Raw genomic sequence first — 576,716 nt, forward strand, 5'->3', positions numbered from 1 at the left:
ACAGTGACATTATCATCTTTGTTGACTTACTGCCACCATTCATCTCTAAATTCATAAAATTTTCATCTACATGTTTAATGTCATTCTCGACAACATAGTGAAAGCTGACCTTCAAGCATTTCTGCGTTATGCTCTGATCTTCTGAAACTCGAGCAGATTTTATAAAATGTATTGCGTCCATGACTGTTATCTTTGTCGTGCTTTTCCGGTATTTCTGCCTCGTACATCTCATAATGTCATGATTGGGGCTGCAGGTTGCTTGTACTACTAGCCAGCTACATGACTGATATTTTTCAGATACAATGCATGTTTGGGATGTGCTGCATACTGGTCATTATTCAAGGAACTTTTCCTACTTTTAACACTCAATTTTGCATTGTAAGCATGTAAATATTGCTCATATTGTGAACTTGTTACGTAGTTTTGCATTTGATGCATACTTGCAGGGAAATGACAGCACATTTTTAAATCAATCTGGGCCTCCTATTATAGCAGATCCACTTTTCTCATTTCACTTCCATTGCAACATAGCAGAAGTCACTTGTTGCTTAAGTTTTCACTATAACCCTTCTCACCCTCAACTCCAAGTCTTGATCAGTTTGCAAGTGGAAATATAATGAATGCTATTGCATTGACATTTAAAACACCATAAAAACTGTGATTTTCAAGAATTGAGATTCATTTTGTGATGTTTCTACAGTCTTTGTACTGACACTTGCAGTCTCCATGTGTGTGCTCCTATATTCTAGGTTGTGGCTCTGCTTCAACCTTCCTACCTGACCCTTTGAACCTTTGAGGTTTTGTGTCTTTTCTGTTCTGCTAAGTGACATGCCTGTTTTGAACCATTGTTTTGTCGGTAGGTATATTTGTACATCCTTACCCGTCTCTGGAAATTCTCTCCCGTTACACATTTTCGTTGGTAAAACTTTACTAAAAAGCCCTTAATATACATTACATTATTCTAAGGGTGAATCATAAATCTGTCTAGATATTACTTGTAGGAAAGAGGGGAGTTCATTGCCAAGGCCAGGGTCCCACCAACCCACAACTAGAAATACTTAGAATCTTACTTCTCTAAGGAAATATAAATCTTGCAACATTTTGCACACCATGCGCATCAACAGCTGAAATTTATCAAACCTGTCACTCCCAGAATTCAAAACAGGTAAATGCAATTACAAACTGCGGCACAATAAAAATGCTAAAACACTTGTCCAAGTGACTCCCCTTACCCCTTCTGAATTACTGGGCAGGCTCTTTACTACGCCCCATTTATTATTTAGACTGATGATTATCACTGCGAGCCAGATCTGTCCAGTCCAATAGAGAAGACATCTCATCAGCAGTTGGTATCACGAGTACGCAACAAAGTAAACCACTAGCAACAAATGAGGATCAGGGCCCAAGAGTCTGCAGCATGCAACTTGTCTAAGGGTCCTACAGTTCTACCTTTCCTTTTGCTGAGTATTATATTCAGCATGGATGGATGGTAGAATGAGCATTTGCTCATCATCCTAGTACTTCATGTAAGGGTATCTGACCATTTAAATACATTTCATTTCTTTATTGTTCATTATCTGTTGCATGTTTTTATCCTTGCTGATAATCCACTAATTAACTGTACTGACATGCACAGAATAAACTTGCACTACACCACCATGATCACAATCATAACAATCCTTTATGCATGTGGTACTGGGTGCTCCCACAGAAATTAAAGAGAGAACGCTTTGGATTCTCTCTTCTAGATTAAGGACAACAAGCATGTGAATCACCAAGTGGTAGGTGTGTAAATGGTATTTTTTACCTATAATCGAAGTGCGGGTGCGGAGCGCATGCAGATATTATTTTGTATATCCGTGCAGGGCTCTAATAATGAGTGAGCAACTGAGTAAGTATTTTTGATGTTAGGACCATCCTTGGGTTGCGCACTACAAGATTCATTATGAATCGTTGGCTCACTAATAGTTTCAGTGGAAATGCTCAGTACAGTGGTGATCATGTCGATCTGTCTGGTGCTGGCATATTCGGCTGTTTCGTGTACCTCAAAGACCTTTCTTCTCAGGGCATGAACAATCATTGCCCTCACTTTATGGTGGCTTATGTTGCAAAACTCTTTCCCTTAGGTATGCCAGATTTTCTAGAGTAATTCATGCCCTTTTTCTGACAAAAATTCTAATAAATAAAAGATTTATTACCAAAAGAACTTAACTTACATACACAAAGTATGGTATACACAAAAAATATATAAACTTAATAAGTTTGATATTCCATATCACATTATTTGATCAGTTGCAAGTCACATAGCGGGCCCCCAAACACTTTGAATATATAGATACTGAAAGCTCTCATTATGAACTGATAACAGCACCTGACACGAAGTAAGATTGAAGTAACTAAGAAACTGATCATATCATTGTGGAATGGCATACCAACTAAAGAAAAAAGAATCGAATAAAAGTCTTACCTCAGCTAACAACACACACTATTTGTCAGTGCTACTGGAGAAAGATTGCTGCTGCTTACTTTTCTCTCCATAGCAAGTCTTCATCACTTCCATCTAATTCACTCAACATTCTTGTTTTCTTGAAGTTGTTCTCTATCAGTTCTGGTGAAACCATATCCCTACTGCGCAATATCCACTCACGAAATAGTTGGAGTAAGTTTATGCACTTTTTCCACCATCCAGCCCTGATAGCTTCCACACATTGTCTTTGGAAGGTTTGCTTATAGAAGCATCCAGGGGTTGAAGTAACAGAGGTCATGTTCTACATGCCTATCAGGAATCGCAGCTAGATTGTACTAATAATTGACCATGATATGATATTTGATCAATTTATAATAATAATAATTAGTAAAAGGGGCTACAATGTATTCATAAGCTTGCAGAATAGTGAAGTAAATACCCAATAAGATTGTAAGATCAGTTTTCTTGGTTTGCAACAATTTCTTCGTGTCATCTGTTAGACAGCCATGAAAACTGTCCAACACGATGTGAGCCAGGATTGAAGGAACAACCCTAGTCTATTCCTGGACCATTTGAATCCAATCTCGTGCAAGTGATGCGTCCATCCAACATTTATCTTGGATATGAACATGGAACCCATTAGGAAATTTCACTTGTGGGATGGTTTTTCTTTTGATAACACATGATGGCAGTTTTCTGCCATCAGCTGTTACAGCAAGCATAACTGTATGTCTCTGTTTCTCGTTTTGAGCCATCCACACAATAATGCTTGGTTTTCCTTTCACATTGATTGATTGATTGATTGATTGATTGATTGATTGATTGATTGATTGATTGATTGATTGATTGATTGATTGATTGAGGGGCATATTGAAACAGATTGGCATCTGTTCTGCATTGCCGATTTGGAAGAGCAAATAGTTTTATTTATGCCTTTTTTTATGACAAACCAATGAAAATCAAATACTTTTTCATTATCACTTGTCATTCTTTGGCATAATGATGTTCTCCATCAAAGAGAAACCATTTCTCCCCAGCATTCCTTCATGCTGATACGGTGTGTTACAGCTATTTCAATTCCTTTAAAATATACCATTTTGTGAGAAACGGCAAATCTATCTTTGCACAATGACATCACGTATTCTACAAGGTTTTGTTCTACTTGCTAAAACTTTCCACATTTTGGTCCACACAATTCTTTTTGAGACTCCTGTAGTAAGTTGAAAGACTGATCTACATGAAGGTGACAGAATTAACAAAAATTGTCACGATTTCTAACTATCGTAAAATACATTTATAAATTTGTTTGAACAAAGGAAATTGTTGAAATATTTTGCACTAACAAAAGAATTTGATAGACAATTTATTCCTGAAACATGGTATTCTCAAACACACAAGTATGTTCTAACATATTCTCCCACAATTTTTTAACAAAACTGATTTTGAGTTCTTTTTACGTAATGGGAGCTGCAGTATGGGGAGGCAAGTTCATAGGCCTAGATAATGAGTAGCAAATGGTACATCTTGACCTAGATAATTAATTTCTTGTGGTTCTATATTAGTCCATATCACACTTACCGCTTCACTGGTTTCTTCAAATATTGAGTTACTTCCAATAATATCATCACCTGCACCGACTTGAATATCATTCTGGTTATCGGAATTTCCCATTACTTCCGAGGCACCTTGTAATTTGCCGTCACTTTCATTACTTTCAGGAATAATTTCCTCATCAGAATTAACACAATAATCAGTCACCATCAGTACTGTCACTGAAATCTTCAAAAATAAAGTGCTCTATTTCAGAATCTTCGACAAAGCGGGCTGCCACCTTGATTCCAAGAACATACGAAAGTACTTTCCCTTCTACAACTAAATAAACTTCTCCAGACCATTGCTTGCTTTTCAAATACTTTCGTAAGTGAAGATAAAAGTATCAATATTCAGCTGGTATGTATATTAGTGACATCTAGTGTCCAGTTATAAAGCTACGGCAGAAGGAGGACACAGTCTCTCAGAAAGACGGTCCACAGTTCCAGGATTAAGGACCTTCTTATACCCACTGCTGCCTAACCAGCTGTTTGCAGGTGTTTACTCCTTTGATAGAACCACTCCTTTCTCTTTGTTGAGCAATAGTCACCTAGATTCAAATTCCTTTTCCTGATGTTCCGGGCATTTATCTGACAATTGTTTTGATTTAACTCTTCTGGAATGATATCTGTGATAAGGTTTATTCAAGCAGGAGATTTTTGTTCCTCTACCAGGTTGCGTATGTGGTTTGTATGGGGATACCAATTTCATATCTACATAAAGTAACGTCTACTGTATCTACTGGAAATTCAGGAATCTCTTTAAGTGTGTTCATGATAATGTGGTCAGCATAGTTTAAAAGCTTGTTCAGGCATTAATTTTGGTGAAGTTCTAGAAAATGGGGAAAATTATATTTGGACACTTGAATGTTACCCGGTACGTGAAGTACGAAGTTTTTTTATAAAGCTTTAGGAGTGGGTTTGCAGTGTAGAGATTAAGTTTATATTTCGAATTATTCATGTTTTTCTTAGAATCAAATGCTATTCTCTCAATAAATGAGTCATTAAGACTTTTAATGTTTTCTTTGCATCCTGCTGAAGTTTAGATACTTTCTTCAGTTAATTCATTAGATATTTCAGAGAGTACTTCAACTACAGTGTAAGGCATTTAGATTTACTTAAAACTTTTCTGCCAATCCTATCTCACTGAACTTTGCATTTGTCTGCTGTGTGAGCTTAGTGACAGATTCAGCAGAAACATGTCATCGGCGAAGTCAACAGCTGTTAAATTGTATATCCTGGGACAATACAAATGTAATGTTCATCGGTATGTAAATGTAAATCACTACATTTTTCAAAATGGGATTGACATCTCTTCTACCTTTTGGTGTGTAATGTTGCTGTTGTGCATGTACTCAGTATTGACACAGTCCTCTTGTCCCTCTACGGACAGAATACCACATCATTGGTTCCTCTTTATTTTCTTTATTATTTCATTAAGTATGCAAACATTTTTTATTACAAACACGAATATTCACAGATACTTTTTGATCGTAATTTACAACATAGAATGTGGTAGAGTTCACAGCGTTCATTACAAAGTTCACACACACAATCACTGCTAGGGATATGATACTTCTTATTTATGCACAATTTGGTATGAAACCCGCACACCACCATCCTGGTTACCACATGCTGTAATTTCTGGTTTGCTTGTCTCCATTTGGTAGTCATCACTGCTTCTGTTGTATAGAAGTCTTCCCATATTTGATCTTCCTTCTCCCGTCTGTTCCGCAGAGCAGTCTTCACTGCAGGTGTCTTTGGTAACAAGTGGCTTAAAGTTAGATCTTCCAACAAAAATGTTCCTTTTGCCATAACATAAACTATAGTTGTGAATTTCATTTGGCTCGGTATTGAAGTGGGATTACAGTAAATTAAAATTCTAGAATTTTATTTTACTGCAATAACATAAACTAGTCGAGACGGCGTGTATTTTGATAAGCCCATAGTTCTTTTCAAGAATCTGGCTTTTAGAGCCTCGATATCTTCCAGTTGTTTTAGTTAGGTGTTCCCAGATGATCTCTATTCCGTATGTTAATGTGGGGAGTGTTTTCGTATCGAACAACTTCAAGGCAGTTTCCAGGAAGAGAAGCTGTAGATTTTTTATTTCGTTAATTGCTTTAACTGACTCGATCAGTCTTTCCCTGAGGTGTACTGAGAAAGATTTTGCAGTCATCTGTATTGTGATTCCTAAATATCTGTACATGTTCTTCTTTTTAAGAGGTAAACCTTTGCAGATGATTTAATCATTCAAGGCTAGAGTTTCTGCCTTCCTGAAAATTACTAGCTCCGTTTTGTCTCAATTCATCTGTAGTTCGTTCGTTTCTATCCATTCAAGTAAGGAGTCTAGTCCTCTTTGAAGCTCTTCCCTGTTGTTCGATGCCAGTGCCGTATCGTCTGCATATATGTATGATGATACAGCTCGTGATCCCTGATCAACTGCAGCTACTACATCGCGAGTAAGAATATTGAAGAGCAGTGGGCTGAGTGGATCACCCTGCAATAATCCTTTAGTCTGAATTAACCACTTAGACTGTCCAATAGTGTCGTTGATGTTCTCAAAACTTTCTGACAGGATGTTTGATATGAGTTTTATCGTCCATAGGTCATCATAGAGTTTTCTTAGTTTTTCTACTAGCTTCCTGCGGTTAACCATGTCAGAAGCCTTTGAGAAATCTATGAAGATCACATACAGCTTTCCTCGTTCTTTACTTATTTCTGATTGTATTTGTCTTATGAGACATTCGGCTGCCAGTAATGTGGAGCGACCTACTCTGAATCCAAATTGCTCGTCTGGAAGATGTTCCTCTATTTTTGGGCCTATCCTCAAGCCTAGCAATCTTGAAAGTATTTTGAAATCAGCTACTTCAAGTGCTATACCTCGATGCGCTTCCGGATTATTTGGATCTTCTTTGCCTTTGTATAATGTTTTTGTTGTGAAAATGCCCACCCCCTTGGTATAATTCCTGTCTCTAAACATTTGTTGAACAGGTGAAGCCAGGTCTCTTGTAGAATTTCATTGAGTCCATCCGTTCCTGGTGCTTTCCCTCTCTTTAGTGATCTCGTGACACTATCCAATTCATCCTTGGTGAAGTATGGACATTTTGCATTCAAATATGTTTCTTCTCTAAAATTTGTCTTGTTTTCTTGTGCAATAAAATTTTACTAAAATGATGTTCCCATCCTTCCATGGGAATAGACATTGCGAATCTTGGCAGTGTTGTCTGTAAGGCTTGGAAATGATTCTTTTCTGCAGCTTCTGCTTGTCTAATAGCTTCTTTTACAACGAATTCTGTTTGCTTCCTATTCTCTATTCCTATTCTCAGTCCTATTCTAACTTATTTTCTGCAACGAGTAACTATATTCTTTTGTATTTGTGCCTTCAAGGTTTCCTCGCATTTTGATCTTTTAAGCCTTCATAAACTGGCTAGAGTGCCCTTTCTTTTCTGGTAGCACTCTGTGTCAAATCCTCATTTTGCTCTTCTTGGTCTGATCTGAAGAGTTGCTTCCTTAATCATTTCTACTATGGTCCTGTCTGCCTCGTCTAACTTATTTTCTGCAACGAGTAACTATATACTTTCCTGTAGTTCAAATGATCTCTATTCCGTATGTTAATGTGGAAAGTATTTTCGTATCGAACAACTTCAAGGCAGTTTCCAGGGAGAGAAGCTGTATTGTATTGTATTGTATTGTATTGTATTTTATTTCGTCCAACTGATCATACAGTGATATGGGACATGTCAATAATCATATTTACAGTAACAAAGGATAAAACAGTAATATACATGCCATGATAAATAAAGAGAAATATACAATGTGGTAAAGGGGCACAGATTTTAAAAAAATGTGACACATAAGTTAATTTTCAAGAGCTAAGTATTCTTCAATAGAATAAAAACAATGGTTAGAAACAAATTTGAATAATTCTTTCTTAAATTTTGAACATGGTTTTATCTGCTTAATGTAGTCTGGTAATTTATTAAATAAATGTACTCCTGCATAACTCAAACTTGATTCATATAGCTTAGTTTTGTGTGGTTCTATGTGCAGACTGTGTCTATTTCTAGTATTATACCTATGTACATCACAGTTTATGGTGTAGCTGTTTACATTCTCCTTCATATATACAAGTGTATGGAAGATATAAAGGCTAGGCAATGGTAAAATAAAATAAAGTTTAAAGTATTTCTTGCAGCTTGTCCTCCTTCTGACACCGGCCATTCCTCTAATTATTTTCTTTTGTAACTTAAAGATGACTTTGCTATATCGTGAATTCCCCCAGTAAATGATTCCATAGGTTAGTATGGGATGGACATATGCAAAATACATAATTTGGCAAGCCTTTAAATTAAAACTATTTTTCAAAGATATTATCATGAAATAAATTCTACTAAGCTTTTTCCCTATAAACTCTGTATGTTTTTCCCAGGTTAATGATTCATCCATCCACAAGCCAAGAAACTTTGTTGATGATGAGTACTCAATTATGGTCTCTCCAAATGATATTGGACTAATTTCCATATTTAAATTAATCTTATGGTGAAATCTAATCACAGAAGTTTTCTGTTTACTTAAAATTAATTTATTATCTTCAAGCCAGCTCAGGATATTACTCACTATATTGCCTGCCTTCAATTCTAACCCTTCAGAACTTTCATCAGCTACAAAAACAGTAATATCATCTGCAAACAAAGTTAATTGCACTCCTTGAATATCATCGACAATTTGGACGATATGATTAATAAATACTAAAAATAATAATGGTCCTAAAACTGACCCCTGTGGAACACCATGATCTATGTTTCTGGCACAGGAATACACATTCTTAATTACATTTTTGCTCAAATCAGTACCGGTATATGATATTTCAACAATCTGTCTTCTATCCCCTAAAAATGATTTGAACCAGTCATAGGCCATTCCCCGAACTCCATACATGTATAACTTTTCTAAAAGCAAGCTGTGGTCAATTATATCAAAAGCTTTTGTTAAGTCCAAGAAAATACGTAAACATGCACCCTTCCCATCTAGTGTGTCATATATCCATTCAATAAAGTTAATGAATGCTGTGGTAGTTGATCTATTTTTACGAAAGCCATTCTGGCAACCAGCTAGTATATTATGCTTCTCTAAGAATGATAACAGTCTATCGTACATAATTCTTTCCAGTATTTTGGAGAATACAGAGGGGAGGCAGACAGGCCTATAGTTACCAGCATCTTCTTCACTACACTTTTTATGTATCGGAACAACTTTGGTTACCTTGAATTTGTCTGGAAATTTACCAGTGGTTAGTGACAAATTTATCAAATAACAGAGAGGCTTGATTATGTATTGGTAACAGCATTTAATAAGGTAGTTTGAATAACCATCTAAACCAGAAGACTTCCTTTTACCCATCTGTTTTATTATCTTATCTATCTCTTGCTCAGTCACAGGAGTAAGAAATATGGATGATACATTCCTGTGAACTGTATTCAAGTTTGTTCTTGTCACTGATGTTTGAAAATTTTCCGTTAACCTCAAAACTGCTTCTAGAAAATAGTTACTAAATATTTCTGCAACTTCTTCTGGATCACTGACTTCTTTCCCTGCATTTGTAAGAGTAATATTATTTTTTAATGGAACTAGAGTACCTTTCTCCCTTTTTTATAATGTTCCACATACATTTAGACCAGTTTTTAGAATTTTTTAGCTCATTCTCATTATGCAATCTTTTGGCAGCCTTCAAAACTTCCTGATATATGTTTTTATATTTCTTGTAATAATCCTTCAATTCAGATTAGGTGTTACTCCCTTTCACACATTTGCTTAAAAACCTTAATCGTCTACTTGAATTTCTAATTCCTGTTGTAATCCACCCATTCCTATAATTCTTTACAATTACCCTTTTGACTGGTATTGCCACTTGATAATAATAATCGAACTAAACCCAAAAACTCACTGAAGGCCTCATTAGTTGAGTTATTTCTGTATACACTCTCCCAAGTTTCCTTGGCCAATAACTGGTTAAAATATGAAATATTTTCCTTGTTACACATCCTAGTTTCCCTGTAAATTACATTGTTATTTTTTAAATTATGGTTTCCTATTACCCTAAAATTTAGATGCACAATTTGAGCAAAATGATCTGAAAAACCTGTATCATAAACTTCTATTTCATAGTTCCACATTTCCTCATTCAATACAACTTGATCTACTGCTGACTTTGTATCCCCAGATATTCTAGTTGGTTGATTTACAACTGCCTTTAGACCATACAAGGAAAACAACATTTCTAGCCTTTGCTTATCTCGCCCACCATTATTCCCTACAAAATCTACATTGAAGTCGCCCATGATTATTACATTTTTGTTCTTATTCTGTAAGTCATCTAAAATAATTTCAATATCATTATAAAAAGTTTCAACATTACTAGAAGGATTTCTATAAATGCATATAAGTATTAACTTATAATCCACTAGTTCAACAAACCTAGCCTCGAAATGCTCCTCTACATTCAGATATTCAAATTTATCCAACTGCTTACATTTGATATTATTATTCACATATATACATGAACCTCCACACTTCATTTTCTTTCTACAAAACTTACTTGCAAGAGCATAACCTTCTAATACAAAGTTTGAAATCTCATCCTCTATCAACCAATGTTCAGTTAAGCATGAAACATCATACCCTTGTAGGTTATCTGCCAACAGAACCTCCATACTTAGAATTTTATTTCTTAAAGATTGAACATTCTGGTGGAACAAATTTAGCTCTCCCTTTAGTTTATAACTATTGCTTCCTTTTACCTTAAAAAATCCTGCTCTAGTAATACTGGTCGTTTCCTTGTCCTACTTGACGTTCTTATTTCTGGTTGTTTAGCTTGCCCTCCTTCAGTTCGTTCTGATGGTGCTCCAACATCCAACTTCTCCAGTAACTCCTCTCCTCGTTCATCCAACTGACTGCTACGGACGATCTCAATGGTTTCCTCACGAGTTTTCCCTGAGTACTCGGTGCTTTCTGGTATTGGTGTCTCTGATGATTGTGGTAGAATCACATTAATCCCTTTCAGCTGATTTTCTTCTCCTAGGCATCCTTCTTTATTGGTAGCACTCACCTCAACTACTTCCTCAACTCTTGTTACTTTCATTACCTGCAAATGTTCTGCAACTTCCTCATCTTTATCGAACAGCAGTGGTATGGTATTATTCATGATAGTTGTTCCTGGAGTCTGTTGTATTTTCTTTCTTATCATATTACATAGCTGCTTTTTCCCTCTTCTACTAAGATGCATGCCATGATTTGTAAAATATCCTCGGTCCATATTGCTCATATCAATTATTTCTGTATTTTGAAAGCATTTGACAATTTTCTGTAGCCGCCTGTTTGTGTCATCAACTAACTTGTTTACACAAGACCATTCAATTAAATCATGTCGATGTGGAATATTACATAATATTACATTGGTGGTCTTTAATTTGCAAAGTGCTTTCTTCACCCCAGAAATCACGTTTGATGCTTCATTTCTAGCAATATCATTCGTCCCTGCCATAATAACCACGTAGTCATTCTCATTAAGTGTTCCCATCTCTTCCATATCTGACTGAAGAACCTCTTTGAACAGAGCACCTGGCTTGACAAAACCTACAACTTCAGTCTCCGGTAGCATATCACCAAGTTCGACAGCAATACCCCGACCATGGCTATCCCCGTACACAACTACCTTACATTCTTTCTTCTTCAACCCCAGTGCAGGCTTCCTTGTAATGGCTGGAACGTTATTAATGTTTACATATTCTTCTTCACTAGAGGTGATTGATTCAAGGACCTGGAACTTATTCCTTAATTCAGTACCTTGGCCTACGCCCCGATCATGATTAGTTTTAGGCCTACTGTTGCAAATCCTCGTACTTACTTCCGACCATGTCTCAGTTTGCACTTCAGTCACACCATTTAAACTAAGTGTATTACGTTTAATACTTTCAATGTCTTCCCTTAACATTCGAATAATTTCATCCCTTGAGGCCAATTCGGATAATAAATTAACACAGTCAACACACTTTCCCACTTCTGCATGCACGATGCGTGCGTCACATACACAAACATTTCGCGAATTATTTTCCCTTTGGCCTATGACCTGATCCACACTTCCAGTGGTATTTGACACCTTCTTCTTCCCGTCGTTAAATTCTATGCACTCACTACTTTCTATTAAACTATTACATTTCTGAAAATTCTCAACAGCTTGAGGAGCAACACGACCGGCAGGCGCCATGTTTGTACTAAATGAGAGAGAGAGGAAATTCCTAAGAAAGATCTTCGGCCCACGTCAAAATTCTGAGAGCGAATATTGCCCGAAGCCATCTGTCTCGAATGTCTAACACCTGAATATCTCAAATAATTGATATTCTCATAACTTGGAAATGAACCACTCCATGGGCAACTGCAGTGAAGGAGGATCTGACCGGTGTCGCAGATACTGGTTCAAGAAAGCAGCAAATTTTTAATTTTGTTAATTCCTTTAACTGACACGATCAGTCTTTCCCTGAGGTGTACTGAGAAAGATTTTGCAGTCATCTGTATTGTGATTCCTAAATAACTGTACATGTTCTTTTTAAGACGTAAGCCTTTGCAGATGATTTCATTGTTTAAGGCTAGTCTTCCCGCCTTCCTGCAAATTACTAGCTCCGTTTTGTCTCGATTCATCTGTAGTTCGTTTGTTTCTATCCATTCAAGTAAGGTGTCTAGTCCTCTTTGAAGCTCTTCCCTGTTGTTCGATGCCAGTGCCGTATCGTCTGCATATATGTATGATGATACAGCTCGTGATCCCTGATCAACTGCAGCTACTACATTGCGAGTAAGAATATTGAAGAGCAGTGGACTGAGTGGATCACCCTGCAGTACTACTTTAGTCTGATTTAACCACTCAGACAGTCCAATACTGTCGTTGATTTTCACAAAACTTTGAAACAGGATGTTTGATATGAGTTTTATTTTCCATGGGTTTTCTTAGTTTTTCTACTAGCTTCCTGTGGTTAACCATGTCAAAAGCCTTTGAGAAATCTATGAAGATCACATACAGCTTTCCTCCTTCTTTACTTATTTCTGATTGTATTTGTCTTATGAGACATTCGGCTGCCATTAATGTGGAGCAACCTACACTCAATCCAAATTGCTCGTCTGGAAGATGTTCCTCTGTTTTTGGGCCTATCCTCAAGCCTAGCAATCTTGAAAGTATTTTGAAAGCAGCTACTTCAAGTGCTATACCTCGATGCATTTCCGGATTATTTGGGTCTCCTTTGCCTTTGTTTAATGTTTTTGTTGTGGAAATGCACCACTCCCTTGGTATAATTCCTGTCTCTAAACATTTGTTGAACAGGTGAAGCCATGTCTCTTGTAGATGTTCATTGAAGTGTCCATCCGGTCCTAGTGCTTTCCCTCTCTTTAGTAATCTCATGACACTATCCAATTCATCCTTGGTGAAGTATGGACATGTTTCATTCAAATATGTTTTTTCTGTAAAAATTTCGTATAGTTTCCTTGTGCAATAAAATTTTACTAAAATGATGTTCCCTTGTTTCCATGGGAATAGACATTGCGAATCTTGGCTGCTTTGTTTGTAAGGCTTGGAAATGATTTTCTGCAGCTTCTGCTTATCTAATAGCTTCTTTTACAACGAATTCTGTTTGCTTCCTATTCTCTATTCCCAGTCCTATTCTCTGCTTCGTCTAACTTATTTTCTGCAACGAGTAACTCTATTCTTTTGTATTTGTGCCTTTGGCATTGATATGGCCTCCAGGTTTCCTCACATTTTGACCTTTTAAGCCTTCTTAAACTGGCTAGAGTGCCCGTCCTTTTCTGTAGCACTCTGTGTCAAACCATCGTTTTGCTCTTCTTGGTCTAATCTGAAGACTTGCTTCCTTAATCATTTCTACTATGGTCCTATCTGCTTCGTCTAACTTACTTTCTGCAACGAGTAACTATCTACTTTCCTGTAGTTCATGTATCTCTTCTAAAGCCCTCTTGTCTAATATACAACTAATGTCGTTTGTATTTATCGTTCTTGTTAACCTTTTCTATCCTGAATTATTTTTCTTAACAAAAAAAATATTTCACTGTTCTTACTGTGTTATTTGGTTTTCAAATAAGATATTATGACCATTTTTTAAGAAATTCCCATTGTAAGTATTGAAGTAATTATTATAGCCATATGGCAACTTTGGGGCATGGTGTCAAAGTAATAGACACTCACTAAATTTCATATTCTTATTGTGCAGTTCGTATACATCACAATATACACGTCAATTAATATAGTAAAACAGTGAAAAAGTTAAAATTACAGTTGAATACATCACAATAAACACATCAATTAATATAGTAAAACAGTGAAAAAATTAAAATTACAGTTGAATACTAAATATGATGTGGGCATAGTTCTTCTGAATTTTAACTAACGATTGTGAAATGGCAAGAAGCGGTCATTATTCCCGTTCAAGATAAGCCAACCTTGCACTTCTTACACATCACCCTGATGAAACCCACTTTTGCAGTTCCTACACTTCTGTTTTTTTGGAATATAAACTGGCCAGTGGCTTAACCCATCAAACCTCACATCAGAAACTGGCATGGCTACTTTTGGCCTTCTTTTCACAGTAGGCTGCAAGCTCGGTTGACCTCTTTTCCGAATTTGTGACTTTCCTGCAGTTGTGAGTGAATTCGCAATCACAGTCTGAAATTTCAACAATGAAAGTGCAAGGAGAATCAAAATCGTATTTGCTCCACTTTGGATAAACTTTAATTTTGTCAATTGATGTTGATGCTGTATCTCTGGATGTTTGCTGCAGTCGTGTAGATGAAGCGTTGGTACCAGAAATGTCTATTACATCAGAATTATCTACTGCAGAAAGATTGGGCCTATGACTCAGTGCAGCCATATCTACTGAATTTGGTGGTTCATCAGTTGTAACACTCCTGCAAACAATATTCTGTTCTACTGTTTCAGGTTCATCGTCATCAATATCAACATCTGATAAATCCCCATCAGGAATTACTGCCTCATTCAGGATAAAGTCAAAATCTTTATGTGACAGTGGGAGGTTGGGGTTCTACCAAGAAAACATACCTTGTTAGGTTATGTGACTACGTCAAAAAATAACTCGTAACCTTAGTTTTAATACCAATGACCTATATGTACTAATAAAGAAATAATAATACAGTGCAGTACACAGTACATTCATCAAGAAACTTGAATCATATGAGATTAGGGTATGAAAATCTACAAGTAAACAAATGTGTACTACCTAACCTCCAATGACTGTAGTTGCCATATGGTAATAATTATTTTAGGAACAGATTACAGTAAAATACATTGAAGATATGACTTCATTCATAGCAAAAATATAATTTAGAGTCTTTTACTGACATGTATGTAATATTATTTAATGCCTCATGCTTCAAATAAACTGTTTATTCACAGTTGAAAACGAAGCCCGCCATTCACATTCCATGTTTGAAGCAGCTGTTGAGACTTAAACAGAACACATGGGGCTCTAACAGTGTTACCAACTTCAGAACCACAATTATTTTGAAGAAAAGATATCCAAGTGGCTAATATGGGTAAAATAGCACGGTGTTCAGTATAATATCGTTTCTGTAAAGGGTAAAAGTAATTGTTGCCATATGGTAGGTATGGGTAACAAAGGGTTAATTCCTGTTCCTGTTTTAAGTTCTGTTGATATCGGAATATGCTTCCTTATCAGTGCCCCATCTGTTTCCCTTAATTTGTCTTATGAGACATTCGGCTGCCATTAATGTGGAGCAACCTACACTCAATCCAAATTGCTCGTCTGGAAGATGTTCCTCTGTTTTTGGGCCTAACCCCAAGCCTAGCAATCTTGAAAGTATTTTGAAAGCAGCTACTTCAAGTGCTATACCTCGATGCACTTCCGGATTATTTGGGTCTCCTTTGCCTTTGTATAATGCTTTTGTTGTGGAAATGCACCACTCCCTTGGTATAATTCCTGTCTCTAAACATTTGTTGAACAGGTGAAGCCATGTCTCTTGTAGATGTTCATTGAAGTGTCCATCCGGTCCTAGTGCTTTCCCTCCCTTTAGTAATCTCATGACACTATCCAATTCATCCTTGGTGAAGTATGGACATGTTTCATTCAAATATGTTTTTTCTGTAAAAATTTCGTATCGTTTCCTTGTGCAATAAAATTTTACTAAAATGATGTTCCCTTGTTTCCATGGGAATAGACATTGCGAATCTTGGCTGCTTTATTTGTAAGGCTTGGAAATGATTTTCTGCAGCTTCTGCTTGTCTAATAGCTTCTTTTACAACGAATTCTGTTTGCTTCCTATTCTCTATTCCCAGTCCTATTCTCTGCTTCGTCTAACTTATTTTCTGCAACGAGTAACTCTATTCTTTTGTATTTGTGCCTTTGGCATTGATATGGCCTCCAGGTTTCCTCACATTTTGACCTTTTAAGCCTTCTTAAACTGGCTAGAGTGCCCGTCCTTTTCTGTAGCACTCTGTGTCAAACCATCGTTTTGCTCTTCTTGGTCTAATCTGAAGACTTGCTTCCTTAATCATTTCTACTATGGTCCTATCTGCTTCGTCTAACTTATTTTCTGCAACGAGTAACTATATACTTTCCTGTAGTTCATGTATCTCTTCTAAAGCCCTCTTGTCTAATATACAAGTAATGTCGTTTGTATTTATCGTTCTTGTTAATTTCTGTTCCTGTTTTAAGTTCTGTTGATATCGGAATATGCTTCCTTATCAGTGCCCCATCTGTTTCCCTTAATTTGTCTTATGAGACATTCGGCTGCCATTAATGTGGAGCAACCTACACTCAATCCAAATTGCTCGTCTGGAAGATGTTCCTCTGTTTTTGGGCCTATCCTCAAGCCTAGCAATCTTGAAAGTATTTTGAAAGCAGCTACTTCAAGTGCTATACCTCGATGCACTTCCGGATTATTTGGGTCTCCTTTGCCTTTGTGTAATGTTTTTGTTGTGGAAATGCACCACTCCCTTGGTATAATTCCTGTCTCTAAACATTTGTTGAACAGGTGAAGCCATGTCTCTTGTAGATGTTCATTGAAGTGTCCATCCGGTCCTAGTGCTTTCCCTCTCTTTAGTAATCTCATGACACTATCCAATTCATCCTTGGTGAAGTATGGACATGTTTCATTCAAATATGTTTTTTCTGTAAAAATTTCGTATCGTTTCCTTGTGCAATAAAATTTTACTAAAATGATGTTCCCTTGTTTCCATGGGAATAGACATTGCGAATCTTGGCTGCTTTATTTGTAAGGCTTGGAAATGATTTTCTGCAGCTTCTGCTTGTCTAATAGCTTCTTTTACAACGAATTCTGTTTGCTTCCTATTCTCTATTCCCAGTCCTATTCTCTGCTTCGTCTAACTTATTTTCTGCAACGAGTAACTCTATTCTTTTGTATTTGTGCCTTTGGCATTGATATGGCCTCCAGGTTTCCTCACATTTTGACCTTTTAAGCCTTCTTAAACTGGCTAGAGTGCCCGTCCTTTTCTGTAGCACTCTGTGTCAAACCATCGTTTTGCTCTTCTTGGTCTAATCTGAAGACTTGCTTCCTTAATCATTTCTACTATGGTCCTATCTGCTTCGTCTAACTTATTTTCTGCAACGAGTAACTATATACTTTCCTGTAGTTCATGTATCTCTTCTAAAGCCCTCTTGTCTAATATACAAGTAATGTCGTTTGTATTTATCGTTCTTGTTAATTCCTGTTCCTGTTTTAAGTTCTGTTGATATCGGAATATGCTTCCTTATCAGTGCCCCATCTGTTTCCCTTAATTTGTCTTATGAGACATTCGGCTGCCATTAATGTGGAGCAACCTACACTCAATCCAAATTGCTCGTCTGGAAGATGTTCCTCTGTTTTTGGGCCTATCCTCAAGCCTAGCAATCTTGAAAGTATTTTGAAAGCAGCTACTTCAAGTGCTATACCTCGATGCACTTCCGGATTATTTGGGTCTCCTTTGCCTTTGTGTAATGTTTTTGTTGTGGAAATGCACCACTCCCTTGGTATAATTCCTGTCTCTAAACATTTGTTGAACAGGTGAAGCCATGTCTCTTGTAGATGTTCATTGAAGTGTCCATCCGGTCCTAGTGCTTTCCCTCTCTTTAGTAATCTCATGACACTATCCAATTCATCCTTGGTGAAGTATGGACATGTGTCATTCAAATATGTTTTTTCTGTAAAAATTTTGTATCGTTTCCTTGTGCAATAACATTTTACTAAAATGATGTTCCCTTGTTTCCATGGGAATAGACATTGCGAATCTTGGCTGCTTTGTTTGTAAGGCTTGGAAATGATTTTCTGCAGCTTCTGCTTGTCTAATAGCTTCTTTTACAACGAATTCTGTTTGCTTCCTATTCTCTGCTTCGTCTAACTTATTTTCTGCAACGAGTAACTCTATTCTTTTGTATTTGTGCCTTTGGCATTGATATGGCCTCCAGGTTTCCTCACATTTTGACCTTTTAAGCCTTCTTAAACTGGCTAGAGTGCCCGTCCTTTTCTGTAGCACTCTGTATCAAACCATCGTTTTGCTCTTCTTGGTCTAATCTGAAGACTTGCTTCCTTAATCATTTCTACTATGGTCCTATCTGCTTCGTCTAACTTATTTTCTGCAACGAGTAACTATCTACTTTCCTGTAGTTCATGTATCTCTTCTAAAGCCCTCTTGTCTAATATACAACTAATGCCGTTTGTATTTATCGTTCTTGTTAATTCCTGTTCCTGTTTTAAGTTCTGTTGATATCGGAATATGCTTCCTTATCAGTGCCCTATCTGTTTCCCTTAATTTGTCTTATGAGACATTCGGCTGCCATTAATGTGGAGCAACCTACACTCAATCCAAATTGCTCGTCTGGAAGATGTTCCTCTGTTTTTGGGCCTATCCTCAAGCCTAGCAATCTTGAAAGTATTTTGAAAGCAGCTACTTCAAGTGCTATACCTCGATGCACTTCCGGATTATTTGGGTCTCCTTTGCCTTTGTATAATGTTTTTGTTGTGGAAATGCACCACTCCCTTGGTATAATTCCTGTCTCTAAACATTTGTTGAACAGGTGAAGCCATGTCTCTTGTAGATGTTCATTGAAGTGTCCATCCGGTCCTAGTGCTTTCCCTCTCTTCAGTGATCTCATGACACTATCCAATTCATCCTTGGTGAAGTATGGACATGTTTCATTCAAATATGTTTTTTCTGTAAAAATTTCGTATCGTTTCCTTGTGCAATAAAATTTTACTAAAATGATGTTCCCATGTTTCCATGGGAATAGACATTGCGAATCTTGGCTGCTTTGTTTGTAAGGCTTGGAAATGATTTTCTGCAGCTTCTGCTTGTCTAATAGCTTCTTTTACAACGAATTCTGTTTGCTTCCTATTCTCTATTCCCAGTCCTATTCTCTGCTTCGTCTAACTTATTTTCTGCAACGAGTAACTCTATTCTTTTGTATTTGTGCCTTTGGGTTTGATATGGCCTCCAGGTTTCCTCACATTTTGACCTTTTAAGCCTTCTTAAACTGGCTAGAGTGCCCGTCCTTTTCTGTAGCACTCTGTGTCAAACCATCGTTTTGCTCTTCTTGGTCTAATCTGAAGACTTGCTTCCTTAATCATTTCTACTATGGTCCTATCTGCTTCGTCTAACTTATTTTCTGCAACGAGTAACTATCTACTTTCCTGTAGTTCATGTATCTCTTCTAAAGCCCTCTTGTCTAATATACAAGTAATGTCGTTTGTATTTATCGTTCTTGTTAATTCCTGTTCCTGTTTTAAGTTCTGTTGATATCGGAATATGCTTCCTTATCAGTGCCCCATCTGTTTCCCTTAATTTGTCTTATGAGACATTCGGCTGCCATTAATGTGGAGTAACCTACACTCAATCCAAATTGCTCGTCTGGAAGATGTTCCTCTGTTTTTGGGCCTATCCTCAAGTCTAGCAATCTTGAAAGTATTTTGAAAGCAGCTACTTCAAGTGCTATACCTCGATGCACTTCCAGATTATTTGGGTCTCCTTTGCCTTTGTATAATGTTTTTGTTGTGGAAATGCACCACTCCCTTGGTATAATTCCTGTCTCTAAACATTTGTTGAACAGGTGAAGCCATGTCTCTTGTAGATGTTCATTGAAGTGTCCATCCGGTCCTAGTGCTTTCCCTCTCTTTAGTAATCTCATGACACTATCCAATTCATCCTTGGTGAAGTATGGACATGTGTCACTCAAATATGTTTTTTCTGTAAAAATTTCGTATCGTTTCATTGTGCAATAACATTTTATTAAAATGATGTTCCCTTGTTTCCATGGGAATAGACATTGCGAATCTTGGCTGCTTTGTTTGTAAGGCTTGGAAATGATTTTCTGCAGCTTCTGCTTGTCTAATAGCTTCTTTTACAACGAATTCTGTTTGCTTCCTATTCTCTATTCCCAGTCCTATTCTCTGCTTCGTCTAACTTATTTTCTGCAACGAGTAACTCTATTCTTTTGTATTTGTGCCTTTGGGTTTGATATGGCCTCCAGGTTTCCTCACATTTTGACCTTTTAAGCCTTCTTAAACTGGCTAGAGTGCCCGTCCTTTTCTGTAGCACTCTGTGTCAAACCATCGTTTTGCTCTTCTTGGTCTAATCTGAAGACTTGCTTCCTTAATCATTTCTACTATGGTCCTATCTGCTTCGTCTAACTTATTTTCTGCAACGAGTAACTATCTACTTTCCTGTAGTTCATGTATCTCTTCTAAAGCCCTCTTGTCTAATATACAAGTAATGTCGTTTGTATTTATCGTTCTTGTTAATTCCTGTTCCTGTTTTAAGTTCTGTTGATATCGGAATATGCTTCCTTATCAGTGCCCCATCTGTTTCCCTTAATTTGTCTTATGAGACATTCGGCTGCCATTAATGTGGAGTAACCTACACTCAATCCAAATTGCTCGTCTGGAAGATGTTCCTCTGTTTTTGGGCCTATCCTCAAGTCTAGCAATCTTGAAAGTATTTTGAAAGCAGCTACTTCAAGTGCTATACCTCGATGCACTTCCAGATTATTTGGGTCTCCTTTGCCTTTGTATAATGTTTTTGTTGTGGAAATGCACCACTCCCTTGGTATAATTCCTGTCTCTAAACATTTGTTGAACAGGTGAAGCCATGTCTCTTGTAGATGTTCATTGAAGTGTCCATCCGGTCCTAGTGCTTTCCCTCTCTTTAGTAATCTCATGACACTATCCAATTCATCCTTGGTGAAGTATGGACATGTGTCACTCAAATATGTTTTTTCTGTAAAAATTTCGTATCGTTTCATTGTGCAATAACATTTTATTAAAATGATGTTCCCTTGTTTCCATGGGAATAGACATTGCGAATCTTGGCTGCTTTGTTTGTAAGGCTTGGAAATGATTTTCTGCAGCTTCTGCTTGTCTAATAGCTTCTTTTACAACGAATTCTGTTTGCTTCCTATTCTCTATTCCCAGTCCTATTCTCTGCTTCGTCTAACTTATTTTCTGCAACGAGTAACTCTATTCTTTTGTATTTGTGCCTTTGGCATTGATATGGCCTCCAGGTTTCCTCACATTTTGACCTTCTAAGCCTTCTTAAACTGGCTAGAGTGCCCGTCCTTTTCTGTAGCACTCTGTGTCAAACCATCGTTTTGCTCTTCTTGGTCTAATCTGAAGACTTGCTTCCTTAATCATTTCTACTATGGTCCTATCTGCTTCGTCTAACTTATTTTCTGCAACGAGTAACTATCTACTTTCCTGTAGTTCATGTATCTCTTCTAAAGCCCTCTTGTCTAATATACAAGTAATGTCGTTTGTATTTATCGTTCTTGGTAATTACTGTTCCTGTTTTAAGTTCTGTTGATATCGGAATATGCTTCCTTATCAGTGCCCCATCTGTTTCCCTTAATTTGTCTTATGAGACATTCGGCTGCCATTAATGTGGAGCAACCTACACTCAATCCAAATTGCTCGTCTGGAAGATGTTCCTCTGTTTTTGGGCCTATCCTCAAGCCTAGCAATCTTGAAAGTATTTTGAAAGCAGCTACTTCAAGTGCTATACCTCGATGCACTTCCGGATTATTTGGGTCTCCTTTGCCTTTGTATAATGTTTTTGTTGTGGAAATGCACCACTCCCTTGGTATAATTCCTGTCTCTAAACATTTGTTGAACAGGTGAAGCCATGTCTCTTGTAGATGTTCATTGAAGTGTCCATCCGGTCCTAGTGCTTTCCCTCTCTTTAGTAATCTCATGACACTATCCAATTCATCCTTGGTGAAGTATGGACATGTTTCATTCAAATATGTTTTTTCTGTAAAAATTTCGTATCGTTTCCTTGTGCAATAAAATTTTACTAAAATGATGTTCCCTTGTTTCCATGGGAATAGACATTGCGAATCTTGGCTGCTTTATTTGTAAGGCTTGGAAATGATTTTCTGCAGCTTCTGCTTGTCTAATAGCTTCTTTTACAACGAATTCTGTTTGCTTCCTATTCTCTATTCCCAGTCCTATTCTCTGCTTCGTCTAACTTATTTTCTGCAACGAGTAACTCTATTCTCTTGTATTTGTGCCTTTGGCATTGATATGGCCTCCAGGTTTCCTCACATTTTGACCTTTTAAGCCTTCTTAAACTGGCTAGAGTGCCCGTCCTTTTCTGTAGCACTCTGTGTCAAACCATCGTTTTGCTCTTCTTGGTCTAATCTGAAGACTTGCTTCCTTAATCATTTCTACTATGGTCCTATCTGCTTCGTCTAACTTATTTTCTGCAACGAGTAACTATATACTTTCCTGTAGTTCATGTATCTCTTCTAAAGCCCTCTTGTCTAATATACAAGTAATGTCGTTTGTATTTATCGTTCTTGTTAATTCCTGTTCCTGTTTTAAGTTCTGTTGATATCGGAATATGCTTCCTTATCAGTGCCCCATCTGTTTCCCTTAATTTGTCTTATGAGACATTCGGCTGCCATTAATGTGGAGCAACCTACACTCAATCCAAATTGCTCGTCTGGAAGATGTTCCTCTGTTTTTGGGCCTATCCCCAAGCCTAGCAATCTTGAAAGTATTTTGAAAGCAGCTACTTCAAGTGCTATACCTCGATGCACTTCCGGATTATTTGGGTCTCCTTTGCCTTTGTATAATGCTTTTGTTGTGGAAATGCACCACTCCCTTGGTATAATTCCTGTCTCTAAACATTTGTTGAACAGGTGAAGCCATGTCTCTTGTAGATGTTCATTGAAGTGTCCATCCCGTCCTAGTGCTTTCCCTCCCTTTAGTAATTTCATGACACTATCCAATTCATCCTTGGTGAAGTATGGACATGTTTCATTCAAATATGTTTTTTCTGTAAAAATTTCGTATCGTTTCCTTGTGCAATAAAATTTTACTAAAATGATGTTCCCTTGTTTCCATGGGAATAGACATTGCGAATCTTGGCTGCTTTATTTGTAAGGCTTGGAAATGATTTTCTGCAGCTTCTGCTTGTCTAATAGCTTCTTTTACAACGAATTCTGTTTGCTTCCTATTCTCTATTCCCAGTCCTATTCTCTGCTTCGTCTAACTTATTTTCTGCAACGAGTAACTCTATTCTTTTGTATTTGTGCCTCTGGCATTGATATGGCCTCCAGGTTTCCTCACATTTTGACCTTTTAAGCCTTCTTAAACTGGCTAGAGTGCCCGTCCTTTTCTGTAGCACTCTGTGTCAAACCATCGTTTTGCTCTTCTTGGTCTAATCTGAAGACTTGCTTCCTTAATCATTTCTACTATGGTCCTATCTGCTTCGTCTAACTTATTTTCTGCAACGAGTAACTATATACTTTCCTGTAGTTCATGTATCTCTTCTAAAGCCCTCTTGTCTAATATACAAGTAATGTCGTTTGTATTTATCGTTCTTGTTAATTCCTGTTCCTGTTTTAAGTTCTGTTGATATCGGAATATGCTTCCTTATCAGTGCCCCATCTGTTTCCCTTAATTTGTCTTATGAGACATTCGGCTGCCATTAATGTGGAGCAACCTACACTCAATCCAAATTGCTCGTCCCTAAGATGTTCCTCTGTTTTTGGGCCTATCCTCAAGCCTAGCAATCTTGAAAGTATTTTGAAAGCAGCCACTTCAAGTGCTATACCTCGATGCACTTCCGGATTATTTGGGTCCCCTTTGCCTTTGTGTAATGTTTTTGTTGTGGAAATGCACCACTCCCTTGGTATAATTCCTGTCTCTAAACATTTGTTGAACAGGTGAAGCCATGTCTCTTGTAGATGTTCATTGAAGTGTCCATCCGGTCCTAGTGCTTTCCCTCTCTTTAGTAATCTCATGACACTATCCAATTCATCCTTGGTGAAGTATGGACATGTTTCATTCAAATATGTTTTTTCTGTAAAAATTTCGTATCGTTTCCTTGTGCAATAAAATTTTACTAAAATGATGTTCCGTTGTTTCCATGGGAATAGACATTGCGAATCTTGGCTGCTTTATTTGTAAGGCTTGGAAATGATTTTCTGCAGCTTCTGCTTGTCTAATACCTTCTTTTACAACGAATTCTGTTTGCTTCCTATTCTCTATTCCCAGTCCTATTCTCTGCTTCGTCTAACTTATTTTCTGCAACGAGTAACTCTATTCTTTTGTATTTGTGCCTTTGGCATTGATATGGCCTCCAGGTTTCCTCACATTTTGACCTTTTAAGCCTTCTTAAACTGGCTAGAGTGCCCGTCCTTTTCTGTAGCACTCTGTATCAAACCATCGTTTTGCTCTTCTTGGTCTAATCTGAAGACTTGCTTCCTTAATCATTTCTACTATGGTCCTATCTGCTTCGTCTAACTTATTTTCTGCAACGAGTAACTATATACTTTCCTGTAGTTCATGTATCTCTTCTAAAGCCCTCTTGTCTAATATACAACTAATGCCGTTTGTATTTATCGTTCTTGTTAATTCCTGTTCCTGTTTTAAGTTCTGTTGATATCGGAATATGCTTCCTTATCAGTGCCCCATCTGTTTCCCTTAATTTGTCTTATGAGACATTCGGCTGCCATTAATGTGGAGCAACCTACACTCAATCCAAATTGCTCGTCTGGAAGATGTTCCTCTGTTTTTGGGCCTATCCTCAAGTCTAGCAATCTTGAAAGTATTTTGAAAGCAGCTACTTCAAGTGCTATACCTCGATGCACTTCCGGATTATTTGGGTCTCCTTTGCCTTTGTATAATGTTTTTGTTGTGGAAATGCACCACTCCCTTGGTATAATTCCTGTCTCTAAACATTTGTTGAACAGGTGAAGCCATGTCTCTTGTAGATGTTCATTGAAGTGTCCATCCGGTCCTAGTGCTTTCCCTCTCTTTAGTAATCTCATGACACTATCCAATTCATCCTTGGTGAAGTATGGACATGTGTCATTCAAATATGTTTTTTCTGTAAAAATTTCGTATCGTTTCATTGTGCAATAACATTTTACTAAAATGATGTTCCCTTGTTTCCATGGGAATAGACATTGCGAATCTTGGCTGCTTTGTTTGTAAGGCTTGGAAATGATTTTCTGCAGCTTCTGCTTGTCTAATAGCTTCTTTTACAACGAATTCTGTTTGCTTCCTATTCTCTATTCCCAGTCCTATTCTCTGCTTCGTCTAACTTATTTTCTGCAACGAGTAACTCTATTCTTTTGTATTTGTGCCTTTGGCATTGATATGGCCTCCAGGTTTCCTCACATTTTGACCTTTTAAGCCTTCTTAAACTGGCTAGAGTGCCCGTCCTTTTCTGTAGCACTCTGTGTGAAACCATCGTTTTGCTCTTCTTGGTCTAATCTGAAGACTTGCTTCCTTAATCATTTCTACTATGGTCGTATCTGCTTCGTCTAACTTATTTTCTGCAACGAGTAACTATCTACTTTCCTGTAGTTCATGTATCTCTTCTAAAGCCCTCTTGTCTAATATACAAGTAATGTCGTTTGTATTTATCGTTCTTGTTAATTCCTGTTCCTGTTTTAAGTTCTGTTGATATCGGAATATGCTTCCTTATCAGTGCCCCATCTGTTTCCCTTAATTTGTCTTATGAGACATTCGGCTGCCATTAATGTGGAGCAACCTACACTCAATCCAAATTGCTCGTCTGGAAGATGTTCCTCTGTTTTTGGGCCTATCCTCAAGTCTAGCAATCTTGAAAGTATTTTGAAAGCAGCTACTTCAAGTGCTATACCTCGATGCACTTCCGGATTATTTGGGTCTCCTTTGCCTTTGTATAATGTTTTTGTTGTGGAAATGCACCACTCCCTTGGTATAATTCCTGTCTCTAAACATTTGTTGAACAGGTGAAGCCATGTCTCTTGTAGATGTTCATTGAAGTGTCCATCCGGTCCTAGTGCTTTCCCTCTCTTTAGTAATCTCATGACACTATCCAATTCATCCTTGGTGAAGTATGGACATGTGTCATTCAAATATGTTTTTTCTGTAAAAATTTCGTATCGTTTCATTGTGCAATAACATTTTACTAAAATGATGTTCCCTTGTTTCCATGGGAATAGACATTGCGAATCTTGGCTGCTTTGTTTGTAAGGCTTGGAAATGATTTTCTGCAGCTTCTGCTTGTCTAATAGCTTCTTTTACAACGAATTCTGTTTGCTTCCTATTCTCTATTCCCAGTCCTATTCTCTGCTTCGTCTAACTTATTTTCTGCAACGAGTAACTCTATTCTTTTGTATTTGTGCCTTTGGCATTGATATGGCCTCCAGGTTTCCTCACATTTTGACCTTTTAAGCCTTCTTAAACTGGCTAGAGTGCCCGTCCTTTTCTGTAGCACTCTGTGTGAAACCATCGTTTTGCTCTTCTTGGTCTAATCTGAAGACTTGCTTCCTTAATCATTTCTACTATGGTCGTATCTGCTTCGTCTAACTTATTTTCTGCAACGAGTAACTATCTACTTTCCTGTAGTTCATGTATCTCTTCTAAAGCCCTCTTGTCTAATATACAAGTAATGTCGTTTGTATTTATCGTTCTTGTTAATTCCTGTTCCTGTTTTAAGTTCTGTTGATATCGGAATATGCTTCCTTATCAGTGCCCCATCTGTTTCCCTTAATTTGTCTTATGAGACATTCGGCTGCCATTAATGTGGAGCAACCTACACTCAATCCAAATTGCTCGTCTGGAAGATGTTCCTCTGTTTTTGGGCCTATCCTCAAGCCTAGCAATCTTGAAAGTATTTTGAAAGCAGCTACTTCAAGTGCTATACCTCGATGCACTTCCGGATTATTTGGGTCTCCTTTGCCTTTGTATAATGTTTTTGTTGTGGAAATGCACCACTCCCTTGGTATAATTCCTGTCTCTAAACATTTGTTGAACAGGTGAAGCCATGTCTCTTGTAGATGTTCATTGAAGTGTCCATCCGGTCCTAGTGCTTTCCCTCTCTTTAGTAATCTCATGACACTATCCAATTCATCCTTGGTGAAGTATGGACATGTTTCATTCAAATATGTTTTTTCTGTAAAAATTTCGTATCGTTTCCTTGTGCAATAAAATTTTACTAAAATGATGTTCCCTTGTGTCCATGGGAATAGACATTGCGAATCTTGGCTGCTTTCTTTGTAAGGCTTGGAAATGATTTTCTGCAGCTTCTGCTTGTCTAATAGCTTCTTTTACAACGAATTCTGTTTGCTTCCTATTCTCTATTCCCAGTCCTATTCTCTGCTTCGTCTAACTTATTTTCTGCAACGAGTAACTCTATTCTCTTGTATTTGTGCCTTTGGCATTGATATGGCCTCCAGGTTTCCTCACATTTTGACCTTTTAAGCCTTCTTAAACTGGCTAGAGTGCCCGTCCTTTTCTGTAGCACTCTGTGTCAAACCATCGTTTTGCTCTTCTTGGTCTAATCTGAAGACTTGCTTCCTTAATCATTTCTACTATGGTCCTATCTGCTTCGTCTAACTTATTTTCTGCAACGAGTAACTATCTACTTTCCTGTAGTTCATGTATCTCTTCTAAAGCCCTCTTGTCTAATATACAAGTAATGTCGTTTGTATTTATCGTTCTTGTTAATTCCTGTTCCTGTTTTAAGTTCTATTGATATCGGAATATGCTTCCTTATCAGTGCCCCATCTGTTTCCCTTAATTGTTTCTGAACCCTCTTGTAAATACTAAATCCAGAGTACTCATGCCGTTGTGACATATGTAACTGTATGCGTCCTTGTTATTTATTAGATTTAGTCCCTCTTCTTCAATGAATGCCAGTACTTCTGTTGTTTTTCTTGTTGCCTTGTCTTACTTTTCCTTCATGTTCTTTGAGGACCCTGGAATTTATCTTCATTGGCAGTCCTTTTCTGTTAATTTTCAAAGTCCCACTGATATGAAGTCCTCATTTCAGTAGCTCCTGTGCCAGATCAGTGTGGATGTGGTAGCCACCTGTGCCAGTTATTTTCTGAAGTATTTGTTGATGTAACTCAATGGTAATCCTTCCTGCAATCTTGAAATGTCAGTGCATTCATGGTGGTAGAGTGAACATGCATGTGAAAGCTGTCTGTGAGGTTGCAGCCCCCTACCTGGTAGGTTTTTAGAGGGTTGCAACAAGTCTCCCCTTGAAGCCCACCATTCTTTCACCTGTTGAAATATTATACAGTATCTTGTAATATAATACTGTCTATACTTCCCTTGTAAGAAGTCCACTACGGTACAGATTTTTGTAGGACGATTCAGAGGACATGTGCAGCATCCAACAAATTGTTAAACTTTAACTAACCGAGCTCGATAGCTGCAGTCGCTTAAGTGCGGCCAGTATCCGGTGTTCGGGAGATAGTGGGTTCGAACCCCACTGTCGGCAGCCCTGAAAATGGTTTTCCGTGGTTTCCCATTTTCACACCAGGCAAATGCTGGGGCTGTACCTTAATTAAGATCACGGCCGCTTCCTTCCCACCCCTAGCCCTTCCCTGTACCATCGTCGCCATAAGACCTATCTGTGTCGGTGCGACATAAAGCAACTTGCAAAAAAAAAAAAAAAAAAAAAAAAAAAAACACTTTAGCTAGAATATAAATCGTTAAAAATGTGATAATTATCTAACCAATCATTGGCAAAATGTTCTTCATTTGTAGTTTAGGATTAATGCGTATGTTGAGCATCACTCCACAAAGAATCTTTCTGTTCTAGAGATGCATCAATCCAAGTAGCCCACACACTCCTCTCTCTGAAAGGTGTATCCATTTGTTTTGGGTATTTTTTGTTTGTTTTTCTTTTCTTCTTTCTTTCTTTAAAATTTTTTGCAGTACTTCCCTAAAAACTAGGGTAAACATTTCCAAGGGTTTCCTACCTATTTGTGACAAGGAACAACTGGCCAATGTATGTGATTTATTTTACAAAGTCTGAATCAGCTGTGTGATATCTTGTCCAAAATTCTGCGTACTTCATCACTTTCATCGCAACATCTATATTAAAACTGTCACCCGTACTCTCACAAATCTCAGACTTGCTTTGTATAGTGGAAAATTCACCATCACTGTTGCTAATTTTATCCAAATATCTGCTAATACCAGATGATGAGTTAGCACACATGTCGCCACTTTACTCAACCGACTTGGGGTGGGGTGTTGTCTCTTTATTGTCCAGACTTCTTTCCAGTGAGTAGAGACGGTATATTGAATTTCTGGTACCACATTCCCATTCATTTTAACCCATTTCTTGCCTTTTTCTTTTTAAGTTACTTGCAAGCTCTTTGGGACAGTTTTTTCCTGAGGAAATAGCACTTTTACAGTGAACCTGTTACTAGTATGTTTTCTGGAGTAGGGCCTATTAATTTAAGGATTGTCATGCATGATATTATTTACCTGTAGTTGAATATCACTAAACACATAGCACTGTCTTCAGTGGTGAGAAATTCCTGTTCAGAATCACTGTTTGCCAAGAAACATGGAATTTCTTCTGAAGTGGGATGGTGAAAAGAACACAAGAGTAAGAAACATCAGCTTCCATACCAAATGAGAATTAACACATCTGTGAGACTGAACCTTTGTGAACATGATTGCAAGACAACCATGGTACAATAAGGCTTATTCAATGAACTGTGCAGTAGTCTGTTTGAAGAATATTATACAAAGTTTTCAGTGCACTTATCCACACTTATTTTTTGCATGAAATTAGAAGCTGTACAATTCATGGCTTACACACTAGGGAGAGGTAGGAATTAAAGAAAAGCTGATGGGAAGAGTAAGTTTACTTGGTTGTCTTGTGACAGCAAAAGGTAAAAGAATGAATGCCTCATTGAACAACAGGGAAGGGTAAGAGAGTTGTGGAGTGCATAGAAAATTAACTATTTGTATGATTTTTTTTTATTTTTTAAATTTTGGGTGGAGGTGGTGTACCACGAGGCATTGGTAGTAGCATCAGGAGTAGGATCGTGAAGGTGTTTAGTTTGAGCATTAACAGGCATAATATTCTTAAAATGTTGAAGGACGAGACGAACGATGATGAAGACAACTGCAGCGACAGTGGCACTTAACTGATCTCGTGGTCACCCATTTCATTAATACTTGAAAGGAAAAATATCCTATTACTGTATTTAAATCTGATGTGAATATCAATTTTGTTAGATGACTCTCACATTCTGAATTACTAGTGCATATGGAATTAAAATGGAGAATCATTTTCCTGTGATCCATATTCAACATAAGACTGGCTATAATCTTGATGCTTACATTCACTTAAAATGATCATCTTGCTTGTTTTCTTAGAATTTCCTATGAATTCTTTTATTGCCCTACTTATTTCCTTCCTACCCGTTCTTGTTTCACTATTTCCAACTTCTGTTGTCCTCTGTATATTTGTGCAGCAGAGTTAACTTTAATTTACTAGAAGTTGAATGAATTACGAACAAGTTGTAGCAGAGTTAAGAAACTTCAGAATTACTGAAAGTGAATTTTGGGTGGGCATTAAGAATTCTTGGTTCATTTTCCTAGTTATTGTTGTGACATGCACACTAGAGAGAGAGAGTTGAGGTCTCAACATACAAAACATTACTGAAATCATTTGATGAACAAAATGTTTTGAAACTGGCAAGTAAATGCTATTAATGCTAAATGTGTGAAATAATTGAATTCTTTTTTTTTTTTTTTTTTTTTTTTTTAATCCAAGTATGTGAAGTACAAAATGTTGAATGCATATCCTGCTGTACAGAAGTCAAAAACTGAGAGAAAAGAAATAGTGAGTATGTGAAAAATTATCTTTCAAATGTCCAACGAGATAAGTAGCCATAAAATTGGGGACACTATGCAGGCAGTGCTTGTCAGAGCTTTTAAATGGATTTTGATACATTTCCTTTTATTAAGGAACAACCTCCTGTATTTACAGGCTATCATTAAAAAGGTAGAACATGTCAGATTTTATCTATAAAGTTCTCTGAATGATCACAAGATTAAGTCACATTAAAAATCATTTTCCATGGATCTCTCTGCCTTTTTGGCTGTACCTTTTCTCAAATCCTGCCACTCCTATTTTGGGATATTTATTTAGAGATCAGTAATATGTCAACTTTTTATTTCCTCTTTATCATCATCATCTGAATGTAAGGAAGATTGCCAGGTTTTGGTCAGGAAAAAAAAAAAGGAAGATTTTATAACTTACTGAAAAAAATTTCTGGTAGTCTTATTTTATTACACTACCTACATGGTACTGTGTTTCTCTTGCAACTTGGCTACTGTTAGCAATTCAATATCCTGCTTTGCATATTGACAAAATTTCTTACAAGATAGTGAAAAATGTTGAGAAACTTGTAATTCTGCCTTCAAGTTCTGGTTGGCTCCAGTTTCTAATATCCATTTATTTTCCATTAACCGGTAGTGAAAAATTTCTGTCCACAAAGGAATTTAATCCTGGAATACTTAATAAAAACCTATGACTCTATATTTGGGACATTCTTCATTGACACTTCAGAAAGAAAAAAAATGAAGCCACTTATCAATATCAGTACCCTGATAATTAATGCATTCTTGTAAAACATTCCTATCATACATTTCATCAAGGTTCACAAATTCCTGCAAATTTAATACATCAACGGCTGTTTCAAAGTCATAATGTTCCAGTTTCCCACTCAAGGTAAAGACATTTAACTTCGAGTGTGGGTTATTTTTAGTAAGTTATGTTTTTCAAGATAACCCAATCTGTTGGTATAGAACTCACAAAATTCATGTGTTCTGATTTGGCAGAGAATTCAGGAGCATTTCCAGAGGAGTTATATTTGATCCTTTGCTTAATTTTATTCTTTAACAAGATCATGAAGGATTCAAACACTCTTAATTCACATGATTCTAAAGCCTTAGTGGTAATATCAAGTTGCTCTCCTACTTTGACAAAGAAATTAAAGTAAAACTGAATACATGTCTGAATATGGATCCCAATTTTTGAACATTTTAGAAAAATATTTGGAGCAATCTTCCAGACTTTGAAAATAGCTCTTAATAGCTGGCCAATGTCTAACCATTTTTTTAACAGCTGGTACAAGACACACTATTTCACTCAGTCAACGAAACAAAAAACAATGTTAATTCTTCATTCCTTTTTGCAGGCACTGAAAAATGATTGAACATTTTTAGAACACTTTGTGTCAATATCCAGTCTCTGTAGCATATTTCATGGCATTATGGAACAATGATTTGAGCAATTAATTTTACAATGTTTTCATTTCGTAATTTAGGATACTGAAAAACAGAATGGTGTCTACCAAAATTCACATTGGAATTGTCAGCAGAAAATGCAGAAATGTGGCTGGGATTCAAATGGGATTTCTCAGTATCATCCAACAACATTAATGATATAGAGTTGGCACTTTCATCCGCTTTTTCAACAACATTCAAAAGTTTATTTTCAATGCCTTTGCTGGGGTCAGAATACCTAACACATTTTTCTGTTCTCTTTATTAGAAGCATCAGTTGCTAGTGAAAAAATTTGACTGCGCTTTTCTGGATTATTAAGAATATCAACAGTCATTTATTAATAGTTCTTACTTGGTTTTAACCCATGACACTTTTGCTGCTATCTTGGGAAAAGTTTGCTTTTAGCTTGTTGGCACAAACTAAGCTGTTGCAAATTTGGTTATGTTTAACAGAGTGATAAACAAGTCCTGATTCACAAGCTGTTACCATGTCAAATTCTGTTTATTTTCGCGTTTACAAAATAGCTGGATAATTTGCTACTTCCCGATGAACAGTTTCCTTGTCCTGATGACCTTTATATCAGACATGTTGTTTCACATCGAACTGTCTGCCGTGGCTGATACTGATGTCCTTGCTCCACACTTTACAGTAGGCTCGACTATTTGAATGTCCAGGAGCTAACCTTTTAAACTTCACTTTCCGTGTTTTCAAATACAGTACACCTGACTATATTGTAACTTCACTTTCTTCTTAGTAGTAGTTTTGATTTTGCCACTCATTTTGAACATTTGTAATCAATTCAGATGACAATACAGCGACACGACTGAATGTATTAATCACTAATACACCTATTTATATACTATATTTAAAATATGGTACGTTCTAACTAAATGAATCAGTAATGAACAAAATTTGTGTTAGTGAAAGATTTAATTCATAAGTGCTCACCAAAACTACAAAAATAAGTTAACAACAGTACTGTTAAATTGAAACTGTATTGGGGTATGTCACATGTGTAATGACTGTAATGATAATTTTCTGCTGCTAATTAAAAAACATACAATAATTTGCCAATGAAAAAAAAAGTAAGAAATAGTCTCACAGTTGAAAGAAAAATGTAGGCTGTAAAATGTAGTCAAAAAACTTAAACCTTACGGGGAAAATGTAAGACCTGGCAACCCTATCTGGATGGTTATAATGCTTGAAAGTGCCTTAAAATTGACTCAGTTATGTTATGTTTATTTAATTTTTTATGTGTAGTACAAAGTTCTTTTCCGTATAGCTAGTTAAGAAGTAAATAAGAAGTCAATGTACAAAACATTGATCACTGTTACATTTCATAAATAAATAAGAAGTCAATGTATAAAACATCACTGTAATCCCTTGCAAGTGGGCATGTTGATAGAAGAAATGTTTTGAAATTGACAATTGTGTGAAATTATTGAGTTAGGTTTTTTACTGTGTTCTGACCAGCTGCAGGAATAGCAGCATAATGCTCCTTTGTTATAGACCAGTAACCTGTATTTCCAAAGAAATTGTGAATATTTTGTACAAAACCCTTTTTATAAAAAATAAAGCATACTTTTGTATATGTGCTTGTTTTTGTTAAGAAAAATGTGTCAGTATATTACATTGAGTGCTAAATATCAAATTACCATTCTTTTTTTTAATTTCGCAAAGTTAGAAACTTCAGAATTACTGAAATTGAATTTTGGAGGGGCATTAAGAATTCTTAGTTCATTTTCCTAGTTATTGTTGTGACTTACACACTAGAGAGAGTTGAGGTCTTAACATACAAAACATTACTGAAATCATTTGATTTATGTGTAGTACAAAGTTCTTTTCCGTACACCTAGTTATGATCACTGTTACATTTCGTAAATAAATAAGAAGTCAATGTGCAAAACATCACTGTAATCCCTTGCAAGTGGGCATGTTGATAGATGAAATGTTTTGAAATTGACAAATGTGTGAAATTATTGAGTTAGTCAGGTTTTTTACTGTGTTCTGACCAGCTGCAGGAATAGCAGCATAATACTCCTTTGTTATAGACCAGTAACCTGTATTTCCAAAGAAATTGTGAATATTTTGTACAAAACCCTTTTTATAAAAATAAAGCATACTTTTTTATATGTGCTTGTTTTTGTTAAGAAAAATGTGTCAGTATATTACAATGAGTGCTAAATATCAGATTACCAAATTTTTTTTTTTTTTTAATTTAGCAAAGTTAGAAACTTCAGAATTACTGATATTGAATTTTGGATGGGCATTAAGAATTCTTAGTTCATTTTTCTAATTATTGTTGTGACTTGCACACTAGAGAGAATTGAGGTCTCAACATACAAAACATTACTGTAATCACTTGCAAGTGAACACACACAAATTGCTTTGGTAAGAAAATTATGGCCACCAGGAATTTAGCTTCCAAGGATATTTCTTGAAGTTGAAACTAGGAAAATGCTCAAATCTACTTTGAGGATGGCTGACAGACAGACAGACAGACAGACAGACAGACAGACAGACCCTGGGCTTTAAATGGATAGACTGGGCAAATGCCGAGGGTGTCTGGTACAAGGAGGCACACGTACGGAAAAAGAAAGAGAAACGTGTTAAGAAAATAAGTAATAATTATTGGAATATTGATTTTAAAATATGAACAAAAATTGTCAATTCCTGCTTTTAATGAAAGTCTTTAATAGAAAAATGACACCGGAGCTGTTGAATCATTTTTTCGGGCAGTTTATTTGTTGCAAAGGCAGCTGAGATCATAGTTGAAATTGTTGGAATGCAGTCAGTGTCCTCATCTTCCACTCACAACCTTTATTTTGTATACACACCGCAAGACTCACCGCTGATGCCCATTGGTCAAGGCCAAGCTGTCGGCTCGGTGATTTGCTTTGTGATTGTGATCGACGAACTGGACTGTGCTTAGTATTTGTAAATGGTTTTTTTTATGTACTGTATGATAGTATTTCTTTTATTTGCAAGTAAAAATTGAAATCTGTTAATAACGTGACATGCTCTAAGCACTTTTGTTAGCAATAGCATAGCCAAGATCGACAGTTGGGGGGTGTTTATAGTTGTGGGTGTGGGTTTTGCGCACATACGCAAGTGTCATACGGACACTGATACAGGTAAATTATGTTGATATTCAGATTGCAGTACCAGTACATTACAAAATCTTACATTAAAATACAAAACAAGAACAGTATGATCAAAAGTGAATAGTTTTATGGTTAACGGTACATTCAGATTGCAATCTAAAATCCAAATTTTGAGGTATCTTGGAAATTAGATTTGAGATATGTTGGTTTTACAATTTTGACTATGTGAATGTTCAAATAGTCAACTTTCACTTGTTTGTCAGTTTCTGTTTATCTTCTTTTGTAAAAATTCCCTGGAGGTTCTAACATCCAGTAAGCCCCCTTGGCGATGCCCCTATTTGTTAGTGTTCTAAGATGCAATATTTTTTTAAAAAATGACTGACTTGCATTATTAACTTCAGTGTACACATGCCTAAACTTCATTTGTGTTTAGCAGTTTGTATTGAAATATCCCTAATAGCAAGAATTCATTCTAAAATATTTTCATATGTGGATATTTACTATTTTATAAAATTTAATTTTTTTTAAATATTTCCAAAATGTTGTTTCTTATTAGGGATTTTGGTCTCATTAAAGAACAAAATGAGTAAAAAGCTAACTGGTGCTGAGAACAGGAAACGTCCTTTGAAAAGACAATATGATGAGGTAAAACATATAAAAACGGTTAACTCCTAACTTGGCTTGTATGGAGAAAGCTCTATCAAGCTCCATCTCTACAGACATTATTACAGGCATTTCTTCATTTCTGCCGAGTACAAGCTCGGTCACAGACTGCTGAAATTAAGACGAACCTCCATCATCATAATCATCTTGAACTAGCTTCAGTTCCCCGGGTGCCGTGAATGAGCGCTCTCCACTTACTTCTGTCCATGTAGATGCCTTCTCCCCAGTGACGGCACGTTACTTTCATCACTGGGGGTTCAACAGAAGGAAAAAATTGCGGAAATTTACCACATGCAAAATAAGAAATGTTTCACAATCAACTTACCGTATGCAGACAGCTTATAATAAAATTCCATCTTGCGTTCCTTGAAGGACGCAAACGTATCTATAACGGCTTCATTGAAGTCTGCAGAGTCTCGAACCAAGTCCCTTTCAATTGACAACATAGCAAGAGCATTAAGTCTGTCACTGTGCTACGCAAGAAAGTCTTTATTCTCTTCAGGGTTGAGAAGCACCTTTCTGCTTCCGATGTCATGGGAATAGTAACAACTATATTTAAAAATTTTCATTGGTATTGCCTTGCCAGTCCGCCTCTGGTGTAGTGGTTAGTGTGATTAGCTACCACCCCCGGAGGCCCGGGTTCGATTCCCGGCTCTGCCATGAAATTTGAAAAGTGGTATGAGGGCTGGAACGGGGTCCACTCAGCCTCCGGAGGTCAACTGAGTAGAGGTGGGTTAGATTCCCACCTCAGCCATCCTGGAAGTGGTTTTCCGTGGTTTCCTACTTCTCCTCCATGCGAATGTCGGGATGGTACCTAACTTAAGGACACGGCCACTTCCTTCCCTCTTCCTTGTCTATCCCTTCCAACCTTTCCATCCCCCACCAAGGCCCCTGTTCAGCATAGCAGGTGAGGCCGCCTGGCGAGGTACTGGTCATCCTCCCAAGTTGTATCCGCCGACCTAATGATACACGCTCCAGGACACTGCTCTTGAGGCAGTAGAGGTGGGATCCCTCGCTGAGTCAGAGGGAAAAACCAACCCTGGAGGGTAAACAGATTAAGAAAGAAAGATTACCTTGCTGCTATTCTCTGCCTCAATGATTTTTAAGTCAAGTTCCTGCCCAGAAAGTAATTATTCCAAGGAAGACAAATAAATAGATGTTTAGTAAGTATTGATATATTTGGGACAAGATATCAATCGGAATTTGGCAGTTTAATGTGACTTTTGGTAGAAATGATGTTTTTCAATACAAGCGTTAGTTACGTGCACTATTCTCTGCGCCTAGTTGAATTCCCGTAAGGTCAACAGATGGCAGGCACATACCCCAACAAAATGACCTGTGAGAGACTTGAGAGTATGGCATATTGTGCATGCATAAAACACAGATATCCGTTTCTGCGATATCCTGGTCTTGCCTTAGTGCTGGCCGACGTCCCCCGCACCTCGCCACTCCCTTCGCCTATGTACGGACAGTGATGTGGCCTTGTAAGGGGATTCATTTCAGACAAGAATCCAGCTACGGACCTTGCACAGCTCACATGAATTGAAAGCCAGTACGGGTATATTACGCATAGATGGACTTAGCAAAAGCTTCGAGATTGACAAGGGAGTTATGAAAATTACGTAGTTGAGTACAATTTGATATAAACTGGAGGTTCATTGCTCCATTGCGCTATACCAGAAACCGCCACTGCTTCTCCCATAACCTGCTGCAAATCCAGACCTCCTCCAGCTAGATTGTTTCTAATCTGATTGATCCATATCTTCCTTGGCCAACCTCTTGATCTTTCGCCGTTGAGTTGCTTCTCAGACCACACTCTAGATGTTCTTTGTGGGCCCATTCTTTTGAGGTGACCAAACCACTTCAGTCTGGCTTTGACACAAATCTAACTAAGGGGATTTTTCACTTGGACAAAATGACGTATCTCATCGTTTCTTACTTTGTCCCTAATTTTCTGAATCATAGTTCTTAAGAACTTAATTTCCACTGCTTGTAGTTTGCTTATATTTCTGTTGGTTTGGATGCAGTTTTCTAGACTGTATGTGTTAACTGGTACAAAGAAGCCCCTGTAGAGTATTAATTTTTTATCTTAATGGAACTTGCTTATCCCAAAGATTTCTCATAAGATGATAAAACTGTCCTCCATTCTGTACTCTACTAGTGGTTTCTGCAGCCGGTTGGCTGTTTGTTGTTACTACACTGCCAAGATAATGGAAGTGATGTACTTATTCCAACTTTGATCCATCTAGAATGATGTCAGTACGGATGTTCTGTCAACTAACAGGCAAGACTGCTGTCTTAGACTAGCTTATCTTGAGAACAAATTGCTTGAATATAGCATTCCAGTCATTCAGCTTCTGTTGAACTCCAGCCTCACTATCACCCCATATCTCCACATCATCTGCAAAAGCAAGAGCTTTAAACTTAGAGTTGTTGTTGAATCTCTTAACTCTCTCACTATTTCCTCCATTACAGTGATGAATAAATGTGGTGATAGTGCACTGCCTCGTACACCCTGCCTAGTCTCAATCCATTCCGAATATCCATACCCTGTTTGGACACAACTCTGGCAGTGTTCATAAAGCACTGTCATTTAATTAAAGCACATGGTATATAGATCTTTTTTGTTTGCTAGTGGCTTTAAGTCGCACTGACAGAGATAGGCCTTGTGGCGACGATGGGACAGGAAAGGGCTAGGAGTTGGAAGCGGCCATGTCCTTAACTAAGGTACAGCCCCAGCATTTGCCTGGTATGAAAATGGAAAACCATCTTCAGGGCTGCCAACAGTGGGATTCGAACCCACTATCTCCCGGATGCAATCTCACTTCTGTGCGCCCCTAACCGCATGGCCAACTCGCCCGGTGCACATGGTATAGATCTATTTTTAAGGTATTCACAGATTTTTTGTCTCTGTACAAATATCTAGGGAAATATAGATGACATCTTTTCCTTTTTCCCAAAACTTCTCCATGATTACCCTTGCAGAAAATACCAGATCTGTTGTTGCCCTATTCCTTCTAAAATCATACTGCTCCTGTTCAAGCTGTGGTTCAGTGATGGTTCTTAATTTCTGTTCTATTATTCGTTCCATTATTTTGACTCCACGGGATAGAAGAGTGATGCCCCTGTAGTTGCTGGGTTTCCATCTGTCTCCTTTATTATGAAGAGGTACAATGATTCCTTTAGTCCAGTCTTCGGGTAGTTTTTCTTCTTTCCAAATGGTATTTAGTAATCCAGACAACCATGGTAATCCTTGCACTCCAGCAGCCTTGATCATGTCAGTGCTTACCTCATCTATGCCTGTTGCCTTGGCTTTACTCATGTTCTTTAGGGCATTTTCTACTTCCATCCATCTTAGAAGAGGATCCATGTTTTCAATATTTTCTTGTGCTGTTGTCTCCTGTTGTTCAATATTTAAATTTTCACCATTATATAATTCTTCAAAATACTATCTCATCTCATCTCTTATCTTAATAAATAATAAAAGCCACTAATAAAAACGACTTAGACCAAACCGATTATTTAAAGCACAATGAGGAAGACCACGACGTGGTAAGCTCAAATAAACCAGGTACACCTTTGATGAAAAGTACTGCGGATGTTAATGCTGAGCCTATTTATCCAGTAACTGATGACTTGAATGAACAACAGTCAGATGTATCTGAGAGCATTTCTGAAGCATCTAGGCCAACCACCTAAAACATTTATTCTATACGATCCTGTTATTCAGAATGTGAATTTGTCTGTTGTTGAGCATATTTTAGAAAATTTTCCTAATCAAGATGTGAATGTGTATTTTTGAGGGTCTGAGCGCATTTATGAAACTGAAGTGAAGTGCACTTTGTCAACTAATTTGTTTAAAGGCATACTTATCAATGGGGATGCCTTTGAAAGGAACTGGCTACTATACTCCCAGTATACAGGTAGGTTATCTTGTGTTTCTTGTAGCTTATTTCAACAAAATATTGAACAATTTTCTTCTGGTTTTAATTATTGGAAACACAGCACCATGTTGATCAAACAACATGAGCAGTCGCCTGACCACAGGTGTAACAAATATTCTAACTTAAATTACAAGACAAAAATGTTCCATGAGAATATCAAATCATTAAGAAGAGGAAATAATATACTGGCAAACTGTATTATCTAGAATTTATTTCAGCACAACGCTTGGCTTCTCAGGGAGACAATGGACACAGTAACTAAAGAGAGACTGTAGGTGTCGTGCGCAGCCAGCAAGGAGAATGCAACATCAGCGGACTCCAGCCTGCCAGGTGCTGTAACTTACTGCAAATCAGTGTGCCAAGCGGCACCCTGCTTATCTTCCTTATCACATATACATTTATATTGTGTTTTCACATGAAAACTGCTAAGATGTTGCTTAAAAATGTTATTTTTATTATTTTGTTTGTGTGCTTCTCTAAATATTGCAGACCTATTTTGAAAGCCTTAGTAGTGGGGCTGTTTGCTAATATGTTTAAAAATCAATTTTAAATGTTCAAATATACCGTACTGGAAATCTTAGTATTTACAGCTCCCAATTACTAAGAAGTCCATATCTAATTACTTGAAGCCCTCCAACGAGATAACTTATTCCTACAAAACCTATGGTGAAGTTATCATTGTATCAGTACTGTTACCACCTTTAAATTTTTTTAATGATTTAGCTTTACGTCGCATCACATAGATAGGTCTTATGGTGACCTACGGGATAAGACTGAACTAGGATAAGGAAGGAGGAATGAAGTGACCTCGTCCTTAAGGTGCAATCCCAGCATTTTCCTGGTGTGTAAATGAGGAAACCACGGAAAACGATTCTTTTTATGATTTGCTGCACATCACACCAACACAGTTATGTCTTATGGCGACCGAAGGGACGAGAACGGCCTAGGATCTGGAAGGAAGGAAGCGACGGAGGCCTTAATTAAGGTACAGTCCCAGCATTTGCCTGGTGTGAAAATGTAAAACTACGGAAAACCATCTTCAGTGTGGTTTCCCTTTAAAGCAAGAGGCGGTTTGCCTCGTATAAATCTGTGTGCAAATTTCCCGCCTTCCAGCTGGTTTCCTTTCCCTGCGTCACTGCTAATTCTTCCAGAGTGAAGGTTTTGCGAGTTGTGAAGTGTAAGATTCGTCTTTCTAATTTTCTATGGAATTTCCCTTTGTATGTGGCTAAAGATTCACCGTTCCTTATAATTCTAGGTTCTGATTTTTGCTTACTCAGGGTTGGTTTTGGATATGCAGGAGGGATCCTGCTGGCTCAAATTTTGTCATACTACTAAAATTCCATTACTTTGGTCTAATTCTGTTTCTTCTTTTGCGGTGTTGCCCCTCAGGATGAAATGGTATCTAACCTTAGCCATTTGCCTGAGGACCAGGCCGAATGCATCAGGGAAATGTGCCATGCCTTCGCCGAGGTATTTACTGAGAAACTGGGGATGACTAATCTGTTGGAGTATAAGATAGAGGCCACGGATTCGTTTCCGGTTAGGTCTCCCCCTACCGTCTCTCTCCCACCAAAATGCAAGCCTTGAAGGAGATAATCAATAAAATGTTGGATGAGGGGATAATTCGACCTTCTACTTCAGCCTACTCCTCTCCCATATTTCTCGTTCCTAAGCCTCAGGGGGTGTTACCGTCCTGTTCTGGATTATATAGGGCGTTGAATAGAAACACGATATTGTAATCTGTTCCGCTCCCGGGCTTGCATTCTTGCCTTTCATGGTTTAGAAAGGCTAGGTATTTTACCGGTTTAGATTTAAATCAGGCCTATTATCAAATTCGGTTGGCTGAGGAGTCCCGTCATTCGACAGCCTTCGCACCCGATAGGAATCTCTATGAATTTTGTCGTCTCCCTTTTGTCATTTCTGCAGGCGCTGCTGTCTTTACCAGGCTTCTTGATCAACTATTTTCAGATATTAAGTTCATTTACCTTTACCATTATCTCGATGATGTGATAATTTATTTTGAATCCTTTGAGGACCACCTTCGGCACCTAAGCGAAATGTTGTCGCGTCTACGTAAGGCTGGTCTCGAGGTCAAACTGTCTAAAGTGTCTTTCGCGAAGCCACAAATGTCACTTTTAGGGCATATAGTGTCATCTAATGGAGTTTCAGTCGACCAGTCTCTTACCCAGGCCATTCGTGAGTTCAAACCCCCGCAGGACGTTAAAGGTTTTCCCCGCTTCTTCGGGATGGTCAACTTCTTCCGCAAATTTATTCCCAATATTGCTAATCGTGCCGGGCCTCTTAACGCCCTTCGTCGTAAAGGGGTTATGTTCGAATGGGGTACTTCCCAACAAGCTGCCTTCGATTACTTGAAATTGGCGATATCTAATGCCCAGGTATTGCTTATGCCCGATTTTGTAAAAACCTCCATCGTTCAGACTGACGCATCATCGTCTGTTGTGGCCGTCCTATAGCAGGACACTGAAGTGGGGAGACACCCCATCGCTTACGCTTCCAGCACCTTGTCCCCTCTCGAAAGTAAGTACCGTGAACTTGAGGGTTTGGCTGTCTTGTTTGCTTTAGAAAGGTTCCGAAGGTACCTAGAATATGTTATTTTGAACTCGAAACTGATAACCAAGCGTTGAGTTGGGTCCTGGGCAAGCCTAAGGAAACTGGCCGTCTGACCCGTTGGGCAATAACAATCTCGGCATTTCAGTTTGGTGTTCGTCATATTCGAGGGTCGGAAAATGTTGTGGCCGATTCTCTCAGCCGGATGTTCTCTGGTCAGCCTATTCAGGATGGTGACTCTTCAGATCCCGAATCCCTTACTTCATTACCCCTGGCTGGGGCGATTTTGTCTGATACCCCGTTATTTAATAATGACGTTGCTAAGTTCAAAATAGAAGATCCCATTTTGGGGCCTGTCATTCAACAGTTGAATGAGGGGAAAATTGTTGATCCTTATGTGCTAAGGAATGGGGTTTTTTTTTGTCCACCTCGCCATGATCGCAAAATGAAAGTGGTTATACGGTACCCTCGGTATTAGTACCTATGATTTTTAAATATTTTCACGGAACTCCTCTAGCTGGTCAACAAGGAGTGTATAAGACGAGGGAAAAGATCAGAGAAAACTTCATTTGGAAGGAGCTTTATGCTGAATCTCGAGAACTTGTCAAGGCGTGCAAAATTTGCAGGGTCAGTAAGCCCTTAATAGTCGTATCGGCTTGTCATCTACTCAGGCTACGCGCCCCATGGAACGTCTTTATATCCCTTACGTCGGTCCGCTTCCAAAATCGAGGAGGATGGCAGTAGGTTCGCATTCGATCAATCAATACTGATCTGCATTTAGGGCAGTCACCCAGATGGCAGATTCCCTATCTGTTGTTTCCTAGCCTTTTTAAATAGTTTCAAAGAAATTGGAAATTTGTTGAAGATCTCCCTTGGTAAGTTATTCCAATCCCTAGCTTCCCTTCATATAAACGAATATTTGCCCCAATTTGTCCTCTTGAATTCCAACTATATTGTGATCTTTCCTACTTTTTAAGACACCGCTCAAACTTATTCGTCTACTGATGTCATTCCACGCCATCTCTCCACTGACATACCACTTAGTTGAGCAACTCGTCTCCTTTCTCCCAAGTCTTCCCAGCCCAAACTTTGCAACATTTTTGTAAAGCTACTCTTTTGTCGGAAATCACCGAGAACAAATCGAGCTGCTTTTCTTAGGATTTTTTCCAGTTCATGAATCAAGTAATCCTCGTGACGGTCCCAGAGACTTATATGCCCTCTCCTTTACATCCTTACTACAATCCCTAAACACCCTCACAACCGTGCGCAGAGATCTGTACCCTTTATTTACAATCCCCTTTATGTGATTACCCCAATGAAGATCTTTCCTTATATTAACACGTAAATACTTACTATGATCTCCAAAAGGAACTTTCACCCCATCAACGCAGTAATTAAAACGGAGAGGATTTTTCCTAATTGTGAAACTCACAACCTGACTTTTAACCCCGTTTATCATCATACCCTTGCTTCTGTCCATCTCACAACATTATCGAGGTCATTTTGCAGTTGCTCACAATCTTGTATCTTATTTATTACTCTATACAGAATAACATCATCCGCAAAAAGCCTTACCTCCGATTCCACTCCTTTACTCATATCATTTATATATATAAGAAAACATAAAGGTCCGATAATACTGCCTTGAGGAATTCCCCTCTTAATTATTACAGGGTCAGATAAAGCTTCACCTACTCTAATTCTCTGAGATCTATTTTCTAGAAATATAACAACCCATTCAGTCACTCCTTTGTCTAGTCCAATTGCACTCATTTTTGCCAGTAGTCTCCCATAATCCACCCTATCAAATGCTTTAGGCAGGTCAGTCGCGATACAGTCCATTTGACCTCCATCTGCTATATCTTGCTAGAATCCTACAAGTTGAGCTTCAGTGGAATAACCTTTCCTAAACCCGAACTGCCTTCTATCGAACCAGTTATTAATTTCGCAAACATGTATAATATAATCAGAAAGAATGCCTTCCCAAAGCTTACATACAATGCATGTCAAACTTACTGGCCTGTATTTTTAGCTTTATGTCTACCACCCTTTCCTTTATACACAGGGGCTACTATATCAACTCTCCATTCATTTGGTATAGCTCGTTGATGCAAACAATAATCAAATAAGTACTTCAGATATGGTACAATACCACAACCCATTATCTTTAGTATGAGTTGGGATATAGTTTACATAGATGGCCTTAGAGAAGGCCCGCAGTTTAACTAGCCGCGGAAGGTGTACCCGTGGTACAATAATGATAATAATAATAACTAGCGTATTCACCGTCCACAGACATGAGACTTTCATACGTTGATTTTTGAGGGGAAGGCGATAAGACTGAACGCCAATAATAAAATTCTTGTAATTATTCCAGTCAGCAACAGTGCGCAAACCCAGCTCACGATGACGTTCTCCTTTTTGATATAAACAGTACGAAATTGCTCTACATAAGCAATTTCCGTCACCTAGTATAGGTAAAATGTATAGGGTTTCCATCACAGTAAATTAGGTGGACGATGTTTGTGGCAGAGGAATGAGAGGGAAAAGACCAGTAGGAAGGACAAATGTGAAATGGGAAGATGTAGAGGGAAAAAAGTCTACTATGATAGAAAGAATGGCGAGCGCGTGTACACCACACTCGGGAAACTGGAGGTGGAAAATGATTATGATGATTGTTTCTGTAGTAAGCATGAAATACTCTCGACAAACCGCGAGTCCATCTCTGACCGCTTAGTTATGCAGACTACAACGAAGAGACGTCATACCAGAAGGCGCATGCTTGTGTCCCCTTTAGAATTCACTTCACGCACATGGCCGACAGTGGACCAGCAGGTGGCTTTGAAGTACTGGCGTGCGCCTTGGCCAACGAGAATGGTACAACTTCTTTAATAATTTAAAGTTATACAGCAAGAAAATGTTATGCTTTTAAAGACACTGCAAATCTACAAGCCAAGCGCTTTCGACAAAATATTTTACAATGTCAATCGGTTCAGCCGTTCACTCAAATTCGCGGTAAAAATCATCCTAGTGTTTTCAATATATAGATAGTTTTACGCTGCACCGACTCAGACAGGTCTTACGGCGACGATGGGATAGGACAAGGCTGAGACTGGGAAGGAAGCGATCGTAGTAGTAGAGCTATACGGATTATAAACAATGGCGTCAGCATTTTTTCTGCAGAGTCAGCACCCGAGGTCACTGATCCTGGCCAAGGTCATTTACCTATGACGTCATATCCACGTGACTGTGACGTCACGAGCACGTGCTATTATTAGTAAACAAAGCTGTCAAGATGACAGCTGCCACCTTAACTACGTGTGGGCGCGGAATTTAAAATATACGTGCTTTCGACAGCTGCCATCTTTTGAACAAGTGAACGTGGATAACTTCACTGCTGCAATATTGACAGACGCTAACCTCACTGTTGCCATCTTAACGACGTAGTGGACGCGGAATTTAAAAACATGTGCTTTTAACAGCTGCCAAGATAACAACTGCCATCATGAGGTCGTAACCACGTGGACGCGGATTTTGAACTACTGAACGTGGCTAACCTCACTGCTACCATCTTAACAGGTTATAACCTCACTTGCTGCCATCTTAACTAACTACGTGGACGCGGAATTTGAAATAAGTAACAACTGTTAAGATAACAGCTGCCATCCTGACAGGTCCAAACCACGTGCACTTGTCGAACAAGTGAACGTGGCTATCCTACACTGCTGCCATCTTAACGGGGCCTAACCTTACTGCTGCCATCTTAACTACGTAGGGGCGCGGAATTTGAACAGCTGTGAAGATAATAGCTGCTATCTTGTCAAGTCCTAACCACGTGCACTTGTTTTGACGTGGAATTTTGAAAAATTGAATGATCACTATAACCTCGCTGCTATCATTTTTTGAAAAGGGTACGATCCTAACCTTACTGCTATTATCTTGACAAAACATAGCCAGGGGCCCTAACCAGAGAGGATTATAGTTTTAAGGCTAGCTGCCCTTCCCGACACCATCTTGGAGAGGCCTAACCTTACTAGGACCATAGATTGAAGGCAAGATGCCATCTCCTCACTATCTTAGTGTAGGGGCGTAAGGACACTAGTGTAAGGGTAGCTGCCCTTCTCGACAGCGAAACGATACGGAGATTAGCTCAATCCCTCCTCCTCCTCACAGTTACTACAGATGTCAGCTCAATCCCTCCTTACAGTTTTATGGACAGATGCCCTTCCCCTCGGAGGAAACCTAACTACACCGTTACTAAGGCTTTATGTCTCCATCCGACGCGTGACCACCCCTCATAAACAAGATAAAACATGTTGTCAATCGGAGGAAGGCAAGCTACACCGTCGCTAAGGCTTTACGTCTCCCTCCGAAACGTGACATGTCGTTAATCAATCCTGTTACAGAGAACCGGAAAAATTGCATTGTGCTGTGCTCCTCTACGAAGAGCAACCTTTGTGTGTGTGTGTGTGTGTGTGTGTGTGTGTGTGTGTGTGTGTGTGTGTGTGTGTTTAGAACATATACCGTTTGTTGTTATCGTATGGTAAAGACATGAATAGTCAGCATACATTCCCCATGATGTTCCGAACCGAAAAATGCACCGTCGCTAAGGCTTTACGTCTCTATCCGACGCGTGAAGAACATCTCTATCACATGCAGCAGAAAAAATCTGTATTACAGATATAGATTCGAACTCTGATCTCTCTGATTTAGTCACCATAACAGAAAATGTCACGGATTCGAACTTACCGTTCTCTCTGTTTATCGTTAGAATAAAAAATCTGTAATACATTGAATCGAACCCTAAATACTCTGATTAATGTTAGAATAAAAATACCAACACAAAACTACTATAAAATATCTCTTTCTATAATGTAATGGATTCGAACATTGATCACTCGAATGTCAGATTTAAAAAAGGAAATCCCTAGAAGAATATCATGGAATCGAACCCCCGTTCTCTCTGTTATGGAATCGAACCCTTATCACTCTGATTAATGGTAGAATAAAAATACCAACACATAACAACTATAAAAATCTCTTTCTATTACTGTAATGGGTTCGAACACTGATCACTCTGTTGAATGACAGATTAAAAAAAGAAAATCTCTTGAAAAAATCATGGATTCGAACCCCCGTTCTCTCTGTTATGGAATTGAGCCCTCATTACTCTGACTAATGGTAGAATAAAAATACCAACACAAAACTACTATTTAAAAAATCTCTATTACTTTAAAGGATTCAAACACTGAACACACTGTTGAATGTCATATTTAAAAAAAAATCTCTAGAAAAAATCATCGATTCGAACCTCCCGTTCTCAATTGTGGAAATGAACCCTGATCACTCTGATTAGTAGTAGAATAAAAATACCCACACATAACCACTATTTAAAGAAATCTCTTTCTGTTACTGTAACGAAAAATCATAGATTCTAACCCCGTTCTCTCTGTTTGTCGTTAGAATTTAAAAATCTGTAATACATGGAATCGAACCCGATTACTCTGATTAATGGTAGAATAAAAATACTGACACATAACCACTATAAAAATCTCTTTCTGTCACTGTGATGGATTCGAAAACTGATCACTCGTAAGATAACAACAGACTATACATGTTAAAAAACGCACTACTTCCTATTTTCGTTTGTACTCTTCTTTGATGTTATACACACGCAACACTCTCTATTGTACAAACCGAACACACGCAAAAATACAGAATTATTTTAGGTCAGGCAAATGCTGTGAGATATCCTTACACAACGTACATTTTATCACTACGCGTAAAAAAACACACACAAGTTTTTAATTCTCTGCACACGCTATTCACATATATGACAATTTTTGATTACCTGAGATACTTACATATAAAAAAGGGAGGAAAGAATAAATCATATATTATAATTTTTATATGTGGGTGTGTGTATGTGTGTGCTCCTTTAAGTCATAGAAAGAAATGGACGACACCTGTGTCAGCCTGAACATCGCTCGCTGCACGCTGGCATAAGCGAAAGTAACAGGTCAGCATACACGCTTAGTATCTGGCCTTGACAGGACACTAGTAAGTGAGACCCTCTATTCTATATTACTATTATTGTTATTATTATTATTATTATTATTTATTTTAGAAGTAACGCTATCTATGGTTGCGATCTAACAAGATAATTTTACGTGGTTTCGCATTTTCGCATTAGATTTGAAAATTAGGTATACACATTCCGAAAAACAAGAGCACGTCGTCTGAGTGAAGGTAGACACTTCGTCTGTAAGGTTAGCCTTGCGACCCCAACTTGGCAGGTTCGATCCTGGCTCAGTCCGGGTGTATGGGAAGGTGCTCAAATACGTCAGCTCCGTGTCGGTAGATTTACTGGCACGTGAAAGGGCTCCTGTGGGACTAAATTTCGACATCTTGGCATCTCCGTAAACCGTAAAAGTAATAAGTGGGACTTAAAGCAAATAACATTATTATTATTATTATTATTATTATTATTATTATTATTATTATTATTATTATTCCGGGGTATCTGTAGAACGCAGAGGGGTGAAAGAAGGTGTGGGCTTGAATGGGTCTAACTACAATGTCGAAATTGAATTAAAAGTTTAACTAAAGGTTATATTTCTTTTAGAATTTCCAACATAACAATTTTTTTCACTGAGTGAACAATAACAAATTTGTGGTTTAAAATAGAGAATCCCAGAATTGGGCATTTATCAATTTTGGGCTTCAAGCCTTCGAATTACAATTTCTGCGCTACATGCTCAAGTTTACAAAATTTTAAAAATGAGGAATAATTTAGTTAAGGGCAGAAATCCCCTAATTCAAGAGCACTTGCTCCCAAAATTACAATATCTAGCCTTCCAGAGGCACCCTTCACTATTGCAAAACTTTGAAAAGAGCTTACATGCTCTCGCTTTCTTACAGCCTACTCAAGGCAACATCACAATACAATCTTACACACTCTGGCCTCATAAGGCACGAATTACAAATGGAAATAGTTTTACTCAGGGGTATCTAGTACCCAACCTACTGGGCCTTTGCGGAAAAAGAACAGGTTAATAAACGGCCCGAACACAGACTGAATGAAGGCGTACACTGCGCTCCCAGATAATTAAATATTAAAAACCTACAGGGCTCTCGGCCGATGAAAATGGGGCTAGTCCCAAACAACTGAGGTGGCTCGCATGGAAATAACTTTAATATATTACAGGAAAGAAAAGTTGCGAAATCGTAGTCACCTCGAACCAAGATGAAGGGGAGCTCGAGAGGGTAGCTCACTCTCTATCCCCGATTTACAGTTAAAGACTTTATGAAATTTGACATGAAAGGGAAGAAGTTTACATTAAAACGGTTACATAGAAATTCGGACCTTCCCCTCGGATAAGTATGCGGAAACAGCTAGAAAGATTGAACTTATGTGGCCATTACCTGGTAGATGTTCTGCCGGCCGAAGATCGAGGCGCCCCGCCTCCTGCCTTAACACACACACTCAGAAAGACGACGATCAATTGACCAGGAAACTCGAAAAGCCACAACTTATATACCCTCAAGCCAACGGCCGTAGCCGTGTTGAAACACCGGATCCCGTGAGATCTCCGAAGTTAAGCAACATTGGGCGTGGTCAGGAGTTGGATGGGTTGCCACGCGCTGTTGGTTGGGGGTAAGGGAATGGAGGAGCGGAAAGGAACTGGCCACCCTACCGCACGTAAACTCGGGCTCAGGAACACCTCTGCGGAGGTTCGGACCTGCCTTCGGGCAGTATAACCCTTACCCTATATACCCTCAGGGAACGTTCGAGAGAATTCAGGACTAATTTTATTCTCTAATTAAAAGTGGGCAAGAAATGCGGGATTGGTTAAAAATTAATTACAAAAATTCATGATTGGCCAGATTCAAAACTGGCGGAACGAAAATGAAGTGTTGCCAATCCAAAAATAAATGAACATAGATTCAGTTATGAAAATCTAGAAAGACGAAACTTCTTTAATTTATAAGTTCTTCCACCTTGCACCAGAGTGCATGATCAGAGTTTTTGGTAGTGTCATCTGTGGAAAAATGTCCAGACTTCTTGATGTATAGAAAAACAAAACAAGGAGAAATTCAAGCAGTTTAGGAAACTTTACAATAACACAATTACTTAATATTTCAGTAGTGACATCTTCTGATTAAGGTCTCAACTTTATGTAGTAGCAATTACACCTTTTGGTCGGTAGAGGAGTTCATTAAGGCGCTTCATTTGAAAGTGCGGAGTTGCGGTGTACCTCCCGGTGCAGACCTCCCCCCCACAAATGTCCTTCCTTGGGGTGACAGAATAATTTTGAAAAAAAAACCTCCAGTTGAAAATATTTTATAAGTCTTTTTCCGAAAGAAAATTTGTAGGAAATTTGGACAATTTGATTTAAAATCTCCTTGAGTTCGTAGAAGTTCATTACATGATGATTAGGTTTGACGGCAAGACCTGTCGCTGCTGCCGATACCCAGGTGAGGTCGCCCGGACCCCCCAAATACCCTCGGATAAACCTCTCCTGCTACTATGAGAGGGGGTAGTCGTGGTGATGGTCGCCGCAGAGCAGATGTATATGTGCAGTCCCCAGATGTGTTGGCGGTAGGGTTACCGCACTTCAGCCTTTGCCAGGAAGATGGACTCCGTTCAGAAGGAGGCCTCACTAGAGTGGAGTGGGCCCAGTCCCCGCTCCGGTATCTCTCGCCAGATGTGGATATACGACCGCCGACCGCTGAGGGGATACTGAAACAATAAGATCTAGGCGACAGAGAAGTGTTGTTTCTTGAGATTGGAGAGTACGATCTTTGTTTATGTGAGGCAAAGGGGCGGGCGGCGGTGATGGTGAGTGTATGTCAATAATGCGTGGATGCAGGAGACGGGGGCTAGTTACCTATCCACCAGGGAATTGACCACAGGAAAAATCAGAGGGGAAGATCGTACATATCAGTTAACATACCAAACTGGGCAGAAATCCTTAAATCTATTCTTATCGAAAAAATTAAAGTGAAACATAATCTTCGAATCCTGCCAAATTTAAATGTCTAAAGTAAACAACCATTAAATTACACAAGTTTCACCTGAGAGAGGTGAACTCTAAATATCCTGTCTGTGGTTGGATTGTTTACCAATAAGGTAAATGGTGTTAGAAAATCCAGAATGAAACATTGCCCGAGGAATCTGGGGGCAAGCTTGCTCGCAGGAACAAAATTCTTAACCATGACTTGATCTCCGACTTTTAAATTGGTGGGCCTCCGTCCACGATCATATCTTTCCCTAACCTTTTCATGGGAAGCTATAAGATTGGCTTTAGCCTTCTTCCATATATCTCTAATATTTTCGGGATCTATTATCTCTGGTAAAATATCATTAAGTGACCAAATGTTAGAGAGCGGCGTATTAGGAACAAATTTAAACATAAGAGAAGCTGGAGTAAACTTATAGGGGTCATGAACCGCCGAATTTAAAGCAAAGGCCAACCAATGCACGGACATATTCCATCTGGAATGAAATTCATGATGAAATGTGATTAGAGCAGATCTAAGGTTACGATTGACCCGCTCAGCCAGAGATGGTTGAGGATACAAAGCCAAAGTAGTTACATGAGATATAGACAGGTCAAAACAAAATTTACCGAATAAATTGGAAGTGAATGCCTTAGCATTATCGGAAACTATATATTGACAGGGGCCGAAAGAAGCAAATATAGTGTTCAAACAAGAAATAGTGAACTGAGCGGTTGCCAGCTTAGTCGGAAATAACCAAGAAAATCTAGTGAAACCATCTACACACACTAGAACGAATTTATTTGCGTGCCCATTTGATTCTGGTAATGGTCCGACGTAGTCGGTATATAGACGTTCCATGGGGCGTGACGCTTGGTTGAAATGACAATAGACCTAGCTTAGTGCACAAGGTGGGCTTACTAAGCAAGCAAGATTTACAAGCCTTTCTCGAATTTCGCCATCCATACCTTTCCAAATGAACATCTCTCGGATCTTTTCCCGAGTTTTGAAGATGCCTAAATGCCCCCTAATGGGGTCTCCTGATACTACTTGAAGATCATAGGCACAAGCACAGCTGGGACTACTACCTTCATCTTTTGATCATGCCTCGACGGGCAACACAAAACCCCGTTTCTCAATACATAAGGGACGACATGTTCCCCAGAAGCAAAGGGTTTCCATAATAGCCAGCACTGGATCTTCACGTTGATATTTTTCAATATCCCGAAACAACATGGGGCGTCAGTTAGAATGGCATTAATGCCCGAAGGTATGGGCGTGGGAAGAGAAGAACTATCTTCCTGTTCGGTGGTCTCCGCGTCGTGAGAAAACATGCGGCTTAGTCCATCCGCAACTACATTTTATGATCCCCGAATATGCCTCGCATCAAATTGGGAGGCAGAGATTCTGATGGCCCAACGGGCTATACGACCAGTACGACGCGGCCTAGCTAATACCCAGCTTAAGGCTTGGTTATCTGTTGTTGATGGAACGCAAATTTTCTTAAATCGTATGTTAAAATGATTTAACACCTTGTTAAGTACTAATATGTGTTGATGAAACCACGGTTATTGTACGTGTTGTATACTCAAATACACTGACAAATAAAGTTCTCCAACTGCAAATTACAAGTATAAATGCTTTGTTAAATCTAAGCGTGACCGACACATGAGACGTACCTCACGGACAGAGTTGAATGTAGAGAATGATCTGTGCGTCCCCTCGACTGAGTATTTATTGGAGTGACTATCCCAAGCGACGCGACGTTTTTCCCCGCTCTGGCCACTTGACTTCCTTGTTTGGCTCTGGCTTGGGTTCCACGGTACTCGAAACAAAGTTAAATTAATTCGAGGAGATGATAATTAGCTTATTGAGGTATATCAAATCACTCAGAAAATTACGCTCAATATTCCTATAGATTTACATTTTCTAGTTTCCGTCTGCGGGCGGAGATACTTTCCAGATTTTATTTCTGACAGGCCTGGAATCTCCCGCTTTTTCTGTCTCACATCTTGACATTAAAACATCCCTTAGTTCAAGTGGATGGCTTGGCTTATCTCCCTCCTTGTTTGGCCGGGAACCACACCCGAAGCGAAGCTGTGATGCTCCCAAAAGCGCGCATTATTGCACAATATTACACCACATTACATCAAGCCTCTGTGGTCTCATTTACTTATGATACTTGCATAAATATTATTTCCAATGGCCCATGAACCGACGGGTTCAGTATGGAAGGCGACGTGTAATCAGCATGCCAAATCCTTATGGCTGTTGCCTGGTGTATAGCGAGAAAGTACAATCTACACTACATACATATATTACTAATATTAACACAGGTATATTGTCATTTTAGAGTGAGTAATAAGTAGTCTCAGTGCAGCAGCAGACAGGATGTAAAATTGCAGACACATGAATACTTTGATGAGCTTGACCGTGGACTCTGGACTGTCAAGGATGACTAAGACTACACTGTACCAACTTGTGCACATGCGAATGATGTCCCTTATATAGTTAGGGAAACTTAAAAGAAGAAATAATTATATACCTGTCGCTACCGAGTGCAAGCATTTTTAATTTTACACCATCTGACTACCTGCTTGTTGATTTTAACGTTCTGTTTTTAAGCTTCCATCCAGAAGATAGGTTTAAATCCGACTGTCGTCAGCAGCTAAAATAGTTTTCTTAATTTTTCGCGCCTCTGCCGAGTTTGAACCCACTATCTTGCGAACCCGAGGCTGACACTCCACTAATCAACTGAGGCAGGAATAATAATAATAATAATAATAATAATAATAATACCGGGTGAGTTGGCCGTGCGGTTTGGGAGCGAGGCTGTGAGATTGCATCCGGGGGATAGTGGGTTCGAATCCCACTGTCGGCAGCCCTGAAGATGGTTTTCCGTGGTTTCCAATTTTCACAATTAAGGCCACGGCCGCGTCCTTCCAACTCCTAGGCCTTTCCTATCCCATCGTCGCCATCAGACCTACCTGTGTCGGTGCAACGTAATCGTCGCCATAAGACATATCTGTGTCGGCGCGACGTAAAGCCCCTAGCAAAAAATAATAATAGTAATTGTACCGGGCGGTACACCTCCACACCGTTTATTTAAAAGTTGCGCCAGTTGAAACTCCTCTTCTGGAGGAAGTCTGAACTTTATCTACGGTCTTAATTTCCAAATTTCTCAGAAGATGTCACTACCTGGAAAATTTTGAGTTTGTGAACTGTGTCATTTTCGACGTACTTTTGTCTTGCTTGTATTAAGAAGTGTGAACTTTCTCTTCTAGAGGACACTACTGAAGATCAACAATTGTGCACCCTAGTGCGGAGTCAAAGAACTATTTTGTTGGAGAAAATTTAATTTCAGGAGTTTGTTCTTTGTTAAATTTCTTTCTGTCATTGTTTAAGTTGGCAATATTTACCCCTTTCTTCCCCTTGTTTTGAATGTATCCAATGACGAATTTTTTCAATTAATTTCTGACCAATCTGGTGTATCTTTCCCCAACTTGAATCTGTTGCGGGGTCCTACCCAATAAAATCTTTGTGGGAGGGTGTTTTCTTTCCCCTAACGCCTAGAACTTTCTGCGAGAGTATTTAAACTGCTGATTTTAGGGTCTCCGGGCCACTTCTGTTCCATCTTTCAGTGTATTAAGTACATAGCAGGAGGCGGGAAGCGCCTCTTTCCTCGGCAGCGGTCAACAATAAGGTAATGGCCGATTAATAAATTTTTTCTTTGCCAGCTCAGCAGTTTAACTTTCGGGGCAGGTTCTAAGCGTTCCCCTATGTAACCTTTTCCTAAAATGTAACTTCTCTTTTCTTCTATTCTCTTGTAAAGCGACATACTGGGATAGAGAGTGTTAACCCTCTCGAGCTCCCACTCACATTGTTTGAGGTGAACTTATTTTTCGCAACCTATTCTTCAGTAATGTAAGTTAGTAGTTTCTTAAGTCACCTCTGTAGTATGGGATTAGCCCTTGCATCGGTGGCCTTAGAGCCAAAATAGGTCTTAAAGACAAAGTGTATTAGGAGTGCAAGTTCGCCTCCTCTCAAATTGTGATTTTAGAGGTCATGTATTAACTTTCTTGTCATTTAACAGACCTCAGTAGATTGGGTATTTTGCTCCTGTGTATATGTCCTTTGAGGACGGCTTAAAGGTGGAGTTCGGAGTGGCCTATGATAGGCTTGTATTTTAAGGGGAAATTGCCCTTTTTGAAAATTGTGTTTCTGCCTCAAGGAGGTTTCTGGATGTAATTGGAAGCCGGTGTTTCTGGCATGTTTGGGGGTTTTCGGCCCCTTTGTTGTATGGTGTTCATTGTAAGGTTGGGCTCATGGCTCAAGAATTATGTTTCTGACCTTTTGAAGCCCCAAATGGGGTACCTATGTAAATGTAATTGTCAATCGTGTTTCGGCTACTAAGTACCTGTTCTATTTGTTGTTACCTAATTTTCAAAAGAAAATATAACCTTGTTAAATTTTAAAATTAATTTCACTTTAGTAGCTTGAGACCCCTTCACCACCCAGCACCTTCTTTCATGCATAACTACCACCAAAACACGGTAACAGTAATAATATAATATTATTAATTATTATTTATTAATTATTATTATTATTATTATTATTATTATTATTATTTGAGTTTTTATAATCGAACTTTCTGTGCTTTCTTTTCCAACCCTGTTGGTTCTAGGATCTCATCGAGATATTTAAAGTATGGAATTCGTTTGATCTGCCCATATTTTGTTTGTAATTCCTGAATGTCGAATTTAGTGCAAATAAACTTGGTCTTCTCGAATGAGATTTGTAGTCCAGTTTTCTCAGCGCATTCCTTGAGGACTTCAATCTGTTTGATCGCTGAAATATCACTGTCTGTTAGTATCGCTAGGTCGTCTGCGAAAGCTAAACAACTGATCTTTATTTCATCGTTCTTTCGACCAAGTTGAATGGGTTTCCAGTGCTTCTGAACTTTCAGTTCCTTCTCCCATTCTCGAATGACTTTGTCTAGAACAAGGTTGAAAAGCAGTGGTGACAATCCGTCACCCTGTCGCACGCCGGTCTTAATGGCAAAGGGCTCCGATACTTCACCCATGAATTTCACTTTTTACTTCGTGTCCGTGAGTGTTTCCGTGATGAGTCTTAATGTCTTTGGGTCAAGCCCTTGTTCTTCTAAGATGTTAAAAAGAGACAGTCTATCGACCGAATCGTACGCTTTCTTGACGTCGACGAAACTACAAATAATCGGAGAACTTCGGGTTGCTCTATGTTTCAATATCGTCTTCAAGTTAAAAATTTGCTCAACACAGAACCGCCCTGGTCGAAAACCGGTTTGATATTCTCCGATTTTGTGTTCAAGCTGTTCTTGTACTCTTTGAATAAAACACGCGGAGAGAATCTTGTAGGTGACTTGAACGAGAGAAATCCCTCTGTAGTTACTTATCGGTTTTGTCACCTTTCTTGTGTACCGGATGGATAAGTGCACATTTCCATTCTTCAGGTAACTTTTCTTTTTTCCAGATGTCCATGATTATTAGTGTGAGCTCCTCAAGTGTATTTGGGCCTATATTCTTTAAGAGTTCTGCAACTATGTCGTCTTCTCCAGACGCCCTGTTATTTTTGAGTCTAAAGATGTGTCTCTGGATTTCTTCTTTGGTAGGTGGTGGAGATTCAGGGTTTACGTGTACAGGAGTTTCTTTGGGCCATCGTAATGTTGGCTTCTGGCAATTGAGTAATTCAGAGAAATATCGAACCAACTCCTTACAATTATCCTGGTTAGGCAGCGCGAGCTTTCCGTCTTGTTTTCGGAAGCATAAATTCTGTGTGGTGTATCCACGGATTCTTCCTGCGAAAGTCCTGTAGAAGTCTCGCATACTGTGATCTCGGAAATCGTTTTCTATAGATTCCAGTTGGTCCTTCATGCATCTCCTCTTCGTTTGCCTGATTACTTTTGACACTTCCTTCCTTGTCTGAAGATAATGTTGTTGAGTCTCGAGTGACTTCTTACAGTTATATTTCTGAAAGGCTCTCTTCCGCTTTTCCAGTGCTTCTTCACATGCAGAGTCCCACCAAGGGTGTTTCGAATTCTTCTTTAATGGAATCATCTCTTTAGCTCTTGTAATGATCTTGCCATGGAACTGTTGCCAGGTGTCCGCCTTTTCTTCTTCCCATTCTTCTTTTATGTTACTTTCCTTTATCTTTTCCGTGTCGAAATTCTGAAGATGAGATTTCTTGTATTGGATTCTTTTCGGGGTAAATTTCACTTTGATACCCAGTAAATAGTGGTCAGAATCAATATTAGCTCCTCTTCGAACTTGCACATCATAAATTTCTTTCTGTAAAGGATGTGTGATGGCTACATGGTCGATCTGATATTCTCCAAGAGATTGTAAAGGTGATCTCCGATCTTCTGTTTTCGAGGGTGCTTCCTCAGAGAGGTGGACATTACCTTCAGGTTGTTCTGTTGACACAGCTCAATAAGTCTCATGCCATTCTTGTTGGTGAATTTAAGAGCTGGGTATTTCCCTACGGTCTTTCGGTATTCCTTTTCCCTACCAATCTTTGCATTCAAATCATCTAGCAATATCTTTGTATATTCTCTGGGGACTGCTGCCAAGATTTTTTTTTTAGATTAGACCAGAATTGTTCTACTTTCTGCAAGTCTTTCTTATTTTCAATGTTCGTGGGGGTATGTACATTAATTATTTTTTGTTCGTACATTGTACGCGCATAGCCATTACTCTGTTACTTATGGGAGTGACTTCTTTTATCGAATCAACTATGCTTTTGTGAACTACAAAAGCCATACCCAAAAGAGGGGTGCCACCTCTTCCTATTCGTGTGTCTGTTTTACTTTTGAAAATTCGATAATTGCCATAGTCTAGTGTGTTTTTATCTGTAAGGCTTGTTTCCTGAAGAGCTAGTATCCGTATCCTTTGTCGATCTAGTTCTGATGTTAAGGTGTGTAGTTTGCCTGGTTGTAGTAACGTGTTAATGTTGAAGGTCCCGATGTATGTGGGTTTCTTTGATGGTACTTTGCCAGAGAACTCCGACTTTCTCTGTGATCGTGGTAGACCAGGTTCCCCAGAATCCGAAAACCTGGTTGCCGTCCATGGACGGGTGGATTGGTTACCACCTGAGGTAATTCTGTAATTACTCTCACGAATTATAATTGCTTGTAATCAAGGATTAGTCCAGTGTTCCACTGAGAGTTTAGGACCAGGGATTGCTAGTTCCTGGAACGTAATTTGTGCGGCCGTACCTACTAGGTAAACAGACACTGGCCACTTTGCCGCTCGATCCAAGCCAGACGCGAAGTGGATTTCATTTTGGTTCTTCCGCACTCTCTGACATTGAGACATAAGTCCTCTTCTGCTATCGAAGCCGTTGACCATAGTTCTATTCACCTCAGTTGATACGCGAGTGCTTATTTTACTAGGTCTTATTCGCACCTGTCCTGTATATCTACAGGAAACTTCGCCTATTAGCCATTGGGACGCGCCGTGTCGGGGTTGTGAGCCCCATCCCAGTGTCTCACGCAGGGTTATGCTTAGCTCGTACTTTGTTCGGAACCAAACCCCCACGTGAACTGACCAGGTAATAATGTAGTATGCTGTCCAGTACAGAAGTGTCGCATTTCCGGTGTTAAAGATGGCTGACAATTGTGGCCGGCTGTGTGACCTAGGTAACGCCGAGAATATAAAAAATAGTGCATATCTTATTCGAGGTTTCTATGGAAATAATGACAAAGGAAACCAAAAAAGGGGGCAGTTAGGTCAAAAGTGTTATTCAGATATACGGAGTGACCTCTAGATAGTGTTATCTATGGAATAATTGTCGCAATTACCAAGATGGCCGACATTTATAGCACAAAATTCATATTAAATACTCCCCAAAAACCAATATTATACAAGAACAAAATCACAAGATAACACTGACACATATTTAGCACCAAACGTTTTAAACCACTATTATTCCTCGGAAGCCACAAACAAAGTACAGTTCTTCTGTATAAGCCGATATAAGACGCAGCACCATTACCTACTGAACACGGAATAATAATAATAATAATAATAATAATAATAATAATAATAATAATAATACTGCCTCTGCCTAGTTTTGAACCTGCTGTCTTGTGTCGCGCCAGTTTGTAAGCTTATATTCAGTAGCAGTGATTATTGTTTTAAGAGGAAGTACATCTGTTAGGGGCGCTATGCTTGCATCCGGGAGATAGAAAGTTTGTATCCTACTGTCGGCTGCCATACAGAATAGTTTTCAGTAGTTTCCTCCATGCAAAGGCTCGGGGGCTGTACTTCAAATAAGAACATGTCACCTGTTTTATCTCCTATCCGATCGTCGCTAAAACGGGAATGTTATGTTGACCATTCGTAATCTGCAGGTTATCGGGCAAAACAGCGGTCGCTTGGTAGATCAAGGGCCAAAGCGGAGCAGTCCACTTCTAGAAGATAGTAGGGTTCGAATCCCCCTGTCGCTATAGTCCTTACCCAGGAGATACTTGGTTCGAATCCCACTCCCTTTTCATTCTTCCTCGTCAAAATGATTTTACATAGCGCTTAATTTTCCATCATATTTTCTCTCGACACATTCAGTACTTATCTTGCAATATTCAGAATCTGTAATAATAATAATAATAATAATAATAATAATAATAATAATAATAATAATAATAATGTTATTTGCTTCAAGTCCCACTAACTACTTTTACGGTTTTCGGAGACTAAATCAGAGATCAGAGTTCGAATCTATATCTGTAATACAGATTTTTTTCTGTTGCATGTGATAGAGATTTTCTTCAAGCGTCGTGTAGAGACCTTAGCAACGGTGCATTTTTTCTGTTCAGAACGTGATGGAGAATGTATGCTGACTATTCATATCTTTACCGTAAGATAACAACAGACTATATATGTTCTAAACACACACAAAAATGGTTGCTCTTCGTAGAGGAGCACAGCACAGTGCAATTCTTCCGGTTCTCTGTAACAGGATTGATTAACAACATGTCACGCGTCCGTGGGGGACGTAAAGCCTTAGCGACGGTGTAGTTTGCCTTCCTGCGATTGACAACAACATGTTTTATCTTGTTTAGGAGGGGTGGTCACGCGTCGGATGGAGACACAAAGCCTTAGCAAAGGTGTAGTTAGGCTTCCTCCGAGGGGAAGGGCATCTGTCCATAAAACTGTAAGGATGGGGGATTGAGCTGACATCTGTAGTAACTGTGAGGAGGAGGAGGGATTGAGCTAATCTCCGTATCGTTTCGCTGTCGAGAAGGGCAGCTAGCCTTAAACTAGAGTCCTTATGCCCCTACTCTAAGATAGTGTCGAGAAGGGCATTTTGCCTTAACACTATGGTCCCAGTAAGGTTAGACCTCTCCAAGATGGTGTCGGGAAGGGACATGTCGAAAAGGGCAGCTAGCCTTAAATCTATAATACTCTGAGTTTGGCCCCCTCCAAGATGGTGTCGGGAAACGGGGCATGTTGAGAAGGGCAGCTAGCCTTAATCCTCTGAGATTAGGCCCCCTCTAAGATGGTGTTGAGAAGGGCAGCTAGCCTTAAAACATTAATCCTCTTAGGTTAGGGCCCCTCTAAGATGGTGTCGAGAAGGGCAGCTAGCCTTAAAACTATAATCCTGTGTGGCTAAGCCCCCTGACTACGTCCTGTCAAGATAATAGCACTAAGGTTAGGATCGTACCCTTTTTGAAAGAATTTCGCGCCTGCACGTGGCTAAGGTCCATTAAGATGATAGCATTGAGGTTATAGGGATCGTACACTTTTCAAAATTCCACGTCAAAACAAGTGCACGTGGTTAGGACTTGACACGACAGCAGTTATAATCTTCACAGTTGTTGAAATTCCGCGCCCCTACGTAGTTAAGTTTGCAGCAGTGAGGTTAGGCCCTGTTAAAATGGTAGCAGTGTAGGATAGCACGTTCGCTTGTTCAACAAGTGCACGTGGTTAGGACCTGTCAAGATGGTAGCTGTTACTTATTTCAAATTCCGCGTCCACGTAGTTAGTTAAGATGGCAGCAAGTGAGGTTATAACCTATTTAGATGGTAGCAGTAAGATTAGCCACGTTCACTTGTTCAAAATACGCGTCCACGTGGTTAGGACCTGTTAAGATGGCAGCTGATATCTTGACAGCTGTTAAAACACATAGATTGTTAAATTCCACGCCATCTACATCGTTAATATGGCAGCAGTGAGGTTAGAGTCTGTCAAGATGGCAGCAGTGAGGTTATCCATGTTCACTTCTTCAAAATCAGCGCCCACGTGGTTAGGACATGTCAAGATCTCAGCTGTCAAAAGCATGTAGATTTTAAATTCCGAGCCCACACGTAGTTAAGATGGCAGCAGTGAGGTTAGCGACGTTCACTTGTTCAACAAGTGCACGTGGTTATGACCTGTCAAGATGGCAGCTGTCATTTTGACAGCTGTTTAAATTCCGCGCCCTCTACGTGGTTAAGATGGTAACAGTAAGGTTAGGGTCTGTCAAGATGGCTGCAGTGAGGTTAGTGACGTTCAAAATCCCCACCAAACAGGTGTACGTGGTTAGGACCTGTCAATATGGCAGCTGAAAGCACGTGGATTTCAAATTCCGCGCCCCTACGTCGTTAAGATGGCAGCAGTGAAGTTAGCTACATTCTCTTTTCCAAAAAAGTGAGGTTAGGGTCCGTCAAGATGACATCTATCAAACGCACGTGGCTTTGTTCACAAACAATAGCACGTGATCGTGATATCACGGTCACGTGGTCATGACGTCACGGGGTCAATGACCTTGGCTGGGGTCAATGACTTCGGGTGCTGACTCAGCAGAAAAAATGCTGACGCCATGGTTTAGAACCCGTATAGCTCTACTACTGTCCGTGTCCCTAATTGAGGTACAGCCCCAAAATTTGCCTGATGATAAAATGGGAATCTACGAAAAATCATCTTCAGGGCTGCTGACAGTGCGATTAGAACCCACTCTCTCCCGAATGCAAGCTAACAGCTGCACATCTCGTACCGCGTAACCAACTCGCGAAGAACAAGGAACTGCATACTCCCCCAAGATGAAGGAGTGGTGAAAATCTAGAAATGGTTGTTATTATTATTATTATTATTATTATTATTATTATTATTATTATTATTATTATTATTATTATTATTATTATTATTATTATTATTATTATTTACAGTTACACTATATTTATTTAATATCTTATCATTTCCTATACATCCTGAGAAGTGAGAATGCCAGGAACATTTAGTGTGCAAGTAAATCAATCAATCAATCAATCAATCAATCGTCCGGCTCCATGGCTAAATGGTTAGTGTACTGGCCTTTGGCCACAGGAGTCCCGGGTTCGATTCTCGGTGGGGTCGGGAATTTTAACCATAATTGGCTCATTTCGCTGGCACGGGAGCTGGGTGCATGTGTCGTATTCATTATCATTCCATCCTTATCACGACGCGCAGGTCACCTACTGGCGTCTAATCGAAAGACCTGCATCTGGCGAGCCGAACTAGTCCTCGGACACTCCCGGCACTAAAAGCCATACGCCATTTCATTTATTTCAATCAGTCAGTCACCACTGATCTGCATTTAGGGCAGTCGTCCAGATTTTCAGATTCCCTATCTGTTGTGTTCCTAGCCTTTTGTTAAATACTTGCAAAGAAATTGGAAATTTATTGAACATCTCCCTTTGTAAGTTATTCCAATCCCTAACTACCCTTCCTAGAAACGAATATTTCCCCCAATTTGTCCTTTGTCTTTCCTACTTTTAAAGACACCTCTCAAACTTAATCGTCTACTTGATGTTATTCCACGCAATCTCTCCACTGACAGCTCGGAACATACCACTTAGTCGAGCAGCTTGTCTCCTTTCTCCCAAGTCTTCCCAGCTCAAACTTTGCAACATGTTTGTAATGCTACTCTTTTTTGACGGAAATCACCCAGAACACGTCCTGGGATATCCCGGCACTAAAAGCCATACGACATTTCATTTTTTACCCAGAACAAATCGAGCTACTTTTCTTTGGATTTTTTCCAGTTCTTGAATCAAGTGATCCTGGTGATGGTCCCATACACTGGAACCATACTCTAGTTGGGGTCTTACCAGAGACTTATATGCCCTCTCCTTTACTTCCTTACTACGACCCCCAAATACCCTCGATGGCTTCATTCGTTTTTCGTTGTTGTTTCCGACGAAATTAGTCACGTCTGAAACCACTATACTATGTTTAAAAACCATATTTTCATCTTTTAATCCTGGCCAGTGCTTGGTCTCCGATAACGCTAGGGAGTTCACTTCGACCCCGTTTAAGAAATTTTGTTTTAGTCTGTCCATTTCTCACGTGGCTACATCTCCGTACTATCCTCAACCTTCCCATGCGGAGAGAGTCAACCGTAACTTGCGGTTCGCTCTCATTGCTTTTCATCATGACGATATTCTGAGGTGGGACCCTTCATCACCATGGCTTTCATTTGCATTCAATTCTGCGGTACATGAAGCCCATAAATTCTGCCCCGCTTCTCTTATGTTTTGTTTTCTTTCCAATTCTCCGCTTTCCAATCTTGGAACATTAATCAGTTATTTCCGGAAAGGATTTTCCCCTTAACATCAGGGCCAATTGGAAGAAGGCCAAAGAGAACCTCAACGTCTCGTATGAAGAGAAAAGAGAGTGATATGATGGGGGGCGCAAACCTATCGATCTTGCGGTCGGAGATGACGTATTTGTTAAGAATTTTGTTTCTTCTGGGATACTTGCTCCTCGTTTTCACGGACTCTGTGAAATTATTGATTTTTAACGCCAGTCACCTTGTTGGTGCAGGATCCCGAGAAGGAGAGAGTGTTCCGGGTTCATCTTTCGCAGATTAAACCTGCTTAGGGTTTTCATTCTATGTTGCTCACGTGCCATTTTGGTTCGGCTATGGGTAGTTAGACTTTTATGTTGTGTAGTTCCTTATCCTGGTTTCATGGGGTGCTTGGCTCACATTCATTGTTGATAGAGGATGTACTCTCCCTTTAGTTAGTTTAAGATATTCCTTTCTGTATGTGTTATTTTATGTGAGTCCACCCGCAGTCCCATCGCACCCGTACTACTTCCACGTCCCCGATCCGGTCACCTGAACTGCCTTCTGCCCTTTGTATCCTGCAGCTGTGGGTATTTTTCGGCACCATTGGTGGCCTTCTAATTCATTTTACAGTGGACCGGAGCATCTATCTTCGCCTGTCGCTTCATGGGAAGGGCCCCTCATGTCAGCTAGAATTGGCGATCGTCGACTCCTGCTGCCGTGTCTTACGGCCTCTTATTCCTGAAGGACTATGTACTACTAGCGCCCGTTTTGCCTAAGGATTCTCAGATTCTATCCGCTTCTTGGCATCATGTTGTGGCTGTGTGCCGTGTGTGCATCTCAATTGCTTCTGTTGGGCATGGTGTGTTTTCATTGGCACTTGTGGCCCGCTTTCCATCCCGCGCTTGCCGGGGACACCATCTGCTAAATCTTCGACTTGTCAATATCCCGGGATAATGTTGGCAAGGACTCTTCTTTTTCACGTATTTGTGCAACAAGAATATCTATTTTATCCAATCATTATTAAATGAACTATGTAATAAGAAATTTTGGTTTGTGGAAAATTATTTTCCAACCCTGTGTTGGTGGTTGGGGCGGGGTCTGAGCCATGAATTTTATTCCCCCTTTTATCTTGGATGTATGTATACTTGCGGGCTCCCTAGCTCGCGTTGTAATTATTATTAATGTTTAATTTTGGTTTTCTTGCTGTGCCACGCCTTCGGGCGCATATTAATAAATGTTCTTTTCCTGACCCTAAATTATGGATCCAGGGTAAGAAATTCTATCGGCCTGGAGCACCCCGTCCCGCTGTGGTATCGCTATTTGCTTCTTTCGTGCCCCTGCGCTTGCACCCCGGCTCTCCTGGTTGTCCAATGAGAGTCGGCGCGCATGACGTAGGCACTTGGGTCATTGCCCTCCCGGCGAGGCCTGATTCGCCTAGTCAGTGTGCTGGGGACTCTTGTTCTGTAGTTTGAGCGGCTCGCTCGCTCCTGCATCGACCCAAGAACCATAAGGGGGCATGGAAGGTAAGATTCTAAGTGTCTTGAAATGTTACGAGGGCGATGGGAGGAACCAGGCTCGTTATTGTTACGAGCGATTACTTCAGCAGGGTTACTTTTAAGCTAACATGTTAGAAACATGTTCTGAAATCATGTGTGATTCTCACTTAAATTTATCTGGTCTGTTTTAACGGCTTTATCTGGTAGTGATGGGTGGTTGAGCCCTCTTAAGAATATCATTTGCTTATAGTCATGGTAGACATTATTAAATTTGTCAAGTGAAAGGAAATGTAAGGTACCAGAGCCTCCCGAGTTTCGCGTCTTGTGTGGTGGCGTACTTGTACTGAAAGTCATTGGACTTTTTAGCCCTGATACTGAACCCTTGTATATATTATATATAACTCAATCGGAAGGTTTACTAATTAATTATGAGTCCGGCATTGTTATTTAATGTTCCGGAATTATCTGGTACTAATTCAGGAAGTATATGTTGGAGCTAGTCCTCTCTAAAGGAGGAGATAATAATTGTACGATTGATTTAAGGTGGGGCTGGTCCCTTTGAAGTTATTTACGAATATGGGTCAAACACCCCTCTTAGCTATGTTAGTGTTTAAAACTTTCTATACCTGTTTCATGTTTGCTAAGTTTGTTAAATAAATACTCTAGTCAAGCTGTTAAGCCACGTCTATCAAGTATTATAATTTCTGGCTTGTTACCCCATGTTTGATAGTCCCAGATCGTTTCGCCCGCACCTTCTTTATGGTCCTGTCGGTAGAATTTATGGCACAGTTAATTTAATGGCAGAGCTAGACTCTTACTTTCAAGGAGCACCTTTAGTCGTTAGTCGTGTTTTTCTGGGAATATCTAAAATTATACCGAACGAGTTTATAGATTCAGTGTATTCCGCGTGCCTTCCGGTGATATGTGACGGCATTTCTCGGAGACAACCCGAACAACCATTACTGTTATCACCCACAATATTTTCTAGGCACTCACTCAGTTCAGTTTTGTTGACGGATACAGTTCTTACGCATCGTTCCCTAAAATTCCATATAGTAACGGAATTTTTCAGGATCCGTTTCTTAACGATCTCATCTAGTCCGGCTGTCTGCTTGGAAGATTTGGAGAAAAACGAGGAAAATCCCTTTGAATGACTAAAAAACCTTTCACTTGCTTGGTTTGGGTTTCACAGCGCTCGATAATCAAGTTCAATTGATAGGCATAACAATGAACAAAGTGCGCATTTTTGTACCTGGCCTTTATTCTTGCCTGTACACCAATGTGTGGTCCGTTCATCACATTCCAACCATCATAGCTCTGGGCAATAACTTTTTGGGGGACTTATTTACCTCCATTTTTTCTAGTTCGGCAAATAAAGCTTGATTAATTCCGTATATACCGGTACGTAATTTTCACATTAGATTTTTCACATTAGATTAGATTAGATTTACATTATTTAAATGTAGTCATTATTGTACACTGAGTGGCCAAAAGTCATGGGAAGACACTGAATGTGATGGTTAATAACGAGTCGCTCCTCCGCGAGCCCTCAAAACGGCAGCAATACGGCAAGGCATCGACTCTACAAGGTGTTGGAATCGTTCTGGAGGGATCTGGACCCACGCATCTTGCACTGCTACTCACAATAATTGGTCTTGTGTAGTTGGTTTGGGTTTCATGGAGCGTACACCAGCATCGACAGCATCCTATAAATGCTCGAATGGATTAGGATTGGGGGATCTGGAGGGCCAATCCATGATCGTAACTTAATTGGAGTGCTCCTCCAACCACCTCCGTGCCACCGCAGAGCGGTGACATGGCCCATTATCTTGTTGAAATAAGGCATCTCCATCAGGTTACTCTATGGCCAAAAAGGGATGCAGATGGTCTGAACGAATGTCCACATAACGTATACCAATCAGCGCTCCCTGCAGCCGGACAATGGGGCCTAATTGCGACCATGAGAACGCCGCCCAGACCAGAACTGAGCCACCTCCCGCCCGGCACACTCTCACGCGCCCATCTGCTAGATACTACTGGAACCGGGATGCATCGGACCATACCATGCGCCACTGTTCCATGGTTCATTGCCGATGTTCGCGGGCCCATGCACGTCGTTGAGCTCTTTGTCGAGGTGTTAGCAAAGGGACATGAGTTGGTCGTCGGCTAGTGAAGCCTATACGGCGCAGTTGCCCCCTTACAGTCCTGGCAGAAATGGGTTTCTGACTCCCAACATTCAACTGGGCGGTGGTCTGACTCACAGTAGCCCGTCGAGCGCCCAGTATGGTTCTGCGGAGGCGACGTGATGTCCGTTCGTTAAACACATGTAGTCTTCCCTGCGGCGGTTTACGCGGGTGGTAACATTCTCTCTGCGGTATTGAAGACCCACCTTCGACACTGCTGACCTCGGAAACACGAATTCGCGTGTAATCCCCGCAACGCTATGACCCAGGCGCCGTGCGACGATGATCACCCCTCGTTCAAAGTTGGTTAACTCGTGACGTGTTGCCATCTACACGACACTGTTGTCTGTGAGACCGCTCAGCTAAGCCGCAGCTAGCTGCAACGCTCAGGGGCATACACGGCACATTTTCTAATGGGACACCCCTTCCCGCGACTTTTGGCCACTCAGGGTATATTCAAATGGCAAAAATAACGGACAAGGACAGCTTTAAGATCCAGTGTCGAAAACATTAATGTAATGACTTTCATTTGATATGAAAGAAACTCGATTTTGCACTTCTTTCTTCTGTCAGAGTTGTCAAGAAAGAAGTGTGTGAAAATGTACCCCCGACCTAAGAGTCCACCAGCCGCTATTGGGCACTAATTTTCCTTTTTCCTTTCTTTTTTCAAATAGAACAGTGCGTTTTGTATAACTTACCTAGATTTGAACTTACAAATATTATGAATTGAGGGCCGTGATTATTTTAAAAATCGATCAAGAATTTCTCGAGAAAATGTATTTTATTCAATCGTGTTTCAATTGCCAGTCGAGGGCTGCCATGTTCGATTCGTGCTACATATGGCACGTCGGCATACAGAATTCCTTCACCTTCTTCTCACAGCCTGGTTTCGCTCTATTATTCCCATGAATTCACTATGAAAAAATATATAATTTGACACATTTAATATCGCCGTAGGTTACAGGTAAAGGAAAAGTAGATACGCGATGGATTTCCTTTTCTGTTCGACTTCCCTGGCCAACCCTTGTTCTCTTCAGATCCCGACGCTGTTAGGTTTGCGAAGTCTAGGGACTGCTCAATTTTCACGGGCTTCGTGGCCGTTCTCTTTCTTTTGTTCATTCCTCGATGGATCGTACAGCTTCCTTTCTCTCTTCCGATTAGTGTTAAGATTGGCCGGTTGTACTAGTTTTGGTGATGGGATAATCGAATACAAAATACTCCCTTATCCGATTATTTCATTTATTCGAATATTTTTATTTCATTCGAATGAATGAGGCAATCGAATAGTGCATATTTTTTCCATTCGATTATTTTTCGATTATTCATTCGAAACTGCATTCGAATGAATGAGGCAATTGAATAGTGAATGATTTCGAAATAATGGAATGAAAAGTGATTATTTTGGGAGGGAGCGTGTTAGCTCAGTGACGTAATCACTGCCTCCCCACAATTTCCGGTCATTGCATATTGGTGTTATTCGAAGTCCGCGTAAAATGCGATGAATCGTGGCTTGTAGTCGCAAGATTGAAAGCCACGTAATACCGGAAACTAGGCTTTTTGACTCATTGAAACAGTCTTCAATCACTCTCTTCCCAGTTTCGGAATAGGTAAGTTGAATTTGAACTTAAAAACAGCTCATACTGCACAATATAATTTCAAAATTATATTATCTTGTCGTGGTAGCAACACATTACAAAATGTTACATAATATTAACATTTAAATAATTAAAAATATTCTTTCTACTTTCATTTCCCAAACGTAAATTGCTTTGTAACATATACATAAAATCTTAAACAAATATGAATCAAAGATGCTGTTATACAAATTCACAGAAACAGTAAAAATACTATATACAATTTCACATGAAATTATCATAAACCTGTCAAAAAATAAACTCTATAAACTTATACATGTATACTTACACACGCACTTGAAACTTAATGAAGCGTAACACAAATGTTATAACTACCTGTATCTGGGTCCAAACACTTCTGCATGAAAACGGTAGATGGTATGAATGAGAAAATAAAAAATGACTGAAGAGCTACAAATGCTGGCCTATCCAAAACAATAAAACAAGGCACGCACTCTTGTAAGAGGAATCATAAAACATTTAAAAACCACTTTAATAATAATGGTAATTGCTTTACGCCCCACTAATTACTTTTACGGTTTTCAGAGGCACCGAGGTGCCGGAATTTAGTCCCGCAGGAGTTCTTTTACGTGCAGTAAATCTACCGACACGAGGCTGACGTTTTTGAGCACCTTCAAATACCACCGGACTGAGCCAGGATCGAAACTGCCAAGTTCGCGTCAGAAGGCCAGCGCCTCAACCGTCTGAGCCATTCAGCCCGGGAAAAAAGCCACCCTCCACAAGGACCCTGTTCAGCATACCAGGCGAGGCCGCCTGGGCGAGGTGCTGGCCATTCTCCCCAGTTGTATCCCTGATCCAAAGTCTGAATCTCCACGACTCAGCCCTTGAGGCGGTAGAGGTGGTGGGATCCCTCGCTGAATCCGAGGGGAAAAACCGACCCTGGAGGGTAAACAGATTACGAACGAACGATATTATAAATAAATTAAGGTACGGTATCAAAATATAACAAGTGGCCGATTATTATGCGAGTAAGTGTATCATCTAAAGTTGTTGAAACTTATGAGAATGTTTTCATTCATATTGCAACAATATGAAATAACTATGGAAATGATACAACAAATTAACTGTAAAGTACCTCAGTGTGGCATGAAAATATGGGCGTACGCAAGAGGAGTATTTACCGGGAAAATCCACCCCTCTCTCTTCTTGAAAATTTGAAATTCTGTTTTTAATTGAAACACGAAACAATTATAATAAATATTATTAATTGGACATCACTATTAGTTCCCACGTTGAAAGTAACACCTGCGATCAAAACTAATAATACAACAACAACAATAATAATAATAATAATACTTGCTTTACGGCGCGCCGACACAGATAGGTCTTATGGCGATGGTAGGATAGGGGTGGGAAGGAAGTGACCATGGACTTAATTAAGGTACAGCCCCAGCATTCGCCTGGTGTGAAAATAGGAAATCACGGAAAACCATCTTATGGGCTGCCGACAGTGGTGTTCGAACCCATTATCTCCCGAATGTAAGTGCGACCCTAACCGCATGGCCAACTCGCTTGGTTATAATAATAATAATAATAATAATAATAATAATAATAATAATAATAATAATAATAATAATAATAATAATAATAATAATAATAATAATAATAATAATATATTTTAAGATTCCTAACACACGTGTCTTTAAGTGCTGAATATATGAACACTAATTCTTGTAAATGTTCAGTGAGCATACGTCTGGTTTACATACTCTCCGTAGTTAGCACATCCGTAAATTTCCTTTCCAGAAACTGTCTTAAAAATGAACCCCCTTGACGAAATTCTACATAAACCACTTCAGGAAAGACGCAGTTAAAATTATGGGAATAGCAAAATCGGTCCAGCTTCTCTTTCACCTTCCACTTAAATGAGACGATAAGAGAGTCTGCGAAGAACATGAGAACTCAAGATCCTAGCGAACAGCTTACAATTGGATTGGTTCCTTGCGCCATCAAGTTATCTCTTGGAAGTTGTATTTGACCATTGTATGTTCTGAGAGAATCGTTGTTAAATGGCGATGCCATGATGTCATGTCGTGGAACAGCTGGAATACGTGGGTTAAAGTAAATCGTACCGTGTCATTAGCCTACACTTTAATTTCAATCTTTCATCACGAATTAGGGGGATCGAACCACGTCACATAGGATAAAGATAGGTGTGATGGCAAATCAATAACAGTGACAGCTTCCCTCAACTGCGCAGTCCGGGAAATTTGACACTTCGGCCCGCTTATCGTGCTTTCTCTTAGTGGTGACGGAAGTGGTTCCTTCGCCGGTGCGCCTTCGAATGCATTCCGGTAAGACTGCATCTTTGACAAATTTTACTTCTAGTTGTAATGCAGTTAATATATAATATTAATCCATCCTCAACTTCTGGCGCAAACTTTTGATCTCTTAGATATTTGGCAGTTAATTGGAAAGAGAAAGAGGGAATCGGCTCTTGAGTTTAAAATCACTACCCAATATGGAAAAGGCTAAATTATACACGCAGTTTGTGATCTACCTTCACGTGTATTTTATTTATTTATTTATTTATTTATTTATTTATTTATTTATTTATTTATTTATTTATTTATTTATTTATTTATTTATTTAATTATTTATTTATTTTTACTACCGACAGGTAAAGAATGAGAATTTTTCATTTTCCTACATGATTCGACGAACTATAAGATTCACAGACTCTTTATTCTCGAAATATTATTTCATTCTGTCACTCAATTATGTGGGATGTTCGACTGATTGGCTGAATGGTCAGCGTTGAGACCTTCAGTTCAAAGCATCCCGGGTTCAATTCCCTAATGGGACGAGGATTTTAATCGCGTCTGATTAATTCTTCTGACTCGGGGACTGGATGTTTGTGTTTGCCTCAACACTTTCCTCTTCATATTCAGAAAACATACTACACTACCAACCACCACAGAAACACACAATACCGGGCGAGTTGGCCGAACGGTTAGAGGCACGCGGCTGTGAGCTTGCATCCGGGAGATAGCGGGTTCGAATCCCACTGTTGGCAGCCCTGAAGATGGCTTTCCGTGGTTTCCCATTTTCACACCAGGCAAATGTTGGGGCTGTACCTTTATTAGAGCCACGGCCGCTTCCTTCCAAGTCCTAGGCCTTTCCTATCCCATCGTCGTCATAAGACCTATCTGTGTCGGTGCGACGTAAAGCCCCTATCAAAGAAAAGAAACGCGCAATATGATCACTCCCTCGATATATGGTTGGCGTCAGGAAGGGCATCCGTCCGTAAAACAGGGCCAAATCCATATGTGCGACACAGTTCGCACATGCGACCCCACAGATGTTGGAAAAGCTTTAGAAGAAGAAGAAGAAGATCCAATTGTGTGGGATGGAACTGCGAGAGATTGATGGATTTTTTTTTAAGAAACGAATTCATTCGCGTGAGGTAGGCGTATATTTATTCACTTTATAATTATTGATTTTTCTGTTATGTTCTTGGAGATTCAACATACAGCATTTAATACGGATACTCGTACAGGCATACTGAAATGGAAGTGACAGGGGTATCGTAGGTCCCTGAAAATTCTTATACCTCTTCTACTTAGTTTCATCAACAGCTAACGGTCTACAGTCATGGATGGGTTCTTTCATTACATTTTTTTTTTTGAAAATCATGAGGAACTTTGTAAAGGAAGACATGAAATACTGTATCATCGGCATTTTCACCAATGAAGACTTGAAATAATATAGCGTTCCAAACAATTCGAAAAATATTAAGGGAGACAAGAATCTATTGTGCACAGAAGTAACTCTGTTTAAAAGCAAATTCGATATAAAGTTTCAAGGTAAAGAAAGTTAAGTCGAAAGGAAAATCGAAATTAAAATACATACTGAAGGAATGTAATATATGTTTAGTTATATTATTGCAGTCCGCCTCTGTGGTGTAGTGGTTAGTGTCATTAGCTACCACCCCCGGAGGCCCGGGTTCGATTTCCGGCTCTGCCGCGAAATTTGAAAAGTGGTACGAGGGCTGGAACGGGGTCCACTCAGCCTCGGGAGGTCAACTGAGTAGATGTGGGTTCAGTTCCCACCTCAGCCATCTTGGAAGTGGTTTTCCGTGGTTTCCCGTGGTTTTTCACTCCTCCAGGCAAACGCCGGGATGGTATCTAACTTAAGGCCACGGCCGCTTCCTTCCCTATTCCTTGCCTGTCCCTTCTTATCGTCCCATTCTCCGCAAGGCTCCTGTTCAGCATAACAGGTGAGGCCGCCTGGGCGAGGTACTGGTCATTTTCCCCAGTTGTATCCCCCGACCCAATGTCTCACGCTCTGGGACACTATCCTTGAGGCGGTAGAGGTGGGATCCCTCGCTGAGTCCGGGGGAAAACCAACCCTGAAGGGTAAAACAGATTGAGAGATAGAGAGAATATTATTGCCAAGTCGTATTCTAATTACTCAATATATTTTCATGCGTATTTCATTAAACCATTACATTGCTTTTGCCTACAACAGTTGCTTTTGTCCACTGGTAGACATTACCCTTTGCTTTTACCTGGAATCACAGTCACATACCATGTGTGTACATGCTTCCGTTGATGTTGTGTAAAGAAGAACGTATATGAGCTTTAGAGGATTAGTCAGACTGATAAATAATTTGAGAAAAGTAACTCTTTATCTCGCGCCGTTGTCATGTTATGAGCTGCTGAAGTGAGCTAATCACATCGCTTCGTAGGCGAATTCAAATGGGCTTTGCGAGACGGTGTAGTTAAATTTGCACGAGACTTTAAACGGGCTTGAGAGCAGCAATCGAGGAAACAATGCTTCGCCATGGGAGGGATTTGAATACTGACCTCGCAGTTGACAGGATCGTGCCATAGCCATTACGCTAAGGTGACACTGGCTGAAGCCCACCGTGTGTTTGTGTTTGATGGTGATATCTCCTAACGATGCTTATCATGTGACGCTTCCTGTTCTCAAAGGTTTTCATAGCTGCTCCGAGCTGTAGTTGATACACGAGAAGCTGACAGTGCCGGTTGAAGTCGACGACCCTCAGCCATTAATTAGGATGTCCAAATAGGATTTGTTTTTCAGTTGTTTAAATCTTGAACATTACGTTGGCCGGGAAAAGTAAAGAAGTACAGCCAGTGCCCTAAGGCTCCCCCAACATCGGTAAGTGAAACATTGGGAAGTAATCGTCTGCATAAGCAAATGGACTACTCGTTACCGCGCGAATTGCGATTGGCTTGCGTGTGTATTCATTTCAAGTAATCTACGTCCAATAAATGTTGAATTCATAATTCTGCTCTGAATTTTCGAATGAAGGCGTGAGCAAGTCTTTTCCTACATGTTGTAACTCTTGTATTTATGACCTCCATCTTTATTTTTAACTAAGTGCAGTTCCCTTTTCCTTTACTTGTATACAGGATGAGTAAGCCAAAATGTTCACTTTATATAATTTTTAACAATTTAAGACATCAAAAAATCTGTTTTCACATTCAGTGTTACCAAGGAGTTCATAGTTGATCTTGTATTTTTCCAGTACCTATGTCAATATCTGCTGAGGTAACAACACTATAATTTTGTACTTTTAAATGGAACTAAACAGTTTTCTACGCCTAACATTAGAGGGCGTAATTATTTTCAAAATCTGACAAGTACTTAACGAGAAAGTCCGCCTCTGTGGTGTAGTGGTTATTGTGATTAACTGCCACCCGTTGAGGCCCGCATTCGATTCCCGGTTCTGCCATGAAATTTGAAATGTGGTATGAGCACTGGATAGGGGTCCACTCAGCATCGGGAGGTCGACTGAGAACAGGGGCCTTCGATTCCCACCTCAGGTATTCTCGAAGTGGTTTTCCGTGCTTTCCCACTCCTCCAGGCAAATGTCGAGATGGTACGTATCTTAAGGCCACGGCAGCTTCCTTCCCTCTTCTTGCCTATCCCTTTCAATCTTCTCATCCACCACATGGCCCCTGTTCAGCATAGCAGGTGAGGCCGCCATGTGTCTCACGCTCCAGGACACTGCCCTTCAGACGGTAGAGGTGGGATCCCACACTGATTCTGGGGGGGGGGGGGGGGGACTAACGGATTTACGAATTAAATAATACATTTACGAGAGAATGGAATGTCTTAAAGCGTGCTCCATTCATGAGCCGTGTGCCACCCTACTCGAATGAATCACTAACCAGATGGCCAATGCATGCGCTAAGTTTGTATCATGTGCTGTTGAATTTGATTTCTTATGTTAGCTATAAATTTATTAATAATAATATTATACAGCCTACAGTAATCATTTTCTGTTGCTAGTAAGGGAATTCGAACACTTACAAATATGGAGGTTTTTCTTCAGAGTTAGAGGTTTTAGAGCTTGATTAGAGGATTTCCATGCCATGGAGTTGGCAAACCTGCTCCTGAGAGCCCTTTTATGATTCCTCTTTCCTGCATACTTGAGTGATGGTTCCGTCATGTTTCCTTTCCATTCCAGCAGTCATCTTCATTAAAGTAGGTATATTCCTGATTACTAGCGGCTGACGACCACGCCATTTTGGACTTTATAAATACAATCACAGCAACAACCACATCGCTTGTTAATTCGTTACCATGGCAACAAAGTAATATGTCCAGATCAGTGACCAGTGGCGTAGCCAAAATATATATATCGGGGGGGGGGGGGGTGAGGGATATCATAGTAGGTGCCTAGAGGCACTCCCCCATTTTTTATTTGTGCTGGTAAAAATGTGTTGCCAGACAATCTTAAACATTAGAACGTATGTAGACCTACATTCACTACACTGGACTCTCATTTTTATAATACTGTATTTCAGAGGAAATTCGAAAACCATAAGAAATTAAAAACCACATTTTTGTAAAAAGAAATGAGTTACTGTAAAATTACAGGGGTTTCTTTTACGGAGGATGACAAATGGTTAGTATACAGTGCTTATCATACCAAAAACGAAAGCTTTACCTTTGGCATTGTTACGCTTGAAGTGAATTACACATGAATATTAATAATAATAATAATAATAATAATAATAATAATACAACCTATTTTAAATCGACCTCCATTAAGCAGAAACTTGCCGTTAATGGAAAATTACCTCTGTCCCTTATTTGAGCGTAAAATCACACTGGATTAGGCGGATACTCTCAAACGCGGAATGGAAGCCAGCATAAGCCCTTAAAACGCAAAATTTCCAATCCTCCTGTGATGCAACGAGAGTTACTGGATATGACACAGTACATTCCTTCTCACCGAGTGAGTGGCTGTGAGGTTTGCGTCACATAGCTATCAGCTTGCATTCGGGAGATAGTGGGTTCGAACGTCACTATCGGCAGCCCTGAAGATGGTTTTCTGTGTTTTTCCATTTCATACCAGACAAACGCTGGGGCTGTACCTTAATTAAGACTTTCTTCCCACTCCTAGCCCTTTTCTATCCCATCGTCACCATAAGACATATTTGTATCGGTGCAACGTAACGCACATTGTAAAAAAAAAAGCCTTCTGTCCCAGACTCTTTGTTTTGGGGGTTAAATGAAAATCCATAGCCTGTTTCCTGTCATTCGACCGGTTCAGGAATGAAATGAATTAACCCCTTGTAGCAGCGAGGATGGGAATTGTGCCGGTGCCGAAGGCTTTCGCACTCCTCTGGGACAATGATTAATGTCTGATAGATGAAATGAAAAGATACTGGAGAGTGTTGCTGGAATAAAAGATGACTGGGAAAACCGGGTACCCGGAGAAATACCTGTCCCTTCTCCGCGTGGTCTAACACAAATCTCGTATGAAGTGACCGGGATTTGAATCACGGAACCCAGCGGTGAGGGGCCGGTGTGCGGCCATCTGAGCCTCGGAGGCTCTGTTTTGGGAATTAACTGAATTAACTTCGACCGGCTGGACCCCCGGGACAATTCATTTTCCATACGTTACTCTACAAATAGCTGCAACCTCTGGGAATCACCCCCTGCAGTTCGGCAGTTCTCACGACGGGAAAAAGATAATAAAGACTTATCTAGATGTCGTCAGTGGTAGGAGCTACAGGAATTCGTCCTATGGCGGAATTATTCGCTTATGTTTGTTGTAATTTCTGAGGTTAAGGTTTTAGTACTAAGTCAGGCAGTCAGGATTACGACCACTGCAATTGGAAAAAAATGTATTTGACTGCTGTAGAATGTATAGTACTGTTGTTGTTGTTGTTGTTGTTGAGTCAACAGTCCATAGACTAGTTTGATGCAGCTCTCCATGCCACCCTATCCTGTGCTAACCTTTTCATTTCTACGTAACTACTACAACCTTCATCTACCCCAATCTGTTTGTCATATTGATACCTTGGTCTAACCCTGCCGTTTTTTACCACCCCCACTTCCCTCAAAAAGTAACTGAACAAGTCCTGGGTGTCTTAAGATGTGTCCTATTATTCTGTCTCTTCGTCTGGTCCAATTTCACCAAATCGTTCTCCGCTCACCAATTAGATTCAGTATACCTTAATTTGTGATTCGATTAAATCATCTCACCTTCAGCATTTTTCTGTAACACCACATTTCAGAACCTTCTATTCTCATTCTTTCTGAGCTAATTTTTGTCCATGTTTCACTTCCATGCAAATGCTGCGCTCCAGACGAAAGTATTTAAAAATGTATAATTCCTATATCAATGTTCGTTGTGAGCGAATTTCTTTTCTTATGAAAGGTCTTCCTTTTTTGTGCTAGTCTACATTTTATGTCCTTACTTCTGCCATCATTAGTTATTCCACTACTCAAGTAACAATATTCATCTACTTCATTTCCTAACGTAATAATACTGTACCTTTAAGAAAACATCCATTTTATGTATTCTAATAATGTTTGACATGTTTTCAATTGTCTAGTGCGAATAAGTGGAGAAGGTACACTATTTAAATGGAAACCTGGCTTCAGTAGAAAAATGTCCTGATCCCGTGCGATTCCATTTAAGATAGGTTTTACTGTAATAATAATAATAATAATAATAATAATAATAATAATAATAATAATAATTGCAGAGAATAATATTTCAATCCGTTTTTTAAATTCAGTTCTTACTAGCAAAATAATCCTTACCTTGCAAAAGTTCCTCAGGAGACCTTGAAGTAGCAGAGTCCAGACTTTTTCAAGGTTCGCTTCTGCTGGTAGCTCCCAGGACATCGCATAATATTTGATGAGAGTATGATTAGGTAGTTCTAAGGGACAAAACAAGGGGATTATAAACCCCTATCAGCATTAATCATATAGGAAAAAGAGAAGGGGTTCTAAACCCTTGAAAACAAGTGTATCCCTAAAGAAATGGAAAGCCGGACTGAGTGGCTCAGACGGTTAAGGCGCTGGCCTTCTAACCCCAACTTGGCAGGTTCGATCCTGGCTCAGTCCGGTGGTATTTGAAGGTGCTCAAATACGACAGCCCCGTGTCGGTAGATTTACTGGCACGTAAAAGAACTCCTGCTGGACTAAATTCCGGCACCTCGGCGTCTCCGAAGACCTTAAAAAGTAGTTAGTGGGACGTAAAGCAAATAACGTTGTTATTATTATTATTATTATTATTATTATTATTATTATTATTATTATTATTAAAGAAATGGAAAGAATAAGTGTGAGGATTGAAAATTCCTTAGGTTTCAGAAAACTGATAGATTGCAAGTGGTTGAGAAAGTGTGAGCTCTTAAGTTGTTCACTGTTGGGTATTGTAGGGACTGTGCACCGTCATGAATCGCCAACGAGGGGCAGCACCGTTACTATGAGAGTGTTGATATCTGTAGTTGTAATATATTTATGTTCAGTAGTGTTGTTCATTGAAGGCAAGAATATAAGTGTCGTACATTATTGTTAAGTGAAAGTGAAGAGCGTGTGATTTGGTGATGGTTTTCACTTAGTGTAAACGCAGTGCTGAGCTTATAAAACTTATAAACATACCGAGGAGATAAAAATGCCTACTTACTTCGTTCCAGGCTGTAAGACCGGCTACAAAACTTTGAAACAAACTAAAGATGAAATAGAAATTTCAAAATGGCAAAAGGCGATTCCCAGAAAAGACAAAAATCATTCTGATAAAGTGTTATGTGTGCAATTCATATTTGGCTGATGAATTTATAGTTAAATCACTCATCTGAAATACAAGGTAGGGATAAGGTGGTCTTACAACTGGAGCAACTTGGTGCCAGAAAGCAAAAGGTGATTACTGACTCCATGCTAAAAAAATGTCAGCTAAGAAATAAGAAAAGGATGAGATATGTCAATGAATTCCTTTTAGATAGTTTCTTATTTAAAATGAAATCACCTTAGGGCTAAGGGCTATAGACCTGTTTAAAGCATGACATGCTTCATTCGGAAACTCATCTGTGAAAATTAGTTCAAGGCCTTAAGTGTCCTTACGGGGTGAACACCTATGCCATTAGTGCTACTGAGAACAATTTCTGCGATGAGAAGAATTATGGGTTTCACCTCAGACAGAAATCAGTCTAATAAAAGGGTGTGGAAATGTTAGGAATAAATAGTAAAGAGGGGAAGGTCATGTGCTCTATTTCTAACCCTCTTAATTCTAGCAGGAGACTTTGGGCCTTTTCAGATGTCTAATGAAACTGTCATTTTATATTGAATTAATATTGTTTCCAAGTATCACCCGAAATGGACAATATAACCATTGCAGCTTTTACTGATGACATAGCTTTCATTTATAAATCACTCCAAGATGCTCAAGAATCTGTGGGGATGGCCAGATCCCTGTTGCATAATGTTGGCCTAGAATTAAATAGAGTGAAATCATCAGTGATAAACATTAACAAAGGTAGACTCACAGAAAAGGACCTAATACTAGATTAGAGGAATTAAACTTAATGAAACCATAAAATATCTGTGAGTTGCTTTCAGTGAAGAAATAAAATTTAATCACGGTAAAATAATGATAGATCTTCGTAATGAATTGGAGGTTTTCGTGTCTTCTCCAAGGTTATGCCCTGACGGAAAAATGAATGTAGTCAAACAATATTTATGGCCAAAGCCTGTTTATTCCTTGCAAATGTCGCCATTACATCAACTGTCAAAATTGTTCTTGGAGGACGGTGTTAAATTAATTCGAAACTCTGGCAAGGAAATGTTATTTTTGCATGGTAATATCCCCAATAGTATGCTGTATTGTAACAAGAATGTAAGAGGCCTTGGATTAATTCGAACTACATCTGAAGCCTTTTTTAATGCACTGTAACATATGTTTCTCCCTAATTAAAGCAAATAATCGATGTATCAATGTCCTACGCCCAATTCTTATTCTTTCTCAACCTGAGGTTTTGTCGAAAACATCAGTTAAGAAGCTTCATAAAGATCTAAGAACTCGCGAATTTGAAACTTAGAAGACATTACCTTGACGAGGTAGGGGTGTTGAAGTCTAACAAGTGGATTTCTTACAAAGCTGGATTATCCACATCTGAATGGGTCACCTGCCCTAAAATGAACGCAAACGTTGTGGCTGTCCGAACCATTCTGGGCAGATCCTTAGACGGTAGCCGATGCAGACACTGCACCGAGAACGAATCACTTGGACATGTCTTAGGATTCTGTGATAGGAGAATATTACTACGTAATTCACGCCATCATATGGTAAGGTCTAAGATCGCTAATGATTTGCGACAGAAAGGGTGGCAAGCAGTGGTGTCTTGTGACAACATTTCAGGGGGTTCACAACAACATTTTTGTTCACGCCAAAAAAAGGTCTTTATACGGTTCCTTCTCCACTCATAATATGGTAGAACCCTAATAACCGATGATCCATTTTATCTGAGACTAATCTGTGAATGAACAACAAAACTAAAATTACTACTGCTACTACTACTACCGAAATCTTTTCATTCCTTGCCGTGTGGGCTAAGAGGAGCCTCCTAGAACAGTGGTATTCAAACGTTTCGATTGGCGTACCCCCAAAATCCAATTGTTTTACCTTCATACCGCCGAAATACGAGTATATTGCGATTATACCAGAAGTAACGAATGATATTTTTAAATTTACAATTTCCCTTACGTCGCATCGACACAGATAGGTTTTATGGCGACGATGGGATAGGAAAGGGCTAAGTGTGGGAAGGAACTGGCCGTGGCCTCAACTAAGGAACAGCCCCAGCATTTGTCTGGTGTGAAAATAGGAATCCACGGAAAACCATTTTCAGGGCTGTGGACAGTGGGATTCAAACCCACTATCTCCCGAATGCAACCTCACAGCTGCGCAACCGTAACCGCACGGCCACTTGCTCTGTACAAATGATTGTTGTCGAATGCCAAGTAATATTAGCTATCATCATCATCATCATCATCATCCGCAGCTTATTCCGCTTGCTCAGGGTCTCTGCACGCACTGAGGCACGAAACAGTTGTAGCCGGGGATTTAACGTCGCATGGCCTTCCTGACACCATGAGGTTTTCGACTGAAAATCCCACCCCAGCAACACTAGGAAACAAGCGACGGTCGCCAGGATGACAGGAAAGCAGCTAAGCCGCTACACCACCTTGTTCCTCAATAACAAAACTAATGTGCTGTAGTATATTGAACTCTTGAACTTACCGTTCCATCGTTGGTCGTCTGCCACAGCTGCTTCAATAGAGCAATATCGAACTCTTAGATGTTGGGGTCGTAGCGGGTTTTTTTTCTGTCACTACCTTGACCAAACGATAGGGTAACTACTTTAAATGAGGAGCAAAAATGTGCGTACTAAAATATTTATTCAAATTAAATCATGATGAGAGTATTTGTTAAATTAACTAGAAAAATCACTTAATAATTTTACGTTTTAATGCAGTCAAAATACATAACGTGAGTGTTAACTTTTTATTATTGTTTAACATTATATTTCAGAGGATGAAAAAGTATTACAAAATTCGTCGACAGCAAAACCTGGAAACCGAGAATAAAACCTGAAAGTAGGGCACCATTGATCCAAAACGGTAACTGAGAGTTAATCCACACGATCCGTGGAAAATCTGACCTTCAACAAGTAGAATTCCAGATTTACATTTAGTGAAGATTATCCACCAGTCTAGTATCCTATCGGATAATGGAACATCCCCCGAATGGACCCTTAATCGAACCAAATCGACTATCAGTTGCTTTGGATAGGTTGCAAAATATTACTAAAATACATGGTGTTCATTACAAGTTAACAGCAATGGTCACAATCAAAAAATAAAATTCCACCATGTATTGACATCTCGTGACACCGTTCCGTTAGAGAAGAATCCCGATGCTGAAACATGCATCACCCCAAATCAGAAGGAACCAACAACACTTGATCCGAGGGGATCTTACGTTACGTCGTCCTGAAGGAACAAAACTGCGAAATGCAGGAAACATTAATTCATTATGTATTTAGAAGAAATACCAAGCACTGAAGTTAAAGAAAAGTGATAAGTCACTTGAAAATATTCTTACTAAGCCAACTTTCAGGTTATAAACGGTTAGGTCGTTAAGTTTGCTGAATTACTATAAAACACCTAAAAGGAAATTTTTCTAGCATTCTATAACTACGACTACCATTACAAATCTGTCTACCTACACTTGTCCCATTAACTTCTAAACTAAATAAAGTGAATAACAAAAAAAATGAAAATAAAATATATATTAACAGATGACGAATCGAAACCGCATTCGTAGCGTAAATCCTGCATAAATCAACTAAGTGTCAACACATGGCACTATCATAGATACCGGACATCCGAACAATAAATATGAAAGTAAAGAAAAAGTGGATAGAAACGAAAGTTCGTCGAACTTGAACCAGTGTTGCCAGCTTATATTTTCAAGGTCCGCTAAATACTACTAACAATCCGCTAAAATTCCGCCAAGAAATCTGTTCTCAAATAATGAGCAATAAAAATGAGCAATAATAATAATAATAATAATAATAATAATAATAATAATAATAATAATAATAATAATAATAATAATAATAATAATAATAATAATAATAAAAGTAAATGTCTGAACTCACCTGATCTGTGAATTTCACTTGGATTAACCCCCTGCCTGCGAGCCGGCGAGCTAAAACTTGTAGACGTTTTAGTGCCGGGTTCAAACTAGGTGAATCCCCTACCTCAACGGCCACACACAGAACATGCCAGTTCATTAAACGGTCTTCCTTCATAGCATAGCATAGCATAAATATAAATGCTACTCTCTCACAGTTTCTTTATCTGTCATCATTCGTCAACCTTTCCCCACGTATTACAAATTTATGATACCATGATCTCATAACATCAGATACAAATAACATGTTTTCCTCATGTGACTGCTAGCTCCTGACAAGAAATACGGACTAGATGGGAGACAGACTGGAGTACAAATTAAAAAAACGTAAAATGGATAAAACACTAAATTCCGCTACCGTATAATAAATCTAGAATTCCGCCAAAAAATCCGCTGTCCGCTAAATGACATATTTCTCCGCTAAGTTGGCAACACTGACTTGAACACGCGCGGCTAAGCAGTAATGATCAGTCTCCATTAGCTAGGCTTCCGCGTGGGACATTCCTCACATTCATGCCACTACTGATGCAACGCTATTATGGGAGCACCTTCAGGCTAGTAAGAATTATGCCGAAACATGCCTCAATAATACCTGCTAACACCCTTCACATACTTATCCACTACTGCAAACACTAAAGTCGTTCACGTCGACTCAAAAAACTGACTAAACCTATAATTTGACTATATACAGACGACGCCCTAATCCTGTCGTTGAACCTACGTAGTGTCTACTTATCCTTAAATTATATAATACACGCCGCAACCTAAACCTATCGTTGAACCAACGTTAGGATGTCAGGCGAAATGGAAACTTCAGACACAATCCCGGATATTTAAATCTAATCCTCATTGAAATTCTAACACAATGAAATGAAATTCGCCACAGAATGAACTCGAACCTTGAAATATAACTATATCCATTTCTTACAATAAAGCGTGAAATCGAAATTTAAACAACATGTCCGAAGAGTTTAATCCATTCCTCATTACAATCTCAACACATGCAGTGAAGTTCGATAAATAAAAACAAATTCAACTCTTGTCTGATTTTACGTAATATCGCTGAAAACAGTAATCACCACCATCACGATATCCACGGTATAACTCAACTTTATGGCTCCAAATGGCCTATCATCTCAACGTTCCAAACATGTATTGCCGTGTACTGTCCAGTGAAGTAACTTTTCAACAATCTACTCAAGCTAAACTCTCATGCTAATGACATTCATTTTCCATACCCGCAATATTTCTAGTCAGCGAAAATTTCGTCTCGTAAACATACAGAATCGAATTCAATTTACAATAATCAAGTATTGCCTCGACCGTGTGTCAGAATGTACCTTGTTCGTGAGGTCGGCTATCACAAAATGCACTTTGCTAGTACCACATGGAATCGTCACTTGGACTTAATTTCCCAAACCTACGGTCTCATATAAAATAGTAATCATGGGAGAACATCAACTTGTAATTAAAATAGGCGTTACAACGCGCTCACTTGGATTTGACCAACTTTAAATTTGTCAGCTGTTCTGGATTGCTTACAGGACATCGTCATCTTACACAGCCTGTCTCAGAAATATTACATCTTAACCCCTTAAGCGGGGAGCTCGGTACATACCGGCTCACTCCCAGGTGAGGAGCGATTTTCCTGATTGAAGAAAATATTTAATTACTTGATTAAAAACAATCTTAGACTATAATGAACTAGTGAAGGGCCCTAAGAGAAAGATTTACTTGAATATAATGTATTTAATTGTTGTAAAATTATATTATTTTCTTTTTTCAATACTTTGTGCAAGAAAGTACTAAGTGCTTTCACACTGTGATATCGAGGTTACTTCTTCCTAATAGCAAAGTTCTGGTTTTCGTTTATACAGTAACATTTACCTTAATATTTTAGGCAGTTTACTAACAATCTCTGCCTGCAAATAAATGTTTCTGTATATGTAAATTGTAGGTTTACAAAGTTCACATATACTTAAAACATTTACAGTGGAATAAATTATAATACAAAATTATCTGTTATGTTGGTTAGCGCTATCGAGGGATCAAGTTTATATAGCCTACCTACAATTCATAAATGACACACACGGACTATATTACATTACAATACAGGTAATACTTACTGTATTTACAATCTTCACAGTGTTATGTCTTTTACAGCTGTTCATTATGATACACACGGAAGCAGATCATGCTATATAACCTGTGTCGGCGTTGCATAATTTATGATTCCATTCCGAAACGCGATCGTTTTCTTGGTATTTAAACTTTCCACCGGTTTCTTGGTATTTAAACTTTCCACCCTAGCCACCCTTTCCATAGCAACAGGTTCTCATCAATTGACACTTTGCCATCAGGGGTATAACCTTCCGGAAATTTTCCTAACAGGGGGAGGAATTTGTCCATTATTCGCCTCACTTTCAGAGATATGTAAAAAGCTGTGGTGGAAAATCTAATAATAATAATAATAATAATAATAATAATAATAATAATAATAATAATAATAATAATAATAATAATAATGTTATTGGCGTTACGTCCCACTAACTACTTTTAGGGTTTTCGGAGACACTGAGGTGCCGGAATTTAGTCCCGCAGGAGTTCTTTTGCATGCCAGTAAATCTACTAACAAGAAGCCGACGTATTTGAGTACCTTCGAATACCACCGGTCTGAGCCAGAATCGAAACTGCCAAGTTGGGGTCAGGAGGCCGGGCAGCGCCTCAACCGTCTAGGCCACATAGTCCGGCGAGAAAAAATCTCTTCTGTGTCATCAGTTCATAGAAAATAGATGTAGTGAACAAGCGAATGCGAGAAATATAGTGACCTAATTTAAGTTTCTGTACAATCCCATGCGGCAACTGTATGGCGATAAGAAAATTTATTTCGTCCTTATTTTTTTCGGACACGGTCTTGATCTCGAATCCTTCGTTTCATCTTACCAAACTGGGTTTTATGTGTGATTTCCTGCTGGGCATCTTTTATCTGTTCAGTTATGTTCTGGCATATATCGTCATAAAAAGGTAATTAAAATATTTCGCTCAGTTTTGTTTTCCTAAAAACTCCCCCTCTACATCACGATGTAATTTTGGATCAAAGCGGGACCTTCTTTGTCCATTTTCAGTATAAGTTGACGAAGAACTTGCACTTGTTGAATTGTAATCAGTATTATCGTCACCACTGTCACTGTCATAGTCGCTACTTGAACTGGAATCGAACACGTGCTGTCTCTTCTGCGACTGGTGAACGTTCTCATCAGCTCGGCCCGAACCCTGTACATTCGAGCCTGCAGTACTTATTCGAGGTAATTTCCTATCACTTACGAATTCCCCTTCGGCAGAACTTACTTCACTAATATCGCTATTATCCCCACTAAATTCCAACATTTCGTCTTCCTCTAATGGTGGAGGCCGGTAATTTCTTTTAGCGGAAGAAATGTAAGAAAAAGGATCAAATAGAAACCTGATCTCTGCAGTTTGGACGAAAATCATGAATTGTGCTTCTAATACGGATGCGTACGGTAATAAATGTTGTGTAACTCGCGGTAAACACACACTCCAGTCGTGAAGGAAGAACTCAAGACTGGGGATAATAAATCAGGTCACAGTTCTAAAATGTCATCAGAGAGATCTGTTCAGTACCATAATCTCTAGAAATCCCTTCTACAGCAATATTATTACATCCAAGGGACGATTAGGCGATGAGCTGAAGCTTCAACGCGTAGCTATTATGCCTTAGGTCGTTCTTGCTCGGACGTACGCTGCGTTCCTTATAATGCAAATTGTGGATGACACATTGGTATTGGGAGAACATAGTTGAAAAAATTCACATCAGAGGGCAGATTCATCCATAATACTCTGGCGAAAAGGAAATAAACCTCTGCAGGCAAGCAACTGAGAAAAAAATGAATCGGCGGATATATCCGCGTTCCCCGCCGAGCAAGCGACATGTAGCCACGGATCTCGCCGCATCGCCTACCGAACGGGTTAACGTACACCCTGTCACACAAATTCCTCTCCGTCGTAAAACAGGGCCTTACACTCCGCGTCTTGTTCATCATACATAACACTCGTAAAATACAGGCTTATTCTGCCTTTAACATCTTCCTAACTATTCTTATAATATTTCATTTCCGTTAAAATCCATATCTTCTGTTCGAAACATTTTTCAAATACAAGTAATCATATGACCAACAACTTTATAAGGATCTCACAATTAACTTCTTTACGTTTTTCTGACCTCAAGAGCAAAATAGCATACCGCGATTTTCTGTATCACAAATACACGGTGTCACAAAATATAAGTTTCTCCAAAATAAATGCCAACTTTATCAGACTTCACTGGATTTCGGTATAACTCGCAAATCTCGCTTGACATTACTGCTGAACACATAATTTATCATCTCAAATTCATCCCGACGTGATTATTATTATTATTATTATTATTATTATTATTATTATGGATAATTTTATATTTATCTTTATCACACTCACAACAGCTATATTATCGTTATCATCATTGTAACTTTTATCGGCCCGAACATATTTCATTGATTTTCATTACAATATTCAAAACTTCACCTATTACTTTTTTCTAAAGAAATTTAAACGCATTTTTAAGCCTCGCGCACTGACATGAATGATTGACACTTCCCCTCAACATTGTAATACATTTAATTTTCACACACGCAACGTATTAATTTAACGGGACAAGCATGTACATTTCTAACTACAACACATGATATTTAAAATAGACAGACCTTGTAACTGCGTCGTAGACACGAGGCCATCCTGGCTACATTTTGGGCCAGCTCGTCTCAGAAATTAACCACTCACGGCTGAAGAGAACATTCTTCTCTTTTTATTATTATGCTTATAATTACACAGACTCTACACTTTAATTTATCTAACACAATGAAATAATGAAATATTCTAGACACACACAATCTGTACAACTGTTCCGTTCCTCGGCGAAGACTCAACTCTCCGTGAGAATTTCCCAATCTCTTCTTATGCCAGGCGGTTTACAGAGATGAAACCCGAAGTTTATCTTGGCCAGTTATGGTTCCCTTCACTGACTACAAAGACACACAGTAATTCGCGAAAGCTATCTATGAATTCGCTGTTTCCATTTGAGAAAGTCCGGAATCCTATACTGATTCAATTAATACATTTATTTTACCATTTTACCACTTGGCAAGAATATTCTATCTCGAGCCAACTAACTCAACAAATATTACAAGTTTATTGAAGGAATACTTGAGAACCTCTACTTGATGTTAAAACGACGTGGGCCCGTCCTTGCGAACAATGACAAAGTGAATGAGATACTTTCTGAGGTGGGGGGTATTTATAGCTTTTCTAGAGATGCTTTCCTGGCCGTGATGTATTGTCGTGTAATCATACAATTTGATAACCACGGGACCGATTTCTTGGAGAGACACCCCAAAAATTCCACCTACATTTCAAGTCATGATGGTATTGTTTGCTGATTTTTCCTATACCTTTAACGAGCACAATTAATTAATTTCGTGTAGGTGATTTCGCGCGCATCCTGATAGCGTGGCTTTGACACGTGTTTCTACTGTGTAAGTATGGATACCGGGCCGATGACCTTTGATGTTAGGCCCCTTAAAACAACAAGCATCAAGTATGGATACCCACTTTTCTCCAGGCATAATTAAACACATTTCCATCCTGTGGATTTTAGCTTCATTTAATATTTCATAAATTCTTAATTATTTAACTTCTTTGCTAATGATAGTGCCGAAATCTCTCGCAATGAAGGTTATTATCTGGAAATGAATTATTTAACTACCCGAGGTCAGCCGAAGTGTTCCAACCCCGTTCGAATGGGTGGGCCACTTGCCACGGCGAGTTCTCATGCCACGGAATGTGAGATAAGCTTGCAATAAAGAATTACGGTTGCACTCGTAGTTGCATCTTGTAGTTGCAATTTTCTAGTTGCAATATTTAGCAGGGTAGAATTATTGGTTCAATACACACATGGTCTCTGGGTAAAGGAAACCTCGCAACTCCTTTTGAGTAAAGATTAAAGAAGAATCCCAGAACTGAGCGGTGAGCAATGGCCGGAGAACTGTTCCTGGCATTTTCATTGCTTAACGATAGCCAAATTTTTCGACCTTTAGAGTCTTCTGTTCCCTTCACGGGCAACACGACAAGTCTTCGCAAGGCAGTAGGAGAAACGCAGTTTTCTTGTCAGGGGAATTATAAATCAATCACTGCTGATCTGCATTTAGGGCAGTCGCCCAGGTGGCAGATTCCCTATCTGTTGTTTTCCTAGCCTTTTCTTAAATCATCGCAAAGAAATTGGAAAATTAATAAACATCTCCCTTGGTAAGTTATTCCAATCCCTAACTCCCCTTCCTATAAACGAATATTTTCCCAAATTTGTCCTCTTGAATTCCAACTTCATCTTCATATTGTGATTTTTCCTACTTTTAAAGACACAACTCAAACGTATTCGTCTACTGATGTCCTCCCACGCCATCTCTCCACTGACAGCTCGGAACATACCACTTAATCGAGCAGCTCGTCTCCTTTCTCCCAATTCTTCCCAGCCCAAACTTTGCAACATTTTTGTAACGCTACTCTTTTGTCGGAAATCACCCAGAACAAATCGAGCTGCTTTTCTTTGGATTTTTTCCAGTTCCTGAATCAAGTAATCCTGGTGAAGGTCCCATACACTGGAACCATACTCTACTTGGGGTCTTACCAGAGACTTATATGCCCTCTCCTTTACATCCTTACTACAATCTCTAAATACCCCCATAACCATGTGCAGAGATCTGTACCCTTTATTAACAATCATATTTATGTGATTACCCCAATGCAGGTCTTTTCTTATATTAACACCTAGGTATTTACAATGATCCCCAAAAGGAACTTTCACCCCATCAACACATTAGTTAAAACTGAGAGGACTTTTCCTATTTGTCAAACTCACAACCTGACTTTTAACCCCGTTTATCATCATACCATTGCCCACCGTCCATTTCACAACACTATCGAGGTCACCCTGCAGCCGCTCACAATCTTGTAACTTATTTATTACTCTGTACAAAATAACATCATATGCAAACACCCTTATCTCTGATTCCACTTCTTTACACATACCATTGATATATATAAGAAAATATATAGGTCCAATAGTACTGTCTTGAGGAATTCCCCTCTTAATTATTACAGGGCCAGATAAAGCTTCGCCTACTCTAATTCTCTGAGTTCTGTTTTCTAGAAATATGTCCTCCCATTCAATCACTCTTTTTTCTAGTCCAATAGCACTCATTTTTGCCAGTAGTCTTCCATGATCTACCCTATCAAATGCCTCAGATAGGTTTTCATTGCCTAGCACGAGTATAATTATTAATGCAACAATTACTATTGTACTATATATACTGCTACTCAAAAAGTGAAGTGGATGAGTGAATTTCGAAACAAAAAATTGAAAAAGAGCACTGCAGTTAAATAAGCATTTTTACGTACCTAGTCAATGGGATATATAAAGTGAAAAATATTTTAGAGTGAACAGTTTGGAAAGGGGACTCCGTGGTGATAGACACACTAAATCAGAACAAGATTTTATTGAAAATGAGCAGGCTGAACTCTTTTCTGAACTGCTCATCGGAAACAGAAGCTACATCAAATTTGCGTACCCCCTGAGATGACCCCGTGTACCCCTCAGGCCAGATATGTTGCGGTGACGGTGTGAGGGAAGCGGCAGTGGCCTACAAAATCAATCAATCAATCAATCAATCAATCAATCAATCAATCAATCAATCACCACTGATGTGCATTTAGGGCAGTCGCCCAGGAGCTGTCTCAACATTCGTCTTAGTGAGGAGAATGGAAAACCTCGGGAAAAACATTTTCAGAATAGTTGACGGTTGAACCGCCCTGCTGCCTCCCGAATACCGAGCTGAAAAGCCGTAGCCACTGTTAGCCGAAGGTACTCTGTACGGTGAGAGTAAAATTCACAGCCACTTTGTTATAGTGCTTATTGTAGCGAATATTAAAGGATGCGAGCACTATTCTTGGTTTTTACATAGCACGGAGTTCACGTGGGTATGGCAACATGCATAAATATTGTGCGTACTACATTTACCGGTACTCAAATTAATTTAACTGGAAGCGATTCCCCAACGGCAACGTAAATCAAACTTCTTCCCGCTATTACAAATACACGTCCAGAATTACTAGCGAAATATTCCGGCATGGTAATGCAGTAGTAACTTCTGGGAGGCTGCGGCTAACATTAATGCGGAAGGTGGTGGACCCTTGTGGTCAACTAATAATAATAATAATAATAATAATAATAATAATAATAATAATAATAATAATAATAATAATAATAATAATAATAATAATAATAATAATAATAATAATAATAATAATTGTTACCGTGGTTTGGTGGATCAGCAGAGTTGAAAGAAGGTGCTGGGATGAATAGGTCTCAATATACGAAATTAAAGTTAATTTAAAATCTAACAAGGTTATATTTTATTTTCAAGATCAAGAAATAACAAATATAACAGGTACTTAGTAGCCTAGCAACAAATCGAGAATGTACAATTACAGTTGTTACAGGATTTGGGCTCCGAGAGCCAGACACACAATTCTTGAGCAATTAGCCCGACATTAGCCAAATACCAGGTTTGACAAAGGGGCAGAAAACCCCAATCATGCCGAGGAGCACTTGCTCCCTATTACTCAGTAAAGCCTGCTCGAGGCACACATAAACCGATTTAAGAAAGAGCAACCCGCTCTCAAAATTCAAGCCTATCAAAGGCCACACCAAACTCCACCTTCAAGCTGACCTCCAAGCACATGAAAACAGGGGTAAAAATACCCAACCTACTGAGGCCTACTCAATAAAGAAACAGGACAATTACATGGCCTCCAAAATACCAACTTGAGAGGAGGCGAAACTGCACTCCTAATACATTTCTTTAAAACCTATTTGGCACTAGGCCGCTTATGCAAGGGCTAATCCCATACTAAAGAGGTGACTTATATAAGAAAATAATTTATATTACATTAGGAAGGGAAGAAACGGTTGTGAAAATAAGTTCACCTCAAAGCAATAGGAGTGGGAACTCGAGAGGGTTAAGCACTCTCTATCCCAATATGTAGTTTAAAGAGATAGAATCTATACCAAGTGTATTTTACATTTTAGAGGAAAGTTACATGGTAAAAGGTATCGAACCTGCCCCGAGAGTTAAACTGCTGAGCTAGCAAGAAAATAAGTTATTAAAAGGCCATTACCTTATTGATGAACTGTTGCCCGACGAAAGAGGCGCTTCCCGCCTCCTGCTACATAATTTACACAATGATAGATGTTACTGAAGTGGCCCGGAGACCCAAAAATCAGCAGTTTATATACCCTCGTGGAACATTCGAGACCTTTCATGAATGATAACAGCCGCCCACGAGCTTTTATTGGTTACCAAACACAGTTACAGAGTAGATTGGGGAAGAAAGCCCCGATTGGTCGAAAATTAATTTAAGAAATTCGGGATTGGCTAATTTCAAAACTGGCGGAACGAACGGATTAACATTGCCAACTCAAACAATGACAGAAAGAAATTTAACAAAGAGCAAACTTATGACTACAAAATTTCTTCAAAGAAAAGTTCCTTCACTTTGCACTAGGGTGCACAATTGTAGTTCTTAAGTGGTGCCATCTAGAAGAGAATGTTCACACTTCTTGCTACAGAGAAAACAAATATAAATCGAAAAAGACACAGTTCAGAACACTTCAAAATTTATAGTAATGACATCTTCTGATAAACTTTAGAATTAACATGGTTGTTAGAGGTTAGAGTTCAGGCTTCCTCCAGTAGAGGAGTTTCAACTGGCGCAAAGTTTGAATTAGCAGAGCGGAGGTGTACCGACCGGTACAGACCTCCCCCCCAAAAAGTCCCTCTAAGGGGTAACACAGAAAAACATAAACTTTTGTTTTAAAATAAGGTCCAAGTTATGATGTTGATATAGAAGTTAATTGCAGAAGTATTTACAACCAAATTTTCTTAAATGATTGGATCCAGTTTCAAAATTCTTTGTAGTTACTTTTGATGTAATGTCTTTATGCTTGTAGAAGTTGAATTCAGAAGGAAAAACTTTTAATTCTTGAAAGGGAAGAAAAATTTTCTAACTCCACCAAATATTGCAGTTGAATCCAAAAATGTAGTAATTGTTGATATTAAATGTCCATGTAACTGATTAAGTACATTCAGTGTTGATTAAGTTTGACGGCCAGACCAGCCGCCGCTGCTTGTGTCCAGAGGAGACCGCTCGGACCCCTCAAGTACCCTGAGATACCGCTCGCCCGCACTATGAGAGGAGTAGTGGAGTTGAAGCACGCCGCGCCCGCGCCGAACATACAGGTCGCGTGCAAGTTGCAGGTTGTGCGCCGTACATCAGCCTATGCGGGGAGGAGGACTCCGGCTCGCCGTACACTGGTTGGCCTAACTGGAGAGGGGCGGTCCCGTACCCCACCTCAGTGGCGGTACGACGCCGCGCGGCTGCGAGGGCACTGAAACATTCAAATCTCGGCGACAGAATTTTGTTGGACCATAATGATTTTAGGGTACAGTCTTTATGGTGAGGTTGAGGGGCCAGCGGCGTGGAGGTTTGTTTTTTATTTCACTTAGCCACTGTTTTATGTGAGCAGGAGACGGGGGCATGGTAATGGCCATGGCAAGGACAGGATGGCAGTTTAACTGTTCGGGGAAGGTTTTACAATATATACTTAAATACAAAGAAGCAGATTCCAAGGGCAGAAGGCCTTAAAATGAAAACCCCCCCAAAAATATAACCTTCTGAATACTTCCAAAATGTTAAAACAAATATACAATCAGCTACATTAGCGCGGAAGTTACACAGGTTTCACCTGCGACAGGTGAACCCTAAATATCCTCTCGGTGGCTGGATTGCTTAATAACAACGTAACCGGCGTAAGAAAATCTAGGATTATGCACGGCCCATGAAATCTGGGGGCAAGCTTGCCCGCGGGAACAAAATTTTTGACCATCACCTGGTCACCTACCTTCAAATTGGTGGGTCTCCGTCCACGATCATATCTTTCCCTAACCTTTTCATGAGACACTTTAAGATTGGCTTTAGCCTTCTTCCAAAGATCTTTAATATTATCTGGATCTATTGTCTCGGGTAGAATGTCACTCAGAGACCAGAGGTTACAGAGCGGCGTGTTGGGAACAAACTTGAACATTAAAGAAGCTGGAGTAAACTTATGAGATTCATGAACCGCCGAATTCAAAGCAAAAGGTAACCAATGCAGGGACGTGTCCCACCTAGAATGATCTTCATGATGATAGGCAATCAGCGCCGACCTCAGATTACGATTAACCCGTTCAGCCAGAGATGGTTGAGGATAATAAGCCGAAGTTGTCACATGAGATATGGACAGATCAAAACAGAATTTTCGAAATGATTGGAGGTGAATGCTTTAGCATTGTCGGATACAATATATTGACACGGACCAAAAGAAGCGAAAATGGAATTTAAACAAGTGATGGTGGACTGGGCGGTAGCCAGTTTAGTCGGAAATAACCAAGAAAATCTTGTAAAACCATCTACACATACAAGGATGAACTTGTTGGCATTCCCCTTTGACTGGGGGAAGGGTCCTACGTAATCGACGTAGAGACGTTCCATGGGGCGCGACGCTTGATGAGAAGACAAAAGGCCTACCGTGGTGGACATGGTTGGTTTACTAAGCAAACAAGATTTACAAGCTTTAACTAGTTCACGAATTTCACCGTCCATACCCTTCCAGATAAACATTTCCCGGATCTTTTCCCGGGTTTTGAAGATGCCTAAATGCCCCCCTAATGGGGCCTCATGATAGTATTGAAGATCATTGGCACAAGAACGGCTGGAACCACTACCTTCATCTTCATATCATGCCTCGACGGGCAACATAGAACACCATTCCTCAAGACATAAGGGACAACATGTTCCCCAGAAGAAAGGGTTTCCATGATCGGAGCCAGCGTCGGATCTTCACGTTGATATTTCTCAAGATCCCTAAAAAGCATGGGAGCATCTGTTAAGATGGCATTAACCTCCGATAGTATGGACTCGGGAGGTGATGAACTATCGATCGGTTCATGGGTCTCGACGTCGTTGGAAAACATACGGCTGAGTCCGTCTGCGACAACATTTTCAGTACCTCTAATATGCCTAACGTCAAATTGGAAGGCAGAAATTCGGATGGCCCACCGGGCTACACGACCAGTACGACGCGGCCTACCTAAGACCCAGCTTAAGGCTTGATTATCAGTCTCCAGGTCGAATTTGACATGTTCCAGATAGAGACGGAACTTTTCTAAGGCAAATAAGACTGCCAAACCTTCGAGCTCATAGATGGAATATTTGGCTTCTTGAGCCGATAGAGTCCTAGATGCATATGCGATGGGTCGCCTCCCCAGTTCAGTCTCTTGAAGAAGGACGGTTTGGACGATGAATTTCTTCGAGAAATCTGGCATAGCAAGGACAGGGGTATTACAGAGAGCTAATTTCATGTCTTCAAAAGCGGCTTGTTGCGAAGGCCCCCACTCGAATTTTATGCCTTTCCTACGAAGAAGGTTCAAGGGCGCCGCTCTATTAGCGAAGTTAGGAATAAATTTCCTGAAGAAATTCACCATGCCAATGAACCTGGCAATACCTTTGATGTCCTTGGGAGGTTTGAAATCACGGATGGCCTGCGTTCTAGAGTGATCGACTGCAACACCATCGGGCGACACAATATACCCTAGGAATGACATAGAGGGTTTAGCGAAGGTGACCTTGGATAACTTCACAGTTAACCCAGCTTTACGCAGGCGATTGAGAACTTCTTTCAGATGATCTAGATGTTCTTCGAATGTCTCCGAAAATACGACGACATCATCTAGATAGTGTACAAGTACTCAAATTTGATGTCGGAGAAGACCCTGTCTAGTAGCCTCGTAAGCACCGCTGCTCCCGTGGGGAGCACGAAAGGCACGCGGTTGTATTCATACAGATTCCAATCCGTGGCAAACGCTGTAAGATATTTCGATTTTCAGCCAGAGGAATTTGATTATAGGCCTGATTCAGATCCAAGATGGTGAAGAACTTAGCTTTACGAAACCATGAAAAACAAGAATGAAGGTCAGGAAGGGGCACAGATTGTAACACCACCTTCCGATTGAGAGCCCTATAATCAATCACAGGCCTGAAGCCACCTTGGGGTTTCGGTACTAGAAAAATAGGCGAAGAATACGCCGACTTAGAGGGCCGAATGATACCATCCTTTAACATTTGATCGATGATTTCTTTCAATGCCTTCATTTTAGGTGGAGATAGCCTATAAGGTGGAAAACGAACAGGAATCGAATCCGTGACCTCAATTTTGTATTCAATAAGGTCAGTAACACCAAGGGTATCAGAGAAAACCTCTGGAAACGACTGACACAACTTACGAATACTATCAGCCTGCTCCTCAGGTAGATGTCTAAGATCTAACAACATCTCGTCCTGGGTAGGCGAAACAGATGAACATGATTCAGAATTACATTTCAATAAGGAGATTTTACACTTAGGAGCAAATTTGAATGTGCATGACTTACTTTGAAGATCGAGCACTAGACCCGTATGGGACATGAATTCGGCTCCCAATATAATGGGGCAAGATAAGTGCTTTGCCACAAACAATTTAACTTTCCAAGTAAATTTAGAAATACGAATTTTGGCATTTAAGGAACCTAAAATTTCTAATGGAGTAGAATTAGCCGAAACATATTGAACAGAAGATGAGCAATAGTCAGGAAGTTTACAAATAGATTTCAATTTAGAATAACATTCAGCCGAAATAATAGAACAAACACTGCCAGAGTCTAATAGAGCTGTTACAGGTTCATTATTCACCTCAATTTTAAGAAAAGGTACAGGTGCGGGGGAATCCGCGGCAATCCTAAGACATTCCTTAGGGCCTTCAAAAGATAAATTTGAAGCGTTAGTTTTCCCTGAGATTTTGGTATGTTTACTTAGGGCTGAGCCTCGAGAAGAAGGTTTCGCCGACTCAGCCGAAGCCACTAGTCACTTATTATTATTGGCATTGGTGGAAGTTGCACCAGAAGTTGAGCAGGAGGGGGTGCTATTAGAATTTGGGCAATTCTTGGCGATATGGGAAAACGCGCCGCATTTAAAACAGCCTCGAGATGAACTGGCTCCATTATTTGTCCTACTTGATCTGATCAATGGACATTTGTTGCGAAGATGGTCAGGCGACCCGCAAGCGTAACATTTACGGGCAGTGACGGTTCGGCGAGGAGGAAGCCGAAAACTACTAGAGGATGGAGGGGGTTCTTTCGCGACACGCAGTGTATCGGCGTATCTAACTCCTTCGGCTGAGACAGCCATAGCCTCAAGCTCAGCGAAGGTTTGCGGACGCGACGCAAAACACAAGTATGATCTGTAAGGTGGTGAAATACCTTCTACAATAGCCTGAACAATTTGATCTTCAGGAAAATGAAGAGCAAACACCCTTGTATAAAATTTGATGTCCTGGATGAAGTCGGCAAGACTTTCGTCCAGACGCTGTACCCGATAGTAGTGTTTTTGAATAGGCGATGACCTAGCTCGAGCCGGAATGAAGTTTGCGAGAAGGTGTGCATGAAAGTCTTCAATAGATGACTGTTCAGCAATTGCCCTGACTATTTTGTCGGAGAGAACATCAATTGCATAGGGATAAATGATCTGCAAAATTTGACACGGAGAAAGAGAAAAAACAAGGGCATGATCCTGAAATTCAACTAAAAACATTAAGAATGAAATAACTTCACTGGTAGAGTTAACCGAAAACTTAGAAATACCTCTGAGCAACATTGCTAATGCGTGAGGCAAGCTGCTGAACCCGGGTGACATAGTAGGTAAAGGTTTAAGTGGCAAAGAAGCTAATTCAGAACGTACATTATTCAATGAGGTACGTCGTTCAGATTCATGGTCTAATGGGGCAGAGGTTTGTTGAACTCCTACCGATTTAGTACTTTCTTCCCCGGTGGGAGAACGGTCCTCACTGACTACGTTTACCGTAGCGGGTTGGTTGGTTTTGGGAGGAACTTCCCCAGTTAACAATTGGGTAACCTTACTGGACAATTCAGAAAGGTTTTCAAGAACCACACTAGCTTCCTTCCTCTGAATGTCATTCAACTTCAGCGACAACAGATCGTTAACTCTATTAGAAAAATGAAATAACCTGGCTTGTACACGTTTAATTTGATTAGGAGAAGGGTCATTTTCTTCAAAAAACTAACTACGGATGCTAGCTCAGTAGTATTGTCCGTGATCGTGGAGAGAGAGTCGTCATTTTCTTTCTCTCCCAAAGTGGGGATGGAAATGGGCAAATCAAGGGACTCTCTAAGCTTATTTGTGTCTACCGCAACCGTGCCTCCAGATTGCACATTTCTAACTGTTAATTCATAGATCAACTCCTCCTTGCGCAAATAGTTGAGATGGAGGACATCGCAAGGGCCGGGCATTATGACAGAACAATTTTGAAAAAAAAAGAAAAATCAAAAAATTCCAGCAACTGAGAAAATTGTTAGAGTTCGAAAGCAAAGCAATGTTTAGGCGTCAAAAGGGGCTAAATTGAGACCCATTCAACCACGCTCTGCTACCACTTGTTACCGTGGTTTGGTGGATCAGCAGAGGTGAAAGAAGGTGCTGGGATGAATAGGTCTCAATATACGAAATTAAAGTTAATTTAAAATCTAACAAGGTTATATTTTATTTTCAAGATCAAGAAATAACAAATATAACAGGTACTTAGTAGCCTAGCAACAAATCGAGAATGTACAATTACAGTTGTTACAGGATTTGGGCTCCGAGAGCCAGACACACAATTCTTGAGCAATTAGCCCGACATTAGCCAAATACCAGGTTTGACAAAGGGGCAGAAAACCCCAATCATGCCGAGGAGCACTTGCTCCCTATTACTCAGTAAAGCCTGCTCGAGGCACACATAAACCGATTTAAGAAAGAGCAACCCGCTCTCAAAGTTCAAGCCTATCAAAGGCCACACCAAACTCCACCTTCAAGCTGACCTCCAAGCACATGAAAACAGGGGTAAAAATACCCAACCTACTGAGGCCTACTCAATAAAGAAACAGGACAATTACATGGCCTCCAAAATACCAACTTGAGAGGAGGCGAAACTGCACTCCTAATACATTTCTTTAAAACCTATTTGGCACTAGGCCGCTTATGCAAGGGCTAATCCCATACTAAAGAGGTGACTTATATAAGAAAATAATTTATATTACATTAGGAAGGGAAGAAACGGTTGTGAAAATAAGTTCACCTCAAAGCAATAGGAGTGGGAACTCGAGAGGGTTAAGCACTCTCTATCCCAATATGTAGTTTAAAGAGATAGAATCTATACCAAGTGTATTTTACATTTTAGAGGAAAGTTACATGGTAAAAGGTATCGAACCTGCCCCGAGAGTTAAACTGCTGAGCTAGCAAGAAAATAAGTTATTAAAAGGCCATTATCTTATTGATGAACTGCTGCCCGACGAAAGAGGCGCTTCCCGCCCCCTGCTATATAATTTACACAATGATAGATGTTACTGAAGTGGCCCGGAGACCCAAAAATCAGCAGTTTATATACCCTCGTGGAACATTCGAGACCTTTCATGAATGATAACAGCCGCCCACGAGCTTTTATTGGTTACCAAACACAGTTACAGAGTAGGTTGGGGAAGAAAGCCCCGATTGGTCGAAAATTAATTTAAGAAATTCGGGATTGGCTAATTTCAAAACTGGCGGAACGAACGGATTAACATTGCCAACTCAAACAATGACAGAAAGAAATTTAACAAAGAGCAAACTTATGACTACAAAATTTCTTCAAAGAAAAGTTCCTTCACTTTGCACTAGGGTGCACAATTGTAGTTCTTAAGTGGTGCCATCTAGAAGAGAATGTTCATACTTCTTGCTACAGAGAAAACAAATATAAATCGAAAAAGACACAGTTCAGAACACTTCAAAATTTATAGTAATGACATCTTCTGATAAACTTTAGAATTAACATGGTTGTTAGAGGTTAGAGTTCAGGCTTCCTCCAGTAGAGGAGTTTCAACTGGCGCAAAGTTTGAATTAGCAGAGCGGAGGTGTACCGACCGGTACAACAATAATAATAATAATAATAATAATAATAATAATAATAATAATAATAATAATAATAATAATAATAATAATAATAATAATAATCGCATGGCCTCAGCTACCGTGTGCAGGCATTTTAATTTGACGCCATCTGGATGTCTGCTCGTCAATTTCGACGTTCCGTTTTACTTTAGGTCTGCTAGATGGCAGACAGAGTACAGTAAACCGAATCTCTCTTGGGCGTCTGTGGCTGAGATGTAATGAATTTTGTCGAGTAAACACCAAATGCGTCACCAGAGATCTTTTATATGCCGACATCGTACGACATGGAGTGTCAAATGGATTTTCTTTCCTCCCTTCAAAAATCCGACTACCTCTGCTGGGTTTGAACCCGCTATCTTGGGATCCGGTACCACTGATCCACAAAAGCAAGTGTAATATTATCTTTGGTTAGAGGGTGGTTGGATGAGCACATACCTTACTGTGCTCTCCGCCAAGTGGTATATCTGCGCTTAAACCATGACGTCGTCTGCATGCGCATGGTATAGTCTTCAAGATCGTAGCACAAAATCCAATGTGCTCACTGCATTGTCAATCAAAACGAACAGCTGTCAGCGTAACGGAGTTTCGATATAAGTCGAATGCTTTCGATCGATTGATGAAATCATTTCGAAACAAAGGAAACAATGCTTAATTATCCATGAATACGTGAATATGCATAAGAACCGGGTGTTCACATGCTAATGTGCTCTTGAGAGCCCACCGTCACTGGTGGCAAATGCACGAAGAAATCCCATATGTTTCCTCAGATGGGTTTACTGGAAGAGTTAATGTTACTGCATATTCTAACACGTCTAGGCTTGGCATAATAATTGACCCTTCTGTCCGATTCGAGTTTGGTCTTCAACAAGCTGAGGAGATTGATAAAGAAAAGAAAGCTATATATGAACCTGCTGTTAATTATTTCAAAGACAAATATAAGCCAAAATGCGTTGATGTAGTAGGTCTACTGATAGGAGCACGAGAGGATATACCTCGGGTTATTTTTCGGAATTTCGAAAAATACCATATTCCATTTTCCGTACGAGATGAGGTAGTCACCACAGTCCTAAAGAAGAGTTGTCAAATTCTGAATTACCGTCTTAATCCACACCTCTAGTTGTTGTTTGAAATTGTATATCACATTATTATATTTTAGTATTGTAATTATAATTGTAATGTTTATTATTGTTTTGTGGGTATACATTGTCCTTTGGGGCTACCTCCATTGGGAGGCAATTTTGTAAATAAAATACATATAATTAAGTGCATCAGACATCATTTCCAAGACAAAAGGCAAGTCTATTACAGTAATGAAGTTGTGGACTTGAAATTCTATCGGCAGGTTTTTGAAATGGATAACAGCCATAAATTTGTAGGTTTGAAAGTTTGCCATAAACTAACGTCTGCACATATAGACCCCACTTCATTTCAGTGCATGAACGTGAGACTTGCTTTTCAGTTGTTTAATTATTCTGTTGCAAATGACATACAATTTTTTGGACAGGAAGAATTCTTGAATCCCTAAGAGTAGCAGTTATCCGAGTATTTATGGAATAATGGATTACAATATGTGCTCCCAGCCAAATATAATCAAGATCCGCTACAACAGCATTTTGGTATATTACGCTCATTAAGTTGTGATGACCACCCTTCAACAATAGGTTTTCTGAATTTACACATATTGCAGTCTATTTATATCCCAACAAAACTCGCCATCGGGTAGTAATTGTGAGCCCAAATTTGAGTTGACATTGACATTATTCGTCAATCAAATGAGAACACTGGCTAAGAAGACAGAAGAGAGAAATAAGGCTGCAGTAATGAAATCACAGAATAAAATTACGGCAAGCATTATATTTTACGGAGACCATGGATGTATGACTTGTTATCGGACTGGGAAAACAATTAGGCCTACTCAATATTGATAGCCACAGTCTTACTAAGGAGTGTTTGATTTATTATCTAGGAGGATATAGTACGCACCACATCCAAGGTCACAAAACGCCACATATATATCGGCCTGCTTCCAGGAAAGCCTACACAAGAAATGGACCATGTTATGCATCACTAGACCAAGAGCCATTTTCTAAAAATCAGTATTTGTGCACATTCTGTTGAGAAACAACGTAACTTAAAGGGACAAAAATCACCTTACATGTCCTAGTAACAGTTGCCTTAAAATATATGAAAAATCTAAGTGCAAATTTACCTATGTTTGATTTTGTGTTTTGCATCACGAAACCAAAAGCGATAAGCCAATGTTTAGTTATGCAACAGTAGACCAAGCTCCTTTTACCGGTCTGTGGTCCAGTGATGCTAAACGAAACAGGTGGCTGCACGGGTTCACAACAGACCAGACAACATCAGCTGTGTAGTGTTTACTAACCTAGTATGTTGTTACTGTGCATGTTTACATGGTAAACGATTGTGCTCTCGTATTTCCTACATTATGGTACCAGTAATGGAGGCTATCAGAGCAAGAACCGAACGCACTGTTACAAATGGAATAAGGATTTCTAATAAGTATGAGGTTTTACAGGTAAGAAAACGAACGATTTTGGAAACTCATCCCACGCTAGAAAAGATTACTTTGCGCTATGTTCTCCCAGGACACAGTTTTTTGCCCAACGACAGCAATTTTGGAGACATAGAGTGCGCGTTGAAGCTACAACAACAGTTGTACACTGTGAATGACTATATGAATGTGATGAAAGTACGTCGTAGAAAGAATGCTTTGGCTGTTCACAGAATGGAACAGAAAGAATTCTTTGGAACACAAATGCTGGAAAAACGGATAACAAACCGTAAAGTTGACATGGAAAATCCCAAAATAAACTGGCTGAAAACGAGAGAACTTGAAATCAGAAAAGACAAACCTCTAAGCATTTTCATGAAGAGTGACTTTGACCAGGACAATGGAGTTGAATTAAGTATTCAAAGAAAAGAAAGGAAAGAGGAACTTCTGCGCAACCAGTTCATTTGAGTGAACACTTAATTCAGCTGTGGCCAGGAGGGAAACCAATTTCAAAACCTAAACTAGAAGACTTGAAGTCTCTTCTGCCACTGATTCCAGAAGATGCCAGACCAATGTATCGGTCTTTTTTCACCGATAATAGTGTGGAAGACGATATTGATGGGTTCAATGGACAACTTGACTTTGAAATAGAAAGTGAATAATGACATATTTTGATTTCATTTATGTTTCTTTCTTAAATTTTGTTTAGTTACTGAGCAGTATTGTGTTTCATACTAATTAGTGAAAAAGACTTCCAATGGCACCTTTTAATTTTAGGGGTTTTGTTTATGTTTATAAGATTAATCAAGTATCTTTCGCTATAATTCATTTTTTACAGTATTGTGATTCAAGCCAGGTAATAAAAAGCTTTAAAGTGTAAAATACATAATGTCCGGGTTCATTTTGGATTTGTTGTTGTCTTGTAATTTTTATTATTTCCATTTTTATTCAGTTGTTTTACATTACATTACTATGTTTTGTGCCAATTAGTAAAGAATAAAGTACTTTTTATTGCAAAATTGTGCGTGTTATTGCTATTCCCTCACACTACCGGTAAGAAAAGGAATTTCTACAAAAGTCTTGAGAGCAAAAATAACCGACTTATTTCATAATTCCATAACATTAAATTGTAGATTTCACAAATGATTTGTATCTTAGGTAATGTAATTTACAACTTCATTTACGATTATGTGTCCAATATAGTGAAATGATTATTTATTTATTGAACTGTAAATTTCAGAAACGTCGTGTAGTTTACTTATGCTTTATCACAGACTAGTCCAAATGCACTGTTTAGTTATGCATAACGCAACCAAAGGACTTACAAGTCACTTAGTCTGTTGATGCAAAACAAAAATGCACAATCAAACAACAAACGTAAATAGACTAACCGCCGTTTTATTTATTTTTAGCGTTGTTTGATAAGTAATTAGGTCGAGGTTTTACAAAAGAGTTCAAAAATAATAATTCTTACTTATTGCAAAAAATTGGGAAAATTTAACAATAAATGGATTTTTAATCGACTGGAAACTTTGAGCTCAATTATCTCAGAATGGTGTTTTGGCGCTTAGTCTAGTGATGCATAACATGGTCCAAATACTTACCGTAGCCCTCGCATTTACTGAGGACTGTGGCAAGAAATACAGCACTGACAGCACTTTCTTCACCCATCTTACAAAAACAGTTTGTGCTCGTGCAAGTTGAAAGTGTAGCGGAATAAAAACTCTCCTGTATCTATGGGGCGATACGTTTTACGAGTGTTTGGACATATTATACAGTTTCACTATTAATTCAAAAGAATTAGAATGCTGTGATAACCACGTTATGGACATTATCACTAAACTTGTGTTACATTATAAAATGAAGTGTCGATTTTATTTTGTAACAAGACAGTTGAGAAAGGAACTGAAATCTTCTAACACCACAAAGTCTATCCAGAAGCTGTCTAAACCATCTGACAACTGACATCTGGAATGGTAAGCAAAAGCATAATATATTGCATGAAATAATTGTCTTTTATTCGTATCCTGACTTGTAAGCTCAAGCTCACTTACTGGTGGAAGAGCTGCCTAGCGGAGTAACCGATAACCTTCTGCTCGCTATGCTGATACTATAGTGAATAAGATTTGACCAAAGAAGGTTTTAATGAAAAATATAGAGGAATATAGGAAAAGAAAGTACAAACAATGCCAAAATCAATCCCATGAATGATGAGCAGGGCACAGCGTTTGCTGACCTAATAAATGCCGAAAATTGACCTATAAAATGACCTGAAATCCTCAAAATTGACTTAAAACAGTGAGAAAATAGTGCAAAATTATTTACACAAAATAGTAAATATGTGTATTATTCACATTACCCTTAACTCGTAATGAAGAGAATACTATGATAAACTGATATCAAATATAAATATTATTATTATTATTATTATTATTATTATTATTATTATTATTATTATTATTATTATTATTATTAATACTAATAAATACAGAAACACCTCAGATAATAATATTTCAGTCCGTTCTTTCAAGCACCACAACTGAGAATCTACATGTCATCCAGTGTTATTCTAGATACCTCGCGTTTGTCGCGACTTACATGTTGCTGGATGGTAAATATTGTTTGCAGTCTGCTTTACGTCGCACCGACGACGGAATAGGAAAGGGCTAGGAGTGTGAAGGAAGCGACCGTGGCCCTAATTAAGGTACAGCCCCAGCATTTGTCTGGTGCGAAAATGGGAAATAACGGGAAATCATCTTCAGGGCTGCCGACGGTGAGTTTCAGACCCACAATCTCCCGAATGCAAGCTGATAGCTGCGTGACCCAAACTGCACAGCCACTTGCTGGGTGGTAAATATTTTATCTTCTGCCCTGTTCACGTCTCATATTTCTCAGAAAAGTATCTGATAATTCGTAGAAGGATATCCTCTCCGAACTGTGAAACATTTTCCTTCAGCGGACAGCTAAAGCTTTTTGTAACACTTGAAGTGAATCACACAGGAATAAATAAAACTCGCACGAAACTACCCAGCACGTTTGTGTTTGTTAGTACTCGGGCACTGAATTAAGTTAAATGAATTAACCCTCTACTGCATACTGTTGCCATTAGGCAACAAATAACTTTTCACCTGTGTAAATTCGCTTTAATGAAATTCTAAAATTAGTCATTGTTTCCTTAGTTTGTTGGCTGTGGGAAGTTCTCCAAATCCTAACCAATAGAAAATAGAAAAATCTTTATCAGAAAAAGGTCTTAGAAAACCTAGTCTTACTATCACTGATCGTTGATTGTGGAGGTTTAATTGATGGACTGTATAAACCTGGTACATACTTCTGAAGCCATTTCCGGACTGCAAGGTCGTCTACCTTCTCCAGCGGGATGTTGGCTTTGAGTAGCATCGCTGTTGTTTCGTGAATAAATTCTACTTTTTTACTCTTAGCTTTCTTTTGCATATCTAATGAAAGTTCTATTGTTGCCGGCCGTTTTACTGTTGGAGTGCTAAATTTACGTTCTGAATGCTCCTTATTTTTAAAATAATATTTTGAGACTATCTCTTTTCTCCCACTCGATACGAACATTACAAAATCTACACATTAAAATATTGCTTTCCGAAACGTATAAACCTTCACTCGCAAACTGTTTAGCTCTGTTGTGCACCGTAACGCTTGTCGAGCGACCCATCTTCGCTACTGTCTGTGATCACTTTCTTAATTTTACCTTACCACGAAGCCGAATTACACCAGTCAATTGTGCTGCTTTGTAGACGTCATTAGGGATTACAGGATTGCACAATGCCGTGAGGAGTCAGGCTGTGGTGGGATTACCAGCCACCACAAGAACAACATTCCAAACATTTCGTTTGGCAAGAAGCCTGGAGCCAACCCCTTTTCTTTGATGCCATGTCTTAAAGAGATTTTCCAAAACATTAATGATAACATATTTCTTTCCTGTTCATGAATCTTTTTTCGTTCTTCCTTTTCTTTTCATACATAATCTTGGAACAAAATGTCGAGTTCGTTGTTCACCACAGATTTCGCTGTAATATCGCGCTTATCGCGAAATGATTGAATTTCGCTTTAAAATGGCTTTATCGCTTTAATTCGCTTTAATTCGCGAACATATTATCCATATTTTCTTAACCAGAAACATATGATTCGTAAAGATATCGCAAAATCGCTTCAAAATATTTTTTGTCGCGTTTATCGTTAACGCGAAATATCATGCCTCTATTAATAATGCATGCAGTAGCAGCGATTAGGGGAGGAGAGGGGGGAGGGGAGCACTTTTAAATCCCAATCACCGCTACTGAATGCATGTACCTCGTATTGCGCGCGGAAGTTTTTTATTTTTAACTTTTATGAATCTGTGAATATCCATGTGACATTGCCTTGATTAAAAATAACACTTCAGATCTCCACACAGAGTAAAACGAAGGCAGTCCGGAAGTCATTGCGTATTGTTTATACATTTTGATCGGCTGAAACTATTACAAACGGCATTTCACCACTCAAAAATCTCGAGACTTTTAATGGTGATTAATAAATGTTACCTTTACGACCCTCTTCAAAAAGGCTAGGTTTGGTAAGATAACCACTCACATTGACAACACTAAGTATGGCGCTGTGGTATCATAATGATTAGGTATTTCGTCAGTGGCGTATCCTGGAATCTCCACTGAGGCATGCAACTAGTAACCATGCAGTTAACACAATGTATTAAGTAAATTTCAATTCTACTCACCCTAATTACATGTAGGTGAACTCGAGCCAAACAGTTTTACTGGATTGAACGTGCGTACACAATTCTTGTTTTCTGTTTTTAAATTTACGAGGGTCCGCCTCTGTGGTGTAGTGGTTAGTGTGATTAGCTGCCACCCCCGGAGGCCCGGGTTCGATTCCCGGCTCTGCTGGAACGGGGTCCACTCAGCCTCGGGAGGTCAACTGAGTAGAGGTGGGTTCGATTCCCACCTCAGCCATCCTCGAAGTGGTTTTCCGTGGTTTCCCACTTCTCCTCCAGGCAAATGCCGGGAAGGTACATAACTTCAGGCCACGGCCGCTTCCTTCCCTCTTCCTTGTCTATCCCTTCCAATCTTCCCATCCCCCGCAAGGCCCCTGTTCAGCATAGCAGGTGAGGCAGCCTGGGCGAGGTACTGGTCATCCTCCCCAGTTGTATCCCCCGACCCAGAGTCTGAAGCTCCAGTACACTGCCCTTGAGGTGGTAGAGGAGGGATCCCTCGCTGAGTCCGAGGGAAAAGCCAACCCTGGAGGGTGAACAGATTAAGGAGAAGAAGAAGAAGAAGAAGAAGAAATTTACGAGGGAAGGTAGAGGTCTCCCGGCTTTAACTATTTGAATCTTTTCATCAAACGAACGGACAGTAAATGGCTTTTCAAACTGATTTACAATTATATCCGTTTTAGACTCATCCGTCGTTAATACCACATGTGCGCAAAATATAACAAAACACCGATAACACAATGAATTAACTCACTAGTTAGCCACAACTCAAGCACTGGAGGTAAGTCACCCCAGTGGCATTGGTCAGTTTCGTCACATTGGGTTCTCGCCGAGGGGGGGTAAAGATGCCGACTTTCTCCAAGTTGCTAACAGATGGCAGACGGTAGCACGGGTATGGGGTGACAAATTCTGACCAAGTTTCAATTGCAGCGACATCGTTCGGAGGGTTTCAGAACTACGTCTGCCACTGAATGCAATTTTAAGATTGAATGCCTTTCATCCTTAACTCCTGCATTCGCTGTCTCTTCCTTCCTAGAGTGGAGTAGACGGCGAGACTACACCAGCACCACACGTAATCAAGCAAAGGAACCAATACAGTTGCGCGGACCTTTTGAACTTCTGAGAGATGAAATCGTTAATATTTGACTTGAAACAACCTAAAATCGTACATCAGACAGTTCTTTGTGTTATCATAACGCATGCAATGAATGCCTTGCATTCAAGGAGAATACGCCTCTGTATTTCGTGTAGATTGCTCTTTCGCTGTTAGTCAGCACGGCATATGAGTTTCTGTATTCTGTGAGTATATTCTTATTGCTGTGAAGGGGACACGCCTTGTTGTATTGTAACGGGTTGTACGTCGGGTTGGGTTGCAAGGTGCAATAACGAGGAAAGACATTCCTTTACACCACTCAAAAAATAGAAATATGTTTTTGAACTGGAAAAATGCTATTGACCGGAAGGATAAAAATCTCATTGCAAAGTTTATTTTCATGACAAGTACCGTACATTAGTAAGGCTGATAAATTTGTGGTTAACCGCAAAGAGACGGAACTTCCGTGACTTAGATGGCTGTCAAGAACGATAAGAATGCGGAACAGGATAAAATAAAACGAGAAACTTCTAGTGTGTATGAGTACCGAAAATGAATCCACTGTAATGGTGTGTACAAAATAAACTTATCTACGCAGTGGGAGTAGAAGTGGTACTGGAGCCGAAGTTCGTGCGGTGTGTTAATATATCGGGTAATTTTCGTCAACACATTCGCTGGATTTGATCTTGAAAGGTAATTTAGACTTAAAACAACCTGTTATGCCCATTAAAACTCTAGGTCACCCATTTGGTAAAAAAGTCTTCCCATTGTGTAAGAACTGCTTGCGCTTGTGGACTCGTTCCTCCAGGTTGCGGAGATAATAGCACGAACGCAGTATTATTATTTAATTTTGTTATGTTTAAAATGTACTTCACGTTACACCGACAGATATGTTTTATGGCGACAATGGGACAGGAAAGGTCTGTGACCGTCACCTTATTTAAGATACAGCGCGAGTATTTGCCTGGTAGGAAAATTGGGAAACCACGGAAAACCAGTTCAGGGCTGCCGACAGTGGGGTCCGAACCCACTATCTCCCGAGTGCAAGTTGACAGCTACGTAACCCAAATCACGTAGCCAGTCGCTCGGTATGCTGTATTTTCTCTGTGCCCAAAGCTGAATTTAACATCTTGGAATGTGTTTATTGTATATACTACATTCGTACCTAGGGTACTGCATAAGAAAGGCCGCGTGTTTATAATAACATTGCTCGCAAACATAAATTATTTTTCGTAGCATCTTGTATTGCACAGCGCACTACTCTGAGCGGCTGGAACAGGTGAAGTGAGCAAACTTTAACTTATATTCACTATGCTAACAGTTTTATTCCTGCCTAAATACGTATGTACCGAGCTCGATAGCTGCAGTTGCTTAAGTACGTCCTGTATCCAGTATTCGGGAGATAGTGGGCTCGAACCTAACTGTCGACATTCACGAAGATGGTTTTCCGTGGTTTCACATTTTCTTATCAGACAAATGCTGTTGTTGTACCCAGTGGCGGCTCGTGGATATCAGCAGTGGGGGGCGCGCCTTAGTTTCATAATTCCACAAATATCTCAAGTTCTTATCAAGATACACACTTCGAACACTATACGGTGCAATGCATATGCAATTATTTTGATTATGATTATTATCATTAATGCAATTTAGTACACGATAATACATACCTTCATCCTTTGATCACGTTCTGGTTAATTCTTTAATATGTTCTGCGGTAATCATACTGTACGAAGCTTTTAATTTAATTTCGTGTGGCTATTTCTAGCCGGGTGCAGCCCTTGTAAGGCAGACCCTCCGATGAGGGTGGGCGGCATCTGCCATGTGTACGTAACTGCGTGTTATTGTGGTAGAGGGTAGTGTTGTGTGTGAGTTGCAGGGATGTTGGGGACAGCACAAATACCCAGTCCCCGAGCCAAGGGAATTAACCATTTAAGGTTAAAATCTACGACCCGGCCGGGAATCGAACCCGGGACCCTCTGGACCAAAGACCAGCACGCTAACCATTCAGCCATGGAGCCAGACACTGTACGAAGTGCAAACATAACACTACGCCCACATATAAATCACAAACTTTCTCCTAATTTCACCTTGTCACAGTCACCTCACGAGATCATTCATCGACACAAAGCTAAACATCGCGCTCTCCAGTGAGTATGACCAACATGAGTCAAGTGTGAGAGACAGTAGTTACAGTCGTTACTCGTTTCGTTAGTTAATAATCCCAAAAATTACAAGACTGTTTTAAATATATACCGGCACATTTAAGTCAGGTAAGTGCTTCAATAAAATAGGTCCTAGTTTTAGGAGGGAAATGGCACAAACTGACCCCTGTTAAATAGAAATCAGATCACCAATGTTTCGGATAGGTTGGCTGCAATGATAGGCCGCGGCAGAAACGCGCCGGAATCTCCGTTAGAACATCACATCTCTACTTTGCCTCTGATTGGCTCCCTCAAGACTAGTCAAGCGAGACTCGGTCCGCTACGAGAGAGCGCTCTCCTGCGCAGGGCCAGCAGGGCATCGGGCCGCAGTACAGTACAACTCGCGCCCTTGATAATAATCCTATAATAAAATATTTCCCTTGTTGACATTTAAGATTAAAATTCCCGAATTTAATCGCGCCCCTTAGCGCCTCTCAAACGAGCCGCCACTGGTTGTACCTTAATGAAGGCCACGGCCGTTTCCTTTCCACTCCTAGCCCTTTCCTGTCCCATCGTCGCCATAAGACCTATCTGTGTCGGTGCGACGTAAATTAACCTTAATTAAGGCCACGGCCGCTTTCTTTCCACTCCTAGCCCTTTCCTGTCCCATCGTCGCCATAAGACCTATCTGCGTCGGTGCGACGTAAAGCAATTTGTAAATAAATAAATAAATACGTATGTCACCAAATTTCGCTACGGATGACCACACATCCCTTGAATAGTAACTATTTTTTATATTATTTGTTGACCTTTAGCTACTTTAAATTTTTTGTCATCACAGGTATCAATGTAAAACAATATACACAGAGTAATACAAGAAATTGTACAACTGTACAACACATATTACAGTAGAATCAAGGTTTTACATCCAGTTCATTCCAACATTAAAGAATTCGTGTCCATATTAAGTCCAAGTAGTACACACCAAATAGTAACTATTGGACTCGTTCTAGCAGTGGCCGGCGGACTGACAACAACAAGCGACCGTACGAGCACAGAGCTTCACAACAAGTTACGAGGATCTTGTGGATTTTGGTGCACTAACACTCGCAGTGAATAGGTTTCAAAAGTAGTTTTACTTCACAGGCAATACTTGAAATACCAGCTAAAAGTTTACTATTTTCTACGCAGTGAGTAACAAGCGTAAATTTTCTTGCGTTTCAATTTTATTATTTTTAAAAAGCCAAAAATAGAAGCAGAAGGTAAAACATGTCAAAATTCAGCAGTTAAAGTTTCTTCTAGTGGCGCTAACATGCTTTACTGGAGAAATGATCTGCAGATGATGAAATAAGGATAACTGCTCCTAGTATTTCAGTGGAAATAACTAACATGTCCATCATCTCAAATGATATAGAAATTGTCGCATGAAAACAGGTAGGCGAAATTAAACAGGGGCTATACTTACTATTAAATACCTTTTCAACTAGCGCTAATCATCTCCTTAGGCCGAAGATTTTTCATAGCATCCCCTGCTAAGTAGTAAAATCATTTTATCTGCAGTGATTAAGAACAAATACGTCGTATAGAGATATACAACATTTGCAATTCTACGTGTGCGCGCTGATTGCATAGAAGTGCGTTTGTATCAACAAAGAGATTAATCTTATAATGCAGATTTCAAATCTCATAATGTTTTGCGTTATAAGGTTTTTTCTGTTCTAAACACTCATATTCAACACGTTTTTTCTTGTTCTACAATCAATTCTAGTGTGTACTAATTGTAACTGGACTGAACTTGTCTTGTCGAATAAAAACATATAGCACAGTAACTATTGTGTTATAGGTTTTTCTGTTCAATAGTCAACACGATTTCTCTTGCCCTCTTATTCCCGTCGGAGGAGGAGGAGGAGGAGGCTATAAGAGCCTATGTATAGCCAAGAGGAGGAGCCTTTTTGCCCTTTTCCCTTTTCCCTTTTGCTGTACGGATGAGGAGGAGGAGGAGGAGGAGGAGGAGGAGAGCAGTTGTGTCCCGTGCCCTTTTGCCCTTTTGCTATACGAATAAAGAGGAGGATGAGGGGAGCGGCTGTGGCTCAAATGTAAGCAATATATTTCTTATAGTGCTACGCGAACTGTTTATTTCATCTCCTGCATGAGAAACATGCTTATAACCCATGCGAACAAATTTAAATAGTATATTTCCGAACCGAAATTTCAAGTTACATGTTTACCCGATAATTTTTTCTACTGCTAGGGGTTTAAATGTAATCAATGTATTTCTTATAGAACTAGGCGTTCTGTTTAATTTCGCTCCTGCATGAGCTACAAGCTTATAACCTATGCCAACAGATAATGTGTTTCCGAACCGATATTTCATGTTATCGTCGCCATAAGACCTATCTCTGTCGGTGCGACGTAAAACAAATAGTGAAAAATGTCATGTTACATGTTTATACGATAATTTGTTCAACTGCTAAGGGCTTAAATGTAAGCAATGTATTTCTTATAGCACTACGCGAACTGTTTATTTCACTTTCCGCATGAGCTACTTGCTTATAACCCATGCCAACAGATTCGAATAGTATATTTCCAAACCGAAATTTCAAGTTGCGTGTTTATCCGATAATTTGTTCGACTGCTAGGGGCTTAAATGTAACCAATGTGTTTCTTATAGCACTGGGCGTTCTTATAAGAGCCCATGTATAGCCGCCATCTCGTGCAATCGTCCATAGCCGCCATCTTTCTCTATAAGAGCCTATGTATAGCAGCAATCTTGCGCAATCACCCATGGCCGGCATATTTCTCTATAAGAGTACATGTATAGCTACCATCTTGCTCAAGCGCCCCTAGGCTGCCTCATAAGAGAAGCCGCTATCTTACGCCAGCGCCCCTAACCCGCCTCATAAGAGCTTATGTATAGCCAGCATCATGCGCAAGCGCCCATGGCCGTCATCTTTCTCCATAAGATCCAATGTATAGCCGCCATCTTGTAAATCGCCCATGGTCGACATCTTTCTCCATAAGAAGTTGTGTATAGCCGCCATCTTGCGGAAGCGCCCATTTCCGTCATCTTTCTCTATAAGAGCTCATGTATAGCCGCCGTCTTGTACAGTCGAGCATGGCCGTCATCTTTCTCCATAAAAAGCCGTGTATAGCAGCCAGCTTGCGCAAGCGCCCATGGCCGTCATTTTTCTCTGTAAGTACCCATGTATAGCCGCCATCTTGTACAATCACCCATGGCCGGCATCTTTCTCCATAAGGAGCCGTGTATAGCAGCCATCTTGCGCAAGCGCCCGGTGCTTATGTTTATAGAAAGCTGTAATAGCCTTACTTACTAAAGTAGAACGCAGCCCGGAAGGCGGTTTGAGGAGGGTTGCGCAGTAACATTCGCGCGCTTTGTAGTATGACGTGTTTTCCGCTGAGCCAATAGAATCATTTCAGTAAGAGGTGCCTGTTTGTGCGGGTCACGAGTGAATGTTTCGAGTTTTAGTTGTAAATATCATAATCAACGAATTTAGGGAACTATTTGCGTGTGTACTATAGATCCAGGAAGAGCAAAAAGACGAGTATTCCGTCGACAGGCGAGGGAAATAGTATTTAAAGTGTATTTGTATTTTGTAAGCATGCAGCAGCAGGCGTTCATAGGAGGAGAAGGTGAGAAACGCCATGTTGCCACGCTTCAAAAGAAGACAGCACTCCCGTGTGGTATCGGCCTGCGAACAGTAGGCCTACAGAGAATAAAACAAGCTTCGGAAATAAAAATAATGCGGTGTTCAGGTCGCCAGATAAGAACCCTTAGAGGAAGAAGCCAGTGACCTGGATGATTTCAATAAAAATGTTCTGCGTACAACAATATTTGATATGTATAAAAACGGCAAATATCCTACGGCATTGAAACTGGACCGTGCACTTCTTGATATAACACGAATTAATTTTTCTTCTGGTAAATTATAATCTGATAAAGTAACACTTTGAAACACACAGAAATGAAAGATACGGTGCACGAAATTATAACCTCGTGACTGCGTGGACCGCATGAAGCTACTGCCGTCTAACGTGGGAAGAGATAACATTCCTCTCGCCTTTTCACCCGCAAACCAAAAATGTTTCCCCCGTGGTCAGATATCCAAAGATCGTATTAACAGGTTGGATAGAAAGACAGACTTTAATCTCTTTTACGTAAGTTCATTAAAACCTTCGTAATCACTAATACACGGTCTCAAAATGTTCCCATCGCACTGTGGTGACTGCAGCATTACAGTTATTTAACTTAAAGTTTTCCCAACTTTTGCCTTTTGTACCTCCCTCAAGTCAATACGGCTTTCGAGATCCGAAGTCTTACACCTAGTTCTTGAATTTTTGTTAGTTCTCTTCTTTGTGTCGACTGTCGCAGGTTCAGCCCCTCGAACACATGAATGTTGAGTACTTCTCTCGTGGTCAGGGGGTGGGGGGTATTTATACAAAACCTAGGGATGCGGGACAACGCTTCCCCTACTGTTCTATATCGCTAGACCGATTTTTCTGAAACTCACACCAGAAATTCCGCCTATTTTACCGATGACAATGGTGCTGGTCGTTGATTTCTCCGGCTTCCTTCATGGGCGTAGTTAATTAATTCCGTAGGTAAAATTCCCGCCGTATTCTGACTGGATGACCTCGCCTCGTGCCGTTCCCTATCTGCCGATAGACAGGCGAACATCTCTCTGGGCATTATGTTTCTCTCTGTGAAGTGAGCTTCATCAAACGATTACAAAAATTCTTATTAATTACTTCCTCTCTAATGACATTGGTGAAATCTCTTCCAATAGGGGTTGTTAGCCAAATTTTTATTATTCATTTGCCGAAGTCTTCCGAAATGTTCCGTTCTTGCTCGATGCTTTGGTCACCTCCTGCTGTGAGTAACAAGCAAGGAACATCAGACTAGCTGTTTACAAAGATGGATGCGCGTTTTTTCCTCTCGCAGCTGGCCCTACATAGCCGTGCAGCGGTTCTTCTGCAATATAGAATTATGGGCTCAATACAGCGATATAACTTCTACCGGGTCAATTAACTTAATTATTCAGTAGATTGCAATAATTTTACAATTTGTTTTACGTCGCACCGATACAGATAAGTCTTATGGCGACGATGGGATAGGAAAGGGCTAGGAATGGGAAGTGGCCGTGGTCTTAATTAAAGAACAGCCCCAGCATTTTTCTGGTGTGAAAGTGGTAGACCACGGAAAACCATCTTCAGGGCTGCCGACAGTGGGTTTCGAGCCCACTTCCGAACCCACTTCCTACCGTATGCAAACTCACAGCTGCGCGCATCTAACCGCACAGGCAACTCGCTCGGTGGATGGCAATCATTTATGGTTTAAGTTCTGCTTTTCAGTTGGAGAGGATCATAGCCACAGGACCACCAATTTTACGTTGAACCTGAACCAGTTGCCCGAGCGGTTTGCGTCGCATAGCTGTGGCTTGCATTCGGTAGATGATGGTTCGAATCCCCCCGTCGGAAATCCTGAAGATGGGCATCCATGGTTTCACATTTTCAGACCATGGAAATGTTGCAGCTATACCTTAATTAAGCTCACAACTGCTATAATCCCAACCCTATCATTTTCCCATCCTTGCGTCACCGAAAACCGTCGATGTACTGGTGTGACATCAAACCAAATAAATAAATAAATAAATAAATAAATAAATAAATAAATAAATAAATAAATAAATAAATAAATAATCTGAACCACAGGAACGCAACGTAACTCATTCCCACAGCGAACTCGCAGGGCACAAGCTCGTGATCCGCGGATCGAATCTCATCTCTGTAGTTCGAACTCAATAATATTGACGTGATTTACAGCTCCTTGCTCTGTGGAACTGATTGCGAATATTGTACTGTCTTAAAAACTCTCAAAATCGTACTGTAAAGTTACTCAATAGCCGTCCGCTTATATTACTGACCTTGACTTGCGATTTCTGCTGACCACTCCACTGCTGGCTTGTCCACAGGGAGGGTTGTACGTACTGTACAATCCAACTTTAGCAACTAAAAGCACTTACCTATCGCATATACAGAGTGTCCCAAAAAAAATTACACCGATAAGGCTTAGTATGTTGTGCAGGATGGCGGATTGATCGGTTTTCAAGAAAGAGACCCTGTCCGGAAATGCACGGTTTGGGCTCTGGAGAACGTCAAAGTCTGAGAACGGTTGTGACAATTTGTTCCGATTCGGTGTCTTAATACGAAAGGAATGCAATCCTTTAGCCATCTGTGTACTGCGGATGGCCGACTTCAGCCTAATAACATTCCTGCGCATGCACTACATTCTAGTGTCGTGCAAAACACGCTCTATGCTCGGTTGATATTTGGCGAGTATGGCTATGTCCGGACCTCGCTTCTCACATGGGAGGCGAGCTATGTTCGTTCGAACTTGCCCCTTCATACTCGCTCCTTCACGTGCTGTCTCAGGCACAGGTACAAGTTAGTGCTCGTTTCCCCTCGTTCTTGTTTAGCCGTACACTGCTGTTTGTCTCGCGCACCTTTATCTATCGAAACATTCGCTTTTGACTCAATGGTTTTTTTTTTTGTTATTTGCTTTACGTCGCACCGACACAGATAGGTCTTATGGCGACGATGGGATAGGAAAGACCTAGGAATTGGAAGGAAGCGGCCGAGGCCTTAATTAATGTACAGCCCCGGCATTTGCCTGGTGTGAAAATGGGAAACCACGGAACACCATCTTCAGGGCTGCCGACAGTGGGGCTCAAACCCACTATCTCCCGATTACTGGATACTGGCCGCACTTAAGCGACTGCAGCTATCGAGCTCGGTGCCTCAATGGTGGACTTATGACTGGGCATGAAACTGTCAATAGTTAAACTCGTGTTTTTTGACTGTGATTCTACAATATACTGAGCTCGGGCGGCCTCGCATGTAAGCAATACTAGAAATAATGTAGTAAATATCTCTCCTGTCGGAGAAATGGTTAATGAATATCACGTGCTGCCAGGTGTATTCCTCCTGGCTATCATAATTTACTGCTTTTATACGGAAACTAAATACACGTTATTAACGCACAAGCTACTGTATATATTTCACCACTAACTATACCTAAGACATTTTACATCAACCGTTCAAGTTAAGTCATTATAACACATAAAGTTAATTATCATCATCATCATCATCATCTGTTTACCCTCCAGGTTCGGTTTTTCCCTCGGACTTAGCGAGGGATCCCACCTCTACCGCCTCAAGGGCAGTGTCCTGGAGCTTCAGACTCTTGGTCGGGGGATACAACTGGGGAGTATGACCAGTACCTCGCCCAGGCGGCCTCACCTGCTATGCTGAACAGGGGCCTTGTGGAGGGATGGGAAGATTGGAAAGGATAGGCAAGGAAGAGGGAAGGAAGCGGCCGTGGCCTTAAGTTAGGTACCATCCCGGCATTCGCCTGGAGGAGAAGTGGGAAACCACGGAAAACCACTTCCAGGATGGCTGAGGTGGGAATCGAACCCACCTCTACTCACTTGACCTCCCGAGGCTGAGCGGACCCCGTTCCAGCCCTCGTACCACTTTTCAAATTTCGTGGCAGAGCCGGGAATCGAACCCGGGCCTCCGCGGGTGGCAGCTAATCACGCTAACCACTACACCACAGAGGCGGACAAAGTTAATTATAAACATCAAAAGTAATTTAAAAATTGCTCTCTGTTCAAGTTTTTCTATAGCTAGTGCACAAACTCTAGCTCCTAACTGAAAATTAATTGCAAACTAATTATTTATTGTTCTGATTGTTAGGAATTAGGGGCTGCCTGGCCGAGGCGGTCAAGGCGTGCTCGGTTCGCCCGGAAGGACGTGGGTTCGAATCCCCGTCAGGAAGTCGTAAAATTTAAGAAACGAGATTTCCACTTCCGGAGGTGCATATGGCCCTGAGTTTCACTCACCCTACACCAAAAATGAGTACCAGGTTAATTCCTCGGGGCAAAGGCGGCAGAGCGTAAAGCCAACCACTCTACCCCATCACGTGCCGAGGTTAACAATGGTGGAAGCCTTTATCTTCCACTCCTCCAAGGGCCTTCATGGCCTGTACGGAGGTGACTTTGCTTTGCTTTGCTATTGTTATGAATTAATAACAAGTCGTTGTCTTGGTCTGGGTCTAGTTGACTCGTTAAGAGCATTCCAGTTTTACTCAAGTTTCTTTCGCTACTTGCACTGGTCGCTGGGGTGCACAGCGTATGTCTGGCAATTATTGACGGAGTAGGCAGACTGATTCCGTGTTCCTTCCACCATCGCAGTAGGTCGTCATCATCTTCACCAGCATTCATATTGCAGTAGATCCCTACTTCGTCGCCAGCAGCTGAGCTCTCGCTTATCCACTCACTGAATTTATTCTTTTTTTTTTTTTGGAGGCTCTTGTAGGCTAGTCGATGAACGCACCTTGCGACGTGAAGGATCTATAGAGAAAAAAATGTAAAAATTAAAAATAAAGAAACTTAACGAGATGTTTGATGGACGTTGTATACAATCACTTAAGTAACTACACACAGCAAATTATATTACGAACCTGATATATCAGATGTTATACAGATTCGTCTGACTTCGTCCATTACGCCCTTCCTCTCACCTTTCTAGCATTTTCATGTGGCAAAACGGATGCCATAGAAGTGTGGCTTTTTTGTGTACAGTTGAGACCTGTACCTTTTCGCTTAATAGCATATGATCTCTGATGTTTATTTTACGGATTTCCTGAAAGTAAAATCAAGGTTCAACATAATATTAATGTAATGACTATATGCATATTACTTAAGTTACAGAAAATGAAGAAGTCAATCATTAACAAATGCCTCACTGTCTGATTCACTGATTGAGCAGTGCTACCGCAGTTTATGGAACCACAAGAGTACTAAGTGAATTGTTGGTGCTGTGTCATGTTCCAGATCATCGGTTGCTTCTTTGAATGATTTAAAGGGGCCGATGACCTTCGATCTTAGGCCCCTTTAAACAACAAGCATCATCATAATCATCATCATGAATGATTTAAGGAAAGCTACCATCTGTTCTGCAACCTCAAAACCTGTAGCCATCTAACTTTTGGAAGGCATTATGATTTCGCAACAACGCAACAATTTGATCATACTGCTTAAAAACACTGTAACATTGTGTGAATACTATTTTACCTCGTCATTACTTCTTGCCAAAGACTTTAATATTACTTATCTAGACTCACAGAGCGCGCTGATGCTAAGCGGAATATTGAACACTTTCGCGCATCGCCATGTTGCGGGCGCTTCAGCTTCGAATGCACGACTAGCACGTGGTAATGTTTACAGACCCTTGCATATTTTCAATTTGAATCATGCCTGTTAGTGGATCTGGTTTGGTATTATATGTGACGGAGTGATAATATATTGTCAAATATTTTCAAGGAATGTGAGAGCTGATACTTTACGTTAGTTAAATTGATCGGCTATATTAGGCCTAAAGTTAGGCATTACCTATGGAATGGAAAGATATTCACGAGGGTGAATTCGTGTGCAGCCTTCATTTGTACAGACTGCTATCAGAAGGGATCTGGTATTTCTTTTCACATGTGAGTAGAAACTGAACTGTTAAAAAATAACTTTCATTTACCATAATCGAGAACTAAGCAGATTAAAGGGTGGTTGATTCAGAGAACGCATGGACATGAAATTTAGCATATTTAGGCTTCTTTTTCTTGTTTGCCTTTTTTCCAATTCAACGGGGATAATTCTTCAGAACTAAAAAGCTGTTCTGAAAAAGACTACATATTTTTCATACAAACTGTGTAGCGGTATTACAAATTTGATAAACCTGGGCATAGAATCTGTAAGATATGGTTGATACAACTTGATAAACAGAGCTCGATAGCTGCAGTCGCTTAAGTGCGGCCAGTATCCAGTATTCGGGAGATAGTAGGTTCGAACCCCACTGTCGGTAGTCCTGAAGATGGTTTTCCGTGGTTTCCCATTTTCACACCAGGCAAATGCCGGGGCTGTACCTTAATTAAGGCCACGGCCGCTTCCTTCCTACTCCTAGCCCTTTCCTGTCCCATCGTCGCCATAAGACCTATCTGTGTCGGTGCGACGTAAAGCAAATAGCAAAAAAAATAAATAAATAACAACTTGATAAAACCTTCTAATATTAGGTAGGGTAAGGTATTGCTTCAAATTATCAATTACTTGAAAATGATTTATTAGTATCATATGTCTTATTTTCTCCAGTTCTTCCCCACTTGCTTTATTATAAAAGAATACAATTGTTAATACGCTATTCCAGAAAAATCTGACAATATAAAGTCTAAACAAAGCTCATTACAATCTTGTCAATCCTAGTCTGCATTAGAAAACGCTAATCAAATTAACTTTTCACTATGATATTAATCTTTTTTGTTTGCAAGTGCTTCACTTTCAATTTCATTTTATTTTCTTTTTGGTGTAAACCATGGTGCTCATATTAGAGAAAAATTAGAACGCACTTTCAACTTGTATGTGCTCAGATTATGTTAATTCAGAATGAGTTTGTAAAAGTAGTAATATTTAAGAAGATAATATTATGAGGAGGATTTTACATCATAAATGATAACATTCTTACTTAAGCCTAACCGGGCGAGTTGGCCGTGCGGTAAGGACCGCACACCTTTGAGCTTGCATCCGGGATATAGTGGGTTCGAAGCCCACTGTCGGCATCCCTGAAGATGGTTTTCCATTTTCACACCAGGCAAATGCTGGGGCTGTACTTTTAATTAAGGCCACGGGCTCTTCCTTCCCATTCCTAGGCCTTTGCTATCCCATCGTCGCCATAAGACCTATCTGTGCGGGTGCGACGTAAAGCAAATTGTAAAAAATAAAACTTAAGCCTAAACCTCGCAGAGAAACTCAAACTAACCCTAGACATTAATTTCACTTTAAGAAATACACAACAGAAGACTAGCACCAGTGTAACGAATGTCAGGCAGCATTTACCTAAATCCAAATCACACAAACATGATAATTTAACTTCTACTCATCCAATTACGTTATTTCATATCCAAACAAACCGCATGGCACAACAGGCCCGAAAGGCCATGGCCTACAAAGCGACCGCTGCTCACCTTGAAGGCCTGCAGATTACGAGGTGTCATGTGGTCAGCACGGCGAATCCTCTCGGCCGTTATGTCACCGTCAGATAGCTCCACAATTGTAATCACGTATGCTGAGTGGACCTCGAACCAGCACTCAGATCCAGGTATAAATCTCTGACCTGGCTGGGGATTGAACCCGGAGACTTCGGGTAAGAAGTAGACTCGCTACCCCTACACCGCAGAGCCGGTATTTCATATTCAGAAAATGATAAAACATGTATCTGATTGTTTTAGAAATATTTCTGCAGTCATGTACTTTTTAAACAATCTGTTCAGATAATTGAGTAAAATTTGCTGTTTGGCTGAGCGGTTAGGGGCGCGTGGCTGTGAGCTTGCATCCGGGAGATAGTGGGTTCGAATCCCACTGTCGGCAGCCCTGAAGATGGTTTTCCGTGGTTTCGCATTTTCACACCAGGCAAATGCTGGAGCTGTACCTTAATTAAGGCCACGGCCGCTTCCTTCTAACTCCTAGGCCTTTCCTATCCCATCGTCGCTGTAAGACCTATCTGTGCCGGTGCGACGTAAATCCACTAGCAAAAACTTATCTGAGAGGAATCATAAGCTATTTACCTTTCATAGAAAGATTTTATTTCACAGGTTTCCTTTTTTTGTAGATATTGAAGATTATTATTATTATCGGTACCGGTACAGGAGTTTGTCAATATTTAATTTATGTGTTCGCCAGTCTGCTGAGAGACAGGTAATTTTTATCTCACGATATGTAATCATACTTAAGTTGTAGACCGCTTTTTGAACATGTCTTCATATATTCAATAAAGCTAAATAATTGTTGATCCTAGGTTTCTCAAGAGACAGATTGCCACGTGATTCTCGTCCTTTGAGTCTGGCCTTCTAGCCACACGTACAATGTTCAAGCACATCAGTTACAAACATGAACCTTATATTAAAGTGAGCGACATGATCATTTTCGAGGTACCGCAAGTGTACTTTTGTAGTAGCGTATTTTTCAGTCTTCTTATTCAGTCTGCTAAAGGTTTCTTATTTTAGGTGCGCCACCTATAGGCTATGCAAAGGATTTGTGTAGATTGTTCAGTTTTTTATACAGAAGTATATTTTAATATTACCACAGTCTTGATATTATGTATATTTATTGCGTGTGTGCACGGTAGTCGGTGTAGGCTGTCATTAATTTTATAAGGCGAATGTTTTCATGCGTGCAAAATGCAAGTTAAAGCATGAATTCCATACGATTCCTGCGTCAAGCTGAGGAGCGCCCGCAACATGGCGGTACGCGCATGGCCATGTCTTCCCCAGTCACAGGCTTCTGCGCAGCCAGCGGTGTAGGGCCTTGCTTCTTGCTGTACCGTTGTTTGAAGCTGGGCAGCAAAACCGCTCTTTCACAGATACCTCACTACTGCCTTTGCGGCGTTTATTGTGTTGGCAGATACTGTAGCATCATCCACAAGAAATCCCATTTCATCGAATACGTGCGTAAGTGCTGTATTTATGCAGTGAGCAGCACAAGGCAGACGTCTATGACTTTCGAAAGTTTTCTTACATTTGAACACTGATCTGTTACAAAAATCATGTCTTTATACACACTGAGGAATGTTTAACTCGGACATTCTTTCGTGAATTTCCTCAATTATACTTGCACTTGTTTTCTTTTTATTTGGAAATTTTGTAGTAAAAAGCATATTACTGATCAGCTTCCACTCTCTGTATATACGCTGCGTAGTCAGCGTCAGATAATGGATTTGGTTGTATTGGTCAGTCCACATATCAACAGTAGCCGAGCTACATTTGTCGTGCATAGCAGAAATAATCAGCGGCATTATTTCGCTTCGTATTTCATCTGCCTTTGCTTGGACGTTTCTACTGATGGTGGAAGGATGCGCTAACACATCAAAAATATCTACTTTTCCAAAATTAGCACCAATATTAACCAGTTCTTTCATTAATTCTTTAAAGCCTTCCCCGGCAACAGTGTTAAACTTTCGGAAATCTTTGGCACACATGAAAACACACGCGCTAATTATGGTTTGCTTTGTAATGCCGGGCAATACTTGGCGCGAAAAGTCAGCATCAAATTTGCAAACGTGTTTTTTAAATGAGTTGTACCGGATTTACAGTATGTACCTATTATTTTCGTACGGGCTGTTTGCGTTAGTACCTCAAGGCACTGCCAGAAAATAATAAGATGAAAAGGATTTTATTCACTGAGCATATATTCAACAAAGCCTTCAGAAAACATTTATCTACTATATCTGTTTACAACCATGTTTATAAAACATACAGCTTCTAATAAAGAAAAGCGTGTCCGTAAGCTTGTAACTTTCCTATTCTTACAAGCAAATTGAACACTTGAAGTAAACAAAAAGAAAGGGTTCCTGAAACATGTTAGTATCTAGTGGAATGTCCCCTAGCCGTTATAACTGCCTGACATCGTCAACGCATAGAATACACTAATTTCTTGCATATGTCCGGGCTGATTTTCTGCTATTCCTGAAAGACCACACATTTAAGTTCCTCCTTCGTACGCACACGTTGCCTACGGATATTCCTTTTCAACGTAGCCCAAAGATGTTCGATTGGATTTAAATCCAGAGACTGAGGAGGTGTTCTAAGCTGCTTAGGAATATTCCAGATCAACCATGTCTTATTAATTTCAGCAGTGTGTTTTGGATCATTATCAACGTGGAACATATAAACAGGTGGCATCACCATTTTTTCGGCACTCTGCTTCACGTTTTCCCTCAGGATTGCATTATAGCCCTCCTTGTTCATTATTCCGTCAATGAAATGTATGTTACCCACACCTCTGGCTGACATACAGCCAAAAAGCATTACAGACCCACCACCGTATTTTACAGTTGGGAGTGTATTTGCCATATCACTGTCCGTACCAATTTTCCTCCATATTCTGTGGGTGCCATCTGACCCGAAAAGGTTTATTTTTGTCTCATCAGACCAGATAACATCATTCCAGAATTCGTTCTCCTTATGTACGTATATGCTCCTTAGCGAATGTCAGTTCAAGCCGTCTGTTCTTTCTACCTGCGTATGGCCTTCTCCGAGGGATTCTTCCACAGTACCCATGCCGATACAGGATCCAACAGATGGTGGAGTTGTTGATCTCCTTTCTAGTTCGTTACTCCGTGAGTTTCCTCAGTACTGGTGCATTTAATTTGGAATCTGACTTTATCAGCCGAACAACAAACCGTTCTTCCCTTTCAGTTAAACACTTTCTCTTGGGTTACCTTGGCGTATTCTTATTAGTGCCTTTGTATTTACATTTATCAACCACATATTGTATCGTAGAATGTGTTCTATTGACCAGCTGCCCAATCGTTCGTAATGAAAATACTTTAAGTGCCAGTTTAAGTATAGTGTTCTTGAGCTCCGTACTTAACTCTGCACTCCCACCCATTCCCACCACAGATACACTAGGAAGAAGACTAATGCATTTGACCAGTTGTATGTCATCACTGAGACTTTTCCGTGCACCGCAAAAAAACGGTGCGCATCATCCTGTCCAAGTGTACGAATACAACTGGTACACACGTTTGTCAATGCCGGCACATTCATATCAAATTTTCCTGTCTGTATGCAAATAAGTATGGTTGTGACTAACGAATTATCATTGACAAACCATGTTTTACCCATAATGTACGTTTTATTTTAGTTTTTCAATCGTTAATGTGAATATACGAGACTTGATAACCTGTACGAATAACAGAAGGGGCTGCCTGGGCGAGACGGTAAAGGTGTGCTCAGTTCACCCGGAAGGACGTGGGTTCGAATCCCCGTCAGGAAGTCGTAAAATTTACGAAACGAGATTTCCACTTCCGGAGGTGCACATGACCCTGAGGTTTACTCACCAAAACTGAGTACCAGGTTAATGCCTGGGGGCAAAGGCGGCCAGGCATAGAGCTAACCACTCTACCTCATCAAGTGCCGAGCTTACGGATAGTGGAAGCCTTTACCTTCCACCCCTCCAAGAGCCTTCATGACCTGTACGGAGGTGACTTTGCTTTGCTTTGCTTTACGAATAAAAGAGCCACATACTGCACATCTTAACAGTGCATTGCACGTTTCACAGTAAACATACCCTGTCTGCTGACTATCTGCAGTGACCACAAGCAGGAACTTCTTCCAAACATCAGAACTGAGTCCATCTCTCTTGATTAGCTTATATTCACTGCTTTGAATTTTAGCCATAACGCTGTCCAACGATTCACGTGGCATGGTGAACTTCAGCTCAAAACTAACGGGTAACTCAAACATTCCTTCGCCCTTTTATACCTCCGAATTCCCGGGCTTTGCTCTATGTAAACAAGGGCTTCCCCATATCTGGAGAAACCACATTGCTCCAATGTCAGTAAAGCAAGCAAGGCTATCCTCTTTAGTCAGCAAGCTTCGCTTCGAACATGTCCTGTCGAACGAACTGGAGCAAAGTCGGGCATTTTTACTTACACGCTCCACCCATGTGTGATACTGGTTGCATATGCAGCAAGGCACATGATGTTCTGTCTTCGTTACCCGTCTCAAATTCGAACAATGCACGCCACTACTACATTCCTCCACACAGTCCTTGGTGCGCATCCTATTGCGTTACTTGTGTACTGTAGTCTACCAGTGGAGTAACGTTGTTAACAGCAGTGCGTCATGTACCAGTTCACAACTGCGGAAATGACCGACATGGTGCTTGCATACGGCAAAACGGATAGCAATTGTAGAGCTGCTGCAAGATTGTATGCGGAACGTTTTCCAAACAGACGTACCCCACATCATTTCACGTTCGCGGCCATCGAGAGACGACTAAGAGAACCCGGACAGTTCCACGTAGATAGTATGAAGAGTATGGTGTATGACACTCCTGTAACGTCAGCATAGGACCTTATTGTTCGAGTTCACGAAGCGATTGAAATTTTTCAAAGACAACCGCACGTATTGGGTCATGTGTATGAGGCTCAGCGATGTAGGCCCTGAAATGACGTAGGAGGTACACAGTTCGAACCCCGTTTGTAATGAGTCCGATGTACAACTCATATTGGGATTATTGACGACATGTGGAACGCACACCCATCTCACACTTCGATGAGCTACAGCATCCAAGCCGTGCGTTTCTGGATATGGGTTCCTTCTTGGCAACGGATCTGTTTACCTTCCCGGACAACATTCTAAACTTTTTCGGTGTTTTTTGGGGACACCCTGTATACGTGTCTCAGGGGTTTATTTTTTGCCTTTCATTAAAACAAGCAGATGATTGTTTGTATGTTGTCATCTTGATGCACATCGAATATATCGCCAAAGCTTCAAGGTAAGTTTCACCCTGTAGGATGTGGCATAGTTCTTGCCAGATACTCTGGCAAACTGTCATACGACTGTTTTATTTCCTTTCATTTTCCCTACAACAGTTAACATAACTGGATTGATCCCCTATTTTTCATAATGGGTTTTCAGAAAATTTCTCTTGTATGGGCGTAATAAATATTTCCCTGTTTGCTCTTCTAAAATTCAAAATACAGTTTGTTAAATTCTGATGGCTGATGTCCTTTTGTAGAGTAATCCCTACATATCTTCCGCTCTAATACTCTTTTGCTACACCGATAACAATAATCATTCTCGCTCCCTTCGACGCATTTATCTTTGATGACATAATTGTGTTCAGTTTAAACGCTCTCATAGCAGCCATATCTACGAAGTCATTAAATGAAACTACACTGTTATCATTTCCACGAGTTGGCTCAAGGTCAAGCGACTGCTTCGCCATCTCACCATTTGTACCTGCAAGCGCAAATTTGTACAAACTCCAGGCTCCAAAGAATCTTCTTAAGCGGGTGGAAAGCTACCGCATTACCAAATAAGGAGAAATTACAATCAAGCTTTCTTAAATTGCTTCCAAAAAGAAAACAATTATCAACTCAAAGACGTGAAAACATTACATTAGAGACACTGTAGAGAAAGTGATTTTTCCGGCTGGGTTCATGGTTCATTCCCTTACCTTGGGGACTGCGTATTTGATCTGTTCTCAACAGCCCTGCAACTCATAAACCACACGTACAAAACTATCCTCCGCCACAACAACATGCAGTTTCCTATATACAGTAAATGCCGCCCAAACGCGTTGGAGTGTCTGCTTTAAAGGGCTAACAATAGGCATACGACATTAAATTATTATTATTATTATTATTATTATTATTATTATTATTATTATTATTATTATTATTATTATTATTACCGTGGTTTGGTGGATTAGCAGATGTAAAAGAAGGTGCCGGGGTGAATGGGTCTAACTACAAGGCCGAGATATGAATTAAAATTGCATTAAAGGTTATATTTTCGAAAATAGCAAAACTTAACAATTTTCATATAGAATTTCAAAATTTAACAAAGAACAACAAGTCAACAAATAATCGACAATCAGGTACAAGACCAGGAAAGCCAAGATTTAGAGACAAATTAACAATCTGGGCTTCAAGGCCCAATTTTACAATTTCTGAGCTCTCAGCTCACAACCACATATTTACCAAAGGGCAGAAAACCCCTTCATACTTAGAGCACTTACTCCCAACTTTGAATATCAAGCCTCTCTGAGGCACTTTTACCACAAATAAAAGAGCTGACCCGCTCTCAATTTTCTGAGCCTCTCAAAGGCCACAAGAGACTTTACCATTAACTGCCCTCAAGGCACACTTACAAAGAAACAGGGGTATTTTGTACCCAACCTACTGGGCCTTAGCAGAAAAGAACAGGTTAAGTAAATGGCCCAAAATACCAAGATGAATGGAGGCGTGTACTTGCACTCCTGCATGAAACTTTTTAAAACCTACGAGGCACTAGGCAGATGAAACAGGGGCTATTCCCAAACTATGGAGGTGACTCGTATAAGAAAATTTTAAGACATTACAGAAAGGAAGAAAACCAGTTACAAAACGTAGTCACATCCAATCAATATGAAGGGGAGCTCGAGAGGGTAAAGCACTCTCTATCCCCGAATTGCAGTTACAGATTTTAATGAAGTTTTTACATTAAACGGCAAAGAAAAATTACATGTCGGAAAGATAGTTTACATTGTAAAGGGGATTCGGACCTTTCCCGAGGGTTAAACTGCTGAGCTAGCAAGAAATAAAGATGTTAAATGGCCATTACCTTATTGAAGAGCTGCTGCCTGATGAAAGAGGCGCTTCCCGCCTCCTGCTTCATGTCCATACACTAGGTTATAAGTTGATGAAGTAGCCCAGAGACAAGAAAATCAGCAGTTTTTATACCCTCGGGGAAAATTCGAGACCTTTCATGAATAAAACAGCCACACCCACTCAATTTTATTGGTCAGTGTGGACAGTACACTCAAAATCAAAGAAGAAAGACATGATTGGTCAAAAATTAATTACAGAAATTCTGGATTGGCTCAATTCAAAACTGGCGGAAAGAAAAGATTAATATTGCCAACCCACAAATGAATGAACGAAATTTAGTAAATAGAAAACTTATGAATACAAAATTTCTTGAAAAAAGTTCCTTCACTTCGCACCAGGGTGCATGATCCTAGTTTTTTAGTAGAGACATCTATAAGAGAATGTCCACACTTCTTGATCAATGGAAAACAAAACAAGTTGAAATCCACACAGTATTGACAACTTCGTAATCACAAAATTTACGGTAGTGACATCTTCTGAGAAACTTATGAGTTGATTCAGTTTTTAAAGTTCAGAGTTTCTCCTGTAGAGGAGGATTTATTGGCGCAAGATTTAAAACTGCGGCGTAGGGGTGTACCGCCCGGTACAATTATTATTATTATTATTATTATTATTATTATTATTATTATTATTATTATTATTATTATTATTATTATCATCTTTCTTTCTTTCTTTCTGTCTTGCGAACCTGCCAAACTTAGGACCACGCCAATACCACTTAACTTCCTTCCTCTTTCTCCACAGTGCCTTCATTCTTTCAGATTGTTGCGCTCTTTTCTCTTCAGTCCATCTTCCCCCTCTGCGCTCTTTCTTTCCTTCAACAAGAACTTTTATGTTGGTAAGTCTTTTCCTGAATTGGCCTCTATCACGACATTCTTCATCTGCAATTCCTAACCTCTTGAGTTCTTTATTATTATTATTATTATTATTATTATTATTATTATTATTATTATTATTATTATTATTATTGTTACGGAGATATCCGTGGTAGGTAGAGGTGAAAGAAGGTGCGGGTGTGAATGGGTTTCAAGCTACGAAATTAACGTGCAATGTAAAATTAATTTAAAATTTAACTAGGTTATATTTTCTTTTCAAAAACAAGAGATAACAATCATAACAGGTACAGAGTAGCAAAAATGTAGGCACAATATTACTGGATTCGGGCTCAGTGCCCTTACTTCATAACTCTTGGGCAATCAGCCCCGCCTTACTCCAAAAAAATTTTTAGCCAAGGGGCAGAAAACCCCATTCATGCCCAGGAGCACTGGCTCCAAACATTACACATAAAGCCTGCACGAGGCATACAGAAACAAATTTCAAAGAGCGATCCGCTCTCAAAATTGTAAGCCTATCACAAGGCCACACCAAACTCTACCTTCAAGCTGTCCTCTAAGGACGTATTCACAGGGGTAAAATACCCAACCTACGGAGGTCTATTACATGAAAAGAAGGTTGATTACATGACCTCTAAAATAACAATTTGAGAGGAGGCGAACTTGCACTCCTAATACACTTTGTTTTTAAAACCTAATCTGGCTCTGGGCCGCTAACGCAAGGGCTAATCCCATACTACAGAGGTGACTTAGAGAAGAACACTTTACATTACATAAACGAAGAATAGTTTGAGAAAATAAGTTCACCTCAAAACAAATGTGAGTGGGAGCTCGAGAGGGTTAGCACTCTCTATCCCAATATGTAGCTTTACAAGAAAAAGATGAAAAGAGTAATTACATTTTAGGAAAAGGTTACATGATGGAAATGCTTCGAACCCGCCGCGAGTGTTAAACTGCCGACCTAGCAAGAAAAGAAGTTATTAATAGGCCATTACCTGGTGTTGAACGGCTGAAGAAGAAAGAGGCGCTTCCCGCCTCCTGCTATGTACTTAATACACTGAAAGATGGAACAGAAGTGGCCCGGAGACCCCAAAATCAGCAGTTTAAATACTCTCGCGGAAGTTTCTAGGCGTTAGGGGAAAGAAAACACCCGCCCACAATGTTTTTATTGGATAGGACCCCGCAACAGATACAAGTTGGGGGAAGATACACCAGATTGGTCAGAAATTACTAAAAGAAATTCGGGATTGGATAAATCTAAAACAAGGGGAAAAAGAGGGGTATACAGCCAACTTAAACAATAACAGAAAGAAATTTAACAAGAAACAAACTTTTGAAATAAAAATTTCTCCAACAAAATAGTTCTTTGACTCCGCACTAGGGTGCGCTATTGTTGATCTTCAGTAGTGTCCTCTAGAAGAGAAAGTTCACACTTCTTACTTCAAGCGAAACAAAAACACATCAAAAGTGACACAGTTCAAAAACTCAAAATTTTCCACGTGGTGACATCTTCTGAGAAAGTAGAGAATTAATAGAATAGATAAAGTTCAATCTTCCTCCGGAAGAGGAGTTTCAACTGGCGCAACTTTTAAATAAACGGTGTAGAGGTGTACCGCCCGGTACAATTATTATTATTATTATTATTATTATTATTACCACTAGACACAATTGTTTCAACAACTATGAAGATGCTTTCAAAAATTCACATAAATGGAAATAATTATTAAATGGGAATTTTCAATGTCCAGAATATGTACATTTACGAGAATAGTCTTTCTACAGAAGCATTTGTTTCAAGAATATGAATAATGAATTGTGCAACCATTTATTTATTTATTTATTTATTTATTTATTTATTTATTTATTTATTTATTTATTTATTTATTTATTTATTTATTTATTTATTTATTTGGTGTATGATGTATAGATGACATTTATTACAAACTAATTATACAGCTAATGTGAAACATAACAACAGCATGGAAAGATAAATACAAATTTATCGATTTAAACAGCACATAACATAATTTAGAAATGTTTTTTGCACAGTGAGTATGTGCACTGCAGGCTTAACTACAAGTGAATATCCAATCCACTTATCTACTCAACTGCCTCGGGTGTTGTTGAGTTGAGGTCTTCTGTGTTGCCTGGGATAACTCGAACTGGGCATTCTTGTACGATATCCCTCACTATATGCTGAACCTCACCACAGTCACTTCAAAGAGAATATGACCACCCCTTGCAGCGCCGAGTAGGTGCCGTTCAAACCACTCCACATCTTATGCGGTTTAATCTACTCCGCGTTTGACGTGGAAGGTTGAAGCCAGTGACTTTTGTGGATGGATTTTTTAATATACACTCTTAGTCATGGTGAAGATAGGGATCAATATTTTAACCAGTCGGCTGTGGGTTTGAAGCAGGTGGCTGTTATTTTCATGGCAGCCTTCCAAGCAGGTTGTTGAGGTTTAAGACGTGACTATTGCTGATGACATCCTCGTGAATTGGTACTGCCTTATTCTTCACTATCCTAGACCAAGGACGAAACTGGCCCTTCCTTCTTCTAATGTGCGGAGGTAGTATATTACTGAGCACTGTTAACCATAGGATTGGTGTAGCACAACGTGTACCGGTTATGATCAGCATGATTTGGTGGAGTTGGACATCTACCATACTAGCTGTGTACAAGTGCAGTTAAGCCAAACACCTCAACAGTATTCTGCTGTAGAATAGACCAAAGCCAGAACTATTGTCTGTAAAGAATTCCTGTCCGCTTCCCAAAAGATTCTTGTCAGACGCTGGAGAAGATTATTACTGGTTTTTATTTCGTTGGCGTTTATCTGTAATATTTTTAGGTACTTAAGAGACCTCCTAGGTACTTTGGAGTGGCATGATATAGTAATTCATAGTCTCTAAAGAATAATCTTGGACGGTAGTTTGCTTGTGCATTTTTTTAATATTCTCTCTCTACTACTATGCAAGTTTCATCGTAATTCCACACTCCTACCTTCTGCTGCTACCTCACTTTTCGGCTGATGTGCTGCTGCCTTCGCTACGTACTGCCTCGCTTGCCTGCTGCAACCTCTACCTATGGACATGTAACTGTGACGTCCATGTTCCGGAAAACACTGGCTCTCTCTTACCTACACTTCCAGATTTTTCCATCTTGCTATATAATCCGGGCTCCACTCCTCACAAGTCAATCTCGCATCGTTACGGGGGTGGTGGAGCACCGAGGACCTGTGTGCCGTCTTATTATTTGGCCATTACCATCTTGGACTTTTACATCGTGCAACTTGGTGAGCAAGAAAATCACTATACTATCCTGACTTCCAACTTTTCCTAGGCCCGCCTGGCCTTATTTCTTCTTCTTCTTCTTCTTCCATTGTTTTCATTCCCCACCCAAAGGGTGGGGCGGATCCCCTAGATCGTAACGCAACCGAGCTCGATAGCTGCAGTCGCTTAAGTGCGGCCAGTATCCAGTATTCGGGAGATAGTAGGTTCGAACCCCACTGTCGGCAGCCCTGAAAATGGTTTTCCGTGGTTTCCCATTTTCACACCAGGCAAATGCTGGGGCTGTACCTTAATTAAGGCCACGGCCGCTTCCTTCCCACACCTAGCCCTTTCCTGTCCCATCGTCGCCGTAAGACCTATCTGTGTCGGTGCGACGTAAAACAACTAGCAAAAAAAAGATCGTAACGCGATCTCTCGGGCCAGGAGCAGTGAAGCGAACAGTGTGATGCATGTAGATGTAGGAGATGGGTAAGCGATGTGAAGATTATGGTGGATGTTATGACTGGAGGAAATGACTGTAGAGGGAGGTTTACACCAGTGTGTCGAGAAGGAAGTTGCGTGGAATGGTAAGGTAGTGAAGTGTTGAAGCAATGTGGTAAAGGCCAGTTATGAGGTGTTGGCGGTGGTGGAATGGAGAGATGAGAAGAGGAAGGATGTGAACGGACATGGAAAGAACGCGGAAAGCGGGGATTATCAAGCCGGGTATGGCGACGAGATGTGGAGGGGGAGTGGCTAAGGCGAGGAGGTGAACGAGAAGGTTCGATGGTACGATTTCGGCCGTAGAGAACTGCACCGTTGGAGATCAGGTGGGTGACAGCTGCTGCGCTGGGAAGCTGAAGTCGGATTAAGTATATTGGACCGGTGTAGTTGTAGATGCGGAACGCCCTCTTGACGGGTATGGCTTGAAGGCGGAGTTGTTCTTGAACGTCCGTTGCCGAGATTAGTGGGCTTATGCCGCGGACGACGACGCAACTGAAGACTTCAGGTGTGTCGGATGTTGCTGATGGTGATGAATGATGTCTGGCGGCTGCTGCTGGTACGCTGGACGGCGGTGGTGACGTAGTGGTTGGCGGGACAGACGTAGATGACGTAGACGGGCGAGGGAAGTAGCGGGGAGGAATATGTAATAGTCGAGGTGGATCAACAGGAAGTAGCCGGGGAAGGGATGTTGACAGAATCGGGGATGTATGGGACGACGTAACATTTGTGATGGAAAGGGAGGAGAAGGTGTGAGCGGAGGTTGCAAAGGTAGTGGTGATGGTGGTGGTCGTCATGGTGGTTGATCGAAGGGGGGCTGACATCCAACGAGGAGTCGGCATATATGCTTGATTCAGGTCGGCGGGCGCTGGTATTAGAGATGTTAAGCCACCCGGGCGATCGAAAGAACTGGAGATGCTGCTGCGAAAATCGAGGATGTCCGCTTTAGCGAGGTCGATGTTGTTTATGACTTCTTTTTTTGACCTGGCCTTTTATGTACATTTTCATTCAGCCAGCTAGTGTCAGTGTTTACTATCGAGATGCACGATTTCTCCTTTTAAACTTAAGTTTACAACTGAAGCTATACTCAGGGCAGGGGAACGTTAACTATGTACACTTACTCACGTGCTTGTGATAGCTACTGTTTGCTGAACACTAGTATTTCTCTACAAATTAGCTACCCCGCCAAGAATCTCTTCCTCCTAGCATCCATCTTTTACTCCCATCTCCCCCCCCCCCCCCTCTTTCCTCATATTCTATCACATCATTCTCCATCTTTTCCACTTTTTTGGAGTTCTTTCATCACTTTGTATTTCTACGATCCTCTAATTATATTTGCGTCACTACAAACTTTGTATTTACCTATCGGATGTGTTCCTACTACCTAATTGAAATTTGTAAATGTGGCATATTCTTGCTTCTTACTGATTCAGAGCTGCTCCTAGTATTTTCATTGCTGGCTTCATTAGGTTAATGTCCTAATTTAAGGAAAACTTATATTTCTTGTTGATGCTTAAAATCTGTTCTGTTTGTATTCTGCTTCTTTATATTCTAACCTTTTATCCTCTGAGGCCCATCACCTTCTCTCTGCGTACCATACTAGCTGTGTATTTGTTTACTGCGCCATTACTCTACTACGTTACGGCACGCTAGCAGGCCTACGAACTGTTGTAGTTCATCACTGCAATGTCTTATTACACTTATTGAACTTTGCAGGATGGAATTCAATTCTATGTTGCATACTTATGCTTGGCGCTACCTGCTGAACTACGACATTCAAACCTGTGGCATACTACTTTGATAGGATAGCATATCATCCATCTTCTCTTTATTTCTCTGTATTTTGTCACTGCTACTACAAGTCTGGTAGCAGATCTAAACTACTACCTACTACTACTACTACTACTACTACTACTACTACTAATACTACTTGCTATCACTCCGTCTGACATGTCTTCTTTTTCATTTTTATTGGAGTCACAGTTTGGTCATTTCACTATGGCATATTTTTTTGATAATGTTTCTCTATATCAATCTGATCATTCTTCTACACGTCCTCCTGTTGCTCCCAACTTATCCGCCCAAATCCGCGTCTTGATAACTCTTCTCTTTCAGATTTATCGTCCAATGATTCATCTATTGCTACAGATTCTACTACTTTGTTCTCCAATCCGCCTTCATATATTTCGTCTCCCCAGATACCTGAACTGATTATACTGTTTTCTTTGCCGATACGAAACCTAATTTATGTCAGTCACCTCCTTCTTCCCCTTTTAAATCATTTTATACCGGCTTCTCGCCATCAACCAGCACTACCACCTACCCCTTCTCCACAATTTTTCTATGAATCATTCAACCAGTCTCCTACTTCTTCACATTCACAGGCTATACATTTTCATATCATTAATAAATGTTTAGATTTAGTTCCCCAACTTACTTCTACGCATCCCAAGGAATTAACACTTTGGTTATTCGCAGCCTGTAATTTTTAAAGACTAATTTAGCTTAATTTTCTCAATTGCTCGGTCGGTTACGTAACATGTTGTCAATTAGCATTGCAATTTGTATGCAAGGAACGGATTTAATCAGTTTAACTATAAGACAATTTCTCCAGACTGTGTCGTATACCGCCGGAAAATCTAAGAATACAGATAAAATTTTCAGTTTCTTCTCAAATCCAACCTCCGGATATGTGATAATACTTGGTTACTACGATCATGGCTAGAACGGAATCCTGCTTGCTCAACTGGGAGTAATGCTTCAATTGCTGGTGCTATTCTATTCAGGATCACGTTTTTATAATAAATTGTAGGTGACACAGAGCAGAGCTACTGGTCTATAACTTTGTGGGAGAGTAGGATCCTTTCCTGGTTTCAGCAGAGCAATGAATTTTGATTTCTTGGAGATTGGTGAGAGCCTTCCTGACTGAAGTATGTAGCTGAAGAATACAGAGAACCATCTTTCTGTGGCTGGACCACATTTTTTTAATAGTTCGGGGTAAATTACATCTAGTCTTGAAGCTTTGCCTTTTCGGAGCGATTTTAATCCCTCATCGACCCCTTGAGGTGTGAAACGTTGTGAATAGATGCCATGAGACTGATTTTCTCGTTTCTCCTGTCTGAGTTCAGTTTTAACCCTGTTCATCAACTGCTTACGTCTTATTGAAACAAGGTGATTTGCTATTCTACATTGATGGAAGACTGTTGCTTTGACGGTATGGATGTGCAGTCCAATGTCCGAATTAGGGACCACACTTTTCTACTTGAATGTGTAAAATCCATATATTCAAATTCTTTTACCCAGTTCTATTTCCAAGCAAGATCAAGTGACTGTAGTAGTTCTGTTGCCTATTCCTAGCTGCTATTTCCTCGAATGCTTTACTCAGCCTGCTAGACTCTTCCTGGTATACTGAATAGTATTCATTAAGACAACAAACCTCATGTAGTTCTGTGAGGCACCATCCCAATCTGTTTTCTGGAAATTCCAATGGGGATTTGGTGTAGATTTTATAACTGGGATCTGAATTCCTGATGGGTAAATTATGGGTCTATGTTATGTGGGACCAAGCTCGATAGCTGCAGTCGCTTAAGTGCGGCCAGTATCCAGTATTCGGGAGATAGTCGGTTCGAACCCCACTGTCGGCAGCCCTGAAAATGGTTTTCCGTGGTTTCCCATTTTCGCACCAGGAAAATGCTGGGGCTGTACCTTAATTAAGGCTACGGCCGCTTCCTTCCCACTCCTAGCCCTTTCCTGTGCCATCGTCGCCATAAGACCTATCTGTGTCGGTGCGACGTAAAGCAACTAGCAAAAAAAGTGTTATGTGGGAAATTGTTAAGCACCTGTCTCCGAACACGGTAAGATGGAGACATACAGTTGTAGGAAACAAAACAAAGGTCTAGTGTGTAGTCTCGTTTCCAACGATCAGAGTGAAAACTTTTCCTTGTCCTTGAGGTCATTTGGGTGTAACAAAAATGTACGGCGCAAATTGCAGGACACATTCCTTATACATAGATGATGGAATTATGTTATATGAACATGGGTCCGGAAACGCTTTGTTTCCATGTTACACCTCATTGTCTCCAACTCATTAATCGTGAGAAACACACCAGAACAGAACGTACCAGTATACCACATGCAACTCTTTTTCACAGAAAATGTTCAATATGCCCTCTGTGAGCTTTCATACATGCTTGTCAAGATCGTACTGATCACTGGAACAGTTGATGTTACCAGTAAACAAGCAATGACGTAAGTGGCATGGCAACAGGGACATGTAAAGGAAAACACAACACTGGCAGTGCACCTACGATACTGACACCATTATCAGACGCAACAAAGAGTGCATGTTTCCCATGATTTATGAGTTGGAAAAAATTAGGTGTAACATGGAAACAATGCGTTTCTGGATCCATGTTAATATAACATAATTTCTTCGTCTACGTGTGAGGAATGTGTCCTGCAATTTGTGTCGTACATCTTTGTTACACCCTGTATATCAATGTGAGGTTGTTTATTTCGGCCCATTCAAATTCCCATTTCTATCATTATGCATGCAACCCCAAGATGTATGATGACTGTTGATATCAACAACGATGATTTTATGTTCATAAGATGCTATGGCAATAGGATAAGGCCAAGTTTCACTGGGTGGCTCGTAGATAGTCGTAACTGAATGTTCTCTATTTGTACTGAGGTGGAGAAGTAAGTTGCATGGTCACTTGCACTGTAATTACATTAGCTGTTTTTGATGAATGTAGCTATTCCGTATTTAGCATGGTGTTGTGCTGCTATTATTTTATATCCAGGTACCTTTCCTCTTGCCAATAACTGTTCAGACCTCTCAGGCTCTGTTTGTCTTCGATATGTAACTGGCAAATGTTAAGCTGAGGGCCAGTTGCCCGTGTTTGAAATTCGTAATCTTTAAAAGGACTGTTTGATGAAGAACAGTTTTCATGTCCAAAAGATCGGTTAGGACAGTTCGGTCTCATCATGTCTGTTGCTGCTCGCTTAGCGCCACCCGGGGGATACGTACAGGGTAATGAGGTGGTCATTCCTGCAGATGCGAGCAACATTGGACCTCCTGTGCTACCAGGGAAAGTCATCTGCTGGAACAACCAAGTCATTCCAAACAGCTATTTTCTCTGTTGTAACATTTACTAATGCAAGAAAACTGGTGAAACAGATCGATATCATTCTCACAACCCAAAAAATTATTAATTTACTATAAAATCACAAAATCAGAACACTTTGGTATTATTTGTTCTTCTTTATCTGTTTACCCTCCAGGGTCGGTTATTCCCTCGAACTCAGCGAGGGATCCCATCTCTACCGCCTCAAGGACAGTGTCCTGGAGCGTGAGACATTGGGTTGGAGGATACAACAGGGGAGGATGACCAGTACCTCGCCCAGGCGGCCTCACCTGCTATGCTGAACAGGGGCCTTGTGGAGGGATGGGAAGATTGGAAGGGATAGACAAGGAAGAGGGAAGGAAGCGGCCATGGCCTTAAGTTAGGTACCATCCCGGCATTTGCCTGGAGGAGAAGTGGGAAACCACGGAAAACCACTTCGAGGATGGCTGATGTGGGAATCGAACCCACCTCTACTCAGTTGACCTCCCGATGCTGAGTGTACCCAGTTCTAGCCCTCGTACCACATTTCAAATTTCGTGGCAGGGCCGGGAATCGAGCCCGGGCCTCCGGGAGTGGCAGCTAATCACACTAACCACTACACCACAGAGGCGAACTGGTAATCTTTCAGAGCAGTTGAAAACGAGATCTCGGTTGTGAAAAAATAAATCGATTTCTCCGAAGCGGAACGTATTAGGGTCCCCAGATATTTCGAGGGAAAGTGGAACGAAATGTCTAAAATCATGCTCTCCCGCGAAAACCGGAACCTCTGGTCAGTTTAACTCCTGCGTACCGGCAATTTATGTTTGAAGTGAGCGCTAAAATTAACTTACTAAAAGGCAGTGTGCTCCAGGTTGAATTTTTGAGTGATGGATGATAGACTTCAAAGATATTTTGAAAGATGTCTCCACTATATATACACTGTTTTGTTAGTTTACTAAAACTCATATTTTTAATATTTCTTTAATGGCATTCTGTAGTGTTGCTTAAAAATCCGACTATTCAATGAATTGTATTAAATAACATTAATAAATGTTTATATTTGTTTTTGTAATAAAACTTGTTTATTGAAATTGTTGATTGGTAAAATGATGATGATGATGATGATGATGCTTGTTGTTTAAAGGGGCCTAACATCTACGTCATCGGCCCCTATTGATTGGCAAAATATAAACGCACTAGGTCAACTAGGAGATAATTAATTTGCGAGGGGAGCGAGATTTCGGTTGCCAAGGGTCTTCCACATGGTTTAATACGGTACTGGTGGAAATGTACAGTAAGTACCGCCTCTGTGGTGTAGTGGTTAGTGTGATTAGCTGCCACGCCCGGAGGCCCGGGTTCGATTCCCAGCTCTGCCACGAAATTTGAAAAGTGGTACGAGGGCTGGAACGGGGTTCACTTAGCCTCGGGAGGTCAACTGAGTAGAGTTGGGTTCGATTCCCACCTCAGCCATCCTGGAAGTGGTTTTCCGTGGTTTCCCACTTCTCCTCCAGGCAAATGCCGGGATGGTACCTAACTAAAGGCCACGGCCGCTTCCTTCCCTCTCCTTGTCTATCCCTTCCAATCTTCCCATCCCCCTACAAGGCCCCTGTTCAGCATAGCAGGTGAGGCCGCCTGGGCGAGGTACTGGTCATCCTCCCCAGTTGTATCCCCCGACCCAGAGTCTGAAGCTCCAGGACACTGAGGCGTTAGAGGTGGGCCCCTCGCTGAGTCCGAGGGAAAATCCGACCCTGCAGGATAAACAGATTAAGAAAGAAAGAAAGAAAGAAAGAAAGAAAAAAAGAAAGAAAGAAAGAAAATGACTGTAACTGAGTGGTTTGGATCACTTACTGTAGCTGTGAGCTTGTATTCGGGGGACAGTGGGTTCGAACACCTCTGCCGACAGCCCGAAGATGGTTTCCCATTTTCACGCCTGGTGAATGTTGGGACTGTATTTTAATTAAAGTCACGATCACTTTCTTCGCATTTCTAGTCCATTATCGGCATGAGACTCGACTCGAGACAAATTGCGAAAAGAAAAATGTCATTATCCTACTTGTATAGTCATCTTCTGAATACAAAATTGTGCTTCGCTGTGCTGACATCATCTTCGGATCTGTTATGTCAGCGTGCATGTTGTGGCGTTCAGGTCAAATGAGGCAGAGATTGCTGCACGGAAAACACTTTAAAATGCTACAGTACATTATTGCGGAGGGGCTGCCTGGCCGAGGCGGTAAATACGTGCTCGGTTCACCCGGAAGGGCGTGTGTTCGATTCCCCGTCAGGTGGTCGTTATACTCTAGAAACGAGATTTCCACTTCCGGAGGTGCACATGGTCCTGAGATTCACTCAGCCTACACCAAAAATGAGTACCAGTTTAATTTCTGGGGGCAAAGGCGGCCGGGTGTTACGGCTAGTGGAAGTCTTTACCTTCCACCCCTCCAGGGGCCTTCATGGCCTGTACGGAGATGACTTTGCTTCTTTTTTACATTACTGAGGATGTATACCGAGTGAGTGAGCTAACATTACCGCAGCAGATATTTCTTAAACAACAACAATCATTGAAATAGTGCATTTACGGGTAGACGGTGAGGAGAGGAGCTCGTGAATTAGAAATACAAACCGTTCAACAATATGGAGCAGAATCGGATTTATCTTTTTGCCGCCCCTAGGCCAAGGAGCACCTGCTATCCTCTATCACGTTTTTGTAAACTGAAAAATAAATAACTTTCTTCACTATTAATGGCGTGCGGTCGCAGTACTTCATTACTTAAAGATTAGGTAGGTACATACCCCCCCAACCCCATGGCACTACAGCCCTTGAAGGGCCTTGGCCTACCAAGCGACCGCTGCTCAGCTCGAAGGCCTACAGATTACGAGGTGTCGTGTGGTCAGTACGACGAATCCTCTCGGCCGTTATTCTTGGCTTTCTAGACCGAGAGGTAGGTACATACACGGCCAGAAAAATGTAATAAACATGCACTATATAACTTAATTTTAACATATCTGTATTTTATGAGAAGACCTTTCGCTTTATTGTACGGTACGACGAGCGAAGTGATATATCAGGTCATCAAATTCCATTTTCTGCACCAAACTTTCTTCAGGTTTAAGTAGTGCCAAAGTCGAAATCTGATCCACCCCTTGATGAACTTGATAACTCTTTCTTTACACGTCTCAAGAGGAGAGAAACAGCGTTGCTCTGAGTAGCTGGCGGTTTGTGAACTTAGTCCTATCCACAAGATTTTCTTTGACAAGAAACTGGGGTAGATAACAAACCTACAGCCTTATCGTCATCGCTCCTTAGAAGTTACTGATAAGATTTCAGATGCAAATATTAATTGAGCAAGGTGAACGCAGTGTCAAATCGTTAACCTTGGCTATTTGGGGCACTGCTATTGTCTATTAAAAATATGTTTTATATGCTGCATGAAGTCATTCATCTGTTCAGAAAATAGAGGCATTACGAAAAATACGTGGGGAAAAAGAATGTTGTCACCCTAGGTTTGGGTTTATGAGACCTGTTGAGAAATTCGAGCCAGCAAGGAAAAAATCATTGGCGATTGTTAGACACCATTTGTACTCCCTGACTTGAAATACCATGCATTGGATTTTCTTTTTCTAATTTTAATCTTGAGTTTTAAGTCAAGCCGTGCTTTTCTAAACATCAGATAAAATAAATATTATTCATATAAACAGATTAGGAGGCCGATTTTCGGTTCCCTAATAGGGGTGGATATGAGGTGGATTATCTCTCTCTCTCTCTCTCTCTCTCTCTCTCTCTGTCTGGCAATACATGATTTATTTCCTTAACGTTATTTGCTTTACGTCCCGCTAACTACTTTTACGGTCTTCGGAGACGCCGAGGTGCTGAAATTTAGTCCCGCAGGAGTTTTTTTACGTGCCAGTAAATCTACCGACACGAGGCTGTCGTATTTGAACACCTTCAAATACCACCGGACTGAGCCAGGATCGAACCTGCCAAGTTGGGGTTAGAAGGCCAGCGCCTTATCCGTCTGAGCCACTCAGCCCGGCGATTTATTTTCTTAAGTGGAAACCTCCTATATTAATATATTAATGCTATAGTAACGACGATAATTCCACTGTCTTCCGTCAATTACTTTATAACGCGGGTGTCAAAGCTTGCCCGCCGTAAGCGCAGTGCCCGTGCTAGAAATATGTGTGCACGTGGACTTAATTACCTTCGCCCAAATACTTTAATACATTATTTTCTTACAGTAAAAAAATGACTGGATTCGAAACTCATGGCCTTCAATTTTCAATTTCAAGACTACCGCGATAACCATTACGCTACAGGCCCACAAGTTTTCGTTTGTGAAATTTATGGTACTGTTTAACAATGTGGACCCTCAAGTTTGAGTATACTAGAGTTCCATATATGTTAATATTATTGTTTTTACGTCTCACTAACATTTCAGTAGTGTATTTGATTGATTTTCTTAATATAAGGGTCATAGAATGTTACCTCAACACAGATGCGAGGTCATAACTTTTTTAATACTTGCTGTCCTTATCAGTTCCCACGCCCATTAGCTTGTGGGTAATTTGTTCAGCGCATAACACTTTTCTTGGAATATAACTGCAATGTAAGATTATTTAGTGACAAACACTGATACATTATAAATAACACGGCAGTGCGCCAAGAATCATACAGATGACAATATGTTATTGAAGAGTTGGTCACACCAAGCCATGTAGGTAGCAGCACTATCGACTTTCTCACTGAAAACAGCAAGCTGTCCGGTATTATCATATTAAAGTATTTGCTTCGCCTCAGTCTGCTTGTACTTCCCCACGTTGCTGACTTAGGGCTGTGCACTTCTATCGCTAACAGGCTCCAGTAATCTGGTTTGGTCTACAAGTAATGCTTCAGACATGCAGCCTATTTTCCAGTTTTTAAATTTATAACAAGATTACGTTCTGCTATAGAAACGTTATAGAAGCGGTTCTACATTCGGGAGGCGGAGGGGCTGGTCCCAACCGTCGACTGTCCTTGAAACTGTTTTCCGTGGTTTTCCATTCTCCTGCACTAAGGCGAATGTCGGGACAGTTCCTTTATAGACCACGGCTGCACCCACCTCACCTTCTCCGTAAATCACATCACATAACAAATATCCTTGACATGAGAGATTAGATCTTGACACTGACGACTGATAATTATCTGACATTTCCATTGTAAATAGTCTACCGTATATCAACGATACTCCTTCAGCCAACAACATTTTATTCAACTCTGGACTTATTTCTATTCAAAACAGCACTAATTTTAATCAGAGCAAGACTGGAAAATGATAAATATTTTAAACTTTCTTCCACACAAAAATTGAGTTTCTATTGTATACTGTAGCATTCCTTATTTCTTATTAGTTTTATGTACTACTCTTTATTTCTTATTTCTTGTACATCAAGTTGAAGATGACTTTAGCATAGGTCGAAACATGTCCTATAGACACATATTCTTTATCTTTCTTTAATGATGAAATCAAAGCGATAAAAACCACAGCAATCCTATCAACTGTTAAGAAAACATTTTAACAAACAGGCACTGACTATGTAACTGTTAAGTTTCCCAATCTTTCGAAACTAATGTAGGATAAATAAATTAGCCAGTGCCTGATTTAAAAACATTCAATATCAGATTTTGATGAAATGCCATCGTTTACCTGGTGCCTTATACAGATTGCAACCTGTACATAAATTCTGATCATGATCTCTGATTCAGAAATGCATATTTATTAAGTCGTGCTCCCGTCATTTTTATCATTTATTTTGTCCGGCTCCTTGGCTGAATGGTCAGTGCAATGCTCTTCGGTTCGGAGGGCCCCAGGTTCGATTCCCGGCCGGGTCGGAGATTTTAACCTTAAATGGTTAATTCCCTTGGCTCGGGGACTGGGGTTTTGTGATGTCCCCAACATCCCTGCAACTCACACATCACACATAACACTCTCCTCCACCACAATAATACACAGTTACCTACACATGGCAGATGCCGCCCACCCTTATCGGAGGGTCTGGTCTGCCTTACAAGGGCTGCACCCAGCTAGAACTAGCCACACGAAATAATAATCATTTATTTTCAATTTTGCTTTATCATCTTGGACCCTCAAGGTGTTACTTGGACCCACATGAAAAAAAGTTTTCATCTCCTGAAACCCGTTATACAATGTTCCTTCCGTTAGGTCGCATCACAATGTAGAACTATGCACGTTCGAACTAGCTTTGCAGTAATCCACTAAGCTGTAGCACGGTCTATGCAGTGGTTTGACTAAAGTGACGCGATTTGTTCACTAAAAACCAAACCAAACCCCATGGCACTACAGCGACCGCTGCTCAGCCCGAAGCCCTACAGATTACGAGGTGTCATGTGGTCATGACGACGAATCCTCTCGGCTGTTATTCTTGGCTTTCTAGACCGGGGCCGCTATCTCACTGTCAGACAGCTCCTCAATTCTAATCACGTAGGCTGAGTGGACCTCGAACCAGCCCTCAGGTCCAGATAAAAATCCCTGACCTGGCCGGGAATCGAGCCCGGGATCTCCGGGTAAGAGGCAGGTTCACTGCAAACTTTTATCAGTATCCTGTATTTTCGTGGAAGCCTTACCATTGGTAAGTAAATATGTAAGCAATTACATATACGGCAGTAACATGCTGTAGTAATCTTTCTCAGATGAAGCAAGTTTTTTGTAGAAATTTTTGATTTATAGAGTGAGTACACATGACCACGAGAACCGAGCTACTTGAACCCACGTCTAGACTGCCTGGAAGTCGAAAATATGCAGATTATAGTGACCAACAGATTGAAGAATGTTTAGCATTGATTCGGTCAGGGCAAATGTCGCAAAGGCAAGCTGAAGAAGTCTTTAAAAAAACTCGATCAACCTTCAAGAGAAGATTAAAAAGAAATCCAGTCAGAAACCGGGTCATCCCAAAGTGTTTACTGAACAAGAAGAGCTAGCCTTTGCTAACCACCTTGACAAGTGTGTGGTTTCGGATTTCCTGTTGACGAATTTGATTTCAGATTTATTGTGGAGTCTTACTTAGCTATGCACGGTAGAACTGTAACAGCTTTCAAAGACAATTTTCCAGGGCGTAAAGAATGTGGGAAAAGGAGATTTTGTTCTTGTTTTATGGAATGAGAAAGAGTTTTCAGATCTAGTACTGAGTACTCGCAGTGATGGTACCATTGTAGATTGTATGGAGCCTTCCAAAAAAACCTGGAGATGGCCGAAAGAGAAGGATACACTTCTTTACAAATGTCGTGACATTAAGTTAAAAATTTATCCCCTTAAGTTAATTAAAAGAGGTTTATTTTCACACCAGCTGTAAGACTTTGCAACCCATGTATTAAAATAAAAATTAAGCTCTTAGTTGATTGAAACTGATTAGTGACATTAGAACAGACAAACTACAGCACAGAGGTATTAAGATTTTGTTATAAAAATATCTTGTTCAAATCTAAAATAAGTTGTCTAGTGCCTATCATCTGCTGATTATTAAAATGTTTTCTGTAAGTTTCTTAGTGTATGCGAATGGTGTTATTAAAGAACCTAAGTCCTACTTGGACCCAGCGCAAATCACTATGGTTTTATAATGGGAGAACATGACATGGGTTCAAGTAGCCCGAACATGAGTGTTACTTAGACCCAAATTTCAAAAAGCTCTCCTGTAATTTGTATTCAATACATACAATTAAAACTACTCCCGATCTATGAAATAACACCTACAGTTTTATAAAATAAAAGTTATGGGGCCATTTTACATTTTTACGTGACGAATAAAGCAAAAAAATGGAAAAACACTTGAAAATTGGGTCCAAGTAACCCGTGTTGACGGCAATTCGTTATGTCTTTTTTGGTTTTAAGTAATTTTTCTTTGTTTTGTGTCATTATTTTGTCAATTTTATGCATTTACGTTGGGTATAGTTCCCTCAGTAGCAGATGGCTATTGAGTCTTGACCAATAGCAAACTTGTTTTGTCAGTGACAGTCCACGTTGAGTACTTCAAAAACGTCCCAGTCCTGGAGCTGGCTCGCTTCTCAGGTCTCCAGTGTTGCACAGCTACAAGCAGCTCTGTCCAGTCTCGCTGTTTAAAAGTTTAGAGTTGACAACGCTGTATCTCGAATTGGGGAAATACTAGCACTCCGTGGATAAAAAATGTAAACACAGCCAGCCAGCTAGGCTTCAAAAGCGTGCCGGCGTAGTATTCGGCATTATTCTGCTTCATAATATTGTTCATAGGAGAGTTGAGCATTTTAAGTCCCTATAGAAGTAGACCAGCCATTAAGGGCTAGGATGACTTAACTGTCCGTATCTCAAAATAAAGTTAGCTGCGTTTACTCAGTAATGATAAACTCAATTCTTCTGTAGGAAATTATTATTAATATTCAGTCAGCTAAACATTCAATGTATTATGTATTTTAAAATTCTTTTTTTTTAATAAATGAAATTACATTCTGCCCTTGTTACAACTTGTTAAATATACCTCTGGAAGAGAAAAGTATTTGACATCAAACGTACGATATATGTCAGTAAAATAATGTTAACCGATCAAATGGCCGCGCGATTTCTGTCACGTAGTTACCAGCTTGCATTCGGGAGATAGTTGGTTTGAATACCACAGCCCTGCAGATGGTTTTTCTTGGTTTCCCATTTTAATAATAATGTTATTTGCTGTGCGTCCCACTAACTACTTTTACGGTTTTCGGAGACGAAGAGGTGCCAGAATTTAGTCCCGCATGAGTACTTGTACGTGCCAGTAAATCTACCGATACGAGGCTGACGTATTTGAGCACCTTCACATACCATTGTTCTAATTCATTTAGGCCCGGCTGTGGGCTCAGAAGGTTGAGGCACTGGCCTTCTGACCCAGACTTGGCAGATTCGATCCTGACTCTGTCCGGTGGTATTTGAAGGTGCTCAAATACGTCAGCCTCGTGTCGGTAGATTTACTGGCACGTAAAAGAACTCCCGCTGAACTAAATTCCGGCACCTCGGCGTCTCCAAAAACCGCAAAAGTAGTTAGTGCGACGTAAACCCAATAACATTATTAATTCATGTAGGTTTTCGTTAACGCTGGACTGAGAAAGACCTATTACTGGGAATGTAGCAGCCGTGGCTTTCCTTAAGGTGCTGCCTCAGCATTTATCCGGGATGAAAAAAATAAAATCATCTTCAGAGCTGCCGACGGTGGGGTTCAAATCCACCATCTGCCGAGTACAAGCTCACAGCTACACGACCCATACTGTATAGCCAACTCGCTCGGCCGGCTGCCATTCTATGCAATGTGTTCTAGATTGTTTGATTTGAGGTGATTCATGGCTGAAATTCTGCCATTTCCGTCCATAATATGGATTTTTAAATTTATTTGGGTTCTAAACTTCTTCATTTCTTTCTATTTCATTAAATGTAATTACTTCCACCCTACCACCATTTCTAAAATTCCAAGCACCATTTTTAAAAGACGAGGTCGTGCGTTTAGAGAGCAAGTCTACGCCTTGAACTGGAATTTCGTCACTTCAAAATTCTTCAGCACTTTGCCATGTACAAAATGTTCCCTGAATCACATGTTCTATGATATTCCTGTGAAACTGTGCATTCCTATGATCAAATGAATATTTCTATATTTATTAGCAAGTAGCAATAAAATATTTTTTCTTTTAAAAATTTTGTAAGGAAGAGAAAATTAAAAATGTGTACCTCTTACATTTCTTCTCTGACAACAAAACTCAGAGTAATTTGTATACGAGATAAGGACCGGCACTCCAAATTTCAACTTCAAAAGAAAAAAAAAAACTCGTGACGCAAGGAGCAAACATTGATTCGCCAATATTCTAAATATGTTGTGTGCTTAATTTAATCAATAACGTGTAACCGTTCGAGAAGCGTGTTGCAAGTCTTTCGAATTGACGCCTTTAGACGACCTGCGCGTCGTTGAGGATAGGGCCCTGCCTGTGATATATTCTAATGTTCTAGATGACACACACACACACACACCCAGTTCCTCAATCAGAGACATTAACCAGTGAAGGTTACAATCTCCTACCTGGCTGGAAATCGAAGCCGGAACCCCTAGGACCAAAAGCCAGCACGCTAACTTTTTAGCCATGAAGCGGATATTTTGTGTGGTGATTTTTCCATAAGACTATGTATTGGTGGTCTAGTATATAGCTAGTTATATGGTCAACAATGCCTAAAATCATTGATAAATAACTTAAATAAATAAATAAATAAATAAATAAATAAATAGAATTTGGCGGTAACTGCTAGAAAACTGTAGAAGTTGAAATAATCAGACATGACTCCCCTTGAGCAACGAAAAGCGACTTCTCGACGGTTGCTACTGGAGGACTGATAAGCGGAAACACTGCACTGCAACGCACAACACATATCCCCTCATTACCGAGCAAGAAAGGGAAGGCCGTCTCAAGTTCCCACCGACTACTGAGTTGCCCCTTAAAAAGATGAATAACGGAATGCACTATTTTTCTTTTCCTACTACTTTTCCCACACCTGTGGGATCGCGGGTGCGAACTGAGTCGCATATTTGGCTATTTTTTTAAGGCAAGATGCCCTTCCTGACACAAACCCTATATGAAGGAATGTAATGTTTCTGTGGTGGTTGTTAGTGTGGTATTTGGACTGAATGTGACGAGGAGTGTGTTGGGACGGACACATATATCCAGTCCCCGAGCCTGAAGAATTAATCAGAAGGGTTTAAAATCCCCGACCCGGCTGGGAATCGAACGCGGGACCCTCTGAAATTAAGGCCAGTACGCTGACCATTCAGCCAACGAGTCAGACTGGAATGATCTCTTGACTTCTTCTTCTTCTTCTTCTTCTTCTTCTTCTTCTTCATCATCATCATCATCATCTGTTTACCCTCCAGGGTCGGTTTTCCCTTGGACTCAGCGAGGGATCCCACCTGTACCGCCTCAAGGGCAGTGTCCTGGAGCTTCATACTCTGGGTCAGGGGATACAACAGGGGAGGAGGACCAGTGCCTAGCCCAGGCGGCCTCACCTGCTATGCTAAACAGGGGCCTTGCTGGGGGATGCGAAGATTGGAAGGAATAGACCCGGAAGAGGGAAGGAAGTGGCCGTGGCCTTACGTTAGGTACCATTTCGGCATTTGCCTGGAGGAGCGCCCTCCCCCCCCCCCACTCTACTCAGTTGACCTCCCGAGGCTGAATGGACCCCGTTCCAACCCTCGTACCACTTTTCAAATTTCGTGGCAGAGCCGGGAATCAAACCCGGGCCTTCGGGGGTGGCAACTAATCCCACTAACCACAACACCAATAATAATAATAATAATAATGGCAATGGCGTGCGGCCTCTGAAGCGGTCTGGTGCTGGTATTATGAGTTGACGCCGTATAGGTGACCTGCACGTCTATGAGGATGGTGCCCTACCTATGAAGTCCCCGAGCTATCGGGTTAAAGTTCCCGATCCAGCGGACTCACTGGACCAAAAAGCCAGCACGCTAACCATTTAGCCATGGAGCCGGAAATAATAATAATAATAATAATAATAATAATAATAATAATAATAATAATAATAATAATAATAATCCGACTCGTTCGCTGAATGGACAGCGTAATGGCCTTCGGTTCAGTCCGTCGCGGGTGCGAACTGCATCTTACATGTGGATTTGGGCCTGTTTTACGGCCGAATGTCTTTCCTGACGCCAACCCTATATGGATGTAATCTCTATTGCGTGTAACTGTGGTGGTTGGTAGTATGGTGTGCTGTCTGAATATGAAGAGGAGAGTTTTGGGAGACACAAATACCCAGTCTCCAAGGCAGAAGAGTCAATCAGAAGCGATTAAAATCCCGGACCAGGCCGGGAATCGAACCCTGGATCCTCTGAACCGAAGTTAGTACGCTGACCATTCAGCCAACCAGTCGGACAGTCGTTGTTCGATCAATAAATGTACCTAATGATTCGTTGTAATGTCCGACTCGTTGGCTGAATGGTCAGCGTACTGGCCTTCGGTTCAGAGGGTACCGGGTTCGATTCCCGGCCGGGTCGGGGATTTTAACCTTCATTGGTTAATTCCACTGGCCCGCGGCCGGGTGTTTGTGCTGTCCATAACATCCCTGCAACTCACACCAGAATAACACGCAATTCCCTACATATGGCAGATGCCGCCCACCCTCATGAAAGGGTCTACCTTACAAGGGCTGCACTCGGCTAGAAATAGCCACACAAAATTAATTATTCATTGAAATAACCTAGTACATGGTATGAAGCAGAATGAACCGTGTGCTTAGGAGCAAGACACATGTACTGGCACATAGGCTAATAATAATACAAACATCAAATAAGCCTCTCTTACTTAATGTACTGCGACCATTTAATTTTAATTTGATCGACTTGATTTACCTGCGTATTTACATTATTGTGTAATACGGTTTATTACTTTAGCTGCTTTTGTAATACCCTGCATATTTATCGTTAACTTTTATCTTTTTACAATTTGTTTTATGTCGCACCGACAAAGATAGGTCCTATGGCGACGATGGGATAGGAAAGGGCTAGGAGTGAGATGGAAACGACCGTGGCCTTAATTAAGGTACAGTCCCAGCATTTGACTGATGTGAAAATAGGGAAAACCGAGCTCGATAGCTGCAGTCGCTTAAGTGCGGCCAGTATCCAGTAAACGGGAGATAGTGTGTTCGAGCCCCACTGTCGGCAGCCCTGAAGATGGTTTTCCGTGGTATCCCATTTTCACACCAGGCAAATGCCGGGGCTGCACGTTAATTACGGCCACGGCCGCTTCCTTCCAATGCGTAGGCCGTAAGACATATCTGTGTCGGTGCAGCGTAAAAGTTGTTCCGATGTATTCGTCATGGGCAGCGCCATTCTGCTGCATATCAAATGCTCTTACAACTACAATCGGATGATTTAAGAGATGCCATAATGAAAGAATTTTGCTTATCAGAGGGCCAGCAAATCTGACATTGGATCCCTCACATATAAATTATCTTAAATGCCAACTAACTACTTCGGGATTTGAGCCCATAATCCTGTGCACAGTTATTTTTCTTCTTCTTCTTAATCTGTTTTCCCTCCAGGGTCGGTTTTTCCCTCGGACTCAGCGAGGGATACCACCTCTACCGCCTCAAGGGCAGTGTCCTGGAGCTTCAGACTCTGTGTCGGGGGATACAACTGGGGAGGATGACCAGTACCTCGCCGAGGCGGCCTCACCTGCTATGCTGAACAGGGGCCTTGTGAAGGGATGGGAAGATTGGATGGGACAGGCAAGGAAGAGGGAAGGAAGCGGCCGTGGCCTTAAGTGAGGTACCATCTCGGCATTTGCCTGGAGAAGTGGGAAACCATGGAAAACCACTTCCAGGATAGCTGAGGTGGGAATCGAACCCACCTCTACTCAGTTGACCTCCCGAGGCTGAGTGGACCCCGTTCCAGCCCTCGTACCACTTTTCAAATTTCGTGGCAGAGCCGGGAATCGAACCCGGACCTCCGGGGGTGGCAGCTAATCACGCTAACCACTACACCACAGAGCTGTGCGCAGTTATTCAGCCGTTATGACGTGTACACTTGTTCCTCCTCTTCTTCTTCTTCTCCATTCTGGCTTTTCTTTTTCATTTATTGGGAATGGCACTTGAGCTGGATTTAGCCCAGTTTTACAGCCGGATGAAATTTCTGGCGCCAAGTCTATATGGAGGGATGTATTCAATATTGCATGTTCCTGTGATGGTTGGTAGTGTTGTGTTGTGTTGTGCTGTGTGCTGTAATTAAACGAAGAGAAATATAATGAGATGAATACAAACACTCAGTCCCCGAGCTACAGAAATCAACCATACGCATTAAAATCATCGGCCATCTGAACCGAAGTCTAGTACACTCACCATTCTGTCAAGGAACCACACTTCAGGGAAAACCCACAGCCTGTTTCCAGTCATTCGACCCGGTCAGGAATGGTATGAATGGTGCCCCCATCTAGCGGCGAGGATAGGAATTGTGCCGGCTGCCGAAGTCTGCCGCACTCCTCTGGATTAATGACTGACAGATGATATGAAATTACACTGGAGAGTGTTCCTGGAATGAAAGGTGGAACACCGGAGTATTCGGAGAAAAACCTGTTCCACCTTCGCTTTTTCCAGCACAAATCTCATATAAAAAAGACAGGGATTTGAAATACTGAACCCAGCGGTGCGCTGCGGCCTGAGCCATGGTGGCATTTCTCATTAACCAGGTGAAATTTCTGTCGATAGGTAACGTTCGTCACACGGAAAACTTTGAACTAAACTGTAACTTAATTAAGGTCTTACGGGTGTTGTTCTTGAAAGGCACGAGTATTAGAAGACGGTATTTATATACATATTAAGCGTTCAGTCTGCATGCGTCTGTGAGTTAACTAACCGCCTTCACAATCCTCTATTTGCAACAAACTCTATGGCCTCATTTAGTTCCACACGTTTCATCATTAAATCATTTAACACTGAGTCACACCATTGCTGCCTTGGTTTCCCTCTACTTCTCTTACCATCCACGTCCGAGTTCATTAATGTTTTCTAGATAACGTATCTTCCTCGATTCGTCTTGTAACATGTACCACATTACACTCGCGGCAATCTAGGTATCAATTATATTATTGATGTGTAATAGTGTATTAAACGTATATGAGAAAATATCGAGGTAATGATATTATTATTATTATTATTATTATTATTATTATTATTATTATTATTATTATTATTATTATTATTATTATTATTATGCCGTAATTGATATCTAGTATCATGATGTAAATATTCGGATTATATTAATCAAGTAAGGCATTTTTTTGTATTTATGTGTCAGCTTCAATCAATCAATCAATCAATCAATCAATCAATCAATCAATCAATCAATCAATCAATCAATCAATCAATCAAGGGGAACCGATCATACAAGCGTTAAAGGGTTAATCATACTGATAAATAATTTGAAAAAATAAATCGATGTTTCGCGCCGTTGTCGTTTTATTAACTGCTGATTTTAACCAAACAGATCGCTTCAAAGGGGCTTTACGAGGGGCGTTGCTAATTCTGTACATGGCTTAGGGCCGATGACCTTCGATGTTAGGCCCCTTAAAACACCAAGCATCGTCATCATGTACATGGCTTACCCCGGCTTCAGAGCCATGCCGTGAAATCAATATCAAACCCACCATGGGTTTCAGCCGATGTCGCAACACAGTGGTATAGCGTGGTCATGTCAGTACGAACCGTATTCAAATCCACCTCGTGGAGAACTTTATTTCTTTTAGGCCTATTGGTTTTCTCAAAGCGATCTTAAGCCACAAGCAGATTTAGCAACACCACCGCGTAAAGCCCATTTGAAGTCATCCCCGAAGCGATCTGTTTGGCTAACTTCATACCAAATGAATGGAAATTTGCTATAATAGCCCCTGTGTATAAAAGAAAGGGTGAGAAACATAAACCCGAAAATTACCGGCCAGCCAATGTGACATACAGTCATAGGAAAAAGTATACGTACACCTTAAAAGTTAAGGAATGTTATCGTTTGTAGTTGACGCATTGTCCATAGACTGCTAGAAATTTCACTAATATTCTATATTTCGGTATTCCGCGAAACATGAGTATGAATACGTACTGGAAATAACAACAGTACTTGAGAAATGTTCGTTTTAACAAACATATCATCCAATAAGTTTGAAATATAGATGCATAAAAAGTATTCGTACAGGTGGTTTATCTTCACATCAAAGTCCTTGATGGCATCCCTTGCAACGCAGGTAAGCAGTAAAGGTCACGTCTTGTACCAAGCCAGTTGTGCTTCAGTCGTTGTGAACAACAAGTGATGCAGTCAATCGGTAAGATGGGCCGAAAAAATGAAAGAAACAACAGAAGAAGAGAGAAGAATTGTAATCCAGGCTCATAATTCCTGTAAATTGCTCTCGGAAATATCGAAACTTGTGAAGAGACAAAGATCTACAATTCAGGGAATTATTGACAGCTATGGTGAGAGAAAATCTTTCAAAAATGCACGTAGATGTGGACGTCCATGCAAACTAGACGATCGAACTAGAAGACTAATCCTCAGGAAAGTTACGAAAAATCCTAGAATCAGTGCTGCAAAACTGACGTCTGAGCTAGGAAAGGATTTAAAACGTAATATCTGTGCTTCCACAATTCAAAAGTTTTTATATACAAATGGGTATCATTGTAGAAATGCCAGGCGAAAACCTTTAATTACTTCAGCAAATAGGAAGAAACGACTACAATATGCTACAGGCTATAAACATGCGTCTCTAAAATTCTGGGATCGAGTTATATTTACGGATGGAAGTAAATTCACTGTTTTTCAAGAACATGGCAAAAAGGTGTGGAGGAAAACGAACACAGAACTCGAAGAAAAAAATCTGGTTCCTTCAGTGAAGCATGGTGGAGGTTGTTTAATGGTTTGGGGTTGCATGAGCTCAGCTGGAGTAGGTTCCTTAGAATTCATAGATGGAAAGATGGACCGTAAATACTATATTGAAATTTTGAAGAAAAATCTAGCATCTAGTGCCGAAAAAATGGGACTTCTGGGTAATTATGTATTTATGCAGGGTAATGATCCAAAGCATACGGCCCTTGATACACGATTGTGGATTTTATACAACACACCCAAATATGTGGTAACACCCCCCAATCCCCGGATCTGAATCCGATTGAACATGTGTGGGCTTATCTTAAAGAGAGACTGAGCACAAGAAATATTTCATTAAAGACAGCTTTGCAAACGGCTCTTTTGGAAGAATGGGGTAAGATTGAGCCCACCTTCACCTCCAAGCTAGTTCATTCAATGCCTAGGCGGCTTGAGGCCATTGTAAAATTGAAAGGATTGCCAACAAAATACTAAATATGTACTAAAATCAGTGGCGAATGAAAGTAAAACCGGACTGTACGAATACTTTTTATGAGTATGAAATCATGGTATTTTCAGTTATTTATCTATTATAGACAGAGACATGTATCAATTTTATGTTTTGTGATGTATATACCTTTACATAGTATACAGAAAGCTAACCTATTGATGTTATAAAATGTACATGACAATAAGTGTACTAAGTAAAGTATTTTTGTTTCAGTATTAAGTGTACGAATACTTTTTACTATGACTGTATGTTGTATGTAAGCTTTGGGAAAGCATGTATATATACGATTATATTAGATATGTCGGCAAAATTAATAACTGGTTCGATAGAAGGCAATTCGTATTTAGGAAAAGTTATTCCACTGAAAATCAACTTGTAGGATTCCAGCAAAATATAGCAGATATCTTATATCCAGGAGGTCAAATGGACTGTATCGTGACTCACCTATCTAAGGCATTTGAGAGGCTAGATAATGGGAGACTTTCTTTCTTTCTTTCTTTCTTTCTTTCTTTCTTAATCTGCTTACCCTCCAGGGTTGGCTTTTCCCTCGGACTCAGCGAGGGATCCCACCTCTACCGCCTCAAGGGCAGTGTCCTGGATCTTCAAACTCTGGGTCGGGGATACAACTGGGGAGGATGACCAGTACCTCACCCAGGCGGCCTCACCTGCTATGCCGTGGCCGTAAGTTAGGTACCGTCCCGGCATTGCCTGCAGGAGAAGTCGGAAACAACGGAAAACCACTTCGAGGATGGCTGAGGTGGAAATCGAACCCACCTCTACTTAGTTGACCTCCCGAGGCTGAGTGGACCCCGTTCCAGCCCTCGTACCACTTGTCAAATTTCGTGGCAGAGCCGGGAATCGAACCCGGGCCTCCGGGGGGCGGCAGCTAATCACACTAACCACTACACCACAGAGGCGGACTAAACGAAAATTATGGTATGTAAAAAGGGAAATAAAGTAAATAGAAAGTAAAGGTTGTGGTTAGAAGGTATAGAGTTAGAGAGAATAAATAAGGTAGAATATTTAGGAATAATACCAACATTTAACGGTAAGTGGAAAGAACAAGTAAGGCGAGCAAAATTGAAAACACTGACAGCTTTATCTAGCACGAGATATCTGGAGAGGGAGATGCCAAATATTTAATATAAACTATAGGAAAATGTTCTAAATTCTCTTGTAAAAGCCAAAGCATTGTCATCATCATCATCATCATCTGTTTACCCTCCAGGTTCGGTTTTTCCCTCGGACTCAGCGCGGGATCCCACCTCTACCGCCTCAAGGGCAGTGTCCTGGAGCTTCAGACTCGTGGTCGGGGATACAACTGGGGAGAATGACCAGTACCTCGCCCAGGCGGCCGCACCTGCTATGCTGAACAGGGGCCTTGCGGGGGATGGGGAAGATTGGAAGGGATAGACAAGGAAGAGGGAAGGAAGCGGCCGTGGCCTTAAGTTAGGTATCATCCCACCATTTGCCTGGAGGAGAAGTGGGAAACCACGGAAAACCACTTCCAGGATGGCTGAGGTGGGAATCGAATCCACCTCTACTCAGTTGACCTCCCGAGACTGAGTGGACCCCGTTCCAGCCCTCGTACCACTTTACAAATTTCGTGGCAGAGCCGGCAATCGAACCCGGACCTCCGGGGGTGGCAGCTAACCACTACACCACAGAGGCGGCAAAGCATTGTACGGAGCAGAAATATGGAGCATTGAAGAAGGTAGTACGGACCTAGAAGTAATAGATAATAATTAACAAAGTAACCTCATTTTCTCGAAAATAAAATTTTTCTCCGCCAATCCGAATCCACCATCGTTCTTATTCCCTGATTTTTTGTCGGTATAGTTCTGATACACTCTGCCTGTGAACACGTGATAAGAAGCATACAGACATTTTCTGGGACATTTCAACTCAGCTCGCTTAGGTACCAAAAAGAGGTGGTATTCTTGGGTAAAAGCATGGCCAAGAATATCACGGAAAGTTCATTAAAGTGCGTGTGCACTCACATGAAAACTAGCTAGGAAAAGGTGGAGACTACAGAAGGGAAAGTGGACAATGACATTGCGAGCCTGGGTTTGTCCAAGCACCTAGTTGGGAAAACGTGGATTGACATGGAACGAAACGAAATCGAAATTGAAGTCGAACAGGCGATAAAACGGGAAGTATGCTAGGATACTTAAACCTAGGAGGGTGTGTTTATACGTGCACTTATTTTGTTGATTACTTGTCTTGTGTAAAGTGTATAAAGTTTGTGAAGAAGTGTGATTGTGTTTTATTGTGCCAGTAGCTTGCGTTCAGGAAATAGTGGCTTCGAACCGCACTGTTGGCCGCCCGGAAGATGGTTTTCTGTGGTTTCCCATTTTCACACCAGGAAAATGCTGGGGTTGTATCTTAATGAAGCCAAGGCTACTTCCTTCCCACTTCGCCATTTCCTGTCCCATCGTTGCCATAAGACCTAACTGTGGCGGTGCGATATAAAGCAAATTGTAAAAAATAGCTACCAACTGTTATAAAACAGTCAGGTTACCAGTATTTGTATATTCGTTGTATAGGTGAAGGATGGACTGTGGACTTTGTTATAATTTGTTCACTTGGCTGTGTGGTAATAGCTTGACAAGTATCATCAAGTGTGCGAGATTAGACTGTACTTTACTTCATCAGTTGCTATTCGTATCTGACAGGGAAAAGTGGCATCTACGGCTATACATGAGTGGATGGTGATACGCGCTAGTCTAACGCAGCACGAGTTTGGGGACATTTCTTCACACGGAGGTCGAACCATGACAGTTCCGGTGTTACAGATCGTGAGGCTTCAAGATCAGTCAAGGAAGAAGCCATGTCCTGGAGTGAGTAACCACCCATTAAAAAGGCGGGAAGTAAATGAAAAAGAATATGCGTTAGGGCTATTCAGATCCATACAGAAATATTGTAGGTACCGGTACTTTATGCATTCATTGGTATATTTTATGTATGTTCTTTCTTTTGTAGGTAATACATAGAATAGAATCAAACGGTTAGTTAACAGGGGTTATTAGGTAAGGCCCATTCAAATAGAGTAGGGCTACAATTTCTTCAGCGCCGGGCTGAGTGGCCCAGACGGTTGAGGCGCTGGTCTTCTTACCCCAATTTGGCAAGTTCGATCCTGACTCAGTCCGGTGGTATTTGAAGGTGCTCACATACGTCAGCCTCGTGTCGGTAGATTTACTAGCACGTAAAAGAACTCCTGCGGGACTAAATTTCGGCACCTCGGCGTCTCCGAAAACTGTAAAAATAGTTAGTGGGACATAAAACAAATAACTTTAATTATTATCAATTTTTTAAGCTTTTATGAACACTGCCTGAAAGGACTCATTTATGTTCTGTCATTCATTATTAGTCTATTATTCATTTATTTATTTCTTTGTTTTAAATTTTATTTCATTAGAAGCCACCAAGTTGAAATTACATTAGTTGTGCAAGTATTATTACTATTATTATTATTATTATTATTATTATTATTATTATTATTATTATTAACTTTCGAAATGTTAAAATTGGCACCCAAAAGTAGGTTGTAGTATATTTGTAATATTACTATTGACTCCCAGCAGAAGGGATAATGAATTGGAAACAATGATTTATATGTTACAGACTCATATGATCCTATATCCGAAGCCCGTTTATTCCTACTTTAGCCTTCACATCCTCGTTCCGAGTACCCTCCTGCCATTGTTCCATATAGTTTTACCGACAGTCGTTCTTGCATGTTCATGTGCGTTACTTCCTCTAGTGAATAAGATATCCTGAGTCCACCCAGATTTCACCCCCGTACAGGAAAGCCAGTCTCAAAACAGACCGGTGTAAAGATAGTTTCGCCCTAGAACTCAGTTTTTCTTATAGAATACTGTTGAACACAATTGTGAACTCACCGCATTAACTTTGCTGCACCAAATAGGTTACAACGATAATAGCGGAAACTTTCTGGAAAATGCATATCTTTCCGACGTGACAGCACCAACTACCGCTATTCAGCGGCTCGCGGTTAGAACTAAATACAGCTCTCGTCTGCTCCTACTGGCTTCTATAACATAATACCACAACCGGAGATCTTGAAATTTCACTTGTATTCGAAAACATATTGCTTTTCAGTTTTATACGAATTACGAAGGAGGTTTTGAGGTACAAAAAGTTTGATCTGGGGTTATAAACTTTTATTAGTCTCGAGATAAGGTATGAAAAGTGATTTTAGGCGTACAGCTAGACCATAATTTCTTACACTTACATGTGATACTGTCTGCAATTCTTAGTTAAGGCATGAACATGGACAGCTATATACATTACAAAATAACTTAAGGCTACTGTACATAGGCTATGTTATTTTCTGCAAAGTAAAGTTTAGACATGCAACAATGCTGTAAACAATTTACATACAACCATAGGCCATGCAACCATATTTCCATAAAATTCACTTAGGCAAACATGCATTCTATACTTTTCTGTAATTACAGGTTAGGTATTTACAGTGACAACATTTCTATGAAGAGCTTTGCTCTAAATTCATTATTTCGGTTTAAAGTGCAACACTGTCACGAATCAGTTCATTGGCTGGTACTGGAGTCGTCATACAGTTTATTTTTGTGTTGTGTTGTGGTATATTAAAGCTTACCAAGTGCTGGACTGTAATGTTACTAATTACACAACAGATTTGAAGGAAAAATGGAGATGCTCAGGATAGTAATGGCTGATCCCCTAACGTCATTTCATTGCGATATTTATTTATTTATTTATTTAATTTATTTATTTATTTATTTATTTATTTATTTATTTATTTATTTATTTATTTATTTATTTATTTATTTATTTATTTATTTCAAAAGTACACATCCAGTAGGCTCAATATATTACCTTCGTAACACACCTTACTTATAACACACATGTAAATTAAAATGATTAAGAAAGTAAAACAGGAGAAGATGAAGAAAACGGTATTTGATAGAAACATAAAAGAATATGATGATCTAGAATAGGAACAGGATTCTTCCAAATTGTAAATATTCACGAAAAGAAAAACAGAAGTAAACAAAATGTAGGTGAATAAAAACGACAATAATATATATCGTGACGACCATAGATGACGATTATAAGAAAATAAGATCTGAGTATATGAATTGGAAACATAAGCCCTTAAATTGTTAATTACCGTAATTATAGTGTCTGATCCTGAAAATAAATGTACATCTACAGCAAATGTGTTAATAGTATAGCATTTGAATTCAAGTTATGAGATGTTCTGAATCTTGGAACGTAAAATAATTTATACTTCCGAACTCCAACTTGCGGAACATTAAAGGAAATAAAATTCAATAGTTCTGGAGAATCAAAATTATTGGTTATACTTTTGTTTAAGATTTGTAATGAAGTAATAATTTTTCTGGCATCTAGTTAAGTAGGGGCTGCCTGGCCGAGGAGGTAAGGGCGTGTTCGGTTCACCCGGAAGGACGTGTGTTCGAATCCCCGTCAGGAAGTCGTAAAATTTAAGAAACGAGATTTCCACTTCCGGAGGTGCATATGGCCCTGAGGTTCACTCAGCCTACACCAAAAATGAGTAGCAGGTTAATTCCTGGGGGCAAAGGCGGCCGGGCGTAGAGCTAACCACTCTACCCCATCACGTGCCGAGGTTAACAAGGGTGGAAACCTTTACCTTCCATTCCTCCAAGGGCCTTCATGGCTTGTACGGAGGTGACTTTGCTATTTTATTTTGTTAAGTTATGTGGGGCTAAAAGCATTTCTTCAATATGGTGTTGATGTATGGAAAGTGCAAAAATTTGGCATTTGTTCTATGATACAAATACCGCAGAAACTTATTATTAACATCATTACCATGTATTTCTTCCTTTGAACGCGAGGCTCATATTCTAATTTACTCTTCACAAATCTAGTGAAGATTTTTAATGTAAAATAACGGACCAATTATATTTGAATCATGAATTTACTCATTCAGGAAAAATATTTCAGGCTCCGTATGAGAATCAATACCTATATTATCAGGTAAATAGCAGTTGGATCACTTTATTGACGTCATTTTTAGATAAGACACTTCAGATAGTAGACGGCTTAAGAGATACGTAGTGCAATAACGTGATCGTTTTATTGGCATATTGCGTAACAATATTTAAGTAAAGAATGAAACACGTTAAATTCAGTCAGAAAACTAGGAAAAAGGGCTGACTGTTGATGGCTTACCGAGCTCGATAGCTGCAGTCGCCTAAGTGCGGCCAATATCCAGCATTCGGGAGATAGTAGATTCGAACCCCACTGTCGGCAGCCCTGAAGATGGTTTTCCGTGGTTTCCCATTTTCACACCAAGCAAATGCTGGGGCTGTAACTTAACTAAGGCCATGGCCGCTTCCCTCACACCCCTATCCCTTTCCTGTCCCATCGTCGCCATAACACCTATCTGTTGTATGTGTGACGTAAAGCAACTTGAAAAAAAAAATGTTGATGCCTTAATAAAAAGGTCAGGATAATACCGAGATTTTCGAATACAGAGTGAAAACTCAATGAATATAAGTTTTGAGGGGAAAAACATTGAAATTACAGTTGAACTTTCTTATAACAACATAGGCTTCAGCGACAACTCGTATATAACGCCTTGTTCCTCATAAAAAATGTTTTTCCATCCTTGCTTAGTACGACCAACTTTGCTTTATGGAAGTGAAAGCCGGGTGGGTTCAGGATATCTTATTCGTAAGCTAGAAGTAACAGACATGAAAGTAGCGAGAATGATTGCTGGTACAAACAGGTTGGAACAATGGCAGGAGAGTATCCGGAATGAGAAAATAAAGGCTAATTTAGGAATGTACTCGATGGATGAAGCTGTACGCATAAACCGGTTTCGAAGGGGGATATGTGAGGTGAATGGAGGAGGATAGGTTACCTAGGAAAATAATGGACTCTGTTATTGAGGTTAAGAGGGGTAGAAGGAGACCAAGACGACGATCTCAGTTTTCAATGTTTTAAAGATAAGAGATATAGAACTAAACGAGGCCACAGAACTAGTTACAAATGATTTTATAGATAGATACATAGATAGATAGATAGATAGATAGATAGATAGATAGATAGATAGATAGATAGATAGATTATGGTGCCGATTAGTGAATTCACAGCGGCTTGGAGACTGAACGCTGAAAGGCATAACATTCTATAATGAAGATGTATGTATGTATGTATGTATGTATGTATGTATGTATGTATGTATGTATGTATGTATGTATGTTACATTTACCTCCTCACTAGACGGATAATACGAATCTCGGTTACTACGACAATCGTTTACGACACAATATTTCAGGTCCCTTGGATGTCGTTATAACCGAGTTCTACTGCATTTCATTCGGATAGACTCAACAAAAAGATAACTTACAAATGTTATTTACTTTTTCTGATCAATATTTATTTAGAAAAGCTGCAGCTAACCCTTTAATTTTTTGATATTTTTAAGGACCGACATCTTTAATGAACAAATTAGGTTTTTTCCCATCAAATCTTCTTCGATTAGAAAAAGACAAATGAATGGATGAAAACAATAACGGTATAAGTAGCATTTTGGTCATTCAGAGAAAAAGGCGTTAAACAGCTTAACACTCGTATAAAGCATGCTATTTGTAGGTATACCACCTTTCACTAGAGCGCAGAATAATACCGCTATCAACTTGTATCTCTTTGCTGGTGAAAGGATACATCCTTCCGGAGTTACATCCTGCACTTAACTCATTTATTAAAAAAATGTCACTTATACCGTTATTGTTTTCATCCATTCAAATAAAATACAAGCTATGTCACTTATTCGCAGTCAGTCATGTGTCGTCACTGCTGTCATTGCCGCAGGGAGGAGGGTGTACTCGGAAACGCACAGACGCTTACGTAAACAAAGAGGAGAATTGTCAAGTTCGCCTTTCGTAATAGCAGCCACTTAACTCAAAATGTTTGCTCGGTTTTCTTCAACGCTTGTTACCAAAAGGAGTGAAGTGTGAATACAATAAAGTTGACTCATATTACTGTATATTATGGCTCATAATTAAAAATTAAAAGATTCGTCTCATGTAGAGTTCGTCCTTCATCCTCGTCCTCATATTAACAGCGAAGAAGTAGTCAGGATGCGCGATGTCCAACTCTGTTGTGACCGTCAATGTAGATGAGAGTAATATATTTTTGACATGTAAGCAGTGGCAGTGGTAAGAGCCCCGCAGATCCTACGGTGCCAAGAGGCCCAGAACTTCTAGCATTCCACTGTCATTTTGTTCCCTGTGGTGCGAAATTTAGTTGTCCGTATCTCTATTTTCCGTCGTGCGATTAACGCTGTTCAATAATCTAAACATAGTGTGTGAATTTGTTACAGTGTCTGATGTCATTGGGAAACTGTCCGTAGATGTTAAATGAAGTATGCTTATTACGGTTGTTAATATTAGTTTCTTTCAGTAAGTAAGTAAGTAAGTCACCGGCTTCTCAAAGTGTTCGGCTAATTAGCCAGCTTTCATAGCAGGACATACATATACATACATACATACATACATACATTTATTGAACATAACAGGCGACTTCGCCCCTTCACATGCAGAGTAAAATAAATAATAAAGAATAATAATAATAATAATAATAATAATAATAATAATAATAATAATAATAATAATAATAATAATAATAATAATGAATAAGGATAATAATAATAAGAATAATATAGTATTCTTCTAGCAGTCATTAGCTGTAGCAGTCCCTCACTCAATGTTCAAACATATTCATCCAGTGTCCTTATTGTGCTCTGTACTTGCGTCACATTATTGTTCCTGACCTACACCTAATCAATAAATCAAACAACAACACTCAGCATTTCAGCACTTGCATTCCAGCTAACTTTAAAACAAACAGACCATGCAATCCTGTATCATTACCCAACTCCACATAACTAAGTACTCGGTCCCTATTCCCTAATCCATTAGAATTTTATCATACTATCCCCTTCCCTTATATACATAACTATTCCACCCCCCTATTCCCCTGCCCACCCTCTAACTCACTCTCCTTCATTTTACCCTCGCAGGCCTTTTTTGTCGCACATAAATACCTGTTCAATTCACCCCCTTTTTCCCATTGTTTAATAATCCATCTCAGGATTGCGTTCTCATCCCCTCTCCCCAATATTTCCCGATGTTCGGCACTCAATAATCCATGTCTTAACCCCCTCGTTACCTCACAGTCTCTTAGCAAGTGAAAATCATCATTCACATCTCCGCAAAGTACACACCTTGCCTTATCCCTCCCTTGTATCCACCCTGTATTACTATGCAAACCTAAAAGCCACCACATCATCCCATACCGTTTTGACCTATCGACGTATCTAATATTCAACCCTGCTATCTCCTCTATTTTCGTCAAAACAGTCAGCGAGTTTCTTAGTCTGCTTTCCCCCAATAATTTCTGCCTATGGATATCTCTAATTCTCCTTTCCAGTATATTCATCCCTCTCACTTCTGTCTTCGACCAAACCTCCCCCCACAGGTGTCCTAATCCTATCCTCTCCAAATATCCCTTTATTTTTTCTAACCATCCACCCTTATACATGCTCTTACATTGCTGTGCATACGCTGCCTGTAATACCCTCCCACCTTCCTGCCTTTTTAAATTCATCCAGTATCTAACTATTCTTTTCACACCCTCTGATTCCAAATCCTCCCCACACATTAATTACGCCCCTACATTTGCTGTATACCTCGGTAAGCCCATTACTAACTTAGCAAAACTACTAACAATCCTTCTTAGTTCCTCTCTTTTCTCATCCAGCCCCCAAACTTCTGCACCGTATAATACCCTCCCAAAGATTACCGACCTGAACACTAGCCTCAGTGTTTTATAACTGATCCCCGGGTATTTGACTAGCAAATTTCTGACTGAGGCTAAGGCTGCCAATCCTCTATATTTCACCCTTTTGATCTGGTCATTCCAAGTTCCTTTATAATTAAAAATAACTCCTAGATATTCCAACTTCCTTACCTGTTCCAATCTTTCTCCCTGAATTACCCAATTACCTTCTATCTTTCTTCTTTTGTCCACCTGGACTACTAATATTTTAGACTTATTTCCATTAATTCTCAATCCCCATTTCCTCGCAAATAGCGTCACTGACTTTAAGGCCCTATTCATCGCCCCTGAAGTTATCGTCATCAATAACACATCATCCGCAAATATCAGTCCTGGTACTTCTAAACCATTAATCACTTGCACAGCCCAATTTTCTGCCCCAAACCCCTCTAAAATATCGTTGATAAATAAAATAAACAGTATTGGCGATAGCTTGCATCCTTGTTTTAAACCCACCTTGGACTCTAATGGTCCACTCAGTCGCCCTTCTCCCAATTTTACACAAAACCTAACAACCCTATATATTCCTTCCACTGCCCTCAACATCTTCTCCGAAATCCCTAGCCTGCCTAATTTCTCTAATAGGGCCTCCCTATTCACCTTGTCAAAAGCTTTCTTGGTAATCACTTGCACAGCAAAATTGGTAATCTGTCAAAATTTCATTTTCTTCCGCCCACCCGCTTATTCTGTTCGCTAAAACCCCAGTATATATTTTACTCAAAGAATCCAACAGAGATATACCTCTATAACTGTTCACATTGTTCCTACTACCCTTCCCCTTGTATATAGGGCATATAATTCCTGTTTCCCATTCCTTAGGGTAATTACCTCCCTCAAATATCCTATTGAATAGTTTAACCATGCCCTCTATCATTATCTCATTTTTGCTAATTTCCTTCCAAAACTTGTTATTTATACCATTACACCCCCCGGCCGATTTCGCTCTGGCTCTGTTTATCACTCTCAGGATTTCCTCCCTTGTGATTTCTTTATCCAGGTCATAAATTGCCACACTCCTATTCCTCCAAATTACTTCTTCTCCCGAACCTCTGCACCTTTCATCCCCCTTTTTTCCTAGTAATTCATCAAAGTGTCTGACCCATTGCACTTCCTCAATACTCGTTTTCTCTATATTCCTTCCACCCTTAATAATTTTATTAATCTTATCCCAAACTCTCTCAAAATTATTTGTCTTGCAGTCATTATTTATGGCTTCCATTTGTTCCTCTAACCACGTCTTTTTTGTCTCACAAATTTTCTTTTTATACTCCTTCCTCAATCTACAGAAAACTCCCTTTCTTGGCTCCCACCTTTCCTTCTACTGTATATTCTCCTAACGCGTCCATCACCTTCCTCCGCATTCCTTCACACTCCCTATTAAACCATTCTTCTCCCTCTTTCTTATTTCCCTTTCTAGCTTTCGCCTTCTGCGCTATTATCTTTATTGGATGTAGCAGCAATTCCAAGGCTTTATCAGTATTATTCTCTTCTAACGCCCCTTCCCACCCATATTTCAAAAGTTGTAACTCCTCTTTTACTACCCTATTCCAATCCCGGCCCACCTTCTCTGTCCATTTATACTTATTATAACCACTCCCTCGTTTATCATTTGTCTCATCTTCCTTCATTGTACACTTCTCTTCCCCCCTTTTCAACATAACCCTCACCGGGAAATGGTGTGATTCAATCATAGCAGGACATTCAAGGGATAAGATAGATAGGGTAGGGGATGACTTGGCCTTTCCTAATCTGTCTGTGTCCTCAGTTGTTCGAGTAAAGAAGTAGGGTATTAGCGTGGAATGCAGTAAAGACCCTCAACAATAGTTCCTCGGCGTCTCAAACGATAAGCAATACCACCACCGCCCTCCCCCCCGCCCCGACAGTAACCAGATGTATGTCTGTCTACAGTCGCCTCTGTTGTGACTAATAGCAGATGGCTCTTGACCAATAGCATGCTTGCTTTGTCAGAGCGTTGCCTACGAGATATACAAGGCCTGGACATAGCTACTAATTTGCCGCTGAAAAGACGGCCCGACCGTGTTCACGCTTTGGCCGCTAGATGTCAGGTTTCTGTCCTGCTCTTAGCGGACTTTAACATTGTGATGTTGCGTTGATTTTATACAAATTCTTGTGCGTATTGTTTCTGTCAGTGAGTGTCCGTGAGGTTGAAAAACATGGTGCACTGTTGTGTACCTCTATACTTCGGATACCACTAAAATGCAAGAAAATGTGACGTACCATAATTTTCCTTCGAAGTGCGGTTTAAGAAAGAAATGCAGGCAAGCTATTTCCAGGCACGAGTATGTAGCTTGCATTTTAATACAACAAATTTCACGATAAGCATATCAGTCAAGCGAATTCTCCCCAACGAAGTTCCTTCTGTGTTTAGTATATATCCTGTTCACAACAGAAAAGTGTCAAACGCAGGAAGGCTCCATCTCCAAGAAATGAGGTATTGCCATCAAAATGTAGTAACATTTCTGATTCAGATAACGATGAACATACCATATCTTCTGCATATAACTGATCTACGTCACCCAAAAACAAAAAAAAGAAGTACCTACAAGTCTCGTTTCTATGTCAAGGAAATTCACACCAGGCAAATGCTGGGGCTGTACCTTAATTAAGGCCACGGCCGCTTACTTCCCACTCCTAGCCCTTTCCTATCCCATCGTCGCTATAAGACCTGTTGGTGTGACGTAAAGCCACTAGCAAAAAAAAAAAGTCAAGGAAAGGCTACGAGTATCTCTGTTAAATCTAAATATATATTGATGAGATTTCAAATGCCAGATTACGGAAAACAGTCTTTATATTGAGAAGTAGGATACGGTAATGAATTCAGAAAAAATGATTTAAGGTATCTGAACTTGACCAAAAATAAACCAAATAGAAATAATAATGGTACTGAACCCATGACCTTTGATCACCAAGGGTTCAATACAAATAATCATTTAGGAGCTTTATTCCTGTTAGAACAAACTGAATCTTACGGGAAGAAAAAGTGAAATACGGAGAAACGTCGCTAAAAATTTGCGTCCTCTGGCATAGGAAAGCACCTACCGGCTACAGATTTCAGATCCTTGCACTGCCTAACTGTACCACATCAGAAGATGCTGACAAATTATATAGGATTTTCTAATGGCGAAACGGGCACAACATCGCTTTCCGAACAGTGGCTTCAATACGAATGTCGCAACATCAGATGTGTGGAGGAAAAGGTAGGATAGCTGATAATTTATAAGATGGTGCTTAAACCCAAAATTTATTTATGACCGCAATCTCGATCAGTTTATCAGATACACTGATACAGAATTAGAGAAAACGTGACGAAGTGACAAATTCGCTAACAGACTTCTCTGCTTCTTTCGTGAATTACATATTTAGTTTAAGCAAAGTGTAAGAAATACGTTGAAGAAAGTTAAGTCATACAACTGCTCTTGGTCTATTTTTATATCTCACATCTGTTTGAGGTCTTCTGAAATTGCTAGTTTTATTGAATTTGTATAGGTTTTCGTACTGGAACTTGTTGCAATGAGCGGCGAGATAGCTCTGTATATAGCGGCGATTGTCGGAAGTATATCGAGGCCGAGTCTAGTGTTCTGTATTTCCCGGCCTTATGTATCTCGTAGGCAACGGTCAGTGACCGTCCACGTGGAGTACTTCAAAAGCGTGCCGGTCCTGAAACCGGAGACTCGCTTGTCAGTCTCCATTGTTGTACAGCTGCACGCAACTCTGTCCAGTCTCGCTGCTTGCTCTCATTGCCTACATACTTAAGAGTTTAGAATTGACAACGCTGTGCCTCGAGTTGGGGAAATCCTGGCACCCCGCGGACAAGGAATGTAAACACAGCCAGCCAGCCAGGCTTCAAAAGCTTGTCGGTCGTCAACGAGGAATTTCAGGAACTATAACTTTACCTAAATGGTGAATTTCCCACTGCAGGGAGTAGGTACACTTGGGGACAAAACATGATGAACTTGTCTCACTCCACAACTCGCCAATGGCAGCCCGATGTCTATTAACGACTTACAAAATTTACTACGTTTACTGTAGCCGAAATTGTGCATTCGTCTACTGCACTCGACACAAAAAAATGGCTGTGTGAGTGTGGAAGAAAGTGATTTGGCAACCTCCCCACACCAAACAAGGATCACTTAGAACTCGTTTACTCAGCCGGGTGCAGGGTGTGTTCGACTGCTGGCTTCCAGCTCGCTCCCAGAAACTGAGGCCGTCATGTTTTGTCCCCAAGTATACCTGTCTTTCTAGGAAATGTTTTGATTGTTTGCTAAGACATCACATTATCATCATCATTGTCCAACCTGCTAATGGGGCAGTGTTGGATTTTTGCGGTTGGTGGGGGGTTAAAGTTTTCATTCCATACCCGGGCAGGGTATGGCGGGCCTCCTATACAGTAGCGCCATCTCACAGACCAGAGAGATTTGTATCGGTGGTGTGATTTGTGGAGAAGGTAAAATGGGTGCAGTCGTGGCCTAAAATAGGAACTGTCCCGGCAATCGCCTTAGTGCAGGAGAACGGAAAACCACGGAAAGCAATTCTCAGGACAGCCGCATTTAAAGCCGAAATTTGGTGTGTTGATTAAAACTGCCGACAATGAACTGAAACTTGGGAGAGTAAGATCAGGTATGCAGTGCTGTAGGACTCTGCTTTTCTTCTCAGTGTTGTTGTGGTTCGTTTGTATTTTAACTTTTAGTTTTGCTTTTCTTCTCAATGTCGTTGTGGTTCGTTTGGATTTTAACTTTTAGTTTTGCTTTTCTTCTCAACGTTGTTGTGGTTCGTTTGGATTTTAAATTTTAGTTTTGCTTTTCTTCTCAATGTTGTTGTGGTTCCTTTGGATTTTAACTTTTAGTTTGTTACAGTGAATGTTTTAATTATCGTTCGGCGGAAAGTGAAGATCAGTTGTGCTTATGCAGTGCTTTTCAACTCTATCTTTTCATTCTCGGCATGGCTCTTTCAATCGTCGCGTTTAATGCTGTTATGAGTTGTGATTAAAGAGGTGTGAAAATTATTAGAATAATTAATAATAACTTACCAAGGGAGATGCTCAATAAATTTCCAATTTATTTGCAATCATTTGAGGAAAGGCTAGGAAAACAACATATAGGGAATCTGCCACCTGGGCGACTGCCCTAAATGCAGAAGAATAGTGATTTATTGATTGAATTTGAAATTTTTGTATAAAATCACTTTTATTCATTAATTTACGTATTTTCCTTCCATTTGAATTTGATAACATATTTAGAATATGTTATGCATGCCCTTGAATTTTGTGACGGATTCTATGCGATTTGGCATGCTTTTTATGTAGCAATACTTGATTACGGTATCATGGCGCCATATCATATGAGTGTCTCTATGAGATTGATCTTGGTTGTCATGCTGTTTTTCTTTAGTTTCCTCTTCGGAGTTGCCCAGAGATTCTTAAAAGTGTTGAGATCAGGTCTATTGCCAGGCCAAGGTAGAGTTTTTACATTGTTTTCACTTACAAACTTCGTCAGAGACTTTGCTTTATGGCATGGAGCACCATCATGCATGAATACAAAGTCACCACTGGGAAACAACTCCCTCACTTGCGGTAATAATCTTCTTTCAAGTACTGTTTTGTATTGATGCTGGTTCATCGTACACTCTACAATGTACAGACGTCCTGCACTATGAACTGCGCACTGTAGGCCATGACGTGGGTGGGATGCCTGACAGTTTGTGCAATGCACTGCGACAAGAACTCTTCGTCAGTGCTTCTCCTCACGTACTGGTGTTACTGCAAACGCTGATTCGTCGGAAAAACATGTAAAAACATATCTCAAACCATACAGATTTTAGTATAATGAAAATGAAATTAAGAAGCTGCTTGCAAAGAGTGTTTCTTCCATTTGTGTTCAATTTAGAATTTTCGTACTTCAAAATATCATATTACAATTCAGGTTCACTGATTGGTATTATTCTAACTAACTAATAATAATATACAGTACATTATCTTACTCCAGTCATCTCCGAATTGTTCTTTGACGTCTTTTGCCCACGAAAGTCTCTTCTTTGCCACTGCAGGTGTGATTTTAGTTCTCTTTCCTGGACGATGTGCAGGGAGACCAGCAGACAGTTTTCAATGAACGGTCGAATCGCAGACATTTATTCGTAGTACTCCAAACTCCGCTTTAAGTCTCCGCTAGTGGCCCTTCTATTTATTTTTGCCATTTACAGTTATTTATTTCAGTCCTAGGGATGAATTTACTTTTCCTTCCACATTTTCCTACCCGTGAGTTTGCATACTCAGAACAATAATTCATTATTTATTATTGCTATTTGTTTTACGTCGCACCGACACAGATAGGTCTTGTGGCGACGATGGGACAGGAAAGGCCTATGAATGGGAAGGAAGCGGCCGTGGCCTTAATTAAGGTACAGCCCCAGCATTTGCCTGGTGTGGAAATGGGAAACCACGGTAAACCATCTTCAGGGCTGCCGACAGTGGGGTTCGAACCCACTATCTCCCAGATGCAAGCTCACAGCTGTGCGCTGCTAATCGCACGGCCAACTCGCCCGGTGAACAATAATTCAAAGTCTTCTTCAGTCTACACGCAGATGTTTGTGATATTTGTAATCTATATATATTTCTCCATGCGCGTAACATTTCTCATTCAGAAGACACTTGACCAAAGCTACTTTCCTAGGTGAAAGGTCACTTTCCTTTCCCATTGTCAAAAATAAACACCAGCACAATTAACAACGTTAATTAACAGTTCGATATAAAGCCTAAATCATAATAAATTGGGGGCTGCCTGGCCGAGGCGGTAAAGGCGTGCTCGGTTCGCCCGGAAGGATGTGGGTTCGAATCCCCGTCAAGAAGTCGTTAAATTTAAGAAACGAGATTTCCACTTCCGGAGGTGCACATGGCCCTGAGGTTCACTCAGCCTACACCAAAAATGAGTACCAGGTTAATTCCTGGGGGCAAAGACAGCCGGGCCTAGAGCTAACCACTCAACACTTTCAAGTGCCGAGGTTACGGATAGTGGAAGCCTTTACCTTCTACCCCTCCAAGGGCCTTCATGGCCTGTACGGAGATGACTTTGCTTTGCTATAATAAATTAGGCAAAGATATCACCTGGGAATCTATTGTAACATATAACATCACTCATAACAATACTACAGCATTATGCCAATGACATAACCTGAATTCTGAAGTCAGGTGTTCAAACATACAGTTTAGGTAACATTACACAATTTCGAAGAAATATCCCAATTGTTCTGAAATTACTCTTGAGTAAGGTAATAGATACTCCAAATCACTCTTAAAACATGAAAATGCAATGTATTAACATTTAAACTCACAATGAAAGTGAAATAGTACACCTAATTAGAAGATAACAAAGAAAAGTAATGTTAATCACAATTATTCTAATAATTTTCACACCTTCCGTATATACAGTAGAGCTGCAAAGTAATAAAATTAGTGGCAGTTAAAGCCGAAGTCTGGTTCGTTGCTTAAAACTTCCGACAATGGACTGAAATTTGGGACAGTAAGGCCAGGTATGCAATGCTATAGGACTCTGTGCTTTCCTTCTCAATATTTTTGTGGTTCGTTTGGATTTTAAATTTTAGTTCTTTACAGCGAGTGTTTAACTTAGTTATCGTTCGGCGGAAAATGAAGATCAGTTGTGCTTATACAGTGCTTCTCAACTCTGTCTTTTCTTTCTCGGTATGCTCATGTAATCGTTGCGTTTATTGCTGTTATGTGTTGTGATTAATTATGGGTGATAAGCCGAAATATTTATGTGGTGCAAAAAAGCTAAAAATGACAAAAACAAAAAAGTTCACTAAAAATCAACAAAAATCGACGCTTATTTCAAAGGAATTATTCCATTCAAACTCATTTAAGAAGAACCCTACCGCGCGATGATGTAGATGTAGTAGTAAAAGAAAACTATTTATAAAGCTCAAATATCAACCATGTTGAAAATGAAATGTTGTATGGCTTTTAGTGCCGGGATATCCCAGGACGGGATCGGCTCGCCAGGTGCAGGTCTTTCTCTTTGACTCCCGTAGGCGACCTGCGCGTCGTGATTATGATGAAATGATGATGAAGACAACACATACACCCAGCCCCCGTGCCATTGGAATTAACCAATTAAGGTTAAAATCCCCGACCCGGCCGGGAATCAAACCCGGGACCCTCTGAACCGAAGGCCAGTACGCTGACCGTTCAGCCAACGAGTCTGACATCAATCATGTTAAAACTCGTGCTTTTAAAATAAGTGTCAGTGAATACGATCCATTCCTTCAAACAGGCAGATGGCTATTCAAATGGCCCATTAACTAAGAAACAAAAGTAATTTACGAATAAAACACCGTCTGCTTTATCGCTCTGATTTATTTCAAGATGACCCAATTAATGCACACATACATACACTCACAATGACCACACTTACTAATTGCTGCCTATTTATAAGTCTTTGTCTTTTTCACACAGCAGGTAGTCGGGCTCGTTGGTATTATCTGAGACGACTGTAATCCTCATTGATAGGCTTGCGTCTCGCAATTCCAGTCACCACATACAGCAGCTGCTGCATACATACGGACAGGTTTGAATACAGGGCTGCTGACCTCCGCAGTACACGATGACTGTTCCTTGGTTCGACTCCAGAGAAATTCCAGTAATTCCTACAGCCAAACACAGTGAACTACTTAACACTAACAACTAAACAACAACAGCTTAACAGTGCTAAACAACAAGATAATACTCCTCACAACAACCACCATTAACACTGTTCCAGTTACCCACACGACAGCTACTCCACACGCTGACTCCACAGTAGTACTACCACTCAAGAACTGATAAAATTCAGAGTGCTGTAGAAAAAGTTAATGCTGATTTAAGTCTCATAAGTAATTTTGCATTGAGTAACAATCTCAAAATTAATCCTCTTAAAACGCAAGCAATAATCATTGGTACTTCAAAAAACTTACACGTCTTAAAACAATATGAAATTCCTCCTGTAGCACTAAACAATACCATTATTCCATTTTGTGAAACAGTTATGAATCTTGGTGTGGCTATAAGCGAAACACTGAACTGGTCGCAACATGTGATGAAAGTGTGCCAAAAGGTATATCAAAGCCTGCATCCTCTGAAGCGGTTTAAAAATATATTTCCTCGGTCCTTGAAAATAAAGCTCATTCAATCACTCTTGTTTCCAATTCTCGAATATTGTCATACAGTTTTTATTGATATCAATAACGAGCAAAGCATGAGACTGCAACGTGCCCAAAATGCATGCATCAGGTATGCATTCGACATACAACCATACGCCCATGTATCCCCATTCTATACACAATTATCTTGGTTACGACTGAATGACAGACGTAGACTCCACGCAACTACTTTGGTGTATCAAGTGCTTTCTGAAAACACTCCTCCTTACCTATCCACCAGATTTCGCTACCTTAGTTCCCTGCACCTGTTCAATACCCGGTCAGGCTGTACGCTAGAAATTCCTGTGCATCGAACCGCAACCTACAACAGATCGTTCACTATCACTGCCACGAGCTGGTGGAATGAACTCCCCAATGACATCAGGGAAGCTAAATCTAAGACAAAATTTAAAATCCTTTGCCAGCGTCATCTTTTAAGCACTTCCAGTCTTTCTTGAGTGTGAATGGGATGCATGAATGAGAGTGAATATGATTTCTTAGAAGTGAAGCTTCCACGGTGTGAAGAATTATTTAATTTATTTTCCGGGTTGAACCGTGTTGTACTTGTACGCATATCACGTACAGTTTGCCGACGTTTCGAATACATTGCAGTATTCATTGTCAAGGCGACTGAAATACCCCTACTCGATCCGAGGTAATCAGTCTCCCAGGCAGAGTTACACTACTAGAGTGGCCTTGATCTTGGCCTTTTATATCCTAGCCTATCTGGCTGGCGTAAGCCCTGGCTGTCTCGCGAGGCTTCTGGAAAGTTTATGTCACAGCCAGGTAGCGGGGGCTTGCCCGCGCTGTTATGTAATGGGGTTGCGGCCCGTGTGTTTATGTTGTGGTCTGTATGTCTTAAACTATGAATGATGGGCATCCAAGAATTACTGATTTTGTATCCTTCTTCTAAATTAATGTTATTCGGATGTTTCTTGATTTCGATAGCCTCGCGGATTTTTCTTTCCAGATTCCAAGGGATAGCTGCTAGGATCTTGGTCTTGTCAAATGATATTCCGTGCCTAGTTTCGTAGGAATGCTTGGCTACTGCTGAAATATCTGTGTTATGGTTCTTGGTGTGACGGATATGTTCTTTTAGGCGGGTGGAGATCAGACGTTTTGTCTCACCTACATAACAAGCTCCGCAGCTACATTCAATGTGATACACTCCAGGGGCCTGTAATTCTATTGTGTCTTTTACTGGTGGTAGATAGCGGGCTAGCTTACGGTGAGGTTTATAGATAGTTTTTATGTTGTATTTGTCCAGTATCTTGCCGATCCTGTCTGTAGTGTTTTTAATGTATGGCAGTATCGCTGTTTTCTGGCGGGTCAGTTCTTCTTTCCCGTTGTTTTCTCCTGCGGCGGTCTTTTCTTTCTTCTCTTCTGATTTTTTAAGGACTCGCCGGATGTTATTGAGCGAGTAGCCATTTTTCCTAAGGGTTTCTGTGTGACACAGACAGGTACCTACACGCCTCGTCTCATCATCACCCATCACAAAAGCAGGCTGTCCTAACATCACTAGTAAACAGGGCCATAGCGATATCTGACGCAGAGCACCTCGAGGAAGAAAAAGAACACCTCACGGAAACCCTTAGGAAAAATGGCTACTCGCTCAATAACATCCGGCGAGTCCTTAAAAAATCAGAAGAGAAGAAAGAAAAGACCGCCGCAGGAGAAAACAACGGGAAAGAAGAACTGACCCGCCAGAAAACAGCGATACTGCCATACATTAAAAACACTACAGACAGGATCGGCAAGATACTGGACAAATACAACATAAAAACTATCTATAAACCTCACCGTAAGCTAGCCCGCTATCTACCACCAGTAAAAGACACAATAGAATTACAGGCCCCTGGAGTGTATCACATTGAATGTAGCTGCGGAGCTTGTTATGTAGGTGAGACAAAACGTCTGATCTCCACCCGCCTAAAAGAACATATCCGTCACACCAAGAACCATAACACAGATATTTCAGCAGTAGCCAAGCATTCCTACGAAACTAGGCACGGAATATCATTTGACAAGACCAAGATCCTAGCAGCTATCCCTTGGAATCTGGAAAGAAAAATCCGCGAGGCTATCGAAATCAAGAAACATCCGAATAACATTAATTTAGAAGAAGGATACAAAATCAGTAATTCTTGGATGCCCATCATTCATAGTTTAAGACATACAGACCACAACATAAACACACGGGCCGCAACCCCATTACATAACAGCGCGGGCAAGCCCCCGCTACCTGGCTGTGACATAAACTTTCCAGAAGCCTCGCGAGACAGCCAGGGCTTACGCCAGCCAGATAGGCTAGGATATAAAAGGCCAAGATCAAGGCCACTCTAGTAGTGTAACTCTGCCTGGGAGACTGATTACCTCGGATCGAGTAGGGGTATTTCAGTCGCCTTGACAATGAATACTGCAATGTATTCGAAACGTCGGCAAACTGTACGTGATATGCGTACAAGTACAACACGGTTCAACCCGGAAAATAAATTAAATAGTGAATATGGTTGTTTATTGCAATGTGTTCCTGTATATAATTTAGTTATACTTTACTCACCTTAGTTTAGTTAGTGATACTTTAGTTGCTTTAGTTATACTTTAGGTTGTAAAGATTTCATATGTTTAAATTTTATGTAAAATATACATTGTATATACATGAAGTGGTTAAGTGTAAGAAAGGGCCGGGAGCCCTAACTTCGCCACAATAAAGACGCTTTAATAATAATAATAATAATAATAATAATAATAGTCCACAATCCACGGTAGTACACACACAGTACTCCGTACTCCAACACGATACTCAGGCACTGATTGGTGAAACACCCACCACACACTCGACACTTCAACGCAACAACTCCTCGTTCGGACTCCGGCAGGACACTGGCGACAGTCAATACTGCTGTCGCCCCAGTCCAGCTACCGAACTCCAACACTTACTCCAGAACAATGACTCCCAACACTGACCGAAGGTTGGCTGTTAGGCTCCTGTAAGTACTGGAATATTCGCCATGTGGCTAGAGACGGAACATTCTCTTTGCACCGCTCCGAAAGCGTGCGGGGAAACGAAACCAAGAGAATACACGGAAAGACCGGCCATGCCCCCAAGGTGGGAGCTCACAGTTGACTCTCTAGCCCCTTCCAGGAAGAACCGAATATAATGGCGTGTGGCCTCCGGAGAGGCTGGGTGCGGGTCTTTTTCTCGTAGATGGCCTATTAGGCGACCTGCATGTCTGTGAAGATGAGGGCCCAACCTAGGATGATTTCTAATGCTGAATACGCCACACACACCCAGCCCCCGAGCCACTGGAATTAACCAATTAAGGTTGAAATCCCCGACCCGGCCGCGAATCGAACCCGGGCCCTCTGAACCGAAGGCCAGTACTCTGACCATTCAGCCAACGAGTCGGATAGGAAGAACCGAAGGGAACTACGGCTGGGCTGGTGGTACGTATCAGTACGTATCCTAGAATCAAAAGCCTGTAGACCAAGTGGACCGTTTCTGAAAGACACAATAACAAGCAGAAGGTTTAGATGATGATGATGATGATGATTATTATTATTATTATTATTATTATTATTATTATTATTATTATTATTATTATTATTATTATTATTGCAACACAGAACTAGGCAGAAGTTACATATGATTTGGTTGTGTTATTCCCTAAAGTTAGATGAGGTGTACTGTGAACTCTGCAAGCTTTTCAGTGACAATGACGAAGGGAGAAACTGGCTTGTTGGTTCTTTCTATTCACGAATGGCAAGGGCTAAGTAAAAACAGACGAGGTTCGTCATTGTCACCTGCAAGTTTGTGTTTCTTACTCAACGTAGAACTAATCACGACAATCGAGAATCAAATTTTTGAAGAACGTTGGAAGTGGAAAGATAGTCTATATTTATTTGTCCGCAGTATCGGTGTAATTCGAACCCTGGCTGTTTATTCATTACCGCTTCGTGGACGCAAAGAACACGAAAGGACAATCGAACCAGGAAGTGGACAATTCTTGAACATTATAACTTACACCGTGTTTCTAGGTGTGATTTTCTGAAGTCTCATATAGCCTATCGAACTCTCAAGTACGTTCAAAATACTTTCATCATGATATGCAGGATGAATGCCTTTGCTGGCGAGACCTTGCGTTTACAGTGCATTATGTCTTCTGGCATGGGATAGAGCAATTTTGTTACTTTCATTGATCTGTCTCAGTCTTATCCTTGGCTTTGACAGTATCGAAGTGACTGAGGTATAAGCGTTGTTAAGTGATGTCATTCCTTATGCAGTCAGTCCCTGCTATGAATGGTGTGAGAATATTGCTTGTAGGATCGTTTGGTGCATGCATTTTAGTGGGCTTGGCAGATTGATATGCAACAGCACCTTCTGACCCAGTGAGGAAAGCAACGGGAAACTACCTCTCTTCTCATTTCCCTAGTACGCATCTGAAGTGATGTCTAGGCCACCTATAACAGCTAATGGTGGAGCTGGTGAGGATTCAACCAGCCTTCGGGCTGAGGACTGAACATACATATATACATACATACATACATACATACATACATACATACATACATACATACATACATACATACATACATCATGAAGTTATTTACTTGCTAAATTCGTTCTTAAGAAGTATTTAATAGCTGAAATCAGAGTGACACCACTTATCTTATAATCTTCGATACCACGCAGGACGTTCCCAAAAGAGATAAGTGTAAGATATGTTATCACTAGAGACGGGAATTTGCCTATTTGCCTATTTTATTCCCGTGTTCAGAAACGTAGGCTTTTGTGATATAAATCCGTTTTAGGGTCTTTTTAACTATATTTCGTTGGTTTTATTGTGCCTATAAATGCCTATTTCAGGGGTTTGTGCCTATTTGGAGTATAAATGCCTATTTGATGCCTTTTGACTGTATTTTAAAAAGCCGATTTTCTTCCAGTGCATTATATTGTAGCTAGTGTGCTCGACAGAATTATCTTCTCTTTTTCCAATATCTGTTTACCCCACGAACAAAACTGGGAATTCTCAGAAGTCATCAGAAATAGTTCTAGGGAAATTTCCATCAGCAGAAACAAGGAACAATTTAACCTCGAAGCCTTCAACCCCTCCAGCCTCCTAAGACATATGCGAGAACCAGTCAACGTCGAACTATGTAGCACAACCCATATGCCCTGTACCTCCCTTTCAATGCGAACTGTTGTACGCGTACGCTTTTTGTTCAGAACGTGTTATGATTTATTGTGAAGTGGAAGAAGAAAAAAGAAGTGTGTTTGCGGCAATGCCCAAAGAAAAACCGCCGAAATCCTACTGGCTGAAGCAGGAGATCCCAATTTCACTACGGATGGAAGGGTAGTCTGTCAAGCCTGCAGTAAGGAGGTAAGTTCGTTAGTTCCTTTCATCGTTTTTTGTGATTGAGAACTATGATCGCACTTCATTGTAGCATATATAGGCCTATTAATTTATGTGTTGTGGCAAGTTGTTTTGTTGCAATGCTGTATTAGTCGTGAACTTTCAATTATTCTTTTATATTGCTAAAATATAAATAATCATTAAATTACTGAACGAGGAGTAAGAATGCCGGTGGTCTCTTGTCACAGAATGGATGGAAATTAAATCAGTACTTTGAACTGTGATTCATTTCCTGTGAAAAAAGAGATTTGCAACTTTTAAAACTCCCTTTAAAAAATTATGAACCGAGCTCGATAGCTGCAGTCACTTAAGTGCGGCCAGTGTCCAGTATTCGGGAGATAGTGGGTTCGAACCCCACTGTCAGCAGCCCTGAAGATGGTTTTCCGTGGTTTCCCATTTTCACACCAGGCAAATGCTGGGGCTGTACCTTAATTAAGGCCATGGCCGCTTCCTAACCACTCCTAACCCTTTCCTGCCCCATCGTCGCCATAAGACCTATCTGTGTCGGTGCGACGTAAAGCAACTTCCAAAAAAAAAAAAAATTAATAAAATCGTGAATTCTATTACGTACACTTCTGCTAAGCCTTCGCGAAAAACAGATTGCAGATTCAATGTAGCCCGGCTAGGACGATGCTACGGCGTGTTTTACAAGGTTGCCAAGGCTATCTTTACAAGACCAGGCCAGCGAAAAGACCGTTGGACTGGATTGGTGAGGTCCAGTTAGTAACGTTGTGCTTGATGGCGGCGGGGGGGGGGGGGAGCAAGGAGAGTCTGAGGGGCGTAAGCTCCCAGGTTAACAAGCCTCTACCATTCCCTCTAGAGTCTTACTAAATTGTGACAAAAATAAGGTTATGGGCGCATGTCACGACAGTTTCAAATTACGCGGTTTTTAATTTTCAACGAGGGTGGCGGCCTTGTGGGCACACATGATGCAGGATCTATTGCAGGCGTCAGAAAATAGTCTTCATGACAGCTGACCTGGCTGACCAAAGCTGGCGAATAGAAACAAGTAAAATGTTCACAAATCTGAGATTTTTAGTGCCTCCGTTTTCATTCATCTTCTTCTTGTTTCCGAATTTGGCCGTCTATGGGCCGCATTTAACCTAAGGCTTCTTCTTCTTCATCTTCTTCTTCTTCATCTTCTTCTTCTCCTCCTCCTCCTCCTCCTCCTCCCAGAAACTCTTCATCCTTTCACTTCTAACCTTCCTTTCTTTATGAGCAATTTGGGTCTACATTTTGGAGGTTTCTCCTGGAATGATTTGATGCTGTACATTCGGCTTTTAAATTCTTTTCTGTTGTGAATCATGTCCATTGTAAGTCCACTTTCTATTGCATCTTTTTTTTACCTCTTCTACTCACTTCATCGAAGATTTTAGTCCAGTGATGTACTTGAATATTTTCTTAGTTAGCCGTTCCTCATCCGTTCTTCCTAGATGCCCATACAATTTTAGCCTTCGCTTTCCCATGGTGACAGTGATTTCTTCGGTGTATTTGTAGAGATCATCATTTTTCTATTCCTCCAATCCCCATCAGCATTTTTCTGTGGTCCTAAAATTTTCCTTAAGATTCTCCTCTCCTTTTTTTTTCGAGATCTTGAAGCTCAACTTTTTTATTCATTGTCAGGCTCTCTGAAGTGTAGAGACCCTCTGGCTTTACCACTGTGCTGTAGTGTCTAAGTTTCGCATTCATTCTTCTATATAAGTAAAAATATTGCTAGGGCCAGCTTGGTGGGTCCTTGGCAAGCATAAAGAACGGCTCTCTCGTCTACGCTACTCCGGTTTCGTTTCACTTCTTTTTTTATTATATTTTTCACTCGGTGAACTCGACACGATACTGCCAAATTATAACTGAAAATCCTTAAGGACATATTTCCATGTAAATTACTAATTCCGTTGTTCCTACTTTAAAGTTTTGTACTTCTAGAAACATCATCTCTAATAGTCTTCTTTATGAAACAATTGCATGATATATACTAAGCATTATTGCCAATTATCCCAACTGTAGAAATTTAAGATATAGGGGCAATGTAATTGATGACAATTTAATTATATTACAGATCAAGTGTGAGAAAAATACCACATAGATCAACTTAGAAATACTGCGATGCATCTGATACGAGTACAGAAATCTATATCAGCGCAGCCTTTCTACCAGTCCACTTTGGGCAGCGACCAACAACCATTTTCTTCAGACCTATGCACTGCAATGTTGGGAACTAATATGCCCCTGCATAAACCGGAGAATCTTCAAATTTCAACAAGCTGCCGGGAGCAATCACCAAGTTGGAGAAGAGTGGCATGCCCCTGGTAGTCATTTAGGATTGTGGAAGAAGTCAGGAGAAGTTTTGTCCGAGCCTCTGGGAAGACAGCCGCTGTCAACGAAATACACTGACTGACAGAGCAAATGCAACACCAAGAAGGAGTGGTCAGAACTTTATGCCAATTGCAGGGTAGACTGACGTCACTGAGGTATGCTCATGATGTGAAATGCGCCGCTGTGCTGCGCACGTAGCGAACCTAAATGGGACACGGCGTTGGCGAATGGCCCACTTCGTACCGTGATTTCTCAGCCGACAGTCATTGTAGAACGTGTTGTCGTGTGCCACAGGACACGTGTATAGCTAAGAATGCCAGGCCGCCGTCAACGGAGGCATTTCCAGCAGACAGACGACTTTACGAGGGGTATGGTGATCGGGCTGAGAAGGGCAGGTTGGTCGCTTCGTCAAATCGCAGCCGATACCCATAGGGATGTGTCCACGGTGCAGCGCCTGTGGCGAAGATGTTTGGCGCAGGGACATGTGGCACGTGCGAGGGGTCCAGGCGCAGCCCGAGTGACGTCAGCACGCGAGGATCGGCGCATCCGCCGCCAAGCGGTGGCAGCCCCGCACGCCACGTCAACCGCCATTCTTCAGCATGTGCAAGACACCCTGTCTGTTCCAATACCGACCAGAACAATTTCCCGTCGATTGGTTGAAGGAGGCCTGCACTCCCGGCGTCCGCTCAGAAGTCTACCATTGACTCCACAGCATAGACGTGCACGTCTGGCATGGTGCCGGGCTAGAGCGACTTGGATGAGGGAATGGCGGAACGTCGTGTTCTCCGATGAGTCACGCTTCTGCTCTGTCAGTGATAGTCACCGCAGACGAGTATGGCGTCGGCGTGGAGAAAGGTCAAATCCGGCAGTAACTGTGGAGCGCCCTTCCGCTAGACAACGCGGCATCATGGTTTGGGGCGCTATTGCGTATGATTCCACGTCACCTCTAGTGCGTATTCAAGGCACGTTAAATGCCCACCGCTACGTGCAGCATGTGCTGCGGCCAGTGGCACTCCCGTACCTTCAGGGGCTGCCCAATGCTCTGTTTCAGCAGGATAATGCCTGCCCACACACTGCTCGCATCTCCCAACAGGCTCTACGAGGTGTACAGATGCTTCTGTGGCCAGCGTACTCTCCGGATCTCTCACCAATCGAACACGTGTGGGATCTCATTGGACGCCGTTTGCAAACTCTGCCCCAGCCTCGTACGGACGACCAACTGTGGCAAATGGTTGACAGAGAATGGAGAACCATCCCTCAGGACACCATCCGCACTCTTATTGACTCTGTACCTCGACGTGTTTCTGCGTGCATCGCCGCTCGCGGTGGTCCTACATCCTACTGAGTCGATGCCGTGCGCATTGTGTAACCTGCATATCGGTTTGAAATAAACATCAATTATTCGTCCGTGCCGTCTCTGTTTTTTCCCCAACTTTCATCCCTTTCGAACCACTCCTTCTTGGTGTTGCATTTGCTCTGTCAGTCAGTGTAAAACCAGATTAAGTGACTTCACTGAAGTTTTGTCCAATCACTTCTTGTGATATTGAGAGATCTTTCTCTCAGTACAAAAATATTATGGATGAGAGGAGAACATGCTTGTTACCGGAAATCATTGAAACGTGGCTTGTAAATTCCTTTTATAGTAACTTGAGTGTCTTATTAAACTATAAGTAACTTTTTCATGCCTATTTTGTTGCCCATTTTACACGTTAGTGCCTATTTAAATGCCTATTTTGGCTAATTTAAGAGCCTATATGCCTGCCTATTTTAACTGTTTTTAGTGCCTATAATTCTCGTCTCTTGTTATCACAGTTGAGAACAATGGTGAAAACAGGCTCAGAGTTAACGAATCATTACTTGGGTTTACAGAAATGACCAGCCAGAGCAGCAAAAGCTTTGAACGCACGATTTTAGAAATTATAAGTAAAATGAGGATCGACATTAACATACAGTATGTAAAGGGCAGAGTTACGATGAAGTGGCCACCATGACTGCAAAGTACAGTGGCTCAAAAAGTATTGGTCTGTGGAGATATGCTACATGTGAGGACGAGGAATCGAATGGAATGGTGATAAAATTGACATATACTAGAATCCTTGATTGCTTACCATCTTGTGCAACATGTGCATTGTATAAAAACATAATTCTTCCATGTCCATATAACTAAAAGACCTATAACTTAAAACAATCATTTTCACTTGCCACCAAAAAAGTATTGGTCTGAATTAACATAACGCAGTTTCTTGATCCTTCTTGAACGTTTCAGTACTTGGTAGGTCCTCCCTTCCTCTTTATAATCTCAGCTAACATATTTGGCATAGATCATACCAAGATTTCCGTAATTTCTTTTGGTATGTTATTCCATTCTGTGAGTAAGGCTTCTTTCAGGTCAGTTTTGTTGGTTATTGCATGCTTTCTCACGTTTTGCTTCAAATAGTGCCACAAATTCTCGATTAAGTTGATGTCGGGAGATTGTGGTAGAGTTTCCATCCAACGCGGTGTATTATATAACAGCCATGGGTTCGTGTTCAGGGCTGTGTGTTTGGGGTCGTTATCTTGCGTAAACGTATACTTTGCTGAGAGTCCCCTTTTTTTGTAGACTTGATGGAAGATGTGTCTTGAGGATGTTCATGTATGCTTTGTGATCCATAGTACCTTAAATAAAGGCTAATTCACCTACACTATTCGCACTCATACAACCCCACACCATCAGAGAACCACCTCCATGTTTCACAGTAGCTGTCAGATTCTTCTGTTCAAGTTCAGAATTCGTTTTCCTCCACACAGTCCCTCGTCTGACCTGAAGAGGGTAAATTTACTCTCATCGGTGAAAACGACTGCCTTCCAGTCCTCGTAGCTGTAACTGTTGTGCTCTTTACCGTACGCAAATCTCTTCTTCCTGTTAGTCTTACTGCTGTACGGTTTTCTACGGGCTGTTCTTCCCGCATATCCTCTTTCGCGTAGCACATTTCGGATGGTTTCAGATGACGCTTGCACTTCTACATCTTGTTGTGACGCAGTTGCTATCTTCGGCTCACTTAGTTGAGGATATTGGGCCACTTCACGCAAAATTTGCCGTTTGTCTTGTATTGATAACTTCGAGGGCGGCCACTTCTTGGTCTATTTTCCATTGTTTTTGTTCTTTTGTACCTGTTCGCAATATTTTTAACAGTTGTAACAGCTCATCCGGTAAGTTCACTTATGTCTTTGAAAGGTTTACCTTTTTGAAATAGTCGCATTGCAATCCTCCTTTCTTCCACGGTTGTTTCTTTCATTTTTCTTCCCATTGCTAGCTGAATGCGGAAACAGTGCTGAATATTACCTTCCAACGTGTCAGGACAGACACAATGAGCCCGAGTTGCGGCAGACAGCACGATGTCACGATGATATTGTGTACTATATAGACCAATACTTGTTTGGCGTGTAATGCTGCACGCCGTTGTATTACTGGTCCATTTGCAAACAGCGTGAATCTCCTTGGCTCCATATTCAACCTACTAATGTAGTTGACTGTCTACATATCTACATACGTGTAATTCCATTATATGTACCATTATTTGTACTATACCGGTACTGTTCCGTTCATACTACGGCTATGGGCAGACCAATACTTTTTTGAGCCACTGTATAATGTACTTCAAGCAAGGATAGAAAAACTGATACCATATGCAGACGTTATCCACTGGGCAGCCCGTTATATTCATCTGGCGCTAATTCGGCTTCTGAATTGCGACAGTTCTATGATGTTATTCAGCGCGTATACATACGTTTTCTTCAGTTCTCTATTGGCAACAGTTACATTAAAGAGAACATTAGCTGAGAATAAATGCGCGTGTGTTTCTTTAAATAAATAATTCGTGACTAGATGTTCAAGGCTTTTTTTTTTTTTTTTTTTTTTTTTGCGTGTTGGCCATTAAAATAACTTCCTCTTTGTTATGAAATGTTAGAATGCTATAGTACTGTTTAGCCCGAAATCGTTAAGAGACCGGAGAAGAATTGTCACTCATAAAGGCTTTCTTCCCCTGGGAGACCTGAAGGATATGTGTCTGCAAACCTTTGCAATTTATTTCTTATTTCTTCCCGAGTAAAACGCATTAAATTTAGGGGCAAGATAATCAAATACTCTCCAGAACGGTTAGTAGGCTTGAAAATCTATCTTCTAATTTCGTAAGAAATATATCCAGAGAAACGTTTTTGCTATCTTCAGGGCTGCCGACAGTGGGTTCGAACCCACTATCTCACGGATGCGAGCTCACAGCTGCGCGCCGCTAACCGCACGGCCAACTCGCCCGGTAGGTGGCGGTTTTAACATCGCACTAACACATTGAAAGTTTTCGGGGACGAAAGTATGGGAAAGGGTTGGGATTGGGAAGGAAGCGGCCGTGGCCTTAATTAAAGTATAGTACCTGCATTTGCCTTGTGTGAAATGGGAAACCACGGAAATCCATTTTCAGGGATGTGGACACACTTAGAAACTTTTAGTTACCGGTATATAATTATAGTGTGACAGGGTGCACTGTTAGCATCAATCAGAAGTGAATGGCACATCAATTTATGTTGAAATAGGTCCGTACAGACCATGGAGGCTATGGACTCGCTATGCTAACCATACTCGATCTTAGATGGAAGATCTTGAACCTGGATCACCTGCATATTGCCTTCCTTTTTTTTTACTAGCCTTTTTTTTTTTTGCTAGTGCCTTTACGTCGCACCGACACAGATAGGTTTTATGGCGACGATGGGATAGGAAAGGCCTAGGAGTTTGAAGGCAGCGGCTGTGGCCTTAATTAAGGTACAGCCTGGTGTGAACATGGGACACCACAGAAAAACATCTTCAGGGCTGCCGACAGTGGGATTCGAACCCACTGTCTCCCGGATGCAAGCTCACAACCGCGCGCCCCTAATCGCACGGCCGACTCACCCGGTGCTTTATTTTCTTATGTACCAGGTGATTCCTTACAAGTGACCACACTGAAGGAAGTATATGTATTCACGTAGTTGAGTTCGATACTGTCATACTACGGGGAAATTTCTGATGATGAGATGCATCGTAATTTATTTACAGTTGCATTTCAGTTCATTACTCTTCATCTAGCGATTCTACGCCACGATCGGGAAGTGTTGTAGGTGAGTGAACAGCCGGTGCCGAACCCAAGCGCGGGACTCGCGGGAGTGAGACACAGAGACATCTGGTTTATGACAACGCAACAACCCTGCATTCTTTCATTTTCAAATTATTTTAGTCGGAATTGTTAAAAATGGGGGGGGGGGGTGAGAGTTTGAAAGTTCGTACTAGTGTTGTCATAGCGTGCGACTAGCGGAGATTCAACATTATTGAAAAAGGCTAAAAGTGATGAAAAATAAGGTTTTAAACGTTTATATAGAAATGAAACAACAAAATTCTGTAACAAAATTTGTGCCTACAACGTAATTACGCCTAACACAGTAAATTGTATCTCAGTATTTTCTTGAGAATGTCGTTATGTCGCATCGACATGGCTTGCATCTTATTGGCATTTCATAAACCTGGCATCCCTCCTGTCGTGGAAAAAAGTAGAGACACCCAAGTTAATACGTTAGTAAAGGTTATATCCTTTGTCCCACATAGAAACAAGCTACACCGAATTTAGCTTATTTTATTCTACGTTTAATTTTGTGGAGCAGAATTTTGATCGTGCCCAGTTAAAATATTATTGCAGGTTGAATAAAAAAGTGCCAGTACTTTTTCCGTTTGCAACGGAGCGTTCATTTTGAAAACTCATAACTTTGAAAGTATAGATCTTCTTTTTTGCTAGTGGCTTTACGTCGCACCGACACAGATAGGTCTTATGGCGACGATGGGATAGGAAAGGACTAAGAGTGGGAATGAAGCGGCCGTGACCTTATTTAAGGTACAGCTCCAGCATTTGCCTGGTGTGAAAATGAGAAACCACGCAAAACCATCTTCAGGGCTACCGACAGTGGGATTCAAACCCACTATCTCCCGGATGCAAGCTCACAGACGCGCGCCCCTAAAAGCACGACCAACTCGCCCGATACATCTTAAAGTAAGTTAGTGCTGATCTGTATACCAAGTTTGTATTTCATCTGATATTTGTGAAAAAGGTTGTTGTAAATTTTGCAAACAACATTTTCTCATTACTGGGTAATCATCGCCGTAAAAACAATCGGCTGGTTATGAAGCTCATGAGTATGTCAGGCTAAAATTAAAACTGATTTTGCCTGCATGCAGCTGTTAATTTTACATTGATTTATATTTAATTGGGTGATTTTGTGAGAAGAAATCAGAGTACCGACCGGCGAGAACAATGCATTTGACCGTGGAAACCCTAGCGACGTTGCCGGGTTGAACATCAATTGAGCGTTTCCTGCTGTAAAATAAGTGGCTCTTTGTTGTTTCGTCAGTTGTTTAAAACCTTATTGGACCTTATGAACGATAGAATTACGTACTATATCTAGTATTTCGCCGTAAGTTCCTGCTTGTGTTAAGGATCTCTTCATTTTGTTAGCGATTTATGCATCAGTGCACTTCGCAGAATTATTTGGAAACTTACTTTCCTTAGAAGTACAGAAGAAGTCATTGTTTCTTCAAAATGTCTTTTCTTCGCGAACTTAAGTAAGAGGGTACAGATTACGCTGTCGCTAACTAGGCCGATCAGCTGAGCCCGTGGAGCACAGTAGCATTCCTCCACAGCGAACTCTCGTAGCGCGCGCGTAATTTAATACGATGCCAAAAAATCCTTCACTTTTTGTCAGACTCCGTAACTGAACGGTGAGCGTGTTGGTTTTCGAATACTAGGGTCCCGGGTTCGATAACTGGTCAGGACATTGAAATTTATCTTCTCGTAGCTAGGTGATATTGCTTATTCGAAGTGTATCGTCTCTTCAAGGTATTAATAGTGGGATGCGTTCAACTTTTGAAACGTCTTGTACTTAAAGTTCCGGGTGATGGGGGGAAATACCACTCTTCGTCATCTAGCATGTTATTCCCGTATTCCACTTTATCACCCCGCAATACAATACATTCATTGCGAAGTAGCTCTACATGACTCACAGCTGATACAGAGCAGTGAAGAGTTCAGTTGGCGCGGCAGATAGGCCGATCGGCCGATTCGCTACATTCTTCTCTCAAAGCCACTCAATTAAATATAAATCAATAGAAAATCAACAGTTGCATGCAGGCAAAAAGCAATTTTAATTTTAGCCTGGCATTCTCACGAGCTTCGTAACAAACCGATTTTTTTTACGGCTATGGTCACTCAGTAATGAGAAAATGTTTTTTTGCGAAATTTACATCTTTCACAAATATCAGATGGAATAAAAACTTGGTATACAGATCAATAATAAGTTAGTTTAAGACGTATTAAAGTTTGGTAACGATCAGATCAATACTTTCGGTTATGGGTGCGCCACTATGAGCTTGCATCCGGGAGATAGTGGGTTCGAATCCCACTGTCGGCAGCCCTAAAGTTGGTTTTCCGTGGTTTCCCTTGTTCACACCAGACAAATGCTGGAGCTGTACCTTAATTTAGGCCACGGCTGCTTCCTTCCAACTCCTAGGCCTTTCCTATCCCATCGTCGCCATAAGACCTATCTGTGTCGGTGCGACGTAATGCCACTAGCAAAAAAAAAGAAGATCTATACTTTCAAAGTTATGAGTTTTCAAAGTGAGCGCTCCGTTGCAAACGGAAAAAATACCGGCACTTTTTTGTTCAACCTGCGATAACATTTTAACTGGGAACGATAAAAATTTCTACTGCACATAAGTAAACGTAGAATAAAATAAGTTAAATTTTGGTGTAGCTTGTTTCTATGTGGGAAAAAATATAAACGTTTTATTTACGTATTAACTCAGGTGTCTATACTTTTTCCACGACAGTAGTCAGAATGCTGGTCGTTCAAATGACAACATAGCCAGAAGCTCCACGCCACTGAGATTAGAATGCTGTGCTGGTCTGGAGAAGTCAGCATATTAGATTACATGCATTATTACTGTATATGATTAACCTAAGATCAATAGAAGACAAGCTGCTGGAAAACCGCCGTCGTTGGTATGGCCATGCCATAAAGAGAGAGCCCAACAACCTAGTCCATTCGTGCTTGATACAGCCTCCCACCGGGAGACCTACTCCATTCGTTCTTGGTACAGCCTCCCACCTGGAGACCTGAGGGTATCGTGATAGTTCCGCTCAGTGAAATATCCGCTCACATGTCGTCCCGCATACACTCCCGTCGTTTAGCTGACTTTGATAATCCCTTATGAATTTTATGAATTTAAGTGGTTCCTGACCCGGTCGATTGATTGGATAATATGCTGTAAATTTTCATTTATTATTTCATTTATTCTGATTCCCATCACACTTTTACTAAGCTTTGTACTAACTAAACAATTGAAATATCTTTCAAATATTTAGGCGTGTTTAAAATAAGTTTATAAAAACTTCGCCACTCTTGTCTTACTAGGAAGTTTTCTCAAAGTCAGTAACATTTTATTTACGAAATGCACAATATATTCAGACCAAAGATCAGGTCATACGTCATGGGATGGGACTACGTTATCATTGAGTTTATTCCATTTGTTTTAATATTGAGATCGCTCTGAGACACGCTCTAATGTTGCCTGAATCTTCGTACCTCTTTACTGTGTCCTAGATTCTTTCATCCAACCTTCGGTATGCAGTTTTCCCTCTGTTTCCATCGAAATTTAACTGCGATCTCATGTACGCGAGGGCTGAATTTTTCGCTTCTTTCCTCAGGAGAAGCACCACGTCTCTGATTTCGGGATTAGGCCCTTCTAATATGTTGCTTAGGCGATGATGCCATCCTTCAAGAGCATTAGTAGTTCGGTTCCATCTCTTGTAGCATGTCCAAATTTCTACAGGAATATCTCTAGGAAATCTCTGCGTTGACGGAAGTCTGCGACTGGATCTCTAACCAACCATCTACTACGTTTTCAGGTTTGAGAAAAACCAACGCTGAGCACATCTGAATATGATGAGCGATTTCCTTGTTTTCTCGGTATTCTCATGTTAAGCCAAGCTCTTAAACTTTCTGCCATAGGCATTTCTTCATATGGAGGTTGTAGCCATTCACTACGACGGAAGGAAACACTTCCTTGAGAGCTGAAATTTCCGCAGCTTCAAAATCTACATTAAATATCTTGGGCTTCCAACCTGGCAGAGCTTGTGAAATGTTCCGGAGTCTTTCATAAGTATCTTTCTTTTTGTTCGGCAACAAAGCAAACATGACCGGATGTATGTTCGTCTCTTCGTTGCTGCTCCCCAAATCAGCGTAAATTTGTTAGAAATGTTTGCTTGAGTTTTTTTAACGTTCAATCCATGAAAATCTATATATATATATATAAAATAACTTGTCCTGACTGACTGACTGACTGACTGACTGATTCATCATCACCGAGCCAAAACTACTGGAAATAATGAAATGAAATTTTGGGGATACATTCATATTAACACGTAAGTGCTCGCTAAGGGAGGATTTTTGGATATTCCATCGCTAAGGGGGTGAATTATTAAAATGAAGATATCTATATTTCAAAAACTTAAAAGTTTACCGATGTAAAAATTGGTATTTGGAATCCCCTTTAAAAATAAAGAAACACGTATTTTTTGTTTCCGGAAAATACCATGAAGGGGGTGAAAAAGGGGAAAAGGGGTTGAACACCTTTTGTGAGGAGACTTATATCTCAAAAACTAAATATGTTACAGACATGAAAATTGAAATTTGGAGTCTCCTTTGAAAATAAAGACACGCGTATTTTGTGTTTTTGGATAATCCGATAAATAGGGGTGAACAGGAGTGACAAACGGGGTGAATTTTAAAAAAGACTATATCTGCGAATTAACTCAGACACGTAACATTATTACAGATTTGAAAACTGGTATATGGAATTTCCTGTAAAATTAAAGAAACAAATATTTTTTTCGGGAAATCCACTTAAGGGGAACTTAAAAAGGGGGTGAATTTTAAAATTAGCATATCTACAGTATATCTCAAAAACTTAACATGTTGCAGGCGTGAAAATTGGTATTTGGAATTTCCTTTAAAACTAAGGAAACACGTATTCTTTGGTTATCCGGAAAAACACTTAACGGGCCGGCGGGGGGGGGGGGCTTGAAGGAATTGAAAAATTAGTTGAATTATTTGTATGAGAATGTATATATACAGGGTTATTAACCTAACATGTTATACAGAAGTAACTCATAAACCATTAAAGATATCAGAATTATGTTTTCATATTCGTAAATGATACCCAGGGTATTGTAAAATAACGTGCTATTTAGTCTCATGGGGTGATTAACAACCGAGATATTGATACTAACACCATATTTTTAAATAGTGCGGCACAAATTCATACACCTGGCCTAAGCGTTCAACTGCGTACAGGTTCAAATATGTAAGTATTTTCAAAATCGGGCAGTTACTTTTTGAGATATAAATAAGAACACATGCGCGGTTTTGCATGCCGCAACAGACGGCGTGAATCGGGCAAGGACATATTGACGCGCAAGCAGTTTTCTGGGAGTGAGTTGAACCACAGAACGGATACCAGGCATGTACTGTAAACATAATGTGATGTACCGTAACATACCCTGAGCATGCAACGTTATTGCATAACTGGCAAACACACAACGGGGAAGGTAGATCAAAGCTGTATTGTTTCGTTTTGACATGTAATAGGTTGCGCTCAGTTTAGCGTCTTTTTCTAAATTTATGTTGTTCGGATGTTTCTTGATTTCAATATAGAAGAAGGATATAAAATCAGTAATTCTTGGATGCCTATCATTCATAGTTTAAGACATACAGACCACAACATAAACACACGGGCCGCAACCCCATTACATAACAGCGCGGGCAAGTCCCCACTACCTGGCTGTGACACATACTTTCTAGAATTCTCACGAAATAGCCAGGGCTTACGTCAGCCAGAAAGGCTAGGATATAAAAGGCCAAGATCAAGGCCACTCTAGTAGTGTAATTTCTGCCTGGGAGACTGATTACCTCGGATGGAGTAGGGGTATTTCAGTCGCCTTGACAAAGAATACTGCAATGTATTCGAAACGTCGGCAAACTGTACGTGATGAGCGTACAAGTACAACCCGGAAATTAAATAAAATAAAGAAACAAGTTTTTCTGCGGAAAATTCACTTAAAGGGGGAGGGTGAGAGGAAGTGAAAAACTTAATTATTTTTATGGAGAAACTTATATCTCAAAAACTTAAGGTTATACACGTGAACATTTGTACTTGGAATCACGTTAAAAAATCAGGAAACACGCATTTTTCGGAGGGGGAATCAACTTAACGAGCTGGGGTGCAAAAGGAGTCGAATTACTTTTATGAGGATGCTTATATCTCAAAAACTGAAGACGTTAAAGGCATGAGCATTTGTATTTGGAATCTTCTTTCAAAGTAAAGAAACACGTGTTCTTCTGTCTTCGGAAAATCCACTTAAGGGGGGGGGGTGAATGAATTGAAAAATTAGTTGAATTATTTGTTTAAGGATACTTATATCTCAAAAACTAAAAATGTTAAAGATGTGAATATTGGTATTTGGAATCTCCTTTAAAAATAAAATAAACACGCACTGTGGGGGAGGGAAGAATCAACTTAACGAGTAGGAAGAGGGGTGAAAAGGGAGTCGAATTACTTTTATGAGTATACTTATATCTCAAACCCTGAAGATGTTACAGACGTGAAAATTAGCGTTTGGAATCTCCTTTAGAAAGGAAGAAACACGCATTTGTTTTTTTCGGAAAATCGACGTAAGGGGTGTGGGGTTGAAAATAAGTAAATAAGGAGTTGAAATATGTTTATGAGGATACTTTGTCTTAAAAACTGAAGCTGTTGCAGACGTGAAAGTTGGTATTTTTAATTTCCTTTCAAAATAAAGGAACACGTATTGTTTGTTTTCGGAAAGCCCACTTAAGGCGGGAGAGAGGTGGAAAGAAGTGAAGAAGAAGGAGTTGAATTATTTTTATGAGTATAAATTTATCTCAAAAACTGAAGGCGTTACTGACGTACAGACACGAAAACTGGTATTTGGAATCTCCTTTAATTTTTTTATTATTTTCGGAAAATCCAATTAAGGGGCTGAAAACATTTGGGAAAGCGATTGAACTCTTAAAATGAGTACCTGTATATCTACATTAAAGGTCAAAAACTTAACATGTTAGAGACGAGAAACTCGGTATTTGGAAAGTCCTTTAAAAATACATAAAGATGTACCTTTTTGTTTTCGATGAAGACACTTAACGGGGGGTGAAAAGAAGTGAAAAATAATTGAATTCTTTTTTATTAGGATACTTATATCTTAAAAAATTGGTATTTGGAATCTCCTTTAAAAATAAAAAACATGTATTTTCGTTTTCGGAAAATACACTTAGATGGGGTGGGGGAAGGACTGATCAAGGGGTTTAATTTGTTTTATGGGGATACTTGTGTATATCTCAAAAACTGAAGTTGTTACAAATGTGGGAATAGGCATTTGGAATCTCCTTTAAAAATAAAGAAACATGTATTTAGTTTTTCGACTTGAGAGAAATTGTTTTCCACATGTACAGTTGTATTTTGCATGGACGTCTTAGCCCCAAAAGGTAATACCAGAAACATGGTTTACAAAGAATATCTGGGGTAAATGAAACTCAATTTTTTGGGTGAGTTTTATACTTTAGGAATTTTCAGATAATGTCTTAGTACAATGCCGAGGAACGATTATTTTGATCAAAATAAGAAATCCACGCGAGCAAAGCCGCGGGTAATTGCTAGTGTAGTGATAAATCTTTAAGGTCTCTCTTCCCTTTTCACCGCACAGAATAGTTATTCTTTCGCTTGAAAGATCGTCCTTTAAAAGAAAAGTGTTTCCATTTGCCATTTGTTACAATTCTTCATCAAAGAACGATTTCCTCCCGAGTCTTCGGTTCCTTCTGGTTGCCTTGTGCTGTACTCTATGCTGATATAAGATCCTCCAGGCAGCAGACTGGCTTGGCATTTCGGTCATGAATTCGTATCCCTTATTATGAAGATCTCCCAGCTCTTCCTAGTAAATGTTGGTATAGGTGTGTCTTCTTCTCTAGCTCTTCTCTTTGCCTGTAATCAAATTAACCATTTTTTTAACGTGTTAAAATGTGCAAATTTGCGAGTGATAAATATGCTCAATGACTCAGACAAACAAGCAGACAGATACCACCTCAATTTCATTAGAGTAGCCTATACATAGATTGGTAATCTACATATACATTGAGATAGTTCATTCGTCAACATAAACAAATGTTGGATATGTAGGTTATTAGCTCACCTGATGTAAACTTTTCTCTACCTCGAGGCGCGCTTCATCCGAGGCTCGACATGAATGTTCACCGATACTTATCACTTGTGAGCGTCGCGCAACACTTCTTTGGACGCTTCCTAAGACATCGCCCAGTAATAATGCCGTTTGTTGTACTCCTGTATTGCCGGTACGCGTAGCCTTCCCAGTTCACGCGTGGCTTATCCTTGGTCGTAGTAAGAAACTCCATAGTCCACTACACGAATTTCACTACAGAAATGAAATGAAACAAGTAGCTGATGGTGAAGTGGTGGATTTCAAAGTTGCTCCCAGAACGAAAAGTCATATGCAGATGCGCTGCAGAACCAGGATATGGGAAAGCGCGCAGGAAACATTCCATTTAAGCGGAATATTCACAACATTCTATTTGAGCGGAAAATTCGCTGAGCGGACTCTTCATAGAACCAGACCTGACGGTCCCGAACAACGATGACGATTTTAAAGTTAACGGCTTAGCCGAAGAGAAGCCTGGAAGAAGGCTCGTCTACTATGGGGGTTATAGGCCTAGTACAAGAAGGAAAAAAGAAGGTGGTTCAAATACGATCGGGACTGACACTTTATGGAAAATATTACGTTACCATTTTAATTCTTTCACACTTCGCCCTTCAAAGTACTCTCTACAAGTACTGCTTCATACAATATTTTCAACGTTCTGGTAGCAGTTTTATACTGTAAAAAATGAAATCGCGTATCGCTTTTAGTCCCGAGAGTGTCCGATGACAAGTTCGGCTCGCCAGGTGCAGATCGTTTGATTTGACTCCCGTAGGCGACCTGCGGGTCGTGATGACGAAAGGAGGAACATTTAATGCCAAGACCAGAGTTACAAAATTTTGAGGTTGAAAGCTTTAGTCACCCAATGCAATGTTGAATGCCAAACGGCAGAAGTTCCTCACTCTTCGTTCTCTTACATTACATATTTCCCAATAGGGAATAGAAACAGAGTCCTCAGACTTCGCCGAAAATCTTACATTAAACCACCAAATTACAAAATTACATTCAATGAAAAACGACCGAAACCTCCTCCTCAAACTACACGCAGGCGCTAACACATGTCTAGGTAAATTCTGCCATTACCTTGTGTCGCTCGATGTTCGTCAAGCAGACCTCGCCCCTGCCTCCTGGGCTCACGACAAGTCGCACTCCCAACCACTGGAGCAATTCAAAGACGGCCCAAACGAGCCCGGCTTTTATAATTCCGTGAGGGGAAGCTTCCAGTACACTTAGCTGATTGGCTGGATTCATGTACACAACCCCGGTTTTGATAGGCTAGAGAACCTATTTACAAGCCCCTGACAGGTAGATTACAATAGAGGATCAACCAGCTGAAGCGATGCCAACATCGGTACATAAACAAACAATCCTCATGAAAAGGTTTACCAATAACAAAAATGAAATTTCCTGAGCTCTAGATTAGTTTTTAATCCGTGAGAGTGCACTAATAAATCAATGGTAGAGCCATCTAACAGAAGAAAATGAAATTTTTAGGGAGTTTGCGAGTTAATGTCAGCTGGCATAGATGGCCATTGAGAAGGCGCGCAGGTTAAATAGTCGGGGAAGGTGTACCACTGGTACACTATTCAAAAATCTTTTTAACCTGTGTATATCACCTCCACCGGCCCCGTGGTGTAGGGGTAGCGTGCCTGCCTCTTACCCGGGAGCCTCGGGTTCGATTCCCGGCCAGGTCAGGGGTTTTTACCTGGACCTGAGGGTTGGTTCCAGGTCCACTCAGCCTACGTGTTTAGAATTGAGGAGCTATCTGACGGTGAGATAGCGGCCCCGGTCTAGAAAGCCAAGAATAACGGCCGAGAGGATTTGTCGTGCTGACCACACGACCTCTCGCAATCTGCAGGTCTTCGGGCTGAGCAGCGGTCGCTTGGTAGGCCAAGGCCCTTCAGGACTGTAATGCCATGGGGTTGGGTTTTTATATCGCCTCCAGAACACTACTGATTATACTGATATGCAATACTGAAGTTAGTTCTTTTACAGTGATGTAGGCCTAGCCCTTCTTATAGAAATCGTCTACCAGGCGAGTTGGCCGTGCGGTTAGGGGCGCGCAGCTGTGAGCTTGCATCCGGTAGATAGTGGTTTCGAAACCCACTGTCGGCAGCTCTAAAGATGGTTTTCCGTGGTTTCTCATTTTCACACCAGCCAAATGCTGAGGGTGTACCTTAATTACGGCCACGGCCGCGTCCTTCCCACTTCTTGCCCTTTCCTATCCCATCGGCGCCATAAGACCTATCTGTGTCGATGTGACGTAAAGCAACTAGCAAAAAAAAAAAAAATCGTCTATGTATTCCATCATACGTAGGAACAATGCGCCAAGTTCGAAATCCTAGTACGTTGTAGATTCATATTTCTCTTTGAGATCCCCTACCAATGATGTTACAGATCTTGTAGCGATATCCCGGTGCAGTCTTTTGGTATTTAAGAGTCCATACTTGTGAGATACTTCTGTCATTACCACTTTATCATGTGCAGGTTGTGACTTCCCCTCTCGGAGAACAATCATCAAATGAGAAATGCAACCAAGCAAGCAAAGGGCGCCAATCTTTAAGTTGAGGACTTAAAGATAAAATTTATAATCAAGCTTGGACAGACTCTTATCACAGGGGTGAGGTGACAGTACACTAATCATTAAGCAGGAGAATTAGAAATCAAAAGGCTAATTAAGGCAGATTAAAGTAAACTAGAAAAATACTATTTATTATATTTAATATAAATGACGACAGTTTAACGAGAACTGAATTTAAATTAGAAAATGAATTTAATAAAAAATTGAATGACTCTACTTCGCGAAAACTTGCAATATCTTTAACTCGCTTGCTCACCATGTCGTCTTGTTCTGCTGGTCCTTGGAAAGCTTCCCTCCTTGTAGCTGGAACATCACCGGTCGTCTTTGATATCTCTTCATCTGCAGCTCAGTACCATTCCTGCCTTACAAATTGCACCCACCACTAATTGGAAGATGACTTCAAAACTAACACTCCCTATTATGCTTTATCCCATAGATTGGAGATAAGCCCTATGTCACAGTTAGAAGAACCACCTTGGGTTATATGGAGAGGATACTCAATTAAGAATCCTTCCAACTTTACTGATAATGTTCTCTGAAGTTTCATTTCTATCTAGATTAAAACTATCTATTGACTTAGACTGGTTCAAACCGGTCTTATAGCCGTGCTGTACGTACTTCCTCATGAGAGTGGCTATACACCCCTCATTCAGAATTTCTAAGTATCGAGACGCAGAATCAAGTAGAAAATCAAGTAGAAGCCTCGTAGAAGATCGTAGAATAATGTAGAGAGACTCGCAGAAGCGAATAAGACGTTGTAGAAAGACCTTCCAGGAGCTCCAACACGCCCTCTTATAACCTTCTCTCGCGCTAATTACAGGTCGCTACACGTGGTCCAATCAGATGACACTTCTCTCCCCACTCTAGATTTTAGAGTAGATGGGTTCCACACAAGATATCAACTGTTTTTCTATTCGTCCTTTCAATCAGTATCCATGGCAACATGACGCTCCTTTGAAAATATAGGCGTTGATCAGTTCGAATAATTCTGGTCGAAATACGGTAGCTTACGTTAGGACGCGTGAACACGTGCTCGCTTTTCTCAGAACTTGTTGTCTAAATTTGTCCTCCCTTCCTCCTCGGTGATGTGGCAAGATAACTGAAATCTACTGCAAGTTAATTTTAACCGACTGTCGCAAGAATCTAAGTGAATATTAGGATATTCAGCCCTCGTTTACAAGTCGTAGTTACAAAGTAATGAAATGATAGTGAGCAAATGATTAAACATGAATTATAATACAATTACATACCAAATAAATATCATGACGTTAAATTCCTGAATTAATTACACATAATAAAATTAACATAATTACACTGTAACGTCTGGAACGTTACATACGCCCCCATGAGTTCTTAACAAATATTACATGAGTTGAGAACTCACACACTTACTCCCACATTGACTTGAAATACCTCTATTACCTGCCCATAACGAGCGACATTATTTTCATACAATTAATTCTATCTCTCTGTTTCCATATCTCGCTTAGACTGCTTACCATTGCGAATGTCTGTAATTTCAGTTCATCTTGAGGTTTAGACACTAAATTATGCCCATTATAAGCAACTTTTCACATTTGTAAGAAAAAACAAGGTTATTCTAGAGAATATAACATAATATATACAATTCAGATTACGAACTCTGCCGAGTGTCTATATGTCCTTTTCCTCATCTCTCCGACATTCTTTGCTAGATAGCAGTAACACGTTCTCTTCCAATCTTTTACATTAAAAAAAATGGAAAACATATGATACAAACAATTTACACTTTTATCACTCTTTCGAATGTTTCAACCTTATCTTGAAGCAGGATGGAATACACTTCACACAAATACACACGTGATTTAAGCTCACGGTAAAATTATTGCAAGTTAGAAATGCACATACGGGAAAATTATTTATTTGCCGTCGTCAGCTTTAATTAGCCTTCTGTAACATCTCAGAAAACAAATAATATATCAAATTTCATGGCCTCACATACGGAAAACAGATGATCTATCGTTAATGAACGAGCGTAAATCTACCGCTACACACAAAACATCTCCCTTGTTTATAAACACAACTAGGAAATACCACCACAATAGAGACGTAAACTCATCCCGCTCGTAGTCTGACATAACAAGTAGCAACTTCCCCGAGTTACTGACCTATATCTCACAATCCGGTTCAGCCACCTCACACGACAGGTATCTCCTTAAACTACTAATGTTATATGAACCATTCATTACGCTCTCGCCATCCGCTAACTTGTAAGCACAGGGTCCTAGTTTTCTATGTACTTTATAAGGGCCTTGATATAAAAGAAAAAATTTCTTTGTCACCTTATCCTCACTATTTGACAACATGGGAACTCTCACCAAAACCATATCCCCTACCTCAAAGTTATCAAGTACCTTACGTTTTTGTTGCCTTCTACGTTTATCTCCAGATTTAATCAGGTTCTCCCGTGCCAGTCGGACGTAAAATTCAGCATTACGAGGGGGTTCCTCAGGCAAACCTAACACTCTCACTACGCTCTCGCATTCAATACACAGACGTATTGATCCATCAGACTTAGGCACGACAATTAAGGGATTAACATATTGACTGTTTGATAATTCAATCACATCGTCTGCTAACATAGCTTGAATTTGATCCTCTACGGCTTTTGCATATTTGTGTGGTATCGGATATCGCGGTCCGCTGAATGGAGTCTTATCCAGCACAGAAAAAGAATGTTCATACAGATGGGTAACACCAGGTTTCTCGGAGAAAATCTCCACGTGTTCACATAACACTTCAAATAACTTGTCCTTCTGGACTTCATTCAACTCATTTCTACTTACGGCTTCTTTCAAGCCACATATTTTATCCTTATGAATCCACAACTGACACAACTTCAGGCCCTCACTAGCCTCTTCATTTACTTTAGAAACCTCTTTCATTCTCCACACTGTACTAACTTCCGTTTTCCTCTGAATTTCCTCCTCAAACTTGACCTTAATATCCTCATTATTCCACCTCAAATTTAGCACTAGATCATTGTAATTTAACTGAGCCAATTTTAACGTTAACCAGTCAGATCCCAAGATAAGATCAAATATTAAATGCGGAATTACCAAACATATCTGAACGCTAATAAAATTATTAATACAGATCGGGACAGCTACTTGTTTACAAATTTGCATAGACCTCTTTCCAACAGCCGTAATGATGAAAGTAGACTTAACAGGCATTTCCTCCAACTGAATACCCTGTTTCACTAATGACTCATACCACTGAGAACTAATACATGATATTTGGCTACCAGAATCAATCAAAACTTTAACCCACGCCCCCCAGACTTTCAATTTAACAACGGGATTGACTACTTTATTACTTGAATCTCCATTATTCTGCTCGGGTTCATACAACAAATCGTCTCTAACATCGAGGTCATATGGTAACACTTTCATGGCAAGACACTTCGCTACCTTCTTACTAGGCTGGAATTCTGACCTAACATTACAGCCTCTCGTTAGTTTAAAGGTTCCCTTTGTGTATTGACGTTAGACTCATTAGTACATTGCTCTGACCTCCGTTGGGAATTTCCTGTCCTATATTCAGATGCTCCTCTCCTGCTGTTCTGCTGAGGTCTGAACTGATTGCGAGCTTCGTAATTCTGTGTACTACCGTTATGTCTCATTCCGTTGTGATGACTAAAGTTCTGAATATTCTCCGTTCTACTTCTAAGGTTACCTAATGCATCAAAACTGCCTAGTAGGTTCTCCATCTCCTGAATAGTTCCAACTTTTTGCATGCAGGCTGCTTCTCTCACCCTGTCCGGAAAATGTCTTAAAAGTAGTCTTACTACATCAGACCCTTCGGTTATACCATCTAAGTTCTGACAAATCATGACATGTGCCAGGAAGTACTCGGTCATAGTGACTCCTTCATGCTGTTTGTACCTCCCAAATACCACCCTTTCTCTCTCCCTAGCTTGTATCGCTTCATTCCAGAATTTCTCTCTAAACTTATTTCTGAATTCTTTCAGGTTCGTTATCGTCTGCCTATATACCATGAACCAAGACCGAGTTTCTCCTACAAAAGCATGGTCAATATTTTCCATAACGTCTTCCCAGTCCATAGACCCTTCTTCTAGACGCTTTTCAAACCGTTTCTCTATCATCTTAAGGAAATCTAGCGGGTTCGTTTGTTTCCCATTAAATTTAGGTAGTTCAATTTCCCTAATGTAGCTATTTCCTAGACATTGCCTTCCCGTGAAAACCTGTTTATCCTTTGCCACCTGTTTTAACTTATTTTCTGCTTTCTCTATCCGGCATTCTACATCTCCGTCTCTCCTATCAATTTCGCTCTCCAAATGAACCTGCTTCTCTTTTAATGTCCTAATTTCAATCTTATTCTCTTCAGCTATCGCAAACCTTTCTTCACTTGCCCGGGTCTCATCTTCTATTCTAAGCTTTACCGTGTCAATCTCTTGTTGGACGTGGTCTTTAAATACCCGTATTTCCCCTCTTTGAGTCTCAACTCTCTTATCAATACTAGTGACCTGCCTCATTACTTCCTCCCTAGTAGAGTTGTTTTCCTTCCCCATTAATTCCAGGAATTCACTTCTCTGTTCCGCAAACTTTTCTTCTACCTTTTTCCCTTGCCGTACATATTCACTTTCCTGGTCCTCTAATCGCTTATTAAAATGTTCATTTTTTAACACCAGATCGCGTAACTGCCTACTGTGTTCGTCCATTCTCCGATTCGCTTCCTCCTTATTTTCCCTCATCTCCCTACTTAATTCAGCTTTAGTTTGCTCTAACTGTTCTTTAAGTTCATATTTAATACTCTCAATTTTAGTGTTATTTTGTTCTAATTCACCTTTAAGCTCAGATTTAGTTTGTTCTAATTCTCTTTTAATTTCAGTTTTACTGTCCTCTACCTTACTTAACATTAATTGCATCATTCCCATTAACTGATCATTATTATTACTTTCATTGTTAGTGTTGACTTCCGCTTCGCCCCCCATCCTACTATCATCTGACTCCATACTGACTTCTTTCTGTTTGCCTTCACTCTCCATACTACTTACACTTCTATCTTCAATTTCCTGTACAAGACTACACAACTCTTCCTCTGAACTCAATACATTATTGCCTTTTATCGCCCGTCCACTACGCAACATCCTCTCCTCTTTCGTCTGATCAGCCATGGCCCTTCCTACAATCAAACACTCTTAATGAAACGTGGATATCCAAATTTTGCCCATAATACGAATTCTGATATCGTTACTGTCATTAACTGCTCCGTACTTAATGATTTTCTCGCCACACGTTGGAGCGGCATTTTATGTGACTTCCCCTCTCGGAGAACAATCATCAAATGAGAAATGCAACCAAGCAAGCAAAGGGCGCCAATCTTTAAGTTGAGGACTTAAAGATAAAATTTATAATCAAGCTTGGACAGACTCTTATCACAGGGGTGAGGTGACAGTACACTAATCATTAAGCAGGAGAATTAGAAATCAAAAGGCTAATTAAGGCAGATTAAAGTAAACTAGAAAAATACTATTTATTATATTTAATATAAATGACGACAGTTTAACGAGAACTGAATTTAAATTAGAAAATGAATTTAATAAAAAATTGAATGACTCTACTTCGCGAAAACTTGCAATATCTTTAACTCGCTTGCTCACCATGTCGTCTTGTTCTGCTGGTCCTTGGAAAGCTTCCCTCCTTGTAGCTGGAACATCACCGGTCGTCTTTGATATCTCTTCATCTGCAGCTCAGTACCATTCCTGCCTTACAAATTGCACCCACCACTAATTGGAAGATGACTTCAAAACTAACACTCCCTATTATGCTTTATCCCATAGATTGGAGATAAGCCCTATGTCACAGTTAGAAGAACCACCTTGGGTTATATGGAGAGGATACTCAATTAAGAATCCTTCCAACTTTACTGATAATGTTCTCTGAAGTTTCATTTCTATCTAGATTAAAACTATCTATTGACTTAGACTGGTTCAAACCGGTCTTATAGCCGTGCTGTACGTACTTCCTCATGAGAGTGGCTATACACCCCTCATTCAGAATTTCTAAGTATCGAGACGCAGAATCAAGTAGAAAATCAAGTAGAAGCCTCGTAGAAGATCGTAGAATAATGTAGAGAGACTCGCAGAAGCGAATAAGACGTTGTAGAAAGACCTTCCAGGAGCTCCAACACGCCCTCTTATAACCTTCTCTCGCGCTAATTACAGGTCGCTACACGTGGTCCAATCAGATGACACTTCTCTCCCCACTCTAGATTTTAGAGTAGATGGGTTCCACACAAGATATCAACTGTTTTTCTATTCGTCCTTTCAATCAGTATCCATGGCAACATGACGCTCCTTTGAAAATATAGGCGTTGATCAGTTCGAATAATTCTGGTCGAAATACGGTAGCTTACGTTAGGACGCGTGAACACGTGCTCGCTTTTCTCAGAACTTGTTGTCTAAATTTGTCCTCCCTTCCTCCTCGGTGATGTGGCAAGATAACTGAAATCTACTGCAAGTTAATTTTAACCGACTGTCGCAAGAATCTAAGTGAATATTAGGATATTCAGCCCTCGTTTACAAGTCGTAGTTACAAAGTAATGAAATGATAGTGAGCAAATGATTAAACATGAATTATAATACAATTACATACCAAATAAATATCATGACGTTAAATTCCTGAATTAATTACACATAATAAAATTAACATAATTACACTGTAACGTCTGGAACGTTACAAGGTTTTTGCAACCTTTCTTTGACCCACAGCAGTAGATACGAGAATGTTCAGTATTATGCGAAAAATGAAATTCAGTTCTTTTCCTCCTTGAAGGTGGACAGAATGCTGTCTTCTCTTATACGGTGCAAATTGATTTTTGTTTGCTAGTGGCTTTACGTCACACCGACACAGATAGGTCTTATGGCGACGATAGGATAGGCCTAGGAGTTGGAAGGAAGCGACCGTGGCCTTAATTAAAGTACAGCCCCAGCATTTGGCTGGTCTGAAAATGGGAAACCACGGAAAATCATCTTCAGGGCTGCCGACAGTGGGATTCGAACCGAATATCTCCCGGATGTAAGCTCACAGCCGCGCGCCCCTGACGGCACGGCCAACACGCCAGGTACAAATTGAATTAAGAGAGGTATATGTTATGAATAGGAGTCTGATGAGAATTTATTGAGTTAAATGTGCATTTACCGAGCGAGTTGGCTGCGCGGTCTGGGTCAGTTAGCTGTGAGCGTGCATTCGGGAGATGGTGGGTTCGAACTCTAGGTTTTCCATGTTCTTCAAAGCTGGGGTTGCAACTGAATTGAGTCCACGGCCGCTTCCTTTCCAATTCTGGCCCTTCCCCATCCTTGCGTCGCTGAAGACCTCCCGTGCGTTAGTGCGGCGTTAAACCTCTAGCAAATAGTGGTCAGCCTTCTGTTACTCTTTGATAGCTTCTGTAGGTACTAAGATTACATTTTCCTACAATTAAAATTTCTCAGCCATGGAAATTTTGTGATAATGAGTTGTTCCACGCCCCGTGGCACATAACACTCATTATACCACTCCTGTCAATCCCAGATAAGATTAAGTCTAAGATTATACGCTTGCTGCACCTGGTTGATTGTGTGACGAAATCAGTCTTAGTATATGATTCCTTGTTAAATAATGCTTTACCGTCACCGTTCCTTACAGCCACCATACAGTATTTTCGGGTGCACTTGCAGTGTACGTCTGCCCAGCGTCAGGCTTGTATTCTAGCTACCGCAATCCCTCCCCCTTTGAAACTGACGAATCAGCTTCTAACTATGGCCAGGAAGGGGCACCTTCCCCAGAAGTTTCTGATGAAAGTTAGTGGTTCTGATTCGGGGTCTAAACCCTTTTTGAAATCATAAGATAAAGTGGTACATTTTCGATCAAAAATATTAATTAATCGTGTTCTCACACTTTATTTGCGGTACTATCAGCATTCTTGTACATTGACAATGAAGTAGCCACCTTCAATAATGGCACACATTATTGATAGCAGTATTTAATAAACCCTCATTATAAAAATTGTACGAAACAGTGGAGCCTATCTTTGATTGCAATTGTACCGATGGTGGTACAATTTTGATCACATAAAGTACAATTTGGATCACACACATTTTCCATACGCAAAGTGTATCTTCCCCAACACATATTTTATGATGCCACGCATTTCATCTCCGGCATTGAATCTATGGTCCTTTTATCACGTAATTCTCAGGTTCGTACCCCATTGTCGGCAGCCCTGAAGATGGTTTTCCGTGGTTTCCCATTTTCACACCAGGCAAATACTAGGACTGTACCTTAATTAAGGCCACGGCCACTTCCTTCCCATTCCTAAGTCTTTCCTATCCCATCGTCGCCATAAGACCTATCTGTGTCGGTGAGACGTAAAGCAAATAGCAAAAAAAGAAAGCACATAATTCTCACAGTTATAAACTAGATGACAAAATCCGCACTGGTTGTCTTTAGATTGCTCTCGTTGAAATTTATCAGCCTGAAGATTGGTTGTGCTTGACTTGCCGATTATCTCTTGATTTATGTTCACGCAATTGTCATTATTCAACACAAGTTTTTTGAACTTAACCATCTGAAAATGCTAATCTGATGTTAAATGGGATGAAGATAATATTACCTTTCTTGTTTTGGTGTGGATTTGTTTTCGGGTGACGGTAAGAATTTTTTTCATAGATTCGTCGGGTGATACAGCACTTATAACATTATAAGTTGAAGCTGAAGAATTTTCCATTTTGGTTGAATTATATAGTGTCGAATTGAATTGCAGTCATTCATTATATTACATTCGGCAACAGGATGATGATTCACTTTGGGTTTCTGTATTCAAGGGTATTGTTTCTTTGATAATCAAATGACTGAAGATCAGAGAAGGTGCATAATTGCCCATTTCATATAAACTTTCTTTCCTGACCTGTGCGGCATCTGCAGTGCGAAAATTGCAAACATCTATGATCGAAATTGTACCATTCCATCCGACCGAAAATATACCACATGTACTTCAACAATGGGTCCTTAAGCTAGTTAAAGATAAATACAAGATAGTGCTTGCAGTATCATACTCCCGTCTAGAGTTATAGCGTTATTTTAAATAGCAGTTAACGCTTAACGCTTCAAATAAACGTCCCAGAACTTAGCTAAGACAGCTTCAAACTTATACCAACGTGAAATACAACGAAGCATCGCTCACCTTGCAATGTAAAATCGGCAGTTTATTTCAAACTGATACAAACAACTGTATTATTTTTCACATTAACTAAGGGGCTGCTTCACTCTTCCCTCAGTCGGTCAAACGTAAGTGGTAATAACATTCAAGAGTGAAATATATGCAGTTTTCTAAGTGGTTTATTTTATAAGTTGCTTTACATCGCACCGACACAGATAGGTCTTATGGCGACGATGGGATGGAAAAGGGCTAGGAGTGGGAAGGAAGCGGCCGTGGCCTTAATTAAGGTACAGCCCAAGCATTTGCCTGGTGTGAAAATAGGAAACGGAAAACCATCTTCAGGGCTGTCGACAGTGGGTTTTGAGTCCACTATCTCCTGAATACTGGATATTGGCCGCACTTAAGCGACTGCAGTTACCGAGCTCGGCTTTACTAAGTTTAATAATAATAATAATGCTATTTGCTTTACGTCCCACTAACTACTTTTAAGGTCTTCGGAGACGCCGAGGTGCCGGAATTTAGTCCCGCAGGAGTTCTTTTACGTGCCAGTAAATCTACTGACACGGGGCTGTCGTATTTGAGCACCTTCAAATACCACCGGACTGAGCCAGGATCGAACCTGCCAAGTTGGGGTTAGAAGGCCAGCGCCTTAACCGTCTGAGCCACTCAGCCCGGCTTTTTACTAAGTTTGATCGCAATTGTACTTATATCGAAATTGTACCACTCTACCCAAATGAAATCGCTCCAGAATCATATCTAGAGAGTTCCGTCTTACGGCAGATACTGATCAACATTTATGTCAAAATACTTGCTCCTCTCGAAACTCGATAATTAAAGGTACACGCACGTCCTTTTGTTGCTCGATCCTGAATATATATCTAATGTACTTAATTGCAGCTTCCTCTTGTGACCCATTACAACGCAGCTAAAAAATTTCACCACGCCCTTCGCTACGTAACATGGAACCATTTCCCAAGATGTTTAGAGACTACCGGGATATCGGTACTGTACTGTTTTCGGCGCCGTTTTTAGCAAATGAACCAGTTACTTTTTAAGCCACATGAGTCACACTCACTGCAAGTTCGATTTGAGAACGCCTGGCAAAATGTTTCTTCTTCTTCTTCTTCTTCTTCTTCTTCTTCCCGGTCTTAATCTCGATGTATTGAGGTCATCACATGATGTGGGTTTGGCTAGTAATCGTCCATGTTTCACTTCCATACAATGCCACGCTCCAGATGAAAGTCCTCAAAAACATCTTTCTAATTCCTATATCAATGTTCGAGGTGAACAAATTTATTTTCTTAAGGAAGGCCTTCATTGCTTGTGCTAGTCTGCACTTTATGTCCTCCTTTTTTTGCCATCATTAGTTATTTTGCTACCCAAGTAACAAGAGTCATCTACTTCCTTTAAGACTTCACTTCCTAATCTAATATTTCCTGCATCACCTGATTTTGTTCGACCGCACTCCATTACTTTTGTTTCGGCCTTATTCATTTTCATCTTGTAATCCTTCCCCAAGTCTCTGTCCATACCACTCAGCAATTTATCCAGATATAGCAGATATCTTGGATTCTGGAGGTCAAATGGACTGTATCGCGAATGACCTGTCTAAAGCATTTGATAGGGTGGATCATGGGAGACTACTGGCAAAAATGAGTGCAATTGGACTAGACAAAAGAGTGACTGAATGGGTTGGTATATTTCTAGAAAATAGATCTCAGAGAATTAGAGTAGGTGAAGCTTTATCTGACCCTGTAATAATTAAGAGGGGAATTCCTCAAGGCAGTATTATCGGACCTTTATGTTTTCTTATATATATAAACTAGCAAGATACCCGTGCTTCGCTACGGTATTATACTGAAATTTACAATTGAATGTTTATTGTTTTAGATATATAATCCGCCGAAGTTCGCGATCTGACTTGTTTTCTGCGAGAATCCACCAAAATTCGCGATCTGACTCGTTTTCTAATAGATTACGGTATGTTTCCTCCCATTTTTCAATCTTTTCTTCCAGCAATCGATTTCGTACTTCCCGGGCTAGGTCCAGATATTCCACCCGGTCAGTTGGGTCCCTAAAAAGCTTTGCTATCTCTTCCTATAAGCGTTTTAAATATGAATCAAATCCTTCAGGGGATCCGGCTTGGTGTCATCTTGGGTGCCTTCGCGGTACTGCACCCGCGGCCGGACTGCATTCTTAGTCATTACACGTCCAGGATCCGTTTCCAGGGTGGTCCGCACATTTGACAACGGTCCAGAACATTATTATTATTATTATTATTATTATTATTATTATTATTATTATTATTATTATTAAAATATGTTCTCGACCCCAGAGCAAGAAGCAAGACCGCTACGTGGCGGTAAATTACATCTGCTGCCAGTGTCATTGTTACAATGTGACCAGCACCATTGTCGCGCGTAGGCAAGTGTGAGGGATTTCTGCCGACACCAATGATATACTTCCGTACATTATTGACCTTATTATAGAGGTGAACAGTTTGACGGTCCATCTCATTCCTATCGTTTATTTCAAATGTGTTTAAATTTTTATTTATATGCCAGGAGAATCTACTGTAATCTAAGAACGTTCTCCGAATGAAAAGATGGCTGTTGAAAACGAACCCAGGAAAGATTAAAAAATGATCGGTTTATGTTCAGAATAAGTACATCGAAACTATATAGCCTGTTTCCAGTCATTCGACAGGGTAAGAAATGGAATGAATAAAGCTCCATCTAACGGCGGTAATAGGAATTGTGCCGGCTGCCGAAGCACACCTCTGGGGCAATGATCGATGAATGACAAATGAAATGAAATTTGGACAGTGTTGCTGGAATGAATGATGACAGGGAAAATCGGAGTATCCGGAGAAAAACCTGTCCCACCTCCGTTTTGTCCAGCACGAATATCACATGGAGTGACCGGGATTTGAACCACGGAACCCAGCTGCGAGAGGCCGGCGCGCTGCCGCCTGAGCAACGGAGGCTCCTTATAAGTACATTATGAACAGTAAAATGAATTGGTCTCACCTCCTTTTACACCCCACCGCCGTTAACTTAATTTACCCCCCACCAAAAAATAAATAATAGAAGGCGTGTTTCTTTATGTTGAAAGGAGATTCCAAACACCATTGTTCACGTCTGTTACCTTCAGTTTTGAGATGTAAGTATTCCCATAAAAATAATTCACTTTCTTTCACTTCTTTTCACACTCCCCCCCACCCGTAAGTGAATTTTCCGGCAAAAAATACTTGTTTCTTTAATAGTAAAGGATCTTCTAAATAGGAATTATCCCGACTCTAGCTTCTTCACTTTTTGATTTACATGTCTTCATGAAAGGAATTCAACTCCTTTTCACTCTCGCTCCCCAAGATGGTCCCCCCCAAACGCGTTTTTCTTTGTTTAAGGAGATTCAAATACCAATTTTCACGTCCGTAACAACTTTAGTTTTTATTAGATGTATGTATTCTCATACAATTAAGTCAATTAATTTTTCAATTCTTTCATCCCCCCCCCCCACCTTCATTGTATTTTCCGATAATACGTGTTTCTATACTTTTAAAGCAGATTCCAAATGTCTAATTTCACGTCTGTAATATCTTCATTTTTGAGATATCAGTAGCCTAATTAAAAGAATTCAACACCATTTTCAGTCACTTTTACCCCCCACCCTTCCACCCAAGTGGTATTTCCGAAAGCTAAAAATATGCGTTTCTTTATTTTTAATAGAGATAAAAAATACAATTTTGCACTTTTATAACATGTTAAGTTTTTGAGATATACTGTAGAAATTCTCTTTTTAAAATTTCACCCCTTTTTAGTTCCCCTTAAGTGGAGTTACCAAAAACAAATCACCTATCTTTCTTTACATTTACAGAGATTCCAAATACCCAGTTTTTACGTCTGTAACATTTTACGTTTCTCAGATATTCTGTAGATATAGTCTTTCAAAAAATTCACCCCAGTTTGTCACTCCTGTTTAACCGCCATTAAATGGATTTTCCAAAAACAAAAAAATACGTGTTTCTTTATTTTTAAAGGAGCTCCCATATACAAATTTTCAGTTCTGTAATATCTTCAGTTTCTGAGATATATGTATCCTCATTAAAGGCATTCAACCAATTATTCACCCTTTTACACCCCTTCTATTAGGATTTACAGAAAACAAAAAAATACATGTTCCTTTATTTTTAGAGGAGATTCGAACTACCAATTTTTACATCTGTAAATTTTAAAGTTTTAAGATGTAGACACACTCATTTTAAAAAATTCACCCCCCTTTTCACCCCCCAATATTTGGATTTTCCAAAAACGAAAAAATACGTGTTTCTTTACTTTTAAAGTAGATCCAAAATACCAATTTTCAGGTCTGTAATATCTTCAGGTTCGGAAATATAAGTAGCCTCATGAAAGGCATTCAACCCATTATTCACCCTTTTACACCCTTCCTATTGGGATTTTCCGAAAACAAAAGAATCCGTGTTTCTTTATTTTTAAAGGAGATTCTAAATACCAATTTTTACATCTATAAACTTAAAAAGTTTTGAGATATAGATACACTCATTTTAAAAAATCACCCCCTTTTCACCCCCCCCCCATTAATTGGATTATCCACAAAAAGAAAAATACGTGTTTATTTTTAAAGGAGATCCCAAACACCAATTTTCAGGTCTGTAATATCTTCAGGTTCTGAAATATAAGTAGACTCATGAAATGCATTCGACCCCTTTTTCAACCTTTACCACCCTTCCTATTATGATTTTCCGAAAACAAAATATACGTGTTTCTTTATTTTTAATGGAGATTCTAAATACCAATTTTTACATCTATAACCTTTAAAAGTTTTGAGATATAGATACAGTCATTTTAAAATATTACCCCCTTTTCACCCCCCTTAATTGGGTTTTCCAGAAAAACAAAAAAAATACGTGTTTCTTTATTTTTAAAAGAGATCCCAAACACCAATTTTCAGGTCTATAATATCTTCAGTTTCTGAGATATACGTAGACTCATTAAAGGCATTCAACCCATTTTTCACCCCTTTTCACTCCTCCTATTGCGATTTTCCGAAAACAAAGAAATACGTGTTTCTTTATTTTTAATGAAGATTCTAAATACCAATTTTTACATCTGCAAACTTTAAAAGTTTGGAGATATAGATTCACTCATTTTAAAAATTCACCCCCTTTTCACCCTCCCATTAATTGGATTTTACAGAAACAAAAAAATACGTGCTTCTTTATTTTTAAAAGAGATCAAAAGTACCAATTTTCAGGTCTGTAATATATTCAGTTTCTGAGATATAAGTACCGGTATCCTGATTAAAGGCATTCAATCCTTTTCCCCCCATTTTCAGCCTTTTTCATCCCTCATATTGGGATTTTCTGAAAACAAAAAAATACGTGTTTCCTTATTTTTAAAGAATATTCTAAATACCAATTTTTACATCTGTAAACTTTTAGAATTTTGAGATATAGATACACTCATTTTAAAATTTCACCCCCATTTTCACCCCCTTAGCGAAGGAATATCCAAAAATCCTGTCTTAGCGAGCACCTACATCATAATATGAATATATCCCCAAACTTTCATTTCTTTATGTCCAGTAGTTTTGGCTCGGCGATGATGAATCAGTCAGTCAGTCAGTCAGTCAGTCAGTCAGTCAGTCAGTCAGGACAAGCTATTTTATATATATAGATGATATGAGTAAAGGAGTGGAATCGGAGGTAAGGCTTTTTGCGGATGATGTTATTCTCTATAGAGTGATAAATAAGTTACAAGATTGTGAGCAACTGCAACGTGACCTCGAAAATGTTGTGAGATGGACAGCAGGCAATGGTATGTTGATAAACGGGGTTAAAAGTCAGGTTGTGAGTTTCACAAATAGGAAAAGTCCTCTCAGTTTTAATTACTGCGTTGATGAGGTGAAAGTTCCTTTTGGGGATCATTGTAAGTATCTAGGCATTAATATAAGGAAAGATCTTCATTGGGGTAATCACAAAAATGGGATTGTTAATAAAGGGTACAGATCTCTGCACATGGTTATGAGGGTGTTTAGGGGTTGTAGTAAGGATGTAAAGGAGAGTGCATATAAGTCTCTGGTAAGACCCCAACTAGAGTATGGTTCAAGTGTATGGGACCCTCACCAGGATTACCTGAATCAAGAACTGGAAAAAATCCAAAGAAAAGCAGTTCGATTTGTTCTGGGTGATTTCCGACAAAAGAGTAGCGTTACAAAAATGTTGCAATGTTTGGGTTGGGAAGAATTGAGAGGAAGAAGAAGAGCTGCTCGACTAAGTGGTATGTCCCGAGCTGTCAGCGGAGAGATGGCGTGGAATGACATTAGTAGACGAATAAGTTTGAATGGCGTTTATAAAAGTAAGAAAGATCACAATATGAAGATAAAGTTGGAATTCAAGAGGACAAACTGGGGCAAATATTCATTTATAGGAAGGGGAGTTAGGGATTGGAATAACTTACCAAGGGAGATGTTCAATAAATTTCCAATTTCTTTGAAATCATTTAGGAAAAGGCTAGAAAAGCAACAGATAGGGAATCTGCCACCAGGGCGACTGCCCTAAATGCAGATCAGTATTGATTGATTGATTGATTGATTGATTGATTGATTGATTGATTGATGTTTTGCACAGTCAGATAAAATAACAATATCACCGGCAAATCTCATGGTTTTGATTTCCTCTCCTTGAACTTTGATACCTTTTCAAAATTCCTCTTTGATTTCTTTATTGCCTGTTGTATGTAAACATTGAAAAGGAGAGGGGACAAACTGCAGCCTTGCCGCACTCCATTCTGGATAGCTGCCTCTTTTTCAAAGCCCTCGATTCTTATCAATGCAGACTGATTTTTGTATTGATTGTAGATAATTCGCCTTTCTCGGTATCTGATCCCGATCACCTTCAATCTCAAACAGCTACGTCCAATCAACATTATCGAATGCCTCTTCTAGATCTACGAACGCCATGCTGTGGGCTTATCTTTCTTAATTCGGTCCTCTAAGATCAGACGTAAAGTCAGGATTGCTTCACGTGTTCCCACATTTCTTCTGGAGCCAAATTGATCTTCTCCCAACTCAGTTTCAACCCGTCTTTCAATTCTTCTGCAAATAATACGTGTTAACACTTTGCAAGCGTGAGATACTAAACAAATGGTGCGGTAGTTTTCACACTTGTCTGCACCGGCCTTCTTGGGAATAGGTATATCAACTTCTTCTACGTTTGCTACCGCTTTTCTCACACCTGTGGAGTCGCGGGTGCTAACTGCGTAGCACATGTGGATTTGGCCCTGTTTTACACCCGGAATAGGTATAACAACATTCTGCCGAAAATCAGATGGCACTTCTCCTGTATCATACATCTTACGCACTAAACGGAACAATCTCTCCATTCTGGTTTCTCCTAAGGCAGTCAGTAATTCTGAGGGTATGTCATCAATTCACGGTGCCTTGTCCCTACTTAGGATTACCAAAGCTCTGTCAAATTCTGACCTCAAAATTGGGTCTCCCATGTCATTAGCATCAACAGGGTCTTCTTGTTCCAGAACACTATCGTCTATTTCTTTACCTTGATACAACGGTTGGGTATGTTCCTGCCATCTTTATGACTTGTCTTCTTTCCCTAGAAATGGTTTTCCATCTGAGATTTAATGCTCATACACCTAGTTTTCCTTTCTCCAAAGGTTTCCTTGATTTTCCTATATGCAGCATCTACCTTTCCTAGGGCCATACAACCTTCAACATCCTTGCACTTCTCTTTCAGCCATTTTTCCTTACATGTTCTGCACTTCCTATCTACGTCATTCTTTATTCGCCTGTATTATTGTTTGCCCTCCTCATTTTTTGCACTCTTGCACTTTCATCGCTCATCAATTAGGTCTAGTATCTCTTGAGTTATTCATTGATTCTTAGGTGATCTTTCCTTTCTTCCCAACCTTTCTTCAACAGCCTTACTGATCTCATTCTTCATGACTGTCCATTCTTCCTCTACTGTGTTTCCTTAATCCTTTTCATTTAGTCCCTGTGTTACATGTTCCTTGAAACAATCTCTCATACTATTTTCTTTCAACTTGTCTAGATACCACCTCCTTGCATTCCTTCTATTCTTCAATTTCTTCAACTTCAGATGGCATTTCATGACCAACAGGTTGTGGTCAGAGTCCACGTCTGATCCTGGGAAAGTCTTGCAATCTATCACCTTGTGTCTAAATCTCTGCCTAATCATAATGAAGTCTATTTGATACCTTCCAGTGTCTCCAGGTCTCGTCCATGTATACAGCCTTCGTTTGAGGTGTTTGAACCAAGTGTTAACCAGGACTAAATGGTGATCGGTGCAGAATTCAACCAGCCGACTTCCTCTTTCATTCCTTTGTCCCAATCCGAATTCTCCTAATGTATTACCCCCTCTTTCTTCGCCTACCATTGCATTCCAGTTCACCATCCCAATTATATTTTCATCACCTTTTACATATGTACACTGACTGACAGAGCAAATGCAACACCAAGAAGGAGTGGTCAGAACTTTATGCCAATTGCAGGGTAGACTGACGTCACTGAGGTATGCTCATGATGTGAAATGCGCCGCTGTGCTGCGCACGTAGCGAACGATAAATGGGACACGGCGTTGGCGAATGGCCCACTTCGTACCGTGATTTCTCAGCCGACAGTCATTGTAGAACGTGTTGTCGTGTGCCACAGGACACGTGTATAGCTAAGAATGCCAGGCCGCCGTCAACGGAGGCATTTCCAGCAGACAGACGACTTTACGAGGGGTATGTTGATCGGGCTGAGAAGGGCAGGTTGGTCGCTTCGTCAAATCGCAGCCGATACCCATAGGGATGTGTCCACGGTGCAGCGCCTGTGGCGAAGATGGTTGGCGCAGGGACATGTGGCACGTGCGAGGGGTCCAGGCGCAGCCCGAGTGACGTCAGCACGCGAAGATCGGCGCATCCGCCGCCAAGCGGTGGCAGCCCCGCACGCCACGTCAACCGCCATTCTCACATTCTTCAGCATGTGCAAGACACCCTGGCTGTTCCAATATCGACCAGAACAATTTCCCGTCGATTGGTTGAAGGAGGCCTGCACTCCCGGCGTCCGCTCAGAAGACTACCATTGACTCCACAGCATAGACGTGCACGCCTGGCATGGTGCCGGGCTAGAGCGACTTGGATGAGGGAATGGCGGAACGTCGTGTTCTCCGATGAGTCACGCTTCTGTTCTGTCAGTGATAGTCACCGCAGACGAGTGTGGCGTCGGCGTGGAGAAAGGTCAAATCCGGCAGTAACTGTGGAGCGCCCTACCGCTAGACAACGCGGCATCATGGTTTGGGGCGCTATTGCGTATGATTCCACGTCACCTCTAGTGCGTATTCAAGGCACGTTAAATGCCCACCGCTACGTGCAGCATGTGCTGCGGCCGGTGGCACTCCCGTACCTTCAGGGGCTGCCCAATGCTTTGTTTCAGCAGGATAATGCCCGCCCACACACTACTCGCATCTCCCAACAGGCTCTACGAGGTGTACAGATGCTTCCGTGGCCAGCGTACTCTCCGGATCTCTCACCAATCGAACACGTGTGGGATCTCATTGGACGCCGTTTGCAAACTCTGCCCCAGCCTCGTACGGACGACCAACTGTGGCAAATGGTTGACAGAGAATGGAGAACCATCCCTCAGGACACCATCCGCACTCTTATTGACTCTGTACCTCGACGTGTTTCTGCGTGCATCGCCGCTCGCGGTGGTCCTACATCCTACTGAGTCGATGCCGTGCGCATTGTGTAACCTGCATATCGGTTTGAAATAAACATCAATTATTCGTCCGTGCCGTCTCTGTTTTTCCCCAACTTTCATCCGTTTCGAACCACTCCTTCTTGGTGTTGCATTTGCTCTGTCAGTCAGTGTATTAAATCTTCTATCTCTTCACATATTCTTTAGTTTTCTTCATCATACACTGAACTAGTAAGCACATAGACCTACTCTATTGTGATGGGGATTGGCTTGGTGTCTATCTTGACCACAATGATCCTTTCACTATGCTGGTCATAGTAGCTTACCCGCTGTACTATTTTCATATTCATTATTAAACCTGCTCCTGCTTTTCCCCTGGTTGATTTTTTGTTGATAGTTCTGTAGTCGCCTGATCAGAAATCCTGCTCTTCCTACCAACGTAATTCACTTATACCAACTACATCTAACTTTAGTCTATCCATCTCCCTTTTCAGATTCAGTAACGTACCACAGCGATTCATACTTATAACATCCCATGCTCCGACTCGCAGAATGTCAGTATCCATCTTCCTGATGATTGCCCCCTCTCGTGTAGTCCCCACCCGGAGATCCGAATGTACCGTATCATGTCCTAATTATTTCGGCCTAGCTCAGGGATATAAGCGCGTAGTACGTCCGGATAGGTTCAATAATTAATATCTAACTAATAAAATACACCAAAGTACATGGACAGGTAATACGTGCATATAAAACTGGTGAATGAAAACACCAGTAATCGGATAAAATTGATCTATTAATCTAAAAACGTTAAAAGAAATCATTATAAGCAAAATAAATTAATCAAAAGAACAACCGACCATTGCTGGTGTCAATCAAAGAAAAATTACTCGCATTTTTACATAGATAAAAATTATTAAACCAAACGTTTACAGACAAAGCGGGTAACGAACCCGAGATCTTAGGAAGAATTTCTTGTTGCATGGAATAATGTGAGTTTACTTTTTGTTTTTAGTTGCTCGCTTTTTTAAGTCCCTAGTTCTTTGCCCGAGGGATCGATTTTTGAACCGTTCATAATATGCGATAATAATACCCGTTCCATTAGTAATGGCCTAAATTACATATATATTCCGATCATTCGGACACAAATATACAAAACACTTGTTCAGGGCTTCATCTGATTCACCTTCCAAGATGCTCACGGACTCTACTTGTATGGGTCCGAACCAATGATCACAGTAATGGTCAGAACCTTTCTTCCCAAACATAGTTTTCGGACTATATCTCCCCATTATCAGACATATGATAACACCGCAACAAAGAAATAGCACACTGGACACAGCAATACAAATCACAAAATGAAATAACCAAAACCTGTAAGTAAAGCACACACAATACACACACTGTAGTTGATAGAGCTTTCGGGTCACGAACCTAAAATATCCGGGCACTGGATATCACATATCTCGTGTAGATACAGCATAGCAGTAACATTTAGCACGGCAGGGAAATCGGCTGGTTTGCAACATAAACAACAACTAACAAGGTCTTTGTGGACAGGCAATTCACAAACATAACGGGACTATTTGCAAAAACATCCACTTCATCTCCGCCCAGCTTACAGCTGAGGCAAGGGGCGACTACCTGCGGCAAGAACAATTGGCACAGCGGCCCTTGACAACATTCCCAGTGCTTCAGATAAAGTCACAATTCTGGTCGGCAAATATACGGCTCACGGCCTAATATAATCTCATATATAATAGGTTGATTCATTAACTCAGCATCATCGTAGCCCCAAATACAACATCATGGCTTCCATAGCCTATCTCTAGTCATCTCAGCCCCGTAAATATCCACAGACAGTTCTCTAGCCTCACATATAAATAATAATCTGTTCGACGACCGGTACATCTCCATGAATTTGCCTGCCACCACACTTAAAGACCCTATTCTACTTTCGACGTTGAAAGATTTCCCGTTGCGTCTTCTCACAGCTGAAATTCATGCACCATGCAATGAAACATCCTAGCATATACTGTCTCTAGTCTGATCCTCTTTAACACTTCGACACTGGTGGCGTACAGCCCATTATATTTTTCATGGCGAATCTATACATACAACTCTATCTTAACTCAACATAAACTGGAATAAAACACATATGACAATAACACACACTATATCTAACGTACTCTTTATCTTATTTTCATCTAAATATTTACAACTCATAGCTCGGGGACTAGGCATGCACACAGCCCTGAACGTATTTCAAATGACTAAAATGAGCAATGCAAATGCCACTCTGGCTTACATTTAAAGATTAATTTACTTATTTACCATGGCCCTAAAATAGTGCATCTAGCTATCACTTCACATTCTTATAGAACAAAAGGACTTAACTTGGCGGCAGCCTCTCCATCAGCGGCGAATCACATTCCGCTAGGTTATGAGTGCTTAGCCCATGAGTGCGATACACAGCACAGGGATGAACGTCCTTTTGTTGACTCCTGGATAGTTCATGATTGCTGTCTTCTTGATGTCGGGTGTATCTGGAAATGTTGAATTAAATTAGAATCATCTACTTCTCCGCTTAGTGTGCTCCAATGCACGGTCGCAAAATTAGTACTGGCTAATAATTGACTGTAGCCTCGCTTAGATTTTAGTCCGATCTACGCGGCACTAAATTAAGGGAACTGGTCCCTGTTGCAATCTGTCATTGTCAGCGGTTATATATTAACTACTCGAAAACGTTAATTTCACACCTCGCGTACACACCGGATATTACTTATAAATGCAGACCGCCATTAGCTCTTGTGAGCTAAATTACAACGGTTCTAAGTTCAAGTCTAACAGAAACTCCACAAAGTTCTTGTTTTGTTGACTCGCGATCACGACACGTCACACTCGGCGTTCAAAATGCAGTAGGAGAGCGCTTCCCCTCTCTGCTCAGCCTTTATAGTCTCACAAGTTCTCTGGCTTCAAGGGGAAGTACTAGCAAATAGTTCCTTCTCCTACGTGAGAGCTCGCCAGATGCTAACGGCCGCTCACGTTAACACGCATATCTCAGTTTAGCACAAGTAAATCGTTTTGTCAGCTCCAGTTACTGTATAGTTATCATCTCACCTTCGCGTGGTGTCAGATCTGTAGAATTTAGCTTAGTGGTGGATTAATTGATTACAAGTCGGGTGATTCCAGCCCTGGAAAAGAGAAGTTTGTCAACCTGTGACAAATGGTCGGCACATCCCCTCGTTCAAATCTCACCCCCTCCTGGGTTTGCCGTTCGCGTGGGTACGCGGCTATTGGGGTCTACATGATCGAGATCACGGCTTGCGGCTCAAATCCAACTAGAGGAATTCGCTCCTACCGGAGCGTTACGGGGTTTTAACAGCCTATGGAACGGCCATCCAGGGTTTCTTCCTCCATTCCCCGCGACTATATTGAGCGCTTGAATAAAATTATGCAACAGTGTTTTAATACATAAACTGAGGTACATATTATATGGTTCAGTACAATAATTAAGGCCATGGCTGCTTCCTTCCCACTCCTAACCCTTTCCTGTCCCATTGTCACCATGAGAACTATTTTTGTCAGTGCGACGTAAAGCAATTTGTAAAAAAAGTCCGCCTCTGTGGTGTAGTGGTTAGCATGATTAGCTGCCACTCCCGAAGGTTCGGGTACGAGGATTGGAACGGGGTCCACCCAGTCTCGGGAGGTCAACTGAGTAGAGGGGGCACGATTCCCACCTCAGCCATCTATGAAGTGGTTTTCCGCGGTTTCCGACTGCTCCTCCAGGCAAGTGCCGGGATGACACCTAACTTGATGCCACGGCCGCTTCCTTCCCTCTTCCTTGTCCATCCCTTTCAATGTTCCCATCCCCCTACAAGGTCCTTGTTCAGTATAGCAGGTAATAATAATAATAATAATAATAATAATAATAATAATAATAATAATAATAATAATAATTGTATGGCCTCAGCTACCGTGTGCAGACATTTCGATTTGACGCCATCTGGCTGTCTGCTCGTCAATTTCGACGTTCCGTTTTACTCTAGGCCCACTAGATGGCAGACAGAGTAAACCGGATCTCTCTTGGGCGTCTATGGCTGAGATTTAATTAATTTTGTCGGGTAAATACCAAATGTATCACCAGAGATCTTTTACATGCCGACATCGTACGACACGGAGTGTCGAGTGGACTTTTTTCCGCCCTTCAAAAATCCGACTACCTCTGCCGGGTTTGAACCCGCTATCTTGGGATCCAGAGGCCGACACTCTACCACGGATCCACAGTATAGCAGGTGAAGCCGCCTGGGTGAGGTACCGGTCCTCCTTCCAATTTCATACCCAACCCAAAGTCTCACGCTCCAGGACACTGAACTCGAGGGGGTACAGGTGCAATCTCTGTCGAGTCCCAGGGAAAACCAACCCTGGAGGGTAAACAGATTAAGAAAGAAGAAAGTATAAAAATCATAAATTAATTATCAGTCATTAAACTGTGGTCAATGCCGAAGGTATGTGTAATTAATATTGCAGTCTTACATAATCGTGATAGAGACCACATCGATATTCCTGCAAACCAATGAAAAACGGTTTAGTTGTCAAAATTAATAATTCGCCGACAGTCGCCGTAGGCACAAATATGTAACTGAAGTTAAATATAGAAAGAAAACATACATACCTCTTACATCCCCATTCATTTCAGCATTTATAGCTTTTTTTTTTCTTTTTTGCTATTTGCTTTACGTCGCATCGATACAGATAGGTCTCATGGCGACGATGGGACAGGAAAGACCTAGGAATTGGAAGGTAATCGGCCGTGGCCTTAATTAAGGTACAGCCCCAGCATTTGCCTGGTGTGAAAGTGGGAAACCACGGAAAACCATCTTCAGGGCTGCCGACAGTGGGGTTCGAACCCACTATCTCCCGGTTCCGAGCTCACAGCTGCGCGCTCCTAACCGCTCGGCCAACTCGCCCAGTAGCATTTATTATAACCTCCCGCACTTTGCAGAAGAAAATTTTCCTTTCGGTAGAAAAGCTCCCCGAACACTTGAACGCAATTTCTAAGTAATGCAGGAGGTTAGAAGAAGTGTCAAACCAAAATCCAAGTACAGTTATGTTACTAGGTAGTTGATGACTTCAGCAGTTTAGCACTTCTTCATTTTTACCTATACTGGGAGGGTTAACGGTTATTTTTCAACCATTTCATTAGACGGTTCTCTACGTGCAACTGTTTCGGCGGCAACCGTTGTATACAAGCAACCGTCTTGTCCAGCATTAATAATGAAGTCTGCCTTTATGGTTTAGTGGTTAGTGTGATTTGCTACCGTCCTCGGAGACTCGGGTTCGATTACCGGATCTGCCGAAAAAATTGAAACGTGGTGCGAGGACTGGAACGGGGTCCAGTCAGCCTCGAGAGGTCAAGTGAGTAGAGCAGGTTCAATTCTCACCTCAGCCATCCTCGAAGTGGTTTTCTGTGGTTTCCCACTTCTCCTCCAGGCAAATGCATGGATGGTACCTAACTTAAGGTCACGGCCGCTTCCTTCCCTCTTCCTTGTCTATCCCCTCCAATCTTCTCATCTCCCACAAGGCCCCTGTTCAGCATAGCAGGCGAGGCCACCTGCGCGAGGTACTGGTCCTCCGTCCCAGTTTTATCTCCGAACCAGAGCCTCACGCTCCAGGACACTGCCCTTCAGGAAGTAGAGGTGGGATCCCTCGCTAAATCCAAGGGAAAACCACCCTGGAGGGTAAACGGAGTAAGAAAAATAAAGAAAGAAAAAGACTAATAACGAAACATAACGGATACAGGGTTATCAACGATGTTTAATACAAGATAGCATTGTTTTCTGACATGTAAAGGTATTGAACATGTGACATAAAACTAAACAGGACCCATGACCCAGGAAATTATTTTAACAAAATAGTCGTGTGCTACAATAAAATACATGACTTCATTTGTAGAATGAATCTAGGGATTCCGTAAAATCTTGCTTCTGAAAGTCCTGGAATCTAGTTCCCATGCCCCCCCCCCCGCATGGCACTACAGCCCTTGAAGGGCCTTGGCCTACCAAGCGACCGCTTCTCAGCCCGAAGGCCTGCAGATTACGAGGTGTCGTGTGGTCAGCACGACGAATCCTCTCGGCTGTTATACTTGGCTTTCGAGACCGGGACCGCTATCTCACCGTCAGATAGCTCCTCAATTCTAATCACGTAGGCTGAGTGGACCTCGAACCAGCCCTCAGGTCCAGGTAAAAATCCCTGACCTGACCGGGAATCGAACCCGGGGCCTTCGGGTAAGAGGCAGGCCCGCTGTCCCTACACCACGGGCCATGTTCACTACTATATATTAACTATTTCGAGCGCAAGTCTCCTCATTTCTTATGTTCCTGCTCCGTTTAGAGTAAGTTTAGGTTCACCCGCAGAATTTAGGAGATTTTTGCTTTCTCTATGCAGGAAATTTTTCCTATTAGTTTAACTCAAAACCTGAATTGTAATCCCGTTTATCATCATCCCATTGCCTGTTCTCCACCTCGCAAAATTGTCGATGTTATTTTGCAGTTGTTCATAATCTTGAAACTTATTTATTACTGTATACAGTATAGCATCTTCTGCAAAATGCCTTATCTCTGATTCCAGTTTTTTACTCGTATCATTTGTAAACACTGGCGGAAAAAAATCCATACACCAAGAAGGGGTTGTGCTAGATTAACGAGCGTTGGTAGGCGTGTTTATACATCTGAATTTCCCGCAAATCGCATTAGCGTGGCGCTAGTAGCGGACCCAAGACATTGCACATCAGGTTTGCTTTAAAAACGGACTTTTTTTTTTAATCTGCTTTTTATTGACAATATCAAACACTACTTACATACTAAACGAGATACACAAACTTCTTATTGTTTTTTAAAACGAAAATATTAGAACAAAAGGTTAATTCGGCAAACAGAACGTTGATAAGTTGCATCTAAACAAATAAATTAAAATTTAAGACAGGAGAACATCAAGTCGTTCACAGCAGAAAAAAAACCCACACAAAAACTTTTTTTCCTGTTGCACACTAGGAGCAAACTTAATTATGCCTGTCATTCATTATCCAAATCCTTGAACAGTACACAGTTTTACCACCACAAAACACTCTGCAGTTAACCTAAAATTGGCAGATATTACACAAAGGACATAACAGGAAGCACTCAGAATTTAAAAAGATGTGTTCCAAAAGCTTCTTGAAGACACTTCTGTCTGACCATCTTCCATCGTTCTTTCCTGAGATGATCCAGAAATCCTGGTAAAGTCACACTTGTATGCTGAGCGTACGCCTTGATGTTGTAGTGAATGGCTCCGGCTATTATCCATATGCAAGCGTTTCTACTCTCGTTCTGTGCGTGATTTAGTTCCAGATTCAGCATCTCTCTCACTCTGTCACTGGTTGTTGTTGTCCCTGATATCCTGTAGATAGCGTTCAGTGTCCATCTCCAAACTAGTGCCGCATTGCCGCATGTGATAATTCGATGCACGAGACTGTCCGTCTGATGACATACCAGGCATGTATCATCAGATACTTGTCCATGCCGTTTCAATTTCTCACCCGTCGGGATGATTTCATTTGTGTATATGTAGAGCGATACCCTCCATTCAATCGGGATCCATTTGTTCCAAATATTTTCCCAGATCTGCTTCCAGTCACGATGTGGGTATTTCTGTTGTACGAGTGGAATACATTTAGATTGCTTCAATCGGAAGTTGTATATATTCTTAGCTTTATCCAACTTTCCAGCTGTAATTTCTGTTTCTGGAAGTTGCTGTAGAATGGAGAGAGCGTTCCGGAAGCAGCTTCTAAAGGGATCTTGTTGTTGCAGGTTTGTTGTTACACACAAATTGAGCACTGCACTGTCAAATACATCTCCTCTTGAGTACAATGCTCTAATGATATGAGACAGAAAGAGTGCCACGCATTTCTTTTCGACTGCAATTAGGCGCAAGCCACCATCCTTTTCAGTAAGATGAAGTTGATCTCTTCTTATTCTGTATCTGTATCCTTTCCATAGATAAAATCCAATTGCCATTTCAACACGTTGGCAAATGACATGTGAGGCGGGAAGAATTTGGGCAAGGTACCAGAGCTTCGACAGCGCAAAGATATTTATATGCCAAACTTTTTGGAAAATGTTGAGTCGTCTTGAAAGTTCCTCCTTTAGCTGAAAGCGTAGGGTGTTTAGAGCAGAAGTCCAATTAGACTCTATCGTCTCCGAAATATCGTTACTGGAGGTAATGCCCAATATCTTGCAGTGGTTAACAATTGGAATCCGGGAGCTGGCAAATACTTGTCGATTGGCATTTGAACCTAACAGCAATAATGAGGATTTTCTATAATTCACTTGTGCCCCAGACACCGTACAGAAGGCCTCGAGAGTCTCTTGCGCATGATTAGCATCTTCGTCACTGGTCAACAGTAGGGTAATGTCATCCGCGTATGCGCGTACTGTGAAGCATTCGTTGTTAATACTTAATCCGGTTAAAGAATTTTTCAAACTTTGAATCAGGGGTTCTATTGCTAAAACAAAAAGTACCATTGATAATGGGCATCCTTGTCTAATTGATTTGTGTATCGAAAATTTTGCTGAGAGAAATCCATTTATCATAACTCGGGAGGATGCCTTGTGGTATATGCGCTGTATTGTTTCTATGATACGGTTTGGAAATCGAAACTTTCGTAGAACTTTCCAAAGATAAGAATGTGCTATCCTATCGAAGGCTTTGCTGAGGTCAATGCTAGCCAGAGCTCCTGAAGCAGTGTCACACACTGAATGATATATGATGACATCACGTATTGCCAGGAGATTATGGAAGATGTTTTTTCCAGGTATAGTGCAAACCTGTCCATTAGTAATTAATGAAGGGAGGATAGTTCTGATTCTGTTCGCTAAAATCTTGGCCAGTAGTTTATAGTCGGTGTTTAATATTGTAATAGGTCTATAGTCACTGATATACGTGCAACTGGAGAGTTTGGGAATTAGGATGATAATTCCCTCTGCAAATGAATCACTTATGTTGTGACTGAAGGCATAATTAATAACTTGTGTCAGGTCGTTACCAATAATGTTCCAAAATTTCTTATACCATTCATACGGGATCCCATCATGGCCTGGCGTCTTATTTGATGCAGTATGGTCTAACGCGCGCTTCACTTCTTCTTCGGAAATATTATTAGTAAGATGTGCGATATCATCTCCTTCTAGATGACTCTGGAGTTGATGAAGATATCTGTCAATATCGAACTCTGAGATGCTGTCTTCTGCAAACATTTCACGGAAATATCTCTCACTTTCTGCAAGGAGCTGTTCCTTTGTAGTAAATATTGTCCCTTTACCATTATCCCATCGATTAATAAATTGCTTATTGGCTGACCGTCTAATTTTGGCAATGTGGTAGAGAGAGATTTTCTCTCTTTCGATGAGGGAAGTGCCTTTTACGTGCTGATGGAGTTGTTCTAGGCTGCTTTCTTTAATACCTAAAATAATTCTCTTAATAGAATTTAATGCAGAAGAGACATTTTGGCCTTGCTGTTCCTTGTGATGCAGATCAAACATAACTCTGTCATAGAATTCAATTTTCCTACTTGTATCCTGGTTGTGCTCATACGCTATTGTCCGTCCGAGAGCTCTAATGGCAGGTTTAAGTTTATATGTCCACCAGTCCATCACGCTACTATAGCGATTTTGCGCTAATTTGCATTGGTGATAACAATCCGTGAAACGTTGGATATCCTCAGTATTGTTGAAAACAGACCTATTCATCTTCCATATTCCTTTCCCCATGATGCATCTGTCACTCCTTGTTGTCTTCATCATAACTAGAACGCTGTGGTGATCGCTAAAGGCGACGGGAATCACCTTACAGCTATCGAGGACCTGTACTTGCGCCTTAGATACGTACATCCTGTCTATCCTGGATTTCGACTCCCCACGGCAAAATGTAAATTCGACATGTGCGCCGTGTAGCTGCTGCCACACATCCTTGAGCTGCATAGACTGTATTAGTGTCTGAAGGCCTGGACAAAAGTTAAAAGTACCTGTTTGGTCTCGTGGGTGAAGAGTGCAGTTGAAATCACCTACTAGAATAATTGGACCAGGTGTCACTAAATGGGGCACTATTTCATTTGTAAATAATAGGTTTCGGTCCTGTTTGTACTGTGACCCGGATGGGCTATATACGTTTATCAATCGTGTGTTATTATAGGTGGCAGACAGAAACCTTCCCGTAGGGTCCATGATGACATCAGTGAGCTGAATTCCTTTCCTGTATACTATTGCAGTTCCTCGGAAGTTATCACCTACGTTCGTTATATAGTCATAGTTATATAAGAAATGGAAGTTTGTCTCATTAACTTCCTGGAGGAATAAGATGTCAATATCATATTCCTTTACGAACCGACTAAGCAGCACTTGAGTTGTAACACTCCTTGCTCCATTAATGTTAAGGGTGGCGTAAGTTGTAAGAAGATTCACCATAACAAGACAGAGAGGGAAAGCAAAATGCCAGGAAGCTGTATTCATGTTTAAGTAGACGGTTATTTATAGATACGACAGGTAGTGGTTGGTGCAGTCAGTTACGTACAGACGCTTTAGAATTAGACCCTTTCCGCTCGGCACTCTTCTTTCTTGTATGTAGACGTGGGTCCCTATAGCTTAAGGAAGTATGTGATGGTTGACTGTCCTTCAAGCTTTTGTCCGCCGTGGATGACGTACTGTGGGTTTTATTTATGTTTCGCATTCGAGGTGAAGACATCTTACTTTGCTTCTCTTCGCCAATACACGCTTCAGTTTCCACACCTTCCTCTGCCATTTCTGTATCTAGTAAGTCCCGATCGGGTGTATCTGCACTGCTCATAATTTCGGTTTCCATCCTAGAGGGGAGAGATGCGTCGTTCGTGGTCTGGCTAAGATCCAGAATTAAAGGGGTACTTGGAGTATCTATCAGGTAATTCACAGACTCCTGGGCAGGCGTGGAGTTCACTGTGGCCAAGGATATGGAAGGCGCGTCTTTAGTTGCATTAATTTGTTCATGGATTTCAGGAGGTAGGGATTTGGAAATGCTATGTTCCAGCTCAGTCTTCATACGTTTATTCTGACTCTCCGTGACCGAAGGAAATACATTCCTATCAATAGCCGGGTTGTGTGCTGTGTTTTCCTCATTGTGTATATCTGCCCACGGTGCTTGTTTACTGGCGTTGTTGTGTGGCTCGCTTAGCGATGGGGAAACTGGTATAGTGGGGTCTAGTTCACTGACGGAGGAGTTAACAGGTGTGAGTGTGTCATTGTTTACATTTCTTCGCTCTGCCAAGCGATTCTGGCGAAGCGGACAGTCTGGTTTCAAGTGACTGGGCGAATTACAAGCAAGGCATGTTCTAGTTTGGCCGTCATAAATAACCTGTGCACGAAAGCCTTCAATATATAAGAAGGAAGGTATTGGGTCTTTTAACTCCATTCTAATAGCACGTATACCATTGCGTACTTTGAAGGGGTATTGCTGTGACCACTCCTCGTCCCTGTGTTCTACCACTTTCCCGTATTTACTTAATACTAATGAAATGGACTCTATAGGCACTTCCGGGGGAACATTTAGTATTCGAACATTCTTTTGAACCCTGTCTGCTGGCATCACAGTAACTTTTCCTATACGACCATCACTTAACATTATTTTCTGAATCCCTGAATAGTGACATATCAAACGTTCGTAAATCACTGTTGAAATTACCTTAATATATGCTGCGGTTTCCAGATTGTCCAGCTGGATCATGTCGATTTGATCTGATGAGAGTTTCAGCAGTGACTGGATCCAATTATGTACATCCCACGCCGAAGGCTTATTCTCACGTTCAAATATGCATTTCAGAGTATTCCTCCTTACAAATTTTGTTGCCATGATATTACTTATCTTTTCACTGTTTCACTGAAAACACAATTAAACGAATTCACACAAGTAGAACTCGAAACAAACTCGTAGTTTTCTTAACAAGCACACTGTTGTGACACGAGCGACTAGCAGGAGAATGCAGAGCAGACAACCTTCTCTCACCGCTAACAGCGGCCAACTTTTCTCAACTGTGCAAGAGCGTTAGTTACATGTGAGATTGGACGGCGTGACTGTGAGTGGGTCGAGAATACTTTTATGATGACGAAGAGGCCAGTACCAACAGCTCACTGCGGTTGAACGAGGCCGTATAATAGGGGTAAAAATAAAATGGCATATGGCTTTTAGTACCGGGGGTGTCCGAGGACAAGTTTGACTCGCCAGGTGCAGGTCTTTTGATTTGACTCCCGTAGACGACCTGCGCGTCGTGATGAGGATGAAATGATGATGAAGACGACACATACACCCAGCCCCCGTGCCAGCGAAATTAACCAATGATGGTTAAAATTCCCGACCCTGCTGGGAATCGAACCCGGGACCCCTGTGGCCAAAGGCCAGCACGCTAACTATTTAGCCATGGAGCCGGACGTATAATAGGGGTACGTGAAGGCTGATTTTCCTTCCGCGCTATTACAGAACGACTTCGCAGGAATGTGTCTACTGTGCATGCGAGCTGGCAACAGTGGTCATGAGAAGGTACGCTCGCAAGAAGACCGGGTTTCGGACGTCCCCGAAAGACGCCCTGCGGCATGCATTCCACTTACCCCAAACCACCACCGTCTGCAACTTCAGAGATTGTCAAGCGAGAGCTCATTGGAGGATGGAGAGGAGGTCCGTTGTATGTTCCAATGAGAGCCGGTTCTGCCTTGGTGCCAGTGATAGCCGTGTGTTGGTTAGAAGGAAGCAAAGTGAGCGTTTGCGTTCCACCTGTCTGCGGCGTCGACACACTGGACTTACACCGCGAGTTCTGGTCTGGGGAGCAATTTCCAGTGACAGCAGGAGCACTCTCGTGGTTATCCCACGCATCCTGAAAGCAAATGTGTACGTCCGTCTGGTGATTCGACCTAATGTGCTGTCATTCGCGAACAGCATTTTCGGGAGTGTTTTCCAACAGGATAACGCACGCCCCCTTACCGCTGTCGTAACCCAACGTGCTCTACAGAGTGTCAACATGTTGCCTTCGCCTGCTCGATCTCCCGATCTGTCCCCAATCGAGCACGTATGGAACATCATTGGACGACAAGTCCAGCGCCATCCACAACCGTCATTAACCGTCCCTGTATTGACAGACCAGTTACAACAGACATGGAATTTCATCTCACAAGCTGACATCCGGCAACCTGTACGACACAATGCATCTCTATATTATTCTGTGGTCGTTGTACTAAATTCACGTCGTTCTTTTCAGTTTTGAAATAATTGAACGTTCAAAATTTATAAGAAATACGATTTTCCAGCAATGAAAGCACTGTTAGATTTCAACTAAGAACTTTTATATCACAAATATCACAAGTTCCTCCAAATTTTCATACGATATAGTTTCTGGGTACCTGCACGAAACTGCAGTCAGTCTTTGAGATATAGGTAGGCCTATATCAGTACGCTGCAGTGTCGGCTAGAGGACGTCCCTGTAGAGTGTAGACGCTTCAACGGCGAAAACTAGATCTCAAAGACCGACTGCAGTTTCGCGCAGGTACCTAGAACGTAATATATATTATATTCTTATGTATATAAGAACCCATACAGGTCCAATAATACTGATTCGAGGAATTCCCCCTCTTAATGGTTACAGGATCAGATAAAGCTTCACCTACTCTAAGTCTCCGAGTTCTGTCTTCTAGAAATATAGCCACCCCATTCAATCACTCTTTTGCCTACTCCTATAACCCTCATTTTTTGCCAATAGTCTCCCTCGATCTGCCCTATCAAATGCCTCAGACAGGTCAATCACAATACAGTCAATTTGACCTCCTGAATCCAAGATATCTGCTATATTTTGCTGGAATCCTGCAAGTTGAGCTTCAGTGGAATAACCTTTCCTAAACCCGGACTGCTTTCTATGGAACCGGTTATTAATTTCGCAAACATGTCTAATATAATAGGAAAGAATGCTTTCCCAAAGGTTACATGCAACGCATGTCGAACTTGCTGGCCTGTAATGTTCAGCTTTATGTCTATCACCCTTTCCTTTATACACAGGGGCTACTATAGCAACTCTCCATTCATTTGGTATAGCTCATTCATGCAAACTATAGTCAAATAAGTACTTTAGATATTATGGTACTAAATCTCAAACCATCGTCTTTAGTATATACCCAGAAATCTTATCAATTCCAGCTGCTTTTCTAGTTTTCAACTTTTATATCTTATTATAAATTTCATTATTATCATAGATAAATTTCAATACCACATTAGTATTAGTCACCTCCTCTATGTCCGACTCGTTGGCTGAATGGTCAGCGTACTGGCCTTCGGTTCAGAGGGTCCCGGGTTCGATTCCCGGCCGGGTCGGGGATTTTAACCTGCATTGGTTAATTCCATTGGCTCGGGGGCTGGGTGTTTGTGCTGTACCCAACATCCCTGCAACTCACACACCGCACACAACACTATCCGCCACCACAATAACAAGCAGTTACCTACACATGGCAGATGCCGCCCACCCTCATCGGAGGGTCTGCCTTACAAGGGCTGCACTCGGCTAGAAATAGCCACACGAAATTATATACCTCCTCTATCTGGACATTACCTTTGTAACCAACAACCTTTACATACTGCTGATTGAATACTTCTGCCTTCTGAAGTTCCTCGCATACACACTTCCCTTGTTTGTTCATTAATAATTCTTGTAACGTCCGTCTCGGAATCGGTTTCTACCTTAAAGTACTTATACATACCCTTCCATTTTTTACTAAAATTTTGAATGACTGCCAATTATGCTTACCATGACGTTATCCTGATCTGACTTCTTTGCTCGATGCAATTTCATAATTATTTCCTTCAATTTCTCCTTACTTCCACAGCCATTTCTAACTCTATTTCTTTCCATCCTGCACATCCTTCTTAGTCTCTTTACTTCTCTATTATAATATACTGGATCTTTACCATTTCTTACTACCTTTATGGCTACATACCTGTTTTCATATTCCTCAATAATTGCTTTGAACCCATCCCACAGTCAATTTACATTTTTATTTACTGTTTCCACCGAACATATTTACTTTTTTAAACTCCCTCATAACTGTTTTATCAGCCGTATGTTACTGCCTAATATTCCTACTTTTACTACCTTCCTTTCTATCACATTTATTTTTAACAACTACAAAAACAGCTTCGTAGTCGTTAATATCAGCTATTACTTCGGTTTCTCTATAGAGCTCACCTGGTTCTACCAGCACGACGTCCATAATATTCTTCCCTCTAGTTGGTTCCAAACCGGGCGAGTTGGCCGTGCGGTTAGAGGCGCGCAGCTGTGAGCTTGCATCCGGGAGATAGTGGGTTCGAACCCCACTGTCGGCAGCCCTGAAAATGGCTTTTCGTGGTTACCCATTTTCACACCAGGCAAATGCCGGTGCTGTACCTTAATTAAGGCCACGACCACTTCCTTCCCACTCCTAGCCTTTTCCTATCCCATCGTCGCCATAAGACATATCTGTGTCGGTGCGACGTAAGGCAGCTTGGAAAAAAAAAAGAAAAAAGTTGGTTCCATCACTTTCTGATTCAGCTGTCCTTCACAGATTAATTTATTTGCGATTTGTTGATCATGCTTTCTGTCGTTCGCATTACCTTCCCAATTTACATTTGGTAAATGAAGATCACCCTCTACCATCATGTTCCTTTCCAGATCGTTTCCCACTTAGCTGATTATCTCATCAAAATTTTCCGAATCAGCGTCGGCGCCACCCTATCCAGGTCTGTACACTCCAAAAACATCAAGTTGCCTTATTATCTTTCACTACGTACTGTGTGGCAGCTGGGATCATCGCTAGTAGCACTATAGTGCGAGAATTTCGAGCAAGGTTTAAAGTTTAAATCATCAGTATGTTTGCATACTGTTAAAGACATGAACGTGAAGGTACAACGAGCTGTAGCTTTTAGGTTTGCTCTTATGATCTTACGCAGCTTCGCTATATAAAATGTAATTTACGAATCAGTACGCTGCAGTGTCTGCTAGAGGACGTCCCTGTAGAGTGTAGACGCAGAAGATCCTACAGAGATTCACCTGTTTTAACGGCGAAAACTAGATCTCAAAGACTGCAGTTTCATGCAGGTACCTACATACTACATCTTATGAAAATTTGGAGGAAACTGTAATATTTGTGATATAAAAGTTCTCAGCTGAAATCTAACAGTGCTTTTACTGTGGGAAAGTCGTATTTCTTATACATTTCGGACGTTCAATTATTTCAAAACTGAAAAGAACGACGTGTGTTTAGTACAACGATAAGAATAATATAGAGATGGCGATGTGTACTGCCAGAGATCACCTCAGCCTGTGACTTAGCAAATGTATTGTCTGCTATATGAAGAACTCGACTCGACCGCGTTATTGTTTCTACAATACAGCAGGGGCGGTGCGTGGTATTGTTGGAGTGTTGCACTTCTTCTTCTTCTTCTTCTTCTTCTTTATCTGTTTAACCTCCAGGGTTGGTTTTTCCCTCGGACTCAGCGAGGGATCCCAACTCTACCGCCTCAAGGACAGTGTCCTGGAGCTTCAGACGCTGGGTCGGGGAATACAACTAGGAGGATGACCAGTGCCTCGCCCAGGCGGCCTCACCTGCTATGCTGGACAGGGGCCTTGCGGGGGAGGGGGGGAGAAGATTGGAAAGGATAGACAAAGAAGAGGGAAGGAAGCGGCCATGGCCTAATTTAGGTACCATCCCGGCATTTGCTTGGAGGAGGAGTGGGGAACCACGGAAAACTACTTTCAGGATGGCTGAGGTGGGAATCGAACCCACCTCTATTCAGTTTATCTCCCGAGGCTGAATAGACCCTGTTCCATTCTCGAGCCAATTTTCAAATTTCGTGGCATGGCCGGGAATCGAACCCGGGCCTCCGGGGGTGGCAGCTTATCACACTAACCACCACACCACAGAGGCAGACGCAGTGTTGCACATCTCACAATAACTTTACACTTCATTCATCGCCTTTTCCTCTATTGTTTTAGTTTAATAAACCTAACATATAATCGAAAACATGCTCAAATCAACCATATTTGGTCGTTCGCTGTACTAATGCTTCGTAATGGACCAATAAACGCTTCTGGCTTCGAATCAAACTCAGGGGTTTGCTTTCTTACGGCAACTCCCTAGCGGACAGCGCGGCGCAATGTACCTCAGCAGGGACGGACCTAAGCCTGTATAACATCAGGTAGCATGCTCGCCAGTATCGGTCTTATGGAGCTGCACGAGACTAGCAAGTCCGCTATCGAGAAACAGTTCCAAATGTCCCCATTGGACAGCGCCAGTCTGTGGAGATTACTTCATTCCTACTCTCCTCTCGAAAAAGTAATTTCATTTCCATTTTTTAAATTTACAATTTTTGCTTTACGTTGCACCGACGCAAATAGGTCTTTCATCAATGATGGGATAGAAAAAGGCTAGGAGTTAGTAGGAAGTGACCGTGGCTTTAATCAAGGCACAGCCACAGCATTTGGCTGGTATGAAAATGGGAAACCGCGGAAAACCATATTCAAGCCTTCCGGCAGTGGTGTTCGAACGCAATATTCCCCGAATGCAAGCTCATAGCTACGCGACGCTAACCACGCTTCCAACTTGCTGGGTAATTTCCTTTCCACGCCATACCAGGCCATCCACAATATTACCAACATCTTGCTTCAATGAAAAACAGGAGGGTAAATTTTCAATTCAAGTTTGACAAAAGTAACTATGCCAGGCAAAGTGGCTAAGACGGTTGAGGCGCTGGCCTTCTGACCCCAACGTGGCAGGTTCGATCCTGGCTCAGTCGGTGGTATTTGAAGGTGGGACGTCAGCCTCGTGTCAGTAGATTTACTGGCATATAAAATAACTCATGCGGGACCAAATTCCGGCACCTCGGCGTTGTAGAAAACCGTAAAAAGTCGTTAGTAGGACGTAAAGCCAAAATCGTTATTATTGAGAGTAACTGTAATTATAGTGTATAATTAGCCTCTTATTTCTTGGGTTGAAATTTCCAGATATAGTTCAGTTTTAGTAGGAACGTAGTTCATTACTTAACGATAATAGAGTCTCTTGTCATTTCTGTAAGCTATAAAAATGTTGCCAGAAACCTGCACACTGCAACCAATGAAAGTTCCAACATAGGTTTCTAGGTGACTAAAATAGATAGATAAAGTGCTATCTATAGGTAAGCTTCAGAACTTTATATTAAGATAGAGTTCAACGAATCTCCGCAAGATGTCACTGTAGGTAGAGGTTTAAAGTGCTGCCTAATTCAAGGGAGAGGCCCTCTTTATGCCACAGTTTTAAATACTGAATCTCAGTTCTTACTCAAACTTACTCAGATATTTAAAATTTCCTGTAGAATTTGTAATGATTTCTAGTGAACGGTACTGTATTTTGGGTAGTTTTTGTCATTAAACATAGTGGTACTGTAGAATGTACAATAGTTTATTAAATGTATCCTTCTACGTATTAAAGACCAAATAGTGGCACTGTAGAATGGACAATATTTAATTTATTTTATCATTCTACGTATTAAGGACTAAGTAGTGGTACTGTAGAATGGACAATCATTTATTTTATCGTTCTACGTAATAATTAATAATTTTTACCAAATAAATCCCTTATATCAAACATCGTTATAACGTACTGGCTTTTGTCTCTCCCTTTGAATTCGGATTAACGAGGATCCACTGTAGTGTTACTTCCTCAAAGTCACTTCAACTGCTATACTTTTTAGGAGACGACGGGGCATCGAATTACGACCTGCAAGAATTCTTTAACTTGTCAGAAGTCATTCATTCTGAGTTGTCACGTTCAAGCACTCTAAAATGCTTTTTTTTTTGCTAGTGGCTTTACGTCGCACCGACACAGATAGGTCTTATAGCGACGATGGGATAGGAAAGGGCTAGGAGTTGGAAGGAAGCGGCCGTGGCCTAAATTAAGGTACAGCCCCAGCATTTGCCTGGTGTGAAAAATGGAAAACCACGGAAAACCATCTTCGGGGCTGCCGACAGTGGGATTCGAACCCACTATCTCTCGGATACAAGCTCACAGACGCGCGCCCCTAAGCGAACGGCCAACTCGCCCGGTCACTCTAAAATGTCACCACCCTCAAACCGAAATGGATCTGAGCTCTTGCCAGATCAGTTGAATTACGGTTGGTCTCATTTCATATTAAAATCTTGACTGGCTCATTCATCAAGCACGAGGTACGTGGAGCTGAGAGATGGAAAGACTACCAAGTGTATATTACTCTGTTACAGTCCGGCTCCATGGCTAAATGGTTAGAGTGCTGGCCTTTGGTCACAGGGGTCCCGGGTTCGATTCCCGGCAGGGTTGGGAATTTTAACCATCATTGGTTAATTTCGCTGGCACGGGGGCTAGGTGTATGTGTCGTCTTCATCATCATTTCATCCTCATCACGACGCACAGGTCGCCTACGGGTGTCAAATCAAAAGACCTCCACCTGGCGAGCCGAAAATGATCTCGGACACTCCCGGCACTAAATCCATACGCCATTTCATTTCATTTCCTCTGTTATAGTTGTAAACAGAATTCACTGAGAGGAGACCGATGAAAAAATGAAATGGCTTTTAGTGCCGGGAGTGTCCGAGGACAAGTTCGACTCGCCAGATGCAGGTCTTTTGATTTGACTCCCGTAGGCGACCTGGGCGTCGTGATGTGGGTGAAATGATGATGAAGACGACACATACACCCAGCCCTCATATCAGCCAAATTAACCATTTAAGGTTAAAATTCCCGACCGCGCCGGGAATCGAACGCGGGAATCCTGTGACCAAACGCCAGCACGCTATCCATTTAGCCATGGAGCCGGACAGGAGATCGATGACGGCAATGAAATCACGCTCGCGGAAGTAAATGGGATATTCAGTAGATTGAAGTGACATAAGTCAGCCAAACATGCGAAATTCGACAATACATTGTTAAATAGTCCTTATGAGTGATGCGAAGGAATAAAATGGCTCATAGAGTAATAGGATCAGCATGGGATTGGTAAGGTACCTTCTGACTGGATGAAAGCAGTAATCGATACGCAAAGGAAAATGGAAGAACTGCAAAAACTCTCGAGGCATTTTTCTCATCAGTACACAATATACAGTCCTCGTTAAGGCCGGCAGGCATAACAACAATAACAACAACAACAACAGCAATGTTAGCTGTACCGAGCGAGTGTCTGCGTGGTTTGTATCACGTAGATGTCAAATTGCATTCGGGAGATAGTGAGTTCCAGCCCAACTGTTGGCAGCCCTGAAGATAGTTTTCCGTGGTTTCCCATTTTCACACCAGTCAAGTGCTGTGGCTGTACCTTAATTAAGGCCACGGTCGTTTGTTTCTCGCTCCTAGCTCTTTCCTCTCCCATCATCGCCGTAAGATGTACCTGTTTCTGTGTGACGCAAAAAATAGGAAGTTAGCCGAGTAGCGGAACCAGTTACTCCTTATCGCACCATTTGTTCCTCAGACCACAGTGCGGTTTCAAACCACAAGTTTCTTTATGACCGAGCTCGATAGCTGCAGTCGCTTAAGTGCGGCCAGTATCCAGTATTCGGGAGATAGTAGGTTCGAACCCCACTGTCGGCAGCCCTGAAAATGGTTTTCCGTGGTTTCCCATTTTCACACCAGGCAAATGCTGGGGCTGTACCTTACTTAAGGCCACGGCCGCTTCCTTCCCACTCCTAGCCCTTTCCTGTCCCATCGTCGCCGTAAGACCTATCTGTGTCGGTGCGACGTAAAACAACTAGCAAAAAAAAAAGTTTCTTTATGACAAGATTTCCTGTTTGCGATAAGTAATTTAAATACTAGGGAAGGAAAAGACTGTTAATCCAACTCAAAATGTAGATTGCGGAAAATCCAAACAGTATGTATTCTCTGTGTGTAGGTATTCTCTTTAATATCAAACCATTCAATGTTTCATACATCGTCACTAGTGGAGAATTCTTGTGATATAATTTATTACTTCGAGGACGGCTTACACCCGAAGTTCTTTACCCATTGTGGAGAACATGCTTGCACCTGGCTGACCAAATTCTACACTGATATCCTTGAAGAGGCCAAGTACCAAGGCTCTTCAAACAGACAAAGATAATTGCCATATTGAAGAAAGGTAAACGATGTGAAAAACCAGAGAGCTAGCACTCTATTGCCTTGCTCAGCGTTGCAACTCCTAGAAAGACTTCTGCTGAACAGAATTGGTCCTGATATATTCAAGAAAATTCCAGTTGAACAGGCAGGCTTTAGACCACAGAGAAATACAACAGATCAAGTTATGTCTCTTACAACCTACTGTACATAGAAGCAGGCTGCTAAAGAAAACTCAAGACTTCACTGGCATTCATATGTACATAGAAGCAGGCGGCCAAAGAAAACTCAAGACTTCACTGGCATTCATAGACTTAACAGCGGTCTATGAAAGAGTCTGGAAAGATGGAGTACTCTTCAAGTTCCTGAAAGTTATCCCGTGTAGAATAACTACACGACTTCTGAACACCATGTTGATTCAAAGACAATACCGTGTACAGAAGGGGAAATATGTAAGCAACCATAAATCGCTGAACAACGGACTACCACAAGGGTCGCTCCTAACTCTCTTGTTGTTTAGTTTATACATTGCAGACATGCCGAAAACACTTTCAAGGAAATTTGGATAGGCAGATGCCCGGGCAATCGCTATCCGAAACCAAACAGTTGAGCAAACGGTAGAGATCTTGGCAGAAGACCTTAAGAATTTAACACACTACTTTAAAATGTGGGGACTCAAGCCAAACGCCGGCAAAGCTGAAGTTTGCTGCTTTCATCTAAGCAACAAAACAGCTAGTAGGGAGCTAAAGATGTACGTGGATAACTAGCAATTGAGACACGATAGATGCCCTAAATATCTAGGGGTCATGTTGGATAGAACATTGTCTTATAAACAACATCTCCAGAATGTTGCTGCAAAAGTAAGAACTCGCTACAACATAACTCATAAACTATGTGGAACAACTTGGGGATCTACAGCTGCAACTCTACGGTGCTCAGCTCTAGGTTTGGTGTATTCGCCTGCCGAATACTGTGCTGCTGTCTGGCTAAATGGTGCCCACACAAATATCGTAGATACTCAATTGAACACCACAATGCGCCTCATAACTGGCACAATCAAATCTACTCCCATACAGTGGTTACCAGTGTTAAGTCATATTCCTCCTCCAGATCCCAGACGTAAAGGTGTTCTCCTAAGAGAATTCAACAACATAATGAACAATCCAGAACTGCTGATACATGATAATACCGATGATGCAAATACTAATCGCCTGCGTCCAAGAAAACCACCAACAAGAGATGCCATGAACTTGAGGAACAGAAACTACCAAACTTTCTTTGAATGGCAGAAGAGATTCAACGACAAATACTACCCAACAATGCCTCTTGTGAAGAAGACGCCACCACCTAGTTTCAACGTCACTCGAAAACTATGGTCCACACTGAACAGGATTCAAACCAATCACGGGAACTGTGTAGCCTTCACTACAAGTGGAACATAATTCCAACGCCCGAGTGTGACTGCGGTGCCACACAACAGACCACCCAGCACATAATCACCGATTGTAAGACAAGAATGTATAATGGCAGTACTAGTGACTTTGCTCTCGCAACCCCAAAAATTATAGTCTACATTGGAAATTTACATTTACGTATACAGAAATGTAGATGCTATCCAAGGCAGACACTATATCTCTAGCCATGCGCTAAATGAAATGACTCAATACACAATAGAATGGTTACCATAAATGCAAACTGGACTTTTAGACATTCAAGTTTAATTCTTACTTTAATGTTCTTTATGCTATTAGCTTTACGTCCCACTAACTACTTTTACGGTATTCGCGTCACCGAGGTGCCGGAACTTAGTCCCGCAGCAGTTCTTTTATTTACTTTCTTTCTTTCTTTCTTTCTTTCTTTCTTTCTTTCTTTCTTTCTTTCTTTCTTAATCTGTTTATCCTTCACGGTTGGCTTATCCCTCGGACTCAGTGAGGGATAGGAGTTCTTTCTCATGTCAGCAAATGTACCGAGAAGAGGCTAACGTATTTCTGCAACTTCAAATACCACCGGCCTGAGCCAGGATCGAGCCTTCCATGTTGGGGTCAGAAGGCCAGCGCCTCGGCCGTCTTAGCCACTCGGCCTAGCAGTTCTTCTTTTTCTTTTTTCTGCCACTCATACAACACCCTGGTGGGATCATGGATGGGATCTGTATCGCACACGAGAATTTGATTCTGTTTTACGGCTATAAGCCCTCCCTGACACCAACCCTATATGGAGGGATGTATTCACTATTTCGTGTTTCTGTAGAGGTTGTTAGTATGAAATGTTCTGTGAATTTGGAGAGGAGCGTGTTGGACAAATGCAAACATTCAGTGTCCGAGTCAGAGAAATTACCAAACACGATTAAAATGCCCGACCCGGTCGGGAATCAAACCGAAACTGTCTGAACCGCAGGCTCGAAAGCTGACCATTCATCCAAGGAGTCGGACGACGTTAAAGTTGAAATGCTACAAAGAAAGCGCTGTTCTTTCTTTCAAAGCCCTCTTGTTTAAAATAGGATGAACATATTGAGCGGGTGGTAGGATTCCAAGTATAACCTCTTCGTCCACCCGATATCCACAGTTTAAGAATACCCTCGCGTTTCGAGAAAGTATAGAACTAAATTTCTTTGCCGCCCAGTTTGTGTGCGATTAAATGTTTAAGATACTTCTCGTCCGCCTCTGTAGTGTAGTGGTTAGTGTGATTAGCTGCCACCCCTGGAGGCCCGGATTCGATTCCAGGCTCTGCCACGAAATTTAAAAAGTGGTACAAGGGCTCGGGAGGTCAACTGAGTAGATGTGTGTTCGATTCCCACCTCAGCCATCCTGGAAATGGTTTTCCGTGGTTTCCCACTTCTCCTCCAGGCAAATGCCGGGATGGTACCTAACTTAAGGCCACAGCCGCTTCCTTCCCTCTTCCTTGTCTATCCCTTCCAATCTTCCCGCCGGGCTGAGTGGCTCAGACGGTTGAGGCGCTGGCCTTCTGACCCCAACTTGGCAGGTACGATCCTGGCTCAGTCCGGTGGTATTTGAAAGTGCTCAGATACGTCAGCCTCGTGTCGGTAGATTTACCGGCACGTAAAAGAACTCCCGAGGGACTCAATTCCGGCACCTCGGCGTCTCCGAAAATCTTCAAATAGTAGTTAGTGGGACGTAAAGCAAATGACATTATTATTATTATTATTGTTATTATTATTATTATTATTATTATTATTATTATTATTATTATTATTACCAATCTGCCCATCCCCCACCAATGCCCCTGTTCAGCATAGCAGGTGAAGCCGCCTGGGCGAGGTACTAGTCATTCTGCCCAGTTGTATCCCCAGACCCAGAGTCTGAAGCTCCAGGACACTGCTCTTGAGGCGATAGAGGTGGGATCCCTCGCTGAGTCCGAGGGAAAAACCAACCCTGGATGGTAAACAGATTAAGAAGAAGAAGAAGAAGAAGAAGAAGATACTTCTCTATGGTTTGTATAAATCTATAAGTAAATTACGCTAAACGATTTCTAATAATAATAGAACATGCGTCCGCCTCTGTGGTGTAGTATTTACTGGAATTAGCTGCCACCCCCGGAGGCCCGGTTTCGATTCCCCGCTCTGTCACGAAATATGAAACGTGGTACGACTACTGGAGCGGGTGAGGCCGCCTGGGCGAGGTACTGCTCCTCCTCCCCCAGTTTCATCTCAACGACCCGAAGTCTCACGTTCCCGGACACTGCCCTTTAGGCGGTAGAGGTGGGATCCTTGGCCGAATTCGAGGGAAAAGCCAACCCTAGAAGGTAACCGGGACCCCGAAAACTGTGGAAACAAGATACTTTTTTTTCTGTCATTTCGGACATTTTCTTTTTCGCGCCTTCTGAGCCCTCATGCCCATGGGAGCTGAGCATGGACTTAAACGGCATCCAAAGTGTTACAGTTCATCTCAGCAAACCTGAAAATTATGGATTCGACATTAATATCGGTTGTTTTCGATTATTTTACACGTTGTACCCCAACAGTTTTTTTTAGATAGTAGGTCATTCATATGTGTACCAAGTGTGCTTCAGAGCTATGCTGAAGCATACACGCGCACATCTATAAGTCAACCCCTTTCCACTCCCGCCCTTCGAGCCGCTAGTGGTGTCCTACCTCCACAGTATTTTTGGTAAATAGTCATGCACATACTTCTACTCCCGCCCCTCGAGCTACTAGTGGTGTCCTACCCCCCCACTGTATTTTTGGTACTAGGTTAGTCATACACATATATCCAAAATCTCGGCCATTCTAGACATTCTTTTTCAGCCATTCTCAACCTCCATTCCGACTGATGTTGAACTATGACTTAAACGGCATCCAGAGTGTCACAGTTCCTCTCGGTCCCCCCGAAATATAGTTTCGACACTAATATTGTTCGTTATCGGTTTTTTACTATTTAACACCCTCCCCTAGGTTTGCTAGGGGTTGTCTTACTCCCACAGTCGTTTTTCAGATAGTAGACCATATGTGTACCAAGTTTGGTTGAGAGATATGCTGGAGCAGGTGACAATAATCTCGCTACTATACAATCCTTGAGCCGGGCTAAGTGGCAAAGACGGTTGAGACGTTGGCCTTCTGACCTCAACTTGGCAGGCATGATCCTGGCTTAGTTCGGTGGTATTTGAAGGTTCTTGGGTACACCATCCTCGTGTTGGCAGGTAAAAGAACTTCTGTGTGACTAAATTCTGGCACCTCGGCATCTCCGAAAACCGTAAAAGTAGTCAGTTAATGGGACGTAAAGTCAATAACATTATTACTATTGTTATTATATTATTATTATTATTATTATTATTATTATTATTATTATTATTATTATTATTATTATTATTATTATTATTAATTCGCTGGGACCATCGAAGACCACGGTAAGTCTCGTTACATTTGGCAGTGAACATTCCTTTTCTTTGACCCTAGAATTTCCTATTTTTTCTGAGTGGGCCTGCTTGCGTTCCTCTGTCTAAGGGATACCGTGTCTTCTTTTCGGTTGTTCGTTTTGGTTTAGTCCGTTCGTCACTATCCTTTTTCTGAAAATATCTCTGTCAAAGGCGTCTTCAGGTTTGATCTGTAGCACTTGAAGGTCTTCTATGGTGTTTATAAACCAAGGTGTCGTGGTTTTAGGTTTCGAATCAAACAAGTGAACGATCCGTTTGGTCAACTTGTTTTCGTTCATTCTTTTGAGATGACCGTAAAATCGTACCCGTCTTTTTCGGATCGTGCCTGTAATTTTCTCTATTTTGTTATAGACTTCTTTGATGGATCTTTTTTTTTTTTTTGGTGGATACCATTCTTGTTGTTGGACCCCATGATTCCCTATTGATTCTGCGCTCTTATTCTCCAGTCCTTCGAGGAGTTCTTTACTGGCATTTAGGGATAGGGTTTCGGCTGCATACATAATTACTGGCTTCAGAACCATTTCATACTGACGTATCTTAGTGTTTTGGGGAAGGCATTATTTGTTGTAGATCGTGCGTGACGTTTGGTAGTCAACCCTTGAACTTACCGTTTCATCGCTGGTCGTCTGCCTCGGCTTCTACGGTAGAGCAATGTCGTACTCTCGCAAGTTGGGGTCGTTGCGAGTTTTTTTCTGTCACTTCATTGACCAAACGATAGGGTTCAGAGGAAAGCATAACTACTTCAAATGAGGAGCAAAATGTGCTTACTAAAATATTTATTCAGTGTAAATCGCGATAATTTGTTTATTAAATAGCCAAGAAAGTCAGCTGAATTTTTCACAACATGTTATAACGCAGTCACAATGCATAACGTGAGTGGGAAAGTTATATTGAATTTGTTTATTATTGTATTCCAAAGAATGAAAACGCAATGTAAATTTCGTGGACAGCAAGAACCAGAAAACGAGAATTAAAAACCTGAAAATCGGGCACCGTTGATCCAAACGATAACTGAGAGTTAACCCACACGATCCGTGGAAAATTTGACCTTCAACAAGTAGAATTCTAGATTTACATTCAATTAAGGTTATCCACCAGTCGACTATCCTATCGGAAATAGGAACATCCCCCGAGTGGATCCATCGACTATCAGTTGCTTTGGATAGGTTGAGAAATATTACTTGAAAGCATGGTATTCATTACAAATTAACAGCAATTGTCACAATAAAAAATAAAATTCCACCATGTTACAGAGGAATCCCGATTCTGAAACATGCATCACTTCAAACAGATTTTCAGAATGAAACAACAACACTTGATCGGATGGGATCTTACGTTACATCGTTCTGAAGAAACTAAACTGCGAAATGCAGGAAAACAATAATTCATTATGCATTTGCAAGATACGCCAAACACTGAAGTTAAAGAAAAGTGATAAATCACTTGAAAATGTTCTTACTAAATCGACTTTCAGGTTATGAAACAGTTACGTCGTTAATTCGTTAAATACAAGTCCATAATATTAAAAAAACAGGAAATCTTTCCAATTTTCTATAACTACGACTACAATTACAAATCTGTCTACCTACACTTGTCCCATTAACCCTCAAACACACGCGTATGGGGTGGAATCCACCCCAGGTCATTCTATTTCCTAGTGAAACCTACAAATAACGTTTCTGTGCTCTCCCCGCTCTTGTACCTTCTGGCTGTATCCCTGCAGAAAGAGTCATTCGTACATAATTTATCTTAAAATCTCCAAATAATACAGTAATTCATATTTTACAATACAATGATATGTGGGGTGGAAAGCACCCCCACGCGTGTGTCCGCGTCCTAAGATCTGGCGCGTGTGCTTGAGGGTTAAACCAAACTACAAGTGATCGGTAGATCAATGTCTCACATAAATAATGTGAATAACAAGAAAATAAAATAAAATATGTTAACAGCTGACAAATCGAAACCGCATTCGTAGTGTAAATACTAGATAAATCAACTAAGTGTCAACACACGGCACTATCATAATATACCTGACACCCGAACAATAAACCTTAAAGTTAGAAAAGAAACAAAGAGAAACGAAAGTTCATCGAACTTGAACACACGCGGCCAAGTATTCGTGATCAGTCTCCATTAACCTGGTTTCCACGCGGGACAACCCTTACATTCATGCTGCTACTGATGCAACGCTATTATGAGAGCACCTTCCAGCTTGTAACAATTACTCCGAAAAATGGCCTAAATAGCACCTGCTAATATCATCAACACTCGTATCCACTACTGCAAACACTAACATCGTTCAAGTCGATTCGCAAAAATGCCTAAACTATGACTTGGCTATGTACAGACGGCGTCCTAATCTTGTCGTTGAGTGTACGTTACTGTGTCTACTCATCCTTAGGTTATATAATACACGCGGTATCCTAAATCTGTCGTTGAGCCAACGTTATGGTATCTACACATCATTCATACTGCCAGTCAAAATCGAAACTTTAACACAATGTCCGGATATTTAAATCTGGTCCTCGTTGAAACACATTAAGTGAAATACGCTACAAAAATGAACTCGAATCTGGAAATATTACTGTGTCTATTTCCTACAATAAAGCGTGAAATCGAAATTAAACAGCATGTTCGAATAGTTTAATCTATTCTTCATAACAATTTATAAACACATGCGGTGACGTTCGCTAAATAAAAATTAATTCAAAACTCGTTTGACCTTGCGTAATATCACCGAAAACAATAATCACAACCATCACGATTTTCACGGCATAACTCGAGTGTGAGGATCCAACTGACCTTCTTCCAGGTCACCACTCCAAACATAAATCATCGTGAACAGTCCAGTGAAGTAACTTCTCATCATCTACGCAAGCTAAACTATAATTCTAATAAAATTCATTTTTGCACTCGCAATGTTTCTTGTCAGCGACGATTTCGTCTCGTAAAAATACAAAACAAAATTCAATTTTCAATAATGAAGTATATTTTGACCGTGTGTCAGAATGAATTTTGTTCGTGAGGTCGGCTATCAAAAAATGCACTTCGCTGGTATCAAATAAAATCGTCACCTAGACTTAACTGCCGTTACCTACGGTCTTACATAAAGGAGTGATCATGGGAGAAACATCAACTTGTACTTAAAAAAGGCGTTACGACGCACTCACTTGGATTTGACAACCCTTACATTATTCAATCGTCGTGGTTTGCTAAAGGACATCGTTCCTCTTATACAGCCTGTCTCAGAAATATTGCACATACACCATGTCACAAAAATTCTTCTCCTTCGAACTACAGGGCCTCTTCTACTCCGCATCCTGCTTATACTACATCACTCTGCCTTTAAGATCTTCCTAATTATTCTCATAATATTCTATTTCCATTACAATCCATTCTCTTCTTGCTTGAAACTTTTTAGATACAAGCGATCCCATGACCAAACAACTTTACAATGATCTCACAATTAACTTCTCGGAATTTTTCCGGACATTTTTTTGCAAGTGGCTTTACGTCGCACCGACACAGATAGGTCTTATGGCGAAGATGGGATAGGAAAGGCCTAGGAGTTAGAAGGAAGCGCCCGAGGCCTTAATTAAGGTACAGCCCCAATATTTACCTGGTGTGAAAATGGAAAACCACGGAAAACCATCTTCAGGACTGTCGACAGTGGGATTAGAACCCACTATCTCCCGGGAAAAGGTCACAGTCACACGCCCCTAACCGCACGGCCAACTCGCCCGGTTTTCTGGACCTCAGGAGCAAAATAATATGCCGTGATATTCTATATCACAAATACACGGTGTCACAAAATTTAAATTTCCCAAAATGCCAACTTTATCATACTTCACTGGATTTCTATATAAACCGCACATCTCGCTTAGGTAACTGCCGAACATATTATTACCATCACCTGAATATTTATCCTGACATTATTATTACAATTATTATTATTATTATTATTATTATTATTATTATTATTATTATTATTATTATTATTATTATTATTATATTATTGGATACGTCATTATTTGACTTTATCACCCTGATAACGGTCATTTTATCATTATCATGGTTATAACTTTCACCAGCTCAAACATTATTTCATTTATTTTCCTGCAATAATTCTCATTTTTATTTTTTAAAGAAATGTAAACGCAGTTTAAAGTCTCGCGCGCTGATATAAATAACAGACAATTCGCCACCACAATGGTATAACGACAAGACACCTCATCGTCATCTTAACGTAATTCTACACACGCACATATACAACCCGATTTTATGATTAATTAATTTAGTCCGCCTCTGTGGTGTAGTAGTGGTTAGTGTGATTAGCTGCCACCCCGGAGGCCCGGGTTCGATTCCCGTCCATGCCACGAAATTTGAAAAGTGGTACGAGGGCTGGAACGGGGTTCACTCAGCCTCGGGAAGTCAACTGAGTAGAGGTGGGTTCGATTCCTACCTCAGCCATCCTGGAAGTGGTTTTCCGTGGTTTCCCACTTCTCCTCGAGGCTAATGCCAGGATGGTACCTAACTTAAGGCCACGGCCACTTCTTTCCCTCTTCCTTGTCTATTCCTTCCAAACTTGCCATCCCCCACAAGGCCCCTGTTCAGCATAGCAGGAAAGGCCCCCTCGGCGAGGTGCTTGTCATCTTCCCCAGTTGTATCCCTCGACCCTATGTCTCACGCTCCAGTACACTGCCCTTGAGGCGGTAGAGGTGGGATCCCTCGCTCAGTCCGACGGAAAAACCAATCCTGGAGTGTGAACAGATTAAGAAAGTAAGCATTAATTAATTTAAAGGGACAAGCATTTACATATCTAACTACAAAATATAATATTTGAATTAGATATACCTGTAATTGTACCGCTTGGCGTGGCGTTATCCTGGCTTCATCTTACGCCAGCCACCTCTGGATTTAGCCACTCATTATTGCAGGACACATTCTTCGCTCAAATATTAACTTAAAAACACACTGATTCTGCACTCGCCTTGAAGCAACACAAATGGATTTCTTTTATGAAACTTAACAATAAATTTTATTTTGTTCACCTATACAACAATTAGACCGCCCACCCTCGTGTCGAGAATTCAACTGATGCAGTCGTGGGAATTTCCAAGTGCTTTTCCTCCAGGTGTCCCACAGATGTGATTAACCGTGAGACCATTAGCTTATATCTGCCAGACTACAACAGTCCTACCTTACCGATTGTCAAAATAACCTTGTCCGCAATCATTCGAAGAGCTATACAGGCTGAACAAAAAATGCCGCATGTGGAGGTCAGCCTGTATAGCTCTTCGAAATTCACAAAAGTTTATCTTGCACATCCTAGTCTCACCAATAGGTTTAATAGAAATGCGAGTTAAGAAACGTGGCTCTGCAACGCTATAACGGCGTACAGCGAGGCCAAGGACAGGTCACATGAACTCGGCGCTCTTCCCGAACTGTCTCATCAGCTTAGTGAGACGAGTTAATGGCATAAATGTCGGTTGTGCGGAAGCGCCGATGCTCGAGTCGCGTTCGCGCCATTTTTTCACATAACGTACCAAATTGTATCCAGTGTACACCTCCATTATGCAATACACTATGTTGTGTCTTACCGACCCATTTACCTTTATTTAAACATTCAAACTTAACATGAACTTCTTTCAGACGTAAACGACCACTTTGTTTCGTCCATGGCACAAATAAAGCCAATACGTAGAACATAATAGTGGATACAGTAACATCGTCTCTATCCAATGCGGTACAACGAAACACAATACAGTACAGTAGGGAGGCTACACTGGATTGCCCATTATGCTACGCACAATAATTCCATTGTGTACGTGTGACGTCGAGTCTTATCTTCACAGAGCCGGTACGTACACTTTCGAGCAACATTCATTTCACAGCAGATGTTCAAAGTGACCACCTTGCATTTCCAAACACTTCACAACTCGCTGGAGCATACTTTGCCGTACCCTACGCAACACACCTGCATCCACCATTGCCGATGCAGCATGCACGCGAGCTATTAGGTCTTGTACATCCATGGGTGGAGTACTATACACATGTTCCTTTAAGTGTCTCCACAAATAAAAATCTAGTGGATTAAGGTACGGGGATCGTGGAGGCTAGATCATAGGACCTCCACGACCAATCCATTTCCCTGGAAACTCTTCATTTAACCATTTACGCACAGTCATTTCAAAGTGTGGCGGTGCACCATCATGCTGAAACCATAGCTGTCGCCGAACACCAGGTGGAACGTTTTCTAAAGCGTCAGACAAATTATTGTCCAGAAACGCACGATAGCGGGGCGCATTCAACTTGCCCGGCAATAGGTAAGGGCCTAAAAGCACTCCTCTCATGATTCCAGCCCACAGGTTTATGCCAAATCGCGCCTGGCATGTGGGTTGTGGTCGGACAAATAATAGCGGTTGTGATGGTTGAAATACCTTCCCGAGTGAAGCTACATTCGTCACTCCATATCACATTCTTTATAAAATGTTCGTTATATTCAACTTGTTGCAAAAGCCATTCACCGAACTGTACTCGTTGAATGCGGTCTTCTGGCCGCTGGTGGTGAGTTAACGTGTAATGATATGGATGCAGTTTTTCGTCGTACAACACGTCAACAACCAGTGTTTGAGATACCTGGAACTGCCTTGCAATATCACGGGTACTTCGCCGAGGTGATTGGTGAACGGCTTCAAGAATGTCGTCCTCTGTTTGTGGAGTACGTCTAGTCCTTGGACGACCTCTGTCCACTACTTGTGGACGAAGATTACCAGTTTCCCGCAGGCGTTGCTCAAGGCGACGAAAAACATTCTTATCGGGATGGCGCCTTTGAGGGTACCGTGCTGCATACTCACGAGCAACAGCAGAAGCTTGGTTATCGGATGCACCCAACACTAAAAGCCTATCGACGTATTCGCAGTTTGTGTATTCCATCAGCAAGCTGCCCTACGTGCACTTGACAGGACCAGTTATGGTTGTGCACTGAGTGGTTAGTCGACTCTTGCATTCAGTTGAATGGATCACACTGTCATGTGTTCGACTATTGTCATGTGACAACAGGATGTCAAGCTTACAAACGCAGTTACACGACGTGAACTAGGGACCTGACGTCACACACACAAGAGAAGAAAAGAAACTCGACGTAGATTCAAACCGTAGCTCCATGGTGCATGTGAGTTTGATAACCCAGCCGTCTACTCAGTAAGCTGCGACGGCGGGTACGGTAGAGCGGGATGATGCACGTTTCTCTATTACATTCCGATGCGCTGCAGGATGCGGCATTGTTGCCAACTTCTCGTTTTCAACTTGTTTGCCAACAGCACCAGATCTGATTTGGCTATAGAAACTTTTGTCTTGCAATGGGATGAGGAATCGCATGCCGACCTCTAAGTGGGGCAGTTTTTGTTCACCTGTATATGAGTCTGCTGTCTCTCTACGCAGAAGTTCAGGAATCCTACAATTTTTCATCTTAGGATTTTTCCGCCGACAGGGATGGATGTCATAAATACAATGTTTCAATATCTAAATTGCCTTCGCTCACCATTACCACTTGGTAAAATATTCATCCCTCAAGCCAACAGGCTTTAGAGATTCTCCAAGTCTATTTTGCACACTTTAAGTACTCTTCTTAATGACACGCGACGTAGGTTCACTCTCTCGTGCAATTGAATGATGACTGCCTCTCTTGGTTGAGGAAGGGGTATTTATGCATTTTCTAGGGACGATTTGCGTGGCGTTATCTACTGTTGTGCAAACATTCCATTTGATGACCTGTGGACCGATTACTTTGAGACTCACCCCAGAGATTCCACCTATTTTTCCACGCTGATTTTTCCTCTTTCTTTAACAGGCGTAATTAATTTCGTGCAAGATGGTTCCCGCGCATTTTGACCGTATGTCCTTGACACGTGTGATCCACTCGGCCAAGTTAGATGCTACCTTCTCTCCAAGCCTAATTAAAAACATTTCCATCCTGTGGACTTAGTTTCATCAAATATTTCCCAAAATTCTTAATTATTTATTTCTCTGTTAATGACAGTGCCGAAATCTCTGTGAGCTTGCAAAAAATATTTGGATGAACTCCATCTTGTAGTTGAAATTTTAGCAAGGTAGAATTATGGGCTCAAAGCAAGCAAAAAGCAAGCGAAGTCATCTCCGTACAGGCCATGAAGGCCCTCGGAGGAGTGGAAGGTAAATGCTTCCACCATTCGTAACCTCGGCACGTGATGGGGTAGAGTGGTTAGCTCTACGCCCGGCCGCCTTTGCCCCCAGGAATTAACCTGGTACTCTTTTTTGGTGTAGGATCAAGGCCATATGCACCTCCGGAAGTGAAAATCTCGTTTCTTAAATTTTACGACTTCCTGACGGGGAGTTGAACCCACGTCCTTCCGGGCGAACCGAGCACGCCTTTACCGCCTCAGCCAGGCAGCCCCTAGCATTATGGGCTCAGTAGGCTATTTCAAGATTGCGTATTCGTTCCCTAGGTGCTTTCTTGTCCGGTCCAATTTTCATTATGATGTCACCCAGGTACTTATATTTTTTACTCGCCTGATGTTCCCCTATTTCGTCCGGAGTTTTAGTGGTGCGTCTTTGATTTTAGTCATTTCTTCTTTCTTTCTTTCTTAATCTGCTTACACTTCAGGGTTGGTTTTTTCCTCGGACTCGGCGAGGAATCCCACCCCTACCGTCTCAAGGGCAGTGTCCTGGAGCTTCAGATTTTGGGTCGGGGATACAACTGGGGAGGATGACCAGTACCTCTCCCAGGTGGCCTCATCTGCTATGCTGAACAGGGGCCTTGGTGGGCGATGGGAAGATTGGAAGGGATAGACAAGGAAGCGGCCGTGGCCTTTAGTTAGGTACCATCCCGGCATTTGCCTAGAGGAGAAGTGGGAAACCACGGAAAACCACTTTCATGATGGCTGAGGTGGGAATCGAACCCACCTCTACTCAGCTGACCTCCCGAGGCTGAGTGAACCCCGTCCCAGTTCTCGTACCACTTTTCAAATTTCATGGCAGAGCCGGGAATCGAATCCGGGCCTCCGGGGGTGGCAGCTAATCACACTAACCACTACACCACACAGGCGGACGATTTTAGTCATTACTTCTGTTTTTTCAAACGATATCTGCAGGCCAGTTTGTTCGGCGATTTCCTGTAGCAGTTAGATTTGAAACTTACCGGTTTCTACGTCGTTTGACAGAATGGTGATGCCATCGGTAAATGCTATGCTGAACAGTCTACCATGATTCCATAGGATTTGGTTCCCATTCCTTTTTTTCTTTTTTTTACAATTTGTTTTACGTCGCACTGACACAGATAGGCCTTATGGTGACGATGGGATAAAAAAAGGCCTAGGAGTGGGATGAAAATTTGTGTAGTTTTTTTTTTCCTAGTGGCTTTACGTCGCACGTACACAGGTAGATCTTATGGCGACGATGGGGTAGGAAAGGCCTAGGAGTTGGAAGGAAACGGCCGTGGCCTTAATTAATGTACAGCCCCAGCATTTGCCTGGTGTGAAAATGGGAAACCACGGGAAACCATCTTCAGGGCTGCCGACAGTGGGAATCGAACCCACTATCTCCCGGATGCAAGCTCACAGCTGCGCGCCCCTAGCCGCACGGCCAACTCTCCCGGTGGTTCCCATTCTGAGTGGGCTATAGTCGGTTTCCATTAATTTCGTTGGCCAGGTCCGGATGATCTCAAGAATGTAGTTGAAATGCATTAGAGATAGAGCCCATCGCCTTGTCTGAATACTGTTTTAACCTCAATGGAATCCGAGAGACATCCTTGGATCTTTATCGTGGATTTTACATCTGTCAGTGTGGCTTTAGAAAATGCCAGCAGTTTTAGGTCAACCCCGAATTAATTAAGGCCCTGTTCTGCTTTATATATATTTAGATGTGTATGTATGTTCAGTCTTCAGCCCTAAGGCTGGTTGGATCCCCAACAGCTCTGTCATCAGCTGTCATAGATGGCCTAGGCATCACTGAAGAGGCGTACTAGGGAAATGAGGAGTGAGGTAGTTTCCCGTTGCTTTCCTCACCGAGCCAGAAGTTCCTATTACATATCAGACTGCCAAGCCCACTGAAATGCATGCACCAACTGGCCCTATGAACAATGTTTTCACACCATTCATAGCAGGGACTGGCTGCACAAGGAATGGCATTACTAGCATCACTCATACCTCAGTCACTTTCATATTGTCAAAGCCAAGGATAAGACAGAGACAGATCAGTGAAAGTAACAAAATTGCTCTAGCCCATACCAGAAGACATAGTGCACTGTAAACACTAGGTCTTGCCAGCAAAGGCATATATTTAGATAATAATGTTATTTGTTTTACGTCCCACTAACTACCTTCGGAGACGCCAAAGTGCCAGAATTTTGTCCGGCAGGTGTTCTTTAACATGCCGCTAAATCTGCCGACACGAGGCTGACGTATTTGAGCACCTTCAAATACCAACGGATTGAGCTAGGGTCGAACCTGCCAAGTTGGGGTCAGATGGACAGTGCCCTACCGCCCGAGCTACCCAGCTCGGCTAAAAGGTTTCTGTATGTTTTTCTATTTGTATATGAAGACCGATTATACTGTTTCAAATATAAATGTTTTAAACCTTTCTTCTCTTGTCTCTCCAGTTTACTAACGCAAGATTTATAAAATGGCACAGAGACTACAGAACGACTCCCCGTTAAGGAATGCGTAAAACCGATATAGAGTTTTTTTTAAATCTGCTACCACTGAGAGAATGGTACCTACCTACCTACACCGCCATTAAAACTGAAACAGTGCAAAGAACGAAAGCCATCAAAGTCGTATTTATCATTCAGACACGTTTCCGTATCAGGAGACGGGACCGGGAGGTAGATGTACATATTATGGTCCTATACACCTCCGTTACGGAGCGAGTTGATTATGTAATACAGGTTACATAGCTGTGAGCTTGTGTGCGAATGGTGGTACATTTCAACCCCACCGCCAGAAATCCGGAAGACGATTTTTCAGTGGTTCCCCAATTTTTTCACATCAGGAAAATGCCGGAAATATATCATAATAAGGACCACAGTCTTTACGGACGATATCCCATTTTTCCCTATCCCAGTGTCTCAGTGGACGCAAAAATACCTCTGTGTTAGTGCAACGTTGACTCAGATAGTACAACAACAATAATAATAATAATAATAATAATAATAATAATAATAATAATAATAATAATAATAATAATAATAACCGTGTGGGGATTTACCGGTTACCTCCATCGGGCGCGTCCCATTGGAATTGGGGAAGCTCGCTGGCTCTGCCGCCAGCAGAGTCAGAGGGTAGTAGGGAAATAAAATACCACCGTGAAAAAAACTGGTCCCTTGCCAAGGTTACGGCGAAGACTGGTAAATGACCAGAAGCCAGAAAACATCTTGAGGCAACCTCTAAGGCTAACAACCCTAGTTGTAAAAGATGGGTACCCGTCCAAAGCAAAGTCAAGTCAAAAAGCATGATGGCACAACATTTCAAGAAACATACCCCAGGGGGTAAATCTTCGGATAAATCCCTCGTCGTGAACGCCACGACGCACGAGTCTCGTTCGGATTCTGGGGGAGACTCGACATCATGCAAGAGACGAGTCGGAGCGTCTCGGTGTACACCGAAGAGTCAAAAACTCAGGCCAAACTCTAAAATCTTTCTAGCAACTTTCAACATAAATTCACTTACACAAACTGGCAAGCTGAAAACCCTCACCAAAGCTCTTCACGAAAATCAGATATCCATAATGGCCCTACAAGAAACAAGGTACCCAGTTGAAGAGATTTTTGAATCCGAACGCTACCGATTTTTCAAGAGCAAAGCGCAAAAAGGAATCCTCAATGGAGCTGTGATGCTTGGAACCGCGTTTGCTGTTAGAACCAAGATCCTTAAAACGGTTGCAAATTTCGAACCTGTGAATGACAGATTGTCTATACTCACAATTAAATGCGCGAACAAAACCTACGCCGTAGTTAACGCACGTGCTCCTACAAACGATAAGAACAAGTCTGATCCAGACGAAGTTGATAATTTCTGGGACCTACTGGATGAAAAATTAAACAAAATCCACAAACACCATGTCAAGCTTCTTTTGGGTGACTTCAATGCCCAACTGGGTCGTGAACAGAAGTACAAGAAAGTTATAGGAAATTACCCTGCTCACAAAAGAACCAATCCCAATGGCAAAAGACTGGTGTCCATTTGCGAAAATCACAACCTGCAGGTCATGTCGACCCACTTTCACCGTCTACCCAGAAAGCAAATGACTTGGCGTTCTCCCGTCCAAGCTCTCGGAGAGTTCCAAATTGATCATGTTGCAATCTCCAGGAGAAACAACCCTGAGATTATGAATGTCAAGGTAAAGAAAAGCATCAATGTGGCCTCAGATCATTATATGTCTCTTATCAAATTCAAACCAATTCCCGCAAACACAAGGAAGACAACCAAACAGATCACACGCTTCGACAATGATAAACTTCGGCACAGGGTCGAGGAGTTCCAGGAGAAGGCTAGGCCAAATGACTGTGACTTTAACAACGCCAAAAGTCTCCTTGTTGAAGCCGCCAAAGACGTTGCAGAAATCAAGAGAAGCAAAAAGCATGCCTGGTGGAATGGTACCTGCGAATCAGTCCTCCAAGAAAGACTCAATGCGTGGAAACAGTACTACTCTACGAAATCAGAAAATGATTGGGAAACCTACAAAACCCAACGTGCCCAAGCAGCTAGGGTGTTCCGAACTGAGAAACGTAAATACGAAAAATCTCTCATTGAAAAGATAGAACAAAACTTTAGGAAGAATGAAAGCAGAGAGTACTACAGAGCCTTCAAACGCAAACTCACTGGCTATAAACCACCATCTCTATGCTTTGAGCGAAAAGACGGCACACTGGCGACGTCAAATGAAGAAAATTGCAGCATTCTGGCAGATGACTTCAAGAATTTACTTAATTGCTCTAAACCGCAAAGCGCCATTGAGACCAAGGAACCCTTACTCAGGTACCCAGATTCCAGACCACCCGACAGAGATGAAATCAAGCGCCACATTGCCCGACTCAAAAATAACAAAGCGCTGGGGGAAGACTCAGTAGTAGCAGAACTATGGAAATATGCCCCAGAGGAATCACTTGATATCTTGCAAAAGCAAATAGAAGAAATTTGGAACAAGGAGACCCTACCCGAAGATTGGAAAATAGCTTTGATCCATCCATTACACAAAAAAGGCAGCATGAAGAACATCAACAAGTACAGAGGAATATCTTTGCTACCCGTGACTTACAAAATTCTATCACTTGCCATCCTGGAGCGTTTGGAAGCACAAGTCGAACATCAAATAGGTGAATACCAAGGAGGGTTCAGAAAAGGTCGCTCAACAGCTGAACATATCCAAAATCTCAAAACGATCATCAGATATTGTACACTAAGGTCCAAGCAGTATGTGTCTGTCCTTGTGGACTTTAAGAAAGCGTACGATTCCATTGACCGGGAAATCCTGCTAAACGTCTTAAATGAATTTGGAGTTGATTTGAAACTGCTGGCATTAATTAGAGCCACCCTGACCGATACAAAATTCAAGGTGAAGTTCCACGGATGTCTCTCGCATTCCTTTGACATCATAACAGGAGTCCGACGAGGTGATGGGCTATCCCCGATATTCTTCAACTGTGTTCTTGAAAAGAACATCAGAACCTGGCGGGTGAGATTACAGGAAACCAACTACAGTCCATTGAAAATAGGAACCAAATCCAAGGGGATCGCAACAGACTGCTTAGCATTTGCCGATGATATTGCTGTTCTCTCAAACGACATAGAAACCGCTAGAGCTCAAGTTGAAATTTTAAAGGAAATTGCCGAACAAACTGGTTTGCAGATATCGTTTGAGAAAACAGAAGTAATGACTAACATCAAAGAGGCTCCACCAAAACTCCATACAAAATACGGGGACATCACCCGAGTAGACAAATTCAAATACCTGGGTGAGATCATCATGAAAACTGGACTGGACAAAGAAGCACTTCAGGAGCGAGTACGCAAACTGGAAATAGCCTACCAAACATCCCGCGCAATCTACAACAAAAAATGCCTTTCCCAAAACACCAAGATACGTCACTATGAAACAGTTCTGAAGCCAGTAGTTCTATATGCAGCCGAAACGCTGTCTCTAAATGCCAACAAAGGACTCCTTGAAGAACTGGAGAAAAGAGAACGCAAAATTGTGAGAGGAATCTTGGGATCAAAGTACAGAAATGGAATCCATCAAAAGAGATCCAACAAGGAAGTCTACAGCAAAATAGAGAAAATTACCGACACAATCAGAAAAAGACGGGCACGATTTTACGGTCATCTGAAAAGAATGGACGGAAGAAAGTTAACTAAAGGAATCTTTCACTTTTTTTATTCAAACCCAAAAACCACAATTCTCTGGTTTAGAAATACTAAAGAAGACCTGCAAATGCTACATATCTCAGCTGAAGACGCCCTTAACAGAGATCTCTTCCTCAAGAAAATTTTGACGAACGGGCTAAACCGAGACGAGCAACCGAAGAGAAGACACGGTGCCCCTTGGACAGAGGAGCGTAAGCAGGCCCACTCTCAAAGAGTGAGGGAAATTTGGGCTCTAAAGAAGGCCAAGTTCAGTGTCAAATGCAACAAGACTTAACGTGGTCCTTGATGGCCCCAGCGAATTATATATAATAATAATAATAATAATAATAATAATAATAATAATAATAATAATAATAATAATAATAATAATAATAATAATAATAAGATACCAGTCCGCCTCTGTGGGGTAGTGGTTAGTGTGATTAGCTGCCAACCCCGGAGGCCCGGGTTCAATTTCCGGCTCTGCCACGAAATTTGAAAGGTTGCTGGACAATTGCGGTCACGGACATTTGCGGTCGCCGGACATTTGCGGTCACTGCAGCAGGGGATGGCTCTCATGAGCTTAATCTCGGGGTATCCCCGCTAACCTGCCTGAGCAACTGCTCGCTCCTTGCAGATCAACATTTTTAATTGAGTGCGAGTGAGAGTGTGTTTGTGTATTTCCTAAATTTCTCATTAAGCTTGAAAAGCGACTTAAGTATGATTATTTTGTACAAAGGAACTAAATTATAACGACGCTTACCTAAAAGCGACAAAAATAATTGACGAAGCTTTAGTTCAGCTGATTTTAAACACGCCAAAATTATTTCAATACAATAATTATGCCAATTTAAAGCCTGGATAAAGTGTGATGGGAATCAGCATTTTAAAACATGTAATTTATTGTCGAACAAATTATTGTATGTACCGGTACTGGAATTTGGAGGTTGTGCCCCCCTGTGGGTCGGGGACGCAGACGAAGAATACATCCACGGTATCCCCTGCCTATCGTAAGAGGCGACTAAATGGGGCCCAGGGCGCTCACAACTTGGGAGCGTGGGATGGCAGGATCGACCCTGCCAGCTGTGGCCAGAAGACCAGCGCCTCAACCGTGTGAGTCACTGAGTCTAATTCTTTCCCATCGCATTTTCTCCGCAAAATATGTTAGCGTGACGTTAGACTACCAGAAATAAATAAATACACAAATCAGTAAATAAATAAATGAAAATCCACAGCCTGATTCCAGTCATTTGACCGGGTCAGGGATGGAATGAATGAAGCTCCCATCTAGCGGCGAGGATAGGAATTGTGCCGGCTGCCGAAGCCTGTCGTACTCCTCTGGGGTAGTGATTAATGACTGACAGATGAAATGAAATTATATTGGAGAGTGTTGCTGGAATGAAACATGACAGGGAAATCCGGAGTGCTCGGAGAAAAACCTGTCCCGCCTCCACTTCGTCCAGCACAAATCTCACTTGGAGTGACCGGGATTTGAACCACGGAACCCAGCGGTGAGAGTCCGGTGCGCTGCCACCTAGCCACGGAGGCCAGTAAATAAATAAATAAATAAATAAATAAATAAATAAATAAATAAATAAATAAATAAATAAATAAATAAATTCATTTAATTAATTAACGATGAATTAACTTTTGTTTTTCTAAAAATGAAGGACTGGTGCGGAATAAAACAGTGTTTTTTACCTTGGGCTACCTTTAATTATTCCACGATAAATAAATAGGAAACTTATTTTTTGAATTAGCCTCTGATGTTTGTATATAAAATTCACTTTGTGGAGTATTAGAGTTTAAATATCAAATATACGAGCTTGTGAAAAATTACAAAGCCTTGGAACAAAATCTTTAGGCCTACAAATAAAATTATTATTTTCCGTGTGTACTTCAAATTTTTGACTCATATTTCGTTTTTATATGAGCTAAATGATTGGCGTCAAGGTATTCGAATCAGAGGTTCTGGGTTCGATTTCAGGACGGGTTGGGGATTTTAATCGCATCTGGTTAACGCACTACACTAACAAATACCGCAGAAAATCGCCGTAGTGAATGCATCCCCCCACATAGCGTTGAAATCAGGAAGGGTCTCCACACATGGTTGAAATTAGGAAGGGTATCCGGGAAAAAAACAGGGCCAAGTCAACATGTGTACAACACCGTTCACACCGCCGGCGATAGGAAAACAACAGATAGGGAATCTGCCACCTGGGCGACTGCTCTAAATGCAGATCAGTGGTGACTGATTGATTGAATGATGATTTCGTTTTCGTGACGGTGGTGATTACTGTTTTTGTGAGAAATTAGAACGGCGCCACCATCCTCCTTTAAAAATAAACAGAAAAAATTCGAATAGGTTCGACTCCTTTTTAGGGAAAGAAGAAGGGAAAGGCCACGAAGGAGGTGAAAATGTAAGACTCCCTGGGCTTGGCAAACATCGTACCGTGGGGGTCGGAAGAGAACAAGAGTTGATCAAGAGAGGCCGGATATGAAATAGAATATATTTATTTATCATCTACAGAATTGTATGTAACAGAAGGATGACATGAGTTGTTCTTCTCCTTCACACACACCCAAGTGACGATTTCATGTTGACCTTCCCTATACTTTCCGTACATATAACCAGTTGCCTTATTAGTGAATGTCAAATCCTTTACAGCACACAGCAGTAAATACTTACACCAGGAAGTTTCGATATAGAATTGTGTTTGTGTCTGAAGGTATCATTCTCTAAACAATGCCGGCGAGAGAAAAAATAATGTTGATCTGCAAGGAGGGAGCAGTACATAGCTCAGGCAGGTTAGCGGGGATACCCGGAGATTAAGCTAATGAGGCCCATCCCCTGCTGCAGTGACCGCAAATGTCCTGTGACAACTGGGGAATTTCTGTGAGTGGGCACAAGTTTATCTCAGTGACCGCAAATGTCCGTGATTTTGTGATGACCGCAATTGTCCGTGACCGCAAATGTCCGGACACCATTTGAAAACTGGTACGAGGGCTGGAACGGGGTCTACTAAGCCTCGGCAGGTCAGCTGAGTAGAGGGGGTGTTCGATTCCCTCCTCAGCCATCCTCGAAGTGGTTTTCCGTGATTTGCCACTTCTCCTCCAGGTAAATGCCGGGATGGTACCTAATTTAAGGCCACGGCCGCTTACTTCCCTATTCCTCATCTATCCCTTCCAATCTTCCCATCCCCGCACAAGGCCGCTGTTTCGCATAGCAGGTGAGGCCACCTGGGCGAGGTAATGGTCATCCTCCCCAGTTGTATCCGCACGACCAAAAGTCTCACGCTCCGGGACACTGCCCTTGAGGTGGTAGAGGTGAGATCCCTCGCTGAGTCCGAGGGAAAAACCAACGCTAGAGGGTAAAGAGAAGTCCTCGTACGACGTTTCAAATGTCGTGGCAGAGCCGGTAATTGAATCTGGGCCTCCGGAGGTGGCAGCTAATCGTGTGATTTGAAAAGTGGTACGAGGGCTGGAACGGGGTCCATTCAGCCTCGTGAGGTCAACTGAGTAGAGGAGGGTTCGATTCCCACCTCAGCCATCCTAGAAGTGGTTTTCCGTGGTTTTCCACTTTTCCTCCAGGCAAATGCCGGGATGGTACCTAACTTAAGGCCACGGCCGCTTCCTTTCCCGTTCCTTGCCCATCCCTTCCAACCATCCCATCCCCCACAAGGCCCCTGAGGTGAGGGCAGGTGAGGGCGCCTGGGCGAGGTACTGGTCATCCTTCCCAGTCGTATCACCCGACCAAATGTCTCACGCTCCAGGACACTGACCTTGAGGCAGTAGAGGTGGGATCCCACGCGAGTCCGAGGGAAAAACCAACCCTGGAGGGTAATAAGATTAAGAAAGAAAGGTATTTAAAACATGTGTCCGGTGCCCCAATGAGCTGAGCTGACCTTATCTTCTGTTCGCCATTCCTTGAGTTGAGTTTGTATGCTCTAAAAGAGTTCATAACGCTAGTTGGGCCTGTCAAGACATTTGCTGCAGTCCGCTTCCATGGCTAAATGGTTAGTGCACTGGCCTTTGATTCAACGGGTCTCGAGATCGATTACCGGTACGGTCGGGGATTTTATACTTGATTGATTAATTCCACTGCCTCGGGGGCTGTGTGTGCGTGTGTGTGTAGCTGTTAACGCAGATGGCGTTAATCGACTATTTTTTCATTATTTCACTACTTTTACGGTTTTCGATGACTCCGAGGTACCAGAATTTCGTCGCTCAGGAGTTATTTTACGCGCCGATGAATCTACCGATTTGAAGCTGACATATTTGAGGGCCTTCAAATACCACTGGACTGCGCCAGTGTCGGACCCACCAATTTGGGGTCAGAAAGCCAATGCTCAACCGTCCTAACCACTCAGACCTGCAATTTTTTTTTTTTTTTTTAAATAATGTAGACATGGTGTTCCTTAGAATACAACATGGCACATTGTGTCATTGGAATCTTACAATGAAATGCCATAGTCAAGGGAAACAAATACTGCAATTTCATAATTTATTATCACTCACACTGAGGAAAGGAAGAGAAATGTAGAATAGAATGATGAAATAGTGAAAGTACTGAAGCTGTTTTCAACGTAAGTTATTGCCCTTAGAGGTTACTTCAAGTGAAAGCTTAATAAAGTATTTAAGAGTATGGCTTCACATATCTTGTTCTTACTTTACCCCGTCAAATTTAATACTTCATCATCATCATCATCTGTTTACCCTCCAGAGTCGGCTTTTCCCTCGGACACAGCGAGGGATCCCACCTCTACCGCCTCAAGGGCAGTGTCCTGGAGCTTCAGACTCTTGGTCGGGGATATAACTGGGGAGAATGACCAGTACCTCACCCAGGCGGCCTCACCTGCTATGCTGAACAGGGGCCTTGTGGAGGGATGGGAAGATCGGAAGGGATAGGCAAGGAAGAGGGAAGGAAGCGGCCGTGGCCTTATGTTAGGTACCATCCCGGCATTCGCCTGGAGGAGAAGTGGGAAACCACGGAAAACCACTTCCAGGATGGCTGAGGTGGGAATCGAACCCACCTCTACTCAGTTGACCTCCCGAGGCTGAGTTGACCCCGTTCCAGCCCTTATACCACTTTTCAAATTTCGTGGCAGAGCTTGGAATCGAACCCGGGCCTCCGGGGGCGGCAGCTAATCGCGCTAACCACTACACCACAGAGGCGTACCAAATTTAATAATACACTGACTGACAGAGCAAATGCAACACCAAGAAGGAGTGGTCAGAACTTTATGCCAATTGCAGGGTAGACTGACGTCACTGAGGTATGCTCATGATGTGAAATGCGCCGCTGTGCTGCGCACGTAGCGAGCGATAAATGGGACACGGCGTTGGCGAATGGCCCACTTTGTACCGTGATTTCTCAGCCGACAGTCATTGTAGAACGTGTTATCGTGTGCCACAGGACACGTGTATTAGCTAAGAATGCCAGGCCGCCGTCAACGGAGGCATTTCCAGCAGACAGACGACTTTACGAGGGGTATGGTGATCGGGCTGAGAAGGGCAGGTTGGTCGCTTCGTCAAATCGCAGCCGATACCCATAGGGATGTGTCCACGGTGCAGCGCCTGTGGCGACGATGGTTGGCGCAGGGACATGTGGCACGTGCGAGGGGTCCAGGCGCAGCCCGAGTGACGTCAGCATGCGAGGATCGGCGCATCCGCCGCCAAGCGGTGGCAGCCCCGCACGCCACGTCAACCGCCATTCTTCAGCATGTGCAAGACACCCTGGCTGTTCCAATATCGACCAGAACAATTTCCCGTCGATTGGTTGAAGGAGGCCTGCACTCCCGGCGTCCGCTCAGAAGACTACCATTGACTCCACAGCATAGACGTGCACGCCTGGCATGGTGCCGGGCTAGAGCGACTTGGATGAGGGAATGGCGGAACGTCGTGTTCTCCGATGAGTCACGCTTCTGTTCTGTCAGTGATAGTCACCGCAGACGAGTGTGGCGTCGGCGTGGAGAAAGGTCAAATCCGGCAGTAACTGTGGAGCGCCCTACCGCTAGACAACGCGGCATCATGGTTTGGGGCGCTATTGCGTATGATTCCACGTCACCTCTAGTGCGTATTCAAGGCACGTTAAATGCCCACCGCTACGTGCAGCATGTGCTGCGGCCGGTGGCACTCCCGTACCTTCAGGGGCTGCCCAATGCTCTGTTTCAGCAGGATAATGCCCGCCCCCACACTGCTCGCATCTCCCAACAGGCTCTACGAGGTGTACAGATGCTTCCGTGGCCAGCGTACTCTCCGGATCTCTCACCAATCGAACACGTGTGGGATCTCATTGGACGCCGTTTGCAAACTCTGCCCCAGCCTCGTACGGACGACCAACTGTGGCAAATGGTTGACAGAGAATGGAGAACCATCCCTCAGGACACCATCCGCACTCTTATTGACTCTGTACCTCGACGTGTTTCTGCGTGCATCGCCGCTCGCGGTGGTCCTACATCCTACTGAGTCGATGCCGTGCGCATTGTGTAACCTGCATATCGGTTTGAAATAAACATCAATTATTCGTCCGTGCCGTCTCTGTTTTTTCCCCAACTTTCATCCCTTTCGAACCACTCCTTCTTGGTGTTGCATTTGCTCTGTCAGTCAGTGTATTTTATTTACATCCTTTGCTAATCGGACTTCTAAATATACATTTTTCTAATAAGGACATATTTAGATCAGTTTTTAATTTTTACTCATATTATCACAATTTTATGAATGTATGTATGTTTAGTCCTCAGCCCGAAGGCTGGTTGGATCCTCAACAGTTCCGCCATCAGCTGTCATAGATGGCCTAGGCATCACTGAAGAGGCGTACTAGGGAAATGAGGAGTGAGGTAGTTTCCCGTTGCTTTCCTCACCGAGCCAGAAAGTTGCTATTACACATCAGTCTGCCAAGCCCACTGAAATACATGCACCAACTGACCGAATATGAAGTCATATTTGGATTACGTTTAATTAAATAATCGTGTATTTCTACTTTCTATTATTTTTCTGGAGCCATCCCTTCGCAAAAGATTTGTGTTTATTATGACTGGTTGAGTGTATTTCTTTCACTGATATTTCAGCCCACTCGGAACGATTTTTTTTTCAGCTAATCTACAGTCCCTAGAATCCGGCATAACATCTCAATTGGGTTTGTCTGGACTTCGTGCCGGTCAGTTCAGAAGCGTTATTCCTTTCTGTGACCGGCTCCATGGCTAAATGGTTAGCGTGCTGGCCTTTGGTCACAGGGGTCCCGGGTTCGATTCCCGGCAGGGTCGGGAATTTTAACCTTAATTGGTTAATTTCGCTGGCACTAGGTCTGGGTGTATGTGTCGTCTTCATCATAATTTCATCATCATCATCATGACGCGCAGGTCACCTACGGGAGTCAAATCAAAAGACCTGCATCTGGCGAGCCGAACTTGTCCTCGGACACTCCCGGCACTAAAAGCCATACGCCATTTCATTTCATTCCTTTCTGTGTGAACCACTTCTTCGACCTGGCAGACATGTGAACGAAAACATTGTCTTGTAGAAATATTGGTTTTCGTTGCCAAATTTTTCGTATTCTGAACCAACTTGGACTCTAGCATCTCCATGTAAGTATCAGAATTCATCTTGGAATAAAGCCATGTTATGTATGACGTACCTTTTGCGCAGAACGCTGCCCACATCATAACGCCTCCATCCCCAAATATTTTACTCATTAAAACTTGCGCTACTGAACGGAGGTCGTGTCAGTAGTACCGAAAATCACCTGGCCCATCCAAATTAAGTATTTTGTCATGGTTGAAATTCACTTGACCCCACCCTGAAGTCCAAGAAATGTGTTATTAGAGCAAAAGCCACTCTATCCTCCTTTTTGGGCATAGTTTAGGGGTGGTTTACTATGGTGTTTCTTTAATTCAAGATTCTTGCCACTTGTCAGAATTTGTCTTACACCTCTGGCTGTGACCCGTAAATTCAAAAGAGCTATTATTTGAGAAGAATTATTTGAGAAGAATACATGTTCTTCATTTTTGCCCTACGAATAATTAGTGGTATAGTGCGCCTTGACACCTTTCTTGTCTGATCATCCTTTCCATTGTTTCCATACTGTGCCCATTTTTACAAAAATTACCAATAACACAACTTAACCGTCCTAGTGTCCGACTCGTTGGCTAAACGGTCAGCGTACTGGCCTTCGGTTCAGAGGATCCCGGGCTCGATTCCCGGCCGGGTCGGGGATTTTAACCTTAATTGGCTAACTCCAATGACACGGGGGCTGGGTGTATGTGTTGTTTCCATCATCATTTCATCCTCATTAAGACGCTCAGGTCGCGTACGGGCGTCAAATAGAAAGACCTGCACCTGGCGAGCCGAACCCGCCCTGGGATATCCCGGCACTAAAAGCCATACGACATTTCATTTCATCGTATATTCATCCTCATAGTTAATGATATGCTCTGTTTTAGATTATGAGTGTTTCATTTTCAGCAATTCACCACCTTCAAAAATTGGACAGAGCTCGATAGCTGCAGTCGCTTAAGTGCGGCCAGTAGCCAGTATTCGGGAGATAGTGGGTTTGAGCCCCACTGTTGGCAGCCCTGAAGATGGTTTTCCATGGTTTCCCATGGTTTCCCATTTTCCCACCAGGGAAATGCTGGGGCTGTACCTTAATTAAGGCCACGGCCGCTTCCTTCCCAGTCCTAGCGCTTTCCTGTCCCATCGTTGCCATAAGACCTATCTGTGTCGATGCGACGTTAAGCCAATAGCAAAAAAAAAAAAAAAAAAAAAAAAGAATTGGACACAATGCGAAAGCAGGCAATCGAAATATTTCACGGAGCCATGAACTCAAACTCTTCCAATTCTTTATTGGTGGAGACCGAAGAAATTCCACTTGCTTTAAGACTGCAGTAACTGTGGAACCAGTTCCGTCTCCAGTAGGGCCTAATGACCATCATAACTCATCCATTGACACCTAAATTATACCTTTTTTCCAGAATGTGAACGAGAAAATTTTCAAAATTAAGGACATCTCCCCTAGTAAAGAGTTTCACGGAAACACATAATTTCCAGAATAGGCCTACTCCATGTCTTATTTTTATGCTCTTTCATCACATATATGAACTTCTAGTGTCGCAATAATCTGTTCATTGTTCTTTCTTCGTGCCAAACATTATTTTCCTATAGGCAAAGGTTAATGTTCACCTGAATAATTTCATTACCACAAACTATGCATATCATGGTCCTCTTTCACACTTTCTCTATTTATCTCAAGAAGTGTACCTACAGTACTGCGGAAATTTTAGTCATCAGTTAAACAATACAATTATTGCTTTAATGAATACTGCTATTGATTTATGTTCCACTAATAATTACTTTTAGAGGTTTCGAATAATCGACCTGCCGGAATGTTATCCCACAGCAGTTTCTTTATTTGCCAGCACACAGTGGCTCACAGAATTTGGCTATTTGCTTTACGTCGCACCGACACAGATAGGTTTTATGGCGACGATGGGAGAGGAAAGGCCTAGGAATGGGAAGGAAGCGGCCGTGGCCTTAAATTAAGGTACAGCCCCAGCATTTGCCTGGTGTGAAAATGGGAAACCACAGAAACCATATTCAGGGCTGCCGACGGTGGTGTTCGAACCCACTATCTCCCGGATGCGAGCTCACAGCTGCGCGTCCCTGACGGCACAGCCAACTCACCCGGTGCTCACAGAATTGAGCGTACACCTGGAGGTAAACAGTACTATCAAAGATAACGACCAAGATTGACAAGTGGCATATTACTGACGTAGGCTACCGGGAAATCGAGTAGTAAGCTCTGCCGTACTATCTGTCTCAACAGAAATCCCATTCCTCTGCCCATGACCCATCCTGCATATAAACATCGCTGCCCCATACACCACAAAATTGAACGTACACGACAGATTCCTTTCCAGTATATCTCAGTTACACAGAAGCAAGGAACGTGTTGGATGCTACAGATACTCCTCAGTGTTCGTTTAGTCAACATCAGGTGATAATGGGTCGGAGAAAAGAAACGTCTGTAAAAGAACGGCACCTAATAGTGAAATGGACGAAGGAGGGTAGATTTTTTAGCTGAAATTGCACATGCAATAGGTAGACCCCGATCAACAATCCAAGGTATTGTCGACAGATGTAAACAAAAAGGAAGGGTACACAATAATGTAGGAAGAGGACGGAAACCAGTGTTACAGAACAACGACAAATGTATCATCATCCGACAACTCCGCAAAGACTCACATGCAAGTATCCCCAAACTGATGTCTGAGGTAGTGTCCACGATTAATCGATCGGTGTCATGTGAAACCGTTAGAAGGTCACCAACATCGGCAAACTTCCATGGACGGGTGTCAAGGAAGAAGCCATGGGTTAGTGAGATGAACCGGCGGAAAAGACTAAGGTTCGCTAAAGAATACAGAAATTGTTTAGATGGCTTCTGGAACTCTGCTTTTTTAGCGATGAGAGTAAATTTAACATGGCCGTCGGTACATGTGGCGGCAACCTATGAAGAAGGCAAGGTACGTCCGACGGTGAAACATGGTGATGGTTCGGTAATAGTATGGGGCTGCATGTCTGCCTTTGGAGTGGGTAATCCGCACTGTATTGACATGAAAATGGACCAGTTTGTGTACATTTCCATACTGAACAAGGACCTCAAACAAAGTGCAGCCAAACTGGGATGGGTGCCCCATATTATTCCCAGCAGGATAACGACCCCAAGCACACCGCTCACAACGTGCGGTTATGGTTGTTATATAACGTACCGAAAAGACTGGAAAGGGCCCCACAAACACTGGACCTCAATCCAATTGAGAATTTGTGGTGGCACTTGGAGAAAAAAGTGCAAGCACATAAAGTGACCAGCAAGGAACAACTCAAGAAGGTCCTACAGGAGGAATGGAGCAAGATTTCACCGTTGTTTGCGCAGAGCTGCGATCTAAATGACGTCAGTGGACATCTGCTGAAATTATATCATTATACACTCTACTCTTTTGGTGTACGTTCAATTTTATGTGACCGATAGAAAACATTTTCGTTTGTTTTTGTATAGCCAGTGAGTATATGAGTTAAACAGTTATTATATTTTGTAGCCAGATGGTCGTGCAATGTAAGTATTTATTTTTCACAATATATAAGGTGGAAGAAGTATATATTTTGCGTTAATATATTCCCTACCCGATTGGTGGACGTTCAATTATGTGAGCCACTGTATCTTCCAACACGAAGCTGGCGTATTCGAGCACCTTCAAGTACCACCGGGCTGATCCGGGTTCTAACACTCCACCTTGGACTTGAAAGTGAGCGCTCTACCATCTGAGCACCTCACCCCGACGTTCATTGAAATGTTCATGAATACAGAAAGTTCGGCTGTTTTCGATGTCCATTTCACTTGAACTTTTTTAACTCATTTATTGCGATTTGTTTTGTTCGGACAAATTTAATGTAATTAGAATTAAATAATTAGTAAGTCTGGATGCGGACCACTTGTCCATCTTCACGGACTACAGGTTGAGAAACGCTGCCACAACACTTTTATACTTGAAATGGTCCTTCGGCTTCAATTTCATACTTTTAAGACATTGAATTGCAGCCTAACATACAGGGTTATTCACCTAACATGTTACACAGAAATAACTTCTAAACCATTCAAGATATCAGCATTCTGTTTTCATATTCGTAAATAGTACCCACGGCCTTGTAAAATAATGTGCTACTTAGTCTCATGGGGTGATTAATAACCGAGGTATTGATACTAACTCCATATTTTCAAATAGAATGGCACAAATTCATACAGCTGGCCTAAAAGATCAACTGCGTACAAGTTCAAATATGTAAGTATTTTTAAAATCGGACAATTACTTCTTGAGATATAAATAAAAACAGCATGCGCGGTTTTGCTGCCGCATCAGACGGCGTGAAGTCGGGCAAGGACATATTGCAGCGCAAGCTGCTTCCTGGCCTTGATTCCAGCCACAGAACAGATACCAGGCATGCACTGTAAACATAATGTGATGTACCGTAACTTACCCTGGGTGTGCAACGTTATTGTATGACTGGGCAAACACACAACGGGGAAGGTAGATTAAAGTTGTATTGTTTTGTTTTGACATGTAATAGGTTGCGCTCAGTTTAGCGTTTTTTTCTCACGAATGGGAATGGGAAGGATTTGGAAAGGAAGTCGGCCGTGGTCTATCACAAAGGTACTTATCCGGTATTTGCCTGGTGTTGAACATGGGACACCATGAAAATCACTTTCAGGTTAGGCGAGGCAGGACTCGAACCTACGCTCTCCCGAATGCACGCTTCTGCAGTCGCGCTGGAGCTCTGCGGAGATTAATGCGTGTAAAATAAAACATAAATAATAGTGTTGCTGCCATCTCACCACGATCAGCTCTGACTATTTGCTTTTCTAGAAGGAGGTCTTCCGGTGTTTTGTGTTATGTTTATTTCTCAACTCATAGAGTAGTATCAATATATTGGTTGTTAATCACCCCATGAGACTAAATAGCACGTTATTTTACAAGACCCTGCGAACCATTTACGAATATGAAAACAGAATGCTGATATCTTTAATGGTTTAGACGTTATTTCCGTGTAACATGTTAGGTGAATAACTCTGTATACTGTTTATGCATTTCTCAAAGAAGAAGTAGATAATGGAGAATTACTTCATCAAATAAACTTTTATGCACGCACTGAAAATAACTTCCTTTTACAGTACGTTGAATATCAATCATAAATCACTATCTGAAACCTAATGAATAAAATTCCGAACTTGTGCATGTTTGACCAGGAGAGTAGTCCATCTTCTTACGGTTAGTCAAAAGGGAACTCAAGAAAAGAAGCAAACAATTAAACACACCCCTATATTAAATATATTATTAGCTTTTTTATAATTGGCTTTACGTCGCACCGACACACATACAGTAGGTCTCATGGCGACAATGGGGTAGGAAAGGGCTAAGAGTGGGAAGGAAGCGTCCGTGGCCTTAATTACGGAACGGCACCAGCATTTGACTGGTGTGAAAATGGGAAAGCACGGAAAATCATCTTCAGGCCTCGAGCCCAATATTTCTTGAATGCAAGCTCACAGTTGCACGCCCCATAACCGCACGGCCAACTCGTTCGGTACTCATTATTAGCATGCATACAACAGTTTTAGTCTCTAGATTCTTCTCCTGCTACTACCACTGTGTAGCACAAGTGAATTTGGCCATGTTTTACGGCTAGCTGTCCTTCCTGACGCCAACCCTACGTAGAGGGAGGGATGTAATCACAATTGCGTGTTTCTGTTGTGGTTGGCAGTGTGGCGTGTTGTCCGGGTATGAAGAGGATTGTGTTGGGACAAACTCAAACACCCAGTCCCCGAGCCAGAATAATTAATCAGACGCAATTAAAATCCTCGACCCGGCCGGGAATCGAACAGGGGACACCCTGAACCGAAGGCCTCAACGCTGACCATTTAGCCAACGAGTCGGTTTTAGTTTCTACTTTATGGCTGTTTAATTCCGTTTTAAAATATATAGGTATAGTGGCAAACTACCTCACTCCTCGTCTTGCCTAGTACGCCTCATTTTGGTACTGCCATTGGTTTTTGTGGTTTCCCTATAACTGTATAGACTTTGGTGGTGCTATTTGAGGATCCAACCAGCCTCTGGGCTAACGACCTAACAGACAGACATGTATAGGTGTAAGCTCGGCTGCCTAGCCGAGGTGGCCTGTGCGGAAATGGCTTTGCTTTGCAAGCTTGTTTACTCATTCCACCACTCAATGTCTTTGTAATGAGGTAAGCTCTCAAGGCCAACTCTATGAAGACAGGTATTGTGTTCGTGGCTATTAGGTCATGGTTGTATTTAACGAATGTCTTCCTTACACCTTGAGGTCTAATTTCGAAAGTTGGAACACGACAGCCAAGCGCCCAAGTTCGCAACCTCAGCAGTATGTTGCCAATTGTCAACTGATTCAAGCAGATTATATGGTTTCGATTACCCGTCAGGAAGTCAGAAAATTGTTTCTTTTTAAATGTTTCCACTTCAGGAGAGGTTCACTCAGCCTACACCAAAATGAGTACCAGGCCAGTCCCTGGAGACAAAGGCTACTTTCATGCCTGTTACTTCTTTCTTGTCTTTTTTTTTGCTAGTGGCTTTACGACGCACGGACACAGATAGGTCTTATGGCGACGATAGGCTAGGAAAGGCCTAGGAGTGGGAAGGAAGTGGTCGTGACCTTCATTGAGGTACAGCCCCAGCATTTGCCTGGTGTGAACATGGGAAACCACTGAAAACCATCTTCAGGGCTGCCGACAGTGGGATTCGAACCCACTATCTCCCAGATACAAGCTCACAACTGCGCACCCCTACCGCACGGTAATCCTGTTACTTCTATCCCCCAGTCGGGCTGAATGGCTCAGACGGTTGAGGCGCTGGCCTTCTGACCCCAGCTTGGCAGATTCGATGTTGGCTCAGTCCGGTGGTATTTGAAGGTGCTCAAATACATAGGCCTCGTGTCAGTAGATTTACTGGCACGTAAAAGAACTCCTGCGGGACAAAATTCCGACACCTCGGCGTCTCCAAAAACCGTCCAAAAAGTAGTTAGTGTGATGTAAAAAACAATAACATTATTATTCGCTTCCCGGACAGTCCATTCATTTTAATTCTGGCGCTCCGTCATCTTCTGGAAACCAAGTAAGGAGCTGGCTCGGTCAAGAAAGCCCAGTGTTGCAAACGATGTCGTTAAACTGATAACGTGGCACTTCAGTATCTGCCGGTCATCTGACTGAGCAGCAGTCTCCTTAATAAGCCATGCTCTAATGGGCTGTTGCGCCGCGGGTATTTGAATGATGATGATGATAATAATAATAATAATAATAATAATAATAATAATAATAATAATAATAATAATAATAATAATAATCCCTGGCCTTTTCTCAGTTTCATGGGTTCAGCATATTGTTTATAGTCTACCCAGTTTTACGGCCGGATGCCCTTCCTGATGACGACCCTACCTACGCGGAGGGATTTATTCGCTATTGGGTGTTTCTGAGGGGTTTGTGGTGTGCGGTATTTTGTATAGATGAAGACGGTTATTGAGACAAAACACAGAGACGCAGTCCCCGAATCGGAGGAATTAAATATAGACTCTTCTACAGCTTTTCCCACACCTGTGGGTCCACGGGTGCGAACTGTGTCGCACATGTTGATTTAGGCCTGCTTTACGGCCGGATGCCATTCCTGACGCCAACCCTATTTGGAGGGATGTAATCACTATTGCGTATTTCTGTGGTGTCCGACTCGTTGGCTGACTGGTCAGCGTACTGGCCTTCGGATCAGAGGGTCCCGGGTTCGATTCCCGGCCGGGTCGGGGATTTTAACCTTCATTGGTTAATTCCAATGGCCCGGGGGCTAGGTGTTTGTGCTGTCCCCAACATCCCTGCAACTCACACACCACACATAACACTATCCTCCACCACAATAACACGCAGTTACCTACACATGGCAGATGCCGCCCACACTCATCGGAGGGTCTGCCTTATAAGGGCTGCACTCGGCTAGAAATAGCCACACGAAATTATATATATTATTTCTGTGGTGATTGGTAGTGAGATGTGTTGTCTGAATATGAAGAGGAGAGTATTGGGACAAACACAAACACCCAGTTCCCGAGCCAGAAGTATTAATCACATGATATTAAAATCTACCACCCGGCTGAAAACCGAACCCAGGACCCTATGAACCGAAGGCCTCATCGCTGACCATCCAGCAAATGAGTCGGACGAATTAACTATAGACTATGCAGTTAAAATGCCCGACCAGATGTGGAATCGAACCCGGGGTCCTCCGAACTGGAGGGCAGTAATCTGATCATTCATCCAATAGTCCTGACAAAACCAATAATAATAATAATAATAATAATAATAATAATAATAATAATAATAATAATAAACAGAACAAAAAGTTGTAGGGGATTTATTTAAAAACAGGACAGTCCTCCTTGTGTTAATGATGTTGAATCTCTGCCTTATGTCGCAACGATTCAAACATGGCTCATGGCTACGATGGAATAGAACAGGCCTAGAAATGGAAAGGAAGCGGCCGAGGCCTTAATTAAGGTACAGCAGCCTTCGCATTTACCTGATATGAAAATGGGGAAACCACGGTAAACCATATATCAGGGCTGTCAGACCCAATATCTCCCGAATGCAAAGTAACAGCTACACGCCTTGAACTGCGTAGCCAACTCGCTCGGTGGTGGTTATGATATAGGACTGAAAGTCCTTATATTAATCGTTATCAGATGCAGGTCTTTCGATGTGACTCCCGTAGGCGACCTGCGTGTCGTGATGGGGATGAAATGATGATGAAGACGACATATACACACAGTCCCCGTGCCAGAGAAAGTAACCAATTATGGTTAAAATTCCCGACTCTGCCGGGAATCGAACCCGGGACCCCTGTAACCAAAGGCCAAAATGTCGTGAACCCGGGAAACTGTCCTCTATAGGATTCAATTTAATAGTAAGTAGTGTACCGAGCTCGACAACTGCAGTCGCTTAAGTGCGGCCAGTATCCAGTAATCGGGAGATAGGGGTTCGAGCCCCACTGTCGGCAGCCCTGAAGATGATTTTCCGTGGTTTCCCATTTTCACACCAGGCAAATGCCGGGGCTGTACCTTAATTAAGTAAATAGTGTTATAGGTGTTCGTGCTACTACCTACATTTACGGTTGACTGAGACGATTATGTGCCAGAATGTTGTACCGCAGGAGTTCTTTTACGTGCCGGTAAATCTGTCGACATAAGACTGACATATTTGCTAATTTCTTTTGCTGTTTGCTTTACGTCGCACCGACGCAGATAGGTCTTACGGCGACGATGGGATAGGAAAGGCCTAGGAATGGGAAGGAAGCGGCCGTGGCCTTAATTAAGGTACAGCCCCAACATTTGCCTGGTGTGAAAATGGGAAACCACGGAAAACCATCTTCAGGGCTGCCGACAGTGGGGTTCGAACCCACTATCTCCCGAATACCAGATACTGGCCGCACTTAAGCGACTGCAGCTATCGAGCTCGGTAATTTACCAACATAAATAAAGGAACTTCTGTGGGACAAAATAACAGCACCTTGTTGTATCCGTAAACTGTAAAAGTAGTTAGTGGGACCCAAAATAATAATAATAATAATAATAATAATAATAATAATAATAATAATAATAATAATAATAGTAATAATAATAATATTAATAATAATATATTCTTCCTTCCTTTCTTAATCCGTTTACCCTCCAGGGTTGGTTTTCCCCTCGGACTCAGCGACGGATCCCGCCTCTACCGTCTCAAGGGCAGTGTCCTGGAGCGTGAGACTTATGATCGGAGATACAAACGGGGAGGAGGACCAGTACCTCGCCGAGGCGGCCTCACCTGCTATGCTGAACAGGGGCTTTGTGGGAGGATGAGAATATCGGAAGGGATAGCCAAGGAAGTGGGAAGGAAGCGGTTGTGGCCTTAAGTTAGGTACTATTCCGGCCTTTGCGTGGAGGAGATGTGGGAAACCACGGAAAACCACTTCGAGGATGGCTGAGAAGAGAATCGAACCCACCTCTACTCAGTTAATTTCCTGAGGCTGAGTGGCTGAGTGCACCCCGTTCCAGCCCTCGTACCACTTTTCAAATTTCGTGCCAGAGCCGGGAATCGAACCCGGGCCTCCGGGGGTGGCAGTTAATCACGCTAACCACAGAGGCGGAATATTATGATTGTTATCATTGTTATTTACAAATGTAATCTACACATAACTCCCAACAATGATCACAAAGTGTTTTTGTAGGATGACGTTCATTATCCTTAAATGGAAAAATTTCTGTTGACAGCATTAAGGAAATACAAGTACATAAGCTTAATATCACAATGGCGCTGTTCTTTCCAGTGTCCTAGTGCAAATAATAAATGAAATATTGTCTTTGAGTGCTGCCTGCTCCATTTAAACGGCCCCTACTAGGATGTTGTATGTGCACCTATCTTGGCTGAATGCGTATGTTTATCATTGTTGAAAGTTTATTTTATTATTTTAAAGAAAAAATATATTGAAGTTGAATAGGTGAGTAAAATGCTACTGTTTGTGTCATCATCGTTTACCCTCCGGGTTTAGCATATCACCTCGGACTCGGCGCGAGAATGATGTATCAGTATCACCGTCAGATATAGTTTGTCCTGAAGCTTGACTCAAACACTAAGACTAAACCTTGGCTACGACTGCAGAGTATATTGGCGCTTAGCCCAGGCGGCCGAGCCCGCTAGGATAGGATAGGATGGGTATTAGGAAGGAACTGGTTGGGTATTGGACGGCGGCGGCCACGAACATAAGTTAGGTACCATCCCGACTTTTGTCTGAATCGGAAAGGAGGCCAAAGAAAACCATTTCGATGATGGCCGACGACTGGGATTTCAATTCACATCCAGGGTGCACCCCGTTCCAGTACTCACAGCTTATTTTCCTCAGGCCTGGAAATCAACCCAGGGCCTTCGGAACCAGGGTCTTAATTTGCACCCCGAAACCAAGAAGACAACTAAAAGCTCATTTAAGGTTGTGGATTTTTCACGCGTAGAGGATAGCGCTAGAGGTAGAGTGGCCAATCGATTGCGTTAGACGCAGAGCATAGGGCCTATAGCGAATGGTTTAGCTCTCATATTCTGCGGAGACGAACTGTGTTGAACACACATGGCGTAAAGTCTTTAATTGAACACGTCAGTATTTCGTATACCTTATCATTGCGATATTAGGCCACCTTAATTATTTCTTACTTGCTTACTTACTTACTTGTTTATTTATTTATTTACTTACCTATTTCTTTACTTATTTACTCACTTACGTAGTTCGTCGTCTTGTACCTTGTAGTGACGACAGGTACGTACTCTTATTTAGGAATTATTTTTGGGAGGGTCGGAGAGTCTAGGATCATTTTTCGATGAGTTGATATTTCGTCTTACTTTCGCGGATTCAGAATATGTACCTTTAAAGCATTCGTAGAGCTATCCTAAATTTACGGGCACGTGACAGGACACACAAATCATCCCTGGACTAGCATATTATTATTATTATTATTATTATTATTATTATTATTATTATTATTATTATTATTATTATTATTATTATTATACAATTTGCTTTACGTCGCACCTAGAGAGATAGTTTTATGGTGACGATGGGACAGAAAAGGCTTAGGAGTGGGAAGGAACTGGCCGTGGCCTTAATTAAGGTACAGCCTCAGCATTTTCCTGGTGTGAAAATAGGAAACCACGGAAAATCATCTTCAAGGTTGCCGACAGTGGCGTTCGAACCCACTATCTCGCGGATGCAAGCTCAAAGATGCGTGCCCCTAACCGCACGGCCAACTCGCCCGGTATATTATTATTATTATTATTATTATTATTATTATTATTCCCGGCTCCATGGCTAAATGGTTAGCGTGCTGGCCTTTGGTCACAGGGGTCCCGGGTTCGATTCCCGGCAGGGTCAGGAATTTTAACCTTAATTGGTTAATTTTGCTGGCATGGGGGCTGGGTGTATTTGTCGTCTTCATCATCATTTCATCCTCATCACGACGCGCAGGTCGCCTACGGGAGTCAAATCAAAAGACCTGCATCTGGCGAGCCGAACCTGTCCTCGGACACTCCCGGCACTAAAAGCCATACGCCATTTCATTTTATTATTATTATTATTATTATTATTATTATTATTATTATTATTATTATTATTATTATTTATTATTATTATTATTATTATTATCTCGCTGTAGTTCTTGTTATTGATCTGCACTCCTATCTACACCACAGGTCGAGTCCATCTCCGTGTAGGGTGCCGGTAAAACTAGGAACGAAATTTTGAGATTGCTTTCCAAATCAGGTAAATGCTGTTTACTAAATATCGTTTATATGTTTATATGGTCAGCGCAAATTCTAGTGGATGCTGATTAGTTAATGCCTTCAGCTTGAAAAGTGAAGTATTTGTAAATAAATCGAACTCCTAAAAACGGCAGAGGAATTTTCGGAGACAGAGGGGTATTGGGTTGAGCCTTCTTGACTCCCCTCTAAATACGTTCTGGGGTGTCTAGATTTTCCGGAGACTATCAACTGGTTCTGTTCCGAAACATCTCTCTCATTCTCCTCGTCTCACATCCGGTGTTGCCTTCACGTCTTCCTCCCAAGTTCTTTTGATCTCCAGCGTGGGAAAGCTAGCTTCACTACTCTGGTACCTTTTATTCTTTGGACATGTCCAAGCCATCGTAGACTGAATCTCTCCAGCAAAGGTAGGGCATCAAGACCGGACCTTCCAGTCCACTTTCTTATGCTGTCTCTTCTAGACCTGTTTTCTGTTTTGTGGAAAAATTTCATTCTCGATGCCTGAAGCTTACTTCGTTGTTTACAGATCAGGGCCCAGGTTTCACAGCCGTAAAGCGAAGTAGGGGGAATATTATCTACTAGACTCGAAGCTTCGTCGGTTTAGGTAAGGTAGAATAGGAAGTTTCTCTTCAACGCATCGATCGAATAGTCTAATCTGCTATCTTATCGCACTGTAGCCACCAACTACAGTGCACAATATACGTTTTTCATAATCTGGCTTAGTGCACTTTTCATTTTGCTGTGTGTATGTACGTATATTATACACAACGAAGGGTATATACAAAGAAAAGCAACATGCAAACAGCTTTACAAAAGTGATGGAGACGCGAAAAAAAAAAGACCCACGAAATTGATAATGTGGAACTTTGAACACGAGATTATGGTTAATTGTGTGGCAGATCAATACAGTGTAATCTCGAGCCCCGAGGCATGCTTGCACACGATGAGTCATACTTAGCACCACGGAATCCACCTTCCTTTGGGGCAGTTTATCCCACCCTTGGATAGCAGCTTCAGTCAGTTGCTGATTGTTAGCAGGATTATAACGACGGTGGGGAACTTCTCTCTTCAGTTTATGCCATGCATGTTCAACAGAGTTAATGTCCAAATAATATGAAGGCTAAACCATTAGCAATATGCACTGCGTCTCAAGGAACTAATTGACCACTGTAGCAATGGCTTATGCTGGGATTAAGTCGTGGGCTACCACTAGACTTAGGTTACCCCTTTTTGATGGTTGATTTAGTAAAGGTCAAGCCTTAAGTTTTTTGAGCTGCAGCCAGTAACCATCAGAGAATCCTGCTGTGTTGTCAAGACTGTTTCACAAGCTACTGCCCTGGCTTCTGTTAGTGTCAATACTCAACACCTGATCAGTAGAGACGGTAGCCTAAGGTTTAGCAGACTGAAAGTTCGGCTTTGTGGCTAAATTAATAGAATGCTTGCCTTTGCTCCGATGACTCCGATTCAATTCTCGGAATCAGCTCCCTCCTAATCTTAATTCCCCTGGCTTGGGGACTGGGTGTTTCATTCATTTCATCCTCATTAGGTCACCACCAGGCCTATACAGATGCCATGCACCATTATTATATTATTATTGAATAACATGTTTGAATTTTGCAGAATTGCCAGCGGTCGTGCCTATCGTTCACTGGTTTATTAGCTTTCTCAGGAGATCAGTGGTGATGTCCGACCCAAGATCACGGGTTTGATTCCAACCAACAAAAGAGAGCACTAAACCTGAAAGACTGCAGTTCATTTTAGCAAATCTACCTATAATTTACCTACAAAATATAAAAATATATTACTCATATTACTGCATCCCTGCAGTGTCTTCCTACAAGGATGTAGAGGTAAAAGGGAGAGAAATACTAGCACTCTGTTATCTATATTATTAAGTACGAAGTATGAGGTGTGGAAGTATATACGATGAGTAACGCATGGTTGTTCATTAGCAGAGGCGATTTGACGAAGCGACGCATAGCACACCTATCTCCCCGGTCCCCGCAGCTATCGGACATCCATCAGCAAGACGTGCGTGGTGGGTCGAGAGGAGAGAGACACAGCACCTGTTTTTTATTTTCGGTCATTTGACGAATTTGAGTTTCCGTCAAATTGAGGTGCGCTAGGGTTAAGATTTCTGTGCTGATGGTACGTCTTCCCCATTGCTCCTGTATTGGATAGATCTGGGGCTCCTACACAGTCAGTGTTTACTTCTCTCTGCACGATACTCTCCTTCCACTTGTCTCGTTCCGTACCTGACCAAAGTTCTCTAAGTTACTGATCTCCTTCCCTTCCTCTCTCCTCATATCCATGCCAATGATCAGGACGTCTGGAATTATCATAACTATTCCATCTCCTATTCTGCTCATTCCCACGATGGTATCTACGGTCACGACCTGAGTTTCCTTGGTTCCGGCCCTGATTCCGTCTCCACTGCTCCCGACGTCTGTCCCACTCGTCATAGTGATACCTAGGCTATTCCCAATTCCTTCTGCCTTGGTTTGGTCTTGCTTCGAATCGTCACCCATTCTTTGAAAATCTAGGTGTCTGGAAAACCTCTCTATCTGGCATATCACCTTGGCTATGGTCAACCACATTTACTTGGTGTTCATATTGCCTTGCTATCCGTAGTACTGATGGATGATGATGAGTATTATCTAACTAACGAAGTATCAGCTCTGCCTGCATAGGTGTTTCAGCTTTAGAAGCGATTAATACCCTCTGAACGTCAGGTGGAAACTGTTTTTGTATCGCCTGAACGAGTTCCCGTTGACATGGAGCCGATTCCAATTCGCGGAATTTGACTAAATGTCCTAAGAAATATTCAGAGTAATTGGTTGGACCTACAGTGTTATATCCGCGAGAGTGCTACATTAACCTCAAATTTTGCTGTAGTGCTGAATTCCAAAATTTATTTAAGAAAGCTGCCTGGATTTCGTCTAACGCATCAAAATTGTAACAGGAACCTTTATATCACAAAAGCGCCACTCCATCTAGATATCGCTCAACAGTCCTCAATTGCCTGTCCACAGGTATTCGGTTATCCCTGATGTATTCACTCAACTCTTTTTAAACTCCCTTTGTAGTTTGGAGACCAAGACCGTCGAACTTCTTGGGGTTGATCTTCCTTGAGCCTAATCATGTTGATTACATCTCCCTGAGAATGAGTAGAATGATCAATACTTCCATTTCCTGTACGGTGCATAGGGCTACTGATATGACTGGGATTACTGAACGAAATATCTGGGTTACTATTTGATATGTCAACCACATCATCTATTTTAGCCTGGACTCTCACGATGTTGTTCAATAAACCACTCAGTTCCAGTTTCTGAGCGCTAACCTCCCGCTTAAGTGAATCTAATTTCTTGTCTGTCGCTTCATGAACAGCTGCTAGTTCGTCACTCAGAACTATAACCCTATCTTGGGTGTCCTTGAGTTGTTTAGACAAATCTAATTCTGTATCACCTCAGTCTTTTCCTATTTCCTCTACGTTCGCTTGGATATCCTTGATATTCTTAAATGCCTCCGCCTGAGACGTACGTATCTTTCCTACCTCTTCCTCAGTACTTCGGACTATTTTTCGACAAATTCGATGTGTTTGTCTACGATTGCTTTAACCTCTTCAGCTATCTAGTCTACTCTAGTATTAACCGCAGCTCTTTCGACAACGCCTCGTTTTTCTCTAGCATCACTGTGAAAATTTTGGCTTTATCCTTCTCACGTGAAATGTTAATTTTCTCTACCTCTGTTTTCAAATCTGCCCTGAGTTCAGCTTGATTTGTCATCAATTGCTTATGTAACTGTTTGCTTTCTGTTAAGTGCCTATCGATTTCCCCTTAATTGCATCCTGATTTTCATTAAGCACACGATGTAATTCGCTAGTTTCTGCAAACTGCTGGTTAATCTCTATTTTAAAGTCGGCCTGAGCTTTAGCGTTCTATTCTTATTGTAAATTCTGGTTACCTATATATTTCTTAATATCATCACTCGCCTCCCTGCAACTATCCTGAGTATCCTTCACGACCTATTTCATGCCTTTCGACACCACATCTGCACCATCTAATTTAACGCCCACGTTTCTAATTTATTATCCACAGTTTCTAATTTACTATTCATGTCCTTCATGTTAGCCTCCACGGCCTTCATATTATCAATCATGTCCTTTCTGTCAGCCTCTATGGAATTCATGCCATCGCAACAGTAAAATGCTTCACAATTGGTCATTATTTTACTGATGTCAACCAACGTGACTTATGTTCTTCCCTCGATGTAACTTTAGCCACTACGTTTGGAAACATTTTACTGGTGCACAACGTGTCTAAATCTCTTCGTTGAGTGACTTAAGCCCGACAATTTTCACCTCACAGAAAAGGATATTATGGCTGATTCTGTACTAACACCTAATTGTTTACTTTAATAGCGCTCCTGATGATAAGCAATAAGGGTTTCTCTGAACAAATTTTAAGTCCTTAAATTAACCCATAACCTAGGCACTACATTTTGATCGATCTAACAGAGTCTAAACAAACAGGCGCGCCTTTTCGGCAATTTTCGTTCTGGAGCTATTTAGCGGTCTTAAGTCTTTACCTTTAACAACCAAATTGTTTCAGTTTCCTGGCGTTTACCACGGCGGTTTTGTCGCCAGTTCTTCTTAAAATGGACGTTTATTAAAAATAGTTCCGCCAAATTACTTCGTATCCCTGCACATTCTACACGTGTGGGTGACGTAATTTCTGTAGCGTTCGAATGAGAATCATCCCAAATGTTCTCCACGAGCCGTCTCTGGTCAGAAATAAAAATGCAACTAGGGCTCCTCCTGATCTGTAATTTATATGGTCCCTCATGTAATGAATTGAGGACTCTGGCTTCTTATGACTCAAACGTCATGTGTTCATATATCCCAAATGCAACGAATTCCTTCCGCGGAGAGATAAGAAATTCTACGTTAACATAATCCAGATGGTGAAATTTCCAATTTTGACGTCGGATGAAAAAAGATTTTGAACTATAACTCCCACTTCATAGTTCTTCCCTCTTCTGCAGCTGCTACCACCTGGTTTGAAGATATTGGTTTATCCGCTCTACTTCTTGGTCGTTCTGCGTCATCATGTCTATCTCCTGTGAGTCTGTCTCGTAACTACTACTGGAAATTCGGCTTTTTCTTTCTACCATTTGACGAATTTCAGTTTCCGACAAAATGAGGTGCCCTGGGATTAAGATTTTTATCCTGATGGTACGTCTTCCCTATTGCTCCTGTATTGGATAGATCTGAGGTTCCTACATAGACAGTATTCACGTCTCTCTGTTGGATACTCTCCTTCAATTTGTCTCTTTCCGTACCTGACCTAAGTTCTCCTTCCCTTCTTCTCCCCTCATATCCATGCCATCGATCAGGACGTCTGGAATTATCCTAACTATTACATCCTCTATTCTGCTCATTCCCACGATCGTATCTACGGTTGCGATCTGAGTTTCCTTGGTTCCGGCCCTGATTCCGTCTCCACTGCTCTCGACGTCTGTCCCACTCTTCATAGTGATCCATAGGCTGTTTCCAATTCCTTCCATCTTGGTTTGGTTTCGCTTCGAATCGTCACCCATTCTTTGAAAATCTAGTTGTCTGGGAAAACTCCCTATATGGCATATCACCTTGGCTATGGTCAACCACATTTACTTGGTGTTCATATTGCCTTGCTATCCGTGGTACTGATTGATTATGATGAGTATTATCTAACTTAACAAGTATCAGCTCTGCCAGCATAGGTGTTTTAGCTTTAGCAGCGATTAATACCCTCTGAACGTCAGGTGGAAACTGTCTCCGTACCGCCTGAAAGAGTTCCTGTTGACTTGGAGCCGATTCCAATTCACGGAATTTGACTAATTGTCCTAAGAAATATTCAGAGTAATTGGTTGGACCTGCAGTGTTATATCTGCGAGATTGCTACTTTAACCTCAAATTTTGTTGTAGTGCTGAATTCCAAAATTTATTTAAGAAAGCTGCCTGGAATTCGTCGAACGTATCAAAATTATAATGGAAAACTTTATACCACAAAAGCGCCACTCCGTCTAGATATCGCTCAACAGTCCTCAATTACCTGTCCACAGGTATTCGGTTATCCCTGATGTATTCCCTCAACTCTTTTAAAAATCCCTTTGGAGTTTGGGGACCAAGACCGTCGAACTTCTTGTGTTCACCTTTCTTGAGCTCAATCATGTTGATTACATTTGTGACATTCTGTCCCTGAGAGTGAGTAGAATTTTCAAAACGTCCATTTCCTGTACGGTGCATAGGGCTACTGATATGACTGGGATTACTGAACGAAATGTATAGGGTACTGTGTAATCCGTTAACCACATCATCTATTTTAGCCTGGACTCCCACGATGTCGTTCAATTAACCACTCAGTTCCAGTTTCTGAGCGCTAACCTCCCGTTTAAGTGAATGTAATTTCTTGTCTGTCGCTTCATGAACAGCTGCTAGTTCGTCACTCAGAGCTATAACTCTATCTTGGGTATCTTTGAGTTTTTAGACAAATCTAATCCTGTATCACCTAAGTCTTGTCCTATTTCCTCTACGTCCGCTTGGATATCTCTGACATTCTTAAACGTCACCTCTGAGACGAACGTACCCTTCCTACCTCTTCCTCAGTACTTCGGAGTATTTTCTTTTCGATAAATTCGATGTGCTGGTCTACGGTTGTTTTAACCTCTTCAGCTATCTTGTCTACTCTAGTGTTAACCGTAGCTATCTCTTTCGACAACGCCTCGCTTTGCTCCTGCATCACAGTAACAATTTTATATTTATCCTCCTCACGTGAAGTGTTAATTTTCTCTACCTCTGTTTTCAAATCTGCCCTGAGTTCAGTTTGATTTGTCATCAATTGCTTATGTAACTCTTTGCTTTCTGTTAAGAAACTATCGTGATCCCCTTTAAATGCATCCTGAATCTCAATAAGTATGCGATGTAATTCGCGAGTTTCTGCAAACTGCTGGTAAATCTTGATTTTAAAGTCAGCCTGACCTTTAGCGTTCTCTTCTAACTGTAAACTCAGGTTACCTATATCTTTCTAAATATCATCACTAGCCTCCCTGCAAGTCTCCTGAGTATCCTGAACGACCTATTTCATGCCTTTCAACTCTACATCCGCAGTATCTAATTTAACGTTCATAGTTTCTAATTTATTATCCACAGTTTCTAATTTACTACTCATGTCATTCAAGTTAGCCTCCACTGTCTTCATGCTATGGCCCATGTCCTTTTGCATCTGGAGAAACTGACCCTGTGTCCCTTCTCCTTCTTCACCCTGCATTACTTCAACGAATATAAACATGTGAGGATGCTGGCGAACCTGCAATTTCAACCGACGTACTCCAAAACTATGAGCAATAAACAATATAATCCTCTCCTACTTTGCAAAATATAAAATTCAACATGACAACATCTTAATTATCTTCTTCTTCTTCTTCCTAATCAGTTTACCCTCGAGAATCGGTTTTCCCTCGGACTCAGCGAGGGATCCCACCTCTACCGCCTCAAGGTCAATGTCCTGGAGCTTCAGACTCTGGGTCGAGGGATACAACTGGGGAGGATGAGCAGTACTTCGTCCAGGCGGCCTCATCTGCTATGCTGAAGAGGGGCCTTTTGCGGGATGGGAAGATTGGAATGGATAGACAAGGAAGTGGTAAGGAAGCGGCCGTGGCCTTAAGTTAGGTACCATCCCAGCAATTGCCTGGAGGGGTAGTGGGAACCACAGTAAACTACTCCCAGGATGGCTGAGGTGGGAATCGAACCCACCTCTACTCAGTTGACCTCCCGAGGCTGAGTGGACCCCGTTCCAGCCTTCGTACCACTTTTCACATTTCGTGGCAGAGCCAGGAATCGAACCCTGGCTTCCGGGGATGACATCTAATCACACTGACTACTACACCACAGAGGCGGACAACTTAAGACTCACTGAATAAGAATGTGACATCAACGTTCACTTGATCAAAGTGATCACTTACGACTCCCTCAATATCGTCTCCAATTTCTAAACGTTATCTTATCGTAAAATTTATAACCCTCATTTGGTCAATAAATTTTATCTTCCCAGCCTCTCTCGTCGGGCGTTTATCTCCTTCTCTCAAGTTCACTCTCAATGGTTCTGTATTGGTTCATAGTGGCTTACACCTCAACGATGACCTCTACTGTCTTAGTCTTTCATTCACTGTGACTTAAATTCAATCACATGTTGGTAATGAAACGTGGCTAACGCTCCTTCTGGGATGTGACTAAAGTCCCCACTGGTGGTCGTCGTTCTACTGATGACAACCAACGCTGTTATATCCTTCTTTCTCAATGACTTAAGCCTAAACCTTGGCGCATAATGTTACTGTTTATAATGTGGCAGGGCCTCAACATTATTTCCCGCTATCGTTTTATTTTTTCGTGATCTTTGCTCCGTCATCGTTATCGCGACATAGGACCCAATGTTGGTCGCCATTTTACTGTTGTCGCAACAGTAAAATTCCTCACAATTGGTCATCATTTTACTGATGCCAACCAACACGACTTATATTCTTCCTTCGAAGGAACTTTATCCACCACCTTTGGCAACATTTTACTGGTGCACAACGTGTCTAAATCTCTTCGTTGAGTGACTTAAGTCCCACGTTGGGCGCCATATTACTGAACGCTTTACGCTCTTCGAAGGATACCTACCTTCCTTACCTATCAGCAAATCGGCATGAGATCTTTCTCTTGGGTCGTCTATAGGTTCTTCGTCACTTGCTTACGGAAGAGGCGGGTTTCACAAATTTAAACTAATATCCACAATGAATTAACTCGCTTTTAAAAGGAATCTCCGTTTATTTACCATTGGAAACTGAAAACATGTGACATTTCACAACATCTAATCACCGAACTCAATCCTGTCCGTGAAAAAACGATGATGAGAGACGCTGGCTTTGGAGACCTTAACTCAATTGCCTGAGGGGCACCCTCACTAGAAACCATTATCATAATTTAAGAATGAAATAAAGGAAGTCTGGAGATCCCTAAGATTGGCTTCCTTGTGAGACTGCACGTACCACCATAATGATTTGTGATGATCTAGCCCCCGTAACACGAGCTCTGGACTATTGGTATAATCAAGGCAGTCCAATCGGTATGGCTATGTCATGGACCGACATCTAACTGTGTGATTTACGTTAAAACATTGTGGATGATGACCGCAAGAAAAATGGTGCTATAATGGCAGATGGCAGTAATCTAATTCACTGAGGTTGATGACCCCATGGCCATACAAACTTCTAAGCTGAAGGCTGAACACAATTAAGTTAAAATAGTTGATGACCAAAGTTTCCAAGTAAGTAAATCCCCAGCACATATTGTGCTCAACAAATTAAAATAAAACAACAACAAACTCTCACCACACCTGTGCGGGTAAAGTCCCTTGTTATCGGGCATGTCCCCTTAATCGTTACGTTAGTAACTTTAAATATCCCAGCAAATAAAAATAAGACTTCCAGAATACATTTTCAAGTTAATCACTTGGTTTTAAGCTAATTCTCAATTTACGGTTCCACTGAAGTTAATAAATTATAAATGAAGTAATCTCATAATCCTAATTAACAACAAATTTATCTACCCTGGATGAAGTGGTTTCTTTAAACTCCCTAACTGTTTCAATTAAATTTACGTTATCAATTGGACATGTTTACCAGAAACGTTCCTGTGAAGAAATATTTAACCCTTCATTTGTTTACGCTCATAGTTCTCATGTTTCTCAGCTGTAATCGAAACACGTTGTCATAACTACCGGTATCACTTATTTATTCCATGATGTCACTCAACAAGTTTACATTATAACACTAATAATTATTAGGACCCTACCTTGTATAATTCTTACCTTAAATCGTATAATCTGCATGAATTTACACTCAACGCAAAATAAAACAACCCATGTCAATCTCTTATAACGTCTACGGTTACCCTCGGACTAATTCCGGTACCTCCTTCTATTATGATTTCAAGCCGATGAGACTCAATTGTCGTAATGACCTCTCCCAAACTCTAGGGTGGATGGACTACTGCACCCTCATGTGCTCCACAAGCATGACCTCATACTAGAGGAACCTACGCTTATGCCTTGGAAACCAACAACAATAACAATACATCATCCATCACGAACTCTATGGATTGACAAGCTATCGTGACATTCAAATATAAATAACCGCAAGACCTTGGACAACCCTGAACAACACGAAGCAACATCAGTTCGGATTCTCAAATTTTGACAGTCCTGAAAATGTTTTTTCACAACATAACACAACATCGTATCACTTCCGTCGCCCCGTTAATGAATCTCGAGTTCTCTTACCATACGGTCCTCTTCTTTAGTAATGAAGTCTAGTTCCAAACATTTATTATAAATGACAAAATCTCTGTTACAATTTCTTTCTGATACATTAACTGGCTCGATCGCCGAAAACATAGGTGGCTTACTACCTGGAAAGTGGACCCTTTTCGTTATCTCAAGGAAAACCACACACGTTATCTTTAAATGCATCAAATGAAATCTCGCCTCACTGACAACTCGCGTGAAATGCAATTCTTAACCAACACAGAATATGCGTAAAGAATTCATTTTAAACGTCACTTGAAATGTTCCTATCCATCACGGTCCTACGGTTTCACGCGGGATCCTAACTGTGGAATGACCCCATTCCCATATAATTAAATAACACATTTATAAATCCTCCTGTTCCCTACAATGAAACATCCCGACACAAAATCTCTTCAACACTACAGGATTTCAACAACCTGAGCCACATTCCTCCCAACTCTGCAAGACTTGAACCACTTGCTACCTCAAATTCTCTACACGACAATGACATGGATATCTCTCTTACGTGATCCACTATGTTGTTACATAAAACAATCTGTGACGAATTAACCATCTCTCCTCGCATATCTGAATTAGTCAACAAAAATACTTCAAAACCGAAACTCACAAATTGACTTACAAAATTTTACCGTTATTTTCCTCTCATCAATTCTACGAAGATTTTAATAGACCTTTTGAATAACACTTCCATTCCACAAATCACACACCAGTTTCGCCTCGTACCTTCCCTTGACAAATTTAGAGCTCCGAACACATGACGGTGTGCTTTCCAATGCCCCACGCCGCTGGCTACGCAGAAGCGTTTGACGGGGTAAGATACGTCCATGCGCGTACCGCGATGTTGTGGGCGCTCCTCAGCTGACGAGGAGATCGTTGTATGGAATTCATGCATTAACTTACACTCCGCACATACGAAAAAGCCCGCCCAAAAAAATTAATGAGAGCCTACACCGACTACCGTGTACACACGCAATAAATATACATAATAGCAAGTCTATGGTAAGATCAAAAGGTACTTATGTATAAAAACTGAACACGTTTTGCATTGTACTGAACAATCGACACAAATCTTTTGGAAAGCCATAAACAAAGAACGTTAGCAGACTGAATAAGAAGACTGAAAAGTACACTACTAACAAAAATAAATATAAATAAACAAATATTTGAATTTCAGTCCCCGAAAACAGAAAAAGGCAGTATACAGGCCAAGCGATACCTCAAAAATGATCAAGTTGCTCACTTTAATATAAGAGTCATGTTTGTAACTGATATGTTTGAACATTCGGAACAGATACATATAACTGAAACCTAGGCCCTATATTTTAGCATTATTGAAAATACGAAGACATGTTCAAATGACAGCAGTCTACAACTTAAGTATGATTACAGATCGTGAGATAAAAGTACCTATCAGCGGACTGGTGAACACAATAATTAATTAAATATTTACGAACTCCTGTACTGATAGCAAGAATTTTCAGTATCAACAAAGAGAAAACCTTTGAAATAAAATATTTCCATGACTTATCATTCCTCTCCGATAAATTATTAGAGCAAATTTTACTCAATTCTGTGAACAGGTCGTTTAAAAATCACATGACTGCAGAAATCTTTCTAAAAATCAGATTCATTTTTAATCGTTTTCTGGATACTTATCTTACAGGGAAAATTAGAAGGAAAATATCTCCTGGGCGAAGAACAATTTCCTGGCGCGACAGCCTTAAAACCTGGTTCAACAAATTATCTGCAGAACTGTTCCGAATGGCAATGGATAAAGCCAGAATAGCCATGTTGATCGCCAACGTCCGAGGCGGAGAGTCACGCTAAGAAGAAGGAGAAGAAGAATGATATGAAATGCCAGCCCCGCGGTGCAGGGGTAGCGCGCGTACCTCTTACCCGGAGGCCCCGGGTTCAGTCCCCGGTCAGGCCAGAAATGTTTACCTGGATCTGAGTGCTGGTTCGAGGTCCACCCAGCCTACGTAATTACAACAGTCGAGGAGCTATCTGCCAGTGTGATAACGGCCGAGGGGATTCGTCGTGCTGACAACGTGACAGCTCGTAATCTGCAGGTCTTCAGGCTAAGAAGCGGTCACTTCGTAGGCCATGGCCTTTCGGGCCTGTTGTGCCATTTGGTATGGTTTGGTTTGGTTTAGATATAAAATCACGTAATTGGATGACTAGAACTTAAATGATAATTTCTGTGTGATTTGCTGCCCGTGATGCTGCCTGACATTCGTTACACTGGTGCTAGCCTGCCTCTATTGTGTATATCTTAAAATGAAATGAATGTCTAGAGTTAGTTTGATTTTCTCCGAGAGGATTAGGCTTAAGTAAGAATGTAATAATTTAAGAAAAACCCTCCTCATAATATCATCTTCTTACATATCACTGCTTTTACAAACTCGAACCGAATTAACATTGAATAAAAATTGAAGGTGCGTTCTAATTTTTTCTCTAATATGAGCACCATGATTTACACCAGAATGAAAATAAATGAAGTTGAATGTAAAGCACTTGCAAAAAGATTAACATCATAGATAAACAGTTATTTTGATTAGGGATTTCTAGGATTGACAAAACTGTAAAGAGTTTTATTTATACTTTATATTGTCAGATTTGTCTGGAATAGCGTATTAACAATTGTATTCTTTTATTGTAAAGCAAGTATGAAAGAGTCGTGAACATAAGCCATACGATAAGAATAAATCATTTTTCCAGACAATTGATAATAATTTGAAGCAGTACCTTACCCTAAAACGGTATTAAAAGGGTTTTATCAAGCTTTATCGATAATATCTTGCAGATTCTAGACTCAGGTTTATCAAATTTGTAATACCGGCACAGAGTCTGTGTGAAAAATATGTATACTTTTTCAGAACAGGTGTTTAATTATAAACAGATAGGGGCGCGCAGCTGTGAGCTTGCATCCGGGAGATAGTAGGTTCGAACCCACCTGCCGGCATCCCTGTAGATGTTTTTCCGTGGTTTCCCCATTTTCACACCAGGCAAATGCTGGGGCTGTACCTTAATTGAGGTCACGGCCGCTTTCTTCTCTCTCCTAGGCCTTTCCTATCCCACCGTCGCCATAAGACCTATCTGTGTCGGTGCGACGTAAAGCAAATAAAAAAAGTTCTAAACAGTTATCTACGATGAATTGGAAAATGGCAAAGAAGAAGAAGAAGAAGAAGCCTAAAGATTCTAAATTTCATATCCATAGTTCTCGATTATGATAATCGAAAGTCATTTTATAACAGTTAAATTTCTACTCACTTGTGAAAAGAAATACCAGATCCCTTCTGATAGCGATCTGTACAAATAAAGGCTGCACACGAATTCTCCCTCGTGAACATCTTTCCATTCCAAACGTAAGGCCTAATTTACTTCCCTTTAGTATTGCCAATCAATTTATCTACCGTAATGTATAAGCTCCCACATTCCTTGAAAATATTTGACAATATATTATCACTCCGTCACTTATAATACCACAACAGATCCAGTAACAGACATAATTTAATTCGAAATCATGCAAGGAACTGTAAACATTACCACGTGTTAGCCATGCATTCGAAGCTAAAGCGCCCACAACATGGCGATGCGCGAAAGTGTTCAATATTCCGCAAAGCATCAGCGCGCTCTGTGGGTCTAGATAAGTAATATTAAAGTCTTGGTAGGCCAAGGCCCTTCCAGGGCTGTAGTGCCAAGGTGTTTGGTTTGGTTTTGGTGCTTTCCGCAACAGCTGGCATTCATCATTACTACGCAATCGCTCTAAATGGTAAACCACGGATTTCACTTACAGGAATTGCACCTTTACAAAACAGAATATCGTGATAAATTAATATCTTAACCTGGGCAAACAACAAATGTAGGAAATAAACGTACAGAAATGATACTCTGCTCTTCACATTACATTCGTTTTACAGCCATCAAATCTACTAATATACAACATTTCACACGTTAGTTCCGCGGCTCTACTGATTATCCAAGAAAAATAAAATGACATTTCGTCGTATTCCTCTGACATTTCCATGAAATAAAAAGGGTGACTAAAGTGCGTCACAGATACACAAATTAAATAAACAAATGCACTTTACAAAGGTAACTTACATACCTGGAAGTCGTACGTGGCCTTGCATTTTTACAGGCCCACCAGCCTCTCTCAATCGCTTATCTAGCTATCTCAACAAATAGTGGCTTTCAGTCGCTTAAGTGCGGCCAGTATCCAGTATTCGGGAGACAGTAGGTTCGGACCCCACTGTCGGCAGCCCTGAAAATGGTTTTCCGTGGCTTCCCATTTTCACGCCAGGCAAATGCTTGGGCTCTACCTTAATTAAGGCCACGGCCGCTTCCTTCCCATTCCTAGCCTTTGCCTGTCCCATCGTCGCCGTAAGACCTATCTGTGTCGATGCGACGAAAGCAATTAGAAAAAAAAGATAGTGGCTTTACAAAATATACTCATCCTTTAATTTTTACTTGATATCATTCATCTGAAAACAACGACATAAAAATATAAATGCCCTTCACACATTTTCTTCCTTGCAAACCGAACACGTTCGTCAAATCATCGATCCGCACAAGCAATAAAGTAAAACAATGATATTTTCTAATTCAACTGCAGGACTTCGCCAATATAATGACCGTCTGTTTCCTGGACTTAAATCTAAATGACGGTTCCACATTTCGAAATACCTGTACAGTTAATGTACCTTCTAATCTATCTTGACTTGGAGATGACGTTATTTAGCCACCTTTGGCCAAATTATCGTCCCTTTTGGGGACGTAGTCTTCCCAACAAGTTTACAATGTTAGTCTGAACGACATACAGTCGCCTAAAACTCACTGGACAAAATGTGGTAATTGAAAATGGCGTGGCATTGTTTTATAAATGTTTCTCCCACTACCAAGCCATCTACATTTACCGCCAAAAGTTCATAGACACTGTTTTCACTTCACAGAAAATATAATTATGGCTGATTCTGAACTAACACAGAATTGTTTAGTTCAGTAGCGGTGCCTATGATCAGCAATAAGGGTTTTTCTTAATTAATTTGAGTCTTGAAATTAACTCATAAGCTAGGCACTATATTTTGGTCGATGTAATAGAGTTTAAACAAACAATTCGACGATTTTCCTCCTGGAGCTATTTAGCAGTCTAAAGTCTTTACCATTAGCAATCAAATTGTTTCACTTACGATTTCCTGACGTTTACCAGGCTGTTTTCGTCGCTAATTCTTCTTAAAATGGACTTTTGACAAAAAATAGTTCCGCCACATTACTTCGTATCTCTGCACGTTCTACACGCGTGTGTGACGTAATTTCTGTAGCGTGAGAATGAGAATCATCCCAAACGTTCTCCACGTGCCGTCTCTGATCAGAAATAAAAATGCAGCTATGGCTCCTCCTGATATGTAATTTATATGCTGCCTCATGTAATGAATTTAGGACTCTGGTTCTTTATGGCCACGGAAAACCATCTTCAGGGCTGCGGACAGTGGGGTTCCAACCCACTATCTCCCGGATGCGAGCTCACAGCTGCGCCCTCCTAACCGCTCGGCCAACTCGCCCAGTGTTTCCCATTTTCACACCAGGCAAATGCTGGGGCTGTATCTTAATTGAGGCCACGGCCGCTTCATTCCAGCTCCTAGCCCTTTCCTATCGCATCGTCGCCATAAGACCTATCTGTGTCGGTGCGACATAGAGCCACAAGCAAAAAATTATGAAAGTACCAATTAAAATAACTATTTATTAGGATGATGAACGTGACGGCGTATTTACGAAAACTGAACTGACGGAAACAAAAGAAAAATTGAATGAAGTACAATTTAAGATTGTAGATTCTGGTATCTGGACACGTTCGATGATGCAGGAGCTGTTTGATGATCCTCTCGTTCTGCCGTTGTCATCTCTCGTAGTAAGTACCAGTCCTATTTCCGATTCGTGCATTGCCCACTAATTGGACAACTACTTTCCTGGCTTTAACACTTGCTATAATACTCATTCGGTCTCGAAAGCCAAGAATAACGGCCGAGAGAATTCGTCGTGCTGGCCACACGACACCTCGCAATCTTCAGGCCTACGGGCTGAGCAGCGGTCGTTCGGTAGGCGAAGGCCCTTCAAGGGCTGTAGTGCCATGCGGTTTGGTTTCTTGGTTTATAATACTCATTACATACTGTGGTAATAAGCCCTAATTTCAATATCAAAACCACCTTGGGTTGAGGGAATACACTTGTATTCTTCCGTATTACAGAAATATAACGTAACTAAATACATAACAAAATTTCTCCTGTGCTAGATAAGTTAAAACCGGTCTCTGGTTAACTTTATCTCTCGTCATTGAGATTACTTTGAGTAGTCCTCTACTCAAATTCGAAGCGAACTTCTAAACTACAGGGAGAACTTCCTCTTCTTATCTGCCCAGTCTTCTCTCGTATAATAAGAACGATGAGAAAGACCTTCTTGCTCTATCATCATGACCATCAGTCGCTAAGTCGTACAGGGGCTAAGATGTCAAGATGTTAAGAAGCCTAATCCCTTCACCAGTTCAGCTCTTAAGCTATTAATACCTCCTAGAGCTCTTATCGTTGATGCATATAGGCTCCAAAATCTCCCTCCATCCACCATATCACATGGTCCAGTAAGATTTGATATTCTATCCCTTCTCCTATCCATCGTTGTATGTCCATCATCTTGCATCGTAACCTTCATTCACATAGGTTGAAATATCGCGGGCTTTCAAACGTCACGTAGCAAAGTTCGAAAAGAAGAAGTTTACAAGTTATAACTGACTCTTCAGAATATGGAGGGGGCTAAGCAATTCTCTAATCTCGATGATGACCTTTTCCTGGTAAAGGGCTAAAATTAGATGGCGTGTCTGGTTGCCTGACCTCGGGCTACTGGAAATTTACTGCAAGCTATTAATACGGGTGATGATGTAATACCTTACTCAAGACTCAGCTCGTTCAGAATTCGTCATTGCCGTGATACAAAGAAATGAGATGATAATGTGAAATGGATTACTAAAAACCCTACAGGTAAGCATAATAATTTAGAATGACATACCCCAAATTAAATACATACATCTTTCCAATTAATTCCACTGTTTGATAATGTTATGTACATGCTGTGATGTTAAAAACATCACACACACACAGGCAGGAAATCCTGTACCTACAGTTTGGAGGATGTTGTCTGTGTATACCAGTTGTAATATTACTCTGGACTGGAATTAGAGGCGTAGGTCGACCAACTATGATCCTACCTCAGATCATGACGGAAACTCCTAGCTTGGTGACGCCGATCCAGGCTGTAGGGCTCGTTCCATCTCTTACGGGATCGTCTCCAGACTCAAGCAGTCCTGCTGAATGGGCCACTAGCGTAGCCAAGGGGGCCGAGGGGGGCCACCCCCCAAATTATTTCCTGAAACTAGAGCAAGGATCAGCCGTTGTTTTACGTACGGTACTGCACCCTTCGGGTCAGGGTGACCACAGTTATTTTCCCAACTAGTCAGATAAACGTCTCAGGGTATCCATGTTTCCAGAAAAATGGTTAATTTTTCTATAATTCCGTTTAACGTGCGTCCAAAGAGAAATAGTGACACCCTACGCAGTTCAAAATTCCGTAATTCAACGCTCAATTGTGAACTCCGTATACGTATACTTCAATCAACATTTCCTAAGACATATCCGCTTATCAGGTACCTTATTCACTAAATACAGTCTATCACTACAAATGAGAACTCATTCAATTATATAAAAAATAATCAAGAAACATATTTATTAAATTACTGAGACTCGCGAAAGAAATGGTTAAATGTCAAAATGTGTTCGTGAACTTTCAGTCATTAACCTAATAAAACAAGTCATTTAACTCCTGAATCAATTATTTTAAGTCAGCGCTGGCTTATTTCTAATCTAAGTTTGCATATCACAACATTCTGGGTTGAGTATTCCTGAAATGAATTCACATTCTGTTTCATCTTCCTATCAAAACTTAAGTCTAGTCATTTATGTACACAAATATATCATAATCTTCTGACCACAGTCAATGTTCAGTATTTCAATAAATAATTCTATCACTTGCGGTGTTAACTATTCACCATCATCAAAAATGCTACCATTACATTATTCATATTATTGTAGGAATGATCTGAATTTCAATAAAGTGTCCTGATTTCTAATATCAGTGATCTGAATTATATTAAACATTTATCTGAGTTCGTTGGTGCTGAATAAAGTGAAGAAAATGAGAAATCGAATGACGTACTAAGTTTCTTGGTCCGATTTCCATTTAAAATACGGCTCCTAGCTTAATATTCGCTCTTATAGTATTTCAAATTAAAGACATCGATGATATCCTACGTAAATCTCATATTATTTCCCTACTCTAGCTAGATAATTTCTTATGTAACGTATTCCAGCTCAATATGCACACAGCCAATAAGCATTTATCATATATAGATGTGCAAGTGTCTGCATTACGATATCTCAATATTATATTATCATACTGGTTACATACTAGTTTCATCTTCCATGCAAACAACATTCATTCAGAAAACGACATAATCATACATAAATCTACCCATCACCAGTTGTTACTACTGTCAAACCACTCTCAAACTTCATCTAAATATATATAATTTTACTATCCATACCTTGCTATAGTTCTTCCCTGGGGCATATTTCCTTTCCGTAGTTGCTTTACTTGTGCCCTTATATCGCACATTATTTATATCATATACGTCTCATTTCTTATTAATCTGCGCAATATTTCAATTAAAACATCACATACACTTCCATTATTTCATATATAACCTTCATTTCAACCTATATTTATCTTATTCAACATCTACAATTAACGCGTTTAACCTCCAATATTCATTAAATATAACGAGACGTGACATTCTTTTAGCGCAGAATTCATTTCTTACAACACGATTTATCGTACAATTCAACACATAACCCCAAATACGGTATCTACTCTTCCAATATAATCATTCAGCAAAGAGTATGGTAACTTAAATTAAACAATTCAAAACATGCGTCCCTCTATGACGTAATCTGGGTTCGGATGGTACTATATCATTCATGGATCTTTTTAGCTAACCGGGATTCTTTGCAAATATCTGTTACACTATGTCACTTTTAAAATCGTATTCTCACTCCTCTGGTTAAGATAATATAGTAAATACGTAACCATTATGTCACGAGATATCGTCTTAAATTCACACTGACTTAATATATGTTAATACCATCTTAAATATTTCACACTGCACTTCCTTATATTAATTGCACACTCACTTATTTCATGCTTAGGCTATTCAATTCTATTGCATATACTGGTAATACTTTACATAAGAAATTATACTACTTATTACTATTACTTAGCTCGCTATTCAATATCTCGGGCCTTAGTTGCTCTTCTTCAACTGCTCCACGGTCTGGTCACAGGCCATGGATCGACAACTGGACGGATCCTTCATCTCTGGTAGCTCAGGTTGAGTGACCTCCTCCTCTCGGGTCGGGTGGTTTTAACTGCCAGGACAACATCTCTCTTCAGGTTGGTCTATGCCGATTTAGCAAGCCATCATTTCCTCAGGAATACAGTCGATTATTTACATCAATTATGAAACATATGTATTCATCATGGTTCTGTGAAGTTTTAGTATTTATCGTTGATAACTGTATATATATTTGCTAGCCTTCCTCTGCAGAAATATTTTCTTATTCCTTGAGGCCAGTAGACGATTATTTGCTTCGTCTAATCGTATATTCAAAGCTAGCTTATTTTCCTTTGTGAAGTATAATTTTTCAATGATCGCCTCTTTATTTACGATATCGTTGCTATTATTTTCTCCTGTTGTAATTCAATCTCCAGCTCTCGCGTCTCGGTCAATCCTTTGCTTCAAGACGATTAGCGTATAAGTATCCGGACGAACTTTTCCAAATTTCTGGGGTTTATACCCTCCTTACTGTAATTCAGGGTTTAGCACTTTGCTTCCTTCAATATTACCGTTGTCTCAACTTAATATTCTTGTTAGAAACTATGAATCTTGCTTAATTCTTCAGAGCGATGTTCAGCACGTCTTGTCGTTATGAAGTCAATTTTAAGTAAGTTTTTATAATAATCCATACGATCCTTCTTATTTTTTTTAAACAATTCAGTCGATTCTACTCTGTTGTACATTGCCTTCATAGTGGTAGATTTAAATCAGTCATAGCCTTCTAACGTACATAAATATCGATACTCTGCTACACATTCCTTTGCCTTGGCTGGTCTCTACCTTCCGTAGGCGCCATTTTGGAATACGTCCAGTAAATGCATCGGGTACAGTACGAACAACTTAAAAACTTACGCCGAAACGTAGCGACAAAGAATCTGCTAGCAAGGCTCAGTAGGGCCATACATAATTCTCCACATTTGTACTGCTTGAATGAAAGGAAAACACTTAGGATTGGGATGCGCGGGGATATTTCACTATAGATGCCTCAGTATTGCAAACATAACCGTGTGTTGACAAGTGTCAAGAGATGAGGAAAATGGCAATTAGCAAGAGATTACTCAGTAGGGGGCCGGAGCGTGCCCACCGAGATAGCGGGGGTCACGGCCAGAAACAGTTTCAAGCTTACAACATCGTGTCAGCTTTTGCACATCGGTTCCAGGATACAGCAATAACCTAGGGAACCTGGGGTTGTACCGTGGTTGAGAGATGTGCTGTGTTTAAGTTACAGGGTTGGGAACACTGTGGCAGGATTATGAGCTGCACGTTAGTTCCTAATTTTGTGCCATATAAGTAATTTTTTTGTCAAAAGTAATCCAAAACTATGTGCATCCTCGGTAAGTTATGAAAAAAGATTATTATTCTAACAGTAGCAAGGCAGATCGCGGATGCCTGCCTAAGTTCTATAGGTAGGCCTATATATTTTTTCAAATGTTCGAGGACTGATGAGAACCTCAAATGGCACCATCAAAAGCGCGGGTAACTATTTTGTAATTAGTGGCCGTGATAACTCAGTTCCAATGGTTCTATCTTCTCATCAAGACGGCCGAGGCTTGAATCGCAGTCAATGCATGAAATATTTTTAAAATGGGAGTCACGTTCTATTGATTCGGATTCTACTTAAAACACTAGATCCCGTCCGATACATTTCTTTAGTACTTTTGAGCCATAACCGTATCATTTATGGTGGTGCATTTTGAGTATCCAACCATTCTTCGGGCTTACCTTGTACCTTAAATGGTGAGTGGATGCAGTGGCGTGCCCACAAAAGAATTTCAGTGCGTGGGGTATAAGTCCAGGCCAGTAGCGTGGATACACCTTTTCTTTGGAAGGGTTTGTGAAAGGATTTTTTATTTTGTATTTGGAATTTGCTTTACGTCGCACCGTAGGTCTGATGGCGACGATGGGAAAGGAAAAGGTTAGGAGTGAGAAGGAAGCAGCCGTGGCCTTAATTAAGATACAGCCCCAGCATTTTCCTGGTGTCAACCACGGAAAACCGTCTTTAGGGCTGCCGGCAGTGAGGTTCGAAGCCACTATCTCCCGGATGCAAGCTCAAAACTGTGCGCCCCTAACCACACGACCAACTCGCCCGGTGGATAACAAAGCCAGTCCTACCGAGTGCGGTGACGCTTTTTCAGTAGATGTTTTTGATTGATCCCATGTAATTATATCCAACAATCGAAATCATAGCTTCTGTACTCTTAACACAAACCGGCTGCATTAATGAAACTGTTCGTAAAATTGATACTATCGTTCTTCGTTTGTGAGGAAGTAGAATCTTAATTTAATTTGTCTTCTTAAAAAAGGAACCACTTTGGTACTACGTCCCGTGAAAGTGACTACCTTCCAGGTCGTAGATATTCGTATTTCGATTACGAGAGACTCAAGGCCAACTCTACTGCATCCACCAACAAGGCTGTATCTTCCGCATCCCATACCTTTCTTCACTCTGTCAGTGCCGGGAATTCTAAAATAAGGAGACCTAAAAGTAAACAACCGGCCCCACGGTGTAGGGGGCCCCGGATTCGACTCCCGGCCAGGTCAGGAATTTTTACCCAGATCTGATGGCTAGTTCGAGGTACACTCAGCCCACGCGCTTATAACTGAGGCGCTATCTGACGGTGTGATGGCGGTCCCGGTCTAGAAACCTATGGCAGAGAGGATTCGTCGTGCTGACCAAACGACACCTCGTAATCTGCAGGCCTTCGAGCTGAACGGCAGTCGCTTGGTAGACGATGTCCCCTCGGGGCGGTTACGCCATGGAGTTTGGTTTGGAAAAGTAAACAGAGAAGGAAACGACATCCCTCCAAGGCTCTTTAGCTTCCAGCTAGTTCTTCCGTTCGGTCTCGTGCATTTAGGACAGCTGGAAAACGTACGCCTTAATAAACGCTCCTCATAAAACCTTAGCAAAAATACTAACTACATTTATTTATAACAATAATCACAAACGCCTCCTTTTCATGTGACTCAGTTGGTTGAGTCGCTGTCCTTCTGAGTCCGAGTTGTCAGGTTCAAACACCGGCTTGGGTCGTTGGCCTTTAAAACGGTGTTGAGATGGCAACAGCTCCATGTCGTTGGTTTCTGGCATGTTAATAAAAATTATACATACGAATATTAGCGTCACAAAACTGTAACTTTATACTACTATATTCTGTATTCCAGGTTTGCGAGGGAAATTAATAGGACAAGGTAAACTTTACCCAGCATATGTTGTGATGTGTATTTTTCTTTACCAACTAACAAAATATCTATACCAATACACCTTACATTATATATATATGTGTGTGTGTGTGTGTGTGTGTGTGTGTGTGTGTGTGTGTGTGTGTGTGTGTGTGTGTGTGTGTGTTGCGTGTGTGTATTTCTTTGCCGCATTATTTGTATACCGGTAACATGTCATTTCTTTATAACTTATCACATGACCATTATTATAATAAAATTACCGTATTTATTCTAAACCAGAAATATTGCATCTTTACTCAAACTATATTTTCTTGCATTCATTTCACTTATGCTCGAAATATATGAAATGCTACAGTTATGTTGGAATGAGATTAACAGAGGTTGGCGAGGGGTAGGAATTGTCGTCCAAGGAGTCCAGACACCCCAGGGATTTTAACGAATGTACTTTTATTAAACATTTTATATATATAATGTAGGCCTACTGTATATTACTATTAGCTTCCGGAATCCGCATGAATCCAACACTCTTACTTGGATCCAAGGACACTCATTTCCTTTTTAGGTATTCTATACCACCTAAACTCTGGAAGTTTGGACACCTATCAAAATAAAATTCTGGATGAAGAACTACCTTAATGCCGCCCCCCCAAAAAAAGACTGAAATCCTGGCCTCGCCACTGGAATTGGTGCAAGCTTATTTTTACTGAAGCCATGGACTATGAGTTGTGCATACCTACGGCGTTGATTAAGATGAGCTTTAGGCAGAGGTCCCCTTGATATCTGACCACTGTCACGCAGCCGATTTCTCACTGTCTGATCTAAAGCGCCCTATACACATACGAACATGGTTCCGTGAACTTGGTCATCTTCAAAGTTCGCGAACCATGATTGCTTGTGTGTGTTGTCTCACGAACTATTTTCGTGGTGAACATGGACTTCCGTCGAGCTGGAAAACTTGGTTCGTTGAGTTGCCAGCGATGAACCATGTTCGTGCGTATGTAGTGTCTGGTAGGAACATTGTCTTCCTGTCCACTGTACAAACCGATTATGACCGGCTGTGTTGATAATACGAGACCAGGCATTGGCAACGAGCGGTTGATAAGTACAGTAGTCGGGATGGCAGACACGTCGACTTCATGCATCATAGCTTCTTGACAAATTTTATGGAGTATTCAGGAGGCTTTCCTTGTTCTTGGAAAGTGAAGTCAAGTGAATATAAGCGGGAGGAGGCATTACATGAGCTACTGAGAATGATGCGAGAGAAGATACCCCAGGCAGATTTAGCGTTTATAACTGCGAGAGTGACCTCGTTGAAACAAAGTTTCCACAGGGCAATGAGGAAGGTTAAAGAGTCAAAAAGAAAAGGGGTTCATCGCAAGGAAATGTCCATGAACCAAAATGGTGGATGTTCGGTCTTCTTTCATATCTCACCAACCAAGAGCAATACGAAACGCGAAACCCAACATTGATATTCCCGTCACTAAGGAAGAGGAGCCGGATTGTGAAAGCCAGTGCGAGGAAAGTTAACTACTGGAATCGCAAATAATAATTTGTTGCATTTAAATGTTAGTATTTATGAAATTGATTCTAACAAAGATTTAAACATTCAGTACATTACGTTTCATATTGATCATTTTATACTGAAGACACCATTCGGACCTGCCAGGCAACTTTTCCCCGGCCATTAAAATAACTAACATTATCCAATCTGCCCTGCATTTTAGCAAATTTCTATATTCCATATTTGACATTCGCCGAAAGTTTTGATAGTGTTTCTCACTTATGTCTTTGAAAATGTATAAAAGATTCATATGCGACCACTTCTCTCTTTCCCGCAACCAGTCCTTACACAACGTACTCCTTTTCTTCCTCTTCTTCCTAAAACAACCCAACTCGTCAAGCACAATAACAACAGCTACAACTTTGAAAAATGCTCATTTCCACGACAAGCGTGAGACCGAGTTCTTCGCATTGGAAGAACGTGTGTGAAGCGAAACAGAAGCGAAGTTGGTTCTCGATCCAACTTTAGGAGCCAACTCTACTGCATCCACCAACAAGGCCATGTTCCTATGTCTATAAGGCGCTTAACGCATTCGCTCCGACGGCCCTTCGAATATCCTGGTGGAACGAGGTGGAAGTAGCTTTCAAATGCATTACTATTATTTTACAATTTGCTTTACGTCGCACCGACACAGATAGGTCTTATGGCGACGATGGGATAGGAAAGGGCCAGGAGTGGGAAGGAAGCGGCCGTGGCCTTAATTAAAGTACATCCCCAGCATTTGCTTGATACACAAATGTGAAACCAGGGAAAACCGTCTTCAGGGCTACAGACAGTGGGGTTCGAACGCACTATCTCCCGAATGCAAGCTCACAGTTGCGTGAATCAAACCGCACGGCCTAGTGTTCCTTAACATCAGAGATCATACGAGATCCGGTGTATCAGCATGACTACACCGCTCACCTAATGACCCAGACAACCGTGTTATATGTACTAGTTACATGTACTAACGTACTAATGTGTGTGTCTGAATTTTTCTGGGGACGAAGTGGTATACAACGGAAAACATTTTTGATATATTACTATCCGTTGGATTCGAATCCACATAATTAATTATATGCCTCCGCACCTAGTACATCACTTCGCTGTCTAGTTTTACACTCACGAAATTGAATTAAGATTACTGCGTTAATGCTGCCGTGGCGGTTGATACAGGCACACACATGACAAAGTTGGCTTCGAAAATACAGTAAACTTAGGAACAAAGTTAATCAGTTAATTAGAAAGAGTAAATGCCACTACTTTCATCAGTTAGCGGCAAATAATAATTCAATCCATACCTGGAAGAAGTTACGATCGTTAAGGAGCACATCTCCACCATATCTCTAGATTGTTACTCTTCTCAGCCCAAAGTAGGACCTATTCCATTATCTGTTAACCCCACAAACTCCGCATGTCATCCCGAGGGCGACCAGTTAGTTCTCTTTCCGGACCGTCAGCCTTTTTTTATATTAAACGTGTGCTGTACGGCTGTACTCAGTCACTTCTGATGCATTAGGTAAGGATAATATCTCTATACAGTTATTTAGAAAGATCACTAGGGGTGTACTTTCAATACTGCCTGACCAATGGAGTATTCCCTGAGGTTTGGAAAGATGCACTAACAAGGCCTATCCCGGAAAGCACTACATTGGTTTCTCCATCAGATTAGCGCCTAGTTTCCATTCTTTCAACCCTCTCAAAAAAAGCACTCGAACATCTGATTAATGCACAAATCACTGAATACCTGACCCAGAATTCCCTCCTTGGCCCTTTTCAATCCGGGTTTAATCAGAAATGCAATATGCCAACGACATGTGACTGTAGCGACACTAACAGGCCCAAGTCAGCCCTGAGTTTCTACTGCACAGTCCCAACTTTAATTTGTCATCTCTCAAGTTCTTCAGCTTCTACTTCACTGACCACCGGCAGCACGTATCAGTGGGAACAATGTACTCAGCATGGCATAACAAGTCAATAAGTGTCCTGCAGAGGTCCGTTTTGGGCCCACTTTTATTTTTCATTAGCGCGAACGACATAGGCGACGCATTAAATTATAGCGAGTACCGTCCGACTCGTTGGCTGAATTGTCAGCGTACTGGCCTTCGGTTCAGAGGGTCCCGGGTTTGACTCCCGACCGAGTCGGTGATTTTAACCTTAATTGACTAATTCCAATGGCTCGGGGGCTGGGTGTGTACCGGGTGTGTGTGGCGAATTCAGCATTAGAAATAATCCTGGGTAGGGCCCTCATCTTCACAGACATGCAGGTCGCCTAATAGGCCGTCTACGAGAAAAAGACCCGCACCCGGCCTCTTCGGAGGCCATACGCCATTATGTATTATAGCAAGTACCGTATCTATGCAGATGATCTTCAGTTTGTTAATAAATCGTAAAAATAACATTTTGTTAATAAATCATAAAAAAACTGAGGTGATATAATTGGTACCAGAAGAAACCTTCATTCGATAAAAAGTAGATATCTACCCCAATTACGTTAAATAAAACTGCCTTGGTCTACTGTACATCAGTAAGAAACTTAGGTGTTAACATGACTGAGGCGCTAAATTTGAGTGAAACTGACAAATACATAATGTAACATTCAGAAATGTCTTTATCCTCTCAAACGCTACTCTGCTATATTTCTAAAACAGTTTAAAATATAACTGGTACAATTCCTAATCTAACATATTCTGGACTACTGCGACACTGCACTTACGCACATATCTCAAGACAGTAACAAGATGCTCGGTGTATAAACATCTGTATTAGATTTTTATTTAAGGTGCGATATGATTCTAATATTCCATCTTATTATAGGTACCGGTAGTTGTCATGGCTTCGTGTGCCCGAGAGTCGCAGTCTCCACATATTGTCACTTCTGCATGGAGTTCTAAATTCACGTGTTCAGAATTACCTTTCTTTTTTCCCTTTTTTCCCCATGGCGCAACAGCCCCGAAGGTCCTTGGCCTACCAAGCGTCCGCTGCTTATCCCGAAGGCCTGCAGATTACGAAGATTCGTGCATTCGACACGACGAAACCTCTCGGCAGTTATTTTTGGATTTCTAGACCGGGGCCGCCATCTCACAGTCACATAGCTCTTCACTTGTAATCACTAGGCTGAGTGGACCTCGAACCAACCCTCAGATCTAGGTAAAATCCCTGACTTGGCTTGGAATCGAACTCGGGGCCTCCAAGTAAGAGGCAGCCACGCTAATCCCCCACACCACAGATCCTGCGAATTACCTTTCTTCAGACTCCAATTACCTCTCCTGCTATCGTAGGAAATAGCCGAAATCACTTCCCGAAAGCTTCCAGGTGACTTTCTGACGAGTGAAGTGTGAATGCGTGAGTAGGCTTAAATGATATTATTTTCGTAAACATTTCTTGAAAAATTGAAATTGATTTCCCTTGGAATGACTGTGAGTGGAGTCAGAGGTGGTATTATATCGAGCTTGTTAAAATATTGTGTATGATATAAACATTATGAAACAACCCATGTTTTGCTATATTTGTTTTACGTGTTGAATGATATTATTTTCGTAAACATTTCTTGAAAAATTGAAATTGATTTCCCTTGGAATGACTGTGAGTGGAGTCAGAGGTGGTATTATATCGAGCTTGTTAAAATATTGTGTATGATATAAACATTATGAAACAACCCATGTTTTGCTATATTTGTTTTACGTGTTGAACAAGTTATTTCACCACAGTGTTTTTACATGGCATTCATACGAAACCGACGTTGTGTCTTACGGTTGTGATACGGTGATGTTTGTTTCGGGGTTAAAAGTAAAATGAACGCCGAGGGTACGGAAATATTTACCTTGTGAACACTGTAGAGAAAGTCCTGGATGCCAACTGGAGATTGTACAATGCACATAATAAAGTTGTGTGGAGCACAGTGCAGGATCATGCAAGCCGCCATATTTCAAATAGCCTACGAAGAGAAATTATTGATTTTGAAGTTGGAACACCAAGGGAAAGTGTTACCGATGCAATCATGAGAAATGTGTCAAAGAAGGCTTCGACACGGAAGTTCAGTTCTAAGAAAATATGGAAAATGTTTTGGTTCTTATTTGAAAGACGCTCCGCTCTTTAATGGTACCGTCTGGATCGACTGTGAATTTTTCTGTGACTGCTTTCCCGAAAACTGTTGATTTACTTATCAGACAAACAGCCTATCCTCAGTTCGTGTAGAAAAAAATCGGTATATCTACGAAGATAAGCTCCAATAATGACAGAGATGGACGCTCAAAAAACTTCGAAGGGTTTGTTTATCGGATCGTCACAGCGCGCCAATTTTCCGCTCATGTTTTGAGCTTTTCTCACCAGGAAGCCCCAGTTTCAAGCAGCAGCCTACGCCTTCCTTCCCTTTCCCTGAAGGCCAGTTGATAACTAATCGCTGCGCCGCTGAGTTCTTTGCTTATAATATGAACTGGTCATTTTGACCCACCACACCAAGTAAGTACCTTACTTCGTTCGTACCTTGATTGTATCTTATTACTGTATCCTCAGAATAAGTGTTAGAGCTTACGCGACCTGTTTTCTTTCTATATAATTTTTTATTGTTATTTGTTTTAACTGTTATGGAAGTAAGTTTTCGTGAAAATGAATGGAAATTTGAGGCAAAATACTACACAGCAGGATGACGACTTTGAACATCTTCTAGAAGTTGAGGAATTGAACGGAAATATTAATGTTGAAAGTGACGTGTGTGATGTGGAAGATGGGAAAGAGGAAACAGTGTTATATCTGCCCATTAACCCTTTTCTAGTCCGGCTCCATGGCTAAACGGTTAGCGTGCTGACCTTTGGTCACAGGAGTCCCGGGTTTGATTCCCGCAGGGTCGGGAAATGTAACCATCATTGGTTAATTTCTCTGGCACGGGGGACGGGTGTTTGTGTCGTCTTCATCATAATTTCATCCTCATCATGACGCGCAGGTCGCCTAAGGGAGTCAAATCGAAAGACCTGGCGAGTCGAACATGTCCTCGGACACTCCCGGCACTAAAAGCCATACGCCATTTCATTTCATTTCAACCCTTTCCTAGATTGCAAATCACTTGATTGCTTATCAACTTCGATTTCTGATTCCGTTACAGAAAGCCGAATCCCCAATCAACTTACTGTGAATTACTGATAAGATTTGAGAAAAATGAATCTAGCAAAAGCGCAATTCCTGACCTCTGGTATGTTGATTCTTTAAGTCTGGTGTCGAGCAAACACATCAAAACTGGCAATGAATCAGGAAACAGGTGAATGCTACGGGTTTCAAAGTTAGATTTTGACGACCTAAGGAAAATGACTGATATACCCACTAAGAAAGTGAGAGGGCCAGAATTTTTAGTGAATTGTAGAGCCTTCTTTCTTAATACAGTGCAGGGCTACGTGGTTATCTCTTTTTTTTTAAATGCCATGTGGCCTCTGGAGAAGCATGGTGCCTGATAGAGGAGCTGGGCGTCTGTGAAAATGGGGTCCTACTGCTGATGGAGTTTTAATGCTGAAGTCCGCACACACACACACCTCCAGCCCCCGAACCATAGGAATTAACCAATGAAGGTTAATATCCCCGACCTGGCCGGGAATCGAACGCCGAATCCTCTCGACCAAAGGCCAGCACGCTAACCATTTAGCCATGGAGCCGGACATGGATATTATTAAAAATATAAAGAAACAGACGCTGTATGGGCTAAACAAAAAGACGCGGCGTGAAAATAAAATTGCTTGCAACTTCATTAAAGCGAGTTGTGAGTGGGTATACCACGACTCCACAGCGGTTGAAAACTGCGTACAAAAATTGCAAAGGGAGAGGGAGATTGAGAGAGGGTGGGGGGAGTAACCTTCTGCAAGATGATAAGTTTTGCCCATTAAACCTGTCCTTGATTGCAAATCACTTGATAGCTTATCAACTTCGATTTTTAGTGAATGGTAGAGCCTTCTTACTTAATATAGTACGTAATTCTAAGTTCGGATTTACGTGAGTATTAATACGCCAGAGATTAGGATTTATTACAAAATTGTTGATTTGGGGTCACTTGGTTTATATTAACACGTTCTGTGTTCGAAACCTTTAGAAGACTGAGGTTATCTGAGACTAGTGACTGCACTGGTAAAATAAAATTACTTGATTCATAATGCTGTGTATGATTGCACCTTGTACATGAGCTTGAATTTATTATGCTTTATGCTATCATTGAAATGTTTTCATTAGATTTACGCATACTTATTTAGTTAAAAAATAACATCCCTGAGTTTAAAGATTGCATGCATTGATTGGAGAATCAGTGCTTGATCAACATAAACTTGCCGGTCATCTCTGGTGGAATTTATGTATTTTTCGTACTACGTTTAGTGCCGGCAGTGTTCGACAATATGCTCAGCTCGTCTGGATATAAGATGATGATGAGATAGGGAGGGTGTGAAACCCGTTGTCGGCACAAAGCCTACTCCTGTCGAGTATCACCAGGAGGTCTATTCAAGGCTTCCACCAACGGGACTCGAGCCGGCTAACCACGGTGTCAGATCAAATAGAATTCACGCCGTAACGACCATAGCCACCTCCGGTGAAGGATATTTTTAAAATGCTACTTATTCGGGGCGTCGACCTAAGAAGATGTTGAATGTGAGAAAAGGAACATTAAGGACGACATAAACACCCAGTCCCCAGGCCAGGGATATTAATAATTACAATTATAAAACCCTAAACCGGCCGGGAATCGAAACCGGGGCCGCCAGGTGACAGGCGGACGCGTTGCCCCCAACACCGTGCGGCCGGATGATACATCAAACACTGATATTTGGTTTTGCAACAGAAATAGAATGATTCCAAATCAAAACCAATTTGATTGTCAACCAAACTCTAGTGAAATTTTGATTGGCTTATTCAACCAGGCATAAGCAAAGATAAATCAAGCTGTACCAAAGCTAATTCCAGTGAGTTCGCATTTGCAATCAACAGTATTCGTTAAGAAAGAATTGAGCTCTCGGACGAAAATTCAGTATCTTTACATCGGTCGGATTTCGGACCAAATTTGCTGTACGGGGTGAAAGCTAGGTAGACTCGGAATATTTTATTCATAAACTGGAAGTCTATTAATGTTTCACTCCGAGGCTGGTTGGATCCTCAAATAGCGGCACAAATGCTTATACGGTTATAAACTGCAAAACCCGATAGTGGCACCATAATGAGACGTACAAGGCATGATGAGGAGTGAGTTAGTTTGCCATTGTTTTCCTCATTGGGCCAGAAAATGCTGCTACAGCACAATTGACCCTTCATAACACCCACGTGCTCTAGGCCAAGGTAAATAGAAGGCTCAAGGTGAGCTTCGAATTACATTTTCAGCACCAACCATACTTAAGCTACTTCCATACCGTCATAGCCATGAATAAGATTGAGACTTCGGTGAAAGCTATATCTTTCTCTGGCCTGTACTAAGAGATAGATGCAAAAATACTACATTAATTAAGAAATAGCAGCAGGTGGAAAGTTGGAATGAATAAGACATTGAAGTAGCGACAATGATTGCTGGTACAAAGTGGTGGGAACAATGGTACGATGGTACCTGGAATGAGGCGATAAAGGCGAAGATATGAATAAATTCAATGGATGAAGCCGCACACATAAACCAGCTTCGGTGGTGGGGGTCATGTAAGGCTAATGGGGGAGGATAGATTATCTAGGAGAATAATGGAACCGAGCGAGTTGTGCGTGCGGTTAGGGGCGCGCAGCTGTGAGCTTGCATTCGGGAGATAGTGGGTTCGAACCCCACTGTTGGCAGCCCTGAAGATGGTTTTCCGTGTTTTCAGATTTTCACACCAAGAAAATGCTGGGGCTGTACCTTAACTAAGGCCACGACAGCTTCTTTCCCATTCCCAGCTCTTTCTATCCCATCGTCGCCATAAGACTTATCTGTATCAGTGGGACGTAAAGCAACTCGTAAAGAAAAGAAGGATGGACTCTGCCATGAAGGGTAAGAGAAGTAGAGGGAGTCCAAGGTTGCCATGATTCGTCTCAGTTTTTAATGATACGAAGTGTTGAACTAAACAAGGACATAGAGCTAGTTGCAAATAGAGGATTGTGAAGGCGCTTAATTAATTCACAGAGGCTGAACTTTATGCAAAGTGAAGGCTACCTTTAGCAAGAAACACAACTGAACCGTGAACAGTTGGTGGCAAACTTCCAGCTCAGCTCAACAAAATAACGGTACGGCTGTTAGGAGCAGTATTAGCCAAAAGGAGCATGTAAGAAAACACTCCAGGTGAATTCAACTGGCAATAACACCTAGTAACGCAAAAATAAAATCTTCAACAGGCTTTCTCAGCAGGATCAACCGTACGCAACGAACTGTAATACCGGAATCATCAAAATGACTCTGGCAGGAAGTCAGGCCTACGTCTGCCGACCCACACCACTCCCTCCCCTTCCCAATACGTGTCGCCCAGCGACAGTGTCATACAACATCTTTGATCACATCTAGCTGTGATAGTTTTGTGATAAAAGTTGTAGTCATCATACCTTTGATCAAATCTGTGACACGGAAGAAATAAAAAGATGGGCAAAAGGAACACATAGTCTGTGGTAACCACAAAACTTCTGATTTCCCATTATGAGTCATAAAATATGTTGTACAATTTATAGCACAAAGGTTGCATAAACAGGAACACAAACCTGGAAAATATATTAAAACATTGCTGAAGCCATAAATATAATACAAAAAATCAAAGTCACCTCCGAACAGGCCATGAAGGCTCTTGGAGGAGTGGAAGGTAAAGGCTTCCACCATTGTTAACCTCGGCACTTGGTGGGGTACAGTGGTTAGCTCTACGCCCGGCCGCCTTTGCCCCCAGGAATTAACCTGGTACTCATTTTTGGTGTAGGCTGAGTTAACCTCAGGGCCATATGCACTTCCGGAAGTGGAAATCTCGTTTCTTAAATTTTACGACTTCCTGACGGGGATTCGAAGCCACGTCCTTCCGGGCGAACCGAGCACGCCTCGGCCAGGCAGCCTCTATAAATATAATACAATAATATAAAATAAGAATGTTTTCAATTTTACAACAATAATTATAATATAAAATAAACATGCTAAATTACCTTCAGTTCATTCAGTAGAGTTTGATGGATTCCCTTTGTACCTCCTCTCCTACCCACTCTCCAACCCAAACACGTTTCTTTCATTGATTTGTAGATAGCTCCACAGTTTCTGGAACTATTTTCAGATAGTATATTGTGGTACCGGTACTGTAGTTTGGTATTAAACTGCAAACTTCCTCTAGTAGCCAAAAATCTTACCGTTGCCATAACAAAATCTTCCACACTTATGGGGTTCCTCAATGTAAAGTAACGCATCGTCGCCGTAAGACCTATCTGTGTCGGTGCGACGTAAAGCCAAAAAAAAGAAGTAGGCCTAACGCTTTTGAAACAAACTGAAATGTTTCATCATCCATTCTTAAGTACTCGCTATAGGATTTCACATCTTCGCGTTTAAGTTCATTCAGTAGAGTTTGATGGATTCCCTTTGTACCTCCTCTCCTACCCACTCTCCAACCCAAACACGTTTCTTCTTCAGTATTTATGCAATACCATTACTGCACTTACAGTTCCAGCACATGCATAGAACTGTTGTGGATCCATCTTTTTAGAACTTTCACAAAATATATATGTGATAAAAATCTTTGTCATAGTGTAATATGCCCAAAATCATGCATTTGAACACCGATCGAGTTGACCTTGCAGTTAGGGTCACGCAGCTGTGAGTTAGCATTCGGGAGACAGTGCATTCGAACCCCACTGTCGGCAGCCCTGAAAGTGGTTTTACGTGGTGTCCTATTTTCACACCATGCAAATGCTGGAATTGTACCTTACTCAAAGCCACGGCCACTGCCTTCCCACTCCTAGCCCTTTCCTATGCTGTCGTCGTCATTAGACCTATCTCTGTCGGTGTGACGTATAGCAAATTGTAAAATAAATTTGATCGAGATATTCAGTGACACAGATATGTGATAATGTCATATAAGCCTAAGAAACCGTCTATTTCTTCTGTGTCCATAAAAAAGTCGAATGGAGCTGTGCCGGGGACTTGGATCGTACAGTAGTATGGATTTTTAGTAGTTCTGTGACCTATATGGTAGGGACATAACAAATAATACCGGTAGTGAACTGTGAAAGAGTTTGCCGTTATGGACTGTCGTGGGTTTTGACTACCTTCATAGGACCATAAAATGGATAGTCCTTAGCGTAATATATTACCTTGAATACTCTGGAAAGAGTTTCTATTTATGTACAGTTCAATGGGACTGTGCCCGACTCGTTGGCTGAACGGTCAGCGTACTGGCCTTCGGTTCAGAGGGTCCCGGGTTCGATTCCCGGCCGGGTCGGGGATTTTAACCTTAATTGGTTAATTCCTACGGCACGGGGGCTGGGTGTATGTGTTGTCATCATCATCGTTTCATCCTCATCACGACGCACAGGTCGCCTTCAGGCGTCAAATAGAAAGACCTGCACCTGGCGAGCCGAACCCGTCCTGGGATATCCCGGCACTAAAAGCCATACGACATTTCATTTCAATGGGACTGTGGATGACGATTATAATACATATAGAGAGTCCAATCCTCAGTGTCATCTGGTAGCTGTTTTCGAGTACTGTACTACAAATATTATCAATAAAAAGGATAAAACAAGAGCAATTCATTGGTTAGAAATTTTGCGTCCAAAGGATGAATGAGCGGTAAGATCATTTCTTCTGGTGTCGATATTTTGCCATAAATATTGTTCCCTCTAATAACTTTTCTGTTTGATAACCTCTGTCTTAGACAAGTTTTACAGCATCTGAAGTAATTTTGTGGTGATGAAACCAACGCTTACTACAACTTTAAATGCAAAAAAGAGAGAAAAGAAGTACTGTACAATCTCTAGGACTGGATCGTACAGTAGTGTGGAATTATGTAGTAATCCTGTGTCATGTGACCTGTATGTTAGGAACATAAAAATAATGGTGAACTGTTAAAGAGTTTACTGTTATGGACTGTCGTGGGTTTCATTATTGTTATAGGACTATAGAATTACATTATAATGGTGAACTGTTAAAGAGTTTACTGTCCTGGACTGTCGTGGGTTTCATTATTGTTATAGGACTATAGAATTACATTACTTTTTATACTCTGCAAAGTGTTTATATTTATTTATTTATTTATTTATTTATTTATTTATTTATTTATTTATTTATTTATTGCACACTACATGACTTAGAGTCCCAATTACAGTGGCAACTATGACAGATAAGCTACAATTAACGTGGTGAAACTTATATCTAAACTATATTCTACAATTTTATCTAATCTCCTATACTATTGATATAAAATATGAAAGTATTTTTCTAAAGACTAAATAGGCTTATGTTAATGCGGTGGAACAACACACGACAAAGTAAAATGATAGAATAAATAAAGCAATACATTATATTGCATAATACTGATATAAAATATGAAAGTATTTTTCTAAAGACTAAAGAAACCTTATATTAATGCGATGGAACAACACACGACAAAGTAAAATGATAGAATAAATAAAGCAATACATTATATTGCATAATATTATAGAACTTCACCTTACAATTTCCCCTATTTCTAGGACTTCATATAATTGCGCGATGAAGTTCAGTTACAAACTCACTCAATGGCAAACTGAAGTCAAGGCCATTATTTTTCTGAATAGCACTGTTGAAGATACTGCAGAGTCGACAATCGTAGACTTCACTATCGTGAACTTCACAGTTAGCTTGTTTTCCCTCGCAATATGTTGTAGTTTTTACACAATTAAAACATATTTCTAAGTGTACAAACTCCTTCTGACTTGACGTCACGATTAACACCTTATATACGTGTATGTTCAAGTGAAAAAATAATCTCCATTAATTAATCATGAAAACTGAAGAATAGCGTTTCAAACTTAAAAACGATTCTTCTCAAAAGTTAAATTCCGTAGATGTGCTCAGCTAGGGGTCCAGTAGGTTGAACTCACCTCACGACGCTTTGAGAACCGAGCGAGTTGGCCATGCGGTTAGGGTCGCGTAGCTGTGAGCTTGCATTCGGAGAAAGCTGGCAGCTCTGAAGGTAGTTTACGTGGTTTCCCATTTTCACACCAGGCAAATTCTGGGGCTGTACCTCAATTAAGGCCACGGCCACTACCTTTCCCATCCTTGCATCGCTGGAAACCTTTGATGTGTTAGTGCGACGTTAAACTATTAGCAAAAATACATATAATAAAAATGATAAAAATAAACAAAAGTTGTAGGATAAACCGTTTGAAAGAAGTATTTAAAGACAGACCTAGTCCTTCTGTTAATGATGCTAAATCTCGTATTTACCTGAATAATTCAATTCCATACTTTTGGGCAAAGATTTTGGTAGTGATGAAGTAAGACTGAAAGGCCTCATATTACTTCGTATTCGTTGACGGAGTTCTAGTATGCTGTTTTCGTTTTATGCTTTTGTTTTTTGTTTTGTTTTATAAAGTGGGTAGGGACATTTTAGGTATGGCGCTGAACAGCAAGCGTCATCTATCATCGTTGCCCAGTAGAGCTTATATTTATCTTCAAAATGTCGCGAACACGAAGAAATATACTCTGTATGGTACTATTAAATAATAAATAATATTATTCGTTTTTCGTCCCACTGTCTATTTTATAGGTTTTCGGAGACGTCGAAGTGCCGGAGTTTAGTCCCGCAGAAGTTCTTCTACGTGCTGGTAAATCTACTGGCAGGAGGCTGACGTATTTCAGCTCATTCAGATACCACTCGACTGAGCCAGGATCGAACCTGCAAACTTGGGCTAAGAAAGCCATCTGAACCAGTCAGCCAGACAGGATACCAGTCACGTTTCAGTAGTTCCTTATTTTCAAAAGGGAAGCAACAAGAAAATAAATGTTGGCCTACTGTAAGCTTACACGTCCTGGATTCTGTTACAAACATAGGCAACATACCTAACTGCTCTTCACTATAAAACTGTGCACTTACTTCAAAAATGGTGCATTATTTGTGGTGTTTCTGTGATATGTGCAGTTGTATGCCGCACATGCAAACGACTTACTTCATGCACTTAAAATATTTGATCTAATCTACGAAGGCTGGAAAATAAAGTAGTCACAATACTGATAGAACGCAATGAACTAACAAGTACAATTGCATTGCATTCCTTCAGTGTAGTTACCAGCGAAGTCTGTTGCCTTTTGCCAAATGTCGGGAAGCCGTTGGGAACCGTTGTCAAGGCGTTCTCTGGGGATGATAGCGACGGAGCGCCCTACTACGAGCAGTACAGATGCCACGTCAGGAAATTGGTGGCCTAGAAGGGGTTCCTTCAACTTCAGAAACAGGTCGAAGTCACAAGGACTCATGATGCTTCACATCTATGGGACGTAAATACTTTCTTTTTATAATACATCCATTTTAGCCCACTTCTTAAATTTGATTTCAAGTAGCAATTTGATTTTCTTATGCTACCCGTCGATTTATGACAAGTGACTGAAGAGCACGGAACCCCTGAGATTAGAAGAATCTACATTTGCAAGAGCCAGAGACAGATGTTGACTATCGGTCAGCAAGGGTGCAGTATTATTTACAGAAGAATGGAAAGACAGGTTGAAACTGAGTAGGGAGAAGATCATTTTGGCTTCAGAAGAAATGTAGGAGCACGTGAAACAATCCTGACTTTACATCTGATCTTCGAGGATCAAATTAAGAAGGACAAGCCCACGTACATGGCGTTCGTAGATCTTGAAAGGTATTCAGTAATGTTGGCATTATATGGAAGTAAAACATGGAGGATAACTTGTTCATAAAGAAAGATAATAGAAGCTTGTGAAATCTGGTTTAACAGAAGAATGCTGAAGGTGAGATGATAGATCGAATCACAAAGGAAACGATACTCAGTCGAAATGGAGAGAGGAGATCCATCTAGCTAAATTGGACGAGAAGAAGAGATAAAATAATAGGACACATCTTAAGACACCCAGGACGATAAGGGTAGACCAAAGTATGAATATGACAAGCAGATTAGAGCAGATGTAGGATGCAGTAATTACGTAGAAATAAAAAGACTAGCACAGGATAAGGTGGCATTGAGAGCTGCATCAAACCAGGCTATGGACTGATGACTCGAACAACAACAACAACAACAACAACAACAACAACAACAACAACAGCAGCATGGGTCAAGTACAATAAACTTCGAAGTATGTTTTACTGTTACCTGTAGGTTACGTTACACACTATACTGTTTTCTTCATGCTAGTTGCGACCTTTCCGTAGAGATAAGATGAAATGCTATCATAACAACAGGAAACCACACGATAGGACTCAACAGCGTTTTCTACACGCTGTACAAGTTTCGGTTCTCGCTTTAAATAGTTTAAAATAGTATGCAGTTTCATTTTCAATCCGTGTGAAAAGAACGAGGAGTTTCAGTGTGCCTTTCTTACTATATAGACCTACTATCCCTTGCAACGAGTTGTTTATGTGTTCGATAGCAGCGGCTTGACGTCAGTACTCACGCAGTGTACAGTATTAAGACGCCAGCTACTATCGTCGGCTGCACCGGATACAGTGGCGTAGATAAGACTTTTCCTTACGGGGATATGAATAATAATAACAACAACAACACCAACAACAACAACAACAACAATAATAATAATAATAATAATAATAATAATAATAGTAATAGTAATAATAAAATACATATGTAAGTGGATATTTTTATAAATGCATATTTTCATTAATTTGTTATATTTACCTTCTTAAAAATAATAAATGTATCTCGCCTCACGGGAGGAATGTGTCCCCCTTGTTTCCACCGCTTACCTACGCCCCTGTTGGGATACACGCACTGATGCACGCTATGAGCAAGAAGAGGAAAGAAATATGGAGGTCATTTTACTCCACACATGCCATTTCTTCTTCTTCTTCTTCTTCTTCTTCTTCTTCTTCTTCTTCTTCTTCTTCTTCTTCGTCTTCTTGGTAATTTAGTGGACATCGCTTTAGTGCTACGACCAGTTACATATCTGTTATTTGAATTGACCAGTGAATAGATCAAAGACTATGTGAAGTAGATAGAGGCGCTCATATTTACCATAATAAGAGAATATGTATTTATAAATACCATTAGGATGGAAATACAATCGTATGCTGTTAATCTGAAATAACGAAGAAGTGTCACAGGGATATGAGGTACTATGTCTTCTCACCTGAGTGATCCACCACGGTTTTTCCATTTGAACATGCACGACCGGATCACACATAAATATGGGGTTAATTTATATTTCGTTTTTACTTTCCTTAAGGAAGTTAGCCATTATTATAAGGGAATGGAAGCAAAGTTCATACGAACTCTGGCATATATAGTACCTACCAACAAGATTCGCAGTTCACAGGTTCACCGAGTAAATGACTATGCGGTTTGGGTCACGTAAGCTGTCAGCTTGCATTTGGGAAATAATGGGTTTGGACCCCACTGTCGGCAGCCCTGAAGATGGTCTTCCGTGGTTTCCCATTTTCACACCAGATAAATGCTGGGGCTGTACCTTAATTAAGGCCACGGTCGTTTCCCTCCCAGTCCTAGCCCTTTCCTATCCCATCCTCGCCATAAGACCTATCTGTGTCGGTGCGACGTAAAGCAAATTGAAATAATAAGTTCACAGGTTCCATTTCAGGGTGTAAAACAGGAATTACCATTTGCCGGACCTACAGTGCTTTGGCATTTTTTTAAACAATCACTGCGATAGATACCATGTCATGTGGTGTAAACGAAAAAATCTCTAACGTAATTTTGTAAGGAAACGTAACTTTCTTTTGATCAATCATTCAATCAGTCAATTAATCATCAATGAGCTGCATTTAGGGCTGTCGCCCAGGTGACAGATTACCTATTATTTGTTTACCAAGTTTTTCTTAAGGAATATGGAAATTTATCGAAAATTTCCCTTGATAATTTATTCCACTCCCTTACTCCTCATTTCAATTCCTATTCTGTGCATATTCTGTGCTTTTCTTCCTTACTTTCATGCATCGATAAACCAGTGTTGTTTATAAAGTTTCTGCTATCGTCATTTGAAGTCTTATTTTCGGGCTTTCAAGGTGATTGTTGTACATTATTTACTATCCAGAACCGTTCGTTAATTTGTTATAACATGGTAATTCTTGCAGTTCATGTAAGAGAACTTGGATAACATAACATGTCCTGACTGACTGACTGACTGACTGACTGACTGACTGACTGACTGACTGACTGACTGACTGACTGACTGACTGACTGATTCACCATCGCCGAGCCAAAACTACTGGACACAGAGAAATGAAATTTTGGGGATACATTTATATTAGAGTGCAGGTGCTCACTAAGGGAGAATTTTTGGATATTCCATCGCTAAAGGGGTGAAAAGGGGGGGGGGGGAATGAATTTTTAAAATGAGTATAACTATATCTCAAAAACTTAAAAGTTTACAGACGTAAGAATGGTATTTGGAATCTCCTTTAAAAAACAAAGAAACGCGTATTTTTGTTTTCGAAAATTCTCATTAGGAGGGGTGTAAAATGTGAAAAAGCAGTTGAAGAACTTTTATGAGGATACTTATATCCAAAAACTGAAGATGTTACAGACATCTGCAACATCATTAGTTTTTGAGATAATGTATCCTCTAAAAAATAATTCAACTAATATTTCAATTCTTTCAGCGCCCCCCCCCCTTAAGTGGATTTTCCGACAACAAGGAATACGTATACTATATTTTAAGGGAGATTCTAAATACAAATTTTCACGCCTGTAACATCCCTTCAGCAGGATACTTATATCCAAAAACTGAAGATGTTACAGACATCTGCAACATCATTAGTTTTTGAGATATATGTATCCTCTAAAAAATAATTCAACTAATATTTCAATTCTTTCAGCGCCCCCCCCCCCCCACCTTAAGTGGATTTTCCGACAACAAGGAATACGTATATTTTAAGGGAGATTCTAAATACAAATTTTCACGTCTGTAACATCCCTTCAGCCCTTACCATTTGCCGGACCTGCAGTGCTTTAGCATTTTCTTAAATCAATCACTGCGATAGATACCATGTCATGTGGTATAAACGAAAAAATCTCTAACGTAATTTTGTAAGGAAGCGTAACTTTCTATTGATCAATTAGCCAACCAATCAACCAATCAACCAATCAATTAATCAATCAATCAATCAATCAATCAATCAATCAATCAATCAATCAATCAGTCAATCAATTATCAATGAGTTGCATTTAGAGCTCCCCACAAGTGGTTTTTCCGGAAACAAAAAATACAAGTTTCTTTATTTTTAAAACAGATTAGGAATACCAATATTCACACCGGTAACATGGTAAGCTTTTGAGATAAAATGTATATATCCTCATTTTGAAAATTCACCCCTTCTTCAGTTCCCCTTCAGTGGATTTTCTGAAAACAAATTATCTGTGTGTCTTTACTGTTACGTGAGAGTACAACTAACAATCTTCACGTCTGTAACATTTATGTTGCTGAGATATACTGTAGATATTGTTTTTCAAACAATTCGCACCATTTGTCACTCCTGTTCACCCCCATTATGTTATTATTTTAAAAGGAGATTCCAAATACCAAATACCAATTTTAAAAGTAGAGAAACACATATTCCTTTGATTTCCGAAAATCCGATTAAGGGGTGTAAAAAATTGAAAAATTAAATGAATTATTTGTATCAGGATACTTATGGTAAGGTAAGGGTTATTCTGCCCGAAGGCAGGTCCGAACCTCCGCAGAGGTTGTGATAGTACATATATCACACCCCCGAATTATATGTAGAAGTTAGAGATATTATTGTCAGTATTCGATTTATTATTATTATTATTATTATTATTATTATTATTATTATTATTATTATTATTATTATTATTATTATTATTATCAGTATTTCATTTGTATATTTTGCCATTTATATTGGTAAGCTGGAAGATATCCACATATGTAGGTATGAGTAATTTGTTTTGCACGAGTGGGGAAAGCATTGCTTTAATAACTCTGGTAATTTGGTTGAGTCATGTGGATACCCCAGTGTTTGTTGTGATGTACTTGTGTCGGGATATTCAATGAGTCATGTATATATCCCAGCCTGATGAGATGAGCTTGTTGTTGTATTAGGGAAGTTCGTATGACTCATATGATATACCCGAGCGTTTGTTATTGTCTTGAGACCAAGTATGAGTTCAGGGCTGGGTCTTGACTAGAGATCACTCATGATTGGTGGGCAAGGACCAATCCAGACGTATTATCTGAAAGGAGGGGGGTGTTGATGTCTATAAAGGTTGATCATACGGCAGCAACCGAGGTGATTGTAAAGGAACGAGAAGGAATATAACTACAACCAGTGACACTGTATGAAGGAACGACAACTGGCACACTGTGCGGGAAGGAAGTGGTGCTGATACACGATACTGGAGTGACATGGCTGCAATGGACTGGACTTCAAACGTTCGTGGAGCGTAGTCTTATTATGTTCGTGGAAAGTGGCTGATTGTGGAGAGTGCTTGCGCATTAAGTATTGTAGCACTTGTGGCGGCCTAGCATTATACGTTGGTAAAAGCTATCTCAGACTTTCCATAATTTATGTTGAGGATCGACAGACGTGTGTGTATATCTTTACAACAAGTGTTAAAATATGTGAACACAGTAGTTCAAGGTACAGTATCTGTGTGATGTGATAACTGCCGATTATGAGAATCGGTAAGTCGAATTGATATAGAGACAGTGAAGGGTATTTATCTTCATACATGTACATTGTTCATCGGACTATCTAAAAATGGTAGCTTAGTTCTCGCTTTCATTTTCGCACGATTTTCATTATTGTTGTTGTTGTAAATATGGAGTCTTCCAGCAATATTTTATGTGTGTATTATATGTATAATGTTGTATGTTGATGAGGTGCTCATGCACGGAATTTGTTAAGAATATAGTTAGCTATTTTAGAATCAGTGTTATTGATGAACCTAGGTGCAGTTCCTACCTAATTAGTCGTTTTGAGGAGGTTAGGTAAGGCCTGCAGCAGATGTACCAGTACGCAGCATTATGTACACGCCCTGGGATATACAGTTTATCATGCTCTTATCTAAATTCGAGGGATCGATTCTGGTGAACTCTGGCGCCCATACTACGGACATTTCGATTAATTATGCTTATTAATTTTATTAAGTTTTTGAATAATTTTATTTATTTATTTTTATTCATGATTTTATTTATTATTATCATCAAGAAGTTACAAGGTGTCCTGAGCCGGAGTTTACGTGCGGTAGAGTGGCCAGTTCCTTTCCGCTCCTCCATTCCCTTACCCCCACCAACAGCGCGTGGCAACCCATCCAACTCCTGACCACGCCCAATGTTGCTTAACTCCTGAGATCTCACGGGATCCGGTGTTTCAACACGGCTACGGCCGTTGGCAGGTTACTTATATCTAATAAAAACGTAAGTAGTTACAGATGTGAAAATTGGTATTTGGAATCTCTAAAAATAATGAGACACGCATTGTGGGGGAAAATCCACTTGGGGCGGGGGTAAAAGGAGTTGAATTCCTTTGATGAGGATGCATATATCTCAAACACTAAAGATGTTACAGTCGTGATAATTGATATTTGGAAGCTCCTTTATAAATAAAGAAACACGTATTCCTTTGTTTTCGCAAAATTCACTTAAAGGGGGAGGGTGAAAGGAAGTGAAAAGGAACAGGAATTCTTTTTCAGGGGATACTTGTATCTCAAAAACTGAAGGTTACACACGTGAAAACTGGTATTTGGAATCTTCTTTAAAAATAAATAAACACGCATTTTGGGGGGGGGGGGGGCGGGAATACACGGGGGTGGGATGAAAACGGAGTTGAATTCCTTTTATGAGGATACTTATATCTTAACAACTGAAAATGTTGTAGGCATGAAAATTTGTATTTGTTATCTCCTTTAAAAATAATGAAACACGTATTTTTTTGTTTTGGAAAATCCCATAGGGAGGGTTGGAAAAAGGGTGAAAAAGGGGTTGAATGCTTTTTATGAGGACACTTATATCTCAAAAACTGAAAATATTACAGACATGATAATTGGTATTTGGTATCTCCTTTAAAAATATAGAAAAATGTATTTTTTGATTTTTGAAAATTCAGTTAATGGCGGGTAAACATGAGTGACAAATGGGGTGAATTTTTAGAAAGACTGTATTTACAGTAGCCTATATCTCAGAAACGTAACATGTTACAGACGTAAACATTGGTATATGGAATCTCATGTAAAAGTAAATAAATTTAGGTGATTTGTTTCCGGCAAATCCACCTAAGGGGAGCTAAAAAGGGGGTGAAATTTCAAAATGAGCATATCTATAGTATCTCAAAAACTTGACATGTGACAGAAGTGAAAATTGGAATTTTTAATCTCTATTAAAAACAAATAAACATGTATTTTTTGTTTTCGGGAAAACTACTCGGGTTGGGGGTAACAAGGACTGAATAGGGAGTTGATTTCTTTTTATTAGAATACTGGTATCTAAAAATTGAAGATGTTACAGACATGAAAATGGGTATTTGGAATCTCCTTTAAAAGTAAAGAAATGCCTATTTTTTTGTTTTCGGAAAATCCACTTAATGGGGAGGGGTGAAAGAATTGAAAAATTAGTTGAGTTATTTGTATGAAGATACTTATATCTCAAAAACAAAAGATGTTGCAGGCGTGATAATTGGTATTTAGAATCTCTCTTAAATGTAGAGAAACGCGTATTCCTTTGATTACGGAAATCCAATTAAGGGTGAGCGTGAGAGAATTGAAAAATTTATTGAATTATTTGTATGAGGATACTTACAATTAATAAAATCTGAACTTGTTACAGATTTCAAAATTGGTATTTGGAATCTCCTTTAAAAGTAAATACGCATTTTGTGAGGAAATCAACTTGGGGGGGGGGCGGAGGAGAAAAGGAATTGAATTCCTTTTATGAGGACACATATATCTCGAAAACTGAAGATGTTACAGTCGTGATAACTGGTATTTGGAAGCTTGCTTATTAATGAAAACACGTAATGTTTGTTTTCGGAAAATTCACTTATAGGGGGAGGGGGTGTGAAAGGAAGTTAAAAAAGTGAATTATTTTTATGGGGATACTTATATCTCAAAAACTGATGGTTACAGACGTGAAAATTGGTATTTGGCATTTCCTTTAAGCATATAGAAACACGCCTTCTTCTTTTGGGGGAGGGGAAATTAACTTAATGGGGGTAGGGTGAAAAAGGAGTTGATTTTTTTTATGAGGATACTAATATCTCAAAAAATGAAGATGTTACAAACATGAAAATTTGTATTTGGAATCTTCTTTCAAAGTAAAGAAACATGTATTCTTTTGTTTTTGAGAAATCTACTGAAGGGGGGAGTGTGAATTAATTGAAATATTAATTGAATTCTTTGTATGAGGATACATATACTGTATCTGAGAAACTAAAGAAGTTACGGACGTGTTGATTGGTATTTGGTATCCTCTTTAAAGTAAAGAAACCTGTCTTCTTTTGTTTTCGAAAACGCCATGTAAGGGGTGAAAAAATTGAATAATTAGTTGAATTATTTGTATGAGGATACTTACATCTATAAAAGCTAAAGATATTATAGACATGAAAATTGGTATTTGGTGGAATCTCCTTTAAAAATAAACACGTATTATTTGTTTTCGGAAAATCGACATAATGTGGTTGGGGGGGGGGGGGTGAAAATAAGTAAAGAAGGAGTTGAATTTTGTTTAAGAGGATACTTATATCTCAATAACGGAAGAAGTACAGACGTGAAAGTTGGTATTTTGAATCTCTTTTAAAAATAAAGCAACACGTACTTTTTACTTACGGAAAGTCCACTTAAGGGGGAAGGGTGTGGAAAGAAGTGAAGAAAATGTTCATTCCTTTCATGAGGATACTGATATCTCAAAAATTGAAGATTTTACCGACGTGAAAGTTGGTATTTTGAATATCCTTTAAAAATAAAGAAACACGTATTTGGTTCTTTTTAGGAAATCCACTTAAAGGGCTGAAAAGAACTGAAAAAGCGGGTGAATTTTTAAAATGAGTACCGGTATATCTACAGTATATGTCGAAAACTTAACATGTTACAGACATGAAACTTGGTATTGGGAAAGTCCTTTAGAAATACAGGGACACGTATGTTTTTTTTCGGAAAAGGCACTTAACGGGGGTGAAAGGAAGTAAAAAAATGGTTGAGTAATTTTTATGCGGATGCTTATATCTCAAAAACTGAAGATGTTACAGACGTGAAAATTGGAATTTGTTATCACCTTTAAAATAAAGAAACATGTATTTATTTTGTTTTCGGAAAATCCACTTAGGTGGGATTGGGGGCGGAGGAAGGACTGATAAAGGGGTTGAATTGTTTTATGGGGTTACGTATATCTCAAAAACTGAATATGTTACAGACGTGCAAATAGGTATTTGGAATCTCCTTTCAAAATTAAGGAACATTTTTGTTTGTTTTTTTCCGACTTGAGAGAAGAGTTTTCCTCACATATAGAGTACACCACTACCCAGCCCTAACGTACAAGTGAACTTGTCGGAACAGGCTAGAGACTGCCAGGAACTGAATTCGTGCTTCTTAAACTTATGAAAGGACGTATAAAAGGCATGTACCCACAATAAAATATTGGGATCACAAGAATAGGGTTTTTAAAATAACATGAAATTCAAATGAATATGCAAACAGGAAAAGAAATAGGGGATACAGAGAAAAAGGTACTCACGTTTGCAGACGTAAACAGCATTGTGCACTCAGTCATGTTTTTTAACCACAGAATTTTGCTTTGTAAACATCAACTAGGATGCAACAGAGGCATTACGAAATGTGTTAACAATAGTGATAAAAATGGACCTAACTTGGAAAAATAAATTAACACTTGACGCAAAACATTCCTTTCTCCAGAGTGAAAAGTTGGACACGCGTGGAAAAAACAAACATATACTTTAAAAGCCACACAATCAAAGCATTCGGTAATGCTAGACTTGAATTCTAATCATACATTCAAAGACGCGAACACAACAATCATCTCCAAAGAGATAACATCCCCAGAAACAAAACAAAACAAAAAAAAACACCGAGAAGTAGCCCGGCAAAGAAAACAAAACAAAACAAGGAGAGTGAGAGTTTGCCATACTTACGAGATCAATAAGCATATCTAACAATTAAACAGATAAAACAGAAAGAAAAATCTAATACAATAAACAAGTACTCGGGCGAGTAAAGCCGAGAGCAAAAGTAATAAGAGGAATAATGATGGTGTAAAATAACACCCGAGAGATGCGGAAAAATAACGTAAATCTAACCAGCCAATCCACGCAAACGCATGCACGCACAGCGTAGAGACCAAAATGTACAAGACCAAATAGGTAGTGTTGTCAAGACACGTTACGAGACAATCCGTACAGAATGACAAACAAAATCACAGGTTCCCAAGCTTGATTCAAATACCCAGATCGTAACCCTGGATCCCCACATAGTAGGCCAGGCTCATCCTGTTACAATCGTGACCGTCAAACAGTATACGCGCTACATGCCATATGCATATCGCCTCGCCCAAGGTGGACATAAAATGCATAGCATTAGCGTTAAACAATATCAACACCAAAACAAGCTCAGCCAGTTGTAGACACGAAGAAAAATAATAAAAGGTCTCAAACCAAGACCACAGGCAAGCACCTCATTCACACAGATTGATGTTATCCTCCACCCTCACGTATAATAAATGTACGAAAAACAGACTTACAAAACATAAGATATATGCGGTCTGCAGCAAATGGATAATGAAAAGCCTGTAGAGCTAGAACCTCAGAACACAATGTTAGCATAACTATGACAAACCAAAGAAAGTTATATAAATACCTTAAACCTCGTAGGATAGAACCCGGCGATTCTACATAACTATGAACATTGACTCTAGATAGAGATTCGTGTAGGCACAATAGTAAATCCATTCATAATACCATTTAAAATTTAGCATAATCATTTCACAGCCCGACGCTTCCATCTTCTCGACACCAGTCATTGTTGACTCTCTGAGAGCAAATGGCAAAGAGTAGCAAGAGAGAAATGCTTCGTCAATCTCTGATGTCAAGAGGCGCCATATGTCTAATAGAAGCTAATTACATGTCACGTTCGGGAATATTACAGTAGTATATGTCTGTGACATCGCCAAAGAATGCGATTTTAGAATGGTGTATCACAAGGCAAACTTGGTGTGGCATAACAGGTCTTGGTCACCTTAGCCCCAAAAGGGGCTAAACGTTGTTTACAAAGTGTTTCTGGGGTAAATGAAACTCAGTTTTTTCGGTGAGTTTTTATACTTTAGGGGTTTTCAGATAATGTGTTAGTACAGTACCGAGGAACGATTATTTTTATCAAATTACGAAATCCACGCGTGCGAAGGCGCAGATAACTGCTAGTATGTTACAAAGCGACAATTCGAGTAGATTTAACTGCTATACAATTATTTTTTGTTTCAGGTAACTGAAATATGAGAAATGCTATGGCACCACATTAATTTTTATTTCATTAGGCCTACTACTTGGAGCTATGTATGATTTAGTATAGTGACTCCCATGTGAGCTCTTCAGCCCAGCTCTTGTGCAGTTGGAACCGAGGTGATACTACCTCTTGTCCATGGATAAGCGTTGACGTCTTTTCTGAAATGGTTCCGAAGAACTTGAAAATTTATTGAACATTTCCCATGATAAGTTATTCCATTCCCTAACTTGTCTTCCTATAAATTAATAGTTGTCCAAGTCACTTCAATTCTTAATTGTTGCAAAGAAGGTTTGGTCTTAATTGGTGAAAAGAATATTTGTTTCATTGCATGTGTGTTTTCATTTCAATATGTGGGTCTATGCGTATCATGGAAGCACGAACGTGAATTTATTTTTTGAGCAGTGTAATTAATATAGTAACAAAATTACACCTCCTTAAACAGGCACAGGTTCATATATTGTACATGTGGAAACTGAGGACTTCTATGGTGATATGAAGCAAAATTAAAACACTTTGACACAAGTGACAATCCAGATGATTTTCCAGTAGGTATGCCTAAAGTTAATAAGAATGTGCCTGATGCATTTACCAATGATCTGTCTGGTATACCCATCAGAGTCTTTGATAAAAAAAATGTATGTTTTCAGAACAATTGTTAAATAAATGAATGTACTGAAAGTAAACAAAATAGTAATGTGGAACAAATTAAATTTTATTACTACAAAGACTGTCTATTTAACCAGCAACAAACTGTAGAAAATATATACAGAATGCAGTCACACAAACTGCAGATCTAGACAGTTAAAGAAAATAAAGTAGCCCTCAGTCCATATGATGACAAGAACTATCTTGCAGGCAATATGACTCGCTATAGTTTCGGACATTACAAAATAAACAGTGGTCACAATAGTTATTCATGTGTTAACGAGCTTGCTTAATTTACCACTCATGAATTAATAAAACGGCTTTTGATGCATCTTCTCACATAAAATTAAACATCTCTCAACAAATAAATGGAACAAATTCCTTACTGCAATGATTAATAAATATCTTTTAAAAATTATAAAAACTGAATCTCACAACGGTGGATATTAAACAATACATACAAGAATATTCAGTTTTAGTTTTCAAATGAGGAAAGACAATGAATTTAATTTTAAACAGTACCCAATTTCCTATTATGTTTTTTAAGTTCTTCCAGTGACGACCTACTAATTAGATATCATCTAAATCTCTCAAAAGTACGCAATTATTTATCTATAGCGGCACAGTATAGCGATGCTGACTTCAAATCCCACTTCAGTCTTTAAAGATTTTCAGTGCAGGTATGAGTATATGAAAACATACAAGATGTACTGTACCGTATATAATGAACACGACCGCATTAGCTGGAAGTTTATTTCAAATACACTGCGATCGTGAAAATGAAATATTCCTTAAGAAAATTCGATAATTTACTATATTGAGCAATATAAAATATTGACACACCGATAATATCGGAAACAAATATCGACACAAATAGTATCGTTCGATACGGTCAGTATTTTTAAACCCTGGGGATAACGAAAGAGTACTAAAGAATTAACGATCAATAAGACCTTCAAAACTTTATTATTCGCGGATAAATTATGTAAACATTACGAACAGTATAATGCTAACGATATAACAGTATAAATAAACTAGCAGACAGTAGCTATCGTTTCGGGCCGATATTTGATAATGCAATTCTGTTTCGATCCAACGTTAACATGCAAGCTCTCATTTTAAGTCAGTGGTAACGAAATGTGTTTGCAACTCTGTGAATTAGTTTTCAAAGGCCTCTTCTTAGCGGTCAATCCACCTGGAGCAAGAACGCAGCCGAAGAGCGCTCTGCCAGCAGTTCGGAACGAGTTCTCAGACTAGTTTTACTAGCCTTGCAGCCCGGGGCGGCTCGAGACCAAATTCGTACCCGTGCAAAACAAATCTTTGGCGCCAGACATGTTGTTACCCTCCACCTCACGGTTTATCTCCCACCCCCAAGCTGTCCAGACACTGAACCGACCAAACTACCCATCGAAATGCGCGTTGCGTATTATTATGATACCGGTACCAATAACGTTCAATAACTTATTAAGTTACCTAAGATACTACGACTCATAATAATTTCCTCCCCTGGGAGTAGTGGTGGTAGAATACATCCACGGTATCCCCTGCCTGTCATAAGAGGTGACTAAAAGGGGAACATTGCCTATCAACAGGGAGTGTGAGGAGGCAACTACCTTTCCCTTAGCATTTACCCGTCTGGCCATCACAATTTCCACAGATTTAAGGGAGGGGACGCGCCTTGTACCACCGACATGGGCGAGTCCGTTATCATTTCTTGGAAGCGCAGGGGAGGAAGGAAAGAATATTTTCATAGAAGATAAACATACAACTACACAAATGAGGATACTAATATCAGCGCTCTAGCACCGTTCCGCCAACCGACACGGTAATATTTTACAGTTTTCGGAGACGCTGAGGTGTTGCAGTTTTGTTCCCCGGAACCATATTTTCTTTGTAGTAAATCTGCCGACGCGAGGCTGGTGTGATTGGGTGCCTTCAGATGCACCTGAATTGAGCTCGCGAGTCTGGATTGACAAAGCTGCTCTGGCGTCTGGGACACTCAGCTCGGCAACAGCATCTACATCATCAACTACGTTTGAAATTAACCTAAAATTTGGAAGGAAAGTCATATTATATAAAAGCGAATAATTCGGGTGTTAATGTAACACGTTGCATATAAGACTATTTTATTAACGTTACAGTATTTAATAACAGACCTTAATAAATTTTATTGTTTTCTTTACATTCCTTTACAGTATTTCAGCCAGGCATTAAGAACATTTTTGTATGAATCAAATTATTGTTTTCCCTACATCGTCTTTTATTCAAAATCATCTCTCGCCAGGGGGCGTGACAGCCAAATGTTATCGTCTCTGTCTTATCGCGAAGGAGGCGGCGGTTCGAATCCCGGCTAGTACATGTGGGATTTTTGAAATGAAAAATCACTTAGTTGTATTTCGGATTCCACGTTGGAAGCCCTGTGGCTATAATCACGATGTTTTTGTCTATTTTCTTTATATCGCACCGACACAGGTGACGATGGAATAGGAACGGCCTAGGAATGGGAAGGAAGTGGCCGTGGCCTTAATTAAGGTACAGAACCGGCACTTGCCTGGTGTGAAATTGGGAAACCACGGAAATCCACCTTCAGGGCTGCCGACAGTGGAGTTCGAACCTACTATCTCCCGGATGTATGCTCACAGCTGTGCGCCCCTTACCACACGACCAACTCGCCCGGTAATCACGATATCAACTGTCACGTAGAACTACAGGCTTGCTTCATATCTGTGCATGCAACAGAACCCACCAACCTGAATTTATTCCAGCGCCCTAAGACTGTTTCTCTATTATGGTGAATCTTTTTTTTAAATTTTCATCTCTTTAACCATTTTACTTCAATACCGGATATTACCCCCAGCCGCCTCTTTTTGGCGGGGGGGGGGGGGGTAAGTAATCATTAGCTTTTCCAGTTTAGCTATTACGTCAGCTCTTCACTGAAAGTTGGACACTAACGTTGCGAGGTGGTAGGATCATCATCATCATAAATAGTTTTCATTCCTCCCCTGAAGTGGGAGGCGAGCCAATCAGAGGGTAACGCCCTCTCTCTGGCCAAGAGATTCGGGTTGTTAGATGGAAAAGTGAAGAGCTGAAGGAGTTGGTTGGGAGCGGTGAGAATAATAAATGTGGTAGAAAAGTTGTTGGCCTCTTGGCTAGGCTTGATTGGATCAATAACTGGAAACTTACTTTTTTAATTTGGCTGATAGTTACGGTATGGATGTATGTGTGAAGAAATGGTGATGATCCTTCCGTTATTTTCAAAAACAACTTGTAAACAATGGATTAAACCAAGGTTTCTAAACAATGCAATAGAATGTTGGTGTGCAAAGCAGAGTGCATTATCTGAAAGTGTAAATTTAGTTACTGGTTGGCTTCAGCTTGGAGCTGACTTACAACATATGAACGATGATAGGGGGAAATGTTTATGAGCGAAAGGGTGGTGAATCTGATTATATCTTCAATGGTGGGTGGTGGGTAAAGAGAATCTGTTGCAGGTGTCAATTATCCTCAGTGGAACGACTAGGTCCGGTCGATCCATCGGTGGTGCAGATGGAGCTTTTCATTTTCTTGAATAGGTAGTGTGAGCCTGGCCACAAGTGTGGCATAGAGGTTGTGCCTGAATATTTGGGCAGCTGGGTGTGGAGTGTGCTTGGCTGCAGTGCCAGCAATTTGGGTGCTCTGCGCGGCAGTGATTAGTGCTACGACTATTGTACTGCAAGCAGCGCTCACATCGTAGCGGTTGAGGTGGCGGAGCATGAGATGAGCTCCACACGATAGTGCGGCCGATAGATGCAGACCCCTCCTGATAGCAAGCGATCGACGTCTCGGTGGTAGGGAGTAGTAGCCAGATCATGAAGGTGGCATTATTCGGAATGCCTTTCGGACGGGGATTCCGTCGGCGTTTAATTCTTGTACGATGACTGAGGGCTACCAAGTCTATCGGTGGAGCCCAAACCTCAAATGGGAACGATGGAAATCTAATGCATATTATAATGTAAGCATCTGACACATTGTTCCAATTTACAAAACTTGAAAGCAATGAGATAAAACGTCGCTCGTATTTCTGAGTGCAAGGCGTCGGAGCCCGATATTGCAGCCCAGACGCTGCATTCGTCTCCCCTCGACTCACAACGCGCGGCCTGCTGCTAAATCTCCGTTAGGTGCGGGGACCGAGAGGGTAGGTGTGCAGAGCTTCGGTCCGTTAGTTCGCCTCTGCTAATGAGGGTGATAGAGCACTCAAAGACTCAAAGTTCTCCGGAAGACTCCGAACTGACACGATTGACCCAAGTACTACGATGTCACGAATTTGTTGTTGCATGCGCAAAACATCTCTTACTGATTGTTTATAGTTGAGAAAATTAGGTGTATTGCAGTAGTATGATTGTTCTCGGAACAATTATCCTTTTATTTGAGGTTTCATTGCATAACGTTACTGGCCGTGTGAGGTTAATTTTGTAAAATTTGCTGAACCGTGTGTAATAAAACAGGTACTGGATAAATCACTCTCGCAACTGAAGTATGCAGATAAGTTGCTGTTAGTTTTATATGGTAAGCCTACCCCACATCTTTCTCGTAATCTGCCTCCTTGTTAGGTTCACCAATTAAAAATTACAAAACACCCTGCTGAAATCATACATTTTCACTATTTATTCAGAAGAAAATCAGGCACTTATACACGTCAGCCATATTTCATTTTCAACACACACACCACTCACTCTAACCCAGATATCTCTCTCTGCTGCCAACCTTGTCATATTCAATTTAATTTCAAATATGTTACAAACTCAACACATCCTCCCACCCACGTTGAGTTGTGGGAACAACTCAACACATCACGTATCCACATTACAATTATAATTTATCCTCATTACAATTAAATTTTTTCCACATTACAATTACAATTTATCCACTTGATCAATACAAAATGACATTATTTAGACAGAAAAAATTAAATTTACTGTACACAATTCAAAACAGTAGGATCACCTCTCCCCTTTCTTGTCGCTTTTGGAACTCAAAATAAAATAATGCTTGAGAAAAATATCACATAGCATAAATGAACACTTGTGAAAAAGTATCACTCAATCCTCAAATCTTTTTGGTTTAATCACCAGTATCCCACTACTAGTTTTCAGTTTGGAACTAATGGTCGATGATTTAATTGTCCTTCGATCACTTTATTTCTTTTCACACTGCTTAAATTGTCTGAAGGCGTGGTCTTCTGCAGATGTCACTTCGAGTGGGTATACCATCTGCACCGGTCTCACGAGTTCCCCTCTTGCAGTCTTCAGACCGGGCGAGTTGGCGGAGCAGTTAGGAGCACGTGGCTGTGCGCTTGCATCCGGGAGATAGTGGGTTCGAATCCCACTGTCAGCAGCCCTGAAGATGGTTTTCCGTGGTTTCCCATTTTCACACCAGGCAAATGCTGGGGCTGTACCTTAATTAAGGCCATGGCCGCTTCCTTCCAACTCCTAGGCTTTTCCTATACCATCGTCGCCATAAGACCTATCTGTGTCGGTGCGACGTAAAGCCACTAGCAAAAAAAAAAAAAAAAAAAAAAAAAAAGCAGCCTTCCGATGAACAAGTCTCAGAACACCACATTTGCCAGGGATAACTTCCATCACTCTTGCCAATGGCCAATTCAGTCTCTTGGTGTTGTAATTGTCTACTAGTACTACTTTACCCACGGAGGTTTTGTACTGATTTCTTGTAGGGTGGTTCTTCTGAATTAGTTGTCCAAGATATTCATTGCTAAATCTCAACCTTAACGTTTCTTTTATTTTCTGTGTATATCTGTATCTTTTGTCGAATCTTAGATTTTATATTATGTCGATATCGGGCCTTCCAACCTCCTTGACCTCTTCCAAAAACATTGTAGGAGTTGTTGCCATCAAATCACTTCCATTATTGGACAGGTACGTAAGCAGCCGAGCATTCATCACAGCTTCGATGTCACACAAGACTGTCATAATTTCTTGGTACAAGAACGAATTTCCCAGAACTTTCCTGAGCATTTGCTTCGGAACACCAATCAACCCTCCCACCAACCTTCCCGTCATGGTGCAGGGCAAGGATTAAATTTCCATTCAATCTAATTTGCAGAACTATAGTCTACAATTTTATCCCACTGAATCGTCTCCAAGGTATTACAGACGCTTTGAAAATTCGTCCCATTGTCACTGTAGACTATTATTGCTGGCCTTCCACGTCTGGATACAAAGCGTCGAAAAGCTTCGAGGAACGTTGAGGTAGCCAAAGATGTCACAAGCTCCAGATGGATCGCACGAAAAACAGCACACGTGAACAAACAGACCCAGGCTTTCTCTCCTCCATTCAAAATCAATGGTCCTGCAAAGTCTACCCTGATATCTCAAAAACCGAAGCCTCTCTCACTCTGTCAACGGGTAGATGAGCCTGTTCCGCTTCAAGATGTTTCGCATGGTATCTTCGGCAGACAAAACTTGATGCGATTGCACTCTTCACCGTTCTTCTTCCACCTAGGATCCAGCATTTCTGTCGGAGCCCACTGAGTGTACCAGCATGACATAACCTATTGTGTTTTTCCCTAATGAGAGCACGAACTAAAGCATGTTCTGCAGGAAAGATAATAGGACAGCGGAAAGCGTAATCATCCCGATGTGCTATTATCTTTGTTTTCCGTCACATTACTCCCTCGTCATCGGTGAACACACAGGGTGTGCTAAATCTCTCGTCCTTTACATCAACAAAACTCTCCTTTTGTATGAACTTCATCACAATTTTCTCCGCTCTCGTCGTCTCCTCAACAGTTAATTCTGAATATTTTCTAGTCAATTATTGCTATCGACAATTGTGCAGAAATCTCGAGATCCACCCCATCATGCGAACTGTTTTCCGGAAACTTGAGAAATAGTCGAGGTGCCATTCTTGCGTATTCGGCTTATTTTCTATTGCGGTCATAGTGTTGACATTTCTTCTTTTTTCTTCGAACACTTCTTCATCGTTTCTTGTAACTTCGGAGCAGGGCCATTGCGTATTGAGTTGTTTCAGCATTTCGGACCCTCGAACCATCTTTGTTCCAGTAAATACTGCCCCCGTTTTACCGGGCAGCTCAGCCAGTAAGCAAGAGTCCCAGGCGGAACGTTCACTTACAGGCAACGCTAAATTATTGAGGACAGGGACAACCTAAGGACTGACGACAAATGAAACACTAAAAATGGGTTTTAACATTTATTAAAATTAATTAGCACTTTTCAAAATTCAATTAATTCAATTATTTCCAAAATCTTGAATTAAATATTTAATTCTTCCCTGTTGGAATTCACCCACAATTCTTCATTAAATTGCATTCTGCAAAGATACGAAACTGAGTTTTATTAAATCGTATTAGAAAATTAATTAACTTATTATCTGAGAAAATCCTATCTCAAAATAACAAAAATCTGATTTTTCGTATCATTATTTAAATTAACAATATTCTGTTATTTAATCTTAAATGAATTAAACGTTCACTTCTCATGAAAAATCAAATAATCATTTCTATTAATTAAATATTATTCTGATTAACTATTTATGCTTCAAATTATTTAATTCAATTACTTTGAAGTCCTATATCCAAGTCCTTATATTTTCAATCTCGCGTTATTTGCCCTAGTGTTGCGCACAACTCACAATAAAGACTTAAAATTCTCACTGTGTAAGGTTAAACGTTTTACATTTCGTGAGCTTAGTTCATTGACGTGATCCTTGCTTAAGTATTTTTTCTCGAAGCAAAGATCCTAATCTGTCTTATTTTATCATAAAATCGCTTAAAGATTTAGAATTGAGCCAAATATGCTCGCCACAAAACAACAAGAAATCGAAAAACATTACGCGCACTGTGTACATATATCATGACGAAATATCACTATGAAAAATCACATTTACAAAATATCAATCATTCATCCATCTCACATTCAAGCATAGGTTCCCGGTAGTATTATTAAATAGATTTATCGAAACCTATCTCTTGATTTTTATTTTAAAAAATTATTTGAAATATATGAGTTTCCCGATGACGATATCAGATAAGGGCTACCATTGCGATCGTCTGGCGTGTGATTGTAACAGGATTATCATTTTTTCCTCGAAATAGATTCCACAACGATGTTCCAGGATAAATTTTCGGTAGAAATCATCATTAAAAATTCCATAGAATTGCCTACAGTCATAGATAAATGAGCATTTGCGCATACGGTCTATGAGCCAAGCCTTCGTTATTTTTAATCTCCTATTTTCTCAAATTATCGATCAATATGTGCTGCATAAGAAGAAGTTATGTTCAAAGACATACTCTCTTCCTTAAATGACTCATGTAATGGACACACAAATAAAATCCTATCTCAAGATCCATTTATAAGTCTCAAAAATACCACACAACAGTAAATGCAAAATTTGTGAACATTCAAGCCACGACCAATATTCTAGGCCTACATCTACTTCAATATAGCACACATTAATCAATTATAAGCACAGTAACACTTACACTCATGACCTTTAAACATTCTGTTAGACCGTAATAATGTTTATTATTATTATTATTATTATTATTATTATTATTATTATTATTATTATTATTATTATTATTATTATTATTATTATTATTATTATTATTATTATTATTATTATTATACGCGCGTGGTCGCGTCATCGTAGGCTATGGTTTAATGAAATCATAGATGACTCTATCCTATCTCGAATCTATGATGAACCACAAAACATCAAGGAAAAATCCTAAATTCACAGAACACGTCGATATTCTGTCCCAAATAATTCAAAAATTATTCCAAAATTATTTAATAAATTAATAAATGTTATCGCTTGGGTCAAATACTTTTAACACTTTCCTCGACTTATTATGGGACAGTGAGAACATGTCACGAAGCACTCACTCAATTAGAATGAAATACAGGTCCCTAATACACTTTCACACGCATCAAATCTACCAACACCAGTGAAAGAAGAGTGAAATTCCTAACTACAAAGACTATTAGAAATGATCTCAAATATTCAAGCAAGGACTAGGTCTACATAATTATTACAACAGAAAATAGAGAAAAATATAATTTAAAATCTTAGCTGTAGTAGACTTGGCTTCTGGACTCGGTTGATGATCAGTGAATATTTAACCGGACTTCATCTCGGATATTATTCTCCCCTGGGCTGAATTATGCCTCACATTTTAATTACACATGGCTGCAGCAGGCGAAGACTTAGGACAGTTACAAACTCCGTCGTAATGTTGAAGTTCCATTCTTCCGAAATAATTCAGGACTGCTAGTGATCTTCCGTCTTCTGGTGAAAGATGAAACTAAAAAGTTTGTTTTAGTAATAGTTCCCAACACACACTTGATTCTCCAAGTTGGCACAGTTTTTACGTACTTTAAAAGTTCCTCAGGTTTGTAAAATTAAGGAAATCTGAACTGTGGCGTTTCCAATATTTTCCGTATCTCAAAATTTCCTCAGAAGCAGAAATAATATCATCCTTCATCAAATGAATGCTTATAATTTTTAATATCGTATATGTCGTCTCCAATTATACATTTGCTCTTATAACACGATGACGAGTACTTGTACGAAGCAATTATTCACGTAGAAAGCCGAAGACAAAAAAGCGCAAATTTCCCCGATACATGGGTATTTATTTCTTCAAGACATAGGTGTGTTTGTCAGTTGAATTTTATTGGCTGAGATTTAGCGATCGGGCTAACCTTGCGATCCAATTGGTTAAATATCATGACGTCAAAATCTCAAAGTATTGATCGCTTTTGGTCTGGTAAAATTCGTGTCCACGTGCTACTCAGCTGAGGTCTACAACAAGGCACAAAAAAAACCATACTTGCTTGCACGGCGGGGGAAAAACTCGTTCTGCGACTGACTAGCAGAGACAGTGCAGAGTTGAACTCTCCTTCCTAAATGATAATTTTATGCATTGTTCCACCCCAGTAATAAAATATTCTTTCCATACAGACCAATAACCAATTTTCAAGGGTACATAATCTCCCTTGGTTGAAATGATGTGATTGGCAGATTAAATCATTATTATCTGGAAATATAAGTAACATGTTCCTTGAAAATTTCGAAACACAGTTATGTGTCACACTATTCCATAATTATTCCAGATGACGTTCCAGCACGTAGCCTACTATTGTCCAGTTCCAGCGCAGCACAAAGCAAGCGTAGTTGACTCATGACGGAATCTTGTAACTCCTGACATTCTTTACACATTTCTCCCGTCATATCGACCTGCGTTGAAGCATGAAGGTAGATTGGGTCCTCATCTTCGTTCTTCGACGTTTCTTCTTCAAAGATGATGTTTATTTTATTTATAGCAGATTGTTTAGAACGATTATAACTCTTCAAATTTGAACCATTATGAACTCCTTCATATGATTGATCAAGACTTTGTATGCGATAGGCATTGTTCCCATAGACTTTAGTAATTTTGTACGGCCCAATAAATAACGGTGCAAACTTGGCATAAAATTTACTTGTGATTTCTGAGGAAGCTGGTTTCTTGAGTAACACAAGCTCATGTAATTTTAATGGACGATGAAATTTCTTGTTCGGTTACATCAACAGGATTCATGACTGCAATTTCTGAAAATTCCTCCCGCCGAAATACTATTTGGTTGGAGTCCAAATTAATGTTTGCGTGATATGATGTAAGAAAATCCACTCCAAGGATGATACTAAATTTGATATTTGTCATAGCCAAAAATATATTAGGGAACCTGGTGTTTCCGATTTCCACATCGAGAAATGTCTGCTGCTTGCATCTTACAATCTTATCAGGGATGATTCCTTTAATTTTAACATGTGAGACTGGAATGATGGGTACTTCATGCCTTTCTCTTAAGTCGTTCATAAATGATGTTGATATTACACTGACAGTAGAGCCGGTGTCAACTAAACATTTAACTTTTATGTCACAAACTGTAGCTAATATTATTGGTAGTGTCCTTGCGTTATTTCTATTAGCCTCAAGATTTTCTTCTAACAGATCATCAGATTTAGTAACCCACGAATCAATCTGAACTACTATCCATTCCTTTGGGACCTCTGAATTACAAGAGCTAGGATTCGTACTATCATTTTCTAGTTGGATGGATTTTTTTAATAGCCCCTCGGCTATAATCCTCCTTTTCATAGCGTTGTCGATTTTCTTCTTGCTTAGCCCTTTGGTATTCTAAGCTCTCTCCTCCTACGATATCTGGGTTCACGTCCTGATCCTTAATCGCGTGACGCCACTTGGATTTCTCCTGATTTTCCTTGCGTAATTTCTGGATATATTCCTCTCTCTCTTCCTGCCTCCAGTTTCTTTTTCTTCCTTCCGTACGGTTGGGTTCATTATTTCTTCTCCACCTTCCTCGAATGTCTTCATAGTGTCTGCGTCGTACATTCCTTCGGTAATAGTTTTTCTCCTCGTCACTCCCGTATCCTGACCTAGGAGAACGGTCTCTCGGTGACATTTCCTTTGTAGTTCGACCGCTAGGTCTCCCTTGGTTGAATGAAGTTCCGCTGTCGGCTCGGGCGACTGCAGTTTGTAACACCTGTTGCTCTTGACCAAGGTTACGTCGTGGCTGTTCTCTCGAGGTTAAATCGAGCTGACGAAGTATAGCTTCAGCCTGAATTGCTGTCTGCGTCTTCGAAGCAATCATTATACGTTGAATGTCCGCTGGGAGTTGCCTTATTATTACTCGGACGACTTCAAATTCTGAGGGTGGCATATCAAGCTCCTTTAATTTGCGTAATTGGCCTGCAAAATAATCGGCGTAGCGTGTGGGCGTAGAAGAATCGTACCTCTTAGCGTAGAGCTCCGTTTTTAAATTATGCTGCCAGTCACTGTTCCAATATCTATCCAGAAATGCTTTCTTAAACCCCTCAAAATCTTCAAACGAATACTTGAACGCTTCATACCATGTTAATAGTGAATTCCCCAAATAGCGTTTAGTCACCCTTAATTGGCGTTCAGGAGGTACTTTATTATCTCTAAAATACTCTTGAAGTTCGCGCATGAAGCTCTTAGGAGTAACGCCTTTAATATTATTGAACTTCTTTGGCTGTTCCTCATGTAGTTTAATAATATTAACAATTTGATTCTGTCCCGTAATATTGACTGAATTTTATTCCATTACAGTCCTGATTTATGAAAGGATTTGTGTTATTTATGGGATTAGCCATGTCCATCCTATTATCTAATTTTGGAGTCGAAGACGGGACTTCACCAGACATCCGCTTCTCCAATTGACCTTGTCTTTCCAATAATGTTGAAGTGACAATATTGTGACTCTCGCCTTGAAGTTTGATTATCTTAAGCTCTTCAATAAGTCCCTTAATTCCATCCTGAAGTTCACGCTACGATGCTTCGGACTCGGCTTTTACTTCACTAATTTCCTTGTCCACTTTCGTTTTTACTTCTTTAAGATCTGTCCGTGTCTCCTCGATAGTCTCGTAGAAATATTCTAGCCTTTCTGACGTGGTTACTTGGGAAAATTTTATTTCTGCAATGACTCCCTTTTCCACCTGTTTTAAAGTTTCGTAAAGGCCGGTAAACCTTTTACCCCAAGCTGTCTTAGCCGCTGTAAGGTCCTCTGCGTTGTCCACAATTTTCTCCTCAATATCCTGAAAGTTTTTCTCCACCTCATTTTTGTATTTATCGAGCCCATATAATACGTCTGTCTGAACTTTAGCGAGTCTTTCGCTTACTTCGTTCTACATATCAGCTAACGAACGTGTAATCTCTACTTGTATTTCACTTTTGAAATTTGAAAAATTCTGCTTGACTGCTACAAGTTCACTTTGAACGGATGCTATTTTTCCATTAAATAATTTCACATCCATGTGCAGTTTATTAATGTTTTCATCCGTCTTATTCTGTATTTCTTCCAATGCACTTTTAAGATCAGATTTACACTTATCCTGTCCCTCGTTCAGTTCCAATTTCAGTTTTTTATTATTTTCACTTAATTCCTGTCTTAATCGTTCCTGATTTTCACTAAAGTCCTGCTTCAATTCCTGTTTCAATCTATCACTGTTCTCGGTCAGTCTAAGTTCAAGTTTAGCCTGATTTTCACTAAGGTCCTGTTTCAGGCTGTCTTTTAAATTCCCTAATGCATTCTCCAAAAATGCACGCCATTCATCCATAATAACACTCTTTCAAAGAAACGGCAGTTCAGACCTCGGGGAGAATATTATCCGAGTATAAACCAAAGTCCAGTTCCACGTCCACGAATGAATTAAGCTCACCTCCTTAGGGAAGATTTATATATCATTTCAATAATATTTAACTATTAAAAATCCAAAATGTTGCGCAAATACGGTCGCATAAAAAATTAAATTTTCCTGATCTCATCAAGATTTTGTTTCAAGTATTCAACATGGCCCTTCCTAACTTTAACTACAGTGCACTCTGCCACAGAGATCTGGGCTAATAAATGTTATCAAATAACCCAAAATCCTATTGTCGCCGCATCTTGCTTATGTCCAAATTTTGGACTACAAGATCGAGTCCTTAGATTAGCGTCGCCTATATAATTCGGGCCCCACGTTGGGCGCCAAATTTGTACTACCTGCCCCCGTTTTACCGGGCAGCTCAGCCAGTAAGCAAGACTCCCAGGCGGAACGTTCACTTACAGCCAACGCTAAATTATTGAGGACAGGGACAACCTAAGGACTGGCGACAAATGAAACACTAAAAATGGGTTTTAACATTTATTAAAATTAATTAGCACTTTTCAAAATTCAATTAGTATTTCCAAAATCTTGAATAAAATATTTAATTCTTCCCTGTTGGAATTCACCCACAATTCTTCATTAAATTGCATTCTGCAAAGATACGAAACTGAGTTTTATTAAATCGTATTAGAAAATTAATTAACTTATTATCTGAGAAAATCCTATCTCAAAATAACAAAAATGATTTTTCGTATCATTATTTAAATTAACAATATTCTGTTATTTAATCTTAAATGAATTAAAGGTTCACTTCTCATGAAAAATCAAATAATCATTTCTATTAATTAAATATTATTCTGATTAATTATTTATGCTTCAAATTATTTAATTCAATTACTTTGAAGTCCTATATCCAAGTCCTTATATTTTCAATCTCGCGTTATTTGCCCTAGTGTTGCGCACAACTCACAATAAAGACTTAAAATTCTCACTGTGTAAGGTTAAACGTTTTACATTTCGTGAGCTTAGTTCATTGACGTGATCCTTGCTTAAGTATTTTTTCTCGAAGCAAAGATCCTAATCTGTCTTATTTTATCATAAAATCGCTTAAAGATTTAGAATTGAGCCAAATATGCTCGCCACAAAACAACAAGAAATCGAAAAACATTACGCGCACTGTGTACACATATCATGACGAAATATCACTATGAAAAATCACATTTACAAAATATCAATCATTCATCCATCTCACATTCAAGCTTAGGTTCCCGGTAGTATTATTAAATAGATTTATCGAAACCTATCTCTTGATTTTTATTTTAAAAAATTATTTGAAATATATGAGTTTCCCGATGACGATATCAGATAAGGGCTACCATTGCGATCGTCTGGCGTGTGATTGTAACAGGATTATCATTTTTTCCTCGAAATAGATTCCACAACGATGATCCAGGATAAATTTTCGGTAGAAATCATCATTAAAAATTCCATAGAATTGCCTACAGTCATAGATAAATGAGCATTTGCGCATACGGTCTATGAGCCAAGCCTTCGTTATTTTTAATCTCCTATTTTCTCAAATTATCGATCAATATGTGCTGCATAAGAAGAAGTTATGTTCAAAGACATACTCTCTTCCTTAAATGACTCATGTAATGGACACACAAATAAAATCCTATCTCAAGATCCATTTATAAGTCTCAAAAATACCACACAACAGTAAATGCAAAATTTGTGAACATTCAAGCCACGACCAATATTCTAGGCCTACATCTACTTCAATATAGCACACATTAATCAATTATAAGCACAGTAACACTTACACTCATGACCTTTAAACATTCTGTTAGACCGTAATAATGTTTATTATTATTATTATTATTATTATTATTATTATTATTATTATTATTATTATTATTATTATACGCGCGTGGTCGCGTCATCGTAGGCTATGGTTTAATGAAATCATAGATGACTCTATCCTATCTCGAATCTATGATGAACCACAAAACATCAAGGAAAAATCCTAAATTCACAGAACACGTCGATATTCTGTCCCAAATAATTCAAAAATTATTCCAAAATTATTTAATAAATTAATAAATGTTATCGCTTGGGTCAAATACTTTTAACACTTTCCTCGACTTATTATGGGACAGTGAGAACATGTCACGAAGCACTCACTCAAATAGAATGAAATACAGGTCCCTAATACACTTTCACACGCATCAAATCTACCAACACCAGTGAAAGAAGAGTGAAATTCCTAACTACAAAGACTATTAGAAATGATCTCAAATATTCAAGCAAGGACTAGGTCTACATAATTATTACAACAGAAAATAGAGAAAAATATAATTTAAAATCTTAGCTGTAGTAGACTTGGCTTCTGGACTCGGTTGATGATCAGTGAATATTTAACCGGACTTCATCTCGGATATTATTCTCCCCTGGGCTGAATTATGCCTCACATTTTAATTACACATGGCTGCAGCAGGCGAAGACTTAGGACAGTTACAAACTCCGTCGTAATGTTGAAGTTCCATTCTTCCGAAATAATTCAGGACTGCTAGTGATCTTCCGTCTTCTGGTGAAAGATGAAACTAAAAAGTTTGTTTTAGTAATAGTTCCCAACACACACTTGATTCTCCAAGTTGGCACAGTTTTTACGTACTTTAAAAGTTCCTCAGGTTTGTAAAATTAAGGAAATCTGAACTGTGGCGTTTCCAATATTTTCCGTATCTCAAAATTTCCTCAGAAGCAGAAATAATATCATCCTTCATCAAATGAATGCTTATAATTTTTAATATCGTATATGTCGTCTCCAATTATACATTTGCTCTTATAACACGATGACGAGTACTTGTACGAAGCAATTATTCACGTAGAAAGCCGAAGACAAAAAAGCGCAAATTTCCCCGATACATGGGTATTTATTTCTTCAAGACGTAGGTGTGTTTGCCAGTTCAATTTTATTGGCTGAGATTTAGCGATCGGGCTAACCTTGCGATCCAATTGGTTAAATATCATGACGTCAAAATCTCAAAGTATTGATCGCTTTTGGTCTGGTAAAATTCGTGTCCACGTGCTACTCAGCTGAGGTCTACAACAAGGCACAAAAAAAAACATACTTGCTTGCACGGTGGGGGAAAAACCCGTTCTGCGGCTGACTAGCAGAGACAGTGCAGAGTTGAACTCTCCTTCCTAAATGATAATTTTATGCATTGTTCCACCCCAGTAATAAAATATTCTTTCCATACAGACCAATAACCAATTTTCAAGGGTACAATACTTTGGATCACATCCTCTTGATGCCAGGTCAGCTGGATTCATGGTTCAGGGAACATGTCGCCACTGTTCAATTCTGCATAATCTTCGGATTTCTTGAGCTCTATTCTATACTGCGCCATTCCTGCGTCCAGGTTAGGCCGCGAAGAAATCCAGACGAGCTCATTTCCGATTAAATTTCTACTTTAATTGCTTCTTGAGGTCGTGGGTCCGGAGCGATGTTATTCGTCTCCATCTCCCCGATCAATTATTTTCTCATAGTAAAATGTGTAGTACTTAACCTAAGGCTGACTATAAGAATCTGCTTATCCTAGTATAACATAAAAATGCCAATAAGTTTGACTATTATCATTTATTATAATTGAAAATCTTGAAAGTAAAAGAAGAATGAAATATCACTGGAAATAAGTATCTCTCTTCATTTAAAATTCGTTAATCATTGAAGTAACTCATCAAAGATCTTTGATTAAAACAAAAATAAATTATTTACAATTATGTATCGAAAAGTAGAAAATAAATCTGAAATAATTCCTTGAATTCTGTGCCTGTAAATTAAAATCACATCTCTTGTTCAAGTCTTTTGTGACTGAATGAGATTACAATCCATACATTCGTTAATGTTATAAAATTTACATATCTATCTGGAAAATCATTTAGCATCATCTGTTGCCTTGGCTTAAATATCCTAATTTTATATATTCATGTCTTCACATCTCCATAGTTAATCAATAATATTAAGGATATCAATAATTTCAATAATATCGAGGATTTCAATCACATCAGTTTTCTTATATGTGGATACGTCAACAAAAAGATAAACGATAAGGCATTTACTACATGTGGGCTCTTCAAAATGATCATCTATCATCATTACCAATAGCTCATGTGGATATCATCCCTCTCATAAATCCTATGAACTAAGTTAACTGCATAAATGTATCACATGGAACATATCAACATGCCATTAATAACATACAACACCTCACTTATCGCTATTTATGAAAATAGGTATTATATGTCATTTAAGAAGACTCTAATAACCAATATCTTTAGCAATTATTTTCGCACCAATAACATAAATGTGATAAATAAGTATGATATATTTATATTTATCAAAGGAACATGACTGTGGTTGAAATTTGGTTTAATGTTGGTTAATATTCTACTCAACTTTCCTTATATAGATTCATCTCGATGGCTTATATGTGCCTACCTCCTATATATGAGCTATCCAATCATATTCACTGTTGGATATTGAATACCTAAGAATTATTACACATCATGGAATTAAATATATATTATTAACCTGAAATTGCGTCAATCCCCTCAATATAACCATTGCAATAAATCATTTTCTTCTTTATCGACGAAACAATAACTATCACTATTATTATTATTATTATTATTATTATTATTATTATTATTATTATTATTATTATTATTATTCATTCTTCATACATATATCATCCGTTTCACATCTCCTTATCATATTTCTTTTTTCATCTCAACTACCTTCCTGTACATGATGATTTGACGCAGATTATTCCATAATCATTATCTATTTGCTTGAATACTCGATTTCTTCTTAATTCACTTCTGTTTCATTTCATATTACTCATATGTCTTCACATAATCCAACTATAACCTACATATGGCACTGTATCACCTCCATTAGTAATATACCAACCATAACTTATTCATTAAATTAACCACAATGTCGATATAACTCTTATTATTCACGTATGCTAATCTCTCCTTTATGTTAGACATTACGAACGCATTGACAGGTTACATATATCACATTCACATCCCAGCCAAAGAATTGTATTTCGTTTAGTGACTACCTGTCAACCCTATACACTGTCACATGTATATGATGTCACACAAAATCCACTATTTATGAGCTGATTGGAAGATTTCACTGCTTCACTATTTATTTATTACACGAGGAAATAACATTTCATTTCGAAAGATTTTTATTTTACTTACTGCATAGACGTATATGACATCTTTTTCCCTCTGCTCCAATGACGTTGGAATTATATGTACTGGGACATCTGCAATTTAGGTCTGGCTGCTACATCCTCCTCGTCTCTGGGATGTTGTGGGACAGGTCATGTTTCCTTCTCACTCATACCAGGTAAGCCTTCCCCGGACATCGGCCATGGTCTTCTTAGCTCATGTTGACGGGCATCCCTTGCGCAAATGTAACAAAAATGCATACAGACATAGTCAGTTTCATCATATTAGGGTCTTCACTGCCGTCTAACATTAATATAGGTGTTTAGTAAAGCGATTCTCTAAGTTTCAATTCTGATTTTCTCTTCTAGAACACCAATATGTCTGCCTAAAATTCAATTACATGTTACGATTTCTATTTTATATGTTGATACTAAGTGCCGTGACTTTATTTTTTAATTTTTTTTGCTAGTTGCTTTACGTCGCACCGACACAGATGGGTCTTATGGCGACGATGGGACGGGAAAGGGCTAGGAGTTGGAAGGAAGCGGCTGTGGCCTTAATTAAGGTACAGCCCCAGCATTTGCCTGGTGTGAAAAAGGGAAACCACGGAAAACCATTTTCAGGGCTCACGACAGTGGGGTTCGAACCCACTATCTCCCGAATTCTGGATACTGACTTTAATATTTCATGCCGGCAAGCTTTAAATGCTATCTGCTGCTGTTCGGAATTTGTGACGTAATTCTTTACGTAATCTTTCTCTCAATGTGCCACTCTAATTTCTTGGCGTTTATTTATGCGTTTCACCGCAATATTCTGTAATATCGGCCTTCTTCCTCCAAATCCTTTCAGATTTCGGTTAGCTGCTCGTAATATATACTTACTATTTTCACGATCAGTACGTTGCTTCTTCTTGCTTGTAGTATTTTATAAGAAGTACTAATAACAATGTTATAACAATCTTAGTCTTTTCTTTATTTTTCTCAGCGCCGCCTTGATATTCCTCGCCTCGGTTACGCTATATGTATTACTTTCTCGATATTGATGCTTGAATGTATGTGCCGTATCTATTCTTCTCGTGGCAACTGCGTCCATTTTAGTTCCAGCTGTCAATTTATGACAGTGAACTGGCACAGTACGAAAGTTCCCCAAGGTTCGTCTAATTTTATCCAAGGTAGCACTGTCGATGAGTCACTCCAATAATGAACAGTAATTTCTTTTGACGTTAATGATGGTAACACTGATGTGGTATGTCTAACACCTACAGTAGCTGCTAATAATTCCAGACGTGGTATGGTGGACTTCTTTTGTGTGTGTGTGTGTGTGTGTGTGTGTGTCAATCGTGTTTTTGCTTGTACAAGTCGTAGATCCACGTTATCAATCCTCTGTACTTGCAAGAATATAACTGCGGCATATGCTGTTTGACTAGCATCGCAGAATATATGTATAGAGATATCTTCAACCGATGGCAGCCTTCCAATCAGACATCTAGGAATCTTAATCTCAGCCAGGTAAGGTAGTTCTGCCAACCATTTCAGAAACCTTTTCTTTGATGATTCATTTACTTCAGTGTCCCAGTCCAGCTCAGAGGCCCAAAGTTCCTGTAGAATTAAGTTAGGGCAGAGAGATACAGGACATGAAAAACCAATAGGATCAAATATTCTATGAACAGCTCTTAGTACTGTCCTCTTTGTTGTTACGGCAGATATGATGTCAATGACATGTGTCAGATTCTACTCAATAGTATCGTTTCCTTTATTCCAGATGAGTCCTAACACTTGTGACAGGTTTTCAGTTGTATTGTCGTGAGAATACTCCCACCCTCGCAGATTGAAAGATGCCTTCTCCGTAATTATATTTGCCTCTTTCATGAATGAATTGAGTTCGGTTTCATTGTTAAAACTTGTAGTATAATTATCTACATAGAAACATTCTCTCAGCCTTTCTATTGTCGGAATCAAGTAGGGATTGTTGTCAACTGCCTCTCTTTTCATCTCGTTGAAATGGAATCCTATTGTTGCTGACAGCAAGAAAGGAGAACCTGCAAGACCGAAAACAACTCTATTATGACAAGACATTTTAATCTTTCCTGTACTTTCCTTATCCCACCAAAGAAATCTTAGAAAGTCACGGTCTCTAGGATGGGCGCTTATTTGGAGAAATGCCTTGTCTATGTCTGCAATGACTCCAATAGCATTTTCTCTTAACTTCAGTAATGAACTAGGAATCAACTCTGTACGGTTAGGTCCTTTACCAATACAGTCATTTAGAGAAGGGTCATTCCTCTGCTTCGCAGAGGCGTCAAATACAGGTCTTATCTCGGTGGTGCTGTTCTCTTTCAAGACAGGTCGATGTGGTAAATACTGTAGTGCCCGCCATTCGCCAACTCTCCTTCGGGTACCATTTCAACAATTGCTTGCCCCATCCTATCTCGAAGACGCCATCGTATCCCTCATAATGTCTTTCAGCTTGTAGTTTCTTGGTGACTGTCTCCAGTCTGCGCTGCTGTATTTCGCTGTTGTCCGGAAGAGTCGGATGTTGTTCGATCCAAAGTAGACACACTTCATATCTGTTGTTTTCATTCAGCCTCGCAGTCTCAGGGAAATTCTTCTTAACTCGTTCATTCTTCTCTATAGTAGATTCCTTTTCTGCAGGATCAGTAATTCCAAGAATTTCTACGTCCCAGAGATCAGATATTTTTTGTTTTTGTTTTGAAAACAACGATGTCACCAACAGTGACGCTACATCCCTTCAAGGTTCATTACTTATATTTCCCATTAGTGTCCACTCTAGAACAGTCTCAACTAGAACTAGACCACATTTTAGTTGATGTGCCCTCCCAGTAAGCAATTCACCTGCGGCATCTACCCCCAGTAGAATCTGTATGAGTCCTCGGTCTTGTACATGTGTTAAACAAATCTTCAGATCCTTTATCTCATCCAATTACAATACCTAACATATGGGACATCTTCACCAATTATTTCTTGGCTCAAAACTTGCAGTTTCTTGGAATAGATTCCCTCTAATCTCCTTAAACTTACGTTGTACCAATCATACTTTGCCTCTTGGGAACGTACTGCACCAAACAAAGAGTGTATTAGTTTCCTTTCCGATTGACTGGTACCCCATTTGTTGAGCTAGGCCACGCACAATGTAAGATTTAGTAGACCCGGTATCAATGATTGCTCGCACTGTTCTTGTTTACCCTTACCTATAACAACAACTGCCAGGGTTTGCAAATATACCTCAGGAGAACAAGAAACGTTAGCTATAGTCTTATCTACATGAGTGGCATCCTCACTAATCGACTTTCTTTCACCCTCAAAATCATTTTTGGAAACACTTTCTTTGTCTTTGTTACCAAGTTTATAACACATTAATACCACATGTTTCCCACCACAAACAATACATCTGATAATAGGTTTACAAGCTTTACTTTGATGACTTCTCTATAAACTGTTACAACAACAGTGCTTGTTACTCAAGATTTTCCTTCCTTCTTCTACAGTCATTTGTTGAGTTTTAATGCATTCTGAACTCGAATGCGGTTGAAGACAAAACACACACTCCTGTCTTTTACAAATATCAGTAGACAACAAAGCAGAAGCGGTGGGGACATTTGATTCAGAGGCTTCTCTCGGTTTTTTGGTTCCCTTAATCTTGTGCCCTTGGGATGTATTAATGTTGAACCCTTTCATTACTAATGAAATTCTTTCCTCACTAACAACTTAATTTCGGAGAAAAGCCATGAGCTGTTTCAAACGATCTTTGGAGACAGAATCACATCTGAAAGAAGTATTCCTTTGTCAGGCTCTTAGTAAGTCTTCTGGCAAAGACGATTCAATTAAGGGGTGCAGCATTGCAGTGCACTTCTCTGTAGTAAATCCTAAACTTTCCAGAGACCTGAGATGTGATTCTAATTTATCATATAAGCTACTAAGTGTTGGTTTTTATGGAATCCACTGCATTGGTTAAAACTAGCTTCAGTAGTTCACGAACGTAAACTTCTACCTGTAAGCCCTCCCTACCAAATCGAGCGTGAAGACTGTCTATCGCTTTATGATAATTGTCGGCAGTCGGGGGGAAACTTGTGACTACCTCGTACGCTCTAGAAACTTCCATTACAGCTTGAATGAGATACTGAAATTTATCTTCCTCCCATACGTCCTCATCTTTGTGTATTTTATGGAACTGACTCAAAATATATAACCAGTCAATTATTTCCCCAGAAAACTTTTACAGTTCCATTTTTGGAAGCCTGTATTTCTGTCTTTCTTTCAGCTATATTTTCATTTACTACACTTTGGGGGAGGAGAAACCGGCACACAATGGTATTCAAATATCTTGTTGCTTTAGCCCTACAGCTCAAGAATTTACTTCTACGAGTATATTCATCAGTTGATTCTTCCTCATCTGCTATTTGAACAACCTCACAATTATCATCTATCATCTGATGAAATACTAATCCATCTAAATTAGCGATAGTATCATGCCTTTCTTGAAGGATTTCTAGTTGTACCTGAATTTCTTCTGCGTCTGGTTCATCGTCTTGTAACGATGACATAACCTCGTTGTAGGCCTATACACGTGTAAATAACCGCCCCTTTACGGTCCTTGCTTTCGTGAGGTTTTCCATCTTCTTTCTTCGCGGGAGTCTTCTATTATTAATGATGTCCTGTCGCTGTCGCCACTAAATGTCAGGTTCACCAATTAAAAATTGTAAAACACCCCCCTGAAATCATACGTTTTCACTATCTATTCAGAAGAAAAACAGGCACTTATAGTCAGCCATTTTTCATTTTCAACACACACACACACACACACACACACACCACTCACTCTAACCTAGACATCTCTCTCTGCTGCCAACCCTGTCATATTAAATTTAATTTCAAATATCCTACAAACTCAACACTCCTCGTACTCTTAATTCCCCTGGTTTGGGACTGGGTCTTTATGATATATTCGCAATTCATAATGATAATAATAATAATAATAATAATAATAATAATAATAATAGTGCATAACCTCGATACATAATGAGGATGAAATTAGTAGCGAAGACGTCATAAACAACCAGTCCCCAAGCCAGGGAAATTAAGAGTAAGAGGAGGTTGATTTCAAGAATTGAACTGGGGCTATCGGATCAAAGGCAAGCATTCTATCCATTTACTCACAAAGCCGGGCTTTAATTTGCTAAACTTTAGGCTAATTTTCGGATAATCAATGTTCAGCTGTGGTAGTTTGAAATGAAAATCGCAATTTACTGGAGAAAGAATTAGAGTTACAAATAAAAGGTTTCTAACATGCGAGATAGTCACTTAACGGCTAAAGAAATTCCTTGCGAAAAAATCAGCGATTTCCTTACGACTGACGTTCTGACGTTACCGATTCCCTTTTGAGAATGTGTCCGCCTCTGTGGTTGTAATGGTTAGCGTGACTAGCTGCCACCCATTGAGGCCCAGGTGGCTCTGCCAGGAAATTTGAAAAAGTTGTATGAGGTCTGCCATCCTCGAAGTGATTTTCTGTGGTTTCCACTTCTGGTACCTAACTTAGGCTACGGCCACTTCCTTCCCTCTTCCTTGCCTGCCCTTTCCAATCTTTCCATCCCCCCACAAGGCCCCTGTTCAGCATAGCAGGTGAGGCGGCCTGGACGAGGTACTGGTCCTCTCCCCCAGTTGTATCCCCAAACCCAATGTCCAGGATACTGCCCTTGAGGCGGTAGAGGTGGGATCCCTCGCTGACTGTTAGGGAAAAGCTGACCCTGGAGGGTAAACAGATTAAGAAGGAAAGAAAGACCTTGTAACAGTTAAATATTTCCCACGTACAGGTAATTGTAATTCAGTTAAATTACTTTATTCGCATCGGCTACTTTTCCCATCACTGTCTGATAACATATTTTTATTGTATTAAGTTTATTACAGGTGTATAAAAAGGGGACAAACTACATTTTATATTGCCGGGCTGAGTGGCTCAGAGGTTTGAGGCGCTGACCTTCTCTAAAGGGCCTTTTACACGCTCAGACATTTACACAGATCTGTCTGTACAGACCGTGTTTGTGCAGACAAGTCGTTGCGTGTAAATGAATCACCGACCGTAATTTTGGCCTGTGTTCGGCCTGTGCAAAGTCTGGCGGAGTTTGAATTAACACAGACCACGCACAGACAAGTCTGAGCGTGTAAGGCTTTCGCAGACAACGCTGCAGACAGATAGCACAGTCCTTCGTCTGGGAACGCGTATGTAGCGTTGTTCTGTAGCCTAGTGTTTGCTCTCAATACAGGAACAGCTATGAGTGAGTTTACTCAAGATTCGCGTAATTGTACCCGTACATTTATGATTGAATTCATAGAACTCTATAAATCATTGCCTAGTGTTCGGAAGGTCAAGAACAATGAATACAGTGTCCGGAATGAAAAAACCGCGGCATATGATGTATTAGTTTCTAAACTACTGCAACATTTCCTGATCACAACTTGTCCATCTATCACGACATTAAACATTAAAATTAACTGTTTACACCCAATCTTTTTATTGTGTTTTAATTAATTAAATAATTAATTGATTCATTCATTCATTTTGTCCTAGATGTTAACAGTGTTATATGATCTAGGACAACATGCAGGCCTATTTTAACACTTCGTGAGTTCAATTAGTGCTTCATGTCACAATTCTGTACCTACAATTACAACACACATTGTGAATGACTGCATGAATAGATTAATGAATGAATGATTGCATGATTGAATTGTATCCATGCATATTTGCATGACCCAATAAATACCGCTACTCTTCTCTTCCTGTCACGGATAACCACCAGCTGAAAAGAGAGCCATTGATGGATGGATGAATAAATGAATGAATTAATGAATGAATGAATGAATAAATGAATGCACTCAACTCACATGTACGGAACTCCAGCACTGAGGAAGGAACACGCAATCTATTTTACCTAAGCAAAATAATGCCTCTGAATTCTCACCTTTAAATATTCCTCTCTTAGTACTTCATATTGCCCCCTTCTTACTTGGCTACTCAGCCAGAGAACGAGAGTCTCAGTCGCAGACTGTTCGTTTTCTGGCTTTGCAAGAATTTTAAGGGCAGGGATAGATATAAGGACTAACGAAAATAAAATCAACACTAAATATAAGGTTTTAACATTTATTACAACTAAGCACTCTAAACAACAAATTTTAAAATTGAACAAAATCTTGGAATTTTAATTTTTATCCTCTGCCGGTATTTTCATTACAACGGAATTATTCTTCCCAGAATTCTGCTGATATAGTTTTCTGTAAATATATATAGACGAATATTAGCCTACATCTAATATAATCAAATAATAAACGTAATTTATGAGAAGACCTTTTCTAATGATAATAGGATTATTTTTTTTAAAATTTTTAATTAATAATTCTCTGATTCATTAATCGTTAGCGGTTAAATTATCCCTTTTCTGTTTAATGAGAAAAATTTAAAATTAATTTTCCTGTCGAAATTCCATTCAACATACCTTCCTCAGACTTTAAATTCAGAAAATGAAAATTTCTCCATAATTATTATATCAAATTTTTCCCTTAATAATTACATAAATTAACGCAGTATCCTTCTTCAATGTTACACTCATTGAGAATTTTTAGCTTTGTAGGTTTTACAATAAATCGTCCGTGACTCCTGTCCTCGGACATGACCCTTGCTTATTCATTTTTTTCTAAGACATTAAACCCTACTCTATCTAATTTTGGAATAAAATCCACTAAAGGTTCACTTCTCAACAAAATGTGAGTAACACAAATAACGCTATACTAATCAGAACACACACATCGAACAAGAAATCGAGTCAAATTGTAGTCATGAGAAATATCACAATTCATAGAATTAATGACTAATCACACATACAACATTCACACTAGGGTACACGGTAACAGTTTATAATATTTATGACGATTTCTAGTTCTTGATTATTATATTTAAATTTTAATCTAAGTCATAGGAAATTTCTGACGACGGTATCGGCTAAAGAAATACCATTACAACAATTAGGAATGTGATGATGTCAGGATTATCACTCAAATAAAGAAACTAGGTTCAACAACGACGTTCATGAGAATATCAGTGATAGATATCATCGGAAAATTATTGTATAGAAACGCACATAACGCATGTTAAATATAAACGTACGCGTTTACGGTTCATGAGTCACGACATCATCATCATCATCATCATCATCATCATCATCATCATTATTATTATTATTATTATTATTATACCATGGCTATCAACTAACACGTGCTCCACTCGAAGAAATTATGTTCAACAACATATTCTCTTCACATGAGACTCAATAAATGGATTCACAAGTCAAACACATAATAACTGATCCATTCCTAAGTCCATAAATATAACAAATATAATAAATAATCCGTCAAGATTCGGCTGTCTCCCAGGCTCACATTTACCCTACTAGAGCACATATTAATATTTCACACAAGAACAAACAATATTTACCCTCATGATCCTTATTCCCATATTTAACCCGTGATGAAGTTTTATTATTATTATTATTATTATTATTATTATTATTATTATTATTATTATTATTATTATTATTATTATTATTATTATTATTATTATTATTAAATGTGCGAGATCACAAATCCGCGTAAGCTAAAGTTCGATAAATTTACCAGATGACACTAACACGCTTGAGATCCACATAAAGATCGTAATAACGTCTAGGGAAATTCGACGTAAATGAAACGTACCGATAATCTGTCCCACATGACTTCAAAATAAATTTACAAATTATTTCAAAATTAAATTATCCTTATCGGAGAGGTCAATTATTTTAAATCACTCCTATACTGTTGAATTAGGACAGTCAGAATAAATATCGAAGACACTCACTCAACACTATCTAATAGAAACCAATAATCATTCACGCACAATAACTAACTACCTTGCACCATGGAAAGAAGAAAAGAAATAGCAAACTACTGTAAGACTAGAAGAAAATTATGCCAAATGAATAAGGAAACGTTATGTCTACATTGTGTTTACAAAGATGAACAGATATAAATTATATTATACTTAAGTGATTGATGAAACTGGATTTCGGCCGATGACCCTGGACATGAGGTAGGTCACCCACCGTCGATCGCCGTCTCCTCCATGTCGGAAATTGCCTCACATATTAAAATACCATTGTAGCTGCGAGGACGAGCATGGAATAGTAGTAGACTTCCTCTTGCTGATGTATTGGCATCTTGAATTTGTCTCGATCCGCACGTAGTTTTCCTCTTCTTTCTTCTCAAGTAGAAGGAGCTGAAACTGACAAATAAGTTTTAAGATGTGCCCAGTACACACACACGATGAATGATATTTCTGAATAATACGTATCTTCTTCCGTAAATCTGCTAAACTAGATCTAGAATGTGTAATGAGTCTGTACTGCCGAATGATCGAACCCAAGAATGTCTGCAATGTGAACGTCGGCGTTGAATTCCCAAGACAGTCAAAGAAAGAGGCGCAGACCAAAGAAAAGCTCAAATCACAAAGAGGCAGTTCCTTCGGGAAACACCGCTATATAATTGTCTTAGGATGAGGGTGTGTCGCCGTAATCGTCTGTGATAGGTCAATGACTTGCACCTGATAGGCTGATACATTTTATTGGAATACTGTCAGGTGTACAGCGACCTTGATCGTATCGATCGGGCAGCCTTGGTTTCTCCCTGTAGGTCACGTGGCAGGCAGCTGGCAGTCTGACACACAAAAAATCCACTGTTCTCCCCTCGCTTGGAAATTCCGGTTTCGAGCGAGCTCATCTCTCTCTAACACGGAGTTGGGAAAAATTTCCGCCCTTGCTGATGAAATAATATTCTTACACACGTAGATATTAAAATATTGCTTTTATGCCAAATTTGAAGGGGACAATATATAGCACAGCATGTTTCCGGAATGATGTGGCTTAACGATGAAGGAGAAACTATAGCAGAAAATTTAAGGTCCGCATAGCTTCTTCCCGTTGCCAGAAACCTCAATGTTACTGCAAGTCTTTCTAAAGTGCTTATCGATTCTCTCATTACACTGTCACCTCTCCTTATATACGGTGTGACATACTGCAACAGCACTGAGAATGTCTCTTCGTCCATTCTCAACTAGTTAAACCAGTCATCTTTTTCCAATTTTCACTCCTTCAAAAGATCAACGTGCGAAAGCGAAACGCGTTGTAGAAGCGTCTTTTGTCCACCTTCTACGTTGTGATATCTTCCTCTTTCTAACTTCCGAAATAACAACGCTAGACAGAAGTACCACTTTGTAAGTTAATTGACTTAATCTTGCCATGGTCAGGAAATACTACCTGCGCTCGTCTCGATTAGAAATACAGGACTGTGCGAAAGCTGTACAAATGGTCGGAACGTGTAAACGCAGCGTGAACAGTGCAGACCAGATGTGCAGACGGTCGTTGCAAACGTGGTCTGTGGAGACAAGTCTGAACGTGTAAAGGGCAAGGCCGCGTGCACACCGAGCGCGCTTCGCATAGTGTGTCGCGTGTAGCGTGAAAGCATAGCGCAAGGCGTGCTTGCTGTTCACACGGAAAACTCTACGCCGTGCTCTCAGCTTAGTTTGACGCGAGGCGTTTTAGGGTGGTCACAAATTAATGCCGTTATCCAAGTACACTAGAAACAGTTTACTGATGGATAACAGTTATCTAAAATTGAAAATTAGAAAGAAGAATCGAAAGTGGATTCATTAATTTAATGAAGAACGAATTAATTTCGGAGAATTCCATTGTTTGTACAGAGATGCAAGACTTTATCGCGATAAATTTTATGATTACTTAAGAATGACAAAAAATACCTTTGACCTTCCAAACCCTGCAACTGCAATGTGGCGACAAGTAGCAGAGAAGTATTGGGAGAAATTCAATTTTCCCAATTGTCTAGGAGCACCGGGCAGCAAACACGTCGAAATTAAATTTCCGGCTAAATCGCGCTCTTTATATAATAATTACAAATAGCATTCAGCAATGTTATTACACTTAGCATACACAATTTACCGTCGTAACAAAAGTGGAGTAAATGTGTGACAAATATAATTCATAAACATAAATATTTACTTCCAAGCCCACTACTAGCCTGCAGAGTGATATTCTTCATGTCACCACCCTCCATTGGCAAAATTATAACCCGATGTTACAGAGTCTGGGAGATTCTACGCACTTTGTCACAAAGTGTTCGACTACATGGCTAAATGGTCACCGTAGTGGCCTTTGGTCACAGGAGTCCCGGGTTCGATTCCCGACAGAGTAAACTCCATTGGCACGACGCAGGTCACCTGCTGGCGTCGATTCAAAAGACCTGCACCTGGCAAGCCGAACTTTTCCTCGGACACTTCCGACACTAAAATCCATATGCAATTTCATCCTGTCACAATGTTAAGCCCAGTAAAGTGTGACATTAGAAGTAATATTACTGTATATGTTTACTGTAGGAATGCGATAAAACTGTTGTAGATAATTAAGTCCACTTATTTTGCAAAACAGTTACATTTTTATATTTTTGGTGTCTTGGGTTCCATATTTCTTCTCTTTGAAACACTGCATGAATAATTTCTTCTTCCATAGCTTCAGAACCAGCTAGGTAACGCTAAGCAATTAACCAACAATGCGCGTTGTCTGGCGCTTCGCTTAGCTGTAAGGTAGGCGTTCAGCGCAGCAGAGCGCGGACGGTGTGAACACCTGGCTTAGGAACAAAGCACTGGTTATGCTTAGCGTGACGCTTAGCGTTGAGCAACACGCGACACACTATGCGAAGCGCGCTTGGTGTGCACGCAGCCTAACCCCAACTTGGCAGGTTCGATCCTGGCTCAGTCCAGTGGTATTTGAAGGTGCTCAAATACGTCAGCCTCGTGTCGGTAGATTTACTGGCACGTAAAAGAACTCCTGCGGGACTAACTTCCGGAACCTCGGCGTCTCCGAAAACCGTAAAAATGTAGCTCTTTTGCTAGTTGCTTTGCGTCGCACCGACACAGATAGGTCTTATGGCGACGATGGGATAGGAAAGGCCTAGGAGTTGGAAGGAAGCGGCCGTGGCCTTAATTAAGGTACAGCCCCAGCATTTGCCTGGTGTGAAAATGGGAAACCACGGAAAACCATCCTCAGGGCTGCCGACAGTGAGATTCGAACCCACTATCTCCCGGATGCAAGCTCACAGCCGCGTGCCCTTGACCGCACGGCCAACTCACCCGGTAAAAATGTAGTTGGTGAGACGTAAAACCAATAACATTATTATTATTATTCTTATAATTACTTTTTATATTAATATTACGGATATCGTCTGCCTCTGTGGTGGTTAGCGTGATTAGCTGCCACCCCCGGAGGCCCCGGTTCGATTCCCGCTTCTGCCACAAAATTTGAAAAGTGGTATGAGGGCTGGAATGGAGTCCACACAGCTTCGGGAGGTCAAATGAGTAGAGGTGGGTTCGATTCCCACCTCAGCCATTCTCGAAGTGGTTTTCCGTGGTTTCCCACTTCTCCAGGCAAATGCCGGGATGGTATCTGACTTAAGGGTAGTCCGGCCCCGCGGTGTAGGGGGCAACGCATCCGCCTGTCACCCGGCGGCCCCGGGTTCGATTACCGGCTGAGTCAGGGGTTTTTAATTGTAAAAGATTAATATCCCTGGCCTTGGGACTGAGTGTTTATGTCGTCCTTAACGTTCCTTTCCTCACATTCAACACTCTACACTTTCTCCATTCCAATTACACGCAGGTTCATATCACATGGTGCAAGTAGGGGCAAAAGATATGTGTAAAGAAGTGGAATCTGCTTTTTGCAGATGATGTTATTCTGTACAAGACTAAACAACAAAAGTGGTATGTTCCGAGCTGTCAGTGGAGAGATGGCTTGGGAGGACATCAGTAGACGAATAAGTTTGAGTGGTGTTTTTAAAAGTAGGAAAGATCACAATATGAGGATACAGTTGGAATTCAAGAGGACAAATTGGGGCAAATATTCGTTTATAGGAAGGGGAGATGCTCAATAAATTTCCCAATTTCTTTGCAATCATTTAAGAAAGGGCTAGGAAAACAACAGGTATGGAATCTGCCACCTGGGCGACTGCCTTAAATGCAGATCAGTAGTGATTGAAAGATCTCTATAGGTCGACGCCTCGAACAAATAGAATTTTTTTTAAACTTTAGGCTACGGCCGCTTCCTTGTCTATACTTTCCATCCCATCCCCCCCCCCCCCCCCCAAGACCCCTGTTCAGCACAGCAGATGAGGCCGCCTGGGAGAGGTACTGGTCCAAAGTCTCACACTCCACGACTCGGCCCTTGAGGCGGTAGAGGTGGGATCCCTCGCTGAGTCCGAGGGAAAAACCAACCCTGGAGGGTAAACCGATTACTAAAGAAAGAATTCTGGATATCACAATCATAGGTAGGTTTATATTGACCGATATTTTGTAATTTTTATATGACTTCTAGATATTTTTATAGTTCAGTTCACTTGTTTTTGTACTTCTGTAACTTTTTATATGTTTTTGTTCGACTTCGTGGATCTCCTGGATAAGTGGAAGGGTAGTATATACAATCTGGGGTCATCTCTGCGGTAATATACTGTCACTATCCTACTCGCACTTACTCATAACTTAAACCGAGCCCCTGGTCGTGCGGTTAGAGGCGCGCAGCTGCGGGCTTGTATTGCGGAGATAGTGGGTTCGAACTCCACTGTTAGCAGAGATGTGAAATACAGAACTGCGTCTCAGTTAACACCCCTGGCAACAACAAATAGTTATAGTTGGGACTTATTTAAAAAAATAAAAATAACGTAGGCTAATCATGTTCTCTTTCCGTTAACGCCGGAGAGTTTATCTGTCTAGTAAGTGCCGGGTATCGTAGGCCGAAGTAAGTTTTGCGTGTGATGTGCAGCTTCCTTGACTGACCTTATCACTTGGACCCACGGCACATAGCTGTTAGCGGACTTGTTAACGTTAACAGATTTACAATTCACCTTATAATGACAGAACGAGAACACCCGTTTCCATCATACAAGCACAAAGCACAAAACTTGCTAAGTTTTGTTTTGGTTTCCATATGATTTTTGCTAGTTGCTTTACGTCGCACTTACACAGATAGGTCTTATGCTGACGGTAGGATAGGGAAGGGCTAGGACTGGGAAGGAATCGGCCGTGGCCTTAATTAAGGTACAGCCCCAACATTTGCCTGGTGTGAAAATGTGAAAGCATGGAAAACCATGCTACCGATAGTGGGGTTCGAACCCACTATCTCCCGGATGCAAGTTCACAGCTGGGCGCCCCCAAACGCACGGCCAACTCGCCTGGTGGTTTCCATATGACATGACAGTTCAAGTTTCCATTTATTCTTATGAAATGTGTATCCGAAACCAGAATTTTAGCTCGTTACTATTAATTTATTTAGGAAATATAACCTTCAGTTTCATTTCTGAGCTGCCTAAGATGATTTATTTTTGTTAAGCTGTATTCAAAGTAATAGCAACACTCAATTTACCGAGAAACGAGAGAAATGACAAAGTTCAGACAGACGATTGCAAAATTATTTCCTTGTTGCCTGGCAACACCGCTTCGTTTTGGTATTAACAAGAATGCCAATTGCTGTGGAATTGTGACAGGTACTACGATTCCGTAAATGGAATTCCCATCTTGCTGTTCGGGTTCCATGCGTGGGCATGACCAGGCATGACCGTGTGCTAGTAGTAGGGAGAGAGGTTATTGTCAGTTGTGATCGTAGTGGGTGAGGAGCGTGATACTGATAGCGCCATATATTTCTTGATATGGTGAGTTAATTTAGTTTTATGGTTAATAAACCAGGTATAATTGTTAACAGCACGAACACGCCTTTGCAACTTGGGGGAATGACCGCCTTGTGGTCATTTCCGTGTGTAGATAAGAGTTTTATTATGACTAGTCGCTTAGGTCAGACGAAGATAAGTGCGTCTGTTATCTTCGATTGATAACTCAAGGACGTTGGTTTATTATTAACCTAGAACTTGAGACAAACACTTCTTGACAGATGAGATGGTATGTTGACTGTCATGTTTACGTCACAGCCTCATGTCACAGGGAATGTTATGCTTTACAACTTTCGCAGTAGGGGTGTCATGCTAACTCAGGGAAGTAAGCTGCTTACAAACACACTGCGATTTAATAAATCTAGCATGTTCTGTCTTTATTGTCATGAATCGGTAACATTAAAAGTTCTACATAGTTTTATCAACAGTGTTCTCTAGCCTACTCAAGTTTCCTGTAGGTTATGTTCTCATGTATTGCCCAAATTTCTTTCTTTCCGGAGTATATGATCAGTGCCGTATTTTTTTTGTATAGATAAGGAGGTTTTGGGAAATACATTTTTCATATTAGCCTATTGACTCAACCAACCAGCTAAAGAAGGGATTGTACAGTAGCCTACAATGATGGATGGTAATATAGCAAGTTTTCTGTTTTGATTTGCGGTTAGAATGCAAAAGGAAAGCAACATTCATTCTGATGGTATACTCATGCTTTCCGTCGCAATTCTTTTTGCCACAAAGTTCCAAACCTTGGCGAGAGAACATTGGTAGATAATAACTGTCAGTGAATTTTCTCCCTCATGCTGTATGTCAGACAGGGGAGTATTTGAGTTTGAACCTTTCCCTGAATGTTTATACAAGAATCAATAATTTTTACTGAATTTTAATTCTAATAAATAGAAATAGATAACATTCGCTTTACAGACAGATTAGTAGAGAAAATTGAAGGTACGAATAGAAAATATGTCAAGAATCAGTTTTGTATTACCCAATATTTATGGGCAATGAATGATTTAGCCTACTTAAAATCCTCTCTGAAATACTTAAAAAGCAGCATCTGATGTATATGACACATCATCTCAAAATAAGCTCATCATAATCTAAGAACTTAAAATGAGGATAGAAGCCTAATATACCAATTTAAGCAATTGACAATTCAAAATGTTGGGTTAACCAGTATAGGTCTGAGCGTAAACAATATTTTTGCTAGAAAAATAATTGTTCCTTAGGAGCCGATAACCTGGATGTTAGTCCCCTTTAAATAACGATAATCACAAGTTGTGCCTTAATATTCAAATTATGTGTAACTTATTTGCTCCTCAGGACTCCACTCAGACCACCCTTCATTGGCATGATGACACATTTGTTATGAAATAGCATTTAAGATGTTTGTATTAACTTTGTTTAATGAAAATGTTGAGTCTTAATTAAACAGCATACCAAATTCTGTGACCCAGATAGTTCTGGTGTCTATGAAAGTAAACTTTTAGGACAGTGAATTTTCTGTAATAACCACTTTCTTAGAAATATGAACAGAAGAATGGACTGTTCAGGTTTTTATTCTCATAAAACTTGCTGCAACTTAGATGCCGTGTTTCATATTATGATATATGTGAAACATTGTATTGATTGATTTTGATGATAGTTTGTTCATTTCTTCTGTCTATTGGGTATTTTGAAATGAAGTGACCTCCCTGCATGGCATTGTTTCTGAGAATGGAATAAATAGAACTGTGCAATCTTACACAGTTAAGAACATACACTTCATTCATAGAGCTGTGAAAAAATGTTACCCTTTCTTTAAGAGACTGTTCATTCATCTCATTCTTATCACAGACTTCAGTCTTGTTAGCTTAGAGGTTCTTACCTCCAAAGCAAATTTCCACACATTCTTGTTTTTGCACTTCTGGACACAAAACTGAGCAGATTCTGCATCAAACTTCGTACACATTATCGCATGCTATGATCATTCACATTAGGCCCTAAAGTATTTCCTGTAATACCCTTTAATATACATTTGTCCAGTACACACTTTGCTGATAAACTTGCACAGTTCTATTATGTAAGGAAAGTGACGAGCAACATTTAAGTAAATTTGTAGCAAATGTTTTACGTGTGTAGAAATACATTTAAAATACTTCTTGTCAGGAGGTGAAGGTACACTGCCCCATATCTTGCAAATGATGTCCTAGTTTACCATTTTTTAAACATAATATTTGAAAAGTAAGAACTTCTCTACTTATCAAAATAATTGGGGTATTAATTGTTGGACATTTTACTTTAAATCATGTTTTACATACAATGACAACTGTTTATTTCATCACTGCCATTATTGGACAAGTCCTTACAAATATTGCCAGAGTTCGGTACATCATACAACCTTGGGAGATGACTCATTCATTCTTCAGATCATAATTCCATGACCTTGGTAAAAATAAAATTCTCTCCTTAGGTATAGTGTTTCAATAAATAAATAATTAAATAAATCTATAAGTAAATACATATGAACTATGTGATAACAGATGAGTGGATACATGGTTGATGCCCTTTGTTTCAGTATCAGTTCAAAAATATTTTGTTAGAAATTGAAATACTGTGTTGTATGTAATTAGTTAAAGATGCTTCTAACTCTCCATTTTATTGAAATTTATTGGAATCTCTCGGGCAAACCCAGCTTTTATTCGTGGGCACCTGTATGGGGCAGTCATTGGTGTCATCTCACTCTATTGCTTGCCATCCTCTTCACCTCTCTTCAACTCTTTCCTCTTCATTCACAATCCTCAATAGAACATCTCTATAAGCACCGTGGAGTGGGGTGACATTGATCCTAAGGGGTGAGATTAATCAAAACATTTCACTTTAAATTTCATTCTGTGCAGCCTAAGTGATTTTAGGGAATTTTCTTATTTTTATGTTAGCAAAGAGTTCAGATTTTGAAGTTGGTGAACTATAGAAACAGGGTGTGTACAAAATAGTGGAATGTGTTTGGAAGCATGTGAAAATATTTCCTGATAATCACCTATTTCTGTACTATAAATAATAAGAAAGTTGAGTCTTAAAGTTATAGAAACACATGATTACCATCATAGTTATCTGTTACTGCTATTTATGGGTTATTAGTTAATGATTTTTTTATTTCTTAAATATTCATTCCTGAGGGAGATATTAACCTTCGAACTTGATGGGGGTAATGATCAGTTTTATGTTTAACCATTTCCTACCCGTTTTAAAAATAGTTTGTTATTGTTTAATTAATTAATAATTAAGATGTTTTTAAATACTAGGTATCACAATGGGAAGGGTATATAAAAGAAGCCTGGCAGTAGGACATATGGCAATTTCTCTGAAAGACAGATCAGTGCTGCTGTACAAGACGTGTCTCTGAGAAAAGCTGCTGAGAAGCATAAACTCAGTTATGGCACTCTCAATAATAAGAAACTAGGCAGACAAACTGTTTAGATTAGAGGAGAAAAAAAGCCTTATAAAAGCTGTCATAAGCTGTGCAGATTGGGGTTTTTCACTAGATTCATTTGATATGAGGATGTTTTTCCAATATTATTCAAATAAGAATGATAGACAGGCCTCAAAATTTAAAAACAATCTTCCAGGACCAGACTGAGTCAGGGGTTTACTTGGCAGACACAAGGACGAAGCAGGCAAAAGACTTGCAACAAACATCTCAGCAAACTGTGCGTAAGGCTTTACAGTACTTGGGTGGGAAATTGACCAAGAGGCCAACCGTGTTGTGATGCACCATGCTGTTCTAGAGGAGCGAGATACAACAGGACATTCTGTGACTGGTCTGATACAATTCTTCTGCCTCATGCAAAGCGTTTGCCAGGGAAGAAACTGCTTCTGGGAGATAAGCTGTCTTTCCACTTTTCTCCAGAAGTTCTGGAGTCATGCAATGAAAACATCTTGTTTGTTTGCTTACCACCTAATTCCACAAATATATGCCAGCCTTTAGATGTGGCTTTCTTTTGGCCTATGAAACTAGCGTGGCATAATACACCAACAGTATGAAAGCTTAGGAACAGAGATCAGATCGGGCTTCCTAAGCCACAGTTTCCACAGCTTCTAAGGGAAACTCTTGAGAAAATGGATAGTGTCCATCAAAAGAATGATGAAGAATGCCAGTCAGCAATAAAGAAGAACCTACAGGCTGGTTTTAGGGCAACAGGCAACCCATTGGATGCTGAGAAGTTTGCAAACTCCCTTACAGTACTGACCCTAACATGGAAGAGAATATCAATAACAGAGTTTTTGAAAGAACAGCGATATAAGGAAAAAATACCCCGCGCAGAAACAGGCAACTGAAAATTATTCCTGGAAGGAGTATCACCTGCTTAGGACAATCAGATGAGTCCGAGGATGAAGAAGAAATCTCATCCAATAGGGCTAGTAGTTTAAATGACGTTAATGATAAAGATGATTAAGAGAATCTAATTTGATCAGTCTCAACCCATCGATCAATCTCACCCCCTTAAATTCAAACGAATTGGCTGGGGGTTAAATTGATCATATATGAGAACCACTTCTCTACATCAGTGCTATTCATGGAAGCTGATCAATCTGACACCACACTATGGGTGAAATTGATCACTGATATTTTTTTAATTTTTTACAATCATGAAAAATTATGTACCACATATGATGTTCTGCTATCTGAGCTTAGTAAGAGAATATTTTATTGACTTTATTATCTCCATTAATATAGAAGTTTCAGGTAATAACAGATTGAGAATGATCAATTTCACTCTACTCCTCGGCACCTGGGGATTCCTCTGAGGTACTTGTTTCTCAGTTGGCATTATCTGCTTTTCTGAGTGTGAGTCCTAACTACTTCCAATTTATTTTTATTTGATTTTTGATCTGTACAGAATTCAACCTACTCATTCTTGGTGTAGGCTGAGTGAACCTCAGAGCCATGAAGTAGAAACCTCATTTCTTAAATTTTTTGACTTCCTGAAGGGGAATCAAACGCACAACCAGTGAACTGAACATTCCTTCCACCTTGGATAGGCATCCCCTAGTCTCAAAATTATTAGAGATCATATTTTATAGATGATGTAATTATCAGCTTAGCCATTGACTAGGGCTGATGACCTCAGATTTAGGCCCCTTTAAACAGCAAGCATCATCATCCTCATCAGCCATTGACTGGTTTAAATCAAGTGGTATTTTAAAATAAATGATCTTGAATTTTTTTTAATGACTGATAGAACTATACTTATTTATATTACTGTAAAATTAGCCAAATTAACTCATTCACTAAACTATTCATATTAACCTAATGAGTAATGAACCATACCCTGGAAAAGCCCCTTGCAAATGAGAATTCCCATTCCAAGGGAAGCCCTTCAAATTCTCCTTTCCAGTGTTATGCCCTTTCAAATGCTGATGCAGGCTGTGAAGCAAGGAGCTGAAGCAGTGTTGCCAGATGTAGGGAATTTTCCTTATGCGTAAGTACATTTACAACAAAATTTTAATGTAGGGAATTTTCAAATCGAAGGTACTGACCAATAGCGGTGATTCGGAATTAAAAGTGGGGGGGGGGGGGGGCACAAAAAATTTAGACAACAAAAAGTAGTCGGGTGCAATGGATATAGCTGGGAAGTAGACATCAAAATTGAAAAAAAAATTGCTATAAAAAGTTTTTGATGCTCTCTGAGCGAATTTCGATAAGAGACGTTACAGGTTGACAGTCTACCAACTTAAGTGCGCTAACAAAAGTACTAGGGGATACAATAAAACTTTCACCAAAGGAACAATAATTACTCATGTATTACAGTTAAATAGAAATACTGCATGATTATCCAATTAAAATGTAATTTAGAATTTCGCTACACAGTAACAAAGTAACACACTAGATAGAACTGAACAGACACATTGACTGAGTGAGACTGCCAGGCCAACGAATGCGGGTAACCTTAGTAAAAAATATACCCTTGATACCCTTCATCGCAAAACATGCTACACATTTCTCCAGGGGTCTCCACTACTGTTGTACAATTCGGTTAGCCATGACGAACAACATTTTGTGCCCATTTCCGCTAAATATTTGTCTTAATAATAAAGGAAGTTAAAGGAAAGAATTAGCAGAAAAGACAACAGGGTTTGCACATTTAAAAGATTCCCAGTTTCAGGCAGATAAAATGGAATAAAAATATAATTTTTGCTCCACAAAGTGGGGTGCGACTGCTCCTCCCCCTTGCCCTTCCCCTTAATCACTGCTAATGGTACTGAGTACTAATTAAAACTTATGTATTGAACCCTTTAATTTAAGGTCATGTGTTCATTATGTGGCTTATATTATGGGTTTTTTTAAAATTGTATTTTTGTTAAATATTGCTTGTGGGATTTTGAAATTCTAGGCATTACGGTAAGGAAAGCATGAATGATGTCATTGGTGAATTCCTGAATTCTTATTTCATCACTGCTTAGCATTGTGCTTCGTGGAGGTGTGCAATGTAATGCATGGTTATGTTTCGGTCAAGGTTCCTGGTTGTGCACGCAGTACACTCACCTCAGTTTATAGTTTTGTTTTTTTTTGTTTCGTCTAGTTACTTTTTATTACTGTATAGTGGAATTGTAAAAAAATGTTACCCGAAGAAAAAATCATCATTCCTCCACACATAAAGTGCAAGGATCAAGGCAGAAATTAGCAAAAAGTGAAAGAAAAGGAGAAAAGGAGCTTTTTTAGGAAAGTTGTTAAAAGAGACAGGATTTATTGGCTAATTATCTTTTGTTGAAAGCGACAAGTATAAAGCAGAATATAGGTGTTTTAAATGTTGGCAGCAGCGAGTTGCTGAAACACAAGAACTCTGCGAATCATTGGAAGAATGAAGATAAACTAAAACGAACATGTGAGGGCCATCCGACAAGCAAGTTTCCCTATTTTACAAAAAATACAAGCAGGTTATTTATACTTAAATATTTTATTTTCATTCTACAACTCGTACACTACTTCTCCACATAGTCACCATTTGGGTCCAAACACTTTTGGTATCTTGGCAGCAGTTTTTTGAACCTTTGTCATACCAGGTCAAGTCTTGTCTCAGTAGCCAGCAGTTCACCTCTGCTTCCACATCTTCATCAGTCACAAACCACTTGCCCCCGAGGTGCAACTTGAGTTGTGGAAAGAGATGGAAATCACTTGGGGCAGGATCTGCAGAATAAGGTGGGTGGGGTAAAAGGTCATATTTAAGTTCTGCAGGAAATCCTGGGTCCTTTGAGCTGAATTGGGGCGTGCGTTGTCATGAAGGAGCAGCACTTTCCGAGACTGAAGACCAGGGCATTTTCATCTGATTGCAGCTCTGAGCTTCGTAAGGACCATGCAGTACCTCTCAGCTGTGATCGTAGTGTGTCGGTGCAGGGAGTCAACCAGTAGAACACTATTACAGTCCTGAAAGACAGTTGCCATAACTTTGTCTGCAGTGGCTGAGGTCTTGGCCTTTTTGGTGCACATTCGCCAGGTTTCTTGATTTCTTTTATACCATACTTTGTCGTTTTGTTTCTAGAGTTGAATGATGCACCCACCTTTCATCTCCAGTAACAATACGGGAAATCAGTTGATCTCCCTCTCTTTGAAGCATTTGCAGGAAAGCTCGATCTGTTGTTGCTTGTGAGCTTCAGTAAGCAAACCTGCGACCCATCTTGCACAGACTTTTCTATACTGAAAGACATCAGACAGGATCTTCGCAATAGAGGAGTGTCCAGTTTCCATACCAGGAGGCAGTCGATTCATTACCTCATCAATGCTGACGTGTTGATCTTCATCCACCACATACTGAACTGTAACAGTGGATGCATTGCCTGTAGCGGTAACGGGCTTGCTGCTGTGCTCGTCATCATGCACACTTTGCCGTACTTTTTAGGAACCATGAATGCCAGCGGCAAACCATTTGGATACTCGTGTATCCTTCACCAAAAACACATACCAAATGGCGATGAATATTGATAGCCGTTTCATTTTTCACTGTGAGAAAGCAACTAACAGAACAGAGTTCACAAGTGGACATGCTTTCACAGCAGCTGGCGCTGTACTGGCGAACGTGGAGCAAGCCACTTGCTGTTGAAGGTCGAGCACAGCCACCATACCCCAGTAAAAGTTCCTTCAGTACCAACTTCATTTTAAAACGTGGTTTGCAGAGAAAAAATAGGGAAACTTATTTATTGGATGACCTTAATTTACATCCATGAAATTTGATAAAAACAGCAGAAATTTGATTATCTTTCTTAGTAGTAAAGCATAATTTACTTGTAATTTGATGGGAACAGACTGTGAAATTATCACAAACAATTTTCTCTGATTTAAAAACTACTTCAGGTGTAAAGATGCAGCGAACCTAAATTACCAATGTATTTTTAAAAAATGTTAATAATTGTATGCTCAATGAAACGAGTAAACAATTAAAAGTAAAAACATTCTCTGTACTGGTATTGGTAGATGAGTGTACAGTTTCACCAAGTAACACAAGTTAATACACTTTGGCTAGATACATCAATAATGGTGATATTATTAAATCATTGTTGTATCATGATTAAATTACAGGCAGATGGTGCAAATGCTGAAAAGCTTACAAAAGTCTTGAGGAAAAGTTTAGATGAGCATGGCAAAAATCAATGTCTATTAGCATTTTTTAAAAAGGAACCCTGAAACTTTTTAAAAATCTTGTATTAGTATTGCAGCAAGCCATGCTGGAGAGGTCTAATGTTTATAGTGCACTATATCTTCTGGTTTGCTAGAACAAATTTGTTACTTTCATTGACTTGCCTCGGTCTTATCCTCGACTTTGACAGTATGAAGGTGACTGAGGTATTGGTGTTACTAGCAGGGTTACAATTTTTAGCGGTGTCCCCCTTTCTTTGTAGGGGTAATTTAAAGCTCCCTGAGAAAAAACAATATGTGATATGTTTACTCAAATTGAGAATGGAAGTGATTTTCTGGTCATTAGTTAATTCGATGACACAGTACGTTTGACCATTTGGATAATTTTCCAGTATGTTTAGATTTCCTGAAGTACTCAAAGATTTTAAATACCTATATTTATTTTATAGAGGCTCTTTATTTGCAACTTCATGTGAATGTGGAGGCTTCTCAACCTGTTTGTGTGCCAGATGCTGCAGGAAGTAATATATACTTGAAACAGCACTTGCCAGTAGACATCTTTGTTTTATTCATAACTTTTTCAGAGAAGTGGGCAGAGCACAAGTTGCTGGCCTGACTTTATCCTATTTACTCATTTCTGTGCTAAGTCATATATTTAGAGGAAATCTGAGAACAGAGTAGTCCTCTTCAGAGAAATCAACAGGATAATACCCTCTGTAACACCTATGACAACTTTAAGTATTGTATTGTATTGTATTTTATTTCGTCCAACTGATCATGCAGTGATATGGGACACGTCAATAATCATATTTACAGTAACAAAGGATAAAACAGTAATATACATGCCATGATAAATAAAGAGAAATATACAATGTGGTAAAGAGGCACAGATTAAAAAAAAAAAAAAAAGTGATACATAAGTTAATTTTCAAGAGCTAAGTATTCTTCAATAGAATAAAAACAATGGTTAGAAACAAATTTGAATAATTCTTTCTTAAATTTTGAACATGGTTTTATCTGCTTAATGTAGTCTGGTAATTTATTAAATAAACGTACTCCTGCATAACTCAAACTTGATTCATATAGCTTAGTTTTGTGTGGTTCTATGTGCAGACTGTGTTTATTTCTAGTATTATACCTATGTACATCAGAGTTTATGGTGTAGCTGTTTACATACTCCTTCATATGTACAAGTGTATGGAAGATATAAAGGCTAGGCAATGGTAAAATAAAATAAAGTTTAAAGTATTTCTTGCAGCTTGTCCTCCTGCCGACACCGGCCATTCCTCTAATTATTTTCTTTTGTAACTTAAAGATGACTTCGCTATATCGTGAATTCCCCCAGTAAATGATTCCATAGGTTAGAATGGGATGGACATATGCAAAATACATAATTTGGCAAGCCTTTAAATTAAAACTATTTCTCAAAGATATTATCATGAAATAAATTCTACTAAGCTTTTTCCCTATAAACTCTGTATGTTTTTCCCAGGTTAATGATTCATCCATCCACAAGCCAAGAAACTTTGTTGATGATGAGTACTCAGTTATGGTCTCTCCAAATGATATTGGACTAACTTCCATATTTAAATTAATCTTATGGTGAAATCTAATTACAGAGGTTTTCTGTTTACTTAAACAGTAATATCATCTGCAAACAAAGTTAATTGCACTCCTTGAATATCATCGACAATTTGGATGATATCATTAATAAATACTAAAAATAATAATGGTCCCAAAACTGACCCCTGTGGAACACCATGATCTATGTTTCTGGCACAGGAATGCACATTCTTAATTACTTTTTTGCTCAAATCAGTACCGGTATATGATATTTCAACAATCTGTCTTCTATCCCCAAAAAATGATTTGAACCAGTCATAGGCCATTCCCCGAACTCCATACATGTATAACTTTTCTAAAAGCAGTAAAAGTAGTATTGATATCAACATGTGCTTAGAAAAGAAAGATGACAGACTGCTACAAGTAAAAATGAGAAAGTTTCATTATTTGCTTAGAATAAATGCAGCAAAAACTACCACATGCTATTGCTACAAAATGCAGTATAATTGTAAGCAAGAATGTTACAAAACATGAAATATGATGGGGATTTTTTTACTGCAGTTAGTACATCTATTTGATGAGCACAGACAGGCATGTATTTTATTTCTAAGATTATAATAAAAATATCAATGTATAGTTCAGGTGCAGATGATCTCAGTATTATAACTCAGTGAATTTTTTTCTGCAATTTTTGAACTATGTCTTATCAGTTGTCTTATAAGTCATAAAGAACATTGCTGCTGACACCTCCCTCTAAGAGCTATGTATTTATTCGTTTGGCTCTCGGTATATGCTATTAAAACTTGTTGATGGAAGTGACAGTGTGTAATTGAATATTGTTGGTACTATCATCAGAATTTTATTACTCATTTACCAGCACTTCTTTTATTAACTTTGCAGGGAGTACAAAATGAAAACATTTTGTGCTGAATTTCTCTCTAATTTTTTTTTTTTTTTCCTTCTTCTAGCTGATGGCATTTCGAGTTCGCAAGTACCATTCTGTTCTCCTCGGATTTGTTGGTTTATCACTAGTGGCATACTCATCATTCTACTCAACCCCTGGACTGCTATATTTGCAAGATGCAGGTAAGACAACTTATCTTTGTGTTATTTTCATAAGATTTTAATAAGTTAAGTCCAGGGAAACTGAAGTATTAACATTTTAAATCTGTGGGAGAGAAAAGAGATAATTTAGAATACAATTTTTCAATGGATAATTCTAATAAAAGTTATGCTAGAGGTGTGAAGACAGAAGTAACAGCATTAATCATTGTTTTCATGGGCCATGCAGTAAAATAGCTGTCATACTGGATTTCAAAGTAGAAAAGATTTATAGAATTAATTATGGGAAAGTAATTTCATTAGCTGAAGGGAGGTATGTTTCATTTAAGAAAGTAGGCCTAAATAACTGCCATTACTACTTATGTTCATGTTGTTTACCTGTGTCTTCTGAATAAGTAGCTGTTGGAGGAATGAGCAAATTTTTGTTGTTGCGTTATTTTGATAATCAACCTAAAAGCCTCCTCAGGTAATTGATTGTTTTTCTGAGCTTTGACGTAAACTGAACTTTTATGTCCTTATGTTTTTATGTCCTTATGTACATGCTCATAGTGCCCCAGTTAGTATTGTTAAAAACTTCTTTTGGCTTGTTGTAATGAACTTGGTCTGTTGCTATTGGATGAATGACAGATTTTCTGTAGCCTCATCTCAGCTGAATACTCCTTGTGTTTTTGGAGGCATATGGTAGCTGAGTGGTGTAGTCGCTGGCTTCTTACCTAGGGGACTTTGGTTTAAATCCTGGCCAATGCCTGTGAGATTTTTTAAATTGAAAGTCACGTCCCTGTGGTTCAGATTCTACGTAAAACTGAATGTCCTATCGTTATGATCGCGATATCCACAGTTGCGTCAAACTAAAAGCTTGCTCTTTTAAAGAACAAATTGTACATGAAAAACATTTCTATGCTGAAAGCTACTTAATTAACTGAAAGTCTAAGTATTCATGGTCATTTTTCTCCAAAGTTTGCTTTTAATTTCCAGAATATTTCAAAGTTCTGCTGAGATTTGTGTTTTTTTTTTTTGCTTTATGTCGCACCGACGCAGATAGATCTTATGGCGACGATGGGATAGGAAGGGCCTAGGAATGGGAAGGAAGCGGCCGTGGCCTTAATTAAGGTACAGACCCAGCATTTGCCTGGTGTAAAAATGGGAAACCACGGAAAATCATCTTCAGGGCTGCCGACAGTGGGGTTCGAACCCACTATCTCCTGGATGCAAGCTCACAGCCGCACGCCTCTAACCGCATGGCCAACTCACCTGGTATTTACGTTTCAGAGTTTCATTAGGTGCGCGCGCGCGCACACACACTGAGGCGTGCGTAGTGTTGCGGTCATGAACTATTGCTGCAGTGAGACTTGTTAAGAGCATTGTCAAGAGCTGTAGTCAAATAGAGAATTTTTAAGATAAACTTTTCATAAAATTTTTAAGATAAAGATAAAATTGAATGCAATTTATAATTTATTATATTAGTACAAGTTTCATCCCCTAAGGGACATCATCAGCTATAATAAATTAATATTTACTTAATACTTGCGCTCAGTTTTTATTTTTAATTTCAGACAATAATATTCATTACTACAAAGAGCTTTACTGCCGGGCTGAGTGGCTCGGACCGTTGAGGCGCTGGCCTTCTGACCCCAACGTGGCAGGTTCGATCCTGGCTTAGTCCGGTGGTATTTGAAGGTGCTCAAATACGCCAGTCTCATGTCAGTAGATTTACTGGCACGTAAAAGAACTCCTGAGGGACTAAATTCCGGCACCTCGGCATCTCCGAAATCCGTAAAAGAGTAGTTAGTGGGACGTAAAGCAAATAGCATTATTATTAAGAGCTTTACCACTACGGCCCCGAGTTGACTTTAAATTCTGACGCATTTAAGAAATGCATATCAAAGACCTAACAATCTTTCATCAAGAAATACTTTAATTCAAGAGTGCTATTCACGACAGTGGTAATTTAAGAATTTATAAAACACAACTGTTATTTCCAAGAACATTATCAAGAGTTAAATGGACAATTCAACTGTTTGTATCAATCATATGACTTACAATCTCGGCAAATTTTGTTAAAATTATATTTTAAATGTCGTACCATACATCAATGTTTTTTAATGTGTCTTGCCAATTTTAATGATGGCTATTTGATATTCTGATATATTAATATTAATTTATTATAGCTGATGATGTCCCTTAGGGGGCGAAACGTGTTCTAATATAATAAATTATAAATTGTATTGAATAGGCGGACCACTTGTTTATAATATTTAAGTTAAATATTCTCTATTTGGTATATAGTCATTACGGGATTATTGTTATTAGAATGAAGCTGTTAAAGCTTGTTACATGTAATAAGAGCTGTAGTCTTTTGAAAGTAAGGATCTCCCTTTAAATGTGCTGAAATAACAATCCTCATTATCTTTCCATGTTAGCAGCACTGTAAGCCATACTGTGCACACATCCATATCAACCGAAGCTTTGCATTGTTCTTTGTTTAGTCTCTTGGCATTACAATGTTGGATTGAGATTGGACAATGGAATAGAGAACCTCAAGACCAAGTGCACAAGCAGGAAATAAATATTAAAACAAGCTTGGATGCATTCTTCATTGTGAGCAGTACCCTTTCTCCCATTTATGTTTGACTTTGACTGAGTATCAGTGGCATACTTGAATCGAGCAGTATAACCAAACCCTGCACATGATACGTTTAGTCCATAGGTTACATCAAGGAAGTTTTGTAAACAGAAATAACTTCTGTTGTGTTTTACTTTCATCATGCAACATGGGGTCGTAAATAAAGTGATAAGTAAAGTGCAAAACAGTCTATATAAATTGCTGAAATGAGAATGCATGACAAGTGATGTTTGGAACAATCCTAACAATTTCGACAGGGACACTGACTATCAATTAAGTAATACCTGGTTGCCAGCCATTAAGGATTTATGTAGGTAGTTCCCTTCCCTGTCCCTTCACTATTATTTCGTTTTGGTGTTTTCCGAATTTATACGTTCCTCATCGCCAGATGTTTCATTCCAGACTTGTCAATGTGATACCTTCATATATGCTTACGCCTGCTATGTTATGTGACCCTCGCAGACTGATTCTGATGATTCCGTCAGCTTCTGCTTCGAACGTTAGCGCTGTACCGCGTCCGAGGAGCCATCTGGTGACGAATGAACTTACCATTTCCACTTCTATTGGGTAACGTCTAAATTCAAAGCTCATTGTTTTAGAAGTCTTTCTCGAGGACAGTCGAGAGTTTCTTCTGATGACACAGACCATAGTTCTCTGCGAAACCCTAAGAATTTCACCTTATTTTCTTGACACGGCATAAGCCTAAAAGCGTATATCATGTCTAAAAATTTGTTTTCATTTAAGGCGAGCAAAGCAAGTCTGTTGTATGGGTCTCATGCATAAATTGTCCAGCATTATTGCCGTTTCTGTCAGGAATGACTCATTTAAGAAAACTTAAGTGCAGTAAACCATGCACAAACACTCCATACATACCAAAAAAGAAAAATGATACCAAAATGTGTCTTAATGTATGCTAAAGATGCAGCCATTTAAGGTTTTAAAGAACTGGGCCAAGAAATAATATACATAGGTGCCAGTCGGTATTATGGACGTGTTACAGCATCCCTCTGCTATAAGTAGACACATTAAAGAACAGGCTGATAAAATCATATTTGAAATCATGCAACATTGTATTAATGTAATTGATAATAAATTGTAGGTTTCTTCTGTGGATATATGGACTAATTCAGACAGTCGGGTACATTAGTAAACACTTAAACACCACGAACCTACTACGCTGGTGTAGCAGGGGGAGAGGTGATACTCCCACGTGGCGTTTCCCAGGTGGCGGATTGGGGTGTCCTAACCGGCTTGCCGGCGAACTTGAGGGAAATAAAATACCTCTCGCGGACCAAACACACAACCCCCTGTGGGTGGGGGACGCAGACGGAGAATACAGCCATGGTATCCTCTTGCTGTCATAAGAGGCGACTAAAAGGGGTGACCAAGGGATGATTAGATTAGAACCATGAAACTACTTGTGATTAGTACCACCACGCGGGGAACACCATGGGTCGCTATTACTTGCGCGTAGTACCACTATGTTAGGTACCAAATAGGTAGAATTGCAATTCTGTCCTCCGCAGCCATCCGCACAAAGTCTACAATGATTGCAATGTGCTCATATTTCTTGACACACACAGCTCCGCCTAATATAGAAAGTGTTGAATTGGTCTTTCCTGTGACAGGCCACTAATTTTTGCCCTCTGACAGGGTATTTGCTCAAGTCGAGGGAGAGATACGGAAATGCCCTATAATCTGTAATCCAGCAGAACTTGAAGACTTCAGCATGTTTGCTAAAGATGTTTGTGATTAGTAGCACGCAGGAGTAAACTTGAATCCCTTTTTAAAATTTAATGGAATATTTATTGTGTAATTATTTACAAAATAAAACAATCTACTACTGGGTATACATCAGTCTTAGTTATGTTGACAAGAAGGTGGTTGTACTCCTTAACATATTACCGTGAAGAGAGAGCATGCTTCCAAAATTGTAATGCTCCCTGCAACAATCAAATTAAACACAACATTTATTGTTTATGAAATTAAGTTTTTCAAAATATATTATACTATGCATTTTATGCAACACAAAGAAGATGATCCAGTTCTTACCTTAATGTCATCCATGTGTTTAGTTCCTTTGTGAATTATCAGAAAGAAGGGAAATAGATCATCCATACACTGTCTATAGTTTACAATCGTCGGATTATCTCCATCGCAATCATCAAAACCATTTTTACCTCGATGCTTGTAATGTCGTTGACAGCGTCTGCATGAAACTACATCTTACTGTGGAGAGTTAGGACACCCTAAAAAGAATCTATGAAAGGAGCAGTGTATGTAGATAAATATCCTGGTGGTAAACACTGAATCAGATGTTTCTGCGTCTGATATAAGGTCCTATGTTTATAGAACATCTTTTTAGCTTCACTTTATTTTTAAAATGCTATAGCTTTTGGACACCATCCTGCCATCCGTAAAAGATTACTTTCTTCAACACTAAAAGAAAGGTAGATTTACATTGCACTTGTAATACCAACATTCTTCGATCTGTTTTCACATTATTTACTTCATATCGTGCTTAGGAAAAGAGAAAAGCTAGACCATGGTTGTTTTATTGAGATGTGCTTGGTCCACTTCCATCTGACTTATCTAGTCGTCCTTCAATGTAGAGGTAGTTTTCGTGTGGTAGGGTGTGTACATCTTGCTGATTAACCCTTTATAGGGCAGGATTTTCTTTTGTTAGTTATGGGTATACTTTTATGTTTCTCTTAATCCTGACTTGCAAACAAATAGGTTAGGACAGTTTTAAAGGCAATTTGCTCCTAAATTTGTTATATACGAATAAAAATAGTGTGGCTAAATATTTAGCCACCATCCATTCTGACCCACAACTTTCTGTACATGGATGGTGCCTACTTATATAGCCACCATCATTATATGAAGTCACAATTTCCTTTCATTGGTAGGAACTTTTAAACAATACTGTAGGACAAATACAAGTAGTCTTTACAAATCTGAATGAACCTTGATGACAGACTAGGAGAATTTTCAGGATCATCTTGTATGTCAACGTCATCAGTATCCATGGGATCAGCTGATTCAATCTCTGACACATTATCATGCAATACAGAATCATTGCTGCTTTTAGAACGAGTAGATATATCCATCACCCGAGTTCTGCATGCAACAGAATCTTCACATCACTATCCCCACCTTCCTCGGAGTCGCATGCTTGATCTGCTGAAACAGCGTCTAGTAAGTCGAATAGCTCATCTGCCGACATGTTATTTAGGTCCATGTACTTCGCCATGACATATCTTGAAACACCGATAATAAAATACTGTTAGACAGATGTTTTCTGGCAGCTGGACGCTGTAATAGTTATCATTTATACCATAAACATAGGCCTAGGCCTGCGGTTAAATATGAGGTTATGTTTCGTCACTTGCCAACTCGGATAAAGGCGATAATATTATCTGAGCGGATAATTTCCCACACTAAAGTCGCATAATGGTTACATATATGTTGGTTTCTACATGCATTTCTACCTCACACTATTCTATAACTGTAAGTGTTTCCTTTATAATGTAAAATAATTAGTTGGCAAGCGTAGTGTTGTTTGGCGCAACGTCAACAAAACAAGTTCATAAAATAATGTACTTGTGAAGAGATCTGCTAACCGTTGGCAGAATAGACCGTCTGAATATCAACTGTAGACACTGATATAGCCACCACTAGCAATTCAAATTCTGTTTGCTAGAAAAACATCATCAAATTCTCTCCAGTACAGCATAACCACGTTTTCCCATAGAGCCTCAATGGATAGTGGCAATATCCTTAGCCACCTCAATCGTATTCCTATCCCAATTGCTTGCACAGCCTTCATAATCTTCTTTGTGGCTTACTATTTAGCCACTACCTGCTCAGGCATGTGGCTTATGGCAATAAAGACCAAATTCATGGCAATTTGTTAACAATATGGACCTGTATGTGGGGTGACTAAATAATTAGCCACCAACCTATAAGGGGTTAATGATAAAGCAAATTTCATCATTGTTATTGAGTCCAAATGTACAAGGTTGATAAGAATGAAGCTCACTTCATACTACACCTTTATGAGTTTTGACTGTGTTCATGATGTCTAGCATTTCTCCCATTTTGTTGTAGTAGCGTATAACCTAAATTTTGCAGTATCTGCGTATGGGCATCTTTTAACTCGTTGAGTCTTCGCAAACATGTATTATGTTTTCGGAATGTACACCATGTTTTATAGATATTTTTCATACTGGTTTAAGATGAAGTTTATAAGCTATGTGCGTGTGCCGATCTAAATTAATAAGCTGATTATGTTTATTCACTAGCCTAAGAGTGATGTTACTGATGTGTTTTACAGACACAGGATTATAAAGAACTACTGATGGTTTCTCATGAATAGTGTAACCACTTTCCTCTGTAATAATAAAGTCGTGCAGGATGTGTGAAGGTTGTTGATTACTAATCAAATTGTAATAATATTACAAGTAATATTTACATGATGTTCATCGAAGAGTGTTATAGGTTGATCAGACTCGTAACGTACGTTTGCTATGAGCTCTCTTGATGAAAATCCAAGCAATGGTCCAATCGAATCAGGTTGTGATTTGAAGTCAATCTTAAATGATGACTCAATAACACGTTTATGCGTGATGTTGCTCACAGTTATTGAGAACTTGTAATTATGATTACTAAAACTTTTCTCTAAAATGTTCAATTATGTAATTTCAATGTAGTCATGAATATTGTCTACTGAATAACCGCCTGATGGTAGCGTCAGCACATACTCATCGTAGTAGAACTTGTTTACGCCATCATGCACTTTATAGACAACACAGTACAAGTCCAAGACTATGTAGACTGTTGTTTTAGGTTCTTCTCCGTGTACAGTGAACGTTCTTTCACAATTAGTCATCACGTGTACACTGTTGCTCTTTGTCTACTGTCTGGGTTTGATGTAAGAACATAAGACATAATCATCTGCAGATGCGTGTATTGAATTTTTGTACACGGTTTTTATTGTAAACATTGTCTGCACTGCTTCCGAAATAACGTATGAGCTCAAATGGAGGAGGTAAGTCTCCATAGCTGTCGAAATACCATACTTTAGTTTTACGTGGGCAACGTAATTAGTTCCGGGTCCGCGACTGTTGTCTAAGTTAATTACAGCACACTCATGTTCACGTGGGCGTGCTGGTAGTTGATCGCGCACATACACACCTAGAAAATAATGAATTCCAAGTTGTTTAGCAAACGTAAAAACTTCTTCGTGGGTTAGAGCTCAATATGACAGTGCATTCAGTAGACGTTTTTTGGAGATGTGTAGATGCCGAGCCCTTTTTTGTATGTTGCAAGCTTCATCGGTACGCCTTTGCCTCGTAATGCAATTCCCTCCATAGTTTTGTTTATGACGTTCACTCTCTTTCAACTGTTGCTTCACTTCTTCTACTGCCTTAACAGTTCTTGCTACAGCACTAGCACCACCCAGCAAAGACTGTAAAGCTGCTAGTCCAGCAAACAGCGCAGGAATAAATCCTCCTAGTTTTGGTACAGGAATAATTCGTGCACGTTTACAAAACATTGCTCTGCACTTTGGAAAAATTCTCGCTCTTGCTGCGCGTAGTGCCTTAGTAATAGCTACACGCGGATTGTATTCCCCACTAATAGCTTTTCGTGCGGCTTTTACATCATCTTTCTATCCGACAGTTTTAGTTTTCTTCATAAAGTGTGGCTATCGTTTCACCATTCTGTACACGACTTTACTCGTCAAGAGCGAGTGATGAACTGTTGTTTCGTTTGATATATATATATATTACTATTGCCTACTTTATTATTCAGTTACCATGAAGATTATAAAGCAGCAAGACACACTGCCTGTTAGTGACATAGTGCCACATCTCTTACCTAATTCTGGTACAACTACAAAATGTCAGTATAGCCTAAGCGCTCGACAAGCGAGGACGTATTGAGCAGACGGTCCCAGTAGTGAAGGAGGGGAGTGCAAGAAAGAAGTGAGAAGTATTAAGAAGATGATTGGTGTTGAACAATATAGGGCAGTAATAGGAAGATGGCTGGGTAGAAAGAGGAAAGAAGTGAAATTAGGAGGGGGTAGAATGGTATTGGGAATGAAGGGAGAGATGATGCTGACAGCGGCAGTGATTATAGTAATGTAATGGATTGGAGGAGTTGAATTGAACCCCGGGCTGAACTCCAGCGGAAGTATGAGTTGGGAAGGCATGGAGGTAATCAAAAGAGTTGTAAAAGAGGTGGTTGGAGAGGTGTGTCCATTTGAGCAACTTAAAAATTTGATTCAAGAGCAAACGAAGGAGTTAGAGAAAATGAAGAAATAGTTTCGAGAAAAGGCAGATGACACAACAGCCATAGTAAGAAACAACACCGAAGAAGTGGCATCATTAAGGGAGAAAATAAGAAGACTAGAAGAGGAAACGCTGAAGCTGAAATCAAAAGTAGAAATCATTACACAAAATCAGAGAAAGAAATGCCTATTTATATGGTGTGCCTGAGGAGAAGAGGGAGGACAAACTGCTTACAATTTATAAAGTGGTAAACCTAATTCATGGGAAAATGAAAATTAATTTCAGTGAAGTAGATATAGATGATGTGGCGAGAATAGGGAAAGTAAAAGGAAATAGGCCGATTAAAGTGCAACTGTTTTCCACTTTGATGGCCGATATAGTGATGGGAAATGCAGGTAATATACAGAGGGAAAGAATATGGATCAGGAGAGACATGGGAAGTGAAGGGATCAGAAATGCCAAAATTCTTAAGAAGCATATGATTCTGGCCAAACTCCAAGGTTTGGGAACTTCTATCAGGGGACAGGAACTTGTAGTGACAAATGGCTGCTGGAAAAGGATTTGGACCGTGACCAAATTACTGGACCTGGAGGAAAAGGTGACACAGGAAGAAGATAAGTATGGGGAAGAGAGTGGCAGAAAGACAAGTTATATACAGCAGTGTTGGAGAATACGGACAAGGTGATCAGGAAAATACCAAGGAAAAAGGAAGGTGAATGAAGAAAGACAGAGTGGAGCCTAGTGAAAGTGTGATCATGAATAGTGAAGAGGGAAGAGCGGTGTACAATGGGGTGGGAATAGGAAGGTTTAGGGATACAGCTGCGGGTACAGCAAGTGAAGAGGAAAATCAGAGAAGTGAATGCAGTGAAAGTAAGGGATGTGCAGAGTGAAAAGGACAACGCAGAGGTACCCAGGCAGAGAATTGAACTGTGTTTGAGCAGAGGAAGCGAGTCGGGCTTAGGAAGGAACAAGAGCTTAAGGGACCTATGGGGAATAAAAAGAAGTGTGATGTCGGAGAGCACATGTGACGTACGAGCGCAGAAAGTGGGGAGAAGCTGTCGTCAAGTGAGATGAAGAGACAGCCTCACTTTGTAGTAAACACTTGCAGTGCCATACGTAATGGTGGTGGTAGTGGTACAGTACAGTACATAAGTATCGATGAACCAGGCACATCACGGTGCAACAAGCTACCTACCCCTCCGATCTTTTTATCTTTATGGGAAGATCTATATTTGTTGAAAATGATGGAATGCTACAGCTAAATGTTTAGTTTGTATATGTAGAAATGAAGTTGCTTTATAACTCTTATGCTACTTCACAACAAAGTTATGTTATAACAAAATATGTAGAGAGAAATATGTACTACACATACTGCATTGTACCTGCAGCCCTTGGGCCTCCCCCTACGAATGACGTTGTGTTTCCCCTTGCCCCTCTAGCCTTCACTTCTCAGTTACAGTACTAAGTACTTCGTTTCGCTGCCCGAGCAGAGTGTGTGACGTGTTACCTGACATCACACGTACACGCAGTTGGCTGACCCTACTATAGTGGATAAGCTGTATTTGGTATTTAAGTGATTGGTGGTTGATGGTGAATGTAGGACGAGGTGATGATAATTTGTTGGTGAAATGTGCTCTGGAGGTGTGTTTAGAGTGGCACGTGGATGGTAATTGTGATGTGGAAGTAATTGTAAGTTGATGATATTAGTATGGAGGGAATATGTTTTGAAGGAGTGAGTATGATGAAATTGTTGGTGTAATGCATTCTGGAGGTGTGTTTGAGAGGGGATGAGGAAGACGTGGAGCTGGAGGTATATATTATTTAGGCAGTCAATGTATGTAGAGATTGAGTATAGTGGATATGATGAAATTGATGGTGAAACGTGTTCTGGAGATGTGTTTATGGTTAGAGAGAGGATGAGAATGAGGTGGAGCTGATGGTTTATGGAGGCAGATGTTTGTATTTTGTGTATAGTGGATATGATGAAATTGTTGGTGAAATGTGTTTATGATTAGAGAGAGGATGAGAATGAGATGGAACTGTTGGTTTATGGAGGTAGGTGTTGGTATTTTGAGTAAGCTGTATTTGGTAAGTGATCGGTGGTTTATGGTAAAAATATGGATAAATGTGTTTGGGATGTATGATGAAATTGTTGCCAGGTGAAAGTATTGGTGAAATGTGTCTTGGACGTGTGTCATTGTGTGTGTGTGTGTGTGTGTGTGTGTGTGAGAGAGAGAGAGAGAGAGAGAGAGAGAGAGAGAGAGAGGATGAAGTGGAGCGGGAGGTATATATTATTGAGTCAGTAAATGTTGGAGAGAGTATGTTAGTGATACAATGTTATCTGTATGAAGGGAATATGTTGAAATGTTTACGGAGAAGTGGTGGAATACGTAATGGCAGAATTTAAGTGCTAAGAGGGAGGAGATTTGATAAGTGGTGCTTGTTTATAGGAAGTGTGATTGTGTTTATTTTATGGAGTTGGTAATGGCAAATATAATGTGGAGAATGGCTGGGTATTTAAATGAGATTAAGCATGATGAGATATGATAATTGTAACAGAGTGTCTTAGTGTAATGATTAAATTGCAACATAAGCGGCTGGTGATGTAAGTCTTGACTCAGCTAGACAGAGTGGGTCAAGTGAGGAATGAAATGTGCAAAGGTTTGCGTGACAAGACAGGAGGGAGAAGAAGGTCGCTGACATTGGACATACCATGAGGGGCGGAAGATGACTACTGTGGTGATCTGCATCTTGGGGGTCACGTTTCCGGAGTATCCGAAGGACCTCATGGCATGTCCAAGGAAAATCATGTTTCCTTTTCCTTGATTATTATTATTATTATTATTATTATTATTATTATTTTGTTTTGTTTTGTTTATTTACCCTGTTTTTTAATTGTTTATGCCCATTGCATGCCAAGGTCTATGGATCACTAATAAGGGTTGATCATGGCCATATGGCAGTGCATATGGGGAATGACTGCCCTTTATTGTCAGTTTATATTATTTGGATGGTTTTCTATTGTATGTCATTTAGGCTATACCAGATTTGAACCATGCATTGGGTGGAAACCTGTGATGTTCAATAAATCTAAATCTAAAAAAATTTAACTACAAAAAATTGTCATGGAACGTTTCTTCCGTTTACTATTTGCTGTATTATATATGGCCCATCAGGATGAGGGAAGATAAATCTTTTACTTACACTTGTTACCTTTTTAAATGGCATAAGCTTGGAGAATATTTACATTTTTGCCAGTCACTCTATCAACCGCTATATAGGCCTACTATTCTGCAAATTGTAATGCACGATCTGGTTAAAGATGGATTTTGAATTTAATTCACATGAGCAAGTACCATCACCGGATGATGTGCTTCCCAATTCTCTTATGATCTTTGACGATATCTCAACAGAACAGCAAAACGTTATTCATGCATACTTTAGTATGGGGCGACATAAATACGTAGATTGCATCTGTTAATGTCAAACCTATTCTCGTGTACCTAAGCAGTTGATACACGACAACGCAAATGTTATTGTCCTTTTTGCGGCAAGATGAGCGCAACATGCAACATGTGTATGATGATCATGTTAACACTGATATGTCATTCATTGACTTTAAACGTATGTGTGCTACATATTGGCCATCACGTTGTTGCGGCTTTTAGTTACTGATAAAGACATTGATGTTCATTATGGATGGTATCGCATGGGTTTTGATCATCATATTTTCACCAACCCAGAGTTACAGTCACCACTTGATCAAAAACCACCATCATCTCAGCTCCAGCAGAGAGGTTACAAAACATATAATTCCTGCTCGAAACAATATCCGATGAAAATTTAAGGAGCGTAAACATATTCAAGCAGACACTGATTTATTTTTCATAATGCAACTAGGTACACCACTGAAAGAAATTTTAAATTCTACTTCATTGCCGCAGTCTACTACAAGTTTTGTTTCTATGCAGACATCGTGTGATGAAGAGAAGCATGAAGAAGAAAAGCATGAGGAAGAAGATAAGCAGGATTAGGAAGAGGAGGAGCAGGATAGGGATGAAGAAGAGGATGAGGAAGAACAACTTGCTGAAAATAAACGTGTTAAGTTTTTAAATACAGATATTATTGCTGAAACACTTACTACATCAACACAAGATCTGCCTTCCTTGTCTGAGGTTATGATCACGCCAGAGTATTGTAATCAGTTCAAGACTTGCATTCGAAATACCTATGGATCTCTCTTTGCTATTCTTTTTTTCTTTTTTTGCTATTTGCTTTAGGTCGCACCGACACAGATAGGTCTTATGGCGACGATGGGATAGGAAAGACCTAGGAGTTGGAAGGAAGCGGCCGTGGCCTTAATTAAGGTACAGCCCCAGCATTTGCCTGGTGTGAAAATGGGAAACCACGGAAAACCATCTTCAGGGCTGCCGATAGTGGGATTCGAACCTACTATCTCCCGGATGCAAGCTCACAGCCGCGCGCCTCTACGCGCACGGCCAACTCGCCCGGTGATCTCTCTTTGCTCCGTCTATAGAAACAATCTTTACACGACAAACTACGGTATTCACAATGAAGACGACAGTTTCCGGATAGGTGATGCAAATGTTAAGATTAATAGCAAAAGACTCATCATAAAAGGTGTTACCTATAAACCTACTAAAGGTCTCCTAGGACTTCTTTTATCATAAATACCTGAGAAGGATATAAATTTACAAGATGATCTTAAAAAATATAAAGCAATACTTTTTGCTACTTATGCAACATGACGTAATTACAATTACAAGAGGACAGAAGCTGTAAATGCAAATAAGAGTCAAAAGTACCGAGAGTTTATTTCTAAGCTGTTTTTGTTACATCCACCTACTGCAAGTGGTCTTAATGTTGTCTACAAGCCTTTGTTGTCATTTGTAGATATAAGATACTGGAATGACCCTAACTTACTCGTTGAACAATTACAACTTCCAAGAGCTTCGCAAGATGCTGGTCACACAGGTCAAGAATCAGAAATTCTAGAAATAGAGAGAAAATTATGACATGCGGGTATTATTCAGTAATGGCTTGTCAAGATAAGACCTCACCTGTAAAGATCAGCATCGCACAAGAGTTTCATAAACCAGCATGTCGCACCTACAGTTGCAGGCGCGTTATTACTCGTGGAAAAGATGATCTCTGGCAAGCAGACTTGGTGGAAATGATTCCATATGCCTCCAGCAATTTGGGGTATAAGTATCTACTTACTGTCATCGATGTATACTCTTTAAGTTTGCTTAAGGGAGCAGCTCAAGTCAAAAACGCATTTAAACATATTGAAATGCTGCCCAAGGCTTCTTCAAACAAAGAGTTTCACAACAAGGATTTTTCTTCTACCTCAGGTTACTTGGTATTCATCACTACTCTACGTACAGCAATCTCAAGGCAAGTGTTGCAGAACGCTTTAATCGTATACTCAGAGCAATGATGTGGCGAGAATTTACAGCACAAGGATCTTATCATAGAACTAAACTGCTACCTAGACTCGTGTCTACCTGCAACAATGCACCTCATCGCACTATCAGCTCAAAGCCACGTCTTGTTGCTAAGAATATACCACGCTTAGATGCTGTTCATCTTGTAATCGAAACGGCTGATCCGCACCGCCATTGCTTTAAAAAGGTGATTTCGTTCGCATCAGCAAACACAAATCTATCTTTGGCAGAGGATACACCCCTAACTTGAGCACAGGAAATATTCAAATCAGGAGTGTTAAGCTTACTAATCCAGTTACGTATTTACTTCGCGATCACACAGGACAGCCTACTGAAGGAGGATTTTACATCCCACAGCTGCATAAAACAAAATATCCTGATCACTATTTAATCAAACATGTTATTCATTGTCGTGGAAATAAACTGTATGTCAAATGGCTTGGTTTTAATAAAAATTTCAGTTCATCGATTAATAAAGAGGATATATTTTAAAACTTGAGTTTTTAATTCTTGAACCTCTACCTCTCCTTTCTTCTATGTCATAAGACAAGATTAAACTTGCAAGACAACGTTATTACCAATAGTTCATTTAGGACATGTGGGGTAGGATTAATATTTTAAAACATTAAAATAACACCTGCAATATGTTTTACAATTCGTATTTATTTTAGAATACAGTATATATATTTTTTTTTCTTCAGGTAAATCTGTTCTGTCCTTTCTTACACAGATTATTTCTACTGCCTTCGCTGTTTAATACCACCACCCAGTAACAGTGGTGCTATCTTCTCAGCAGCTGTAGCATTATGTGACGACACGCTGCATAGCTTTACGATACAGATTTTCATCAGCTACTCGTCTTAGTTCAAGATTGTTTTGACCTTATACAATGTCATGCTCTTTGCAGGCAGCATCTAAAATATTCATACCAGGATCACCCTGTGCCAAGCGGATGTCAAGTCGAGTCCCAGGTCCGCAGTACTGGTAACTAGGAAGATGAAGCTTAAAAAGGAAGATCAGTCACCTTATTGATGAGACCATGCCCAGTATGCTTCCTCGCCTTTCTCCCAGCATGTTTCTTCACCTTTTTCTGCGACAGCTTGCTTACTCTTTTCCCAGCCATGATAAATATTTATAAGCGAAGACAACTCGTTAGTTTTAGGTCCGCGATGATGTAAACTACACGTCTGGAGCTCTGACAAAACAGGATCTTGAGTCCACTCACTAGGCACCTTATCCCAGATCATCTTTACAACATTCACAGCTACGTTGACCAAAAATGCCTTTGGCAATGCATTCAACTCTTCTTTAGTAAAAGTGTTTAGTTTCTTTTAGCAAGCATAAAACTTAAGATTGCCTTTTCAACCGCGTTACACTTGGTTTCAGATAGAAATGACATGATGTCTTCACAAATGTTTCTTTCACACTGACATCATTTTGACACTGCAATTTACGTATGTTGTTCACCTTCTGGCATGCACTGCAACACAACCAATCAAGGATCGTGCCCACATGCCGTAAAGACTGTTTAATTGTTTCTCCACTATGCTCCTTGTGAAGAGTTTTAAATGATGGAATCCTAATTCATGCATGTCGATAATTTCACACGTTGATGGTAGATGCTCATGCAACCATTCCTTTTCACAACCCTTTAAAAAAGCCAATATCTGCTCTTGACAAATGAGCGTTCATGATCAAAGATAGAAGCAATAAGGTATTCCTTTATCTTCCCACTACAGACCTAAATTTTTTCTATCCATTTTGTCTGCTTTTTGTCTTCATCTGTTTGCAAACAGTAAGGGAAAGGTGGGCTAAATACTAAACTGACGAATTTTGGCACCCACAACACAGTGCAATCCAACACAGCCACCTCTTTGAACATAAAATTGTTGCCGTTTACTTTGAAGCCTTGAACATCAACTATTAATGTTCTTGTAATTATGGAATAAAGCACTCTACTCTCTATCTCAGTATATCAGAGACTAAAGAAAAATTCACACTTATACCATCTATAAAGGCTTGAGTTTACTAGAGAGTAACCTTGATAATGAACAAGTCTTGAACATGCATAACCATGTCGATGCATGTTAAAACAGAATGACCTTAGTATTGCGCGTGCTCAGTCCCGTTGGAGACAGTCCGTCGGATGGAGACGTAAAGCCTTGAGCACAAGATCACATTATATTTATGCATGTTTAGACTTGTTCGTCACTGTTGGATGGTGATGTAAAGCCATGAGCTGACCTCTTTTAAAATCACTCACGCTGTAACGTCACGTTTTTTGTCCGTCGGATAGAGACGTAAAGCCTTGAGCAGAGTAAAACTTGGCCAGACCCCACCAAAATAGTGTCTGTGAGGATAGACCTCTTCAAAATAGCGCCTGTGTGGTTAGACTTGCTCCTGTACGCAAGGGCATGACTGTGACGTCACGTTATTTGCCCGTCGGATGGAGACGTAAAGCCATGAGCAGTCCACTCGATGACACAGGTCCATAACTAAGTAGTCTGTCGGATGGAGACATAAATCCTTGAGCTAACATCTTTTAAAATCACAGATGGCGACTGTGTAGCTAGACCCCTCCGAAGTGGCAACAGGAGGGTCATTTGACCGTAAAAATTGTGCCCTGTGTAGTTAGGCCCCTCCAAAATGGCTTCGGGAAGAGCATCTGACATAAAAGTGAAGTTAGGGTCCTCCATGGGGTTAGGCTTGCTCCCTTACGTCAATCCACATTGTCCTACTACTCAAGATGGCGTCGCAAGAAACCCCATTGCCCTACTATTCAAGATGGAGTCGGGAAGGGAATCTAGCTGTAAAAGTGAGGTTAGGCCCCTCCATGAGATTAAGCTTGCTCTCACGCGAATCCACATTGCCCTACTACTCAAGATGGCATCGCAAGAAACCCGATTGCCCTACTACACAAGATGGCGCCGGGAAGGGCATCTAGCCATAAAAGTGAGTTGAGGCCCCTCTATGACGGCGACTGTGAGGTTAGGCTTGCTCTCGTTTGCAAAATATGACATTGGCCATAAAAGTAAGGTTATGTCCTTCCAAGATGACAACTGTGAGGTTAAGCATTCTCTCTTATGCAAAATCCGCAAATCGACATTGCACTACTACTCAACTAGGGGTCGATGACCTCGGGTCAGAACCCACATAGGTACAGTACTAGGGGTCATCAGTGTTGAAAATTTGATCTTTAGTGTACCCTTGCAGAAATTCATACATTTTGGTTTTGAAAATGAGTGCAGCATCGATATCAGCAGATAACTTTTCCACACAAACATTTACTTGACGCACGCCATACCTATTTTTCTACTTTTGTAGCCACCCTTCACTGGCTTTAAACCCTTTACGCTCATCGCCCATCGGTTTGGATAACATCTTGTCTTTTTCTTGAATAACTGTCCTGATAATGTAACTCCCTTTTTTCCATTGCGTGAACCATATAAGCGCGGTCTCATTTATTTTATCATTTTGATAGGTCTTCGTGGTTTTCTTGTTAGGCACTTTTGATGCAGGCAATTCAAATTTATTTTTCATTTTCACCCAGTTAGAAACTGTGGAAACACAAACTCCAAAATCGGCTGCCATAGCGTGCAAAATCTCACCATTTTAGATTCTTTTAACTTCCTCTAGGTTTTCTTCTATCGTTATCACAACCTGGTTCAGCTTGGTTGACATGACTCAATAAAAACTTAACTGAAATGTTTGATCACCACCACATGAAGAGATGCTGTACTACCGCGTGACCAATGTCAACAAAGGAGAGAGCTAAAGTGAATTGTGTTGGACGTGCGGCGTCAGTCACTATCAAATTCCACGCATTTAGTTACTCATCCCCCTCGTGTACAAGGGTTCATGGTAGTGTGGGGACTTTCCTGTCCTCACCTGCTTTCTATTTCATACAAAGGGATTCCATTTCCTTCTTACACAAATTAATATAACAAATGATGTTTTCTTCATTTGTTTTTGTAACTTAACCAATATTTTTCTGATCATTTCGGTTAAAGGAGTTTTGGGTAACGGAGGTTCTACTGTTCATGCATTTATACATGGGATGCTGTTTTTAAATTTTGCACTAAAAAGAGCTGAACATATTCAGTAGAAAATAATATAGCTACATGCCCTTGAAATATTATACATTGAAGTATCAATATCAGTCAATGATTGTTACTTATATTTACAAATACCTTTCTTTTGGCCCAGACAATTAATTTAAGATGAAAGATAGAGGCATTAACCCTCGGCAGTCGCTGCATTCGCCTACACAGACTCATTGCCCAGTCATGTTAGGTTGACTCGGGTAGGGAACCATTCAGATGGAGCTGGCTAGAGGAACAGAGTACTGGATGAGTTGGGCAAGCGGTTAGGAGCATGCAGCTGTGACCTTGCATCCGGGAGATAGCGGGTTCGAATCCCACTGTCGGCAGCCTTGAAAATGGCTTTCTGTGGTTTCCCGTTTTCACATCAGGCACATGCTTGGGCTGTACCTTAATTAAGACCACGGGTGCTTCCGTCCCAATTTTAGACCTATCCCATCGTCACCATAAGACCTATCTGTGTTGCTGTGATGTAAAGCCAATTGTGGGGGGAAAAAAAAAAAAAAGAACAGAGACATCAAAATCGTGCAAAGCTTCCCTTAATATCTGTGCTTTGTATGGCTCTCTAAAAAGAGCAGTTAACTTACATTTCCACTGTGGGTTCTGAATTTTGGAAGAATTTGTCTTGACCTGGACATGGAGAGTAAGTAATCTCTTTTTCGAGCAGAAATGTTTTTGTAAAAATGTGGAATGTATATCTTCTGCTTAAAGTTTGAATTTATAGTGTGTGGCAACCAAGTATGATGTAAGCTGTCTGTTGAAGGATCCTTACTGATACAATTTAGCAGTAAAAATTAATTGTGTACGATTTGACTGTAATGGAGAACAGAATACCCTGTATTGTCATTAGTAGTCTGAGAATTTTCCTATCCCTTTGTAACTCTCTTTGATCTTGGATTTTCTGCAGTGATGAACATATAAACAAAATTATACTTGAGAATTACCATATAATGTGCATCACAAATTGAACCAGATACACCAAAACTAGTTTTAAAGAAAATCAGGATCTTAACTTTTAAGGACAAAATTAATTATTTGTAATTTAAAGCTTCCTGGTTTTCCTATGGTTGCATTTATTTATGTTTAGATGTTGTTCAATTATTTTGTTCACAATCTAGCTTTAGATAATATATTGGAATTAAAATACCAGGATTCTTAACGTAAAAAGGTTCATATTCGTTTGTAAATTATCTCACTAATAATAATGTTATTGGTTTTACATCCCACAAACTACTTTTACGGTTTTCGGAGACAGAGGTGCGGGACGTTTGTCCGGCAGAAGCCTTTAATGTGCAAGTAAATCTACTGAGACGAGCCTGACATATTTGAGCACCTTAAAAAATTACCAGATCGAGCCAGGATTGAACCTGCCAACTTGAGCTCAGAAGGCCAGTGCTCTACTGCCTTGAGCTACCCCGCCCGACACATATATATCACTAAAATCCCTGGTAACCTCCCAGTGCATTTCTTGGAGTCCGGCCCACTAGCTGACAGTCATGTGTCGAGAACTGCAGGTTTATTAATCTTTTTTGCTCTGCTGTCAGAGTTTATTGTGATGCTAGTAAGTCAATTATAGTCTCCTGAAAATAGTGTGGTTCATAGTTTTGTTTTTGGGATTATGGTTTGGAATGTGGTATTAATTGAGCAACTTCTGTGGTGAGTCTACAGTAGTTCAGGTCTCCTAAGTCTGTTTTTTAAATGAAGGTTCGGGACTAAATGTTTTTTACCTTTACTGGTAATTTATCCTTGCTTTTTGAATGCCTGTTTAAATCTGACTACCGAGCTCGATAGCTGCAGTTGCCTAAGTGCGGCCAGTATCCGGTATTCGGGAGATAGTAGGTTCGAACCCCACTGTCGGCAGCCCTGAAAATGGTTTTCCGTGGTTTCCCATTTTTCACACCAGGCAAGTGCTGGGGCTGTACCTTCATTAAGGCCACGGCCGCTTCCTTCCCACTCCTAGCCCTTCCCTGTCCCATCGTCGCCATAAGACCTATCTGTGTCGGTGCGACGTAAAGCAACTAGCAAAAAAAAAAAAATAAATAAATCTGACTCTGTATTTATTAATTAAATGTATTAATTAATTACAGGTTTTTTTTCATCCAGTGTGTTAGTATTCCAGAATGTGTATTTAGTAGGTCACTGAATAACATTTTGATATTCTCCCGATCTGCCATATCATCACGTTTACCCAAAAGGGTATTATTGGTATATTTAAAATGATTTTTGAGATCTTAGAAACAACATGCTGAGGATATGATACAGCTTGTTCATCACAAAAACAGTGGTCTGTGACTTTTCCATGCAAATCTCAGCAGTTGCCTTCTAGTGCTATTGGATGGGGTGGCATGTTGTATCTGTACCGACAAGTACAGCTGCAGTAATGAATAAGTCTCTTGGAGTGTTTATTTGTGGGCTACAGTGCGAACTGTGAACATTGGCATGCTGAGGAGAATTAATCCCATGAGTGTTGTCAAAATATTTTAGACAATGTTGTGACCTGCTGAATATGGGAATGCATTTGGATGTGAACTATCTCTATCCAAAGTGACGAAGCCCAATGTATTAGAAGATATTTATGACAGCGTACTGCAGAACATATATGTAAAATGCTACAATTGTGGCAGCAACTCCTATAGGAAACTATGAGTGCATTAGAAAAGTATCATATTACAAGTTAATTTTAAATTATGTGACTAGCAAACGACGAGGCGGTGCTCATTTCAAAGGCTGTCACAATTACCAACTTTATAAGAGCGTGTAATGACTGAATTTGATAGATCAAGGGCATACAGATCTACTGTTCACTATGGACATCCGCAAATGTGGGCACTGGAAGTGTCTAAAACTGTTGGCCTGGACAATTACTTTTATCGACAATCTTAGAGGTCTGAATATAGCATTTCACCAAGGCTCATTACTACATTCATCACACGTAAGGACATGCAGTAGAAGATAATATTATACATTGTAAGGCAGACTAGTTTGTGGAGTAAGTGAAAGTGATCCAGAGGAAAGCAGCACAATTTTTGCTGGGTGATGCCCAACAAAAGAGTAGTGTTCCGAACATTTTGCAAACTTTTGGGCTGGGAAGACTTGGAAGTAAGGAGACAAGCTGCTCATCTGAAGGGAATGTTTCCAGCTGTCAGTGGTGAGATTGCTTGGAATGACATTAACAGACGAACAAGCTTGAGTGGGGTTTTTAAGAGTAAGAAAGATCATAAAATGAAGATAAAGTTGGATTTCAAGAGAACATATTGGGGCAGATATTTACAGGAAGTGGAATTAGGGATTGGAATAATTTATCAAGGGAGATGTTTGATAAATTTCCAACTGCTTTGAAATTATTTAAGAACAGACTAGGTAAAGAACTGTTAGGGAATCTGCCACCGGGGCAACAGCCCTAAATGCAGATCAGTGGTGATTGAATTTTTTTTTGCTATTTGTTTTACGTCGCACTGACACAGATAGGTCTTTTGGCGATGATGGGATAGGAAAGGCCTAGGAAGTGGAAGGAAGTGGCCGTGGCCTTAATTAAGGTACAGCCTCGGCATTTGCCTGGTGTGAAAATGGGAAACCACGGAAAACCATCTTCAGGGCTGCCGACAGTGGGGCTCGAATCCACTATCTCCCGATTACTGGATACTGGCCACACTTAAGCGACTGCAGCTATCAAGCTCGGTGGGTGATTGATTGATTGATTGATTGATTGATTGATTGATTGATTGATTGATTGATTGATTGATTGATTGATTGTTTGATTGATAACAGAAAAGAGTGTGAACAAGGGACATGTTTGGAAAAGTGACCAAGGTTGATTTCATTATGAAATTTATTCAATGTCAACAGCATCTCACACAAGAGAGAGAACTACAGCTTGTGTGTTACAGTCTGTACATAGCTCTGCACACAGCTGTACAATGGTTGTGGCTGTACCAGCGAGTGGCAGATTAGCTAACAAGCTGTATATTTGTTTTCAAGAGACCCAGTGCACTTTCAGCATATATGTTTCAAAAAGACTTAGAGCAACATGTCCACGAAACATTCAAATAAAAGTGCAAAAAAAAAATTGAGAGACCATACGAAGTGTTTTCTAACTTCTGTCCTTGGTGAACATGTAAGTGAAAAGAGTTTACTGTTCTGTGGTTCCTGGTCAGGTCATGCAGATCGTACCCTTTTTGATAGTTTTCTATAAAAAGATGTTATACTTAAGGTATTGCCAAGATATTGCCACCAAAAACAACAAGATATTTCCAACCTCTTGATGTAAATAAGTAACTGATTAATTTGTCTTTATTCATGGCAAAGTTCGGGCTGAGGCCCTCTCTTACATTTGGTAATGTAAGCTTTATGTGAGAAGGATCGTACAATGTGTAAAACCACTGGTAAAGTTATGTGAAGTGTTTAATTGATTGTACAGTTGAAGGTGTGCCGTAAAACTACCTCTGTCTACAATATTTATCCATTTATACAGGTGAGAAGTTATTTGTTGCCTAAAGGCAACAGTATGCAGTAGAGGGTTAAATGTTTAGCTTGACTATCACGTAATGTACACGAACGATGTCTGAATTAGCGTGGAATTGCATGAGAGCTCGATTCCTTTTATAATTTGCTTTACGTCGCACCAAGACAGATAGGTCTTATGGCGACGATGGGATAGGAAAGGCGTAGGAGTGGGAAGGAAATGGCCGTGGCCTTAATAGTGAAAATGGGAAACCACAGAAAACCATCTTCAGGGCTGCTGACAATGGGGTTCGAACAAGCTCGATTCCGCATGACGTCATAAACCCATATGGCATTCCACAGCAACCGATGTTACATGATTATAAACGAGCAGTAGAACACTAGAAGTTCAAAATACTCATGTTATGTCTTGTTTGTTAAAATAACACTAAAATAGTTCAGTTTTACATTAATGTTTACCTTTTTGATATTACTGTTAATGCTCTGAGGGGGATACAATGAGATTATATCATATTCATTTTCTACGTAGTATTCCCCGCCTGGTTACTCATTCCTGCCACCCGGCTGACGAAAATTTCTGGGGAGAACACTGCAACATGCTCAGTGGCAGTTATTTCTGATACCATTAGGATATACAGTGATTCTCGTGTAGCCGGGCTGAGTGGCTCAGACGGTTAAGGCGCTGGCCTTCTAACCCCAACCTGGCAGGTTCGATCCTGGCTCAGTCCGGTGGTATTTGAAGGTGCTCAAATATGACAGCCCCGTGTCGGTAGATTTACTGGCACGTAAAAGAACTCCTGCGGGACTAAATTCTGGCACCTCGGCGTCTCCGAAGACCTTAAAAAATAGTCAGTGGGACGTAAAACAAATAACATTATTATTATTGATTCTCGTGTATGAGTTGGCTGGCCATGTGGCACCACAAACTTTAAGCTGATCAAATATTATATCATGATCAGTTATTAGTATAATAGTTTTACTTATTTTATGATTCAGGTTCTCACAATTACAATTAAAATAAGCATGTACCTTATCCCAGGAGATGTTCTGCACCCACACAACTCTGGTACCTTTCTAGGAAATTTTCTTTCATGCGCATCAGTTCTGCTTCCAAAATAGAGTAAATTTCTCTCGTGATATTTTCTTTCATTTCTTATAATGTGGAACTTTGACCTATACACATCATTTTTCAAGTTCCATCAAATGAAAATCGCATTATGTGAGATTGGGGCTTGTATGTGCAATAACTCCGGACTAATTACCTTATTTTCAAACATTTCCTGAATAAAATTTAACGACTCTGCAGCTGTATGCAGTCTTGATGGAAATATTCAGACTGGCATTCAGTATCAGTCATTTGTTCAAAGAATGATGTATGTTATTTCTTTAATGCTCTGCATTATCTATATCTGCAAAAAATATTGGCCCTGTTATCCTATATGCATTTACCATGCACCGTACCGCGACTTTTCTCATCTTGTAATTAGGTTTCCTGTACAAAATTTTATTTCTCTGAGCTCCAATACTGGTTATTCTGCCTCGAAATTTGGCCGTGTGTATGGAAGCTTCTTCAGAGATTGTTAAATTTGTATCTTTTACCCCATTAACATTCCTCAACATCCATTAAGGAAATGTACTTGACTCTTGTTATAATGTGGTAGAAATTCTTGGACATGATCTTTGCTACCATTAAAGTCATAACAGTTTAATTTTTTACCGCTAAAGTCATTGAGATGGAGGACAAATAAATCAAAAAGCATTTGGTCTGACACTTATTCCTAGGTGTTTGTACACTCCGTCATCTTGTGTTACAACCAGTACCCCTTTACATCACTGATTTCATTCTGATATAATATAACAGTGCAAGCTACAGACCTGAAACTTGCAAAATTGTGATCCTCTCATTTTTCTACTGAAAAGGTACACTACATTTACAGTTTGACATGATCTTTATTTTTGTGATAATAAGCTACTGCACCTCCATTTTTATATGGAATCCAACCCATAGGATGTGACATTTCCTTTTGTAAATCCTTCCAGCATTGGCCAGAAATCAAACCCAGACTATCTTGGTGAAAATTGAACGGCATTGCCACCGGAATTGTTTCTATTACATCCTATTATATCCTGTTTTTCCTGCGGGGTCAGGGATTGTAGGAGATTTGGTCCAGTTTTACTGCTGGATGTCCTTGATGCCAACCATTAGAGGGGAAATTCTGCGTATTAATGTCCTGGCGGTGAGTTGCATGTCTTGTGTGCTGTGTACGAGTGTTGAAGATGACAGATACACCCAGTTCACGAACCATAGGAATGCGCTTGTTATTGTAATAATCCCTGGCCTGGATGGGAATCATACCCGGGGCGTCAAGGATAGAAGGCTAATATTCTAGCCATTCAGCTATGCAGCTGGACAGTTGTGTTCTCATTATGGTCTTATATATTAACAGGCTGGCCAACCTGAGCAGCATGGCACAATTTTCTACGGCAAACTATTCAGGTCTATTTGCTACAATTGGATGATGAGTGGTTTGAATCCCACTGCCATCTGTCTTGAAGGTAGTGTTCTGGGGACCATTTTCATCTTCACGATACAAATAAGGGGCAGGAAATATTGTCTTTATTGTAACTTTATTATTTTTCTCCAAATCTACAGTAAACAAATACCCATTTGATCTGATAAATGAGAAAAATAACAATGTCCAGCCTATAGCCAGATTTAAACTAAAATGATATGAACAACAGATGCTGATAAATGGCCATACACAACTCCTTACCGGAGATCCAATGGCCATTGCACTACGGCTGTAACGGCACACTTATTTTATAAATAGGCAAAATTAAATTGGTAAAATATAATGGCAAAGTTAAAAGCAATAAGACAAACTAAAATGAAATGCGCCACTGACAGGGACAAAATTAGATGACAGTGAATGACAGATGCTGATAACCAGTTGACTTGACAGTGTTGCGCACCTGCTGGGGTTACACAACATTAACCATGTCCCAGATTTCCTGCCTGCACAAGCTAGTCTGGCAACACAATTCCACTCCTAGCAAACCCAGGCAAGATCACGTTTACTGCTGAGTGCGCTGACTTTTCTGTTTACACAGGGCAGTCCTGTACCGTTTAAATTTCTTAATGTCATTGCTACACTTACTCAACCTGCTGCGCTGTACTATCTCTATTACCACATAAGCACTGCACTATTTAGAGTTCCCACTTACCCTCAGTTGTGCAATGAGAAGGCAGTCCAACGTTTCGAACTCGTCAACTATATACTCTGCCAACTCTACTTCCAATTTCCATTACATGCCTTCTTCACTCATTAGCTTACTTACCATTCTGTTTACTCTAATACCATAATTACACAACGAACATCAAATACCAACTATCATTACACCAAATATTCACTTTTCTCAGCTTTATACCACCATAAACAAACCTCCAAACAAATAACACTATCAAATAACCCACTAATTACTTTTCCACACTACCTTCAAACTTACAAATAGCACCCTACATATACATCTATCATTACACCAATTATTCACTTTTCTCAACCTTCAAATTACCTTCAAGCTTTCATCGTCAATACACCAAATATTCACTTTTCTCAACCTTATACCACCATATTCATCAATACACTATTTATACCAAACACACATTCACATAAAATTGCCATACTTCACTCCTAAATCCAATAAACAACACACTAAACTTAATTACTTTACCAAATTTCCTTATACCTCCCATTCGCCTCTTACCAAATATTCACTTTTCTCAGCCTTATACCACCATAAACAAACCTCCAAACAAACAACACTATCAAATAACCCACTAATTACTTTTCGACATTACCTTCAAACTTCCATACTCTCCAATCTCATACCTTCCATTCACTTCTTATTCATACAGTACATCAAACTCTCCGAGAGGGGCCAATGACCTTCGATGTTAGGCCCCTTAAAACAAAGGCATCATCATCATCAAACTCTCCAAGCTCATACCTCCCACTCGCCTCTTCTTCATCAAATCACTATTCATACCAAACACATTTCACACACAAATAGCATCCAACATACACATCTGTCATTACACCTATTATTCACTTTTCTCAACCTTTAAATTACCTTCAAGCTTTCATCATCAGTACACCAAATATTCACTATTCATACCAAACACATATTCACATAAAATTGCTATACATCACTTCTAAATCCTATAAACAACACACTATTTACTTTACCAAATTTCCTTATACCTCCCATTTGCCTCTTATTCCTACATCATACCAAACACAGATTCACATACAGTACAAATAACATAAAATTACCATAGCCCGTTTCACTCCTTTTGTTGTCACCCTACCTTCTGTAACAATTTTCTTACTTCTTGCTAACTTTATTAGCATTTTTACTTCTTGTAACAGTACCCTCATCTTTTCCTCGTATTCCCCACATGTCTCTTAAGCTTCTACACCTTCCTTCATCCATTAAACTTCTGCTCCACCCTTCATTCCAGCACCGCTCTACTCTCTTCCAGGTTGCCTCCGAACATTCCATTTCCCTCTGAGCCGCCATTTCTTCACTGTTTCCACTCTGCTGACTTCCTTTGACTCTAGCTGTGACTGTGTCTGTGTCTGTTTCCCTAGGCCTACCTGTTCTCGCCCCATTATCCACTGCTCCTTCCTTATCGATGTTTATGATCACATTTTCACTTGGCACCTCTCCCTGTCGCTCTTCACACAGCACACTGATACTTTTGGTATTAACAATACTACCTTCCCCATCTTCTCCTATATCACTATCTTTCACTTGCCTATCTTCCCCACTAATCGCTACACTTCTCTCTTTTTCTTCGTCTTGTTTTATCTTCATTTCTATGTCCATCAATCTATTCACAGACCAGATTCTACTCCAGCTGCTGCTTGACACCACTAGAACTTGTCCTCTGATAATTGCTCTCAGCCCTAAATGTCTAGCTCGTATCATATGTTTTCTCAGAATTTTTTCGTTCCTGATCGCTTCAATTCCCACGTCCCTCTTGATCCATATTTTTTCCCCTCTGCATGTTACCTGCATTGCCAACCACAATATCAGCCATCAGCGTAGAAGACAGTTGTACTTTGATAGGCCTGTTGCCTCTAATTCTTCCCACTCTCTGCACATCGTCTATGTCCACTTCACTAAAATTAATTTTCATTTTCCCCTGAATTAGGTCCACTACTTTATAAATTGTAAGTACTTTGTCCTCCCTCTTCTCCTCAGGCACACCATATATAAATAGGCACTTCTTCCTGCGATTTAGAGTGTTAGCTTCCACTTCTGCTTTCAGTTTCAGCGTCTCCTCTTCTAATCGTCCTATTTTCCCCCTTAATGCTGCAACTTCTTCAGCATTTTTCCTCACTTGCGATGTTGTGTCGTCTGCCCTTTCTCGGAACCGTCCCTTCATTTTTTCAAACTCCCTCATTTGCTTTTGTATCATATTTTTGAGTTCTTCAAAGGGGTAGACTTCTACGACCACCCCTTTTACAACTCTTCTGATTGGTTCCATGTCTTCCCAGCTCATATTTCCACTGGAAGTCGGACCTGGGTTCTCTCTACCCCCCCCCCCCCCCCCCCCAAATCCATAGCAATATTATAATCACTGCCGCTGATAGCATTAATTCTCCTTTCGTTTCAATTTCCATATTACACCCTCCTGGTTTCACTTCTTCTTTCTTCCCTGCCATCCTCCTATGATCGCCCTGTATTGCTCCACACCAATCAGTGACAGTAAACTCCTCACTACCTTCCTGCACTCAGCACCTGCACTCCCTTCTCCCACTCCAGGGACCCTCCACTCAACATGTCTGCACTCGTCAGTGGCTTAGGCTGTACTGGGCAGGAAATATCATCATTGAAATAGGCCAAGTTATGTTTAATGACATATGGTTGAATTGTTACCGAATGTTCATAAAGTTTAAAGCATGAACTGTACTGTCACAGAACTCAGTCAATGCACTAGTACTAGTCGTTCCTCTGGAAAGAGAATATTCATTTTGTTACTGTTTTTGTTGACAGTGGATGCTCGACCTTGAAGTTACAACAGCAGGCCGCAACCAGTTTAAACACTTGCCACGTACTGTGGCAGCCTCACCAGTAGCTACCGCCAGCTGCTGTGTTACAATTCTTGCGATTCCCAAAACATGTCTTTCCTCAAGAACGGTGCAAGCTACAGACCTGAACCTTGCTACATTGTGATTTCTTCCTAAGATCTATTAACTGTATTAATTTGGTGCATCATTTACCTTCCGTCCTGTGTGTATGTATTTTCCTAACAGCACATCCATAATGCCATAAAACTTCAGTCAGTATATTATCTAAACAAGGAAGATCATCCTTTCCGAATGATGAGGAGCTTGATGTCTTCATTAAAGGCAAACTTTGCATTACAAATTAAAAATTGGTTTAACTCAGGGATATCTACGTTCCATTCCAGTGATGTGCAGCAGTAAGATGTGAATGGCAATTAAGATGACTGAAATGAATCCACGTACTTGTAATTTTTTTCTTTTTTTGCCTGACCAAACCCCTGGGTAATTCATATTTTCTTCCACTCCATTGCTGTTAAGTTCTGGAGGCCCCTAGAGGCTTCATTTTCCACCTTTCAACTACCTTGATATTTTCTTCTCTCATGGTCATTGCTGCTTTCTTTCCAGTGTGAACCTAATTAATTACATATAATTAATGAGATAGGCACCGCAGCCATACAGATTATAGTCGGTTTCAACTGTGAGGCTGTTTCAAGTGTGGTCATTTGTATTAAGTAAAAATATTTTGGTCTTGCCTGAGTAATATATAATAGGGTCCTTTTTCCATAGTGTGCAACACATTGAGTGGCTGGAATAACACAACATAGCAGCCCCTTGGTTGGATAATTCTTACTAGAATTTCCAGCCAGAAACACTTCCCATTTTACACAGAATACATTTTTTGTAAGTACATGTGGCTGCTGAGCCAGATGTTTCAAGCTTCTCAGATGAAACTACTACTATAGCATGGAGAAAAAAAACTCTCTGCACTTTTTCGTGTTTACGATTGTAGCAGTCATATTTCAGGAAGCCCTATTGCAGGAAGTGGCACACAGTCAAACCAGCTTCAGCCGGGTCTCATTTTAGTTGTTTTTTCTCTTGTACATAGGTACTTGTAAGATATTTTAGTAAAAGAAAGAATGTAAAATTTAGTTTTATATATCGTGGAATGTAGTGAATACTCGCAAATTCAGTGTCTGTAAAGATGGTGACCTGTTTTGTGTTGGGATGTCAATCTGAATATAGATCAGTGAGAGGTAAACATTTCTTTGACACTGCCTAAAGGTGAGAATTTTTCTCGTGTCGGCTAGGCCTATGGTCTTCTGCGTAAATCTAATAATTGTAAGTGCCACTTCACCAGGAATCTTTTAATTGAATGAAGTAGACTCATTCATTACAAAGTTCATTTTTTATACTGTACACTCTGTGTAATTTGAAATTAAGTATACTGGTACTTTTAACACTTTCCACACTGTTCATTTTAGTTGTTCTTGGTATGAGGATAGTGGAGATTTTTTTTTTTTTCTGTATTCAGCTTTTTACTGAAATATTTTGGAATTAATCGCTGATTGTATTAATGAATGATCTTTCCTCTTTTCAATGATGTTTTTTATCCTTAAATATAATATTAGGAACCTTCTCAAAATTATTGTTGGTAATGTGTAAATTTTGAAAATAAAAAAATAACTATTATTGCTTATATGGAAAATTGGTAACACAGGTGAGAAATAGGTAAAGATAAACTATGTTACAAGGTTACAGTATATCATAGGCATCAACAGGGTCAGAAAAATTAAAATACAGTGCCATTCCTAGCTTTTTGTTAGAGTAATTCTGTCCGCAATGGAATTTTCAGAAGCACTAGGGAAGACAGATCAACATCACACATCTCTCACAGTCACTTGCTCTCTTTTCATATCCTGAGACTGGTGTTCTCTTTTCCTGCATCTGAGCAGACCATACACACACTTGTAGACCATTATTCTTCTTTCTTTGCTGGGTATCTTGGATGGGAAGTGCTTCGTTGTTAGCCCTGTGGCAAAAGATGGTTGCAGTAAAGTGCTCTCTTGTTCCGTTGCTGCACTGTCAGCAAGATAAACTGACTGCTCCTTTATGAAGTCTGCAGATACCTGCATTCCATTTTAAATTATAATTTTCTGCTTCTGAATCTCTATATTCGGTGTCTGATCCAGAATTGACCAAAATACCAAAATCTCCGTAATGTCATCGCTGGACAAATTACTCACGGAGCTCTGCCTTACAGCGACCAATTACCGCATGTGATTACAGGCGACACAAGTAGTTTCTGATAGGTGCTGCGCCCTAGTGTATTCCTTTGTTAGTACTTGAAACCTTATGCCACACAATGAATAAGTGGCATTTTAAAAAACTGAAAACCTGCCGTAAAACAAACAGTTAAATGTGAAAACGAATGGCGCTCAGGCTTCATAGGCACCGGAGTGTTAGCTGACACAAGTGGCATTCAGGTATAGATGGGTAAGTTTTAATATATTTTTTAAGTGTTCAGTCTGTCGAAACACGAAATATAACACTTAGGTCACTATAACTTACATGTGAAAAAAAAAAAAACACACACGCGTACTGTATTATTGAATGAATGGCATGTTTCATTCTACACAAACATCTTGAGAATCTATCAGATCACTCGTAACCATCCGTATAAATGTACATTATGTTGCATAAACTTGTCAGCGATTGTGAATTTTGATATTATGATCAAACGATACAAATTATATGAATGTTGAAGTCTGTTATTGACACTTTAGTAAATTTTCTATACTTATAACCAGCTTCACGTCCGTTACTTCTAGCGACAACAGCTTGACTGAACCCAGGTCACTTGCTTTATCTGTGACTTGCTAATACATAATTGTGTTTAGGGGCAATAGGATAGCAGTAGAGGAGCGAAAGGGGAGCAACTCTGTTCCGCAGGGAGAAGGATCTAAAACTATTATAGATCGAAAATACAAGCAAATCATCAAGCATAAAGGAGGCAATAGAAATACACAAATACACATCTTAAGAAAAGAATGAAACATGTCACTCATTCAATAATAAGTGTGTTTTTTACAGGTATGTTCATGTTTTGTGTGTTATATTTTGTGTTGAACAGACTGAAAAACTTGAGGGTTGCATTAACTGAGTTGATACTGTAAAAGAACGTCTTCATTCTTAACAAAGTAAAGTTGTTATTAGCTGTAAGAGATTTTATACCTTGTTGAATTTATGTAGAATTAATGTACTGTAACCGTACAACAGGGTTACAGATTCCATTCAGTATTTATTATTATTATCATCATTATTAACCCGATTCATTAGATTTTATATTCTGTTTCTCATCATTTAGACTGTAATAATTAGGCATCACGCATATTATTGTATTTAATCACAGGTTAAGTGAAATTTGTTTGTAATTATTCTGTATTGCTGTAAGTGAGATTTGTTGGTTTCATATAGTCATGCTATGGCTTGTAACTCTGGCTAGATGAGCTGGCATAGTATTTTGCAATCGAGGCTATGTTTAACTGAGAATGTTGTGTGCAAGTAAAATTCCCGGTGACGCATGAAACTTAGTCATCTGCAATCCGCTTGGGCACACTTAGACAACACTTGACTGATGACGTCAGTGCGTGGGCACGTGATTGCGACCAAGTGTCAGTATTCGCCAGCTACTGTATGTTGAAGTGGAAAGGATGAACAGAGAGTAGGGAGATGAGTCGTCATCGCGAGGTTATAAAAGTCGATGCAACGGTGGTGAGAGGTATTCAGATCATATCGTTCAGATCATATGTAACAGTCAGATGTATCAAATGGAAGAAGTGGTCTTAGAGTGATGGTCAGAGCTAAGAGTTGTGTTTTCAAGAGGTCTTGTAATAATCAAGGAGGTCTACAAGTGGTGGTTGTATCCGAGCAGAGACGGGTACTATGCTGATAAAGAAACATCATCTTCTTGTGAGGATGGACTTCACAAGATGTTTCAAGAATATTTTCCAATTACTTATAATATATTGAGTGGACGTAATTACATTGGAGCTCTCTACACGCGTACATGGTATGTAGGCAAATTCCTTGTTATATAAGAAGATAACAGCAGACGGCTCCCGACTTCAGCTCATAGATTTTCCCAAGAATTTCAAGTTCAACAGCGGTGTATGCATACATCAGGTAATTAAAGCATCAGAAATGTTACGCATTCATAACATGAAGAAGAATGTAATCAGCGGCGATATCACATCTCACTTCAAGTTCATGCCAATAATTTTTTTTGTTTAGATTAAATTTTCCTTTTATTAGTACCGCAAATCTCACTATATATAGATTTTTTTTGTTAAATTAAAAGACGTCAATGATTGTTCATTGTGACGTAAATTATAGTCATAAACTCAGTTTTATTTTAATTATAATAAGTGATTCCAGCTCCATGTACAATCCGCAATTGTGGAAATGCAACAGTAATTTAATATTGTCCTGATCCATATCCCTGTATATTGCCAGATATGTGAGTTTATCACCTCACGCCTTGAGATAATTGATATAAGAGGTATGCTCTACCGAATTTTGTTGTTTTTCTTAAAAAAGCAACTGGCGCTCAAACAAATGTTATTTATATTGTGTGGAAGATATGAAGGTATAAGAGTAGTGGTTGGAGTAGCCACAGTACTACATGCCAAAAACTTTACTTAAAGCTATCAGACTACAATACTGTAGCCCACAGTGTTAAAGATTCCTCCGATAAATATACATAAATGTGTCTGAAATGAATCAATTTTAATTTCATTTGTTACGTTTGCCATGCAGATATTATTTCAAATCTGTCTCATGCTTTGCCATACACTAACCCATTCTCTCTTGCTTTAGAGCTGTTTTTTGTAGCAACAAGATTACAACCTGCTGCAAGAGCTGGTAAAGATGGGAGTGCACACACTTCATCTTCTACTCGCTGTGCTACCACTATTAGTATCATCTTTCTTTCTAAAATATTGTAATTAGCATCGTAACCTAAACATTAGTCAATCGGTGCATGTGCAAGAATGTGTCTTCAAAAGCAATGGTAGTTGAAAAGATTTTAAACTTGTACCAACACCACTACCATCTAATATGATGAAATTAAGGTCTTGTCTTGAATATTAGTCAATCTGTGCATGTGCAAGAACCTTTTTCCTGGGCAAAATTCTGGTTCTCTGGTGTGTCTTTTAAAGCAGTTCAAGTTGAAGGGAGTTTAAGCTCATAATCTGCATACTCAGGTGGTACATCTCGTAGCTATCTGCAGGGGCACGATAGCTGAGTGATATCATCAGACTTCCCACCAAGGCAGCCATGGTATGAATTCCGGCCACGTGGCGTTTTTTGAAATGAAAAGTCACACTCTTATGGTTCAGATCCCGTGCAAAATATGAAGTCCTGCGGCTGTGATCATAGTATCACTAGGTGCCAAGTGTGTATATAACTGCACAAACAGCCAACTCGGATTTAATATTTGGTATAACTAGGCAATATTAAATATATATAATTGGATAGAAGAAATAAAACTACATACTAAAAAATTGCTGATGTTGCACAAGGAAGGCTGTAAGATGTAAACAAATAGCCTTGTTCATAGTAATGGGCCGATGACCTTAGATGTTAGGCCACTTCATATAACAAGCATCATCATGTTCATAGTAATATTCACAAAAACTGACACATTTATCGTCATCTTGAAAAATAAAGGCAAAGAACTGGGGTAGATACATGATTTCTCGTAAAAGTTATTGAAAAAAAACCCCACTTGTTTGTTTTGGGTCAATATTGTATAGTTTTATAATTTATGTGGCCTTGGAAGAACTTAGTATATTTGTCCTCCTTTTTATCCTGCATCATATCTGTCCATGTGCCTCTCCTACTCTTTCATTCGAGAGATGCCATTGAAGATTCTACTTAAAAATATTAATCAAACCAGGTCGTTTGTTTTGTAACTATTATACTTGCTACTTAGTAATTGCAGGGGTGTCAACCTTTCTCAGTGTGGAGTTCTTATAATTGATTCTGCTTTGAAGAGTGTGCAGACTCTTTGTTTGTTCTCAACTTCTATCAAGCATATTCTTCATTTTGGGTAAGAGAGAGATTTTATACCAGGGATTGTATGTCTGTAAATTTGTACCTTTATGCTGTAGTTATTGTGTACATTTCCTCTTGTGTCTCATTTACAAATCAATCACAATTTTTATTCCATCAAAGTGTACGAAGTTTGTTTTCTCTACACAATTTCATATCAAATTAAATGCAGCACTTTCTTAGAACAGGAAAGAGCCTCGTGAGAAATAATAGGAAGAAAGAAAACTTGTGTCTCTTCCTTGTAATGTCTCATAGGCCTTCTTTATCTCTCTTACCTTCTTGATGATTGAATATAGTCGTATATTAAAAAAGGCTTGCTCACACAGGGCATTTTGTCCCGCAGGCGCACAGCATGTAAGAGAGCGGGCGGGTGACCAGTGTGTTTACTTGAGCCACAGTGATGTGGTTACATCACAGGGTGTGAAGGCGAATGCCGGGCAAAAGTCGGCGTCAGACTCTTATCATTGTGGCGATACCCAATTCGAAATAGGGGCAGAAACTAATGAAAAGAGTGGGCCTCGCCGAATCAAACTCCAGAGAGCCAGTGAAAAGAAAGGTGGGTTGTTGGTTCTTGTTTTTGTGCTAGTAGTGGTCTGTGCAAAATATGGACAGTCTGTTATATAAAAAAAAGGATAATGTAGAACACCACTACACAACGAAAAGTGCTCATTCGCACGATACTCTTGTAGAGGATTATTGAACAAAAATACTATTTTCAGAAACTCAAACAGGGAAAGTCACAGAACACTAGAACACTGCGCAAAAATGAGGCATAAAACACTTTGAATTATGCCTTGCGTTTTACTGAATAAATAACAGGAATTTTACTTTTCTTAGTGGAAATTTTGTCATTCCCATCCTAGAAATTTTAAATCGTAGCTTGCACACTTCAAACTTGTATCTTTGTACAGTCTCTAAAAAAAAAAAAAGGAATGAGCACATGGTGTTCCTCATAGATACATTTTTTTTTCCAGAAATAATTGAACCTATAGATATTTGTTGTAGGTATCTGCAGGATTTTTATCTGCGTGGTCTGTTAATTATACTTTTAATGATATTAATAAAAATTAAGTCTGATAATAATATTAAGTGCAAGGAACATACAATACCATGTGCTCATTCTCTTTTTGAGTAACTATACATTGTAACAAAAATTGCAACGGGTCATTTTTCTTTGAATGTGTAAGTATAGCAAAATTAAACCATATCTGTTAATGTGAAGAGGAGTATAAAGCAAACACAAATATTTTAAAAAAATGTAGGATTTTTTTGCGATGATAGCCTTTCTCTTTATGTTGTCCTCCAGTCAACATGTTGAAAATGCTGTGAGGAAAGCTTCATAGTCCCAGTTGAACGTCACTCCGATGCCGTAACGAATGTGTTTACTCTCTCACTCAACTTTGACTTGCGCTCGGCACGTAATCTGCCCGCATTTACGTCAAGCCAGCCAGCCGCACTTCGCTAGTCCCAGCTGAGCAGCTCTGTATTTAAAGAGAAACATTTTAGGATAAATGCTATGACTGGTCAGTGTGGGAAGAGCAAGTAACAGAAAGAAGAGATGAGGCCAAACATGAAAATATAAAAAGGTGAGGATGATCTGCACATCTTCATACACAAGCTGTACCCTCATCAGTCCCAGTTCTATATCCATTTCATCTTGATGCCTGACAAGCTTGTTTATGCTTCTCGGCTACATGAGAATGTTGGGCATCAACACTCGTTGAGGGTGATCTTGGATTTTCATTGAGTGTTGATGGGGAAGGTGTAGGATTAATGATGACTGAAATTGAGTCCTATATAACGAATCTTTTTCATATTCTAACTATACTTTTTTTTTAGTTACAGATTTGGAGCTGGCAAGTGATTCATATTCTCTTCTTGAAGCAAATGATGAGTTTGAGCCAGAACAAAATTCACAGTCACCTGCAGACGGGTTAGATGATTTCCAGAATGGTGAGAATTTGAGAAAATGCTTCTGTTAACATCAGAATTTTTGTATGTACTCATAGGTTAGATTATAATTGTGAGAATTTGAGAAAATGCTTCTGTTAACATCAGAATTTTTGTATGTACATAGGTTAGATTATAATTCGATATAGATAGTTTTGTAATCTGTGAATGTACAGAATGATATCTCTTATCTAGATCAGGAGCAGATTCATTTAGTTAATAAGCATGATTGAAGATGATATTAATTTTGTGCATGAAATATTAACATTTCTGTAACCAAGTGAAATTCTAGAGTCTAAAGGGTTTCTCTTATTGATTATTAGAAATTGGAAAGTTGAACTTTTTACAGGAAAAATGATGACTTGAGAGACATAGTATCTGAATGTCTGTCTGTCTACCCCTTAGTCCCGTTTCCTGATACGTGGTCGGGGATGAGGTGAGATGATGATATGTGGCATTATATTGTTCCTGTTGCCAACCTTAGTTGAGCTAATGAAGATCAAATAAATAACTGAATGTATGAAATTGTTTAAGGATGTGGAAGAAATTGGCTGTAGCCTATGAGTAAGAACTGTCCCTGCATTTGCATAGAAGTGAAAATGGGAAGCCACAGAAAACCATTTTCAGGACAGCAGACAGTGGGGTTCGATCCCACATGTCTCCAAATGCAGAGCTTGGCTCCATAGCAGCACATTAACATGTGGAACTACTCTCTTCGGTAGACATAATATACAAGGATTGGGGCAAAAGTCATGGCAACTATGTTTTTTCTTGTAGATATGTGAACGAATCACAAACGTATGTGTCGTGTGGAAGTTCTGCAGGCATAGTGTGTATGCAGAACAACAGATGGCTCTGTGATAGCTGGTAGTAGCGCAGCGAGGGCTGTGAAATCAGTCAGTTGGTGAGTGTCGTGTGAGATGGACGTAACCTGTGTTGAGCAGCGCGCTTACATCAAAATAGTCATTCTCGGAGGGAGAAATGCGATGGAATGTCACAGTGAATTATTGGAAGCCCTTGGGAATAATGCCCTACCATACCGTACAGTGTAAATAAGTCTGCTCCCTTACATCAAAATAGTCATTCTCCGAGGGAGAAATGCGATGGAATGTCACAGTGAATTATAGGAAGCCCTTGGGAATAATGCCCTACCATACCAAAGTCTGCGGCTTTGAGATAGAGCAGTTTTGTTGCGGTAATCTCTTAGATCGCTTTGATTTAAAAATGCCGTGATATATTGTTCCTGTCTTCTCGAATGATAGGAAATAAGCGTGCTGCTCTACACAAGTTACGTCCATCTCACACGACACTCACCAACTGACTGATTTCACAGCCCTCGCAGTGGGTACCACATGCACTGACAGAAGTTCAAGGTGGGTGCGCTATGCAATGTGCTCCGACCACCTTGCACGCTGGCAACAGGATGGCGATCAATTCTTGTCATGAATAATTGCCATTGATGAATTTTGGGCCAGGGCATACGAACCAGAACTGAAACGTCAGTCCACGGAGTGGCGATGTGCTGGATGGTGATCGTCGCGTATGACGTCAGGGGTGTCATTTTTTGCCACTTTGTTCCACATGGCAGAACAGTGACTTTACAGTACTACAGGGACTTCCTGGTGCGACGATTTGGCATTTGGGAGAAACTTCTGGATCTTAAGGACAGTGCAATAATCCTGCACAACAATGCAAAACCACATAAAGCAGATTGTGTAGGGCAGCTACTGCGACGTTTGGGATGGGAAGAATTGGAGCACCCACCGTACTCTCCCGAAATTTTGCCCTGCGACTTTGATCTCATTCGAAAGATTAAGGAACCACTACGTCTTAGGCGGTTTGCAACACGAGAGGATATTGCTAATGCTGTGCACCAACAGGTGACCCGATTCACACATGGTGCGGTAAACGCTGAGGCAGATGGTATTCAGCGCCTCCCACATCATTGGCTGCATGTTGTGTCAGTTGCAGGGGACTACTTTGAGGGTCTTTAGGCCCAGGTTTGTCATATCAACTTTGTGTACTGTGTTGTCATTTTTTTGCACCGGGAAGGCCATATTGCCCTGTATACTACCGTAATAAATTAGTGTGTTACGATATTTCAGTGTTATTCATTGTCCACACATGTAGTTAACACCTTGTCCTTTCACCTGTATATGTCACATTTTCCAACCGGACTGGTATCTTAAGAAAAAAATAGTTGCCATTACTTTTGCTCCAACCCTCGTATTAATGAACTGGTTTTTTTCCCTAGTTGCTTTACGTCACACAGACACAGATAGGTCTTAAGGCGACGATGGGACCGTAGAGGGCTAGAAGTGGGAAGGAAAACCACAGAAAACCATCTTCAGGGCTGCCGACAGTGGGGTACGAACCCACTATATCCCGAATAGTGGATACTGGCCGCACTTAAGTGACTGCAGCTATCTATCTCGGTATTAATGAAGTTAACCTTTTAAATGCTGAGTTACTAGTTGAAAGTTTGGTACTTCTGTGCTGAGTTTTTTCATTCATATGAAAAAAAAGTTGTAGAAGCCTCAATTTTTAACTTAGCAGTGGGGTGATTAGCGTAAAATGTTTATAAATGTTGGTTCATTATAAATCTAAATGCAAATGGAAAAATCCTACACTAATGTTAAATATTATTTTGGGAGAAAACAAAATTACACTTTTGTGCTCATGCATACAGTATCTTTGTACAAAGTAAAGAGCCCAAAATAAAATTATTTCCTACAATCTGTAGACAACTAATACACATAACTTCATAGAAGTACTTAAGTTGACATTTTAAAATACTTTCTAAACCTGGAATGTGGTAAAAGCTCAATGTTTTCCACCAGTTGTTTGTGATACCGATTTGTTCAACTAGCTGCACCAACTCTACTGGCACAAAAGTTTTTTAAAAATCCATGATTTTGGGGTTGTCATTAAACACTACTTGGCTCACAGAGTCTGTCATGGTTACTTCAAAGTCTGGTGGAGAAAAGTCATCCATCCACCACGAAAGTAGTGATGAAATAGCTTTTGAATTCTCAGTTTTTTTATTTTTTCGTTTAGAAGGAGGCTCTGTTTCTTTCTCACATACAATATTTTTTGCACACTCTCTATCAATCTCACTTTCAAAATCTCTTAACAATTCATTAAAATAGTCATCTTCATCTTCACTTTCTGCTGTGGTTAATAACTGAAAGATTCTTTGATCCGATATAACATTTGCTGCGAGAGCGACTAAATTGTTGTTCCGCCATATTTGTTTACATCACAGATGAACTCCACAGACTTCTACAAAAAGCTCTGTAAGTTACATCCCGAAGCTATAATCTGTTATCAGTTAGTTCTACATAATGCCCAACAGATGGCAGAACATGCCAGAGATCGAATCGGCACTCGAGAGTGAACAGGGAAACTAAAAAAATTAAAGTTCTCGCGCACCGTCTATATACGGGCGTAGCAGTGCTGGACCGGCTGCATCAGCCCATCTATAGGCGGGCGTAGCACTCATTGGGTTAAATATATTTCATAGAGTAATAAAAAAAAAATAGTAGGGACTTAAACCTAGCTGTAGGAACTTCACAAGCTCAGTAAACAATTAAATTGCTAACAAAAAGTTATTCTTAGCAATAGCACTTACAAGAAAAGTAATAATTACGTAATTAATACCTGTGTGTTTATTGTGCATAATTCTTTCATTCAGTCTTCAGCATCACTATTCAGGGATTCACAATTGGATTGGCTTTGCATTTTACAGTGTTGAGGATACACGTGGTCTTTGCAAACATGGCAAGCATACTGAGTAAGCCACCACCCCTTTTTTCCATGGTAAGCCACTCAAGGCCATAATTTATTTCTGTGAGAATTGACGAGGTCATTGCTGGAGCCATTTTCCAAGGAAACTCTTCTTTTCAGTCCAATAGAAATTGACACTAGTAGGCCATTGTTGTTCACATTTTGCCTACAAATTTGTGCATAAAAATTGTCTCCTGTTTCTGATTTCAGTTTTGTTTCCTGTATAAATAATCTGGCTATTTATGACAGCAGTGTTTTAAACACTGAAAAAGCTTACCATTGTTCAACGTTATGTGGTTCACGAAACATAAAATCGTCCAACTAGTCAGTCGAGAGCGTCGACTTCACCCTTAGCTTTGTTATAGACTGTTGCCTTTCAGGATCTTTTGCATCGCACAGCTTATCAGCAATTCTGCTGTCATTAAGGCTGGAAAGAAAAATAATATACTGCTCCTTCTTGATATAATAGGAAACTAAGTTTCCATCTTGCTTATAACCAAACAGAGTTAAAAGGCTCTTTTACATCATTCTTGAATTGCTGAGGTATCTGAGGCTTGTTTCTTCTTATTCCAGCCATGGACAACTTACTGTTAATGTTCTTCAGATCTGTCATTAGTTTGTGAGTAAACCAGTTGTCCATAGTGATGTTTCTCCTGGAGTTTTTCCACAGGTTCCACCATTCATTCAACAACATCTACAGGCTTGTTGCTAACTTCCTTCCAGCTGAGTACCTACATACCCTTCTAAATTATAGGTATAATAAATAAACTCTAGCATCATCTAAGGAAAATATTTTTATTCCATATCTGCCTAGTTTCTTCTGGGGTTGTATTGTTGAAATGAACATTTTCTGCAGAAACCAACCAGCATTTCATCAATGGTTATGTTTTCACCTAAAGAATAATGCTTGTGGCAGTTAGATACCTATTGCTCAAAAATGTCCCTAATTGGTGTCAGCTTGTCAGCTTGCTTTTGTGTCAGCCTTGTTGTACAATAATCAAATCATAAACACTACAGCAAGAATCTGAATCTTCTTTATCCCTTAACTACTCTGAAAGTTTCAACACGAACACTGCCTGAACCCCACAGAAATCCAATGAAACCTTTTATTTCTACTAGATCTGTTGTTTTTGCATCCCTGTATCTATGAGATCTATTCTGTATTTTCAATATATGCTGCAAAATGGGGTGATCAGTTGGTGTGAATCTGATAATTTACCTGTTTTTCAATCATAGGAAATGTTGCATGGTACCATAACAGTCTTGCAGCTGATCTCTGTTTTGAGTTCTTGACGAACTGGTCTATAGGCTAATAATGGTAAGTTGTAGCACACAGAACTAACATTTACCATTGTCAGCATCTGTTTCTGATGTGTGCTGCACTTGTGAAATAAACACATAAGTTTATGGTGTTTTTTTTACTCTCATACGATCATCTTAAACACTACTCTTCATTTCTGTGTCCATAGTTAACACAGTTTTTGACATTAACCTTATCGAAGTATAATATTCCATGTTTGCCGGGTGAATCCAATCCTGCAGGTTTATAAGGCGATTCTGGGATGAACTCGAAAATGAATATCCTAGCACAGCCTTTCAAACAATTTGTGCATTTTCTGCCTCAGGTGCATGTTTGTTTTCCAGAAAGACAAGTAACCTTTACTTTCAACAACTTCCTTTCTCAAAAATGTTTTTACATATGTATCAACTCTGCCAACAAAATTAAAATATCTAACCCTATTTTATGTCGAAACATTCCTAATTGAAGATTTACAATTGAAATTTGATGTGACAACTTCATTTTGCTGGACAAGACTACTACAAGAAAGAGAGGAAAAGTGTAAGGATATTTGGGTGAAATTCTATTCAAGAGAGGCCATGTTGAACCGATCTTAGATAGGCATTAATCAAGAGCTCCAACATTTTTAAAACCCTCTGGTGGTGGATGGCTATCAAGGAATTCACTCAACATTGCTAATTTCTGCTGCACCGCTTTATGAATCCTTGGTGCACAATTTATTTTTATTTATTTATGTAGACATTTTTTGTACAACTTTATATGTGACTCTGCTTCTGACACGATAGAAATAAACTATAAAATCTGCAAGATGAATGGGCACCACCAACCTGATCCAGGATGTACCTGTGAACCATGTAGCCTTTTCTGTGCGAGTTACCACATTTAAACATTTTGAAAAACAGATAAACCAGTTATCCAGTATATCAAAGATTACAACTATAATAATGTACTTGCACAGTTTGTGCGCATTTAATTATTATTGTTATTATTATTAGTATTATTATTATTATTATTATTATTATTATTATTATTATTATTATTATTATTATTAAAGGGTCATGGTGTGGGTTACTGTCATCACGTCCTAGTTCATGAACCATGGGCAACGGCTGAGTGGCCAAGTAAGTGGTCATGGGTGTCAGGATACCAGTTGGTATGGAATGGGAGTGGGTATCTCGGACATATTCTGAGTCATGGCCCTCCTTGTGCTTGGGCAGCTAGGATTATACAATCTACCATGGTCCCTAACCCATTAGAGGAGAGATCCTCACTTGGACTATGTGCAAGTAGGGTGGCATCCTACTTCATGAATTTACCGAGCTCAGAACATTTTAAGCAAGCCTCGGACTTACGGGAGTAACGAAGTCCCACTCCCATTTGACAGGCGAAGTACTCTTGGAAAGAACTTGGCGAACAAAATGGAATTCGATACAGAGCTATCAATGTTGATGGGGCTTATGGAAGAAAGAAAGTAGAACTGACTGAATGAGCAAAGAGGATGCATCTGGATGTGCTAGGAGTAAATGCTATTCGGGTAAGGGGAGATATTGAGGAAGAGATAGGAGACTATAAAGTGTACTTGACTGGTGATAAAAAGGGAAGGACAGAGTGCGGGGTTGGTCTGTTCATCACGAATACCATTGCATGCAACATAGTTTCTGTTAGGCACGTAAATGAGCAAATGATGTGGGTAGATTTCGCAGTTGGAAGAATTAGGACAAGAATTGTCTCAGTGTATTCACCATGTGAGGGTGCAGATGAGGATGAAGTTGACAAGTTTTGTGAAGAATTGAGTGACATTGTAGTCAGGGTCAACAGCAAAGATAGGATAATGCTAATGGGTGATTTAAATGTAAGAGTTGGAAATAGAACTTAAGGATACGAAAGGGTGATTGGTAAATGTGGGGAAGATATAGAAGCTATAGGAGTGGTAAGCATTTGCTGAGCTTCTGTGCTGGTATGGGTTTAGCAGTTAGAAATACATTCTTATAGCATAAGGCTATTCACCGCCACACATGGGAGGCTAGGGTTCCTAATGGGGCAGATTTTTTTGAAAGCCTGCAGTCTAATATCTTGAAAACTCAAAATAGGTGCAATGAGTATGGTATGAAAATTAACCGTGTGAAGACTAAATTGATGTCAGTAGGTAAGAAATTCAACAGAATTGAATGTCAGATTGGTGATACAAACCTGGAACAAGTAGATAATCTTAAGTATTTAGGTTGTGTATTTTCCCAGGATGGTAATATAGTGAGATTGAATCAAGGTGTAATAAAGCTAATGCAGTGAGTTCGCAGTTGCAATCGTCAGTGTTCTGTAAGAAGGAAGTCAGCTCCCAGATGAAACTATCTTTATATCGGTCTGTCTTCAGAGTAACTTTGCTTTGCAGGAGCGAAAGCTGGGTGGACTCAGGATATCTTATTCATGAGTTAGAAGTAAGGGATATGAAATTGGGTACAATGATTGCTGGCACAAACAGGTGGGAACAATGGCAGGAGGGTACTCGGAATGAGGAGATAAAGGCTAAGTTAGGAATTAACTCAATGGATGAAGCTGTACGCATAACCTGGCTTCGGTGGCGGGATCATGTGAGGTGAATGGGGGAGGATATGTTACCTAGGAGAATAATGGACTCTGTTGTGCAGGGTGAGAGAAGTAGAGGGAGACCAAGACGACAGTAGTTAGAATCAGTTGTTAATGATTTGAAGATAAGAGGTATAGAACTGAATGAGGTCGCAGCACTAGTTGCAAATAGAGGATTATGGTGACGTTTAGTAAAGTCACAGAGCTTGCAGACTGAATGCTCAAAGGTATAACGGTCTATAATGATAATGTATGTATGTTTGTATATTATTATTATTATTATTATTATTATTATTATTATTATTATTATTATATGTAGTAATTGTGGTAATAATATTCTTTTTCTTTTTCCTGATATGGTTCTGCTTATGCAGGTCATTATAATAATAATAATAATAATAATAATAATAATAATAATAATAATAATAACCACCACCCTCCTTTTGTGGGAAATTTTATGGGGGTTAAATCGTAGAATTCTTTGTCCTTTATTTTCATTTGCCTTATGCTCCTCTACACCACAGTTAGGTAATGTGAGGGTAGAAGGTGTGGTATGTACAGGTATACTTCATTTAATGCCAGAAATAATTATGGTAATGAATAAATCACCCTTAATGTTCACAATATATCATTTTACCACCTGGAATTTGTGCAATTTAGATTTGTGAGGGAATTATTCATTATTCAAATGTTTTGTATAGCACTGCAATTGGTCAAGTGTATTGTGCTAACTTTACAAACTAAGACAGTAATAAAATTTGATCATTGTTATAAATACTTAACATAATTCTTGAAAACTTAAAATATTGATCAGATTCCTACATTGGTAGATTGATTCTGTTCTGATATGTAAAAAATGTTAGTGGTCGGATTCACCCCATCTTGCGAGTTTTGATCATCCTCATTCGTTACATTACGGTACACTCCATCTTCAATTCTTCCTCATCAGTCTTGCTATCATCTTTTGTATCTCTTCAGACTGAACAACACTGTGTATTGCTTCCTCATCTAGCACGATCAGTATCATAAAATGGGGTGAATCCAATCAAAAACCTTTCATTATTTTGTTAGTGCGACGCTAAACCACTAGCAAAAATTCTTATCAGAATCTTCTACCGAAAAGTTTTGATCATCCTCCTACATTACATTACACTCCCTCTGAAATTCTTCCTCATCAGTATTGCTATCAGCTTCTGTATCTCTTTCCTCTTCAGACTGAGCAACACTGTGTGTATTGTCTTCCTCGTCTAGCATTCTCTCCACTTCGTGATCATCATTGTCATAACTCAAATCATACTTTCTCTCTGAATCCATAATAAACCTAAAAGGCAATAAAATGACCAATATGAGTCACGGTGATCTCACAGATCATACTCTCTGTTGTAAACTAATTTTAATCTTGTGTCTGAACTTTCACTGAATTCTTGTCGTTTTGCTTTGAATTAAAACAGCTGGGCTGAGTGGCTCAGACGGTTGAGATGCTGGCCTTCTAAGCCCAACCTGGCAGGTTCGATCCTGGCTCAGTCCGGTGGTATTTGAAGGTGCTCAAATACGTCAGCCTCATGTTGGTAGATTTATTGGCACATAAAAGAACTCCTGCAGGACAAAATTCTGGCACAACAGCATCTCCGAAAATCGTAAAAGTAGTTAGTGGGACATAAATTAAATAACATTATTATTATTAAAGCATATAAAGGTATTGATCTGAGGAATCTTGAAATTGAAGAATCTTACACCGGTAGTCGTGGCGATCTATGAGATCAAACAAGCCTCTGCTGGTATCAATATCAGCATCCAAGGCGTTTGAGTCACACAGACTGTTTCCAACCATCAAACTAGGAAGATACTGGGGAGGCCCATGCTGGCTTATCACTTGCCTTAGATGGAGAAGTAAAATGAATGTACCTACCCGATCTGTCAGATCACCTGCAACTATTGCCAGGTTGATAGTGTACCCAAAACTTGAAAAAACAGGCTATCTTTGCACATACAACATAGAATGTACTGTACGAATAAATGTTTGTTTTGCCGGTTTTTAGTAATTTTATTCTTATGAATTGAATCCAGTCTTTAGGTACACGATACAGAGATTAGAAATTGTATACCACCACCTCTCCTACGCTACCAGTCAGTATTCTGATAGTGAAATTTTTTTCTACCGGCAGAACTTGAACCTCCTAAGCACGGTGTCAGACCATATAGACTTGATGCCTTAATGATCATGGCCAACAGGCAGGCTATTATTATTATTATTATTATTATTATTATTATTATTATTATTATTATTATTATTATTATTATTATTATTGTCCATTTCCTTGGTTGAATGGTCAGCATTGTAAAATTTGGTTCAGTGGATCCTGGGTTCGATTCCCAGCCGATTGGTGATTTTAACCATGTTATGTGAACTCTTCAGACTCAGGGTGCAGGAGTTTGTCTTAATACATACCTCATCATATACACACTACCAACCACGGCAGAAACATAAAATTGTTAATACGTCTCTTCACATAAGTTTGGTATCAGGAAGCACATTTGGCTATAATACCAGGCCAAATGTCTGCCTCCGTAGCATAACGGTTAGCGTTACTAGCTGCCATCCTCGAGGGTCTGGGTTTGACTCCCAGTACAGCCAGACAGCCCTATCAGGGAATGAGAAAATTGGTGGAAGAGGAAGAAAATATTTTTTATTATTATTATTATTATTATTATTATTATTATTATTATTATTATTATTATTATTATTATTATTATTATTCACTGCAGTGTTGCTGCTTTACAGATATATGTTTCTTCTCACCTCTGTGTTTTACTACTTCTTCAGCACCTTTTATCACTTTTACTATTTTACCCTCCATGAATAAAAAAATGTTTTGAAAGGAATTAATTTTTCACTCTACCTGCACTGCATGATCTGTCATGATCTTTGTTTTAAGGGACAAAATAGCCCTAAATGGGAGAATATCATATTAGATGTGCACTTCAATATTTGAATTTGATTTTTGAGAAAAGTACCGTATTAGATACTTTTTGCAAGTACTGTAGATATTACATTTATTCAGGCTACTGTACTGTAACACAATTTGTACATTGGAAAACCTGTCTGTATTAATGTGAAGTTTTGACAGCTGGCAAAAAATGAAAGGAAATTACACAAGTTATCCATTTTATAATGTTTCAGTAGTGTCTTAAGTTACAAAGTCATTGTTGAATTTAAGAATGACATACGCTTCATATCCCGTTTCTAGAGACCCAGGGGAATTTTAATTTTGTCCGAAATAATGTCTTTTGTATGACTGTAAATAAAGTGACTAAAAGTTCTCATTTTAGAATCCTTAAAATTTGATCAGAAGTGAAGCCATGGTCTTGGGTATTAAAGGCCAACTACAGTAAGCTACTCAGCCTAATTTGTTAATGAAATTCAAAAATAGGTTTCTTATCTTAGAGTTGAAGCTTCCATAATCTATTCAATTTTTATTACGCTTTTCATCCTAGTTGGACCATGTCATAGTTAGATGTATCTTATGCAGCAACCTGTTCGTAAGGTACATAAAACGATGACACAATCCAACTTGGATGAACCATGTAACGATAGGTTTTTTGTTAATATGAGGGACAGTCTATTAAAATACCAGACACTATTGCTTGTTAAGAAAGTAATCTTGGTCAGTGGGAAGAGAGTTAGTACACCAAACAATGTAGGCAACCTTCAGTTGGACACCGTACATCATGGGATGCACTCCATATGAGACAAACACCACTGATGGCAGTGTATTCACAGTTCAGTTGTGAGAATGCAAACAAGTAAGGAGGAACAGGGCGCTGTTGTAAGATTGTTGACAAAGGAAGACGTTGGAAGCTGGGAGATGCGTACATGATTAAAACAGTGCTCAGTGGTTGTTGCATGAGCCTGGTAAATGTACACATTTGATGGAAATGTTTCCTAGAGGAACAAATTTCTCTTAGTGACAGCCAACCAGGACAACCCATAAATTGACTGGTATTGTAACTCATGTGAATAAGTTGAATCAATGTAACTAGCATCTCAGTGTGGATGATATTGTGGTACTAGTGAACTTGTGTTATGGTACCATCCTTCACATTATCACCAGCAGGTTTCAGAACTGGAAAATTTATGAGTTTTTCCCCTTTGTTACTTTGACGATGATGAAGAGAGCTATTACATGGCCACTGCTCTGCAGCACCTGCAGTAGTACCAGTTGCAGGTTGATGTGGTGCTTTTTGAAATGTTATTTACCAGCCTGAAGCAGAGTCTGAGCTGTGTGTGTGGAAACAAATATACTCTCTGCCACTAAGAATTTCATGGCCATACATGGCACTGCTGATAAGCAGTGATGACGTTGCTTTTCAGTCATGTTGTCAACTCCTGGAGAACGGAGTGCTGAGGACAGTGTTGAAATGCTCAAGAAATTATGGTGGGTGATTAAGGCTAAATGCCCTGGACTACACTCGGAAGGTGTCAGTTTGTTCCTTGACCATGCCTGATTGATACTGGGTATGCTGTCCATACAATATTGCAGCATTTCATGTTGCTACACTTGTCACTCTTATAGTCCTGAAATGTCCTTATGTGATTTTCACATATTTGGGGACTTATACATGCCATCAGAAGCCAACGACCCATATAGGATGATAATGTGAAGCTGCTGTTCGACAGCACTGTTGTAGCAGCAAGCCTGGGGTAACTTCCCTAGAGGCATTCTTTGCCTTATTTCACAGTGAGAGAAGTGCCTCGATAGGTGCAGCTACTACATGTTGCTGACTTGAGGTTGGTATGCTTTCATGCCATGTGTTCAGATTTCAAATGACTCGCTCTCATATGTTAGTCTTTTATGTATTTTAAACAAGAAAAGCCATCACTTTTTGAAATGATCACTTCAGAATTAAATCAGAATAAATTTGATTCAACTACACTATCTACCAACAGGTAATTGGGCACCCATGGCAGTAGGTAATTTGACTTGGGTGGTAAGCATTCTGACTTGCATGGGTTTCACATGTCTTGGCAAGTAAGAAAACATGCTGAAAGAAAGATGGCGTGTGTTGCAGATTTGTCAGACTGGCAAGGGTGTGATCATAGGCCATCCAACAGAGTTTAAAAAGACTAAAATTGACTGTAGCATTTGTTGTGCGTAAATGAAAGGTGCATTGAAACTGTGATATTGGTGAACGTTCTGGGTGACAAAGTTCTGACCAGTGGAGATTGCAGTACCTGGACATGTGATATTGTCAGAAATTGTCAAGAAATAGGACACATCCGATGGCCATCATTAGATGGAAGTTTTGGGCAGAAGCAGAGGAATCTGTTTCTATGCGACCTTTCAGGAAAGAGTCCCACCAACTCGGGTATTCTGGATGAGCAATGGCACGTGAGCTACAATTCACAAAGATGGATAAAATCTTGGAGGCTTCTGTGGAGTGATGGGTCTAGTCACATTATTTTAGTTCGATGGATGTGTTTGGGTGTTAATAGAGCGAGTGTTTAGTGTTCGCCTGGCAATTAGTAGTGGTGCATGATCTTGTTGAGTTATTTCTCATACTACACATGGGACAGGTGGTGGTGGTGGTGGTGGTTCATGGCAGCATGAACTCAGTCTTACCGTAAAATTCTTGACAATGAACTGCTCCTAACATGGGCAGTGCTATGGAACAGGCCCCTGTTACTTTCAGGATGACAATGCCGGATGCAATGTTGTGGAGCAGTATGCAGAGAACAGCGTTCACCGATTGAACTGGCCTAAACAGGCCCAATCTCAATCGCATGAAAAACCTTTGAGACAAATTTTGAGTGATTTGGCCAGCTTTCATTGCTGAACTGTCTCAGATGTAGCAATAGGACTGGCAGCGTATTCCAGTGGATGTCCTGCGCAACCTAGTTGAGAGGGAGAGGGGTGGGGGGTTTGCCACTGTTACAGCAACAAGAGATGGCTCCACTATGTTCCAATGGAGCAAAGACTGCCAGAACAATATTTTATACAGGTGCCCAATTATGTTTTGATAATATAGTACCTGTGGTACTACAGTTTAATTTGGAAAGCCATAATCTTGGTATTTTGGTATTCTGCACTGTGATCTGATGTTTTTCCTTCTACACTTTATCCTCAATTCTTAACATTAAATTAATTCTAATATTCTGTTTTCTACCTTCATTGCCTTGTTCTTCCTCTCCTCTTGTCTTAAAATAGTTATTTGTTGTTTCTTAATGATTCAACTGGCAGTTTTATTGCTTACATGGTACAGATTTTTTTGTAAACCAGCGTCTGGTCAAGATGGTAAATACTGTCACTAAATTTATGTATATATGAAATTCTTTTCCAGGAGATGAATCTGACATCGTAAATCTACCGCTTGTTAAAACTCCTTCGACTGTTACCTCAGCTAAGGAAAAAAGTGGTCCTACAACCCAGGTGCTTCGGGACAATAATCCTAATGCGATTATTTCTACATCTTCCTCGCAAGTTGTTGACGTGACAGTACCTGAAAATACAACGAGCAACACAAGTGTTCATCATGTCACTGTAGAACATGCTGCATTACCTGCTCCAAACAATGGCACTGCTGACTCTGCAGGAAAAGCCATTCTCACTCGTAGCATATATGAGTCTAGTTTCGATGTACCCAATCCAGAACTCTGTCCCAATATGGGGCGTAATATTCAGGTGATGGTGATAGTAACATCAGCACCTACTCATAAAGATGCCCGTATGGCCATTAGGTACACATGGGGTCATTATAGTCATAGGAAAGATGTATCTATAGCTTTTCTTTTAGGGTCTGTTCAAGATGCACCCAGAAGGAAAGCCTTGGATGCTGAAGGAGATCTCTATCATGATCTTATACGTTCTCGATTCCTTGACACTTACAATAATTTAACTTTAAAATCTATATCTATGTTAGAATGGGTAGATAAATACTGCAATTTAGCTAAATATGTTCTTAAGACAGATGATGACATGTTTATTAATGTACCTCGACTGTTAGCTTTCATAGACAAAAAGAGTAAAGAGAAGAAAACTATATTTGGAAGACTTGCCAAAAAGTGGAAGCCAATACGTAATAAGGCTTCAAAGTATTACGTTTCGTTGGATCAGTATAGGCCACCTTTATTTCCTGACTTCACAACTGGCCCTGCTTACCTCCTTACAAGTGATGTAGTGCATGATATGTATGTTGCAGCCTTGAACAAAACCTATTTAAAGTTAGAAGATGTGTTTCTGACTGGCATTGTGGCACAAGAATTAAAAATAAAGAGGCTTCATGTTAATGAATTCTTTAATAAGCGAACAGCATTGAGTGCTTGCAATATTCAAAAGGGGGTTAGTATACATATGATAAAATACCATGAACAGTTTGATTTATGGAAGAAGTTATTAGATGGCAAAACAAAGTGCAACTGAAGAGAAAGTGTGACAGTGTACAGTGTACATGATGAATTTTCCAAGAATGCATATAATTGTACAATTCACAAGACCAGAGATTTTTCTACTCCTGTTAGAGCTCAGGGCTTGGTGTTGGTAGACAGCATTTCTGTACCTGTCGTTAAGAGTACTTTATCTTTATAATTATCATCACATTCACTCAGTAGTCATTGCTGTTGGTAACAGTCTGTGTTGAACAAAGTATTGTGTTGATTTGAGTCTACTTCTCTCTCTCTCTCTCTCTCTCTCTCTCTCTCTCTCTTGCTCTGTGTGTGTGTGTGTGTGTGTGTGAGGGGGGTGTTTTTTTCTTTTTTGAATGGAATTTGGAGTCTTACATATTTATTATTTAGAAAGTTCTGTCTGGATGAAAGTTAAATCTTACCAAACATGCCAGTATTATTTGGTAATTATATGTCTTTAATGGATTTTCTGTTGTGCTTTTCCATTCAGAAATTATTTTCTAAATGTTAGTATCTTTGCTTTTAATACTTTCCTTTGACCACAGAGTATTTGATTTCCTCTCAGTCTCTATTTTATCAAGAAGGAAAATATAGCATAAGGAAAAGCTAAATGAAGGAAGGAAGTCATTCCTGCATTGGTAATTATAAAAAAATTTGAAGGAAATTTATTATGTATTAGGTGTTTTCAATTGTTTTAATCAGTCTGTATCGTAGGCTGGAAGAAAGTCAGTTTTTAAGTTTTAATTACAAAAAAAACTTCTTAAAAGTTAAAACATATATTTAAAAATTGTAGCAGTCAGTTGAGATTTTGAATGTATTTAAACTCTTCTTTCACTTAAAACTGAGCAAGAATTGACAAACTATTTAGAAATCAGCTCTCAACAATCTTTAAGCATCTTGAATGTAGTCATTACCAGTGAAAATCCTCCTATATAAGTTACTGAATTTTAGAGTAGGTAGGTAGAATAGGTTCACATAACAGGCTTTGGTGTGAGTTTAAACTCTGTTTGCAACAACTCTTTAAGTGCAAACATGTGCTTAACTAATTCACATAGAAGCTTTTAGAGTGGCTGAAAAGTCTGCTGACCTGTTAGAGGTTTTAAAATTTTGTCTTTCACACCTTAAATTTATCAGAGATATAAGAGCTTTTGCTTATTTATGTATGGAGAATAGGTCTTCCATTTGGTACCAAAATCTCATTTATGCCCTCAGAGAGTTACTTAGGTTTTTCACTGGCACATGATAATGTAACCTAAAGAGGATTTTAGATCCTATTTCTCCTGTATACTTCCAACTCTTACCTAATAACCTAGTACGTTTCCAGTATGAAAGCAGTAGTTGACCCTAATACAACTTACACACATTTATCATGGACATTTTGTGAAGAATAGTGAACTTCAGTTTGTAAAATTACAGTCAATTATCTGGGAGAATTTGTTATATCTTTCAGATGAAGATGAAGAAATTACTGCCTTGAAATTATAAATCATGTTTTCGCTGATTGACACAGGTGATCTAGACATTTAAAATAGTGTTATACTTTTGGCTGGAACACACAGGCTATCCTGTGGCCTTTGGAGTTGTGAAGCAACATTAAGAATTTCATACAAGTGGCCTTAGCCTTTTTGATAGCAGACCTGGACAACTATCAAACAACTAGGTACAGATTTATAACATCAGGTGAGGTAGCCACATCTTAATTCTTAGCCCTTAACTCTTTAGCTCCATTTAAATACCTGCTTGTAGTCTGGTAAGAGCTCTCACAAACATATACACTGCACTGCAAATAGGCCTAGTGTATGTTAATAAAATACAATACAAACATATAATACAATATTCAGGGGCTGTGCTCTGTTTTGGTCTCTGAAGTTAAGTCTTATTGTCATATTTTCAACAGTAAGTACACTGAGTGTGGAATTTCTCGAAGCACACTTGCCAGGATGCAGTCCAGGCTTTCTTGTGCATATATTTCTGAAACGCATCATCCTGAAATCTAATTCCACAACATCTTCATGAGCACTTCATTACAAATCTCTTTCACTATCACTGAAATGAATATCACTTTCTTGTAAGTACCTCGCTATTCCTTGCTCGCAATCTTCAAATGAAGCCATGTTGCTAGACAACGGCTGTTCTCAAACGTGCATGGCTTTTAAAGAACTCCCCTCATGGCTTCTTTTCAAAGAGAAAATAGCTGAACAGGAGTTGACAGTGACAATCAGTAGATGGCAGAAGCATAGTGCTATTCATGCGGGTGTAATCCATCACGGGAGTTACATAGGCGGAACAAATCATTGTTGTTTAGGGTCCAATGTTTACACTATTGGAGCTACTCTGCTATGTAGTTGTAGGCCACTCGTCATTTCTGGGCAACCTAGAAATCTGCAGGAAATAGGAACAATCCAAATTAATGACAAGTAACAGCTACAGTTGACCAACTTGAAATATCTTGGGTCTAAAATTGCTTATAATTGTCATTTAATTGAAGAGGTGAACATTTAGTATTAATATAGCCTGTATTATATAGCAAATGATGACAGGCGTCACCTGCAATTGCTAAACGAACCATTTGATTTAATTGGAAGATCCATCCTGTTGGCTGTAGTATTGAATTTTGGCCATCTGCAAAAGAGGCAGAATGTCGACTAAGGATCTATGGGACAAAGTGGTCCAGAAGTCAACCTCATCACTAGATAGATCATGTTTTCAGTATAGTTATATGAAAATAATTTTGTGTTGCACCGATCCAGGATAAAATTTGTGACTAGATTACACTGGTTTGATGATGTTTGTTGTTGTTTAAAGGGCCCTGACATCTAGGTCATCGGCCCATCACTGGTTTGGACATGTGCTGCAAGCAGAAGCAGATAAAAGTGTAAAGATGTGCTACATGCTGGAAGTAGTTGGCCTAAGCAGTGATGGGCCAATATGCTACATGCCAACATGAAGAGCATAAATTTATACCCCTGACAATGTCCACGACTGAATGGAATGGAGATGGTAGAACCACATAGCAGACCCTGCCACTAGGTAGGCCAAATATCATCATCGTCATCATCTATAATTAGAATGGTTTCTTCCATGCATAGCAATACAGCGGCACATGCAGATGCATTCTTCCATTAGTCATGTTTATGCCGCAAAGTAAAAAATTTCCTAGAGTGACATGCAAACATTACTTTTCTTTTTGCACTTAAGAAAAACACTTTTGAAGACTTTCACAATACGTCAGTATGTACAGTGACTCTTTGATGCTAAGATCGTAAGTATTCAAGTAGCATCAGTGCTGTAAAGAAAGCCAGGAATCCATCGCTGATGATTTTACTGATGATAATTTCATTTATTTATTTAGCCTATGGATTTTAGTGGTGTGAGTGTCCAAGGACATGTTTGGCTCGCCTAGTGCAGGTCTTTCTATTTGACGCCCATGCAAGTTTGTGAGATGATGAAGAGGAGGAAGAGGTAGGGAGAGGGCAAAACTTGGGCACATAGCCTACTCCTGTTGAATAACACTAAAGGGCTGCTCAAGGCTTAATGATCTGCATCCGACAGAAATCTCCATAAAAGAGGTAACTTAAAGGGTCCACCTTTTCAATACAAACGAATGTTATAATGGTTAAGTCACAACATATTTACTTGGGACTAGTTTCAATGCTGTTTAGCATCATCTTCAGCCAGAATGTGGGAACAAGCATAAGTACATATATACAGACATACACAATACACAAAATATTATAACATGATGCTTAAATGTGAGTTAAATGGGGAATAATATAGTGAATAGATTTCCAATCACAAGATCAGAACTTGATAGTCATTATCAGAAACAACACATGGAAAGTGAATTAAAATAGCTATCTGATCGTACAAACACGAGTTAAGAACTCAACAAACATAGTTTTTAAGAATACATATAACACTTTAAAACTTTGCTTAAGTCCAAGTTGAACTTTGTAGTCAAGGGTTCGACTTTTAAGTCACTTTTTCATTAAATGATAATCACTTATTGACTAGAAGTATAATGAAGATTTTAATTGAGTAAAGATTTTGTCGCATTTTGACCAGAAGTACAACATTCAATTTGCATAAGATGAGAGCTTTGAGGTCAGTGTTAAATGACGGCTGTGCTGTTGCCTGGTCTAATGTTTTAATGTTGTAACATAACATGTGAGGTGGAGACCGAGTTTTCAACCAAGGTCCTTGAGATGTTTGCAGTTCAATGCGGGACCTGCAGTATAAAAAAGGGGATATTTATAAAAGTTGAAAATTATGAGAAAAAGACCACAGGCAACAGCATAGCCGTGATTTAACACTGATCTCAACGCTCTCATCTTATGCAAATTGAATGTTGTACTTCTGTCAAAAAGTGACAAAATCTTTATTCAATAAAAATCTTCATTATACTCATAGTCAATAAGTGATATCATTTAATGAAAAAGTGACTTAAAAGTCAAACCCTTGACTACCAAGTTCAACTTGGACTTAAGCAAAGTATTAAAGTGTTATATGTATTCTTAAAAACTATGTTTGTTGAGTTCTTAACTTGTGTTTGTATGATCAGATCGCTATTTTAATTCACCTTCCATGTGTTGTTTCCAATAATGACTGTGAAGTTCTGATCTTGTGATTGAAAATCTATTCATTATTTTATTCTCCATTTTACTCACATTTAAGCATAATGTTTTAATATTTTGTGTATTGTGTATGTTTGTATATATGTACTTATGCTTGTTCCCACATTTTAGCTGAAGATGATGCTAAAAAGCGTTGAAACTAGCCCCAAGTAAATATGTTGTAACTTAACCATTATAACATTCATTTGTATTGAAAAGGTGGACCCTTTAAGTTACCTCTCTTACATTCTCAGTTCAATATGGATATAAGATGAAATTCTTAAATCTAAATAGACTAATCTCCAACAGTAGCATCATATGCCCTTAGTGCATATAAACACTGCAGAGAGGTTTGGAATTGAATCCAGGCTTTTGGCAAGCAATCTAGTGATTCGAAATTGTAAACCACCACCTCTCCTACTCTACTGGGCAACATTATTAAGGATGAAATTTTTTCCACCAGTGGATTGGATGTACACAGCATTGGGAGGAGTATTGTTGTGCAGAGTAAGTTTCACATAAGAGCAGGATTGCTTTGTATCTCCCTTTATTTTGAATGGGGATGTAGTCTCTCATGCTTCTTTTTACAGGGTGATTCATAAGGAGTTACTACCATTGTGAAGCTGATTGCTAAACATTTTCAGCACGAAATGTCTTATGACCATGTGTCCTGTTCTCACTACGTATAGAGTTACAGTATTTGGAAAGTTATGTGTGAAACACATTTTTCTTGAGTCCCTTTAGTTGGAAGGGTAAAAATACGTCTTCACAAATAATCCTTGATTTAATTGGCTCATGTTCTGAAGCTCAACATATGTTTTAAATTCCTGAATTGCTTTGTACAAAATTTTAAATTGTAACTATGAAAGTATATGTTTCTTATGAAATAATAAAAAATTGTTACAAATTGCACCAATTCTAGCCACTGAATGCACGAGTTACATTTTGCATCATTCATATACAGCCTTACCCAGTTTATATAAGCATTTTCAAAAATGCCAATTCTATGCTACTCCTCGCATGTTTATGAACCATGCACGTTGCTCTATGTAGCTGCACACAGCTGTTTTTGATTTTTGAACTTCAGAATATGAACCCTTTAAATAAAGGATTATTTTGAAGAGAGCATTTCATTTTATGCTTCAAATGACAGGAACTAAAGAAAAATGTGTTTTATAAACAACTTTCAAATTATCATAGCTCTGTAACACGAAGACACTGGTTAATACAACATTTTTTGCTCAAAATGTTTTCAGGTGTAGATCTGTAACTCTTCATGAATAACCCTGAAAAGGATCAAATTTTTGCAGGGTTAGACTAGGACAGGATATTCAGGAAGTAAACCCATCTGCATATTCACTAATGAATCAAGTGTGGCTTGAATTGTTGACCTACTTGGCTTATACTCATCTCAGAATCCTCTTGATTGAACATTCTTCCATGTTGTACCATGAGAAATATAATGGATCTATAGGGTGTTCTGCTGGGTTATCAAGGGCTTTTGAAGATCTTCTGGCTTCTGTGGATAGATGTTAATTATCCCTACAAAAAGAAGTTTAGTTCTTCTGGTAGGCCAGGGTATAGGTCCACCCCACTCTGTTCATTGGTCAGGATGTGTAGTATTTACGAAGTAGGATCCAAAACTTTGGGAACTACAAGCACTCAGTAAATCATGAGAACATAGTCTGAAATGCATCCTACCATCCTTCTCCTCTATAATCAGAGTGGTTTCTTCCATGAGCATCGATACTGTGATACACACAGATGCATTCTTCTGTTGTTAGTCATGTTTATGCTAATAAGTAAGAAATTTTCAGCAATGTTTAACTATAAAGGTATATGAAAGTTTTAAATTTTGTCAGCATTTGAGAAAAGCACTTTTGAAGACTTTCACAACATTAATGGTTGTGTACGGTGACTCTGATGCCAAATTCATAAGTATTTGCGTGGCAGCAGCGTTATAAAGAAAGCTGACAATCCAGTGCTGATAATGAATACTCTGATCAACCTGTGACTGCATGGATTGCATATGCTTGCCAGAATCATTGTCGGTCATTTTGTGGGCATAGCTAATACTACCTAGATAGCAGTGGCCTCCCGCCAGTGCATTTTTATTGAAGATTTTAATAAGCCTGCTTAATGGTCCCCACTGGTCTGAGTTTTTAGCCAAACATGGAACTTCCATGCTTTAACATTCTGCTGTGGTTTGATTCATAATTCAGTTCAGTTCTTTTCTTAACTATCATGGTTTAAGAAAAAGTATGAAACTTGTTTTGTTTATATGTCACAATGTGCAGGCTGAGATACAAACATAAAAGTAATACATTTCTTAATGTCAGACATTAATTAATCGGTTTTAATTTTCATTTGTTTAAACAAGTACAGTAGTTTCTTGTCTAGATGTGACTTTAAAAATGTGTTTCCTCATATACAGATTGTTCTCCTAAACAACTCTTCTCAGGGTCAACAACTTACTTTTTGTATCAGTATTCCCTGTTGTTTCTTCAGTAGTGGCTTCCGTTGGACCTGATTTACTTACTAATTAGTCGGAAATTGGCATTGAAAGGCTTCCTTGGTGCCTTATACAAATAAATAATGAGTATAGCTTTTTCAATTGCCTTTCCTTTTACTTCTAGTCATAAAAGGAGTGCTAACTCCTAAAATGAATAATCATTTATGATTATTGTCTTTTTATATCCTTAATTATTATAAATTTTACTTTAATTTTAGATGAGCAGTAAGACAAGTTTGTGTGTTTGTGTTAATAAGTATTTATTCTGTTCAATAAAATCCACTCTACCTTCTGCTTTTTTTTTTTTGTTTGTTTGTTTGTTTGTTTTGTTTCAGTGGAGTGATATTTAGATTAAAAACTCTATTCCTTTCTTTAAATCCAAACCTTTTTCCCTTATGGTCATTGTGCAGTGTGTTCAGATGCAATATTTAAAAATGTGATGATTATTATATTGGTAATACCAAGTGTATGTTCTCCTTTGAGACTCTTACAGTATTACGGAGCACTCTTGATAGAGAGATATTGATTTGTTATATATGAATGTGACAATGTATTTGACAAAAATTAATGTGGATTTTGCTATATATTCTGTGATCTTAGTTCATTATGCCTAAATGTTTATTCTTAATGATGTTATCCAGTGCAACACTGAATAAATAATCTTCTCTTACACTTAAGGAAGGGTATAAATAAACATTCATAGCCATGAGATTGTTTCATGTAAAATATTAACAACATTCAATTGAGTGCATTGTTGAAAAATAACAGAGTCATTAATTCTTAATGAATTTTGCCACAGAAATTAAATTGTCATATGTAACAACTATAGTTGTAGTTGATTATATGTTACAGTGCAGGTAGCAGCTGGGGAAAATGTGATTTTCTCTCATGACAGGAACAGAATTCATGGTATGAACAGGGCTTCTCGTCATCTTCATGAACATTATTCATCTGCAGCCACCCAGGCACTAATTGGGCTTTTGGTATTTTATGGTTATTTTTTATCAATTAATTGATCACTGCAACTATTTTTCAACTTGTGTTTATTTATGATGCTCTAACTTTCAATTACACTAAGCAAAATGGAAATTGCAGCATCATGAAGGGGTGTGCTTACAATGTCTTGTGTGCATGGTGAACGAGTGTGAGGCTTTTACACAATAACATGTTCAAGTGCTTCAGTGAACATATGCAGACTCAGGTCAATTCAGGGTGTGCTCACTCTGAGCTGCAGTACATTGTTGAATCTCACACATTATGGAGTCAATAAGGCTCTGGATCACGTCTTGTGGAATTTTCCGTCTCCATGCTTGCCGCTCCGCAAGAGATCATCCACAGTTTGGGTGACTTAGGGGTATTATAGAGGCATCTTTCCACCATGTCTAGCAGACCACTGTTAAAACGTAATGGCTTGGAGAGCTTCTCTTGAGAATCCTGCTTTGTGTGAGAGCTGTCATTGTCCTGCCAATCTTATTATCCTCTCCCTGGTACACCATATTATGATGTATGGTGGTGTAATTGGAATATTCTGGGTAGAGAATACTGAAGAAATTTCTCTTAGAGAGCCTAGGCTTTTGTCCCAGAAAGCAGAATGCACAGTGCAGTCAAATACAGAATGTAAACAGCTGCAGTGAGAGAATAATTAAGTAATAGAGAGACAGATTAGCTTTACCTAAGTAGTCCTTTATATTCACTAGGCCATTAATGTTTCAAGGGAAATAATAGAGAAGTTTGTATTGGGGTTTTAGAGAAGGAGTAGTTATAATCTTCAACAATCTTGAAAATTTATTAACAGTAGAGAACTATATTTTTAGCGTATTCAACAAAGATGAACTAATTACCAAATTCAAAATATGAAAGCATGAATACTAAAAGTTTAACCCCTAGTGTAAAATTGCCACAGAATTAAAACTAGAATACAGATTGAAATTTTACAATATTTAACAGTTCATACGGGCAGTGTATTAAACAGAAAGTACAACTCCATTACAACACACAAAAAAGGGAGGAGGATTAAAATGCATCTCACAAGGGAAGGGCGCACACTGGGGAATTGCCGATATTTGAATTGGCGTGCTCGCACACGCAGGCCGCTACTCCATACCCTACCCGCAACTTGCACTGTCCAACAGCTGATTTGAGACCACGCTGACATATGCTTCTAGTCATCGTATGGGACAGGTGTTTGTATAATTGTAATCAACATAAGCAAAGTTATTTTTGCATTGGAAGAAAAATATGGCACATGTGATATTAAACCCTTATCCTCACTTTGTTAGGTGTGGTGGTTGTAGAACAGCTTTGTGCTTTGAACATTTCTACCACAAGCGTCATTTTTGCAGAAGCTATAAAAAGTAACTTGCTTTTGTGTACAAGGTCCCTTGATATACTGATTAACCTTTATTTTCATTATAACAATCTTATTCTATTGCCTTTATTGACCCACAATCAGTGCAGGAATCAAATTATTTCCCTCTATACCACTACATCATTTTCACGAAGTGCTACACAATTACTAACGGAATAGAAAAGATCAGTGGTGTGGTCTCTCGACGAGTGAACCCAGCACACACCGCAGTCCTGCATAGCCAAGTGCGCCAATTCAAACATGCAAACTTTAACACTTTCTGTAGGTTGCGTAAGTTAATTTCCAAAAGAAATGTTTTGGCCGTTGTGTTATTCTTGGCTCGTTTAACATGTGTGCAAAATTTACATAAGATCCGTGATTCCCCGGTACCCTAACAAATCTTTAAATTTAAAGAGAACTATGATATAATCCATCAGGAAGGAATTTAGCAGTGACCACAAAATAGATATAAACATTCTAGATCAACATTATCAAGTATACAGAGCATATAAACTCCAGCTCATCACAAGTCCCATAACCAAAGTGGGCTTGTTAGGCCCAATTTGAAACAAGGACTGAGTCAAGGAAGTCACACATCTGCTATGGTAGATCTGTTTGACAAACACAAAGCCGGGTGAGGCACGCTCTAAACCAGCCATGAATGTTTTAAAGGGGCAAGAGATTTACACTGACAGTTCTGCTTATGAATTCCTATACTTAGGGTACAAACATACCGAAGATGCGTCACAGCTTGCGGTCACGGTTTACATCGCGGTCAATGCCTCAATATCACCTCCTGGTAATACAAACACACCATTTTAAATGGAACAGTTCATGTCAAAGATGCTCGCTTCCATTCACCATCGCGATTTACCAGGAGGTCTAGCGCGATGACAAGAAAGTTTGTGTTCTCTTTGCTGTAGAACGGGAGGCATCGATGTAGCTTGCTCCTGATTGGCTTGTCCGGATTGAGATCACATGGTATATCCCCCCATTCGACTGTTCCCTTGATCCAGGTGTTTACAGAGCCCGCATGTGTATTCGTGTGGCAGTTATTGTACTTCACAGTATCAATTTTTGATTCCACATTGTTGTATATGTATTGGAACATCTCAAGGGACATTTTCATGTATGAATGGAATCTGTCCGGGTGGTGTTTCAGTTCTTCAAATAAGTTGTGATATTCCCCCAGCGCCTGCCTTTTTTGATTTATAGGATGAGCATTCCACTGGCGGGCTGACTGACTTGAAAGTAGCCATGATCGTGTGGTTATGCACAATGAATCACTATCTCCACTGTCACTTGAATCCATACTCTATACTTGTAAAAGCTCAGCAATAGAGGATAAATTATCTTTAACTTGAATGCCGAGATCTAAACATTATGTCCACGCACTGTAAACACATCTCAGAACACCGAGAGGTAAACCTCCCTGGTATGTTTACCCTCCATCGACCGCGACGTAAAAGGCGACCGCGAGCTGCGATGCATCTTCGGTATGTTCGTACCCTTAGACCATCATGAAAGAAAACCTTTAGGATGTTCATTTCCACACATCACTTGAGACAAAGCAATGTCCTAGAGATTTTTTTTGCCACACGAAACTGTTGCACTGCTCATTCCAGCCCCCACACATAATTAAGATACTATAACAGAACAAGTCAGCGAGACAGCGAGAACGCCAGCCGGATCGAAAGTTTCTGTTGACTTCAGGAGCTACAGTTTTGTAAATGGATTATGACATTATAAATAAAGGCCCCTGCTCACCCGATCTGGATATTAAAGAACCGCTTAACCGCCATACGGTTTCTCTCCTAGTCACCACAGTACGATGTTGAACAGTTTCTTGGGTATTTCTCAGTATTTAAACAGAATGCCAAGAAGATGTAATGCAGGCAATTTTCTCATATTTTCATACATCAACATTGTCCAACGAGAGGCCAGGTGATGTACATTATTTTGCAATTAGTTGGTGCAGGAATTCTTCTAAGTGAACATCAAGTCCTTGTAGCTAAGTACAGTCTTCATAATGCAGAATAATATGCCCAGAAGCTGTACTGATGGCTCGCAGTATGTTGAGGACATGCTGAATCCCAAATGCAGGGAGCAAGCAGTAGAAGTTGATAGAGCGGTAAGCCAGTTGTTTGCAGGGAAGACATCTAGAGCAGGTGAGTGATCATTATAACAACTGGACATGATTGTGATGATCAAGGCAGCCTAGACTAAAGTGCAATATATCACTCGGAACTACACTGTGCTGCTCATGGGCCCAACATGACCATTCCTGACACCAGGACACGTCAATGTTGTTGGGTCAGTGGAACACTGGCTGCAGGATCATAAGCCAACTGCACACAAATGATCAATTGTTTGTCACATAATGTGTGGTGCCATTAGTGGCTCAAGTTTCTGCTGCTGTTGTTTAAGGGTCTGGCCGAGGAATCCAAATGACGCAGTAATTGTCTTGCACTCTTGGCTGTCTGGTTGGTTTGTCCCTGGTCTTTGAGCATTTGGCCCTTTATTCGACCCCTGCTGCCATACACATACCATAGATGCATTTTGGCTAACACATGTAGCTACAACCCACACAGATAACCCATTCTCGTGCAGGCTAGTTATCTGGGTCCTCTCAATCAGTGACGGTTGTCGAAATCCTGCTCATGTCTGTCATCAAGGTATGTTTCACAAGCGAACACTTCATGTCACAGGACCTTGAAGACTATATGTCAGATAAGCTCTACTGGGCTTTGCATAGGGCAGGTAGTTCATCCATGACCAGTGGGGTGGAAAGATTCATGTGAACAGTCAAATTGGCCTGAAACTGGTGTTGTTTACATACCTAGCTGGCTCATTTGATACCTCCAGTATTAACTTAGTGAACCATTCTCTCATAGTCTTGCAGTTTCTTTTAGCCTTGTGTATTTCTAAGATTCTTTGAGAATACACTAGTGACCTGATTTTACACTTGTTTGTTCCTCTCCAACACTTAATACTTTCTGAATTTTTTGTGTTTTTTCTGGTCCTTAGATGTTACTCCTTACAAGATTCTTTACAACACATCATAAATGTGAAATTGATGTAATATTGGTATTCTCCTTAGATATCAAACTATTTCAAATAGGTTATGCAGTGGAATCTCAGTTCATTTTTCTTGGTGGGAGCATAGGAAATAAACAAGAAAGTGAAGTATTATAGATATCACAAGGCCAGAAGCATAACAGTCCCCTTACAGGTCATAAAGAACTTGGAAGGGGTTGAAGATAAAGGCTTCCATTATTTACAAACCTTGGTACTTAGTGGGAGAGAGTAATTAACCCTATGTCCTGCCCTTCTTTTTTTGGCTCCAGGAGGTACCTTGGTACTCATTTTTTGTGTGGGTTGTGTAAATCCCACAACCACATGCCTCTTTAAGAGCGTAACCGGCTGTAAGATTGTAGGTCCTAGAAATCAATTTGTTTTTCAGTCCACTTCTTTGTAGTAATGCTGTTATTTCATTGAATTCCTCCACCTTTTGCACACCTTCATGAAATGCTGAAGACTGACTGTGAATGAAGCACCACTATTCTTCATTTTTTCTCTTTCTTCAGGAAAAATGAAATTTATTAAAGCAAAAGCAAAACCATCTCTGTACTGGCCTGGAAGGCCCCTAGAGAGGTAGAAGGTAAATGCTTCTGTTATCTGTAACCATGACAAATAGATTATTCAGTAAAATCTCAGTTCATTGTTCTGGGTGGGAGCATAGAAAATAAACATGCATGTGAAATACTGTAGATATTGCAAAGTCAGAGCAAAACCATCTCCTTTCGTCCTGAAGACCATTGGATCAAACCTGTATAACACTCATTTTCTGCTCCTTCGTGATGATCACTTAACATGAAAGGCTTTTATTTATCACTATTTGAAAGGTGCTCCTGACAGCCAAGAACTCTGAGAGGTGGCTATACAGTTTTGTTTCAGCATATAGTAAAAGATGACATTATGAAATAAAGCCAAGTAAACATATGAATTCCAGTACTGTACTGTATAATATTCATCACATCTAATTTGGAAGAAATATTTGATTGCATACCGACACGAGGTTGATGTATTTGAGCACCTTCAAACACCACTGGACTTCGCCAGGATCAAATCCGCCAAGTTGGGCTCAGAAGGCCAGTGCTCTACCATCCGAGTTACTGAGCCTGGCATAACACTCTGAACATGTGTTTCATTTTATACAAAATTACACTTGGAGATATAGCAAATGATGTTACTGTAAATGGTCACCCATATAAAATTCACGTTCTGCATTACAGTCTAGGTATTCAGAAACCATACCAGCTGGGCTGAGCAGCTTAGGCAGTAGAAAGTTGGCTTTGTGACCCCAAATTGGAAGGTTCAACCCCGGCTCAGTCCAGTGTTAGTGGATTTACCACCACATAAAATAATTCCTGCTGTACAATATTTCCAGAATGTTCATGCTTCCAAAAACTATCAAAAGAGAGTAGGTAGTGAGACATAACACCAGTAACATTGAACCACACCCATACAGTTTTATACCTTCCTTAAGAGTTAACACACATTTATGCAAGTTGCCAATACCATCTTGTCATATACAGAGTGTAATATGTTATGGACATGGGTCTGGAAACACATTATTTCCATGTTAGAATGCATTTCCTACAACTCTACATAATACATTAATCATAGGAAACACATAAGAACGGAACATACCAGCTTATCACACATGAAACTCCTTCTTACGTGAAATATTCTAAATGACATTATACATGCATATGCAATACTCCAGGGATATATCAGCGCAGCCGGGATTCAGTGCGATGGCAGATTGTTGCATGTATCAATGCTAACGGAGAGAATTTTGAACATTTCATGAAAGAAAGTTTCATGTGCTATGCTGGTATGTTCTTTTCCTGTGTTTTCCCCATGATAACTGTACTATGTTGAGTTGTAGAAAATGAGCTCTAACATGGAAAAAAAGCATTTTCGGGCCCATGTCCATGTGAAATATTTTCTTTTAAATGTGAGGAATGTATCGTGTAAGTTTGGCTGTACGTTATTGCTACACAATCTATTATTCCGTTTATTAGTTGATGTATTTCTGCAAAAATTGTAGAGGATTTTGCCAATTAAGTCTAGCATATTCCCTAGACATCCCCAATATGTTGCTTGAGGGAGAAACTGCAGGGTGGGGAAAGTTATTAAAGGTCTTGAATTGTATACTGTATAGCACAGGTATTGTCTGGCTGCAACAGCACATAGCCATCCTATTAGAAGAGAATATTTGGGCATACAGACCATGGTGTTAATTAACATTTACCTGGGCGAGTTGGCCGTGCGGTTAGGAGCGCGCGGCTGTGAGCTTGCATCCGGGAGATAGTGGGTGTGAATCCCACTGCCGGCAGCCCTGAAGATGGTTTTCCGTGGTTTCCCACTTTCCACACCAGGCAAATGCTGGGGCTGTACCTTAATTCAGGCCACACCTGCTTCCTTCCTACTCCTAGGCCTTTCCTATCCCATCGTTGCCATAAGACCTATCTGTGTCGGTGCGACATAAAGCAAATTCTAAAAAAATAAAATAAAAAATAACATTTCCCTCCAAAAGAGCTGATGGCTAATGAGTTTAATTTAAGGAGACCACTGAAAACTTACAAGACTATGTTGTACCTCAGGTGAAAGTTTCACCGAGAGAGAGACAATTGCTACTTTGGAAATATTTCCAATGGAACATGTTATTTTCGTGGTGTCATAATTGTTCAGCTCTGTTGATCATGTTGATTGAAATGTCCCAAGCATTCAATTGCTACTGTCGGGGAGAATATCTATACATTACAGCCATTTAGAACCTGGTCTAAGTGCATGAGAATGTTAATTTGACCAATGTTTCCAACATTCAGGTACTGCTGATGTATTAAGTTCAACCTGTGCAGTAATTCTACTGCAACCCACTGTGGCTGGGGGACGCAGATGAACAATACACCAACGGTATCCCCTGCCTGTTGTAAGGGGCGACCAAAGGATGATTGAATTATAACCATGAAACTACTTGCGATTAGTACCATCATGCTGGGAACACCATGAGTCGCCTTTACTTGGGAGTAGTACCATTGTTAGATACACAATAGGTTTGTGATTAGTAGCAGCAGAGAGTGGGTTCACTGTGGGTTTACAGTACCTGTGATTAGTACCACTATATGCGGAGCACCACGGGCTTACATTGCCTGTGATTAGTACCATTATGTGAGACACACCACAGGTCTGGGCATTGCCTGTGTTTAGTACCACTATATGAGCGACATCTTGGGTCTGCGTTGCCTGTGATTAGTACACACTACGTTAGGAAAACCACAGAAATACCGGCGCCCGTGATTAGTACACCTATGTGAGGAACGCCGTGGGTTTGCGTTGCCTGTGCGATGTACAATACTTGTGATTGGTACCATAATATGTGGAACACCTTTGTCTGTGCTACTTTTGAGTGGTATGTTACATGAGAAATACCATGGTTCTACTTTACTAACGATTATGAGGGGCCGATGACCTGGATTTTGGATCCCTTTAGACAACAAGCATGATCGATTCAAGATTGTGGTTTGGAAGCAGTCCCTTGGTCAGGAATACTATTGTTTTAAGATAGTTTCTGGGAATGTGGGGCATTGCAAGTTGGATCCACTGATTGTTTCTAGTTCGTATGTATTGTTCATCGTTGTCTTCTTGAATTCTAGTCAGTGGATCGATTTGGGACCTTTTTTTTTTTTTTTCAACTTCCGGTAACTTATTGTGAGTTTGATCCACTGATTATTTTAAATTCATATTCATCCATTCAGTCTTCGTCATGTTTTAAATTCTAGTCAGTGGATGAATTTTTTACTTTTAAATTGTCGTTACAGTTCGTACCATTATGGGCCGATGACCTAGATGTTAGGCCTCTTTAAACAACAAGCATCATCATCAATTCTGCTGTATTTGTGCATTTTATTTGAAGACCCTTGGACAACATAGTAGTTGGAGAGTTACTGTGCTGTGCAATACGGGAAGGCCTTGATTACTTGATCAGAGTATGAGGAGTTAAGAATATGGAGGCAAATCCTAAAAGTGCAAGTTTTGGGGGGAAAAAAGCATTTGAAATTATTTAATTTTACCAACTCAGCAAAATAGATCTTACAAATTATTTTCACTTAGAAATATTTATTCCAAATATGTACAACTGCATCATTCTCAGTTTCCTGGATTGTACATTTTTTTAAAAATATTCTCAAGGACTAATGTTTCAAATGTACAAATCAGGAAGCTATAACATAGGTTCCCCCCAACCAAATAATCTTGTATAACAAACGGTCAAATTATGTCACCCCCTGCGGCTGGGGGACGCACATGTAGAATACACCCGCGGTATCCCCTGCCTGTCTTAAGAGGCGACTAAAAGGGGCGACCAAGGGCTGACTGAATTAGAACCATGCAACTAATTTTGAATCGTACCATCACGCGGGGAACACCATAGGTTAGCTGTACTTGCGAGTAGTACCACTAAATTCGGTACAAAATAGGTTTGTGATTAGTAGCAGTAAAAGCCTGGCCTGGTGGATTCCAATACCCGTGCGTCGTACCCATGTGTGCAACACCGCGGGTCTGGGCGTAGCCTGTGAGTTGTACCACTATATGAGCAGCACCGTGGGTCTGCGTTGCCTGTGATTAGTACCCACTGTGTGAGGAACACCACGGGAAAACCGGTGCCCGTGTTTAGTACACCTAGGTGGGGAACCTTCTCGGTTTGCGTTGACTCTGAGTTGGGCCATTGTGTGAGACACACCATAGGTCTGCGTTACTTGTACGTATTGCAATACTTGTGAGTAGTACCATCTTTTGTGGAACACCGTGAGTCTTCGCTACTTCTGATTAATACCCCAACATGACACATACCATGGTTCTATTTTACTCGCGACATGTACCATTCTGTGGGGCCTTAGACGTGGATTTTGCACCCCCTTTAGTCACCAAGCATCATTGTGCTTTATAAGTGGTGCCTTGGTCGGTAATAATGTTATTTTCTATCTGTATTGAGTCCGATCCACTGGTTTTTGTTTGTTTGTTTTGTGTTTTGCTGAGTTCCTGTCCATCCATTCATTCTTCATGCCATATTTTATTTTTATTTTGGTCAGTGGATGCCTTTGCAATTTTTGTTCTTTCATTTCGTACCATTAGGGGCCGATGACCTCGCTGTTAGGCCCCTTAAAACAAAAAGCATCATCAAATTATGTCACTTATTCATAGACAGTGATATCGTCTCCATTGTTGTCATTTTCTTCTTGTTCCTGTGGTACCAGAGTTCTGGCGTCGATGATGTCAACAGAAAACTTCTTTTATGGTGAAGGGATTTGTGGCAATAGCTCATATATTTCCTTCAATTTTGCAGAAAGTGTTGCAATTAGGCAGTCGTACAATTTTTGCAGATTAGTTTCATTTGCAAGAGAATTTTCAGGGTGGTAATTTTTGGTCAATATCCTTTTAGAAGCTTAAATGATAATTTTAATTACAAATTATGTTAATTGGCACATGTTGCTTGAGCAGCCGAACAGGAAGGGATGGGGGCACTCGGAAATGTACAGACGCTTGCGTAAATGAGGAGGAGAGCTGTTGATTTCCCCTGTTGCCTTCCAGCCACATATCTCAAAATCTTGGCTTGTTTTTTCTTAATTGTTACTAAAAAAGGAAAAGTCCGACTCGTTGGCTGAACGGTCAGTGTACTGGCCTTCGGTTCAGAGGGTCCCGGGTTCGATTCCCGGCCGGGTCGGGGATTTTAATCGTCTCTGATTAATTCTTCTAGCCCGGGGACTGGGTGTTTGTGTTTGTCCCAACACTTTCCTCTTCATATTCACACAACACACTACACTACCAACCACCACAGAAACATGCAATAGTGATTACATCCCTTCATATAGGGTTGGCGTCAGGAAAGGCATCCGGCCGTAGAACAGGGCCAAATCCACATGTGCGACACAGTTCGCACCCGCGATCCCACAGGTGTGGGATAAGCGGTAGAAAAAGAAGAAGAAGAAGTTACTAAAAAAGGAAAAGTGGAAAATCAATGAAGTTGGCTCACATTACTGTTCTTCATGGTTTATAATTAAAAAGTGAAATAAAATTTTCAACCCATGTCGAGTTCACCCTTTTATCTTCGCAACACCTGTTTACTGTGCCCGCTCAGTCTGGTAGAGTTATGAGGATCCACAGGGGTGGACTGTTTGTAAGTCTTGGCGTTAAAATTATGGACAAGGAAAAGATTGGGTAAGTCAGTCTCAAGCTCAAACTAAGAAAAGAGTGAGACGTGGAACAGTAAAGTTTATTAACAACACTAACGGAGGGGGAATGAAGTTGAGACTCCAAACTACAGTTGGATTTACACAAATGAATTTTTAAGTGATCCTGGTAAGACATCAATAGCATCAAAATTACACTGAATTGAACTGATGAAAATTTTACACAGTCATATAAGCTGTTGCTTCCTCATTTCTTAAATTAAATAAATTCTTGAGCAATATTTCAAAGAAACAGAATAAACTAGCTAAAGTACCATTCTTCATACGGATTATGAGCAAAGATTAAAGAGGTTAATGATGCAAAATGAAATGTGAATTCTAAACTCATTAAATATGAATATTGAACCCACACAATATTAAAAAGGTAGAAACATGGAATATAACTGTAACACGATGACAGTGATAATGTAAAGGGCTGGAACAGAGGGAGTTGGCCATGTGGTTGGGTTTGCACAGCTGTGTGCTTGCATTAGGGAGATAGTAGGTTTGAATCCCACCGTCGGCTGAATTTTCTCAAAAACCTTTTTGTTACGAAGAAAATGCATGACATTTCTTGTAGAAAATTTAATTTCAAAGTAACAGTGCACATCATTGTTTAATAGGACTGACCATTTACCAATTATTTTAGTTGATGTAGGGCAAAAATTGCCCAAATTTGGGACATACCCCTGTAAAATCCCCCAGTAGTTCAAAATGGTGAAATGTATCAGAATCAAAAGTATTCCTTGGGTGACTCAGGGTTTTAAGTTATATCCTTATGAAATTTCAGCTCAATTGGTCCTGTAGTTTTCAAGCCTATCCTGAATAAATAAACAAATAGATGCCATCTCATTTTGTTAATAGTATATATAGATTAGAAATCCCTGAATGAATTGGTTATTTCTTGTTAACATATAATCTAACGGAAACACAGGTTTTTTTTGTTGTTGTTGTTCTTGCTAGGGGCTTTACGTCGCACCGACACAGATAGATCTTATGGCGACAATAAACACAGTTTTAAATTGCCACAACTTTTAGTAAAGTGTTCTTATGAATATCACTCATTAAACACTGAAAATTACACCTTAAAATATTTCTTTAAATTGCACCGTTTTACTTTCACATTTCTTTTTTTACTCAGACTGTTGAATCTTTAAAAGAAAAACCTTTACTAAACAATTAGATATGTCGCAATTTTTTTAATGATTAATGTCCTTATCTTAATTTAATAAACAAATTAAATGAGACAACTCTCTCCAGTTCAGAAGAAAAATAATTCAATGCTGAGACAAGAAATAACATTGACATATCAAAATCAGCAGTCATTGCACCCCCTATGGGTGGGGGACGCAGATGAAATATACACCCATGGCATCCCCTGCCTGTCGTAAAGAGGCAACCAAGGGATGATTGCATTAGAACCATGAGACTACTTGTGATTAGTATCGTCACGCAGGGAACACCATGGGTCGCCTTTACTTGCGAGTAGTACCACTGTGTTAGGTACACAATAGTTTTGTGATTAGTAGCAACAGAGAGCGGTTCACTGTGGGTTTCCTGTACCCGTGATTAGTACCACTATATGCCGAACATCACGGGCTTACATTGCCTATGATTTGTACTATTATGTTTAAAACACTGCGGGACTGGGCGTTGCCTGTGATTAGTACCACTATATGAGCGATACTGTTGGTCTGCGTTGCCTGTGATTTGTATCCACTATGTGAGGATCACCACAGGATAATACGAAACCCTGTGATTAGTACACCTATGTGAGGTGCACCATGGGTTTGCATTGCCAACGAGTGGCACCATTATGTGAGAAACTCCATAGGTCTGCGTTACCTGTACGGCGAATAATACTTGTGAGTAGTGCCATAATGTTTGGAACTCCGTGAGTTTACGTTACAATCGGTCAGTACCACAACTTGAGAAATACCATGGTTCTACTTTACTAGCGATAAGTGCCAATATGAGGGACTGTTGACCTGGATATTGAACCCCTTTAGACAACAAGCATAATTGATTCAGGATTGTGCTTTGGAAGCAGTTCCTGGGTCAGTCATACAGTTTCTGAGAAGGTGAGGCATTGCAGTTCGGATCCACTGATTGTTTTAAATTCATATTCATCCATTCATTCTTCATCATCATGTTTTGAATTCTGGTCAGTGGATGAATTTTTTACTTTTAAATTGTCGGTGAATATTGTCTCATTTCGTACCATTAAGGGCCGATGACCTAGATGTTAGGCCCCTTTAAACAACAAGCATCTTCATTAACAGTCTTTGCAGAAAATAACTTCCAGACATGAAAAAATCACACAAAAAACAGCAATGATGTGCTGGAATAAAAGTATGTACAAGCCACAACTAATACATCATCAATAAATCCCAAAACACAGGTATATTGTTCGAGTTCTTTACAAATGTATTTACAGGAATTATTCTGTAGCAGTTATTCTTAACAGTATTATTAGGAGGGGCGAATAGCATTAGGGTAAAACTCCTCCATTATGGAATATCTGATAATTATTAGATTGTGACTGAGTTAAAGGTTAGGTCACTTCTCGGGTCTAGTTCAAGCATGAAGCTCCTGAAATATCCAAAAAGTAACATAAATTAACTTGGATAAATTAATGAGATTGAGCTATCTAAATGCATTAAAACTCTTATTTTTATTTAGCATGGGCAGGCATAATCTCAAATTTAATTCTATTCGGATTGAGCATTTGCCAAACTACTTAATTATTTAACATGATACTCAATAGGAGTGCAATACACGTGTTAAATAGTGCTCTAAATATCCCACTAACGTAAAAAATATCACAAAATCCGCATATCTCAACGTTGAGGAAAGAAAAGGAGTACACTTTACCACGACTGCAGCAAATATTGCGTTACATTAAACACTCGACTCATGTTATTAATTAAATAGGATTGTTATATACTTATGGATGAAGTTATATTTCATTTATTAGTCATTATTGTTATTTTTTATCGTATATACCTGCCATTGTTAAATATAAAGGGATTGTAAATGGAGATGGCCAACTAACCACATTAGATGTGAAACAGCATTTCTGTTGTGATGACATTGCTCAAACATTCATAATTATCCACAACAAATATCACCCAAAGTAAGCTTTACTTTCATAGTTTTAACATCTGGGTTCATGTTTATTTGAGTTAAAGATTACAACGTTACACTTGGAATTAATCAAGACTGAAGAAATCACACATGGAATCATGAGTACTAGTCACACAAAGAATGAAAAATATGGCTTCCAGTACTACATCAAACCCTACAAGATGTGAAATGGAAAGAATACTATAGCCAAAATCGACCAATAGATTTACATTACTCTACAGAAAAGAATGAAATCGACACTCATGAACAAATAGGGGAACCAGAAGCTCCCATGTAGACAATTGATACTTGCGTTAGATGTTTTGCTCAGACTCGTGGTCACTCCGCTCCTCCCGGGGTTCCATCATTGAGATCTGGGCATTGTGTTCATATGTAGCCTTTTGTGGTCACAATCCAGTCACAAATTGAAGTTCTCAACACAACGAGAATCGACCATCGGAAGATCATATTGGAAGTAGTCGTAGTGATGAGAAGTCTGATAACTCCTTCCCAAAATCTGAAAACTAAGACAGTTTTTAAGTACGGTTTTTAAGTAGATCACAGATCTACCAAGCTCTACTCCTGTAATTCAACTGCTTTTGCAATATGCTGTCAGATGGTTGGCGACTCAAGGATCAATATTCACATGCTATTTTCTACCCTATAACTTCTTTGGGTGAAGGGAGTTATGCCTTCTGGCAAGTACTAGGAAAATTTGCAATTCAGACTTGCATGAAGACTGCTTCACTTGGCCTTCAGGTGAACAATAAAGGAGAAAGGTTTCACTCTCCACAGGTGCTTTAAAGACTTACATCTTCTAATGACATAGAATGTAAATTAATTCTCATTAAGGCTGGACAATCCATTCTTTCATATCACCTTCACTTGTATCACAATGAAATTAGCACTGAAATACACACACAATTTCTCTTAATATTGGAAGAATAACAATAACAGGTTTCTGTTTTTATACAAGAGGCACCTGCAAGGAAAAAATTGATTATGATACAGCTGGATGCCAAACTTTGCTGTCTAACCTGTCGCAGGCAAAGAGATTCGGTGGTACACATCGCACTCACTCGACACGGTGATCACTGGCTAATTCAAAGATGTGGAAGGAGACAGTACTAACCCTCCAACATTTAACTGCTCTACTTGAATTCTAAATTCACAACTTACTTTGGAGTGTTGCACTTCTATTTTCCATTAATGTGCGATGTGTAGATGAGGGCCTTAGAAATGCAGGGATACAAAAGATACTTTGAAGTGTAGGGAACTTCAGAAAATTGTATTATTTGTTTATTTCTTTTTTTTCTTCAGATAAATTCCATTCCAGTTGTATCCCTTCGTTTTCAAAAAACTATGTTAACATATTTGTTACTTTAAATTTCCATTTCAATCCTTCAACTCTAGGTTCCACCTTAAGGCAATCATGTATGTAATTAATGACTCAGTTATTTGCATTTGTACAGTATCAAATAAATACTATCCTTATTTTAAGTTATCTGATTGTTTAAAAATTTGTGTGCCATATTGGATATGTACTTGAGAAGTAACATAGGAGTCCTGATGTCAGTAATTAATATTTTTTGTTTACACATTTTCTTGTACAATTGTGTAAATGATTACTAAATCTCTATTTTTTCACAGATATTTTATTAAAAGTTATGACTGTTCTGCATATTTATTTCTAGTGCTCAAACTAGGCTGGCTTGCTAAAGAAGTGGATCGCCATATTTAGGGCATGTCAAAACTCAACTTCAGTGTATACCTTAAATTATCACAGTATTTTTTAAAAAGTTGTGTTGTTTCAAACACTTCATATGTCTATTAGTGTAATTGTTCTTATGACTTATCTTTGCATCGCATCTTACTTGACAGGGCGAGTTGTCTGTGCGGTTTGGGGCATGCAGTTGTGAGCTTGCATCCGGGAGATAGTGAGTTCGAACCCCACTGTCGGCAGCCCTGAAGATAGCTTTCCGTGGTTTCCAGTTTTCACACTAGGCAAATGCTGGAGCTGTACCTTAATTAAGGTCACGGTCGCTTCCTTCCCACTCATAGGCCTTTTCTATCCCATCGTCGCCATAACACCTATCTGTGTCGGTGCGATGTAAAACAAAAAAAAAATAATAAAAACCCACGGCACTTAACGTCCTTGAAAGGGCTTTGGCCTGCCCAGCGACCGCTGCTCAGCCCGACGCATCCTCTCGACCGTTATTCTGGGCTTTCGAGACCGGGGCCGCCATCTCACCGTCAGATAGCTTCTCAATTCTAATCGCGTAGGCTGAGTGGACCTCAAACCAGCCCTCAGGTCGAGAGAAAAATCCCTGACCTGGCCGGGAATCGAACCCGGGGCCTCCAGGCGAGAGGCAGGCACACTACCCTTACACCACAAATTCTAAAAATAAAATAGAGAAAAAGCATCTTACTTGATTTATCAATTTCATGAGTCATATGAAAACTGCTTTTTGAACAGGAAATTTATGTAAGGTAGTTATTGCGGTTTATGAGCAGTGTACAGAATGTTACTCTGCAATGTCTTTTTACACATTAAAGTTACCTTTAAGCCATGAAGTGGTTGCAAGGACCATTGAATTGAATGAGAATGATGAAGCAATCATTATGTGGCTGATACTTTCAGGCTAAGAACATAGTTTGGAAACATAAACGAGGCCATTGGAGGATTACAGATCTACCAACCTCTACTATTGTAGTTGAAATGCTTTTGCATTATTCTATCAGATGGTCGATGGCTCAAGGAACAATATTCACCTGCTATTTTGTAATGTATAACTTCTTTAAGTGACGGGAGTTATGTCTTCTGGCAAGACAAAGGTTTGAATTGTGGTACAGACTACATCTATTCTGTACAGTATATAGTTTTCTCAGAATTTTTTACGTTCAGTCCTGTGCCTGAAATCCTGGGAACTGGGTAGTGTAAAGAGTGGGAGATCATTTCTATGGAGTCATTTGGGGATGTAATACCTTCAAGCTGTGTTTGATGTCAGAGAACCTAACATTTCTAGGAGTAATTTTTTTCTTTGCATGTTCTACATATATCGGAAGTGTCTGAATGAAGGAAACCAGGAATTTCCTTAAAATTGTTAACATGATAAAAACAGGTATGGTATTTTAATTATTGAAATTTTCTGCACCATTTCAAAGCGATCCACTTTATTTTTGGCAGCTGATGTATTTGCACAAGATGAAATTCAAAATAAAGATCATTCCTAGATTTACAAATATAAATATATGACTGAAGCTGCATGTTCCGCACTGTTAAGAATGCAGTTTTGTCAGTTGTTTTATAATTAAATGTGTATGTAAAGGGAAAGCAAGGATGGTGAATATGTATAAAAATGAAAATAATTTTGGCTGGGAGTTTGGTGTTGAAGATTTTTGAGAAGGTTCACATGTATAATATTACACAGCCTTCCTGTGATAACAGAAAATTTGTAAATATACTGCATTTAATGTGGAGTAATTGAATGTTAACGTGTGAAATTCCTCTTTTGTGTAAATGATGATTCTTTAGAATTTGGAGATGGATGGGAAATTGAGCAAACCGTAGCAAATATTTTTCTTTCTTTTCTTTTTTAAAAACTTTTGGTAATAGTATTAATGATGCCTTTTCAGTCTCCCATGGCTCAATGGCTAGGTAACTCACCACAACTGCTGACCCAGTTGCTTATCAATTAGAGTTAACGTTAGGAAGTATGTGACAGCTTCAACTGGTCATTTGAGGAAACTATTCCTTGCATCTTTGGTGTCCGTAAAGAAAAGTGATGTTCACTCCATAATGGTGGTCATGTAGTACATAGTCAAGTATCTGAGACAAATTTTTGTCCTTTTAAAAATAAAATCTGTGTAGTGCTGTGTCCGTTTGAAAACTTAAAAACCATCATGTCGTGAGTTCAGTTTGAAATCATTGATGCATTCTATAAAATGTTTTGTAATGCTACACCTTTTGTGCATTGCATCGCCATGCCTTACAGGTCTGAAGGAGCGGCTGTGTTAAATGTATGAACTAATTATCAGTGACTAGTAAGAAGCTGGGCCACAGTTGCCATCAGTGATCATACCATGGTGCAGTGGAAGACAGAATAGATGCATTGTGCATGGTGCTATCAATCTTTATGCTACCTTGTATGTATGAGTGTGTGTTGTTAGGTGTCATTGCCATATTATTTTTGTTGTCCTTGTGTGTTGTATTTATCTGTCACTATTTTCAGTATTTTCTTCACAAATTACAGTATGACTGCTCTTCAACATTGGTGGCCCATCTGTCATGATATTCAGAAGTTGTGTGCTTTTTTTTAAATATAGGAATAAAATTGCCTCCTGATGGGGTTTCATTAACATTTGATGGTTTACAGGCTGAAGTGATCAGCTTCACACCCAGGCCATGGATGCCATTCCAATGGAAGGCAGTGCAAGCCAGTAATGGCATTTTAGCCTGCCCCTGACGAAGTAAGGCTAGGGGTCTGTCAAGATTAATAGGCCCAGGAATTGACGTAAGCACCTCTTTTAGTACTCATATTGGAGGTAGGAAGGCTTCTTATACAATTTTGGTGCGTGCACCCCTGCTGGCAGTGTAATCTTCAGTGAGCTACAAAACTCAGAAAATAGTTAGATACCGTATGCGGCATGTGCAAATTCAGATTGTGTCCTACCGGTTACACTGACATGCCAAAAGACATGGGATATTCCAAGCGAGTTGGCTACGTAGTTTGTGTCACAGAGCTCTGAGCTTGTATTCTGGAGGTGGTGGGTTCAAACCCCACTGTCGGCAGCCCTGGAGATGGTTTTCCATCGTTTCCCATTTTCACACCATGTAAATTCTGGGGCTGTACTTTAATTAAGGCCACAGTCTCTTCCTTCCCAATCCTAGCCTTCTTGCATCCCATTGTCGCCACGAGACATTTTCTTATATTCTTTCATATTTCTTTCATTAGATACTGTGTGACAGCTGAGGTAGTTCTGAAGATGTACAGTAAAATCCATAGAAGAAAAAAGTCATGGGATACCAGTATGTAACTTAGTAATTCCTGAATGGCTTTGGAATGTTTTAATTGTGAGGACAGGATCATATCATTTATGTTGAACATTGGCTGCAGCTTAAGGCAATCCAATGAGTGTTACCTGAGTTCAAATTATGTATGGTAGTGTGTGCAGAATGAATGGGGCTTTACATTTCTGGAGTTGTGTAGATATTCCATGTTCTTCGTTCCATGTTGTCACATGTTTAGGGAATACATCATTGATGGCATGAAGTTCCACCATGGACAGTGCAGTGCCCGATCACAGTTGCTTAATGATCATGTCTATGGTTGTCTTGGTATTTTGAGCTAATGGTAAGGTGCAGGTACAGTCCAGGTATGGCCCAAGTTTGATGAGACCCTGGATTTCATTAGTTAACAAAGCACCATGAAGGCTGGTGGTAGTTCCGTACTGTGTGGGGTGGGTTCATGTGGCTTGAGTTGAGTCCCATAATCTGTAAAATCACATCTTTGAACAGTAACTGCTTCAAAGTCTTCCTTGGTGACAGTTTGTAGCTAGCAATGGTCTTCATGTTTCCTGGCAACGATGGAATATTGCACAATCTCATTACGCCAAGGCTGTCCAGGACTGGTCTAAAGAGCATTCTGGAGAGTTCAACAAATGGTGTCACCATCACATTCGCCTGTCATGAAACAAATCAAGAATTTATGGCACAGGTGTAGGGGTCCATTCACACCCAGTATTCTGCAACTGTATATGTCAGGGTGGTGTGGGAAGCAATCCAGATAACATGACTTAACATATCTTCAAAGGTCTTCTGCCCTCCACTGGAATTTGCATCTCTTTGATTTACTGCACTTTTCTGGGCTAGAGGTCTCTAAACACTATTAGACAATCATCCCATGATTTTTGACATGTCAGTATATTATTTTTTCCTCTTTGCCTAGGTCTTTGCAATTTGATGATATAGTTCTGACACTGTCCTAGCATTCCTTTCGTCTTTCTAACAGTGAGAAACTCAGTTTTTTGTGTAACTCAGTAATTTGTACTACTGTACTCTTACTGACTTTCCTCAAAACTGAATTTGAGACTTAGTGGCAACTTCCAGTAATGAGAGCTATGTTGCATCTCATTTTACTTCATCTTGCATGGTGGATGGTCCCCTAATAAATGCTTTAGTGTTCTGTTCTGTTCTGTTCTGTTCTGTTCTGTTCTGTTCTGTGGTGTAATTCAGAACTATGCCAATACGGTGGTACTTAAGTATTTAATGCATCACAGAGTTGAGTAAAATTACTTGCTACTCTCATGAATGGTGTGGTATTTATGATATTAATAATTTCAGAGTTGTGTGATGCATGTCTTTAGTGTATAGTTATTTTTATACTAAATTTTGAGCAAGTTGTAAGATTTATCCCAAAAGAGAACAAAATAATATACCTTTTATGACTACAGTTTTGTAAACTATCGTTTTTTTTTCCCTCTCAAATCCAGTCCTCTTCTGTTACAGTTGGAGCCATTGGAACATACGTTCTTTTTTGTACATGAAATAATCTCCCATCATTTTACTTTTATAATCAACAATACCATTGCTACGAGAGGAATAGGCAGTTGTGTTTATGTTTCGTAGATCTAGAGAAAGCATATGACAGGGTACCGAGAGAAAAGATGTTCGCTATACTGGAGGACTATGGAATTAAAGGTAGATTATTAAAATCAATCAAAGACATTTATGTTGACAATTGGGCTTCAGTGAGAATTGATGGTAGAATGAGTTCTTGGTTCAGGTTACTTACAGGGGTTAGACAAGGCTGTAATCTTTCACCTTTGCTGTTCGTAGTATACATGGATCATCTGCTGTAAGGTATAAAATGGCAGGGAGGGATTAAGTTAGGTGGAAATGTAGTAAGCAGTCTGGCCTATGCTGATGACTTGGTCTTAATGGCAGATTGTGCCGAAAGCCTGCAGTCTAATATCTTGGAACTTGAAAATAGTTGCAATGAGTATGGTATGAAAATTAGCCTCTCGAAGACTAAATTGATGTCAGTAGGTAAGAAATTCAACAGAATTGAATGTCAGATTGGTGATACAAAGCTAGAACAGGTCGATAATTTCAAGTATTTAGGTTGTGTGTTCTCCCAGGATGGTAATCTAGTGAGTGAGATTGAATCAAGGTGTCATAAAGCTAATGCAGTGAGCTCGCAGTTGCGATCAGCAGTATTCTGTAAGAAGGAAGTCAGCTGCCAGACAAAATTATCTTTACATCGGTCTGTTTTCAGACCAACTTTGCTTTACGGGAGCGATAGCTGGGTGGACTCAGGATATCTTATTCATAAGTTAGAAGTAACAGACATGAAAGTAGCAAGAATGATTGCTGGTACAAACAGGTGGGAACAATGGCAGAAGGGTACTCGGAATGAGGAGGTAAAGGAATGAACTCGATAGATGAAGCTGTACGCATTAACCGGCTTCGGTGGTGGGGTCATGTGAGGCGGATGGAGGAGGATAGGTTACCTGGGAGAATAATGGACTCTGTTATGGAGGGTAAGGGAAGTAGAGGTAGACCAAGACGACGATGGTTAGACTCAGTTTCTAACGATTTAAAGATAAGAGGTATAGAACTAAATGAGGCCACAACACTAGTTGCAAATCAAGGATTGTGGCGACGTTTAGTAAATTCACAGAGGCTTGCAGACTGAACGCTGAAAGGCATAACAGTCTATAATGATAATGAATGAATGAACAATACCATTTAAGTCATGACCATGAATCTCACAAGTCCTTGCTATAAATATACCAAAACTTGTCAACTGTCATAAAAGGAATCAACGACCGCTGCCATGTGGATCATTTTGCAGTAGAAAGAATATCAGAAAAGCCATTTCTTAAAAAACTTGCTTACTTATGAGACTATAATGACATATTTAAATCAAAATTCATTCAGAGGTAACCATGTTAAAAGAAAATAGGATTTTCCAACAGGATTTCGGAGTGTTAGGTTCTCTCACCATGACACTCCTTTCAATGGCATATTTCATTAGGCATGGCACTAGGAGGAAGTAGGAAGTTAGCATTAACCCCCAAATTTTACAGTAACAAGTAACCAAATTCAGTTTGCCATGTCCTCCAAACTTATTAAGTTGTCTGCAGAGGACTTATATGTCCATGTGTACCAGTCTTCTTAGCACTGCCTCTGCTATGGGAAGTCCAAATAGCTGAGGGGTAGTTGCAGTGAACTGTGGAGGTGTGGGTGACTTTGCTTGCACTCATATTTTGATGTAGCTTTGTCCAAAAAATTGCTGCCTTGTAGATAGAATTTTTGATCTTGGCACTCAGTTTTTCAGGGCTTTTAACATAGCATTACCACGCTGTGCTGAGCTGAGCATCACGTTCTGTAAAACTTCAACTGTTTGTCAATATTGCAATACGGTAGTAGGCCAACCATTTCTGGGGGGGGGGTGGCAGTAATGTTGTTTGTCGCTGTTTCTCTTGTCCTGCTCTGTGTCGTAAATTGCTTAGAAAAAGTTATTGCAAGTGGATAGAGATGAATTTGATAATAATGGGTTTGCAATCACAAATATCTCATCAAGGCCATTACAGGGAGGAAATAAAAAGGAATTAAAAGGCTTGGAAGACCAACACTGGCTATTAAACTTTCACAAACAATTGTAATTTTATTAGAATGTTTATTACTGGTATGTTTGAAAACCATGACTGGTTGTAGAGTAGTGATTCCAGGAATGCTGTTTTGTTTTCCATTTATTTTAATCAATTTTTTGCCAGCAAGGATAGGAGAATGGACTTTTTTCTCCAAATAGGTCAGTCACATATTTCAATTTTGAACAGTAAAATATTTGTCAAATAAAAAGGCACCGTAGCTCAATTGCCGCTTAGCATAGCAGCAATGTTTTCGCATTTTTGTGTTTGATGGAAGTCCGTAGAGTAAATTATTGTAAATGATAGTGTGCGACCAACCTATACATGAAGTTGCCAACTACCACTGTGTTCCATTATCTTGAAACTTTGATTTTTTTCAGTATTTCTGCACAAGCCTCTTGTGTTGTACAGGAGGCCCCCAAGAATGGTAACCAAAATACTGTAATAACATTTTGGACACTATTACCTATTGTACAAATGTGTGTTCTACATGTTTTCCACCATTGTGTACACCATGTTCCATATGACACATCATCCTGACGACCATAACATCACATTGCCCCTCTGTTACACAACTATTTTGATGTTTGCACAAAGATCGTGCAGAATGCGTATGAAGCTCCGTTCATTCAGCATCCCCCCAGCCAACCGGGAAACAGCTGTTGGTGTAGATGCCTGTTCCTCTGACCAGTTTGGGAGTTGTTTCTCTCTCTCTTTCTCTCTCTCTCTCTCTCTCTCATATGTTTACAGATCCTCCTGAAAATGTTCAGTAACTTGATCCCTGTGCACTTTTGATGTGACATTAATTCTGTTTCAGTGTGCATGCTCAAACGAAATAGGACCATTGGTGCCGTGGGAAGACACAGGCAGCCCTCGCTGTTGCTTTTTCTGAATGTAATGATCTCTGTGCAGATTCATTCGGTTTTTCTCAACTGAGAAAACAAGTATTTTACTTACTGACATGGCCACTCAGTAGCATATGACATTTGTCAGGCGATCACCACGTTTGGAGATACCCGAGATCTTATTGATACGTGTTGAACATAACACATGCACAATATTGGACTCGCACTTTGAAGTCTGGCTATTTCAGCTCATTGAATTCCTACCTGAATTCGATACGACTCCACTCCACAATTTCCAGTCATGCGTTCATCACTGCTGTGTGCTATACCAAGTTTTCTTGATAATTGATGCTCACTTTCCTTTGGAGAAGAGAGCACTTTTTGCAGCATTCATTCAGCATTGTCGTTGGTTCTTGTATTCTCTTCCTTTCACACTTCCTTTTGTTATGTCCTCAACTTAACATGTACTGAATATATCCACTCATTGGAGATTTTTTTCGGCTAGTGGTAGTTTTTGAAATTCCTCTTTGAAACTTTCAGGCACAATTTTTAAAAATGATATAGCATTCCTTCAAGCACTAGATCTGCAAAAATAATCCTCCACAGCCCAGACACTCTCTACTATGATGTATTGTGATGGTTTTAAATCTGTTGTTCAATAATCTGCTACAAAAGCAAATCTTTGGTTACCCTTTTTTTCCTTTTGAGCCACCCTGTATAATGGACTGAGTTGAAAAATTAATAATTCTTTTTATTTTGTGGATTGAGAACTGTGAATACTACCTTAATTTGCCAGACTGAATGGCTCAGATGATAAAGCGATGGCCTTCTGAATCCAAGTTGATGGGTTTGATCCTGGTTCAGTCTGGCAGTATTTGCAGGTGCACAAATATGTCAACCTCATGTTTGTATATTTACTAGCATGTAGAACAACTCCTACAGAACAAAATTCTGGCATCTCAGCATCTCTGAAAACCATAAAAGTAGTTGGGGGTCATAGGACCAATATTATTATTATTATTATTATTATTATTTTTTTTATTATTATAATTAATGGCTTATTTTAAAAGTCAAATTGATTTGCTTTTGCTCTCAAACATTGCATTAAGTAAAAATAACTGTTTTTTCTGCCAAATGCTTGATAAATACTTAAAACAACTTAAATTACATTTAGTCTGTTATATTAGGTTCTGTAACTCTTACTACAGACTAAATTATCCAGCCATGCCATCACCTACTGTTAGGGTAAAGTTGTGATAAACACAGTGTACACAGTATGCTGCAGTTGACTCAGTTCTCATTGTGCAGAGCAGGGAACTTCAGTGATAAAGAAAGAAAATTGAGGACATCATCCTTGAATTACTGTTGATCTTAGGAGATACCAGAATGTTTACATAGTGGTTCTTAAACGTGGTAGTAAATATACTGACATGACTCTTATCTGTTTAAGCATTCTTAGATGCCAACTGACTTGCAGGATTTGATCCCATAATGTTGAGTGCAGGAGGAGAATACCTAACCAGTTATGCTACAGAGCCAGCACGTGCATTGTAACGTTAAACTCAAATGAAGAAACAGCTGAAATCTCGATGTTTGTGTAACTGTTGAGTGTTGGAACTCGAGTTAACTGATGGGAGCCAATTTGTTCCACTAAGTCTGGTTGCATAGAAAGTACCATTATGTTGTGAATCTCACAGGTCCCCAGCTCTAACTAGCATTGCTTCCTTTTTATTGTAATCTTTCATATTTCCAGTCTGACCTCCCTTGATCAACTCCTCTTCTGACCTTGAAGGTGTTACAGATCAGGGATATTGGGTAAGTATGATTTTCCTTTTGTACCCCTTTGTGTGCACGGGTTTATTGGTACATTTTTGTTTCATCCTGAATGAGACTGTCCTATAGCAAATCGGTAATGCCAAAAAAGATTGCAGCTGAGTCTATGGTAGGGCTGAGTAGATGACAGCTCACGAGTGTTGTTCCTGTTCACCATTGCAGTGCGAGCAAGCATTCCTGCTCTCTTGTCATAGCAGGGACTGCAGCTTATCTTCAGTCTGCTTCTGCGTATCTTCACAGAGAAGCATGTGCACTTGCCTGTCAGTTTTGGCTTTTTTTGACGCCTTGGATATTCCATTCTCTGCTCAGCCTGCTTACTTCATCAAATGGTGCTAAGTTATTAATAATTTGGTAATTTCACCATTCATGTAGGAAAAGGTACAGCTGACCTATCAGTAATGTTTCTTTTAAGTAAACAAACCTTGATTGCAAAAAGGAAGAATGCCAGTAGAAAAAGAGACAATGTAAAAAAATCAATACAATTATTTTGTAGATATTATGTTCTATAAAACAATTTGCTCGTGAATAGGAAGAACAAATCGTTTGTAAACAAACTTAAGAAGATGATGCCATTGCTTTACGTCCCAGTTTTTTTAGTAGTTTTGTTCTGCAGGAGTTCTTTTATGTGCCAGTAAATCTACTGATACGAGCTTGCACATTTGATAAACAAACTTTACTTGCACATGCAAAATAGAAAACTCCTGTAAAAAACAGGAGATGTCCTTTTGATAAATTGCTGTTTTCTTCATTATCCGCATTCATGGTTAACACATGTTCAACCAAATGAGCAAGGAGAGGTCGAAGTGTAGGGAAGTTGTTTGGGCAACCCCACAGCATTAGTGATTATGTGGAGAAGTGTCCTGACAACTAGCTCGCTGCTGGCTAGTGAACAAACAAGTGTGCTCCTGCTCACTCCGCTGCAGTTACACAGGTCTGGTCTATGGCATTCATCAAGCACTTGTATACAGTTGGTGTGAAAGCTTTGAAGACAACTGTACTTGAAAACAAGATTGTAAGGGATTGTGATTAAGGCAAAATTGCTTTATCCCCGATCAGCTGCATAGTGTGGTTGGTTGGCTAGCCACTTATGACCAATGCTCAAGGCTATGCAACCCCAAGGTGTTTGGTTGGCATGGTAGGATATTCAAATATGAGACCTGTGCCAGTCGATTGACTTACATCTTAAAATTCCTTCACTGAGGCAAGATTATGCTAATCTGGCATCTCATTAAACCAATAACAATTGAAAAGGTGTTATTCTTAAATAATATTTTTATACTATACATACTTGTAATTTCAGATGATTCTGTTTCTATTCAAATGGCACCAGTTCCCAGTGATTGTTTCTTAATTGTTAATGAGGTTCAAAGACAATCTTGGTACTAAATATTTTTCTCATAGCCAAATTTAAATGAGATGCTTGGAACTTGGTTCAGCAAAACAATTATTTTGAATGCTTTGCCAGCATTGTTGATATGAAAGCCTTCCAAAAAATAGCCATATTTTTACTTGTTTAAAAATTTCAAGAAAAAGTTATAACCTCGTGTGGTTTTAAAGTCATTCGAAAATGTTCAGTATTCAAAAGTATTAAATAAAACTTCAAGTGTTGCCTTTGTACTTGTTCTTTAGGGGTTGACGGGGCTAGTTTACGGGCTCTTAAGTTCTAGCAGCTTGTGAACTTAACTAATGTAAACATACTCGCTAGTTACGTTCCTGTTTACCGGGCTAGTGCCAAGCGGAGTTGAACTCCCGGCTACATTACAATCCATTTACCGGTCACATGACAAGTTTGCAGCTCGTATGAGTGCCTTTGGAACATACGACACTCTGATTATTGCAATAAAAATAAACGGGATTCTGCTGTGATTAAACTAAGGAGTGTATTGGCAAAATAGAACTTTTGTGTTGATAATGTAGAGAACTGATGTAAAAGGAACAAAGTAATAAAGAATGTTTATCACCAAGAATTACTCAAGATAGAGGTCTAAAAGAAGTTGAGCTGGTGTAGATGCTATTGATTTTATCGTCCCAAACTGATATGGTTTAAGAGATCAGACGCTTTCCTGAGGAATGTAATGATTACTGACTGCAGAGTTTCTTGTAAAAATCTTGATATTGTGCCTGGTGGTATTCTAAACAATAATGCAAAATAGGAGAAGCTATCTCTACTGGCAAGATATCGAAGAGTAACCTCGTAGCTGTGAGCTTGCATTCGGGGGATAGTGGGTTCGAATCCCACTTTCGGCAGCCCTGAAGATGGTTTTCCATGGTTTCCCATTTTCACACCAGGCAAAGGCTGGGGCTGAACCTTAATTAAGGCCACAACCGCTTCCTTCCCACTCCTTGCCCTTTCCTATCCCATCATCGCCATAAGATCTTTCTGTGTCGGAGCGACGTAAAGCAAATTGGAAAAAAAAAAAAAAGAGTAACCTCAAGCTTGGTTCTTGCTGGAATTGCACATTGCATAATTGCATCCTCTTTAGTAATAAAAGGTTCGACCATGAGAAGCAACTCCTTAAATTTATCTACACCCATTCTAAGATGCCTTCTGTATTCGTGTGGGTCTTCATTTGATAATTCAAGAAGCACACAGTTTGATGTACCATAAGATTCTCTGCGAGCAATCAGATGTCTACACCATGAACCTACTACGCTGGTGTAGCAGGGGGAGAGGTGATACTCCCACCTGGCACGTCCCAGGTGGCGGATAGGGGGGTCCTAACCGGCTTGCCAGCGGACTTGGCGGAAATAAAATACCTCTCGCGGACCAAACACACAACCCCCTGTGGGTGGGGGACGCAGACGAAGAATACACCCACGGTATCCCTTGCCTGTCGTAACAGGTGACTAAAAGGGCGACCAAGAGATGATCATATTAGAACCATGCAACTCCTTGTGATTAGTACCACCACGCAGGTCATTAATTTCCATTATTTAAATGTACTGGTACAAATTTCATTTACATTGCACCAGTGTGGCTTTAATTAAGACACAGGCATAGCATTTGCCTGGTGTGAAAATGGGAAACCGTGGGAAAACCATCTTCACAGCTTCCGTCAGTGGTGCTCGAACCCACTATACCCCGAATGCAAGCTCACAGCTGCGCGACCCTAACCACACGGCCAACTTGCTGGATAATTTCTTTCCACACCATAGCAGACCACCTGCAATATTACCAACGTCTCGCTTCAACAAAAAAACAGGACAGCAAATTTTCAATTCAAGTGAGGCAAAAGTAACTGTGCTAGGCCGAGTGGCTCAGACGGTTGGGCGCTGGCCTTCTGACCCCAACGTGGCAGGTTCGATCCCGGCTCAGTCCGGTGGTATTTGAAGGTGCTCAAATACGTCAGCCTCGTGCCAGTAGATTTACTGGCTTGTAGAAGATCTCCGGCACCTGGGCATCTCCGAAAACCGTAAGAAGTCGTTAGTGGGACGTAAAGCCAATAACATTATTATTACGAGTACCGGTAACTGTAGTTACGTTGTATAATTAATCTCTTATTTCCTGGGTTGTAATTCCCAGATATATTGCAGTTTTAGTAGGAATGTAGTTCATTATTTAAGGATAATAGTTTCTTGTTATTTCTGTAAGCTATACAAATGTGACACTGAAAAATGTTGGTGCAACACCCAGCTTTAGATACCACCAGCCGCCACTGCTAGACATACAACATGGCACAGCTCGGATGATGTCACAGCGTGTTTTAAAAGACTGCCGAAAAGACCTTTGATCTGGATTGGTGAGGTCCGGTTAGTAACCGTTGTACTGGGGAGGGGCGGGGGCGTAAGTTCCCAGGTTAGTGCCGCGAAGCGGCCAACAAGCCTCTAGCATCCCTTTTAAGGTCTTGCTAAATTGTGACAAAAAGTAAGGTTATGGGTGAATGCCGCGACAATTTCATATTACGCGGTTTTCTACTTTTCAAAGAGAGTGACAACCTTGTGGGCACACACGATGCAGGATCTATTGCAGGCAATAGAAGATAGTCTACATGTCAGCTGACCCCGATGACCAAAGCCAGCGAATAGCAACAAATATAATGTTCCCAAATCTGAGATTTATAGTGCCTTCGTTTTAATTCTATGTACGTAAAAATAATGCTACGGGCAGCTTGGTGGGTCCCTGGCAAGCATAAAGGAAGTATCTCTCCTCTACGCTACTCAGGTATCATTTCACGTAATTTTTATTATTTTTTCACCCGGTGAACTCGACACGATACTGCCAAATTATAACTGAAAAGTCTTTGAGGACATACAGTATTTCCTTGTAAATTACGAATTCCCTTATTCTTACTTTAACGTTTTGTACTTCTGGAAACGTCCGCCTCTGTGGTGTAGTGGTTAGTGTGATTAGCAGCCACCCCCGAAACCCCCGGGTTCGATTCCCGGCTCTGCCACGAAACTTGAAAAGTGGTACGAGGGCTGGAACGGGGTCCACTCAGCCTCGGGAGGTCAACTGAGTAGAGGTGTGTTCGACTTCCCCCTCAGCCATTCTGGAAGTGGCTTTCCGTGGTTTCCTACTTCTCCTCCAGGCAAATGCCGGGATGGTACGTAACTTAAGGCCACGGCCGCTTCCTTCCCTCTTCCTTGTCTATCCCTTCCAAACTTCCCATCCCCCAAAAAGGCCCCTGTTCAGCATAGCAGGTGAGGCCGTCTGGGCGAGGTACTGGTCATCCAGTTGTATCCCCCGACCGAGAGTCTGAAGCTCCAGGACACTGCCCCTGAGGCGGTAAAGGTGGGGTCCCTCGCTGAGTCCGAGGGAAAACCAACCCTGGAGGGTAAACAGATTAAGAAAGAAGAAAGAACTTCTGGAAATATCATTTCTGATAGTCTTTCTTTTTTTAATAAAACAAATACGTGGTATATACTAAGCATTGTTGCCAATTAGCCCAACTATATATATATATATATAAGAGTTTTGTCTGTACATTGCTCAAAATTTGAAAATAATAGTATTTCTGTATCAGTCATGTCCATAGTAACAAGGAAATGCATTTTTCAATTTTCCGTAATTTCTGTATGTATGTATGTACACGCATCACGAGAAAACGGCTGAAGAGAATGTAATGAAAATCGGTATGTAAAGTCCGGGAATAAGTCGCTATAATCTAGGCCATAAATAACCTTTTTTCAGGCTGAGAGAAATGGTAGTTTAGGGGAAGGCCTAAAATTTAATTCTACCGGGCGAGTTGGCCGTGCGCGTTGAGGCGCGCGGCTGTGAGCTTGCATCCGGGAGATAGTAGGTTCGAATCCCACTATCGGCAGCCCTGAAGATGGTTTTCCGTGGTTTCCCCATTTTCACACCAGGCAAATGCTGGGGCTGTACCTTAATTAAGGCCATGGCCGCTTCCTTCCAACTCCTAGGCCTTTCCTGTCCCATCGTCGCCGTAAGACCTATCTGTGTCGGAGCGACGTAAAGCCCCTAGCAAAAAAAAATAATTCTCAAATATGTATGTATGTAAAGTTCTAAAATAAGTTGCTACAATATAAACTATAAATAATCTTATTCACTCTGAAAGAAATGGTAGTTTAGGGGAAGGCCTAAACTTTCATTCGCAAATATTTGTTATTAGTGGTCTTGTCTTAATTAAAATAGGTACGCAAAGTCGGCGAATATGTCGCTACAATCTACGCCATAAATAATCTTATTCACGCTGAGCGAAATGGTAGTTTAGAGGAAGGCCCAAAATTTAATTCTCGAATATTTGTGTTATTAGTGGTCTTGTGGACAATTACTATATACATAAAGTTACATAGTATTAAATTTCCAATCACTTATGTCTTATACATTTTGACCGTATCGGCTATGATAACGGAGATATTAATGAATATGGATTTTTGTTGCTAAGATCATATCAGCGCCGTCACGAGAAAATGGGTAAACAGAAATTGGTATGTAAAGTCGGAAATTAAGGAACTGCAGTATACGCTATACTTAATTTTATAAGACGGCCTTATATTACAGAGTCGAAAGAAAACTGAATGTGAAGGACTACAATACAGAAAGCTCATATCAATGATCAACAATAACATTACATTGACCATTGTTTGTTGTGATTTGCTTTGTGTCTGTGTTGCCATTCATCTCCGATAGATCGGATTACTGATGGGATTACTGCTGTATACCGAGATTTTTAAAATTTGCTCTACGTCGCGCCGACACAGATAGGACTCATGGCGACGATGGGATATGAAAGGGCTAGGAGTGGGAAGGAAGCAGCCCTACGTTAATTACGTTACAGCCCCAGCATTTTCCTGGTGTGAAAATTGGAGACCACGGAAAACTATCTTCAGCGCTGTTGACAGTGGAGTTCCAACCCACTACCTCCCGGATGCAAGCTCACAGCTATGCGCCCCTAACTGCACAGCCAACTCACCCGGTCGTACCGAGTATAACAGACTGCCTGAAAATTGGCGGGAAGTAGCTGAGGAGTTAGATAAACTTCTGATAGCCTTCTACTGATACGTAACAAACTGGTTCATCATCGCATTCGAGCTATTCAATTCCTACTCTGAGGCACTGATTGGAATGACCAGTGTGCATATTTAACGGAATAATGGCAGAGAAGTGTTCACGGCTGTCTGCGGTCTGGTCATTGCAGCACTGGAACTTTGGATTGTTAGATCGGCACCGTAGTACTGTTCGTTAAAAGTGAGAAAATGTGCGGTTTATTCATTTGATCGAGTATTTTATATAACATTGCGTTTAATCACTACATTCCTTCTACATTCCTTCTGACGACTTCAGGTAGGAAAACCACAAAGACAGTCTTTCTGAGAATCCCGTAGCGAAGCGCGGGTACATAAGCTAGTATCTATCTATCTATATATATATATAAAGTAACTTGTCCTAACTGACTGACTGACTGACTGATTCATAATCGCCGAGCCGAAACTACTGGACATAGAGAAATGAAATTTTGGGGGTACATTCATATTAACATGTAGGTGCTCGCTAAGGGAGGATTTTTGGATATTCCATCGCTAAGGGGCTGAAAAGGGGGGTTAATTTTTAAAATGAGAATATCCATATCTCAAAAACTTAAAGGTTTAGAGTAATAAAAATTGGTATTTGATTTCTCCTTTAAAAATAAAGAAACACGCATTTTTTTTCGGAAAATCCAAATAACGGGGGTGAAAAAGGGGGATGAATTTTTAAAATGAGTGTATCTATATCTCAAAACTGTAAAAGTTTTCAAATGTAGAAATTGGTATTTAGTATCTCCTTTCAAAATAATGAAACACGTATTTTTTTTGTTTTCGGAAAATCCCAATAGGAGGGGCGAAAAGGAGTGAAGAATGGTTTGAATGCCTTTAATGAGGATACTTATATCTCAGAAACTGAAGATATTACAGACCTGAAAAAAGGCATTTGGGATCTCCTTTAAAAATAAAGAAACATGTACTTTTTGTTTTTGGAAAATCCAAATATTGGAGGGTTGAAAGGGGGGTGAATTTTTAAAATGAGTTTCTCTATATCCCAAAACTTTCCAGATATAAAAATTGGTACTTAGAATCTACTTTCAAAATAAAGAAACACATATTTTTTTGTTTTCGGAAAATCCCAATAGGAGGGTTGAAAGGGGGTGAAAAATTGTTGAATGTCTTTAATAAGGATCCTTATATCTCAGAAACTGAAGATGTTACAGACCTGAAAATCGGTATTTGGGATCTCCTTTATAAATAAAGAAACATGTATTTTTTGTTTTTAGAAAATCCAAATAGTGGGTGGTTGAAAGGGGGGTGAATTTTTAAAATTAATATATCTATATCTCAAAACTGTAAAAGTTTACAGATGTAAAAATTGGTATTTAGAATCTCCTTTCAAAATAAAGAAACACGTAACTTTTTTTTTTTCGGAAAATCCCATGAAGGGGTGAAAAGTGGGGGGGAATGGGTTAAACACCTTTCATGAGGAGACATATCTCAAAAACTGAAGTCATGAAAATTTAAATTTGTAACCTCCTTTAAAAATAAAGGAAAACGTACTTTTTTTGAAAATCCAAGTAATGGGGGGGGGGTTAAAGGTGGGGTGAATTTTTAAAATGAGTGTATCTATATCTGGAAACTGTAAAAGTTCACAGACATAGAAATTGGTACTTAGAATCACTTTTCAAAATAAAGAAACCCTTATTTTTTTGTTTTCGGAAAATCCCAATAGGAGGGGTGAAAAGGAGTGAAAAATGGGTTGAATGCCTTTAATGAGGATACTTATATCTCAGAAACTGAAGATATTAACAGACCAGACAGTTAGTATATGGAATCTCCTTTTAAAATACAGAAACATTTACTTTTTTGTTTTTGAAAAATCTAATTAATGGGGGTTAAACAGGAGTGACAAATTGGGGTGATTTTTTAGAAAGACTATATTTATAGTATATCTCAGAAACGTAAAATGTTACATACGTAAAAACTGGTATTTAGAATCTCCTGTTGAAGTAAAGAAACAGGTATTCTCGGAAAATCCAATGAAGGGAGGGGGGAGAAAATAGAAAAATTAATTGAATTAATTGTATGAGGATACTTTCATCTAATAAAAACTAAAGTTGTTACAGACATGAAAATTAGTATTTAGATCTTTTTTTAAAATAAAACGAGGCGTTTTGTGGGGGGGGGGGGCGAGAATCATGTTTGGGGCGGGTGTGAAAAGGAGATGAATTCGTTTCATGAGGACACATATCTCAAAAACTGAAGATAATCGGTATTTAGAAGATCTTTTACAATTGAAAATGAAAACCTACAACCTGTTTTCCAGTCATTGGCGGGGCAGGGATGTAATGAATGAAACTTATATAGGCTGTTATCACAATGGGGTCGCCACTCCCAAGGTGATTTATTAATGAGTGATAAATGCTATGAAATGATAATGGAGAGTGTTGCTGGAATGAAATATGACAGGGAAAACCGGAGTACCCGGAGAAAAACCTGTCCCGCCTCCGCTTTGTCCAGCACAAATCTCACATGCAGTCACCGGGATTTGAACCACGGTATCCAGCGGTGAGGCGCCGACGCGCTGTGAGCCAAGGAGGCTCTATCCTTTACTATTAAAGAAACAAATATTTTTTCCCGGAAAATTCACTTACGGGGGGGGGGGGGGAGTGTGAAAATAAGTGAAAAAAAGTGAATTATTTTTATGGGAATACTTATATCTCAAAACTGAAGTAAACACACGTGAACATTGGTATTTGGAATCTCCTTTAAACATAAAGAAACACGCCTTCTTATTTTTTTCGGGGGGGGGGGGTGTAAGTCAACTTAACCGCGGTGGGGTGAAAACGGAGGTGGGACCAATTGCTTTCACTGTTCCTAATGTACTTATAAGGAGCCTCCGTGGCTCAGGCAGCAGCGCGCTGGCCTCTCACCGCTGGGTTTCGTGGTTCAAATCCCGTTCACTCCATGTGAGATTTGTGCTGGACAAAGCGGAGGCGGGACAAGTTTTTCTCCGGGTACTCCGGTTTTCCCCGTCATCATTCATTCCAGCAACACTCTCCAACATCATTTCATTTCATTTGTCATTCACTAATCATTGCCCCAGAGGAGTGCGACGGGCTTCGGCAGCCGGCACAATTCCTATCCTCGCCGCTAACTGGGGGCTTATTCATTCCATTCCTGACCCAGTTGAATGACTGGAAACAGGCTGTGGATTTTCAGTGTACTTATTCTGATCATAAACCGATCATTTTTAATCTTTCCTGGGTTCGTCTTCAAGAGCCATCTTTTCCTTTGGAGAACCTTCTTAGATTAAAGTAGATTCTTCTGGCATATAAATAAAAATTTTAACACATTTGAAATAAACGATAGGAATGAGATTGACCGTGCAATTGTTCACCTCTTAATAAGGTCAATAATGCACGGAAGTGTATCGCCAAAAGTCCTGCGCACTTGCCTACGGGCGACAATGGTGCTGGTCATACTGTCATCATTGACAATGGCAGCAGATGTAATTTACCGCCAAGCAGCGGTCTTGCATCTTGCTGTGGAGTCCAGAATAATAATAATAATAATAATAATAATAATAATAATAATAATATGCGGACCGCGCTGGAAACGGGTCCTGAACGGGAAATGACTACGATTGCAGTCCGGCCGCCGGTTCAGTTCTGCCAAGGCACCCAAGACGTCACCACGCCGGATCTCCTCAAGGATATGATCCACATTAAAAAAGCTTATAAGAAAAGATGGTAAAGATTTAGGGACCCAACTGACCGGGTGGAATACCTGGACCTAGCCCGGGAAGTACGAAATCGATTGCTGGAAAGAAAGATTGAAAAATGGGAGGAAACTTGCCGTAATCTATTAGAAAACGAGTCAGATCGCGAATTTTGGCGGATTCTCTTAGAAAACCACTCAGATCGCGAATTTCGGCGGATTAAGTATAAAACAATAAGCATTCAATTATAAATTTCATTATAATGCCGTAGCGAAGCACGGATATCTTGCTAGTCTATATACAGGATGTTAGGTGTATACCTGCAGATATTTCTTCTAGCAATAGAGAACGATGTGACGAACCACTATATATCAAACTTTTAGTAATCCTCCGAAGTTATTTTCGAGAGCAAAGAGATACGATGTTTTCAGAATAGATAGTATGCTTTGTTCTTGTGAATGAATAGCTTCCCTTTGAGAACAGGCGAGTCACGCGCCATTCGTGCCAAACTGGTTTCTGTTTATGTTTACGTGCACATGTACTACCGTAACAGTAGAACGCTATCTATGCAATGCAAGAGATGTTACGTAACATACTTGTCAAACTGGTTTTATGTTTAAGAGCAACTGAGCTACGATAACAGCTGAAGGTGGCTACTACAGTAGTGTATGCCATATTACGTTACATTCTCACCAGACTGGTTTCGTTGTTGTCAGTATTTAGTTTCCGTCTTAAGGGCTTCAGACAACCCTGGTCATCGGTTTCGGACCCTGAAGATGTAACGAATTCTCAGCGTTAATACTGGTTCATTTTCTGTTATGTCCTTTAGGGAATTGGGACATCTGTGGTCATCAGCCCCGTGGTCTAGTGAGTATGGAAATGACCTGAAAACCTGTATCCGTGCGGGACCTGTACGAGCGTGTGATATAATTATTGGTTGGGATAGGCGCGCCGGGACGTGAAATACGGTACGATCCCCGTTGTGCATTGCGTAAAGGTAGAAGAAAGATGGCAGTTCCTTACGCCAACGAAAGCAGTCATGGGATGCCCAAATGAGTAGCATCGGAACTGAATTATCGAAACACATCGAACGTTTATTTTCGAAGGAATAATGGACATGTTATACAACTAAATAAATTAAACGTACCTACATTTCGTGCCTCCTTCCGGGCTGAGTGGCTCAGACGGTTGAGGTGCAGGCCTTTTGGCTCCAACTTCACAAGTTCGAACCTGCCCCAGTCCGGTGGTATTTGAAGGTGCTCAAATACTGTACGTCAGCCTCGTGTCGGCAGATTTGCTGGTACATAAAAAGAACTCGTGCGGGACTAAATTCGGGCGCCTCAGAAAACCGTAGAAGTACCGGTAGTTTGTTTTAGCTATTTTGCTTTACGTCGCACCGACACAGATAGGTCTTATGGCGACGATGGAAGAGGAAAGGCCTAGAAAGTTGAAGGAAGCGGCCGTGGCCTTAATTAAGGTACAGCCCCGGCATTTGCCTGGTGTGAAAATGGGAAACCACGAAAACCATCTTCAGGGCTGCCGACAGTGGTGCTCGAACCCACTGTCTCCCGATTACTGGATACTGGCCGAACTTAAGCGACTGCAGCTATCGAGCTCGGTGTAGAAGTAGTTAGTGGGATGTAAAGCACTTAACATTTTTTTTTGCTAGTTGCTTTACGTCACACCGACACAGATAGGTCTTATGGCGACGATGGGACAGGGAAGGGCTAGGAGTGGGAAGAAAGCGGCCGTGGCCTTAATTAAGGTACAGCCCCAGCATTTGCCTGGTGTGAAAATGGGAAACCACGGAAAACCATTTTCAGGGCTGCCGACAGTGGGGTTCGAACCTACTATCTCCCGAATACTGGACACTGGCCGCACTTAAGCGACTGCAGCTATCGAGCTCGGTCTTAACATTATTATTATTATTATTATTATTATTATTATTAATATTATTATTATTATTAGGTCATTAAAAGCTCAAATACGTGGAAGAAAATAGTAAAATATGCGTGGTTTAAGAGGAAACAAGATGAAATGTATGTCACGTGAGTTAGCATTGGTCGCAGTAGTTACCTACAGATTACTATGCGTAAGACGAGAACCAGGTCAAGCTTGTGGGGATGAGTCAACTGTAATCTCGTATTGTGTATAAACATCAAACATACACATCAACAAATCTAGGAAACATAAACAAGGTTACACGTTAGAGACATGTAGCTATTAATCTGAACGCCAGGCCGACGGTCGCTTTCATGAGTACAGATGAGTTATCAAATTATACACAATCCACACATGTCGAACGTATCTAAGAAGATTCCGCCACAACTATATTACATTTTACTATGATGGTGCTAATAACAAATCGCAGCAGCTATTGGCTTTACGTCGCACCTACACAGATAGGCCTTATGGCGACGATGGGACTGGAAAGGGATAGGACAGTGAAGGAAGCGGCCGTGGCATTAATTAAGGTACAGCCCCAGCATTTTCCTGGTGTGAAAATGGGAAACCACGGAAAACCATCTTCTGGGCTGCCGAGGGTGGGGTTCGAACACACTATCTCACGAATAATGGATACTGGCCACTCTGAAATGAAATGTCGTATGGCTTTTAGTGCCGGGAGTGTCCGAGGACAAGTTCCGCTCGCCAGAACAGGTCTTTCGATTTGACACCCGTAGGCGACCTGCGTGTCGTAATGAGGATGAAATGATGATGAAGACAACACACACACCCAGCCCCCGTGCCGGCAAAATTAATCTATGATGGTTAAAATTCGCGACCCTGCTGCGTATCGAACCCGGGACCCCTGTGATCAAGGACCAGCACGTTAACTATTTAGCCATGGGGCCGGCCTGAAAGCCGGTGATATTGTGGTACATAAGCACCTGTATCAACGACCTGCGCGTCGTGATGAGGATGAAATAATGATGAAGATGGCACATACACCCTGTTCCCGTGCCAGCAATATTAACCAATTAAGGTTAAATTCCCGACGCTGCCGGGAATCGAACCCGGGACCCCTGTGACCAAAGGCCAGCACGCTAACCATTTAGCCATAGAGCCAGACTTTAGTGACTGCAGCTATCGATCTCGGTAAATCGCAGCAGATTACGCTACTGCGTGTTAAGATGATGTCGGTAGAATGCAGTATACCTGTAGGTCGTAGGAACTACAGTCGCATTAGTAATACTCTGTTGTAGAAAAATAATGAACTAACATACAGTACGGGCTCCGTAATTCCAGGTGGACGGTAACAAGACTATCTCGAATAGAAAAGTACGGATTTACGAACGTACACGAAAACGCATATGAACAAAAAATGTTCCTATGTTAAACATTACAGTACAACAGTTTAGAAAACAAAAACATACAGATTGCCTTACACTAAAAGAAATTTTAAACTTTCTTTTGTAAATTAACAAAACACTCTGGGCAACCTTCTTAAGTTAAATGTTAACTTATAGTTCCTATTTCAGTAATGATGAATATAAAGCAATTATTGAATATTTATACGTGATGATGATGATGACGATGATGATGATGACTGCTGTCTTAATGTCATCGGCCCTTAAAAACGCAAAGTGTTCTCTGTTTTAACTCGTAGTGAATAAGAAACAAAATATAAATTGCTCGAAGCCTTTCCCGATAGATTCATGAAGGGCGACCCGTGTTCTGTTCTGCCACACGATACACTAGCAGCATATCATGGTATTCGTGTTATTCATACACTGGCATTATTCAAATACTACTACTGATGCTACTACTACTACGAAGTAACTCGCGTACTAGTATGGACGACAATTCGCACCTCTGACAGCTGTTATTCAGGTCAAGGTCAGACAGACCGGTTTCATGTAGGGGCGGGGAACCCGTCCAGCCACATCCCCTGACAAGTCTAGTGCTTTTGTGGAACTGCTTACGTGGAATATTCTTCCACAGTGCGATTTCAATATCATGGTCTTTTGGGAGTCCAACTCGCCGTATGCAGAAACATCCCGTGTTGACGTGTACGTAAATAAAGTTTATTACGTCAACGAAAGAATGCATGGGATAGGTTTTCCAAGTGAGTAGTATCGGAATTGAAATGTCAAAACACATCAAACGTTTTACTTCATACTCGTAAGGGACATGTTATGAAAATAAATTAATTAAACGTACCTTCCTTTCGTGCTTCCACCCGAAGAGAACATGTTTAAATGTAAATGAAAGCCTTCTAGCTTACTGCTGATTTTGCAGTGCCTATTAAACTTATCAGGCTGAGTGGCTCAGACGGTTCAAGCACTGGTTTCATGAACTTAGCAGGCTCGATCCTGGCTCAGTCCGCTGGTATGTGAAGGTGCTCAAATACGTCCGCTTCTGATCGGTAGATTTAGAGGCACGTTAAAGAATACTGTGGGAAAAATTCCGACACCGCACGTCTCCATTGGCACCTAAAGACTTCTTCTTCTTCTTCTACTTCTTCTTCTTCTTCTTCTTCTTCTTCTTATTATTATTATTATTACTGGGTGAGTTAGCCGTGCGATTAGGATCGCGCAGCCGTCAGCTTGCATCCATCGAAAAGCCACTAACAATATTATAAAAACTGTGTTTGTCTATTATTACTAACTATTATGAAAATAAAAGTTAATCGCCCCACTCAAACTTCGGAGCTCGTAATCTGTCAGAAAACACTAGAGAAAATAGTGAACTTTTAACAGGTCCGAATTATTATTAATATTATAATTGCAGACATGTCTCCGAAATTACCGAAGCATGTACTTACAAATTGTTTTACGCCGCACCGTCACAAATAGGTCTTACGGCGACGATGGGAGAGAAAAGGGATACGAGTGGGAAGGAAGCGTTCGAAGTCTGATAAAGGTGCAGTCCCAGCATTTTCCTGATGTGAAAATGGGAAACTACGGAAAACCATCTTCCCGCCTGCCGACAGTGGAGTTCGAACCCACTATCACCAGAATACAAGCTCACAGCTGCGCGCTCCTAACCGCACGATCAACTTACTCTAAGCTCCAATGCCGGTCTAAGTAGCTCGGACGATAGGGCGCTGGTCTTCTGATCCCACCTTGGCAGGTTCGATGGCGGCTCAGTTCGGTGGTATTTGAAGGTGCTGAAATACGCCAGTCTCGTGTCTGTAGATTTACTAGCATTTAAAAAAGTACTGCGGTACAAAATTCTGGCACTTCAGTGTCTCCGAAAACCGTGAAAATTAGTTAGTGGAACGTAAAGATATTAGTAGTAGTAACATTATTATTACGGAAGTTTTAATTAAACGGGTCCGTTACATTACCTATCGGCACTTACTGTCCAGTAATTAGCCTTCTGTCCACCTCTGTGGTATAGTGGTTAGTGTGATTAGCTGCCACCCCCCGAAGGCCCGTATTCCATTCTCAGCTCCGCCACGAAATTTGAAGAGTGGTACGAGGGCTGGAACGGGGTCCACTAATCCTCAGGAGGTCAAATGAGTAGAGGTGGTTCGATTCCAACCTCAGCCATCCTGAATGTGGTTTCTCGTAGTTTCCCACTTCTCCAGGCAAATGCCGGGATGGTACGTAACTTAAGGCCACGACCGCTTCCTTCCCTCTTCCTTGTCTATCCCTTCCAATCTCCCCATTCCCCCGCAAGTCCCCTGTTCAGCATACAAGGTGAGGCCGCCTGGGCGAGGTACTGGTCATTCTCCCCAGTTGTATCCCCGACCCAATGTCTCACGCTCCAGGACACTGCCCTTGAGGCCGTAGAGGTGGGATCCCTCGGTGAGTCCGAGGGAAAACTAACCCTGGGGCTTAAACAGATTAGGAAAAAGAAGAATAAGCCTTCTATTAGAAATGCCCGGCGGCAATTCCACAGTAGACAGAGCTCGATAGCTGCAGTCGCTTAAGTGCGGCCAGTATCTAGTATTGGGGAGATAGCAGGTTCGAACCTCACTGTCGGCGGCCCTGAAGATGGTTTTCCGTGGTTTCCCATTTTCACACCAGGCAAATGCTCGGGCTGTACCTTAATTAAGGCCACGGCCGCTTCCTTCCCACTCCTAGCCCTTTCCTGTCCCATCGTTGCCATAAGACCTACCTCTGTCGGTGCGACGTAAAGCAACTACCAAAAAAATATCCACAGTAGCTATTTTTCCTTCGAGCAATGTTCACGCATGGTTGCAACTACGGTTTTTGAAATTTGTCTCATTAATAACAATTTCACTGAATACTTACAGCCCTTTCTTTCAGTGTCCACCGTCCTTTCGTTGACCTGAAAAGTTTATGAATAAGCATAGACAACTCGCATTGTCTATTGTCAGAAATTCATCGTAGACTGTCGCAATAACAGCACATAAATGTTGCGCCCATTTTTCATTTACTTATTAACTATTTCCTTTCATTTTGTCAGCTTGGATCACTGAGTAATGCCATTGACGTCTTATAAATCACACACAACTACACAATACTTGATTCGCACGTATGTGCTGGTACGGATCTTCGAGGTCACTGTAAGGATTCTGTGTACATTTCACACAGAGTACCCTAGACCGGTTTTCGAGTACAGCAAGTGGCCTGGCACGTGAGTCATCCTCTTCTACTTGCCAAGCCTTTAGGGGAAGTGCACAACAACATGTGTTGGCCTGCGATAAGAAACCGGTTCAACAAGCCCTGTACTCTGCTACTGTACTTCCACTACGCGTGGAGAGAATGACGTAACCGGCATATCCTGCTACGGCCGTTCAAAACACATTCGGTCCTGAAATATTTGGCTCAGTTATGGGCAAACTAATAGGACAAGGTAAAAAGTACATAGCTTATATTATGAGATGTATTTTTCTTTGCCGTCTAGCTTAATATCTGCACGTATACCCCTAACACCCTGTATATAAAAGAACTTGTCCTGACTGACTGACTGACTGACTGACTGACTGACTGACTGACTGACTGACTGACTGACTGACTGACTGACTGACTGATTCATCATCGCCGAGCCAAAACTACTGGACAGAATGAAATGAAATTTTGGGGATACATTCATGTTAATATGTAGGTGCTCGCTAAGGGAGCATTTTTGAATATTCCGTCGCTATGGGGGTGACAAGGGGGGGGGGGAATTTTTAAAATGAGGATATCTTTATCTCGAAAACTGAAAAGTTTACGGATGTAAAAATTGGTATTTGGAATCTTCTTTGAAAATAAAGAAACACGTATATTTTTGTTTTCGGAAAATCCCATTAAGAGGGGTGAAAATGGGGGAAAAGTGGTTGAACACCTTTTATGAGGAGACTTGTATCTCAAAAACTGAAGATGTTACAGACGTAAAAATTGAAATTTGGAATCTCCTTTGAAAATAAAGAAACACGTATTTTTGTGTTTTTGGATAATCCGATGAATAGGTGTGAACAGGAGTGACAAAGGGGGTGAATTTTTCAAAATACTATATCTCCAAATTATCTAAGACAGGTAACATATTACAGATTTGAAAACTGGTATTTGGAATTTCCTGTAAAAGTAAAGAAACATAAATATTTTTTTCGGAAAATCCACTTAAGGGGAACTGAAAAAGGGGGTGAATTTTTAAAATTAGCATATCTGCAGTATATCTCAAGAACTTAACATGTTGCAGACGTGAAAATTGGTATTTGGAATCTCCTTTAAAAACAAGGAAACACGTATTTTTTGATTTTCGGAAAAGACTATTAACGGGGGGGGGTTGAAAAGATTGAAAAATTAGTTGAATTATTTGTATGAGAATGTATACATACCAAAACAAATTAAAGATGTTAAAAACGTGAAAACTGGTATTTGGAATCTGCTTTAAAAATAAGGAAACGCGCAAACACGCATTGGGGGGGGGGGAATAAACTTGGTAGAGGGGGGATGAAAACGGAGATGAATTCCTTTTACGAGGATATATATAGATCTCAAAAACTGAAGATATTACAGAAGTGATAATTGGCATTTGGAAGCTCTTTTAAAGAAACGAGTAAGGTACTGTTTGTTTTTGGAAAATTCACTTGAGTGGGCAGTGTGAAAGGAAGTAAAAAATAAATGTTTTTTTTTCTGGAGAATCTTATATCTCAAAACTGAAGGTTAAAGACCTAGAAAAAGGTATTTGGAATCTCCTTTAAAATAAAGAAACACGCATTTGTTTTTTATCGGAAAATGGACGTAAGGGGTGTGGGGATGAAAATAAGCAAATAGAGAGTTGAAATACGTTTATGAGGAGATAGATAGATAAGAAATGGGTGAGCCCTGTCTTCGCAGAGCTCCACACGTAGGTCTATGAAGACCCTTTGTGCCCCTTAAACAGGTTTGCCTAGTCCAGCCCTAGTGCTCCTATAAAGGATACTACTGTCCGGATATTGGCATTCCTGATGTCTTCCAGGCTCACAAAATGTGAGCCAAGCTATCGATGTCTGGTGCTTGCAAGAGCCTCGCACTGACATAACACATGCGCGGAGGTCTCCTCCTCCTTACCGCATCTTCTACACATCGGATCCTGGGTGATTTTCATAATGTGTAGGTGTCTCTGTAAGGTATTGTGGCCTGTTAACAGTCCAACTACCATTCTCATTCTGGTCCTATTCATTAGGACCTTTTTATAACTTTGGCTAGGCCCTTTGATAAGTTCACGCGCCTGCCTTGCTATAGTTAACCTCTTCCAAATATCTAAGCGAGACTGGTTTGTCCTTTGGGATATTACCAGTCTCACACTTCGGAGTGAAACTCCCAGGAAGGGCTCTGGTCCTGTGAAAGAACCTTTTGAGCCTTGTTTCGCTAGTTTGTCAGCTTCTTAATTTCCACTGATGCCTGTGTGCCCAGGGACCCATAATAGGGTAACTGAGCTAAATTCACACAGCTGATCTAACATCCCTTGGCATTCCAACACCAATTTTGATGTTGTTTTAACTGCACATAGTGCTTTTAGTGCTGCCTGGCTATCACTGCAGATAGTGATGCATCTTCTGTGTCCAGGCATATTCCATATATATACAGCACAGGCTAGTATTGCGTATACTTCGGCCTGGAAAACAGTAGCATATTTACCCATAGGAAGGGAGAGCCTTGTCTTAGGCCCCCAGACCCCGGCGCCTGTGCCCGTCTCCGTCCGCGAGCCATCTGTGTACTGTACCGGTAAAAGAGCCCGACTCTCATATTATATTTTAAAGTAAGCAAGTATATAGTTCTCAGGGCAAAAACTGGGTGACTAGTAGCTAGGGCTCGGTACAGGAGGTAGGGTCCTATCTACAAGAAAACTTTGACTTTGACTGAACATGAGTTTATTCATATAAGACATGAAATTGCACATCACCTCCAGGTAGATATGTTGTCTTCCACATAGTCCTATAATATGGCTCGGATTCTCCAGTTCACCAAGCCGGGCAGGTTGGAACACGCTCCAGAAGATTCCAGGGACTCCGTACAGAAGCGGCTGGACTGTCTGGGTTGGTAGAAGGTAGAGATGCCTCGAACTTTCGAGGCCCAGGTTGAACCCCGATGATCCTGGTGATGTTGCAGATAATCATTTACTACCTCAGTCCAATGTGACTGAGAGGGTTGATGGCTCCAAGGTCACTCGCAGTACTGATAAATCGGAGTTCATAAAAACCTTGGGTGATTAACCTATTAGCGAAGTCACTGGTTATTATTCATCAAGACTTTCAAAATTTAACACTCGTAAAAATGATGTCTCTGTATACGAGGAAAATAATTTCAGAGTTCACCACTAGCAAAAGTCTTCGTCTCTGAATAAATACTGGCAAAAAAACCACAAGTCCCTTCTCATGAAACTATGACCAAATTTAAAGTTCACCACTGGCGAAGGTACAAGTCTGTGAATGAACATGGACGAAAAACATAAGTCCATCCACATGAAAATCTGAATAGATTTAAAGTTCATCACTGACGAAATTTATAAAGTTTTGAATCAACACTGGCGAATGTACAAGTCTTTGAGTGAACATGTACGAAAAACACAAATCCATCCACATGAATAAATTTAGTCTATCACTGGCAAGGTATCCAAGTCTTTGAGTAAACACAGGTGAAATCCTAAATTTATGTTTTAAAGACGTTGAATGAATTTAGAGTTCATCACCGGCAAAGTTTATAAGTCTTTGAATCAGTACCGGCAAAATCACAAATTTATGCTTACGGGAACTTAAAGCACATTCAGAGATCATCACTAGCAAAGTTTATAAATCACTGTTTATTGGAGGAATGAGTCTCTTAACACTCGCAAATATTGCAGGTTCAATTTATGAAGAATTCGTTCTTTAACACACGTAAATAATACAAGTCCATTTTATGAATAATTGGAAAAATTCCAGTCTCGAACACACGTAAATATTGTAAGTTCAATTATGAAGACTTAGAAAATGTTCTTTAACACTCGAAATATTGCAAGTCCACTTGAGAATACTTGAAAGAATTGGTTCTCCCACACTCGAAGAAAATACGAGTTCACTTTATGAATACTTAGAAAACTACAGAGTTCCTCGTCGGGACTGTCACTACGCGAGGATAGTAGCAGTGAGAGTGTCCACGCTGACTACTCAGCTGTAACTGAGTGAACAGGCTACAGTGGGCCCTCCTTTTATTCGATCCGGGGCGTCTACGTCACAATACGGCTTGACTGAATATCTCCTGAACCCTTCGATGAATTTACTTGAAACTCGAGCATTGCGACGTTCAGGTGATTCCAAACAAGATGACATATCGCTCAAGCCTAGCACAATTATTACGGGAGTTACAAAACTTTCCCCGTCGAACAATCCAGAAGATGTGACGTGGAGTCTAGAATATACGAGTCCAGGCTGGGAACACGTGGTGTGACGGGCGGGTGGTCTAACTAGCCCCTGTGGCTACGTCACAGCTCACAGCTGCCCTTCACTCGCTTGCTTGCCCCGCTGATGGTAAACAAACCAGGCGTGCTCAGAACATTACGCGTGGTAATTAAATGTAATTTATACTCAAAAAATACTCATGTACGGGTCGTAACCGGTACAGTACCATGTACAGCCCGCAGACTTAAGTTGGGCCCCAGCATCCGCGGCCCACTCCTCCCTTGTGGGTATCACCACTGTAAATTTATCATTCAAATTAAAGCTAGGCTTCATCAGATCCCCGATCATCATTGTCATAGGGCAAGTCTGGTGGAGCCTTGTAAGAATAGAGGCATGACCTCTATTCGGGTTTTTGAAGGACGATCCTCCGAGTGACCAGAGGCGATAGGCACTCATTTCCGCTATTACCTTAACATATAAATGTAAGGTGGGAAAAGCTAGGATGGCCTCCATTGCACATAATGGTGTAGTATCCAGTGCCCCTGTTATTCCTAGACACGCAAGTCTTTGGACACTGTTTAACCTGGTGGTCACAGTTTTACTCTCCGAGCCTGGCCACCAGACTAAAGATGCATAGGTGATCGTGGGCCGTACAATAGAGATATAGAGCCACTGGACTACCTTAAGTCTTAGGCCCCAAGTCTTACCGACGGCCCTGCGACAGGCCCACATAATCTTGCGGGCCTTATCCACCTTATGATCTGTATGTTTCTTCCAACTCAGTCTTGCCTCAAGGATTACCCCTAGGTACTTAACTGAGGTTGTCTTAGCTAATTTTTTCCCAAATAGGAAAGGCTCTGAGACAGTCCGTCTAGCCTCCTCGTCCTGGTAAATACCACGAGCTCCGTCTTATCGGGATTAACCGACAAGTCTGTCTCGTGGCACCATCTTTCCACCCTACGTAAAGAGCTCTGTACGAGCTCGGAAACCGTGCTGGGGAAATTTCCTACCGCCATCAGGCTTATGTCATCTGCACAGCCTTGGGCGTATATTCCTCCAACATTTAACCTGGTAAGTAGTTCATCCACTACCAGACACCATAATGTTGGTGATAATACTCCTCCCTGTGGACACCCCCTGTCTATATTAGCTCTCAACATTACAGCGTTGAGGGTAAACAGAACTTGACGGCCCTGCAGTGAGGCCATAATCCATTTTATGAGCATACTGCTCACTCCTCTTCTCTCTAGACTACGTTCTATGGAGCCCAAAGATGTATAGTTAAAGGCCCCTTCTATATCTAGGAATACAACCATAGCAAGTTGTTGCTGATCCAAGGCACTCTCCAGCCTAGAAACTAGCTGGTGTAGTGCCGTCTCAACTGACTTCCCTGGTTGATATGCATGTTGATGAGAATGCAGGGGAACGTCCCTTAATACTTTCTCCCTGATATGTCTATCCACCAGTCTTTCCAAGGTCTTAAGTAGAAAAGACGTTAGACTAATGGGTCTATAATCCTTAGGTCTAGTATATGAAGACCTCTTCGGGTTTAGGTATATACACCACCTTCGCCTGACGCCACAAGGAGTACACATACCCCATAGTGAGACAGGCTCTAAAGATTCTGACCAGGTATGGTATAAGGAGCCCCCCCCCCGCTTCCTGAAGAAGTGCCGGGAAGATCCCATCCACCCCTGGGCTTTTGTAAGGGGCAAAGGATTCTAATGCCCACTTAACCCTTCTTGGGGTAACAATCTCTGCGGCTTCCTTCCAGCCACTTTTATCGGGTCTGAAGGATCCGCTCGATTCTACCTCACTATTCGTGACTACCGAACCTGGAAAGTGGGCATCAAGCAGTAAGTTCAGGGTCTCCCTCTCTGTGGATGTGTATCCACCCGAAGGCGACTCCAGTGAACCCAGCCTTGCCCTTCTATCCAAGGTTAAAATTTTATGAAGCCTTGCCGCTTCATGTTGACTTTCAATGGATTCACAAAACTGTCTACAAGATTTCCTAGAAGCCTTTTTGACTTCTGACTTGTACCTTCTTTGTGATTCTTTGTAAGAATCTAGGCTTTCTTGATCCTGAAGTTCCCTGTATTTATTCCAGAGCCTTCGTGTATTTCTCCTCAGGTGTTCAAGATAACTATTCCACTTGAAGCTGTTACTCTTTTTGCCTTAACAATAGGGCAGTTTAATTCATAAGAGATAACCAGTGTCCGTGTGAGAAAACTCACACTGAGCTCCAGCTCCTCTTTGTTTTTAATTATATTTGAGGGTCCTCCCTCCAGTCCCCTCCTCACGTCCTCCCTAAAAGACGTCCAATCGGTTCGTCTAGGGTTTCTGTAAGATGGGATCTCGAGGGAGCCCTCTATATAAAACACAATGTGTCTATGGTCTGACAAGGAAGGCTCCAAAGAAACCTTCCAGTCTTTAAATTCCTGTATGATTCCCATGGAACCCAGGGTAAGATCTATGATCCCCTCACTCCTATTATTAATGAAGGTAGGGATATCACCAATATTCATGATCTCAAGATCAGTTGTACATAGAAATTCTATGAGGTGCTCTCCCCTTCCGTTTGTATATTTGCTTCCCCAAATGCTGTGATGAGCATTGGCGTCACATCCTACTATGAGGTTTAATCCTTGTTTCCTACAGTATATCACCAGTCTCTTCAACTCCTCCGGCGGGGGTGGAGTTTCAGAGTCTCCTGGGAAATATGCAGAGTAGACAACCAAGTCTTTTGGCTGTCCGCCCTCTTCATATCTCACTAGGACTGCTACCAGGTCTCTAGTAATGAAGCCTGGTATAGCCCAGGCGTTGTGATCTTTAACTAGTATACATGCTCTAGGCTTCTCCTCTGCTATTCCACTGAATAGAGTGAACCCTGCACATTTTAGTCCCATGATATGCCCCTGTTTAAGCCAGGGTTCTTGTATCAGGGCGACCGAAAACCTGCCCTTCTGGATACTTCTAATAAGTACCCTTGAGGCCGCTATACAATGTTGTATATTTGCTTGTATGAAAGTAGTCATTCTTACCTTCATGCAATACTTTAGCTTATGCGGTCTCCGGAACGTGCTGCTCCGTCTCCCGCGATGAGTCTTGAGGCTTGGCTGGCCCATGTTACGTTTATGAGGATACTTTATCTTAAAAACTGAAGCTGTTACAGACGTGAAAGTTGGTATTTTGAATTTCCTTTCAAATTAAATAAACACGTATTTTTTTGTTTTCGGAAAGTCCAGTTAAGGCGGGAGAGGGGTGGAAAAAATTGAGGAAGAAGAAGCTGAATAATTCTTATGAGTATACATTTATCTCAAAAACTGTCGGTGTTACAGACGTACAGGCATGAAAACTGGTATTTGAATATCCTTTAAAGATAATGAAACCCCTTTTTTTTTCTTCTTGCTTTCGGAAAATCCAATTGAGGGGCTGAAAAGAATTGGAAAAGCGGGTGAATTTTTAAAATGAGTACTGGTATATCTACATTATATGTCGTCCGACTCCATGGCTAAATGTTTAGCGTGCTGGCCTTTGGTCACAGGGGTCCCGGGTTCGATTCCCGGCAGGGTCGGGAGTTTTGTCCATTATTGGTTAAATTCCCTGGCACGGGGGCTGGGTGTATGTGTTGTCTTCATCATTACAGCCTCATCACGACGCGCAAAAGACCTGCACCTAGCGTGCCGAACCCGTCCTGGGATCTCCCGGCACTAAAACCCATACACAATTTCATTTTACATTATATGTCAAAAACTTAACATGCTAGGGACAAGAAACTTGGTATTTGGAAAGTCCTTTAAAAATTCAGGAACCTGTACCTTTTTGTTTTCGGAGAGGGCACTTAACAGGGGGTGAGAAGTAGTGAAATGTAGTTGAATTATTTTTATGAGGATACTCATATCTTAAAGACTGAAAATGTTACAGACTGGAAAATTGATATTTGGAATCTCCTTTAAAAATAAGGAAACATGTATTTTTGTTTTCGGAAAATACACTTAGATGGGGATAGGGGAAGGACTGATCAAGGGGTTGAATTCTTTTTATGGAAATACTTATGTAGGCCTATATCTCAAAAACTGAACATGTTACAGATGTGGGAATAGGTATTTGGAATCTTCCTTTAAAACATAGAAACATGTATTTATTTTTTGACTTGAGAGGAGACTGTTTCTCGCATGTACAGTTCTATGTCGCATGGTCGTCTTAGCCCGAAAAGGTAATACCAAAAACATGGTTTACAAAGAATTTCTGGGGTAAATGAAACTCAATTTTTGGGTGAGTTTTTATACTTTAAGAATTTTCAGATAGTCTCGTAGTACAGTGCCGAAGAACGATTACTCTGATCAAATTACGAAATCCACGCGAGCGAAGCCGCGGGTAATTGCTAGTATATATATATATATATATATATATATATATATATATATATATATATATATAATAACTTGTCCTGACTGACTGATTCATCATCGCTGAGCCAAAACTACTGGACGTAAAGAAATGAAAGTTTGGGGATACATTCATATTAACATGTAGGTGCTCGCTAAGGGAGGATTTTTGGATATCCGTCGCTAAGGGGGTGAAAAGGGGGATGAATTTTAAAATGAAGATATCTATATCTCAAAAACTTACAAGTTTACAGACGTAAAAATTTGTATTTATAATCTCCTTTAAAAATAAAGAAACAGGTATTTTGTTTTTGGGAAGTCCCATTAAGGGAGGTGAAAAAGGGGTTGAACACCTTTTATGAGGAGATATTGTAACAGGAACGCCCGTACTTCAGTATATCGGAGAGCATGAGGAACGACAAGGCGTGTACGGCCCATGCTAAGAGAGTAAGAGAGAAGGGTAGTGAAAGAAAATTCATGATTAAGTGGATCCTTCAGTTTATTCAATAAATAGGCAAATAATTATGTCACCTTTTATAGCTGAATTGTAGATTTGTCCCTGAGGGCGTGAAGAGGACGTTGTCCCGCGGCGGCTGCGTCGTCTTGCGGTCGGCGTCGGCGTTGTCTTCCGTCGTTGGTGTTTGTATTAGTGTTGATGACTCGAACCAGAGGCAGGAACGGGGAAATGTGGAGGTTCCACATTTGACGTCATGGGGTACTGGTGTGACACTTCCCTATGGTGAAGCACGCCGAAATAGTTCCCACAGCAGCAAGGATAAAGTTAGAGTCACAGTTCGTATTTGGAATAATACGCAAATGAAACAATCTAGGACCTTCCGAGGTGCGGTGATCAAGCACTTCATAAAGAAAATCGAGTACAGTCTCTGCACTGTACTCCACCAGCATAATACATTTGTTGAAATAAATGACAGTCCAAGTTCCAGTACGTCGTGATTTTCAGATTATCACTGGCACTTAAGATCATAATGCAACACAGTTCAACGGATAGACACAATTAATGCAAGAACACAGTTTTAAACGAATTCAAAGCTGGCACAGTTTATGTGAGAACACAGTCTTTAAATGAATTCAAGCTGGCGAGAACACAGTCTTTAAACGAATTCAAGGCTGACACAATTAATGCAAGAACACAGTTTTAAACGAATTCAAAGCTGGCACAGTTTATGTGAGAACACAGTCTTTAAATGAATTCAAGCTGGCGAGAACACAGTCTTTAAACGAATTCAAAGCTGACACAATTAATGCAAGAACACAGTTTTTAAACGAATTCAAAGCTGGCACAGTTTATGTGAGAACACAGTCTTTAAATGAATTCAAGCTAGCGAGAACACAGTCTTTAAACGAATTCAAATATACAGCCGGACCGAGAGACGAATTATGTCGCGACGTGCTTACTTGCACACACTCGCTGACTCACGGCTTACTGCCGACTCACTCCACTCTCTGCCTTCAGCACACTGCCGTCGCATACCGCACACTCTCTTTCTGCTTTACTGCAGGCTCTCTGCTTACATTCTGCCTTACCCCAGGCTGGCGACTCGCTTATATTTCGTTCATGCAGCAATGGAACACGAAGGAACCTTCTGCGTGACGTCGCTTGTCCTTGGCCGGTGTTCTAGAAAGTCGCGAACTTGCTCGCAGTTCCCACTATGCCAGTGCGCTCGGCGCAAGCTTTAAATGCTTACGGCCGGGTGTTAGCGAGCTTCTCTTAATAAAAGAATGAAACGTGAATGCTCGTAGGGTGTTACCGTTTCAATATATCTCAAAAACTGATTATGTTACAGACATAAGATAAAAGTTATAATAATTGTGGTGAAAACGTATTAGAACTATGTGGTACAGAAGAACTCTATATCTTAAATGGGTGGTGATCAAAGGATGAAAGGGATAACTTAAAGTTTACAATAGAAACGGGAGGTAGTGCGATTGATTTAGTAATATGTTCAAGGAAGGCTTTATCTCTTGTCAAGTGGATAACTGTTAAAGGATGGGGAGAATCTCATCACTTACACATAATTATACATCTTGATAAATAAAGAGGAGAATAGGGTGGCTTCGTATCACTAGTGCCCAAGTTTAGATGGAGAGAAGACCTTGTTATAGAATTCAAGGAATATTTTGAAGGAAGATCTTTGGATTTATTTTTTTAGTATAATACCGTAGCGAAGCACGGGTATCTTGTTAGTCTATATATATAAAATAACTTGTCCTGACTGACGGACTGACTGATTCATCATCGCCGAGCCAAAACTACTGGACATAAAGAAATGAAATTTTGGGCATAGATTCATATTAAGATGTAGGTGCTCGCTAAGAGAGGATTTTTGGATATTCCTTCGCTAAGGGGGTGAAAAGTTGTTGAAATTTTAAAATGAGTGCATCTATATCTCAAAACTTGAAAAGTTTACAGATGTAAAAATTGGTATTTCGAAGCTTCTCAAAAAATAAGGAAACACGTATTTTTTGTTTTCATTAAAAATAAAGAAACACATATTTTTTTGTTTTCGGAAAATCCCAATAGGAGGGGTGAAAAGGGGTGAAAAATGGGTTGAATGCCTTTAATGAGGATACTTATCTCTCAGAAACTGAAGATATTACAGACCTGAAAATTGGTGTTTGGTATCTTTAAAATGAAGATTTTAAATACCAATTTTTACATCTGTAAACTTTAAAAGTTTTGAGATATAGATGGAGTCATTTTAAAAATTCACCCCCCTTTTCACCCTCACATTAATCGGATTTTCAAAAAGAAAAAAATGCGTGTTAATTTATTTTTAAAAGAGATCAAAAGTACTTATTTTCAGGTCTGCAATATCTTCAGTTTCTGGGATATAAGTACCGGTATCCTGATTAAGGCATTCAACCCATTTTTCACCGTTTTCACCCCTCCTATTGGGATTTTTTCTATTTGCTTTACGTCGCACCGACACAGATAGGTCTTATGGCGACGATGGGATAGGAAAGGCCTAGGAATGGGAAGGAAGCGGCCGTGGCCTTAATTAAGGTACAGCCCCAGCATTTGCCTGGTGTGAAAATGGGAAACCACGGAAAACCATCTTCAGGGCTGCCGACAGAGGGTTTCGAACCCACTATCTCCCGATTACTGGATACTGGCCGCATTTAAGCGACTGCAGCTATCGAGCTCGGTCTCGGTTCTTTGGAAATTATTAATACAGTAATAAGGCTAACGATTGAAAATAACCAAGTAGATGAGGCGATAAATCTACCGGTAATAGAAAATACTGTATTGATAGCAGGATATAAAATGCGTGTGCAGGGGGAAATAATACAAAGAAATAGTAGGTGGTAGAGTGACGAAGCATTAAAGAAAGGAGGAGTGTTTGAATCAGGAATTGCATCCTGTAGTAAAAGAAGAGAGTATAAAGAACTAATTGGTCATAACAAAAGACTTGTGACAGAATAAATAAGCTGATAACCTAAATGGAGATCCTAAAAATACAGATGTTAAAGTGTGGCATAGAATAAATCAAATCTGTAGAGACAGACTAAGTATAACGCAGGTAAATATAAGCCTTGGAGATTGATTCGAATACTTCAAAAAACTGTTAAGTGGCGAGGATTGTTACAAACTGGATGTAGAAAAGACGGGATATTTCGAGGAGATAAGAGTGCACCTTGCCCAATTTAAGTAAGGAAATTTCAGTTGACGAAGTAAAAGATTTTTTTACAGGTTTCTTTACGTCGCACCGACACAAATACGTCTTATGGCGACGGTGGGAGAGGAAAGGGCTAGGAGTGGGAAGTAAGTGGCTGTGGCCTTAATTGAGGTACAGCCCCAGCATTTGCCTTATGTAAAAATGGGAAACCACGGAAAACCATCTTCAGGGCTGCCGACAGTGGGGGTTCGAACCCACTATTCTCCCGAATACTGGATACTGGCCGCATTTAAGCGACTGCAGCTATCGAGCTAGGTAAAATAATTATTAGATGAAGGGTGGAAGGGGAAACCAGGAGCAATTTCAGGTACAATGGACTCCCTCTGGCCTCTAGTTCGGCTTCGGTTAGTTCAGCCGCCGGAAATTCCGGCCGGTACCGTGAATCGCTCCTTATCTCCCGCCCCGCTCAGACTGGCATAATTCACCATCTCTCTCTCTAGTTTCCGGTTACATCAGTTGGTTGTTAATGTGCAGGCGTATTGTGTGTGTGTGTGTGTGTGTGTGTGTGTGTGTGTGTGTGTGTGTGTGTGTGTGTGTGTGTGTGTGTGTGTGTGTGTGTGTGTGTGTGTGTGTGTGTGTGTGTGTGTGTGTGTGTGTGTGTGTGTGTGTGTGTGTGTGTGTGTGTGTGTGTTCCCATACTGAACAGTAATGGGTGTCAACAGTAGCGGCGATTGGGAATTGAAAGTGCGGGGGCAAAAAAAATATGTGTATGTATGTTGGGTATTCAGCCCGAAGGCTGGTTTGATTCTCTGCAGCTCCGCCAACAGCTGTCATAAACAGCCTAGGCGTCACTGAAGAGGCGTACTAGGGAAATGAGGAGTGAGTTAGTTTCCCGTTGCTTTCCTCACCGAGCCAGCCGCTGCTATTACATATCAGTCTGCCAAGCCCACTGAAATGCATGCAGCAACCGACCCTATGAGCGATATTTTCACACCATTCATAACAGAGACTGGCTGCGTAAGGAATGGTATTACTAGCATCACTCATACCTCAGTCACTTTCATATTGTCAAAGCCAAGGATGAGACTGAGACAGGTCAATGAAAGTAACAAATTTGATATAGCCCATACCAGAAGACATAGTGCACTGTAAAAACTACATCTTGCCAGCAAAGGCACATATATATATATATATATATACACAGACAACAAACAGCACCCGGGTTTGTGGGATATAGCGGCCGGGGGGTGGGGGTGGGTTTATACATCAAAACTAATAAAGGCCACAAAATGGTAAGCTTTTGATGCTCTCCCAGCGAATTTCGACAGAGAGGTGAGGATTTACATTTTACCAACTTAAATGCGGTAATAATAGTTTTTTTGAGATTTTGATTCAACATTGTACAATAAAACTTTCGCCAAAGGAACAATATTGCACATTTATTACAATTAAAAAGAAATACGGCGTGATTATACAATTAAAACCATTCAGTATTTGACTATACACTAAAAGACTAAAGAGACCACCAGACCGACGAAAGCACGCGGTAAGGTGGTGACTATGACCTTAGCAAAAAAAATATATATATATAGCCCTGGTACCCTTCCTCATAGCACAGGCAAAGTCTCCACTATTTGCTGTGGCAGTATACAAATCGGTTAGCCTGGACGAAGAACATTTTGTGCGTTTTTTCGCTAATAATTTTGGTAAAGATTAAAGAAAAGAATTATCTGATAAGACAACAGGGCTTGTACAAATAGCTTTTTTTTTAATAATTCCTATAATTCCTAGTATCAGTCGACTAAAATGGAATAAAAATATAATATTTTCTCCAAAAAGTTGATGATGATTGTTGTTTAAAAGGGCCTAACATGTAAGGTCATCGGCCATCTCCAAAAAGAGAGGGGGCGACCGCCCCCCCCCCCCCCTAGTCGCCGCTTCTGGGTGTCAAAAGGAAAAGTAGCCTACGCGTGTTAGTATGGAAAAAAGCGTAAACGCCCTAGAGCGTATTGATTTCTTTATGTTGGGAAACGCAGGGTCAGTGATTAGCTTCGTGATAGGAAGCCTGTTGAGAGTTTCTGTACTCGAATGGAAAGAGAAGAGGCACTTTCAACACATCACACCTTCAGAAACCGAAAAAATCAATCGTTAGACGAAGCGTTATGGGTTTGGTCCATGCGGTAGCGGCGAAGACGCACTCCAATACGTGGTCCAGTTTTAAAAGAAAAAGCTGTTATCCTACTCTCAAAACTTCAAAACGAGGGGACATTTTTGCCTAGTGATGCATCTCTTACACGCTGGAAGAAACGTGATGGAATTCGTATGCTTGGCATTTATAGTGAAAACTTTCAGCTGACAACGCAGCAGCAAGTGATTTTTCGGAAACGTGAACTGACTTCATTAACCTAGCAAACCTTACTCAAGAGTAAGTATATACTATTGATATATGGGGCTAAATTACAAACTTTTGTCTACAAAAACTTTTGCTGGTGCTAAGGGTATTTCAGTCCCAGGTCTTAAGGCCAGTAAAGAAAGAATTACGGTTGCGTTATGTTCAGATGCTTCAGGTGGACATAAGCTGCCCCTTTATGTGATTGGGAAATCGGAGAAACGAAGGGCTTTTAAGAACTTGGACATGCCATCCCTTCCATGGTACTATAGTTCACAAAAAATAGCATGGATGGACTCTTACCTGTTTAAGGAGTGGTTTATAAGTGAATCTGTTCCTTGAGTGAAACACCACTTGACAAGCTCGAATTTGCCAGCAAAAGCATTCTATTTGTAGACAATGCACCCACCCATCCAGAGGAACTTGGATGTGAAGATGAGAGTGGTACTGGACTCTTATTTCTGCCACCGAATGTAACGAGCATTGCACAGCCAATGGACCAAGGGTTCATTGAATGTTTTAAGAGGAAATACCGCCGAAAGCTTCTTTCAGAGGTTTTAGTAAAGCTGGATAATGAAGACAACATAAATTTAATTGAGGCCTTGAAGAAATTGAATGAAATGAAATGGCGTATGGCTTTTAGTGCCGGGAGGGTCCGAGGATATGCTCGGCTCGCCAGGTACAGGTCTTTTGATTTGACTCCCGTAGGCGACCTGCGCGTCGTGATAAGGATGAAATGATTATGAAGACGGCACATACATCCAGCCCCCGAGCCAGCGAAATTAACCAGTAATGGTTAAAATTCCCTACCCTGCCGGCAGTCGAACCCGGGACCTCTGTGACCAAAGGCCAGCACGCTAACCATTTAGCCATAGAGCCGGACAGGCCTTGAAGAAAATGGACATGAAAGATGTGATTTACATGGTAGCTAAGGCATATGATGAAATACCGCCATCCTCACTTGCAAAGACTTGGAGAAAAGTCTTGCCAAATGTATAAGAGATTGTTGAAGAACATAAAGAAAACCTTGAAGCAGATAAGTCTAATCTTCAGGATTCTCAACAAGATGACAATGCACCTCTGTTACACGACCTACAGCAACTGCCTAACTCGGGCGATGTTGTAGCACAAGACGTTTTGGATTGGATAGATGGTGAAAAAGACCTTGAAAAATGTAATATTAAATAACGAAGAAAACTGTTATTCGGTGGTACAAAGCAGTAGAGGAATTCGAAGACGATGAAGAAAATGAAGAGGGAAAAATGAGTCACGCTGAGTGAAGCGCAGCTTTGCAACCGGCAGCGACTTATATCGACCAGCAGACAGAAGCAACAGCAGTTGATATAATGTTCATGAAGAAGTGGCGCGATTTTGCTTCGAAAAAAGCAACTGACACCAAAACACAGGAAAAGATAAACGATTTCTTTTAATTTTTGAATTCTGCTGATTTTATGACAGTACTACAGTGTAATGCGAGTTCCTTTTTTTTAACGACAGTCTGTGACGTTTATACGAAGTGTTAGTGTACTTTTACAAATGAAATTCTGAATTTTTATAGTATGTGTTTGTGCATTTAATTTTCCACCACGAGTGAATGTGTCTCATCAGGAGTGAAACTTCAATACTGTACGGAGATGTGATAAAGACAACATCAACTCATTTCGGGTGAGTACACTTAGTAAAGACACATTAATACTTGCCTTATAATTGGTTATTTATTTATGTACTGTATTGCACTTGAGCCAAATATTGGTATTTGTAGCATATTGTCAAGGGCTACCTGGCCGAGGCGGTAAAGGCGTACTCGGTTCGCCCGTAAGGACGTGGGTTCGAATCCCCGTCAGGAAGTCGTAAAATTTAAGAAACGAGATTTCCACTTCCGGAGGTGCATATGGCCCTGAGGTTCACTCAGCCTACACCAAATCCGGCCTGTCGTTAGTCCGGCCTAGCGTCCGGTCCCGGGGTGGCCGAGCTAGAGGGAGTCACCTGTATCAATAATGAATTTTGGAAGGAAGCAGGCAAGAATAACATCCTAGCATAACATCAAAATATTTGCCAAGATTCTTGATGGAGCGAGATTCCCAAAATCATGGCAAGAATGCATCATCTGCCCCATAAATAAGAAACTTGGTGAAAGATCCAGTCCAAGTAACTAAAGAGGGTAACGTTTTCAGATTCACTAAGGGCCAGAATTATAATGAGGGTTTAAACTGAAGATTGAGTTAAACTGTAACTTGAGTTTAAACCGATGTTGAGTCTTACAGTGGTCGGCCTAAGTTAAACTGAGGTGAAGAAGGAAATATACGATCTTGGTAGCAGTGACTTGCGAGAAAATAAGACTGTCGATAATGTTTTACAGTGACTTGGAAGAAAAGATGACTATCGATAATGTTTTGTTTATTTCTTGTAGGTAAAATGGCGGATAAAAGCAATAAACGTTGTCCTAATTTTACTTGTAAGGAAATAGAATTGCTTGTGCAATAAATACAGACATATTTATATAGTCTGTGAAACAGAGGCCTTATGAATTCCTCCGAAATCTCCCATTTTAATAAACATACCACGGGAGGCATAAAACCGCAATGCTATTAGTAGACGACTGAGGGGTTCTTCAGCATGATTTCTGAAATAGAAGGAAGTTACTTTATTTTCTAAAATTTACACTTTTGACATTCAAACAGTTCAAAAGAGTCATTTTTACATTCTTACCTTTTTGTTGCATGTTTTATTCTAGCACCAATTTGCTGAAATAGGGTTATGGCAGTCTGTTTTGTAAGCCTAAACTTATTTAAAAACTATTTTTCATTCCATATATGAAAGTGACGTGTCCTTGCTCGAAAAACTCGTGGTGCCTGTGGTTGTTCAATAATTTGAACCACTTCTTCATCATCGCCTAGTATTTCTTCAAACACCTCAAAAATATCTTCAAGATCCATTCGTTCTGCGATGTTGTAAGGTTATGTATTCTTAAACTTCAGTTTAAACGGTAGATGAGTGGCAGTAAAATTAATCTCTAGTTAAACTTAAGATTAAGTTTTATAAAACAGGACTAACAGATAAACCAAAGTTTAAACCGAACCAACAGTTTAAAACTCTATTATAATACCGGCCCTAAGCAAGATATGTACCAGATGGTTCACCAGCCCCTTATGTTTACGGAGATAGGCAACCCGAATAATGCGTATTGCCACTGAGGTGACTAGAAGGATGGTGAATGAATGCTTTACAGAAAGAGAAACAGTTGCAAAATCGTAGTCACCTCGAGATAAACTGAAGAGGAAATCAAGAGGGTAACGCACTCTCTATCCCCGAATTACAGTTAAAGACTTTATGAAGTTTAACATTAGCAAGAAGTAGTTTACATTTTTAGGGAACCTGTGGTTACATAATAAGTTTGCGAAGACAGCTACAGAGATAGAAAACTGGTGGCCATTACCTGGGCTGATGTACTGCCTGCGGAAGGATGAGGCACCTCGCCTCCTGACTTAACACACACACACTCAGTAATTCAACGATCAATAAGACAAGGTAGCTTGAAAAAGCAGATTATATATCCGAGGGGAGGGTTCGAGAAGGTTCCGGACTAAATCCGGATACACCCTCTCATTTTTATTGACCGAATAAAAATCTACAAGAAGCCTGTGATAGGCTGTAAAATAAATACAAAAATTTCTAATTGGGCAGATTCAAAAGCCGGCGGAATGAGAAGGAAGTGTTGCAAACCTTGAAATAACAAAATAAATGAACGTTGATTTAGTTATGAAAACCTAGAAACACAAAACTTCTTTAAATCACAAATTCTTCCACCTTGCACCAGAGTGCATGACCTCAGTTTTTGGTAAGGACATCTATGGAGGAAAGTTCAGACTACTTGCTGTACACCAGAATAAAACAAATAAATCCAGTCAGTTTAAGAAACTTTAAAATACCACAATACTCTTTCTTTATGAGTGACATCTTCTGATTAATGCCCCAAGTTCATGCAGTAGCTGTTTCACGTTTTTTTTATAGAGTTCCTTAAGGCGCTTCTTTTAAACGCGCGTTTTTGAGGTGTACCTCCCGGTACAATAATAATAATAATAAAATGCTGTGCTCTAGACTCGAAACTGGTGAGTTGGGCTCACAGTGCTTAAATATTAAATGTCTTTCCTTTTTTTAAATGTTCATACTTATTATAACAATGCTTACATCTTAGGGTGATTAATTATTCCTGCTTTTGAAAATGAATTCTGTGGGCGTATTTCTTTTGACAGTAGATTAGAAATGAAAAAGGCTAGGACGTCCGAAACTCGATTTAAATATCCCACTGGTTCTGAATCCTTCCAACAGTAAAGCTGGCTACACCAGAAAATTCAATCGCGCAGTGTACAAGCGTGCAGACTGGTTGTGTTGATGTGAGATACGAAATGCGTTCTTTTGCTACGCGGGTTCGGCTATGTATTCTCGTGATCTCGCGTGGACATTAACCGGTGTTACAGACATAAAATTCTTCAATGAGTTTCAAAAACAACATAAGTCTAGTGAAAAGCATATAAACAATAGTGTTCAGTTCGCGATGCTTGGTAAGGTAGACATCAGGGGCCAGTCAGATAGTGCGTATAGGTTGAAAATTAAACAGTTCAGTGAGGACTTATCAAAGAACCGTTACATACTCAGTAAACTGATTGACTGCATTATGTTTTGTGGAAAATCTGAGTTCGCACTGCGAGGACACAATGAAACCGATTCATCCGGCAATCCTGGAATTTGTCGTGGTTTGGGTAATTTAATGGTCGAGCTAGACTGTACTTTCAAGCAGCAGATTGAAAAAAGCAAACAGTCGTGTTTTTCTGGAACTATCTAAACCTATACAGAAAGAGCTTTTAGACTCAATCTATTCCGCGCGCTTTCACTTGATATGGGACGAGATTTATCAGAGACAACCAGGATAACCATTACAGTCATCCAAAAATCTTTACTCAGTTCATTTTTGCAGACGAAAACAGTTCTTACGAATCCTGCCCTAAAATTCCATATAGTTGCGGACATTTTCGGGACTCGTTTCTAAACGATCTCATCTAGTATGGCTGCCCTTTTGGAAGATTTGGAGGAAAACGTGCAAAATCCTTCTAAATTGCTATTTTAAAAACCTTTCACTTGCTTGTTGGGTTGCACAGCGCTCGATAATCAAGTTCAATTGATGGGCGTAACAATGAACAAAGTGCGCATTCTTGTACACGGCCTTCTTTCTTGCCAGTTGCCCGCTTATCTCATTCGAACTATCATAGTGTAACTATTTTTTAATATTAATAATATAATCATAAATAAAATATATAAATAAAAATATATAAATAAATAACATTACTCAAACTTAATAAAATACTTGAAGTAAATTAAATTAATAAAAATCATGAATTGAAATGTCCGTAGTATGGGCGCCAGAGTTCACCAGAATGGATCCCTCGAATTTAAATAGAGCATGATAATTCCTTATCTCCCAGGGTGTGTACATAATGCTGCGTACTGGTACATCTGCTTCAGGCCTTACCTAACCTTCTGAAAACGACTAAATAGGTAGGAACTGCGCCTAGGTTCATCAATAACTCCACTGATTCTAAAATATCTAACTATATCCTCAATAAAATCCGTGCATGAACACCTCATCAACACACCAAAATACACTTATAATACACAAACAAAATATTACTGGAAGACTCCATATTTACAACAACAATAAAGAAAACACTTGGAAAACGAAAGCGAGAACTAAGCCACCATTTGTATTTAGTTCGTTGAACAATGTACATATATGTATATAAGAACCCTTCACTGTCTCTGTATCAATACGACTTGCCGATTCTCATAATCAGCACTTATGAAATCACACAGATACTGTACCTCGTAATACTGTGTTCAAAGACTTAAACACTTGTTGTAAAGATATATACATTTGAGCAACACACGCTTGTCGTTCCTGAGCATCAATTATGGAAAGTCTGAGATAGAGCACCTCCCAGCTTTCAACAACATGTAATACCAGGCCACCACAAAGTGATACATACATAGTTGTATGTCAGTCACTTTTCACAAACATAAAAACACTACGTTCCACCAACGTTTGAAGTCCAGTCCAGTATAGTGTAGCAGTGTCACTCCAGTACCGTATATACAGTTTCACTCCCGCGTGTGTTAGCACTCCTCCATCATGCACTACTTCCTTCTCTTACAGTGTGTGTCTGGTTCCCGCAGTATGATCAACCTTTATAGACATCAGCATTCCCCTTCCTCTCACATGATACGCCTAGATTGATCCTGGCCAGCCAATCATGAGTGTATCCTCTAGTCAAAACCATGCCATGAATTTCTTCTTGGTCCCAAGAAAATAAACTCTGGGGTGTTTCACATGACTCATAGAACTTCCCGACGACAACAACAAGTACATCTCATCAAACACCGGGGTAGACACATGACTCATCCAAATTACCAGAGTTATTAAAGCAATGTTTTCCCAGCCGTTGTAAAAAACAAATTACTCATATTACATATATGGAGACCTCCCAGCTTACAAATATTAATGACAAAATATACAACTGAAATACTCACGATAATAATAATAATAATAAATCGAATACTGACAATAATATCTCTCACTTCTACATGTAGTGTAAGGGTGTGATATATGTACTATCACAATAGCTCTGAGCTATTACTTTTCCAGGGGACTTATTTACCTCCAGTTTATCTAGTTTGGCAAATAATGCTTGTATACGTAATTTCTACATCAGATCCTCAGTGGCGGTATCATTTAAATGTTATCATCATTGTATAAGTTATCCAAATGGCAAAAACAGCAGATAAGGGCAGCCTTAAGATCTCAAATTGCTCTTCTCTTTTCTGTCAAAGTTGTCAAGAAAGAGGTGGGTAAAAAAAGTACTGTGGCGCCCCCTCCCCTTCCAACCTGACAGTCAACCGGCCGCCACTGGAAGCCATTCAGGTGTTCAGACAGTTATTAGAAATTATAACATACGAGGTAGTGTACAAAATCAGACCAGAGATGGTAGGTCTCCAAACTTCTCTGATAGAGATAACGACACGTCATTAGAACAATAAATTCTTTACCTAAAACAACAGCTACTGGATTGGGAGTGGATATTGCACAGACTAGTGGAAAGACTGCCCATTCCATTAAAATAAGAACATTAAAAAGTGCAGGTTTTCAGAACATATCAGCAAGAAAGAAACCTTACATTAGTGCCGTTAGTGAGAAGAAGCAACTTGGATTTACAAAATTGCACAAAGATAAAAACTCCAATTATTGTAATAGCGTTCTCTTCACAAGCGAGAGTAAGTTCAATTCATTTCAGTGTCACGGATAGCTGAAAGCTTGGAGAAAACCTAATGAAATCCTCCAGAAGAAACATCTTGTTCCATCAGTGAAATATAGTGGTGGAAACGTCCATGTTTTGTGTTACATGTTCAAGGCTCTGGTAGGCAATTTAGTGTTTATTGACAATAAAATGGATAAATGAAAGTGTCTGGATATATTAAAGGAAAATCTGAAACAGTCTGCTGAAAAACTGAGACTAGGGAATAACTGGGTCTTACAACAAGACAATGACTCTAAACATAGTACTGTAATAGTGAAAGAATGGCTGCTTTACAGTGTTCCCAAGCAATTGCATTAACCTCCTTAGTCCTCCGACATTAACTCCAATGAACACCGTTGGGAAGAACTCCATTGGAGAATACTCCATTAAGAAGAAGAATGATTTGAAACTCGTCAGACGAACATAACGGAGTAACATTTCACCAGAAGTCACCAGAAAACTAATGAAATCGATGCCCCAACGTTTGGAAGCTGTGATAACTGCAGAAGGTAGAAACACAAAGTACTGAACTTAACATGAGAGTGAAAAATTGTGAATGTATGGTATGTTCACTTTTGTTCCTAACATTTCTTCCGATTCAGAAATGAGCATATCTTCCCTTTAGTTCTACACTCAGTTAATAATGCCAAAAGGTCATGATGCTGTATAGGCTTTTGGGTTTATGCCGTGTCAAGAAAATAAGGTAAAATTCTTTACGTTTCGCAGAGAACTGTGCTCTGCGTCATCAGAAGAATATCTCGACTCTCCACGAGGAAGGCTTCTTGTTTAAGACAGTCGAGATTTTCTTCTGATGACGCAGAGCACAGTTCTCTGGGAAACGTAAAGAATTCGACCTTATTTTCTTGACACGGCATAAGCCCAAAAGCCTATACAGCATCATGTCTATAGGTACGGGCTGTGAAAGCATCAATGGCAATGTGAAAATGTGTTTCCAAGTCTATCATTTTGTTTTATAAGTGGAGGTAAATGAAATGTGTTTTATTTATACGAGGGCTGTAAATCGAGTAGTAGCAACGTAGTCCAGGTACTCGCAGGAGGTCAGGCATGCACAAAATGTATATGGGGCGGTCAGGTGGCACTGTTTTCGATGTGTAATGTGCATTTGATGGGAATCCAGTTGGGAGTGTTGTTGCTGTGTGGCGTTGAAGTGAAGAGTGTCAATTTCACCGCTCTGAAATATGTTTTCAAAAGGTAATCCGCGTTCGTGGATTAAAATCGAGGTTGTCCGTGACAAAAATGCATCAGAATGCTATCGAGGATTTCGTGAAGCCTGTGGAGATAATGCGTTACCGTACAGGAAGGTTGCACGATATGTCAAGGCGTTTCGTGCTGGTCGGAATGAGACTGCGGATTTGCATCGCACAGGTTGGCCGTACTCACCAGAGATGGATCCTTGTGACTTCGACCTGTTTCCGAAGTTGAAGGAACTCCTCGGAAGCCGCCGACTTTCTGACGTGGTATCTTACTCCGCGCGGAAGTGCACTCCGTCGTTGTCATCAAGAGAAAACTCCTTGCCAACGGCTTCGCGACATTTGGAAATATACTGGAATGTCATGCAATTGTACTTGTTAGTTCATTAAATATTGCGTTCTATCAATATTCACAGCCCTTGTATTTACATGAAAGGCTGAGGTGTATGTAGACTTTTGTTTCCGACTGTATATTACTTTTATTAATGATATCTTCCAATCGAAATGCTTTGAGAAAGGAGATTCTCCGTGTTTTGAGAATCAAGTCTTTCTAGGCGTAATTTTCGCTGACGTTATACTTCTACTCGTATTAACTCCTGTCAAGATGCAAAATGGCATTACTAGGGTAGAAAACTATTTTAAAGAGTGGTATCTAAAGGTAAATCCTCAGAAAACCATAGTAATGGTTTGTAAAAGGAGGGAGAATCTTTCAAGGAGTGAACAGTGGTGGATTGGTAAGACAAAGCTAGAAGTTGTTAAAGAAATTGAATACGTAGGGAGGATTATCAGCACTAATTCTAGATGGTCAGAAAAGATAAAAAGAGCAGAAATGAAGGAAGTAAAGTGCCTTGATTAGTATAAAAATTCTGGATAAAGAATATGCCTAACATCGAATACAAGGTACAGAAGAACGTATTTGAGTAGTTAAAGTAAAGGTATTGCATGGAGCTGAAATTTGGGGAGTAGATCATGGAACTGTAGCTTTAGATGTTGTCGTTTGGCCATTTTCTAAAATAATTGTGGGATTACCAAACTGTACTGCAAATAGAATGAGAATGATGTGCGAAGGGATAAGCATACAGGCAGGTATTGTGAAACGAATAGTTAAATTGGTTAAGATTATAAACGGGACGAGGTTGTGAAATTTGTAACTTTTTGATGATAATAATAAATAAAATCATTAGTAAAAATATATAAATAAAATTACTCAAAAACTTAATAAAATTAATAAGCATAATTAACCGAAATATCCGTAGTATGGGCGCCAGAGTTCACCAGAATGGATCCCTCGAATTTAGATAAGAGCATGATGAACTTTATATCCCAGGGCGTGTACATAATTCTGCGTACTGGTACATCTGCTGCAGGCCTTACCTAACCTCCTGAAAACGACTAAATAGGTAGAAACTGCACCTAGGTTCATCAATAACACCGATTCTAAAATAGCTAACTATATTCTTAACAAAATCCGTGCATGAGCACCTCATCAACACACAAAATTATACATATAATACACACATAAAATATTGCTGGAAGACTCCATATTTACAACAACAACAAGAATGAAAACAGTGGGAAAACGAAAGCGAGAACTGAACTACCATTTGTAGATAGTCCGATGAACAATGTACATACATGTAGATAAATACCCTTCACTGTCTCTGTATCAATATTGCTTGCCAGTTCTCATAATCAGCACTTCTAACATCACACAGATACTGTACCTCGTAATACTGTGTTCACAGACTTTAACACTTGTTGTAAAGATATATAAATTTTAGCAACACACGCCTGTCTGTCGATCCTCAACATAAATTATGGAAAGTCCGAGATAGCTTTCACCAACATATGCCAGACCTCCACAAGTACTACAACACTTAATGCGTACGCCTTCCACAATCATCCACTTTCCACGAACATAACAAGACTACGCTCCACGAACGTTTGAAGTCCAGTCCATTGCAGCTGTGTCACTCGAATACCGTATATCAGCACCACTTCCTTCCCGTACACTGTGTCAGTTGTCATTCCTTCATACAGTGTTACTGCTTGTAGTTGTAGTAGTCTTCCTTCTCGTTCCTTTTACAATGTCCTTGTTGCCGCCGTATGATCAACCTTTATAGACATCAACATCCCCCTCCTCTCAGATGATACGTCTGGATTGGTGCTTGCCAGCCAATCATGAGTGAACCTCTTGTCAAGAACTGAACTTCTCCTTGCTCCCAAGAGATAAACAAACTCTGGGTTTATTACATGAGTCAACGAACTTCCCTAATACAACAACAAGCTCATCTCATCAGGCTGGGATATATACATGACTCATGGAATATCCCGACACAAGTACATCACAACAAACACTGGGGTAGCCACATGACTCATCCGAATTACCAGAGTTATTAAAGCAATGTTTTCCCACTCGTGCAAAACAAATTACTCATACCTACATATGTGGAGATCTCCCAGCTTATAAATATAAATGATAAAACATACAAATGAAATACCAATAATAATAATAATAATAAATAAAACTAATACTGACAATAATATCTCTAACTTCTACATATAATTCGGGGGTGTGATATATGTACTATCACAAATTCTAGGCATAGCACCAAATGAAACATCACAATGAGCTCTACTGGGTGGATGAGGTGAAGAAGCTACTAGAAGACAGGAATGGGGTGCAACTGGGAAATAAATGTACCAAGGTATCACAGGAGACTTTGTAAGAACGTAGTTCAAAGAGTGGAAGATATAGAGAAACAAATAATGGGAAAATGAAAGAGCAAGAGAACACTAATAGAATTTTGAAAGATAAATTAAAATATGGCAGTAAGGACGCAAATGTTAAAGGGAAATGTTGGTTGATGTGATTATACGAAAATAAAGCTTCAAGAGAAAAAATAACGAAAATGAACATATTTTATGTGCATTGTTTTATGTAATGCACATATGAAAATTGCACATCTCCTAAAAGACTGTTAAGAAGTGAAAAATAAGAGAGAAAGATGTAGATGGGAAAGAGAGAGGTAAAATTGCAAATGAACTTGAACTTTACCCACTTACGAAGCCATTAAATAGAGAATGGAAGAAACCAGGAATAACAGCAAAATTATGATACATCAGAGGAATATTGGAAAAGAAATCTAAAGGAGGTTATACCGGAGCAAATACTTGTAGGTAAGGGAGAGTTATCCTGGAGTAGATAACTCGGTTTAAGTCCGGGAAGTACCTCAGAAAGCTAAGGTTGTCTAACTTCCAAAGATATGGCTAATTAACGTTCACAGAGTAGTGAAAGAATGGCTGCTTTACAGTGTTCCCAAGCAATTGCATTAACCTCCTCATGTTTTGTGACAGTATGTTAGTTGGGATATATTTGGAGTTTTCATATACCAATAAAACTAACAGCATATGATTGCGATGCGTGGATGCTCCCTGCCCCGGTTGGTGGTCTTCCATGACTGGGAGTTGTTGTGTGTGTGTGTGTGTGTGTGTGTGTGTGTGTGTTCTGTTCATTGTCTTTGTTCATTCATATCTAGTAACAATATGCTGGACTCTACAACTTGATTAAAGTCCAGGAAATACCTCAGAAGGCTAAGGGTGTCCAATTTTCAAAGATGTCTAAATAACGTTCATGGAATATGTACGGTATCAGCAAATTATAGTTGAATCATATGTTGAGATGGTTTGTTAATTGAAATATGTTTGGTATTTTCTAAAAGTAACTAAACTAGTTGCGTGTTGTGATTGCGATGGTTGCGACGGGCGCATGCTCTCTCCCACAGTTGGAGGTCATCCGTGACTGAGGCAGAGGAGGATTCTGTTCGTTGCCATCGTTCATTCATATGTAGTAAGAATATACAGGAGGAGTTATCCTGGATTTTATAACTTGGTTAAGGTCTAAATACCTCAGAAGGCTAAGGTTTTCTAACTTTCAAGATAAGGCTAAGTAATATTTATTGAGTACGAATCATATATTTTAAACATTTCATGTCACATTTTGTTAATTGGAATACCATTGCTATTTTGTAGTACTATCAAAAACTAACTCATATAATAGTTATGATTACCGGTACAATAAACCAATACTCTCTTCTCAGTTGGTGGTCATCCGTGACTGGGAGAAGAGAGTCTTCATTCATTCATTCATTCATACTATCGAACTATCGTTTACAGAACCGGGCATTTAGTAACTACATACCTGATTTGGAGGTTTGGTTCTTTAAACACTTGAACATAAACAGGAACGTATCTTTTCCGAATGCGGTGTATTTCAGCTCTATGGCCTCCAGGTGATTTGATTCTTGCAAGTGTACGATCTATTACACCTAAAACACCAGCAGAATCGCATATTTCATAGAAGTCGTGGATAACCTGCTGCCGTTCTTTTACTGAAGTAAACTGAATGTGTAAGTGCGACGTTAAACCACAGGCAAGCAAGCAAGCAAGAAAGAAAAAAATTCTAAAGAAAATATTACGTGCCTTCTTCTCGTAGATGCGATCTCTGAGCACACTCTGGAAACAGTCCTACTTATTGTAGCTTTCTAAATTACAGCTTATGTCTACAATCATTACATGAAAATAAACAACAGCATAAAATCTTAAAATTGTCAACTTGGGAGAAAGTGGCAAAATTCTGTACGTAGGATATTCTAACCAGAGTTGAATTTTGTCAACCACCTTACTAATGACTGTTTTCGATAACCTGTATCTGTATAGAAACATTGCATCCATCATATATTCAAAATCGCTAAGTCTCGAAACACTTCCTCTATCAGGAATGTTGCTCAAAAGATGTAAAATACAGCAGTAATGTACGCAAAGCTAGATTCATATTTTGGACCAGTTAGCAAATATACATTTAACACGGGGGAGCGGGATATGAACTAAAACGCAGTTTAACAAATTATTAACGTTAACATTTGATGATGGAACACGTATTCGGATGGTAAAACTATTTTACAACTTGATAAGTATTAAAAACTCGTAATGATGGAACACGTATTCGGATGGTAAAACTATTTTACAACTTGATAAGTATTAAAAACTCGTAATGAAACAGGGCGTGTATGCTTACTACACAACTTACGTTTATTTATGATTCATATGTGTGAACGCAATCAGCCCGTGAAGTCCAAACATGATTTCAAGGAATTTTCCTGAGTGTAAATGTTCCAGGTCGTACAACAACCCATACGCTTTATAATAGATTTCAGGCTACATCGAGTTTCAGTCTAAGCAACCAAACAGACAGCGTAGAGTTTTCACAGAAGAAAAATTCGATGAAATTGGTCATCGTTTGGAAATTTGCCCAGGAAAAAACGATCCATCGGGCATCTTTAACAAATATTGAAATGTCTTATGGTTCTGTGTAAAAGGCCTCAAAACTCTTAAAATGATATCCACATAATGTATTTTAAAAAGGTGTCAAATGTGTGGACAGTAAAGCTGTCTCATTTCATAACGTTGGTAAGTAACAAACTTCTTTAAACAGTTCACAATACTGTATGATTGCATCGTCTAGCCAGTGCTACATCGGAACAACTTAAAATGCCCTTCATCGTGACCAAACCGCCTGGTTGATTTAAAGCATAGAACCTGGTCTTCTCTCAATAGGACAAGGACCAACTGTGACAGTTGCGATGACTCTTTGTATAAATGGAGCAAAAGATACTTCCAAGCTGCGATTATGGAGCAGAAAAGCAGTGTGGCACATCATTCAGGAATGTCACTCCACCCCCCTCCCTCAGATCCTTTCCCGGTGATCCAGTTAAGCTCCTGATGGCAACTACGAGAGCAACTGACTATATTCAAAATTAGCCTGCGACCACTTTCTATACAAAATGTAGCTTCATTGTAAATACCCCTAATATTAGGTAAGTAACTAGAATATTTTATTTATTTTCTCTTTGATGGTTATCTATAGTACAGGTCAAGGAACTAATTTATTTCGCTCGCTTTTCCTTTTGATTAATAATGTATTTTTTCTGTTTAAGGGCCATTCTGAAATTAAGTGGAATTTTCGTATTGTATTTAAAAGATATTTTTTACATTTACTTTTACATTTAAAATTAAAACTCTCAGAAATGTAGAAAATGTAACTTCCTCGGAATGTCCCACCCCTGTTTTTTCAACAATGACAAGGGCTTTATCGAAAAAATATTATTAAATTTTTCGAAATTAACCCCAATAACAATAATCTATATATACAGTATATAAAATAACTTGTCCTGACTGACTGACTGACTGACTGACTGACTGACTGACTGACTGACTGACTGACTGACTGATTCATCATCGGTGAGCCAAAACTACTGGACATAAAGAAATGAAATTTCAGGGACACATTCATATTACAATGTAGGTGCTCACTAAGGGAGGATTTTTGGATATTCCATCACAAAGGGGGTTAATTTCTAAAATGTGTGTATTTATATTTCTAAAACTGGACAGTTTAAAGACATGACAACTGATATTTGGAATCTCTTTTAAAAAAATAAGAAACGCGAATTTTTTGTTTTCGGAAAATCCTGTTAAGGCGAGGGGGGGGGGTGAAAAATAAAAAAGTGGTTGAATACTTTTTATGTGGACACTTATATCTCAAAAATTTAAGATGTTACAGTCATGAAAATTAGCAATTGGAATCTCCTTTAAAAATAATGGAACACGTATTTTTTGTTTTTGGAAAATCTACGTAAGGGGTGGTGAACAGGAATGACGAAGGGGGTGAATTTTGTAAAATGAGAATATCTACAGTATATCTCAAGAACGGATCATGTTACAAACGTAAATATTGGTATTTGGAATCTCCTGTAAATGCAAGCCCAGTCTCGAAAGCCCAGAATAACGGCCGAGAGGTTGCGTCATGCTGACCACACTACCCCTCGTAATCTGCAGGCCTTCGGGCTGAGCAGCGATCGCTGGGAAGGCCAAGGCCCTTTCAAAGGCGTTAAGTGCCGTGGGGTTTTGGTGTTTTTTGTAAATGTAAAGGAACACGCATAATTTCGTGTTCTGATAATCCAGTTAAGGGAAAGTGTTAATGGGGGTTAATTTTTAAAATGAGAATATATAGAGTATATATAAGACATGTTACAGACGTGAAAATTGGTACTTTTAATTTCTTTAAAAAATAAAAGTAACAGGTACTTGTTTCTTGTTGAAAATAAACACTTCAGGATTGGGGGGGGGGGGTTGTAGAAAGGACTAGAAGTGGGTTGAATTGTTTTTATGTGGATACTTATGTCACAAAAATTGAAGATGTTTCGTACATGAAAATTTGTATTTAGAATATTCTTTAAAAATAAAGAAACACGTATTTTTTGTTTTCGAAAAATCCACCTAAGGCGGTGGGGTGGGTGAAGAGAAGTGAAGAAAGAGTTGAATTATTTTTATGGGGATACTCACACATCAAGTACTGAAGATGATACAGACGTGAAATTTGGTATTTGGAATCTCCTTTGTTAATAAGGAAACACGTATTTTTTTGTTTTAGAAAAAATCCTCTTAAGGGGGTGAAAAAAAGGTGAGAAAATAATTTCATACCTTTTTTGAGGTTAATTATATCTCAAAAACTGAAGATGTTAATAACATGAAAATTGGTCTTTTTTCTCTTTTAAAAATAAAAGGAACACGTATTTGTTTCTTTTCAGAAAAACACTTCAGTGGAGAGGGGGCTTGTAAAAGGACTAAACCGGGGTTGAATTCTTAATATGTGGATACAGTACTTATATCTCAAAACCGAAGATGTTACAGACATGAAAGTTTATATTTAGAATCTTTTTTAAAAATTAAGGCAACACGTATTTTTTTTCTTTTCGAAGCATCCACTTAAGGGAGTGGAGTGGGTGAAGAGAAGTGAAGAAAGAGTTGATTTATTTTTATGGGGATACTTATACATAAAATACTAAAGATGTTACAGACGTGAAAATTAGTATTTGGAATCTTCTTTAAAAATAAGGAAACAGTATTTCTTTGATTTTAGAAAAAATCCTGTTAAGGGGGTGAAAAAGGGGAAGAAATGGTTGAATACCTTTTTTTTTAGGATACATGTTACAGTCATGAAAAGTGGTGTTTCGAATCTCCCTTTAAGAATAAGGAAACACTTACTTTAGTTTTTGGAAAAACCTACTTAAGCGGGGAGGGTGAACAGGCCTGACAAAGAGGGTGAATTTTTAAAATGAGTATATCTAGAGTATATCTCAAAAAGTTAACATGCTACATACGTGAAAATTGTTCTTTTTAATCTCTCTTAAAAGTAAAGTAACACGTACTTTTTTGTTTTCGCAAAAATCACTGAGGGGGCAGGGTTAAAAAGGACTGAAAGAGAGGTTGAATTATCTTTATGAGGATATTGGTATCTCAAAATCTGAAGATATTACAGACGTAAAAATTGGTATAGGGAATCTCCTTTAAAACTAAGAAAACACGTATTGTTTTGTTTTAGTACAATCCACTTAAGGAGGGTGTAAAGAAAAACCCTCGGCACTTACGCCCTTGAAAGGGATTTGGCCTGCCCAGCGACCACTGCTCAACCCGAAGGTCTGCAGATTACGAGGGGCCGTGTGGTCAGCACGACGCATCCTCTCGGTCGTTATTCTGGGCTTTCGAGACCGGGGCCGCCATCTCACCGTCAGATAGCTCCTCAATTCTAATCACGTAGGCTTAGTGGACCTCGAACCAGCCCTCATGTCGAGAGAAAAATCCCTGACCTGGCCGGGAATCGAACCCGGGGCCTCCGGGCGAGAGGCAGGCACGCTACTCCTACACCACGGGGCCGGCACGGGGGTGTAAAAGGGACTGAAAAGGTATTGAAAATTTTTTCGAGAATACTTATATCTAGAAAACTGAAGATATTACAGAAATGAAAATTTGTATTTGGAATCTTCTTTAAAGATAAAGAAACACATATTCCTTTGTTTTCGGAAAATCCAATTACGGGTAGGTAAATGAATTGGAAAATGAGTTCAATTATTTGTATGAGGATACTTATATCTCAAATACGAAGGATGTTACGGACGTGAAAATAAGTGGTTTTTGGAATTTCCTTTAAAAATAAAGAGACTCATTTTTGTTGGGAGGGGGAGGAGGGAATCAACTTAAGGCGGGTGTAAACGGATTTGATTTTTTTATAAGGATACAAATGAGAAGTGGACTTAAAACAATACACTCCTAAGGAGTTTTGACTGGTAGATAAGGAATCACGACAAAAATATACATTTATATGAAACTGTTTGAATTACGAAGTTAAAATATCAAATGATATCCTAGGTGTTAAGTAACAGAAGGTTTGAAACAAATTTAACCCCTCAGAGAGTTAAATGGGGGTTAAGATCCGAAAACAAATATATTCATTCCTTCCTCCCAAAGGGTTTAACGTACGAAGACAAATTTCCAAATAGCGGTATATATTTTAAATCCTAAGTGTGAAATAAGAATTTTTTAAAACGTTCCACCACTAAAGTATTAAATGAGGTTAGCTCCGTAAACTAAACTGTTCATCCCTCCAAAACCGTTTGGCGTACAAAGTTGTAATTTTACGAAAAGGATCTTCTTTTATGTCCTAGGTGTAAAATACCGCATCGGTGTACTTCAAAATATTTCTCCCCTAAGGGGTTTAGATGGTAGTTGACTCTCGAAAACACAATATCCATTCTTCCGAAACCGTTTCAGGCACCATAACCGCACAACAGGGTTACATATTTCATTCAGCATTTACTATTATTATTATTAATTGACCCAGTTCATTAGATTTTATATTCTGATTTTCATCATTTAGACTGTAATATAATTAGGTATCACGCATATTATATCATTTAATCTATATATATAAAATAACTTGTCCTGACTGCAGTGGCGGCGCGTGGAAAAAGCGTCGGGGTGTTCACTTCTGTCGAAAATAACGTGTTGATATTTATTGTTTCGTGATGTTTATATAGATGTAAAATAGTGACATTGCTTGATTAGAAACGCGACTTTCCTTTGAAGGAACACGGCTACAGCTCGAAGAAGTTACCAAAGCAATGAAGATGTAAGACAGAGAATATGAGGTGCAATTAAAGCTGATCCAATTTCCTCTGATTTTGGAGACGTTGCTTGCGTACAAATAACTTCTTCAAGAACGTGTTAGGCAGACTACTGTTGTTTATGTATTGACGTATTTTTCTGTTTACTTTTCATAAAAGACGTATTACTAATGAAAAGCTCCAGGGGCTCTCAACTTGGCAGCGTGAGTTGGCGACCATGGGGCCCTTAGCTGAGTCCTGACAATGCTTCCACTTACTTGCACCAGGCCTCACACTTTCATCTATCCTATCCGACCTCCCTTGATCAAGTCTTGTTCTTTTCCGACCCCGACGGTATTAGAGCACTCGAGGCCCAGAGTGTGTTTCATTTTCACACCCTTCGTGGCTTTGTCTTTCTTTGGCCGACACCCTCATTTTCGAAGTGTAGGATCCCTTCCATTTTTCTCTGATTACTGTTATATAGAGGATGGTTGCCTAGTTGTTCTTCCTCTTAAAACAATAATCATTCATTAATTACATAAACTTAGGCTAGCTACACCTGTTGATGCTATACAAAATGTAGTTACCAAAATATCCTGGCTCATTGCGGTTAATTACATCAGAATTTCAAAATCGTCAAATTAAAAACCCCTCCAAAACCTACCACATACGGCAAACTTTAACCGCGCGCTCTGACAGTGCTTCGGCTAATTTCGGAACTGCTCGATGTAACTCGTGTCTATCGCTGGTCCAGTCGCCAGCGATTCCTGGGCTATGTTTTCCCTGCTCCTCAGAGCCCCTCGCCCTGTGCACCCTCCTTACGTCTCACGGCCCCGCTCCCGTAGTCCAGAAATTGAACCTCTTCGCTGGTTCCGAAGAGCAACAGAGTGTTGATGTCAAAAATACCGCTACGTGCGTGGATATATAGAGCTTATTAAAGGAACAGGCTGTAATAAACCATTTTACATAGACTTATCTATTTCTAGGGGGTTCACTGAACCACTGAACATAAAGAACGCACCGCCACTGCCTGACTGACTGACTGACTCGCCATCGCCGAGCCAAAACTACTGGACATAAAGGAATGAGATTTTGAGGATACATTTATATTGCAATGTAGGTGCTTGCTAAGGGAGGATTTTTGGATATTCCGTCGTTAAGGGGGTGAAAAATGGGGTGAATTTTTAAAATTAGTATATCTATATCTCGAAACTTTAAAAGTTTACAGATGTAAAAATTGGTATTTAGATTCTACTATAAAAATAAAGAAACACGTATTTTATTCTTTTCGGAAAATCCCACTAGGAGGGGTGAAAAAGGGTGAAAAAGTGTGAAAATGGGTTGAATGCCTTTAAGGAGGATACTTATATCTTAGAAACTGAAGATATTACAGACCTGAAAATAAAGAAACACGTATTTTTTTGTTTTTGGAAAATCCAATTAACGGGGGTTAAACAGGAGTGACAAATGGGGTGAATTTAAAAAAAAAATTAAAATTAGAGTATCTATGTCTCCTTTACATGTTTACAGATGTAAAATTTGGTATTAAGAATCTCCTTTAAAAATAAAAAAACACGTATTCTTTGTTGCTATGGGTGTGAAAAGGGGGGGGGGGAATTTTGAATGAGGATATCTATATCTTAAAAACTTAAAAGTTTACAGACGTAAAACTTGGTATTTGGAATCTTCTTTAAAAATAAGGAAATACGTGTTTTTTGTTTTCGCAAAATCCCATTAAGGGGGTTGGAAAAAGGGGGGAAATTGGTTGAATACCTTTTATGAGGATATTTATTTCTCAAAAACTGAGGATGTTACAGACATGAAAATTGATATTTAGAATCCCATTTAAAAATAAAGAAACACGTATTCTTTTGTTTTTGAAAATCCAATGAATAGGGGGGGGGGTGAACGGGTGTGACAAACGGGGTGGAAATTTAAAAAAAATTATATCTAGGACCACAATATATCTCAGACACTTAACATTTTACAGACTTGAAAACTGGTACTCCTGTAAAAGTAAAGAGACGTAGATAATTTTTTTCGGAAAATCCACTTAAGGGGAACATAAAAAGGGGACGAATTTTTAGAATGAGAATATCTACAGTATATCTCTAAAACATAACATGTTACTCGAGTGAAAATTGGTATTTTTAATCCCTTCCAAAAATAAGGAAAACGTATTTTTTGTTTTCGGAAAAAAACAGTTGGGGGAGGGGGAGGGGCTGGTAGAAAGGACTGAAAAGTGGGTTGAATTCTTTGTATTAGGATACTGAGATCTCAAAAACTGACGAAGTTACAGACGTAAAAATTGGTGATTGGAATCACATAAAGAAATGCATATTTTTATTTTCGGAAAGTCGACTTAGGCGGCTGTGAAAAAAATTGAAAAATTAGTTAAATTATTTGCATGAGTCTACTTACATCTAAAAAACTTTAGATGTTGCAGACATGAAAATTGGTGTTTGGAATCCCCTTTAAAAGTAAAGTAACACATATTTCTTTGATGTCGGAAAATCCAATTAAGGGGGTGAAAGAATTGAAAAATTTATTGAATTATTTGTATGAAGATACTTATATCTTCTGAAAACTAAAGTTGATACAGACGTGAAAATTGGTATTTGGAATCTCCTCTGAAATAAAGAACAGCGCATTTTAAGGGGAAGATAAACTTCCTTTTATGAGGACAAATATCTAGAAAACTGAAGATATTACAGTCGTGATAATAGGTAAGTAAACACGCATTTTTTGTTTTCGGAAATTTCACTTAAGGAGCGGGGGTGAATGGAAGTGAAAACATTGAATTCTTTTAATGTAGATACTTATGTCTCAAAAACTGATGGTTGCAGACGTGAAAATTCGTGTTTGGAATCTCCTTTAAAAATAAAGAGACGCGCATTTGAGGTTGGGGGAATCAAGTTAACTGGAGTGGGGTGAACAAGGAGTTGAATTCTTTTTGTGAGGATACTTATATCTCAAACAAAAGATTTTACAGACATGAAAATTGGTATTCGGAGTCTCCTTTAAAAATAAAGTAACACGTATTCGTTTGTTTTCGGAAATCCACTTACGGGGTGAAGGAATTGAAATATTCGTTGAATTATTTGTATGAGGATAGTTATATCTCTAAAAGATAATGATGTTACAGACGTGAAACTTGGTATTTGGAATCTCCTTTAAATATAAACACGTATGTTTTTGTTTTCGGGAAATCGACTTGGTGGGGGGAGGGGTGAAAGTAAGTAAAGAAGGAGTCGAATTCTGTTTAAGAGGGTACTTATACCTCAGAAACTGAAGATGTTACAGACGTGAAAGTTGGTACCGTATTTTGAATCTCCTTTAAAAATAAAACACGTACGGTTTGTTTCCGGAAAATCCACTTAAGGTGTTGAAAAGAATTGAAAAAGTGGGTGAATTTCGAAAATGAGTACTGGTATATCTGGAGTATATGTCAAAACTTAACACGTTACAGATATGAAACTTGGTATTTGGAAAGCCCTTTAAAAATACAGGAACACGTACTTTTTCTTTTCGGAAAGGCACATAACGGGAGTGAAAAGAAGTGAATAACTTTTAATGAGGATACTTATATCTCACAAACTGATGATATTACAGACACGAAAATTAGTATTTGGAATCTCCTTTAAAAGTAAAGGAAGATATGTTTATTTTTGTTTTCGGAAAATGGGAAGGACTGATAAAGAGGTTAATTATTTTTATGGGGATCCTTATAGCCTATCTCAAAAACTGAAAATGTTACGACCTGGAGATAGATATTTGGAATCTCCTTTAAAAATCAGCATTTTTTTTCGATTTGAGAGAAGACTGTTTCTCATATATACAGTTCTATGTTGCATGGTCATCTTAGCCCCAAAAGGCAATAACACAAACGTAGTTTACAAGGAGTTTGCGGGGTAAATGAAACTCAATTTGTCGGTGAACGTTTATACATTAGGGATTTTCAGATAACGTCTTAGTACAGTACGGAGGAACGATTACTTTTATTAGTTTACGAAATCCACGTGAGCGAAGCCGCGGGTAACTGCTAGTCATAGGATAAGGGAATTTTGTTTGTACTAAGGTTGGAACTTAAATAGTGGCAACTATTTATTTACAACAGATACAAAAGAGTTACATGTTAGCAACCTTTACTGTCCTTCAATGTAGTTGCCAGCGATGTGAAAGTCGAAGTATACCTTTAGCAGAGCCTGTTCTGTTGATGGTGCGAATGGAGCGGTCTACTGCCTGTCGAATCTCTGCAACAGTTTTGAAGCGAATGCCACGAAGCGGTTCCTTCATCTTCGGAATCAAATCGAAATCACAAAGACTTAAGTCCGGGGAGTATGATGGATGGTACAGTACTTCCCAGTCTCATCGACCGAACAAATCAGAGACAGCTTGCGCTGTATGCGCCCGAGCATAGTCGTGCAAAATGATGATGGGTGGATTCTGCAGAAAGTGTTGCCGCTCCTTTCTCAAAGGTGGTCGCAGGTGGTGCAACAAAAACGAAACAGTAATACTGTACATTGACGGCCCATGGAGGAATGTAATGCGTTAGGATAACATCATCACAGTCGTACACGAGGATCACCATAACTTTCGCCGTACTGGGGCTCTGACGAACTTTCGACTTTCGTGGTGACCCATAATGACGTAATTCGTTGGATTGGCATTTCAGTCTTGGCTCGTACGATTTGGCCCATGTCTCATCCAGGGTTATGATACGGCGTAAAAAAGTCTCTCCTTCACGCTTATAGCGCTCCAAGTGCATCGTAGCAGTGTCGTGACGCAACCATTTGTGCATTTCCGTCAAATCGTGCGGAACCCATCGTGATGCAATTTTTCGCATGCTCAGGCGTTCCTTCAGGATGTGAAGCACAGTCGTATGCCCTAATCCGGTTTCTTGAGCGAGCTCACGAATCGTCTGGTTTCGATCACTGTCCAGTAACGCGGCAAGGACATGCACTTCTTCTTCACTGACGCTCGTAGGACGACCTGCCGGATGAATGTCCGCCACAATTTGCCGACCATCGTTGAATGATTTTACCCCACGTGCCACTGTTCTGTAAGGCAATGCGGATTGCCCGCAAGCCTCTTGAAGACCTTGATGACACTGTCGTACTGTACGACCTCTGGCACATTCAATCTTGATCCAACTCCGTTGTTCCTGTTTGGAAAACATATTGAAAGCGTTACGCTAGACTGCTAGCTCATAAGTGACTGTGTTTCTCTCGCTTGTGTGCACGCAGGTGATGTGGAAATGGCGAGTCCATTTGCTCTGAGGTAAGGTAGGTATGTAAACAACGTGTGCTATCAGCGACAATATTAGATTCCGTTGCATAGTGTCTCCACAGCAATGTTGCCACTATTTAAGTTCCAACCTTCGTTAATATTCTGTATGTTAATAAGTGAGATTTGTTGATTTGAAATAGTCATACGTTAACTGGTAACTGTGGGCAGATGTGCTGGCATGATATTTTGCAATAGAGGCTATGTTTAACCGAGGCTCTATTAGGCAAGTAAATTTCCGCTGTACATCTAGATAGTCATCGTTTGTACGCGTGGGGAAGCTATTTAGACACATGACTACTTTTGTATAGTGCGTGGCCACGTGGTTTCGATCGAACGTCTGTATTCGCTTGCTACCATGTGTCGGTGTGGAAGGAATGACGGAGTGGAAGGGATCTGATTGGTCATCCCGAGTTTATTTAAATTGATGTATGTTCTAAGAGAAGTGGTCTAAGCGGTGGTCTAAGAGTGGTGTTCCCGTCGAAGAAGTCTAAGAGGTGTGGTCTGATATGAGTAGTGACTTGTGCTGGGCTGATAGTGAAGCAGCATCTAATTGCGAGGTAGAACTTCGCAATGTAAGCTTATTTCAGTAGATTCACCAGAGATCTAGTGCCGTGGTCTGCAGAGGTATAGGGATTTTATATATATATATCGAATTTAACCGATATATGCATTTAACAATCGTCATGGTACTTGGAATTCTTTATTGAATTCTACTACGCAGTTCGTGAACTTTGTTCGAGAACTGAATCTAACGTAGATACATCTAACATCGCATAGAACTGTTGTATTTATTTAAACAGTCTCTATATTAGCTATCAGAACGTGTGAAACTAGATAGTATGCCTGGATATTACAGGGTTTTCAGTAAAGTTTTCCAATTTCTAACTATAAATATTGAGTTGGCGTAACTGCATTGGAGCTTGCTACACTCGAGCAGGGAATGTAGGTCAACTCCAGGTTACATAAGAAGATAAGATAACAGCAGACGGCTTCCGACTTCAACTCAATGGTTTTTCCAGGAATTTCATGTTCAACAGCAGGGGCCAAAGAACTTCTTAGGTCGACGCCCCGAATAAATAGCATTTTTAACAAAAAGTTCAACAGTGGTGTGTGCAGACATCAGGTAATTACAGCATCAGACATATCATGCAAAAATAACATGAAGAACAATTTAATCAGCGGCGATCTCAAAATTAATTCGTACTGAATGCCGACAGCTTTTCAAATTTACATCAATTTTTATGTAACAACAAATCTCACAGGGCATTTTAGTGTTAAATTAAAGCAGGGGCGTATATAAGGGGGGGGCCCAGGGGGCCTGGGCCCCCCCGGAAAAAATGTATAAGCCTTGAAGAACCGGACCAAAATGATGGGAATTTTCGATCGTTGTTGAGATTCCGAGCCAATAGTTAGCAGTTTATATACCTGGACGATTTTTGTAACTCACTAAAAGAATGCTTTGAATCTCACAAGGAAATAGTTGCATCCTTACAAAACATCCTTCCACAATTGTGTATCGTAACAGATTTCGGTTCATTGGAGGCTGCTTTTAGTTTCTACGAAGGAAATCTGTCACAAAAAGAGATTGTGCAAAGTGAGTTTATGTGGTGGAAAGAAAAGTGGAGTCAGGAAAATCCTTCAAATCTTCCCAAAATGGCTGTAACTTCTCTAGAAAAATGTGACAAGACTTTCTTCCCCAACATTTATACCCTTCTCAAATTACTCCCCGTTCTTCCTGTTTCTATCGCAACCGTAGAAAGAACTTTCTCTAGCTTAAGGAGACTGAAGACTTACTTAAGGAACAGCACATCTGAAAGTAGGCTTAACGGGCTTGCTTTACTCTCTATCCACAGAGACATTATAGTTAGTGATGAAGAAGTTCTTGATAAGTTTGCAAGTGTACCAAGAAACCTGGACTTCCTTTTGTAACCATTACTGTACTGTATGTATGTATGTATGTATGTATGTATGTATGTATGTATGTATGTATGTATGTATGTATGTATGTATGTATGTATGTATGTATGTATGTATGTATGTATGTATGTATGTATGTATGTATGTATGTATGTATCAGCCCAAATCAATGTTTCCGTTTTCCTTTCTAAAGTGTTTGAAATCGTCTGACCTCTTAAAATTACTTAATCTAACCTTACATCAATCTTGGCCCCCCCCAAAATATATTCTATATTCGCCACTGAATTAAAGTACGGCAAAGGAAGTTGATTGTGATGTAAATTATAGTCATGAATTCAATTTTCTTTCAATAATATTAATAAGTGATTGTATTCCAAGTACAATCCTCAATCGTGGAAATGCAACCATAATTTACAATAGTATTGGCCTGATCCATATTCCTGTATATTGCCAGATGTGTGAGTTTATCACCTCACGCCATGAGAATAATTGAGTAAGAGGCATACTCTCCGAATTTTGTTGCTTATTGCAGCAACTGGCGCTCAACCAATTTACAGTATATTGTGTGGAGGAAATTAAGAGTAAACGTAGTGGTAGGAGTAATCACAGCACGAACATAACTTTTTTAATGAAGGGTGGTCTTCTATGTCCTAGATGTTAATAAATATTTCAAAACATTCACCTCTTAAGAAAATATTCATTCCTCCATTACTGTTCGACGTACAAAGTCAAAATTTCTCAGGCTGGTCGCTTTTTCGTCCTAGATGTTAAATACGATATGATTTAAAACATTCAAATTCTTCCGTATGGGGTTCAAGTGAGTGGTACCGTTTGACGTACGAACTGAGGACATATTTTACAGGCTCAGCTGACAGTGGACTCTCCAAAATATAAAACTTTGAATAATAACCTTCATTTCAAAGCCGTAGCGAAGCACGGGTATCTTGTTAGAAAATTATATTAATGAAACTCTACATCAACTATCATTTCAAACATAAAAGATTTAAATAGCCTAATTTTAACTTAAACGTTGTCCACGGTGTTGGATGTAAACGCCATTGAACATAAATAAACGTTCTGAAAATGCTCCCTGGGCAGATGCACTGTTAACTGGTAGAGCTGTAGTGAAGGAGAAGGCAGCCGTCTTGAGTAATCTGTTGATTGTTTGGATGTCCGGCTCCGTAGCCAAATGTTTAGTGCGCTGGCCTTTGGTCACAGGGGACCTGGGTTCGATTCCCGGTAGGGTCGGGAATTTTAACCATAATTGTTTAATTCCCCTGGTACGGGCACTGGGTGTATGTGTCGTCTTCATCATCATTTCATCCTCATATCGACGCGCAGGTCGCTTACTGGCGTCAAATCAAAAGGCCTTCACCAGGCCTATCCGGAAGCCACACGCCATTTCATTGTTTGGATCTCACGTGTGTTATTTGCTGCTATAAGACCGGATTTCCTTTATTGTCAGATGAGATTTTTCTTTTTGTAACCTCCATGTGTTCAACAAATGTTATGTATGTCATATGTTAAAACTTTAATGTTAATTGTTTATTTTGGAAATACCTGTTATCTTTCAGAAAACATTTGCTCTGGATCTATGGATTTATAGGTTATGAACTACGTGTTAGTAAATAGCTAAATGTGACCTCCATGGAGGTAACTACCATGGATAATAACATCCAAGGTGATTATTTCTATCCATGGGGTTTACACTTAATGCGATTTAAAGCCTAATATGTTATTAAAGGAAGGTTTATTTAAACCAAACATACTTTTAATAATGTTATTATTCCACTTTAGTAATATGGATGTATTAAAATTTATTTCATAAGCAGGCCTATTTCTGACAAGTTGATGCCTATTTTATTTACAATTTTTATACTCAAAGAGCAACTAAAATTCATTTGTTGTTTACTTATGAAATATTTACCGCAGTTTATTAATTGCCAATATTCTGCTGGTTTAATTTTAAAATACATTTTTCATAAAATGGCACATTTTTAATTTAATTTTTACGAAAGATACACATTGTTATTTTAATAACTCAAAGTATTAAAAAAATTGAGTATGCAATTTAAACATTATGATTTTATGGTAGCGGATTTTTATTTTAATTACCGGTAATGTATGTATTATTATTTAACTTAATACTAATTTTATATTAAAGCGCGCCGATTACGAAAAGTTAAGGCTGCGGATTGGCTAGTATTTAGTTTGACTTTTTTGCATTAGTCTCAACTTATGGTTTTTAAATATAAATGAGTAAAAAGGAAACGATCACAGAATATGAGAGAGAAAAAATACGAGAAATGTAAAGGAAATATAAAAGAAAAAGAAGACAGAGAATTCAGGTTTAAATCAAAGTTGTTACTGTCACTGGGCTAATTAAGTTTGTTCTTTTTTACAGGAATTGTTGAAAAGAAAAATGGCTGCAACGTTGAAATCAGTTTCATGCACATGAGTGAGGGTGGGAAGACTTTGCACTTGCCTTCAATGCCAGATATCCAAAAAGCAGCCATCGGGACTATCATCTGCAAAATTCACGAGCCTCCCCATCCTGATCTGGGTCGTCAATTCAAGCTAAAAACTGATGAGTACAAAAGAATTGTTCAGACTTTAATAATGTACTGTAATACTGTGCATTTTCCAGAAAGATATTCTTTTCCAATTAAAGTGTATTCTAAAATGTATGGCTATCTTTTATTTTTAACCACTTCACTAAAATGTTAAAAATAACACACAGTCTTTCTCTTCTTTGTACACATTTTAAATAATGATTTTTACATGGTAACTTTTTTGAGGATGACCCATCCAACTTTAATGATGTAATGTAAATAAATTTGTAACCTCCATGGTTGGAAAAATTGTAATCTACTTTTTTTCTCGTAAAAATATTTATTCTTGACCTCTACAAAGGATGTACATATATTTAGTTTGTTATTGGTCATTAAGAATATTAATAATTATTTTTCTCTTGGTTTTAATTTTTTTCCTTGTACGGAAATTCCCCTTAATTTCAGAATGGCCCTTAAGTGTGGTGTGATATTTGCTATACGCTAAATAAATAACACCACAGTTGAACTCTGTCGACCGGGCGAGGTGGCCGCGCAGCTGTGAGCTTGCATCCGGGAGATAGTAGGTTCGAATCCAACTATCGGCAGCCCTGAAGATAGTTTTCCGTGGTTTCCCATTTTCACACCAGGCAAATGCTGGGGCTGTACCTTAATTAAGGCCACGGCCGCTTCCTTCCAACTCTTAGGCCTTTCCTATCCCATCGTCGCCATAAGACCTATCTGTGTCGGTGCGACGTAAAGCCCCTAGCAAAAAAAAATTTTTCTTTCAATGTGAGGGGGAAAAAGTAGGGGACAAGAGGTTCCCTGTGTACCAGAAGGTGGCAGATTGTCTTGCATTATCGCTGTAGTCAGTGAAGAGAGTAGGAGCCGCTTCAAAGGAGAATGATGGAAATACGTCATCCAGGTCATAATTTTACACATCGGAAGTGAAGAACGATTTCTTGACGGTGCAGAACTTTGTTTTAATGGCAAGAAAAGTAGTAGTGATTACCAGAATGAGATGAACTCGACTCATTATGAAGAGTGGTCATGAAAGTCCTGAGTTTATTGCGTCAAAGTTCGGCTTTCGTTATAGATCAAGCTCCATATCATACGAGGTCGATCCTTCATCTAAAAACCCGAACATGTCATGGCTGAAACGTGAAATTATACATTGGATAACGTCAAAGAATATTTCACTACCACCTGGAGTTGACGATTATAACAAATTAACTAAATCAGAGCTGATTGTCCTTGCCAGGCCTTAGTTTCAAACGCCGGTAAAGAAGCTGGAACAACTGACTAAACGACTTCGACCAGATGTTCAGATTATTTGGTTACCAGTGGCCCATTGCGAGCTTAATCCACTCGAGCTCATTTGGGCTTACGTAAAAGGGAAAATAGCAAAAACAAATATCGCTAACACATTAGAAAATGGTAGAGAAGCAATTAACGCTTTATGCCGAGAAGCCTTACGTACAGTGACCCCTGAACTCTGGAAACAATGTATTAAACACGCGAAGAAAATTAATCGCCACTACTGGGAAAAAGATGGACTCTCTGAAAATGTCCCTAATTTCGAGCCACTCATAATCAACATGAATGACAGCAGCACTAATTCATCTGAACACAGTGATTTTTCAGACGAAGAAAATTGATAGAATAATAATAATAATAATAATAATGTTATTGGCTTACGTCCCACTAACTACTTTTACGGTTTTCAGAGACGCCGAGGTGCCGGAATTTAGTCCCTCAGGAGTTATTTTACGTGCCAGTAAATCTACCGACACGAGGCTGACGTATTTGAGCACCTTCAAATACCACCGGACTGAGCCAGGATCGAACCTGCCAAGTTGGGGACAGAAGGCTAGCGCCTCAACCGTCTGAGCGAAGTAAATACCGTAAATATATGTCAATAATAATACAAATAACTCTTGTAAAAACTGTGCAGTGTGATATTTCTAAATTACTAAGTTAACCATTTTTTTTGCTAGTTGCTTTACGTCGCACCGACACAGATAGGTCTTATGGCGACGATTAACCATTTTTAAACCTGCCGTTGAAGGTCTAAGCCCTTATGAGAAATGATGATGGGAAGTGGAATTTATAAGGGGAAATAAAATTAAAGGTTGAAAGTAAACGAATGACAGTAACGAAAAGCTGTGTTCGTTGCGCGCGTGAATACTACTGAACGCGGCAACACTGCGCCCGATTTCACCACCCGGCCTGCTGTTAATCGCACGGCCCGGCGAACACGAAACCTCTCTTCATTATTACTCCATAAATTCGGTACCACACTGTACGGTTACAGTTGTTGTAGTTTCTGATAACCATGACTGAGTGCTTCAAAACAAGCCCAAGTTTGCTGCTGTACGTTTATCCTGGGCTGAGAAAGAGTTGCTTTAGAAAAATGATAACTTTTTTCAGGGTGGTTGAAAAAAATTGTAACTTGAGTACTACACTACAAATACATGTGGTTATAACATATAAAATTTTCATTAGAATCAGACAATTTGATTTCCTTGTATATATTCCTACGTGAGCGCTTCGTAGAGAAGAAGCCAAAAACTCGGGCAATATTTATTACAACCACAAATAAAAAATATTTAATGAACGTCGAAAACAATGCGTCTTATATACGCTAATGTAGAATTAAACAAGGAAAATATTGGTATAACTCGAATTTCCATAGGCCTATTGGTTCGTTTGTAATTAAAGCCTAAACTCGAGTGTCCATAATAAAAAATTTGACAGTAGTCTAATATTTCTTAATTCACAGTGATAAAACTGTGAACTATCTTTTTCGTGATTGAATTTACGATGGGTTTGAAATCCCAAAATAATGTACAAGTGCTTCTCAGTAAAACGTGACGTTTTAACAGCTCAGCTATGCTTGTTTGCAGGTGATAACACAGGATATATCGCAGCTCCCAATTTCGAAAACGTATAGGTAAAGGTGTATCATTTTCTACAATCTTGAACAATTGAAGTTTTTCATGATAAGATAATGTTACATGTGGAATCCTCCACAATATACGATGAAGTGTAATTTTCGAGTCCACTGGTGTTTCTGCTGCTTTAAGAGAATTGTAATCACTTCGATCACGGACCAGAATAAGCTCTTGTTTCGCGTTGATTATAATACGTGTAAGGTCTTCTGCGAAGCCAAGAATATGTTTCAATGGTAATTTTCCTGTAAAAGTTCCGTCCTCATTAATCATCCAGTTGTTAGTAGCTTTTGGACACCATCCTGCCATCCGAAAATGATTACTTTCTTCATCACAAAAAGAAGGATAGAGTTTCATTGCACTTGTAATACCAACATTCTTCGTTCTATCTATTTCGATATTATTTACTTCATATCGCGCTTCAAAAAAGAGAAAATCTAGAGCATGGTTGTTTAGTTGCGATGTGCTTGGTCCACTTCCATCTGAATTATCTAGCCGTCCTTCAATATAGAGGTAGCTTTCGTGTGGTAATCTTGCTGATTAATGATAAAGAGAATTTCATCGTTGTTATTTAATCCAAACGTAAAAGGTTGATAAGAATGAAGCTCATTTCGTACTACATCTTCAAGAGTTTCTACTGTATTCATAATATCTAGCATTTCCTCCATTTTGTTTTAGTAGCGTATAACCTAAATCTTGGAGTATCTGCTTATGGTTATCTGTTAACTCGATGAGTCTTCGCAAACATGTAGTATGTCTTCGGAATGTACACCGTATTTTATAGATGATTTTCATACTGGTTTAAGATGAAGTTTGTAAGCTACGTACGCGTGCCGATCTAAATTAATAAGCTGATTATGTTTGTTTACAAGCCTAAGAATGATGTTACTAATGTGTTTTACAGACACAGGAAGATAAAGAACTACTGCCGGTTTCTCACGAATAGTATATCCGCGTTCCTCTGTAATAATAAAGTCGTGCAGGGCGTGCGAAGGTTGTTGATTACTATTCAAGTCCGTAATAATATTACAAGTAATGTTCACGCGATAATCATCGAATAGTTTTATACGTTGATCAGACTCGTAACGTACGTTCGGTAGAAGCTCCCTTGGTGAAAATCCAAGCAATGGACCAATCAAATCAGGTTGTGATTTGAAGTCAATCTTAAATGAGCATTCAATAACATATTTATGTGTAATGTTGCCTACAGTAATTGAGAAATTGTAATTATGATTACTAAAACTCTCTTCTCTAAAAGGGCCGATGACCTTCGATGTTAGGCCCCTTTAAACAACAAGCATCATCATCATCATCTTCTTCTCTAAACTGTTCAATTAACGTACTTTCAATATAGTCATGAATGTTGTCTACTGAATTACTGCCAGAGGGTGGCGTTAGCACATACTCATCGTAATAGAACTTGTTTACACCATCACGCACATTATAGATTTTAGTGTAGCTTTCAAGCGATACTAGTCCAAGACTATGTAGCTGATATCCAAGTTCGATCGGTGGATTAAAATAGACGGTTGTTTCAGGTCCTTCTCAACGTACAGCGAACGTTCTTTCACTGTTAGTCATCACGTGTACACTAATGCTCTTTCTCTACTGTCTGGGTTTGATATAAGAACATAAGACATAATCGTCCGCACATGCGTGTATTGAATTTTTGCACGAGGTTTTTATTGTAAACAGTGTCTGAACTGCTTCCGAAATGACGCATGAGCTCAAACGGAGGAGGTAAGTCTCCATAGCTATCAAAATACCATACTTTAGATTTACGTTTTACATAGGTAACGTAATGAGTTCCAGGTCTGCGACTGTTGTCTAAGTTAATTACAGCACACTCACGTTCACGTGGGCACGCTGGTAGTTGATCGCGGATATACACACCTCGAAAATAATGAATTTCTAATTGCTTAGCAAACGAAAATTCTTCTTCGTGGGTCAGAGCTCGTGTGGTAGTGCATTCAGTAGACGTTTTTTGGAGATATGTAGATGCCAAGCTCTTTTTTGTATGGCGCTAGCTTCATGTGTACGCCTTTGCCTCGTAATGCAATTGCTTCCATCGTCTTGTTATGACGTTCACTCTCTTTTAACTGTTGTTTTGCTTCTTCTACAGTCTTAACAGTTCTTGCTACAGCACTAGCACCACCTAGCAATGACCCTAAAGCTGCTAGTCCAGCAAACAACGCAGGAAGAAATCCTCCTCGTTTTGGTACAGGAATAATTCGTGCAAGTTTCCTAAACATTGTTCTGCACTTTGGAGAAATTCTCACTCTTGCTGCGCGTAGTACCTTAAACTGAAAGTCAAGTCAAGAGCTTAGGAAAAGAATCCTTCCGCACGTGAGCACGTCCCCTGTTCCCTCTTCCCGTCTCCGTTCTCCATCTCCGCCAGGACTAGCTTATTATTAACGTCGTGCGTCTATCTGACAAGTACTTCAGTCTCAAATAGTGAAGCATCAAAAGAAATCACTTCCTTTCACATAGCTGTACTTTGATTACGTACCATACCTATTTATTCCTTTATTGACCAATATATACAGACAGATTACTGACGAATACCGAGGCAAGAGAAGCAAGGTTTATTTTTATTTCATAAAGCAATGTGTGTGAGGCACATGGGGACTTACAACATAAGTGTACGACTGCGCTCTCGTGCTACGACTGTCAGTGGCAGTTCAACAAGCCGAAAAACCCACCTGTGAGTGGGATTACAAAATACAATGTTTCCAGGAATGTTGTTAATATTGTAGTCTCATCATTCGGAAGGTAAAAACGAACTCATGATCCCCTCATGACAACATTTAACATTTCTGCAGTTAGAGAGCGATTACGAATATAAAGTAAAGTACAAATTATTATTATTATTATTATTATTATTATTATTATTATTATTATTATTATCATATACGCCAAGGATCCTATTCCCATACCGTGTTAAGGTCCTTCCCGTTTTATTTACGGCGAGTGCATAGTTCGAACTGAGCTGACACATAAGCCTACTGACGAACAACCGAGCGAGCATGCAGCTTAGTTGAATGACATTTTCCTTATCACCTTGACTGCTTGTTTACATAATGAGACACTTTCTTAAAACTAAATGTTCAACGACTTTACAGAAACATGTCATAAAAAGGCTCACGACATACAGCCACAGGAGAGCGTACGATATAGAACCACAAGAAAACATAAGAATTCCCTTTCGACCTTTCGCTGGAGACTTTGATTTTCCGTGGAGTTTAAATTCTACGCGAGCGGCGTAGGCACTGTACACAGAAACGCCGGTCAGCTGCGCGGTCTTTTTCACCACGTCTTCCACAGTCCACAGCGGATTCTAATCTCGTAGGCTACTGTAAACGTTTAAAACAATGTGTTTAGATTTCCTACATAGTTTTTCTCCACTTTTGTTATCTTTAAAGTATTTCACAGGAGACTCAAGCGTCACAGCATCACACACGTGTTGCTCACAGCTGGCAGCCATTATGAATACTGAACTGCTGTTGCAACCAGTATTGCCAACAGTTTTCTTGTATCCATTTTCAACGTCGCAAGTATTATGCGAACTTATCAGCAATGGAATGAACTCGAACAAAGCTTACCAAGTACACAGTGCAATAAGATATCAATCTTATATTAAATTATTATTATTTTGCTACATGCACCACTGAGAACAGTAACTATTCATAGCCATCTACGTATGAAATATAAGAGTTGGTAACGAACCCGAATAACATACAACATGTGATATCTTTTCCATATTTATACAGGGCAAAAAATTTTAATTCGTCAAGTCAGTTCACCAGAATATCTAACCAAACGGAAGGAATCTTCTGATGTCAGGAACAAGTAACAAACCTACGGAACTATTTAGCGCTTTTTCACCGACCAAAAGTCTGACTAATATCAAAGGGACCGCTAAGGTCTTGAGTTGACTCTCAGTATAGTAATAGCTACACGCGGATTGTATTCCCCTCGAATAGCTTTTTGTGCAGGCTTTACAACATCTTTCCATCCAGCAGTTTTAGCTTTTTTCTTCTTCATATCGTTTGGATATCGTTGTTTTTCCATTCTGTACACGAATTTACTCGTCGAGAGCAAATCATAAACTAACCGTTACCTCTTGTTTCGTTTAATATATATATTACTATTGCCTACTTTATTATTCAGTTATCATGAAGTTTATAAACCAGCAAGACACACAACCTGTTAGTGACACTGTGCCATATCTCTTACCTTGTTCTAGTACAACTACAAGAAAACGTCATGGAACGTCGTTTCCTTTTACTGTTCGATGTATTACATCAGGCCCATCGGGACGTGGAAAGACAAATTTTTTACTTACACGTATTACTTCTTTAAATGGTATACGCTTTGCGAATATTTACGTTTTCTCAAAGTCACTCTATCAACCGCTATATACTATTCTACAAATTGTAATGCACGATCTCGTTAAAGATGGAATAAAATATTCCGAAATTAATTCACATGAGCAAGTACCATTACCGGATGATGTGCTTACCAATTCTCTTATAATTTTTGACGATGTCGCAACAGAACAGAAAAACGTTATTCCTGCATACTTTAGTGTGGGGCGACATAAATATGTCTATTTCATCTATTTATGTCAAACCTATTCTCGTTAATACGCGACAACGCAAATATTACTGTGCTTTTTCGGCAAGATGAGCGCAACATGCGGCATGTGTATGATGATCATGTTAACACGGATATGACATTCAATGACTTTAAACGTATGCTTGCTATATGTTGGTCATCACAACGTTACGGCTTTTAAGTTATTGATAAAGAAAGTGATGTTCAGCATGGACGATATCGCATGGGTTCCGATCATTTTATATGCTTTAACACGGCATTACAGTGACTAATTGATCAAAAACCATCATGTTAACATCTAGCAAGGAGATTACGAAATATATAATCCATGCTCGAAACAATATTCGAATTTAAAGAACTTAAACGTATTCAAGCAGACACTGATTTATTTTTTTAAACGCAACAAGGTACACCACTCAAATAAATTTTTAATTCTACTTCATTGCCGCAGTCTACTACATGTTTTTTCTATGCAAACATTATATAATAAAGAGAAGCATGAAAAAGACGAAAAGAAGCGTAAACAAGAAAAGCATAACGAAGAAAAGAAGCAGGATCGGGAAGAGAAGAAGCAAGATATGATTCAAGAAGAGGATAAAGAAGAAGAGGATAAGGAAGAATAACTTAACGATACTTCACCATCTAAGCGTGTTGAGTTTTTAACTACATCAACACAAGATCTACCATTTTTGTCTGAGGTTATGATCACGCCAGAGTATGGTAATCAGTTTAGAACTTTAATTCAAGGTACCTATGGATCTCTCTTTGCACCTTATATACAAAAACTCTTTACAGGACAAACTGACACCACCCACGGTATTCGCTATGAATACAGCTGTTTCTGGATAGGAAATTCAAAGGTTAAGATTAATAGCAACAAACGTATTGTAAAAGGTGTTACCTATAAACCTATGAAAGGACTCATAACTTCCTTTCTCACGAATACCTGACAAAGATACACTTAAGAAAATGGAAATTGCAACACCATGAAGGCATTGGTCGTTTGTGTTGATTTTCAAGATATGGAACGACGCAATGTAGGTATGTAAACGATCAAAGTTTCAGACCCATTGTATTGTTGCTACAGGTCTCCCCACATGATTGGTCGCGGAGGAATCAAGTCCTATATACGGACTCTGATGTAGCGTAGTTGACTTGCAGTCTGTGCAGTGAAGTGTTCCCTGTTAAACATGCCTCGACGACAGAGAAGAGCACGCCATCAACAACTGTCGCCGTTTGAGAGGGCTCGGATAATTGGGCTGTGCGAGGCTGGATTATCGCTAAGGGCTGTCACTGCACGTGTTGGCCGACAAGCATCTACGGTACAACGTGTATGGCAGCAGTGGTCAAATGAAGGTACCAACACTCGTACACCTAGCACAGGCCCAGCGCGACAGAAACTGTGAGAGGGGATCGCCGCATGATTCGGATGGCACGGATGGAAACCCATGCAACAGCAGCGCAAATTCGAGCAGCTGTGGCACCCTGCGTTACACAACAAACAGTTGGTAATCGCCTGCGTGCAGCTGGGTTACGAGCCCGTGTCCCTGCAGAAGGCGTAAGGCTGTGTGTAAGGCTGGCCTGGTGTCGAGAACGACGTGGGTCGACGAATGGCATAGGGTCGTCTTTAGTGATGAATCGCGCTTCTGTCTTGCCCGCAGTGATCGCCGGAATCGTGTGCGCCGACGTACCAGGGAGAGGCGCCGCCCAGATCTTATTGTCGAGAGAGGCACACAGGGCCAACACCAAGCATTATGGTCTGGGGAGCTATTGGCTTTAATATGAAATCACAATTAGTGCTTGTTGAGGGCACTATGACTGATCGACAGTACGTTGATAGGGTACTCAATCCAGTGGTTGTCCCTATGATGGCGAACATTGCTAATGGGATGTTTCAGCAGGACAATGCCCGGGTTCACACTGCACGCATCTCCAGAGAAGCTCTGCACGACATCACAACCTCAGTCCTATTGAGCATGTGTGGGACATGATGGGTCGACAACTGGCCAACCGTCTTCAGTCACTCACAACTCTGGAACAACTGACCCGTGCAGTGCAGCAAGCATGGGCCACAATTCATCAGGAAGCGATCCAGGGCCTTATTGACTCCATGCCTCGACGAATTCATCAATGTATTGTAGCTCGTGGTGGGCACATCCTGTATTGACTGTTGTCCAAACTTGCAGTCAGAGGGACCTGAAAGCGTAAGCATCGAATCACAACCGAGAACTCGTCCTGCATGTTCAATTCCAGCAATGTAGTAGCACCACTCCTTCTGGGCGTTGCAATTTCCATTTTCTTCAGTGTATAATTACACAAGATGATCTTAAAAATATAAAGCAATACTTTTTGCTACTGACGCAACACGACGTAATTACAAAAGAGCAGAAGCCGTAAATGCAAATAAGATTTACCAGTATCGTGAGTTTATTTCTAAACTGTTTTCAACTGCACGTGGTCTTAATGTTATCTACAAGCCTTTGTTGCCGTATGTAGACGTAAGATACTGGAATGACCCAAACTTACTCGTTGAACGATTACAACTTCTAAGAGCATCACAAGATGCTGGTCACACAGGTCACAAACCAGAAATTCTAGAAATAGAGAGAGAATTACGATATGCAGGTATTATTCTGTAATGGCTCGTCAAGATAAGATCTCATCTGTAAACGTAAACATCGCACACGAGTTACATAAACCAGCACGTCGCACCTACTGTCACAGACCCGTTATTGCACGTGGAAAAGATGATCTCTGACAAGCAGACTTAGTAGAAATGATTCCATATGCCTCTAGCAATAAGGGATATAAGTATCTACTTACTGTTATCGATGTGTACTCGAAGATTGCTTTTGCACAACCTGTGCGTTCTAAGACGGCAGCTCAAACCAAAGACGCATTTATTGTTGAAGAATCGAAACGCTGCCCAAACCGAGCAAGGTTAAGCGTTTTACAATAAGAATTTTTCTTCTTACCTCAAGTTACTTGGCATTCAACACTACTCTACGTTCAGCAATCTCAAGGCAAGTGTTGTAGAACGCTTTCATCGTACACTCAAAACAATAATGTGGCGAGAATTTCCAGCACAAGGTTCATATCGTTGGACTGATCTGCTACCTAATAATAATAATAATAATAATAATAATAATAATAATAATAATAATAATAATAATAATAATAGTAATAATAATCGTATGGCCTCAGCTACCGTGTGCAGACATTTCAATTTGACGCCATCTGGCTATCTGCTCGTCAATTTCGACGTTCCGTTTTACTCTAGGCCCACTATATGGCAGACAGAGTAAACCGGATCTAGATTTGTGTCTACCTACAACGATACACCTCTTCGCACTATCGGGACAAAGCCACGCCTTGTTACAAAGAATACACCACGCCTAGATGATATTCATCTTCTAATTAAAACAGGTGATCCGCGCCGCCATCGCTTTAAAGAAGGTGATTTCGTTCGCAGCAGCAAACACAAGTCTATCTTTGCAAAAGGATACACTCCCAACTGGAGCACTCAAATTTTTCAAATTAGGAGTGTTAAGCTTACTAATCCAGTTACGTATTTACTGTACTTCGCGATCTCAGAGGACAGCCTATTGAAGGAGGATTCTACATCGAAGAACTTCAAAAAACAAAATATCCTGATCACTATTTAATTGAACGTGTTATTCGACGCCGTGGAAATAAACTGTATGTTAAATGGCTTGGTTTTAATAACAGCTTAAATTCATGGATTAATAAAGAGGATGTACTTTAAATCTTGTGTTTTTATACTCGAAACTCTACCTCTCCTTTCTTCTAAGTCAATACACATCAACATTATTACTACTAGATAATTTAGGACATGCTGTAGGATAGGATTAATATTAAACAATACCTGTAATATGTTTTACAATTCATATTTATTTTAGAGTATATACATTTTTTCTTCAAGTAAATCTGTTTTAGCCTTTCTTTATTTTACTGTCTTCGCTGTTTAATGCCACTACCTAGTAACAGTTTTCCTTTTATTGCACCGGCAACGACAAATGCTGCTAACTTGTGAGCAACTGAAGCATTAGGTGACGACACACGCATCATAGCTTTACGAAGCAGATTTTTATCAGCTACATGTCTTAGTTTAGTATTGTTTTGTCGATAAGCAATGTGATGCTCCTTGCAGGGAGCATCTAACATATTAATACCAGGAACACCACGTGCCGAGCGGACGTGAAGTCGTGTTGTAGGGCCGCAGTTCTGGTAACTAGGAGCATGAAGCTGGAACGGGAGAAGATCAATCATCTTATTAATAAGCCCATGCCCAGCATGCTTTCTCACCTTTCTCCCAGCACGTTTCTTCACCTTTTTCTGTAACAACTTGTTTACTCTTTTCGCAGCCATGATAAGTGTTTATAAGCGATGGCAACTCGCTAGTTTTAGGTCCATGATACAGTTTAATAAGTTGACATGTACGGCACTGTCTCACTGGAGGTTTCCTACCTAAACTCACGTGTTCATGATGTAAACTACACGTTTGAAGCTCTGACAAAACAGGATCTTTAGTCCACTCACGAGGCACCTTATCCCAGATCTTCTTTGTTCGCAGCTACATTAACCAAAAATGCCTAAGGTAATGCATTTAACTCTTCTTCAGTAAAAGTGTTTAGTTTCTTTTTGCATGCATAAAACTTTACGATTGCCCTTTGAACTGCGTTACACTTATTATAATTTAGAAATGACATGGTGTCTTTACTCTACAATTGTTTCCTTCACACTAACACGATTTTGACACTGCAATTTACATATATTGTTCACTTCCCGGCACGCATTGCAACACATGAACACGTGTTGTAAAGACTGTTTACTTGTTTCTCTACTATGCTCTTTAAGAAGAGTTTTCAAATGATGGACACCCTAATTCATGTATGTCGATAATTTCACACGATGATGGTAGATACTCACGCAACCAGTCCTTTTAACAACCCTTTAAAAAACAAGATCTGCTCTTGAAAACTGTGCGTTCATCATTAAAGATAGAAAACGATAAGATATTCCTTTTTCTTCCCACTGCAAACCTAAATGTTTTTCGATCCATTGAGTCTGCTTTTTATCTTCATCTGTTTGCAAACAGTAAGGGAAAGGTGGACTAAATACTAAACTAACTAGTTTTGGTGCCCACAACACACTGCAGTCTAGCACAGCCACCTCTTTAAACACAAATTTGTTGCCGTTTACTTTGAAGCCTTTTACATCGACTATTAATGTTCTCGTCATGTTAGAAAAAGTGTTCTAATCTCTGTCACTGTATCATGGAGACTAAACAAAAATTCTCACTTATATTACCGTATCTATAAAGCTTTCAGTCAGTAAGTAACATTCATAACGAACAAGTCTAAACATGCATAACTACGATGACGTCATCGTTGCAGGTTAAAAACAGATTAATAGCAGGTGCTCACTCCAGCGTTAAGCATAAGATCGCGTCGTTACATTAATGCATGTTTAGACTTGTCGGATAGAGACATCAAGCTATGCCCCGACAGGGAAGGAAAAGGAGGAGGAGGAGGCTATAACAGCCTATGTATAGCCGCCATCTTGCGCAGTAGCCTCTACGCTAGCTTTCTTCATATAAGCCTGTGTATAGCCGCCATCTTGCGCAAGCGCCCATGGCCGTCATCTTTCTCCATAACAGCCCATGTCTAGCCACCATCTTGTGCAATCGCCCATAGTCGGCATCTTTCTCTATAAGAGTCTATGTATAGCCGCCATCTTGTGCAATCACCCATAGCCGTCATCTTTCTCCATAAGAGCCTGTGTATAGCCACCGTCTTGTACAATCGCCCATGGCCGGCATCTTTCTCCATAAGAAGCCGTGTATAGCCGCTATCTTGCACAAGCGCCCCTAGGTCGGCATCTTTCTCCATACGAAGCCGTGTATAGCCGCCATTTGCGCAAGCGCCCCTACGCCGTCTCATAAGAGCCTATGTATAGCGGCCATCTTGCGCTAGCGCCCATGAGCCGTCCCATAAGTGCCTATGTATAGCCGCCATTTGCGCAAGCGCCCTTAAGCGGTCTCATAAGGGTCTATATATAGCCGCCATCTTGCGCAAGCGCCCATCGGCCGTCGCATAAGAGCAGCCGCCATCTTGCGCTAGCGCCCCTAGGCCGACTCATAAGGAGCTGTGTATAGCCGCCGTCTTGTGCAACTGGCGTCGGGAAGGGCATCTTGCTGTAAAACTACGGCACTGTGTAGTTAAACTCCTTCATGTGTGCTTACTTATGTAAATCCCCATTACCCTACTACTTAAAACAACGTCGGGAGAATCATCATTGTCCTACTACTAGTACTACTACTGCTCCTCCTCCTCCTCCTCCTCAAAACAGCGCCGCGAAGGGCACCTCGCCGTAAAACTACGTCCTGTAAGGTTAAGCCCCTCCAAGATAACTACTGTCCACGTCGAGAAGGGCATCTAGCCGTAAAACTAAGGCTAAGCCCCTCGGTGAGGTTATTGTTGATCTCTTAGGCGCCGGGAAGGGCAACTAGCCGTTTAAGTGTAGTTAGGCCCCTCAAGATAGCGACTATGAGGTTAGGCTCGCTCTCTTATGCAAAATCCGCAAATCGTCATTGCTCACCTACTATACTAAGGGTCAATGACCTTGCATTGGAACCTGCATTGCTACACTACTAGACCTCGAGTGCTGACTCAGCAAAAAACTGCTGACTAGGGATTTGGGAACGCCACTGTTCCCCTACTCCCGTTTTTAGGAAGAAATCTACGGCACGCACGTAAGAGTGCAACACACTTTTCTTTGACTCGAGAGGGGTTATGAGATTCTCGAGATTTTGGCTCCTGGCCTCGAGACTCTCGAGTGAGAAACATTTTCATCCATTGCCTTTGTAGAGTATTAGCATTATATTACGTAAATACAACTTTTATATAGACTTTATCATCTTTTGGGTCTTCCTGTCCATCCCACTCATGTTTAGTGTTGATGACAGTTGCTGGATATTTACAGTCACCGGGATATTTGTGGCCACTGAAATGTACTTGTGACCACTCACAGAAAGTCCTCAGCAGTCACAGGAGATTTGCTGTCACTTTAGCAAGGGGTGGGCATCATTAGCTTAATCTAACCTGCCTGGGATCCTGCTCGCTCGCTTCGAGAACATCATTCTTCTTTCACGCGCATTATTTGGAGTCTGATATCTTCAGCCACAAAAATTATTCTACATCAAAACTTCCTGGTGTATTTAATCTTGTGTGCTATAATGGATTTGGCAGTTACTAATAAGACAAGTCGTTGTGCACATTACAATATGTACAGAAAGTACAGGGAAAAGTCAACGTGGCATCGTCACCTAGATGTGTCTAAAGGAGAGGAACAAGTGTAAATGACGACTGAGGACAAGAGGCGAAGAAATACTTCACACCGTCCATCATCAGTCTGGACCACCTAAAGAAGCGGCCTTCACAGCGAAGATGCAGGTTCAAGAGGCAAGGAAGGGAGCAAGATAAGAAGCTACTTAACTATCATAGATTTACGTGCAGAAGTTTGGTGATATGCATAACAGAGGCTACGACTTTGTCACTGATATGTCAGCTCAAGAAACTTTAAAAAAGGGCAATGCAACGGCAACGCAATCATGCACGTAGAGCCGAAAGCAAATACTCAGATAATTCTTAATTAAGAGGCTTTAAGGATGAATAATGGCAGCCAATTTCTTTTAACTGATGACGGCATAGGTGAACGTATTTTCATTTTTTCTGTCGAAAACAGTAGAGAAAGTCTTAGGCATTGTGCGCAATATTTTTATGGATGGCACGTTCATGAGTTGCAGCAAACAGTTCGCCCAGATATTCACCATTCAGGCAGACGTTGGGGCTGGAGTGATGAAAGCTGCGTTTATCCAGTCGTCCTTGTGTTCTCCTAAGAAAAAGAAACTTATATTCGTTTCTTTTATACTGTCTTCGAAGCGGTTCTTCAATGGAATCCATACGATATTACTATTGACTTCGAAGCAGCTACGAGGTCAGCCCTAGGAAGAGTATTCGCAGGGGTAAGTGGCTGTTTTTTCACGTTAAGAAATGTCTTCGGAGGAAATTACAGGAATTTGGCCTGACGACAGACTAGGAGAACGAAGATATACGCCTACACATCCGGATGTTTGCTGCCCTGGCATTTTTGAAGCCAGATGACATCAGTGAGGGATGGCTGGTGATTAATTCTCACGCTCCTTCTACAGAAAATCTTGCTTACTTCATCGAATATTTTATTAACGTATGGATTAAAAATCAGCGAGATACCAATAACTATGTGGAGTTGTTACAAAAAGCGACAACGAAGAACAAATGCTGCAGGAGGATGGCATCCCAAGATCCTCGATTCGATTTAGTGGATTGTTTAAAAAGGAAACAGAAGCGATGAACTGAATGTACCTGAAACTGGACCTCAATACTGAAGTTAAGAGGATGAAGACGAAATATGTGAAGAAAGACGACAGAAAGACTCGCCGCTTTATCACCGACTGAGGGACTGAAAAACTCGGTGGGCTGGTATACCGAGCCTGTTATCGAATTTCGAGTTTAAGTTGCTCACTGTTCAAATATCGCCCACTTTGACTGGGCAGCAAAGAGTCTGGTTCGGGTCTATCCAGAATCGTCTCTCTCAGCTAATTCTAGTAGCAGGCTTGTTCTCTGACTAAACGAGTTGAGCTGTTCGTTTTTACCCAAGATTTTGCTCATTGTAATTAGACAGAATGTGCAGTTCAGTAGACTCATTTGTTCAATGAGTTGAGCGTCGTTTCGAATTTGTTTTTCTCACACACTCATTGATCAGAGTGCTTGTGCAGGAAGCTTTATACGAGTCTACTGTATATTAAGCGAGACTCGTCTGTTATAAATGAGTCTGAGCTAGTCTACACGTCGTTTTGCACAACTCTACTTGTGTTCGAGAGGCAAACTTATCGGAACATACTGTACCCGTTCGGCGCTAAGAGCAATGAGTAAACAGCAATCAAGGGTGATCACTTCCTGCAGGAAATGCCGATACAAGAAGGATAAAATATTATTCATATCATTCGTAGAGCATGGTGTGATGTAAATATAAAAGTGTATTCACAATAAGAACCTAGCTAATTGATGATTACAGAGGATGATCATTACGTTACTTCCTAATTTTACTATACAATATTCCATTAAATCTGATAAATTTAACAGACTAATATTTTCAAGCAAATGCAATAGTACCTAAATTTAGCTAACACGTATTTGATAAATTATCATCTTGAATGATGAGCATTGAAGTTTGTTTTTAAATATTACAACACGGAAGGATTTTTGGAAATGTCCTTCTTGAATACTCCCTATAAAATAACACAGTTAAAAAAATTAGGATAATAATTCGAAAACACCAAGTTAATTTACATTAACTTTAAGATGACTTTTTCTTTTGCTAGTGGTTTAACGCTGGATTGACACATCGTAGGTTTTCAGAAACGAAAGGATAGAAAAGGGCTAGGATTAACTAAGGTACAGCCTGGTGTGAACACGAAAAACCACGGAAAACCATCTTGAGGGCTTACGACTGTGGAATTTGAATCCGCCATCTCCCGAATAGAAACTTTAATAATATAAATTGGCTGGAACAAATGATGAATTTTAATTTTATGCGTGGACCTCGCTGAACGAATAAAATAATTAAAAACCTCTACCTGACTTATAATAAAAATCAACATAAAAACGACAACTAGCTATAAAACTTAAAGGTGAACAAATTACAGAAATAAACATCTTGTTCTTCTTCGTCTTCTGCTTGTCCCACACTTGTAGGGTCGCACGTGCGAACTGTGTAGCACATTAGCATATGCCCTGTTTTACGACCGACCGGGCGAGTTGGCCGTGCGGTTAGAGGCGCGTGGCTGTGAGCTTGCATCCGGGAGATAGTGGGTTCGAATCCCACTGTCGGCAGCTCTGAAGATGGTTTTCCGTGGTTTCCCATTTTTACACCAGGCAAATGCTGGGGCTGTACCTTAATTAAGGCCACGGTCGCTTCCTTCCAACTTCTAGGCCTTTCCTACCATCGTCACCATAAGACCTATCTGAGTCGTCATCTCACCGCTCCCTTATTATCTTTGCAAGTGACTGGACTACGTTGTCAGTACTTTATTTATAGCCCTCGTATAATGTGCAGTGACTGACCTGTGACATAGTCTCCTGAAATTATCGCTCTATAGATCAGTTCATCTGAGAAGACCACGTGAGGGATAATCTCCGCTCTTAAGTGCGTAACTTTCTAGGTATATCAGCAATATTACTCCCGGCAGTGGTGCGGTGTGGTAATATGTCCTTCACAGAAACACGTCCATGTGTCGCATATACGTTGACAAGTTCTGAGCTAAATCAGGGAGACCCTCTCCATTTTCGGAGGAGAAAGTGCGTATGTCTTTTCCCCACATCGTGGCAGAGTTCGGCGTTATAGTTGTGTTGACTGAAACAGGCAGAAAAGATGTTTCCAATATGACCTTCAACATCGTCTTTGCATGTATGCCACTTTAAATGTGTAGAATCAGACCGTTTCTTAAATAGAAGCTAACATTGTACAAAACCATCCTGGATTTGATAATCCCTATCTATCGCAATGGAGACTTTCTCCCACAAATCACTTCTGCCTTTCCACTAAATTGTATATCCCGTCACGGATTCTCCTTCCAATGTCTTCAATGATGTCATCTGCATTTCTGAGCGCCGGCGCGGAGTGCGTGCCGTTCGCATTGAACCTCGAGACATTGTGCCTTAAACAAAGCAATTACAAAGTTTTAGACAGGAAATAGACTAGCTCGCCCGAGCGTGTACTGTGCGTGGATGATATCTGAACCAGATCAAGTTCATCATATTTACATTATTGAATAAGGCCCTGAGTCGCGTCTACAACTATAAATCTTGCTTACATTATAGTTTAACTCATCTGATATCCTCCGTCATTGCATCAGCATACCATCCATGGCTACGTTGTAGATTTAGTACATCCTAGAGCTGCGGTATTTATTTTTACTGATATGTGTTTTTATTGCTCGGCTACCATTTACTATTTTACAGGCAGCTTGCATATTTCGCGCATTATCCGTGGCAACTGCAACGAAATTCTCGTCACCTATTTCACTAATGACGTCTGTGACATTAGAGGTGATATACTGAGCTCTTTCCCTTTGCTCGCCAGACTTTTATAGAATATTGTTTGAGGATGTGTTACAATATGTTACATCATTATTAACTGATGCATCAGTCCACCCATCTGAAATCAATTCAAGAGCACTTACAAGTGCAACCCCCTTTGCGACAAATGTCTGCACACGCTGATATCCCGCAGTCTGCAAGAATCCACTAAGCAGGTGTTGCGTAGAGGGCTCGTAACCAGAAAACATCCCGCCAGCCTTTTGAATTCACTATAGATAGTGGAGACGCCTGCAGCATAAATTGCACTAGGAACAGCTTCGTCTATTTTGCCCTCAGTTGCTATGTGCGTATCCGTATTTTCGGAAGATGAGAGTTGTGGCGAATTTGTCGTAAGTCGTGCATTGGTAGAAGATGCAGGCAGTAACGATGAACGTGTCGAATAGGGTGGAGCTGAAGATACTGCAGTTGCATGTGACGTATTTGTTTCTGTCCTTTTTACTTGCGAAAATTTATTCGAAGCTACCTGTTTAACTGACAGAGGACAACGCATACACTTGATTAGATATTCTCGTATCCTTTTGATGCCAAAGTGTTGTGATATATAGTCTTACAATATTTATAAGTTTCCTCTGCCTTACCATTGGCCTGTCTTGTATCGAAAGATCCTACACTTCCGATCGAGGACGCATTCCGCTGAACTCTTCGGTCTTCTGACAAAGTTGTAGTGTAGCGTAGCGTACACTGAGTTGTATCAGCAGTGTCCGGCTTTCTATAGGTTTATGGACTGTCTGCTAGAAGTTTCTCGGTCCATCTAGTTCATTCCAGTTCATTCCTTTACGACAATCCCAGAACGGTATAAAACTGGCACACATGCTTGCGTGACACTTTTATGCAAATTAACCCAAGCTCTTCAGTTCGTCTGGCTAATTGTGCGAACTGAAAGGAATACCGTTCACCGTTGAGGTGTTAATAGCAGAAGACGCAAAGGCATCGCAGATCTGCTTGCGCTAGGCCTCTGAAAATGCTTGTGGTGGAAAAAAAGTGTCCTAGAGAAGCTGCCTCATATACGTGAAAGCCTGAGAAATCTGAACGGCCCTTATCCCGTGCGATTATTCGCTCCACAACCTGCTTCTCGCAGCCCTATGGTATAGCACCCTCTCAGATTCCGTCAGTTGATCATGCAATTACCACTCATGAACCATGCCTAATTGTCGTGCGTATCTCATCACATTTGTTTTTCTGAGGACTGTTCATATATGTCACATGGAAGAAGGACTACAGTACCCTCGTACGACGTCTGTGCTTGTGCTATGACATGAAACATTTTTCCGTTTACATATTGATGTGGCTATTTAGCAACTTTCACTTTTATCATCACTTTTTCACAGTGCACAAGCTTTTATTTACTAGGAAATTATTGTATATGATATAAAGCGAACTTTAACTGCATGAGAAAAAGAAGCACCCAAAAGGGGAGGAGGAAATGAAATGAAACGTCTCCTGAGGAGAGCTGGCCCACAACTGTTGAAACTGGTCCTTCATATCCCGGATACTGGCACTGGGACGGAATTGACGTCCGAGCTGGTCCCACACGTGTTATGTCGGGGAAAGATCTGGGGATCTTGCTGGCCCCGGAAAAACCTCAACATTACGCAGACAGTTCATAGAGACACGTGCCATGCGTGAACGAGCATTATCCTGTTAAAAAATTGCACCACGATACTGTCGCATGAGAGGTAACACACGGGAACCCAGGTTGCCCGTTGTGGCGTCAGAGTTCCCGCAGTCACTACCAGCCGTGACCTGAAGTCATACCCAATGGCTCTCCACACCATGACACCAGGAGTAACACCGCTGAGCCTTTCCAAAACATTGTAAGAATGGGACCTCTTCCCAGGTCGCCGTCATACTCGCAGACGATGGTCATCCGGCGTAGTGCAGAACTGCGATTCATTGCTGAACATAATACGACTCCATTCTCAGCAGTCCATGCTTCCCGATCACGGTACCACTCCAAACATAACCGTTTGCGTTGTGATGTTAACGGCGGCCTACGAATGCGACGGTAATTCCCTAGTCGAGCTGTTGCTAATCTTTGACCAATGGTGCGGGATGACACAGAATGTTGCACGGTGTCCGTTACTTGTTCTCGGATGACAGGCGCACATGTGAAGGGGTTACGATGTGCTTGGTGCACAATACGGCGATTTTCCCTTGTGGTGGTCAGACGTGGCCGACTGGAACCTTGACGACGAATATGCCTGCCCTCACGTTCACATGGAGTCCAACATCGGGCCTCTTGCACGATTCGACCAGCCGGGCGAATGGAGACCCACAATAAGGCCCTTGTCAAACTCTGTCAGGTGCTGACAACGCTGCCTCACATGAGTTCGCGGCATCTCCGTGTCCTTCACAGTGATCACTCAACATCTAACGCAGTTCACGCCCCGTATATACACTACCGGGCCTGGTAACAACACTAATGCACTCCGGTGTACTTCTACCTGTCACAGAGAATTTTAACTCTAATCATTTACATACCCAGAGTGCTTCAATACTTTTGTCAGGCAGTGTGTATAGCAGGGGTGCCGACTCCGGGGATGCTCAACACCACCTAGATCTGATTCATCCAAAACTTCATCAACGTTAATTGATTCGAGTGGTAGTTAAATTGCTAAATATCGCCGTAACTACCCACTTTTTGCATGTTCATTAGAACGTTCCTATTTCGCCATGAGAAGATTAAAAGCTTACTTGCGCAGTAGCATGACGCAAGAAAAATAGATTGACAACGCAATAATGCATTCCATAATCAAGAAATAAAAAATAAATTGAACCTCAAAACTGTGGCGAACATTTTTATCGAACGATCGACTGTTCCTAGGAACACTGTTTAAGAGAGAGAATTACGAATTCCGCAAAAATTTTAAATTTTTTACTAAAGGCATAAGATTCTCAGTTTCTCTTTTATTATTAGGCCTATACTAACAATAAGCGCCAAGTCTCAGGCAATTACTTTTCTTAAACTCAGTTTGGTTTTTAGGACAAAACTAGACTATTATGTTTTCTTACCTGAAGATTTTAGAGACACAATTTGTATTTCTTGAGCTTTCATCCTCTTAGTTCACATATATTTAAAATGTAAAATCTCTTACTTTTGCAAGATTAAAACACATCTTTACCTTTTATGTGTATTATATGTGCATTTGTGTGGACTTCAGTTTGTACTCATTCATTATTGTTGAAAATGCGCCTAATAAAACAATAGTTAATGTTTTCCTACAAGTATTGCTCATTCAAAAACACCTAAAACTGCATTTTCATGAGGGTTAAATGTCGAGATTTTCAGGGGCTTCCCACATTTTTCTTGGACTGTGAGTTAGAGCACTCCCACTAATTTACAAAACCTGGCGCCCCTGGTATATGGTATTATTATGCCCAGTTTTACATAAGAATACCCTTAACACCTAACGTATTATCCAGTACTTTTAAGTCACCTTTTATGTAGCTTACCATTTTTCTGTTTCTTAACTGTTGCAGATGTTGATGATGATCATAGATCGACGCCACGAAGCAGGAGGCCACAGTGGTAGAGAAGGAGGCAACGCCTAGACAATCTAGACACAGGAATGACTCATTTCAGCAGCTCTTTCAGTGTTCTCACTGTCCAAGGTTTGATGACACCTAGCGCTTTCGTGGATATCCAGCTTAGTTTAGTCGGTGTCCCAGACTATGCCATCTACTGTACTGTACTTGGCCTCCCTTTATCGTTGCTCCATGTGCCGGTCTGTAACAAAAGAAAAGAGAAAGGTTCGTTGACACATACCATCAGCTGTGTCCAGGGCCTTCCTCCGAAACACTTCATCTTCAAGGTCTCTGGCTATACTCGTCGAAAAATTAGGGACTCGTTGGGTAGTAGGTGGTGTCTCAAAGACTCGTCACGCGGGGTGACTTCATACCTTTCTAAAAGTGCATATTAATCGTGTTCGCTCTTTCAGCTTTGATCTCATTATATATTTCAAGAACTAATAATGACTGGAGCCTCAAGATACGATCATGTAGTCTCCAGATCATATGAGTAGTGACCAAGGTACCCATTGTTCGTCATCCATTATACTGTAGTAACTGTGTGATGTTACTGATGCACCATCTAAAGAATTCTGGTATTAAGACAGTATTTGTGCTGCTCTTATATCAATTATATGAACTGAGAGGAGCATTTCAGTGCCTGCGAACTTGTTATATGACTACAAATAGGGCCACAGTCCTAGAGGTGACATTAATTAATACATTGATTTCGAGTTCACCTTTTTGTATCATGTTTACAATGGTGATACGTCCTAAGACAATTTACAGTCAATTTTCTGGGCATAAAGGCGGATATATGGATATATTATTTTAAGAGAATCATTCCACAACTTGATCGGTCCGTTTTTTTTTTTTTTTTTTTGCTAGGTGCTTTACGTCGCACCGAAACAGATAAGTCTTATTCCGACGATGGGACAGGAAAGAGCTAGGAGTGGGAAGGAAGCGGCCGTGGCCTTAATTTAGGTACAGCCCAGCATTTGCCTGGTGTGAAAATGGAAAACCACGGAAAACCATCTTCAGGGCTGCCGACAGTGCGGTTCGAACCTACTATCTCCCGAATACTGGATACTGGCCGCACTTAAGCGACTGCAGCTATCGAGCTCGGTGGTCCGATTTTGTAAGTTTTAAGGAAATTAAATGAAGTTATCAAGACGCTCTTGGTCTTATATTTCTATTTCAAATTCTGAAATATATTTCCCACTTAAATTTAAATACTTTTGGACCAACGGCTCAAATCTTCAGTTGTTTAACAAGAAATCGTGATTTAATGATGCCAGGCTGTGTGGCTCAGACGGTTGAGGCGCTAGCCTTCTGAACCCAACTTGGCAGGTTCGATCCTGGCTTAGTCCGGGGATATTTGAATGTGCTCAAATATGTCAGCCTCGTGTCGGTAGATTTACTGGCACGTAAAAGAACTCCCGTGGAACAAAATTCGGGCACTTCGGCGTCTCGGAAAACCGTAAAAGAAGTTAGTGGTACGTAAAGCAATTATTATTATTATTATTATTATTATTATTATTATTATTATTATTATTATTACTATTATTATTATTGATTTAATGATACGGAGGGTTATGAAGTCTGGTCAACTCCTCGGACTGAGCAAGTTTGCGCGAAGAAAATATATTTATGAAACTATTGAAGTACTAATCCTTGTACTTCAATTAACAGGAGTATAATATTATTACAGAGTTATTATAGTTTATACGAAACGCTAATATAATGAGTAATAATACTATAATTTTTAAACACTTAACATAAACAAATGGAAATATTATTATTACACATGCCTGAAAAATTGCATTTCTTCTATACTGACTTACATTACGTAGTTCGAAAAGTGCCTCCTGGAAACCTTGTAAGCGGAATAAATAACAGTTTTGCTTAATGATTTATTATTATTTTTACGTACAGTTATGAATTAATGAGCATTAGCTGTATAATTATTAATAACTGAATTGTTATGGATTAATATAACTTCTTCAAATGCCATATCCGGTCCCCCAGACGTTAGCGATCACCCTGGAGAAAGCACCCCTTCCTTTAGCTAACATGAAGGGTTGTTCGGTGGTGTTGATGCAAGTCCAGTCTTTGTCATCGACGCGTATATGGCGCGAATGGCGTCCTGGGGTATAGCCATCCATGCTGCATTCACCTGGTGCCACAGTTCATCTTTGATGTTTGGCATAGGTTTACAGTGCCGCACCCGTCGTTCCATCATATCCCACACATTTTCGATTGGCGGCAAGTCCGGTGATCAGGCGGGCCAGGGAAACTGTCTGACATCCTGTAACAACAAGAAGGTACGTGTTCGTGCAGCAACAAGTAGTAGCACATTGTCCTGCTCAAAATGCCATCACGCATGGAGCAAGTTATCAGTGCTGATCCTAGGTGACAGAAATGCTAATCGTTTCTGCAGAACATACTAATGGACATAACTTGTGAATATGAACTTCGTATCTCTAGTCTTTCAAGGTGTTCTGTTTTTTCTATGAACATGAGTGTACCGTGGACTTGGTTTTCGTGGTATTGATGTTTAGACCATATCTTAATCCATTAAGATGAATTCTACTGGGGAGTCCTTGAAGGCCTTCAATGATGACGCATATAATTAGGGTGTCATCTGCATATCTAATATGGTTTATGACGACCCAAATTACTTTTACTCTTTGCTCAGTATCTTTCAAGGTTTTTTTGAATATGTGATAGTCATAGAGGTTGAATAGGAGCAGCGAAAGTGTGCAACTTTGCCGTACTCCTCTTTTCTTACTTATCTCTGAAGTTTTTGTTCGTCAAATCTTGACTGTCGCTCGCTGGTTCCAGTAAATACACTGACTGACAGAGCAAATGCAACACCAAGAAGGAGTGGTCAGAACTTTATGCCAATTGCAGGGTAGACTGACGTCACTGAGGTATGCTCATGATGTGAAATGCGCCGCTGTGCTGCGCACGTAGCGAACGATAAATGGGACACGGCGTTGGCGAATGGCCTACTTCGTACCGTGATTTCTCAGCCGACAGTCATTGTAGAACGTGTTGTCGTGTGCCACAGGACACGTGTATAGCTAAGAATGCCAGGCCGCCGTCAACGGAGGCATTTCCAGCAGACAGACGACTTTACGAGGGGTATGGTGATCGGGCTGAGAAGGGCAGGTTGGTCGCTTCGTCAAATCGCAGCCGATACCCATAGGGATGTGTCCACGGTGCAGCGCCTGTGGCGAAGATGGTTGGCGCAGGGACATGTGGCACGTGCGAGGGGTCCAGGCGCAGCCCGAGTGACGTCAGCACGCGAGGATCGGCGCATCCGCCGCCAAGCGGTGGCAGCCCCGCACGCCACGTCAACCGCCATTCTTCAGCATGTGCAAGACACCCTGGCTGTTCCAATATCGACCAGAACAATTTCCCGTCGATTGGTTGAAGGAGGCCTGCACTCCCGGCGTCCGCTCAGAAGACTACCATTGACTCCACAGCATAGACGTGCACGCCTGGCATGGTGCCGGGCTAGAGCGACTTGGATGAGGGAATGGCGGAACGTCGTGTTCTCCGATGAGTCACGCTTCTGTTCTGTCAGTGATAGTCACCGCAGACGAGTGTGGCGTCGGCGTGGAGAACGGTCAAATCCGGCAGTAACTGTGGAGCGCCCTACCGCTAGACGACGCGGCATCATGGTTTGGGGCGCTATTGCGTATGATTCCATGTCACCTCTAGTGCGTATTCAAGGCACGTTAAATGCCCACCGCTACGTGCAGCATGTGCTGTGGCCGGTGGTACTCCCGTACCTTCAGGGGCTGCCCAATGCTCTGTTTCAGCAGGATAATGCCCGCCCACACACTGCTCGCATCTCCCAACAGGCTACAGGCTCTACGAGGTGTACAGATGCTTCCGTGGCCAGCGTACTCTCCGGATCTCTCACCAATCGAACACGTGTGGGATCTCATTGGACGCCGTTTGCAAACTCTGCCCCAGCCTCGTACGGACGACCAACTGTGGCAAATGGTTGACAGAGAATGGAGAACCATCCCTCAGGACACCATCCGCACTCTTATTGACTCTGTACCTCGACGTGTTTCTGCGTGCATCGCCGCTCGCGGTGGTCCTACATCCTACTGAGTCGATGCCGTGCGCATTGTGTAACCTGCATATCGGTTTGAAATAAACATCAATTATTCGTCCGTGCCGTCTCTGTTTTTTCCCCAACATTCATCCCTTTCGAACCACTCCTTCTTGGTGTTGCATTTGCTCTGTCAGTCAGTGTATTTTGTATGATGCGAATATCTTTTGTGCCTAACTATTTGTGTTGGATAATCTCGATCAGTTTTTCATGTTTGATGTAACTAGACGGTTGAAAATTAAAGGTAATATACACATAAAGATTAACTGAGCATCTTTCCCGCCAAGCGCGCTAACATACATGTTCGCAACTGCGCATTGCTTGAAGAAAGGGCAGAGCGAGTTTCAAAATTCATCAGGGATTGGACTGCGCAAGTTCATGGATAGCATGTGAAAGTCATCGTATCTATAGACAAGGATGGAGCTGGTTGTAGCGTGTATAGTGAAAATGATATAGGACTATATGAACACACAATTCACAAAAATGGGCTGGAAGAGTTTTGAAACCTCACACTTCCCGCATACCTTGCGGTCAGGGTGTATCAAATAATTTTTCATAATGTCTGAGTAATCCAGTCCAACTCCTCGGCTGAATAGTTAGCATACTGGCCTGCGCCTCAGATGGCCCTGAGTTCGATTCCTAGCCGTGCCATGAATTTCAACCGTGTTTTATTAGTTCTTCCGGCTCCGGGACTGGGTGTTTGTAATCGTCTTAATAAACATCTGCATACAACACATCACACTTCAAACCACCACAAAAACATGCAGTAGTAAATACAGCACTCCACATAGGGTTGGCGCTAGGAAAAGCACCTGCCCGTAAAATTGAGCTTAATCCATAGTAGCGACAACCCCAGGTAGTTGGAAAAATGTCAGGAATAATAATAAAGCGGCGTCTAGCACTGGACCTAACTGTCGCAAAACTCAACTCGCAGAATGACGCTACTTATACGATTGACTATCTTCCGGTGGCTACACTATTCATTGACCTTTATTCCAAACCAACATTACTGTTACGTGCTAGCCCCGTGGTAGCCCCTCTCGGTACTTCCAGGAAGGGGCGAGTGACTCACACGACCTGAGATCTTCCAGCGGGCTTGTAGGGTGGGGCCGGCCTTTCCATGTGTTGTTCTTGCCGGCCGGTGAGTTTCTTGGAGATTCAACGGGAATGTTCTGCCTCTAGTCACCTTGCGAAATTTCTGGCTCAAATCAGCCGAGCTATAAAAAGGAAGGCTAGCCGCGGACAGTCAGCCAGTGCTGGACTCGGGGTTACAGTTGGGCTCCGAGCTGGAGTCAATATGAAACTCGGTGTGTTGGGGTTCGGTGGTTGGTCTGAAGGCGACAGAGTTGTTGGCTGTTGCTAGTGTCCCACCGGGGTCTGAATCAGGAGCTGTTGTTGTGGTGTCGGAGAGACCAGTGAGTAGATGGAAACGACAAAACGGAAGACTGTTCTGTGTGTTCGTGTATTTCTGTGAACTGAGGCTCAGCGAGGGAAGCCGCCATCGCGGGTGTGAAGGTAAATGGACCTGTGTTAATGTTTTCTGTTGTGAGTATCGTCCTGGTGTTGAATACTGTTGATCGGTTTAGTTGTTCACTACATGTGACTATGTGAAGTACTAGACTATCTGTGGAGTCGAAGCAACAAACAGCCATCGTGTGTTGCGCAAGCAGTGGCACTGTGTTCAAATCCAGCGGTCTACACACAGCTGCTATATGAGTTGACTGGACTTGGGGAAGTGAAAGTAAGGATTAGCCGTCCCCAGGTAACAACGGGCCTGAACACCTGTGGTGCCATAAGGAAGGGGGACTTTTGAATAGACTTGTAATCAGGAAGTGTGGCCATTCATAACTGGTTAGAATTGTGTTTGTTTAAATATGTGTGTGTGCATTTATTAGGTCATACTGAAATAATTAAAGTAATGAAAGAGTTGGAGTTTTATTTGTAACAAAATGGTGTCAGAAGTTAGAATAGACCCCATGTGTGATACATCATTGTAATAAGCGTGAATCAGCGGACCAGATCCTGCAGATTTTGACTGCCATCGGAAACATTCCAGAACGTCGGTGTGTAGTGAATGCACACTCAAATAAATATGTTTCATCTTTTATTAATTACCGCATGCCAGTGTAGAACAGAGGTCACATGAAGATGGATTCACAGTTAAATGCATTCTTCGATATGATGATGAAGAGGATGGAGGAGAAGATGTAAGCAAATAAAAAGAATATGGAAGAAAATCAAAGAAGATGGAGAAGGTAGAATAAAATCAAAGAAGATGGAAGAAAATCAAAATAAGGTGGAGGTCAAGATTAAAGACAATCGAAAGGAGATTAAAGAACGGGCAAAAGAATATAGAAGAAGGCCAGGAAATGACGTTGTAGAAGTTGGATATAGGCTATAGGAAGATGGAAGAAAGCCAAAAGAAGATATTAGAGAAGCCAAAAGATAGTATAAAGCCGGAAGAGGTGGTTAAAGGAGATGAAAGACGGCCAGAAGGAAATGGAAGACGGCGAGAAGAAGACGGGAGATTGCCATACAAATGGAAGACGGCCAGGAAAAGACGGAGAATGATCCGAGGAAGACGGAAGGCGGCCAGGAGGAGACTGAAGATGGCCAGAAGGAGGCCAGAAGTAGGCGGTAGACGGCCGAAAGGAGACTGAAGACGACTAGAATAACATGGAGGACTGCCAAAAGAAGTCGGAAGACCACGAGGAGAAGATGGAAGACGGCCAGAAGATGGAGGACGGCCAGAAGAAGATGGGTGACGGCCAGAGAAATGTTGACGAGGTTCTACACGAGATAAAGCATGTTCCGCAGGTCGACGCTATATCCCGTATACCTTGCCCAGAAGACTGCGAGACGTGTTCCAGGAGGGTGGCTGAGCACGAAGTTTCCTGCCGAGTGATCACCGTGGTGTTCGAGGGAAATTGGAGCCGTGGCGCCTGGATGGAAATGCAGAGCGACGGGGATCGTCACCTTCCCATGGTCCCCCTGGCTTATCAGTCCGCAGTGCACGAGGCCACGAGATCTACTCCAGCGAGCACACCGTGTGAAACAGAGCGGTGCCTTCCGATGGACCTAGGGTTCTACCTATCTGAGGACCATCCTGCCCCGACCGATAGGTACTGCCTGGATCTGACAAGGCGACCAGAGGATGTACACGCCGCTGTCCGGGAGAGTACGAGCACAGAGAGTGACCGAGTGAAGGCGTGGTACGACAGACGAGGGGACACCATCGGAAATCATGAGAACGACCTAGGTTGGCTACATAAACTCTTAAGGAAGAAAGGCTTGTCTCTCAAGTTCCAGAAGACATGGAAAGGCACTTACAATGTTCTGAGAGGAATAAAGGACGTCGGCTGGCGAGTACGTCGGAGGTGAAGGTGAAAGATGAAGGTGGTACATCTAGACCGATGGGCGCCGTACCGAAGAACAGCTGAGAAGGTAACTGATCGGGACGATCAGCTCTAGAAGGGGGCAATGTTACGTGCCAGACCCATGGTATCCCCTTTCGGTACTTCCAAGAAGGGGTGAGTGAGTCACACGAGCTGGGATCTCCCAGCCGGCTTGTAGGGTGGGGCCGGCCTTTCCATGTATTGTTCTTGCCGGCCGGTGAGTTTCTTGGAGATTCAACGGGAATGTTCTGCCTCTAGTCACCTCTCGAAATTCCTGGCTCAAATCAGCCGAGCTATAAAAAGGGAGGCTAGCCGCAGACAGTCAGCCAGTGCTAGGCTCGGAGTGATAGTTGGGCTCCGAGATGGAGTCAGTGTGAAACTCGGTGTGTTGGGGTTCGGTGGTTGGTCTGAAGGCGACAGAGGTGTTGGCTCTCGCTAGTGTCCCACCGAGGTCTGAACCAGGAGCTGTTGTTGTGGTGTCGGAGAGACCATTGAGTAGATGGAGACGACAAAACGGAAGACTGGACTGTGTGTTCATGTATTTATGTGAAGTGAGGCTCAGCGAGGGAAGCCGCCATCGTGAGTGTGAAGGTAAATAGACCTGTGTTAATGTTCGCTGTTGTGAGTATCGTCCTGGTGTTGAATACTGTTGATCGGTTTAGTTGTTCACTGCATGTGACTCTGTGAATTACTGGACTATTTGTGGAGTCGAACCAACGAACAGTCATCGTGTGTTGTGTAGTCAGTGGCACTGTGTTCAAATCCAGCGGTCTACACACAGCTGCTATATGAGTTGACTGGATTTGGGAAAGTGAAAGTAAGGATTAGCCGTCCCAAGGTAACAACGGGTCTGAACACCTGTGGTGCCATAAGGAAGGGGGACTTTTGAATAGAGTTGTAATTACTAAGTGTGGCCATTCATAACAGGTTAGAATTGTGTGTGTGTTTAAATATGTGTGTGTGCATTTATTAGGTCATGCTGAAATAAATTAGAGTAACGAAACAGATGGAGTTTTATTCGTAAAAATGTTTTACTGATTGATACAATGAGAGCAGTTATCTTATACGATGGCTACTTTTTTCAACCTCCGATCGGTCGCGAAATTAAAACCACAGTGAGAATACGACAAAGCGTTGTGCAGATGTGCTCCTCAGTATCTCTAGTAGGCTATGCCTGTCGAGTGCATCACGACACACTTGTCAGGTCTGAGTGCGCAGTGAGCAGGTAAACATGCCTAGGACAATAGAGTCTCCGCCAAGTGTGAAGTGCGTGCTGTCATTCGATTTCTTCATGCTGGTGCGTGCAATGCAGACGAAATTAATCGACGAATTAGTATTGTGTACGGAGGAACTTTCACGAGTGGCAGCGAAGTGCGGCAATGGTGCAAGAACTTTAAAGCAAACCGTGCAGACATTCATGACGCAGGCGGCCAGGGAGGAAAGCGAGTGTCAACCGATGATTTTTTTCAACGAGTGGATCAGGCGATCCGAGAAAATTGAACAGATCCTGCGGGAAGTCGAATCTGGACAGCGACCAGCATGGAAGGACGTCGCTGAGCGCAGTCAGATATTCTAATACTTATACTCAGTTTAGGAGGAGACAAAGAAAAATTTGTAATTAAATAAATGAAACAGTAATAACAAATATTTATGACACACCAGATTTTTCCTACAACATTCCTTGAAATTCAACCGAACAATTTCTGTAAATTTATCCTACTGCAATACTCCTCGTTATTTTATTTCGTTAAGAATGGTAAAAGATGACGGGATTGTGTTTTACGGGTGTTATGTTAAGTTTGCAGTTACACTTTAGAGAAGTGCCATGTTTTAATAATCGTATTATACTGAGTCAATATGAAAATAAAGAGCTGCATACTGATATCTTTAAATACCGGTAGCCAAAGAGAAATCAGGTGCATCTGACTAGGTGTTAGAACAGTGCGCGCTGTGTAGATTTGCTTCAGGTATGAAGCGATATGTGGGACTTTCGAACGATCTCGTCTGCTTCCTCTTGAGCCTAGCTAGGAGACAGAAAATGAAGCATGCGCGGTCAGGTTCCGCCCTCCCCAGTGTGAAAGAGAAGGATAGTGTGAATGACGGAGAAAAAGAGTTGGACAGATCCTGCGGGAAGTCTAGTCTGGACAGCGACCAGCATGGAGGGACGTCGCCGAGCGCAGCCAGATGTACAAGGCATAATAAGCTCAGTAAAAATCCCTAGAAGTCAACGATGGTCTGTTGAGTCGTATATGGAAATCGGTCGACGGCAAGAAGAATGTCGCCGGGCTAGTAATGCCCAGGGACAAAATGATGGGCTGGTGGCTGAGCTATACGGAGGCACCACGACTGGCCATCTTGGGGTCAGTAAGACATTTTATCAGTTCTTGCAACGTCATTACTAGGTGCACCTGACGACGGACGTGGAAAGATGATACGTAGGATGAACTCACAGGACCTTTTCCAGAGTCGGATGCCGAAAATCGCTACCTGCATCTAGCCTTGGACTATTTCACCAAGTGGACGGAGATCTACCCCATCCCTAACCATAAAGCATGTATAGTAGCCGATGCCCAGGCGAAGAGAGCTTTTTCTGCCACTTTGGTGCCCCGAACGAGCTGCACACTTACCAGGGAAGTAAGTTCGAATCGACACTGACGAAGGAAGTTCTGCAGCGTCTCGGTGTACGCAAGATCCGAACGATATCTCTCCACCCACACTCGGATGGCATGGTAGAACGATTCGAAAGACCATCGAGAAACACCTGAGGAAGACGATTTCAGAACAGTAGAGGGAATGGAATGAGAGGATGTCCTTCTTTGTGATGGCCTACGGAGCATCCACTCATGAGACGACAGGCATGACATCCACCAACATGGTCTTCAGGTGAAAACTACGTCTACCATGTGATTTAATGTTCGACGCGACCCCAGAGCGACAACGGATGACAGACTGCGCTTGGGAGCAAGTGGTGCGGCTCTACGACATCCATGAGTCTAACGACACTTGAAGATAGTAACCGGATGAAGGTCCGATATGACCTGCAGGCGAACTCGGAAGGTTTCTAGTAAGGTGGCCGCGTGTGTCCATACTGACCCGTGTGGACGAAGGGAAAGTCACAAAAGCGCCAGTCGTCCTGGAAAGATCTCTAGACTATTATCACCAGGATTAATGACGTAGTCTACAGGATTTAGCATGCTCCCCGGGGGAATATGATGATCGTCCATCTAGACCGCCTTATCATGGAACTACTCGGGGCGAGCAGCTTTGAGCAGGGAACATAGTGGAAATAAAGGCCGATCGCGGGGCGGCCGACATTAATGCCAGCGAGATATAATAATTGCTGTGCAGTTGCTACGATGTGGACAAGGCCGGTAGCCTGCAAAGAAATAGCACAGGCGAATTGTTGAGGCTTGTGATTAGGAATCGCCTGAAAGGAGATGGAAGCTGATTAACACAAGACCAGGCGCCCAATATGATCTCGAATTAGAAACTATGGAATCTGCTTTATAAAGCGGCGCAACTGGGCACGTCAGTCAGAATGAAGTCATTCTCGAATGAGTCAGACTTGAATGGGTTTATCACGAGTGTAGGTAAGCAGACGGTCGAATCTGCTACGAGTTATTATTCGAGAGTTGGCTCATCAGATGGCTACGTGGAGGTCAGCGAGGCATGCTGAGGTGGATTGTTATGCAAGAAAACTGCGCTCTATGAAGCCGTGTTGTTGACCAAGAGTTCAAAGCGCCAGTGTGCACTGTGGCCACCCAAGTAAGTGTGTGTCACGATCATTAGAATAAACTATGTCGAGTGGAAAACTGAAACACAAGTAAACTTGTGATTAGTAGAAAAAAAATATAAGGCTTTTCAGGCGTTTACTCTATAGAAGCAGATTTTTGTCTTAGGCCTGACCCTACACTCATCAGAGTGGGACGTGTCAGGCCAACACCTTCTAATACTATAGACCACACAGCACGGCTATGACGTCAGAGCAGTTAGGCTGCAAGTAGGGTAGATTCGACACCATGCATTTCATCGCTAACTAGACAATGACACGACAGGAATTTTGTTCATGATTTCATGTAAGCTGAATTATTTTCAAACGAATCTCACCATCCCCACGGTAACTTATAAACGGTATCGAAACACGTTTGCCGCGAAACAGTTTCATATCTACGGCGTTGAAAATGAACTGCCTGAAATTTTACAAGAAACTCATTTTTTTTAGGATAAATTTTCATTTGTAATAGTGCATCTGCAAAATTATTTCATGTCGTAATACGTATGTATATGGACGGAATGTGGAGAACAATGAAAATATTAAGACTATCAAAACCGAACTCGATAGCTGCAGTCGCTTAAGTGAGACCAGTATCCAGTATTCTGGAGATAGTGGGTTCGAACCCTATTGTCGGCAGACCTGAAGATGATTTTCCGTGGTTTCCCATTTTCACACCAGGCAAATGCTGGGGCTGTACCTTAATTAAGGCCACGGCCGCATCCTTCCCAGTCCTAGCCCTTTCCTGTCCCACCGTCGCCGTAAGACCTATCTGTGTCGGTGCGACGTAAAGCCAATACCAATAATAGTAAATAAAGACAATCATAATCTCGATAATAATAATAATAATAATAATAATAATAATAATAATAACAATAATAATATTAATAATAATCTGACTGCTGTCATTTCTTGATGGATACAGTACTTTTGCATCCATCTCACGGCGCAGGCCAGAGGCAAGTGTAGCTTCCACCGAAGTCCCAGCCTCATCCAATAAGGAAGCTGCTGGGGTACGGATGGTGCTGTCTGAGTGTTATAAAAGGCGTTGCTCACAGGCTTAGTCGTGCTGCAATAGCATTTCCTGGCTCAGTGAAGAAAGCAATGGCAAACTACCTCACTCCTCATCTTGCCTAGTACCGGTATGCCTCATTTTGGTGCTGCCATTGGTTTTTGTGGTTTTCCTATAACTGCATAGCCTTTGATGGTGCCATTTGAGGATCCAATCAGCCTCTGGGCTGATGACCTAACAGACAGACAGACAGACAGACAGACAGACAGACAGACAGACAGACAGACAGACAGACAGACAGACAGACAGACAGACAGACAGACAGACAGACTATAATAATAATAATAATAATAATAATAATAATAATAATAATAATAATAATAATAATAATAATAATAATAAAAACTGTATGATTCCTCTTGCTGTACAATCACTCTCAAAAAAATTATGCATAAAATGATTCATTCACTCCAAGCCTACTTTTATGAGGAAAATATGGATACAAAAGATCAAAATTAATTTCACATGAGAAAATTAACACTTTTTCAGCACACTTGTACTAATAATTCATGTAAGAATACCCTCATATACCGAATGCAGAGAGTAACACAAACATCAGCAAAATCATATTCTCAATAATAATTATCTTTACAATAATGTACGTTTGTTCTTTCTGTACACATTCTCACAACAAATTTAGGCACTGGATGATCCATTCATTCGAATTCTACTTTTTAAAAATCAGCAATTAAGGCCCATAAATCCCAAAATTCTTTTCAAATGGAAAAATTAACACTTTTAACAATGTAGGCTTCCTTGTACAAGTATTTCAAAAAACAAATGCCCAACTCGACAGAATAATAAAAGAACAATTATGAACAAATTAGGCCTAATAATTTTATATACAAGGTAATTTTACAATTTTACAACAGTGAATTATTCACTCTAAATCTGAGGTCTACTTTACTGTTAACATTTTTCTCCTTCTGTATATCGTTCAGTTTCTTAACATCATTATTTAGAAACACATTACATGCTGTTCTCACTGTGTACTTAAGGATTTTTTCATCGGTGTGGCCAACCTGACTACAGGCAAACTCCTTATGAAAGAAGTCTTCTTTCCTAATGGCAGCCATTGGTAGTTCAACTTATTGATAGTTACAATTCAAGAGGAAAAATTAGGACAAACATTTGTTTATAGGAAAGGGAGTTAGAGATTGCAATAACTTACAAAGGGAGATGTTCAGTAAATTTCCAATTTCTTTGAAATCATTCAAGAAAAGGCTAAGGCCACCTGGGCAACTGCCATAAATGCAGATCAGTATTGACTGATTGATAACTAAATTCCTCTGGCACTGAGCTCTCATGAAGGTATGTTCATACTTTTCTGATACCAAGTTTTCAACAACTAATTAAGCAAAAATAACTGCATTAATTACCTCAGGATTTGGGCAGTACAAGCCTCCCCTATCAGCTCTCCTTACAAGTTCATAATTTGCATCATCATCTTTTACAGATAATTTCTTATCTAGAACTATGTTTCACAAGTTTCGCATTTCAGTTTTCTAAGAACTGCTCTAGCACAGTATCCTGACAAATATGTGAAAACAGGCATGGTTCCTGAACAGATAAAAGCTGATACCAAAAATTTATACAATACTCAAGATTTGGAGGTGTTGGTAGGATGATATCTCCTTCACAATATTTTTCTAATGAATACAAATCTACTTCACCAAAAGCACTAGATGAAATTTTCAAGGAGAGCAGACATTGAATTCTTACCTTTGATTCAATTTCAAATACCTGTCGTAAAGATATCAAATACTGAGATCCTGCCATTGTTCTCTACTTACCAAATTGTGCTTCTAGGGCATCCGTTTGAACTTTGCCTGGCAAGAAGTACAAGTAAAATTCAATTCCTGTGTGAAATACTTAATTAATTCCAATAGTGCATGAGTTCTGTGTGATATAGCAAGGTGTGTTTCTCTGGAAAATGCACCTGCACAATTTGGTAAGTCTTTCCAAAAATCTAGCCGACAGAAAATGTTCTAAAATTTGAAAATTTTCATCATCTGGATTTGAGAGTGGTTTCTGAAACATATCCTCGAAGCAAATATCTCTGCAAGGTGAGCTTACATTTACAATTTTCCACCATGTATAAATTAATCTAATGAAATCAGCAGTAGACTGAAAACTGGCAATACAATGATCTGGCCCCAAGGCTAATAAATCATGGACAGTCACCCCATTGAACACAAGCACAAGTTTCACAATTTGATGTTCAAGGATTGTTGGGAACAGAGACTTTAAATTAAGTTTATTGGAATATATAATTATCTGGGTACTCTCAATGTCATGCAGCTTTTTTATAGATGAGAATTTAGCCACAGTCAACTGCGTGTCTTCCTTCAAATGAGGGATACATAATTGTCTGTTCAGGATCTTTCTGATTTAGCCAATTCTTTCAAATGCAATTCAGGATATGAACAGAATCCAACACATAAAAAAGGGTTTAATTTTTATCACAAGGATGCTTATAAGTAGGGAGCGGATTTTTATGTGCTAAAAATGTGAAAAATATTTATTTTTATGTGCTGAAAAACTTTAAAATATGTGATAAAAAATTGAAATTATTTTCCTTTAAATATCAGATAACTACTCGCGCTCAAGAAGTAAATAAGTATAATGTTTTGTATTAGAATATGGTGCTACCAAATGTGCTCCTTAAGGCAAAATGATGTCTGTGTATGGAAACGTGCTGTATGGTATATTAATTTTTGATATTCCAGAGTAGATATTATGAATGGTTATTTTTTAAAGGTAATGATTTGTTTAAATATGGCAAAAGCAACCTATCATCTTTGAAAAAAATATACCAGTTCGTACTCACCCATCACACGCTGGAATATTAGTTGCTAGAAGTAGTCTCAGAATTGCAGTGAACAACAAAGGTCATCTCCAAATTGTCCATCACAAATGCATGCCGATTATCTCTAAAGAACGCCTTATACTGCGAAAACGATCGCTCCACATCACAGGAAGTCAGACGAGCATAGTTAAAGAGAGGAATGTCACCAACAATAACGCCATCAATTTCGCCAACATGAGCACCTCTAATACATTAGAAATTTGGCACATTGTTTGAAATCCTCTGTTTTTCCTGAATAAATTTTGATATTTGACCTTTAACAGACCCTGTACCTGCGAAGCCGGGTGTGAATGTAATTTATTTTCAACAGCGCGCACTTCCTTCACTGTTTCGGACAACAGGTTAGTGGATTTTTCAAGTATGTCTATAGTTTTACACAAGAACCTTAGATTGGCAGATATAAATGCCAAATCATTTTTCAAAGAGCTGTCTTTTAGTATCTCTTGAAGAATCTCAATTTACGACGCGTCGTTTTTATCTAGCACGTTCACAACGGATGCAAAACTTTCGAAATTGTCTGCGTAGTATACCACAGCGTTAAGCCAGGTACCCCACCGCGCAACAATAGGCAGAGGAGAAAGCGCAAGATCCGGGTTTTTCTCTTTAAAGATCGAATCTTGAGGGTGCATTTGCGAAGACTTATTTGCCATTAGACACTAATTTATCCACTTGAGGATACTGACCCCGCACAGTTTCACATAACCTGTGTAGAGCATGAACAACGCAAGTTACGTGTATCATTTTCGGAAAGCTCACAGAAAGGCCTTCGGCTGCCTTTTTCATGTAAGCTGCACTGTTAGTAAGGAAAAGCAATACATGGTCGTATTTTATACCTTTTGGCCAAACTAAGTGCATGGCTTCATTGAATAACCTAGCTACAGTGACATGGTTTGCAGCAAGCATTTCTTTACACGCTAGCAAATAAGAATGTTCGCAAGCAGTTTTGTCATTCTTCAACACACCAACTACAACATTTCCTACTTTTCTGCCACTTGAATCAGTGGTTTCGTCAATGCTCACCCACAGTTTTTCGCTATCACATACTGCCCGAATTCTCTGTAAAGTTTGTTCGTAACATTTTGGGAGATAGTTTTTCCTTAATGTGGATTCGTCTGGAGGCTAAAAATTAATGTACTTTGTTAGGAAATTTCTCAGTACCGGATTATTTATTTTACCAAGAGGAATGTCGGCGCAAACAAATGCTCTGCACACATCTAAATAATACTGGGAATATTTAGATGGGCCTGCATTTGAAGTAGCTGGTTCAGCTAGTAGTAATTGTCGCGAACGCACACGCGAAGCAGCCGCAGTATGCTTATTTCCAGACAAATGCTGGATTACTTGAGAACGTTGATCTGCACGTACTGTTTTACCACACAGTTGGCAAAATAATACTTTTCCATCGGTAGTGAAAATGCTTTTAAATTCCACTACATATTGTTGAAGACGCGACCTTGTACTCGACTTCTCTTTTGGCATTATTTTGCAGGTTACGACACACGCATTTACGGTGAATCACTGTTTCAATAAAAAGAATAGCAGCGGACACTGAAGGAAATATTTCTTATAAATCCATACAAAATCACACGACCACGGGAATGATATATGGACCCGAACAGCTAACCTTACTCTCAGGAATGATGAAATTCCACTACCTAATGGTGGGGCAATATTCTTCCGAGTCTCCCATGTCGTAACGGAATTACGTCACCTTATCTCTCCGTGATTGCCTTTCGCTGATATTCTATAAACAAAACCCGAGAGGGCTGACTCATAAAGAGTTGGAATGACATCATGAAAGGAAACATCTTGTGCAGCAAATCAAAGCGCTGTCTAAATGTAACGACGTAGCCAGTGACCAGCAAGTTTTAGAACTTATGGAGGGAAGTCCATAAATAGCCGAAACATTCAGATACATTATGTTAAATACACTGTTAAAAACAATACCGTAATCGTAAAATGAAAATATGGGCATTGTTTTATAACAAAGAAGCAGTTTAAATTTTATTGATCAACAAATATTGGCGATTTATGTGCTTATTATAGATTTTCTTAAAATATGTATTTACATAAAAAATGTGAAAATATGTGTTTTTATGTGAAATAAGATTCAGTTTTTACACTTGGGTATGCACAATAGGAATAATGAACTTCGTAACTTGCGTTAAAACTTACGCAAAAAAATATGTAATTACATAAAAATCCGCTCCCTACTTATAAGCAATAAATAATTGGGGTGGAGTAGCAATGAATGACATTGCCCTTCTATTGAGTGAATTTTTATCAGTTACAACACATATGACTTGGAAATCTATTGACTGCAAACCAGAAACTGTTTGGTAAATGTGAATAGTCCTTCACTATTTATATTTCTCACAGGAAGAATATGGACAACATTTTTATAGGAGGACAGTAAACTTTGCACCATGAACACTTGAGCACTAGCTGCTGCACTTTTGGAGTTATAGGCAATACCTAAAATAATACCACCTGTGTAATCTAAATAAGGTTTCAGGTGAAATTCATCAGCCTTCAGTGAAACAACGCGATCAGACTCACCAAGAAATTTGAATTCTCTTTTACACAGAGCAGAAAATTGTCATCCATTGCTCTGCAACAGGATTAGTTTTATAACTTGCACAAATCTGATGAAGTGTGTTAGGATGAAGCAGAACGAGATACCCAGAGCTTCTCATAAACTTATAAGCATGTGGTGATATTGAATAGAAAATACCACAGAAAATAAAAAAAATTCTGAGGGATATGTGTAATGATTCTTGTGTGCACCGAATAAACTTAACTGCTCACATAGAAAATTAATCTTACTTACTTTGTTTCCATCAACATATTTTGATATACTCATTAAATAACTAGATATGAACAACAAGTGATCCTGCACTGCATCCTCATTGTTCAGTCTGCTAAAGTTTTCTAAACAATCAATAGTATCAGTTACATCATTAACATTATTAATTACTAAAGGAAACTTTCTTTTTCCCAGTTTTGTAAGTTGATTTTTTCCTACATCCAGACACATTCTGAGGTTACTACCACAGAGCACAAGAGTGTTGGTATATCTTTAGTATCTAACTCTACAAATGTTGCAACAGATTTTGACTTAACTATACTCCAATTGCTTGGCAACTCTACTCCTTCTAAACACTGGAGAAATCTCTCAAAATTCACAAAACTTCTTTCCACATTGTAATGAGCTTGTGTTTGCAAACTTTCTGCTACTGCTGCCGCCAAATCACTATTTTCTAAACGTTCTCGTTTCTCATCAGCACTCTCCCTTGAAGAAGCTGAAGACAGGTAACTAAGACAGTTAGGCAAAATTGACGGTATGGTTCCTGGTTTTTCAGGCGAGGTTTATGAAGTGGCACAGAATACTTCTTACCAGTCGCACTGTCATAATATTCGCTGTGTCTAAGAATAGATCCATCACTGAAGTGTAGTTAACATACCTTAAAATGAATATTAATATATCTGATTAGTTACTGGTATACTACAACCTACAAAAGAAGCACTAACAATATACACTCACTGGCATTGTGCAACCAGAGTACAGCCAAACTTGAATGTAAAAGCAGTCAACATCATCAATGGAGATAAACCTAAACATATCATTAGAGAAAAAATGTGATACCCTTACAACATGATCTCACAGAGCAAGTGATCATCCTATCCCAAGAGAGGGTACGGTATGTGTCTAATAGTCTATCAGTTGCAAAATGCGGCTCTCTAAAACACTTCTTAAATTATAAAAGTGCGAAACTTACCTTTGAATTCTGGGTGACTTGAATGTTGTCAAGATGGGTTGCTGCAACCCATTTCTGGCGAAGTCCATCGTCTTTCGGAAATGAAAGAACTGCTACTCGGGGTCCTTTATCATAATTCTCTCTGTATCTTGGTACGGAACATTTAAACACCATACCGCACACTTCTGATTACATTAAACGTTAAATTATGATACATTATTTTACAAAATCGTCTCCTAACGGCCACAAAACATTACCTCGCTGACCATTAATAATTACACTCACTGGTTCAGTAACGCCAACATAAACACTTCCTTTCAGTGCCTCGTACAGTGATAATTAGCATAGAAATTCAATACATACCAATGTATTACCCATATTTAGTTGAATATTATTCTATACCAGATACTACTTTTCCCCGCAATCTACTGTTTTTCACACGATGGAGACGGGTTGAATTCGACAAATTGGGTCGTAGACCGTAATCGTTGGTATCCTGCATCTACAGCAACAAACTGAATAGTTCCAATTTTCGCCACCTAGATGGTTTCTCAGTAGTACAGGTCGCAGCAGAACTTCCCAAACTTGATGTCGGGAACTCGCCAATGCTCGGCCTAACCTTGTGACGTCATGTTTCCCAACCCAAGCCAGTTGTGAGGCCTGTAATACAGGGTCTTTTTCTATGTCAGGGGAACATGCACGGAAAGCCATAGCGCGGCCGGGTGACTCATTTGCCGAGAGATATATTGCTTCATGGCCGGCTAAAATGATCTAATACAGTACGGTACAGTAGCGATAACCATTGCTTCACAGCAATAGTTCAGTTCAACATCTGTGGTATTGGTAGCGTGTTCAATGTGTTCGCTTTAAAATAGCGTAGTTTCTGCAGGAATACTAATCGTGTGTTTAACGAGTGATGTACTGTATACAGTAGAACAGCGTGTAACTTATTCAATGCTATGCGAACCATTCTTCTTATACAGAATGCCGCTTTCGATACATTCGCAAATTTCCTGGCACCCTCCCTCCCCATAGGAGTACGGCACGTAAATTAGTATAGAAGTTCCGCCCAATGGGTCCATTATTAACAAAAAAATCACGCAGGAAACGAATCGTTTTAACAGAGGAAAAGCTTGACGAAATAGGAGTTCTCTTGGAAAGAACTCCAGCCAAATCCCTGTCGCGTCTCACCGTACAAGCTAATGTGTCATTATCTTCTGCCCACAAAGCAACAAAACTGTTAAAATCAAAACCATACAAACCCACCCCTGCCACATATTTAAGAGGACCTGACAGTTTCGCTATGGTTCGGTATTGTAACTGGTTGCTTCAGTCAGTTCACGATGGGTATGTTGACCCAGAACTTTTATTATAATAGTGACGAAGCATGGGTACCCTTAAGTGGCTATGTAAATAGTCAAAACAATCGCTACTGGTGTGCAGAAAATCCCCACCAGCTGCATGTCCGTCTACTTTATGATGTAAAGACAGGAATTTGGTGCGCAATAAGTGCTCGAAGAATTATATTTTATATTATTTTCGTGAAACAATAAATGCTGATCGAAATATGGACCTCATTCTCAGACCATTATTTCAAGAGCTAACGGAAGAAGAAAGGAGTAATGACTACTTTATGCAATTTAATGCGACGGCACACACTGCTAATCGGTCTATGGAAGTAATACGGGAAGTTTTCGAATATCGTGTGGTTAATTATCCCCCTAGATCTCCTGATTTAAGTCCCTGTGATTATTACCCCTGGGGGATGCTGAAGGGAAAAGTGTATGTAAAAGAGTGTCACACAAGAGAAGAACTACAAGGGAACATTACACAAGTTATTTCAAACATTACACGGGCTGAGTTTCGCAGAGGGTCTGCAAACCTATTTACGAGGTGTCGGGCGTGTTTGACAGCTGAGGGACAACATTTTGAACATCGACGGTAATGCCAGGTAGGTTTTTAAACTAATAGTTTCACTAGAAATTGATTTCTATAAGTGTGAATTGCCGTGAGTAGTGGGGAGGAAAGGCGTGCATTATACCGGTTAGCGACGGAGTGTCATTGCGCCAGCCGTGCCATGCTCTGAGTGGTGCTGCGGAGCGAGCCAAAGAAAAGATCATGTATTAAAAGGTGTTTTATTTTTATTTTTCTCAAATGGCAAGATACAGTATTAACATACAAGAGTAACACAACAAGCAAATCACTCCATCTCTTAGTACAGCATAATGTTCACTTGTCACATGTCCTTCTGTCCTTGAAAAACAAAACAAACATTTTTTTTTACATTTTTACATTTTCTTTCGTGAAAAACACTGCACGACCATTCGACTGTTATAATGAAACACTCTCGAGTTCCTTAACTTGATGTTTCTCTGTCTGTGGCACACGTTTCAATAATTGTTGTTTGGCATCTTTTAGAAGGCGGATGAATGTGTTCAGGGAGCACTGTTCGTTTTTCTGGACATAATATAGATACCCCATGACCAGCCAAGTTTGTGCAAATTTAAATTTCTGCGTACCGAACTCTAGCTCTAAAGCTGCTCTGTAAGCTGCATTGGGATTAGCTGATCCTGTCATCTGTCTTAGCACAGAAAAAAACCATTTCCAGACAACTTTGACACTTCCACAGGTCGTAAGTTTATGCTTCTGTGTGTCCACCTCCAGACATTTTTTACAGAGTGGGTATTGGGTGATGTTATGACGGAATTTTTTTATCTTCTGTTGCAATAATTTCGTGTATAGCTTTATGTGCTGCAACTTTCCAGTCAGTTGGTATATGAGAATCTTTGAAATTTCTCCAGATTTCTTTCCATTTCCTATTTGGGTACTTCTCCGTGATCTGGTTTTTTTTTTTTTTTTTTTTTGCTTTTTTGCTAGCGGCTTTACGTCGCACCGACACAGATAGGTCTTATGGCGACGATGGGATAGGAAAGGCCTAGGAGTTGGAAGGAAGCGGCCGTGGCCTTAATTAAGGTACAGCCCCAGCATTTGCCTGGTGTGAAAATGGGAAACCACGGAAAACCATCTTCAGGGCTGCCGATAGTGGGATTCGAACCTACCATCTCCCGGATGCAAGCTCACAGCCGCGCGCCTCTACGCGCACGGCCAACTCGCCCGGTGGGTTGTGTTTCGTTCTGCTCTACTGGATGATTGTATATTACTCTTGTAGGAGGTACGTTGTGTCCTGTCACTCGTATCGTATCTATCTCATGCAGCGCTCTTCTAAAACATCGTGTCGGCACTGAATACTTTGGATTTTGCTGACTTATATTCCAAAAATAATTCGGATGAGCAATATTCACCGACTGCTATGAGACCCAGTCCTCCTTTCTCGACTGATTTCCTCACTTGTGATCTTGCTGCACGAAACACATATCCTCGCCATAAATAATACCTGGCTTATTTTACCGGCATGTGTAGAATTTGTGCCACATACCACAATTTAAATAAGGCAAACAAGTTTATATGCCACACCTTTTGAATGATGTTCAGGTTTCGACTCAAACTGATTGACAATGTGGCGCGTAACCTTGAAACTATGGTTGTCCAGTTTATGTCAATAGTTTGGGCCATATTAGGGGTGAACACTATTCCCAAAATCTTAATTCTATCTTTAATAGGTACTAACGCTATTGTTGACTCTTGTGACCAGCTACCAAGCGGTAATATCTCGAGTTTTTGATAACTGACTTGGACATTAGAGGCTTTCTAGTAAGTTGTTATTATGCACTCCAACTGTAGTGCAACGGTTGGTGTCTGCAGTAAGATGGTGACGTCATCAGCATAGGCTGCAACCGTGAACAGGCTATGAGGGTTGGGAATCGTGCACATTACAAAGTGGACTGCCCGAATAAAGGGCTCTATACTTAAAGCAAAAAGAGTCACTGATAGGGGACATCCTTGTCGAACCGATGTTTTAATTGGAATTGGTTTGGAAAAGTGTCCATTAAGAAGTATTCGAGAATGCGCCGGACTATAAAGGTTTCGAATAAGATTGTATATTGCGGTTGGGAGACTCATGCGTTTCAGCACTGCTAACAAGTACCCATGATGCACTCTGTCGAAAGCTTTTCGGAAGTCCGGGTTTAGAATCGTGCCCACTTCAGTTGGTTCTGCTTCAAAGTGTAACACTGCATTTCTTACTGCCTGCAGGATGTGGGTTATTTTCCTTTCTGGAATAGCACATGTTCGCCCTACTTTGATGATGTTAGTAAGGTAGGGTCATATTCTTTTCGCCAGTATTTTCATGAAGAGTTTCGAATCAGTGTTGAGGAGTGTTATCGGGCGGAAATCTGATACAGTTCGTGGTGTGGGGACTTTGAGTATAAGGATTATAATTCCTTCATTAACGCCTGTGCAATCTTGTAGATTAGAGAACAATATTTGCATCAGTGTTAAAAGGGTTGATTTCATGATGTTCCAGTATTTTTGTAGAAAAAATAAGTCAAACCATCAGGGCCTGGAGCTGATCTGTTACTGGCCGTTCGTAGGGCCTCGAATAGTTCACTTTCTTAAATCGGACGGAAGAGCTGCTGCCTTTCATTATCATTGAGTTGTTGTTCAACGAAAGCCAGACTGGTCGTTTGATCTAGTGGAGAATTCTCACAGTCCCAGAACGTTTCCCTAAAGTATTTTTCAGTTTCATTTAGACAGTCTTTAGTAGAGAAAAGTCGTCTATTGTCTTCCGTGAGAAGAGTAGATATGATTTTGCTCTTTCCGTTTCTTTTTTCATTGGCTACATGACAAAGCTGTGCTTTTTCTTCTGCTAAGGGTGAATGAGAACACGAACGAACGAAGGAACCCTGTGGGATGTTTTCCTGAATGACTGTTATTCTTCTTTTAACTGCGGCTATGTGACTGTTTACCTTGTAACCTGCCTGTTGACGCACCAGAAGGTCAGTTAGTATAGTGTAGTAAGAGTGTAGAGTTTTCCGTCTGTTACTTGCTTTTTCTGCTTCATGTTTCTTAAAGAAGGTTTGAATCGCCAGTTTAACCTTATGCAGCCATTTGTGTACAGTTAAAAGTCCCTGTTTGGTGAAACGACTGAGCATATCTGACCACATCTGTTGAAAGTTCTCTTTCACTTGCTCGTCATCTAGCAACGCGTTATTTAGTTTCCAATATCCCTTCCCGATAACAGGAATTCTCCTAGTGGTACGAATCTTAAGTAGGACAGCGTGATGATCACTGAAGGGTATTATTTTAACACTGATGTCATGTACATTGGGTGCTAGATCTCTGTTTACGTAAAACCTATCAATTCTAGATGCAGATGCTCCTCGGAAAAATGTAAATTGTACGAAGTTGGTGTGTTTACTTTTAAATCCATCGCGAAGCTCTAAGGCCTGACATAGCCTTTCAAGCGCGGCAGAAGGGTTGAATTCTCCTCTCTGGCCTTTTGCGTGTAAAACACAATTAAAACCCCCGCCGAAAATTACGTCTTTTTAGTTATGTCGTAAATAGAACGGTAGTTGTGTGGTAAAAAATTCCTCTCGCTCGTGGCAACGATGTGTTCCAGAGTGCAGGTAAACTTTTATGTACAGTGTGTTATCTTCAGTTAATATTGACGTAATCCTTCCACTAAGGCGTGTTCCACAAATTTTAATGTTTAAACCAGATCTGTATATAATTGCAGTACCTCTCGAGTCTTCCCCAGGATTGGCAATATATTGGTAATTGTTCCCAAGGTAAAGCAAAGTAAAGACGTTAACGTTTTGCAGGAAAAGGATATCGATGTCATAATCTCTAATAAATTCTTGCAAAAGAACCTGTTTGCTGTGACTTCTCAGGCAATTAACATTAAGTGATGCTACAGAATGAAGAAGTAGAATGGCAAAGGAAAATAACACAGCGCCAATCATAATGATGAGTTTGAATATGGAGACGAGTGCTGAAGTTATTTATTCGGAACATGTTTGATAATTTTAGTGCCTTTCTTTTTTTCCATTGTCATCTCCCGACCACTTTCTCCTAGGATCCCTGTGGCTAACTTGAGGTAGTTTGTTTCGGTAATTTCCATTTCTTCTACCGACGGAGGACTCTCGTTTTCGACTGTCGGTGATATATTATGCTCTTCCCTACTTTGCATGTTACCGTCTTTGAGGGATGTTGGTGGTGTCAAAACACCTCCGCCCTCTGTTTTCACATCCTGATTTAGTGGAGGCTGTAAAGGATTATGATTTATTTCTTGGGGTAGCTGTGCTGGGAGTAATGCATCCGACTCAGTCGTAGGTAGCCTTTCCGGTTACGGTAGTTTATTATTATCAGAATTGACCTAACAACTCTGTTTCCCTGTGCGTCACAGAAGTGGCCGGCATAGTGTTCTGGTGTTCATTTTGTGTTGCTTTTGTAGCTTTATGTAAGTCACTAGGGGACGAACTGTGTGAGTTTTCTTCAGGAGTCAACTGCGTAGCTTGCAACGGAAAGCGCTGTGTCGGCAGTTTCCCACTGGCCAAGGTCGCCCAGGTGGGACTATAGTAGTTTTCTACTCTGATGGCGGGCGGCCTACATGCTGTCAGGGGAAGCGGGGAGCATGGGGCCGACCAATCCAGCACGACGTGAGAGGCCGTTATGGGAGAGAGACAGAGGCCACTACTAAGGCTCTATAAGATGGGTATGCTTAGCCTCCATTTTGGTTCATACATGCGCAATGGGCAATGTGATCAAACTCTAGTTTCTCCTACAAGCGCTCGCTTCGTCACATTGAATGTATCGCTTCAATCACCGCGTGCACGGGCAGAATAGTGCTGTATTTGTATGGATATTTATTACATAATGGTGGGTTGTTCTGCACCTAATTGTAGTAATATCTCTACTGCGGGATACAGGTTGTTTAGATTCCCTTCTGATCTGCGTTATTGGTATGCCTCCACTGCCTCTGCTACACTGCTACACCTTCTACTTCAACTGCTGACTTAATCCTGCATCCATCTCCCACTGACATTACTACTGAGTATTCTAAGTTCCTTGACTACACCCCTTACACTGATTATTCAATATTCAGTTCTGCCCCCAAAGTCCGGCAACAGATGTTCAACATCCAAACACGACAGTTACAATATTTGTCAAAACTAACTTCATATGACAGAAATAATTTGTTTAACATTGGTGGTAGTACAACAAATGCATTATTGCAAACCAAGATCTGTGGTGGGTCTATATGCAAACAGGTTTTAAATCATGAGCTTTCTAACTCAAGCTTTGAAACATTGGTACATTTTTTTCTAAATTTGGGTGGTTTAAAGAAACCAAATAATGAAGTTATGAAATTAATTTGCAAGTGTGAGGTCTTCTTTAGGAACTATAAGTATTACATAATGCAAAATAATGCAAATCTGATAATGGAGAAAATTTTGAATGATAAATGTACCAGTACATGTTCTCCAACGTGCTGTAATTTAAAAGAAAAAATTGTTAGACACTTCTTCAGAATTCGATCCTATTCCGTTGTGGACTTTAACAAGAATGTACGGAAACGAGGTAAAATATATGGGAGTGCTTCGGAAAAGAAGAGAAAAAATATAAACAAGGAATGCTATTGTTTTGTAAATACTGTAATAAAAGGAGACAGTAAATTTGTAAAATATTCCTTAAATATCATATATTTTTTAAATGTGCTGCCTCAGCAAGTTAACCAATGTTACAACCCTTTGAAGTTTAATAAGGTGAGTTGTGTTGAGAAATCATATTACTTCTCAAACCAGAGGAATATCTGTAAAAAAAAAAAAAAAGTACCGTTAACTTTGCCAAAGTCAAATATTTTCAATATTCTCCACAGCTCGTGGGTCACTCGCATTACAGGTCACTGGTAACTGATTGTCAGTGCAATACTTCAGGTTGGGAGAGAAGATTCATCTATAGAAGTAGTTACTCTATTCCTATTTTCTTCCCGAATGCAATTTATAATAACATAACATTTGTTTTATGAATGTTCGTTTGAATAAACTAAAATCTTCTGTTCATTACAATTTCATAAGCTGATGACTTGATGAGATTCATAACACTCACCAAAATTTAAGTTTACTTTGGACATAGAACGCATTTTTTAAAGTACTGGTAAACAAGAAAAGGGACTACATTTTAGAATAAATAAATAAACTTAAAGAATCCCAGTTACCTGGGTGACTTCGTCTTCGTACATCATATTTCCGCGTTATTTTTGTTCGAAGAAAATTTTCTTATTACTTTCACAACTCTGAAAATAGCGCTGAATCAGTTTTACGCAAGTATGAAATACCGATCATCCTCTTTGGTGTAGTGGTTAGTGTGATTAGCTGCCACCTCCGAAGGCCCGGGTTCGATTCCTGGCTCTGCCACGAAATTTGAAAAGTGGCACTAGGGCTGGAACGGGGTCCACTCAGCCTCGGGAGGTCAACTGAGTAGAGGTGGGTTCGATTCCCACCTCAGCCATCCTAGAAGTGGTTTTCCGTGGTTTCCCACTTCTCATCCAGGCAAATGCCGGAATGGTACCTAACTTAAGGCCACGGTCGCTTCCTTCCCTCTTCCTTGTCTATCCCTTCCAATCTTCCCATCCCCCCGCAAGGCCCCTGTTCAGCATAGCAGGTGAGGCCGCCTCGGCGAGGTACTGGTCATACTCACCGGTTGTATCCCCCGACACAATGTCTTACGCTCCAGGACACTGCCCTTTAGGCGGTAGAGGTGGGATCCCTCGCTGAGACCGAGGGAGAAACCAACCCTGGAGGGTAAGCAGATTAAGAAAAAAAGAAAGATGAAATACCGACTGAGATCAAATGGTATAAAAAACTTCTATCACAATTTATATATCTTCGACACTGACCGATTTCCACGTCAAATTCCACGATTTAAGAAAGACAGTAGCCTACATCAATAACACGATGACCAATCATTTCATTTGACGGTACCGCGGCGCATAGCCTACGAACAACCTATTCTACTTATCAGTAATATAATAATAATAATAAACCGATTTATTAGAAGGCCTAAGCTCTTTTTTCTGAAATTTTTCCAGTGAGAGTAGATGCCTAGTTCGTTTGTTTGTTAAAAGGCAAATTATCAACGACCTTGCTTTTACAATCACCGTCTCGAGTAAAAATTACACAATAATGTACGAAATATACTAATGTTTATGTTGAGTAACCGTTTGAGTAATACTGAGAATGAGTATTTTTACAGTATGTTAGTTTAGCATTATTTTGTAGCGTGGAGAACAGTAAACAAAGAGGGATATACAAGGCTGGGGCGGTCAACTGCCCACCAACGTAGCGCTGGAATGAACCATAATGGCGGGCGAGCATACCTAGTCTTTAGAGAGCCCTAGCCACTACTACAACGTTGCCAGGAGCGCCCGCGCGCTTTAAAGTTGTGTTGAAATCCACATAACAATAAAATACAGAGCTTCGTATGTTACAGTTCGATTATGGCCCGTGGATGAGTTTTATTATTTTTATTTATTTATGTATTTATTTTTTATTATTTTATTATATCTTCGATGTAGTATGATACGAGTTAGTTAGTAATGCATATAACAAGTGCATGGACAACAGACCGAAAAACAATTCGTTCAAAAGTACAGAGTTACACAACACATTTTCTTACTTTATCTTACCTTATTCCAGCTGAAGGATCCATGTTACAGCACCCCGACACTCGCCATCGTCACCAGAGCTGTCACCGGAAATATCCTCGTCACTCGACTCCTCACTGTGGCTGTCGTCTCGAAGATTTATGATGATATCATCCATGACTGTGTCCAATACCACGTCCCTTTTGTAATCGTCCTCTTGAAATTTTTCAGCATGTGACACACAAGCCTTCCACTCCTGTTCGGTTACTTTATCCAGCTCCTCTTCCATTAAAGATTGGACGTCAGTTAGTTTGAACGTTTTGTTCCTTTTCCCTACAGCAGTTTTAACGTTTCCCCAAACCAGCTCTATGGGGTTATATTGACAGTGATAGGGTGGCAGGCGAACAACGGTATGACCCTTTCTGTCAGCAAGTGTATCAATTTCGTACATTTTTGCCTTTGGCTTGAATTGTTTCACAAGAGACAACAGTTCGAGTCTGGTGTGATTGCTGTCATGAGGAATATTCCTAGCAGATAACCACGATATAATATCAGCTTTTCGTGTGTTCGTTGTAGGAATTCGTTCTAGCTGTACTGAATTGTCCATTACAATCACTGCGTCTTTGATGTTCCTTTCGTCAAGAGCGTCTAAAAACTTCAAAAACCACTCTTTAAAAACCATAGCGTTCATATCAGTGTGGTAGTCATCACTGGTCGATTTCACCTTTGGCCTGAAAACCAATTTACATTCCTGTAGAAAACCAGTGCGACTGGAACCTACGTGACAAACTATAATTCGTCCACCTTTCCCTACAGGAACTTTTAAACCTCCTGTACCCTCTTTATCTTGCCAGATTTTCGTAGGAGCGTAATTCTGATGAATGTAAGTCTCATCTAAATAAAATATATGGGGCTATGGGTCCTTATTCCTCAGGAGATGCATTTTTCTCAAAAACGTTACTCTGGCTGTTACTATATCAGCTCTCTCCATTAAAAATCTTCTCCCGTCGTTGCTTTTTTATACTTGAACCCCATAGACTTTAGTGTCCTCCACAATGAAGTAACTCCCCATTTAAATTTTATATCTCTTTCTAAATCATCACGTAATTTGTTCAGTGTCGGGTATTCACCCTTTACGTAATAACTGAGCAGAGTTCTTCTAATTACATCTTTATGGAATCCGTCGATTTCCTTTGTTATACAGTTCCTTTTGATTCGTTTGCGCGGTGATTGAAATGAGATGGAACCAGATGACTGGGTACTGTCTTTACCTTCCTTTACTATACGCTGAACGGTTCGCGTACTAACTTGACAAGCTTCCGACACTCTCTGCTGCACTTTATACACACTCACTAAAGGGCCATTATTTTCTGCTTCCTTTTGAAAATATTCGTGAACATTGCTGATCAGTTTTCTACCCTGGTTCCTTATCTCCTTCCTCTTCGCCATTGTACGATATACGTATTAAGACGTTCCTAACTCTCTTACTGATTTTACAAACATATAAAACTGCATTTATATTGAAAAATCTGAAATATTTGCATTTAAAATGGAAAATCTGAAAATAAATATTCATTCAATAAAATACACACTCGTCAGACCTTATACAGGTGATACATCCTTGTGACTGCTTCTTCTCCATATCATCTGACTTCTTTGTCACTCAGTACAGCAATAATAGAATGAGACTCTTGACTATCTCTAGGGTGTGGGGTAATAAGCTTACCTTTGACAACATACCATGTAAGTTCTGGGAAAAGGAGATTGGTGTTCTGTTTCCCCATTAATTTTGAGGTTAAGATCTTTTACTGTCAATGAAATGAAACTATGAATTCGTTTGATAGAACAATATATATTCTTTAAATAATATATCAAAAAATAGTGAGTCTTGTTGCGATAAAACAGATGAGAATATGAAATTATGACATTGCAACTGAAAGAAACTAGGCATGAATTTGAATTCTTCTTGACCGGACATTTAACAATTTATACGAAAGATTTCCCTCACTGATTCACTTGACTGTACCTTCAACACTTTTAGTGTAATTACGACGTAATCCATTGCTCTGGTGTTTACTGTAGATGTGTCACGCCTAACTTGGTGATACATCCTTGTGACTGCTTCTTTTCCATATCATCTGACTTCTTTGTAAGTCAATATGGTATTACCTCTTGGCAGGTCCAGGGTTGCCCTCTCTGACTCCATGGTAAGCCCTTGCGTCCGTGTCTTCCACTAAGTGACGGACCAACCTCTTGGTCTCACTCCCTCAATGACCAATAATTAACGGCTCACTGAGTCTTCACCATCTCTCGTTCACACTCGTTGACTGACCAACTAAGGCCTCTTGATCTAGTAGACTTCTTCACTGTACTGCTTCCGTTTAAGTAATGACTGACGCTACAATATGCACCCACCTTATATAGACGTTGGTTGACACAGCTACGTAATCTCCAGAAATAACAATGACATACTCCCACCTACGCGACAGATATTACATACAATGGTGAAATTCCCCGGGGCGGCTGACTCTCTGAGCGCATATTCTAAATAAATACGATGACGTAGCCATGGAGTGGCGATGACTTGGCAGAATCGCCAACAATATTGCACAATGCACCAACGTCACATCCAATCTCTGATATATACAACAATTCTCACTGTACTGGTATTGAGTGTTATTCTAAACATACGTATATATGCATACATCTAAGTACAATCTTGCAAGCAACAGGCATTGCAAAATAGAATTGAATAAGACTGATAATTACAATAATAGTAATAATATCACAGATAACATAATAATAATACTGACATAATAATAATAATAATAATAATAATAATAATAATAATAATAATAATAATAATAATAATAATAATAATAATAATAATAATAAAAATAATAAAATACTGATAACATCATAGAATAATAAAAATACAGATATCATCTTGTAACGGGATTTGAACCGTTACAGTATAGTGCAATTATCATATTAAAAAACAACACAGAGCAACACAAATAGAAACAATAGAAAAAACTAACGTCACATCACATGCCACGAAAACGTTAATCGAAGAATGCAGTAAAGGACGCGGCAAGAATTACTCATAAAACAAGCTCTTTGTAATACCCAACGCACACTGTAAGACTACTCGGCAACACAGCAGTTCGTAGAGCGAAGTGAGCGCGGCAAAGTCTCCGGGCGACTGAATAGTTCTCAGCGCCACCGCTAGGTGATCTTTTGTCTGATTGGGCAGTGACATACTGCCCGCACCCCACTTCCCCTGACAGCATGTAGGCCGCCCGCCATCAGAGTAGAAAAATACTATAGCAGGCTGTTCGGTTAGCTGGATGGGTTGTTTACGTCGTGGGCATTGACCCCGTAAGTGTCCCACTGCATTACAAGACGAACACGTAGTAGGCTGATTTTCGTAACTGATCAGGGCTTTATACCCACCAATATCTAAGTAAGACAGTATATGTTGCTTTAACATTAATCGAATTGCTCGTACACCATTATGAACCTTGTACCGGAAACCTGAACTCCATGTTTCATCCTGAATCGAAAAAATAGCCACATATTTACTAATATGTTCCACAGTTATTTTGTATACCAACGGCCGTAGCCGAGTTAAAACACCGGATCCCGTGAGATCTCCGAAGTTAAGCAACGTTGGGCGTGGTGAAGATTTGGATGGGTTGCCACGCACTGTTGGTGGGGGTGGGGGTGGGGTAAGGGAATCGAGGAGCGGAAAGGAACTGACCACCCTACCGCACGTAACCTCCGGCTCAGGCACACCTCTGCGGAGGTTCAGACCTGCCTTCGGGCAGAATACACCCCTTTATTCTATGTGGTATCTCCATCGGAAGATTAAAAATTCGCACCAAGTTTGTATCAAGACCGCAGAATCAATATTCACTTTGCTACGGAACCCATTACTGTGCAAGAAGGAGTGCTCACCTGCATAATCCTGTAGCAGATTTTCAGTTGTTTCCTGCTTCTTGCATTTTATGTACACTTGCCGCGATATACCATTAAGCTGGATCATCTCGATGTCACGTTCTTCTAGCTTCAAAGTGTCAAAAATCTAGTCATGCACTTCGTATGGGGCTGGTCGGGGCGTGTCTCTTTCGGTGAAGTTGATCACAATCGTGTTCTTCCTTTCTACTATTATGATGATCTTTAACTATAACCACATAGATATCTTGAACAACCCTACCTGTCACCACTGTCAAGCGTTTATCAGGTAGTCACACACAAGTAATAACAGACTCGTTAGACCGTACACTCAGTTCACGAGCTCTCTATACTGAGAGTCAACTCAAGACCTTAGCGGTCCCTCTGATGTTAGTCAGACTTCTGGTCGGTGAAAAGGCTTCCGCAGCGCCAAATAGTTCCCTAGGTTTGTTACTTGTTCCTGAAGTCAGGAGCTTTCTTCAGTTTGGTTAGATACTCTGGTGAACTGACTTGACGAATTAAAAATTTTTGCCCCGTATAAATATGAAAAATATATCACAGGTTGTATGTTATTCGGGTTCGTTACCAACTGTTACATTTCATACGTATATGGCTATGAATAGTTATTGTTCTCAGTGGTGTATGTAGCAAAATAATTATTATTTCATAATGATATTGATATCTTATTACACTGTGTACTTAGTAAGCTTTGTTCGAGTTCATTCCATTGCTGATAAGTTCCCATAATATGTGCGACGTTGAAGATGGATCCAAGAACACTGTTGGGAATACTGACTGAACAGCATGTTCAGTATTCACAATGGCTGCCAGCTGTGAGCAACACGTGTGTGATGCTGTGACGCTTGAGTCCCCTATGAAATACTTTAAAGCTAACAAAAGTGGAGAAAAATTAAGCAGGAAATGAAAACCAAATTGTTTTAAACGTTTACAGTAGCCTACGAGATTAGAATCCGCTGTGGACTGTGCAAAACGGGAAAAAGACCGCGCAGCTGACCGGCGTTTCTGTGTACAGTGTTTACGCCGCTCGCTTGGAATTTAAACTCCACGGAAAATCCAAGTCTCCAGAGAAAGATCGATGTGTCAGCTCAGTTCAAACTATGCACTCGCCGTAAATAAAACAGGAAGGGCCTTAACACGGTATGGGAATAGGATCCTTGGCGTACATAATAATGATAATAATAATAATAATAATAATAATAATAATAATAATAATCATCATCATCATCATCATAATTTGTACTTTATATTCGTAACCGCCCTCTACCTGCAGAAATGTTGTCATGAGGGGATCATGAGTTCGTTTTTACCTTCCGAATGACGAGACTACAATATTTACAACATTCCTGGAAACATTGTATTTTGCAATCCCACTCACGGGTGGGGTTTTCAGCTTTTTGAACTGTGAGAAACTGCCACTGACAGTCGTTGCACGAGAGCGGAATCAAATACTTATGTTGTAAGTCTCCGTGTGCCTCAAACAAATTGCATTATGAAATAAAAATAAACCTTGCTTCTCTTGCCTCGGTATTTGTCAGTAATCTGTAGGTTTTACATGGTCAATAAAGGAATAAATAGGTATGGTATGTAATCAAAGTACAGCTATGTGAAAGGAAGTGATTTCGTTTGATGCTTCACTATTTCAGAATGAAGTACTTGTCAGATAGACTCACGGCGTTAATGATAAGCTTGTTGTGGCGGAGATGGAAAACGGAGACGGGAAGGGGGAACAGGGGACTTGCTCACATGCGGAAGGATACTTTTCCTAAGCTCTTGACTTGAATTTCAGTATAGCTGCCCTGACTTGCACGTACGCTGGTCCAAGCAGGACTCATTTGGTCAGACCGTACTCACTGACGCTGGAGTGTATGCAGGTGAATGGGCTGGGTTGGGTAAAAGTTTACATTCCATACCCGGACAGCGTACGGAGTGCCTCCTAGGCGGTTACGCCGTCTTTCACTTTGCGTTGGCGATGTGATTTGCAGAGCAGGTGAGGTGGGTACGGCCGTGGCATATGAAGGAACTGTCGCGACATTCGTCTTAGTGTAAGAGAATGGAAAACCACGAAAAACCATTCTCAGGACAGCCGACGGTAGGGACCAGCCCCTCCACCTCCCAAATGTAGAGCTCCAAGGCTAGTGGAAGTAGCCGCTGTGCCGAAGCCTATTCTACTAATTGCACACAATGAATTTTTCCGTTTACCGAAATAAATTCAACTGACTTCACTCGAGTTGTTTTAAAGTACAAAGTAATAAAAGCTTCGTGAAGTTCCCGGAACCGACGGACGTGGCTCTAGCTTCGTAACCATCTTCCGAATAACACGGGAAGTTTTCGAAGATCACGTGGTTAATTATCCCCTAGATCTCCTGATTTAAATCCCTGCGATTATTATTCTAATACAAGATCTTGTCTCAGCCTGTCAAAAAGTGGGAGTATCCATGAACCTTTCTGAAACCAAAGTAATGCCTAACAAATGGGCCCCAGCAGGAAAGCTGCATGTGAGAAACTCCACATTACAACAGGTCGTTGAATTTGTCTGTCTTGGGCAGCTTGTAAACATAAAAGGGGACTTAAGACCGGAAATCTTCCAACGTATCAAACTAGGATGGCAAGCCTACGGAAGAAATTCTTTAATCTTCAAGTCCAACATGCCAACCCACCTAAAGAAGATGGTCTTTGACCAGAGTGTTCTTCCTGTACTGACTTACGGTTGTGAAACCTGGACATTAAGGAGTTTATTAAGCAAAAACTCAGAACAACTCAAAGAGCTATGGAACGGTTTATGCTAGGCTTCACAAAGAAAGACAGGAAGAGAATAGATTATATCAGGTCAGTCACAGAGGTCAGTGACATTTTAGAAAGGGTGTTTACCCTAAAATGGCAGTGGGCAGGCCATGTTGCTCGGAGAACTGGTGGTAGGTGGACAAAGCTTGTACTTGAGTGGAGTCCGAAAGATCATCTGAGATCTAAGGGAAGACCACCGGACAGATGGGATAAAGACATCCGGAAGATTACTGGGATCAATTGGCAGAATATCGCTCAAGACCGTCCCAGATGGAGAGACCTCACGAAAGCCTACCTTGCTTCGGACTTAAAGAAGCCACATCGTAAAAACGATGGAATATGGCTGATAGTGATAGTGATAGTGATAGTGAATATTACCTCTGGGGGATGCTGAAGGGAAAAGTGTATGTAAACAACTGTCATACAAGGAAAGAACTACAAGAGAACATTACACAAGTTATTTAGAGTTTCACAGAGTCAATGTGCTGGATCAAGGTGCGGATTGTATTTATGATAACAGAAAAATACACCGTACTTTGTTATTGGGGTTTCCATCTGTTACTATGGGTATCTCTTCGCAAAGAGTAGATCCACGGTTCCTGGGTTCACAAACGATTTCACGACATTTTGCACCGTGTAAATATTCGAACTGCTTCTTGTGATTTAAGTTAATTTTCCACACAGTTTATTTATCTTATTTTTATTGTGTGCGTCACTGGTATTATAATTCCTCGCATGTTTGATTGCTCCAAGCCTCATTACGTCACGTGACTGCCAATGTCGTGCAGAGATGATGCGTACTACACTGGTGTTGCCAAACTAGACACAAAGCTGCACTTTCAACTCACGGACATTCTTCTCAATTTCTTCCCATCTAGAACTGAATAATGCCTTTAACAATTTAATTTTACTGCTGTAGTTAAGTAAAATTGTCTCATACTGTGGTATCAGAGAAGTGGACATAGAAACTCTCTCATTCCTTGGAACTAGGCAAAGTCTACCACTTCTTGGAGAATGTCACACTCTCCAAAGAGAATACACCGTCTCTTTCTCTGTGTTACAAACTACTCCGTAACTGCAGTAAGAAAATGGCATTTGCGTTATCATCAACAGATATTCACCGCCCGGCTCGTTGCGTTATCTGTTGCAACAAAATTGCCCAACTCAGAATACTGCACCGTTCTCATGTAAGACTTCTGTACCAAAGAATAATTATATACAATAAAATGCTTATGCACCATAGAATATGGATGCAATATTTAATATCCTTCACTGCCGGGCTGAGTTACTCAGATGTTAGAGCGCATGCCTTCTGTGCTCAAGTTGGCGTGTTCGATTCCGGCTCAGACCGGTGGTACTTTTAGGTGTTTATATACGCCAGCCT

General features: G+C 40.2%; 1 protein-coding gene across 5 annotated transcripts; it reads left to right on the forward strand.

The window, feature by feature from the left end:
* The first annotated feature begins 74,849 nt into the window (after window positions 1-74,849).
* LOC136864480 (beta-1,3-galactosyltransferase 5) lies at window positions 74,850-425,160 on the forward strand. 5 transcript variants are annotated; one of them, XM_068226292.1, is made up of 5 exons: window positions 74,850-74,980; window positions 278,922-278,999; window positions 372,629-372,746; window positions 409,695-409,808; window positions 423,814-425,160. In XM_068226292.1, exons 3-5 carry the CDS (start codon window positions 372,632-372,634, stop codon window positions 424,890-424,892), a joined length of 1,308 nt encoding a protein of 435 aa, XP_068082393.1. In that variant the 5' UTR covers window positions 74,850-74,980; window positions 278,922-278,999; window positions 372,629-372,631; the 3' UTR covers window positions 424,893-425,160. The 5 variants fall into 5 exon arrangements, with proteins under 5 accessions (XP_068082393.1, XP_066997608.2, XP_066997606.2 ...); XM_067141507.2 differs by lacking the exon at window positions 278,922-278,999; XM_067141505.2 differs by lacking the exons at window positions 74,850-74,980; window positions 278,922-278,999 and adding an exon at window positions 159,092-159,251.
* The last annotated feature ends 151,556 nt before the right edge of the window (window positions 425,161-576,716 follow it).

The sequence above is a fragment of the Anabrus simplex genome, chromosome 2, assembly GCF_040414725.1.
Source record: "Anabrus simplex isolate iqAnaSimp1 chromosome 2, ASM4041472v1, whole genome shotgun sequence".
Classification (NCBI taxonomy): domain Eukaryota; kingdom Metazoa; phylum Arthropoda; class Insecta; order Orthoptera; family Tettigoniidae; genus Anabrus; species Anabrus simplex.

What these genes read in the sequence shown, in the direction of transcription:
- LOC136864480 (XM_067141505.2), top strand. Translation starts at nt 159,120, where the DNA reads ATGGTGATACGCGCTAGTCTAACGCAGCACGAGTTTGGGGACATTTCT. An exon ending in GGAAGAAGCCATGTCCTGGA is followed by an intron (nt 159,252 to 372,628) that starts GTGAGTAACCAC and finishes TCCTTCTTCTAG; the next exon opens with CTGATGGCATTTCGAGTTCG. An exon ending in GCTATATTTGCAAGATGCAG is followed by an intron (nt 372,747 to 409,694) that starts GTAAGACAACTT and finishes CTTTTTTTTTAG; the next exon opens with TTACAGATTTGGAGCTGGCA.